Source organism: Lontra canadensis, unplaced genomic scaffold, assembly GCF_010015895.1.
Source record: "Lontra canadensis isolate GAN:19392208 unplaced genomic scaffold, GSC_riverotter_1.0 scaffold48, whole genome shotgun sequence".
NCBI lineage: Eukaryota > Metazoa > Chordata > Mammalia > Carnivora > Mustelidae > Lontra > Lontra canadensis.
In genome coordinates this window covers 10,682,249-11,180,081 of record NW_022631042.1, presented here as the reverse complement: position 1 = coordinate 11,180,081, position 497,833 = coordinate 10,682,249, and the positions used below count along the sequence as shown (strand labels likewise).

Here is a 497,833-nt window from a genome sequence, read left to right as displayed (position 1 = left end):
CTAACTCCAATGAAAAATCCTGTCTTTAGAGATGATGATCTGCTGGAGACCTCTGAGAGAATGAGCCAAATCATCTAGCCAAAATTCCTTGACCAACACAATATTTTAGTTTCACTTGAAATTTGACCTGATTTTCTAAATGTAATTTAGATGTTGAGAAAATGGATACTTTGTTGTGACATATTGATAAAGGGCCTGGAAAAATGAACATAGTAACCAAGATTTGAAACACAAGCTACTTTTTAAAAAAAGATTTTATTTATTTATTTGACTGAGAGAGAATCACAAGTAAGGAGAGAGGCAGGCAAAGAGAGAGGGGGAAGCAGACTCCCTACTGAGAAGAGATCTTGATCCCGGTCTTGATCCTAAGACCCTGAGATCATGACCTGAGCCGAAGGCAGATACCCAAAGACTGAGATAGCCGGATACCCGAAGATTTCACGATTTCTGAAAAATGTATTGCCGGTGTCAATGCTATTGAAGGATATTGAACATACCATACAACTCCCATATTACTCAGTGTTTATAGCTGTCACATTCACTGTGATTCTACATTGTTTCCAGTATCTGATTATTTCATTCAGCCTTCCTTATATGGTCATGTCTGGACATGTACTTAGTGAAATGCATATTTCCTTTATTTCTGCCCTATAATATAGTTGGATCATTATACTGATCCTTTATGAAACGTTACTTGAGGAGAAATGATAGGACCAATGAGTTTCCTTTATAGATAAAATGAAAAATTTTTTAAATAAAATAATTAAAATATTTGTAATAATAACTTTTGGTAATAATCCCTAAGTGAATCTACAGATTCAGTGTAATTCCTATCAAAATTCCAAGTGATTATTTTGCAAAATGAACAGTGTTCTTAAAGTTCATAAAGAAATGCAGGAGACCCCAAATGTCCAAATAGTCTTAAACAAGAAAAGTTGGAGGACTCCCATTTCAGATTTCAAAACCTACTACAAAGCTAATGTAAAATGGCACATGAACAGTGTGTTATCTGCATAAGGATGGATGTATAGATCAATGAAACAGAATTGAGAGTCCAGAAGTAAATCCATACCAAACACCTATGATCAACTGCTCATTTTGGCAAGGTTCCAAGCTCATTTAATAAGGAAAGAAGAATCTTCCAACAGATGGTGTTGAGACAACTGAATATTGGCAAAGACCCCCACCTTGACCTAACTCTGGTCAGGCTCCTATAATCCCTCTAGGCTTTGACTTTCTGTGTTTACTCTTGGGCCTGCATCACCCAGATTAGCAAGAATCTTTTCAATCAGTTTAAAAAGAACGCCACACTCAATATATATTCAAATTCCCCTTCCCCACCACCCCCCAGGTTGTGTCTGATCCTGCTGACCTGACTTCACCAAGAATCCTGTCAAGTCACTTTAGCCAGAGTCACCCCTTACCCTGATGTTTCCTTTAGTTATTTTTCTACCCACTGACATCCCCTCCAACCCTGCTCCTTGGCTATCAATCTCCACTTTTCCTTATTAATTTTGTAGTTGAACCGAATCTCTCTTCCTATTACAAAATCCCACTGCAATTGTCTGTTGGAAAGTTTTTATCATCTTTAACAAGTGTTAGAGTAATTTTTTTTAAAGATTTTATTTATTTATTTATTTGACAGAGATCACAAGTAGGCAGAGAGGCAGGCAGGGGGCAGGGAGAAGCAGGCTCTCTGCAGAGCAGAGAGCCCGATGCGGTGCTTGATCCCAGGACCCTGAGATCATGACCTGAGCCGAAGGCAGAGGCTTAACCCACTGAGCCACCGAGGCGCCCCTAGAGTAATTTTTTTTTGAAGTAGGCTCCGCGTCCAGCATGGAGCCCATATAGGGCTTGAACTCATGACCCTGAGATCAAGACCTGAACTGAGATCAAAACTCAGATACCTAACTGACTGAGCCACCCAAGCACCCCTAGAATATTTTTTTATATAATATACATATGCAGAAGCATGAATTTGGAACCCTGCATGACACCATGTACAGAAATTAATTCAAAATGTATTAAGGATATAAATGTAAGAGTTAAAGCTATAATATTCTTAGAAGAAAGCATAGGTGTAGAACTTCATTACCTTGGATTAAGGAACAGTTTCTTAGATATGATGCTAAAAGCACAAGAACAAAAGAAAAAGTTAATGAAATGGACTTCATCCAAATTTTAAAACTTTTTAAAAAGATTTATTTATCTATTTCAGAGGGAGCATATGCGTGGCGGCGGGGAGCTGCCAGAGGGGGAGAGAGAGAAGCCTCAAGCTCACTCCCTGCTGAGCGCAGAGCCTGACGTGGGGCTCCAGCCCAGGACTCTGAGATCATGACCTGAGTCAAAATCAAGAGTCAGATGCTCAACCAGCTGAGCCACCCAGGTGCCCCCAAATTTTAAAACTTTTGTGCATCATAGGACACTACCAAGTAAGTGAAAAGACAACTCATAGAATGGGAGAAAATATTTATAAATCCTATATCTGGTAAGGGCCTAGTACCTAGAACATATAAAGAACTCTTACAACTCAACAAGGAAAGGGAAATAACCCAATTTAAAAATGGGTAAAAGATTGGGGCCCCTGGCTGGCTCAGTTGGTGGAACATGTGACTCTTGATCTTGCAGTTGTGAGTTTGAGTTCCACGTTGGGTATAGAGATTACTTAGAAATGAAATCTTTTTTTTTTTTTAAGATTTTATTTTATTTATTTGAGAGAGAGAATGAAAGAGAGAGCACGAGCAGGGGGAGAGGAAGAGGGAGAAGCAGACTCCCCACTGAGCAGGGAACTTGACATGGGGCACGATCCCAGGACCCTGAGATCATGACTTGAGCCGAAGACAGACGGTTAACTGACCGAGCCACCCAGGTGCCCCTTAAAAATAAAATCTTTAAAAAATGGCAAAAGATTTAAACAGACATTGGTCCAAATAAGAAGTATAAATGGCCAATACGCACATGAAACAAGGTTCAACATCATCAGCCATCAGGAAATACAAAATAAAACCACAATGGGGTACTGCTTTCCACCCACTCAGATGTCTATAATTTTAAAAATGAATTAAAAAAATAATAATTATAAGCACTGGCACAGAGGTGAGAAAACTGGAACCCTCACACATTGCTGAGGGGTGGGATGTAAAAAGGTGCAGCTGCTGTGGGAAGTAATTTGGCAGTTCCTCAAACAGTTAAACAGTGAGTTACCATAGGACCCAGCAATTCCACTCCTAGCTATACACCCAAGAGAAATAAAAACATGTCTGCACAAAAACTTGTACGTGAGGGACGTCTGGGTGGCTCAGTTGGTTAAGCATCTGCCTTCGGCTCAGGTCATGATCCTGGGGATCGAGCTCCGCATCAGGCTCCCTGCTCAGTGGGGAGCCTGCTTCTCCCTCTCCCACTCCCCCTGCTTGTGTTCCCTCTCTTGCTGTGTGTCTTTCTCTGTCAGATAAATAAATAAAATCTTTAAAAAATAAAATACAATGTATTCAGTCAAAATGTTTAGGTCCCTAAACCCCTTCTCTTTGTTCCCTAATTCCATAATTGAATTTTTAGTGTAACAATGTGCTACTAATCGTGTATTTTTGTATTGCCTTTTGGGAGTACAGTGGGGTATGGACTGTATCAGCTGGCATGTTTCCCCTCAGGAGAAGACCTGAAAGCCCCTCATGCATATCAGCATTGCTAAAATAGAGGACTGAAGTTATATTATCTCTAGCACTTAGAATTGGTTCACTTAAGCTGCGGTATGGCATTCTTTTTTTGAAGGAAGAACTCTTCCAAGATTACTCCCATGTACATTACAGGTTATGCTCTTATCTGGGTGCGAGTGTCACTGTGAGAACAGGCAGGGGCTCCCTAACACAGACACAAACAGAATGCTGCATCCATCGCAGTCTGTCATTCCCCGTCCTCGTCCTCGTCCTAGCACCGGGTTCTCTTTATCTATTCCTCCACAGACAGCCCTTTGACTACTTCTCTCTGCCAGAATCCTATATTGCGGGATTTCTGATTCTGGGTAGTGACTTCTCTAGGGGAGGTATCGTCTGCAAAGCTGGACCAGTCTGTAGGCTTGGGTTCTCGTGGAGACTGCTGCTTGAGGTCTCTATCCTCTCCATCTAAGTCTGCACCATTCTCTGTAAGAGTCTTACTCCCCATCTCAAAACCACCATCTCCCTTTCTTCTCCTCCCCACCCCCATCTCCCCTCCTCCGGATTCCTGGGTTTGCCAGGTTGTTTTTCCCATGCTACCATTCTATTCGGAGGTATTGGCATTTTCCGCTTGTTTCCTTTCTGCGGTCCTTCCTCCTGTAGACCCCTCGCTCGGCTCTGACATGCTCCAGCCTTTCCTTATAGGTGGGGACGGGATCTGGGGGCTCTTGACTGAAGTCGTTGAAATGGAGCTGCTACAGTGAGCAGGTGACTTCTTTCTTTCAGCAGAGAAGACCGTCTTAGCTTCTTCAGATCCAGATCGAGGTCCTCGGGAGGGTCAGGCTTGCTGATTTCATCCTCAGGAGGCCAGTTGGGCTTGGAGACTTTGATCCCTTCTTCCAAGGTCCTTCCTGAACTACCAGGTTCTGGGGGCCGGGGGAGGGGGGCAGCGGTCAAGCGGTCCCCAGCTTCTTGGTTTCAGCGGGCTTGTCTTCTTTCTGCGACGAGGCCTTGGCTTCCACACTTGCTGTCAGCACACCCACCTTCGCAATGCGGGCATCTTCCAGCCCTGGACTCTGAGGGGTCTCCCCCGTATTTGGAAGCTGGGCTGGTCTCTCCAAAGTCCCTTCCTTTTCAGTTATGCTTGCCGACAGATCCTCCTGTGGTCTGTGCCCCAAGCCTTCATCATAGTTGCCTTTAGGCTTAAAGAGTTGGCCGAAGTGAGGCTTGCGGTAGATTCCCTCATGTAAAGACACGTATGTTTCTAGACTAAGTCCGCTGTTGCAGTAGGAGCAACAGAAGCCGCTGACATGATCTCCCCGCCAGTTGGCCCAGACGCGCTCCATGGGGTAGACTGTCTTCTGACCTGGTGCATGAGTCTCTCCTGCAGGTCCCTGAAACTTCTTCACTGCTTCAGGTGGAGAACTCCCAGAGAGGCTGGAGGCTCTGGCATCGGGACTTCATGGCTTGGGATGGACAGGTTGCTGGACCTCGCTCTTGACTGGGGAATTACAGAGTCATCCTCAACAGCGGTGGAACGGACTGCCAGACTCTTCTCAGTGACAGACACCTTGTCTCCAACCTGATGGGCGAGGCAGACCTCAGGATCTGGGGGCACGTTCTCCTTTTGCTCTAATTTATGAGTTTTGATTTCACTACCAGCAGCTGGCAAGTCATTTGTAGAGCTGGCGGAACTGCTCTGTTCGGACACAGCTGCCTGGTGCTTGGCAATTCGATCCTTGATGGAGATTTCTGACAAGGGTCATGAATCCAGATTTCACCGGCTCTCGGTTTCCTCCGCCTTGACCGGGGCCTGTCTCCACATCATCCAGACAGTGGCTGTTTTCAGAGATCCTCCTTCCACCTGCCCTGTGGCTCCGGCCTGAAGAATCTGCTTCACTGATGTTGGCTCGCCCTCCTCAACCATCATCTGAAGCCTGTTCAGCGGATCATGGTATCTCCCTGTTTTGCTTGTAGCTTCCCTGTTCTCACTGATTTCAGTTTTTTTTTACCTGGTGCTTGAATTCTCCTAGACAAGTTTCCATTTTTTTTTTTTTTTTTTTTTACTTTCTTTCGAGTGGTCTTTAAGACGCTCACTGCCTTCAAGGCGGGGATGTGGACACTGAACACAGGCTTCAGGGGTGGTCCGAGCCTGGGTCTGCAGTGAACTCATTCCTCATGGTCAGCTTGGGCCTCAGAGGCAGAGGACGCCTCTTCACCAGGAGGACAGCTGCCTTTGAGTCGGACCTCAGCACTGCTGTTCAGAGGGAGTCTGTGGGAGACTCTGTCCCCAGGGCTGGGTTCTCCCACTTCTTCTTTACCACAATCCTGATCCCCCTCCTGCAGGGCTGGGGGAGATGATCAGTGTTCTAGAGGAACAAGAAGTTATAACTTGCCTGTTGAAACCTTCAAACATGTTGTTCTGTTTTTATGTTTGTTTTTCTTTTTAAGATTTTATTTATTTGAGAGAGGGAGAGCCGGAGTGGGGGGAGGGTTAGAAGGAGAGGGAGAGGCAGAATCCCCACTGTGCAGGGAGCCTGACACGGGGCTCGATCCCAGGACCCCGAGATCATGACCTGAGCCAAAGGCAGACACTTAATGGACAGAGCTACCCAGGCACTCTAAACATGTTGTTCTTTTTAAAATCGAAGTTAGAACTCTAAGTTGCTCCTGGTCCACTGACCTTTCAGACAACTGTGAACAGTTTACAGCCCTGTCACATGGAAAAAGCATCTACCTGAGAGAGGAATTTTATCTTCATTTACAAAAAGAATAGTAAACCCATTTATATTATATTTCTGTAGAAAAAACTCTATTTTCAAAGACAAAAAAAAAGTGAGAAGGACGACACTGTTTTACATTTTGGCAAGTCTCTTTGATGTCTGGTCTAATAGGAGATAGATTTTTCGTATTTGCTTTTGCATTCAGTCTGTTGCAATGTGTTGTTTGGTTAAAGATAACAAAGATGATCTGTCCTTAAATGTAAATGTAGTTAGAAAACAGGGACATCGCCTATAAGAATGTTTAAAATTTGAATATTTAAACTTATAAGACTGACCATACCAAGTGTTACTGAGAATGCAGAGCATCAAAGTTCTCATACTCCTGCTGGAGAGACTGTAAAGGGCTACAGCCACTGTGGAAAACAATTCTGTAGTTACTTGAAAGTTAAACAGAACCTACCCCATGACTCATCGATTCTACTCTTAATGTATTTACCAAAGAGAAATGAAAGCAAAGCCTATGTAGATACAAAGTCTTTTGCACAAATGTTCAGAGCGGCTTTATTTGTAATAGCTGAGAAATGGAAACAACCCAAGTATCCATCTACAAGTGAATGGTGGTGCAGATTGGGATACATCCCTGCAATGCAATTCCGCTCGGCAACAAAAAAGGAATGAACTATTGATACATGCAACAGTATTATGAATCTCAAAATAATTATGCTGAGGGAGTAAAACCAGACCTAAAAAGATTACAGATGATTCCATTTTTTAAAAAGATTTATCTATTAATTTAAGAAAGAGCGAGAAAACAGAGTGGGGAAGCGGAGAAAGAGAGTCTCAGCAGATTCCGCTCTGAGTGCAGAGCATGATGTGGGGCTCAAGTTCAGGAGCCTGAGATCACAACCTGAGCTAAAATCAAGAGTCAGGTGCTTAACTGACCAAGCCACCCAGGAGCCCCTGTAGGTTTCCATTTTTAAGAAGTTTTAGAAAATGCAAACTAATCTATGGGAAGTAGGTCCATGGTTGCTTGGGGATGGGAGTGTGTGGGGACATTGGAAGGGGCAGGATTACCAAGGGGGCATGAGGAAACTCGGGGTGATGGCTTTGTTCATCATCTTGATTGTGGTGAAAATTTCTCAGGTGAATAACATGTCAAAAATTATCTAATAGTACACTTGAACATGTACTTGTATGTCCATATTACCTTAATAAAGCTGCTCAAAAAGAAATGGTATTTTTTAAAAATTTTTATTTATTTACTTGACAGAGAGATCACAAGCAGGCAGAGAGGCAGGCAGAGAGAGAGGAGGAAGCAGGCTCCCCACTGAGCAGAGAGCCCGATGCGGGGCTCGATCCCAGGACTCCAAGATCACGACCCGAGCTGAAGGCAGCGGCTTAACCCACTGAGCCACCCAGGCGCCCCAAAAAGAAATGGTATTTTTTAAAAAGAAAAAAATATACACAACAGATCTTATTTAGATCCGGTTTCAAATCATTTGTAAAAGGATGCTTGAATGGGGCACGTTGGTGGTTCAGTCAGTTAAGTGTCCAACTCTTGATTTTGGCTCAGGTCATGATCTCAGGGTCGTGGGATTGAGCCTGGCATAAGGCTCCTTGCTGGGTGTGGGGCCTGCTTGCGATTCTCTCTCTCCCTCTGCCCCTCCCCAGCCTTAAAAAGAGGCACTGGAGAACATTTGAATACTGACCGCATATTAGAATACGTTAAGGAAGTTTTACTATTTTTTCAGTGTGATAATGGGGTTGTTATGTTTAAAAAGTGTCTTATCTCTTATAGATACATACTGAAGTATTTACGGATGAAATTATATGATGTCTGGGATTTACTGAGTTGGAGGAAATGACGCGTATGTATGAAACAAGGTTAGCCAAATATTACTAATACTGACTTTATTCACTCTGCTTAGGATTCTCTCTCTCCCTCTCTCTGTCCCTCACCTCCCACCTGAGTGCACAATTTCTGTCAAAAAAAAAAAATATATATATATATTGTATTAAAATATATGTGTATATATATTACATTTATATATGCATATAAATATTGCATTTAAATGCACAATTTCTGTAAAAATATGTATATATAAATTGCATTTATATGTATATATATATTGCATTTAAATATATTGCATTTACATAGAGGTTTGTTACACCATTCTTTCTACTCATGTGTATTTTGAGATTTCCCATAATACATTTTTGTTGTTTCTCTTTTTTTTTTTTTAAGATTTTATTTATTTATTTGACAGAGAGAGATCACAAGTAGATGGAGAGGCAGGCAGAGAGAGAGAGAGAGAGAAAGGGAAGCAGGCTCCTTGCTGAGCAGAGAGCCCGATGCAGGACTCGATTCCAGGACCCTGAGATCATGACCTGAGCCGAAGGCAGAGGCGTAACCCACTGAGCCACCCAGGCGCCCGTTTCTCTTTTTTTTTAAGATTTATTTATTTATTTGACAGAAAGCATAAGTGGGGGAGCAGCGGCAGAGGCAAGAGGGAGAGCCCCACATCAGGCTCCCTGCTTAGTAGATGCGGGGCTCAATCCCAGGACCCTGGAATCATGACCTGAGCCAAAGGCAGATGCTTAACTGACTGAGCCCCCAGGCACCCCAATCTTGTTTGGTTTCTTAAGAAATGATTATTTTAGTCCTGCTCCAAAAGAGGGGAGTGGACTAAGTGGATTCTAATCTTCTCATCTGAGAAAACATAACTTTTCTATTAAGTGATGATCATAAACTATCTACTTCTCACTAGAAGCAAAATATTGAAGTCCGAAAGACACATGGGGTTTTTTGACCAATTACTCATAAATCTCTATGCTGATATACTGTTGGAATCCCTGCTTAAAAAATAAAAAGTGAGCCAGTGGCATAGAATAAAAATGCTATTTAAAAATTTCTTTCTTGGGGCGCCTTGGTGGCTCAGTGGGTTAAAGCCTCTGCCTTCAGCTCAGGTCATGATCCCAGGGTCCTGGGGTCAAGCCCTGCATTGGGCTCTCTGCTCAACGGGAAGCCTGCTTCTCCCCCTCTCTCTGCCTGCCTCTCTGCCTACTTCTGATCTCTCTCTGTTAAAAAAATAAATATAAATAAATAAATAAATAAAATAAAAATGTCTTTCTTCTCGGGACCCCTGGGTGGCTCAGTTGGTTAAGCAACTGCCTTTGGCTCAGGTCGTGAACTGGAGTTGGAGGATCGAGTCCCTCATGGGACTCCCCGCTCAGCAGGGAGTCTGTTTCTCCCTTTGATCCTCTCCACCTCACACTCTCTCTCCTTCACTCTCTCTCTCAAATAAATAAATAAAATCTTTAAAAAAAAATTTCTTTCTTCTCAACTCACCCCAAAATCTCATGGAAATAACCTGTCACTGGAGAGAGAACATATTTCTTATCATTACTTTGAAACTCAAATAAAGCAAATTACATTTTTATTCTGGCTAAAGGAGAGAAAAGGTGATCTGATCTTTTCTAACTAGATGCAAGTTTTCTAAGTAAAAAAGCATTGAGCCAACTGGAAATTCTCTCTAGGGAGCAAGCACTGGAAAAGTAATTATATCCAAGTATTATTTCAAAAAGTTAAAAATGTGACTTTTGCACATAAACACAGAGAACAAACTGGTGGTTGCCAGAGGGGCGACTCAGTGAGGGGTTGGGCAAAATGGGCAAAGGGGAGTGAGAGGTACAGGTCTCCAGTTATGGAAAGAAAAAGTTACATGGATGAAAGGTATAGCCTGAGGAATATAGTGAATGGGACTCTAATAGGGTTGTGTGTTGACAGATGTAGCTACAGCATAGTGTAAGGTATAGACTTGTCCGATCACTATGCGGTACATCTGAAACTAACCTAACGTTGTGTGTCAACTATACTTAAACAGTGTATATATTTACTTATGACATATTTATGACTCCTACAAATAGAGAAGGAACGCAGGGAAAATGGGTGCTGGGGTGGCTTCTGGTGTTAAACGTCTGCCTTTGGCTCAGGTCGTGATCTCGGGGTCCTGGGATCGAGCCCGTGTCGCACTCCCTGCTCAGTGGGAAGGCTGCTTCTCCATCTTCCACTCCCCCTGCTTGTGTTTCCTCTCTCTCTCTCTCTCTCACTCTCTGCCTCTCAAATAAATAAATAAAACCTTTTTTAAAAAATTAATGTGTCCTGGGGCACCTGGGTGGCTCAGTGGGTTAAAGCCTCTGCCTTCGGCTCAGGTCATGATCCCAGGCTCCTGGGATTGAGCCCCGCATCGGGCTCTCTGCTCGGCAGGGAGCCTGCTTACCCCTCTCTCTCTGCCTGACTCTCTGCCTACTTTTAATCTCTGTCTGTAAAATAAATAAATAAATAAATAAATAAATCTTAAAAAAAAAATTAATGTGTCCGAACACAGGGAAAAGGTTTTCGTCCCCTCATCAGTGAGGGAACAATCAGAACAGTAAGGCTAGTTCGAAGGGTATTTGAGGAATTGTGTATTGAATAGGCATTTCAATAAGGAAATTTAAATTAAGTAAGATTGTTCACCAAAAAGAAAAAAAAAAAAAAAGAAGTAAGATTGTTCACCTCTCACCTGAATGAATTGCCAGAGGATTATGCTGTGTGAAAAAAGAAAAATCCCAAAAGGTTATATAGTTATATATATGGGGTTACAGATATGATTCTTCTATATAATCTTGAAATGGCAAAACAGAAATGGAGAACAGAATAGTCCTTGCTGGGGATTAAGAAGGAGGTGGGGGTCTTGAGAGAAGTGGGTGTGGCTACAAAATGGCTGCCTGAGGGATTTTTGAGGGGATGGAAATGCTGTGTCTTGACTCTATCAGGCAATATCCTGGCTGTGATACTGTACTGTAGTCCTACAAGGTGTTACCATTGCAGAAACTGGGTAGAGATCACACACCATCTCTCTGCAGTACTTCTTAGAACTGAATGTAAATCTACATACAATAATCTCAAATTTTGAAATTTAATTTTTAAAAAAGATTTATTTGAGAGAGAGAGCATGCAAGAGGGAGAAAAAAAATCTCTAGCAGACTCCCTGCTGAATGGGAACCCCAACGACATGGGGCTCGATCCCACGTCCCTGAGATCATGACCTGAGTCAAAATCAGGAGTCAGATCCTCAACCGACTGAGCCACCCAGGTGCCCGTAAAGTTCAATTTTTTAAAAAGGGATTGCTCTATTAGATACAAAACTGGTTAGTAACCTGTGACAATAAAACCATAAACTTTTTTTCCCCATAACCTTTCAAGTTATATTTCTACCAGACATTAAATTTTACCTTTACTGGAGAAAAATCTACAAGTTAACATGTAAATTTATAAAATCTTAGGCTTTTAATCACTAGTGAATAGTGAAACGAACAAAAATAGTGAATAGTGAAACAAAGGGACTTCTAGAATCAGCAAACTGTCAGCAGGCCAGATTTGGGTATAGCCCCTGAGTACAGAGTGGCTTTTACATTTTTCAAGGATTGTGAAAAAACAAAACCCTGAATATTGACTTACCTGACTCATTTTTCAGAAAAAGTTTGCTGACCCCTGGGTACTAGAGAATTAAGTCATACTTTGGTGGTCACGTTAAACAATGTTTTAATGTGATCCTCAAAAGATATGCTACCATCTCTTTGCCTTATTCGTGTTTGGATAGTATTTTTAAGCAATCAGAGCTAGGGGTGTGTGGGCGGCTCAGTTGGTTAAGCCTCTGCCTTTGGCTCAGGTCATGATCCCAGGGTTCTGGGATTGAGCCCCACATCGGGCTCCCTGCTCAGCGGGTGACCTGCTTCTCCTTCTCCTCCCTGCTCCTGCTGTCTCTCAAATAAATAAATAAAATCTTTAAATAAACAATTGGAACTAAAAGTATAATGGACTAGTTTGCGTGCCTTCCTCCCTAACCACTGTATTATCAGAACACTCTCATTCCATGTTCTTTAAAGTAATTCCTCATGTATCCCCTCATCTGAATATTGGTCTTCAGGCAGCTTCTCAAGTCAGAACTCAGTGTAGAATAAGGTCCTGTTACATCAAAGCTTGCCAAAAATTACAGGGTGACCCATATTTCTCTCTCTCTCTTCCTTTTCCTTTTTAATTCAAGTATTGTTAACATTCAATATTATATTAGTTTCAGGTGTACAACATAGTGATTTGACATTTATATACGTTATGAAATGCTCACTATGGTAAGTGTAGTCACCATCGGTCACCAAACAATATTACAGTATTATGGACTATGTACCCTATGTTTTACTTCTTATCCCATGACTCACCTATTTTGTAACTGGGAGTTTGTACTTCCTAATCCCTTTTCTCGATTTTACCCATCCCTCTACCCACCTCTCCTCTGGTAACCATCAGTTTGTTTTTCATATTTATGAATTTCTCTTTTATTTGTTTGTTTGTTCATTTGTTTTGTCTTATACATTCCACACATAAGTGAAATTATAGGGTATTTGTCTTTCTCTAACTTATTTTATGTAACCTAATACCCTCTACATCCATCCATGTTGTTGAGAATGGTGAGATTTCATTCTTTTTTATGACTGAGTAGTAATATATTTATTATCATATATATTGTATGTGTGCCCATATTATAAATATATTAGATATATGTATTTATATATATATATATACACATATACCCTACATATTTTTTAATTGAGTCTATATTTTTAAAAAAATTTAAAGGATTTTTTAAGGATTTATTTATTGGAGCACCTGGATGGCTCAGTGGGTTAAGCCTCTGCCTTCAGCTCAGGTCATGATCTCAGAGTCCTGGGATGGAGCCCCACATCAGGCTCTCTGCTCAGCAGGGAGCCTGTTTCCCCCTCTCTCTCTGCCTGCCTCTCTGCCTACTTGTGATCTCTCTCTCTCTGTCAAATAAATAAATGTTAAAAAAAATAAAGATTTTATGTATTTACTTGAGAGAGAGAGTGTGCATGTGCCAGTGCAATTGGGGGAGGGGCAGATGGAGAGAGAGAGAAAGAATCCTCAAGCAGACTCCCACTGAGCAGGGAGCCTGAAGCGAGGCTAGATCCCAGGACCTAAGATCATGGCCTGGGCCAAAATCAATAGTCAGACGGTCAACCAACTGAGCCACCCAGCCGCCCCTAATTCTATATTTTTAAATTAAACTTTTTATTTTGAGCTAATTGTGAATTTACATGTTGCTGTGAAATACTACAGGGAGATGCATATTCCCTTTACCTGTTGTGCCTATAGTACAATATCAGGACCTTGAAATGGATAGAGTCAAGATGCAGAACGTTTCCATCACCACAGGGTTCCCTGGTTTTCTTTCTTATTATAGTAAGCGTCCTCTTTAATTCCCATCACCTGTTTCACCCATTCCCTCCATTCATCTCCTCTTTGGTAACCATTAGTTTGTTCTCTGTAGTTAAGAGTCTGAACCTTGGTTCATTCCACTGTTTTTTTTTTCTTTGCTTGTTTTGTTTCATAAATTCCACATATGAGTGAAATCGTATGAATACCACATTTTCCTTATCTGTTCATCTGTCAGTGGACAGGCAGGTTGCTTCCATACTTTGACTATTGTAAATAATGCTGCCATTAAGATGGCATCAACATAACTAATCATCAGGGAAATGAAAATCGAAACTATTGTGGGGTGACCCACCTTGATGACGTACTATTTTTGTAGCCACAATTTTTTATAGTCATTATGATTTTTAAATATTCACAACATTTATCCCAAACTGTTAGTTAAATGCTTCTTTAGTTAAAGAAGAGCAAGTGATTTTCAGATATCTGATGTAATATTACCATCATTAAAGTAATTAAACCCAGAGCCCATTAGACTGAGGTGGCTCTAACATCTTGATAGCCTGTATAAGCAAATGGAAACCTAAGCCAGAGTTAAGTCCTGTAAATGCCTCAAGATTAAGAAATTGAAAACTAAGAACAACTAATCACAAATCCAAGTAGTTTTTCCCAAATAAAGTTACTCTAAGCTATAGCCGATCAAATAATTTCCTTGCTTTGCTTTTGCATGCTCTATAAAAGCATTTCCCCTTTCATGGGGTACCTCCCTTGGGTGGCTCAGTCAGTTGGGTGTCTGCCTTTGGCTCAGGTCATGATCCTGGAGTCAAGGGATCAAGCCCTACATTGGGCTCTCTGCTCAGTGGGAGTCTGCTTCTCCCTCTCCCTCTGCCCCTCCTCCTACTTGTGTTCTCTCTTTCACTCACTTGCTCACTATCACATAAATAAATTCTTTTTTTAAAAAAGATTTTATTTGTTTATTTGACATAGAGAGAGAGCACAAGCAGGGGGAGAGGCAGTGGGAGAGTGAAAAGCAGGCTCCCTACAGAGCAGGGGAAGCCCAACATGGGACTCGATCCCAGGACTCTGGGACCATGACTCAAGCTGAAGGCAGTGGCCCAACCCACTGAGCCACCCAGGCACCACTCAAATAAATAAATCCTTTTTTTTTTAATATTTTATTTATTTATTTATTTGACAGACAGAGATCTCAAGTAGGCAGAGAGGTAGGCAGAGAGAAGGGTCGGGGGGAAGCAGGCTCCCCACTGAGCAGAGAGCCCCATGCAGGCCTGGATCCCAGAACCCTGAGATCATGACCTAAAGGGAGGCAGAGGCTTAAGCCACTGAGCCACCCAGGTGCCCCTCAAATAAATAAATCCTTAAAAAAAAATAGAAAAGCTTTTCCCCTACTATAGTGCTCTTCCCCATTCTTCGTTTGGCACTGCCCAAATTGATGTTGGCTCGTATAAACTCTTCAAAATCTTCACGTACCTCAGTTCATCTTTTAACATCATTTATTGAAATATTCTCAATTTATAGGTTTTTTTATGAATGTGAATAATAAGCTAAACCTCATTCCTGATTAAAATGTTTTATGCCTCTAAGAATTATATATGTATATATATATATTATTTATTATATAAGCCTATATATGTATGCATTATATATTATAAAATATATATGCCTATAAGAATTATTTGGGGCACTTGAGTGGCTCAGCCAGTAAGTGTCTGCCTTGGGCTCAGGTCATGATCTCAGGGTCCTGGGATCGAGCCCCACATTGGACTCCCTGTACAGTGGGGAGCCTGCTTTCCCTCTCCCAGTCCTCAGCTTGTGTACCTTCTCTTGCTGTCTTGCTCTCTGTCAAATAAATAAGTAAAATCTTAAAGAAACAAACAACAAACATTGAAATCATCTAAGCACTTTGGCAGTGCTTAGATGGCTAACACTAACACTAACCAAAGAAAAGAAAAGTAATAGGTAAAATTTCTTATCAGTTCCAGAGTGCTTCTACTAAAACTTGTAAATAAGAAACACTGAATTAGGGGCACCTGGGTGGCTCAGTGGGTTAAAGCCTCTGCCTTCAGCTCAGGTCATGGTCTCGGGGTCCTGGGATGGAGCCCCGCATCCGGCTCTCTGCTCGGCGGGGAGGCTGCTTCCCTTCCTCTCTGCCTGTGTCTCTGCCTACTTGTGATTTCTGTCTGCCAAATAAATAAATAAGATCTTAAAAAAAAATTTAAAATAAAGAAACACTGAATTAAGTCAGCACACAGACAAAAAAATTAAATCAACACATATTCAGCATATGGACCCTCCCCGTATGATGCAGAAATTTAAATCTTTTATGACATATATCCTTTAGAAGACCTTCCCCATCTCCTACACTAGTTAGGAAACAAGTATTTACTGAAGCCTCACAGTTGCAGAGTCAAACCAAAATATTGAAATACATAATAGAGAATAGATTTAAGAAAGAATAGATTTTTGCTTTGATTGTCAAAGAGCAGACAAATAGAAGTAGAATAAAGACAGAAAATATCTAGGGGCGCCTGGGAGGCTCAGTCGGTTAAGTATCTGCCTTTGACTCAGGTCATGATCCCGGGGTCCTGCTCAGTGGGGAGCCTGCTGCTCCCTCTCCCTTTGCCCCTCTCCCTCTACACCTCTCCCTCTCTCATGTGCGATCACTCTCTCAAATAAATAAAATCTTTAAAAAATATTGAATTAGTAAATAGATAATAATAGGATAAAGAAAATAGATCATTAATAATAACTGCTCAGAATGTAACCCAGAATTAGGAGTTGTGCTGGTAGATTGTTGAAAGACAAAACTGAACAACAGCACCTGGAATTTGTCTTTCCCAACCCTGTCCTCTGACCTTTTTCTCCAAGACGCAAAAGGCCTCTCCAGATATGGGGCCCTTTATTACTTCCCTACTGTGGCTATAACAAACTGGCTTACACCAACAGAAACTGTGGGGCATCTGGCTGGCTCAGTCGGAAGAGCATGCCACTCTTGACCTCAGGGTTGTGAGTTTGAGTCCCATATTGGGCATAGCTTACTTTAAAACAAAGAAATGAACAGAAATGTATTCCCTTGCAAGTCGGGAGGCTAGAAGTCAGAAATCCAGGCATTGGTAGGGCTATTCTCCCTGTGCAGGTGCTAGGAAAGAATCCTTCCTTGTTTCCTCCTAGCTTCTGGTGGCTGCCCACACCCTTGGCAGTCCTTGCCTTGTAGACACACTACTTCACCACCTGCCTCCAAGGTCATGTGGCCTTCTCCCCACTGTTTCTCTGCCTTCTGTATCTTTCTATCCAGAGGTTTCTCTTTTTATAAGGACACCGGTCATTGGATTAGGAGCCACCCTAACTCAGTATGGTGCCATCTTAACTGGATGACATCTCCAAAGACTATTTCCAAATAAGGCCACATTCACAGGTATGGAGTGAAGGGAGGGTATGTTAAGACTTCAGAATATCTTTTCAGGGGACGCAATCCAACCTACCCTAGGGCCCCCTCCTGGGCTGTTCTCTTAGGCAATACGCTACACACTAACTACATCTAGGGTTCTAAAGTGGAGTGTAGGCTGCGTGGGATATTGGAGTAAGTAGTATATCATGTATTTATGTTTATTTTTGTGTAGTGTTAAATTAAGCTCAATTAGTATTTTGTATGTGGATTTTTGACTCTGGCATCCTGTCACTCATACATCAGTCATTCAGTGTCAGATATGTTATTCTCAGGAAAGACTTGGGGTCTTTCCTCACCTGGTATGGAGGCATCATCACACTTCAGAATAAGGAGAAAATTACAGCTCCTTATTGCAGATTACACCAGCCTAATTACTAGATTTGTAGGTTGTATAATCTAGTTTAGTGAAACCAGCCCTCACAAAATTAATCTATGGCTTTCAAAAGATTCTCCCAAGAGAGGTGCCTGGCTGATTCGGTTGGTGGAACATGCAACACTTGATCTCCGGGTCATGAGTTCAAGCCCTGCAATGGGCATGGAGCCTACTTTAAAAAAAAAAAAAAATTCTCCCATAGCAGCGATTCTCAAAGTGTGGTCTGGGAACCCACAAGAGATCTGGGAATCCCAAATACATAGCCCTAAGACATTATGTGCCTGTTTCCACTCTCAAATTCTCCTGAATATGCAGCGAGGTTTTCTATGGGCTCTATGACATGATGACATCATCATTCTGCTACAAATGGAATGTGTGCTTGGGGATTTATGTTTTTAAATTTTTCTCTATTTTAATTTCCAATATGATAAATATCAATAGATTTATAACCACACCAAAAAACATCTCTTTGAGGTCTATAATTTAAATGTAGAAAGAGGTCCCGAGACCAAAAAAAAAAAAAATTGAGAAATCACAGATTGAAGATAACACTAACATTATGGGCACAAACTAACAACAAGGAAATGACATACAGTGACAAACTCTTAGAAAGTTATTTTACAAGATAAAAAAATGATGATCTAATCAGATCTGACAAGAATTGGGCCAGATGTAGAAAATTATGAGGGCTATTTGAAATAAGGATTTTTTAAAAAAGATTTTATTCATTTATTTGATAGAGACACAGCTAGAGAGGGAACACAAGCAGGAGGAGAGGGAGAGGGAGATGCAGATCCCCACTGAGCAGGGAGCCTGATGAGGGGCTTGATCCCAGGACCCTGGATCATGACCTGAGCCGCAGGCAGATGCTTAATGACTGAGGCACCCAGGCGCCCCAAGATATGTTATTTAAATTTACATACTGGGCATATTATTATTTTAATATAGATCAATCAGTAAGTAATTTTCTGGTTTTAATTTCTAATATGGTAACACAAAAGTTCTTTGAGGTTCTCAACCATTTTTAAGAGTATCAAGAGAGATGCCTGAGTGGCTCAATCAGTTAAGCGTCTGTCTTTGGCTCAGGTCCTGATCTCAGGGTCCTGGGATGGAGCCCCAAGTCAGGCTTCCTGCTCAGCGGGGAGTCTACTTCTCCCCTTCCCTCTGCCCCTCCCTCCCCAGCTCGTGTGCATTCTTTCTCTGTCTCTCTCTCAAATAAATAAAATCTAAAAAAAAAAAATGTCAAGAGATTCTGAGACCAAAAAACTTGAGAACCACTAGCTTAGATCAACCCAAATATAGTCCAATAATGGAGGGATGGTGAACACAGAAACAAAAAAAATAGAGCGCTGCCCACATGGAGGAAAAGGGAAATGGTTCGTGGGTAGGCATCCAATGATGGCTGCTACCAGAGGAAGATAGTTTGAATCTGGAACATGACTAAAGAAGAGGGAAAGTGTAAGGATGGGTCAAGGGAAACAAGAACAAGTAAGCTTTTTCCTTCCATTATGGCTATGGGAGGCAAGTTTATAGAAGACTGATCAACAGTGACCAGTCTGAAGCAGCGGGTGGGGGAGGTCTGGCTCTAGAGTTAGTAGCATTAGCAGACTGGTTCACTAGTGAAAGTTATTGTGGTAATCTTGTGCCTTATATATGAAAATACTTTTACCTTTTTTCTCTGGATTACACATTTACATTTTTTTTTAAATCATGATTTTATGTAGTTGAGCAAAACGATATAGGAGAAAAACTATTTATTTTTTTAAAGATTTTATTTATTTATTTGACAGACAGAGATCACAAGTAGGCAGAGAGGCAGGCAGAGAGGAGGAAGCAGGCTCCCTGCTGAGCAGAGAGCCCGATGTGGGGCTCAATCCCAGGACCCTGAGATCATGACCTGAGCTGAAGGCAGAGGCTTTAACCCACTGAGCCACCCAGGCACCCCGAGAAAAACTATTTATAAGACTGTTTTACTCCAAAATGAAAAAGCGAAGTAGCATGTTCATCGCCCATGTAGGGCCTGAGAATCCTAAACAAGAACCCCTTAAGGCTGCGGAGGCTAACAGAGACCCGCTAATCCTCTGTCCAAGGTGCTGCAGGTGACAAGGCCTCCCAAAGTGCTTTCAGAACTGAACACTCAGATGATAGTCTGTCTCACTGTAGCTTGTCATTGCAGAACTGCCTGTTGGTACTTTTGAGAAGATACCTTTTTGAGAAAAATCGAGAAGGTCGATTTTTTAGACCTTGTCCCACTGAAAATGTTATAGGAAGCTTTTTGTTTGTTTTATAGATCTCAGCATCACTCACTTTCTGGACACGTCCAGCACCACTATCTGCTCTAAATTGATTTTAACGCTTGCCAGGAACTATTAGCAGAAATGTTTGCTGTCATGATACTCAGTTTATTTGTTTCCAGACAGTTTAGTTATCTTGTTTCCAGTGGTGCTGTGTGTTCATGTATATAAGTAGATGACAGTCAACTCAATTTTCTCCTTGGAACTTTGGATTGGGTTATTTTTTTAAGATTGTATTTATTTATTTGACAGCGAGAGAGAGACAGTGAGAGCAGGAATACAAGCAGGGGGAGTGGGAGAAGGAAAGCAGGCTTCCCACCGAGCAGGGAGCCAGATGCGGGGCTCGATCCCAGGATGCTGGCTGGGATCAGGACCTGAGCTGAAGGCAGTCGCTTAACCAACTGGCCACCCTGGTGGCCTAATGTTTTATTTTCAAAGAGGAGGAACCACAGTGGACAAAAAGAAAAGTATATGCTGTATCAAAAAATTGTGTGTGTCTTAGCTCTCCTACCTACTGCAAAACTGGGACTTCTGGAGTGTTTCCCAATGCCGACAACCAACCTCTGATTCTCAGGACACCCAGTGGGTGTTCAAGAATTCACCTCAGTTCTGACAGTAACTACCTCGGGTTAGCGCAGACCCTGCAAAACTGCTCCCCTTCCAGTTTTAGAACTAGTTGTAAGTCTTAGAGACATCATCCACACTTCTGAAGGACTGGCCATAAAGGAGGGGTCACCACAACCCCTTCTCAGGTTTGATAATTTGCTAGAATGTCTCAGAGAACTCAGGAGGGCATTTTACTGGTTTATGATGAAGGATACAAATCAGGAGCAGCCAAACAGAAGTGAGGCACAGGGCAAAGTTCGAGTGGTGGGGTGCACAGAGCTTCCCTTCTCCCTCTGGTCACACCCCCCTCCCAGCACCTGGATGCTTCACCAGCTTGGAAGTTCAAATTTTGTTCAAGACTTTCTCTCTTCACAAGCTCAACCTTCAGCCATCCTTCCCTTCAAGGAGGTCAGGGGTGGGACTGAAATTTTCAACCCTCTCATCAGTGGGTTTTTCTGGTGACCAGCCTTATCTTGAGGCTTTCTAGAAACTTTACCCTAAGTTGGTCAGGTATGATGTAAATGGGTTCATCATGAAAAAACAAAAGACCCTTCTAATACTCAGGAAATCCCAAAGGTTGTAGAAGCTCTGAGCCAGGAACTGGGATCAAATACCAAATGAATGTCCTATCATAGCACAGGGACATGCACCTTTACCTAGTCCATGGAATGGATTTGAAAGAATTTAATGTAATGGATCTGAAAGCATTCTTTTAGCCAAAAATTACAAGATAAATGTAATGTGTATTCCAAGCCTTTGTTCCTTGTGGTTGCTGCACAAAGTAAAACTGTTGACAGATTGGCCTTGCAGAGGTTTGAGTGCATTGGCAAGCATGCCTCAAATGAAGTCCATGGGATTTTATACACACACACACACACACATACACACATATACACTTGTGTGTGCATGCACGTACACACACATACACCTATGGTAGACTACTATAAAGTGCCCTGGTGAATAACGCCTCCCTAAATTCACACCCTTGGTATCACTGCCTCTTGCAATCAATCTGGTCTTAGGATTTGCTTAAAGGAATAGAATAGTATGGAAATGACATTGTGTGACTTTTCTGAAGCCTGCACAGCTTGTGCCTTCACTCTCTTGAGCCTTGCCGTTCTAAGCAGTTGAGCTAGACCAGTTAATGATGAACCACTTCATGGAGAGAGAGCGGTCCCCCCAACCCCATTCCGGTCTTTTCAAGGTCTCAGATATAGGAACGGGGTCATCTCGGGCTCTCCAGCTTAGTTCACCCACTGGATGGATGCAGCAGCGTGAGTGAGCCCAGATGAGACCAGAAGAACCACCTAGTGAACCCACAACATTTCGAGAAATAATAAATCGTTGTCATAAGCTACTAATTTTAGGGTTTTTTTCTTCTTTTATGCAGCAATAGAGAACTGAGGCCGTTCTCAACTTGTGATGCCCAGATTCTTTAGGTGTTGGTTGTGTGTGAATCTGGCATTAGATAGGAAGGGGGAAGGAGAAGGAGAGAGTGAGAACTGAAGACATGCCTGAGGACTCGGAAATAGGAGGCCCGTACATCAGCCTCCATGATGACAACACAACATGTTGCCTTCCTCTCTGGTGACAAATGGTGCACGAGAGGAGACATCCACTTGCTGTATGTCACTGGCCGTGGTGAATCACGAAAACATGCCATACGTACCCAGAGATTCAAAAATGCCATTGTCTTTATTTAATTTATTTATTTGTTTGCTTGTTTATTTATTTAGAGGGTGTGGTGGTGGGGAGCGGCCATGGGAGCAGGGGAGAGAGAGAATATTAAGCAGGTTCCATGCCCAGCACTGAGCCCAATCCAGGGCTCAGTCTCATGACCCTGAGATCATGACCTGAGCCAAAATCAAGAGTTGGACACTTGGGCACCTGGGTGGTTCACTGGGTTAAGCCTCTGCCTTCGGCCCAGGTCATGCTCAGGGTCCTGGGGTCGAGCCCCGCATCAGGCTCTCTGCCCAGCAGGAAGCCTGCTTCCCCCTCTCTGCTGGCCTCTCTGCCTGCTTATGCTCTCTCTCTCTCTCTCTCTCTGTCAAATAAATAAATAAAATCTTAAAAAAAAAAAAAGAAAGAGCTGGACACTTAACTGACTGAGCCACCCAGGTGCCTCCCAAAATACCACTGTCTTTTTTTTTTTTTAAGATTTAGGTTTGTTTTTTTTTTTTAAGATATTTTTATTCATTTGAGAGAGAAAGAGAGAGTGAGAGCACAAGGAGAAGGAGAGGGAGAAGCAGACTCCCCGATGAGCAGGGAGCTTGATGCAGGCAGAACTCGATCCTAGGACCCTGAGATCATGACCTGAGCCGAAAGCAGACACTAAAGAGGCCACCCAGACACCCCAATACCATTATCTTTAATTCATAGTTTGGTATAGTCAATTGTTTTGACTATTCTATTAATAGAACCTCAATAAGTTTATATTACTTATAAAGTCAGAAGAATATCACTCTAACAATCCTATGTTATATAAAAATAGATTTATGCAATTGTAAATTGTGTTGTTGTAGAGCACGTGAAGATGATTTGATAGGGATGCCTGGCTGGCTCAGTCAGTGGAATATCCGACTTTTGGTCTTGGGTTGTGAGTTCCAGCCCCACATTGGGTGTAGAGATTACTTCTAAAAAGTTATTTTATAAACAAATGGGTATGTTGCCTTCACTCCTCCTCCCCTTTTCCCTTTCTCTAATGTTTGTTGAGCAGGTTGAAGGGCTAGATGGTGGGCGCCTGGGTGGCTCAGTGGGTTAAAGCCTTTGCCTTCGGCTCAGGTCATGGTCCCAGGGTCCTGGGATCAAGCCCCACATCGGGCTCTCTGCTCAGCAGGGAGCCTGCTTCCCTGCACCCCCCCGCCTGCCTCTCTGCCTGCTTGTCATCTCTGTCAAATAAATAAATAAAATCTTAAAAAAAAAAAGAAGAAGGGCTAGATGGTGGCCAACTTCCTGAACCAACATCTTTCTAGCAAGTTGCTGCTTTTTCTCCATGATCAGCTGAAGTCAAGAGCCCTGAGCTCCCAACAGGTGCTAGAAACCCATTGGTTCTTCGGATTTTGGCTTGTAAAGGTTTCTGGTGGGGTCTGCTGATGTGGGTTGTTTGCCTTGGAGCTTGTGTAGGTGATTTTTTTTTAAAAGATTTTATTTATTTATTTGACACAGAGAGAGATCACAAGTAGGCAGAGAGGCAGGTGGGGGTGGGGGGAAAGCAGGCTCCCCGTCGAACAGAGAGCCCGATGCGGGCTTGATCCCAGAACCCTGAGATCATGACCTGAGCTGAAGGCAGAGGCTCAACCCACTGAGTCACCCAGGTGCCCCATGTGTAGGTGATTCTTAAGACATTGAGGAAGTTTGAGGGGGAACCCCCTGAAGTCTGAGTGCCTCTAAGAATAAATCTCCATGGGATTCAATTCAGTTTCAGATCTCCATTGAAGATTTTTGAGAAAGGGGGCGCCTGGCTGGTTCAGTCGGTGGATCGTGTGACTCTTGATCTCAGGGTTGTGAGGTCAAGCACCATGTTGGATGTAGAGCTTACTTAAATTAAAAAAAAAGGTTTTTTGTTTTGTTTTGTTTTTAAGATGTTACTTACTTGTTTGACAGAGAGAGAGCACAAGCAGGGGGAGCCGTAAACAGAGGTAGAGGGAGAAGCAGACTTCCCACTGAGCAGGGAGACCAGTGTGGGACTCGATCCTAGGACCCTGAGATCATGACCTGAGTTGAAGGCAGATGCTTAACCAACTGAGCCGCCCAGTCGCCCTGGGGAGAGAGTTTAAGCAGGGAGACTGCCCAGCCCATGAGCAGCGCCCCCTGCCACTGTCGCGTTGGGTCTGTTCCTCTGTCAAGTCATTTCAGCAGACTGTGAGGCCCGAAATGGGTCTTGCAGGACAAGAGAAACAGCCGGTGGACACCAAGGCCTGTTTATCTCCAGCTGCCCAGAGGGATGTGTTCTTGGGTTACTGAGTGTGCCCTTGGACAGGACTGCCCTCAGTTTATATTACTGTTTCACATGAGTTCAGCTGTACAAGGGGACAGATTTAAACTTCCTTTTGTTCTTGTCAATTTATTCAGCACCACCTACTATGTGCCAGGCACTCCCAAAGGAACTAAGGACATACAGTCCCTCTTTAAGTAACAGAGTCTAGTTTTCTTTAGCATTGCAGCATAAAAATCCTGACGTGGAAAGTAAATTACAAGCGTGTGGGACTTCATGATGTCTAGAAGTTCTGAGAATCAGGTGTGAGATCCAGGAGAATGCCTTGAAATCAATGCAGTTACTGCGGCAACCATTTGGGAAAATCCTTTGGCCGTTGTCTGCTAAAGGTGAGCACACACGCACATCCCCTTTGACTTAGCAATTCCATTTTCTAGGTTATAGATACATACTCACCCAAAGACAGGGACGAGAACATTCATAGCAGCGCTACTCGTAATGGCCCAAACTGGAGACAGCGGAACCACCCATCACTGGTAGAATCATGTGACCATCAGAGTCCGGAGACAAAACAGAAATTACTTTCTTGTGGCAGTTAGATCAGCAGCTTTAACAAAACAAATAAACAAACAGAATATAAGGCATCGTTTGGTTGAACAGGTACTGCAGAACGAAAAGAGGATAAAGGGGACACTGTGATAAGACCATATTGCAGGAATTCCCTTCTCTACAGCCGGGGAACAAGGTGCAGAGCTGGGGTACGCCCAGCTTAGAGGAAGGGGCTGGGACCCGGAGGTCTGAGGAGGGGATATTGCCTGGCGTTGGGTGTCGTTCTGAGGGGATAGCATGAGGCTGGTTTGAAGTACACTATAAAACTTGAGACTGGACCCCTCTGCTGTTGTGAAGAGATGATGGTGACAGGACCCGCCAACCACAGGAAGGGGGTAAACTCCGTCTCCGTTTCCAGGCTCCAGGCTATCTCTGGCGCCCCCAGCCGGCAGAACTAATTATAGTCTGTTGGCTGAGTCAGCTGCCTCCTTACAAAGCTGAGACTAGAAGGGCAAGTTTGGGGTTAAGACACAGTACTTGTTTTTTTGTTTGCTTGTTTGTTTGTTTTTGTTTTTGTTTTTAAGATTTAATTTATTGGATAGAGTGAGAGGTCAGTTGAGGCGGGGGGTTGCAGAGGGAGAGGGAGAAGCCGACTCCCCGCTGAGCAGGGAGCCCAACTTGGAGCTCCATCCTAGGACTCTAGGATCATGACCTGAGCTGAGGGTAGGTGTTTAACCAGCTGAGCCACCCGGGCGCCCCTTGTTTTTTTTTTTTTTTTTTTTTTTGAGAGACAGTGTAGTAGGGAGGGACAGAGGGAGGGGGAGAGAAAGAATCTTAAGCAGGCTCCACGCCCAATGTGGAGCTTGAGGCGGGGCTCTATCTCACCACTCTGAGATCATGACCTGAGCTGATATCAAGAGTAGCACACTTAACAGACTGAGCCACCCAGGTGCACCAAGACACCAAGCAGTTTAATAAATGGTGTCAGTGGGGGCCCCTGGCAGACTCAGTTGGTAGACCATGCGGCTCTTTTTCTCAGAGTTGTGAGTGCAAGCCCCACACTGGGTGCAGAGATTACTTTCAAACCAATCTTTAAAAAAATAAATAAGTGAATGGCACCAGTGGATTTAAAAAACAAGTGGTATATTCACAAAATGGAACACTCTAAGGAAAGTATTACTGCACGTAACACACAGCTCAGTCTTGCAAACCTGAGGTCCAGCAAAAGAAACCAACTGCAAAGCCCTAGTGTATGATTTCATTTACATAAACCTAAAAACTGGGCACCTTTAATCAGCAGGCTAGTTAGAATAGAGGTTATCTGGGTGGGAGTAGTGACTGAGGAGGGACGAGGGGGCTTTCGGGAGGTACTGGGAGGGTTCAACATTGTTTTTTTAACGATTTTATTTATATGAGAGAGACAGAGAGCACAGAGGGAGAGTGAGAGGGAAAAGCAGGCTCCCCACTAACAGAGAGCCTGATGTAAGACTCCATCCCAGGACCCCGTGATCATGACCTGAGCCAGAAAGCAGACGCTTAGCCAACTGAGCCACCCAGGTGCCCCTCAAATAAGTATAATTAAACACTATAATCTTGAGGACTCACCAAGCTGTTTTGTGTTTGTGGTTTTTTTTTTAAGATTTTATTTATTTATCTGATAGACACAGATCACAAGTAGGCAGAGAGGCAGGCAGAGAGAGAGGAGGAAACAGGCTCCATGCTGAGCAGAGAGCCTGATGTGGGGCTCAATCCCAGGACCCTGCGATCATGACCTGAGCTGGAGGCAGAGGCTTTAACCCACTGAGCCGTCCAAGCGCCCTGTGTTTGTGTTTTTTTTAAGATTTTATTTTTATGGGGCACCTGGGGGGCTCAGTCAGTTAAGCATCCAACTCTTGATTTCAGGGGTCATGATCTTGGAGTTGTGAGATTGAGTCTCTAGTTGGGCTCTGTGCTGGGCATAGAATCCGCTTGAGATTCTCTCTCCCTCTCCCTCTGTCCCTTCCCTGCCTTAGAAAATGAAAAAAAGGTTTACTTTTTAGGTAGTCTCTACACCCAATGTGGGGCTTATACTTACAATCTTGAGATCAAGAGTCACATGCTCCGCTGACTGAACCAGCCAGGTGCCCTGATTATAAAGCCTTTTTTTTTTTAAAGCTTTATTTATTTATTTTAGAGAGAGCGAGAGAGAGCGAGAGAGAGAACAAGTGGGTGAGGCAGAGGGAAAGGGAGAGGGAATCTTAAGCTGACTCCATGCTGAGCACAGAGCTCTGATGCAGGGCTTGATCTCACAACACTGAGATCATGATCTAAACTGAAACCAAGAGTCAGACACTTACCTGACTGAGGCACCCAGGTGCCCCTCAAAAGCTGTTTCTTTCTTTTTTTTTTTTTTCTTTTAAAGATTTAATTAATTTATTTGACAGACAGAGATCACAAGCAGGCAGAGAGGCAGACAGAGAGAGAGGGGAAAGCAGGCTCCCTGCTGACCAGAGAGCCTGACGCGGGGCTCGATTCCAGGACCCTGAGATCATGACCTGAGCCGAAGGCAAAGGCTTAACCCATTGAGCCACCCAGGCGCCCCTCAGCTTATTTTTACATCAGATTTTATATTGGATTTTTGAATCAGTTACCATAAAATGGAAAACAAAATTCTTATACTCAGAGAGTTCATGTATTTGAGAAACAAGTATTTTCTCATGGCTCTGTCCATGTTCAAACGCTGGAAAGAACTGGGGCCCAGAGTGCGAGAGTTTGGCATAGTTTATTATGGTCCGACCCTCTGATTTGTTTAGATACGCGCTGGCATATTAGTCAAGATTCTATATCCCTACTAATACAGTCCTTGGACAGATCGTTCAAAGCCATTTTTAACTGGCTCCTTTTATTTATAACACATCTATTACTATTGTTGATTTTCCCTAGATAATCTAGACTACATTCCCTTTTCTTTACTTAATGTGAACATTGGACTGAAAATTCCCTTTCATTTCTACTGTTTAGACAATAACCCAATGAGGGGGGTCTGTAAGGATTCTCGCTCACAAATCAGAGGCCTTGAAAAAAAGAAGTAATGACCCCTTGTGGTGGTTTAAAAAATATGTCCGCTTATTCTCTGTCACTCTTCCCTTCAAGAAGTGGTTTTGTGCTCCTCCGTTGAGCATGGGCTGTACTTGCCTTTCATGAATGGAATGTGGTGAAAATGACAGATTGTGACTTCTGAGGGTAGGTCACAGAAGGCAGTGAAGTTTCTTCCTTGCTCTCTGGGGGAAGCCACACACTCAACCACCCTATGGAAAGATCCAGGTGGAGGAAGTGAGGCCTCCTCCAAAGAGCCAGGGAGGGTCTGAGGCCTCCTGCTAACAGCCATGTGAGTGAGCCATCTTGGAAACAGATCTTTCAGCCTTCCTCAAGCCTCCAGATGACTGCAGCCCCAAGTGACAACTTCACTCTCCAGCCAAACAGCTCCCCAAGTCCCAGACCACAAAAATCGTGAGATAATATATGTTTGTTTTAAGTTGCTAAATTTGGGAGAAATTTGTTTTGTAGCAATAGATTAGTAAGACATGTCTTGATATGCATATAGATAAGAATGGCTAGTATTTTTTTTAAACTTCTTTTTTTTTAAGATTTTATTTATTTATTTGACAGACAGAGATCACAAGTAGGCAGGAGGCAGGCAGAGAGAGAGGTGGGGAAGCAGGCTCCCAGCTGAGCAGAGAGCCCCATGCAGGGCTCGATCCCAGGACCCTGGGATCATGACCTGAGCCAAAGGCAGAGGCTTTAACCCACTGAGCTGCCCAGGCGCCCAAGAACAGCTAATGTTTATTGAACAATTAGATCGTTCTCTAAGTATTTTATATGAAACAACTCATTGAATCCTCACAAGCATATAAGGTAGTTAATATTACTATCCTTGTTTTGCAGCTCAGGAAACTGAGGCACAGAGAAACTGAGTAACTTGCCCAAGTTACCCAGCCCGAGATTTACGTAGTAAATGGTAAAACTGGGATTTGAACTCAGACAGTCTGGCTCTACTACTCTGTGCACTAACTTCTGGGTTAAATTCCTGCTTTAATGGCACTAATACCATTGAGAAATATGCTGTAATCATAAAAGACGGGCTTAAGCTTCATAACAGAAGGTATAAATTAGATCTAAAGGAACTTTCCTAGAAATGTCAAAGCATTGGAGAGCCTTTAGAAAGAGGCTAGGTTCACATCCACTAAAGGCCCAAAGGTGGGTTGTATGACCTCTCCAGTCTGTTTCTAATTCTATGACATACTGAATATACCCTCTACCATATGGCATGATTTAATAGCTCTACTTAGAAATGTTAGTGTACAATTGGGTTTATGGCATTCTGTAATTTTCTCTTATGGTTAGTAAAGATTAACAGGAAAGGTTCACCTTGAATTCCGTTGTGCTAGATTAGGGGGAAAATGCACATATACTGCCCTTTTCATTTCTTTTGGACTGCTAACAGAGAACAAAATATATCCAGTTCTAATACTACCGCTTCTTAATTATAATCTCAGAATTAGATTTATTAGCAATAAATAATGGTAGAATAAAATAATTTTATTTTATTTTTAAAAATTTTATTTAAAAAAAAACTTAAAAAAATACTTATACTCTCTTTGTTTCTTTTTCTAATTTCATTGAAAATGTCATTTTAAATTATGCATCCCAAAGAAATTTTCCGTTTTTAAATTTCCATTTTTAAAATTAAAAAAATTTTTTTTCAGTAGGCTCCACACCCGGTATGGGGCTTGAACTCACAACTGACCCTGAGATTGAATCGCGTGCTCTACCCACTGAAACAGCCATGTTCCCCCAAATTTTTAATTTTTAAATTTGTAGAGACTAGATTTATACTTTATCATTCTTTCTGTAAGCACCTAATATAGTATGTGCAAATTTATTGATTGATAATTAAGTGGGTGTATTTTAACTCAATAAATTCAAAGCAATTCACAGATATTGTAGGTGGCAAATGTGGTTCTCTCCTAATTTATAGATGTAAAAAGATTGACAAGATCACCTTAGGTCTTTAATTGTTATCTTCTCAGTGAGAACTTTTTTTTAAAAAAGATTTATTTATTTGAGAGAGCACAAGCAGGAGCAGGGGGAAGAGTAGTGGGGGAGGAGGAGGGAGAAGCAGACTCCCCGCTTAGCAGGGAGCCCAACTCTGGGCTTGATCCCAGGACCTTGAGATCATGGCCCGAGCCGAAGGCAGACACTTGACTGACTGAGCCACCCAGGTGCTCCTCAGGGGCACCTGGGTGGCTCAGTCAGTGATGCCTCTGCCTTCGGCTCAAGTCATGATCCCGTGTCCTGGGACCGAGTCCCACATCGGGCTCCTTGCTCAGCAGGGACCCTGCTTCTCCTCCTCCTTCTCCTGCTCCCCATGGTTGTGCTCTCTCTCACATTCTCTGTCAAATAAATAAATAAATAATACAATCTTTAAGGAAAAAAAAAAAAACAAACCTCTCGAAAAAAAGAAAAGACCTCCCTGAAAGGTTGGTATTTTTTTATTTTTCATTTAGTTGTTGTTTTTTTCTTTTTATAGATGCTACTGCCATCTAGTAATCATAGTAATACTTCACATATTTATTTTGTTTATTTTCTCTTCTGGCAGCAGAATGTAAGCTCCACGAGGGAGGGAGATTTCTGTGTTCTTCTTTCAGTGCTATAGACTCAATATGTAGAATAATGCTACATTAATAGGTATTGGATAATTATTTGTTGAACAAATGAATGCAAAGATCTAGCAGGCAGATTGGGTCTCGTGTCTCCCATCTAGTGTTAATTATAATTAATTATGTACTGAATTGTTACTTATTTTATTTGATTATCATATTGATCAAGGAGGATTGGTACTGATATTATTACCATTTTCCAGATGGTGTAATTAAATAACTTGTTCAAGGTTATGGAGAAATTAGTAGCAGAAATTGGCTTCAACATTAAGTGAAAGTAGCCAGTTACAAAAGGCCGCATAGTGTATGATTTCATTTACATGATCTGTCCAGAGCGGGCAAGTCTATAGAGACAGAAAAGAGATTAGTGGCTGCCCAGGGCTTTGCAGGGAAGGATGGGGGAAATGGGGAGTGACTACTAATGACTATGGAGTTTCTTTTAGGGGTGACAAAAAATTTTTAAATTAGATCGTGGTGGTGGTTGCACAACCATGTGAACGTACTAAAAAACCATTGAATTTTGCACTTTAAGGGGGTGAATGGTACGGTATGTGAATTAAATCTCAATAAAGCTGTTAAAAATAATAAAAGAAATTGGTTTCAAATTCACATTTCTTTGGTTTCCAAGCTTCTAATCACCTTCCAGGAGGAACTAAGACTGGACACATGCTGGTTTTGAGACCATGTCAAGGAAAGCACAAGGTTTTCTATAACTTCTTGTGCCAGAACGTGAAGAGGTGCTCAAAAATCTACTGGGACATGTCCAAAGGTCACTACCAATTGGAAGGGTCTTTTGTGGTCAAATATGGAACAATTCAAGATCAAATATCTAAGTGACAGAAATTACTGTCAATATTGATACCAAAAACAAAGACAAAAAACAAGCCAAAAACAGAGAACCAAGGAGTGGTGAGAAATGAAAGGTCTTCTTTATATAAGAATGCCACCTAATTAATACAGGTGGAACAGTTGGAATGACAGAATTATAGTGTCATTCTTGTACAACCATGATAGTAGTAATCGAGCCAGGCAAGCATCATCAATAGATGATGAGCCACCCAGGTGCCCCTTCTTATTCATTCTTTTTATGGGCTGAAAAATATTCCATTATAGGGGTGCCTGGGTCATTGTAGGGGTGCTCAGGTCATGATCTCAGGGTCCTGGGATTGAGCCCCAAGTCGGGCTCTCTGCTCAGCAGGGAGCCTGCTTCCCTTGCTCTCTCTGACTACTTGTGATCTCTCTCTCTGTCAAATAAATAAAATCTTTAAAAAGGGGGGGTAAGCAACACCCATTTAAAAAAATATGTTCCATTGTATGTGTAAACCATAGTTTGTTTATCCATTCATGTGCTGATGGATATTTGGGTTGTTTCTGACCTTTTGGCTACTGTGATTAGTACTGCTGTGTACATTTGTGTACAAGGATTTGAGTACTTGTTTGCAGTTATTTTGGATATATACCTAGGGGTGGAATTGCTGATAATTCTATGTTTAGCTTTTTGAGGAACTGTGGGACTGTTTTCCACAGTGATTGTACCGTTTTACATTTCCACCAGCAATGTACAAGGATTCCAGTATCTCTATATCCCTGCCAACACTTAGTTTCCATTTATTTATTTATTTTTAAAGATTTATTTATTTGAGAGAGAGAGAGAGAGAGAGTCGGGGGAGGGGCAGAGAATCTCAAGTGGCTCCCCACTCAGTGCGGAGCCCGTGGGGCTCCACGTGGGGCTTGATGTGGGCTTGACATGGGGGTTGATCTCAGGACCCATGAATTCATGACCTGAGCCGAAACAGGAGTCTGAAGCTTAACCCACTGAGCTTATTTTCCATTTTAAAAAAGGAATATAGCCAACCTAGTATGTGTGAAAGGGTATCTTAGTGTGTGTGTGTGTGTGTGTGTGTGTGTGTGTAAGATTTTATTTATTTATTTGAGAGATAGAGCAAGAGAGCACAGAGGTAGAGTAAGAGGGAGAAGCAGACTCCCTGCTGAGCAGAGAGCCTGATGCTGGGCTCGACCCTGGACCCTGAAATCATAAAATGAGCCTGAGACAGATGCTTAACCGACTGAGCCACCCAGGGGCCCCTCCTTGTGGTTTTGCTTTGCATTTCTCTAATGATGTTGAGCATCTTTTCATGTGCTTTTCGGCCATTTGAGTATCTTTGGAGAAAGGTATATTCAAGTCCTTTACCCATTCTTTACATAGACTACTTTTTTAAATAGAAAAGAAACAAAGCTAGCTTTACCATAGAAAAATGATTAAATGTAACATCACAAATAATGGAACAAAATGCCATCATTTCCCTTCTGTTGCAACATACTAAGATGGACACAATATCATCCATACAGTGTACCTGACAAAATTATTTAACTTGAATCTAACAGGGAACAGTCGAGTACAAAGTGAGGGGTATCCTGCACAACAGTAGAACTGGGTTCTTCAAATGAAGTCATTGTTATGAAAGAAAACAACAACAGCTAGGGATTTTTCTAGACTAAAGGAGTGTGAAAAGACAAGGCATTTAAATGTAATGCATGATTCTTGATTGTATCCTGGATTGGAAAAAAGTCAGCAAAAAGGGACATTTTGAAAATTTGAATATGGCCTCTGTACAGATATTACAAATAATATTATATTATATTAAATTTTCTTGGAATGATAATGGAATTCTGATTATGCAGAATATCTTTGTTCTTAGATACTCATCGAAATGTTGAGGGTAAAGGCTAACAATGCAAAAACTTCAGTGATTCAGCAAAAACAACAAAGAAAGTTCCATACGCACACATACACACAAGGAAAGCCAATGTGATGAAATGTTAAAAATCGGTGAATATGGGTTAATATGGGTGTTGCTTATATTTTTCTCATAACGTTTCTGTAAGTTTAATATTTTTGAAAATACAAAGTTGAGAAAGTACTCAAGTAGAGAGAACAAACTAATGGTTACCAGAGGGGAAGTGGGTAGGGGTGGCCGAAGTGGGTGATGGGGAGTAAGGAGTGCACTCCAAGGAGGTGATTAAAATAAGAACTTAAAATGTTGCGAAAGTGAAAGGGTCATCAAATCTAAGCAGCGCTTTCGGTTCTTTGGGTTGAGCATCTTCAGAATAAGACAAGTTACTTTGATGAGTTAAGAAAATAGTTGTACAACCAAAGAGAGTAAATGGTCCGGGTGGCTCTCTTTCCAAAACATTATAATTATTTAAACAAACAAAGGAACACTGCAGTTGTCATTTTGTCCCACTACCAGCGTGATTCCGTCTTTATTAGGTAGCATGGTAGGTGGAAAGGATTCGGAGATAGCTAGGCCTAAGTTTGAATTATCGCTGGGTAAACTGTTCAACTTCTTTAGGACTCAGTTTCCTCATTGTAGGATGTAGACAATAACTACTTGGTGGGATTGTTGTGTTAACGGTCATGCACTTGTTTACTGAGCTGGGCTTTAATTCAGGTGCCAAAACTTCATCGTACTTTCCATACCATTTGCGTCTTTTCCCTTAATTGAACGAACAGTCCTGTGGGGTGGGCAAAGGGGAGAGATGAGAGGACTTCTCCAAGGTCACACAGCTAGTGAAGGACCCAGGTTTCCCCGCTCTTGGTCCTGTGCCCTTTCCACACCCGCCGGAGAGAAGGAAGTGGCGCTCATGGGGATGCAAGGATGTAGAGGAGCAAAGGGGGAGAAGAGGCCGCGCGAAGAGAGGTGGTGTGAGACCCGCGGAGGCGCCGGCCAAGGAAGGGCGCATGGAGAGGCGGGTGGCGCGGTCGGCCGGGGTACGTAGGGGAGAGGCTGTGGCGAGGGAGGGTCGCGCGGGCCGGGTGCCCAGGAGGGGCGGGAGGCCTGGGCCGTCCCCGGGGGCGCAAGAGGCGGAGGCCCCGGCCGCAGGCAGGGGCGGGGGACGCCGTGGGCGGGAGTGGCGGTGGTGGCGGGTGTGACTTCTGCACAGGTGGGGCGGGTGGGTGGGTGCGGGGCGCGCGGGAGGGCTCGGCGCAAGGGGTCCAGACCCCAGCGGGCGGGTGGGGGTGGGGCGGGGCGGGGGCGGGGCCGGCCGGGGGCGGGTCTCGCTGGGCCCCCCGCGGGAGCGGCGGCTGCTGCGGCGGCGGCGCAGGCGCGGTTCCCGCCTCCTCCCGGCTGGCGGAGAGAGTGGAGGCTGCAGCCCGGCTCGGCTCGGCTCGGCTCCCGCGTCGCCGCTGCCGCCGCCGCGAAGCCCCCCGCCCCGCTTCCGCCGCGTCGGGATGAGCTCCCGGAAAGGTGAGTGGCCCGCGGCGTCCCCTCTTCCCCGCCACGCGGCCCGGCAGGCCGGCCGGCCCGACCGTTAATGTGTGTCTTCTCTTTCCCTAGTGCTGGCCATTCAGGCCCGAAAGCGGAGGCCGAAAAGAGAGAAACATCCGAAAAAGTGAGTCCACGCCGCGCTAGCTCCGGGGCCTGTGCCCCCGCCTGGTCGAGGGCGGCCCGCGACCACGCAGGGGAAAGTTGCCCGGATCCCCAGTGCCGCCGGCTAGTCCCCCGGGACGCCGGCGCTCGCCTCCTGCGCGCCCCGGCGGGCGGCCCGGGGGGAGGGGCGGGCGGGGGAGGGGCGCGCGCGAGCCCGCGGCCGCCCGCAGAGCATCCCCGGACTCCCGGGCCCCGGCGGCCGCTGCGGCCGCGGCCGTGGGGCGGGGGACGGGCGGCGGGGCGCGGGGGCGCCGGGCGTGCGCACCCTCCCCCCTGCGCGCCGCGCTGGCCCAGGGGTCGCGGGCCCTTCCCGGGAGGGGCGCTGGCGTCTGCCTCCCCGGCCCCGCCGCGTGCGGGCGTGAGGCTGCTGCGTGGCTCGCACCTGGGCACGGGGGCCCAAGAGGAAGAAGAGCCGAGTGTGCCAGAAAGTGAGCGAGTGTGTGTGTGTGTGTGTGGCCTCCTCTTCCTCCCCGGCCCCCGCCTCTCGGCTTTTGCGGCTGAAAACCCGAGCTGGTTGTCAAGTGCTTTGCCTCGGGCGTGTTCCTGGCGCGAGTTCAGCGCCGAGACCTGTGCGTTTCGGGGCTCGGGGTTTTATTCGAAACTTTCTGCTCGGGCCGAGCGTCACTTCGCTGCGCGGCGGGTGCGCCCGGGTCGCGGGCTGCGCGGGACCGGTGGGCGTGTGCGCGGGCGGTCCCCGGCGCCGCTCCCCGGCCCTCGTTGTGCCGGGCAGTTGATGAATAGGGTGGTGATATTTAAAACATGCCAGCCGCCGGCCACCTCCAGCCTGGCCTCGGCCCGGGGAGGGAGCGGCCGGCGCCCGAGAAGCCTTTCCTGGAGAGCTGCTCCGACCGCAGAGCGCCGCCGCGTCGCTCCTTCTCCTCTCAATTTTAAAAAGCCAGCCGGCGTTGAGCGTCTTTACTCATAGATTTGTGGCTTCACTCTTCCTTTTGAGCAAGAGATACTCGGTGGTATTTGTGGTCTTCCAGGGGATGGTAGTCCATGATTTTCTTTAGAATCACGAACATCTCTGGTTCTGTTTCCTTTGGGGGACTACCCTGCAGCGTTCCTAGGCTTTCTCCTTCCTGTCCACCTTGGTCTCTGCCTGGTGAATTTCAGGCTCTCTATGAAAACTGACCGAAGGGTTACTTCTGACAGGATTTTTGTTCACTCAAGATGGACTATAACTTGAAAGTATTATCAGGGTCTCAAAATGTGGATCTCCATATAATAATGCCTTAAAAATTATTACAGTGATAGAAAAAAATGCTTATTAAGGACTTATTAACTGGTGGGTAAAAATCTGATATTGGGTTCTTAAGACGTTAAAACAGAATGGATGTGGTACTTTGAGATGCTTTACAAAGTTAATGCTGGCTTTCAAGTCAGGGCCTTAAATTTGGGATTTGCTTTGAATGTTGGAAGATTAAGCCCATGAGTAAGGAGAACTGTAACGTTTAAGATCCTCAGTATTGGGTTTTAAAAAACAACTTTAAATTCGAAGCATTTATTTTCACATAGTGCATTATGTTTAGAAATGTAAAAAGGAATTGAAAAAAGCATGTCCCCAATTTTGGGAATGGCTCTGTGTGTGTGTGTGTGTGTGTACGCACATATGTATGTATAATATGTTTGTGTGTATGTTATAGGTAGACATACGTGTTGAAAAACCCTTTTAGTTAACTAAGTCAACATGTGTTTCATATTTTCGTATTTCAGGGTATGATTTTCCTAATGGCCAAGAGCCTTTTTTGATGTGCTGCAGTTTGGATTTATGTGGCATGTTTATAAAGAATTAGTGTATATCCACAATATCCAGTTTTCACTCTAAGAGATTAACGTTCCAGATTCTTCCATTGTCTTCTGTATTTATGTGATAAGGTTTGAGGGAAAAGCCCCCAGGCAATGGCTGAGTAAATTAGTTGGACTGCAGGGTAATTAACAAGAGGAGACCAGCCCAATTACATAACTGATAAATGCAATGCCATTTTTTGCTTAATTCTTTGAATTAAGACATTCTAAAGGAACGCTCGATATGATTTATCCATGTGTTCAACAAGTATTTGCACACCTTTCCTTGGAGATGGTGATAGAGTTTTGAACAAGACAAAGCTCCTCATGAACGTTACATTCTGTGGGTATTGGGGGTATTACGTGCCCTGTGTACCCTTTATCCAGATTTCCCCTTCTTGTCAAAGATGATGACAGATCAGGATGGCATATTCAGATGGTGCTATGCTATGAGATAGGGACAACATTAAGATGGGATACTTTAAGTAACAGTGGTAGGTGACATTTGAACCCAGTGCCAGGCACCATGCTGATAGCTTTACTGCCTCTTACCCTGTGACAACACTACGGTAGACACTGTTTTTGATCACCATTTTACAGATGGGCAAGCAACATGCTTGGCTGCAGAGTTGAATATAGGTAGCCTGGGACTTGAGTCCACACTCAGCTCTCTGAAGAGGTGACATTTGACCAGAAACTAGAATGAGGAGCAGGAGATGGGAGTGTGGCAGAGGCCTTGGGGAGGAATGGGTAGCAATGTTGGAGGACCCCAAAGGTCAGGGTCACTGGAGTGTTTTGGGAGAAGACTGTGACAGGGGAGGTCGAGAGTGGGTAGGGCCCTGCCCTGTAGGGTGTCCGGGGGCTTACCGATGGGACTGACAGGATCAGTTCCTGTTTTAAAAGAGCACGGGTTGTCTGTGGAGAGTGGCTTGTCAGGGGTAGAGAAGAAGTAGAGGCTGGGAGCTGGCCTTCTGTCTGAGGGAAACCATGGTGACTTGGTTCAGGTTGCAAGCAGTGGTGTCAGAAGTGGTGGAAGGGGCTTCAGGGACGGCTGGTCTGAGGAGAAGTCCTGATTTTTATAGTCAGCCCTGAGGAAGGTGATAGTCACACAGTTAGCTGTGTTTGGACCAGAATTCAGGTCTCCTGATGCCCAGTGTTTTTGTTTTTTGATTAATTCTCCAGAGGAGGAAAAAGAGTAATAGGTCTAATTTGAAACCATATAAATATAATGACTGGCAAACCTAAATTATGTGACAACATGGGCCTGGGTTGATGTAATATGATATGCTTTTGTCATTATCTACTTGTATACGCAAGCTGGCTCTTCATTCATTTCATTCAGTGAGCTTTTATGAATTGAGCCAGTTCCTGGAGGCTACTTTTTTAGTATGCTGGAATTTGTAATTGTCAGGAATAGCATTAAGATTTCTCTATTTAGCTGAGTCAAAATTTTAATCTTGTCAGATCATTCCAGTGAGTTTAGTTTGCTAATTATTAATTGAGCTGCTTTGTGAGTAACAGGCAGCAGGGAAGGACTGCAGTGTCAATTCAATCATGAATCTTAAGAATTAGCTAAATCATATGGCTTGGGAGAGTGTTGCTTTGGGGCATGAGTGAATGAATGTATGTATAAAAATTTTTTTAAAATATTTTATTTATTTGACACAGAGAGAGACACAGCCAGAGAGGGAACACAAGCAGGGTGAGTGGGAGAGCGAGAAGTGGGCTTCCTGCTGAGCAGAGAGCCGCCAGATGTGTGGCTCGATCCCAGGACCTTGGGATCATGACCCGAGCTGAAGGCAGACGCTTAACAACTGATCCACCCAGGCACCCCATGTACAAAATTTTTAAGCATCTTTATTTTTTTTTTAACGCATGTAACTTTTTCATTAAGATGTAATTCATGTACTGTAAGATTTATCTTTTCAAGTGTATAATTTGCTGGTTTTTAGTATATTCACAACGTTGTGGAACCATCACAATGATTAATTCCACAACATTTGCATCCTCCCCTCCCCCAAGAATAAACCCCATACTTTTTAGCAGCCATGCATCATTTTTCCCTGCTCCCAACTTATTTTCTGTCTCTATGAATGTACCTATTCTGCGTATTTCATATAAATTCTGTCATCTTGTGTGTGGTTTCTTTCACTTAGCATAACACTTTCAAGGTTCATCCATGTTGAGACATGTATTAGTACTTCATCCTTTTTTTTTCTTAAAGATTTTATTTATTGATGACAGAGAAAGATAGCAAGAGAGGGAACACAAGCATGGGGGACCTGGAGAGGGAGAAGTAGGCTTTTTGCTGACCAGGGAGCCCGATATGGGGGCTTGATCCCAGGATGCTGGGCTTATGACCTGAGCCACCCAGGCGCCCAGTACTTCATACTTCTGTAGTGCCAAATAATGTTACATTGTATTGATATGCCGTGTTTTATTTATCCATTCATCCATTGATGGACATTCAAGTTCTTTCCACTTTTTGACTATAAATTATTATAGTCCAATTATTTTAAAAAATATTTATTTTAGAGAGAGAGTGGTTGTGAGCAGGGAGAGAGGGAGAGAATCTCAGGCAGAACCCGTGCTGAGCATGAAGCCCCTTGTGGGACTTGATTTGACTCTGAGATCACAACCTGATCCAAAACCAGGAGTCGGACCCCCAACCCACTGTGTGCTCCAGGTGCCCCCAACTCCTTTTTTTTTTATATTTAAATATTTCATTTTGAAATCGGGGACTCTTAAGAGGTTGCAAAAATGATACTGAGTTCCCTGTGTACCCTTTATCCAGCTTTCCCCTAGTGGTGATATCTCACATAACCATAGAACATTCCCAAAACCAGGGAATTGACATTGCCACCATGATGCTATTAACTGAAATAAAGTTTCACTGGTTTTTATTCGTACTTTCTGTGTGTTGTTCTCTTAGATGGATCACTTGTTTAGATGAATGTGGTCATCACCAGGGTTAGGATGCCAAACTGCTTCACCACCACAGAGAAAGTTCCTCTTATTACCCTTTTAGAGTCTGACCCTGCCCTCAGCCCTCACCCTGGACAGCCGAGCACTGATCTCGCCACTTTGAGACTGTTACATAAGCGGAGTTACACACTATGTAACTGTTGGAGACTTTCTTTTCTCACTCTGCTCAGTGCCTTTGAGACTCCTCAGTGTTGTTTATCAGTAGCTCATTCCTTTTTACTGCTTAATAGTATTTCATGGTGTGGATGTACCACAGTTTATGTATCCATTGATCTGCTGAGGGACATTTAGATGGCTTCCAGTTCTTGATTCTTTTTTTTCTTTTTTTTTTTTTTTAGATTTTATTTATTTATTTGACAGAGATCACAGGTAGGCAGAGAGAGAGGGGGAAGCAGGCTCCCTGCTGAGCAGGCGCCCCCCCACCCCCCAGTTCTTGATTCTTAAGGATAAAGCTGCTGAACATTTGTGTACAGGTTTTTATGTGAACATGTTTCCATTTCTGTAAGATAAATATCCAAGAGAATGTTTTCTGGAGGACTTATGTTTGTACTTTGGCTTTCTAGGGAGTTAGCAACTTGGTCTCTTGATGTGTATCTTTCTCTCTCTCTCTCTCTTTTTTCCTCTGTAGGATATCTGTGATCTGTGTGTATGCTATTGGTGATGGGATTCTTTGCTGGATCCTTTGGGCTTTTAACTTTCTGTTGGTGGGTGGATCCTATAGGTTATTGCTTGGCTCTGTTCTGTAGTGTAGGTTCTGACTGCTACAGGAATGATTGGCATGGGATTGGTGGCATTGGGTCAGTAAATCACAGGTGAGACAATTTAGGAATGCTGTCATGCAAGTTGATATTTTTATTGGGTAAACCTCAACCTGACTCTCCTGGAGTATAAATTCAAGCTCACAAACCCATGACCTTGGAATACCTCCCATAGAAGGTAATCACTTATTTTTGACTTCTTGGGTTGTTACATATTGTTTACTCTGCAAATATTTTTGCTTACTACAACACAATTCAATATAACAAACACATATGAAGCAAATTCTTAGGGCTAGGCAGTGTGTTGTATGCTAGGAAGATTAAGATAAATAAAGCCCAGTTCTAACCGGAGAGTAGGAGAGACATGTGTGTCTCATGGTCAGTAGACCGTGGTGGGACACTGTGATAAGCACTGTGATTTAGGTGCAGTGGTGCTTTGATTGGTAAGTGAAGGCTTTAGGAAGAGATCTTGTTTAATTTTAGCACTACTGTTATTCTAATGAAATAGCTTTTTTAAAAATTTTTAAAAAAATTTTTTAATGATTAGAAGTAAGTAATATGGTCTTGGTGGAAAATTCAGACAGTACAGAACAATTTAAAGAAATAAATATCAGTTGTAGGTCCACCAGTTACTTTGGTGTATTATCCTTTTGCTTGTGCATATTTTTTCTCCATCTTTATTGAGATATAGTTGCTGTATAACATGTAAATTTGAGGTGTGCAACATGATAATTTCATGCATGTGAAATGTGAAATGACTGCCACAGTAAGGTTCGTTAACACCTCCATTCTCTTATATAATTACCATTTTGTGTGTGTGTGGTGGTAACAGTTAAGGTCTACTCTCTTAATAACTTCCAGGTATATGATACAGTACTGGTAATCATAGTCTACTTGTGCATTTTTTTGTTAGTTTTTTTAAGAAATTGAGGTATAGGGTATATATGTATGTGTATAGTAAAATGTACTATTTCTGAGTGAAGTGCCCTGAGTTTGATGATTTTTCATGTATTCGTACACTTGTAACCACCACCCAGATCAAGATACACAGCCTTCCGGTACCTGCCTCACAAGGTTGGTTCCTCAGGCCTCTCCCCAGTCTGTACCCTGCCACCTAGAGATGACCACTGTGCTCACATCTGCATTATTGATTACTGGCCTGTTGTTGAACTTCATATCAAGAACACTCTTGTGTTTGGCCTCTGTGAGGTTTGTCCATGTTGTTGCAGGTACCAGTAGTTCACTGTTGACTGCTCTGTACTATTCCATCGGATGACTATATCACAGTTTGTCTATTCTGTTGATGAGTAGTTTTTTCTTCAGTTTTTGGTCATTATGCATAAAGCATTCTGAATAATTCTGCATAAGGAATAAAGCATTATGAATAAGGTTTCTTTTTAAAGACGTGCTCACTACCATACCATTTGTAACTGATGGTAATTTTTTTTTTTTTAAGATTTTATTTATTTATTTGACAGACAGAGATCACAAGTAGGCAGAGAGACAGAGAGAGAAGGGGAAGCAGGCTCCACACTGAGCAGAGAGCCCGATGAGGGACTTGATCCCAGGATGCTGGGATCATGACCTTGAGCCAAAGGCAGAGGCTTTAACCCACTGAGCCACCCAGGTGCCCCGATGGTAATATTTTTTTTTAAGATTGATTTATTTGGGAGAGAGAGAGTGAGCTGGGGGAGAGGCAAAGGGAGAGGGAAAAAGGGAAAACCTTCAAGCAGACTGCTGAGAGTGGAGCCTCATGAGGGAAGTGGTGGTAGTGGCTCGATCACACGACCCTGAGATCATGACCTGAGCTGAAACCAAGAATTGGACGGTCAACTGCCTGAGCCAGGCAGCTATAAACATTCTTGTACATGCCTTTTTGTGGATGTTTGCATTCATTTGTCTTGGAGATAAGCCCTTGCAGTAGAATTGCTAGATTACAGAATAGGTATTATTCTGTGTTAGTAGTAAGGGCAAAGTTAGTAGTGTTAGTAGTAAGGGCAAAGATATTTTTCTCCCATCTTTATTATGAGATAGTTTTGATTGGACTTCTTACTCTCACACCAGCAATGTATGACAGTTTCAGTTGCTTTTTATCTTTGCCACATTTGATAGAGTCATTCTTTTTACTTATTTATTGATTTATTTATTTTTTAAGATTTTATTTATTCATTTGACAGACAGAGATCACAAGCAGGCAGAGAGGCAGGCAGAGAGAGAGGAGGAAGCAGGCTCCCTGCTGAGCAGAGAGCCCAATGCGGGGCTCGATCCCAGGACCCTGAGACCATGACCCGAGCCGAAGGCAGTGGCCTAACCCACTGAGCCACCCAGGTGCCCCTATTTATTTATTGTATTATTAGCCCCAGGGGTACAGGTCTGTGAATCGCCAGGTTTACACACTTCGCAGCACTCACCATAGCACATACCCTCCCCAATGTCCATAATCCCACCACCCTCTCCCTACGCCCCTCTCCCCAGCAAACCTCAATTTGTTTTATGAGATTAAGAGTCTCTTATGGTTTGTCTCCCTCCCGATCCCATCTTGTTTCATTTATTCTTTTCCTACTCCCCAAACCCCCCATGTTGCATCTCCACTTTCTCATATCAGGGAGATCATATGATAGTTGCCTTTCTCCGATTGACTTATTCACTAAGCATGATACCCTCTAGTTCCATCATGTCATCGCAAATGGCAAGATTTCATTTCTTTTGATGGCTGCATAGTATTCCATTGTATACATATACCACATCTTCTTTATCCATTCATCTGTTGATGGACATCTAGGTTCTTTCCATAGTTTGGCTCTTGTGGACATTGCTGCTATAAACATTCAGGTGCACGTGCCCCTTCGGATCACTACATTTGTATCTTTAGGGTAAATACCCAGTAGTGCAATTGCTGGGTCATAGGGTAGCTCTATTTTCAACTTTTTGAGGAACCTCCATGCTGTTTTCCAGAGTGGTTGCACCAGTTTGCATTCCCACCAACAGTGTAGGAGGGTTCCCCTTTCTCCGCATCCTTGCCAGCTTCTGTCATTTCCTGACTTGTTAATTTTAGCCGTTCTGACTGGTGTGAGGTGGTATCTCATTTGTGGTTTTGATTTGTATTTCCCTCATGCCGAGTGGTGTGGAGCACTTTTTCATGTGTCTGTTGGCCATCTGGATGTCTTCTTTGCAGAAATGTCTGTTCATGTCCTCTGCCCATTGATTGATTGGATTATTTGTTTTTTTGGGTGTTGAGTTTGATAAGTTCTTTATAGATTTTGGATACTAGCCCTTTATCTGATATGTCATTTGCAAATATCTTCTCCCATTCTGTTAGTTGTCTTTTGGTTTTGTTAACTGTTTCCTTTGCTGTGCAAAAGCTTTTGATCTTGATGAAGTCCCAATAGTTCATTTTTGCCCTTGCTTCCCTTGCCTTTGTCGATGTTCCTCGGAAGAAGTTGCAGTGGCTGAGGTCGAAGAGGTTGCTGCCTTTGTTCTCCTCAAGGATTTTGATGGATTCCTTTCTCACATTGAAGTCCTTCATCCATTTTGAGTCTATTTTCGTGTGTGGTGTAAGGAAATGGTCCAGTTTCATTTTTCTGCATGTGGCTGTCCAATTTTCCCAACACCATTTGTTGAAGAGGCTGTCTTTATTCCATTCTTTCCTGCTTTGTTGAAGATTAGTTGACCATAGAGTTGAGGGTCTATTTCTGGGCTCTCTATTCTGTTCCATTGATCTGTGAGTCTGTTTTTGTGCCAGTACCATGCTGTCTTGATGATGACAGCTTTGTAATAGAGCTTGAAGTCTGGAATTGTGATGCCACCAACTTTGGCTTTCTTTTTCAATATTCCTCTGGCTATTCGAGGTCTTTTCTGGTTCCATACAAATTTTAGGATTATTTGTTCCCTTTCTTTGAAAAAAAAAGGTATGGGATTTTGATAGGGATTGCATTAAATGTGTAGATTTCTTTAGGTAACATAGACACTTTCACAGTATTTGTTCTTCCAATCCATGAGCATGGAATATTTTTCCATTTCTTTGTGTCTTCCTCAATTTCTTTCATGAGTACTTTATAGTTTTCTGAGTAGAGATTCTTTGCCTCTTTGGTTAGGTTTATTCCTAGGTATCTTATGGTTTTGGGTGCAATTGTAAATGGGATTGACTCCTTAATTTCGATAGAATCATTCTTTTTAATTTTGGCTCTTCTAGGTATATATTGATACCTCTTTTTGGTTCTGTTTTGTATTTTTCTGAGTGATGGTGTTGAACATCTCTTGATATGTTTATTGGTCATTTGAATTTCCTATTTTGTGAAGGGCTTGTTTTGTCTTTTTCCCTTTAAAAAAAGATACTGGGTTTCAAGTCTTTTTTTCTTGTAGAAGATTATGACACTTTTATTGAGATACAATTTACATACCATCAAATTCATTTGCTTAAAGTGTACAATTCAGGAGTTTTTAGTAGATTTATAGTTATGTTAAACGGATTCTTGGAGAGCCAGTACTAGTTTGCCAAGTAAGAAGAGGAGGCAGGGTGAGCGTCTTCCAGGCAGAAGGAGTGTTGCAGCTGGTGTAAACGGCATGCTTGTATTTCCAGACTGTTAAGCAGGTAGGAAAGGCTAGGGTGCAAAGTGTGGTGACCGATGAGTGGAGCTCATCTGTCTGAGGAAGTTGACAAGGGACTGGGGAGCTGTTCAGACGCACAGGTTGAGATTTTTAGAAAGATTACTCTAGCCACTGTGTGGAGAAGGCCTTAGAAGCCAGGAGATCTATTAGGAGGCTATTAGAGGAGGCTTCTGGAGACTGATGGGTATTAAGGAAGCAGTAGAATTAATTGAATTTAGTGTCCAGTTTAATGTGGGAGTTGGGTGGGAGGATGAATCCCAAGTTTCTGAATTAGCAAAATTTATGGATGGTGTTGTCATTCCTCAAGACAGAAAATCCAGAGCCAGTTTGGGAAAAGCTAATGATGGCTGGCTCTGGTTAGGCTGTTAGAGGTGTCTGCGTGAGTCCAGTTAGAGATGCTAGTCAGTGTTTGCAGCTGGAGCACTGGGAAGAGCTGTGGTTGGGAGATGTGTATTGGGAGTTGTTAGGAATAGCTGTTGGAGGCTGCTGGTTGAAGGTGTGAGTGTGAACAGAAGAAAGCCACAGGTGGGATTGGTAAAGGAGGAGCCAGAGAGGCGAACCAGGAGAAAGGTGATTCACGGAGACCAGAGTCACAGTATGCAAAAAAGTCCAGGAGATGAGCCCTAATCTTGGCCTTTGATTTTGGCAGATAGGGGGGTCATTAGACACCAGTGCTTTTAGATCAGTGAATGAGATGACAGGACACTGGAGTCCTTTTTTTTTTTTTTTTTTTTTTTTTTTCTTGTTCACCTTTTAGAAGAGTACTCCTTGGAACATCTGGTGGTATAGTCACTTAAGTGGGGGATTCTTGGTTTTGGCTCAGGTCATGATCTCAGGGTCGTGAGATTGAGCCCTGCCTCAGGCTGCATGTTTATTAGCAAGGGCGTCGGCTTAAGACTTTCTCTCCCTCTCCTTCTGCCTCCTCCCTTCAAATAAATAGATACTTCTAAAAAAAAAAAAAAAAAAAGAGATTACTCCTCGAATAAACTTTGTGTGAAGGAGAAAAGGTTGAGGAAGTGGTTCTTGAGAAGTGGGTCATCTCCTCCACGCCCCCCTCCCCACCCCACCCTGCTTACCATGCAAGCAGATGGTGAGGAGTCTGTAGAAAGGGAGAGGTTGAAAATACTGGCATGTGGGATTTTGGAGCAGAAACCCCGAGTTGACAGGAAGGGGGAGAATCAGAGACAGATTTGCTTAAGACATGAGTATGGGGACTTTCCCTGAGATGAGGAAGGCTATAGGTTGCATGTTTTAAAAAACATGTTCCTAGACCTTGCTGGAATGTTACATAATACATTATATAGGTACTGTATTATCTTTGGAAAATTAAAAAAAACTGGAATGGAGTAATGTCTGGCCCCCCCAAAACTAGAGTGAAGTAACGTCCGGCCCTCAGGGTTGTGGACCTGTGGTAAGTGCGGGAAAGTTTGGCTGTTAATAGGTTTCTGGCGTTAAAGCTGTCCTGTTTTTCCTCAGTGACATATCCAGCTGTCCCAGCTGTGTTGGATTTCAGTGTAGAGTGTATTCACTTCTCTGTCTGCTCTAGTTCCATGTTGTTTTAATTGCTGTAGTTTCAGATACACTTTACAGGTGTTTGGTAGGCCAGAAGCTCTCTTCCATCTCCCATACACACCTTGTTACTCTTGTTTTCAGAATTTTGGGGGCAATTCTTGCATATTTATTTATTAAGATCGCATTTCTAAGTCCCTCCCCCAGTTTGCTTTTGCTCTTTGGTTTGAGGTAATTGAATTTGTAGATTAATTTAGGGAAACCTGACAAGTCTTGAATTAGAAATACATTTTTAAAAGCGACTTTATTTATTTTTGATTTTCTTTTTTAAGTAAGTTTTGTGCTCAGTGTGGCACTTGAACTCAAAACCCAAGATCAGGAGTCACATGCTCTGCTGACACCCCTAAAAAGGTGACTTTAAAAATATTATGTACCAGGGGCGCCTGGGTGGCTCAATTGTCAAGTGTCTGCCTTTGGAGCAGGTCATGATCCCTGGGTCCTGGGATTGAGCACCACATCCTGCTCCCTGCTCAGTGGGGAGTCTGCTTCTCCCTCCCCCACTCCCCTTGCTTGTGCTCTCTCTTGCTATGTCAAATAAATAGATGAAATCTTAAAAAATGCAGTTTAAAAAAAAAGTTTTAATAGGGCCCCCAGATTTTTGACACCAAATCTTGGGTTCTGTTTAAAAAAAAACAAAAACAACACACACACACAAAAACACACAAAAACCCAGAAAACAAAAACAAATACAAAAGTCTTTACCTGACTTGTTGCCAGATTTTTGAGCTTGTGGCCTGCCTTGATTTCAGGAGTATTATCAGCCAAGGTTAAAGGTAGCACGGTCTACCTTTAAGACTTCGGAGGTGTTAGAGTAACTTGTGTGGACAGGTATTAACAAGAGAATTTTTTATTTCTTTGTTTTGATGGGGGTATTGTCTGGTATGTCTCCATGGGAACATTTCAGGTTGAATTTGTTTTGTAAGATACCTTATGTCTATGAATATAAGACACCCTTGATTATAAGTCTCCTAATTCCCCAGTGAGAAGATTAAGATTGTCTACAACTTGAATATATAAATCTGAGATATAGATGGAATAGTCAAATGTTTACTTATGATATTTAATTCCTAAAGTTAATTACACATACATTTAAATTCATAAGTGAATTTATACATCACTTTAGGAATATCTCTTTTCTGTGTCTCTATCAAATAAATAAAAAAAACTTTAAAAAAAGGAATGTCTCTTTTCCTCTTAGTTTTGTGAATTTTTTTTTTTTTTTTTAAGATTTTACTTATTTATTTGACAGAGACACAGCAAGAGAGGGGACACAAGCAGGGGGAGTGGAAGAGGGAGAAGCAGGCTTCCTGCCGAGCAGGGAGCTCCATGCAGGGCTTGATCCCAGAACCCTGGGATCATGACCTGAGCTGAAGGCAGACACCCAACAACTGAGCCACCTCGTGAAGCAGTTTTATTGAGACATTTCATATTTGTGACATCCATGACTGTATTAGAAATGCTTTTTGATATACTATACATACAATAATGGTAACTGTGTAAGGTGATGGATGTGTTAATTAACCCGATTGTGATAATTATTTCACAGAAATACTTATGTCATATCATCATGATATATGACTTAAATACATACAACTTCATACCACAATAAAGCTGTTAAAGTTATAAGAATCTTGAAATTGCTATGTCTGAGTAATTGGTTTTGGAGATTGATTATTGTCTTCCTTATTTTATCGATTTACAAAAAAAAAAGTTTTTTAAACGTGTTAAATAAAGAATGCTTTTTGAACCAGTTAATGGTTTTCCAGAGCACATGGTATATGTTTTTTAAAACTTAATTTTTTCCCTAGTTTTATTGAGAAGTAATTGTGTAAGTTTAAGGCATACAGCATGATGGTCCAGTTTGTGTTTGTTGTGAAATGATTGCCACCACAGTTCAGCTAATAATCCATCTTCTCATAAAGATACAAGAAAAAGAAAAGAAAGACAAATTTCTTGTGATGAGAACTCCTTGGATCTACTTTTTTTTCTTTTTAAATATTTTATTTATTTATTTGACAGAGAGGGAGAGAGGGAACACAAGCAGGGAAAGTCGGGGAGGGAGAAGCAGACTCCCTGCTGGGCAGGGAGCTTGATGTGGGGCTCCATCCCAGGACCCAGGGATCATGACCCGAGCTGAAGGCAGACACTTAATGACTGAGCCACCTAGATGCCCCTGGGATCTACTTTCTTAACAACTTTCATGTGTACTGAACGGCGTTGTTGATTATAGTCATCGTGCTATGTCATACGACATCACACTACATTCCCCGTCCTTATTTGTCTTATGACTGGAAGTTAGTACATTTGGCTACCTTCCTCTACTTCTCCTGTCCCCAGCCTCTGGGGATGTGTGGTTATAAGTCCTATCTCTTTAAAAGCTTCATTTTTTAGAACAAGTTTAAATTTACAGGAAAACTGTGAAGATAGTATGAAGAGAGCCTATGATATTTATTTCAGTCTAACCTGAGATGCATCATTCTTGAATCCATACAGGACACTGACACTAGATATTTGATCCAGGCGGCAGCTAACTGCAAAACAATGAGACATTTGTTTTGTTTCGTTTTTCCTCATTTGTTTTGTGGAATTACATTTGTTATTACAACTTAATGATTTACTTGCTTTTTAAAACAATTAAAAAAAATTTTATTAAATAATTTTATTCATTTGACAGACCAAGATCACAGGTAGGCAGAGAGTCAGGAAGAGAGAGGTGGGGGGGAGGAGGAAGTAGGCTCCCTGAAGAGCAGAGAGCCCGATGCGATGCGGGGCTAGATCCCAGGACCCTAGGATCATGACCTGAGCTGAAAGCAGAGGCTTTAACCCACTGAGCCACCCAGGTGCCCCTAAAACAATTTTTAAAAACAGGCTTGTGTATAGCATTAATGAAATAATATCTTAAGGAATAATTCCAAAAACGTGTTGAATTTACTTGCCTCCTTTTAAATTGATTTTATGGGGTTGATGTCTCCAAGCCTTCCAAATTAGTATTGATTACAGTGATTTCAGCCAGTTCCCCCAGAAGGTTCTCAGTCAGTGAAGAGTGGCTTATCCCTCCTCCCCCATTCTGTCTGACCAGCTCCTCTGAGCCAAGCTCCTCTGGGAATAATCTTCTGTCCTCTGCCATCAAGCCTAGCATTACCATAATCCTGATTGTTCATTTCCTCTTGGCTTGAAGATATTTTTTACTTATTACGTTAAAGATAGGATAGTTGAAGGAGCAATCTGTCATAATAAATGCTTTGTAAGGACTGGAGTATAAGGAAACTATCTCTTTTTTGAGAGATAATTTTTGGGAAAAGACCATGTTTTATATATTTGGGCATATGTGATACTTTATGCTTAGTTCTGAGCCTTACTAGATAAATCCTGCAAAATGTATTACGTAACGTTTTGCTCCCGATATTTGAATTCCATTCTACATTGAATATTTTTGTAGCCACACTGCTTTGCTAATAATAATCAAATTAATGATTGATTTATCAATTTCAGGGTACATTTATTTCAGCTATCTCTTGGACAAATAATGTAAATATTTTTAAACATGATAATTCTCAAGTCAGGGTCTTAAAACGTGGGGTCTAAAAAGATAGGCACAAGAGGGGACACCCGGGTGAGGTTGTTGAATGTTTTAAGCTTTGATACTTTGTAGCCCATGACTGTTGCTCAGTGTAATCAGGCGTAGAGTGTGGATGCCACATCCCTGTGGCACTGAAAATTTGTAGCTGTGCCTCTGGATGTGCAGGTTAACTAGGTAGGGTGTGGGAAGGAGTGAAGAAAGACTTCAGCCCAGGCTACCTCCTGACCTGAAGCAGAAGTCTGAGATGCAGAGGCGAGAAGATGGACAGCGCCCTTGGAAGGCCTCCCCAGCTCCCTGGCTCTCTGGCTCTCCAGCTCCCCCGGCTCCTGGGGCTCCGTGCCTGTGTGCTGGCGGAGCACAGGTGCTGCTGGCTCGCATGGGGAGTCTTGTCTTCCTGCTTGTTTTTATTTCTAGAATCTCTTGCTGAGAGATTTTTTTTGAGGGGGAGGTATGATGTGTTTTATCCCCAAATAAGTTGTAATCGAATGTTACTTGCAGCATTAATATGGAGTTGACTCTTTTGCAGATGAAGCACACCACGTGAGGGCTGTGGGTCCGAGAATGCAGCGTCGGTGCTGGGACGAGTGTTATTCACCCTTACTTTGCAGTGGCAGAAGGCTTTTTAAATAAAAATTGATGGAGGGCGCCTGGGTGGCTCAGTCGGTTAAGTGTCTGCCTTCAGCTCAAGTCATGATCCTGGAGTCCTGCGACTGAGTCCCATATAGGGCTCCCTGCTCAGCAGGGAGCCTGTTTCTCCCTCTACCTATGCTGTTCCCCCTGCTTGTTCTCTCTTGCTCTGTCAAATAGATAATAAATAAATAAATCTTTAAAAAAAAGTAAATAAAATTTGATGGAGAACTCTTCCATGTAAAATGGGGAAAGTTCTGGGGGAGTTGGCAGGTGAGGGGTCGTGGCTGCCTGGCCTTCCCCTCAGCCCCTATGGCGCTCCCCATGGCGGCTTCGTGGACACAGCTTCACATTTCTCAGGACTTCGTTTCTTCTTCCTTTCTCCTTCATCGAGGGATCTGACCTGATTCAAGTCAGGCAACCCGTCAACCCGTTCGGTGCCTGAGCCGGTGAGAGTGTGGGCCTGCTGCCCCGGACTCTGATTCAATGGTCTTTGAAACCACCAGTTGTTCTGCAGAAAGACAAGCAATTCTGGGTCTCATACAGAAGGTGAAGTTTCTAACCCCCCGAAGAGAGATTATTGCAAGAAACTTTTTTTTTTTTTAAAGATTTATTTATTTATTTATTTCTTATTTGTTTATTTATAAAAACATTTTATTTATTTATTTGACACTTTAGGGACAGAGGCAGACAGAGAGAGAGAGGGGGGAAGCAGGCTCCCTGCTGAGCAGAGAGCCTGATGTGGGGTTTGATCCTGGGATCATGACCGGAGCTGAAGGCAGAGGCTTTAACCCACTGAGCCACGCTGGCGCCCCAAGATTTTATTTATTTTTTAAAGTTACCTCTACACCCAGTGTGGGGCTTGAGCCCACAACCCCAAGATGAGGAGTTGCATAGTATACCGACCAACCCAGCAAGGCACCACAAGAACCTTATTTTTTAATTCTTCCCTTTTCTCTCTGAGGAAAAAAAAAAAAAAGTTTATTCTCTTTCCCTGGGTGGAGATGACTGTTGGTGTGCCACATGGGTCTGGACTGTTTTGTCATGTGCAGATGTGGTGGGAGTGGGATGGAAGTTACTTCAGGTAGAAAATTTTCGTGTATAGTAAGATAGTTTTAAAAAAAAAATAACTTTGTTTTCTGTCTTAGCTTTAAAAACTTGTGTGTTGTTTTGTTTTTTAGTAGCTACAGGGCTGAGGCTTTCAATATCCTTTGTGTTGCAGCTAGTAAGAGTGGGCCTGGGATCTCACTTACATGCGAAATCTGAAAAAAGATAAACTCCTAGCAGCAGCAAGTAGAGTGGTGTTTGCCAGGGGCTTGGGGAGTGAGGGGGAAAGGGCAGACTGGTTGACGGATATAAACTTACAGTTAAAGGACAAGTAAGCTCTGGGGGAGGTTCCAGCTGAGTGGAACCTTAGCTCCACTCCTGCCTGCTACTAGCAGCATCTTTGTCATCGAGTTAAGGGACACTCGACGATAAGTTTACTTCTTAGAGGCTCCTGGGCTTTGTCTGTTACTTTGTATAGGAAAAGCTGTCTCACTTCCCCAACTTCCCAGAGAAGATGTGATGGCTTCTCTTCCCCGGAGTCTGAGTTACCTTTGGGTATTCTTTGCTGATGCTGGAATTGCTATCCGAGCTCGCCCACCAGGGTTTGCGCTTAAAGGGATCACTTTTCTCAGTGGTGTTAGATAATTTATTTAACTTTTCTAAAGCTCAATTTCTTCATCCTAAAGTAGAGCCAAGAGTACTTACTTCTAAATGTAAATGTGAGGATTAAGTGAGATACACACACACACACACACACACACACACACACTCTGCACATAGTAAACGCTCAGTAAGTGGCAGCTATTTACTGATATCAGTTGTATTTTAGGGATTTTTAAAATAGGACAAAAGGTGAGCTGTGGAATTGTGAAAATTTCTTATCTAAACATGCACGTTCCTTTATTTTGACCAGCTTAAACTTTTTAAGATTGAACTATAGTGGGCGCCTGGGTGGCTCAGTCAACAGGCTGCCTTCGGCTCAGGTCATGATCCCAAGGTCCTGGTGTAGAGCCCCACATCGGCTCCCTTGCTCGGCAGGGAGTCTGCTTCTCCCTCTCCCTCTGTCTGCTGCTCTGCCTACTTGTGCTCTCTATCTCTCTATCAAATAAATAAATAAAATCTTTTTTAAAAAAATGACTGTTGGGATCAGCCATTCCTTTTATCACATGCATTTGTCTCCTCCTCCCTTGCCCTTCTTCTAGTTTCAAATTATACACCTAGACAGAGATCATCTACTGTGAACAATTAGCATCTCCTTCATGATTTCTAGAAGTAATTTCTAGAAGTAATTTCATTGCTCTAATTCACTATAAGGACTTGTGCTTAGACAATGTACCTCCTATAAAAACTTACAGGTGTTGGTATAGAAAGGTAAAGATTTAAGCTGGCCAACAGACTCATGGAAAGATGCTTAACATCGCTCACCATCAGGGAAATACAAAACAAAACCACTATTGGGTATCACCTCACACCAGTCAAAATGGCTAAAATCAAAAAGACAAAGGGGCACCTGGCTGACTCAGTAGGAAAAGTACTCAGCTCTTTCTCAGGATCCCAGGGTCCCAAGAGCCCCACATTGGAGGTGGAGTTTACATTAAAAAAAAAAAAAATGTAAGCAAAACAAGTGTTGAGGCACCCCGTTGGGTCAACTGGAAGAGCATGTGACTCCCAGGGGGTGTGGGTGGCTCAGTGGGTTAAAGCCTCTGCCTTGGGCTCAGGTCATGATCCCAGGGTCCTGGGATCGAGCCCCACATCAAGCTCCATGCTCAGTGGGGAGTCTGCCTCTCCCTCTCATGTCCCCACTCGTGTGTACTCATCTCCCTCTCTCAAGTAAATAAGATCTTGAAGAAAAAAAAAAAGAGCATGATCTCAGGGTCATGAGTTCAAGCCCCACGTTGGATGTAGATTACTTTAAATAAATAAATAAAAACTTTAAAAGAAAAAAAGAATTAAGTGTTGGTGGGGATGTGGAGAAAAAGGAACCCTCTTGCACTGTTGGTGGGAATGTAAACTGGTGCAGACACTATAGAAAGAGTATGGAGGTTCCTCAAAAAATTAAAAATAGAAATACCATTATGATCCAGTAATTTCACTAGTGGGTAAAAAAAACCAAGAAAACAAAAACATTAATTTGAAGAGATAATATATGTACCCTACATTCATTGCAGCATTACTTATGATAGCCAAGATATGGAAGCAACCCAAGTGTCTATCAATGGATAAAGAGATAAAAGAGATATGGTGTAAGTGCGCAGGTGCAAACATGATGGAATATTACTCAACCATAAAAAAGAATGCAATCTTGCCATTTGCAATAACATGGATGGACCTAGGGGGTTTGATGCAAAGTGAAATAAGACAGAGAAAAACAGATACCACATGACTTCACTTACACATGGAATCTTAAAAAAAAAAAAGTACAAACTAAGAAACAAAAAACAGAAACAGACCTATAAATATAGAGAACAAACCGATGGTTGCCAGGGGTGAGGAAGAATGGGGGAACAGGAAAAATGGGTGCAGTGAGAAAGGACGTACAGGATTCTGTCATGGAGTAAGTCAGTCTGGGGATGAAAGGTACAGCAAGGGAATACAAGCAATGGTACTGTGACAGAGTTGTTGAATCACTGAACTGTACATCTGAAATTAACATAACATGATGTGTCAACTATAGTTCAGTCTTTTTTAAAATTAACTGTGTGTCTGCATCTTGATTACACAGTTCTTTTTTTTTTAAGATTTTATTTATTTATTTGACAGAGAGACGGTGAGAGAGAGCATGAGAGAGGAGAAGGTCAGAGGGAGAAGCAGACTCCCCGTGGAGCAGGGAGCCCGAGGCGGGACTCGATCCCAGGACTCTGGGATCATGACCTGAGCCGAAGGCAGCCTATTGACTGAGCCATCCAGGCTCAGCAATTTTTGAAGTTCATTTATCTATTTATTTATTAATTAATTTATTTTTATTTATTTTTAAAGATTTTACATATTATTTATTTGACAGAGATCACAACTAGGCAGAGAGGCAGGCAGAGAGAGAGGAAGGGAAGCAGGCTCCCTGTTGAGCAGAGAGCCCGACATTGGGCCCCATCCCAGGACCCTGGGATCACGACCTGAGCCAAAGGCAGAGGCCTTAACCCACTGAGCCACCCAGGCACCCCTATTTATTTGTTTTTTAAAAGATTTTATTTATTTATTTATTTGACAGCACACACAAGCAGGGGGAGCAGCAGGCAGAGGGAGAGACAGACTCCCCGCTGAGCAGGAAGCCTGCTGTGGGACTTGCTCCCATGACCCTGGGATCATGACCTGAGCTGAAGGCAGTTGCTTAACCGACTGAGCTACCCAGGCGTTCCCTTTTAGTCCTTTTTAGGCAGAGTCTAAGAAGGAAATAAACATTTGATATCCCTTGTTTTATGAAGTAAATGTACTTTGGGTAAGACTGAAAAACCACTTTTTGTAAAGGGGAATTCTAATTTCCTGTTAGCTAATATTAAGAAATCAAAGTGATATTTAAAACAAAATAAAACACCTCCTCGCGCCCCCCACAAATGTGGTATTTTCCCATGAAAAGATTTCTTAAGAAAGTTGAGAACTTTGGCTAATAAAGGATGAAGGTGGGTATTAGGCCTGAGCCCTGGTGTTGCTCTTAGGGTGGGAAATGCTTTGCAGCCCTACCCATCTCAGGGACTTTGCTTTCCCAGGCTTTGCCTGTCATATTTTCTATAAGACCAGAGAAATCCCTCTTAAAGTGGAGAGATGGTCTACTCTGTAACCTCAAGTTTTTAAAGATTTTGAAAATAAGCCTCGTTCTTTTCAATAAAGATGTAGTCTTGTATGTCACTATGAAAAAGCAAATATGGTTGAACCTGCCTCAATTTTGAGCTGAGTATATATGACATTGAGCTATATGAGATTGGCTTTTTTTCCTAAAGTGTCCAATTCTATCACATTTCTTGTGGTTTATCTCATATCCATAACTGGCTAATAGAGCAACTAATGTTTATTAAGCATTTGTGTCTTGGGCATTCTACTAAATGCTTAACAGGTACTTCTTTTAATTCTAACAGCCTGAAATTGGGCTTTTTAAATTTTCAGCTGCCAGAATCCATTTCTTCTACTGGAAGGAAGCCGCAGTTTTTGTATGGGGAGTATCCCTTGTCTATTTTTGGTTCAGTAATTCAGGTCTCTTCCTGTTTCTCCTCACGCTCTAGGGGTCGAGCATCAGCTGTTTCAGCCACAGTTCGAGCCCACCTAGAGCTCATCACAGGGCTTTTGCTTGAGGATCTGGAAGAAGCTTTTACTTTCTTTGGCTTGACTGTGAGAGGTTGTTAAATGGAGTTATTTGAAGTCATTTTGTCACCAGGCTGATCTGCAAACGAACAGAGAACAGGGCCTAACCAAAAGGTGGAGAGAGTCTCGGTCGTGAAAATGATGCTGAAACTCCGTCTGAAGCAAGGGCTACCTGCTGGACTTGGCAGTTACATAAGCCAGGTTGAGCTGGGGTTTTTGTTACTTAAAACTGAAAGACCAGCATTCCTCATCAAGGTGGGTGGAAATAACCCAAATGTCCATTAACTGATGAACGAATAAACAAAATGTAGTAAATCCACATGGTGGAATATCATTTGGCTACAAAAACAGTGAGTGAATGTTACATGTTACATCGTAGATGTACTCTGAAAACAGCATACCAAGTGAAAGAAGCCAGTCATGAGTGACCAGATACTGTGTTGACATGAAATTTCTAGAGGCAAATCCATAGAGATGGAAAATAGAGAACTGGTTGCCCAGGTCTGGGTGGGAGGGGAAATAGGGAGCTGTTGTTGATAGCTCTGAGGTTTTTTTTTTTTTTTAAAGATTTTATTTATTTATTTGACAGATAGGGATCACAGGCAGAGAGGCAGACGGGGGCGGGGGGGGAATGCAGGCTCCCCACTGAGCAGAGACCACCCCCCCAAATGGGGGGCTCGATCCCAGGACCCTGAGATCATGACCTGAGCTGAAGGCAGAGGCCCAACCCACTGAGCCACCCAGGCACCCTGATAGCTATGAGTTTCTTTTTGGGGTGATGAAAATATGCTAAAATTGATTGTGGTGATGCTTGCAGAACTCTGAATATACTAAAAGTCATGGGATTGTACACTTTAAATGGGTGAATTGTATGATCAGTGAATTGGATCTGTCTAAAGCTATTATTAAAAAAAAACAACTGGAATGATGTTACAAAACCCCCCCAAAAATGCTGACAGATACTATTATTATTATTATTATTGTTATTTTATTATTATTATGTTCAGTTAGCCAACTTATTACATTAGTTTTTGATGTAGTGTTCAACGATTCATTAGTTGCGTGTAACACCCAGTGCCTGTCACAACATGTGCCCTCCTTAATACCCATCACCCAGTTACCCCATCCTCCCACCCCCCTCCTTTATGTAACCCTCATTTTGTTTCCCAGAGTCCAGAGTTTCTCATGGTTTATCTCCCTCTCTGATATCTTCCCATTCAGTTTTCCCTCCCTTTCCCTGTGGTCCTCTGTGCTATTCCTTATGTTCCACATATGAGTGAAACCATATGATAATTGTCTTTCTCTGATAGACTTATTTCACTCAGCATAATCCTTTCCAGTTCCATCCAAGCTGATGCAAATGGTAGGTATTTATCCTTTCTGATGGCTGAGTAATAGTCCACTGTATGTATGAACCACATCTTTTTTTTTTTTTAAGATTTTATTTATTTGACAGACACAGATCAGAAGTAGGCAGAGAGGTAGGCAGAGAGAGAGGAGGAAGCAGGCTCCCTGCTGAGCAGAGAGCCCCATGTGGGGCTCGATCCCAGGACCCTGGGATCATAACCTGAGCCGAAGGCAGAGGCTTCAGCCCACTGAGCCACCCAGGCGCCCCGAACCACATCTTCTTTATCCCTTCATCTGATGAAGGACATCTCGGCTCCTTCCACAGTTTGGCTATTGTGGATGTTGGTGCTATGAACATTGGGGTTCATGTGCCCCTTCAGATCACTACATCTGTATCTTTGGGGTAAATACCTAGTAGTACAATTGCAGGGTTATAGGATAGCTCTATTTTTAACGTCTTGAGGAACCTCCACACTGTTTTCCAAAGTGGCTGTACCACCTTGCATTCCCACCACCAGTGTAAGAGGGTTCCCTTTCCTCAGTGTCCTCGCCAACATTTGTTGTTCTTGTCTTGTTAATTTTTGGCCATTATAACTGGTGTAAGGTGGTATATTATTGTGATTTTGATTCATATTTCCCTGATGGCTAAGGATGTTGGACATTTTTTCATGTGTCTGTTTGCCATTTGTATGTCTTCTTTGGAAGAGTGTCTGTTCATTTTTTTTTTTTAAGATTTTATTTATTTATTTGACAGAGAGAGATACGGCGAGAGAGGGAACACAAGCACAAGGAGTGGAAGAGGGAGAAGCAGGCTCCCTGTTGAGCAGGGAGCCCGATGTGGGGCTCTATCCCAGGACCCTGGGATCATGACCTGAGCCGAAGGCAGACACTCAACAACTGAGCCACTCAGGTGTCCCACAGTGTCTGTTCATTTTTGCCCATTTCTTGACTGGATTATTTGTTCTTTGGGTATTGAGTTTGAGAAGTTCTTTACAGATCTTGGATACCAGCCCTTTATCTGTTATGTCATTTGCAAGTATCTTCTCCCATTCCATGGGTTCCCTCTTAGTTTTGTTGCAGATTATATTACTATTATTCTCATTTTACAGATGAGGAGCTGAGGTATAAAGGCTAAGCATTAGGCCTATTGTTGAGTGTTGGAGGATGGAGTGCTGGGATTCAGACCAGCTGTCTGACTACCAGGTCTAAGCTTACTGCTGCTCTGCTCTTCTCTTCCCTATTTTCCTTCTTTCTTTCTTAAAGATTTTACTTTATTTTTGTATTTATTTATTGTATTTATTTATTTGTCAGAGAGAGAGAGTGCACATAAGCAGGGGGAGTGGCAGGCAGAGGGAGAAGCAGACTCCCCGTTGAGCAGGGAGCCCGATGTGGGACTGAGTTCTAGGACTGTGGGATCATGACTGGAGCTGATGGCAGACGCTTAACCGACTGAGCCATCCAGGTGTCCCTTATTTATTGATTTTAGAGGGAGAGCATACATGCATTTGGATGGGGGAGACGGAGAGGATCTCAAGCAAACTTCATGATGAGCATGGAACCTGATGCTGGGCTCAGTCTCACGACCTTTGAGATCATGACCTGAGCTGAAACCAAGAGTCAGATGGATGCGGACCTGATCCATCCCCCCAGGCACCCCTGTGCTTCCTTTTCCAAAGATAAATAAGACTCATCCTTATGCAAGATAAAGTTAGGAGTTGGGAGTTCCTTAGCAGTTACGTAATCTAACCCCTTCATTTTAGTGATGAGAAAATTGAACCTCAGATAATGCCAGGACTTACTCGATATTGCCAAGGTAATTAGGGGCAGGCCAGGATTTGTGACAGGCCCGTAAACAAGTAGCAGTGATAATCCTTGGGAAGGGTGGATAGCAAATAGCAGTGCGGGCGTTGTGCAGTGTAAGATTCAGGGAAGGCTCAGTTCTGATGACTACCCCAGGGGGTTTTCATTGAGGCTGTGACATGCCGAGGGAATAGCTGGGAAACAGGCCTGAGTGTGAGGGAGAGCGAGAGGTCCTGAATGTCTCAGTGCATACCTGGAGTGCAGGGCAGGATGCGGAAGGTGATTCAAGTGGGAAAGGCATGAAGGTGGCGTTAGGGAACTCGGACTCTCTCTGAGAGCAGTGCAGACCATTGCGGATTTTCGAGGAGGCGTGGCATGATCATCTGCTGAAGGTCATGGGCAGCCACGTGAAGGTTGGATTGAGGTCTGTGGCAGACAGTGAAGATTTGGAGAGATAATTGTGCATGTTCTCGCAGTCATCCCCGTGCACAAGGCTGTGTGACTGTGGGAGGAATGGAAAGGAAGGAGGGAATGTGCGTCTGCACAGGTGGAATCATTAGGACTTGGCCACAGGTTGGAAGCAGCTAGACTCTGAGCTCCAGGGGGCAACCTTGTCCTGCTTGCCATGTGTCCCTGGCACCCAGCACAGGGCCTCACACGTTCGTGGAGAGTAGAAGGGGGGGGGGAGCATTTTCATATGACTTTGAATATGTCATCATCTGACTTTGAAGATTTTGATCTGTGGGCACAAGAGGAGAAGCAGGGCTGGGCATGGAGATGAGGGGAAAATGTAAGGAGTAGAAGAGGGAGGCAAAAAAATTGGGATTTTGTTGAGTTTGAGGTTCTTGTGAGACATTCAAATGTGGCTGCTGAGCTGCAGAAATTGGGATCTCATCTGTCCACTCAGATGAGAGATAATACATTTAGGAGTCAGAGGGTCATCCGCACAAAGGTCCTAATTGAGGCTCTGTGAGAATTAAGGGAATGTTGAGGATAACCTACATTTTGAAGAGGCAGGAAGAGAAGTAGCAGCAATAGCAGAGACCTGAAGAGAACTGTGTTATTAGTCGTTTATTCTCTGGAAGCCAAGGGTTGGGGACTGTTTGAATGTATGTCCTGTGTAGCAGAGGAGCAAGTGAAGTAAATGAAGACCAGTAAAGAAGGCCAGTGGAGAATTTAGGTGGCTAATGGAGATGTTCCCTGTGGAGAACTGGGAATTTTTGAAGCATGTTTATTAAGACTGGGGTGGCTGCCACCTAAGGGCAGATTAAAGAAATTAGTAACCATGAACATTTACTAAACCTTCAGTGCGTGCACCGTGCTGAGGGCTGGACATGTTCTTCCCTTTAGTCCTCATAGTGACTAAGAGGTACAGTAAATGGAAAGATTATTGTAAAATGGGGAGGGTATTTAAAGTGAGCTTATTATTTGTCATACTGAGGACCTGCTCCTTAGTCCCGGTCGTGTAGCTTCTATGGAGAGGTGACCCAAAGAGCCTGCACTCTTGAATTGTAGGGTCTTGGTCACCTGTGAGATGATCTGTGTTTTCCTTCCTAGCTCTATTCGTTATTTATTACTTTGCAATGAATTACCTTAAAACACAGTGACTTAATCACCAGGATGCACATTTTAAATATCTTAAAATTTTGTCAATTATGTGTCAGTAAAGCTGGGAAAAAACCTACATGGCTTAATACCACAGACATTTATCACTGCCTAGTTTCTGAGGTTAGGAATTCAGAAGCAGTGGAGCTGGGTGGTTCTGGCTCAGAGTGCAGACGTTCGAAGGCTTGGCTAGGGCTGGAGGAGCTCCTTCCAAGCTGGCTGACTGACAGGGCTGTTGGCAGGACACCTCAGTTCCTTGCCGTGTGGACCTCTCCTTGAGTGTCCTCACAACATGTCAGCTGGCTTCATCCAGAGTGATGATCTGAGGGAGCAAGGAGGAGGCTGCCATGCTTTTCATGACCTCCTCTGGGAAGTCTCACACCTGCCCCTTCCACCACACTTCAGTGCTTAGAGGTGAGCTACTACTGGGGGGAGAGTAGAGGCTGTGGTCTTTGAAGAGAGGCACATTAAATAATTTGTGAACACATTTTTAAAACCAGCACACAGGTCAGGCACAGTGAGGAGGAAAGGCGCTGGGGGGAGGAGTCAGAAGACTGGGGCTGCAGACCCAGCTCTGCTCCCTGCTCCCTGAGACTCTTGAGGATGTGGCTTATCCTCCCTGAACGTCCATTTCCTCTTTGAAAATAGGGTCATGAGACTGCAGGCTGCTTCACAGGAAGTTACCAAGGTGCCGGCAAAGCGATAGCACCTGCGATGGGCTCTGCACCCCTTCCGGTGCTGTGGGCTCTGCTGACTGGTGTAACTGCTCAGTCCAGTCCCAGACTGTGTAATCTCGAGCATGGTGTCTGACCCCTCTCGTGCCTCAGTTTCCTCATTTGTAAAACAGGATTAATTCAGTTGTCCATCTCATGGGGTTACTGTGAAGATTAAATAAGAAATCATGGGATATATTTAGTATAATGCTTGTACTTACCAGGCCAGGTATTACTTAATAGTCACTTGAAGGGTCTTTTCTTTCGGCTTGTGTCCTTTCTGTTATCTCTTCTTGGTCTTCAACCAGTATTCGGCCCTAGGACTTTCACATGGATATTTATGAAGGATCCTTGATCCATGGTCAGATACGTTTCTTTCAGTAAAACATTTCCTTTTTAAAAATGTATCACCTGATTATACAGAACTAGTTTGGTTAGAAAATATTTCTAACTTTGCTCTACCAGATAGTGACTTACTAAGTTTGCTGAGCAGTTACAGTCTCTTGAATATTAGTATGTGTCATTTGTGGATCAGTTTGAAAATGTTTTGCTTTTTTCTAAGTTTTTGTTTTTAAGGAAAATTTCCAATTGTGATGTAATCTTTTTTTTTTTTATGAATAACTGAAACCCTTGAGATATCTGTGTTAGTGGTAGTTTATTGTGCAAATGACTTAGTAATCTAGGTTCATGGGGCACCTAAGTAGTGCAGTTGGTTAAGCATCTGACTCCTAGTTTTCGGCTCAGATTGTGATCTCAGGGTCAGGAGATTGAGCCCTGCGTTGGGCAAAGTCTGCTTAAGACTCTCCCTCCTCTGCCTGCCACCCTCCCACCCCCTCAGGCGCCCACTCACACTCTCAATTAAATAAATAAATGTTACAAAAATGGTTGATAAAATATTGCAGATGACTCACATAGAAGCTTCTCATTCTTGTTGAAACCAGAGTCTGTTTTTAATCGTGGTGGAATGTACACAACATAACATTTACCATTTTGATAATTAATTAGTAAGTATACATACTGTGGAGGGGCATCAAGTATGTTCACATTGTCTTGCATTGGCCACCACTGTCCACCTCCAGAACTTTTCCGTCATCCCATATTCAAACCCTGTTCAGAGTTTCAGAGACACCTGGCTGGCTCAGTTGGTGAGCACATGACTCTTGAAGAAATCAGAGTTTAATTAAATGTTTTGTCACTGGCTACTATTATGAAAAAACCATTTGATTTTTTTGCTTTTTAATTTCTTAAAGACTGAGACAAGATTTTTCGCACTACTGTTTGCTACAGTAGAGAAAAAGAAATTGACACTTACTACATATAGTATCGTTAAAATATATTTATAGTAAAATATCTTTGTGAAGCTTCCCAGAGAGCTTATTTCTTAAAATATTGAAGAGAAAATTTCAATAGCAGCCAGTTACCATGAATACCCCTTTGGAGATCATTGTCAATATTTTAATACATAACAGTTTAAGTGTTCTTTAGAAAAGTTTTTCAGGTTTGCTTTAGAGCCAGTTTTCTGTCACTTATAAGAAATAATTTACATATATTCATTTCCTTTATTACAAAAAAAGCCACAATATAAAATTTATCATCTGAACCATTTTCAGTGTACAGTACAGCAGCGTGTACATACATTGCCATGTAACTCAACCCTAGAACTTCATCTTGTAGAACTGCAACTCCTCTGTACCCATTAAACAGCATCTCCTCTCTTCCCCCTTATCTGATCCCTGGCAACCACCATTTCTTTTCTGTTTCCAAGAGTTTGACAGCTTTAGATCCTTTTTTTTTTTAAGTTTTTTTTTTTTTTTTAAGTAATCTCTACACCCAATGTGGGGCTCAGACTCACAACCTCAAGATCAAGAGTCGCATGCTCTGTCAACTAAGCCAGCCAGGTGCCCCTGATCTCTTATATAAATGGAGTCATGGGGTGCCTGGGTGGCTCAGTGGGTAAAAGCCTCTGCCTTCAGCTCAGGTCATGATCTCAGGGTCCTGGGATCGAGCCCCGCATTGGGCTATCTGCTCAGCAGGGAGCCTGCTTCTCCCTCTCTCTGCCTGCCTCTTGGTCTACTTGTGATCTCTGTCTCTCTGTCAAATAAATAAAAACTTAAAATAAAATGGAGTCATGTAGCATTGACTTTTTGTGACTGACTTGTTTCACTGAGCATAATAGCCTCAAAGTTCATGGATGTTACTGTGTGTGTGTCAAGATTACCTCTTTTTGAAGTCCAAGTAATGTCCCATTGTATTTATATGTATTCATTTATTTATTTTAATTATTTTAAAAATATTTATTTATTTGCCAGAGGGGGAGCAGCAGGCAGAGGGAGCAGCAGACTCCCCGCTGAGCAGGGAGGCCGATGAGGGACTCTATTCCAAGACCCTGGGCTCGTGACTAAAGGCAGATGCTTCAGCGTCTGAGCCCCCCATGCGCCCATTAAGCTTGCTCTTGATAACTTGAAGTTGGCTGTTGTGACTGAGGGACTGAAGTTCTAATTTTATTTAACAGAAGTTAATTTAAATAATCACATGTGGCTAGTGGCTAAGATATTGGGAGACTAGTTAATAGAACATGTGCCCATGCGGTCATTGGCCGAATCTATTTTGGAAACTTGTTTCTTGGCCAGCTTTATATTCCAAACACATTGATATTTTTGTGCATAACATAAATATTTATGAATTAATAGAAGAATTGAGAAGTTTTATCCTTCAGAAGATGGGGTCTTTCAATTGTATTTTATCTTATTCTCTGTTGTAACTTCTTAATTTTATATAATGTGTTTTCCTTATTTTTAATACAGTATTTTTTCATTTCTTGCAGTGTATTTGGTGATATTATTCATTTCTTTGGTCTTGTGCATTTCTTTAAAATGTTGCTAATGAGCTTAGATAATCTCATTATCAACCTGAAAAGCTACTGTTTTTAAGTTTTTGAATCTGCAAGAGAGAAACTGGACTGTGAATTGAGATTTGTCCTAATGGACTCTGAACACTTGACGCCAGTATAAGAGTTCTTTTTTGTTCCCTTTACACAACTACTTAAAATCCCTTTCTCTGGGATGCCTGGGTGGCTCTGTCAGTTGGGCCACTGCCTTTGGCTCAGGTCATGATCCCAGGGTCCTGGGATCAAGTCCTGCATCAGGCTCCTTGCTCAGCAGGGAGCCTGCTTCTCTCTCTGCCTCTGCCTGTCACTCTGCCTGTTTGTGCTCTCTCTTTCTGACAAATAAATAAAATTAAAAAAAAAAATCCCTTTCTCCTTCCTTTAGTATTTTAAATCAGAAACTAGATAAGCAATTTAAAAAAAAATATGAATGTGGGTGAACTTGAATGAGTTTAGGTCAAAGGAATGCCTTTCTGTTGGTTACTCGACAGTAGGGTTTTAGCAGAGACTTGAAGGTGAAAGTAATAGTGGTGCTGAGGAAATTGGAGTGATGGAAAGGCTGTGCAGTTGAACTTTTAGGTTAGGACGTATAATAGGAGTCCTCAAACGGTGGCTTGATGGCCAAAAAACAGTAAACAGATACCTGTGTTTGTGTATTCTGTGAGATAAGATGACTTAAGGTTTTCAATGAATGACTGAATTCAAAAGAAGAGTATTTTGTGACACGTAAAATCATACGAGATTCAGATTTCAGTGTCTACAGTTTTGTTGAAGCACATTGGTTTCTTCACGCATTGTGTCTATGTGCTTTTGTGCTATGACAGAGATCGTACTCCTTACAAGGCTTGAAATACTTGCCACCTGGGTCTTTGCAGAAAAAGTTTGCCAACCTCTGGTGAGAATGTTATTGAAAAATGGAAGGATATGATATTGTAAACCATGAAGTATAGTTTTGTGAAAAAATGAGAGAGGAAGAGCCAGTGCTTGATAATCTCATTAACAGGATATTGAAATACCAGTGCTAAATGGAAGTGTACTCAAAGTGAGCCAACTATGAATGTGTGCAGAATGAAAGATGAACAAGGGTTCTTTCCTCAAAGGCCTGAATTCTGGGAGAGAACTTGAGAGTCACACAACTTCCTACAGGTTTTCTGGCCTTCATCTCTCCCATTTGAGTCAGGCATTGCTAAAATATTGCTCCTCTTGACAGGAGTTTTGCACACGTCTGCCATTTTGCAGTAGGTCCTTGAGACACATCTGGCAGCGCCTCCAGGTTTCTACTCACCTCGTCCATCTTTCCTCCTGCTTCCCTTCATTCTTGTATATTAGCCCACGAACACACCCTGCTGTCCAGGCCCCTTAGCAAAGGTTGACCGGGGACACATTTTCTATGTCATTTATGTTTGGGACCTGGTTCAGCAGTTTATTCTCTCACCTCTTTTTGGCTCTATCTTTTCTCCCCCACTTTTACATACTCCATTTCATTCTCCCTCCTTATTTGAAGCATATCTGGGCCACATCTGTAGTTGGGATGCTTGGGGGCTGGGGGAGGAGAATGACCAGACTGGGGAGAATCGGATGTTGCTGCGAGAGAAGAGCAGCATGTGTGAGGACGCATGGAGTCAAGAGAGAGCGAGGTGGGTTCCGCACATGATTGGTGTGTCTAGAATTCAGTCTTTTTGGAAAAGTGTTAGGAGATGAGACCAGGGAGCTCAGCAAAGTTTCTACTATGAAAGACCCTTGCTTATACCAGTAGGTTTTTCAGTCCTTACTTCGTGTGCATAAGATTCATCCTGCCTGGGTAGAACTTGTTTGGCCCCACACCCAGAGATTTGGAGTCCAAAGTGCTGGGAATCCAGTGTAGGCGATGAGAGTTAGGGTATGAGGGTGGCTGGGGAAAGAGCAGGTTATGGAGATTCTTGGTGTGTTGTTTGGACGTCAGCTCCTTAAGATAGCTGTTTTAAGATTCTTTATCAGTACAGCAACCTTGGGAAGGCTATCTCTGGAAGAATTGTTCAGCTTGCTTTGGAGATGAGGCTTGCTTTTGGAATGAGGAGAAATGGGAGGCAGGGAGGAAAGGCTGGGAGGCTGCCACGGAAGGTCATCAGTGTTCAGCCTCATTACAGAAATGGCTTGGATTGGTGAGAAAGAATTTCAAAATGGAAAAGACAACTCCTGACATACAGTACAAAGAAGATGAAAAATGAAGGAATATAAAATAAGTTGTGTTAAATTTTGGAAAATTAATAAAATTAGCTTTAGTTCAGGAAAGGAGTAAATTTTGCAGGTGGCTGGCTGTCTTTTCCTTTTTTGCAATTATCAGTTGAAATCTTTCTTTCAAATTCTAATTGATAACAGTTTTACTGTCTTGTTTAATGGTTTTATTAACAAGTCTACTTTTATTATACACGACCACAAACCCTTTCGGAATTATATGAGATATGAAAGAAGTGATCTCTATTTCTTTTAATTGACACATTTAAAAAATGATGTTGAACGTGAACTCAACATTCCTAGTACTATTTTCATTTTTGTATATATTCTTGTAGACCATTTGCATACGTTTTTTGTTTTGGATTTTTACCAATTTTATTGAGGTGCAGTTGACATATAGTAATTTGTATGTGTTTGATTTTTTTAAAAGTATTTATTTATTTATTTGAGAGAGAGTGCACAAGCTGGGGGGTGGGGGGAAGAGGGAGAAGGAGATTCCCTTGCTGAGCAGGGAGCCTGATGTGGGCCTTGATCCCAGGACCCTAGGATCATGACCTGAGCCAAAAGTAGACACTTAACCAACTGAGCCACCCAGGCGTCCCATTGGTAGGTTTTTGGTGTATGAATATACCTGTGAAACCATCCCTGCAGTCTTGATTATGAACATATCCATTATCCCCTGAAGTTTTTTCCTGTCACTTTGTAATCTTTCCCTACTGGCCTTCCCTGTTTCCCCCACCTTGTTTATTAGACGACCACCGATCTTCTATCATGTAGATGAGTTCTCATTTTCTAAAATTTATATAAAAGAGCCGTACATCATGGATCCGGTTGTGTCTGGCTTCTTTCAGCACAATTATTATTATGATATTTGTTCTTCTTTTTGAGTGTATCAGTATTTTCTTTTTTTTTTTAAGATTTTATTTATTTATTTGACAGACAGAGATCACAAGTAGGCAGAGAGGCAGGCAGAGAGAGAGGAAGGGAAGCAGGCTCCCCGCTGAACAGAGAGCCTGATGTGGGGCTCCATCCCAGGACCCTGGGATCATGACCTGAGCCGAAGGCAGAGGCTTTAACCCACTGAGCCACCCAGGCGGCCCTGAGTGTATCAGTATTTTCATTTTTATTGATGAGTAGGATCCTATTATCTGGATATACCACAATTTGTTGATATTTGTTACTTATTGATGGGCATTTATTTCTGGTTTCTGGCTTTTATGAAGAAGCTGTGGTGAACACTTGTAGGTCTTTATATGGGCATATGCTTTCATTTTTCTTGGATAGGTAGATGTGGGACGATTGGGTTATGTAATAAGGGTATCTTTTTTAAAAAGTGCCAGATGTTTCCCAAAGTGGCTCTACCATTTTTTCTTCCCACGGGTGGTAGTTTCTCCACATCCCTGTCAACACTTGGCATGCCCAATCTTTTTTAATATTTTGGCATTCAAATAGGTGTGTGGTAGTATTCGTGGCTTTCTATTTTATTTTATTTTTTAAGATTTTATTTATTTATTTGACAGAGATCCCAAGTAGGCAGAGAGGCAGGCAGGCAGAGAGAGAAGAGGAAGCAGGCTCCCCACTGAGCAGAGAGCCCAATGCAGCGCTGGATCCCAGGACTCTGAGATCATGACCTGAGCCAAAGGCAGAGGCTTTAACCCACTGAGCCAGCCAGACACCCAGTCTCATGGTTTTCAGTTTGCATTTTCTAATGACTAATGATGGTAAGCGTCTATCTTTTCACATGTTTTTTTTTTTTTTTTTTTTTTTGGCCGTCACTAGGTTTCTTTGATTAAGCGTCTATTTAAATTGTTCAACAATTTAAAAAAATTGGTTGGTTTGCTTTGAGAGTTCTTTTTATATTTTGGGTACAAGTCTTTTATCAGATGTGTGATTTGCAAATATTTTTTCACAAGCTATGGTTTGTCTTTTCATTTTCTTGGCAATTTTTTAAAGAACAGAAGTTCTTATAGTTGATGAAGTCCAGTTAACGAATCTTCTTTTATTGTTGGTTCTAAGAAGTCTTTGCCCAAACTAGTCTCACAAAGATGGTCTTCTTATGTTTTCTTCTAGATATTTTGATTGTTTGAGCCTTTACTTTTTCCATTTTGAGCTGATTTTTGTATATTAAACATGTAAATTAACTACACTGATCAAAGTTTATTTTACAGATGGGTTTATTTTTCCTGTACTTTTCATCTTTAAAAAATTTTTTTAATTTAAAGATTTTTTTTTTTTTTTAAGTAATCTCTGCACCTAGTGTGCAGCTCAGACCCACCACCTTGAGATCAAGAGTCACATGCTCTACTCACTGAGCCAGTCAGACAGCACTTTCTGTAGAAAAGAATATTCTCGAGGCACCTAGGTGGCTAAGTCAGTTGAGCATCTGACTCTTGATTTTAGCTCAGGTCTTGATCTCAGTGTTGTGAGTTCAAATTACACTTTGAGCTCCCAGCTGGGTGTAGAGCCCACTTAAAAAAATAAAAGACAAAACTATTCTTTCTCCACTGAATTCCTTTTTTTTTTTTTGGTGAAAAATTAATGGACCATATTTGTGTATTCTGTTCTGGACTCACAGTGACTATTTTACAGATTATAGACCTCTTCATCCTTTATAGACCTTTTATTGTCTTAGTTATTGCAGCTTTAATAACTCTTGAAGTCATGTGCTTTAAGCCCTCCATTTTTGTTATTTTTCAAAGTTTTCTTTTTGTTGTTATTCTAAATCCTTTGTATAGCTCTGTGAATTTTAGGATCAGCTTGTCAGTTTCTACCAAAAAGTGCTAATTTAGATTGGGCTTGAATCTATAGATAAATTTTGCGGGGGGAGAAGTGACATTTTAACAGTGTTGAGTCTTTGGTCCGTGAACATATGTTTCTGCCTTCATTTAGGTTGTCTTTAGTTTCTTTTCAGCAACAATTTTGTGGTTTTCAGTGTACAATTCTGACACATCTTTGCTTATATTTATTCCTAAGTATTTAGTACTTTTTGATGCTATTAGTATATATTTTTTAATTTTAGTTTTTTACTTTATTATAATTTTAGCTTACATAAATCATGGCTGTGATTGTGGATTCTAGAATTAGACCGAGGTTTAAATTGCAGCTTTGCTACTTCTTGGGTGACATGGATCGTGCAAAAATTACTCTATTCTTCTGAACTTGTTTTCATCAGTAAAATGGAGAATGATTATAGACAGCATTTTTTGATCTTGGAGCTGTAGATGCCAGTTGCAGCTAATCAGCCTGAAAACGAAAAATGTCTCCAGACATTGCCAGATGTCTCTGGGCATTGGGGGAGGGGGTGGATATCAAAATCACCCCTGATGGGAATCATTGTTGTTCTGACTTGGTGAGATTGCCATGAGCGTTAATTTGATATGTACGGAAAGATCTCAGAGAACTTGTCTATGGAAGACAATAATTGGTTGATGCTATATCATATATTCTTCAAATTGTTTTGGCACTTTTAAGTTATTTTGTTTAAGTATAAGCTCAGAAAGGGTAGTCTTTGGGAGGAAATCATTGAATAACATCAATGTCCAGGAAAAGTGTGATAAATAGTTCAGTGTGGATGCTTTATACCAGTTTGAGGAGGTATATCTAATTACCTGTCTATGTGGCAACCAGAAAAAAATGAAGAAATAGAGGATTATTAAGAAACTGGACTGTTGTCTACTTCCTCCTGTGTCACATCTTCTTGGTGTGTGTGTGTGCATGCGTGCACTTTAAAGACATTTATTTATTTTAGAGAGCATGAGCAGGGGAGGGCAGAGGGAGAGGGAGAAAGAGAATCCCCAGCAGACTATCCACTCAGCAGAGCGGGGTGCGGGGCTCCATCCCATGACCCTGAGATCCTGCCTCAGGGGATACGTGATCTATTATTCACCCCTACGTACTTCCACATCCTGTATCGAGCTCTAAGCTCGGGCTGCCATAACAAAATACCGTGGACTGTGGGGCTTAAATAACAGCCGTGAATTTTCTCACAGTTCCGGAGGCTGGAAGTGTGAGTCTGGGGGACCAGGCGGGTCCAGCTCTGGTGAGGGCCATCTTCCTGCTTGCAGATATTCCCTTGCTGAGTCCTCACTTGGAGAGGAAGACTCTGCTTGCTCTTCTTACAAGGGTGCTAGCTGGACTTACGACCTTCTCTCATTGAACATCACCACTTGTCAGCCCTGTCTCCAAACACCTTCACTTTGGGGGTTAGGGCTTCAGTATCCGAATTTAGGGGGATATAATTCAGTCCATAGCAGTCACTAAAAGATTTGGACATTTTCTTACATAGTCACAGCTCATTATCATATCTAACAAAGTCCTAAAATTCTCTCTGGATCCTCTAAAACCCAATCTTGTTTCACATTTCCGCAATTACTTTTTACAGTTGAGTTTTTTAGAATTGGGATCCAAGAATAAGTCCATGTGTTACATTTGTTTGTTTTGCTTTTTAAATATGGGCAACTAAAATAGTGGTTCTAAAATGCAGTGCAGTGGGACTACGGACACTTTAGTGATTGAATTAAAAAAAAGGAGGGGGGAGGGACGGCTGTAAAGTAAAAGATACTTAAAATGCAAAATAAACAAATGTAATATGTGGGCCTTCTCTGGGGGATGTCCACGTTCTGACAAATCAATTGTGAAAAAGATGACAATGTCTGAAGTTGTATAACTTCAGTATTCTGGAAAACTGACACTTGTAAACATTTGAGTTGTAAATAAAAAAAGATTAACATTCTGGAAGTGTTTTAATTAAATAAAGATTCTTATGTTCTTCACAAATTACAATGGTATTTTAGTTTTAAAACATTCCAAACACACAGATGAAAATTTTGTTAAGAGTATTGTTGAAAGTCAAGGTATCATTAACTCATGATGATGTAGCTTTAAAAACTCCTCCTCGCCAAAACACAGACAAAGAAAAAACCCAAAATTCTCCAAAGCTGAATTTATCAGAGTAGTCTAGTAAAATTTTGTAAAGATCATTACTAAGAGATTTTTGACTCTGTATTTTGTATTAACTATAGTGAATATTTAATGTGCAGTGATATTATTCAAGTATGAATTTAACCAGTAAGTGGCAACGGATCAATATCTGAATCTATTTAAATGAAAATTTCAGGAAAAATAGTATTAAGTAAATACATAACCTTATATATAGATAAGGTATATTTGATATTTTCTTACAAATAAATGTTTTGTGTTTATGTCCTAAGTACATGCCTTTCTTTTTTTTTTTAATTTTTTAATAGAGAGCGAGAGAGCACTTGAGCAGGGGTTGGGGGTGGTGAAGGGCAGAGGGAGAGTGAGAGAATCCTAGGCAGGCTCTGCTCTTGGGGCTCGATCCCACAACACTGAGATCATGACCTAAGCCAAAACCAAGAGTTTTGGCTGACTAAGTCACCCAGGTGCCCCAGTACCTGCCTTTTGATTTGTAAAATCAGTATAGATTCTATTTTTGTGTGATATATATAGTTATTTTTTAAGGCTGTGATTTTTGATAGTTGGATGATTAATTTATAGTTGCGTGTAAAATCTGGGAATGCAGTTATTGGATTTATTACCCAGTGGAAACAAATAAGCATGATTTGGGGAGTTACTTTGTGCCTTGCTTTGTTAGAAGCTTAATAATAACATGATACTCTAGTAAGTAGTGTTTTTTAACTTACTAAAAGTAAGGTTATATTAAAATCCAAAAAAAAAACCCAACCCAGAAACTTTATAACACTGTATGATAGACTAAACTGGGAAGAATCAGTGTTTATTAATGGGGAGTATATTCATATGTTGTAATGTTATAAGTGCATCAGATCTATTGTTAACGTGTATCAACTAGATAGCATTGCATCGAAAAGTTTGACAAAGGAGAGAAAAGTACAGTACCATTTGTAAAAGTTTTCTAGTACCATCTGTTGTTGATGGATATGTGTCTGTGTTCTCTTCTCTGCCAACCCTCTCAGGGAATCCTCTGTCTCTTACAAAACTATCCAGAGTGGATGGTCAGGGTCACAGCAGAACCTCACGGCTGCTAGGAAGTAGGAGAGGGGCTTGGTACTCAGGGTTATTAAGGGTTAGCTTAACTTTTTTTTTTTTAGCCATTTTTTAAAATATTAGCAGTTAATTCTGAAAAATGGGAAGAAGAGTGTTAAAATACTTTCAGTTCTTTGTTCATCTTTTCAATTAAAAAAGACACAACTGAAGATAAATAATCTTGAGCAGAACAACCAGTGTTCACAGAATGTTTTTTGTCACTGCAAATTTTAACACTTTTTAAAGGTGTACAGACATCTTATATTTTGCCCATATATACAAACTAAATGTCATTTTTTACTACTTTTTGTTCCACGGGGGGTGGAGAAGCAGAGGGAAAGGGAGAGAGAGAATCTTAAGCAGGTAACCCACGCCAGCACGGAGCCCATCTCAGGGCTCAGTCTGACGACCCTGAGATTATGACCTAAGCTGAAATCTAGAGTCAGATGCATAACCATCAGAGCTACCCAGGAGCGCCCCCATTATTTACTACCTGATATGTTTTGCGTACTTTCTAACCTATACTCATATACATTTCTCATGTAAACTAACACATTGCAGTTTACATAGTTCCACATTTTTAGGCTTTTTGGTGGTTTCCTTTTTATTTCGTAAGTACCACTTCTATTGGATATATTTTACCCACTAGGATTTTTGGGGGGAGGAAGAGTAATTTTTTTGGGAAATAGAAGTTCAAAGGTGTGAGAAATGTTAGAGTTTCTGTCATTTATTTTTAGAGTGTCTGTAGAAAGAACACACTAGCTTGCTATTCTGTCTCCTTCCTTATCCTGTCCAGTTTTGGGCTTTGTATGTCATTCTGTTTCGTGGATACATGCAGGTGGCTGTCAGGAATGTACACTCCCCTTGCAGTGATGTACTGTGTAGGAACTTGTGTTTTTCTTGGTGCTTCAGAATATCATCTTTATCATTTGCCCCTGCCCAGCGGTATTGTTCATGGTTCTCTGGGCTCTGTCCTGCCTCTGGTCTTTCTGAGCTGCTGTTTTCCCTCTTCTTCATTTTGCTGGTTTCTTGTGTTTCATTCTGGCACCAACTTTGGCGTTGTCCCTCAGAGACTTACTTCATGCCCGTCCTCTAAGAGCACTGCTTACTCAGTGGGTCTTTTCTTGGAGCAGTTGTCCTTTCCTCTTTGGTGTGTACCAGAACATTACATTGCTTTTTGTACTGTTTGCTCAGTTCCCTATGGACTTGAACTCTGTGACTCTGGGCATCATGGGCACTTTATACAGACTCTGAAAATGCAGGGCCTACACCTGTGCTTGGAAGGTTGCATGAATTAAATAAGTCCAATGAATTAATTAACTTTAAAGATTGAAGGTTTACCTGTCAGATCTCATTGAACTGTTTTCTGTTCATCTCTCTTGTCTGTTCCTTCTGTGGTAATGAATTTTCCTCTTCTCCAAAGCTAGGATATGTTTTTAGGATTGATATTTGTTTTTATGGGTTATTCTTTATATTTAACTCTTTGACACATCTGAAATTTATTGTAGAATTTAAGTAGTATGAAGTACAATGCAAAGTTATTCCTTTTGTTTTAAACTACATTTAGTATGTATTGAGACATTCCTTATTATTTGTGGTTAAAAATTTAAATATGCCTAAAAATACTGTTTTAGTCCATTGACTAGTGTCTTCTCTACTTTATTTATTTAAAGATTTTATTTATTTGAGAGAGAGAGAGACAGTGATAGTGAGAGAGCACGAGCTGGAGGAGAGGGAGAAGCAGGCTCCCTGCTGATCAGGGAGACGGATATGGGACTCGATCCCAGGACCCTGAGATCATGACCGAGCGGAGGCAGACGCTTAACTGACTGAGCCACCCAGGCATCTCAATGTCTTCTCTTTTTAAACCAGAAAAATCTAAACTGTTCTACTTTGGAAATCTGGTACCTGTGAATATATAGTAATTGTCATTTAGATTAATTGTCAAACCCATGTGAATTTTACTATCAAAGGGTGAAGTTAAAGGAAATAGTCTCTGAGGTTTCTACTTGGTATTTCACTTAATCTCAAATTTATGTTAATCGTATTTACACTGGGATAGTTTTCATGTTTTTAAATTAGTTTATTTCATCCAACCATCCAACCTACTCCACCCCACCCCACCCATCTTACAACTTTATCCCTCGGTAAGCCATTTAGGAGTAGCCATTAAGATTTGCTGACTTTGGGGCACGTGGGTGGCTCAGTGGATTAAAGCCTCTGCCTTCGGCTCAGGTCATGATCCCCCGGTCCCGGGATCGAGCCCCACATCGGGCTCTCTGCTCGGCGGGGAGCCTGCTTCCTCCTCTCTCTCTGCCTGCCTCTCTGCCTACTTGTGATCTCTGTCAAATAAATAAATAAAATCTTAAAAAAAAAAAAGTTGCTGACTTTTAAAAAAAAAGATATATTATTTATTTGAGAGAGAGCACCTGTCCGTGTGTGAGTGCAGGGAGGGGCAGAGAGAATCTGCAGCAGGCTCCCGGCTGATGACGGATCCTGCCGTGGGGCTTGGTCTCAGGACCCTGAGCTCAGAGAGTCAGACGCTTAACCCGCTGAGCCACCCAGGCGCTCCAAGAGTTGCTGACATACTGATTTCACCCCTGAATAATTAAGCATGTCTCCTTAGAAAAGGGATATTTTTCTGTAACACATCTACAGTGTTACCGCTCTCAGGAAGTTTAACATTACTATGATATCATTCAGTGTATAGCCCATACGTATGTATCTGTATGTAGTATTTATATATACCTGTGTTTTGTGTGTGTGTGTGTGTGTGTGTGTGTAGGTATGTAAAATTTAAACCTAGGATCACATGTTGCGTTTAGTTGTCATGTCTCTTAGTTCTTCTTAATCTGGAATAGTACTTCTGAGACTCTACAGGGCAAAGGAGCATTTTTTTCTTTCATTTCCACTCTGGTATGGACCAGTAATTTTCTAAAATACAATAATAATGAATTACTATGAAAATAAAATGGAAAATAAAAATGAGGCTCATTTAAAAAATTAGATTCTGCTATCAAGTTGCTATAAATATTTCTGAACTCTAAATTTGTGTACTTACCATTGATCAGTAACAAACATTTTGAGGGCTTTTACTGCTCTGTGAGTTAGGTAGCACTGATCTGGAACAGTTCACTCAGGTTAATTTTTTTTTTTTAATTTTTATTTATTTGACACAGAGACAGAACAAAGCAATGGGAGGGAGAGAGCAGAGGGAGAGGGAGACGCAGGCTCCCCGCTGTGCAGAGCCTGACATGGGGCTCTATCTCAGGATGCTGGGATCAGGACCTGAGCTGCAGGCAGACACTTAACCACCTGAACCACCTAGGCGCCCCAAGATTTTAGTTATTTTAGAGAGCTGGTTGAGTGTGAGCTGGGAGTACAGAGGGGGAGGGGAAAGAATCTTCAGGCATACTCCCCAGTGAGTGTGGAGCCCCAGACAGGGCTTGAACTCAAAACCCTGAGGTCAAGACCTGAGCCAAGGTCAAGAGTCAGACACTTGACCAGCTGAGGCACCGAGGCACCCCCTCCCTTTTGAAATTAATAAGATACTGTGAGACTGTGTGACTGTCTGTTCTTATAATTATGCAATGGTTTTAACATCACTTGGTGTTTCTTGCCTGAATCAGTGGGTAACCGTGGGTTGCAAATGATAATTGTCTCATTCTCTTAGTATCTTTTTACATTGATTAGTTGTCTTTCTTTTGAAGAGAAGACATTTTTGTGTTCCAGCAGTTTTTAAACCACATTGTAGAGATGAGCCCTCGACCTAAGGAAAATTGAACCAAGTGTCTTTTTATTAGACACCTCCCATTTCCCTTTCTGTACCTTTTCCATCAGTTTTGCCTTTTGGGTCTGTTTCTTGTCCCAGTTTTCCCTAGGTTCCCTGGTTGAGAATCTTACATTACTTTTCTGTCTCACAATCAAAAGTGCCTTGTCTGGTCCAGTAATGCATGAAGCTTTGACATTTTCTTAAGCTTTTTGCATCTATTTGTGTTTAAAAAGGTTTTTTGTAAGGTGAGTGAATAAATTAGGTGACTAATAGGCAGTGTGACGTGGGAGAAAGAGATATTTGGAGGGGGTGGTTGAAACTGAGGAGCAGCCTGTCCTGTAGCTGAGTTTTGTGAAGATTCACATCTGAGCCCGGGAACCTGAGGCATTCCGGTTTTTTGTTTTGCTTTTTGTTGTTGTTGTTGACCATTTTTGTTGTTGTTAAAACCTTTTACTGCTGGGTTGCAGGCTGGTTTAACCCTCTTCCCCAACCCTTCCCCCCCCACCAATTTCCTGCCCTACTCTGATCCATTTTGTGTGATGTTGGGGTTTATGACTGGAATGAACCAAGGGATAGAGCCATTTGTAGGACTCCTTTGGAAGCCTGATAATCTGTTTCTGGCAGAAACTCTTGTAAGTTTGAAGGTTGTTTAGATCAGCTCCTCTGAATTTAGTACCTTCTGTCTTTTCATTCAGTAGGTCCTGGGCACCAAGTGTGAATGGAATTGCTAGGCACTGGGATACTGTCCTGAAGGAGGAGCTGTGGGCTTCATGCTGCATCTTGTAAGGAGACAGTTACACAGCTCACGTGGATGCAGAGATGGGGGAAGAATCAGGGGCTACAGGGAAACCTAACCCGAACTTGGCAGGGAGGAGGTCAGTATGCTGGGGAGAGGTGCAAGACTGAGAGAGTATGGGAGTGGTTGACAGACTCTTCCTGTAAAGGATCAGATAGTAAATGTTTCTGTCTTTTCAGGTCACATGATATCTGTCGCAACTACCTCATCCTGCCATTCCAGTGCCGAAGTGGCCTGGGAAGTAAACAGATGAGTGTCAGACTTTCTTTATGGATGATGAGACTCGGAATTACGTAAAATTTTCAGATGTCATGAAATATTATTCTTTTGATTCTTTCCCCCCAACCATTTGAAAATGTAAAAACCATTTTTAGCTTTCGTGTTGCTACAGAAACAGGTGATAGGCTAGAGTTTGCTGACTCCTGGAATATGGGACTAAAATGCCTGTTATCAAGGGTCTTGCCAGAACCCCTGGTAAAAGCAGAGCTATGGTGTAATAGACCTGCAGTTGGCGCGAGCATTTGGCTTTCATCAAGATCTAAATTACAGTGTTTCTGTACCTCTAGCTGTTCTTTTGAAACAGTCCAGTAATTCTGGAAATTCAAAAGAAAGGATGTTGGGAATTATGAGACTGAGTGACTAGTGGTGCTGCACGTACAGGGGGGCTGGCGTGGTGTAATTAATAGTACTTAGAAGGCCCAAGTCCCAGTCCTGATCTTGTCAATTACTGGCCGGGTAGACATTGCCCTTTTCTGAGCTTTGTGAAGAAGAAAAAGTAAACTCAAGCCAGATACTGCTTGGAATTGTTGCAACTAACAGTGTACTTTGGAGCACCATGTAACCTGTCAACATTAATATCTTAAAATTAGCCATTTCTCTCATCTTTACATATATCCCGTACATATAGGATGGCATTACAGATTGCTTCGTTTGCGTTACAAGATGAGTTCGTGAGGAATTCCGCCATCCTGCAGATGTTCGTCATCTCCATGTGTTAAGGACTGTTCTAGTTAAGGGAATACAGCAAGGGGCAGATGGGCATGTGGGGATTGTGGATGGGGAATGTACTGGGGAAAGCCTCTTAGGAAATAAGCTTTGAAGTTACCGAGGTTTGGGGAGGTGGGGAAGCTTTCAAGGAGCTGGAGAGCCACTGTCAAGGCCCTGAGGTAAGAAGGAGTTCTTTAGTATGTTGACTGAAGGCCAGCAAGCGTAGGTTGGATCAGGTGATGGAGACAGATGTATAGGATCTTTTGTACCATGGAAAAGAGTTTGGATTTTATTCTGAGAAAGATAAAAAAGCTATAGGAGGATTTTAAGCCAAAGAGTGAAATCTGTGTACATGTGTAGTGATTACTCTTCCAAACCCCTTCTTCCAGAACAGTTCTGTTCTAAAGCTGTTAGGTGGGGCAGAGCTAGATAGGCACACACAATTTGAGGGAGGGGTGTGGGGAGCTCTGTGTCCCAGAGCAGCATGTCTGGGCCCAAGTGGGATGAGGAGGGCAGTTTGTGACAGAATGTCACTGTTGAGAAGAGCCTGCACGGGAGATGTCACAGGAGTCAGAGCCCAAGCAGGGTGAAGCCAGATCTTTCTGACTGGGTTCCTGGTGTGGGACAGGAGAGCTTGATCAGAGTGAGGAGTGTCCCGAGAGGAAGGCAGAGTGCACAGGCAGTCAGAGCCCATGCTGTCCCCACCACATAGAAGGGGTGGCCAAGTGTGGGCTGTGAGGATTAAGTCATGGTCATCTATCAGTCTTCATTTTCTGGTCTTGATGATTATGTTGCAGTTATCTAGGCCATCCTTGCTTTCAGTATTGGAGGATGATGGAGCCTGAGGGGGGCAGCTAACTCTTAGGTGGTTTGAGGAAGAAAGTTCTTCGTACTGTCCTTTTCTGTCTTTTTATTGTTTCAAAACTGAAAAAGAAGGGCTCCTACATGGCTCAGTTGGTTAAGTGTTTGCCTTTGGCTCAAGTTATGATCCTGGGGTTCTGGGATGGAGTCCCACATCAGGCTCCCTGCTCAGCAGGGAGTCTGCTTCTTCCTCTCCCTCTGCCCCTCCCCCCTGCTTGTGCTCTCTTATTTGCTCTTGCTCTGTCTCTCAAATAAATAAATAACTCTCTTAAAAAATACTGAAAAAGAAAAAAAAAACATCAGTCACTCTGGCCATTGTATGGTAAATGATTGTAGAATGGCAGAATTCTAGGGAGGAAGTTGGTGCAATAGTTGATCTGGGAGGGTAGTGCTGGTGGCTTGGGCAGGTAGTCTTTTTTCTTTTTTTTTTAAATTATGTATTTATTTGAGAGAACGAGCAGTGGGGAGGGGCAGCAGAGGGGGAGAGAGAGAGAGAGAGAAAAGCAGACATACTCCCTGCTGAGCAGGAAGCCCATTGCAGGGCTCAATCCCAAGACCCGGGGATCATGACATGAGCAGAAGGCAGATGCTTAACCAGCCAAGCTACCCAGGTGCCCCGTGGGCAGGTGGTCTTAATGGAGGAGGTGAGAAAGGTCAGATTGGGGACTTACACTGAAGAAAGAGCTGATTGGATTTACTGATGGGTGTGAGAAAAAACAAAAGTCAAAGTTAGCTTCTTGGTTTTTTTAAGGTTTGAGGAATTTGAGAAAGATGGTGGTGTTACATAATGCCATGAATTTTTTTTTTTTTTCCTTTGGGTCAGAGGACCTGGTTTCTAGTCTTAGCTCACCCATGGAGATGGTGTGGGAACTGAACTTGTCTTGACATTTCCAGCTCTTGAGTTCTTCATGTGGACAGCATTGTGTACAATGCCACTATAACCATCTGAGGATTTGATTTCAGCAAGGCATGTCATAGTCTCTGCTGATACTTTGTTGAAGTGTTGGAGAAACGTGGTTTATATAACTGCATACCTAGATAGTTTAACACCTGCTCTCCGGAAGTGTCAATGATTTAATCACCAACTTCTTTTTTATTTATTTAATTTAAAAAAAATTTTTTTTAAAATTTATTTGACAGAGAGAGATCACAAGTAGGCAGAGAGGCAGGCAGAGAGAGAGAGAGAGAAAGAGAGAGAGAGGAGGAAGCAGGCTCCCCACTGAGCAGAGAGCCCGATGCGGGGCTCGATTCCAGGACCCTGGGATCACGACCCAAGCCGAAGGCAGAGGCTCTAACCCACTGAGCCACCCAGGCGCCCTAATCACCAACTTCTGAACTTTAAAATGGTTCATTAAATAGTGAGATGAAGTACTTTGTCTTTGATTGTATTCTGCTAAATATTTTTATCATTGACTTAGATGATTTGGATCACTTATCAAATTAGTATGCGTAGGGATGTTGAGAGCACCTTTTGGGTGGAGGAAGGAGGTTACAGTTGAGAATCATAAAAGTCTTGCTTGCATAAAACTGCCTCTACATGATTCTTTCTGATGAATAGGTTCAGTTAACTTCCTAATGTACCTACTTCAGTGTACGTACATGGCGGGTTTTAAATAGGAGTAACAGGGTTGTTGGGCATTAAATGGTAATAGGTGGAAAAGCCCCATGCATGCCTGATGGATGTACCCTATACATGTCAGTAATGTTCCTCCCCAAAGGGTCTACTAACCTTATTTATCCATGCTTCACAGTTATTAGCTTTTCAGTTGAGTCATTTGGTCAAAGTAATTTTAAGGAGACACAGTTTGATTCTTTCAAATTTTTAATTTGTTTCTATCATGCATACTCGAAGGTGGCATTTCTTACCTTGAAAAAAGCTTCCTGAAGGGAAATTTTCAGCAGGTTGCTTAGTCTACTAAGGGAAGAGTGTGAGTGATGTGTCCCGAGATCATCACTATAGTGTTAAAGGCATAGACATATTTATATAATACATAATATAGGTTCATTTCAACTTCTTGGAAACTGATGTATTATTCCCACTTTATCCTTAAAATATTCACTCTAAAGGCATCAAACACGGTTCCCCTGTGTTCTTTGTCAGTATGTAGCATCCTGTACACTTGAGTGCTGAGTAAGTTACACAGTAAGTAACTGAGAAGAAAGACTTTATTTTTCTTAACATTTCTGAACAGGGCCAGTATTTAATTTTATTTGCTTTAAGAATCAGTTCTTGAGAAAGTAATAGACTGCCTGCAATGTCTCAAATGTGAAATAAGGGTAAGTGTTTCAGAGAAATGTCTGTGCAGTTCTGCCTGTGGTTTGAAGTTTGAAACCTAAGAGGGAGTCCTTTGCTGCCTGATATTTTCAAGCATTGGTGGTGGTAATGTAGACAATGTTTGTCACTGCCTGTAGTCACAGAGCTCCTCACCTTCCATTTGTTTTTGAATTTTGTTAAGTTTTAGTGTATATGTTTCTCTAGTGTTTTTTTCCCCCCAGCATAAAATTTCGGTCTTTATGTAAATACACATTCTTAGAGTTTGTTTTCATAGGTCCTTTTTTTTTTTTTTAAGATTTTATTTATTTGACAGAGACACAGCAGTAGAGGGAACACAAGCAGGGGGGAGTGGGAGAGGGAGAAGCCGACTTACTACTGAGCAGGGAACCCGATGCAGGGCTCGATCCCAGGACCCCAGGATTGTGACCTGAGCTGAAGGCAGACGCTTAACCAACTGAGCCACCCAGGTGCCCCTTCGTAGGTCATTTTTGATCCAGTGTTTTTTCTCCAGCTGCATCTAGGCTATGAGCCAGGGAGACCTAAAGTGTTGAGGGGGGCACACTGAGTTGGGGAGAGCATTCCTGGCTGAGGTGGATATGTACAGATTAGCAAATTAGACATCCTTGCAAACTTAAAAAAAATTTGAGGTGAAATTCACACAGCATAAAATCAACCAGTCTAAAGTAAACCATGGCATTTCGTATAATTACAGTGTTGTGAAGCCACCAGTTCCAAAATGTTTCACCACCCCTCCCCCCGAAACCAGTAGAAACCAGTATGTATTAAATTGCTGCAGCTTCTTGCTCCCTGCTCCAGCTCCTAGCTACCACCCGTCTGTTCTGTATGTTGTCCTTTAGGATTTTCTACTCCGAATATCTCAGCAGGAGCTGCAGAAGGTGAGGGAGAAGCAGGCTCCCCACCCAGCAGGGAACCCCCAGGACCCTGGGATCATGCATGACCTGGGGCGGAGACAGACGCTTAACCGACTGAGCCACCCAGGCATCCTGCCTTTCTTTGAGTCCTCTTTAGTTTGCCAGTGGTAGTTCAGTACTGTGAAGTGGCTTACTGGTTGCCTTTTCTGAAAACTTGTAGTTTATTCTGTACATTATTCTTAAGGTAATTAATTAATAATGTATCTTTTTAAATATTATTTATTTATTTACTTATTTGACAGAGATCACAAGTAGGCAGAGAGGCAGGCAGAGGGAGAGGAAGGGAAGCAGGCTCCCTGTTGAGCAGAGAGCCCGATGCGGGGCTTGATCCCAGCACCTTGAGATCATGACCTGAGCTGAAGGCAGAGGCTTAACCCACTGAGCCACCCAGGCACCTCAATAATGTATTTTTAAATGAGAATCTTTGAACAAATAATGATAATGATAAATTTGCTTTCAGTTTAACATGAACAGTTTGCATATATGTAGCTCCTCTTTTTCCCTCTTCCTCACGATTAAATTGGCAATGTTTTGTGTTAGAGGAAGTAAGGGACTGAAGATAAGAGGTGCTGAGTGGAAGAGGAACGTTAGCTTACAGTTCATTCCTCTGTTGATTGAGTGGGTGTGGCTGTGTGTGTGGGGGGAGAATATATGTTGATGTGTGTTTATGTGTGTTTTAAAGCACAGATATTGCTTTGCTCTTCTGAATATTAATTTGCCTTAAATACACAGCCTATGGACAACACTGCAACTAAAAAGAAAATGTAACTATTTAAATTTGTTACACTGGTTTACCAGAAAAAGACCACTTGATTATTTGGAAAAACATTTAAAAAGCAGATCATATAATTTTTTTCTATTCCTGTATTAAATGTAAGAGTGGATATTGACAATAAAAACTAAAGGTTGTTAAGGTTAATCATTAATGTGTTTCTTGAATAAATTTTCAAGAAGGTGGAAGACACAAAGAGTAGGATAATTTTAAACCTTGATACTATAAATGGTCTTTAAAAAAATTCATGAAACCGTCAACACCTGGAGACTATTGTGCTTAAGCCCCTGTATTCTGAGAGACTAATGTTTAATAGTTCTCTTTGGATAGAACTCTGCTGTGTTGAAAAGGACATTTGCAGTGTGAAAATTTTTGAGTCCTCCATTAGCAAGTATAGAATTTTAAAATAGGGAAGCCTGGACGGTTCATTCGGTTGGTCAGCAGCCTTCTGGTGATCCCAGCATCCTGCTCCCTGCTCTGGGGGTAGCCTGCCTCCCCCCTGCTTGTGTTCTTTCTGTCTCTCTGACAAATGAATAAATCTTTAAAAAAAAAAAAAAGAATTTAAAAATAGTATTTAGGAACATTTTCACAGAAATTAGAGATTCTAAATGGTAAATGATGATAATTGTGAACATAGCTTTTTCTTAACTGTGACTTCCACTTTTGAAATATTGAGTAAATTAACCAGTTTTTAAAAAATATGTTAGATTTCATTTTTACTCCTTTGGATTTGTGTTTATTTTGGTTAAGATAGGTCTCCTTGGTTTACTTGAAAATATTACCTAGGTTTTGTTTTAAAACACTAATTTCACTCCTGCATGTAAATTACTGTTTTGTGAGTTTGCTGGTGATCATTTGATTTATGACTGTCTTTGGAGTGCAGCAGCTAAAAACTGGGCATGTGAAGTCCAGGTTCCTCCCTGCTCTCCAGTGCCAGAGTTTTCATGGCTGGGACTAAAGGACACTGTTCTTGAACCCAGAAATTGCAAGCCTTCTTTAGTGCTTGGGTTCTGTGTTCTAGAGAGAGCTTTACTCATATTCTCAAAGGTGGTGGAGGAAGCATCTATCAAAAAAAAGTTAAAAGGTCCATTAAGGTAGCATACTGACAACTGAACGGTAAACTGAAAGTAAGGTTAGTATACTTCTTTGTTGTTAAGGATGTGACAGGACATAAAATCTTCAGGTGCTGAGTGACATTTCTGATTTTTCAAATAGCTTGAATTAAGGAATGTGACAATTGTATAGACAGTGATTTTTTTTTTAAGGTTTTATTTATTTATTTGACAGAGACACAGTGAGAGAGGGAACACAAGCAGGAGGAGTGAGAGAGGGAGAAGCAGGCTTCCTGCTGAGCAGGGAGCCCGATGTGGGGCTCCATCCCAGGACCCTGGGATCATGCCCCGAGCTGAAGGCAGACGCCCAACAACTGAGCCACCCAGGCGCCCCCAGTCAGTGATTCTTAAATGTTTGCTCTCAGGACTCTTACAGACTCTTAAAAATTATTGAGGAGACTAAAGAGCTTTTTAAAATGTGGTTTATGTTTATTGGTACTTTGTTAGAAATTAAAATTGAGGGCACCTGGGTGGCTCAGTTGGCTAAGTGTCTGCCTTTGGCTGGGGTCTCCCCTGGTCCTGGGATCAAGCCCCGCATTGGGCTCCCTGTTTCTCCCTCTCTCTCTGAATGTTGCTCCCCCTGCTTGTGTGCTCTCACTCTTTATGTCAAATAAATAAAATCTTCAAAGATTATTTATTTATTTATTTGACAGACAGAGATCACAAGTAGGCAGAGAGGCAGGCAGAGAGAGAGAGAGAGAGGAGGAAGCAGGCTCCCTGCCTAGCAGAGAACCCGATGCAGGGCTCGATCCCAGGACCCCGAGATCATGACCTGAGTCAAAGGCAGAGGCTTTTTTTTTTTTTTTAAGATTTTTTTTTTTTAATTTATTTGACAGAGATCACAAATAGGCAGAGAGGCAGGCAGAGAGAGAGAGAGAGAGAGAGAGAAAGGGAAGCAGGCTCCCTGCTGAGCAGAGAGCCCGATGTGGGGCTCGATCCCAGGACCCTGGGATCATGACCTGAGCCGAAGGCAGAGGCTTTAACCCACTGAGCCACCCAGGTGCCCAAAGGCAGAGGCTTTAACCCACTGAACCACCCAGGTGCCCCCAAATAAATAAAATCTTAAAAAAACCCCACAAATGTTAAAAAAAAATTAAGAAATTAAAATTGAGAAACTTAAAAAATGTTAATTTAAGGAATAATAGTAAACCATTGCATATTAATAAAATAGCATATTTTTAATGAAAAAAATTAAATGAAAAAATAAATACTTTTTGAAACTAAAAATTAGAATGAGATTGTTTCACGTTTTTGTCAGTCTCATTAATGTCTGGCTTAATAGAACCTAGATTCTTCTATATGCTTCTGCCTTTAGTCTGTCACAGAATGTTATTTTGGCTGAATGAAACAAAATCTTTCATCTCATCCTGTGTCCTTGCATCCAGTGTTTGTATTAATGCAGGAGCTTCATTTCACTAATATTTGAGACTGTCTGCCAGATACCCGAGTTTGAATAACCGTGGCTCCTCTTTTAGTCATGTAAGAGGGGTGTCCCTGGAAAAAGAAACTAGTTCTTTTTGCAGCCTGGCCCCTTGTTGGCGCAGGGGGTTTTCCCTTGAGATGAACGTGTGCAGCAGAAGTGCTTCCTGTTTCATCCGACTGAATATGTGCTCATGGTTGAGATACGATAAAATTAATATGTTTTACTCCTGGGTCAAATACACTCTGAAGTGAAACTGGCATTATTTTAGGTGCAAGTCAGGTGAAGAGTACAGTGACTGCTGCTGGGTGCCATTTGGGGCCAGTGGGGATGAGGTGCTCGTCCCCCCCCCCACCGATTTACATTGTCGGTGCAAATGTCAGCACAGCGCAAAGGGTAGAGGCTGTCTTGTTATTACGAAGATAGAGCTCCTGGATTTCTTGGGATGTGTGATCCTACTTTGAGAGTTGTTGGGGGGAATGGGCACCCTGGTATGAACTGCTGTGGCAGCTCTTCCTCCCAGTAGGAAAAAAGAAAGAGAGTCAAACCAGGGTCTGATTTTCAGACTCAACAAATATTTATGACTTTCCTAATAGTCATCATTCTCATGTGTGCCGCCGGCCTGCCCTGGAGACTAGACATTTTTATTCCTTACTTGCAAATGAGGTACATAGATCCCTGAGGGGTTGCATACCTTACCCATGGTCATGGAAGTAGGAAATAGAGGCCAGTTGGCTGGAACTAAAATTGGGTGAAATCAAAGAGGACATGTTTTCCCTAAACAACACTCACCTCTAGGTGGATGTAAATGGGTCCTGGATTGCGGAGAGTCTAATTCAGAGGTCATTTGACCATTGCTCTGTCTTGTACCACTTTGTGCTTGCAGCCATTTCCCCCCCTTTTCTTGTCATTAACCTTTTTCATTAAGAATAACAGGAATCTTGGTTTAGAAAGATGCTCATGGAAAGTAGTGATATTTACTTGATCTTTGATCTCATTTGTAAAATTGAAATAAGGTCAAGGAATAAAATATTGTCAAGCTAGGAGTCAGGAATGTAGTTTATCTAGTGGGTTTTTTCTCTGGCTTTTAGAATCACTTGTACTAATTTGTGCTCTTTGCTCTGAAGCACTTACTTAACGGAGGGACTTTGCTCTGAAGCACTTACTTACTTAATGGAGGGGATGCAGTACAAGTGAATACTGTGTGTTACCTGGTCCTTGAGAGTGTCTTCACCGAGTAGTGGATAATAGACTACCGAAGTTAATGCTCCTTTCCAGTCCTTTCCAAACAGTAATTTGAGAGGTGGTTTCCACTGTTTAAAGGGCTCTTTTTCAAGTTAAGAGGCACACTTTTAAGATTACCTGAAAGATACCTTTTTCATTTAGTACAGTGTTTTGCATTGTGTAAAAATGCTGGGAGTTTCAGGATACCAACTGAGAAGTAATTTCAGAAAATTTTTAATAACTAATATCTGTGACATGAATATGCATTAGGAGGAAAACCATCGTAGAATCTCAGAGTTAACAAAAAGTTATTATGCAGTATATTAGAATCATGTGAAATATATATATATATATACATATATATATATTTTAAAGATTTTATTTATTTATTTGACAGAGATCACAAGTAGGCAGAGAGGCAGGGAGAGAGGGGGAAGCAGGCTCCCTGCCGAGCAGAGAGCCCGATGCGGGGCTCGATCCCAGGACCTTGAGATCATGACCTGAGCAGAAGGCAGAGGCTTTAAACCACTGAGCCACCCAGGCACCCCATGTGAAATATATTTAACCTAGATTTTTATTATTTGTGTGTTCACCAAGGGTGTTTCCAGACTTGCAAAAGGGATGAGAAAGGTGTCATATTTAGAATGACATATAATACTCTGAGGGACTTTGGGGTTATCTACTTAAGTGGTTTTAGAACTTTAGAATGGGTCGAACCTTTTCTTTAATTGAAATCATATCCCGGAGTCCAGCATTTAAAGCGTCAAGGACAAGTAGCTGAAATGAGAGTCGTGGGTCTGGGATCCCCATGTTGCTTGGCAGGTTCTGTTCGCCGCTGCTGTGAGCCACTGGTTAATAGGAATAAACAACATTCACGTGTATGAGTGTGATACGAAGTATTTCACATGCATTGATCTCACAGTTCGAAAACCACTCATCTAGTTCGGCCTGTGAACTTTATCTCTGAAGAAATAGGCACAGAGAGCTTCCGTGAGTTACCCAAGGTTTTCTGTAGAGTTAGTGTTACCGAAACCCTTTGGCCAGTGGAGCTGATGGTGTATGTGGTATGTCGTTTTTCCAGATAGGAAAATAATGTGTGTCATTGCCAACATTTTTGAGTTCAGGCAAGAGTGTAAAAGGGAAAGAATACTTAACTTCACTAATTAGGGATTGGTAATACTTTAGTGTTGATCTTTCTAGCCTCCTTTATAAATGTGTATGAGAAAATTGATAAATCTAACATACCATTTTATTATGTTTTCTTAAGGTTAACAGTATATTCTAAAGTGTGTTTTTTTCCCCTTAAATTCTTCATTCAGTCATTCTTCATGAGAATGATTATTTAATGAAACTTTATTAAATCACGCAGTTTTATTTAGTGTTTAATGTTTCCTGTTTTTGGACATTTATGATGTTTGCAGGGTTTTTCTTTTTTCTTTTTTTTCTGTTATATTTAATGCTGTAATGAACACTTAGTGAATATAAAATTTCTGGAACATGAACTTCTAGATTTCAAATTACTAGATCAACAGATGCCTTAAAAATATATTTGGGAGGCGGCGCCTGGGTGGCTCAGTGGGTTGAGGCCTCTGCCTTTGGCTCGGGTAGTGATTCTGGGATCCTGGGATCGAGTCCCTCATCGGGCTCTCTGCTCGGCGGGGAGCCTGCTTCCCCTCTCTCTCTGCCTACTTGTGATCTCTGTCTGTCAAATAAATAGATAAAATCTTTGAAAAAATATTTATTTGGGGGCGCCTGGGTAGTTCAGTGGGTTAAAGCCTCTGCCTTCGGCTCAGGTCATGGTCCCAGGGTCCTGGGATCGAGCCCCACGTTGGGCTCTCTACTCAGCAGGGAGCTGGCTTCCCTTCCTCTCTCTGCCTGCCTCTCTGCCTGATTGTGATCTCTGTCTGTCAAATAAATAGGTAAAATCATAAAATAAATATATATATATATATATTTGAAGCATATTTCCTAATTGATCTCTTTGGAAGGTTTTGCCATTTTATACTTTCTCAAGTCATGTAATTAAACTCTTGTAATGAGTTCTCGACAGGGCAGTTAAATAGGTCATTATTTTAATTTGTAGTTGATTATAAATGAGGTTAAACTTTCCCCCTTTATATTTATTAGCTGTTTCTGGTTTTTCATTTGTAAATTTTTAGTTTCTTTACTTTGGCAGCTTTTCTATTTGAGTATTTCTCTCTTTTTAAAAAAACAAGGGTTCAGGAAACACCTGCATGTCTTTCTACTCTGTGCCCCCTCTATCCCCACAATCCCTGTCATATCTTTTGCCGTTTTTTACCCAGGCTTAAAAAAATCACTACTTTTTGGCAGAAGGAAGTTTAACTTTTTATCTTTTGATTTTCCTTTCTTTGTGTTATCATCAGCCATTTGTGGTGGCCCCTGTCTGCATCCATTAACTCATTCGGTATTCTAAAAGGTTGATATTATCATTCTGTCTTTTTTTTTCTTTTAAGATTTTATTTTTTAGTAAGCTCTACACCCAGTGTAGGGCTTGAACTCACAACCTCGAGATGGAAGGTTGCACACTCTACGCACTGAGCCAGCCAGGTGCCCCATTCCATCTTTTCTTTATTCATTTCCTACAATATTGTAGAGAAGCTTCCCCATATCAACTGTTTGGATACTTCAGGTGCATTTTGTATAATCTTCCCTTTTATTTAGCACATTCAAAATAGTTGATTTACTGGCTTCTCCCAGAATGACTGAAAAAATTACTTATGGATTTACCTGTATTTGTGTATTGTTACACTTACTGCTGCATGAATTGTTCCATCTACGACCAGCAAGAGCGCCTTCAGCTGCCAGGAAGTGCAGAGCTGAGTCCACCTGTTCTGACCTCAGCTCTCGCCTTCAATTCCGTGCTCTGTGTGGAATTGAGCCCTGTGTTCTGAGGTGACTAGAGGGAAGGGGAGGTGACTGATCATTTCTGAGGTGTATTGTTAATGAATTTGTTGCTGGTCAGCACAGCAGATACTTAATGAACCATTTCTTCATTATGCTAGGGATGTGGTTGTGACCATGACTAATTTCAGATCAGTGCTCTGGAGAAAGTTAAACAGGGTGATAAGCTAGTGGATGAGTAGACTAGTTTAGGCATCAGTGAACAGAATAGTGTTTAAGTGTTATGCACCAAGATAAAAGTCTTGCCTTTTATGGATCAGAGACAAACCAGGTGTTGAGTGGTGCCGAGTTACTTGCATTTGTGAGCAGAGAAGGAACCATCCCCTGAAAAGGGAGTTGAAAACAGAGCTCAGAAATGTCTGTTTAATGCTTTATGATGGAATTAGGTTTCTTAAGGTTTGGTTTGGGAGACTCCACTTCTCATTCTTCTAATTACTTGTGATGAAAATAATTCTGAAACTGCAACCCATGCTACAGTGCAGCCTGTAGGGAAGAAGACTGGCTGTGAAGTTGGAGGTTCCAGATTTTCAGTCTCAGCGGTCTGTGGTCTTTGAAGAAGCAGCCCCTGGCTTTCTTGCTGGAGGTGATGCCTGTTGGAGTCGCCCAGTGGCAGTAACAGGAGCTCGGGAGCACCCTCTCTGGGAAAGAAAAGTACATCTTCTGCACATTTGGGCATGTTGTCATTCTGGTGTAGGCAGTACCCAGTGAGCTATTAAAGTTCCACCCCGAAATTCGTGGTATGGATCCCAGGTCTCTGCTACTTCCAGTAAGGATTCAACTCTCCAACATTAGATGCCAGTAGGCTATCGTCAGTATGCGGACAGGACCTGTAGGCATGGATGAGGGCTCAGTAAGTGATCTTAAGGAAATTACTTTAACCTTGCCGCAGTGGGTGTTGAAGTTCACAGCTTTTCCCTTTCTACTGGCATTTTTTTCCTGTTTGTTTGCCCCATTTAAAAAGAACAGGGGCACCTGGCTGGCTTAGTTCATGGAGCATCCAGCTCTTGATCCTCGAGGTTGTGAGTTCAAGCCCCACATGGGTCTAGAGATTAGTTTAAAAATTAAAAAAAAAAAAAAAAAAAGAACACAAAACCCAAGAATCTTCCTTTCCTTCCGACCTTAACCTGCTTCCCTTCCTTGTTCTTCCGTTGCGTGGCAGCTCACCGTGTTTGCTGTGCGAGTGTGCCATTTAGCTTGCACAGCTGTGCTCTGCATATGGCAGATGTTACACATTTTCCACAGAATAACCTTTGTTCCTGTTCTCCGTGTTCATTCTTTATTTGCTTCTCCTGCTGTCGACTCCAGTTTTTCTCTATTTGTTCATCATCTATGGGCCTACTGTGTATATTTCTCCTGACGTCAGTCAGCGGAGTCACACAGTATTGTGGGGAGATTAGTCAAGTCAGAGGACCTTCCATTTACAAACGGAGGGTGGGTATTTTCTGGGTATTGCCTGGGATAATTGTGAGGCTGAAGTTAGATGTTCTTTGGAAACCGTAAGGGGCTATTCCAGTGATAACATAAAGGCCATTATAGCCAGGCTTTGACTTATCCACAGTGACACAAGTAGTCCTACTCGGAACATTGGAACAAGGCATCTTCAGTGAGTTGAAGCTTCCTAAAATACATGCTGTGCTTCTCTGCCGCTTGAGGATTTTCTCCACGGCCCCCCCTGCTGGTCCTGGGTGGTATTGTGCCTCTGGAGCCCGTCACTAACTAGATGTGGGGATGTGGGTGCAGGAAGGAATTTGTTCTGATCCGAGGACTTGCTTCCTTGGGGTTTGCCTTTTCCTGGGTCTTTTTTCATCTCCCCCCCTTTTGTGTTTCTTGTTGCTCCTGACTGAGCTGCTTGACTCTCACAGCTGGTAACCTGGTCTTTTATTGTCTTCCTTAGTCATTTGGAGCACTGTTCCTTTGGCTTGGCTGGCAGAACAGTGTCCCCCAATCGTTGGGCTTTTGATCGTGTTCTTGTGGTGCTTTGAAACAGCTTCTTCATCCTCTCCCTCCCTCCCTTGCTTTCAGAGTACTTTCCCCCTTGTTTTTTTAGCCCCTTCCTCTAATACCAGAGCTTGGAAAACTTGCCAGAAACCCACTCCGTAGCACAAGCAACATTGGAAACCAAAAAGGCAGAGGTTGTACTTGGGACATACTTTAGTCAGTGCCGAGTTCAGGTGTGACCCGGCTACAGCGTAGTGGTTACCAGCCGAGTGTGAGAAGAGAATTGACAGCAGAGCAGAAGGACAGGAAGGAGACGGGTGGCAGCGGTGAGGTGAGTCTGTAGCTGCTGAAGAGACACAGCAGAGCATTGAAGCGCCCCGGCGGGCGGGGTCCCAGGGTCCCGGAGCCCCGAGTGAGCGGGCGCGTGCGCACTCCTCAGTAGGCCAGGGAGCGCCGGCGCGCACCTGCAGCCCAGCTGCTCGACGCCAGCCTGCCTGTTGCTGTTTTTCCCCTGGTAAAGGGCGGAGAGAAGCTAGCTGGTACCTGCCGAGAACAGACAAGGGTGGAAATAGGGGAAGATAGCACTTGACCTAGTAAATTTTTGGTTTTGTTTTATATGATTCTGTAGCTCCAAAAGAGCAGCTTTTCACATAACACAGAATAAACTTTTATTGAGGTATAAATCATGTACTATAGACTTCACTCATTCCCCTCTCTCTGCAGACCCTGGCAGCCACCACTCTGCTTTCTGTCTTTATGAACTTGAGTGCTCCAGATACCTGTACAGGTAGAATCATAGAGGATTCATCTTTTTGTGACTGGGGTGTTTCCCTCAGCACAAGGTCCTCCGGGTCCCATGTTAAAATGTGTGTCCCTGGGGCGCCTGGGTGGCTCAGTGGGTTAAAGCCTCTGCCTTCGGCTCGGGTCATGATCCCAGAGTCCTGGATCGAGCCCCACGTTGGGCTCTCTGCTCGGCGGGGAGCCTGCTTACCCCTCTCTCTGGCTGCCTCTCTGCCTACTTGCGATCTCTGTCTGTCAAATAAATAAATAAAATCTTTAAAAAAAATGTGTGTGTCAGATTTCATTCCTTCCTCTGGCTGAATGAGAATCCGTGGCACACACATACCACAGTTTATTCATCCGCTGATGCACGTTTGGCTTGTTTCTCCTTTTTGACTGTTGGGAATAGTGCTGCTGTGAACGTTCATGTACTAGGATTTGAGGAAGAGCTTGTGGTTTTTATTTGCATTCCCCAGTGACTAATTGATGTTTAACATATTTTCATGTGCTTGGTGGTCCTTTTTAGATCTTCTTTGAAAAAATGTCTATTCAAGTCCTTTGCTCGTCTTTTAATTGGTTGTCTTTGTTGAGTTGTTAGACCCTTATCAGATAAATGTTTTACAAATATTTTTTCCCATTCCATAGATTGTCTTTTCACTTGATAATGTGGATGTACAAAATAGCCCTTCACTTTATGATGGCTTTTTTTTTTTAAAGATTTTATTTATTTATTAGAGATAGATAGTAGTGACAGAGAGACCAAGAGCTCTCAGAGCTCCCCCCCCGGAGAGGGAGAAGCAGACTCCCTGCTGAGCAGGGAGCCCAAGGAAAGGCTTGATCCCAGGACCCTGGTATTATGACCTGAACCTAAGGCAGACACTTAACCCACTGAGCCACCCAAGCCCCAGCTCTTCACTTTAATTGCAGCTTTTAGTTAACTAAAGCAGTTAAGCAGGGTCATACATGTATGGTGCCAAGCCCCTCCCAGCTCGACTATGGGTGCTCTGGTGAAAAAGAGTAAAGACTGTCTCTCTCTGACTTGTGTTATGTGAAAAGGCTGAGTGGTTGGCATAAATAATGTGTATTATGGAAAGGTGGTTTGGCTTTTTAAATTGATACTTAAATTATCGTGTTATGCTCCATTTCGTATCACAGAAGGTTTGAGGAGGCTTATGGTAGATGTGCTCAAATGGAGAAGTCTAAGTAAAAGATAAAAATTGGGATGAAGGAAAAACAGATTGGGGAGAAGAATATCGTTGGGCATTTCTAGATGGGGAGAACTATGCAGTCGCTAATGTAGGATTATGGGTGATATAACATTTTCTTCTTTGTATATGATTGTTTTCATTTTTTTTTTTACATTTAACATATATTACTTTAGTAAAGAGAAGATTTTACTATAGTACTATTAAAATTCTGAATGCATTTGTCAGAAGTGCTGCTTTCTCCACACTGATATATGATCCATTCTCTTGGTTTTATCTGCTGTGGGCGTTTGTGTTCAGTTTGTCCTTCTTCCCTGAATTTCATTTGGTGCACCTGCCCGTGTTCACTGCCCCCAACCCTGCCCTGGTCTGGGACCCCTCCGGGCGCCTCCGGCCCCGGCTCCCTCATCCTGCACGTTGTGTTATTGTTCTCTCAGCTGCAGCCTGGCCACTCTGCTTTTTCCTTTCTTTTTGCCTCAGTTCTGCTAGGACTCATCCCAGGTACCCCACCCCTGGGGTGTGCGCAGATGCAGGGAAGACTCTTCTGATGTCTCGCACTCTTTCGGTGCTGACCTGGGTTCCTTTTCTCACTCTGCCGTGGTTTCTGCCTGGCTCTGTCGTGCTGACCACAGTGTTTATGCATTGTGTCTGTGTGCTTTTATCCTCCACTGGATGAGGACATCGACTTCTTTGTCTGTCCCCAAGCCTAGCAGTGTATGTGGTGCAGGGTTGGCCCAAATACCTGGCTATTCAATTAATAAATAAGGTCTGAACTGTCATGAGGCGCCAGCTGGTGGGTATGGGCTGGATCGTACTTGTGGATATGTTTGTGTACCTTACAGTGCGTGGAAACTTGGGATATTTCCTAAAATAATCCCTATTTTCTGGGCACCTGGGTGGCTCAGTTGGTTAACCATCTGCCTTCGGTACGGGTCACGATCTCAGGGTCCTGGCATCGAGCCCCCATAGGGTTCCCTAAGCAGGGAGCCTGTTTCTCCCTCTCCCTCTGCTCTTCCCCTCCTGCTCCGGCTCTCTCTCTGTCTCAAGTAAAAAACACATGTATCACTTTCCAAGGTTCATGACTTTACTACTCTTAAAACAAAATCCCTATTTCCATCTTCTGAAAATACGAGACTGTCTGGCCACCGTGCATCAGCATCCCTCTACTGCACTGTTCACTAGGCCTGGTTGTGGTTCTTGCCCCTTTTAGAGGATTTGCCATACTCCCATCCCTTTCATCTCACAGGAGACTGGCTTTACTCGTGTTTCTTATTGTTTGCTTGAGACGCTTGGGGTTAGGTCCCTGATGCAGAGGAAGGATGGAGGGCATACCCTGCAGCCAGATCTCTGTCTGCCTCCAGTTGGTCTTTAGGTAGAAGGTGGGTGGCAGACTGAGGTTCTGCTTTCTGGTGTGTTTCTACAGTTCTGTCTTTCTGTGAGGCTGATGAAGGATAGAGCTTGAAACTTTCCTATATACATACACAACTGAGACATTCACAAAGTGCTGGTGAGTTGAACCTCCAAGGACATTAGCAGAATGTCTTAATTACACAAGTTCAAATAAAATGACATGTTTAGTTATGGGAAAGTTTATCACTCTGAAGTTCCTAAATTCCCTTGTAAAGTTTTTGACATGTAATCTGTATGTTGATGAATGGGTTTTGGTTAAAATGTGAACATCTCTTACCTTCCTAAAATCTCTTATCTACCTAAAATATAAACTTAAATATGAACCTAAAATCTCTTAGCTACCTAAAATATGAACATCTCTTACCTAGCAAATATTTATGGATTTACTTAGAGAAATCTTTAATTCCTTTATGAGATTAAAGATGGAGTTTTGTTACTTATGTTTGGAATTTTAAGGCATTAAGTAAATTGTGTTCTTGGTGTGACTGTATGCAAAATTCGTGGGTTTTTTTTTTTTTTTTTTTGGCCATGGTGCATAAATTCACAGGGGGCTGATCCTAAGTCCAAGCAAAGAACTGTAGACTCAGGAAATGGGGCAGTCCTAAAGGGCTTTCTTTAAGTGGGGCAGTAAGGGGATCGGGTTTTCTGTCTTTGAAGCTTGACTCTGTAGCATTGTGCGCCAAGGATTAGATAGGGGTGAGATACCAGGGGCAGATAGGGGAGGCTCCAGTGAAAATGAATGATTAAGGAGGGAGAAATTCTGATTATTTTTGGTGAAGTTATGTCATCTAAGTACTTAGGTTAATTATGAAACTGCTTTTCAGATAAGAATGAATGAATCCTGGGAATACTATTGCTGACAGTATCCTCTTATTGAGTCTATTAATGCTAATTGAGGAAAGAGAGGGTAGGAGTCTCATGTCTCTCTGTGGGAAAAGAATTTTTTAGTTGAGTAAGCAGAAACTCTGGATTCCTCCTTTCCGTACTCCCACACGTTGGGCATAGAGCTGTCAGGTGCTTTAGGCACTAGGGAAGTGGTCCCGCCAACAGAGCAGTTCTCCCAGCTGCCAGACATACCGGCCTGGTGGCTAGAAGCAGGAGATGGTGTCTGGGTCTCAGTCTCGAGATTCACCACTTCCTCCTACTGTGCCTCAGTTTCCTCAGCTGTACGCTCTATTTACTCAGCATTGTTGGAAAGAGTAAATAGATTAATATATGTAAGGTGTTTACAATAGTGTCAGGTATATTAATAAGTACTTAGCACACTTGCTTCTACCACTGTGTTTACTATTTTTATCAATGGAGAGATACACAAACAATAATTCTTTTGACTGAAATTTGTTACATTATGTGTAACATTGTAGTCGGAAGTTTCAGAAACAATACTCTTTGGCTACAAATCAACAATAAGAATTGAGCATTATAGCTTTTTAAGTGGTGATCAGAATGAAGATGAAAGTCTATACAAGTAAGAGAGTCAGTGCATGTCCGCCATTCCTTAAGGTCCTGCTCTGGTGTTTCCTGGAGTTCTGGTGTACAGTACTTTTCACTTAAGCTGTATGAACATTTTTACACTTTGTAAACAGCATGCAGCAGCATGGGTTTTCTAAAGCCCTCCGAGAACATAATCCTGTGATGCTTGGGTGCTGAAATGGGAGAAGGGGAGCAAAAGAAATGCTTGGGTGCCATCTCAGTCTGTTCAAGGTTGGCTGTTGACAAAAGGAGGACAGGGTTTTTTCCCAGTTTTTTTTTTTGTTTGTTTTTAATTTGGTGCAGATTTTTTTTTAAAGATTTTAAAATTTATTTGACAGAGAGAGACAGTGAGAGAGGAAACTCAAGCAGGGGGAGTGGGAGAGGGAGGAGAAGGTTTCCTGCTGAGCAGCGGGCCCAATGCAGGGCTCGATCCCGGGACCCTGGGGTCATGAGCCAAAGGCAGAGGCATAATGACTGAGCCACCTGTGCCCCCCCCCCCCGAATTAATTTTCTGTGAAAATGGAATCATAAACAAGTATGACCTCCAGGTAGAGCAACAAAGCTCTCACCCCAAACTTCTAACTTTGGGATATATTCAGGTGATGAGCCTACAACTCTAGTAGTGAAGCTCTAATATCTAATAAAGGCCACCCACTTTGCCAACCCCCCCCCTTTTAAAAAATTTATTTGAGAGAGACGGATGGTGAGAGAGCACAGCAGGGAGGAGAGGGAGAAGCAGGTTTCCCGATGAGCAGGGAACCCATGAGCAGAGAGCCCGACACAGGGCTTGATCCCCAAACCCCAGGAACATGACCTGAACTGAAGGCAGATGCCTAACCGATGGAGCCACCCAGGGGCCCCTGCCAACCACTTTTGTATATATAATCTGTGTCATCCTCATTACTGTCTCATGAGACAGATATTCTTAATACATTGTTTTTCTGTGTGTGTGTGTGTTTTTTTTTTTAAGTTTTATTTGTTTTTAGAAAGGGTGCTTGTGTGTGTGTTTTGGGGGGCAGAAGGAGAGGGAGAGAGAGAATCTCAAGCAGACCACCCACTGAGCACTGAGGTCAATCTCATGACCCTGAGATCATGACCTGAGCTGAAATCAGAAGTCAACTGCTTAACTGACTGGGGCACCCAGGCACCCTTAAATTCTCTTTTTCTAGATGATGATTGGGATAGTAAGTAGTTTGAATTTTAGGAGTTGTCATGCATGTCTGGGCAGTCAGCCAGAGCCCATACCCTTAATTGCCATGGTATATCCCACCTAATTGTTAAGTTACTACTTGATTATAAAAAATATATATCCTGATTATAAAATGTATATTTATAGTCCAGTGTAGGAAATTCAGAAATCATTTGGACTCTAAATTCCTCTGGATTCTGGATTCTGTCATGCTTACATTTATTGAAGATTTCCTCAAGGCACTGTGCATTTGTAGAGGTATACCTTTGGTACTTTTTCTCATGGGAGTTTTTTTCCATGTAAAAGTAAGGTTGAGATAATGGGCACCTGTGTCCTTCAATGGGTCATGCTCTGCCTTCAGCTCAGGTCATGGTCTCAAGGTCCTGGGATGGAGCCCCACATGGCATAGCATCAGGCTCTCTGCTCAGTGGGCAGCCTGCTTCCCCTTCTCCCTCTACCTGTCTCTCTGCCTACTTGTGATCTCTCTCTCTCTGTCAAAATAAATAAATAAAATATATATAAAAAAAAAAGTAAGATTGGGATAAGACTTGGAAGTATCAGGAGAGAGTGAAAATTCAGTATATGTCAGTGGCCAAATGGATGGTGTGGCCAGGGGGTGGTTGGGGGGGCAGGCGCTTCTCTTGCCTCCCTGTCTCAGTTGATATTCAGTAGAATTCTAGGTCACCAGCTTTAACAGACTAAGTTCTGGAGTGAACCACTTAGTACCAGTTGGAAATTATTTGATTCTATACGCCTCGTTTTGGTTTATCATTCGTTTATCCTTTTTAAAAGATCACGGAATTCTTGTTTTAACAACAGGCCTTTCTTATGTGAAGAAAAGCCTCTTTGTATCCACCTCTTTGTATCCATGGCAGATGGAAAGGCCCTTGTACTTCTAAATTTTTTAGTAGTAAGACTCTCCTGAAATAGCACTAAAAATTAATTACTTTAATTGACACTGTCCTCCCCCATCCCTACTGGGGAAATCATGGTTTGACATAAAATACGACCCTTCTACTAAAACCTCCTTTTGGCATGAATGTTTGACGCCTGACCCTAAATGTGAGTTTTTATTTCCATAAGCAGATTGTAAGTTCATGTTCTAACATTGCTTTTCTCGGTATTAGAGTCCTTTCCTTCCCTTTCATGGGATTATCTTCTGTTACATAAATGCTCCTGTGGTAGTGTTTTCTAATTCTGAAAAATTTATGACATTTATTTTTCATTTTCTTCTTGAAAGTTACTCTCTCCTTGAGTTGGAGACGTATACAACATTAAAATGGATTGCCAGTAAAGGCATTTGTAAATGAATGTTTTGGTTAAATGCTTTTCCAGCTGAAGGTGGCCTCTTGCCAGCGAGAGGGCGGCAGTTAGCCAACACGTCTTTCTACATGACTTTTTTTCTTTGTTCAGGCAGAGTAACATCCTGCTACTTCAATGGTAGAAAACTCCTCTCCTCTTTCTGTGATCTTAAAAGAATGTTTTTTGCCTGCTTATTAAAAGAGTCGAGCAGAAGTTGACTGTGGTGTGGTCTCTTAAGTTTAAATATTTCTATTTAAATGGTTTGGTTCTAATGATATGTCCTTTGCAGTAATAACTCATAATTCTTAAGACTTTCATTAATGTTCTGAAACTATTTATGGTATTTTTGGTACATATATTGAAAGGCATGAGGTGGAGTACAGAGATCAATGGCCCTCCAGGGCCTGGTTAAGTCCTATAAAAGCCTGAAGCACTGGGTGTCTTTTTCTTCCTCCAAAATGTAAAGTGACAGTACTCTCAATATCAAGCTAAAAAAGAATTTCCATTGCCACCCATAGTTGAAAAAGTACTTAAAATATTAATCTTTTTTTTTTTTTTAAAGATTTTATTTATTTATTTGACAGACAGAGATCACAAGTAGGCAGAGAGGCAGGCAGAAAGAAAGAGGGGGAACCAAGCTCCCTCCGGAGCAGAGAGCCCGATGTGGGACTCGATCCCAGGACCCTGGGATCATGACCTGAGCTGAAGGCAGAGGCTTTAAACCACTGAGCCACCCAGGCGCCCTTAAAATATTAATCTTAAAGAAAAAAACATTCTTATAATTTTTTTGGTGGTATTCCCTGAGCATGCTGAAGGGAGAACAAAGTTTGCCACCTCAAAACACCTTACTCTGGCAAGAAGATTGTTGTGAACTGAAGGCCATTAGCTCTCTGCCCTCTTATTTTCTGTGTAAAAGCAGGACATAAATTTCCATTTGTAGAAGTGTTTCCCTTTCTCATACGGGGAGTGAGGAGAATCTTCTCAGTGTAACAAACCTTATAAACAGCGCTTTTTTTCTTTTTAAGATTTTATTTATTTGACAGAGATTACAAGTAGGCAGAGGGAGACAGAGATGGGAAAGCAGGCTCCCTGCTGCGCAGGGAGCCTGATGTAGGGCTTGATCCCAGGACCCTGAGATCATGACCTGAGCTGAAGGCAGAAGCTTAACCCACTGAGTGACCCAGGCGCCCCTAAATAGCACTTTTTTACTGTCCTTATCCTAGTCCCCTTCTCGCAACTACCCTGACCTCTTTTCCTTTCTTAGCCTTTTTTTCCCCTTGCAGCATGAAGCCCTGTGTTCCATCCAGCCCTTTGAGTTCCTCATCACCTGAGTTTTCCTATTTGTATGCACTTGATGGGTGTAAACAAACAAGCTTCTTTACTCCTGTTAATTTGCGGTTCATCAGTTTGACTTGTGGGCCTGGTGGCTGAACCCAAGAGGGTGACAGAGTTTTCTTCTCCTCTGCATTGTTCTTCATCTTCTTCCTTTTGGATAATTTCGCTCTGATTGTCCCCCAAATCATACAGAAGACGATTAGAATAACACAGGAATGAGGAAGAGAGCTAGTTTATCTGGAGGAAGCTTTTTGTTTTTTAAAGTTAATTTAGAATAAACTATTAGCTCCTTTTCATGGTTTTTTGTATACTGCTGTGATAAGGCAGGATTTTTGTTAAGTAAACATCCTGTATTCTCCGTCTGGGGCTTTGCGATACAGAGGGCATAGGGACCCATTAAAATAGGTACTTGAGCGGCGCCTGGGTGGCTCAGTGGGTTAAGGCCTCTGCCTTTGGCTCAGGTCATGATCTCAGGGTCTTGGGATCAAGCCTCACATCGGGCTCTCTGCGCAGTAGGGAGCCTGCTTTCCCATCTCTGTCTCCCTCTGCCTACTTGTAATCCCTCTCAAGCCCCGAATCAGGCTCTCTGCTCGGTGGGGAGCCTGCTTCCCTTCCTCTCTCTCTACCTGCCTCTCTGCCTACTTGTGATCTCTGTCTGTCAAATAAATAAATAAAATCTTTATAAAAAAAATAGGTACTTGATAGAAAGCATTTTGAGCAATGGTTATTTCTTGCCATGGTCTGGATGCTTCTAGAGTGATAGTGTACTTTTCAGTTAGATCAGAATCTTCTGTAGCTGTGTGGTGGTTTGATTTTATAAAGCCATATACTTTTTGGTTTATCTTTAGTCTAGGGAGGCTTTTAGTTTTTCTTCTGCAAGGAGAAGGGTCTGTCTGAAGGGTCTGGTCTGTAGGTGTTGTGTAGCAGTTGGTAATAACCTGGGGCCGGGGCAGTCCTGAGGTGTTGTGGATTGCTCGCTAGAATCATTAGTCTCTAGAGTCCTATAGTCTCAATACTTAATACTAAATGAAAAGATCAAATATTTTGGTTTTTCTTTCAGGTCCCCCCCCCATCTAATTAAAGTGTAGGATATTACCTGATAGGAAACGAAGGGTTAAGGCAAGACTCGGTGTCCAGTCTTTGGGCAGGACATTTCTAGTGACTGTAGTATGCATGTGCGCATCGTCTGCCTTGTTCCAAGAGATTTAAGGTGATACTTCTCTGCAGCTTTTATGACCTGAGTAAGACTTACAAATACATTTACCAGTCTCAAGTTGAAATGAATCTGGCTTCCAAATGCTGTGTACTTACTCCAACAACGCTGCCATTGTACCTCAAGGTCTCGTTACACTTTCAGGGTTTGACTATGTTCACTGGTCATAAGTCTTTTTTCCTTTGATGTTAGAATCAATATTTGGCATCGGCCAAAAATCACCGAGTGCCAAGTCTGGTGAGTAACCTGGATAGGCAGTACTGAGTTGTTAGAGTTTTTGGCTTATTGTTTTTGACTCAGACTATGAGCCAGAACATTTTCAGGATGATGAAACCAGTTTCTGAGCTACAGTTAACTCCTTGTTACTTCACCAGACTTGAACAATGGGTCCATTTGACTTTTGGTCTTTGTGGGATGTTCCTAAGTAGCAGAGCCATTGAGATCAAATAAACAAGTTAGCATTGTCTTCGCTTGTGATTTTGATATGGAGATTTTGGGGGGGTTTTGGACTGCAACAAAGTTTTCCATTGCAAATTTTGTGTCTTTAGGTGACTACGAAACCTTTTATCATTAGTATTCTTATAATTTTCTCAAAATGTTTTCTTTAGCTGTCCATGAAAGATCCAAAACAAAGAACAGATTCTGTTTTTTGTCACTTAGTGAAAATAATTGGAACATTATTCACCCCTACTTCTGGTATATTTATTAGCCACCCTGCCTCAGCCCTCTCCCTCAACTAACAGATTTTCTTGTGTTCTGATTTTTCTGCATAGTTATTCAATTGGATGAATTAAATTATTACACTGATAGCATTTTATAGATGAGGAAAAAGACTTATGGAAGATGATACTTAATGTAATTTAACTAAAGAGGAAAAATTTAAATCCCAATTTTCTGACTCTAATTTTGAGGATGTTTTCAGTACTTAATGATGTCATCATGGAATCAAGTCCTATTTATCTATTTCAGGTTTTTTTTTTTTTATTAGTAATATAAAAATTAAGAGCTTCCCCCCTTTATTTCCATATAGTTCACTTGTGGATATAATGACTCCCAAAATTGAATATTTTTTTTCTCAGTAGGGTCATTTTTCATTATAGATCAGCGTGGAGCCTATACATGCATTTACATTAACCCATTATGCTTTGGCCTTGAAAACAGTTGTTGCATATGAAAAAATTGCAATGCATTCCTCCTGTGCCTGTCTTTGTTTCCATAAATCATGCCAGAAAATCACGTGTATTTTAGTGTTGCATTGAAACATTAGTTTGTCTTTTTCATAATTTTTACAAAAGTCACACTTAAAAGTTTTCTACATAAGGGGTGCCTGGGTGGCTCAGTCACTTGAGCGTTAGAGTCTTGATTTTGGCTCAGGTCATGATCTCAGGATCCTGACATTGAGCCCTGAGTCAGGTTCTGCACTCAGCTGGAGTCTCCTTGAGGATTCTCTCCCTCTCCCTCTGACCCTCCTACCCCCCCTGCTGCTCACTTTCCAACTCTCTCTTTTCTCTAAAAATCAATAGTCCTTTTTTCTTTTTTAATTTTTATTTATTTGACAGACAAAGATCACAAGTAGGCAGAGAGGCAGGCAGAGAGAGAGGGGGAAGCAGGCTCCCTGCTGAGCAGAGAGCCCAATGCCGGGCTCGATCCCAGGACCCTGAGATCATGACCTGAGCTGAAGGCAGAGGCTTAACCCACTGAGCCACCCAGGCACCCCTCAATCAATCAATCTTAAAATAGATTTGTACACTTAAATTAGGTTGAAGCATCAAGTTTCTTTGTTAAATATTATATTTCATTTATGGTGGTGTCCTCATATGCTTATAACTTGAAGAAGAGATAATTTTTACTTTGGAAATATTTTAGACCTGTGGAAATGTGTTGTACTCTATGCTTATTCTGATTGGAGTAGTTTGGGTCACCTGGCACCGCATTCATTTCCTGGGAAATGTGATAAGGGTATTCCCTTAGATACTGTATTGATGGCAGCTGAGTTGGATGTGTGAGTGTTGGGGAGGAGTGGGTTCTTACATAGAAGTCAGAATACTATTATCACAGGTGAGGAGATTAGATGAGACTCTGCACCAGAACTGGTCATTCACTGCAGGCCCATTACCTGCTCATTTTGACTCAGGACATGGTATACTTTGCTTCCTTGTTCTTCCTGTAGTGACCATCGGGGCCATGTAGATACTGAGCTCAAATGTCATCACCTCCAGCTCTTCACACATCTAGGGCATTTTCCCAACTGACTTTCATATTCTCCACATCTCCCTTTGTTGTGTGTAGGTATTCCTCTTACAACTCTAGGGCAAACATAAAACTGTACTCTGAGGAGAGCTACAGGAATTGTTAGGTCTTGTGGGAAAGGTGGCTGTCTTCACCAAGAGCTTCCTGTGGTCCATTATTGCCTGTCGATGGGCAAGGGTTGAGGAACTGTCCTTACCAGCAAATTCTGCCACACACAAACTCTCAGAAGCTCAGTAGGAAGAAATATATTTATGAAGGATTACATGTGGTCCACCCATCCTGTCATTCTAAATTTTATGATTATATTAAGCTGAGCCATTGGGGTGACCTGCTTTCCTGTAAGGCATTGTGTTAGAATGGGTTATGCTTATGGTGGATAGAGGTACCATTATAGCTCTCCTCTGCCTATGGTAGAAGAGAAGGCTAATATTTCTTTTTTTTTTTTTTTTCAAGGATTTTATTTATTTGACACATAGAGAGGCACAGTGAGAGGGGGAACACAAGCAGGGGGAATGGGAGAGGGAGACGCAGAATCCCTGCTGGGCAGGGAACCTGACATGGGGCTCGATCCCAGCACCCTGGGATCATGACCTGAGCCGAAGGCAGACGCTTGATGACTGACACACCTAGGCGCCTCTATTTCTCATTTTTTAAAGTTCCTCTTTAAAAATTTAATAAGTTCCTTTTTGGGAGGCCTGGTTGGTTCATTTGGTGGAGCATGCGGATCTTGATCTCGGGGTTGAGAGTTTGAGCCCAACTTTGGGTGTAAAGATTCCTTAAAAATAAAATATTATTTTTTAAAAATTTTTATTATTTTTTTAAAAGATTTTATTTATTTATTTGACAGAGAGAGAAGAATGGCAGTCAGAGAGAGACAGAGAAGCAGGCTCCTTGCTGAGCAGAGAGCCGGATGCAGGGCTTGATCCCAGGACCCTGAGATCATGACCTGAGCCGAAGGCAGAGGCTTAACCCACTGAGCCACCCAGGCGTCCCTTAAGAGTAAAATCTTAAGGGGTGCCTGGGTGGCTCAGTGCCTTTGGCTCAGTCGTGATCTCAGGGTCCTGGGATCAAGCCCTGCCTTGGGCTCTCTGCTCGGCGGGGAGCCTGCTTCCCCGTCTCTCTGCCTGCCTCTGCCTTCTTGTGATCTTTCTCTCTGTCAAATAAATAAATAAAATCTTAAAAAAAAAAAGAAGCTCAATTTTAAAGTAATAAAAATGTATTGATTTCCCTTAACCTAGAGATAGATATGTTAGGCTGTGTAGTGCTCTTTTAGGTTCTCATTTTTTATTATTTTATTTTATTTTTAAAATATTTATTTGAGAAAGACAATTTTCATATGATCTCTCTGATATGAGGAATTTGAGAGGCAGGGTAAGGAGGGAAAAAATGAAACAAGATGGGATCAGGAGGGAGACAAACTGTAAGACTCTTAATCTCACAAAACAAACTGAGAGTTGCTGGGGGTGGGGAAGGGAAAGGGAAAGGGTGGCTGGGTGATGGACATTGGGGAGGGTATGTGCTATGGTGAGTGCTGTGAAATCTGTAAGCCTGATGATTCATAAACCTGTACCCCTGGGGCAGATAATACATTACATGTTAATAAAAATAATTTAATAAAAAAATATTTATTTATTTGAGAGTGTGAAAGTGCATGTGAGCCAGGGGAGGTGCAGAAGGAGAGGGAGAGAGCTCCCCACTGAGCATGAAGCCCAACTCAAGGCTTGATCATGACGAGAGCCAACCCAAGACCCTGAGATCATGACCTGAGCCAAAACCAAAAGTCTGAGGCTCAACCAACTGAGCCACCCAGGCACCCCTAGTTTTTGATTTTAAAAACTTTATTGAAAATGAGAAGATAATATAAAAACAAGCACTAATAATGATTTAGTTAAAACATATTATAGAATATTATAGCACCAAATCTCAAATTTTAAAGATCGGAAAGTTGAGGCCTGATTAGTTTTGGCATCTCTCCCAAAGTTTACAGAATGAATACAGGCTAGGACTGAACCCAGGTCTTAGGGCTCTGAAGTCCAGTGCTGGTTGTGGGAGGGTGTGCTTGCCTTGAGATGCTACAGATGTTGGGAGTAATGATGACTGAGGATTACCTGTTGATTTGGTAATCTGTATTAGCAAGCTTTGTTAAATGCTTGCTCTCTCAAGGATGTCGTGTTTGACTTATGAGTTGAGAAAGGGAGACTCTTGCCATCAAGGCCATAGTGAGGGATAAGGGAACATGATGAGCCTTTGCAGACATGAGAATGATAGACTTGATGAGGTGACCCATGAGGTCTATTTGAACTCCTCCAGCTGACCCTCTAGCAAACCGGTTGTAGCACCTCCCCCCACCCCTTGGGTAGAAGCTGTGCAAGTGGGTTTTGGAGTGTGGGCCATGTGGGGTGGTGAATTTCCTTAACGTTAGGGATAGGATGGAAGAAAGTGTTGATGTTTCAGTTGAAGAAAGTATTATTTGTCCTGCAGATAACAAATATAAGTCTTTACTCTTCTGAGCATCAGTACAGTTTTATCCAGATAGCAATTGACTTTATCTTTACAAGGTTCATGTTTTCTTTATTAATTTCTGACAAGTTGGTTCACCAACATCCTTTACAGAAAGGTTATTAAAATGTGGAATTCTCCAAACAGAAGTTCTGTTCTTCAGTCTAACTATATGGAAAATAATTCATTTAAAAAATTATGTGGATGGAAAAGAGGCTGTTCACAATGTTGAGATGGGACAAAGCCCTTAGTTGAGAGCATTGTGGGAACTTGAAGTATCAGGCTCTCCCACCTGAACCCACTCAGCAATAAGGATGGGGACGTGAGAACATTGGCCCCACCTCCATGCAGGCCCTGCAGAATATGGACACTGGAGGAACCAGGGCCTCTGGTCCCCGGGGCCTGCGGGAGAAGTCACGTCATCAAGGCTGCTGGTCAGGTTTGGATAGGCAGTCCTCTCAGAGCCCGGGCAGAGGTTGTGGGGATTGGCTGATGGTTGTTAAGTTCCAGTGGGCAGTGGGGGGAGGGCACTGGGAAATTAGGGCATATTAGTGGTGCTGGTGCCATCGGTAACTTGGGCTGACAGAACTGAGCAGTGTCTGGACCGGTGGGTGAGCAGTGCTAGCTGAATGGGGGCTGTTGCTGGTTCTCTTGGTGGCCATGGGAGCCGTGTGCTAGGAGGACACGTGAAGGCCTCCTGGGGGACAAGCTGTTCTGGGTGCCTGTCTGCACCTCCTCTCTCCCCTGCTGGGCCTGGGCGTAGTCACTTGGACCTGCTCTAGGGTGGGGTGGACACCTTATTCTGAGCCACACTATCCTGAAAGCGTCTTTATTTGATAATTTTGTTTGCTTTTATAGACTCAGAAATACTATTATCCTGTAGTAGTGATTGAATTTCATGGCTTACTTGTGTAGTGGGGTTTTTAGCTTTTTAGTCCCCTCAGATGGCTTGCCAGAAATGCCTGCCATGCATAGGGAGTGGTCTAGAAGAATCCCCGCCCCCAGCAATTTCCTAAACCAGCCTTGTTCTTTGAATCTTTGTATATTGCTCATGGTGTTTCCTCTTCCTAGGATGTTGTTCTCTGCCTGAACTGTTGCTCGGCATGAAACTAGCCCTCTGCCAGCTGCTGGGTGCCTTCTCCTGCTTTGTACTTGGACGTAGTCTGTTCTTACACTGCTCACCTTGTATTTTAGTGAGTTGATTATGTTGTTTTCTGTATTAGTTTGTTCCTTCTTATATACTCTTATATCCCTAGGCCAAATATAGATGCCCGGAAAACATTTTCAAATAAATCCTCTCATAAGGGCCAGTACTATTTTTTTTTTTCATTTTAATTCCTGTATAGTTAACACGGTGTTATATTGGTTCCAGGTGCACAATATAGTGATTCAGCAATTCCCTATGTTAGCCTGTGCTCATCACAAGTGACCTTCTTAACCCCCCTCACCCATTTAGCACATCTCCCACCCTTTATCAATCCTCAGTTTGCTCTCTGTTGTTAAAAGTCTCTTCTAAAAATTATGTATTTAGGGGCACCTGGGTGGCTCAGTGGGTTAAAGCCTCTGCTTTCAGCTCAGGTCATGATCCTAGGGTCCTGGGATTGAGCCCCGCATCGGGCTCTCTGCTCAGCAGGGAGCCTGCTTCCCCCTCTCTCTCTGCCTGCTTCTCTGCCTACTTGTGATCTCTGTCTGTCAAATGAATAAATAAAATCTTTAAAAACAAAAACAAAACAAAACAAAAACTTTAAAAATTATGTATTTATTTGAGAAGAGAGCAAGTGAGCGAGTGCATGCGTGCACATGAGGTGGGGAATGGGGGAGCGTGGGCAGAGGGAGAGGGAAAGAGAGAATCTTAAGCAAGCTCCATGCCCAGCACAGATCCCAACTAGGGCTTGATCTCAAGACTCTGAGATCATGACTGAGCTGAAATCAAGATTTGGACGCTTAACCAATTGAGCCACCCAGGCGCTCTCATCATTGAGTTTCTTACAGTTTGTTTTGCACTCTCTTTTTTCCCCTGCCCATATGTTCATCTGTTTTGTTTCTTAAATTCTAAATTTTATGGTGTCTGTCCCTTGACTTAGCATAATATACTCTAGCTCCATCTACATTGTTGCAAATGTCAAGATTTCATTCTTTTTGATGATTGAGTAGTGTTTTGTTATATATATATAAATACACCCCCCCCCCCCATCGTCTTTATCCATTCATCAGTTGATGGACATTTGGGCTTTTCCATAATTAGGCTATTGTTGATAGTGCTGCTGTAAACATTGGCATACATGTACCCCTTCGAATTTGTGTTCTTATATTCTTTGGGTAAATACACAGTACTGCCATCTCTGGGTCATAGGGTAATTCTATTTTTAACTTTCTTAGGAACCCACCATATAGTTTTCCAGAGTGGCTGCACCAGTTTGCATTTCCACCAACGGTGTAGGAGGGTTCCCCTTTCTCTGTGTCCTCAAAAGGCCAGAACTTTGGATCAAGCAGTAAAAATAAAAAAAATAATTGATACCTTGCTCAACATACAAAAATTAACTCAAAATGGATTATAGGGTTAAATGCAAAACTACAAATTACTAGAAGAAAACATTTGGAGAAAACCTTTGTGACTTGAGTTAGGCAAAGACTTCTTAAGTAAACCCAAAGCATAATCCATTAAAAAAAAAAAGATAAATTGGACTTAAAGTCATTTCCTCTTTGAAAGACATTCTTGGGGCGCCTGGGTGGCTCAGTCTGTTAAGCGTCCGACTGTTGGTTTCTGCTTGGGTCATGATCTTGGGGTCCTGGAATCAGGCGTAAGTCGGCTCTGTGCTTAGTGGGGAGTCTGGATTCTCTTTTTCCCTCTGCCCCTCCCCCTGTTCATGCTCTCTCTGTCTCTCTCTCAATAGTCTTTTTTTTTTTTTAAAGATTTTAGGGACGCCTGGGTGGCTCAGTTGGTTAGGCAGCTGCCTTCGGCTCGGGTCATGATGCCGGCGTCCTGGGATGGAGCCCCATATTGGGCTCCTTGCTTGGTGGGGAGCCTGCTTCTCCCTCTGCTTCTGCCTGCCTCTCTGCCTACTTGTGATCTCTCTCTGTCAAATAAATAAATAAAATCTTTAAAAATAAATAAATAAAAAAGATATTATTTATTTACTTGACAGAGACCCAGTGAGAGAGGGAACACAAGCAGGGAGAGTAGGAGAGGGAGAAGCAGGGTTCCCGCCAAGCAGGGGGCTCGATCCCAGGACCGTGGGGCTTGCTTTTGGGACCCTGGGATCATGAACTGATTTGGAGGTAGATGCTCGACGACAGAGCCACCCAGACGCCCCTCAATAAATAAATCTTTAATAAAAGAAAAAAAGAAAAGGATAGAAAGACATTGTTAAGATAACAAAAAGAGAAGCCACAAACTAGTAGAAGATATTTACAAATCATCTATCTGGTATAGGACTTTTTTCTAGGATATATATAGAGAACTTTGCAAATTCAGGAAAAGATGCCAATTAAAAAATGGGCAAAAGATCTGACATTTCAGTAAAGCAGATGTATAGATGGCAAATAAGCACATGAAAAGATGGCCATTTTATCAGTCATTAGGGAAATGTAAATAGAATCATGAGATACCTCCATACACCTTTCAGAATAGTTAGAAAGAAACTGACTGTACCTTGTGCTGGTGAGGACGTGGACCCAATGGACCCCTCACACATCATACCATATGACCTATTCCTGGAATAAAAACTTATATTCATATAAAAACCTGTGCACTAATTTTATAGCAGCTTTTTTTTTTTTTTTAATTTAAACAATTGCCAAAAAACGGTAACCATTCAGATCTCTCTCAACTGGTGAACAGATAAACGAATGGTGATACATCAGTACAGTGGAATGCTGCTCAGCAGGAGAAAGAAATGGACTGCCGATAACCACTGCAACCAATGGGTGAATCTATAAGGTGTTAACGCCTTGGGGCGCGTGGGTGGCTCAGTTGGTCAAGTGGCCGATTTTTTGTTTTGGCTCAGATCATTATCTCCGGTCTTGGGATTGAGCCCACATCGGGCTGCCTGCTCTGCGGGAGTTCTCCTTGAGGATTTTTCTCTCTCTACCTCTGCCCCTGCTCGCACTCTCTGCCTCTCTCTTTCAAGTAAATAAGTAAATCTTTGAAAAAAAGAAAGATGTTATGCTTGTGAAAGAAGCCAGACTTAAAAGCCTGAGGACTGTACAATTGCATGTGTATAGGGAAAGGCAAGACAGTAGGACAGAAAGCAGATCAGTGGTTGCTAGGGGTCATGGGTGGGGAGAGGGTGGCTGTAGGGGCGCATGGAGGAACTGTTTTAGGCCTGCAACTCTTCTATATCTTGTTGGTGGGGTTGGCACACAACTGTGTTTGTTTTGCACAGAACACAGAGAACTGAAAGCTAGAGGGTGATATTTTACCATGTGTGAATTATACCTTAATTCAAAAAGAAAACCAAAGTAATTGATACAGGTGATTATCAAAAGTTTTGTTAACTCTCTTAAAGCTTGATAAAACTTCACAGGTTTGGGGAAATAGTTTGCCAGAATGCGATCACCTCTGAAAGCCTTTCTGGTGACTGTCGTGAGGGCCTCTGTCTGCCTCATCTCTTGCCAAAGTGTGCAACCAAGGAGGTAGGCTGGAGGACGTTGCCATGTGTTAAAGATGAGTGTGGTTTGAGAAATTTGCGAATGTTGAGCAAGACAACGTTAAATCCAGTTGATGGTGAAGAAAAATGTGGCGAAGGCACAACAGATGCACTGTGTCCTGCCTCGCGTTCCAGCAGTCGTGACTCCTGTGTGGCGTATAGAGCCGGCCCGTGTCATTTCATTCCGTCAGTGTATCATCGAACTCACCGTAAGAGTAAAGGTCTGTGATTGGCAGTTGATTTGCTATTTCCAACAGTCTGTTGGTTTTCATGTTTTATTTCTAAAATAGGTGACAGTTCTGTCACACCTGTGAGTTATTGTTACTGAAGATTCCCTCGAGTCCTGTCCAGTGACTGTGAGGAGCTCAGTATTCTTAGTCTCTACATTTTTTTGGTTAGTTTATGGCCCTTGAACCCCACTGTAAACGGTATCGAGAACCTGCTGTAAAGATCGTGAAAGGCGCTTTGTAGTAGCGGCTTCTGGAGCCAGGTTACCAGGCTCTGTCTGCCAGCTCTACCGTTTATCAGCTGTGTGGCCTTGGGCACAATTACTAAATTCTCTATGCCGTTGTTTCCTCGTCAGTAAGTGAGGGGAGGGTGATAATTATAGTACCAGCTCCAGGGGGTTTGTGTGGATTAGCTGAGCTAATACGTGGGAAGCCCCCCCCCCAGCAGGTAAGGGACAGCGGTTAGCTGCCGTTGTTAGCAGTTGTCGTCTGTGGGCGCGCAGGGCGTCGCGCGCCTTCCGTGTGCTCGCATCCAAGAGCGGCTGCGATGCTCTTTCACCCTTTGGCTTCCCGAGACTGGATTTCTTTACTTTTTGCAAAGCCAGTGGACTTAGCTCTTATTTTCTTTCCTATTTCCCTGAAGTTTCTTTCTGCCTTCATTGCATATTTGATTTTTAGTCAGTATGTTTGTTACATTTGGAATCTGTCTTCTAAAGACTCATTGCCGGGGCACTTGGGTGGCTCAGTGGGTTAAGCCTCTGCCTTCGGCTCGGGTCATGATCTCGGGGTCCTGGGATCGAGCCCCACATCAGGCTGTCTGCCCAGTGGGGAGCCTGCTTCCCCTCTCTCTCTGCCTGCTTGTGATCTCTCTCTCTCTGTGAGATAAATAAATAAATTCTTAAAAAAAAAAAAAAAGACTCATTGCCTCGAGAAATATGAGATGGAACTAAATGTATCTTATAAATTGGGAGCAAGGGAATGTGGCTATAAATTGAGATTTGGAAACTTGGTACATTTAGAGGACTGAATATCAGAAATCAAAAGAACAGATTGCTTCTTTGTGTACTATGTTACTTTTGAAAAATTGTGTCTTTTATGCAGATAAGTGCTCTCAGCACAAAGCTAATTGTGTTGGTCGGAGTATTTTGAAGATACTTGTTAAAAAAAAGCACTTGTGGAATGGTTTATGGAGTGGCTCTGAGGTTTCACAGAGTATTCTTGTTCTCAGACCTATTCTTTTGTAGGACAAAATAAGATTTGTCTTTTAAGCTTGATGATAGCAAACCAGTTTACTACACTTTTCTTCCTATGGGGTTAAATTGGGTAGTATTCATTAGAGGTTCTCAAACTACCAATTGATTTGCTGGCAGTGATGATATCCTCTATACCGAGAATCCGAGGGAACTTTTGCCGCCTCTCTTACTACCTGAGTGAGGCTTCTTCACTGTGGAATCTGAACCATGATTCCCATTTCCCCTCCGCGTCCCTGGCAACCTCTGTTTTATTTTTGTCCTAACTTACTTACTCTAGGTGCTTCATGTAAGTGGAATTATATTTGTCCTTTTCTGTTCGGCTTACTTCATTTAGCATGTTTTAAAGCTTCATCCATGTTGTAACATGTGTCAGAATTTCCATCTTTTTTTTTTTAACGGCTGAGTGTTATTCCACAAATCCAATAATATAATTAAATAATACATTTAACCCAGTATCTCAAAATCCTGTATCAAGATGTATTCTGTATAAAAATATTAATGGACTATTTTTCATTTTCTTTTTATGCTAAGTGCATCTCTGTTGGGAGTAGCCACCGTTCAAGTGCCCAGTGGCCAAATGGGGCTGGTGATTTCTGTATTGGACAGTGAAGGTCTAGAATAAAGAATGATTACTTAAAATTATTAGGCAGCACAAACTTTTTTTTTAAAGAAGAAGAATATTTGCTGAAAAACAATTTTAGAGGAGATTATAGTCCTCCACTACAGAAAAAGAGGATTTAAAAAATAACAAAGATTCAGGTCTGTCTCTTCCTTTGTTTCAGACTTCACAAGGGTTAAAAGCCTTTAGAGGAAGCAATACTTAACTCTGAATTTCTTTTTGCCAGAACCTTGATGAGTAGATGTAAAGAACTCTTGACAGGATTTTTGATTCACGCTGTCCTAAATACAGTGCTGGTAAACCATAGGTAATTAACATTTTGCGTAGAAAAATTGAACATGGAATAGAGCCTGGTCCTGAAGGACCAGGAATTGCAGTGGGTACCGTGCGGCTTGATAAAAAACTCCTGTCCAAACTCTGGGATTTTTCTTTTCCATCCCCATTCCCTGAACTTCGGGGATTGTGCTTGATGTATGCCAAGCACTCAGGGCCGCTGTCGGGCACGAGGGGCACACAGGATTGTAGACTGGAGGTGCCCCGTAGCAGCCTGCCCGTGTGTCGGTCTGCCGCATGCTGTCTCCTCCGGAGGGGCTGGGTCAGGCGTGCACCCTGGTTCCAGCACAGGCAGGCCCCAGGGAGCCCAGCATCTTGTGGATACTGCACCCTGGCGAGAGAAGCGCAAAAGGAATAATGCATTCCGCGCCTCAGGAATCTGGGTTTCTGACACGGAGAGATTGGGCCAGTTCGGTAGGGCCACCGTATGACGAGGCTAGCATTGGCTTCAGAGTTTGACTCACCTGGGGCCACGTTCTGTGTCTGCCGTGAAATGGCTGCATGACTTTAGACCTGTTGTTACCTTACCTCTGCCTCTCCCTTACTCATCTGCAAAATAGGCGGGACAGTTGTATCTGTCTCACAGTGTTTTATGAAGATAAAGATGTGTTATCCTTGCACCTTCGGGAGTTACCGTTGACGTCGTAATGCAGAACGGGTTCCTTTCGTCACCATAATGTGGAATACTTCTATATTCCATGTGCACGCTGCAGGTCTAGAGCTAGTCACTTGGGAAGGGATGAAATGGATGCTCAAAGAGCAGCAGATGTACTGTGGCAGTAGGACCCTCAAAAGAGTGGGCCTAGAACTGTTTTTATATGAGCCTTGAACGTCTAGGACCCAGAAACATTCAAGTGTTAGAGTTTAAAGAAAACTTGGCGTACAGTGTGGGAAACTGTCTATAGTGCACTCACCAGGTTGGAATGAGCTGGTGGGAAGGGCCCACATGTAGCCCCTGTAAGGGACAATAAAGCAAAGCCGTAAGAAGCTTAAAGCACTGTCCTAACCTGGAGCCTTGGTGCTGAAGCAGACCTTCCGCTACCGTTCAGAGACCCGTGAGGGTGTTCGAGTAGTGCTTAGAACAGAAGTCTCTGAGGGAGTGAAGTGAATGTTTCAATCCAGAATGGCTTAAGTAAGGTAAGGCACATAGTCTTTCAGCTGTCACGAGCACATGGCTATCCAGAGTCACTCATTCCTTGAAGGCCAGGGGCCGAGCTTTGCCAGTGTTCAGAGGAGGGAAAGCAGGGGAAACTGGTTAAGAACTGGTGAAAAGTTAAAAACATTGAAAAATTATGCAATCATTCATGTATATAATACATGAAATACAAATGTAAGTGCTTTGTTTTTGTTTTTTGTTTTTCTTTGTTTTCAAGAAAGGGCAGAGGTGCAGAGGGAGAGGGCATGAGAGAATCTTAAGCAGACTCCATACTGAGCAGGAGCCCGGCATGGGACTCGATCTCACAATCCTGACCTAAAAATCAAGAATTGAACACCTAACCAACTGAGTTAGCTAACCAACCCCGCAAGTTTGAAGAATAGTAAAATAGGCACCTGAATACTTCACTTTCCCAAAAGAAGTAGAATGCTCTCAGTCCACATATTTCCCCCATCCCCCCTTCTTTGTTATTGGTCCAGTTTTCAGAGAATTAGGCTTTAGAAAAAGGAAAAAGCAAGTTACTTCAGATGAGTTAAAAACACATTGGCTAGCATATTTCAGTATAAATCGAGAAACCATTTTATTAAAGTAGATAATGATATGACTGGAAGGAATTTATATATATATATATTTAAAGATTTTATTTATTTATTTATTTATTTGTCAGAGAAAAGGAAAGAGAGAGCACACAAGCAGGTAGAGAGACAGGCAGAGGTGGAGAGAGAAGCAGGCTCCCTGCTGAGCAAGGAGCCTGATGCGGGATTCGATCCTAGGACCCTGGGATCATAACCTGAGCTGAAGGCAGCGGGTTAACCCCCTGAGCCACCCAGGTGTCCTGGAAGTTATATTTTTAATAAAAGCAAGACGAGGGCACCTGGGGGGCCCAGTCATTAAGGGTCTGCTTTCTGCTCGCTCGGCTCATGATCCCGGGGTCCTGGGATCAAGCCCCGCCATCAGGCTCCCTGCTTGGTGGGAAGCCTGCCTCTCCCTCTCCCACTCCCTTTGCTTATGTTCCCTCTCTTGCCTTGTCTCTCTTTCAAAAAATAAATAAAATCTAAAAAAAAAAAAAAAGCAAGACTAGAATTTCTTAACCCTCTGTTCTTGAGCTGTTTTATACTTAGCTCTTCATTGCAGTGGCTCTTTTGTGGGACGTGTTTTTTTTGCTATGTAATTGCACTGGCACTTCAGTTTCTCAAGCTCATGCCTTTCCCCTCTGCACTGTCTAAAAAAGAATGCAGACATTCCATGACTCTGCTTACACAATTTAGTTGTCTTACCCTTGTCCATCGGCTTCTACATTTCTTCTCTAGCGCAGCCTGTAGGCTCACTGCATCCATTGGCTGGAACCTGATCATTTTTGGACTGCTAAGTTACATTTTTAGATACTTTTTTTTTTTTTAATTCACCAATTTGTCTCAGGAATTTTATTTTGTTTTAAGAGCCTGCTCATGATAGACTTAGAAGGGACAGACTGAATTTAGTTTTTAAAGCTAGTTTTAAATGCAATTTGTACAACCTTCACAAGATTCCCTTTCTTATGTTAGTACAGTGTCAGAAGAATTTCGCTGTCCCCCCTCCGCTTTCAGTATAACACTCTCAGGATTCCAACAGACATCGCTTTGATCTTGATTAAACTGTAAATTTTATTTGAAAGTGAAAATTGGCATTTTGGAGGCTATTTATAAGGGTGTGATGACAGTCTTCCTGCAGAGTGTCCATTTGAAAGCTGGATAATCACAAAAGGGGTTTATTTTAAATGGAATATCATTTGGCAACACTTAATGTCATTTAAGAGAATTATTTTTAATTACACAAATAATACCTGCAAAAGTTGAATGCACATAAATGTAAAATTCTCTGGCTGCCATTTCCTCGTTCCTCATTTCATCTGCAGAAGTAAGGAAGACCTTTTTCTAATCATTTTGGAACATATTCTTCCCATTTATATGTATATACGTATACACACATAGGTACACCTGTGAAAATACGCGTGTATAACAAAAGTAGTATTATACTGTGTGTATTCTGCAAGCTGCAGTTTTAGTTTTATAGATCATTCAGTAAACAGTTCTACCTCATTCTTTTCAAATGCTGTGTGGGATGAATGTACCATAGTTCGTTTATCAGTTGGGTTGTTAACCATTATGTGCTGTGGCATACAGTGTTCTGACAAGCGTCTTTGTGTGATTCTCCTAGGCCACATGGGACTGTTTCTCTGCTTAGGTTTGGAAGAAGTGGAATTGCTGGATTGTTAACTATCTAGCATTCCCTATATTGAAGTCAATAAATAGAATATTGTTTGGCATGATTGGCCCATTTGTGCTTGTGAAATGATTTTTTTTTTTTTTTTTTTTTTTTTTTTTGGGTAATACTGTCCTTTTAGTTAAATAAGGACTACAGGGGCCAAGTGTAAAACCAGTGATTCTCAGCACTGGCTGTGCATCAGAATGACCTCTAGGACTTTGTCGGCATCATCACCCCAAGAGAGTGATTTGGTAGGTCTGCAAATAAGTGCACATAGCCCTTAGGATGAAGAGGAAAATTAAATACAAGAAGTACATCCCAAGACTTTCTTAGAGTGCCCAAGTTACCCAGTACTGGCTCAGAACCCAGCTTGCCCCATAAAATGCAATCAAATTATAGCCAAAAAATTGGATTTTCTTTCAACTCTTAATATAAGTTAATGGCCTTACCCCGCAAATGCTTAACACATAAATGATTATTTTAAGATGGACAGAGAGGAAGAAATTTTTCTTCTATGGAAAAATTTGAGAATATTTTAAATGGGCCACACAGAGAGCATAATGGTTGAGGGCCCAGAGAATGCGCAGAGGCCACTGCGGTTCAGATTCCCTGTCTACTGGCTCTGTGAACAGTGGCAAGTTACTGAGCCTTTCTGTACCTCAGTTTCCCTATCTGCAAAATGATAATATTGATCTTACAGGGGTATGAGATTATTAAGAGTTATTACAGAAAGCAAATGAGCTCCTGACGCATTGTGGTTGGTATGAAATATTAGTTGTTACTGTTGTTACTCTTGTTGCTATTTATCACAGAGACAATTATGAATCCTAATGTCTTAATCTTTAGGTATTGTTTCATGCTCAAAATACTTGTTTTCTAATGACTAGAAACCAGCAACTCGATACATGCTCAGAGATGATAGGGATGAAGAACTTGTACTCTGGAATATCGATTCAAGGTCACTATGATGTAACAAAACTAAGGTTTTCTGTTTCCTTGATATGTTTAAGTCCCAGTTTGTTGATTTTTGCATATTAAAATGGAGAACTAGTTGAGGTTTTTTTTCTATGTAATTGGTAGGAAATCCCACAGACAAAAATAAAGTAGCCTGTATTTGATTTGCTAAAGTATTTGTGGTACTTTGTAACATTTTGTAAAGCAACAAAGCCTTGGAAGTAGGCTTTACTATTGCTTGCCCTCTGTTAAAGATTTTTATAGACATAAGGGAGGACTGATGCTTGAGGTGAGAATTTTAGGACTTACAAATGAGAGAGGTGATAATTGGCTAAGTTCCTGAGGGGCACTGTGTGGGCAGAAAGATACACATTGAATTGTGGAGAATTGACAAGTCTCATAAATAGCGCCATGAAGTTGAATATTGTTTCTCGAGCATGACATAAGGTTTTAAAAATTTGCTTTTCATTCTGATTCACCTGTTGAATCTCTTATTTTAGCTTTGGCTGTATAGTTGGTTATATTCTACCATATGGAAAAGAGGACTTCTTTGTCTGGCATGAAAAGCCCCACCAGGGTCTCCGGCGTTATTTCCTACCAGTACCTCCTTGGCTCTAGCCGGTCACCAAAGCAGTTCAGATTACTCACACGACGGGGGTCTCTCTGGCTTTGTTTCTGCCATTTTCCTGTTGGGAGTGGACTTTTCTGCACCTGGCAGAGTCCTCTAACCCTGGTAATGAAGGTCAAATGCCTTCTTTGGCCATTCCCTCTGCCCAGTCTGGTCATCTCCCCCTTGCAGGCTGAAGCTCGGCTTCAGAGCTCCACGGTCCAGGTTCTCATACTGGCTCAGCAACATCTGAAACCTTAATTTTTTTTTTTTTAACTTTTTTTTTTTGGTCAGAGAGAGCGAGCACAGGCAGACAGAGCAGCAGGCAGAGGCAGAGGGAGAAGCAGGCTCCCTGCTGAGCAAGGAGCCCGATGTGGGACTCGATCCCAGGACGCTGGGATCATGACCTGAGCCGAAGGCAGACACTTAACCAACTGAGCCACTCAGGCGTCCCTTTTTGGTTTTTTGATATAAAATTCGTAGGTCACCTTTTCCATGATTTTAAAGTTTACGTATCAGTGGCTTTTAGAATGCCTATAATCTCGTAAAGACATTGCCATTACCTAATTCCAGATCATGTTTGTCATTCTAAAAAGGAACTCTTCGTTTGTTAGAGGAGACACTCCTCATTTTCCTTCCCCTCTCATGCCCTTAGGGCTACTTACTGTCTCTCCTGATATCCCTGTTGTGGACATTTCATGTAAATGGAATCATGCAATTTTTGTTTTGTGTCTGGCTTATTTTACTCTCCATAATGTGTCAGTATTTATCCGTGTGGTAGCATGAATCTTTAACTACATTTCTCTTATGTATGGATATACCACATTTCGTTTATCCGTTCATCAGCTGATGGATATATGGGTTGCTGACAGTTTCTGAATGTTATGAATAACACTTGTCTGTACGTTTTTTTGTGAAAAGTATGAGCATATGTTTTCATTTCTCCTGGGTGTATACTGAGGAGGGGAATTGTTGGGTCATGTGGTAACACTTGGTTGAACTTTCTGAAGAACTGACAGATTGTTTTCCAAAGTCTCTGTGCTGGTTAACGTTCCCACCAACAGTAAATGAAGTTTCCAAATTCTCCACATCCTTGCCAACACTTGCTGCTGTCTTTTTGATTATAGCCATCTTAGTGAGTATAAAGTGATATTTCATTGTTCTTTCTTGCATTTCCCTGATGACAAATGACATTGAGTAGCTTCTCATGTACTTACTAGCCATTTTTTTTCTTTAGACATGTCTATTAGATCTTTTTTGCCCTTTAAAAAAATTTTTTTTAAATTGTTGAATGTAAGAATTCTTTATATATTCAGGATTCTGGTTTTTTTTTTTTTAAGATTTTATTTATTTATTTGACAGACAGAGATCGCAAGTAGGCAGAGAGGCAGGCAGAGAGAGAGAGGAGGAAGCAGGCTCCCCGCTGAGCAGAGAGCCCAACGCGGGGCTCGATCCCAGGACCCTGAGATCATGACCTGAGCCGAAGGCAGAGGCTTTAACCTACTGAGCCACCCAGGCGCCCCTTGTTTGTTTTTTTTGAAGGTTTTTATTTGACACAGAGAGAGAGAGAGAGCACAAGTAGGCAGAGCAGTAGGCAGATGGAGAGGGAGAAATAGGCTCTCTGCTGATCAGGAGCCTGATGTAGGTCTTGATCCCAGGACCCCGAGATCATGACCTGAGCCTAAGGCAGTATCTTAACCAACTGAGCCACCCAGGCTCCCCAGGATTCTGGTTCTTTATCAAATATAGTGATGTGCAAATATTTACTCCCATTCTGTGGATTACCTTTTTTCCCTTGATACTGTTTTTTCTTTTTTTTTTTTTTTAAGATTTTAATTATTTATTTGACACAGAGAGAGATCACAAGCAGGCAGAGAGGCAGGCAGAGAGAGGGAGGAAGCAGGCTCCCTGCTGAGCAGAGAGTGCGATGCAGGGTTCGATCCCAAGACCCTGAGATCATGACCTGAGCTGAAGGCAGAGGCTTAACCCACTGAGCCACCCAGGTGCCCTGATAACTAGTTTTTGATGCACAAAATCTTTGTAATTCTTAGGATGTTCAGTTTATTTATTCTTTTGTTTTTTTGTACTTTTTGTGTCATGTTTAAAAAGCCCACCTAATCCAAAATCATGAAGATTTACATCTATATTTCCTTTTAAGAGTTTTATAGTTTTAGCCTTTATATTTAGGCCTTTTATCCATCTGGGGCTAACTTCTGTATGTGCTGTGGATAGAAATCCAACATTACTCTTTTGCATGCATATATCTAGTAGTCTAGAACCATCTTTTCTTTTTTTCTGAATTTATTTATTTTAGAGAGAGTAAGAGCATGAGCAGGACCGGCAGAGGGAGAGCAAGAATCCCAAGCTGACTCTGCACTGAGTGCAGAGCCCTACACAGAGCTCTGTCTCATGACTCTGAGATCACAGCCTGAGCCAAAACCAAGAGTCAGATGCTTAACTGACTGCACCACCCAGGCGCTCCCTAGCACCATCTTTTGAAGAGAATGCTTTCCCCATCGAATGGCCTTGGCACTCTTGTTGAAAATCACTTGGCTGTAATGGGAAGGTTCATTTCTGGACTCTTACTCTATTCCATTGATCTATATGTCATCTCTTTATACCGGTTGCACACTGTTTTGATTACTGTAGCTCTGTATTAAGTTTTGAAGTCGAGATATGTGAGTCCTCCGATTTTGTTCTTTTTCAGGGATTGAATTGAAGGGTCAGCTTGCCCATTTCTGGAAGGAAAAAAAGGCAGTTAGAAATCTGATAGGAATTGTGCGAATTTGTAGATCAATTTTGGGGAGGCTGACCATTTTAATAATGGTAGGTCTTCCAACCCATGAATACAGGGTGTCTTTTCATTTAAGTCTTTAATTTCTTTCAGCAGTGTTTTGCATTTTCAGTGTGCATGTCTGTAATTTCTTTGGATAAAACTCTTAAAAGGAAATAAATAAACTGAGGAATTCTTTTTTGATTTTATTTTAAATGGAGCTGTTTAGCTCTGGAAGTTTTAGAGATTCTTTTCAAAGCTTTAGTTTCTGTGCATGCAAAATGGAATTTATGTTAAGTACCTTTTCTTCAGTTGTTGAGTTAGTTCACATAAAGGGCTCCAGTAGGCCTTATAGTTCAAGCTAAATGTTAAATATTGGGCTGTGAACTCTCTGAGGAGTGGAATTTTGCCCTATGTATTTTTGAGACACATTCTACCTCCCCCTGTTCAGGTAGCATTTAGTACCGTGCCTATTGGTACTGAGGGAGTGTAGAAAGGTGGACAAATTGTCCTGCATCATCAATTTCAGTTCTTAAGTTTGAAAGTTAACATAGATTGGGAGTTAGGGACTCTAATCCCTCCTTATATTTCATATTTTGATAGGGCTTCTTTTCTTATATAAGTAAATAATTTTACCACCTCTTAAGATAGTGAACTTACTTCTCAAGATGTATGAATGGACCTTAATTTACTAAAGGAGTTGGAAAGCAAGAATTCATTGCATTGGTGAACTCACAGTCCTTTATATGCCAAAATTGTAAATAGAATTAAAATGTCTTAATTTATGACATTGTAAGCCACAATATTAAAGAATCGAGTAGTTTCAGTTGTATGTTAATAATTAGTATGAAATGCAGTCTTTTAATTAGGATTATAAAATACTTCCTTTTTCTGAGTACTGTAATTTCTAAAATTCTTATATCAGAAAAATTTATAAACGGTATTTATTTTATAAGTGTAAAACAGAGAAAGCTTTAAACTTGATCTCATGGTAAACAGAGCATTGGATCTCTCACCCTGAGTGTAACAGCTCAGTTTTCTAAGAACTTGCATTACTTCTTCTGTCTCCCCAACAGAGTCCGGGTAAGAGTGCCTTTGTTCTGTTTAGCAGCTGGGATTAACTATTAATGATCCTCTGCTGTGGTGAGAAATGTGTAGGCAGTTTTCAGGGATTAGTTCCATTACATTTCATTACTGATAGAGGGAGGACACTGATGATGATGCTAATAAAATGAAACATTTATTTAAGCATGCGTATTTTCACATTTTAATGCATTTTTGTATTTAGTTGTCCTGAAATTCCTCAGCATGAAAAGAACAAAAACAATGCTAACAAATATTGTCTGATGTACTGTGAAGTCTGAAGGCGCCCCTGCAGAGTCAGGATGGGTGACCTGGGTCTGGGGCTGGTGCAGACACACCAGAGCCCCTGGCTCCTCTTCTCCTTGCCTCTTGCTTGCAGGCTTCTGGGGGTGAGTGAGGATGGGAATCCCAGTTTGAGGGATTGACCCACTTTTCTCACTACAACTTGAAAATCAGTAGCAAACCTTTCCTTTTAAACTAATCTTTCTTTTAGGTTATAAATTGCACTCAGTAATAATTTAAGAAGTGACAGAGGAAACATATTTCCTCTAGTAAATGAAGTTTCTCCTAAGTAGCAGCACCAGCTACCGTGAAAGTTCAGACTGAAGCCTCACCGGCTGGAGACCGCCTCCTCCTCCTCCTCCTCCTCCAGTCCCTCCGCCTCCCACCTCTGCCCCATTGTAGGGTTTGGCATGAACACAGTGTACTCCACTGGCACCGTACCATGTTCAGGAACACAAGTAACCCTGTTGGGGGATTATAGCATGAGGAAATTTGATACTAGAAAAAGACTACTTTTAAGGAAGGGGGTGAAATTGGGACTTCTTTCTTGAAGAATAAAATCAGGTTTGGAAAGTAAGTTTATTTATCAAAATTTGAATTGTAATTGAAAAATAAGTCCTGAGTAGTAGAGTGTACAAAGAATGTATCAAGTGTCAGTTGTTTTTGACATGTGCTTTCATACTAAATTTTATATAATAAAGTGATTGGGTATCTTTTAATTGGTAATGCAGTTGTAATGAAGGACATTTTTGTAAACTATTTAAGAGTTTTATTATTTTCCCCATTAGTCACTGATAAATAATTATCATTCTTGATACACTTGGCATATTATTGTCCTTGTTGATTTTTCTTACCAATTACTAACCTTCCTAACTCCTCCTATGACCTCATTTCTCAGTGTCTGTCCTCACTTGGGATGCCAACATTTCATCATTATCTTTGGTCAAATGTTGCACCTTGTGTTGCCTTTTTTCAGTTTTCACTTTGTTCTGGGTTTGCATTCTATTTGAATTGTTGGTAGTATATGAGAATCAGTGAGAGAGACAGAGAAAGAAGGGGGTTGATGGGTGGATATAGAGGCTAGGGATAACCGGGGACAGTTTGAATGGTCAGTTCATTAACAATTGTTTTTGTTTGCACAATTTTTGCTTTTCTGTGTGTTCTTATAAAAGATGACTTGAATAATGAATGCTGGGATAGCAAGGACTCCTTTTTAAGATTGAACTGTCTTCATGGTGTTGGCCAGTTAGTCACCGACCTTCTTAGTGGTTTTGCAGAGCTTGCTTTACTCCTACCCTTTTATGAAGGGTATCGTCTGTGTCCGTCTTTGATTTTGAGTTGGGAACACAGTACTTGGTCCCAGATGGTAATATCAGGACTTGACATTTGAGCCAGAAAGCTTCTGCAGGCCCAACGTTTTTTATTTAAATGGGAGCACCTTAAAGATACTTGCAGGGTGAAGTTGGAGACACCGAGAGAGAGAGACAGAGAGAGAGAGAGAGAGAGAGAGAGAGAGCGAGCTGCTAGCCAGCATCCCGGGGCAGCAGAGTCTGTGAACATGTGAAAGAGAGCGGAGAAGCAGTTAATTGGTAGTGACAGGAGAAGTGGAATTAGGGTCACAGAGGTGTTGAATCACCAGAATGGGGAAGCATTAAGGTGGAGAGCAATCCCTCAGAGCACTTGGTAACAGAACCGAGTATCAAGAGCGGCCCTGCCTTTTGAGCAAGATTCTCACTGGGAGGCCTATGGAGGCATTTTTCTATTCTTAACTTCTAGGTGTTTTCTTGCAGTATTATCCTATCACCTGAAGCAAACTGAGCACATACCTGTTTCTTGTAGCCTGAAACGGTTCCAAATATATATAAAGCATTAATTTAAAAAAATCCTCCTTATTTATGTGTATTCAAAATAAAATCAGCTTTGTGAATGATTATGTAAAGAATTTGGCAAGAGAAAAGAAGTTTAGTAAATCTGTTGGAATAACACCCATGAGAAAAGGATGTAGGTGTAAGAATTGAGGTCTTATTTAATTTCCATGTCCTAAAAGGAAGGGGTGTCCCATGTGAGCTCATGGTGGGTGTGTAGTGCTGTACAGGACGTGGTAGTCTCATGCTGCCGCTGCTCTCTGGATCCAGGTGGACTTGGTGCTGCCCACTTTCCCTCCCGGGCTGTCTGATCTGTGAAGCACATCCTTTATTGGACTTTATTTTAATAGCACTTACTGGTAACTGCTATTCTGGGTTCTTAGGGACGGGCTTAGCTTTGGACCCAGCCATGTGTCTCCAGACTCATGTTATTAAGTGAAAAATGAAATATTAGAGATAGTAGGCCATTAACCGAAGAGTTAAAAATAATCATCTTTACAAGGAATTTGAGTATCTTTTAAAGTGTAGGTATGAGAATAAAAGGTTTTTGTGAAGAAGGTCTATGGGTTGGTTAGAAGACCATGAGTTGGGAGATCATGGTGAATTGGTTTTTCCCTTCTGGTGTGTAAAGTGATGAATAATAAGAGTATGATGTCATAGACGGAGCAGTTGTAATGGAGAAAGCTGACCAATAGTGATGATTTTAATTAATTGGAGATATGAGAAAATAGAATTTAGAAGCTGATTTTACTTATTTTTTTTTTAGAGATGTTGTTTATTTATTTGAGATAGAGAGAAAGCACAAGTGGGAAGTGGAGGGAGAAGCAGGCTCCCCGCTGAGCAGGGAGCCTGATTTGGGGCTCAATCCCAGGACCCCGGGATCATGACTTGAACCAAAGGCAGACAGAATGGATTGAGACATACAGGCGTCCTGAAGCTGATTTTAAAGAAGCTGAATGTTCTGCTTGGGTTGCTCGTCTTTGGAAACTTAACTGTAGCTCTCAGAGACGGTGGTCTTATGGGGAAGGTGAAGAGTATTCTTGCTACCAGTTGTTTATCTTTTTTTTTTTTTTTAAAGATTTTATTTATTTATTTGACAGACAGAGATCACAAGTAGGCAGAGAGGCAGGCAGAGAGAGAGAGAGAGAGGAGGAAGCAGGCTCCCTGCAGAGCAGAGAGGCCAATGTGGGGCTCGATCCCAGGACCCTGGGATCATGACCTGAGCCGAAGGCAGAGGCTTTAACCCACTGAGCCACCCAGGCACCCCAAGTTGTTTATCTTTTTGACTCTCCAATTTCTTCTTCATAAATTCAGGTGGTCCAGCTAGGTGATGATCTCTGAGGTTTCTCCTAAGTCTGCAGTTGTTCGTCGCTCTGGCTAATTGTATCTGGAAATGTATATTTAAGGAAACCAAGTTAGCTAGATTGTAACTTTGGCTAGAATTGGCTAAGAAAACCATCAAAGACCCAGTAAGTAAGCATGAATTGCAGTGAAATGTCAGGTCCCCATCCCTAAGGAAGCTGTGGTCTCAGGGGTGTTGGCCAAATAGTGCATATATTTTAGGAATTCTCTAGTGCAAGTGTATGTGATCTGCAGAGGGGCAGAGGAGGTGAAGTATGTGCTGTCTGGGCACTGTCGGAGGGGAGGTGGCACTTGGGCTGAGATTAGAAAAGAGAGGTGGGGGTGCAGGGGAAGCAGACTGGGCACTGGGATCCCAGGGAAGGAAACTGTGTCAGAAAAGAGTTGGTATGAGAAAGCATGGTGTGTTTGGGGGATCACAGAGTAGTGCTGAGTAATGCTGGAACATAAAATAGATTGAAAAGGGTGAGTGGTGGTAATGGTAGCCCAGATGAGACAGGGGTGCTAGTCTGGGATCCTTCAGAAATTTCTGGCTCAGGAGGGCAATGCTGCTGCTGTTCAGGGAGATGAAGACTTTAACAGGAGATCCTAGACTGAGGCTTTGATGAGGTTAGCTTTAAGATGCTGTGTTCAGGGGCACCGCCTGGGTGGCTCAGTGGGTTAAGCATCTGCCTTTGGCTCAGGTCATGATCTCAGGGTCCTGGGATCAAGCCCCACATCGGGTTCTTTGCTCAGCAGGGAGCCTGATTCCCCTTCTCTCTGCCTGCCTCCCTGCTTACTTGTGATCTCTCTATCAAATAAATAAATAAAACTTTAAAAAAAAGATGCTGTGTTCAGGGCATGTCAGGACCATGTATGTAGGGGAAGATGTCCAGTAGGATTGGAAGGACCTACAGTTCTGGGTTGCAGGAGAGAATATGGGGCTCGAAATTCAGGTTTAGTCATCCTCAGTGTCCTTTGGTTGTGGATGTCAAGGGAATAGATGGAAGAGTCAGTGAGTAAAAAGAGGTCATGCAAGAGAAGTATCGCTAACATGTAAGGTCTGTGTGAAAAAAGATGATACGGCAAAGCACCTAGAGTTAGGAGGAGAATCATAAGAACACAAAAGGATTAGAAAAACAGGAAACTTGTGTTGTCCCATAATGTTGCTTAGAAATTAGAACAAAATTGTGACAAAAAAAAATCAACCATAATTTTGAATATGCTTATTCAGACTACATAGGAACCACTTATTCATTTTCTTTGTGAAATAAAGATGTGTGGCCTTAGTACTCATTGGCCTGAATGAATAAATAGAGACCGTGGTTGGTTGAATAAATACGTATTTACGGGGTTGTAAGACTGCCGCTTTGGAAGAACTGAGGCGTGGTGGTGAAGAGAGTAATTTAGAATTGTGGGGGTAGGGGACATAAGGTTTTAAATTAACTATAAAAGCAGACTGGATCTCTACATGAATTCATAGACTGAAATACCTTCTAAGAGGGTCCAAGGTTTACAGGCTAAATAAAATTATAAAGTATTGGAAGGAAACAGGGTGATTTAAAAAATTTGGTGTGGGGAAAATCTAAATGTAACAGAAAGACCATCATTCATTAAGGAAAATATTGGTGGACTTAAAAAAAAAAAAAAAAAAAAAAGTACAGGATCCTAGATACTGTGAATGAAATAAAGGAACAGCCAGCTAATTTGTAGTGTGTGTAAGAGTGAGGAGTTCAGGAGGCTGAGGTCCTTAGCCAAGGGTTTTTGGAAGACCTGTCAATATGAACATCGCATGGAAGGCGTTGTGGTGGGATGGCTTCTAGAGTTGTTAATGAATGTGGGGAGGAATCAGACTATGGCCGGTATTGGTAAGGAGGAGTGGGTAGTAGAGTAGACAGGATACACCGGCTTCAGAGTATACAGTATTCACGTAGTATTTGTGAATATTCCTAAACGTTTTAGTCCTTTGGGAGCTAGAAACAAATCTGAAGGTGTATAGAAAATGTGAAAATGGTGGTAGAAACCTGTCCGTGCATTATTGGAAACCATTTTGGTTTGGAGCTCTCAAAGCTTTAACTTTTGTTTCTAATGTTTATACACTTCCGTAAGAGCTGTGCGGTTTAAACTTGGGGGTCTTGGGGCGCCTGGGTGGCTCAGTGGGTTAAAGCCTCTGCCTTCGGCTCAGGTCATGATCCCAGGGTCCTGGGATCGAGCCCCGCGTCGGGCTCTCTGCTCCACAGGGAACCTGCTTCCTCCCCCCTCTCTCTCTGCCTGTCTCTCTGCCTACTTGTGATTTCTCTCTCTCTCTCTCAAATAAATACAAAAATAAAAATACAAACAAAAAACTTGGGAGTCTCCCCCCCCCCACGATTTTATTTATTTATTTGAGAGAGAGAGAGAGAACGTGACTGGGAGGAAGAGGGACAAGTGGACTCTGCGCTGAGCACAGAGCCTGGCACTGGGCTTGATCCCACAACCCTGAGACCATGACTCAACCCGAGTTGAAACCAAGAGTCAGACACTTAACTGACTGAGCCACCCAGGTGCCCCTAAACTTGGGGTCTTTCAGCTTATGTGCACAGATCTTCTGCACACCGAAGTGCAAATTTTTTGTCTTTTTGAAATGAGCAATCACCACAATGAAGGATTCAAATGTAACCACATTTCTGACTTGGCTAGTTGAGAAACAGAGTAACTCTCTACATGGGGAGGCTGAGATACAGATTAGTTACACTTCCATATGTAATCAAACTATAGTGACAAAAAAGTATATATTGAGCTTGATAGCAAGAGGGAGAAGGTGGATCAAAACTGTGGAAAAGCTGCTGAAGGCAGGACAGACCTAGAGTATGTACCTCATTAACTCATTCAAAAAGTATTTGTTGAGGATTGCTATTCTCTGCCAGACACTCCCTAGCAGTAGACAGGGAGGGCTGACCCCTGTCCGGCACGACCCTCCATCTGCATGACTGTCACGGAACACTGTATTTCATTAAATCCCCACAGCAGCCCTTTCCGAGTCCCGTTATTATCCCATTTTATAGGAGAGGAGATAGAGGCTTTTAGAAAGTCCAAGTAATTTCCCCAAGGTCATGTGGCTATTAAAAACGTTGGAGGAGCCTGCCTTCAAATCCACGGCTGCTGGTGGTCAAGCCTGAGCTCTTAAACTCTGTGATTTTCTGAAGCTGGGGTGGGGGTGGGGGTGGGGGCTTACTGAATGTTTGCTGTGGCACCCTGTGCGGTACTCTGTTAACCACGCAGGAATCCTCAAGGTAAGTTTCATTGTTGTCGTCTCCATTTAACCACCGTGTGGTGTGCTCTCCCCGGTGGTTAGGGAGTTTGGCCACAGCCTGTGGCAGATTCTGTTTGTGCCAGTTTTATGAAGTGCCCACTGGATAAAGCCGGAGCTTAAACAATTTGGAAAATCCCTTATTTTAACAACGATGAAAGGCTATATTCTAAACAGGTCCATTGTATTTTAGGCAACAACAACAACAACAACAAACTAATTTTTATTCCCTTTTCCTTTTCTATCTTTCCATATTCCTTTGATTTTTGTAATCAATATTCTTAAAAATTAAGATTTGTTTTCCCCGTAAAACCCTCCAAACTCTTGAGGTCCACTTTGGACTCCTGTGACTGCCTCTCGTTGTATTTTAGGGGCCAGGTGTTTTATGTTTGGTGTGTGAACTTTTTATTATGCATAGAAATCACATTTACGAATAGGAAAACAGCTTTGCATGTGAAATAGTCTAATGGGACCTTGTCAGTTTTACTCACATAAAATTACGTACTTTTAGGTTAGTCATTAGTATTTTTAAAGGAAATGTGTTAGGGTTTTTTTTTTTTTTTCTTTTCCCCTCTCCCTTTTATTTTTACTTCTCTTTCCCTTTTAGTCTTTTTTTTTTTTTTTTCCAAATCAGTATCGGCAATTTTCTTTTAATTAAATTGAATTGGCGCTTCCATTTCTGTTGCAGATGGCATTGTGAGTCCTTTCCTAAAAGGACAAGTATATTATCTGCTCAGTGACTGGGTGTTGCTGTTCACTTGTGCTGTATTGCGAAGGAGGAGGGGAGAATTAAGGTATAAAATAGAAGTCTTTTTCTAAAGGAGTTAGGGACTAGGTATTAGGCAGATTCTTCAATTAAAGACAAGCAAGAAATTATAACAGGGGTTAAAAAAAAATTCCAATGTATAAATTGGGGCTCTGGTTTAACATTTCATTCTTAAGTGACAAAAATGATTCACTGAGCCATATTTTTTAGGGCCAGTGAAATGCAAGGAGCCAAGGGTTGCACATCTGTTCCTTACAGCTCATACCTTTCTTACCCAGGCTTCTCAGATGATCTAGGGTATCGAATGCAGTGGTGAGTGTTTCTTGTTTGAGTTTTAATTTGCTCCATTTGTAATCTTCTGGCAGAGCCGTGCTAGTTCTACCTTAAAAAAGAAAACACCCCTCTGCTTAAAAGAAATGGTACTTCCTGCTTTCATAAACAGTCATGTGCATAGTTTAGCAAGGCCTGGTGCCTCTGGAGCTTTTCCCTTTATAGCACCATCGAATCCCAGTCCTAACAGAAGTACTGCGAATCTTGTGGCCTCTTTTTGAACAAAAGGGATCAGAGACGAAAAATCTGTTGATATAAAGCTTGAAAGCAAGGGCAGGCAATCTTGGTTGTGAATATTTTCTGATTTTTCCAGAAATCAAGCAGAAGATTGAGCTGCTGATGTCAGTTAACTCTGAGAAGTCGTCCTCTTCAGAAAGGTACAGCTACATCTCTTGCATGAACAATTAATGGTGTAGCATTGCTAAGAAACAAACCAGGACGTGTTTTTTTCCTTGTTAAGTTTGCTGTATAACGTATTGTACTGCATGCTGGTCATTGTGGTGTATTGAAGATGTGTATTTGGGCAGGCTGTTCTGCTTTTACAAAGGGTAATTGATTTTTAAAAAAAAATAGTGAAGCCGAATCAGCTGCAGCATGTACACCATAGCCCAGCAGAGCGCTCGTTCATGTGTGACAGCTGTTGGAGGCTTTAGAAAATAATTTACTTCGCTGCAAAACAAAAATCTTGCTTTCTTTAAGGAAATATTAGTATTAGATTTTCTTCCTGTATTTTGAGGTTGTTGCTACAAAATTACCAACATGATTTGTACCATGTAGGTTAAAAATACTTGGCTTTTGGTTGTCATAAATATTTTCTTATGTGGAAAGGGAGTGCCATTTGTAAATAGCTTAGGAATTGCAAATCCACAGATTAGTCACATTCTGAAAGAGATATGATGCTCCTTCAAGTCTGTGCTAGGAAATGGAACAGTCACTGCATGCAGTAATGGTTCGTGCCTGCAGGTAAGGACAAAATGACTCAGAAGTGTTTTTAAAGCAATTATTTTATCTGTCAGTCAAATGCTTATACCTGTAAAAGGAGGTATTTCCTTAAAATGGCTATTTTACTTAATAAATGGAATTAAGATATTTTTATCTCCAGCCAGAAATGAGGCTATATAGTTGCCCATTTTGATATGTAAATATTGTGTTCACCTCTGTTTGCCAAAATTGTGCATACTACATAATGTTTTAAATTGAGGTTCCTGGGCATATAGCTGATGCTTACCTTTCTCTTGGTTACCTAATAGTTTATACTTCATGTTGATATTTTGTATTGAAGGTGTGTTGATTTGTCTCTCCAGTGGTTAGTTTTCAGGTTATCTTTTTTGTTCACAGATTTAATATTTCGGAAAATATTATGGAGGCATGATTTAGTAGTTGAGGATGATCGAGGAAAAGCACTGGGGAAAAAAATGAGGCGAAGAAGCTATCATGGTAAAATGGGTTTAATTCAAGTACACTAGTGTATGGAAGACGTGAGCTGATGGCAAAATGATGACATTAAATCGATTTATTAGTGTAATTAGGAAAAAGGTTCCTGGCTGTAATTTAGAACATTACAAATAAGACATTAACTGCTTTCTTCAGAAACTGAAAATAGAAAAATTTATTCACATTTCTGTTTATTTTTATGTAGTTTCTAACTCCTGGTTTGTGGCTAGCCATCCGATTTTGAACACTCTTGTTTGCTGAGATGAAAAACAATCTTGAGCCTTGTGAGTGTTCTGCCAGTAAAATGGTGGTGATGGGAAGGGGAGAGGGTAGCGGTGTAAATAGTGAGCGATCCGGATGCCAACTGTAATGTTGGGAGTTTGTTACCAGGAAGAGCATTCTCAGTGGGATGGTGGCAATAATTATGTCAGCTCTTCTGAGTAGCATGAATTCTGCGTTGATCAATTGAAGGTTGGACAGAATGGATGAATCTTAGCGAGAAACATGTTAGGAACGTGTGAGGTTTATATGGTTAAAATACATTCTTCTAAGGAAAGGCCCTAAAATATTTTGGTAATTACATTTATTTATTTTATTATTATTGTTATTTACTATTTTAAAAGTCTTTTTACCTATGCTCTTGTAGTTAAATTTGATGGAAAGGGAGGTTGCATGTGGTCATGGTTTCAAAGTTTAGAAATCAGCCACTAGGCTTGTGACAGCTTTATACACAGTTTTACCAGAGCTTGTTTGTTATGCTTTTGGGGGTGCTTAGACATATATGACCCTTGTGATATGCTGACTTTATGGGTGATAAATGTAGTTTATGGGTCAGCCAACACTTTGCAAGGAAGTTGCTTCATTAATGTATATATATATTAAAAAATAGAACATATGCCTTTTTTCTCTTCTTTTCAAAAGGCATACAATAATGAGTAGCCAAATCTTTTGTCTTTTTAATGTGTCTGAAAAAATTTGAGAAACAAGAATATGAAGTTAAAAAAAAAAAATCATGGCCTGGTAATGCTATATTGTGCCCATGAATGTAAATAGCTTGTAACATCAGGTAACATTACATCACATCCTCCAGTTCCTCATCCTCCAGTTACTTCAGTTTTTGAAAGTCTTAGTTGTTTGTTTGTTTGTTTGTTTAAATTTAGCTGTTTGAGTGTTTGAGTCATGACCTTAAGTCTTAAAGCTATTTCGAATTTACATCTGGTCAGTATTCCTTTTTTTTTTTTTTTGGGTAAAAATGATGAAGAAAGCCTGTCTTCTTTAAAAGAAGGGAGAAGCTACTTGTTTGCAAGAAATCAAAACTTACCATTTTCCACAATTGATTTTGTTCACTGCAGCATACAATGAACTTTTGATATTTCAGGCCATCCAGTTGAGAAGCAACATTTCTAAGTATAAAATATAATAAATACAAACAGTGATGTCCTAATAATTCTTCCATCTCATATTTTTAACCTGCTTCATGGGAATTGCTAGTCCTGTGTGACATCTAGTGTTGGTTGGATCAATTCTTGTTCAGACAGTTTTATAAAATGGGAGAAACAAAACAAAAAAATAAACCTAATTTACTTTTGTGGACTTAGGATCCTTCATTAAGGAATAAATCTGATTTGAAGCAATATATGGAATTTTGAAGGTTGTTTTGGAGCCTAAATAAGAAAATATATTTTCTTAACACAGATCTCAATAAAACCTTGACATTTAAGATTATATTTTTACTTTTAACAAAGTAGTGTGGGGGGGGTCCATTGAATGTTATTTTGTAGGGGATGCTAGGATTCCTGTTCAGAATGGCTGACTCATAGGATGAAATCCATTGGGGTGACAAAGTTATAATTGTTTTTTGGTTTTAAGCTTTGGAGAAAGGGGAAAATGTTAACTTGGTTTTTAAAATTAAGGACAGAGAACATTATTGAATGAATTAAACAACAACAAATCACGTGATACCTGATGGATGTCGTTGCCAGTTAAGAGGAACATCTGTCGGTTGCAAGGGGGCCCCTTCTGCAGATTTTAGAAGCAAATCATAACTACCGGTATCTGCTTTTTAATTGCTGCCTGTTGAATGAGTGAATGTATTCATCTTAAATATGGTAGTGAGAGGACCATTCGAAGGTTACTTCCTCACCTATCCCCATTTAATGAAAAAAAGAAAGCTGCGAACGTTTGTTTGATATAAAAACTAGGTTTTCAAGGTTTTGTTTCTTCTTGACTTTTCTTAGCCATAACACTAATGGGATTTGGAAATTTATGGGACGGAGTGGGTGGGGAAGAGGAGGAAAAGGAGTAGTAATCATGATAATAGCTAGCAAAAAGGTGGTAATCATTTATTAAACAGTTCCAAATACAAGTTCTAAGTGAGGAGGGAGGAGGGGGATGGAGAGGGAAGGCGGGAGAGAGGGTGTACGCATGCGCACGCTGTGCGGAGGCCTCTGATGAATCATCCCCTGTAGGACCTCAGTGAGCAGAAGGAACTTTGCTCCATTAAAGTTTTTGTCCAGCTGTATTGCTAGTTCTTCAGTGAACTGATGAACAAAATCGGACAGTTCTTAATCAGTAAAGAAGGATTGAGCCCAAGGTGCTCAGAGTGAGGATTCCCAGTCTTTACATGCGGACTCCTGGGAGGGTGGGGAGTTTGAGGAGTTTGTGCCTGGCAGGTCCCACGGAGCCAGGAACCTGCATTCACACAAAGCTTTGCTCCCATCTGCTCTTGTGAAATGTAAATGTTGTTGTAATTAATAAAGTTCACAGTCTGTCAGAAGTTTGCATTTTCCCAGATACCAAAAGGATCATTTCGTGTGTGTGTTTGTGTGTGTGTGTTAGGTGTTTGACATTTTGGGGGGTTAAAAGGGCTCTTTATACTGTAGCAGATAAGGGCTAGCTGAGGTTATAGTATCCCACAGAGCTAGGACTTAATTGAATTTATAAATTGGTAACTACCTTCTTCAGGAGAAGAGAGAAAGGAAGAGGGAGAAAGTATAAAAACATTGGCGCTGTGGCCTATGTTCTGCCGATGCTGTATAAACAGGATTGTGAGAAGTGATAGAGATTGTTGTCCTTACCCCAGCATAAGAAGGGCATTTGAAACACACGGAGAACCTGTGCTATTTTTGTGTGTGTATTTTAATTCCTTTTCTTATTTTGGAGCCTCATAAGTGAAAGAAAAAGGGCATATGATAATGATGCGTGGTTGCAGAAAGCAAAAAGGGAAGCCTGGAAGAATAAGGGGAAGGGAGGGGGGGAATATTTAAAAATCAGGATGGGAGAGATAAGTGAAGGGTATTTGGGGGAAAGGGTCCAGGACCAAGGTGTCTTTTATTTGCTCTTGTGTCAAATGTATTTTCCTCCATGTCTCTGTGGTGAACTAAGAGCAGTCATGGAAGGATAGCCAGATTTGACCAAAAAATTCCCTCTTCTGGGGTGCCCAGCTGGCTCAGTCGCTAGAGCGTCCGACTCTTGATCTCAGGTTGTAAGTTTGGGCCCCACGTTGGGTGTGGAGATTACTTAAAAAAAAAACAAAAAACAAAAAACGAAAAAAGAGATCTTAAAACAAAATTCCCTCTTCATTGTAATTTCTGTCTACCCATTCCAGCTCCCAAGGTGGGGTGGGTAGTTAGTGGTGACTGCTCTCCCTTTCTCATCGTCACCTCAGCCATACTCTGAGTTTGCGGGGCAAGTGCACTTGGGACAGACTTTCCCTGAGTGGTGAGAACAGGACAGTGGCTGACTGTGTGGTCTCCCTCCGTTCAGTCATTGCGCTTGCTTGTTTTCATTTAATTTTTAGTAATATGTTTATTGACAGTATATATGGGAAAGTGCACAGATCATAGATCATTATGAAATCCAATTATTGGGTTTTCTTTCTTTTGTAGTTTATGTTTTATGAATTGTATCTAAGAAATCTTTGCCAAGCCCAAGGTCATTAAGATTTTCTGCTAGGTTTACTTAATAAAAGTTTTTGGCTCTTAATATATTAAGACTGGGATTCATTTGGGTCTTAGTAGTAAGGTAAAGATGAAGGTATTTCTACATAGGATTGTTCATTTGGGTCTGTTTTTGAGCATCATCTATAACTAGAAACCCTTTGTACACGCTTTTGGGCTGTCTTCTTTCCCCACACCCATTACCTGTGAGATGCACTTGTGTTTTGTGCTTATGGGAGTTGGCTGGGAGTTGGCTGGGTCTCGTTGCTGGGCAGAATTCACCGTTTGAATGTGCCCCGCTTTATTTATCTATTCTGCTATTGATGAGCATGTGGGATGTTTGCAGCTTGTTAGGAACACTGCTGCTCTGAGCATTTGTATACATACCCTTTGGGGAGTGGACCAGTGCATTTCTGTTTTGTGTGCACCCAGGAGCGTAATTGCTAAGTGTTAGCGACATTGCCACTTTTCCAGAGTGAGTGTGCCAGTCTGCACTCACACTAGCTGTTCTAGCTGTTCTCCAGGCCCTGGTGAGGCTGATACTTATCCATCCTTTTTCTCTGTCTTCCCAGTTCTTTTCCCTTCCCCTTCTCTTTCTCTGTCAGAATTCTGATAGGTGTGCGGGTGTGACCAACAGTTTGAACCTTTGGGAGGAGAATTAGATAGAGATAAGGGACTCTCTGAGTACCAGCTTTCATGAAGGAAATTAGAAGTTTAGACCAAATGGGAATCATAAGGTGTAGTTATCTGAGGTACTGCTCTCCCACTGACTGATTCTGATCTTTATACTGGGCCCTGGAGGCCACAGGTGTTACCATTAGTTTTCAGACTTGGTCTCAGTAGCAAAATTACTTCTTCATTTAAACCTTATTAGAGGCCTATCACAGAAAACATAAAAGCCCTGGGTGAGAACTGGGGAAGTAATCAGGGCCTCAGTTCTTGGTACTCAGCCACCACCCCACCCTTGAGAACCCCCTCAGTAGACCTCCGGTAGGCCACCTTGGGTCTGACCAAGAAATGAGAACATTTTTGATATGTTTTGATTTTATATTACATTTTTATAATGTTAAATTTGTAGAGTTGTTACATTTTATATCATAGTCTCTTAAATTTCTGTATCATACACCTAAATAAAAGTGTACTATTGTCTTTTAATGTCTGTTTAAAAAAAATCCAGGACAATTATCTGCGCTTCCTTCCTGTTGGTCATTATTTATGTGGTCTAGATGCAGTAATTTCTGGATTATTGTGTTTATTATCAATTTAAACTTTCTGCTTCCTGGTGCTTCTCTGCAGGGCTACCATGTTAGAGCCAGCACAGCCTTCCCGAGCTTGGATCTGCTCAGGCAGGGCCCTCCGCTTTAGATACCCCTCAGCTCTCTCCCCAATGTCCTTGGCAGAGAGGAGAACTCCATACCTGAGCCTGTGAGCACCCACATTCTCCAGCCCGACCTCAGGCTCCTCTGACTGTACTCCTCTCCCTCTTGCTTTAGTCTTACGCTGCTCCTATCCCTCCCATCTTAAGGAAGCTCTGCTGAGGTCCGATTACACCTGTTGTAAGCCCTTGTAGAACCGTGTACCTCTCCTTTCTAGCATTTGTCACAGCTGCTGTTTGACAGAGGGAAGTATCAGTGACATTGGGTCCCCTTATTAGTTTACTTAGTATTAGCCCCAGCTGAAGAACTTAAATATAGAAGTATTTTCATTGTGGAATGTTTTTATTTTATATCATCATTTGCGGCTTACAATTTGGGAACTTTTGGGGAAGACTTTTTTGGTATAGGGCATCATTTTATGATGTTGGTTTAGAATAATAGAGTATAGCCATATATAGTCATAAATGGTTATATGTATTCTCATATATAGTCAGTTCTAGTAATAAACTAATTTAATTCAGAGTAGCAAGGTTATGCATCTTAGGTTTTTCTGTCACCATAAAAATGCAGTTTGTTATTACAGATATTTTTTATATTTGTTATAATGTAAAATGGAAATTAAAGTAAATCTGAACACTTTCCATCTCGTTGCCAAACTGGTAGCATCAAACGATACCCATTTCTTCCCCAGATGTCAGTGCTTTGTATATCGCCTTGGTGCTGTTTGTCTTAGTTGTACTTCATCCTTTGCCGTTATTTACTTAATAACATGTCTTCTGCTTGTTTTTAGTTGTGATAAAACATATGTAACATATATATTTTTTTAAAGATTTTATTTATTTATTTGACAGAGAGATGACAAGCAGGCAGAGCAGCAGGCAGAGAGAGAGAGGAGGAAGCGGGCTCCCCGCTGAGCAGAGAGCCCGATGTGGGGCTCCATCCCAGGACCCTGGAATCACAACCAGAGCCGAGGGCAGAGGCTTAACCCACTGAGCTGCCCAGGCGCCCCTGTAACATAGATTTTTATAATGCTTTCTTAAAGTTAATTTTCTTTAAAAAGAAATCTTTGTATTCCTACGAGAAACTTAAAAAACAATTTCTATTAAATCCTGTCTCGATTCTCTTGTCTGGTAAAGGTTTTAGGCCTGGCCATATGCTCCCTCTGTTTACAAGGGAAATTAAACTGGCAAGTGTCAGAAAGGAGCTTAAATATGTGTTAGCACCAAAGTGAGACATGCTCTCTGATAGACTCAGCCTGAAAAGTCAGGAAAAGAGTAACTCTCTCAGTATGTGATTCACTGTAATTCAGTACCAAGTCCCAAGTGTTACCCGTCACCATTTTGTGTACCCACAGTAGCACTTTCTCTGTGCTTTGGGAACTGCCCTCCTCCCCACCCCCAAATGGCAGAGCAGGGAAATTTTGCACACATGTGAACAGCTAGTGTCAGAGCAACAACGACAATAATAAGAGATAACTCTAGCTCAAGTAAGCATATTGCAGATTCCCTTGGGAGCAGAATTCTCCCAGCTATTGGCTGGAAGAAATTAAAGACTAATTTTAGTGTACATTACATGTGTCCTCCATCCATCATCTGTCCATCCGTCCAGCATTTCTCAGCAGCTGCTGTGGACTAGCCAGTCAGTGATTTGGAAATCTGGGAGTAGCAAAGGCAGCATGGAAGCATAGGCTCTTGACAGAAGAGGCCTTGGTGTGTGTCTTACCCCTGACCTAAGTCGGTCAGTGTTTTGGGCATGTGGTGTGCTGAGCACTGTTTCAGGGACCACTCCAGGGGGAGGCTCTTGGCACTTTTTTGAAAAGACCACAAATAACCAGTAATTGCACTTTGGGTGAACGTACATAAAGGCTAGGGGTGAGGTGAAGGGGTTACAGACATTTGCCTACCCACGGCAACTGTGAGTGAGAGAGGAGGGCCAGGTGCGGCCTCCACAACAGTGGAGACCACAGTCCCATCTAGAGATGTGGCTGCTGTTACACTTCAGTTAAAAAAGAAAAAAGAAGAAAGGGAGGGAGAATTGGGGAGAAGTAGCACAGAGAACTCAACACCTTTTTCTGTGCTTCTTCAAAGGCAAAAATAAAACCAAAATGGTCTTTGTGAATTACTCTGCACCTTTATGATACCAAAGCTATTGGAAATAAACAGAATGATTTGCAGTGTGAGAGTACTAAATTCGTTGTAGTTTACACAGTGTAAGGAATATGATGCAGAGATTAAACTGTGTTATAGAAGACTTAATAATGCAAAAATATTATTAAAAGACATTGTAAAAAAGAGAGTAGGAAAGGTGGAAAACAGGTGGCAAAAAAGGTTTTAAAGATGTTCTAGCTTCTGTAAACCCAGAGTTTATAATATAAGGGTGTGCGTGTGTGTGCGTGTCTGTGCGCGTGTATGTATGAATGAGCCTATACACACAAATATATGGTATGCAAAGACACACTAATTCTGCAGTGGCTGGTGGTGTTACACGTCTGTCCTTTTGATCCGTCGGTATATAATGCAGTTGTTGTTGTTTTTTTTTTTAAGATTTTATTTATTTTTGACAGAGAGCGATCACAAGCAGGCGGAGAGGCAGGCAGAGAGAGAGAGAGGAGGAAGCAGGATCCCCGCTGAGCAGAGAGCCCGATGCGGGCTCGATCCCAGGACCCCAGGATCATGACCCGAGCCAAAGGCAGAGCCTTTTTTTTTTTTTTTTAAGATTTTATTTATTTATTTGACAGACAGAGATCACAAGTAGGCAGAGAGGCAGGCAGAGAGAGAGAGAAGAGAAAGCAGGCTCCCTGTGGAGCAGACAGCCCTATTGGGGCTCCATCCCAGGACCCATGGGTCATGACCTGAGCCAAAGGCAGAGGCTTTAACCCACTGAGCCACCCAGGCGTCCTGTAATGCAATTTTTATAATGACATGTGTTTTTGACATCAAGTGTTTATAAAGAACCCGTGTCCTTCCAAAACAAATAAGTAAATAAAGAAGTGGCTGCGGATCCCCTCTTGCTGGCTGCTGACATGTTGAAATACAAGCTAAGCTGTGCTGCCTTTTGTGATTTTTAGAAGTTGAGAATTCGTTTTTTTTAAATGTCAGATCTCTCATTTTTTATTTATTTTTTAAAGACGTTATTTTTAAGTAATCTCTACACCCATTGTGGGGCTCAAACCTACAAACCTGAGATCAAGAGTTGCTCACTCCACTTGCTGAGCCACCCATGTGCCCCCAGAGCTCTCACTGAAATGATGATCCAAGTTAAAAAACAAAACTTGTACGAGCCTTAAAAGAAAAGAGTATCTGCCGTCTGAATTCAGCTCATGGTAAACTGTGCTGGAGCACATTGATTTCCAGTCTGGGGGCCGCAAACCTGTGTGGATTTACAGTAAAGCATTTTCAAGTCCTGTGAGTACTATAAGCATTTCTGTCTACGGGAGGCACACAAGTCCAACTATTGTTTTACTAAGAAGTGTGTCTCTAGGTTTTTCTGATGGTGATCACTGCTCTAATAACTGTGTACTAAGGTACCAAAATTCAGGAAGATCTCAACTGTTTGAAGTAGGAAGGGCCTCTGAAAGGGTGCCCACCATGGTAGAACTTACACTTCAGTAAGTTAACCTGAAAATTACAGAGGAACAGCAATATCCTGTTTGTGCAACTGCCACCTCCTTTTCTCCTTCCTCCTTTTCTCCTTCTCCCTTTCCCTTATTTTTCCATCTTTCTTTTCCCCCTTCACCCACACTCGTCCCACAAAAAAATACTTTTGAGGCTAGTTAGAAAAATATCTACAAGGCAATAGAGAAAGGGCCTGAGAAAGTGCAGATCAGGGTAGAAGGTTGTGATGGTGGATAGTCAGAAGCAGCCCCCTCCCCCCTCCCGCCCCAGATGCGTGGCATTTGCTATGCACCTGCTAATGGTGACTGGCACATTTGGCGTTAAAGTCTCCTGACAGCCAGACTAAAGAAGAAAAGTAATGTTGCTCTTACTTATAAGGAGAAAATATACTAGTTCCTACAGGAGAACTAAACCTTTTCTTTAACTTAATTATGATTAGTATTATTTAATATAAATTTTTTTTTTTTTTTTTAGATTTTATTTATTTGAGAGAGAGAGTGTGTGTGTGCGTGTACAGGAGCAGGGAAGAGGGGCAGGGGCGAGGGAGAAGCAGCCTCCCATCTGAGCAGGGAGCCTGACATGGGGCCCAATCCCAGGACCCTGGGATCATGACTTGAGCCGAAGGCAGATGCTTAACGAACTGCGCCAGCCAGGTGCCCCTTACTGTCTTTTTCACATATCTCCAGTTTATTTATTTTAGAAAATTGAGATAAAAAGGACACAAAAAGCACCATGCTTTTATCACTAAAGGTCAGTCACCATTATTAATTTTTTGAAGTTAATATTTTGTTTTACTGTAAGTACATCTATAAAAAATCAAGCAGACATACTTTAACAGGATCACCACCATCAGAAAGAAAACCCAGTATCATACTGACAAATTACTTTGGAATTGGCTTTTTATCTCAAGCAGTCTTTCTTGTGTTATTAAGTAAATCTTCTGTAACATCATTTTTTTTATGGTCTCATTTTTAAAGGCTGCATAGGACTGAATCTGTGATAGGGATGGGCATACTGTGATTGTATTTATGGAGTCTGGGTGGTCTTAGCGTTGGAATGGCTTGCAAAGCCAGCTTGTACAGGGTCTTGGGCAGGACTGTTACATTGCTCCCCAAAGATAGGGCTTTACACTCTCACTGGCAGCCATACACTCGTATCTGGGAGTCTCATGGCCATGTGTCGATGGCGGACTGTGTGCTAGCCACTGCTGACCTGTACCAGTCCTGCTCCCGAGCTCTTCTCTCCGGGGAAGGCAGCTGCTTCTGTGACGCCTTCAGTGTTCCTCTGGGTGTGCATACGCGGGAGCAGAGTCCATGAAACCAACTTTACAGACTATAAGACACAGTAGATTCTTGTCTTCATCCACATTTATGAAATGCTGAAGTGATACTAAGTGCCTTTGTTAATGAATCTTAATCTTGTAAGAAATTTTAGGAAGTTATAAGATAGAAGCTTCTCACCCGATACAGATGACAGAACGTTTAACAGCAATGATAGGCTTTCCTTTAAAAAAAATTTTTTTTTAAAGATTTTATTTATTTATTCGACAGAGATCACAAGTAGGCAGAGAAGCAGGCAGAGAGAGGGGGAAGCAGGCTCCCCACCAAGCAGAGAGCCTGATGCGGGGCTCGATCCCAGGACCCTGGGACCATGACCTGAGCCGAAGGCAGAGGCTTTATTAACCCACTGAGCCACCCAGGCGGCCCTTAAAAATTTTTTTTTAAGGTGTGTAGAAATTAAGTTCCTCCAACTCTCCTTGTGGGGGTTGTGAACTAGGGCCTTGTTGTGTTTAGTAAGTATTCACTGACTTTATTGTAAAAAATTAATCACCTTTTTAGTCAAGATCTATTTTTGGCGAACTGCATTTTTCCTGCTATAATTTTGAGTTTTGGAGGGGAGGGCCCAGCAGTGTGTGTGTGTTTCTGTAGAGTTGGGGGGCTGAAATGTGAAGTTGCAGTCCTCAAGTTGGCCTTGTAGTCTGGGGAGAGAGCATGTGAGAAGTCAGAGTGAATTGAAACATTGTGGTACCATTTGGGAACTCCAGATAATTCTGTAAGGCTGGGAAAGAGGTGTAGGAAAGGTAGGGACAACAGGTCAGAGAGATACTGTGCCCTGGCAGCAAGGATTCTTCTGTGCAGTGGTCAGGATTTTGGATTTTATTTTATTTTTTAAAAGATTTTATTTATTTAGAGCACATGAACAGGGGAAGAGGGAGAGAGAGAAAGAGAGTCTCAAGCAGTCTTCATGTCCAGTTTGGAGCCTGACGAGGGGCTCCATCTCACGGCCCTGAGATCAAAACTGAGCCAGACCCGATTCGGATGCTCAACCAGCTGAGCGCCCCCAGGCACCGAGGCTTTTGGATTTTAATGCCATTGACAGGGTTTAGCAAGGGAAATGTTCCACCCATGTGTAGAATTTACACATGCGCCTGTGAGCATTAAAGTCCGGTCTCAGGTTTTTTAAGAAAGTCTTAAGAAATGCATTTTCCGGGGCGCCTGGGTGGCTCAGTGGGTTAAGGCTTCTGCCTTCGGCTCAGGTCATGATCTCAGGGTCCTGGGATCGAGCCCCGCATTGGGCTCTCTGCTCAGCGGGGAGCCTCCTTCCTCCTCTCTCTCTCTCTGCCTGCCTCTCTGCCTACTTGTGATCTGTCTGTCAAATAAATAAATAAAATCTTAAAAAAAAAAAAAAGAAATGCATTTTCCCCTCTAGGATAGAATCAAAGGTTGCAAGATGTGTTGTAGAGTTGGTGAAATGTTACCACGCATTTGCTCTGGAAAAGGGGTGGTAGCGTTATGGCAGTATTTACCATTTGAATGACAGAGGGTAGGTGAATTCTTTGATGCTGTGATTAGTAAACATTGAAGTGGATTACCACAAGAGCTTGTGGAGTGTGTTTCTCTTCAAGATTTTTTTTAAAAAATATTTTATTTATTTATTTCACAGAGAGAGAGAGATCACAGGCAGGCAGAGAGAGAGAGGGGAAAGCAGGCTCCCCGCCGAGCAGAGAGCCCGATGCGGGGCTCGATCCCAGAACCCTGAGATCATGACCCGAGCCAAGGCAGAGGCTTAACCCACTGAGCCACGCAGGTGCCCCTCTCTTCAAGATTTTAAAAAGAGACTGGTTCTGGGGCGCCTGGGTGGCTCAGTGGGTAAAGCCTCTGCCTTCGGCTCAGGTCAGGGTCTCAGGGTCCTGGGATCAAGCCCCACATCGGGCTCTCTGCTTGGCGGGGAGCCTGCTTCCTCCTCTCTCTCTCTGCCTGCCTCTCTGCCTACTTGTGATCTCTGTCAAATAAATAAATAAAATCTTAAAAAAAAAAGAAGAGAGACTGGTTCCTTATTTGTTTAGATGGATAGGGATGTCCTGAGGACAGGTGGTTGGCCTGTCAAACCTTAAGTATTTTTTTCTTTGTTATATATGGTTAGTCATGATTACAGAATTTTTGTGGTTAATAATTTGTTGCTTTTTTTCCTGAGCTTTTGTAGTTGAAAGGAGAGGATATCGATTATGGATTTATTGCTGTGGTGGTGTCTTTGATCCTTCTAAGGTTTTCGCGTAGATGCAAGTATTTATTTCCAAGCAGACAAATGGGCAAGTTGTGTTTGGGCATGTGGAGCTGTGCAGTGTCCAGCCGGTGCTCGCTGGGTCCCTCCGCTGCCTTTGCTCCCGTGCGGCTTCTGCTGCTCTCGCTGCCTATGGGGCCGTCACGTTCCTGGCGTTAGCCTAGGCCCGGTGTGGCAGTCTGACGGCTCCTGGAGAAGAACACAGTTGTTACCCTGCTTTTCTCGGAGGTGCTATCAAATATTTAACAGGTAGTGACAGAAATGGAGCTGCTTATCTGTGGCCACCCTTCTGGTGGTTGAAACCAGTCAGTTCATGGAGAGCATTAAAGGCCTTCTGATTCTTAGGACTAGGTGTTACAAGGGAGTTGTTTGTAGTGATACTTTATATAAATGCAAATTGAGCATTTTCCAGGCAATTTCTTTACATTTAATGCTTTGAAGTAGATGTACGGAAGTTAACTTTTTCTAAAAATAAGGCTCTGTCTACTTACCTCCTATGATTTGATCAGAACCACATGGTTCTGAACTTAAGAATTTCCACCAAGAGTTCAGTGGCATCACACCTTACATGTGCGTGAGGTAAATCCTGTCTGTCTCTGCATGTGGAATTACCGGGTGGTGACTGACATCGTGTCCCCTGTGAGTCGGGCGCAGCCAGCCTTTCACCCACAGGTCAACACATTAGTGTTCCTTTGTATCATTTGTTACATGTGAGGGCATGTGGTACAAAATGGTGTGTTTTGGGACATTAGAGTAACGTAGCTCAGCGACATGGTCATGCTTTGAGAGGCACGTGGACAACAGGAGCTCATGTGGAGAAATCAAAGATTCACACATCTTATCGCCTGTCGTTCTACCTCCTACACTTACTGAAAGGAAATGTTAGGAGGAATCACCACATTTCCAAAGTTGTCATTTTCTTTTTTTTTAAAGTAGGTTCCACACCCAGCGTGGGGCTTGAACTTAATGACCCTGGGATCAAGAGTCCCATGTTCTCCCGACTGAGCCAGCCAGGTGCCCCTAAAATTGTCATTTCCCCTCTAACTTAAACACAGTTGAGGTGGTGGAATGTAAAAGTTCATTTATGAATGATGCAACTGAGTTATAATGATGCATTTTTATTAACTAATCAACAGCATTTCACTAGTCCTTTTGCCCTGGCATACATAGATGAACAGAATGAGAAAAAAAATCACAGCAAGGAAGAGCGTGGAGATCCAGTGATTTCCTCCACGCTTGTCTTCTGAATGAGGAAGACTGATGCCCCACATGGTGAAGTGATTCCTCTAAGCTTCCACACTGGATTCTTTTTTTTTTTTAAGATTTATTTTTAATTTTAAAAGTATTTTTAGAGAGAGAGAGCAAGTGAGTGGAGAGGGGGAGAAGGAGAAAGAATCTGAACAGACTCCACGCTGAGTACAGAGCCTGCCACGGGGCTTAGTCTTACAACCTCGAGATCATGACTGAGCTAAAACCAAAAGTCGGACGTGCCCCTAGATTCTTGTAACCCATAACTTTTAGTACTTTAAGTTTAGAGTCTTGGAACATTGCACAAAGAAATTGGTCTGATGGTTTCCTTTTTTCTTTAAGAAAAGCAGGAGTGGTGATTTTAAATTATACGAGGACTGTTCTTCTAGCTCTGGTCTAGCCAGAGAATGGAAGAAATAACTAGTGCTTTGTTTTTTTGTGTGTGGTTTTTTTTAAGATTTTATTTATTTATTTGGCAGACGGAGATCACGAGTAGGCAGAGAGGCAGGCAGAGAGAGAGGGGGAAGCAGCCTTGCCGCTGAGCAGAGAGCCTGATGTGGCGCTCGATCCCAGGACCCTGAGATCCTGACCTGAGCCAAAGGCAGAGGCTTCAACCCACTGAGCCACCCAGGTTCCCCACTAGTGCTTGGTTTTATAGGGCTTTCCCCTGTTCACTGTTCGTTTCATTCTTTAAACAGTTCTCTAGAAGTGTAGTGTGGTTAGGTGAGAAAACCAGTGTGTTTATATATGATGACGTCATGCTCCGGGGTGGTGGTCCTGGTTGGGCACAGCCCCACCCTCTGCAGGGAACACAGAACGACCAGGATTTCTAGGGTTTCCACGTACAGGGTGTCCTGAGTTAGGTTGCATGCATTTAATAAACACGTGCACTCCTCACATGTTCCTCCAGCAGCATCAGTGTACAAGCACCAATAAGGCAGTGTGACTTGCGTTGCCAGCCGTGGCCGTGGAACAAAGCAAAGGTAATGGGCACATGTGGACAGAAGTCACACTTCTGCTGTCGTCTTCCCTTTATCACCCATCGTGGCCTGACAGGGCTTCTTAGCCCCAAATCTATTCTGTCTGAAGAGAATTATGCAGTTTCTTAGGCAGGAGGACCAGTGACTCTGACCTTCTGGAGTCACAGAAGTACTGGCAGCCTCTTCAGGAGAAGGTTAAGAAAGGTCATCAGTATAGTCAGTTCTGATACAGAGAATCAAACTTCATTTTAGCTACCGTTTAATACATTTTGTTAGGTGCCATTATTCTGTCATATTTTGTTCAGTTAATGGTTAAAAATTTCGAACAATAAAATGAGAACCCTGTAGGGGTGCCTGGGTGGTTCATTCATTAAACGTCTGCCTTCAGCTCAAGTCATGGTCCCGGGGTCCTGGGATCGAGCTCTGTATTGTGTTCCTTGCTCAATGGGAAGCCTGCTTCTCCCTCTTCCACTCCCCCTGCTTGTGTTCCCTCTCTCGCTGTGTTTCTTTCTGTCAGAATAAGAAATCTTTAAAAAAAAAAAAAAAGACCCCTGTAAAAGGTGTTGCTCCCTTTTTTTTTTTTTTTTTTTTTAATTTGTGTATATGGAGCTTTGATGATTCTTAGCAGCCATGTAGGTATTATGCTTTAGCGGTCAGTGGTATGTTGAGAAAGCTCCTCAATCTTTTTTCTGTCACCAAATTTGTAACCTTTTCTAGGCACATTTTTAGTTAGTCCTCAGAGCAGTATGATCTCTGATTTATGGGTGGATTGGAGTTAACAGCCAAAACCACAGAGCTGATGAGTTTTAAAAGTGTCTCCTTTTTTTTTTTTTTTTAAAGATTTTATTTATTTATTTGACAGAGAGAGAGTAGAAGCAGGGGGAGTAGCAGAGGGAGAGGGAGGTGCAGGCTCCCCACAAAGCAGGGACCCTGATGCGGGACTCGATCCTAGGACCCCAGGATCAAGATCTAAGCCGAAGGCAAACACTTAACCATCTGAGCCACCCAGCCGTCCCAAAAGTGTCTTCTTTTTACAACACTGAATGAATTTGTACTTCATCTATAGAGGGGAATGGTTAATGGTGGGAAGAAAGACTTTGTTAATGTGCAGCCTTGTGCTGTAGTTGTGAGCCCCTGGAGATGTGGTTTTGATTCCCAGTTCACATGGCTCTGTGTACCAGGACCCTCCTTTCTTCTCTGCAGTACACTGCATTTGAATGTCCATAGGGTCAGCTGTGGCCCTTGCCTGTAGGACCAGGACCCAACGTTGACCATTGTATATGTTAGTGCTTCACACTCACTTATCTGATGCTTTCTTTCTTTTTTGTTTTTAAAGATTTTATTTAGTTGTTTATGTATTTGGTTTAAAGATTTTATTTTTAACTAATCTCTGCACCCAGCATGGGGTTCAAACTTAGAACGCCGAGATCAAGAGCGGATGCACTACTGGCAGAGCCAGCCAGGCACCCCTCACCTACCTGATTCTTGAAGTTATTTGAGCTGTGAGCTATATGTGTAAAGGGAAAAGCTTCCTTTATCTGGAAATGTCACTCATCAGCAGATTTAACTCCTGACAGTTCGAGGCAAATGAAAGATTACTGTCACTGGCCACTTACTGAAATTGGTGAAATTTGTAGCTGTCTTCAGCATTCAAAATACCTGGCGCTGAAATATGTAGATATACTTAATATAAGAAGTTTCTGTTTTGGGTTAGAAAAAAGTTGGGACAGAAGATGAACCAAGTCATCCTTCTCAATTTCTTTGGGTTTTCCTTATCCAAATGTTGGCTCTTCCTTGGGGTCTCTGTCCTAGGTCTTTTGCTCTGTTCGTCTGCATTCTCTCTGAAGATGATCTTAACTGTTTCCATGGTATTGAGTACCATCTGTGTGCTGGTGACTCCCGGATTTCTATCTTAGCTCTCCATTCTGAGCTACAGACATACGTATCAACCTGCTTACTTTACATCATTACCTAAATGTCTTTTGAAACCATACCATAAACAAAGTCTTTATCTTGTTTAATCCTTCTTCACTGTGCTGATAGGTTATATGGCCAATCTGTGTCTCACTGTTCTGTCTTGTAAAATGTAGTTGTAAGGGGAAGAGAGGGTATAAATCATGCTTTTGATGTATGGCTGCCCTTAGGGCTCTGGAGTCAAGGACAAAAATTACCCTGTGTGTTTAAATATTAATGCTAAATTTTCCCCTGCCTCTGTGGGTTTAAATGAACATTATAAATATCTTTGAAAGAAAGCAGAAGGCAACAGGAAATTTTGTAAGGTGTATACAAGGATAGAAAGAAGTTCCCTAATCTCAGCCCAGCAAATAGTGAGGATTTTTGCTGATGTGGACAGTTGAAGGAGTTTGAACTGTGTGGGTCCGCTGATAGAGAACTTTTTTTTAAACAATACAATAAGTTATTTTTTTCTTCCTTATGATTTTCTTGACATTTTCTTTTCTCTACCATACCTTATTGTAAGAGTACAGTATATAATATACAAAATGTGTGTTAATTGTTTCGGTTATCGGTGAGGGTTCCTGGCTATTAGTAGTTATGTTTTGGGGGCCCCAGAGTTACTGTTTAGGATTTGGTGCCCTCACCCCCGCACTGTTTGAATGCAGCTGTGTACGGAGTTCTTAAGCTTTTCTTTGTAGCAGCTGCTGGAGCCGCTGTCCTCTCTGGCCAGATTTCTTGCTTATGTTACTTGTTAACTCTCAAGCTCAAATTAGGGGCCTGCTGTGACCAGGAATGGTCCTCTGTCTCTCAGATTTTGTCACACTGCTCATTTTAATTTAAAAAAGTGAGTATTTATAACTTTCTATAGATTCAAAATCCTTGGCATTGCCTTATCCTCGCAATTTGCCTCCCAGTCCACATCTGGTTGGTCCCTGGGGGCTGTTAATTCTCTCGCAGAAGTTCTTTCCAAACCGTGTGCTCCCCTGTGACCTTTGTGCCCTGCTTTTACTCCAGTGCTGCTTAGTCTCCTTCCTGACTGCCACTAGCCTAACCCCTCTGCCCATTGCGCCATCTCCGGGATGGCGTTCCTAAAAGACTTACTCACCTAGCTTGAGAAGGTCTTTCACTGTCTGTGCTCCCCAGCCGCACTTCTTGCTGCCCCGACGTCTTGGCCTCACCATCCTTGCTGTGTTCACGGATACTCTTCCCGCTGTGTGGACCTCACGGCTCTGATAGTAACCCCAGTTTGCGCTGCCCCTCCAGCACCCCTGTAGAGTGTCCTTCTCTTTGTGTCTCCCCAAAAGCCATTGATACATGTGTCTGAGAAGCTGCCTGTCACCCCATGAGACTGTGAGAGACAGAGAGTTTTATCCATCTTTGTGCTCCTGGCACCTGGCACGTCTTCTGGCCTGTATAGGAGACACAAACGTTTATCTGAATGAAGGTTTTTCAGTTGCTTTCCCGATTAGTAAGGAAGTTTTCTCTGAGGAAAGATTATTTTTGTCTTTTTTATTAGACAGTATTGGGCAAGTATTCCCTTTTTATTCTCTTCTGAAAAGCTTTGTTAAATGTCTGTTTCTGTAGCTGTTTTACCCAACCTTGCTGTGCTTGGAAACCCTCACATTGTCTTCGGTGGGATCTCCCGCGGCTTTTGTCTGGTAGCACTCTTTTCTTCCGGAAGTACCTACATGACGTTTGAATTACCTGTGAGCCACGGGCCTTGGGAGGCATACCAGTTCATTAATGGCAGAACTGGGACTTGAGCCTTCCACTACCTGTTTGTCTCGTGCTCTTTCCCTTGCGTGTGACTGATGGCAGCAGCGAGAACACTAGGCACAGCTCCCTGGATTGGAGTGAGAAAATTTTGTTGATACCATTTAAATTTTAAGTGATTGACTGAACTGCAACTATTTGATCAGTATGCTCTAATTTATAGAAAATTATAATCTTGATAACTGAAATTTAAAATTTTGTATATTTTCTCAAATTCCAAGTTTATTAAAATTACCAGCTTTGTTCATAGCCCTAAAATCACCATTTACTATTTAAGGTTGTTTTACAAGTGACTTTAGGATTTTAATTTTAATCTTGGTCACCTTTGCTCCTTCTCCGGTTCCTCAACTATAAAATGACTAACACAGACTTGGAAATTGCGATTAGAATGTAAAGATGTCCAGCCTTTTTGAACTTTGGCCACACCTTCTACCAGAATAAATAAAATGGCGAAGTAGACTTAAATATTTGAAATGCTACTTCCTTGGCAAGCTGTAAGCCTTCAGAGCTTTCTGTTCTTATATTCAGGTTATAGCTGTAGTCAAGCCGAAGGCTACTCTTAAGGCTGAGAGATGCAGCTTGCCTTAAGATTCATTGGTGAGCCTAGTTGGCTGCTCATGTGGCTGCTACAGACCAGTCTAGGCCCTGTCCTGAGTGGATGTGAGCTAAAAATAGATGACTCATTTTGGGTTGGCAAAGCACAAGCTCTGGGTTGTTTTTGTTGCTTGTTTCAGGTTGGACTTTGTGTGTGTGCCTGCGAGTGGGTCGTTGTATATTCGGTAGAACCAAGTAATAGTGACTTTGCTTTACTTACTGTGGGGTTTTATCTGCAGCCCTCACCCACTGCTCTCTAGCCCCCATAAATTTTCAGTCTCCTCCTCACAAACAGGCGAAGGAGGAGGGGAGTTTTTGAGATAACTTAAGAGTTCTAAGTCGGAAGGATCGTTTGAGATGATGTTGCTCATTTTATAGAGGCGGTGGCAGACCTAGAAGTGTTGCCTGTCGTAAATCAGGTGAGAATGGCACCAGATAGAAATGACAGCCGGAAATACTTAATTTTTTATTTTAAAAATACATCAGTGTATGATTTGGTCCTTGGACTTGGGAAGAAGGTTATTCAGAGGAAGTCAGACTGTTGACTGCGGCCTTGCCCTGATAACTTCTTCTAGGGGGAAGAAGTCCTTTCCTGTCTTTAAGCTTTTCCAATTATCTGTTTGAGAAGCTTGGTTAGAGGGAGTGACTGATGATAATGTAAATCCTTGAGAATTGTCTGATCTTTTCCTGGGAGCGGCAGTGGGGACCTGGAAGGGAGGAGGAACGGCTTTGGCAACAAAAGACCAAATCTGACTTGATCTCCATCCTGCGGGAATCAAGTTTCCCATAAGGTGTGTCAGGGGGGATCATCTTGTGGTGATAGATTTATAGAACGTTAGTATTAAAAGCAGGAGGATATATTGAAAAGAATGTATGGACTTCAGAGCCATGGACCAGAAACTAAATTTTGGCAAGCTACCTAACTTAAATGTTAGGTTTTTGTCTTATTTGTTTATTTATTTATAAGACAGTGAGAGAGGGAGAGAGACAAGCAGAATCTGCTCTGAGCAGGGAGCCATGATGTGGGCATCTGTCCCATGACCCTGGGATCACATAACTTGAGCCGAAACCAAGAGCCTTAACCGACTGAGCCAGCCAGGCACCCCAGTGTTCTTGTTCTCTAAAATAGAGAGGTTAATGCCCAAGGAGGTAATGTGTATCAAGTGAATGCTCAAGAGGCAGTGGGTGGTCTTGTTTTACAATCCCATGCTTTGGAACCAGGCCAGTCACTGAAATTGCTTTGTTTACCTTAGGCAAGCAGGTAACCTTCTCTGGGCCCCAGTCCCTGTTATGTGTACAAAGCAAATATAAGAATGCACACCAGTCGGAAAATCATGAATTTAACCATTCAATAAATGGTCTAGGAGCTAGGAGAGGCCGCAGAGAAGGAATGTCTTAAATTGAGCTGAACAGCCCTGTTCTTTACCTCAGTTTGTTATCATCTACTTAGAGTTCTTTATTAGCAACATTACAAAATGGAGTTTACATCCCTTCCTTACTATATAATCTCCTTTTAAAAAGTCATTTTGTATTCTGACACAATTTCAATGCTTGTATAAACTGGTTCTCGATCATTCTTTAAAAGGCAGACAAACAAAATGATAACAAAAATAAAGCATTGAGCTGGAATTGTGCTGCCAAAGGTTACTTTAATTATACGCCTCAAACAGGCCAATATTCAAGAGATATACATATGTCTGGTTTAAAAATACTGATAAATAAGCATTTGGGTAAATACCAGGTAAATATTTTCCTTGGTGGTAAGTAAAGGCCTCCAGTGAATCAAGAGCATGTTTAAAATAAAACATATGAGAAAAAACATATTTTTTAAAAATGTTGTTTCAAAGCAGTGTTCTTTCTCATTCCTCTGTAATCTTTCCATTTTTAGAGGCAAGTGAGGTTCAAAGGTCCACTGTTAGTTCATCCTGCGCTTTTCTGAAACTACAATCTATGTTTAGGCTTTAAATGTTAAAAAAGCTTTTTCCTTCTTCCCTCCCTCCCTCCCTCCCTCTCCCTTCATCCCTGCCTGTTTGTAATTTCTCTCTAGGATTTCTACATAGAGAACTGTACGAACCAGGTATAATATGTAGTGCCTCACATGATTTTTATACCCATTCTGTATTCTTGGGATTCGGTTTAAAGAAATGTTTTAAAATGTGTTCATTCTGGGGCACCTGGGGGGCTCAGTGGGTTAAAGCCTCTGCCTTCGGCTCAGGTCATGATCCCAGAGTCCTGGGATCGAGCCCCGCATCGGGCTCTCTGCTCAGCAGGGAGCCTGCTTCCTCCTCTCTCTCTCTCTCTCTCTGCCTGCCTCTCTGCCTACTTGTGATCTGTCTGTCAAATAAATAAATAAAATCTTTAAAAAAAATAAAAATAAAATGTGTTCTTTCTATATTGCTTCCAGATAAAATTACTCTTTCTCTGTCTTGTCTTTTTTTTTTTTTAAAGATTTTATTTATTTTTTTGTCAGAGAGAGAGAGAGAGAGCGTGAGAGTGAGCACAAGCAGATAGAGTGGCAGGCAGAGGCAGAGCGAGAAGCAGGCTCCCTGCTGAGCAAGGAGCCCGATGTGGGACTCGATCCCAGGACTCTGGGATCATGACCTGAGCCGAAGGCAGCCGCTTAACCAACTGAGCCACCCAGGCGTCCCTCTCTGTCTTTTCTAAAAGGATAAAAGTTCGTAAAAAATTGACTTTTGACCTTTCAGGCTGAGCCCAGAGTATTTGATTCAGAGACAGAACTTACTGTCCTGTAGGTAAAATATGATGAGTGGAGGTGGGGAAAGTGAGCAGGTCGCATCTTGAGAAAAGAACCAGGGAAACAAGAGGAGATACTAGGCGGTGGGTGAGCCACAGTTGCTGACTGAGGCAGAGAGCCAGAAGCGAAAGTTGCTGCAAAGCAAGATCTCGTTCAGAAGGGGGAGAAAAAAAATGAGCTCGAGGGACTCTGGCTTTCATATTCTCGTCAACCGTGTATCACTGTTTTTGGATTTGTTCTCCGGTATTCCCATACTTGCACAGTTTTTCTGTTGCTTTGTCTTGGAGAGCACTGTTCTGTTTGCTTCCCTTGAATTAGTGTCTGTTAATGATGTTTTATCTTTTCCCCCTCATCCCATCACTTCTTGTCAGCTCCGAGGAGTCTATTAGAAACAATGTATTTTGATGTTCGGCTATTCTCCCCTCCAGCCTTCTTAAGGGCTCTGACCTACTTAAAGGGGGAAGAAAACCCTAAAAGATAGACTATTCTGGGTGTGAAGAACTGGACGTACTGCTTCAGCGGTGCCTTGATAATTCAGGAAAGGAGTCCTTTGTTCTCTGTGTGTTTTTTATTGAATGGCTTCCTGTGCAAGGACAAGTTGCATCAGCATTTTTTTCTGACTTAAGAAGGAAGGAGTGATGGCTATATTTTGCATTTTCTGATGGCTAGTTATATTATAGTTTTCTAAGATGTTCTTTAAAATTTTGGATTTGTGAGGACATAGAAAGGTTTATCTTCTTGTTCCCCTTTTGCCAGTTGATAAAAATAAATCATGCTAAGAAGAATAATTTATGATTCATACCCTTTTCTGATGAATGGTACAGTTTCTGAAGTAGAGGTTTCTAATCAGTAGGCTGAACTATTCAGATATGTAGGGCAACTGTACAAACTTGGGTTTGCCAAGGGTAGCCCCAATTTAAGTATGTTTTCTTGGCTGACTTATTAATAGGGAAAGGAAAGAAAGAAGCCTTCTCACTATTAAAAATGTATCGGAATAATGAATTATGTGGTCACCCTGGCTTAATGTCTTCATAGATCTGCAGTGTGGTTACTGTGTCCACACTTTCTTCTCCGGGGTCAAATGTCCATTTGGGCAGAAAGCTTGGAAAGGTGTTCCAAAGTGATTGTGGTTGTCTCTCTAGGCGGTGGGATCATGAACGATGTTACATTCTTCAGCGTATGTGCGCTACTTTCCAATTTTCTACTAAAAATGAGTTTGGTATTAAAACCAAAACTAAAGACATTTCAAAAATTGTTTATGTTTAACAAAAATTAAATGGGGACTGTATAATGCTGAAGTCTATCAATCAGGCTTTTGTGTTCCAAGCAATATAAACCAACTTTGTCTATTTTTAAAAAAATATTTTGTTTATTTGAGAGAGTGAGAAAGCTGCAGAAGGATAGGGAGAGCAGGCTCCCTGCTGAGCAGGAAGCCCACGCCACGCGGGGCTCAATCCCTGGATGCTGGGATCATGACCTGAGCCAAAGGCTGACACTTACCCACCTGAGTCACCCAGGCAACCCCCAACTCTATTTTAAGTAAGAAATAGTTTATTGGAATGATTGAAGTACAGTTGACTCTTGAACAGTGCAGAAGTTAAGCGTGCTGACCCCCCAATAGTAAAAAGTCTGCATGTAATTTTTGACTACCGAAAACATAACCACTAATCACCTGCACTTGACCGGAACCCTTCCCGATGCTGACATAGCACACATTTTGTGTGTTACACCCAATGGGAGGATAGTCAGAAGAAAGGCAAGTGGGGCAAGGGACCCCTGTCCTAAGAGGAAACTACCCTTAAAAGAAAAGAGATCCCATCCTGTTATTCTGTACCCCCTGGAAGGAGCCTTCCGGCCTTTCCCAGGTGAACAAGTACCTGATGGGTAGATGAGCCTGTGGTCAAAAACCTGATTGGGCGACTGGGGCAGGGAGGGTTAATCAGATTAAAACAGCCCACCAACAATCTCATAAACACCTCTAGATTTAGGAACTCCAGGACCAACCCTCTCAGGTCCCCTCCCTCTTCGGGAGCTTTGTACAGTCCCTCAGTAAACTTTGCTCCGCTGCCCACCACTTCGTCTCGTCGACCTCTACATTCTTCAGAGTGGCGTGACCAAGAATCAGGGGCATTAAAGGAAAGGAAGTCCTGAAACAACATGTATTATAATACTGTATTCTTACAATAAAGTAAGCTAGAAAAAGGAGAATGTTATAAAAATCATAAGGCAGAGAAAAATACATTTATAGTACTGTACAGTGTTTGTCAATCACGTAAGTTTCTGTTGTCTGCTGATAACGTGAATTGTTTGTCAGTACCTGCATTGATAGTGTCTTAGATGGTATAGAACACTGTAGCTGTTGCACACATACAGGTATAACGATTCATGCCTTCATAATGAAGAAGCAGCAGTACAGTTGTTTTATGGAAGCTTCTGTAATCAGTACAATTGCTTCATGGCAGCCTGGCTTATACACTGGCGAATGAGTCGTTACAACATTTTTGTGCCATACAGTATGATAGTCATTCATAATACAGTATTAGAAACATTTTTACAATTAAAAAATCCCTTACCTGTGATGATAGGATAATGAGCAGTTCCTCTAGGTATGAGAGAGAGGGGCGTACTATACAGTAATGTAATTTTTTTTTTTAAGATTTTATTTATTTATTTGACAGACAGAGATCACAAGTAGGCAGAGTGGCAGGCAGAGAGAGAGGAGGAAGCAGGCTCCTTGCGGAGCAGAGAGCCCAACGTGGAGCTTGATACCAGGACCCTGGGATCATGACCTGAGCGGAAGGTAGAGACTTTAACACACTGAGCCACCCAGGCACCCCCAGTAACGTAATTCTTTAAAAACAGAGTTATAAAATAGAAAATCACGATATTTTGTATTAACTATCAGTCACCTTGTCCCTATGTAAGGATAGGCTGTCCACGTCCATGCAGGTCTTGGACATGCGATGTTGTTTATGGGAAATGTGAAGGCGGTGATGGTGATGACAGGGAAATGTCTTGTGCGGTGCTTGTCCTGCACTTCTTAGATCTTCACACAAAGACACGCACACACACCATGGATGAGTCTATTACCTGCACAGCATGGTGATTGTTTACTGTTCACTACGTGGAGGTGGGTCATCATGGAATCTTCCTCCTTGTCGTCTTGGGGTTGCGTGGCCTGAGGAGGAAGTAGAAGAGGGGCAGGCCGGTCTTTCTGCCTCAGAAGGGGCAGAGGTGGAGGTGATGGAAGGCAAGGCCGCAGAGGCTGGCACAGTGGGTGTCATCCTCTGGGAATATGTCGTAATGTTAGACTTCTGCTATTTCACGTCTCTGAAAATGTTTCTGTCTGGTACCTGTCCATCTTGCACTGTTTACTTTAGATTCGGTGCCTATATCACAGACAGGTCCAGGTTGTAAAAGAAATCAAAAGCAGTCTAGATTGTCCAATGTCTGTTTTCTGGTGCTGCTTCTCCTGTGATGACTTCTTCCTCATCATCTGGTGGTATCTGAGAGCACTCATCTCCAGCCAGTCCTCTCTTAATTCCTCTGGTGTGGTTAGCTCTTGAGTTTCATGAGATCCATATCTTGAAACCCTTTACCCACCCACCATTTTTGCCATATCAATGGTTTCTTTCATGATTTCCTTGATTGGCTCTGTCATAAGTCCTGTGAAGTCATGCACAACATCTAGACACAGTTTTCTCCAGCAGGAATGCCTTGTTTCAGACTTGATGGCTTTCATGGCTTTTTCGGTAACAACCCTGGCCTCTTTAGTGGTGTAATCTTTCTAGACTTTAATGATGTTCTGTCAGGGTTCTTTTCCACAGTGTTCACAATCCATTCCATTATACATCACATGTGTAATGAACCTTAGTGACCCCTGATCTAGAGGCTGAGTTAGAGTCATTGTGTCTGAGGGCAAGTAGTCCATTTTAATACCTTTGGTGCTAATCTCTTGGGGCTCTGGGTGGCCGGGGGGCATTGTCCAATCAAAAGAACTTTAAAAGGCAGCCCTTACTGGCAAGGCACTTCCTGACTTCAGAGACAAAGCCTGAGGGAACATCCAGAAAAAGGGGTTCTCATTGTCCAGGCCTCTTGCTATACAACCAGAAGACTGGCAGCTGCTGTTTATCTTGGCCCTTCTGGGCTCTGGGGTTAGCGGCTTTGCAGATAAGGGCAGTCCTGGTCACAAGCCTAGCTGCGCTTGCACCGAACAGTAGAAGCAGACTGTTCCTTCCTTCCTTCCTTCAGTCCTGGTGCTCCCTTCTCTGTCCGACTTACAAATGTCCTTTGTGGCACTTTTATCCAGAATAGGACACTTTGGTCTGCGTTAAAATCTATGCAGGCAGCTATCCTTTCTCCTTAGTAATTTTCTTAATGGCATCTGAGAGAGAAGTCATTTGCTGTCTCCTGGTTGGCAGTGCTACTTCTCCTGTCATCTTAACTTTCTTTTTATTATTAATTAACTAACTAATAAATTAATTGATTATTGTGTTCTCTTAGTCACCATACAGTACATGAGTTTTTGATATAGTGTTCCATGATTCATTGTTTGCATATAACACCCACTGCTCCGTGCAAGCCGTGTCCTCCCTAATACCCACCACCAGGCTCACCCATCCCTCCACCCCCCTTAACTTTTCTCTTATTGCAGTTATCACACCATCCTTTGCTGGCATTAAAATTTCCAGCTTTAGAGCATTCACTTGCCTTTTACTTGAAGTTGTCATGTAATGACTTGGCTTTTTCTTGAATCCTCTTAATCTTAGAGGTATACCTTTCATTTCGCCATCCTGTACCCACATAAAAGCTGCATTTTCAATACGGGATAAAAATGTGTTTTGCAGAAAGTCCAAGGTTTTCGTGGCTCCTGGCATAGCAGCAGCGACAGCGTCATCGACTTCCTTTTCTTTCTTCTACAGCGGTCCCTACGCTGGATTCGTTTATCTTGAAATGGTGGACACCGTAGCTGCAGACCTCAGTCCGCATACACAGCAGGCAGTTGAACTTTTTCTTGTAAGGTCATGCTTGCTGGGAGCACTTCCCACATCATCTGTGGCGCTTCTTATGGGTCCCTTGGTGTTATTCAGGGTTTATGGTCTGGCACTAAACAGAGCGAAAAACACATGAGACCTGAGAGAGATCACTTTTACCGAGATACACAGCTTCCTGGAGAGAGAGCCCGCTTGTGCCGTGATGAGGGTCACTCAGTGCTGTAGGTGGGCGCTCGCACCCTTGAGTCCCCCCCACTGGCGGCAGAGGTGGCTCTGAAGTTACCACAATAGTGCAGGCTGAATTAGTTCATTTTGTGCAGTTACGATTTAATACTGCATCTTTGTTTCTATTTCTCTTGACTGCAAACGGTGCCATGTATAGTCCATAAGGGTGTGTGTAAGTTTTGATAAGTTTTTTTTTTTTAAGATTTTATTTATTTGACAGGCAGATCACAAGTAGGCAGAGAGGCAGGCAGAGAGATCGGAGGAAGCAGGCTCCCCGCTGAGCAGAGAGCCAGAAGCGGGGCTTGATCCCAGGGGCTTGATCCCAGGACCCCGGGATTATGACCCAAGCTGAAGGCAGAGGCTTTAACCCACTGAGCCACCCAGGTGCCCAAATTTTGATAAGTTTTAACCTTTTTTTTTCCCCCCAGATTTTATTTAATTGAGAGAGAGTGAGAGAGGGAGCCTGCCAGTGTACAAGGAGGAAGGGGCGGAGGAAGAGGGAGAAGTGCCCTCCCCCATCCCTGGGGAGCAGGGAGCCTGCCCTGGGGCTCCATCCTAGGACCCTGGGATCATGACCTGAGCCGAAGGCAACTGACTTAGCCACACAGGCATCCCTAAATTTTAACCTTTTATAATTTGTGTATATTTTATGGTAATAAATGATAAAGGAGATTAGTATTTATATATATTTTATGTATTTTTATGTATATTTTATGTATTTCTGACATACTTAATTTTTTCCTTTTTTTTTTTTTTTTTTTTTTTGCTATTTCTAGGCCATGAAGTTTGTCTGCCTGTTTATTCGAATTGTCAAAGATCTCCAAAAAATTTTACAATATTTTATTGAAAAAAATCTCCAGTCCACTTATAGGGGAGATTTTTTACAGTTCAAACCCCTGTTGTTGTAGGGTCACAGATAGAGGTGGTGGAACAGCAGAGAGGCTGGGGGACCAGTAGAGAGGCAGCAGCCACCGCCATTGTCCGGAGTCAGCCTTGGGACATCATGGCTCCTGCACAAGTCCCACGGCTGTGGCCAGACCCCTCCTGCAGTGATTTTCCTCCTGGGCCACGGGGCTGTCCTTTGCCCTTGCAGGAGCAGGAACAGATCCCCTCTTCTACTGTAGGAGTGAGAGGCAGAGTTTCAGGGTGACTCCCGTATGAACTTCTTTTATCATCTAGGCACACCCAGGAGATGAGAATTGTCATCATCATCGTAGTCTAGTTATCTTGATACCCTGTCTCTTAGGCATTTGAATGAGGCATGCACCCTCTCTCAAAGGCATTTGCTCTGATTTGAAAATGACCATTAATTGCCACTAGTTGAGAGTCCCAGTTCACGTTGCTTGGCTGTCGCTTACCCTGTGTGATTCCACCCTTACTTGGGGCCCGTTGTCCATTGTTCCGGGCACGGAGCGGTTTTTCTAACAGCGGGGTTGATGTAGATACATGCTTTGCCTCTAACTCTGGACTCTTCTGCTCATGAGTTGTTTCAAACTTAATAATACTGTAGCGTTTTGAGTGCTGTAATTGTCAGAATGTGCTGCTGCTGTTATTGGTTGTTTATAAACAGTTAAACGCTTTCCTTGAAATCAGTTCAAGACTTATGTGTATATAGCGAACCTAAAACCAAGCAAGAAAAATAGAAGTCTCTTGTGTTAGTGGCTCTGGATATGCTTTCTTAGGTTCTTAAAGTTTGGCTTATGGTTTTAATAGAGCACCCCAGTGTCTCAGGTCTGGTGGCAGAAGCCATCTGTGTGTGAACACTTCACTTACCAGAGTCAGAGGCATTCAAGTTTTTTGGTTTTTTGTTTTTTTTTTTTTTGGCATTCAAGTTTTTAAACATACATGGTAATTACAGGAAAAATTTCGTGGCCTCAAAGTTAAGTCTGATTTACACGTTTCTAGTCAGAAGTGGAATGTGGGATTGAAGTAGTGTTTAGAGTTCCTTGCAGTGATGAAAAATATTTGGGCCCCAGAAGAATTACCAGCTTAAATGGTTTTCCCCTCTGAACTTTCAGTTGTCTTAGTAAGGAAGATCTGTTTGATGAACATGATATTTGCACATTCTTCTCCTAGGAGTTACAACATTTAATTGATCCAAGTAAAGGTATAAGTGTGTTTTGAGAATGTGCTGAGTAGGTTGCATAATTTAGTAGACTTGTACTAAGGAGTGGAGATCCGCAGGATATTATGACAAATCATATGTTGGATTTTCTATTCTAATTCTTTTTCTTTAAGTTTTAGGTTTAATCATTTTGGCAGCCGACAGAGTGGTCTTTCAGAAAGTCACCTTTTCTTTTTTTTTAAGTAGGCTCCATGGCTAGGGTGGGGCTTGAGCTCATGACTCTGAGATCAAGACCTAGGCTGAGATCCAGAGTCAGATGCCTAACTGACCAAGCCACCCAGGCACCCCCAGAAAGTGACGTTTCAAACCAAATCTGATCAGAAGCATAAAGCCTGTGGGTTGTTACTTTGGTTGTTTGTTTTGTTTTTGAGAGTAGTTTCTGTGCACTGCTGTGAAATCTCTTGAGTTTCTGGTAGTCTCAGCAAGCTGATGATGTGTGGTGTTCCGGCAGCTCTCCAGACACAGGGCTAGTTGTGGCAGAAACCTGACTTCACGGTATCACCTGCTATAATTTAAAGTGAATCCTCAAACTATTGTCTGTCTGTTTCAGAGACATTATGTCATCTCTGCGTCCTGCAACACTGTGTGGGACAGTGATCCCAAGCTGCTGTTCTGGTTCCAGCTCTGCGTTTGTGGAGGGGTTCACTTGACTCTTTTCATTTATTTATAGCTCCTTAATAAAAACCTCGAAGCAATTCATCTTAACTGCTTAAATTTGGTATTTCTCACCTGGTGTCCGTAACTTCCCTTGGCTCCCCTTGTTAGTACGTTCTGCTGCACTGGTTTGCCCTCCTCTCCTTTCGCTCTGTCTGGCAGGCAGACTGCAGATCATGTTGTCAGCAGTATCATATTGGAGGAAAGATGTTTGGTTTATGTGTCAAAGATTTTGGGTTTTCTAATCTTGGACCCATCATTTACTAACTGCGTGATCTGAAATGGGTCTCTTATATTGCCCTAAAATCTGTTTCCTCATCTGTAAAATGGGAATAAAACTTACTTTTCCCTCCTACAGCTGAATGAGAAGAGAGATTATTTTTCGGTGAACCAGCCACCTGTAAATCATAACACACATTATTGTTTGACATGCCACTAAGAAAGTTCACTGTGGATTAAACTGTTTACACCATTGATTACAAAATGCATCCTGCGATCAAAAATTTAAAATGTGAAAAATACATGTTAAACTAAGTGAAATGTGTTGTATGTGACACCTCCATTCTCCATATTGCTGTCACAGTGATATTTTAAAAATTACAATTCTTGTAATGTCCTTTCCCTGCTTGAAATTCATCAGTATTCCCCATAACCTAAGGACACAGTTGAAACCGTTAATGTCATAAACAGGGGCCAGTGTAATCCGGACCTGCGTTTGGTGCCCAAAGCACTGGCATCACTTGAGGACTTTTTAGAAATGGGACTTCTCAGACCCTATCCCATTTCTGTGGAACAGAAACTTGGGGATAAACCCAGGAGCTTTAACAAGCTCGTCAGGAGATTCTGATTTACACCAGTTTGAGAACTTTGGTCTAGGTCAAACCTATTTTAAGTTTCTCCCCCTGCCCTTACTGTTATGTGTATTTAAGTTAACGTAGGAGTAGTGGGACGGCTTGGATATAAGGTGAGTACTCCCCTTCCCAGAAAATATCCCCCAGAGAAGAGCAGTGCGGGCATCTCTCATGTTGGGGGTGGGGGCTGTCTCAAGGACATTATTTTGGATAGCAAAGAATTCTTTGTGATGACATACTATAAATCAAAATGATTTGAATCAGTACTTAATTTCACATATTTTTAGAACTTGCTAGTGGAAGTAGTTTTTAAAAAGGCAAAGGCATTTTAACACTGATTTTCTTCTTTTTTTTTTTCCTAAGATTTTATTTGTTTATTTGACAGACAGAGATCACAAGTAGGCAGAGAGGCAGGCAGAGAGAGAGAGGAGAAAGCAGGCTCCCTGCTGAGCAGAGAGCCCGATGTGGGGCTTGATCCCAGGACCCTGGGATCATGACCTGAGCCGAAGGCAGAGGCCTTAACCCACTGAGCCACCCAGGCGCCCCCATTTTAACACTGATTTTCTAATAGTCCTCACAGTTGCAGGTGTTGACCATCTAACGCCTTTTAAAGATCACACAAAAGCAAAAACATTGGTGATTGTGATGTGGAGATTTTGTGTCTGTGTAAATCAAATGGCTAATCAAATGAATGGTTATTTCTGAGTTGGGATAACAGGTCCACAGGCAGTATTATATTTATTTAAATAAAAACAAGAACAAAACTCCTTTGCCAAAGGGCTAGAAATAAAGATGCTTTAATTTGGAAAACCCATTTTAGACTAAAGAATTGGCTTTACTGATGGATACAGTGATGGCCAAGATGCATATGATGCATTTGAATAAACTTGCTTCATGAATGTAAGAAAAACAAGCTGAACAATATTTTATAATATGCATTTCACTATATATGCTTATGGTATGATTAAATATTATAAGTAAAACATTTGATTGTTTCACCTCTATACCTAGAATTTTACCAAAAATTTTGGGGGAGCAATTGTCAAATCATATTTACGGTTTCAAGAAAACTCTTCTGTCCTCTCTGCCTGGAATGGTCTAGCACCCCTTTCTCTTTGCGGGCTTCTTTGTACTCTTTGAAACTCCTTTCCCATCCTCTCCTTATGTTTACTGTACCCCCTTCTCCCCAGACCCTTGACGTTAAGAGTACCGTTTCCTGCCTGTAGCAGATGGTACATGCTGCATGTCAGTGCACCTGTCTTCACTGCTTTCCTGCTTTCTGTTTGCTGCTTTATTTCTTCTATTAATGTGTAAGTTATTTTAAGGCTTTCTCTTTGGGTAATTCATAACCAGGTGTAATGAGCATGGGCTTTATAGACAGTCTTGGTTTGAAGGATGGCTTAGCTACTGTGTAGGTGTATCACCTAGCAAAAGTTACTTCGTCTTTCTCAGTCTCCAGGAATTGAAAATAATAGTTTGTTATGTTATACTGAGATCGAATGAAGTGTGACAGTTAAACATCAGTAAATACTTACTATTCAGTTCTGTCTTTCATGTCTCATAGGTACTCAAGATCTCTGTCTTAAGTGAGATAGAAGAGTTTTATCTAATTTGCACTCCGTTATCTCTGAATAGATCAAAAAGCAATTGTAACCCATAGGTGAAATATTAGTGTATGTTTCAAAGTCTTATTTACTAACATATCTGCATTGTTTCAAACAGTATTTGTTTAATTCTATCTCTTAAAATACTTACCCACAATCTGACGTTCCAGTGGCAACTACTGACACACATCTGTACTCTTTTTCTTATCTCTTTTTTCTTTTTATGTGACTGAGTTTATTTTTATTTTTATTTTATTTTAAAGATTATATTTATTTATTTGACAGAGATCACAGGTAGGCAGAGAGGCAGGCAGAGCGGGAGATGGGGCGGGGAGCAGGCTCCCTGCTGAGCAGAGAGCCCGATGTGGGGCTCGATCCCAGGACCCTGAGATCATGACCCGAGCCAAAGGCAGAGGCTTAACCCACTGAGCCACGCAGGCACCTCTACTACTATAAACATTTTAACAGAAAAATGTTTGGAATGTTTTCCATGGACAAATTCCTAAGGAAAAATCACAAGAGAGAACATTTTAAAGGTTTCTGATCCATATTGCCTGGTGATTCTAGCAATTTATGTTCGTCAGTGGCATACGAGTGCCTTTGTCAGTATACCTTTATCTGTGTATATGGTTGTTTTTGAAAACTTGGAACATGGGCGCCTGGGTGGCTTAGTCGGTTAAGCATCTGCCTTTGGCTCAGGTCATGATCCCAGGGTCCGGGAATGGAGCCCCTCATTGGGCTTCCTGCTCAGCGGGGAGCCTGCTTCTCCCTCTTCTCCCCCTCTCCCACTCATCCTCTCTCTCTCTCTCTCTCTCTTTCAAATAAATAAAATCTTAAAAAAAAAACAAAACCCAAAACTTGGAACCAATGTGAAAGGTGTATCAAGGGCATCTCATTGGTACATGTGCCTTTTATAGGAAAATAAATCCGTTCTTTGGGTAGATCATTTCAGCTTCCTGTGTTCCTCCAGTCACGTTGCTTACATTGTCCCATTACTCCTTCTAAGGCACACATGGTCTTGTCCTTTTCCTGTCCTCCATTTACTGCTTGCTCGCCCTTCTGCCGATTGTAGAGCCTGGCAGAGCCGGGGCGCAACTGGGGTCGCCCTGTCTTCCGAGCTGAGTTTGCTCCTCCCCTGGAGTGCCCTGTTCGTCTCCACCTCTGTCCAGGACACGTCCTTCAAGTCCCATCCCAAGTGTCTTTATCATTTGTTAAAGGAGCGCTTTGTCCTTCCCTTAAAGGAGTCTGTGGTTTTGGAGCACCTGGTTGGCTCAGTGGGTTAAAGCCTCTGCCTTCGGCTCAGGTAATGATCCCAGGGTCTTCGGATCGAGCCCCACATCGGGCTCTCTGCTCATCAGGGAGCCTGCTTCCCTTCCTCTCTGGCTGCCTCTCTGCCTACCTGTGATCTCTGTCTGTCAAATAAGTAAATAAAATCTTTAAAAAAAAAAAAAGTCTGTGGTTTTGGTCACTTGGATCCTCGGGTGCTCTGGTTGTCCGACTGGCTTCATTGGTGCTCTCGGGTTTTCAGGCTGGAAGAAGGGGGTCAGTCTCCCATCAGGAAATGTCCCCCCACCTGGATTCTCCCTTTGTGTCAGGACTGAGCTCAGGTCCATCCTCCGTGAGACCTTTCTGGGTTGCTAAGCCCTTATGATGTTCGTCACAACCATTTCGTTCTTAAAAGCTGTTTTGAGGTGGTCGCCTTGGCTTCTGGGCGGGATTCCTGGGACAGTGACTCTGCTTGGCTGCTTCTGGGTCCGCTCGTCTGCGCCGGTGCACACACATGCTCCCTGTGTGGTCGCTGCACCTCTCGCCCCTCGTGGCCTCCGTGCCGGATGTTAACGTAACCAGGACCTGTCTCTGGGCTCCCGTCAGGGGTCCTCGCTCCAGCATTTTATCCCTGCACTCCCTCTCCATCTGTAGGGCAGGTGTGGGAGGAGAGGGAAGGAGAGAATTCTCTGTCACAGCAAAGCTTGAGGCCGTTCTGTCTGATGTAATCGAGGCCCTGTCTGTCCGTGTCTGGGTTTGCCCTACGTTAGCGGGAAGGCCCTTTTAAAGCAGGCCTGTCCTTTCGCATCTTAGGGTGGTTTCTCCGCGTGCCCTGCTGAGCTGAGTGAGCTCCCTGCTCCTTTCTTGCCCTCTCGGTACCAGCTTTCTCAGCAACTGTCGGTGGGCCCGTGGCGTTCCAGCACCAACGCCACAGTGAAAAGGCTGCTGCTTCTGGAGCCATAGTTGTACGTAATCAGCAGAAACTCTGATGTTTCTGTATAAAAGAGATAAATGACTGTAGATATTAATTTACTCCAATGTAAACAAAAAGGTGTTTTGGTGTCCTCTTCCAATATCGTTTCTGTGGCCCGATACCGCACATGTAAAAGACTTGGGTTACATCTTTCCTATTCCCTTTAGTATCCAGATACTGGAGTGTCAGAAATTTCTGTTTTAAACATTTTTTGAAGAGAGATATTTTCAGAAGGTTGATGTGCCTTGCAGCTGCAAATGTAAATTTTCTAAGTGTTTCCAAAAGCTTTAAATCTAGGCACTGTACTGTTCTCCTAGCAAGTTAATTTTCTGCATGCAGTGGGCTCTATCCATTCCTGGTGTCAGACACTTCTCCCGTCCCAGCGTGGGGTGTTGGTTTTGCCATCATTTATATTTTTGTTATTAAAGCCTTCCCTTTTTAAAATAGTAGATTAAAAATACTAAAAATAGCTGGTGAGCATGGAAATTTGTCTGTATCAGTTATTTCCCCTCTTCCTCATTTCTGAGAGGGTCAAAGTAGGTTGTGAGATGTTTGCTGTGCTTTTTAAAACAATGTCTTTTTAAATGAAAGAGAAAAGAAAATACACTTCTTGGGCCTCTCAGAACTGCTTTGTATTATTAGTATAGGATATTGGATTTTCTGGATAATTAAGTATAATGAAGTATGCTGTAGCTACCTCAGTTTTTACCCTCCCCCCACAATCTGGAAGAGGGCATTCCATTACTGTATTTTTAGTGCTTTTAATGTTTACATGATTGACAGAAGAACTGTGACAAGGTGAATACATTAAAATCTAAAATGTTTTTCCTTAATAATATATTCTGTACTTAAAAAGTACTATTGAGAATTACTGGTTCAATTAATGGCAATAAAGATTCTAGCAGCACATTCTCCTTTAAAGGGACTTCCTGTGGTCTGTGGCATATGGTGTTTGTTTGGCAGCAGATGAGGTAAGGGGATAATAATTCAAAGGAAAGGTGGCTCTAGGAGGGTGGGATGGGGAGAATTAATTATAGTTTTAAGACTCGTTAAGCCCTCTTGTTGGACTTTTCCTTCATTATTTTCCTTGATATGATTCTGGGTCCCCACTTACCAAGCTTAGATCAAATTGGTCTGTTTTCTGTTCTGCAGAATGGAGGATAATAACGCCCTCCATGATAGTGTTGTACAGGGGAGTGAATGAATACGCATTATGTCAAGAGTTTAGGATGATACCTAGCACTCGTTTAATCTCAGTAGTTATTACATATAATACTTCTGTTATATTCTTTATACTGGTGGCATGGACACAGGAATACAGAAGTAGGTGAACATGTTTTGTTCATGTTCTTGCCGATGTCTATGAATTGACTAGAAGATAACCATGTAAATGTCTTGAGCCCGGTGAGGGTGCGGTGAAGTGAAGCTGGATGGGAGGTGACAAGTGTCTGTGATGTGTAATGGGTTCTGAGCTGTGAAGAAATTCTGGATTAGAGGCATAATGTGGCTTTTGAGGTTGCAAGAATAGGAATGGTTGCATCGTTGAAAGAGACAGAATTTTTAAAATACTGGAAAATATTTAAAATATTCGAATTTTAAAAATATTATTTAGAATAAATATTTTAAAGAATTTTAAAATATTGGAATATTAGGATCTTGTAAGGTGTTGCAGAATTTGAGGGTAAGTGTGAATTCTTCCAAATTCATAATGAAGTGTTTCTGAAAACATTTTTTATCTTCAAAGCCAGGCTATGAATTTGGAACCCAAGGGAGAAAACCTAGAAAAGACAAAAGGACTGTGCCTACCTAATGTCCCTTCAACCAGAGACACTCTTCAGATTTACATTCTGATTGTTGATTGTGTGTCAGTGCTTAAACTATTTTCTGTAGACTTGATGTCTTTGTACCTTGAAATTTCCCTGGGTGAGGTTATAAAATAACAGAGATGCTTTACTTTGGGGGCTCTTTGGGGAGAATTTCTGGGAGATTGTCTTCAAACTCAGGGACATGGATTTTGGGAGGCATAAGCTTCTTATCTCCTGGTAAAGCCTTGGGATAATGTCCAGTCAAATCCTGGGCTCAGATCCTTCCTGATTTTTGTTAAGCTCTCTGGCTCACTGTATGGCTTACTTCACTTGGCTGGTAGCCCCATATCTTCCCTTATAAAGCCTCAAGTGAACAATGCCAGCTTAATAGGAAAATGATAAGCTCTGCATTTAATTTTACTTAAAAACATATATACATAACATGGAGCTATAGTTCACATAGCATATAGTTAACTCGTCTAAAAAGCACAAGTCTGTGGTTTTGATATATTCACCCAATTGTGTAACTATCACTACAGTAAATTTTAGAACATTTTTATCACCCCAAATGAAATCCTGCCCCCTGTAGCAATCATTCCCCATTTCCCATTGGCCCCCAGCCCTAGGCAACCACTAATCTGTTTTCTCTACAGACTTGAATAGTTTGGACATTTGGTACAAGTAGAGCCATGTGTTTGGTTACTGACTTCTTCCACTTACCATAATGTTTCGAAGTGCATCCATACTGTAGCATATATTTGTTCCTGATTCCTTCTTACTGCTGAATGATACTCTGTTGCACACATACACTACATTTTGTTCATCCGTTCATCAGTTGATGGGCATTTGGGTTTCTGGTTTTTTGGCCCTTTTGATTGATGCTGCTGTGAACATTCTTGTGCAGATTTTTGAGTCAACTTTTTGTTTGTTTGTTTGTTTGCTTTTCTATTGGGTATACTTAGAAGTGGAACTGTTAGGTCATATGGTAATGCTTACGTTTCTGCTTCTGTAGAGACTGCCAGACGGTTTACCGGAGCTGCTGCCCTTCCTTGCATTCCGCCTGCAGTGTAAGGGATTCCCAGTTTTTCCACATCCTTGCCGGCACTTGTTACTAGCGTTTATTTAATTGTTATAGCCATCCTATTGGGTGTGAAGTGGTAGCTCACTGTGGTTTTTATTTTTATGTCCCTGATGGCTAATGATGTTGAGCATCATTACTTATCATCATGCGCTTACTGGCTATTTGTTTATCGTCTTAGGAGAAATGTCTGTTACGATCTTTTGCTCAATTTTAAATTGAGTCATTTATCTTTTTTATTACTGAGTTGTAAGAGTTCTTTATTTGCTTTCAGTTATTGAGTTTGGGAGTTACGGTGCCTTTGATTCTGGGGGAAAAGGGGCCAAGCGACAGTTAATAGTCACAGTTGTCACCACTCGCCACTAAGGTGTCCCCAGTAATTTAACACAGAAGGGTAGAGTAAGTGAAAGATGAGAAGTGATTAGCTCCTGGTGCAGATGAAAGCAGTTACTGCTCTTATCCTTATATCCCAGTCAGGATATTCTTTTGATTTAACCCAAACTTGGGGCGGGGAGTTTTCTTTCTGAGGGAAGGTCTTTGCTGCTGGTGACAAGGAAATCTTTTTATTTTTTTATTTTTTGGAAATCTTTTTAGAGCATGAATTTTGTTTCTTCCTTGAACACATGCACAGTTTTGTTTTTTTAAGTAAAAATTTTTTCTCTTATTTTTATGTATCGGGAAGTACATAAATGTAATCCCTAAATGCTTCACAGGCAGGTAAGATTTTGTATTTATTTTACTTAAAATAGATTTAGGGGCGCCATGCTGGCTCAGTCAGAAAAGCATGTGACTCTTGTCTGTGCGTGGTAAGTTCGAGCCCCATGTCGGGTATAGATGTTACTTTAAAAAAATAAACTTTAAAAAAGCATTAAAAAAATAAAATAGATTTACTATTTTGGCATACTTATTACCATATTTTGGAGGCCTTTAGATTGAGATGCAACAGAAGTTTGTATTTGGTAATAAAACTATATTTTAAAGTTAACTTTGGGGTGCCACAGTGGCTCATTCGATTGGGTGTCCGACTCTTGATTTCGGCTCAGGTGGTAATCCCAGGGTTATGGGTTCCAGCCCCACATCAGGCTCTTCACTCATGTGGAGTCTGCTTGTCTTTCTCCCTCTCTTCTTCCCCCACAAATCGCTCACTCTCTCTGTCCGTCTAAAGTGAATAAATAAAATCTCTAAAAATATAGTTCATTTTATTAGCACTCTTCACAGCTTTGAAATTCTGCAGCAGCATTGTTCAGTAGAGTACACTGTGATGGAAGTACTCTGTCCAGTACGGCAAACAAGCCTGCTGCGTGTAGCTGTTGAACGCTTGAGACGTGGCTGATAAGACCGCTGAATCTTTAGGTTAATTTCTTTAATAGTTAAAACTAAAATTTAAATAGCCACATGTGGTTAGTGGCTATGTTGCCCAAGTTCTAGATGCTACAGGTGTGGAGCCTCACTAATCTATTATGTTTTTTAGAAGTATGAATTCAGCTATAATGAAATTGTTATAGGAAATAAGGGCAGTGTGTTTTTGGCAAATATTTTTACTGAATGTATTTTCTATTTTCTCTAGTCTGAAGAGTGCCTGTTTTCTACGTGGAGCCTATTAAACTTTATAAATAAAGTTAAATTTCTGTGTCTATCTGTAATTACAATGTAGAAAATGGCTGCGTAGATTTTCACCAAATTTAGAAGGTTTCACATGTTGTGAGTGAAAATATAGGCTGTGTGTCCTGCTTAAGACTGGATTTGGGGAATATGGTGGCTGTTACCTGTAAGAGGCTGATGGCTCCCTGCCACACCGAATCCGGGACCCGGAACATACAGGACCAACTCGTGGGTTGAAGTATGAATCTTAAGTAGAAAGTAACTAGGGCAGTGATTCTAACTGCTGGTTGGCCTCAGTCTGTAGCTTGCTCCAGGGATAGCAGCCGCAGTGATTCTCCAGTGCAAAAGGAGAGGGCTGGTCGCTAGGCTTAAACAAGTTACTCACTGTCTTTAAGATGGAAGTCAAATTTTATTGACAGTTTTTGGATGGTCGCAGTGTTCTAGGTAAATTTAGCTTTGTTAACATGATTATGAAAGCTTCAGAAAGGAAAGGGAATCACTTGATTTGATGTTTTAACACCCTTTTTATATTTAAGCTCATGTGTGTCTTGAGATTAGTTTTTTTGTTCATGAAAAGTTTAACTTTGATTTAATAAGTAAACATTTTAATTTTTGGGGGGGCAAGAGAGGATGTTTAGTTCACTTTAAATGGTAGATAAACATACCAAATTCATAAAAGGATACAACAGGGATAGTGGCAAGATGTATTTTAACTGGCAGTTTGCAGTTCAATTTAGAATTCTGCATGTTCCAAAATGGAAGAAGGTGGCAAGCTGAAATTTGAGCCAGCTGTAACTGTATGACAAGTGAGGGGTGTGTTCGTGGGGGAGAGTGGGTTAAAGTCTTTTCTGAGGAAAGGATAGAGACTCTGGATTCCTAGAATAAGAAACTCTGACAAATAACTTTGTCTTTTTGGGGAGAAAATGATGGAATATTACAGAGGACATAAAAGCACTCGAATATAGGCACACCTGGACGGCTCTATCAGTTAAATGTTCAACTCTTGATTCTGGCTCAGGTCATGATCTTGGGATCCTACGATGAAGCCCCAGATCAGGCTCTGCACTCAGCCCCTCTTCCTCTTCCCCTCGTCCCAATCACTTGCACACTCTTCCTCTCTTTAAAAAAAAAAAAAAAAAAAAGCACTGAAATATAAAATGAGAGAGGGCAGGGTGATTTAATATTGTGTGGGAGTTATTAGTCTGGAGATGCTGCTGGGACAGTTGGTTATCCATATGGGATAAATGAAAGCTAGAGCTCTACCTCACACTATAAAGAACATTTCCAGGTGGATAATTACCTATATTACCAGTGGATCAAAGTTGAAGATGTGCATAGCCTGTTGATTAGAGCTTTTACTTCTGGGTATATACCTTCAAGTATTGGTTTTCATGTTTTATTCCTTTGTGACCCACTGCATACACAGAACTTTGCATGTAGAACTGAAAGTTTTTTAAAGAAACAATCCTCATAGTAAATCAAACACATTTTCTACATTATTCCATTTTTAATAAAATACTGCTGTGACCCAGGGCACTGGTTTCATGAGCTACTGGGTGTAGCTTGACAGAGACTGCCTTTGAGAAACACTTGTGCATGTGTATAAGGAGACGTGCGTGACAATTTCAGCATGTTTATAATAATGTAAAGTGATACATGTTAAAGTATAAAAACGTGCATAGGTATGATGAACCTTAATTTTGGGATAGCTCTTACCAGTAGAAGGGTGGGGGGAGGATCTGAGGGTCTTCAAGTCTGTCTGTTTTAAGTTAGTCTCTAATCTAAAACGGTCTGAAGCACATGGGACAGGGTTACAGTTTGTAAACATGACAGCTGCGCATACTTTGTTGTATGCTTGAAGTCATGGAATATGATATAATCAAGACGGGGGAGAAAAGAAGGAGTCGTGGTGTTGAGGTGAGGCTGGGTTTGCAAGCAGGATCATCAGAGATGTATTCATTACATTAAGAACATTTTTGCTTTGGGTTGCCTGGGTGGCTTGGTTAAGCATCTGCCTTCAGTGTGGGTCATGATCCCAGGGTGCTGGGATGGAGGCCCGTGTCTGTCAGGCTCCCACGAAGGGGAGTCTGCTTCTGCCTCTGCTGCCCACCCCCAACTTGTGCATGCTCTCGCTCTCTCTCTCGTGCTCTTTCTCAAATAAATAAAATCCCTTTTTTAAAAAAAGAATATTTTCCTCCATCTCAATGGCAGAAGGGCTTGTTTTATGTATTTTTTAAAAAGATTTTTAGGTTTATTTATTTGACAGATTGAGAGAGAGAGAGTGAGCGAGTGCAGGAGGGCACAAGCAGGGGGAGCGGCAGGCAGGGGGCTGGGGAGGGAGAAGCAGGCTTCCCACCAAGCCAGGAGCCCAATTCGGTACTTGATCCCTGGACTCCCGATCCTGACCTGAGCCGAAGGCGGTTGCTCAACTGACTGAGCCACCCAGGCGCCCCAAGGGCAGAAGGGCTTAAAAAAGGAATGATGATACCAGATTGGTGTTTTTGAAGGCCCTCTTTGAGTACAGTGTGGGACAAAATTGAGGGAGCAGAGGCTGAGGGGGGTGTAATGATTCCGTGGGGTGTTTGTGAATGGAACAGAGCAGGACAGTGAGAGGGTAGGAGGAGGAGGGTGGCTAGACATGGAGGAGGCAGTTTGTTGGTGTCTGACCAGGTGCACGGGTAGGGACTGACACTGAGGTAACTCCTAGCTTCCTTGTTCACCACTGACGTGTGTAAAGATGGTGGCCTTCCCCAGAAGGGGAAGCAGAAGGGCTGGATTAGAACTCAAGTCAGGTTTTCTATAGGAACATGATTATGCTCATCATTTTTGCTTGATTCCATTTCAGAAGAACTAAAACTAATATTTTATAATCATTGTTTTATGTTTATAGAATAGTACTTCTTTTTAGTTTTGAATAAAAAGGTGATTTTTGCACTAAAAATGAAACAAAGAAAGGTACTAAGATTGTATAACAAAGTACCTGTTTGAATAGTAGTAGAGATACTTGAGATGATTATAATAGGGAATTGGTTTTGCCTCATGATACAGTTTATATGTATTTACAGAACTTTTAGATGTATTGCTAGGTATTGGGTTAATCTGTTGGGATTTTTTTTTGTTTTACGAATTACTTTCTCATACATTAAAAGAATTTTTTTTTTAAAGTAGGCTATATGTCCAGTATGGAGCCCAGTGCAGCGATGGAACTCACGACCCTGAGATCAGCAGTTGGATCCTTCTCCGACTGAGCCACGCATGTTCCCCTGAACATAAGGATTATTAATTGTTCATTGTCGTGGGTCTATAATTTTAACTTCTGTTTTCGTTGCAGTTAGTTTCCGGAAGCCAGTTTTGCATTTATTCTTTTATTACTTTATTGTTCTCCTCTGCACATGAAAGAAGTTTGATAAAATCCGAAGTTGACTGTTGCAGCCGACACCATATGTATAAACCGTTTTTCTGTAGGAACATGCTGGAGACGCACCTGGTAGTGGAATGGAAACCAACGTTGCTTCTCTATGTCTTTCTGTGTTGGAGCTGTTACTTAAGAACCTTCAAGGATGACATGTTAATAGTCACTACTGACCCCAACAGGCATGGCTCTGTGCTGGTCATCGGACGGTCTCTCCCTCTGTAAATTGTTACAGTGCCTGCCACAGTGCACGGCACATGGTTAGTCTTTCATAAGTATTTGTTGAATGAAAAAGTATACCATGGCCAACATAGTGAGGATTTGAATCTTTCACAGTTTCTAGTGTCTTTTGAAGGTCAGTTATTACTTTATGAAGTTAAAATATCACTCCTGAAAGTGTATTTGTACTTAGAGTGAGAGAACAGATGATGGTTCTCAGTGAGCAGGATTAAATTAAGTGGCTTGGAATGCTCCCTTAAAATAATGTAAGATAGCAGGAGCCCTTTGGTGTTGAAGCCTTCACTGGTCAGGTGGTTTAATAAAGCATTGGTGTGATTTCCGGATAAAACCTTTTTGTCTGTTTAAATTCCCATATATATTATCCGTAATTACACGGTAATAATTTTATTGTTATTTGGATATTTGATTTATTTTTAAAAATTAAGGGTAGAGGGGTGCCTGGGTGGTTCAGTGGGTTAAGCCTCTGTCTTCGGCTCAGGTCATGATCTCAGGGTCCTGGCCCCACATTGGGCTCTCTGCTCAATGGGGAGCCTGCTTCCCCCTCTCTCTCTGCCTGCCTACTTGTGATCTCTCTCTCTCTGTCAAATAAATTAAAAAAAAAACACATAATAATTTAAAAATAATTAAGGGTAGAGAAGGACTTAGTAGGTAGTTTTTAAAAATAAGGAAATAATTTCATGTTTTTTAAAATTTGACACAGAGATAGCATGAGTAGGCAGAGCAGCAGGCAGAGGGAAAGGGAGAAGCAGCTCTCCACTGAGCAGGGAGCCTAATGGGGGCTCGATCCCAGGACCCTGGGATCATGACCTGAACTGAAGGCAGATGCTTAATGACTGAGCCACCCAGGTGCCCCTAATTTCATGTTTTTAAATTAATGGATATGTTAAATGTTTGCACATTTGCAATTTTCACAATACCTGTGGAGCAAGAATTCTGTTATCTGGGGTTCTTTTGTTCTTCACCTCAACTGTCTCAGACACAGGGGAGAGAAGAACGAGGAGTTTCGAGATTGTGCAGTGTGCAAGGCAGGGAACAAGGAGCTGGGTGGTTGGAGGTGGTGCTAACACTGCAAGTCGGGTAGCCCAGTGTGTCCCTGCAGTTCACGAACATGCCAGCGGGATGTGGGAAGCACTGTCCTCACATCTGCGGAGGACACAGACATTTCACAGGGAGTTGATGGCAGAAAGAAGAGTATAATTTGTCAGAAGAATGGCTTTTATGAAGCAGAAGGTTGCACAGAGGTGGCAGATAGTTAAACTTTTGGCATTCTGGTGCAGAGGTATGGCAGGACGAATTGCAAAGGAGGGGCCTTCAGTCCCATATTGTGCCTGGATTGTTGAAATGTGGAGAGCTTGTGATGGGTTAGCACATCAGTAACTTCTTTTGAAGATGCTTTTTAATTTTCAGGGATGTTCCGGAAAGGATCTGGAAGGCAACAGCAAATAATCCGTTGCAGGTTTTTTTGTTTGTTTTTAGGCTGAAGAGAAATCTTTTTGAAATTGCTGTCCTGGGCACCTGGGTGGCTCAGTGGGTTAAAGCCTCTTCTTTCAGCTCGGGTCATGATCCTAGGGTCCTGGCATCGAGGCCTGCATCAAGCTCTCTGCTCAGCAGGGAGCCTGCTTCCCCGTCTCTCTCTGCCTGCCTCTCTGCCTACTTGTGGTATCTGTCTGTCAAATAAATAAAATCTTTAAAAAAAAAAAATTGCTGTCCTTGAGCCTGTTCTGGGCAAGTGGAGTTAAGGTTGTGAGGTGTCATAGTCTCATGTCTTCTTTGGACTGTTGGGCCCTGGGCTGAGGCAGCAGGTCCTCTGTGGTGTCTGTGTGCAGCTCAGTGCCGCACTCAGCCGCTGCGTCTTACAGTTTGGTCATTTTGCACAAAGAGTAATTGCATCAGTGGTGAAAGTTTCTTCTGTGCTCTTTGTGCTTTTTAAGAAATTAGTCTTTAAAAAGATGTATTAGAGGGGCGCCTGGGTGGCTCAGTCTATAAGTGTCTGCCTTTGGCTCAGATCATGATCCCAGGGTCCTGGGATCAAGCCCTGCATCGGGCTCCCTGCTGGGCAGGAAGCCTGCTTCTCCCTCTCCCATTCCCCCTGATTGTGCTCTTGCTTTCTCTCTCTCTGTCAAATAAATAAAATCTTGAAAAAAAAAAAAAGACATATTTGAATAAATGTAAAAGCATTTAGATAATGCCTGGCTTATAGCAGTAACTAGAATTTCGCTGGTTAAGTAATTTTGGTAGATGTGTGTCATGAAGTAGTCTCTGCCTATTAAAATGGCATTTAGAGAGTTTTTAATGACAGAAGAGAATGCTCATGACTCCTGGAAAGAATATCCTCAAATTACGTAAGGTATATATGGGTAAAAGTTGGGAGGACATATATGGAGATATTATGGCTTATCTCTGTACACTAGGTCTGTAAATAATTATTTATAGTTCCCTGATATATATACTTTTAATAATGAACAAAAATTTTTTTGTTATCTGAAGAAAAATAAATACTACTTTTCAAGCAGAAATACCCCAGGTCGTATCTCTGATTCAGCAAGGTGGCTCCGGTGAAGGGAGAGATGGGCTGAATGGGGAGGGACTGCACGTCAGAGATGGATGCAGGAGGACGGTGTTTAAGGCAGGGGTTGATGGAGGGATAGCCTGTAGGACGAGCGGCTTTGGGATTCAAGACCGTCATCAAAGAATGATTTGAGGCATAGATCTTTGCAAACAGGTGCAGTTGGGGTGAAAGTAGACTTTGGTGTGATGTTGGTTTGAGATCCTAGAAGAAACATGCAGATTTCTGCTCACCAGTTCGGCGGGCTGGTAGAGATGCTTGTCTAGATCCAAAGTAGGGCATGAGCGCCGCTGCCACTGGCAGGTGAATGAGGTATGAGGAAAGTACGAAGCAGAGAAGGTCCCAGGGGCCCGTTCAAGGCCACAGGGCTCATCCTAATTTAAATGAGGTCTGTGAACTTTCCGAGCTGTGTATTTAACTACTGCTTTGTATTTTTCAAATTTTACTGAAAGGAGTGAAATATTATTTAGTTTATAAAAACAAGTATATAAAGGAACAGTATACTATGATTTAGAGATTTCCTTACGTCATCAAAAACAAGGTGAGCAGGATTAGTAAACCTTTCGGACTAATGCATTCATGTGCAATTCATTTTTGACTCTGCCAACTAAATACTGCAAATATTTTAAATTGGTGATTTATAATTTTATCAGTTTCTACTCTTTATTTCTCCCCATTGTTAAAAGATGATTATATTGGCCCTTGTGGCTGTTGTTCCTCCTCCAGTGCTCTTTTAAAACGTTTTAGACATTTAAGATACCAACTGAAACAAATTAGCCCCAGTCTGGGTTGACAGAATTAATGCTGGGAATCTGGGTGCCTTGATATATCCAGGTGGTTAAGGCGAACTGTAGTGAAAACAATGTGTTAGAATTCTCCTAGAATGCTGTGCTAGTTGTGATGTGTTTCATATACCGACAGGCTGTGGAGAGAATGACCGTGTCAGCTGGGTGTCGCAAGTCAGACTGTCTAAACGACAAATGGGCCGGAGAGGTCGGGGATCACTTAAATGATTCAGCGTAGAAAACATGGATTTTACTAAACTCCATCTTTTGAGCAGTGGCTGTATTTTGTTTTTTGTCAGCTGATTTGAAAACAAATCATTTAAATAAAATCTTACTTCATTTTTCAGGATTTCAATCACGTATTATTTGAGTTCCTAATAAGTGGTAATGAAGAGACTATTTAGCTTGTATGCCTCTGGGTCAAGAGTACACTAGTCAGAAAGTTTTCCCTGTTTTTGCTCCCAGTTTGTGACGGAGTCATTACTGGGATTCTTTACTCATGAATTCCTGACATATAGAAATAGTATCTATTCAACAGAATTTTTTATATTTGCAAACCAAACCTCATTATTTACTGCATATTTGGGGGAAAGAAAGGACTAGGAAATATACTCTTCAATTCAGAGAATTTCTGTGATTGCACTGAAGTTCCGAAGCCGTGTGAGGCGAGGAAATCAGAGTATTATAGGTGTGATGATTTAGAAAGTAGCACACATTCACCTTTTCAAGTGTGGTTTTTCGCTCAGCATGCATTATTTAAGGTCTGTCTGAGTAGGCACCTGCGTGAGGTAGGAGGCAACAAGGCCTAGCTCTTGTCCTTGGTCGTCTGCCGTAGCATCAGACCCGGTAAAGAATGCTGGACCACCCAGCGCTGGAAAGCTGGAGGGAACCTGGGTAGAGGAGCTAACTGACCTTCATCAAGGGAGAATCCAGTGGGTGATTTGTAAACGCTCTTCTGTATCACAGAAAAAGAGGAGGGTGGGAAAAAATTCTGTTGTAATTGTACATGGCTCTGGCCTGGGTGAGGCTGTCCAGTTTCTCCAGGAAAGACTTCTCCAGACTCCTGCCCAGGAGGAGAAGGTGCAGCTGGGCTTGTGTTGTGGAAGCAGCGTGGAGTAAGGAGGCCGAGAGTCTCACTGTTCATCGTCAAAATGTCGCTTATCTCAGTACCTTACCGCGTGCTCCTCCAGTCTCCAACAAAACATCTAGTCTTGGCCTCAGGGACAGTTGTAATCTGGCTACTCTGAGGGGAGAGGGTGTGTGGGGAGGGAGCCTGGGCTTCATCTAGTGCTACCGCCCCCCCCCCGCCCCCACTCCTGCCATACCCTGCCCTGGTGCTGAGGCTGCACCGGGGTCTGGTCAGTGTCTGTTTCTGCAGTGACTTTCACTTGTAGCTGCTTGTGTTCTTCCTGCTGCTATCCCCTCCATTCACTTTGTTTTCAAAAAACATCAAATGTCTTGTTTTTCAGTTTTTACTTTTTATTGTCTTTGTTCTTATGGGTTTTCTTGGTTTTTTATTATTGGAAAGACAGAAGAAAAATGTATGCTAATCAGTCATGTTTAAATTAGACATTCTTGAGCTGTGGTTTTCTGAGGTGGAACTCCTACATAAGGATATAATTATTTATATTTTAATGGAATTAACCCAAAGTTGCTTTTACTTGAAGTGGGTGATTAGGATAGTAAATTTTAAGAAATATGCATTCATTAAAGGGGAGATCCATTTCCTAAAGTCTTTTAGAGGATTAGAAATTTTTATTTCTGTCAGCCTTTCTTTGCTTTTGTCTCTTCCTATCTGTTTGCCTATGCAGTCGACCCTTGAATGACAGGGGTTTGGACTGAAATGGTTCACTTGCACAGATATTTTTTTTATATACAGTACAGTACTATAAATATACTTTCCCTACGGTTTTATTAATATTTTTGTCTCAGTTTCTGAATTGTAAGAATATAATATGTAACATATATAACATAGAAAATGTGTGTTAACTGACTGTTTATAAGAAAGGCACTTGGTGAACAGTAGATAAGTGTTAGGGAATCAGAAATTGTATGCAGATTTTTGACTGGATGGAGGTTGGTGGTGTTCCTGTCACTCACATTGTTCAGGGGTCAACTGTGTTTGACTCATAAGCACACTTGAGTGCATTACTGGTAGACATCTGGTAGAGGTGGCAGTGCCTTCTAACCGTGGGTGTGTACCAGTCTCCTAGTGACTGTGTCCAGGACACATTCCAGACCCACTGAGTCACAGTCTCCTGGGCCTAGGCTTTGGTTTTTTGGAAAAGCTTCCCTGTGATTTTGGTGTATAGTCTGCTTTAGGAACTATTGTGTTACGGCTTCTGAGATAAAAGTAGATTAAATATTGCATGGCATTTATATCTTACTAGAAATAAAGTCCACATTCTTTATTCAAGGGTGTCAAAATCTGGTCCGAACCTTTCTTTATAGAATTTCTGCCAATATTTTCCTGTGGGTCTGTTATGTGTCAGCAAAACTGAACAAGCCCTTTCCTGCCGCCACACCTGTGTTCACTCATGCAGTTCCCTGCCCCGAAAGTCTTTTCCCTTGCTACTTGTCCCGCCTCACAGGTGAGCCTCAACTGTGACTCCTTTCTCTAAGCATTCCTCGGGACTCACCTGGCCCAAGAGAGTATCATTGCCTTTCTGTGTATTTTGTTCTTGTCATTGTTTCCCCTGGACCTTATAACAGTGTGGGAAACTATAACTTGAATATGTTGAGAGTTAACAGAAATAATATTTTAAAACCAGTGTGTGGCTTGTTTTAGTTTGTTATTTAACCTGTCTGATATACCTATATATTATACCTGTCCGTTATAACCTGTTAGAGTCCTACTTCTGTGAATAAAGATACATATTTTACTCATTTTAGCAAGAAAAAGAGTTCAGTAAATATTTCTTGAATACATAAATGAGGTATCTTCTCAGTACTTGGGAAATCAAGCAGAATTTGGAACTGTGAGGTAGAATCACAAAATTTATGACACAGGGAAGGGGAGAGAATGTCCCAGTCTGGGCGTTCTGTCTGCCATGAGTTGGTGAGCTGCTCAGAGGGGTCGAGGGCTCTAGTCCCCGCCCCGACAGCGCTGTGAGTTCGATGTTCGTCAGGACAGTCTTCAGTTATTTGATAAACTCACACTGAAATGGGACTCTGTTGTCTGTGAACGCGAGAGTTGTTTGTAGTATCTGCTGTCATGGGTACTGGTCTTAGTACCACTGTATGTGTTGAATTTCTGTTCCACCTTAGGTAAGACTCTTCCTGTGTTTAACGCCGGAGCTTTGGTTTTCTCTCCGGTTAGGTACTGCCCTTGTGAGGCAGCACGTCCTCTCACACGGAGCAAAGGTCGGGACTGAGTGCCAGGTGTGTTATGTCAGTAACTGAGGGGTCCGCACTATTCTGTACTCGGTAGTGACGAGCACTGTGCTAACGGTTGATTGTCTTCTTATTGCTGAGTAGTTATTCCCTTGTTTAGCCACAGTTTATCTTTCCTGCCGTCATCTTTTGGACAGCATGAAACCGGCACATTATTTGTCTGAAGATTTACTTGACACTTATATCCAAAGTGCATGTGATCCTGATTTTTCTTGTTTAAAAGGTCGTTAGGAAGTAATACAGAAAACGAGAGCAAAAGACTTGGTGTGTAATGTTGATGGTGGTGACATGGCATGCAGTGGAGGGCGTCAGAGTCTGGGGCAGGGGCGGGGGGCTGTGGTTCTGCCCGAACACGCAGGTTCCTGGGCCTCATCTCCGTCCTGGTGAGTCACACTCTGAATGCCGTAAGTGGCTGTCAGTAGCAGAGAGGACTCCTCCCGGTGCGTGAGCTCACGTGTATTTTGTCTTTAGCCAGTTACACAACCGAGAATTCAGTTACTGGCTCCTGACACTTCAGTGATCTCACACAACTGTTTGACAAATTGCATTCTTCCTTTTGAGAGGTCTCGTGACAGTGTGGTTGTCATTCTCTATAGGAAAGCTGGCTGTTCCCCCCCCCCCTACTTTTTTTCTCTCTTTGCTTTTGGGGTTCTTCAATTTTTCTCTATTGTGGTTCCTTTTTATCTGGCATACTTTGTGCTTTCTGAATCTGAGAAGTTATTATTATTATTATTATTATATTATTTGATCAATTCTGGAGAATCCTCTGCTATTATTTCTTCTAATAGTGACTCTTCTCTGTTTTCTCCCTTTTTTTGGATCCAGGTATTATTAGTTTAGATCTTCTCACTCTACTGCATGTCTTAACCTTTCTTTCATATTTTCAGTCTCTTTATCTGTGATCTGTGCTGGGTGATTTCTTCAGGTCCGTCTTCAGTCTACTTGTGGTCTAATCTGCTCAACGAATTTTAAGTCTTATTTTTTTCGTCTCATGCTTTATTTCCTGTATTTCTATCGACATTGTGGACATCCTTATTTTATATTCTGTATTCTACAATACTAGTATCTGAAGTCTGTTTTTGTTGATTATTTCTTTTGGCTTGCTCACAGGGTGTTGTTTCCTTGTTTCAGTGATGATTTGAAAAAACAAAAAACAAAAAAAACTGTTACATTACATTTCCACAGTCTTAGTCACTGAGAAACCCGGGAGCCCAGACTGAGCGTACACTTCTCCCAAGAGGATTTGTTTTTACTTCTTCTGGGAGCCCTGGAATGGCAGTGACCCAGAAGCACTCTAAATTTCTTGGCTTGGGAGGTTTCCAGGACAGGGCAGTTATGATGATAAACTCTGATGCTAACTCCGCATGCGGGGAAGCGCGAGACCATGCATTCCCAAGGAGGACTTCCCCATCCACACCAACCTGAAGAAGTTCGACATGGTATCCCAAGTCCACTTCACTGGCCAATCCTGGGTGCTTGCTTCACTTCTTCTGGTCTTACCTCTTCCGAGAGCCTGTCCTTACATATCCGTTCATGTAGTTGGAATCCTAACCTACTCCCACTTTATTCTGGAGCCTCTCCCGCTGGGATTGGATTTGGTGCTTGCAGAATCTCTCATTTCCTTGGAAAATGTTTTTCTGATGGCTTCTTCAGGTAACCACCAGTCTCTGAGAACAGCCACTCCTACAAGAATAATATGCATGTGTTTTAACATCTTCAAAGAACAATATACACAATTCCTACAGAGGTTGGTAGTAGGGCTAATTGAAACAACTGCCTTCAGAAATAAAGCTGTTTATTTAAAATTTAACAATATGGATGAATGAAACTAAAGTTCCAGAGAGACGGAATGTATTGGAGAAGACCAATAACTCTTCAGGTGATCAAAATTCTGTGCCAGCAATTGTGAATTGTTTCCCCTCTGGGGGATATCGTTTTTAATATGGGAACAGTTTTGATGTGTAAAGCTCCTTGTGTGGAACCCTAGCTCACAAGCTCTTACCTTTGTACTTGTCAAAAAAGACCCAGTTAGAATGAGTCATGTTTTTTTGTTTTTGTTTTTCAGGTTTTATTTATTTACTTGAGAGAGAGTGCACTAGTGGTGGAGGGGGAGAAGCGGGCTGCCATTGAGCAGGAAGCCGGATGCAGGGTTTGATCCCAGGATGCTGGGATCATGACCTGAGCTGAAGGCGGACGCTTAACTGACTGAGCCACCCAAGCACCCAAGTCATGTGTTAATGGAGAAGATTTATTAAGCAATTTGTTTACACATTACGTTTTAAAAATTCATGTTAGACATCATTCTCTTCAAAGATGATTATAACAACAATACAGCCCCCTTTGTTGTCTTATAGAAATATGTGATCATTAACAACAGAGATCCTGGTGAAACATTCCTAAATCTCTTAACTGTGAGATAACATGGGTGTAGAGCACAGGGGTTAAGAGGTGGGACTGATGCTGGTCTTTGCATTACGACAGTCACAGGTGAACAGAGGGCCAGAGGCCCACTAGCAGTGTTAGGGGAGATGTGTCAGGGTATCCCTCTTAGCCACAGCTGGAGCCCTGCAGAGACAGGTTCACAGTCACCACACATCGGTGGGGAGGGAGGGCAGGATTCACTTTGATACCCTGCCTGCCACTACATGCACAGTCACCATCCCGGCCCACTTATGTATCATCTCTCTCAGTTTTCACCACACTCTGACTTTCTCTCCAGGCCCCGAGAACTTGTCGCTAACTTGAGTTCTTGTGGATTTGTAAGTCATAGAACTAGTAGTGAAGCCTGACCACAGCCTTTCTATCAGAAAGCTGCATGGCAGTTGGACTTTGACCTTTAGCTGAACCTCTGGTTCTGTGTTACAGCTCTGTAGTAAGTTCTCCTTAGCGGGACTGCAGGGAATGGGTGTCATAGGTGTGAACTACTTTCCCAGCATCTTGTTTCTCTTTCCTTATTTTCCTTTCCTGTCTTTATAAGTTAAGTAGGCGTGTATGTGGTACCAAATTGGAAAAGTATGGAAGGCGCATGAGGAATTTTGGAAACGTTCATTCCTTTCCCTGGCCACCAGTCACTGAGTTCCTCTCCCTGCATAGAGCCGTCACTGCCGTCACTGCAGGTTTCTTGTTGCTCCATCCAGAGATAGCAACACAAGGCACACGCTTCTTGTCTCTGCAGAGCCGGAGGTCCACGCGGCATAAGACACCTGCTTGGCGTCTTGTGTTTAGCAGGGCACGTCCTCCCTGTCTGTACATAGAGCACTGCCTCATTATTTCTGTGTAACGCCTTTCTTGATGTACCCATTTCAGGCGTACAATTTCAAGGTTTTCCAGTATACTTAAAGTTTTGCAACCATCACCAACCACTTAATTTTAGAACATTTCCATCACCCTGGAAAGGAACTCTTACACGTGAGTCGTCCTCCCATTTCCTCCCATCCCCTTAAGCAGCTGTTGATCTTTTGTCCGTTCTGGGAACTGTGTAGGAATGGAGTCATTCACCATGATCTCTAGTGACCGGCTTCTCTGATCGACCATAATGCTTTCAGAGATCATCGTTGTAGCCTCTGAAAGCACTTTATTCCTTTTGATTGTTTCGTTGCTGGTAACGGGCATTTGGGTGGTTGTTCCTTTTGGCTGTTATGAGTAGTGATGCACTGACGATTTATATACAAGTTGTTGTTTTGATGTATGTTTAGTTTCTCTTCATTGTTATATACCTGGTAGTGGAATTGCTGGGTCATACGGTAACTCTCTTCCAACGTTTTGAGAAAGTGCCTCCAGTTTTTCAAATGTCTTCAAAATGGCTGCACCATTTTCCTTTCTCCTTAGCAGTGTACGAGGGTTCTGATGTCAGCACATCCTTGCCATCACTTGCTATTATCTATCTGTTATGTGTCAGCAAAGCTGAACAAGCCCTTTCCTGCCCCCATACCTGTGTTCTCTCATGCAGTTCCCTGCCCGAAAGTCTTTTCCCTTGCTACTTGTCGCTCCTTATAGGAGAGCCTCAACTGTGACTCCTTTCTCTAAGCATTCCCCAGGACTCACCTGGCCCAAGAGAACATTGTTGCCTTTCCGTGTATTTTGTTCTTGTCATTGTTGCCCCTGGACCCTACAACAGTATAACAACACACACGGCACTTGATTGTTACTGATTTGAGATTATTATCCTGGTGATTGTGAAGTGGTATCTCATTGTGGTTTTGATTTTCATTTTTCTGATGGTGGATGATGAGCATGTTTTCTAGGAGATTTGTATAGTGTTAGATCTCAACATCAAGGTCTTTGACCTGTTATGAGTTATTTTTTAGTGTGTATGACGTGAGTTAGGAGTCTGTACTTTCCATGTGGATATTCAGTTGTCCCATCACTTTGTTGGCACTGCCCTTGTTGAAGAGACCACTCTTGCTGAAAAATCCGTTGACTGTACGCTAAGGGTTTATTTCTGTACTCTCCGTTCCCGTCAACTTGCGCTGTGCGTCCAGCCTTTGTCCATACCACACTGTCTTGATTACTGTGCCTTTGTAGTGAGTTTTGAAATCAAGAAGTATGAGTCTTCCAATTTTTGCTCTTTTTCAAGTTGTTTTGGCTCTTCTGGGCCCTTGCATTTCCATATGAATTTTAGGAATGACTTGTCAATTTCTGCAAATAGGCCAGCTATTATTTTGCTATGGATTGAATTGAATGTGTAGATCATTTGGGGGGCATATTGTCATCTTAACAGTATTAAATCTCCAGTCCATGAAGCTAGCATGCGTTTCTGTTTATTTAGGTCTTCTTTAAATTCTTTCAATAATGTTTTTTAGTTTTTACTGTATGAGTTTTGATTTTTTTTTTAAAAGATTTTATTTATCTATTTGACAGACAGAGATCACAAGTAGGCAGAGAGGCAGGCAGAGAGAGAGGGGGAAGCAGGCTTCCTGCTGAGCAGAAGCCTGATGTGGGGCTCGATCCCAGGACCCGGAGATCATGAGATCATGACCTGAGCCAAAGGCAGAGGCTTTAACCCACTGAGCCACCCAGGTGCCCCAAGTTTTGGCATTATTTTGTTAAATTTATTCCTAAGTACTTTATTCTGTTAGATGCCATTGTGGGTGGACTTTTCTTAATCTCATTCATCTCATTCTTTCTGGCAGAGTTGTGTTGTATATGTCTCTCATAATCTACCAGGTGTTATTAATAATAAGTCCTCTCTTGCTACACATTTGGGTTCTGATATATTGCTGTTTTCAGACCTTGTCACTGTGAGTGTATCAGTAAGATGAATTCCAGGAAGGAGGTGTGCTGAGCCAAAGGGTGTTCAGATATTGGAATCATCTGTCCAATTTAAATTGAATATACATGCCCTGTTTATAATTTTATAGCTTATTTTTCAAACTTCTAGTAGTGGGCTGCATAGAAAAATGTTTCAGACTCTTTTGGTTGATCTTATTTATTTATTAAAAACAATGACATGCTGGAAGAAGTTCATGCTTTTAGAATATTGCCTATAGCAGTGTTGTCCAGTAGAGCTTCCTGTGGTGACGGGAATGTTGTGGGTCTCCACTGCCTAGTACCGTAACCACCGGCCGTGTGTGGCTGCTGAGTGCTTCTGAGGCTAGAGTGATTAAGAACTGAATTTTAAATTTTACTCTCTTAATTAATTTGGCTAGTGCCTATTGAATTGTATAATTACAGTTGCTTTCGGATTTAAAAGTAGTGGACGTTTGCAGAAGTCTTGTCCAAAGTGGTACGTGTTGCATTATTTCCAGAGTAACACGAGGCAGCCGTGAGTGGTCGTAGTAAGTTTCGTCAACACACAGGTCTCAGCAAACAGTCCTTCCTTTGTAGCCATGGAGCCTACGCCCCTTTGACTTGATCGCCTACAAACAGTATTTCGGTGGAAACACATATGGGTTTGCTGGCTCTTTTTCTCTTTTTCCTTTTTTTAGTGCATATCTCATCCTAATGTAAAAAGTAGGCTTACATGAGGTTTTTATACCTCATGTAAGAGGTATAAAGAATATATGCATATTCTTTAAAATCTGTACATAAAATATATGACTCTGTATTGGTGATTATAGTCTTGGTCATTGTTATGGATTTCAAGCTGGTGCCTTCATAACCTTGTACTCTGGCTCTGAACTAGGCTCTGCCCTGGGCCATTTCACTCATCATTTCTCCTTGGCATTCTCACGTACTTTGGAAAAGGCTGTAGCTACCATAAGCTGCTTGCTTATGAGCTCTACTTCTATTTATAGCCCAAATTTTTATTTTTTAGCTATAGATTCTATATACCAAGCAAGCCACTATATTCCTATACTGCTGGGTGTCCCAAATGCCTCTCAAACTGAGATGAACTAAAAGAGAAGGAAATTTTCTCTGGAAGCCCTTCCTCTCTTCCTCCTGGCTCTGTTTGCTATCCAAATTAATGGTAGTGCTATCTTACTACCAGAAATCTAGGAGGCAAAGACCAACCTCCACCAACTGAATTACCAAGTTCTGAGTTCATGGCTTTATCTTCTCTTCTCTGGGCTCCTCACCAGTTTCCTTGCTTCTGGCTTTTATCCTTTCTACCCATTCCATATACCAGTTCTGTATGTTCTTGGCAGAAAAAAAATCTCTTACATTTCAGTGGCTCCTGCTTGCTGTAAGGATAGAGCCCAGCCTGCTTAGAACGGTGCTGTGGGTCATTCCTCCATGAGCTGATGACAGCAGAACCTCTTGCCTGTCTCCAGCCATGGCACTCCAAAGGCTCTTTTACGCCTTTGTGCTTCTGGTCACCTTGTGTCCGGGACTTGGGCCTCCACCTGTCTGCTGCCCCGACCCTCCACGCCTTGTCCTGGTCAGTCCCAGCATGTAGGTGTTTCTGCCATCTCCCCCTCCCTGACGATACCTGGGAAGCACTGCTTGTGTTCATGTATCCCTGTTGACCTGCATTTCTCTCCTTGCTAGAGTGCGTCCCTCAGTGCTGGGCTCCTGGAAAGCTTTTGATGGGTTGTGGTAGACATTCTTCTGACCGTGTGTGGGATCGATGGATGTCTTCTTACACGCCTCTTAACTCTGGCTTATATTTTTTCTGTTAGTCTTTTTCAACTTCAGTAGTAATATTTCTCCCAGGTCCCACTAATGTTTTATAAAACATTCACAGTACCGGTGGCTTAAGAAGTGTGTAGCTCTGTCATGTATCTGTTGCTAGGTGATCAAACAGTTAACTCCTTTCTTTCTTTTTTTTTCTTTTTTTAAGGTTTTATTTATTTATTTGACAGAGAGAGATCACAAGTAGGCAGAGAGGCAGGCAGAGAGAGAGAGAGGGAAGCAGGCTCCCCGCTGAGCAGAGAGCCCGATGCGGGACTTGATCCCAGGACCCTGAGATCATGACCTGAGCTGAAGGCAATGGCTTAACCCACTGAGCCACCCAGGTGCCCAGTTAACTCCTTTCTTATCTAAAATGTTAATAAGTTGGGAGGCAGGTCTGTTTGCTTTGTCACCAAATTTTAGTTGGCTGTGTTCCATATTCTAGAAAAAAATGTAGTCTTGGAAAATAAGGTCTAAATGTTCTAGCTTGGAATTATGATTATTTCTGTTAGAATGTGGGGCATACGTTTTTGTTCTTTTTTTTTTTTTTTTTTTTGCTTTTTTTTTTTTTTTAACCTGCCTATGCCCAAAAAAGAATTGGCTTCCCTTCTTGAATACCCAGCTTCTTAATTCCTCTGGCCATTTTAACTACCTAAAAAAAAAACCTGGACCTCAGTTGAGGCCAAAATCTGAGAAATTAACATGAACTGCTCTATTACTTACTGAGAACTTACTTGGCAGCTGTATTCATTTTCTGTTGCTGTGTAACAAATTACCACACACTTAGCAGCCCAAAACAATACCCATTTATTAGCTCATAGTTCTGTAGGTCAGAAATTAGGGCTTCACAGCATGACTGGATTCTCATGACTGGAAATCAAGCTGTTGGCCAAGACTGCGGTTCTCTGTTGGGGCTCAGAGCACTCTTCTAAGATGACTGGTCACTGGCAGAACTCATTTCCTTGCATTGAAGTCCTTGTTAGTCCTTCTAGCTGTTGGCTTGGGCACTGTGCTCACTCCCAGAGGTCGCTGGAAATTCCTTGCTCTGTGACCCTGATGGGCAGTTCACAGCAGGGTTGTTTGCATTCTCCTCTGCCAGCTGCAGCACGACTCTGACTTCTGTGACCAGCCAGAGAAAACCCTCTCCTTTAAAAAGGCTCATGTAATTAGGTCAAGCCCACCCCAGCATAGCTGCCCAGTTGCTGTGTAGCATAATATCGTGGTAAGAGTGGTATCTTGTTCACAGGATCTACCCACATTCAGAGGAACAGGGAATTCTGTAAGGGTGAGGGTCACTGGGGCTCAGTTTTAGAAGTTGGCCTACCACAGCAGACACTTACCATTCATGTTTGATTTACCCAAAGTTTGGAAGTTTTTTCATTAGGGAAGAACACATGAAATCATTACGGGTTTTTTTTTCCTCCTTAGCTGTGAGGCTTTACCCCAGTGCTACAGCAAGGCTTTTCGGATAAGCTATTTTGAGAGAAAGTATATATTGATTAGTTCTGTCCTTACGCAGAAATGGCAGATTGCTTATTCCTCTGGCTGACAATTTACCATCAAGAATGGGGAGTTGGAAGGAGGGAGGGAGTTTTAGATTAGGTGGTGGACATAGGGGGAAAGAAAACAAAATTTGGCTTTATGTGAATGTTCTAGAAGTTCATTTTGAACTTCTTTTTTTAAGTATATTTGGGCTAAAGATGAAGTGAATGAATTAATTTCTTAAACTAGAGTTAGTTGCCATTTACATTGATAATAAAGGAAAGGCCTTTTCTCTGCCAAATGTAAAGTTTATTTGTCCTTTTCTCTGCTCAAAAGAAGTAGCAGCTGGAAGGAAGTCGGGACTCCGGTTGCCATGACAGTGTGGGGCCGATGATGCGTGCATTTTGCTAGGGTTCGAGTTTTCTCCCTTGTGTGGTAGAGCCAATATACATGAAAAATACAATAGGCAGTAGATAAGCACGGTAAAATCATCTCAGTATTATAATATTTAAGGAAAACCGCTTTTTTTTTCCTAAGTTTCTTTTTTTTTAAGCTTTTATCTATTTATTTGTCAGAGAGAGAGGAGCGAGAGTGAGCACGGGCAGACAGAGTGGCAGACAGAGGCAGAGGGAGAAGCAGGCTCCCTGCCAAGCAAAGAGCCCGATGTGGGACTCGATCCCAGGATACCGGGATCATGACCCAAGCCGAAGGCAGCTGCTCAACCAACTGAGCCATCCAGGCGTCCCAAACCACTTGTTTTTAAGGGCATTTTTTTTGCTCATCCTATTTGGAGTAGTGAGAATATTTAGGTGTCCTTTGTAGGGATAAATGAATACGTAATCCTTTGTGAAAAATAAAATGACAAGTTGGAATTTCATTTCTAAATATTTTTATTCTAGTCATTGAGGGTGGTACCTTGTTTATGTTATATGAGAACATGTTCTTTAAATTAATTTACAGAACTACATACTGCTTTCTGCTATAATGTGGCTGGGGCAATTGTGAAGGAGACCATGTGTACAGATTTTCTAAATCTAAAGTAGGTATCTCTAATTTTTCTTGTAGGCCTATCCTTTCTAAAGTGGACATTATAAGATACCTGCGTGTGTGTGTGTGTGTGTGTGTTTGCGTGTGCACGTACTTTTTTGCTTTAAAAAAACCCAGCTTTTTGAAGTTGCTCGGTACATGTGAACAGTTAATCCCATTCCCTTTCCTTTTCTCTTTTCCCTACCACCAGCCCTCAGCAACCACTGATTTACTCTGTTCTCTGTACATTTGCCTGATCTGGACATGTTCATGTCAAATGGAATCCTACACCGTAGTCTTTGGTGCCTGGTATTTTTCATTTAGCATAATGTTTTCAGGGGTCACCCATGTGGTAGCATATGTCAGTACTGCATTTCCTTTTTTTTTTTTAAGATTTTTATTTATTTATTTGACAGAGAGAGATCACAAGTAGGCAGAGAGGCAGACAGAGCGGGGGATGGGGCTGGAAGCAGGCTCCCTGCTGAGCAGAGAGCCCAATTGGGGGCTCGATCCCAGGACTTGGGATCATGACCTGAGCCAAACGCAGAGGCTTTAACCCACTGAGCCACCCAGGCGCCCCTGCATTTCTTTTTATTGCTTAATAATATCATATTTTATTTATTCACATTTTATTCATTTATCAGTCAATGCACATTTTTTGTCTATTATGAATAATGCTGCTATGAATATTTTCACACAAGACTACGTAGGGACATACGTTTTCATTTCTTTTGGGTATATACCTGGAAGTAGAATTGTTGGGTTTTATGATAAGTCTGAATTCAACCTTCTTAGGAACTGCCCAACTGCAGAGCAGCTGGGCCGTGTAACAGTCGTGCTGCAAATTCAGGGTTCTAATTTCTTTAGACTTCCCAATACTTGTTATTGTGTGTTTTGTTTTGTTTTTAGATTATACCCATCCTATTGGGTGTGAAGTGGTATCTCATTGTGATTTTGATTTTTCATTTCCCAGACCGCTAGTGATGTTGAGCACCTTTCATGTGATTATTGGTCATTTACCGGTCATCTTTGGAAAATATCTCTTCTGGTCTTTTTCCTTTTTTAAGTTGGGTTTGCCTTTTTATTGTCAAGTTGTAAGAGTTCTTTTTATTTTTATTTTTGACATTTATTTACTTATTTTTTAAAAGATTTTATTTATTTATTTGACAGAGAGAGAAAGATCACAAGCAGGCAGAGAGGCAGGCAGAGAGAGGGGGGAAGCAGGCTCCCCACGGAGCAGAGATCCCGATGTGGGGCTCGATCCTGGGATCATGACATGAGCCGAAGGCAGAGACTTTAAGCACTGAGCCACCCAGGCACCCCCTATTTTTAACAATTTTTAAAGATGTATTTATTTGAGAGAGAGCACATGTGTGTACACACACATATGAGCTCAGGAGGAGGGGGAGAGGGAAGCACCGAGTGTGGAGCTCAGAATGGGGCCCGATCCCGTGACACTGAGATTATGACCTAAGCTAAAACCAAGAGTTGTTGGCTCAAGCAAGTGTGCCACCCACCTGCCCCGAGTTCTTGTTCTTTTATTTTGTTTATTTTTACTTTTTAAAGATTTTATTCATTTACTTGACAGAGCACAAGCAGGGGGAGTGGTAGGCAGAGGGAGAGAAACAGTCTCCTCGCTGAACAAGGAGCCCGATACGGGGCTCAATCCCAGGACCCTGGGATCATGACCCGAGCCGAAGGCAGATGCTCCACCAATTGAGCCACTCAGGTGCCCTTGAGTTCTTTTTATATTCTAGATATATAATACCCTTATCTTGTATGATTTGCAGGTATGTTCATCCTTTCTGTAGACTGGTTTTACTTTTATGATTGCCCTTTGAAACACAAAAGTTCTTAATTTTGATCAAGTCCACTTTATCTTTTTTCTTTTATTGCATATGATTTTAGTGTCATATTTAAGAAATGTTGCCTAGCTCTAGGGTAATGAAGGCCTCTGCCTTTGGTTCCTGTCATGATCTCAGGGTCCTGGGATCGAGCCTCACAGGGGCTCACATGATCTCAGAGATCTCAGGGTCCTGGGATCGAGCCTCACAGAGGCTCATATCGAGCTCCTTGCTCAGCGGGAAGTCTGCTTCTCCCTCTCCCTCTCCCTCTGCCCCTTCTCCTGCTTGTGTTCCCTCTCTCCCTGTCTCTCTGTCAAATAAATAAATAAAATCTTTAAAAAAAAGTCTTTGATCCATTTCAAATTAATATTTATGTTTGTGTGAGGTAGAGTTACAGATTCTTTTTTTTTTTTTTTCCATTTCATACAGATGACCAATTTTCCCAATACCATTTTTTGGAAGGAGCATTCTTTCACCATTTAATTGTGTTGGCATCCTTGGTGAAAATATTTATGAGTTCCCTGCATGGCTTCTTAAGTGCTTCTAGTAATTCTTATATGAAATACCTTCTTGATGGTTTTCAACAGGATTGATGAAAAGATATTTTTTTAAATCTGTTGATAAATTTCATGAATATGTATTTGGTGATAGAAACCGCTGCTGTAGAAGCCATGAGAAACCACTGTGAAGAAGCCAGCCTTAAAGATGTGTGGCCTGGTCCACACAGCTGCCCTACAGCAGATTTACCAGGGCTTCTCCTGTATGGAAGCAGTAACAAGAATGGATGGGATGAAAAAGATAATGATTGGGACTATAACATTGTTCTGAGCCTTACTATGCTGAGTTGAGTGATTTAATAGTTAGTGATAATTGATGTGAGGCAGGTTACTAGGAGAAGCCTTTTTTTTTTTTTTTTTAAGATTTTATTTATTTATTTGTCAGAGTGAGCACAGGCAGAGGCAGAGGGAGAAGCAGGCTCCCTGCTGAGCAAGGAGCCCGATTTGGGACCAATCCCAGGACGATGGGACCATGACCTGAGCCGAAGGCAGCTGCTTAACCAACTGAGCCACCCAGGCATCCCCAATTGAGCCACCCAGGCGTTCCTGGGAGAAGCCTTAAAAAAAAAATCACAGGGCATCTGGGTGGCTCAGTCAGTTAAGCATCTGCCTTTGCTTGGGTCATAATCCTAGTGTCCTGGGATCTGGCTCCCTGCTCCTTGGGGAATCTGTTTCTCCCTCTGCTCCCCCTACTCATTCTCTCTCTTCCAAATAAATAAATAAAGCCTTAAAAAAGAAAAGAAGGGAAAAGAAAAATCCAGTTATTGGGTGACCAGGAATCTGTCCTGTGGGGTTGGTGATCTGAAGGGCCTAGAGTAGTGCTGGCCTCATTTGTAGTTCAACGTGTTGTAGTAGTCACGTTAAAAAAAAGTAAAAAGATTCAGGTGAGTTTAATTTTAATAATATATTTTATTATATCCCAAACATTATTGTTTTAACATGTAATAAATATAAAATAATTAATAAGATATTTTCCATTTTGTATATGAAATCTTGGAAATCCAGTGTGTAGTTTTACACTTACCTTGATTTGGATTAGTCACATTTCAAATACCTGCATGTGGCCATCGGCTGCTGATTTAGGCAGCATAGCCCTAGATCCTCCGCTATGATGGCTGGTTGGAATGTTACGTCAGCATTACTCAGCTTGCTTTATACTTCAGGGCACCCTTTCTCATCCCTTTAACCGAGAGAACTGACTGGCTCTGGGGGAGATTTCTGCCTGCCTGTTGAGTGTGGTCCTCCCTGGAGGGGTGGGAGGTGCCTATTCATTGAGACAAGAGGGTCTGAGAATTTTGTTAAGCAAAGAGAAACTCATTGTGAGGAAGGTATTTGAGCCTCTCAAATGACAGAAAATGAGCCCATGAAAATTAGGATTTCTTTTCTCTTAACACAGATACAATCTACTCCATAGAGATGAAGCTAAAAACAGAAAATATTGTGAGAGCAGTGGATCCCTAATGGCCATGACTTTGTCCCCAGGGGAGTTGTCCGAGGCTGGACCCAGTTTTGATGGTTGCACCTGGGGGTGGGGGATGGGATGTTACTGACGTCAGCGGCTTGAGGCCAGGGATGCTGATAACATCCCAACGAGGACAAAACAACCCCTGCTACCTGGCCCAAATGTAAGAAATAGTAAAACAAAATCCTCCGGTTCTGTTCTTTTCATTCCTTGTTCCCTAGTTTCTATAGGGAATAGAACACGTTTTCTTTTGAATTTGGAGAATCTCCTCGTTTATTCATATAAAATTTCTAAGGAAGAAATAGCTAACTTTCAAAGCATTTCTGATTGAGCAGACTTGTCAGCTGGGTAGATTCTGCTCACGGCCCTGAAGAATGAATGGGTCGCATGAGACCATTCATCTTGCTAACCTTCTCTTCTCTTCTCTCCGGAGAAGCGGTGGGATGGGTGCAGTCCTCCCCTGCCTCCCCCTCTGCGGACCTCTTTTCTGTCCAGTACATTCCACTTGCAGTAAGAGCACATATGTTAACAAGAGAAGGAGCATCTGCAAGGCTGCCAGAAAGATGATCACACTTGCATAAGGTCTGTTGGATGTATTTTTGGACGCATTCTGGCAGTGATGTGGGTGTTTGGTTGTGACTCTTCCCTGCCAGGGCTTCATCATGAGCAGTGGCTAACTCAGAATATGATCACCACCATGCTCCTATGTTTGTCACCCAGAGGGCTGTAACTTTGAGTCTTCATAAATTCTAGCAAGTAGGAATCAATACAAGTCATTTTCAGCTCATAAGCGTTCGTTAGTTCTGCCAAAGGTGGTCCTGATTGCCAGCGTTTGCCTTTAAGGACCCCTACCTCTTCCTGGTGACTGCTAGTGTTTCCACTACCTTCAACCCTTGCCCCCCTTTGTTGCTTGCGACAATGTGAGTGTTGGGGACGAACCACATAAATGAACTGTAGTTAACTTAGGCTTAAGGCAATATAGTAAATGCTATTTGGAGGATCTTAGATGTGGCAAGACTTTAGAGGTCCAGCTTAGAAGGGGTCAGTGGTCAGGGCAGCTCTGCTGGCCCTGCCTCGTACCAGCAGCTGCAGATGAACTTGCGCCCTGTGACTGCTGATCCGAAGGCACCAGGGCTCTCAGGTGACCTCTAGCTGTCGGTGCCCTCACCTGTACCACCAGGAAGAGAGCAGATCTGGAAGCTGCCTTCCACTGTGCAGAGAGTAGTGATGTCTTGAAGGGTGTTTTTAGAAGGGGAGCCATGAATACTGGGTAGGCCAAAGCCAAGAGCACTTGTCTACCACATTAGGGCTTGTGGGATTCCCCTGGCTCCCAGACTAGAGACCCCCTGCTCACCTACTGAAACTCTCTCTGGGGAACACAGATACCTTCTGCAGGGTATCCGCACATCCCCATTTCCTACCCATGCAGCTCTGGTCAGCTCAGGGAGGGCAGTGGTGGTTCCATTGCTAGGGCAGCTTGTCTTAGTTGAAGGGAAAGATGTGCTTCTATGCCTGTGTTGTGACCTTAGGTTCAAGTTTCCCCAGAAGGACATGGTTAGAAATAGCAGTTACATTTTATAGTAAGTGAAAGCTTGATTTTTTAGGATTGCATTATGAATGCCTTATTTATTTAAGCAAATATATTCAGTATGCTCTTGAGTTTCTAGGTTCCTGAAAGAAGGTTTATATATGTAATCTCTCAAGCTTAAAAATGTTTTTCATTACAGGTTTTCTTAACTTTTGTAAAAGAGCATAATTAATCATCACTGAGCCTTTATGTGACAATTAGAAATGACCATTTTGCAAACCTTGCAAACCTGGCATTAATATTTGGACAGTATCTGTGTTTGACAATGGGTATTTTCTTTGTTTAATTTCCAGTTTGGGGACAGTGTTCTTGATAAGCAAGGTTGATCGATAACTGTGAATTCTGTGATGAAAATGACTGTACATCAGCTACAGTGTGTATTAATCAGCTTTTAGAAGCATCCAAGAAACCTAACCACATTCTTACTATTTCTATAGGATTTCATTTTTAAATAATGGAAACTAAGTCCTTTTTTACGTTCAGGGCTGCTTTCATCTGTCTTTTTATAATCTCTGTGGGATGTGTTCTAACTAATAAGGCTGTGTATCGTGGGGGGTAAGGGTGAATACTTTATTTCACTTATATTTTATGATCTTGTCAGGACTTAAGAAATACTGAATCTTTGAGTGAAAATATGTCTGTAAAGTATAATCTTTCCTCTTGACCTGTATGTTGAAACATTACTTAAATTCAGCTAGAATGACAAAGTGACGTTAATCAACTCTTCTTAGTGTGTTTTATTTTTTGTCTTGTATTAAGAAACGCTCATGTGTGTCCATAATGCAAGACTGACTTCTAAGTAAACAGGAATTTTCCTTCCACTGTTTCAGGCCGGAGCCTCAGCAGAAAGCTCCCTTAGTTCCTCCACCGCCCCCCCCGCCGCCCCCGCCGCCCCTGCCGGACCCCACGCCCCCAGAGCCGGAGGAGGAGATCCTAGGATCCGACGATGAGGAGCAGGAGGACCCTGCCGACTACTGCAAAGGTGATATGCTCGTGGGGTTTGTCAGGCGGAGCGAATGAGGCCCATTGCTTGGTCTTTATTAAATTAATCTCTTGGTATCAGTATCATTTTTAATTTCTGGGTCATTGAATATAGAATGATACCCCAAAATGTAAGAAACATCAGAAGGAAAACTGTAACCTATAGAAAATATATACTTACGTACATTCACACTGAGTACTTACCAGAGGATTTAAATCTACTAAGAGAATTAAAGATAGTACTAAGCAACAATTAAAGATAAAAATGGAATAAGCCATCTAGGAAGAACATAGAGACTTGAAATTATCAGGCTCCTGAGGGGGCCGGTTTAACTCTTGTGCAAGACTTGACTTCACGTTTTCAGACTGCTAAGACTAACAAGAAACCAGCCCTTTCTCTGTATAGCTTTGAATTACATAGTATTCATTGTCTGTGGAAAGAAAGCCTGTTCATTTGTTTACAGAAACAGGCATTTTCCTGGCATTGTGCTCAATGAAAAAGACATTCTGTGGGTTCTACCATTGTGTGACATAGTGGATTATGTTTTTAGCTGTGATTTTGCAGAAGACAGAAATTACTCAAGTGAGGGACGCCTGGGTGGCTCAGTCAGTTAAGCGTCTGCCTTTGGCTCAGGTCATGATCCCTGGGTCCTGGAATCAGGTCCCGCATCAGGCTCCCTGGTCAGCAGAGAGTCTGCTTCTCCCTCTGCCTACTGCTCCCTCGGCTTGTGTGCATGGGCACGTACTCTGTCTCTGACAAATAAATAAAATCTTAGAAAGAAATTACTCAAGCGAAGTGTTGCTGTATTGATGCTTCCTAAAGATCAAGAACATAGAGTTAAACTCCTTAAACACCAAGCATGTTGTATGATGAATATTGAGAACAGTGGGATCCAGACTCTATACTTGGTGTAGACGGGACTCTGAGAATGCAGGAGAAGGGAAGTTGCTGTGTCCATTTGACTCCTCTTAACTTACTCATCTGGAGTTTGACTCTGTCTAATAGAAAATTATCACAGTCTGATAGTCTGAGCTTCTGAACATGTGATGAAACACTGATTTGCTACAGATTAAGATAGATGTAAAGCAGATTCTGCTGTTTAGGCCATAGAGCATTAATGACTCTCTGGCTTTGTAGTGTCACTTACCTCATGATTACAGGCCATTCGTGTATTGGTTATGAGAACATTGTGCTTTTTAGTTACCTATTAGGAGGAAGAGAAAATTATGTTCTGCTGTAAAAGTTTAAGAACCAATCTTCCACTCTGACCTCATTGTTCCATAGAATGGGTTTCTACATGTGGAATCTGTGTTTTCTTTAGGAAAAGGAATGTAGATCTTCAGCATTTTTATGAGGAGTGATTGTGAGTGACCCCAGAGGTCTTTGCCATCTATTATGGAATTATAACAGGAGTCTGTGGAAAGGTGAAAAGAAGAGGTTTTGTATCCTCCCTCTTACTCTGCATTTCTTGGTTCATAAATGAAGTTATTTGAAAAGGAGATGCGGACAGTTGTCTTTCAATTTTACTGCTTAGGCCAGAGCATTAGGTTGGTTCTGTAGGAACATTTCTTCTTAGCACACGGGCCCCACCGTGCTAGAATGAGAGCCCTTTGCCTCACATCTGGCTCTGAAGCGTGTGGGTAAGAAGATGTAACCAGTGCTCTTGTTATCCCTTTCCAGTTTGTAGATCCGCACAGCAGACACCTCAGACCAAAATACAGGCCTGTGAATGAAGGATTTCACAGTCAGGGCTGATTTTAGGTAACAATTACTGAACTCTAAACATCTTAGAGTATTAAAGTCAGCCTCACTAAAGCATGTGAGAGAGAGAAGTTTCTCTCTCTCGCTTTCCCTCTGTCTTTCCTGATTTTGCTAAGTTACTTGTGCTTCTAGTCAGCATTACACATACCAGATGCTTTACTCTGTGAATTTTGTATGTAGATCAGAACCCTTTGTCCAAGGTAACTGAGGTAAATGCATTCAAGGAGTCTGTGAAACTGATTGGGAAGGTCTGGGACTAGAACTGCACCCCACCCCCACCCTCCAGCCCTGAATAGTTTAAATTTCCAACATGCTGCTTATTCACCCCGGAGTTATTTAGCGTTTTTCGTCCACAATCAGGTACATTCTTCTTCGTAAGTACAATGCAACCATCAAGATCAAGAAGTTAACATTGTAATAGTTCTGCAGTTCATTCCTCAGACTCTGTTCAGGTTTTGCCAGCTGCCAATATCGTCCTTTATGTGAAACCAGTCCTTCTCAGAATCATGTTACGTTTGTTTTCTTGTGTTAAAAAATAAAATTCAACTGAATAGATTTGGAGATCTAGTTGGCTTTATTAAGCTTTTCACGAATTGGACAGCATCTGTAATCCAGCAAGTGGAGATGCTCCTCGGAGTTGTGAAACGAGAGCTTTCTCTGGGAAGGAGGGTGAGGCTTGGAGTTGCTACCGAGAGGAAGGATTATTTCCTGCCAGGACCTCTTGCTTCCAGTGCGGAGAGCGGAGAGTGAGGTGGCAACATTTTTATCATGCAGATTACCTCACTGTACTTACCAGGAAACTCCTGGTTGACTCCTAAAAGGTCACATTCCTGGGGTAGTTTGAAACTATAATTCAGTCTTGGTTTGCCCTGTTGAGGGGCAAATGACTTGTTGGGCTTGTTTTTTTCTTTGTGAACACTTGTTTCCTTAACTGGAATAGTTCCTTAATCTTTTCTTGGCTTTCATGACTGACATTTTTGAAGATTGTAGGTCCTTATTTTGTATGTTTCTTAGTTTGGTAAACTTCTTTATTTTGTAGATTTTGTTTGTTTGTTTTTAAAGTAATCTCTATACCCAAGGTGGAGCTCCATCTCACAACCCTGAGACTAAGAGAGGCGTGTTCTGCTGACTCGGCCAGCCAGGGGGGGGGGGGCTGTTTCTTAGTTTGGAGTATCAGGAAAGTGTTGTGGGGCACCTGAGTGGCTCATTCTGTTAGGCATCTGCCTTTGGCTTGGGTCATCGTCCTGGGGTCCTAGGATCAAGGGGCCCAGCTCTCGAGATCGGAGGGCTCTGTGCTCCTCGGGGAGCCTGCTCCTCCCTCTCCCTCTGCTGCTCCCCCCTTCTTGTATTCTCTTGCTCTCTGTGAAGTAAATGAATAAAATTATTTAAAAAAAAAATCCAGAAAAGTATTGCTCTTTGGGAAGTGTTCTCTTAGCATGCCTACTGGGCATGCTATTTTACCAAGAAGCGCAGTGTTTTGGTTTATACCATTGGAGTTGATGTGGTCACTTTGTTTAGGACAGTGTCTGCCATATGATCTGTTCTGTGAAGTTACTTTTTTCTGCTGGTCATAAATACAGATTTTGTTGAGAGTTACTTCTTTGAGACTGTTTAAGTATCCTCTTGTCAACAAATATATTTCCTTCTTTCTCTCCTTTTTTTCTCTTCCTGTCTCCTACCCATTCCTTCCATCCATCTCCCTGTGTTGTCTGTCTGGCTGTGTCACATGGACTCATTCATGGAATTCCCTATTCAGTGAGTTCTAATCAGTTCCTCTCCTTATTTGTTTGGGTACATGGCTTATCCCACATTTGGCCATTAGGAGTTCTTTCAGGTTGATTCTGTGTCCTTTCTAGATGTCCTTGTCATTCTTTGAGCACTTGCTTACTTTCAAGTAGAGTAAACTGTTCCAGGCTTCTATTTTCCCTACCCCAGCCCTGGAGTCTACTCTTTCTACAAGGATCCCTGGTCTCTTTTAGGGGAGGACAGGATTTAGAAAACAAGATCTGGGCATTGGATTTGATTATCATCACTGGGGTAGCAGTGTGTGTAGATCTCTTAGCATAGGTCTAGGGAGACACACACCTTTTATGTTTATATATATTTCTACATTTACGATATTTCTATTTTTACTTATGTATTTATTAAGATATGTGAATTTAATCAGGTAGCTCTAATTCCATTCTAATACCAGGGGATTCAGCCCAGTTTTCTCCCTTTCTGTATTTCTGTGTTTCTTTCTTTCTTTGACAATAAGAGGCTAGGCTCTCGTTATCCTCATTACATTTAATTATTTGATTAATTTCCTTGTACATGATGAGTCACCAGTCGCTGTCTCTGGTTCAGAGGGCATCTCCCCCCTTTGCCCTTGCCTAGCTTGTGCTCAGATACCCGTGTAGCTCCACTCTGTCTCGTGACTGCGGACTGAATTGTTCGGGGCGGGAAAGGGGAGGGATGCTTTTGCAGTTTTTAGGGGTGGGTTTTACTTTAACACCTCTGAGGAGGTGTCTTGTCTGTTTCCTGTCCCTTCTGTTTTCTTTGACTTCATTCCTAGAGAACCTCTGCCCTACCAACCACTTCTTAGTATTCACAAAGTAAAATAAAATGTCAACAACAAAACGCAGTACCTGTTTTATCTCTTCACAAAAGAAGTGTTTGTTCACCTCAGGAAACAGGTCATGGGTTGGAGTGTGCAGTCGCCTGGAATCCCAGTGCCTCACAGGAGCTGTGCTAAGCGTCTGGGTCTCTGCCCTCCTGGATCATTCATGACCAACCAACCTTCCTTTTCATCTCTTAACATGTCTTTCCCCATTCGAAACATAGGAAACCTCAGCCACCTGAGCCCAAAGGCCACTGTTTACAGTTCTATTATCACTAAAGCATTCTTCCTTGCTCCTTTCTACTTGGCTGTGCATTCTCTTGTCTTCACGGCTGGCTTGTTCCCACTCCTTTTATTTTTCATTCTCCCACCAGACCCAGGAGGACTATGGACTTTGGTGTCTGAGTCCAGAATCCGGCTTCTCAGCTCAGAGAAGCCTCAGTCAGGCTCTTTGCCCTCCAGGCGTCAGCTTCTTCATCTGTGATGGAATATCGTCTCCCCGTGTAATATGACACACAACCACATCATACCACCTAAGGTTTTATGAGGATGAAAATGGGACCAATACACCAAGTATGTGCCATACTGCCTGGTACATAGAAGGTGCTTAAGAAATGTGAATTTTATTTTCCTCCGTCCTGCCCTTGTTCCTTCGTTCTCCTCCCGCGTTTGTTCCCGCCTGTGCTTTCATGCTGGTCCCCTTTGTGCCGCCCCCATGGGGTCTTCGTTCTCTCACTGTGCCGGGCTTGTTGCCCCGGCCTCCAGAGAGAGAGAGCCATGCCACGTGACCTCTCTTTCTGTGTCTCATTTTGGTTTCTCCTCTGGTCAGTTGTCTCAGGCGAGAACTGTAGCAGCAGGCCGGGCAGTTTGTTCAGATTCCTGCTTCCAAGCCTGGAAGATAACAAGGGTCAGGCACAGGGCGAGCCACTGAACAGACACTTCCGGGAGGCCCTTGTGCCGCATGCGTACGCTCCGTGAGTTTGAGCATAAAGCCTCCTCGCTAGAGTGGAAGCTGGTCGTGTGGCGAGACTGTGGCGCTGGTGGCTCTGCAGAGTGTGACCCGGTAGCTCCTGCCTCAGAATGGCTGGGGGTGCCCGCTGGACCTTTCTGGGCTGGACTGTAACCCCCGGACTGGGATTTCAGCAAGGACGACCCGCACCCCTACGTATTTCAGAGCCTCGTCAGGCCCAGCTAAGGTACGTGGGTGCCTCTGCGCCTCAAAACCAGCACAGAGAAGTGCCTTCCGGTCGCTTCACCGTAGGTGACTGAGGCGTGTGAGGGGAATTACCGGCTTTGGACGGCCTTGTGTCTGAACGTTTCTCCCACCCTCAGCACAGACTTGCTACAGGGACTGGTCAGTGGTGATGGTCGGAAAGTCGTTTTGTTAGATCATCCTGCCTGCCCTGCCTCCTTGGAGATCCTCCCCTAAATCGTTCTTCAGTAAGTTGGCACCTTGCACAGTTTCATTGGGTATTATTTCTGGAGACCTTGATTTCAACACTTTTGTGGTCTGACTTGGTAAGCGTGTGTCATTTCCGCAGAAAGACCTTCTTTAAACCCTGAGTCACATCTTCCTTAGGCCCCTGCCTCTGCCCCTCACAAGAGCATGTCCCACAGCCTCCCGGCCCCCAGCCGGCACCAGGGTATGTAATTCTACAGTTATTTTTCGGTTCGTTTGTGATCTCCTTCTCCTCAGTTTGGAAGATTCCCTGTGGTCAGGGGCTGTGTATTGTGTCAGCCCTCCTGCGTGTGTAATCTCCACAGTGCAATAAGTATTTTTGGTTGGATGAAGGAACTGTCTCTAGTGTTAAGTTACAGTGGATGGACAAATGACACTGATGTTTCCCGTGTGTCTCAGAAGGCATGTCAAGAGTGAGGAGGTTGACATGCCGTGAAGGGGACACAAGTCAGAATACAGATTTCGTTTCTTCCCTAAATCTTTTTAAAATTATCCGTAATGCTCCAGAGGTCTTATTTATTATCCATGTTTGAGTGGCATCCAGTTGGTTCCTTTTGATCCATTGGTATACTGAAACTTAGGAATATCTTCTTCAAAAGATAGGATAAACAGTATAAATATTCACACAGTATAAAAATGTCTGATGACTTTCTTACACACAAATTGCCTTTCCATCTATGAAAAGTTTGGATTGGCTGAATTTTAATAACTCTCAACATTTCACATTGATGGTTATATGTTCTCACTGGCCTTGTCTCTCTACAGTGTATGCCTTGGGACTATTTATAGCTTTAGCTTGTCTTAAAATAAGAACACAGTACACCTTACATAGGGTTGCCTTAGAAACCAGTGTCATACAGCTTGTATTTTATAGAAGTGTCGTCCTTAGTTTGCTTTTTTCCTTTTTTTTGGTGGGGGGGGTATAAAAAAAATCACCTTTATTCATTCAGTTATTTTCCTTATAAACCACTAAGGCTGTGCACACCTTAATCCTACCATGGTTGTGTATGTTTTAAAAATTATTTGGCTTAATTTGGCTTACCTGAAGCCTCAAAAAGAAACTCTGCTTATCTGTGTGAGAAAAGTCATAGATGCTCCTGAGTTAATCACAGAAGGCCTCATTACGTTTCTTTCTTGGGGACTGAGGAGATCCTGACACCCGATAGGCCCGCTGGTGCTGCCAGTTGCCACTGACAGGGGGATCGATCACTAAGCGTTAGTTAGCGTGACGGTTCAATTCTTTGAGGCTTACTCTGTGTCAGGTGTTATGTTACCTCAGGGACTAGGAAGGTGAATTGGAAAGCAGCCCCGACTCTCCGGGAGTTCATGGGCTTGGGACTTTGCCGCTAGAGTAGGTGGAAGCCAGTCAGTCCTTCACTGGTCTTGCCTTTGCAGTCCGTCCCTGGCACCTAGTAGAATAATGTGTGGCTTGTTGAGTAGTGACTGAAGAGGCCACATTGAGAAATGACTTAAATAGCTTTTTTTACCTTTACTGTGTGGTTAATAATTATAAGAGGGAAAAGGAAGATTGGTGAGAGCTTTTAGAGGATTGATGTATTTGGTTAGAGGTAAAAGATTTCCTAGAAGATGTTAAAGGGGGCCTTGCCACTGGAGAATTATTGGACTTTACTGATGGCACAGGACACTTCTCTGATTCAGCCCTGGAGGCTGGGACCAGTGTTTCTGTGAAGCGCTGGGGGCTCTTGTTTTCCTAGCCCATGGTGAGCTAAAGGCTGATGCATAGATTAGGGTGAAGAGGAATTTGGGAGCATCATGTAGAGGACGAAGATGAGGAAAAGAAATTTGTACATGAAGTAAATTAAAACATCGGGTAGTAAGATATGAAGGAACCCAGACTAGTTCGTGGTTGTATGTAGATTTCTTGGGATTTTCTGCACATGGGTCATTTATCATATCACAAAGTGTCATGCAGATACTTGTTTTCCTCAACATTCTTTAAGCATTCTATTTCTCTTTCTTGCTTCCTTGCTCCCTGCCTAAAGTTGAATAGAAGTGTGGTAAGAGTGGACATCGTCGATTGTTTCTGACCTTACGGTAGATGTGTAGGTATTTTTTAGCTCTCTTTTGACAGGTTATGATGGATCATAGATTTAAATGTAAAGCTAAAGTTATAAAGCTTATTAAAAAAAAGTAGGATATCTTCACAAACTTGCAGTAGGGAAGATTTCTTAGAGAATATGCAAGACGTATTAACTACAAAATAAAAATTAATAAATTTGATTTCATCAAAATAAAAAAGTATTTGCAGATTTAAAGGCACTTTTAAAAATGAAAGGACTAGCCTCAGACTAGGAGAAAATACTGGTTACATAGCTGACAAAGAATGTGACTGGGAGAACAAGCATAGGAAGTCTGGAGAAATATTCTTCATGTTGATTAGGGTGTATACATTTGTCAAATATCAGGGAATTATGTAATAAGGTGTTTGACTTCATTGTATGTAAATTTTAACTCAATTTTAAAATTTTTATTATTTTTTTACTTATTTGTCAGAAAAAGAGCGAGTACACAAGCAGGGGGATCAACAGTCAGAGAGAGAAGCAGACCCCTCACTGAGTAAAGATCCCAATGTGGGACTTGATCCTAGGACCCCAGGATCATGACCCGAGGTGAACGCAGACACTTAACTGACAGGGTCACCCAGGCATCTCAGTTTTACCTCAACTTAAAAAATGGTTGCCATACCTAGTTAAATGTGGATTATAGGATTTCTGTGTGTGTGTGTGTGTGTGTGTGTGTGTGTGTGTGTGTTTTACCGCTTTGTTTTAATTTTTCTTGATTTTCTGTACTAAGCATGCGTTTTTTTGTAAATAGAAAAAAAATGTTTAAAAAAGAAAAACAGAGTGAGAATTTTGCATGGGCAATGGCTGTATTTAAGAAAGATTCATTTGTCAATCTTGAATGATTAGAGAGAGAAGATACACATAATGGAGGGGTCAAAAAGCAAGCAGCATCATAGAGGAAGCATCTCTATCTTTGACAAAAGACTGACCATAGAGGACAGTGTCTTGAACTGTGTGTGGTGCGACTTGAAGAAGAGAGTGCATTCTGGACGTCTTTTTTTTTTTTTTAAAGGGCTCTGTGAATTCTGAATCTGATTGCCATTTCTTCTTTGTTTAGGATGTTATTTGTCTATTAAAGAACTCAGCCAAATGTGCAACCCTCCTATTAACAAGTGAGCAAGAATTTCCAGCATTATATTCTGTGTCCTAACTTCACTGCAACATTATTCTATTTTATTTTTTTCAGGGCTATTTTTTCTTTGCCCCAATTTCCTTCTAATTTTGTATCTTTTACTGTGGTTTTATGAACTGCCTCAATTCCTTATTGGAAAGAGTGGATTTGGAGCTATTAACAGGAACAGTGAAATCACAGTTGGTCTGGGGAAATTTTGAGTTCGACTTTATTCATTTAGTTTAAAGACACTGGCATAGATATCAAGAAGACAGCTGGAAATAGGAATCCGGGGCTCAGAAGAGCTGCTAGCAAGTGGTGTAGTAAAGGAAGCAGCACTACCGGGGGCACCTGGGTAGCTCAGGTGGTTAAGCCTTAGAGTCATGATTTAATGCTGGCGGAAGAGGACACCTGGATGCTCTGCATTTGGGAGCCTCCTAGAGCCTGCCTTACCTCTCTTGCCTGGGTTGACTGTCATCTGTGGCCCTTATGTTGTAATAAAATGTAATCATGAGTATGTCAGCCTTCGGGGAGTTCTGTGAGTTCTTACGGATTAACTGTTGCAGCCAAGCCTGTCTTTGGAACCTGCAGACTTGCAGTTGGTGTCAGTGGCAGGGTCTCTAGGATTCCTCAGCTCCACGGTTCTGTGGTTCTTGTGACTCTTCCCAAATCTTGCACAAGAACTACAGATCTGATAGGAAAGCAAATCGTGGAAGAGGTGTTAAGTGAATACAAAAGATGCAGTAAGGCTGTTCACTGACAGGCCTTTGGGAGATGCCATGGAATGTAGGAGGAGAAGGAACAAGGTGAGAGAAAGAGAGCAGGCAAGGAGGTAGGAGAGCAGCCAGAACTGGGGTTCTGCTTGACATGGAGCGGATCGAGGAACTGGCAGACAGCAGCTGTTGGTCTCTGTGCGTAGTCAGTTGTGTAACTGGAGTTTTCCATTTTTTGGTGCAGAGGGGTCTTTTTTTTCTTTAAAGATTTTTTTTTTCTTTTTATTAGACAGAGAGAGAGATCACAAGTAGGCAGAGAGAGAGGGGAAGCAGGCTCCCCGCTGAGCAGAGTCTGATGCAGGGCTCGATCCCAGGACCGTGATATCATGACCTGAGCCAAAGGCGGAGGCTTAACCCACTGAGCCACCCGGGCGCCCCGTGGGGTCTTAATTGCCTTCTCAATGTCTGCGGTTTTTGCCCTACCTGTAGGTCCCCTGCATCGTTGGCCATTTTGGGTCTGCATGTCCCCAGAGGTGGGTGGCATGGGATTGGGGCCAGTACCACCACATGCTGTCTGCCATGGACTTTCCCTGCCTCTCACTGACCCAGTGCTGCTGGTACCTGCTGTGAGATTGCTCCTGGTCATGCTGCGGGGCTGTCCCTGCTGTGCTGGGTACCAGAGCAGGACCAGGTGGTACAGCCCAAATGCCTCCTCTGTTTCCACTTAGTCCAGCAGGGGTCTGCACAGCATTGCCCTTGCTCCATATCTCCCCGTCCCCCCTGTGCAAATGCTTCCTGCGGTCGCCCCACAGCCCCCTCTCTGCTGGTCTGCACCACGGGGCCCAGGAGGCTGGATCTCGGAAGAGTCTGCAGGCCATGTGAGGGCTCGCTCTTCTGTCCCATCCTCTCCCAGTCCATTTACCAGCTCACTGGACCGTAACTTCCTTTACTTTCCTTCTTTGGCCCTAAACTGATACATTCTGGCTCTTTGGGGCTGTCTACCAGTTCTCTCAGTGGGCCCCAAGCATGTTTGATTCTTTTGGGACCTAAATTAGGATTTTGAAAACATTTACAAACAGAACCAAGTAATGAGACAAGTTTTAGAATAATTTATTTTCTCTTTTTTCGAATTTATTTTTACTAAATTGACATACAACACTCTGTAAGATGTACATTGTGTAAGTAAGGTGTTCACTTGATACATTGGTATACTGAACTGTGATTACTGCCTTAGTGTTAGGTAACACTTTTATCATGTCACATAATTATCATTTCCTTTTCATAGTGGGAACGATGACAGTCTAGTCTCTTAGCAACTTTGAAGTTTACAATAGAATTGCCTATGTTTTTTATTTCTCTCTTGAGACTTGTATAAAAAAGAGCTGTATTCTTAAGAGTTCCTTATCCAGATCCCTCTCCCTCTCCCTCTTAGCATTGATATTCTGAATTGGTAGGATGGATTGGGCAGGGTGATTTTCCTGTTTATCTGTACCAGATCCTGTTTCAACCTAGAATTGAAAAGACTGAAATGAAGTAAAGGAGTTTTAGATTTTGTTGAAGGTTTTTTTTTTTCTTTTTCCTTCTATTTGGTATTGACTAGCAGTACTTGAAAACTTGCTTTTTTTTTTCCCTCATACAGTTTTGTGTATTGATTACAATAGCCCCCCCCCAACCCCAAACCACTAGGGTTATGTTCCAGGACCCCCCTGAATGCCTGAAGCTGCAGGGAGTGGCAAACCCTATATATACATGTTTTTCCTATACATACATGCTTGTGATGAAGTTTAAGTTCTAAATAAATGAGGCACAGTAAAAAGATTAACAACAATAATAGAACAATTATAATAATATACTATAATCAAAGTTATGTGGTCGCTCTCTCTCTCTCTTTCTGTGAAAATATCTTATTGTTCTTTACTCTCCCTTCTTGTTTTTGTGGTGATGTAAGATGATAAAATAGCCTCCTTCGGGGCACCCTGGTGGCTCAGTCTGTTAAGTTTGCCTTCGGCTCAGGTCGTGATCTCAGGGTCCTGGGATCGAGCCCCGTGTTGGCTGCCTGCTTCTCCCTCTCCCTTTGCTTCTCCCCACATGCTTGTGCTCACTCTCTGTCAAATAAATAAATAAAATCATTAAAAAAAAAAAAGCCTGCTAGATGAGATGAAGTGAGGCGAATGATGTAGGCATCGTGACCTCATGTTAGGCTACTGTTGCTCTTCTGGTGCCCTGCAGAGGGAGGTTCACCTGCTTCCCGGCTGCGGTCGGCCATGCTGGTGGAAACAATGGAAGGGCGGTACTTTACGTAGAATTTACCACTTTAGAAGCTACAATTCATTGTTTTTCAGTATATTTACAGATTGGGCAACTATTAGCACTAATTCCATAACATTTTCATCAAAATGAAACCAAAAAAGAAACATGTTCATTAGCAGTCAGTCCTCATCCCCATTCTTCCCAGTCCTGGGCAACCACTAATCTACTTTCTTTCTTTATGGATTTGCTTATTCTGGACATTTCATGTAAACAGAGTCCTGTAGTACCTAGTCTTCTGTAGCTGGCGTACTTTGCATCTTTTTAACTTTGGTCCATGTTATAGCGTATGTTACTACTTTATACCTTCTTACACTACAATATGCTGTGCTTGAGATGTATTACATTTTGTTTGTCCATTTATCAGTTGATTTACATTTGGTCTCTTTTTTTTTTTGGCTACTAATAATATGCTACTGTGTGTGTATGTATGTCTGTGTGTGTGTATGTGTGGGTATTTGTATATGAGTTTTTTTTTTTTTAAACGATTTAATTTATTTGACAGAGGGAGAGAGATCACAAGTAGGCAGAGAGGCAGGCAGAGAGAGGGGAGGAAGCAGACTCCCCGCTGAGCAGAGAGCCCAATGCGGGACTCGATCCCAGGACCCTGAGATCATGACCTGAGCCGAAGGCAGAGGCTTAACCCACTGAGCCACCCAGGTGCCCCTGTATATGAGTTTTTAAATGGGTGTGTTTTCATTTTCTTGGGTATGCGTAGGAGTGGAATTGTTTTTGGGTCATATTGTAACTCCATGTTTAAATATCTTGAGGAATTACCAGACTGTTTTTCTGAAGAAGCTACATATCACCATATATTCTCACCAGCAGTATATGAAGGTTACAGTTTTTCCACATCCTTGCCAATACTTAATTCTTTTTTAGCCGTGCTAGTGGTACTGAAGTGGAATCTCATTGTGATTTTGACACAGATTTTTTTTTTTTTAAAGATTTTACTTTTAGTTAATCTCTAATTCTGACATTAACTTTTAGTTAATCTCTAATTCTGACATGGGTCGAACTCACAACATATTCTTCTAACTGAGCCAGCCAGGGGCCTCTGATTTCCTTTTCCTCTTCCTCTTCCCTTTCCCTTTCCTTTTCTCTTTTTTCTCCCCTCCCTTCCTTCCTCCCTCCCTCCCTCCCTCCCTCCCTCCCTTCCTTCCTTCCTTCCTTCCTTTTAAAGATTTTTATTTATTTGAGAGAGAGAGAATGAGAGAGAGAGTGAGCATGAGATGGGGAATGAAGGTCAGAAGAAGCAGCAGACTCCCTGCTGAGCAGAGAGCTTTAACCCGCTGAGCCACCCAGGCACCCCTTATTTTCTAAGTGACTGTTGGTACTGATCACCCTTTCATATGCTTAGTGGCCGTTTCCATATCTTCTTTGGAGTTGCTATTTGTGTACATGTGTGAGTGTACTCAGATGAAAATTCCGTTATTCCTGAGCCCATGGTTCATAATAACACATGTTCTCATTATGAGGGTCTGTGAGAACTTTCCTCCACTCTCAGTACACGGGAAAGCCATACTGCTACCCTCTCCTAATTTATTATTAATGATTTTAGTAATGTTAAAAGGTCAAACCAAGTGGAAAGTAAGCAAAAAAAGTTCTCACTTTACTTCCAACACAGTATTCCGCAGTCCATTTTTCCAAGGTGAATTTAAAGGGTGGCTCAGTCATTTGGGCTGTGGACTCTTGGTTTCAGCATGGGTCATGGCCTCAGGGTTGTGGGATCAAGCCCTGCATCAGGCTTTGTGCTGGGTGTGGACTCTATTTGGGATTCTCTCTCTGCCCCCCTGCCCCCTTCCCCAACCTTTTCTCTTTAAAAAAAAAAAAAAAAGTTTCCTAGGTGTCCTCCCAGAAACTAATGTATGTATGTATGTGTGTGTGTATATATATGTGCATATATGTATAAATAAAATGTATATGTATATATATGATATATATATAATGTATATGTATATCCGTATGTGTATAATTTCCGTAAATGAAATTGATCTGTGCATGATCCTTATCATGCTATTTTTCTTTCAGTAATATTTATGGATACAGTTCCATGAATCTAAATACAGTTCTGCATCATTATTTTCTGCATAATATTATATTCTGTTTATTTACTTTAACTTTGATACGTAAATGTCTCCCCCTTTCACTGTTGTAAATAATACTACTGGGAACTGCTTGTGTATTTATCTTATGGGTTTGTTTTGAGCATGAATGTTTACATGGGATTAGCTAGTTTGATGCATAGTACATTTTGACTTTAAAACATGTCACCATTGGGGGGTGGCAGGCTCAGTCAGTGGAGCTTGCAACTCTTGCACTTAGGGTTGTGAGTTCAAGCCCCACATTGGGTGTAGAGATGACTTAAAAATAAAATCTTAGGGGCGCCTGGGTGGCTCAGTGGGTTAAGCCGCTGCCTTCGGCTCAGGTCATGATCTCGGAGTCCTGGGATCGAGCCCCGCATCGGGCTCTCTGCTCAGCAGGGAGCCTGCTTCCTCCTCTCTCTCTGCCTGCCTCTCTGCCTGCTTGTGATCTCTCTGTCAAATAAATAAATAAAATCTTTAAAAAAAAAAAAAAATCTTAGAGGGAAAAAAACAGTCACCAGTTGCCCTTCAGAAATATTATACTAATTTATACATTTACCACAAGTACATGAGTGTGGTTCCACATAGCACCACTACACGGTGTCACCAGTAATCTCTGTTGTTATTTTACTTATTTGATTTTTCATAAGACTGGCCGATTGTATTTAACATTTCTAAAGTTAATTGTGTCCTTCATATTTTTTTTGACCATTGGGTTTTTAAAACTTGATTTTATTCTTTTTGTGTCATGTGACCTTGTGTTTCTTTTTCTAAAGGTTTAGTTCTTTTATAATAATTTCATCATATCTTGATTAGGCTTTACTCTTTTGTCCTTTTATATGCTAATTAAAATCGTTCTACGTAGTTTTGTGACTTTCATCGATTCTTTCAGGCTACTCAGCTCTTTTCACTATATCACTCATATTCACTGTGAACCTTTAAACTTAAATCTCGCATCAGACTTCCAGACCAAAGTTCTTGCTGGGAGAATAGTAATTTTTCCTCTATTAATAATACACTGAGATGGTAAAGTTCTCTCCAAGGCTGTTAGGTCTGAGGCACAGAAGAAGCAGTTTTCAGGAAGGAAGGATCTAATAATAGCAGTATTCACTTAAGCCACAGTTTGAGGAGGATGAAGGTTAAGACAGGGTCAGTGACCTACCTGCAGGGAGTGCCCTAGAGACCCCTCGATTGGGGTCATGGATATGACCAGGTGTTCTAGAGCGATCATAGCAGATCCTTGGGTAAAATGAAAACATTTTAGCTTGTTTGGGGGCGAGGCAAATTGGTTACCCAATTAACAAGGAAAAGTTGACTCTAGGACAGGATCCCTTGAGCATATTTCTAGGCAGAAGAGAAGAAATCTCAGGGCACCTGGGTGGCTCAGTGGGTTAAAGCCTTTGCCTTCGGCTCGGGTCATGATCTCAGGGTCCTGGGATCAAGCTGCACAACTGGCTTTCTGCTCAGCAGAGAGCCTGCTTCTCCCTCTCTCCTGCCTGCCTCTCTGCCTACTTGTAATCTCTCTCTGCCAAATAAATAAATAAAATCTTAAAAAAAAAAAAAGAAATCTGAAGAGAAGTTGAAGGGCTGGCAAAGAAAGAATTAAATGAGTGAATTTTGGAGATAGTATTGGAGAGGTTGAGATTACCTCTTTCTCACAAAATAGGGAGGTTTTACATAGCTCTTGTGGTAAGCAGAATAGTGACTGTCTGGCTATTATTGTTGAATAATGAATTATCACAGAACTCAGCAGCCTTATGCCAGCTTTTAATTTTGCTTATGATTTTATGGATCAGGAATTTGGAAAGAGCAAAAACAGGATGGTTTGCCTCTGCCACATGGTGTCTGTGGCTTTAGCTGAGACATCTCAAAGGCTTGAAGTGACTTGATGGGCTGGGGACTGGAATCATCTGGAAGCTTACTTACTCTCACATATCTGGTCCCTGGGACAGAGGATTGGAAGACTGGAACTGCCAGCTGGAACCCTGCCATGTGGCTTGGCTTCCTCACAGCATGGCAGCCTCAGAGTAGTCACGCTTCTTACCTGGTGACTCAGAGTTCCAAAAGCAGACATCCACCTTTTAAAGTCAGGGCGGTGTTGCCTTTTACAACCTAGCCTCAGAAATCACGCAGCCATTCGTGCTACATTCTTCTGCTCGAAGCATTTTGGAAGCCGATCAGATCCCACAATGAAGAGAAGTAGAGTCCATTTCTTAGTGATAGAACTTCAGGGTTCTAGAAGAGCAAGTGGTTTGGAAGATATTGTGTCCTTTTTTGGGGAATATGATTTGTTGGAAGAATGTCACAAGAACTTAATGAAAGGACATTGCAGCCTCCCGTGAATGTTTAGCTAGGTTTATTTTTTGGTTTAATCATTTAACTACTTTGCCTAGAGCATAAATTCATTTAATACTCTTTTTGTCTGGCATAAATTCAAAGTCCTAAGCCTGAAGCCCACTAACTGTATCAAATTGCTGTATTGGGTGCCTCATAACGGAGTATGCACAGGTTGGTACATGAGTTGGGCTTTCTCATGATGAGTAACTAGAAAGCATTCTTTGCTTTTGGATCATATATCTAGATGGGGCTTTAGATTGAGGCTCAAAGTAAGTTCTGTTTTCTATATATATGTTAAATATCTTTTACTTACTGTGTTTGTAGTCCTTTGACTCTAAGACCTATGTTCTTTTTCCCATTTTAAACGTTTCTTAAGAATAATTGAGAATTTGGATTATACACAATGTTTCTTCTTCATTTTTTCTAAAAGATGTAACATCTGCTTTGGAAGACGCCGGCAGTTGTGTGGTTGAGTCTGACCTTGCTGTGCACTTCTGTATATCCTTGCTGTCTTATGGTCAGTAGGAGCCAAAAATAACAAGGGCCTTGACTTCGTAAAGGAGTGTAGTCTTTCAGTTATATATTGGTATCTGAGTGCGTGTAATTATGGGCTTTGGATTCAAATGGCCAGGGAACTGCTTTCAGGGTACTTTTACTTGAAAAGTTTCTTAGTTACTAAAGGAAATCTCAGTGGTTTTTTTTGTTTGTTTGTTTTCTGATTTCTGAATTCTGCTTTTACCCAATTAAGACGTTCTCAATTGTTTTCCCAGATCAATTGTTTTCCCAGTTCATATATTAATATATTATATTTGAACTTATCTAGAACATAATTAAGAACCAAGAATGAGCCCAGAATCTTTGAGTACATATGAATAATGTCCAAGTTCTTGTACTATGTTTACTAAAAGGGGAGAGTAACACCCTTTTAGAATTTCAAATAATATATATATATACTCTTCCTTTGCCCAGAAAGCAAGTAAGGAGAAGGCTAAGAACAAGAAATAAGATATAAAAGCTGGAAAAATCATGAAATCCCAATAAACACTGCAGCCTTAATCTGCTTGATATAGTGATAAAATTTTTAGGCAGAATGACCACATCTTATCGGAGAAAAATCAGATTGTTATCAGACTTTTGCACATCAGTGTTGGAGGACAGAAGACAATAGCGTAATGCATTTGACATACTGGAAGGAAAGAGATTCTGAGCCAAGCATTTTGTATCCAGTCACACTGACCTTCAGTTCTAAAGGTCCCATGTAAACTGTTAGGTACATGCAAGTCTTGAGGGAGTATTTTTCTCTGAGAAATCTGTTCTTCAAAAAAATAACTGCAGACAACCAAAATTAATGTAGAGGGATAGATAGACTGATTTCATTAAATGACAAAATGATACCTGAAAAATTACAGCTCTATCAGCCTTTGGAGTATTTATCTTACAACATACTATTAAGTAGGTATATTAATTAGATGCTCAAAAGGACTTTGAAGAATCAGTATTTACTTTCTGTTGACTGTATTTTTCAATTTAAGGGTAAATTTTATAACAACATATTTAATAGAGCAATGGTTTAGATTCTCCTATCAAAGACACATGAAGAAATAAATGGCTGTGCCTGGCACTGTGTGAGAAACAATAGAAAGTATTAGTAATGGATACAAAATGTATCTGTGAACTCTTTAGCTGTGAATTCTGAGATTTGTAGATTATTGTATGTAAAATATATTTTTAGTGAAATTGCAAACTTGTTGTATGTATATGTATGAGAAACTCATAAACATGAGAAACATCCATTAACCATTTATAATCTGATGTTAACTCCTCTGCATTTTAAGGTCTACCTACCTTCAAGGTGCGTTTATAGAATACTATGTTCTAAACCATTCTTCCTGGATTAGGAAGTGATTCAGAAGTGTTCTAGACTACAGACTGTAGAGATGAGGCTTTTAGAGTTTGCCTTGCTCCACCATGGGATTTGCATGTCCACTGTGGGCTCTGGCATTCCTTTCTAATTAAAGATTCTATTTTTAAATAATCTTTATACCCCGTGTGGGGCTCGAACTCACAACCCAGGACCAGTTGTTGCATGCTGTACTGACTGAGCCAGCCAGATGCCCCTTGAGGGTCTTTTCTAGCAAAGTGAAAATGTCCACATCATTATATTTTAGAAAAACTTTGCTGTATCTATAAAACTATGGCACTAAAGAAATGACAAGAAACCTAATTATTGATCATAAAAGCAGATCAAATCCTTACTCTATTTGATTTTTGTCTAGAATTACATTCCAACTTTGTAAATATTTGGAGCTGTTAGTGGACTTTAACCCTTAAATATTTGTAGATCCTATGATGGCCATGTTTAGGGTCTTAGAAATAGTATCAGGGCTCAATTTCCTTCTTATCAGTTTGTCTTAAGTATTGTATGTTTCAATTTTGCAGTATAAAAAAGTATTATTTTTCCACTACACAATTCTCTCAGCGGTGTTTTTATTTGATAATTCTTGGGATACATTTAAATTATTAGTTTACTCTTCCCCTGTCTGTTCATAAGAGAAATAAAGGGAAATCTTCTAAGGATATGCTGTATTAGTAAATTCTGTTCACAGTTAGTAATGAAACAACTCTCGAACAACTCTCGAGGCTTTTCACAATCTGATCCCGAAGTGCTTTTCTTGTTTTCTTCTTAGCAGCAAACAGAAGTATTGATTTTACTGTGAGCATGCCTTCCTGCTATTGTAATTTTCCTCTTGCTATCTCTTTTTCCTTCTGGGCCTTCCTCTGTTTTTTGGGTTTTTTTTTTTTGTTTTTCTGTTTAAGTGTAATATTAACTCAGAATTTAATGCTAGCCCACATCTTAAACTGGTAAAGCCTTTTCAGTTCTTCCTCACACCATACCAAGGAACAGACAACCAGCCTCGCTCCCATCTGTGTCTCTTGTGTTCTCTGCTTTCTCTCTCGTGTATTTTATTGACTTGCCTGCTGTGATCAGGTACTATGTGCTAGGGACACTGTCTCTCTCCTTGTAGTGTTTAAAATCTCCTGGGAAAGGAGCGCCTGGCTGGCTCCTTCCATGGAGTGTGTGACTCTTGATCTCTGGGTTTTGAGTTGAGCCCTACATTGGGTGTACAGATTACTTTAAAAAAATCTTTGGCGTGCCTGGGTGGCTCAGTCATTAAGTGCCTGCCTTCGGCTCAGGTCTTGATCCCAGGGTCCTGGGATCGAGTCCCACGTCAGGCTCCCTGTTCAGCAGGAAGCCTGCTTCTCCCTCACCCACTCCCCCTGCTTGTGTTCTCTCTCTCAGTGTGTCTCTCTCTGTCATATAAATAAATAAAATCTTTAAAAATAATAACAAAACCTTTAAAGTAAAATCTGAGGAAAGACAAATGAGGAAATGAATAATTAAAACTTTGTGCTTTGTAACAGCATAATGAGACATTATAGAGGTTCATAAGAGTGGTACAGGACAGGAGCTTCTCCTCATCCAGGAGAAATCAGGAAATGCTGATGCTGGAGAGGGCCTTGTTTGAGCTTATCCTGAATGATAAGTAGCTGTTAATTGTATCCTAACACTTTACATACTTGAGACATTTTACACATAAAATACATAGACTATAATAGACAAATAATGAGGAAATTAAAGAAAAAATTAGTCACATTAAGGTTAATACATAAAGATATATAAATAAATATCTGTACAATTTAAGAGTGTTGCAGATTTTCCTCTGGGTTTCTTAGTCATCAAAGCAAGGAAGGAAATGCAGGGTTGTGAGACTGACAGTTTTCATAAGATGAAAACAAACTAGTCACTCTAAACAAGAGTGCTTTCTCATGGTGCTAAAAATAAATCTATCATGAACCAAGACATTTGTGAGATTTTATTCTTCCTGCAAGCTGATAACTTAGCCAGCCAGTTTCACAGATGCTTGCAGAAGACGTGATACTCCTGCGTCAGAAACAAAGGGTTTTATTACAGCACAAGAAGCAGCGTGTGCTCATGTCCATACTGGTTCCCCCACCGCCCCAGTCCCACAGAGGCCATGTGGAGGCAGGCCCAGGTCGGTGCTCTTCACACTGTGCCTTTGTATCAAAGCTGAGGAACTTCAAGCTTGAGAAACTCTAATCTTTTCCTGGTATGCAACCAAACCTGCCCAACCTTTGTTCCTGGCGGGGAGATACTTATCATACAGGATAGCAAACCAGTGTGCCCTCTTCTCCAGTGGGAGATAGTATGTCTGTTTTCCAAGGTTATTCACCTTGGAATCCTTTGAAAGATAGTCTGGAACAAAGGCTATCAATGTCTATATTCAAAAGGTGTGCAGAAATCTGGTTGGTTTGGGACCAAGTTCTCTCATGAGGTTACCATCAAGCTGGGGCTGCAGTCATCTCTAGGTTTGACTGGCCCAAAGGATCTGCTTCCCTGATCATTTAGGTAGTTGTTGGCAGGTCTCAGTTCCTCACTGGTGTTCATTAGAGGCTTCAGTTACCTGCCACATGTGCCTCCTTCCACAGGGCTTCTTAAAACAAGGCAGCTAGCTTAGCAGAGAAGGGGGAGGAGGGAGCACCCAAAATAGAAGCCACAGTTTTTATAAGACAACGATAAGCCACAGTCTCATCTCTTAGGAAATGACATTAAACTTGAATTTTGAAAACCTGGATTCTTTTAAAAGTATATTTTAATATTTGAATACACCATTGATAAAATAGGAGTTTCTTTAATAAATTTTAAAAAAGACTTATTTATTTGACAGAGCAAGCATATGAGCCATTGGCTAGGGTGGAGGTTGCAGAGGGTGAGGGAAAGAATCTCAGGCAGACTCCACGCTGAGTGTGGAGCCCTTCATGGGGCTCAACCTCATGACCCCAAGATCACAACCTGAACCAAAGCCAAGAGTCAGATGCTCAACCGACTGAGCCACCCAGCCACTCTCACCATTTCCATTCATACTGGAAGTCCTAGCCACAGCAGTCAGACAACAAAAAGAAATAAAGGCATCCAGATCAGTAAGGAAGAAGTAAAACTTTCACTATTTGCAGGTGACATGATAAGACAGAAACCCAAAAGATTCCACCAAAAAACCGCTAGAATTGATAAAACAAATCCAGTAAAGGTGCAGGATACGAAATCGGTGTACAGAAATCTGTTGCATTTCTATACACCCATAATGAAGCAGTGAGAGAGAAATTAAGAAATCAATCCCATTTACAATTGCACCCCAGATTATAAAATACCTGAGAGTAAACTTAACCAAACAGGTAAAAGGCCTAGATACTGAGAACTACAAAACATTGATGAAAGAAATGAGCATGACACAAAGAATTGATGGGAAGAAAAATATTGTTAAAATGTCTATACTATCCAAAGCGATCTACAGATGTAATGAAATCCTTAGCAAAATACCAGCAGCATTTTTCACAGAACTAGAACAATCCTAAAATGTGTGTGGAACCACAAAAGACCCTGAACATCCAAAGCAATCTTGAAAGAGAGAAGCAAAACTGGAGGCATCACAATTCCAGGTTTCAAGCTACATTACAAAGCTGTAGTAATCAAAACAGTGTAGTACTAGAACAAAAACAGATACATAGATTAGTGGAACAGGATAGAAAACACAGGAATAAACCCATAATGGTATAGTCAATTTTGAACAAAGCATGAAAGAATATGCAATGGGAAAAAGTCTCCAACAAATGGTGTTGAAAAAACTGGACGGCTACACTGGACCACTTTCTTATACCATAGATAAAATAAATTCAAAATGGGTTAGAGACCTAAATGTGAAAACTGAAACCATAAAAATCCTGCAAGAGAGCACAAGCAATAATTTCTCTGATATTGGCCATAACAAAATTTTTCTAGATATGCCTCTTGAGGCAAGGGAAATAAAAGCAAAAGTAAACTACTGGGACTCCATCAAAGTAAAAAGTTTCTGCACAGTGAAGGAAACAATCAAAACTAAAAGACAACCTACTGAATGGGAGAAAAAATTTGCAAATGACATATCTGATGAAGGGTTAGTATCCAAAATGTATAAAGAACTGATGATACAACTCAACATCCAAAAAACAAATAATCCATTAAAAAATGGGCAGAAAACATGAACAAACATTTCTTCGAAAAAGACATCCAGATCATCAATAGACACATGAAAAGATGCCCAACATCACTCATCATCAGGGCAATACAAATCAAAACTACAGTCAGATATCACCTCACACGAGTATCACATTAGTGAGAAGGGCTAAAGTCAACAAACAAAAACGTGTTGAAGATGTAGAAGAAGAACCCTCTAGCACTGTTGGTGAGAATGCAAGCTGGTGCAGTGACTGTGAAAACAGTATATGGGGGTGCTTGGGTGGCTCTGTCATTAAGCTGCTGCCTTCGGCTCAGGTCACAATTCGAGGGTCCTGAGATCAAGCCCCACATCGGGCTCACTGCTCAGTAGTGAGCCTCTTTCTCCCTCTGCCTACTCCCCCTGCTTGTTCTCTCTCTCTCACTGTCAAATAAATAAAATCTTTGAAAAATGAAAGCAGTATATAGTTTCCTCAGAAAGTTACAAATAGTACTGCCCTACGATCCAGTAATTGGACTAGTGGGTATTTACCCAAAGAATACTAAAGCAGCAATTCAAATGGATACGTGCACCCCTGTGTTTATTGCAACATTATTTATAATAGGCCATAAACTATGGAAGCAGGCAAAATGTCCATCAATAGATGAATTTGTAAAGAAAATGTGTGTATACACACATATACACAGTGGTATATTCACGATAAAGAAGAATGAAATCTTGGGGGGCCTTGGTGGCTCAGTGGGTTAAAGCCTCTGCCTTTGGCTCAGGTCATGATCCCAGGGTCCTGGGATTGAGCCCCACATCGGGCTCTCTGCTCAGCGGGAGCCTGCTTCCCCCACTCTCTCTCTCTGCCTGCCTCTCTGCCTCCTTGTGATCTCTGTCTGGCAAATAAATAAATAAATAAAATCTTAAAAAAAAAAAAAAAAGCCTCTGCCTTTGGCTCAGGTCATGATCCCAGAGTCCTGGGATCGAACCCCACAGGGGGCTCTCTTCTCAGTGGGGAGCCTGCTTCCACTTCTCTCTCTCTCTCCGCCTGCCTCTCTACCTACTTGTAATCTCTGCCTGTCAAATAAATAAATTTAAAAAAAATCTTAAAAAAAGAAATCTTGCCATTTGCAGCGATGTGGACAGTGCTAGAGAGTATAATACAAAGCAAAATAAGTCAGCCAGAGGAAGACAAATATTATATGATTTTACTTATATGTGAAGTTAAAACACAAATGGGCAAAATAAAAAAAGACAAACCAAAAACCAGACCTTTTTTTTTTTTTTTTTAAAGCTTTTATTTATTTAGGGTGCCTGGGTGGCTCAGTTGGTTAAGCAACTGCCTTCGGCTCAGGTCATGATCCCAGAGCACCGGAATCGAGTCCTGCATCAGGCTCCCAGCTCCACGGGGAGTCTGCTTCTGCCTCTGACCTTCTCCCCTCTCATGCTCTCTCTCTCTTTCTCTCTTTCTCCCAAATAAATAAATAAAATCTTAAAATCTTACTTATTTATTAGAGAGTGCGAGTGGGGAGAGGGGCAGAGGAAGAGGGAGAGAGACTCTCAGGCAGACTTTCTGCTGAGCACAGTCCAACATGGGGCTGGAACCCACCACCCTGAGATCACGACTCAAGCTGAAGCCAAGCATTGGATGCCTGACGGACTGAGCCACCCAGATACCCCCAGACTCTTAACTATAGGGTTTGTTCTTTGCAAATGAATGGAGGTGGGGGGACTTAAAAAGGTGATGGGGATTAAAGAGTATACTTACCATGATGAGCACTGAGTAATGTATAAAATTGTGTAATCACTATGCTGTATACCTGAAACTAATATAATGCTGTACGTTAATATACTGGAATTAAAACAAAAACCTTAAGAAAAAAAATGAGTTTCTTTCTTTTTGACATTTGGCAGCTTTTAATCATCATATCTGGCGTATCACAAACCTTTTACAAATTGGGCTACATTAGTGAATTAAAGAGCTATAGACAATACCCTGAACCCTGGTCTGCTGACTTGTTAGTCTGTCATTAGTCACAGTGGATTTGGATAATGGCAGAACAATATGGAACACTTATGCGGCACTGAGTGTGTGCCCCGGTACGGTCCTGATCAGGTGACTTGTAGGGGAAACAGAGTAATTTGCTCTGTGTCACATAGCTAGTAAATGCCAGTGTGATTCAAATCAGCACCCTTTTTAAAGCACAAATCTGAATAAGTAATTGGCAGTTAGTCAAGAGCTTAAAATTATTCATGGGACTTTATATGAACATTTTGGATATTCAGGGTCTCTCAATCTATGGATTTTACTTAAATCTCTATGGCTCTACTACTGAAATTGTTTCTCCATTTTATCATATTTTACTCTCAAGTCATTTTTGTTGTTACTTCTCTAGGTCATAGATCAGTAGGAATCTTCTTTTGGAGCATTTTCCTTTGCTCTGGGTTTCCCTGTAGAGCTCTCTCCTATTCATTAGTGTTACAGAGAGTATTTGGTATAACAGCAGATTAACTTATATTCAAGAGGGTTTTTTATAAGATTTTATTTATTTGAGAAAGATAATGACAGGGTAGTGAAAGAGGGAATGAGCAGGGAGGAGAGGGGAGGAGATGGAGAAGCAGGCTTCCCACTGAGCAAGGAACCCGGTGCGGCACTCAATCCCAGGACCCTGAGATGTTGACCTGAGCTGAAGGTAGATGTTTAACTGACTGAACCACTCAGGCACCCCTCCAGAGGGTTTTTCAAAAAAGATTTTATTTATTTGAGAGAGCACATGTACACATGTGTGCAAGCAAGTGGTGGAGTGTGGGGAGGAGCAGTGGGGTGAGGGAGATGGAAGGAATCCCAAGCAGACTCTGTGGGGAGCAGTAGCCTGACTTGCGGCTCTATCTCATGACCCTGAGAGGATGACCTGAACCAAAACCAAGAGTGGGACGCTTAAGTGACTGAGCCACCCAAGCACCCCTATATTCAAGAGTCTTTAAATAATAGTGATTCCTTTGCTTAACTGCTTTTGAATCTCCCTTAATCTGAAGGGAGTTTAACAGTTGTGTCAGAGTCTTTCTTATTGCCTTGTTTTGTTTTGATGGCTACTAGGGATATTTTTTAATACTCTTATTTCTGCTGCCTTTTAATGTGTAGTGTTATTAATGTTTCTACTGGGATACATGTGATTTATTTTTTATTTTCTTTAAATTTCCATTAACATACAACTATTTGTTTCAGGGGTACATGTCTGTGATTCATCATTCTTATATAATATCCAGTGTTCATTACAACACATACCCTCTCTAATGTCTATCACCCAGTTCCCATCCCTCCCACCACCTCCTCTCCAGCAACCCTCAATTTGTTTCCTAAGATTAAGAGTCTCTTACGGTTTGTCTCCCTCTCTGGTTTTGTCTAGTTTCATTTTTTCCTCTCTTCTCTTATGATCTTTTGCCTTGTTTCTTAAATTCCACATATCAGTGAGATCATATGATCATTGTCTTTCTCTGATTGACCTGTTTCACTTAGCATAATACCCTCTAGTTCCATCCACATTGTTGCACATGGCAAGATTTCATTTTTTGATGGCTGTGTAATATTCTCTCTCTCTCGTGTGTGTGTGTGTGTGTGTGTGTGTGTTCTTCTTCTTCTTTATCCATTCATTTGTCAGTGGACATCTTGGCTCTTTCCATAGCTTGGCTATTGTAGACATTCCTACTATAAACATTGGGATGCAGGTGCCCCTTCAGATCACTACATTTGTATTTTTGGGGTAAATACCCACTAGTATTTTTTACCCAGCAGGGTTATAGGGTAGCTCTGTTTTCCACTTTTTGAGGAAACTCTATACTGTTTTCCAGAATGGTTGCACCAGTTTACATTCCCACCAACTGTGTAGGAGGGTTCCCCGCATCCTCGCCAACACCTATTGTTTCCTGACTTGTTGATTTTAGCAATTCTTACTGGAGTGAGGTGATATCTCATTGTGGTTTTGATTTGTATTTCCCTGATGCTTGATGAAATGAAATGAAATACAAAATGATTTGTATTTCCCTGATGAAAAAGTGGAGCACTTTTTCACGTGTCTGTTGGCCATTTGGATGTCTTCTTTGCAGAAATGTCTGTTCATGTCTTCTGCCCATTTCTTGATTGGATTATTTATTCTTTGGGTGTTGAGTTTGATAAGTTCTTCATAGATTTTGGATACTAGCACTTTATCTGGTATGTTATTTGCAAATATCTTCTCCCATTGGTCAGTTGTCTTTTGGTTTTGTTGACTGTTTCCTTTGCTGTGCAAAAGCTTTTTATCTTGAGGAAGTCCCAATAGTTCATTTTTGTCTTCGTTTCTCTTGCCTTTGGAGATGTATCTATCAAGAACTTGCTGCGGCCTAAGTCAGAGAAGTCACTGCCTGTGCTCTCTTCAAGGATTTTGATGGATTCTTGTCTTACATTTAGGTTTTTCATCCATTTTGAGTCTGTTTTTGTGTATGGTGTTAGGAAATAATCCAGTTTCATTCTTCTGCATGTGGCTGTCCAATTTTCGAAACACTATTTGTTGAAGAGACTGTCTTTTTTCCCATTGGACATTCTTTCCTGCTTTGTTGAAGATTAGTTGACCATAGAGTTGAGGGTCCATTTCTGGGTTCTCTATTCTGTTCCATTGATCTATGTGTCTGTTTTTGTGCCAGTACCATACTGTCCTGATGATTGTAGCATTGCAATAGCGCTTGAAGTCTGGAATTGTGATGCCGCCAACTTTGGTTTTCTTTTTCAACATTCCTCTGGCTATTCGGAGTGTTTTCTGGTTCCATACAAATTTTAGGATTATTTGTTCCAGTTCTGTGAAAAAAAGTTGATGGTGTTTTTGATAGGGATTGCTTTGAATGTGTAGATTGCTCTGGGCAGCATAGACATTTTCACAGTATTTGTTTTTCTAATCCATGAGAATGGAATGTTTTTCCATTTCTTTGTGCCTTCCTCAATTTCTTTCATCAGTATTCTGTAGTTTTCTGAGTATAGATCCTTCCCCCCTCCCTTTGGTTAGATTTATTCCTAAGTATGTTATGGTTTTGGGTGGGGTGCATGTGATTTAAATTATGCTGTAACTTACTAATGAAGAAAAGAGTATTTTCTTAGATTTCAACATTTTTTATTTGATGTTGCCTGTAAACATCATTTTCACAACTGAGAGATGCAACTGTGAAATGTTACAAAGCTTATGTGGGATAAACTTTTAGAGCAATACTTTATTTTCATATTTAGTTCATAACCAAAATTATGGTTGCTAAATATTTGTAAAACTTGTTCATAAAGACCAATTACAATAGATTCTTTCAAGTCATTGACAGGCAAACCATTTCCAACCCAGGCATGTTGTCAATACCTCATACTGAGAAAATAGATACCAGTGAAAATGGCAGTTTTTATTTTGGAGTTTTTTCTGTTTATTCACAATGCCAGTATTCACTTAATTCGTATTACAATTGTAGACAGAAAGAAAAGGGCTACATATTTTAGCTCATGGGTGACTAGTAAAGCATGGTGTGGCAGAAAGAGCCCAGTGTTGAGAGTCTGGCACATCTGGATGCTAATCGTGACTCTCCCGCGTGCTTCCCACGTGGCAGGGGACTGATGATATTGGAGCCTTGCTAGCCACCCCCTGCCATACACGTGCACACGCGCGTGTGCGCGCGCGTGCGCGCACACACACACACACACACACACTTGTTTAGTAGGAATGATCATAAGTATCATAAACACAAGGAATCAAGAGTGGACCTTCAGTAGGCTTTTTTATTTTGCTTTCCTTCTAACTTATTTCTTAGAGGTCATTTTATAATTTTTTTTAAGATTTTTATTTATTTATTTGACAGAGATCATAAGTAGGCAGAGAGGCAGGCAGAGAGAAAGGAGGAAACAGGCTCTCTGCCTGATGTGGGGCTCCATCCCAGGACCCTGGCATCAAGACCTGAGCTGAAAGTAGAGGCTTTAACTCACTGAGCCACTCAGGCGCCCCTTCTTAGAGGTCATTTTAGTAAAAGTAGGGTCCCACCTGTGTGTGTTCTTTGGTCACGCTGCAGAGCATCCTCTGTCCCTCAGTGGTTGAAACTGGTTTTTAGCTGCTCAGGGCTTGCCTCTAGACAGCCCCTCTCCCCTGCCCACATTTGGAATGAGTAAGAGACTGGTTAAAAATGACGTGCTTTTTATTATGGAAATTGTCGAACATACAGAAGTGTTGAAGGGAATAGTGTAGGGAGTTCCTGCATTTCCTCTGTGGAGGAGGATGTTACCATTTTAGCATCAATGAGGAGTTGCTGACATTCTCCCTTATTTGCTTTATTGTATACATATATTTTTCTTTTCTTTTGCTGAATTACTGAAAAGGAAGTTACAAAAATCATGACATTGTACTCCAAAAAATTTTCAGCAGACTTATCTAAGAATAAGCATTCTCATTATATAGCCATGATGTCATTGTTCAAACTAAGAAAATGAATAATTCCGTAATATCTAAAATCCATATCTTATTTAAGTTTACCTAATTGTCTGAAGAAAAGTCTTTTACACCTATATTTTTCTTCTTTTTAAATCTGGGTCCTAATTGGATTTACCCATTATATTAACTTTTTTTTTTTTTTTTTTTTTTTTTTTTTTTTTAAGTTCTTTTAATCTAGGAATGAACCCCCTCTTCTTTTCATTCCTTGGCAACTTTAGGTCTGATGCTGTCCGTAGCGGTTTTTCACAGATGCTCTTCTGTTCCTGCTTTGTCCAGAATTTTGACCAGGAGTGTGTGTTGGCTATTAGGAGATTTTTTTTTTCCCTATTTATTGAGCTAATCATATGGCTTCTAAGTTTTCATTCCTGGAATAAAACCTGCTTGGTCATGGAGTGTTATCCTTTTTATATGTTGTTTAATTAGATTGGATGAAATTTTATTCAGAATTTTTATATCTACATCATGGGGAAAATTGGCCTATAACTTTCTTATAATATCTTTGCCAGGCTTTGGAATCAAAGTAATGCTGGCTTCAATAGAATGAGATTAGGAGTATTTCCTCCTTTTCAGTTTTCAGGAAGTGTGTAGAATTTTAAGTATTTTTCCTGTAAATGTTTGAGATTATTCACCAGTTCATTTTTTATGGGAAGGTTTTTAACTACAAATTGATTTTTTTTAAAAACGGAAACAGAGTTTTTTAGGTATGTGATTCTTGATTGGAGCTTGGGTATATTGTGTTTTTCATGGTATTTGTCCATTTTTTCCATGTTTTCAAATTTATAGGTATAAATTTGTAGTATTCTCTATAGCTGTCCTTTTACTAGCTAGCTATAAAATATGTAGTGATGTCACCTCACTCGTGTTGGTAATTTGTGTTTTCTTTCTTTTGTCTGTGGTCAACTTAGTCGATTTATTATTTTCATTTTCTCAAAGAACCAGCTTTTGGTTTCACTGATTTCTTTCTTCTTATGTTTCTTATTTCACTGAATACAGCTCATATGTTTATTCTCTTTCTTTTGCTTACTTGAAGTTATATTTGTTTTTCTTCTGTTTTTCTAAGCTGGAAACAGAGCTTATTGATTTGAGAACTTTGTTCTGATAGTAGGCATTTAGTGCTCTAAATTTCCCTCTTAAGTTTTAATGTTTTAACAACATTTCACAGATTCTGATGTTAGGTTTTCATTTTCAGTTAGTGTAAAATTCTTTATAATTTCCTTTTGATTTCTTCTTTATCCCATGGTTTATTCTGAAGTGTGTTAGTTTTCCAATTTTGTGGTATTTTCTGTTACTCATTTTTAATTCTGTTGTGGTCTGGGAACACACTTTATAGTACTTGAATTTTTTAATATCTGTTGAAGCTTGTTTTTGCCCAGTATATGGTCTATGTTGGTACATGTTCTGTGTACTTGAAAAAAAAAAATGTTTGCTGTTGATTAGAGTGTTCTATAAATGTCAATTATATCAAGTTGGTTGGTGGTGTATTCAAATCATCCGTAGCTTTACTGCTTTTGTATCTGTTTGCTCTATTAACTTTTGAGGAAAGAAGCACAGATATCTTATGTGATCCCAGGTGTGTCTTTATTAATGTTCTGTGAATGAATTACATATTACCACACCTTCCTTTTTTTTTTTTAAGATTGATTGATTGATTGATTGATTGATTTGACAGACAGAGATTACAAGCAGGCAGAGAGAGAGGAGGAAGCAGGCTCCCTGCTCGGCAGCGAGCCTGATGCGGGGCTCTATCCCAGGACCCTGGGATCATGACCTGAGCCGAAGGCAAAAGCTTAACCCACTGAGCCACCCCGGCGTCCCCACACCTTCCTGTTTTAAGACTGCCTGTGTTGGAGGTGATTCTCAAGTTTTTCTTTAGACCTTTTGATAGCCTTCGGTGATTGTAGAGACAGCCTCCCCACCAGAGGCCTGAGAAACTAGTGTTGGTCCAAAAGAATTGAGTACTTAATATAGTATCTTTATTAGAAAATAAAGACTTTGCTGAAAATCCTTCCAAACTATTTTGTATAACAGTGTTCTGAATTTTTGATTCACTCAAATTGACCCTATTTTTGGCTCAGCAAGGGAAAGAAGAGTCATCTTTATCTTTGGCCAGCAATTTCTAGCACAGCTAAGAAGGATAGTTTTAGAATTGCCTTCTTTGGAGCCTTGATAGTTGGAGTAGAGCTTTAGCTACAGTTTTCTTCAATGTACTGGAGGGATAGGAGTTGAAGAAGAAATCAGCATGTGAACTTAATTACTTAACAATCTATTTTTATTTTCTAGTATTTGTAATCCGATCTAGTATTTATTTTTTAATAATCAGAGATAAACTTCTAAGTGATAAGTGCATGGTTTTTATATTGAATAATACAAATATTGAAGTACAAGTGTGTCAGCTAAAGCCCAAGACATGGTAATTCTCAGGTGCTTGATCCTTTCTGGTACTCTGCCTGATGCCATGAGTGGGATCTATGGGTAGCACTGTTGATAAATTCCTGTAGTGCCTGTTGGTTAAACAGCAGCAGGAGATGTTCTTACCTATTCTGTGACTGTTCTTAAGATTCCTTGTGTGCTAGACAGTGTTGTCAACCATGGAGTGACCATTGCTAGTAGTCATTGTGGTGCACACTGTTAGCTGATCTCAAGGAATTGGAGAATTAATTGGGAGAGTTACTGGAGTGTCCTTTTCTACTTCTGTGGGTGTTGGGCAGGTTGGTGTGGTTTGTTAGGGGGAGTCATAGTCTACCTTCTGGCAGCATGAATATTATTTACCCTTCTATGGGAAGAGGTTGAAAAATGATCGGAAGAGGGGCACCTGCATGGCTCAGTGGGTTAAGCCTCTGCTTTCGGCTCGGGTCATGATCTCAGGATGCTAAAATCTTAAAAAAAAAAAAGGTCAGAAGAGACTTTTTTCCTATGGATTTGGTAGTTAGGGTAGGAGAATATATGGAATACTGGTTTGAAATTCTGTCATATTTTCAAAATAAAAAGATAAGTGTTTAGTACTTTTTATTGTTTTTATTTTTTTATTTTTATTTTATTTTATTTTTTTTTAAGATTTTACTTATTTATTTGACAGACGGAAATCACAAGTAGGCAGAGAGGCAGGCAGAGAGAGAGGAGGAAGCAGGCTCCCTGCTGAGCAGAGAGCCCGATGCGGGGCTCGATCCCAGGACCCTGGGACCACGACCCAAGCTGAAGGCAGAGGCTTTAACCCACTGCGCCACCCATGCGCCCCATTGTTTTTATATTTGTATTAAAAAATTGCTTCTTTACCCTGTCTTGTTTTAGTTGGCCTGCTTTTAGGTATATTATTATTATTATTATTATTGTTATTTTTAATCCTCTGCTAGGCACATCGTTCTTAGCTCATCTGTGGGCTCCTGAGATACTGGGACTAAACTAGTAATTTCTTTTGTTCAACTTTCAGAGTCTTATTGAGAAAAGGAGTGGCTGTGCTTACACTGTGATTATATAGGAACTAGTGCTCTTCTCGTTGTTGGAGAATCCAAGTCTGAAACATACCATAATGATACAAATTTCTTCTCTTTATGAATAATTCAATTATTTTTAAATTTAGAGACTTTAATATTGGGAATAATATGCAATTAAGTAGTAAATAACTTTTAATTAAGCTCTCAAGTGTTCCCCAAATACTAAGACCAGGAAATAGTCCTGCAGTTGTTAAAAATGAAATACATCTACATCTCTGGTAGACAGAGCATGGACTTCGGAATCTGACCCAGTTTGTAGCCCTGACCCTCTTACTTACTGTCTCTGAGACTTGTGCCCACTTCAGCAGTATAGCAATCACACAATCGGCTTTGGGGGTGATTGTAAGAAATGACATAGACCTCAGTATTTCCTAAATACTTTGTGTTGTGAAATGTGACTTGGTGTTTTTTTTTGTTGTTGTTGTTTCTTTCTTTCTTTCTTTGTTTTTGAAGAAATTATTTCATGAGCAAATATGTCTGGGATTTGCAGCTTGCTCTTTCCTCTTTGAGGTCCCACTGTGTGTTAAGACATTGGGCTCTTTGAACCCCTTGGTCAGGAAATCTGCTTTGTTTTGTTGAACTTCAAATTTCCCAAAAGGACTTCTCCTCCCTTCTTCTCCCCCAGCCCCCACCATGGAATGCCTGCACCATATTGTAGTTTCCTTCCCTTTCTTGGAACCTGGTTTTGAAAATAAAGTGCCTAGCACAGTGCCCCTAATTTGTACTTGGAAATTTATAGGTTTTTTCCTCCTCCTTTCCAGTGTTAATTTTAATGGTTCAAAACTTATATTGTAAACTCAGAGCCCAGTTCAATTTTAGTTTAACTATTTTTTCTTCTAATTTTATTGAAATGTATTTAATAATTCAGCCCTGTATAAGCTTAATATGACTTGACATATGTATTTATTGTGAAATGATTACTACAGTGAGTTTAGTCACCACCTTTTCATCCATTTAATAATTTGCCGTTTTCTTAATTTATTATTTTTTAGCTCATATCTTTTACTCAGAATATTGTTAAAGACTTCGATATTAAGATCTGAGAAATGTTGATGTAGTGGGAAGAGAGTAAGAAACTCAGTATCTGGTCAGATTCCTGCTTCACTAATTCCACTGAATAACAGTTTAAAAATTCATAAACATTTGTAGTGTTATTTGAAGTTTATTCCTAGCCCTCTGAAAGATACTGAGATATGTTAAAAGATGTGGCTTGAATACTTCTGCACCTGCTTTGAGCCTCTGAACACTAACTATCCAGGTCTTTCTTGAGTGATTTGTAAGAATTCTGTAGATTTAAAAAATGAGAGATAACAACATTGCAGTAAAAAAGCAGATGTTAAAAGAATAAGAAGTAGGAAAGCATTGTTTTAATAAAAAAATTAAGATAGATAAAAAAGAATAAAAGTAATTTTATACCCACAGGTGTTTGTTGCTAACATCTTTTTTTTTTTAATCTTATTTTTAAAGATTTTATTTATTTATTTGACAGAAATCGCAAGTAGGCAGAGAGGCAGGCAGAGAGAGAGGGGGAGACAGGCTTCCTGCTGAGCAAAGAGCCCCAGGCAGGGCTCCATCCCAGGACACTGGAATCATGACCTTAGCCGAAGGCAGAGGCTTTAATCCACTGAGCCACCCAGGCGCCCCTGTTGCTAACATCTTATCCTCCTAGATTTTTCCTTGTGTGTTTCACAAAAATGGTACCATATTCTACACGCTACTTTTTAGCCTGCTTATTTTACTTCCAAATGCAAAGTAAAGGTCTTTTAATGCCGGACATCTGTGAAAGCACCCTTATCTTTCCCAAGTATCTGCCTCAACAGGGTGTCCTCTCTCTCTCTCCAGCCTGTTTCTCAGCAGGGCTTTTGAGGTTGGAGGAAGTATGGGGAGAGGAGCAAGCTCTGTTGGAGAGTAAACTGCTGTACATTATATGATTCCTTATTGATTATGCATAAACTATTGGTGTATGTAAAACGAGGTAGAGTACACACCCTTTATTTTGTTATGTTCTACTGACCCAAAAAGATTTGTGTTGAATTTATTGCTTAAAAGAGAAGATGATGACTTGTGGAAAGGTAGCAAGCTGGTGTGTGCATATTATATATACCTAGACTTAAATACAAACCTGAAATTATTGTTATGGGGTACTGAATGGCATGTTGTCTTTCTGAGTTAAATCAGAATGAATAGAAAGCGTAATAGGAAGGCAAAGGACATTTTTGTCTTGATGAAAGATATTTTTGAGAAAAATGTTTTAATTATTAAACATACTTTGATCTGATTTTATTGTTTAGAGCTTTCTTAAATGGTATCAAGAACTGAAGGGGGTACCTGGTTGGCTCTGTCAATAGAGCATGTAAGTCTTGATCTCGGGGTCTTGAGTTCAAGCCCTAGGTTGGATATAAAGATTACTTAAAAATAAATAAAATCTTGAAGAAAAACTGACATAAAGGAAGAGATTTTATTACTATTTCTCTGAAATTAAAAAAAATTTTTTTTAATAAAAGGTGGCTACCATCCAGTGAAAATTGGAGACCTCTTCAATGGCCGATACCATGTCATTAGGAAGCTAGGATGGGGACACTTCTCAACCGTCTGGCTGTGCTGGGATATGCAGTAAGTGTACTTTGTCATTTGTGCATTTGATTTCTGGTCTAGTTCAACCTTTATCATCAGCTATGGCTGAGGAGCACACCTACTTCTGTTGTGGTATGTATAGTACTTCGCACAGGCCTGCCTCACCCAGCTAGACACCACCCTGCACGCCCCCGCCCCCCGTAAGAAGTTCACTTGTGTGTTATCTTAATATATTAACTTTTTCTGCTTTTATATCTGAAGCTTATTCATTGAAATAGCATTATGTCAGACATGTTGTTCTTGTGGTAATTCATCCACATCAGAAAAATATTCACATGTAAAATAATAACATATAGGCCTTTAAAACCTGTGGTTTCTGACTTTTTCGTAAAAAAGTCATGACCCCATAGTTTGAAACCGAGCTCCTACCCAGGACACACACACAGATGGTGTGTATGTGTGTGTAATAAAACACAGGTGTTATAAAATAAGAATTACCCTTAATCTGTATGATGAACTCTGACATTTTTCTAGTCCACCTTACTCTTATTAGGTAAAAACAAAGCAAAAAAGAAATTGTTTTGATCCATTAGCTTATTGCTTAATTGTGGCCACACAGTTTGAAAAGTACTATTTTAAAGGGAAGGTTATTAGAAGTTTCTATTTATTGAATCGATTTTATTATAATGATAACTTCTGCTGATAATGTTAATTTTTTATTTTAAGGGGGAAAAGATTTGTTGCAATGAAAGTTGTAAAAAGTGCCCAGCATTATACAGAGACAGCCTTGGATGAAATAAAATTGCTCAAATGTGTAAGTACGGCAAAAATGTGAATAATGCAAGAAAATTAATGACAAAATTTTACAGAGGGATTTTTATGTTCAAGTACTGAATCTTTTAATTTTTAAAAACATCACCTTTGCTAAAATGTTTTTGGTTGGTTATAATGGAAACAACTTTCGGTCCTAAATGGTTCTGTTCTTGAATTCATTTTTCTTTCCATAGGTTCGAGAAAGTGATCCCACTGACCCAAATAAAGACATGGTAGTACAGTTAATTGATGACTTCAAGATTTCAGGCATGAATGGAATACGTATCCTTATTGACAGTTCCTTTTCTTCCTAATGACTTTTTACTTTCAAAATATGGAAATATTTTAAGCTTATTTAAACCTCTGTTTGCTGTATCAATGTCCACATAAAGCCTCTAATATCATTGCAGATTGTTATAAAATGGTATGCCAAAAAAATTCCCCAACTGCCACCAGTCCCATTTCGTGTCTGGTGTCATCTCTCTGAGGTTGTATAACATCTTAAGCATCCTTACTGCACAGGTACTGGGCTCTTTACAGACAGCCTCTCTACCTTCACTACCAAGCTAGGGAGGGCCTTACATATGTGTAAGGGGAGAGTAGAGAAAGATGGGTTATAGTCATCTTTACAGACTACAGGGAGCAAAAGATCAGTGGTCAATAGCCAGGATCATCATCTTACCATGTTTGGATCAGATCCATCATTTTGGTATTGACCTGGTCAAACTCCAGAAGCCCAAGGACAAAGCCTTCTCCCACTTCAGATCCTAGAATGGCACCCTGTTTCTGCATCTCCGAAGCTTTAATCCTTGGGGAGCCACTTCCTTCATACCCTGTATGTCTGAGGGAGGTTCTGTATTTCCTCTAGAGATTGGACTAGAGGCTACTCCTAGTAAGTACCAATGCCTGCTAATGTCACCTTGACCTTTGCCTCAAGATTATTTTTGCTAGTTGCTGAGTGCATTTTTCCCCACTTGGAAAAAAAAAAAAAAAAAAAAGAAAAGATTTATTTATGTTTTGAGCAAGTTTAAGAGTGAAGGGAGTCAGAGAGAGAATCTCATGCAGGACTCCCCACTGAGCACGGAGCCCGACGCAGGGCTCCGTCTCAAGACCCAGAGATCACGACCTCATCCAAAGTCAAGAGTCACACAGTCAGCCAACTGAGTCACTCAGGTGCCAGTCCCCCTCACCCCACCTCCACAGACAGAAAGAGCTGGTCCTCTGACTAGTCTCCTGCTGAATCTGTTTATTTATGGGCAGGCAGGGCAGCCCCTCTTCTTTGGATCAGTTCTGTAAGGCAGCTTATTGGGATAGCTGACAGGATTTCTTTGGAGAAACTACCTGATATATAGGTAAATGGAGTGTTTGGGGTATATATATTCCAGTGGCTGTTTTTACCATTAAATAGGATCCTAGGAAACCATTATAATCCAGGTTGTCAGCGCTTTGAAGAAGATTTAGGTCATAATTTAGAAATTTTGGCCTTTGATTCTCTGTCTTTTACTAATGCTAATCCTTAGTTTGCCTTTTTTTTTTTTTAAGATTTTATTTATTTATTTGACAGACAGAGATCACAGGTAGGCAGAGAGGCAGACAGAGAGAGAGGAGGGGAAGCAGGCTCCCCGCTGAGCAGAGAGCCCGATGCAGGGCTCGATCCCAGGACCCTGGGACCATGACCCGAGACGAAGGCAGAGGCTTCAACCCACTGAGCCACCCAGGTGCCCCTAGTTTGCCTTTTTTAATGATGATTTGGGAAATAGTAAGAAACTTCTGGCTTTAGATTACCTATGCATATGTCTATAATGTTCTCCACTGTAGAAATGTTTTCTTTTTTAAATTTTCATTAAAAGTATTTAAAGCAGCAGTTATTGTGATGATGTGATTTGGTAGATCCAGATATTGTAGAGAATATTAAATCAACTAACCTGCTTTAATAATCTATCTGTAGGCTTCCAGGGACGAACGATGTACTCTCAAGAAGTTTCAGAGCCATTTTAAATCTTCCTGTATGAATAACATGAATGTGTTTGTGTGATGGACTTGGGTGTGTCACAGTCCCGGAAAGTCTGCAGCAGACTAGATTTCTATTAAAAAAAAAGAAACAAGAGGAGCACCTGGGTGGCTCAGTCATTGGGCTCCTGCCTTTGCCTCCGGGTCATGATCTCAGGGTTCTGGGATCGAGTCCCATATTGGGCTCCCTGCTTGGCGGGAAGCCTGCTTCTCCCTCTCCTACTCCCCCTGCTTGTGTTCCCTCTCTCGGTGTGTCTTTCTCTGTCAAATAAATAAAATCTTTAAAACAACAAGAAACACAACACCTCAGATTCCATAGATTTAATTCTTTTGGATCTTTTTAAAAATTTATTTTATTTATTTATTTGAGAGAATGAGAGAGGGAGAGAGAGAGAGAGCATGAAAGCAGGGAGGGTCAGAGGGAGAAGCAGACTCCCTCCTGAGCAGGGAGCTGGATGCTGGACTTGATCCTGGGACTCCAGGATCATAACCTGAGCCAAAGTCAGTCACTTAACCAGCTGAGCCACACAGGTGCCCCTGTAAGTGGGTCTTAAGTGCCATGTCTTATATTGTGATCCTATGTTATTGAAAACTGCCTAGAGTATTAAAGTTGATCTGGTTCTGCAATGAAAGATACTATTGAAGGAAAAGATTAAGTATCTTCACTGTGTTTTTTAAATTTCTATTTTTATAAAATATATAAAATATAAAAGTGTTTCATGGATTGGAATTAAGTGTCCTCCTTGATTGCCTAAAGACAGAGTTTTTTGGGTCCCTCCCAGTTAGTTTTTATGAGGTTTCAGCCTTGCTCACTTTCATTACAACTGATGATCAGGGAGCAGGTGTTGAAATGAGCAAGAGTGCAGGGAGGTGTGGGTTTACATCATGGCCAGACCACCTTGGGACTGTGTGATGCCAGAAAGCTCTTCCAGCTCCTGGGTTCACTGTGGCCACTTCTGTGTGGGGCTAGGCACATTGTTTGACGAGCATACATTGAGAAACATAGAAGATATAAGTACTTAGGAATTGTTAGATCTATTTATTTTGGTGAGAAACAGCATATGACCACTATTACTGACAGTAGTAACATTGCATTTTAAAGTGGTTTTTGTTTTTGTTTTTGTTTTTTAAGAGATAGAGTGCAGGTATGCACAAGCAGGGGGAGGGGCAGAATGGGATGGAGAGGGAGAGGAAGAATCCCAAGCAGTTTCCGTGCTGAGCATGGAGCCCTCTGTGGGGCTCCATCTCACAACTCCGAGATCATGACCTGAACCGAAACCAAGGGTCAGACACTTAACCGACTATGTCACCCAGGTGCCCATGATGTTGTATTTTATAAAGAAAAAATTGCCAAGTGCCACAAAGTTGCTGCTTTGAGTAATTGCATCACTCCAGGAAGTGTATCTGGATGATCCTTTACCATGTCCCAGATGTCTGCATGGTCTTCGAAGTACTCGGCCACCATCTCCTCAAGTGGATCATCAAGTCCAACTACCAAGGCCTCCCAGTTCGTTGTGTGAAGAGTATCATTCGGCAGGTGAGGTTCTGAGGGCAGTCCCTATCCTCTAGTTCCTAACTGGCTTGACTTTCAACGAAAGCTCCTGTTCTTAAATACACACACACACATTCGTATAAATATAATCCCTGTTTCATAAATACATACGTGTATAGTACAGTGCGTAACATGTTGAACTTGTTAAGTCAACTTTATAGGTATTTAGTCATGTGCCATCCTGTCTTGTACAGAGGGCAGTATGTAAATGTCAGGCATGCATTTCTTTTGGTGTACTGACCTTTTTTTAAGGTAAGTGATATGGCATACTGAGAAATTGTTTTATCTAATATCATTACTGTGAAATGTCCCACTTAGTTCCTTAGAAAATAATTCAGAAGAAATAGATGATTTGTGTTCTTTTATTATTTCTATGTCTCTTTGGATGGAGGCTAAATGATAGATAATATAAGGAATGTTGAGGTTATATATGGAGTATTATGTTAGATTTTTACTCTGTTCATTTGCCTGGACAGAAGGAAACCTTTAGCTGGGGTCTGGTTCAGGAACGATGTTCCAGCAAAGATTGGTAGAATGAAAGTCTACACATGTGGAAGATCTCCTAATTAGAAAATTTACCAGATTCAGTTTTCTGCATGGAATACATCAGTCTGTATTCCTCATTGCCCTTACAGCCTACATTAGGAAAGTTGTGGATATGACTTATTCTGAATTACCTGTTCTGGTATCATGGACAGTTGCCACGGACAATTCTGCAGAGTAAGTGATATATCAGGGGGTTTACTTGGTTTGCTCAAGAAAGGGCTGGGCGATTTGGCGCCCATCCCTTGCCCGTTTAGGTCCAGAGCTTAAGCTAGTGCTTGGGGTTGGTGGGGGAGGTTTCTAGACCCAAAACACAGGCCTCTGTCTACAATTCTTACATAGGAAAAGAATCAGGGAATGATTCACAATTAAAGAATTGTGAATTCAAGTAGGCTGGGCACCTACAAAATAACCTTCCACAGATGGTATTTGCATACATGCACAGGACTAGGTTTTTAAACCCGTTTTATGAAGATTCTGGAGCTTAAATTGGTTTGTGAAAGCATCTTGGATTTTGCTTTTGAAATTGTATATAGGTAGCATTGCTTAGTCAGCCTTAGTGTTGTCATTTATCTTTGTTTCTTTGCATTGCAAATTGGCAGCTTGTCTCTTAGCATTATACATGTCCTGTGAAAGGAGAGGCCAGAGAGAGGAAGGCCCTTTGCCTTGGCTTATCCAGGGAAATCCTATTCTGTGCACAATATTATGTTGTGTACATGCACATGCCCTTTGTGGACTTGTGGCCAGCTCTGGATTAATAATACTGTCTGTTCCCTTTTAGATTTTAGATAGTAGCATTTTAACTTATTATTTTAACATGGCTAATATCTCAAACCAAAAAACAATTTCCCTTTAACGATGGCATTTAACCTTTATTGGAATTTTTTGATCCCTAAATGACACTTTGGTATTTATAACTATTAGTGGCAACTCTGAACTCTAAAAAGTCATCTTGTTAAAACTCCGAAAAAATGTCTTAATTATCTCTTGATAAATCCTGAAAATATTAAGATTTACAGATTCTAACAAAAAGCAGATAATTTGAGAAACCCCAGCTTGCATCTATTTCACTTAGGTCTGTCATCCCCTGGAACCTGGTACTTTGAAAGCTGTCTGTGGCTGCCTGAGGTCACTGACCACAGCACAGCTCACGCTGGGCACTGAAAGGACATGACTTCGCAGATGAGCCGTTTATACTTATTTTGTGTTCCTGAACGGGGAAACAAAATGTGGCATTTCTCAGCAAGTGAAAGAGTCTATAAATCTAAAGATGAAATTGTTGGAGTTTAATGAAATTTTCATGGGTCCTTGCCAAATGAACAAATGATTTTAATGAGTGTATAATTCACATACACTGAGCTTTGCGGATTGAGAGCTCTTACAGCATTTTATTGGTCTAGAAAAAATTCAAAGTGAAATTTTCATTTTCTGTACTTAGTTATTATAGGAAATATTTAGAAGTTTTGCTTTTAGTGTGACCCCACCTTTAATTTTATGTAAGAAAGATGTCGATTCTGGAGTTCTTTCCCTAATCTTGTAACTTTCAAAGTAGTAAATTGTTATCTATCAAGTTAATAATCTATATCACCTGGAATTCCCTTTATTTCTTTAGATACAGCCTATGGATTCAATACTTTTGACTCCTAGGTAATAGCGGGACAATCCTTTGTCCCTCACAGTTTCAGTGCTTCCTGGAACAGACAAGGTAGACCAGCTTTCTAATACTCTGTCACTATGTGGCCTCCCTTGTCTTCGAAGTTAGGTGTGGCTGACCCCGTTCCAGTCCCCCATCGTCTGTCACTTGGTCAGAGCCCCCCATGCTTCACGTCGCTTGGCCCTCCTTTCCTCCTGTGCTGTGCCTTTTACTCCTGGTCTTTCCCTTTCCAGCACCACTGTCCTTAGTTGAGACCCTTAGCCCTCCAGCCAGTACCTTTTAATGGGCTTCTCTCGACTCTCCCAGATGCCTGCGCATCCCTACTCCATTTCCCTGTGCCGATTTTTATCTCCTTTCCATTGGCAATTACCTTCCAAAACAAAACTTTGCTTCGAAACCTTTAGTGGCTTTCCAGTGCGTGTTGTCTGAAGCTTAACGTTTGCTTTCAGGAAGCTACATGTGGTGGGAGAACGAACTTGGGTTTTGGTGTCAAGATGTACCCTTTTCTAGCTTGGAACTTGAGCTAAGTTCCTTAACCTCCTTAAGCCACAAGTTCATCATGAATAAAATGGGAATAATAAAGATACCTTCCTTGCACGATTATTGTTACATGTAAAGGGATGCTACTATTAATTATCACAGATTTTTATTCAGTGCTACTTAGTATGTGCCAGGCAGCATTGTAAGTACTTTGCAAATTTTAATCCGTTGACTCTTCACAGTAACTCTATGAAATAGGTATTTTTACCCTTCTGATTTTACAGAAGAGGAACGGAGGTGTGGAGAGTTTAAGTAACTTTCCCCCAGTCAGGAAGTGACTTAAACAAGTAGTAAGCTGTGGAATGGGCATTCGTACCCAGAGCGTTTAGCTATGGAGGTTTTACCTTTAGCATTTGCCAAGCGGCGTAGGGTACCTTTAGAATTGTACTTGGCCTAATGTCCAGTAAAAGTTAAATCACTATTCTTCCTATGAAACTATTTAAGGTTTTCTGCCATCTGGTATCAGCCCATATTTCCCCTTGCAAATCCCAGTTCAGCTTTTATCTCCTGGCAGGTAAATGTTTTCCCATTAAAAATCTTTTAAATAGGTAATGCATGTAACTGTTCTAAATGGTTACGTCCTTCTGGCACCCAGTTTCTCACCCAGAATCAACCAAGTTACCAGTCTCTTATGAATGTTCAAAGACGCCCAAGCATTTATAAATACATGCAGATTTACCTGAGTTTTTATTCATGAATTTTTACTGGTTTCATTTTGTACGTATTTTAGAGGAAGTACTCACCTGGCCATTTTTTAGCTGCACATCTTTGATCATTTCTTTTGTCTTAGGCTGCCGAAAATACCACCCTTTCTTTTCTACCCATGCTTTGAAAGACTCAGCCTGTTTCCATGATGAAGGCTTCCCACACTGCCCCAGTTAGGAATGCTCTTTGTTGCCGCCTCAGTCTACCTGCACTTCCATTTGGGCCTTTCCTGATGTTCACAGCATCTTCCTGCATGGGCCGCAGCCCCGTAGCCCCGGCACTACTCACATTTTGGACTGGACAGTTCTTTGTTGTGGGGATCTGTCTTGTAGGATCTTCACCAGCATCCCCTACCCTCAACCAACTAGATTCCTGTATCAGCCACCACCACCCCAGCTGTGATGGTTTTAAAGGTCTCTCAATTTTGTTGGGTGTTCCTGAGGAGGTGGAATTCCCTCTTGGGAGAAAACCACAAGGATAAGGGAAGGTGCCCTGCTAGGTGCCTTGCCAGTAGGCCTTTGGCATGTACTGTTTTGTGACCCTTTTCTGGTGATATAGCCTCTGTGAGCCTGCTTTCTCCTTTGTAAAGCTGGGATGGTAATAGGTAATTGTGGAGTTAACACGGAGGGACTGTGGATTAAGCGTCTGGCGTGGTGACCAGCTTGAAGTGCCCAGTGTGTCCCCACCTGCGTGTGGGTTTCTGGAGTTATGAGTTCTCTGTGACTCCTGTGTCTCTTTGGAGCTTCCCTCGTGCCAGAGGTGGTCAAAGAATGTTTTAATAAGCTCTTTCCTTAAATGAAAGCAGTATACATTCCTCTTTTTATTCTACAAAATGGCTCACTTTCTGTGATTTATGGGCTTGTAGACCAGCATTACCCCTAGTTTGTATTTTAAAAATAATGACATAATTGAATCATCTGTCTTTTCAGGGTTTCCCATGTACTGTTGTCAGTCCGTTGGTCAGTTCTGAGCTGTCCTCGTGTAGTCCTGGTGGCTTGTGCTGGGGGGGAGAGGCCCGTGCTGGTGGTGTCTGGCTAGCTCTGTGCGGCCTCTCCCAGGCTGCTCTGGCTCAGGCGTGGAGGCTTGTGTTAGTCTGTTTACCCCCAGCTTTCCGTGCTGCTTTTTAAATCGGCTGTAGTGAGGTCTGGTTCATGTCTTGCTCTTCCTTCTGCATCCAGGAGAAGAGACGGGTGCTCGTGTTGGCCGTGTTTATTGTGGAGCATGGAAGGTGCGGCTTCTTTACATGCTGCTCTCCTCTCGGCCTGGCTTTGACTTGCTTGTACGTTGAAGGGGTAGCTGATATTTTACTTTTTAAAACCTTACGGTTTAGTTCATTACCCTTTATAGGAATGTGAAAGGAAGAAAGGAAGTGGCCTCTTGGTAAGGGCAAGGCCCTGATTTTGGTGACTTTGCTATGGTACTGGAAAAGCTAGCAGTTGCAGCTTGTAGCTCTGGATTTTTAAAATTTTATTACTCTTTTGGGATGCCTGGGTGGCTCAGTCCATGAAGCGGCTGCCTTTAGCTCGGGTCACGATCCCAGGGTCTTGGGATTGAGCCCTGCATTGATCTTGCTACACAGGGAGTCTGCTTCTCCCTCTGCCTGCTGCTCCCCCTGCTTGTGCTTGCTCTCTGTGTCTCCCTCCCTTTCTGACAAATAAATAAAATATATTAAAAAATACTCTTACTACTCTTTTCTATAACTGTAATCATCACTAGCATTGACAGTACTCTTTGACACCCCTCTTTTTGAAGGGCTGATTTGAATTCAGGTGGTGTAATTCCAGAACCCATGCTCTCAATTGCAAGGTCCTGTGAAACGTCTACATGGAAAGACCTGGGAGCATTTAGGTGATAGCCCGTGTTTGTGAAAAGAGTGCCTTTGGGGGTCTGTTTGTGGTAATTCTTTGCCTTAATAGTAGAACTAGCAATTAGAGTATTTAAAAGATAGCCAACAGGTGTTACTTACTAAGTGATTTGTAATTGGTAATATGTGCTGTGCTGTTTAGCCAAGGCGGCTTGTGCAATGCAGTGCTTTTCCATACCCCGCTTCTGTAGGGCGGGGATTCTGGGGGTGGATGAAGAACCGGGCCCTGCTTGGGCAGGATGAGTCGACTGTTAGCACTGAATGCCTTTGTCTACACTGAGTATCTGTTGACCATTTCATTTATGTCCCTGCTCCTAGTTACCCGTGAATTCATGATCCCTGAGCCAGGAATCAATGATAGAACAGAAGATTAATTTTAAGTTGGTAAACATTTTTATATTAATTGTGGTGGTACATATGGTTCTGTCCTAACTCGGAATCCTCCTCGGAAGGTGGGTCCTCATCTATGAAATGGGGTGAGCCTCTTTCCCAGCGCAGCGCTCTGTGGCGCCCTCTACAGGCCGGGCACGGAGGCTTTCTCTTTTCCTTTCGACCGCGTTCAGAACGGCTGCAGGGTTTTCTCACGGATTCTGAGTAGTCCTGAGTTAAAACACGGGGCAGGGGTGCCTGGGTGGCTCAGTGGGTTAAAGCCTCTGTCTCACGATCCCAGAACCCTGGGATCGAACCCCGCATCGGGCTCTCTGCTCGGCGGGGAGCCTGCTTCCCTTCCTCTCTCTCTCTCTCTGCGTGCCTCTCTGCCTACTTGTCTATCAATAAATTAAAAAAAAAAAAAGAACATGGGGTAGAAGGTTGTTTTGTGTCAAAGGAGACAAGCACAGTGTCCACTGAAACTTGTGTGTGCGTGCACACACACCCTTTCCACCGAGTGGGGATCCCCACACTTCCCCATTCAGTTTAATTGTCAGAATTGGGGGCGCCTGGGTGGCTCAGTGGGTTAATTGTCAGAATTGTCAGAATCAGCTTATAGGGTTTACCTCATGTCTGTTCAGTGAAGAAAAGAAATCCAGTGGGAGCCTTAGCTTTCCTAGTAGAAAGTGTCCAGGCCTGAGGAGAATCATCAGGTGTGCTTTCCTTCACACCACCCAGTGTTAGTATCTTGTCGAAGGGCTCCTGCGTGGGCCAGCCCCTCCCACTGCCTGTTGGCCTGGCCGCTGCATAGTAAGGCCTTCCAGAGTAAGAGCCCAGCCAAATCTCCTCGCCCCGTGTCCTTTGTTCAGGAAGAAAGTCCCCATGTGGTGACCAGAGTCAGAAAATAATTTAGAAAGCTGCTCTCATTCTGTTTCTCTTTACAGTTTAGGATTTTGAAGGAAGCTTCATTTTCTGGGGAGTGAGAAGGGCCCAGAAGACATCTTTGAGGGAATTTCCCACATTCCTCTCAGCTCACTTTTGCTGTTGTATCTGCAGCATCATGGGACTGTTGTAGCGTGCTGCAAGAGGAGCAGCTTTATGTCACTCACACCAGCAGCAGACCATCTCCACCATCTTCACAGGCGTACAGAGAGAAACCTAAGGGACTGTCTGACCAAGCCCCTTACTTTACAGATGAATTTGAGGTCAGGAAAGGGGACTTGCTTGAGCCATAGCTAGTTAGTATCTGGAGCAGAACTGGGGGCTCCTGGCTCCCAGGCCTGGGCTCTGCCTTCACTGATAGGCTGCTAGCCTGCCCGTCCAACTTCACAGAACTGGCCCGTGCTTCCGAGGGTGTGATCCAGCTCCTCTAAATGAGGCGCAGCCCCGCCCCAGGCCCGGCTGTGCTCAGACTGGTCTCAGTGCTCCTGGCGGCTTAGATTCCAGCAGCCGGTTGGCAGGGTTCTCTGCAGCCTCTGCTGCCTCCTGCTGATAAGGCGAAGTATGTTTTTTTAGGCAAGAAAGAAATACACTCGGCCTGGCAAGTGCAGGAAACACAGAAAATGAGTAAAGGCTCCTTTTAACTGTTTTTCAGATTTTGCAAGAGGAGCTCTATCCTTGTGCATGAAGCTTGATTCACTGCTTTTCTCTTATTTTGCATCATCTTAGTTATTCTGCATAAATGGTTATGAGATTGCCCATCATTACTGTTTATTCTGGATTCTGGGGTGCTTTATTGCTTTAAACTTCACTGGCTGAGAAGAGAAATGCTATTTTTCAAAATAACCATTCTTTTTAGTCTACATCTGGAGACTTTATAAAAAAATTATAGTTCGGAATTAAGGCATCAGAATTTCATTGCTGGGACGTACCACAGAATTTATCAGGGATAGCCCACTCTTAGGTGGGAGAAAAGAGACTCAGAGAAGTTTAATAAGTGACTTAGCAAAGTTGGAGTTACTTTGTTGATGTCAATACAAGTGTTTTGACTTAGTTCAGTTCTCCCATTATTGAGCATCCTGTGAGCTAGACCTTCTTTTTTTGTAGATTTTCCATAGAGTAACTCTTACCATATTTCTACTTAGTAGCTACATTCCTCCCATTTTTTAATGTGAAAATGGAGGCTCAGACAGTGTGCAGACCTTGCCCAGTGAGTGCATGATGTGGCTGCAGTCTGGGAGTGGGTGAGTCCCAGGGTTGTGTTTTAACACCACACTGTGCTATGTCTGTCAGTTATTTCCTTTAAGATTTGCATTATCTTAATTAACATACTTAATCTGTCTCAGCAGTCCATTCTTCATCTGTGTTCATCATTAGACATTATAAGCTGTGCTTCTTAAGGAAAGGTAACCCAGTGGCATGCAACTGCAAATATTTAAAAAATCTGGAACCTTAACTTCTTGCTGAGAACACTGTGTTCATCTCAAGTGCCTGCTTTTCATTGGGAACTCATGAACACATCTGGATGCTGGATCACATTAACTCTTACTTGTGTAGCCTCCCACACAGTAAGACAACCAGACCATCACAAAAGAGCTCAGGTTGGAAAGACAGGAGTGACTCAGGCATGAAATGGTAGTGAGAAGATGCTGACATTTTTACTTTGAGTTAATATTTGATCACTGAAATGCAATTTCAGTTGGAATAATTTTAAGCTGTTTAAAGTTTCTCAAAAATCTTGTTCCTTTGCCTCCATAGGTTAGAAATCATTACTGTTCCTGTCCATTAATTTCTTGCAGTTCTTGGAATCTCTCTTGTTATTCAGATATAAAAATTCCCCATATTATTTCATTTTGAACAAAGAAGATGTATGAATGTCAGTGAATAAAACATAGGCATCTGGATTATAACCTAAGTCTTTATAGAAACATATAATGAATCTTTCTTCCTCGTCCTTTGATGTTTTAAACATAATTTAATAGTTCTAATCGCAGTACCACTCCAAACATTAAATAGTAATTTTCAGGCAAAAAAACAAAAACAAAAAACCAAGTGTCTTTCCTTCTGTTATTATGGTTTTATCTGTTTCACTCTTTTGGTGTGTTTACTAGGAACTTATTTGTTATGCCCATGCTCATCTTGGTTTCTTTCTTTTTTTTTTTTTTTTAAAGTTTTATTTTATTTATTTGACAGAGATCACAAGTAGGCAGAGAGGCAGGTGGCAGAGAGAGAGAGGGAGAGAGGAGGAAGCAGGCTCCCTGCGGAGCAGAGAGCCCGATGCAGGGCTCGATCCCAGGACCCTGACATCGTGACCCGAGCCGAAGGCAGAGGCTTTAACCCACTGAGCCCCCCAGGCGCTCTCTCATCTTGATTTCTTTTCGTCCAGTCCCTTTCTTCCTCCTGGCATAAGACAGTAAGCTCTCTGAGGACAGAGGGGCTCTAAGCCCCGGGAGACAAGGGGCTTCGTTTGTTGCTGTGTGTCAGACACCTGGAATTAGGTGCCCGAGCTATTATAGGAGCTTGACTGGTGCTTGGTCAATCTTCCCTTCCCAGGGAAGGTTACTTTAGATGAGCGTAGAGATTGTCATCCTGGTTATGAGATGGGTTTTTCCTTTTCTCATTTTCCTTGTGGAACCTCTGCCCCCTCATTTCCCAATGCTATTATCTATTAAGGTTGCTCAGCCATTTACAGCAGACAGAAGCATGGGGCTGTTGGGGAGAACTTTCAAGAGTTGGAAACACATGTGTCTGCTGATTGTGTTTTTCCCACTTCCTTATCTGTTGTGAACAAGACCTCTAAACGATTTAAAGTGTATGATGATATTTATTTATTTACTTATTTTTTTAAAATATTTTATTCATTTATTTGACAGAGAGAGATCACAAGTAGGTAGAGAGGCAGGCAGAGTGAGAGGGGGGGGAAGCAGGCTCGTCGCTGAGCAGAAAGCCTAATGTGGGGCTTGATCCCAGGACCCTGGGATCATGACCTGAGCTGAAGGCAGAGGCTTAACCCACTGGGCCACCCAGGCACCCCTAAAAAATATATTTTTGTTGATGGGAAAAATTGAAGGAATTCCTCTCTAACGGAAAGAATTCCAGGAATACTGTGACCTTGTATCTAGGTCACTGCACTCTAAGTTTTGTGGGTTTAGTTTTCGTGGATATTCTGGTCCAGCAGTTTCTTTGGGTTTGGTGCTCTTGTGTGGTCTGGATTCCACAGCTGTTTAATCCTCCTTTCTTGCGCTATTAAAAATTCATACACATCATTAAACATCACAGAGATGCAGATCACACATCACACCCACCAGGGTGACAAAAATAAAAAGATAACGAAGTGTAGGCCTTGACGCAGAGGGTGGAACCTTCCTATGTTGCTCGTGGGAATGTGATGAGGTGCGGCCGCTGTAGAAAACCAGAGTTACCCTGTGACCCGATGGCTGTACTCCAGGTATGCGCCCCCCCAAAATAAAAATGTGTGTGTGTACAAAAACTCCTACGTGAATGTGTAGAGCAGTACTCTCTATAGGAACCAAAAAGGGGAAACGACCCCAATACCTATGAGTTGAACGGCTCGACGAGATGCGGCATGGCCAGTGGATTATTACTGGGCAGTTACAGGAGCGGAAGGAGGTACACGCTATGCAGGGGCAGATCGTTACAACGTTACGCCAGTTACAAAAGACCACTTTATAGATTCTGTTTATATGAAGTGTTCACAGCCAGCAGATGAGTGCAGATAGAAGGTAGACTCGTGGTTGCCTAGGGCCGGGAGCTGAGAGGAGAGGGAGAGTGTCTGCCCGTGGGTAAAATGTTTTAATTTACATAGTGGTGATGTTGCACATCTGAAAACCATTGAATTGTACACCAGAAAGCGTGAATCATATGTAATTTACATTTCAAGAAAGTTGTTACAAACAAACCATGTGTGCAGGTGTGCTTGCTCCCACGAATGTAAAGAACCGCCAGAACGATGCACCTCGGTAGTTCATGGGCTGCTCTGGGGACCGGGGCCGGGGCAGATTTTTATGAAGCAGCCTTCATGTCTCTTGTATTTGGTGCCACGTGATTATGTTACTGATTTTACAAATGTTGAACGAAGGTATTAAGAACTCCTGTCCTCTCTTGATTTACTCCGACCAGGTCCTTCAGGGGTTAGATTATCTGCACAGTAAGTGCAAGATCATTCATACGGACATAAAGCCGGAGAACATCTTGATGTGTGTGGATGACGCGTATGTGAGAAGAATGGCAGCCGAGGCCACCGAGTGGCAGAAAGCAGGTGCTCCTCCTCCTTCAGGGTCTGCAGGTGAGCACACCGAGCTGGCTGGTTCCAGTTTGTTTGGGGGCATCGAGAGCTGGCGGAGCTGCACACTGAAGGCAATTGAGTCAAATGTATACCTCGTAGGAACTTTTGGAAGAGTCTGATTGCTAGACATCACGAGACCTTTTTTTGGAAAGGAAGATGCCCCAATTAAATTCTGCTTTAATATTTGAGTTGCTTAACTTTATCCTCCCTTGAAAGAGCGTTTGAAATCTTACAAGCTGCTTCATCTACATTGGAACATTGTCTTATGCTGCACACTCGTCTGTGGTGGGGTGCACGTAACAGCTTGCTTGTAACAACCTGTAGTCCTCAGAACTGTTCTCTGGTTTGTTAGAATGCTTTCTAGCTTCTGGTTAGTCATCAATCCGAGTCTAACTGACGGGTTTGGAATCAGTTACAAAAGACTCAAGGGTGGGAGAAGGCCAGCTGACTGGAGTATTGGCATCTAGAGTTTTCCGTCTGGTTTTGACGGAGTGTAATGGCTGTGGGGACGCAGGGATCACTCTCGCCATCTCTTCACATGATCTTCCCCCTGGTGTGTTCTCGGGCAAGTGTGTCGCTGAGGGACTATGGTTGAGTGACTCACCTGGCTCTCAGGAGAGGCACTGCCTCCTCGGCTTGTTTCCACTAGGGGGTTGTTTCTTAAAGATGCCCGCAAAGACCAGTCATGGCATTTCTAGAATATTTGATTTATTTCCACTGCATAGACTTGCCAACTAGTTTTCAAACACAGATGTACATCTCCTAAACTGTTCATTTTATTGTCAATAAAACAAATTTAGTTAGATGACTGTGTGACATTTGTGAACTCTTATCTGTTTTCTTAAGTTACCAGAGTTTAGGATTGACCTGTTTTGAAATGAGTGGGTATTTAATTTTTGATAAATAAGAGATGTGCCTTCATAGGAACAGCGGCTGCTGTGCCTTTTCAGAGCCTGTCATTTGAGTTGGGTCAGCTTTCTTTAGATCTTGATGACTAAGAAGCTCTGATGTTTAGCTCCTTTGATGTTGGATAGCCATTAAAAGGCAATAATTGCTTTCATTTTACAATTCAGGTTACCTGCGTAAAGATACAGATCTGTTTTCCTCTAAACATTCATTTTGTCTCATTTTGTTTTAGTGAGTACGGCTCCGCAGCAAAAGCCCGTAAGTACTTACCTATACGCTTGTATTCACCATTGCATCAGAAGCAGCTGTTCCTTACCGAGCTTTTCAAGTTACAACAGTAGTCTCTGCTTTTTTGCAACAGTTTTTCATTTAAGGTGGTTTGGGGGGGAATGGTTATACATTGTTTTGTTATGTTCTCAATTGTAGATGTTTACTACATAGTAATGCAAAAGACAGGCGTGTTTGTGTGTATCCTTGAATATATGAGACTTACTGTTTCAGTCAGTTGACGTGATTGTGATTTTTAGAGTTGGTGTCGTCCGAGCTTTTCCACGTTTGATCTTCATTTTCCCTGTGCACTTTCTGGGATGCCGTTGGCTGAGCCTGGTGAAATGTGACATGATCTAGATAGAGCTTGAAGTGTGATTATTATAAAACCCTTAACATTAGTTCTGATTTGCCTCTAAGATACCTACTTTTCTGAAGCTTATACTCCCAGTTTGTTTTCCAGCCAGTAGTTAAATATGGAAGAGTATTGTCTGTGTGTGGTATGAAACAAGCTACTTGGAATGAAATCTTACCCAGTGTCCCTCCACCTGCTCAGCTCCAGTAGAGGATAGAATACGTAGATCTTGAGTTGGCGAAATTTTGAAAGAGCTTTATGAATCAGAAGCATTTGAAAGGAAATGTCAAGAAATTGAGCTTTGGAATGAAAGTCCCAGGACCAGAGGAAGTCGTGATACTTACGCCACCCGGCTTGCTGAGGTGCCAAGTTGTTGCCTCCAGGCTTGCGGTGGTTTGAGCCCCTCGTTTTGAGGATTGGTTCTGTGGGAAGACTGGAGGCTGTCGTTGCTAGCACTTGCCCAGTCATGTGGCCTGATCGGAGGCAGGCCAAGCCTGTGGCTTTGTCTTTTTCTCCTTGACTTGGTGTGCTGATGGCTGACCGTTTCTGCGGTCCTGGCTGTTGGTAGCAGCTCAGCGTGTGAGACCCAAACACCAGCAGTGCTGTAGACAGAGCAGGGCACCCGTGTCAGCAGGCAGAGAGGGACGACAGGAAGGAGAGGACATACTGTTAGTTTGTGTGGAGGTAGCGGGAGATAGAACTTGCCGGAGGTGGTGCTTGTTCAAAGGCCAGAGTGTCTCAGCATTTTCTGTTCTTAAAGTTGAACTGAAACAGACTTCTGGGAAGGGAGCCTTATGTCCCTCTGAGGGCAGGGCCTGCTAGTAGCCCCGTTACTTGATGTTAGGCTTGTTTTTTCTGGTTTCACTGTAACCCCAAGCACGACATGGCTGTCATGTCTGGGCATAAGCCCCGAGGAAACAGGATTTTTCCACGTTTGCTGTGCCGCTGGTGCTGGACCTCTCGTGTAGTGCTTCCCCAAGAGGCAGACTGACCTGTGGCATTTTCTTGACATATAGATAGGAAAAATATCTAAGAACAAAAAGAAAAAACTGAAGAAGAAGCAAAAAAGGCAGGCTGAGTTACTGGAAAAGCGCCTGCAGGAAATAGAAGAATTGGAGCGAGAAGCCGAAAGGAAAATAATAGAAGAAAACATCACGTTGGCGGCACCTTCCAATGAACGGGACGACGGGTACGGCCCAGAGGGCAAACTCAAAGCTGCTGGCTTAGAGGACGCGGCCGAGGGCGAGCCCACCAACGACAACGGTCAGTCTGCATGGGGCCTGCAGCTCCCTCCCTGGGCTCCCGCCGGGTTGCCGCACAGGCTCGCTTGTGCTCCTCCTTCACACGTGAGGGTGATTCTTACCAGCTCGAGGTTGGGGAATATGGGAAACCAAACCACCTGCCACTTCATTTGTAAAATGAATGCCAGAAATATGTTAGTATTTCAAAATAGTTTTTTAAAAATGGAGAAAGTCTGACACCATGTCTTGATTGTGCTAATGATTGTTCTTTATTTTGTAATTAACCTTTAACCTAACAGTAATGTACCCACAGACATTTTCAGAAGGTTGTAGAGGAGAGGGTAGAAGTGGAAAGGCACCTCTATTTATAAATAGTCATTTTTCCCCAAATCTGACTTTTTCCTAATAAGAGTTAGCCAGTCATTTACTAAATGAAAAATAAGATTTAGAAAACCTAAGATCTTACCCTGAGAGCCAAGAGGCCTTTTGCTCTGTAGTACGTACATCAAGCAAATCCAGGGGTGCCTGGCTGACTCGGTAGCTGGAGCATGTAACTTGATCCTCAGGGTCATGAGTTCGAACCCCATGCTGGGTGTAAAGCTTACTTTGGATGGGTGGAGGGATTAAGTACATTAAATTAAGTACATTCAAAATTGTCTCTTGTTGGAGGAAGTATGTGCTTAGTGCCACTGTGTTAAGGAGAGTGACACATTCTGATTCTGAACCCATCAACTTTTTAAGGTGAGGCTGAGGACCAGGAAGAGAAAGAAGACACCGAGAAAGAAAACACTGAGAAAGATGAAGACGATGTTGAACAGGAATTGACCAACACAGACCCTGTGTGGATAGAATCCCCCAAAACCAACGGCCATATTGAGAATGGCCCGTTCTTACTGGAACAGCAGCTGGATGATGAAGATGATGAAGAAGAAGATTGCCCAAATCCTGAGGAATATAACCTCGATGAGCCAAATGCAGAAAGCGATTACACATATAGCAGCTCCTATGAACAATTCAACGGTGAATTGCCAAATGGACGGCATAAAATTCCCGAGTCACAGTTTCCAGAGTTTTCCACATCGTTGTTCTCTGGGCCCTTAGAACCTGTGGCTTGTGGCTCTGCACTTTCCGAGGGATCCCCACTTACCGAGCCTGAGGAGAGCAGTCCATCCCACGATAGAAGCCGGACGGTTTCAGCCTCCAGCACTGGAGATTTGCCAAAAAGTAAGTGTCCTTCCCCACCAGTGTCTGCTTACAGTGGCCTGGGTGTCATGTTCTTGACACACGCTGTGAAGGGGATCGGCTGGAGATGGTCACATCATGTACGTGTGCCTTAACCGTTCTCGTTTTGTTTCTGTTGTGCTCCCGAATCTGTGGTGTAATTTCAGACGTGCTCAGCGCCACGTAGGCTCTCTCTCGCTCTCTGAGTATCAGTCGCGTTTCGTTTCAGAGCTTCTGTTACTCCTTCTGTAACTAGTGACATCTATGGTTGCGAAAACCTTCCCAGTCCAGCGGCTTACACGTACTGTAGCTTTTATAGAGTGTGTTGTTCCTAATTTGTACTTCCATCTGATAGGTTATATTTAGTTTTTGGGTTTTGTTTCATTTTGTTTGTATTCAGGGAAAAAAATACACCTGCTCTTTGTCTGTATTGAGGAAAAATTCTCTTATTTTATTTTGATGGTTGTTCCTGATTGTAGAACTCTGCTATTGAAATGTTAAAGCCGTTTTAGAGGAAGTGGCATGGATTTTAATGTGATGATGACCTCTGTCAAACCCGTATTTTGAGAGTGAATGCCACATGACCTGGCTCTGCCCGTGTCATGCTAGGGGCCCCAGTAAACAAATGCGGGGCATCACGGATGGTTTCCGTTCCAGCCCGCAGAGGACTGGCTCAGAAACCTCCTCTGCTCCCTCTGCTGACAAGAGAGTTTACCACATGATGCGTCAGTGACCCAGCCCTGCAAGAGCCCACAGAATCCCGCAGCCCCTCAGGCCAGCAGGTGGGAGACCTGCACAGCCGTCTGTGTTCCTCATTGGCTCTAGCTAATTGTCCTAAGGATGTGGGTTATTTTTTTTTTCTTACTTGGATGGAATACCCTGTTCCTTTTTACTTTTACCCTGATCAAGAACTCTTTGAAGGTGCTTATAAAATGCTCTCACATGGAAGGTGGGTTCATCGAGGGAAAGCCTCACTTCTGTGTGTCTCCTTCGCTCTCACACACTACTTCTGACACCTTTGGTCACCTAAAGGGTATGTAGGCCATTTTCCCTACACTAGAAACTTTTCTGACACCAGCTGGGTGTCCTACGATTTAGCTTAATTCTGACACCATCTATGGATAGCATCAGATCCCACAGGTGCAGGGCTCAGTCCCAGGGGCGCCTGGGTGGCTCATTTGGTTAAGTGTCTGCCCTTGGCTCAGGGCATGATCCCGGGGTCCTGAGATGCAGCCCTGCACTGGGGGCTTCTCCCTCTCTCTCTGCCTGCTGCTCCCCCTGCCTTTGTGGGTGCGTGCACTCTCTCTCTGTTTCTCTCTGACAAATAAATAAAATCTTAAAAAAAAAAAAAAAAAAGGACCTTAGTCCCACAAGACACCCCCACCCCCTTCACACACCAGTGACAAGCCCATGTTGTCACCTGTGCTTCTGACCCATGGGCCATGACTCGGAGATGCCCATGTCCCCCGGTTCAGGTTCAGTTAACGTGTTACAGCAGCTCACAGAACTCAGGAAAACGGCTTGCTTGCTGGGTCACTGGTCTGTTACGAAACGCTGTAACTCAGGAGCAGCCTGATGGAGGAGATGGAGAAGGTGAGGCTGTTCACGCTCTCTCCAGGCGAGCCTCCCGCCTTGCCGCCTCTCACACATCCCTTCCTGTCATGCATGTGCTTGTGGATTCTTCGTTCTCCTGATAAACACTTTGGATTATGTCTGTAATCATTTACAGCTTCTAGTTGTTTGATGCTTGAACTGTCCCAAATTTGGGCCACACGAGCCTCTTCCAATTGTCTCTTCTGTCCTGTTGACACGACCCTGTCATTCTTCGCAGGCTTCCTTGCTTTCCGGAACCACGTTCCCAGTTCAGACTCTCCCTGCCCCAGGCTGGAGTCAGTGTGTCTCCAAGTGGTTCTTGTGACTTAATTTTTTTAAAGCTTTTATCATGTACAGAATATATAGGAACAGTAGCATGTAAAATTCATAAACATGTCTCTGTGGACGTGGATACGCAAAAATTCTTTATTAAAGGAGTAAACGGTGAGAGAGTTCCACAATCACAAGTATAATAGCTTCTCTCCGGCTTATTTGCAGGATCTAATGAAGAGTGTCTGTGTGCAAATGGCATGTTTGCTCACGCTTCTGTGCCTTTGCTGACGCTTTCTCTACTGCTCGGAACGTTTCCTCCTTGGGATCCATGGTTCGTCTTTTTGGCCAACTTCACTCTTTTGCCAGCCTGCAGCTCCACACAGGCCCTGACTGGTCTCTCCAGCCGGCCTATTGCCTTTCCCGTCTTCACCTACTGCTCATGCTTCTCTTAGCTGAACCCTCGTTTTTTCCATTCTCTTTCTCCTCGCTAGGATGTGACCTCTTTGAGAGCCGTGTGCGTTATCTTTGTCTCTTCGGCATCTCAGTCAGCGCTTTACGGAGTAACAAGCAGACCCCTGATGGCTGTTTCTCCTCTTCTCTGCTCGGTCCTGCCTTTCCCATTCAGCACCAGAATTTTCTGTCTGGCACACGCTCTGTCCCCAGCAGCCTTTCTGCTGCGTCAGTGTCCTGTCAGGGAGAAATACGAGGCCGGTTTTTCATGTTGATCCGAATCTCTTACCGCTATTGTAAAATTCAAGGTACACATCAGGGACAGGATTTCATTATCCAGTTCTTGGTCCGGAGGCCCTCAGTGTTGGTTCGACAACCATGGGTAGCCGCCTGCGTGAGAGGGGCAGGGTCCAGGGCGGCCAGGTGGCCCCCTACCACTGGGTGAGCATGAGGCCACAGAGAAGGCTGTGTTCAGAGTTGGTGGGTCCTTGTCGTTAGAGCAGAGCTTATACACGTCAGGGTGTAGTAGAAGAGGAAGGCCAGAAGGAAAGGGTGGAGGGAGAACTTACATGCCAGGAAGGGTGTGGACTTTTCCCTGGAGTGCCTGGGTGGCCACTGAAGGTTGAAGCAGCAGGACCTGGGTCGCTGCCCTCGCTGTGACTCTTGCTGCCCGGCCTGTCCTCTGTGGGGCAGTCCAGAGAGAGAGATTTTCAAAGCACATCCTGTCATCTTCCCTCCCGTTCTCTCCCCAGGACTTCCAGTGTTGTTCCACTCAGAGTCACACTCCGAGGCATCACTCTGTAAAGCTCAGGAGCTCTCTGCAGCCCATTCTCCGGCAGCTCGCTCTCTGGCACTGCCCCCCACCGCCCCGCCCTCCCACAATGGCTCCTTCCTCATGGCTCTCGAGCATGCAAGCTTGTTTCTGCTTCTTGGCACTCCGCACTTGTGGCCCTCTGCCCAGAGCCTCTCGCCCTTTGCGTCTCCCTTTGTTCAGGCCTCTCCTCACACATCACCGTCTCTGGAAAGACGTCCCCTGCACACCCTCATCGTCCCATCTCCTTTCTTTGTTTTTCTTCTTTCTTTTCTGACATGGCATGTGACTCCACCATTTTATTTACTTCATTGCCTACTGACATGTGAGTTTCCTCATTCGGGATGCAGTGGGAGCCTTACACATTTTGTTCATGCTGTTCTGAGTGCGAGGATAGTACACAGAAGGGACTTGGTACATATTGGGTGAATGAATGGACCAGGCTCGGGCATTCAGTTCTCCCAGTGCTGCTCCTTCCTGGGCCTGGCACTGGAGCCGCTTATCGACAGGGTATCTACGCCTCTACTGTGAGGACGTTTTAAAGTACAATAAAGAGCATGAGCCCAGTCCAGCACCTTGCAGATGAGCGGGGATGGCTGCGTGGTCACTCAGGAATCATGCTGCCATCTCACTCCTTTCTAAGATGGCTTCACGTGGAATGAACAGCGTCCCTCAGATACCAGGTCATTGGAGAGGATTTGAGAGCTCCAGTCCTTCCTGAAATGACCTCTCCCACCTCTCTCTTCCCACTTTACATCACCTCCTGGCAGAGGCGGAGAACACGGAAGGGCTGTGGGAGGCCACTGCAGTGATGATGTAGTCAGAGGAGCCGGCTGGGAGCAGCTGGTTCCCGGGCCAAGCGAAGTTGGTATGAGGATGCAGCAGGCACAAGCGTCCCTGTGTTTAAATGGGCTTTGTTGAGGGTTGCAGTCAAGTACCCTGGCCTGGGGAATCATCACAATGAGAGAAGGAAGTCAGAAATGCAAGTTGATTCTCCTTTAAAAGCCTGCTTTGTGTTCTTCACCAGTTAAAGTTCTGAAATGAATTCTCTCTTACTTGGAAGGCATCGTGAGCAGGGTCCCTGCTGACCAACTGATCCGGGAGGATAACCACCTGTCACCAAAGAGACTTTGTCTAGTGATCATAAATGAGAGGGGTTAAATGCCAAGAAACTATATTGAACATGTGCGATGCTGTGTTTTTTACAGTGCATTTCCTCTAACTTACTTGAATAATGTAGCTCCCGGGAGACATCTTTATAAATACCTGGGAATGGGTGGTGATCACAGACCCCTCCTTCCCCACCAGTACCCTAGGGCACCAGCTTACTCTGGGCTAGTCAGAGCTGGAGCTTCAGCCCCTTCTTCTTTAGACTGTCGGTCGGAAATGTTTCGCTTCTCCTCTGCTCTCTGCTAGTGGGGCTTTGGTTCTGGCTGGTGGAAGCCTCTGTCTGGGATTTGAGGGAAGGGTGGTCTGGCTTCCTATGTTGATTGGTTGGTTTGGGTGAGGGTAGCATGGCCCCTTCCTCTTCTTTCTGGAGCACTGAGCCTCACAGAATTTGAGTCACATGCCAGAGTCTTACAACTTGTTGATGTTGGAACTTCGATTTGAATCCTGTTCTGCAGACTTCACGAGATCAGTGCTCTAACCCCTGAAGCCCAGTTCTGCAGACTTCAGCTTCCAGCTCTTGCCTGCTGGCTCTCCTTGACTGAGTGACATGCGGGATTCGTCTGACCATTTCTAGTGCGGCCCCCTCTCCATTGGGTCAGCGTGTTGATGTTTCTCCTGGAACTCTGTTCTCTGCCTGCCCCCCAGTCGCCATAAACATTTTGCTCCTCATGTGGGTCTCTGCTTTCCTTCTCTTCCTTTGTGAGTTCCTGTTTGTTCTGCCAGCTCAGACCGCCTTCGGTGAAGCCCACAGCACACGGACCTCCTTAGAAGAAAGTGGTCATAGGGCAGATGGCCAAAAGGGAACACATGAGCTTGGCCTGTCCACGTTGACCCACAGGCCTGAGGAGTGGGTCTTAAGGGTTAAGATGTTGGGAAGCTCTGTGGGTGCCCCAGCTCCTGGCTGCCTGGCTTACTTGCTGTGCTGCTAACAGGTGAGCGTGGTGGCCTTGTGTGGGAATGCCCAGGAGTCAGAGTGCCCTTGAGCCCGGGGCTCTGTGGCACAGGTGTCCCCGAAGGAGGCTGTGTCTGCTTTAGCAGTGCCCAGCTTTGAGCGAACGAAGGGGTATTTAATGTTCTGCGTTGAGTGGACTTTTCGGTTTAGTCTGTAAATACCATTTCAGAATGACTTCTACAGGAAATAAGAGCCATGGTCATAACTCATCCCCTCTAGAAATCCAAGCTTTTGGTCAGCGGGAGGTTTGAAGACGCTTACTCGCTTCAGGATTTTCTGTCGGGGCCCCTCCCAGTGGCTTTCCTTTGTCAGTTGCCGCTGGTTAACTGTGCTTGAGACGGGCGTGGTCTGGACTTGGCTGAGAAGCTTTTCTGGCCCAGGAGGGCTAGGAAGCCTGGTGACCCTGTGTCTGCCATTGAGCTTCTCTCGGGTTCACCCTGGGTTTAAATCTGGGCCAAACCCAAGCTGATTAGTCATGGCCTTTCATCTGTGTTTGTGAATCAGCTATCACCTAAACTTTGAGGTCTGTGTGCTCAGCCCAAGTGGAAGGAGAGGCAGGTGAGGTGGTTACCAGGTGGACATGTGTCACTTATAGGGGGATCAGACCTCAGGACATGTCTTCACTACCTGCAGGTTTCACGTGGTGATGTGCCGGTGAATTCGATATGGTCCGCTGTGGGCTCTGCTGCAGTGAGGGGAGGCTAGAAAAACGCGAAAGGGAGCCGAGTAGGGTCAACCTAGAGGTGAAGGAAGCCAGGATATAAGGAGAAAGGACAAGGCCAGAGCACGGAGGTGTCTGGGCAGTGCAGTGTGCTCTCTTTTATGAACTATCTTCCAGGAATGGAGACCAAGAATTTAAAATTCTGTTGAGGTCAACTTACAGAGTTCCAGGCCTAAGTGATCATCCCATCAGTTGTCTAGAAAAGGAGACTGTGGCCAGCAAGCACTGTGTGCATACATGCAGACCCCATGTCCCAACACTAACTGTCCTGCTGTTTGCTCATGCCAGCAAAAACCCGGGCGGCCGACTTGTTGGTGAATCCCTTGGATCCGCGGAACGCAGAGAAAATTAGAGTTAAAATTGCCGACCTGGGAAATGCTTGTTGGGTGGTAAGTAAGAGTTTTCTTTCTAGAACATTTTGCTCATGATCATATATTAGAAGACACTTTCTGCTCTTAACACCTGTTTTCCTCCCTGGTAATGCAGTGTGTTCCCTTGCAGCATAAACACTTCACAGAAGACATCCAGACGCGTCAGTACAGATCCATAGAGGTTTTAATAGGGGCAGGTTACAGTACGCCTGCTGACATCTGGAGCACAGCGTGTATGGTAAGGATGGCCTCGGCCACTCTCTTCTGTGCAAGGCTCCTCCCCTTAATGCTCATGATGGGACAGTCCCCCCGCGGCTCATGGCGTGCATTTTCCCGACCGTGGGATGGGAGAGGGCGTGGGTGCTGCCTTGAGTGGTTGAGAACTAGAAGAGTTGAGTTCTTCTCAGGCGTGTTTGGGGGTTGGGCATCTCTGATTTAGTCTTAAGATAGACAGTCTCTGGTCAAGGCCCTCTTCAGGCCACTGCCCCGAGAACCACACCCTCTGCCCTGGAGACAAAATCACTTCAAGTAATTCCTCCTGGTTTCTGAAACCTTGTAGGCCGTCTGCAGGTTTGCCCTACGCTCATGTTGTGGAGGATGAGGAGGCAGTGGTGTCTGAGGGGAATATTGAGGTCGAAAGGCAGGAGCCCGTCTTGGTGACCTCTGGCAGACCTTGTCCTTACCGCAAAGGAAAAGATTTCCCTTTGTGCCAGTGTGGAATGTCTCTCTTTTGTAAGGCAAAATCTAGAGAATATTCTGGCTTATTGCTGTAGGCTGTCCACTGACTTCCAGACACAGCAGCTGCACGATCCCCTTTGAGTCTGTTCCCAGGGAGAACATGACGGCATATCGTCAGGGCCTCAGGACTCCTCTTCTTTCCCCCGTGTGTCTTCATTTCTTGGCTGCATCACGAGATTGCTTGTGTCCACACTGCGCCCCAGGCCCTCACCGGGGCCTTTTTCTCACTTACTGCTGACCTGTGACTTGATGAGCATGAGTGGGCCCTCATCCATAAGCCAATTTCACTTCCTCTTTCTTGACCCTGTTTCCCAGCCAGGGCGTGTGGGGGGAGGTGGGGTGGCTTGGGGTGCTATTTCATGTTTTTCTTGAACTTTATTTTTTTCCTCCAAATTCTCTGATATATTTAAAACAAGAGGTTTTTTGTATGAAACTTGGCACTTGTCTTCTTAATAAAAAGAGCAATGAGGAATGAATGTCATTGTTATTCAGAGATTAACAGTTCTTCAGAGTTGGCTGTACTGGAAGCCCTCCGATGCTACAGTAAAAAGCGTGGTGCTAGATGATATGAAAAAAAGTAAATGTTTGTGTAAAGTTACGAAGATCCCAGGCAATAGATTGGAAACTGTGCCTTTCTAGAAGGCAGCTAATGCTAACCACTATACCACCAGCGCAACTGTGCCTTTCTGTTCCCACTTTGCTCTGACAAATTATACTAGATAATAATTTTTAAAACTAAGTTTTTCAGCAAGTATCAGAACTTAGGTCTTTGCTGTGCTAGGTATGGAAAAGAATGGTGAAAAGAATTGGTGGGCCTGTGATGGCTGCTTTGAATTTGGAGACTGCTGTGCAGGGAGGGACAGGGAGGAACGGGACTCTGGAGTGCGCAGTGGGGGCGGAGGGAGGGCGGGGGGGCGGGTGGCGCTGGAAGCGGCAGGAGCGGAGGTCAGTAGGAAGGAGAGAAATGTTCCATTTCAGGATGTGGTGAGGTCAAGCCTTACATGTCCCCAGCAACACAGAAGGGACCATACCAGGCTGCCCTGAATTAGATCCTGAGGGCTCTTTCAACTCTGAGATCCTGTGCTTCTAATTTGGGGTGTTAAATTTTGGTGATATAACCAGAAAAATAGGACAGGATCGCAGAGGTAGGAGAATAATGGTGGAGCTGTCAGAATACTTCTATACCCGTTGTCTGTCATGTCTTTCATGAGTCCGGACTTGTCCCCTCACACGGTATCCGCATCCTGGCCACTTCCACTCCTGTAAACAGTGGCACAGAAGTAGCAGCCTATCTCCTTTCTCCTGTCTCCCCTCCCCCAGAGTAGGTGTAAACTCCCTCAGGGCTTCGAGGGCTATTTGGAGGGTTTTTTAAAGTTTTAAATTCAGTTGGTTGTCACCAGGGTGATTTTTTTTTTCTTTTTTCTTTTTTCTTTCTGGAAGGGGGCAAGCCTTGTTCCCCACCCCCACCTTCCATCCCAGAGGGTGAGGCTGAGAGGTCCCTTTTGTTCTTCCTAGAGGACCTGGTAAACACAAGGCAGTTTTTCCCAGTCCTTGCTTGTGTTGAAGTTTGGAAGTACGACAGTTTATTAAAGTCATGATCTGACGCCGTACTGGGGCTCCAGCCTGGTGGGGGGTGCGGCGTGCCGTCCTTTCATGGCATCATGGCGCTCAGTCTTGCACACGCCCTGGTGGACGTGAGGGCGCCCGCGCGCAGCTGGTGCTCAAGCTCAGTGATGAGTGCCTGCGCTGTTGTCAGGACGGACAACAGAACAAGGCAGAGTAACTAAAATATGCCACTTGTTGACCCTCTTGTCTTTTTCTGGACTTTTGGGACCCCTCCAGATGGAAGCGGATGTGATGTAAAAGTTCCGTGCGGGCCAAGGCGTGGAGTGCTCTGGACTTGTGTCAGAGCCCCAGGAGAGGGCACTTCCTCAGGTTCGTCAGGGGGCCCCAGTGAGTGCCCTAGAAGTAGGAAAAGCCAGTCTGACAGACGTCACCCGACTTCCTCAGCACTGGTCACATCTCAGAAAGAAGAGGCAACCTTACTGATTTAGAGTGGTGTGGAAGGGCATCCAAGAAAGAAGTGTGCGCTCTTCCCAGAACCTGAGAACAGAGTTTGGTGTGGGGGCCATCCTGACAGGGAATCTGGTCAGGTTAAGGAGGAAAGCGTTCACAGTTCCCGAGTACTGAATTAGTAACAGTAAAAGTTGTATTGGAGGGACTTGGTGAGTGGAAGGCAATCATTTTCCACAGTTTCGTGGCTACCGCCATGGAAGCCAACCAGAAAGCACAGTGGCCGATGTTTCCCAATACCTGCCTCTGCGCTGTTGAACAGGTCCTTTTTGTTAAGAAAATCTCATCCCTCTTCAGAGAGCTAGGACCAGATAGCACGACAGGACAGCCTCCAGCTTACCTTTCCTCTTCCTTTTTTTCTTTTAAATCCTTTCTTTGGGGCTTCTTTGATTTGAGAGTTTCACTGGAAATAACATGGGTGCTAATCAGAACGGTCATCTTTCAAGGAATACTCAGTTAATATCTTTGTGTTGGGTTGTAAGAAGTAGACTCTGCCCGATTGAAATGTTTTTGAAAACGAACTAGAAGAGTAAGCAAGGGCTTGAGGGCGGGGTCAGGAGCAGCCCCAGCACCATCCTCGGGGCTTCTGCAGCGGCTCCTCGCTTCCTCATGGTCTCCCCTCTTCCTCATGGCTTGTCCGAGGCTAGGAAGACTCTTCTGGCCATTTACATAAGATCCGACTGTTCCCTTTGCATTCGCAAAGGTTTTGTGCCCTGATCTGCAATAGGTATTTCTTGTTCATTGGGTGGAAGGGAGAGGCCCCAGGTGAGGAACCTCTGCGGCTCTGCCGCACTTGCGTGACCTGACACTGGGTGTGTCCAGGTCCTGTGGGATTCTGAGTTCATGAACTGGTACTCTCACAGGGTAGCTGACGACCATCTTGTCACCCCATTTACCCCCTTTCCTTAAAAAAAAGGGTGGGGGGAGGCAGTCTGGTCATGGCCTGCCTGTGCCCACCCTTGGTTTGTGGCAGGCCGTGGTGGAGGCCCTGCCCTGCACCCTGGTCGGGGCCTGGGGAGGGGATGGGGGATGCGGGAGGGCAGGGCCTCTGAGTGCCTTTCAGAACAGCAAGATCTAATACAGAATAGAAGTGTACAAAAACCAAAAATAGGATTGAGCCTTTTCTTTTTTAAAAAAAGATTTTAAGAACATGGTATTGGATCTGCACAGCAGCAGCAGTTGCCATCTTTATATACCGTTAGCAGATGAAACTTGTGGTCCTGAGGGGTTTTTTGAGGACAGGGGGAGAAGACTGCCTGGCAGAAACAGAAACACGTGGCCTCCCCCGCCAGCTAGCAGGTGTGGGGGCAGGTAGTGGCAACCCAGGAGGCAGGCCAGCTCTCCCTGCCCTCTACCCCCAGGGTCCTCCCGGCCCAGGGCCCAGAGCAGGAGCCACAGAGCCTTCTTTGTGGCTCTGGGTTTCCCTTGGTTGAGTCAGAAGTGAAAGAAATGATGAGACGCTGGTAATAGCTCTTGGTTACCAAGACACGAGGGTCTTTGCTTCACCTGCTCGCCAGGGGCTGGGCGAGCCTGTGGGCAGAGGGCAGGCATGAGTCAGCCCTGGTGCTGAATCGAGTCCAGTCCTGCCATTCAGAGGGGGGGTACGGTCCCCGGCAGACCTGGCCGACGTGCTTCTTGCAGGATGAGGGGAGGACGTAGACTTGACATCCTCCAAGAGAGGAAATGGAAGAGTATTTCTGAAACTTCCTTGTACTTTTTGGAGGGAAGAAAAAAGTTGGTGTTGAGCTCTTTTAGAAGGCCCTTTGGTTTGATCAGATCCTCATAAAATGTAGGTCTCTTGTACAAGGGAAAAAGTTGCTGCCTTGGGGGCCGCTTCACGGAGTGCTTAGCATGTCATCTGTTGTATTCTAGGCATTTGAGCTGGCAACGGGAGATTATTTGTTTGAACCACATTCCGGGGAAGACTACTCCAGAGATGAAGGTGAGTAGCTCTGTCTACCGCGCATCCCAGGTGGGGTCCCCTGAGAGACCCGAGCTTCCGGAGAGTAATGTGTTTCTATACTGAAAGAGAGCTGTGTTCCGGTTTTCAAACGCCCAATTCAGTCACTTTTCCTTGAGCTTGAAGCCCCCTTGGGCACAGTGGATGTGCAGCTCAGTGGAGAGCCCTTGGCCTGAGCTCACCTGGCCTCCTGCTTGCCCTGGGCCTGGTGCCCAGTGGCCAGGAGAGGACAGGCTGTGGGAACCGCAGAGCCCCTCTGTGGTCCTTGTGTCCACCAGTCTGCTGCCCATTTCTCTGTCCTCTTGGGGAGCTGAGTTGAAAACCGGGGAATTCTGGCTTGAATTCCATCTGTAAACCTGACCATCTCCATGCTTATTTGCTTGCAATGCTGGGGTGGCCTGGGGGTGAGCTGGGGCCAGTCACCGTTAATGCTCCAGACGGTGCCTGAGGCCCGCCGGCCCCAGGAGCCTCTGCATGGATGTGCGCAGACATTGTTGATTTGAATCTATTTTGGATTTTTTACTAATTTCAATTTTTTTCCCTCTTCTTTTATCCCATCCTTCCCTCTGCCCCTCCCATTCCCGTATCCTTTTTTTTCTCTCCTCCATAGACCACATAGCCCACATCATAGAGCTGCTAGGCAGTATCCCAAGGCACTTTGCTCTGTCTGGAAAATATTCTCGGGAATTCTTCAATCGCAGAGGTAGTACCTCATCTTTTTGAAAAGCGCCATGATGCAGACAGAAACGGGACAGCAGCTGCTGATTGTAGCATTAATGGTGACAGACCTGTCTCCTAAATTCAAAAAGTAACCTAGCCAAACTCCTCTGCTGATTTAAAAGTTGAGAGGGCAGACCGCTCTTGCCCCGGACTGTGGTCGCCCCGTGCATCCGTGCTCGCATTACCAGGTGGCGCTCTGTTTCTGTCTGCGCGGGCGGTAGCAGTGTCCGCATGCAGTGTACTGATTAAACTGTCGTGTGTTTCTGTTTTGCTGGCAATGTTTCCCAATGCAGATCACATAGCATTGATCATTGAACTGCTGGGGAAAGTCCCTCGAAAATACGCTATGTTGGGGAAATATTCCAAGGAGTTTTTCACCAGAAAAGGTAACGGTATTTATGCAACGCTAATTTCCAGCATAATCCTCTCCCAAAAGGAGAAATTTTGCATTTCCGTTTGGGCAGTGGAGAAAGACCTGGACGTTTACAGCTGGGGAATTCTGCTGAAGAAAGCTCTCAAGACATAAGCTTGAACCATCTTGTATCTGTGGAGTACGGATTTTGTAAGAGCACAATTTTCCTGAAACCCTTGGTCTCCTCCCCACCTCCCTGTCCCAGTCTGAGCCCATGTGTATATTCGTGGATTTGGAAAAAGGAGTTTAAGTGATCTTCAGGAGCCAGCTAGACTTAACTTTCCTTTTCTCTGTTCTTGGAGCCCCAGTGTTTCTGCCATGGAGTGGAGGCAGCCGAGGGGCTGGACTTAACAAATGTCTGTCCGTGTCGTCTTGGGTCTGTTTGAGCTACTGGGGAGTGGGTGTGGGCCTGTGAAACCCTACGCCCCAAACTCAGAGAAATCAAGTTTTGTTCTCTTGTTGCATTACTTATACTGTGTTGTAGGTGATTTACTTTGATAAGTTCTGTTGATCTTCCCTTGACCTGACCCTGAATAGATGTTTCTTTGCCTTGTGTAGTCTTTAATTAGTGATTAGGTTTTTAAAATACCCTAAAGCCCCAGGAATTTATTTTTGAAGGACCCTCCCCATTGCCATTTTCCTTTGTGTGAGTATGTTGGTCCTTTTCGTATTTTTCCAGCTTGGATTTTTTTGCGGGGGGTGGGGTGGACAGCGAGGGCTGCAGCACCCTTTAATAAATAACTTTTAAAGTTGGTTTGAGCAGGACATGGAGTTTCTAGAAATTTCTGAAAGTCCTTGGTACTCTGATCCTCTCTGCTTTAACCAGATTTAGAGGACTGGTTTTGACTTTGTATTTTCCTATGAGATAGATAAGTTACTCTTTTTTTTTTTAATTTTTTAAAGATTTTATTTATTTATTTGAGAGAGAATGAGTGAGAGAGAGCATGAGAGAGGAGAAGGTCAGAGGGAGAAGCAGACTCCCCAAGGAGCTGGGAGCCCGAGGCGGGACTCGATCCTGGAAGTCTGGGATCATGACCTGAGCCGAAGGCAGTCGCTCAACCAACTGAGCCACCCAGGTGCCCGATAAGTTACTCTTTTAGAGGAATAATCCTTTTTTATACCCTTTGGTGATGTTGACCTAATCAGCCCTCATTTCATCCTCTACATATTCTTGTGAAATGCACGGAGACTTGAGACCTGACCATGCCGAAGCTGGCGATTTCCTGAGCCTCTTACTCTGAGCACAGTGACCCCGACTCCCAGCTGTTCTGGGATCATCCGGGGGGCAGCCTCTGAAGTATGTAACTGACTCAGTTACTCTCTTATTACCCGTTAAAGGCTTATCACAGGAGAAAAGATTGTCAGGGAGAACTGTTCTTCAGACAGCCTGTATTTTGGTTCCCAGAATCTATGTGGTCTTTGCATTTGGGTCCTATGAGCAAGCTCTGTGGTTCCCCTCACACGGGGGGCCCCGGGAGGCTTGAGGGCAGCAGAATGGCTTTGCCACTGAACCGTGTTGGGCGACAACTGGGGTGTGAGCGTGCTGTGAGGATGGGCGTGTCTCATCTTCAGGTCCCCTCCGTGTGGTTGTTACAAAGAAATGTAAGAGGTGTCTGTGCAGTGCGTGGCATTCTAGTAGCTTGTGCCATGTCCACTAAGGCAAAGTTGGAAACAAGAGAACACTCTAAACAGGGTGAAATTCTAGACAGTGGTTTTCCTGGGAGAGTGGACCAAGTTTGCACAGGAAACTTCCAGAAAATGTTACTTGAAAATGGTTGAAGCGAGGGAAAGCTCCGGATGATTATGGCTTGGGATTCCATGTGGCATGAGGAACTCTGTTTTAATCAGGCAGACCCCTTCTTCCGCACTGGAGAATGTGTTCAGAGCCTGGAGAGATGGTAGGAGGACTTGCTGGCAGACGACTTGCAGCGAGCCCCCAGCCACGGCTGTCACTGTTGTCAGGTGGGGGGTTGGAGGGGAGGATGGCAGAGAGCTTACTAGCCTAGTTTGTCCTGAAAGAGGGGACATTACTGATCTGCTGATGTTCTGGGAGAGGGGACAGGCACTGAAGGGCACTGGACCACAGCACCTGCCCCTTCAGCCAAGCAGGGTCTGCCACGGGTGCGTGAGCAGGTTCTGGCGTCAGGCTGTGGCGGGTGACAGCCGAGAATGGTGCTGCTGCTGCCTTTGCTCCGCAGCGAGGAGCCGCTTGCAACACCTGGGTTCTGCAACTCCCTCAGTGCATTGTCCCTGGGGAGGAAGAGGAACAGGAACGCAGGCAGAGGACCTGAATGGTGAGAGAGTGAAGTTGTGGGAGTTATTTGAGGTCATATGCTCAGACTTGTTCCTGGAGGCAGCTGCTCTGAGCCTCTCGTGCCCTCATGCTTTGCCTGGGCCGCAGACCACCAGGGACAGCTCCTGCTGAGGACAAGCCCAGACCTGGCACAGGGCCCAGAAGCCTCGCCTCGGCCCAGCTGGCAGGTGCTGTCTTTACAGGAGAGGCTGATGAGTGATGCATAGTGAACCCATGCCAGGTCGCCGGCGGGTCCCCGCTCAGAGCTGCCCGTCCCGTAGCCCTTGGTGCTGGCAGGCGATGTTCACACTGGCCTTCCTGTCAGCAACGCGGCCGGTCCTGGGACTCGGCGTGGTCTGTGTGCAGTCACGGCCCGCGGCCCCGTGGGAGCCCGAGTGCTAGCACAGGACCGTGCTGCTGGAGCAGCAGGTTGCGGTCGCACGCGTACTTTGGGACTCACGTGCGTGGGGCAGGTTTGAGGGGCTTGTCGAGCTGCAGAGCAGAAGTGTGTTTGGCATCCTTGGTAAATGTAGACCAAAAACACTGTGACCTGGTGTTACTTTTCTTCTTCATTTGGATATAAGGGAGCGTTTGTGACTAGGCAAGACAACCTCTAAAATGACTGGGACTTGGGGCTTTGGTTCTGATCACTGTTGAGTTATAATAACTGGAGACAAGGGACTTAGGGTTGTTAAAAGTCACAGAACTAGTACGATGATGAATGACGGCCTGTCGTGAAAATAGATTTCACCGTGTGCCCTAGGACGATGCTACATTAAAGGTGGGCTTTGGTAATGTGTGTGAATATACGTTTTGGAAGTAATGAGATCTTCAATGTATCCATTAAAGAATTTTTTAAAAAACACCTTTGTACCAGAACTGATAAAAGCAAAACCGAATACTTACTAATTTGCTGAAGTCACCTTGGAAAATAGCCAGTGGTTGAGAGGGAGTGAACAGCACCACATTTTTGTGCTCTCCATGCTCCTGGGTGGAAGCAGATCTCCTCCCCACTGGGAGGCCGGGGAGAAAGGAGGCTAGAGATCAAGTGCTGCTAAGTGACATCTCAGTTATTCTGGGTAAAATGGTTGTTACTAGTTTGAGTTGTTTCTTGGCCAGGGATTTTTAAAAGAAGCTGGATTTTTTGGCAAAGGATGTAGTTCCAGTTCTCACCCTGTTAGGCTTTAATAACCAGCAAGCTATTCCTTCCGATGCGGACATTAGCCACCAAAGATTGCTCATAAAAATCATCTTGATCAGTGTGTGAAGATGTGCCCCAAGAGAAGCAGGCATCTCTGTGAATTCTGTCCCTGTCCTGTCCTGTTACAGTCTGAAGGTGCCTCCCCCCGCAAATTCATATGTGGGAATCCTAACCCCCCAAATATGGTGGTATTAAGAGGTGGGGCCTTGGGAAAATACAGAAGGTCATGAGGGCGTCATGAGGGCGGAGCCTTCATGGGTGGGACTAGTGCCCTTGTGGAAGAGACCCCAGCTGGCTCCCTCACTGCGTGTGCCCCATGAGGACATGAGGCCTGTGACCCAGAGGACAGCCTGCAGCAGAAGCCAGTGTGGCTGGCGGCCGCTCCCAGACTACCAGCCTCCAGGACCATGGGCAAGAAAATAATGTTGATTTATAAGCCACTTGGTTGTACTTTGCGATGGCGGCTAGAGCAGGCTGACACAGCCCCAGAAGTGAGCCGTCCTCCAGAAGAGCGCCGGCGCTCAAGTGGTGGTGGCACAGACAGTGCCGGCGGGAGCCCACATCCCTGTGTGTTGAGGCAGCTGCCACCGTTTGATTGAAGGTCACTGGGTTGAGAATGGAAGTATTAGAGGAGTTGACTTCTTTTTTTAATTGCTTTGATTCTAAGTAAGGCCATCGAGTGTGCTGGAATGTGTAGGATGGTCTGTGTGTGGGACCAGAGACCTTGAATTGCTACTGGAGACTTCAGGGCATGCATGAAACCTGCGTGTCCGGAGTATTGGCAGTGTCCTGCCCTCCCATGTCCCGGGCTGTGGCTGCAGGGATGCAGCGCGGCCCTGGACAGACCAGGCACTGCAGGGAGCTCTGTAAACGAGACACTCTGTTCCGTGTTCTTCGTTCTCAGTTTGAGATGGAAGCTGTTGGAAGGGTTGTGACGCTGCCCAGAATCACCCCAGATCACCAGATGGCCTGATTTCTGGGAAGTGTGGGGCCGCTGTGGCTGGGCAGGGTGTGCTGGCCGCGAGTGACGGCTGCGTGACAGCGCGGGGGGCTGCACGCACGAGAATCATCTCCGCAGGCACCTAGAAAAGGCTCCTCACGCTAGTGAGTCTGACACTTAATCGTGGACGACTTGCGTGGCAGTCGGACTTCAAACAGGAGCTCTGAGTGGTGAAGTTCTCGGCGCGATCTGAGGCTCGCTGTGTCTTTTTACAGCCTGGTGCAGAGGGGGCACCCTGAGGGCTTCATACACTCAGAAACCTGAGCCCTGTTCCATCTTGGTGTTTGGAGGTCTTCATGAGCCAGAAGCTGGTGGCACTGTGTTCTCTCGGCCTGGACGCCCCTGCAGCGACCCCGTACCCTCTCACAGGGCCCTGTTGGAAGGCTGCACCGTCCAGGCACCCCCCGCCCAGGGTTGGGGCGCGAGACGGGAGGACGCTGTAGCAATGATGCCACTGCGTAGAGGCTGACTCAGGACACCGAACACAGCAGACGCTTTGGAAAAGAACAGACCCCAGGCCACAGCTGACCATAGGTCCGAATCCGTGTTTTAATTGTTTCAATTTGAACTTAAGCATATGATGCCAAAAAAGAGATGAAATTATTGCTGTAGCAGGTTCAGTCAGAGCTCTCCCCTTGTACTGCATCACTCATTGTGAGCTGCTAACCAGTGGGGGGGTGTTTGGACGCACATTAACTGTGTTGGAATGCTTTCAGTTGTCACTCTGTTGTAAGATTTGTACCCTTTTTTTAAAGAGCAGCTTTATCGAGAGGTGATCTCTTGCGTCCCTTGCGTTTCCAGGTGGACAGCTGAGTAGTTTCTGACACGTTCCAGAGTCAGGCAGCCGTCTTCACTCTCCCTGAGAAAGCCGCCGCCTATTAGCCCTCGCTCTGCCTTCTCCCTCAGCCCGGCTGCCTCTGGTCTGCGCTCTGCCCCCCGCCGGTCACTTCACGTGGGTGGGGTCCTGCGGTCTGTGCACTCGGGGTCCCTCCACTGCTTTTGGGACTGCGGGCTTCGTGTGTGTGCAGGGACGTGCCGGCTTGCCCACTCGTCTGTTGACAGCTGGGTGGGTCGTGTTTCCACTCTTCGGCTCTTAGACATAATGGCGCCGTGAGCATTGTACAGCTGTTGGGTGGACGTGTTTTCATCTTTTTTGAATGTGCATGTGTGATGTTGAAGTATAAAACTTCAATTTTGATCAAGTCTAACTTTATGCTTTCTTCTGTTACTTGTTTTTGTTGCTTTTACTTTTTTATTTTTTAAAATTATAATATATGATCTGTTTTAGGGGTCCTGGTCTGTGATCCCCCAGTCTCATATAACACCAGAGCTCATTATGGTACATGTCCTCCCCAGTGTCCATCACCCCGGTGTTACTTGTACTTTTCATATCCATTCAGGAAACCATTGCCTACTTCAAGGTCCTGGAGATTATCCTTTTGTTTTCCACAGAGATTTTTTTTTTTTTTAAAGTAGGCTCCATGCCTAGTGCGGAGCTCAATGCAGATTTTGAACTCACCACCCTGAGATCCAGACTTGAGCTGAGATCAAGGGTCAGAGGCTTAACTGACTGAGCTACAAGTTCAGTCATGATCTCAGGGTTGTGAGGTCGAGCCCCACTTTGGGCTCTGTGCTAGGTGTGGAGTCTCCTTCGGATTCTGTCTCTCCCTCTGCTCCTCCCCACCCCGTCATGCACGTGTGTGTGCACCTTCCCTCTCTCTAAATAAAAAATAAGATAAAAATAATAAAAGTTAAAAAGCATTCTGATAATCTAGGATTGGCAAATATATTTGCAGCCCCAAAGCCTTGACTTGGTGGTGGGGGGCAGGGGTGGGCTGCCAAGGTCAGGGCCATCCATCTGGCCTTGCCGGGCTCCAGAGGAAAGAGTCAGTGATTCTCAGCATTCTTTAAGAAGGAGAGGAAGCTCAGTTTAAAGAATAAAGACTGGCACTATTCAGTGTCTAATTATTTGCAAACTTTGAGTGAAACATACCTTGGTACATTTTCCTAGGCAAGAAAAAATCGTCAAGGTAAAAATTTGTTGACTTGTCAGGAGCTACTTGTATAATAAGAAATAGTGGTCTCAATTTCCTCCCCCTCATTTTGGTCTCTTATTTCCCTCCCTTACACATGTTATTATTTTATTTTGTATTCTAAGTGGTAGGAGTGGCTTGGCTGCGTTTCCCGCATGTGATTCGCGGGGCTGGAGCTGCGGGGTGGACCCGAGGTCCTTCCTTACCAGGGGAGGCTGTCCTGACGGCAGCAGCTTTACAGGCTTGGGGGTTAGAGTTTATTATGGAACATTTATCAACTATTGTTTTCTTTCCTTTTTTTCCCCTTCGTATTGAACGTCTAGTTAACATTTAGTTAACGTACAGTGCAATATTGGTTTCAGGAGTAGAATTCAGTGATGATCACTTATCTACAACACCCAGTGCTCATCACCAGGGCCCTCCTCAGCCCCCACGCCCCGTCCCTCCACCCGCCTCCCCTTCAGATGCCCTCCGTCCGTTCTCTGTCAGTAAGACTCTTAGGGCCGGCCGTAGGGGGGCTCGGTCGGTCAGCATCTGCCTACAGCTCAGGTCAGGATCCCAGGGTCCTGGGATCAAGCCCCGCCTCAGACTCCCTGCTCAGCGGGGCGCCTGCTTCTCCCCCCACCCCGCCTGCTGCTCCCCCTGCTTGTGCGCGCGCTCTCTCTCTCTCTCTCTCTGTGTCAAATAAATAAAATATTAAAAAAAAAATAGTCTGTTATGGCTTGTTTCCCTCTCTCTTTCTTTTTTTCCTTTCTGCTGTGTTCATCTGTTTTGTTTCTTAAATTCCATGTATGAGTGAAATCATACTTTATCAACTGTTTAGAAGACTGTGTTTCATATTGAATTGAACATACTAACTTGTGCATGTAATCATAGGGCCTAGGTGAATTTATGTCCTGTGTTTTTCTTGGCACGTTTTTCCAGCTGTCTGCGTGGCCACATGTTTGCTCCTTGGGAGGCCATTCCGTATTCTGTGATTACACTGTTGTGCTGTGGTCAGTACCTATCGGTGCCTAAGACTGTTCTGCACGTCTCCTGTTTTCCTGACAGCCTCTTTGTGGAATTACCTGGTGGAAGGAAGGTAGATATTCTAGTCTGTTCTTTAGAAATCTCTGTTGGTTCACAGCCAGTTAGGTATGAATACAGATTGCCCTGGTCTTCTGCAGTGTATTGTCTTCATCGGTGTTCTTATGCAGATTTTAAGGTGGCTGTCTCCAGTAAAGCTTCTTTCTTTACATGGAAGATTGTACCTAATTTGATGCATTTTAGTTTGAAACCGGCTCCCTCAGAAAGCCATTCCTTCCTTGTTCTGGGCAAACTGCGCGTCTCTGCAGGTACATCCGTTGGCGAGCCCGGGGCGTGTTCCGGGTCAGAAGACATGAAGGTCAGTGAAGTTGTCTCCCCTTTCCAAAGAACTTGCCTTTAGCTTGTTGTGTGTGAACTTTCTTAGATTCCTTAGGCTGGCTCTGCTGAAAGCCACAGTCACTGTAAAACCCCATGATGAAGCTGGAGTTCGGGGGTACCTGCTTTGCCTTTCTAGGGACTGTGGAAATTACTCTTGTGATCATGTTCTTCTAGTTTTCTGTTCTTCTAGTACCAAACATTCTGCCATGTAATTAAGTATTAAGTAGTATTCATCGAGTGGATGGAATGTGGTTTGTAGTTTTTTAAGCCCTATTCTCCTGTTAGTGAGCACTTGTAACTGTGCACATCCCACTCACTTTGCAGTGTGTGTGATTTGGGGCGTGGGCTGGTGGGTGCTGGAGCTCCAGAGCTGGGATTGCAGATGCAAGGGGGTGAACTTGGACTGGCAGCTTGGACTCTGTGCTCAGGGACATGGTCTTCCTTCCACAGGAGGGAGCCCTCTCCTCTCAGGTGGCGGGTCCACCTCCCTCGGAAAACAGACCTACCGACAGTTCCTTGCCCGAGCTGCAGTCTGTCCTGTCCTTGTCCTCAGAGTGTTTTCCGCGCCATCCCTCTGACAGAGGACGTTGTTCCGAATCCTGTGCATGCCCGATTACAGCTCTGTAGACCTACCGTTTCCCGGGAGTGTCCCTGAGAAAGCATGTGGGGCGAAAGGAAAGATCCTTGAGGGTGGAATTATAGTCGTTTCTGCTTGTGTTTTTTCATTTTCTGTAACGTGCTTTTATCATCTTTGTGATGAAAGAAAGCGGGGGGTGGGCTAAGTTGAGATGCATAAATTGGTAAGCCAGGCCATGGGTGTGGGGTGGGAAGACCTTTGTAATGCACACCATGAGGAGCGTCCAGTCCCTGGTGGCTCAAGTGCTAGCTGGGTGCGGAGGAGGAGGCGGAGGGGACAGGAAGGAGCCCAGCCCTGAGCCGTGAGGGGAGTGGGCACCGGGAGCGCTTCCCTCACCTGCGGGACCTGCTCCCGAGGCCTCTCCAGGGGCAGGGGTGGGGTGTCCTGTGCAGATGTCTAACTGGAAGAAAAAGGGAGTTACTCGTCACGAAAGGGATCCTCACCTTTCGGTAGTTTGACTTGTGACCACTTTTGTTCCTATCCTGGAAAAGGCTGTTGTCCGACCATCAACTGGATCGTCAGTCCCTGTAGCTTGTCAGTGGGGGCTGCTTGCAACCTCCGCCTTGTACGTGCAGCCAGCACATTGGCACAGTCTAACTTCAAGATCCGATGTCCTGCTCTCTCAGATGTTGGAGCACATGTGTAGAAATGAATGGTATTTGATTCAGGTCGGCCTCTAAGGTGGGGTTGCTTGCTGCAGTAGCCGCTAGCGGCCGGCGAAATTTAAACAAAGGGGAACTTCAGCTCCTCAGTCGCACTGATAACCACGTCTGGGGGCTCAGTGGTCACCTCCAGCTCGCAGCTGCCCTGTCAGGGAGATAAAGTGCATCTCTGCCACCAGAGAAAGTTCTGACGGCGCTGTTCTGGAGGGAGAGACTTCCTTCTCTCTGCATGGTCACATGCAGAAGTCCTGCTCCAAGGGGTTTATATAGTGTGTATCTTCAAGCTTTTTCTAAGCCTGTTTACAGACTGCAAGAGATCCCACATTGGTGGGAGAGTAGCACCTTTGTCGTTCTTTGCTAAGGAAAACATTCTGGGTGGGAGCGCCCCTCGCTGGCTCCAGAGGAGCCACGCGACTCTCAAGGATCTCGGGGTCGTGAGTTTGAGCCCCACATTGGGTGTAGAGTTGACTAAAAATATATACATACATAAACTCAAAAAAAAATAAAAGAGAGAAAAGAAAAAAAGAAAACATTCCGGGTGAACTCGACACCTCTGCTCATTTAAAAAAACCCGGAACTGATTGAAGTGGACTGTTCCCTGTTTGATGAGCCCCTTATTTGCATTTGCCAAGCTTACTTGAAATATGACACAGCCTTGTAGACCTTGAAGGACGACCGTTTGCGGGGGGAAGCTGGCTTGTTCGTTGTGGCTTAGTGGCTCAGTGTCGGGCAGGTAGGTGTCTGCTTCCTCACACGCCCGGCCGGACCACCCGTGGGAAGTGCACATCTGGAGCTTTCTTGACCCTGCCTGTTTCTTCCCTGTAGGAGAGCTGCGGCACATCACCAAGCTGAAGCCCTGGAGCCTCTTTGACGTCCTTGTGGAAAAGTACGGTTGGCCCCACGAAGATGCTGCACAGTTTACAGATTTCCTGATTCCCATGTTAGAAATGGTTCCAGAAAAACGAGCCTCAGCTGGCGAATGCCTTCGGCATCCTTGGTTGAATTCTTAGCGGATTCTACAAATAGAGCATTCTGAGCTAGCAAATGTTTTCCAGTGCATTGGACCTAAACGGTGACTCTCATTCTTTAACAGGATTACAAGTGAGCTGGCTTCATCCTCAGACCTTTATTTTGCTTTGAGGTACTGTTGTTTGACATTTTGCTTTTTGTGCACTGTGATCCTGGGGAAGGGTAGTCTTTTGTCTTCAGCTTAGTAGTTTACTGACCCACTCTCTTCTGGAAACAATAACATGTCTCGAAGCATTGTTTGTGTCGTGTGACATTCAAATGTCAGTTTTTTTGAACGAAAAATACTTTCCCCCTTGTGTTTTGGCAGGTTTTGTAACTATTTATGAAGAAATATTTTAGCTGAGTACTATATAATTTACAATCTTAAGAAATTATCAAGTTGGAACCAAGAAATAGCAAGGAAATGTACAATTTTATCTTCCGGCAAAGGGACATCATTCCTGTACTATAGTGTATGTAAATGCACCTGTAAATGTTAATCTCCATTAAATATGGGATGGGGACTCAAATTTCAGAAAAGCTACCAAGTCTTGAGTGCTTTGTAGCCTGAGTTGCATGTAGCGGACTTGAACTGCTCCCAGGAGTGGGGCAGACTTTTCATTCCATAACAGTCCTTTTACATTGGATTTTAAAGAAAGTGGCTCTGAGTTATGTCATTCCCTATATGGCACTTTAAAGCAAGACATGCTTTCATTCTAAAATACGTATTATAGTTTTAGCACTCCCATTCATATTTTTGCATATTTTTAAAAGTACTTTAAAGGACAAAGAGCAATTTCCCTTTAAAAATGTGATAGCCCGGTACCATGTGGTGTTGCCTCCTCCAAACACTGTAAATTAAACTCTACGTAGATTAAATTGGACGACAAAACCATGTGCAGTGTGTGGAATGAGAAAAAACAAAATATATATGTATATATATATATTTTTTGGAGAAGTTTGCTTGTGTTTGTCCAAAACCCAGGTATGGTATGCACAGTTAGCAGTGCAGCGGGCACGAGCCTGGCGTCTGCGAGGTCGCGGGGATCGCGCTCATTCAGTAGGCGGTTAGCTGTGTGGCTACGACGACATCACTAGCTTTTTCATTGTCTTCCCATGCACTGAGGTTGAGAAAACGATTTTCCCTTTGCAGGTTGCACACGATTTTTGTTGATGCATTTCCTTAATGTTGTAGAATCCAGGACACAAACCATAGTAGGCAATACAATTTTAGAATGTAATATATGGAGGTGTATTTAGCCTCTTTTAGAAGTCAGTGGATTGAATGTCAGGTTTTTAAAAAATTTTACATTCATTAAGGTGCCTCGTTTTTCTTGACTTTGTCCATTAACATTTATCCATATGCCTTTGCAATAACTAGATTGTGAAAAGATAACAAGTGTTGTAATAATAATCCATTGTTTGAGGTGCTTGCGGTTGTCTTAAAAATTAAAGTGTTTTGGTTTTTTTTTTCCAGACATTGCCTTGGTCATTGGCCTATATTTGAAGCGATAGAACCAACAAACATTTGCTCTCCTTTTAGTGTAGCGTAACCCCAACTAAAGAAGTACCCACGTTCCCATTGCAGGGAAGGTAGCTGTAGAACATGCTTAAGCCTTATTACAGGAAATCATTGTTTTTTAAGAGTAGAATATGGACCTAAAAGAATTGCTGTAGGACAGATGCACTACCTAGGATTTCAGTGATTCTTTTTCATTCACGTTCCATCAGAAACTTACTAACTGCATTGTGTTTGAGCATTGCAAATTTTCTTTTTAACTGTATTCACCTTGAGGGAACAGACACATCCCTTCAGGCATTAGCATGGTATCACCTATCGGGGTGAGATAGAGCGTAACCACTTCCGTAGGCATCGCGCATGCTGTGTTCTGACAAGGCTGGAGGTTATCCCGCCGGTTCTGCGACGGATGGTTGCTGCAGTTTCCGTAGGAGCCGTTCTCACCAGAACCACAAAGCACGTCTTCCCTAACTCTGAAAAATCTGTGTCAGGGTTTGTAGCACACTTGAATGAACTTGATCTCATGCAGTTTTGGCTCATGTTAGAAAATAAACTCGATTGTTAGGAATTTGGAAAGATCTCTCCCTTCACAATGTAAAAAAGTTCTAGAAGGAATGTACATTTGTATTAGGTATAGTCTGGTTTGTAGCAGAAGCTCGGGGGCTTGGAGAGAGAATACTGCGCCAAAGGAGTGGCGCTGGTGCGTGGCTCACTGAGGCCAGCTCGGTGGTTTCCGTGAATGCCCTGGCTTTTCCTCTCGTTAGTCCGTGCCAGGTCTTCCTGGAAAAGGACAAGCAGTGGATCGTGAATGTGGCAGATAAGAAGCTGGCTGTCTGGAAATTAGAACCGCTCAAGGGCCAAAAAAAGCGAGTTCAGAGGCTTCAGGAAAGCAAACTTTTCAGGTGAAAATTGATTTACTCACTTGCCTCTTCTTGTACCTGAATCATTCCTAGTTAGTTAAACACGATAAACTGCTTTTCTCCTTGGGTAGAGAACTTCAGTTTCAATTAACAGTTGAGATTATTCCTTAAATTCCACGTTTTCTTCCATTATTGTTTTTATAACTTGAATGAAATTCTGGTAGAGATGATATTTGCGAGTGTATGTGCCCTTCATCAAGGAGTCAAAGAATAAAAGAGATTCTGCAGTTCATAGAAAAGCTTCTCTATCGTTATTTCTGTCGTAGGCAGATTTATCACAGGAGTTTTAAATCCTTAGAACAGTCCTTTGAAAGAGGTGAAGGCTACCGCGCACTGTGCTGATAGTTAATTAACCACTTTGTTCTGTGAAACCTCGGGCCGGGTGACGTGAAGCCGTGATTTCTTGGACAAGTGTTTCTTTAGCGAATACCGTTAGTAGTGTGTTGTTTGCCAAGTCAAGAAGGGTGAAGTTGACCCAAGTTCTTTTAAAACTTGAAGCTGATTAGAACTGAGCCCTAAACGCAGCTTTCTTCCTGTACCATGATTAGCTGGTTTTTAAAAGGAAATGGACATTAAAAGTTACTGTAAAACATGACTTTTATTACTGCCAAATCTTACCCAGTGATGTTTATGTCTGTTGAGGTTTTTCTCCAAACCACAGAATGCTGTGCCAAATTATGTCAGGTGAAAATTGGAAAAATGTGTCATTACTTATGGTTCTACCTAATCAATCCTCCGAAGAGGTAGAAAACAAAAGAATTTTTTCAAAACAAAAACTAGCATTGGGTATTTCAGCAAAGTGTCCGTCTGAGAGGTTGTTTTCATTTCACTTGAGAACTCTAAGAATGATGCCGTTTTCCTTTATTTTATACACCCGGAACAAATTTTTAAGACCTCCTATTACTACTTTGTTTTTAATACTATAGCTAGATGGTAAATGTTAATTTAAAAGGTTTTCGAATAATTTTGATTCATCAGTAGGACATTGCTGTCATGCATGTTCTGCAGTGTACAAACGAAGATGCTTGTCAGGCAAAACTACGCCATGTTTTTGAACAGCTGTCAGTTCCACTCTAGAACTCGATCACGTGTAATACTTAACGATATGGACTCATTTTGTATAACGTCAGCTAGAGGTAGCACCTCCACCCAGCTTAGAAGTTTCCTGCAGAAATGACAGGAAGGAGCGTTAAAGGAACAGCCCAACTGCTCACTGCCTCCTGATGTCTGCTACAGTCCAGCTGAGGTAGGTGTAGCTGAAGAAAATGGAAGGCTAACCCCTGACAAACTAGATCTGATGAAAGGGAACTTCTCGTTAAAAAACAAAAAAACAAAACAAAACAAAAAAAACACCACACTTGCTTAAACAGACTCCAATCTCAGAAGTTGTACAGGACAATTTGGTAAAACTGACATAATTGTGATTTATTAACATGAATTAAAATGCCCAACCAGTGCTTCAATGTGACAGTATATTTAAAATAAAAAAGAAATTAAAGGCCATATACTGTACTACTTTCACAAAGATCACACAGTTTTGCAAAGACTTGTCATATGTACAATGCTATATATCAAATGAGAAAAGCTGTAAGCAATTATATACGCAAAAGAAATGCAGTATTTACAGTTTGTCAGGAGACGTTAAAAATCATCTATACATTAAATTACATTCTGCTTGCAAATAACCGATAAAACAAAATGAGCCATGTCCACACCAAACTATAAAGATCTGTATTGCATTTTTTTTTATACCTAAGATGCACTCACAGAACTGCTGACAGGAAAAAAATGAAAATCCTCATAGTGCCATTACTTAGCTGTGTACTTAAATGCATATGTATAAAATAATATAGAAAACATTCACTAAATGAATTTTAACTGCAACAATAAAATTTAAAGATCATGTAGCATCAAATCTACTGCCAGAAAAACAGCTGGAATGTTCACTTACAAAATAAAGATACCGAATACTGGCTTTTAACAGCACATTTTTTAAGGAATTTTAAAAAGCAAAAATGGGAAAAATACAGTGAAAGAGCACTGGTGTTTTTTTTTATACAAAGTTTCATGTACAAGCTTTAAAAAGTACCTTAATAGGTACATATGAAATATACAGTTTATCTTACAGAACATTTTAAAAAATGTTTTTGTTTGGAGTCCATTTTAATGCCACCCCGAACCATGGTAATTGTTCTGAAATGTTGGTGGCACCTGTGCTCTGTGAATTGGAATCTGTCCAGGCACTGGAGATGCCTGCTGAGGTCCTTGAACCCCATGTGGCAGGGCCACAGAGCCAGGGTGAGGACAGAACCCTGAAGCAGTAGGTGTTGGAATACTGTTTGGTCCTTGGGGCTGGAGATGAGGACCTGCGACTGGTAATGGACAATGTGGCCCTGTTCCAGAAGGCTGGTGTTGGGGTCCCGGTCCCAGAGTGGTGTGATGTGTGGCTTGGGAGGGATACGGTGGTACGGCTGGATGAGCACTTGCAGGGAAGAGTGGAGGTCCTTGAGGAGGTGGATGGTGTAAGGCTTGAGCAGAGGTGGTGTGGTGCCCAGAAGCCAAGACACTGGAGGGTGGCGGCGGCGGGGGTGGGGGGGGTGCCGAACTGACCACATGCTGGTGTTGTGCTGGTAGACCTTGGAGTCCCGTGGAAGGATGGGGTGGCGGGTGGTGATGAGGGGCAGGACCGGGAGGTGGCGGGGGTGGTGGCAAATGGTGTCCAGCAGTCTGAGAATGAATGTGGGACCCGGGGGTGACCGCGTGAACAGGCCCTACGACATGAGCGACAGAGTGTTGCTGATGGGAGCTGGGCTGCTGCACGAGGTGTGGCCCTGGGGCCGGGGGTGGGGGGGGCGGCGGGGGCACCCCAGCAGCAGCAGTTTGATGGTGAAGAGGAGCGTTCGGAGAAGGCAAGAAATGCCCCGGAGTGACGTGGTGGCCTGGAGCCGGCTGCTGGCTGCCGCCGCCCGGAAGTGCTGGATTTGGTCCCGAAGCAAACACAGTCTGTTGGGAAAGACTACCTTTAAGCTGATTATAATTCTGAAAGTTGGCAGAGGGCTGCTGGTTCTGATAGTAGGACGAGGAGGAAGGGGGCGGTGGGGGCGGAGGGGGCGGCGCCGCGCTGCTCAGACTGGGGGCGGTGAACTGACTGTAGGTCGCGGAAGACTGTCCCGAGGGCGTCTGCGTGAACAGTGCTCCGGGCGGGGCCGGCGGAGTACTGGCCGCAAGGGTCTGTGCCGCCGGGTAGAAATTCCTCTGAGGCTCTCGCTGAGGTGTTCCCACTTGAGGCGACTGTGCGTGATGAGGCCTATAGGGCGAGCCTAGCTGCTGGGAAGGGGGCTTTGGTGAGAGATACCCGTGCTGCACAGGCGGGTGCGGTGTCGAGGACTTGGGAGGATTTTCTACGTGCGGGGACGGAGGACAGTGCAACTTGGCCGGCGCCGAGGGCAGCTTCTGTGCAAGTTGCTCGACGGAGCCTCGAGCGAGCGGCTGAGGAGGAGGGTTCTTTGGAAGAGCTTGGGTGCTGTTTAACAGCTGCTTCTGGGGGAGCTCTGCTTTCAGGTGCACCCCGTTCTCCGCCTCCGACGTGGCAGCTGCAGCCTCCCAGTGGGACTCGGACTTTGTGGCTGTTTTCCCATGCGGCTGAGCAGGAGGTACGGGTCCCGGGGACGCAGGCTGTGGAGAGAAAACGAATCCGTCCGTTACCAGGGGTACGAATGGCACTTCGGGGTTCACTTTAGAAAGGGGAAGTGGGTAAGGTGGACGGGGAGGTCCCTTGCAGAGGCGTGGGATCCTGCAAGGGCAGCTTTTTCACTAGTCCACCGAGTTCTAGCGCTGAGCTTCCACCAGATTCTCTGGATTAATTTTTATGGAAGACAAGTTTAAGCAGAGAATGGTCTTTACGTTCCATCTGCCTTCTTCCCCTCAGTGATCCAACCTGCTTTCGAGCCTTATTCTGAAAGAATTCACTGAGCAAGTTTCAGTTCCGTAACAGGACCTGCTGCACCCAACCCGTCACCCGGTCCGAGTAGATGAACGTGCTCACCCCAACCGTCTGACCCGAAACATCTCTTACGCTGTTCAGACGTGAACAATCCGCGTGTAAGACACGTCAGTGTATGTGATGTCACATAAACGAGAAGAGCCCCAGTCTCCCACCCCTCGGTCCCCAGCTCGCGCAGCACCTGCCGCCACACGAGACCGGCCCCTCCTCCTGAATCAGGATGGCCAGAGCACTGCTTCTCAACTCGTGTCATCTGACTTTTTGTTTTTAGAGAACAGACCACGTGGTCCAAAACTGTATGAAAAGACTGCGTCTCCTGGGGTGACAGAGGTGGACCTCCAGGAGAAAACGTAAAGGACTGAAGAGCAGTGAGCACATTAGACCGGGTGATGCCAAACTGTCCAAAAATAGCAAACTGACGCTTGGGATGGCAGGAGAGATCTCCACGTGCATGTGAGCGCCGCCTTTCCTGAACAGCCATGTTCAAAGGTCAATTTTATTACCTTGCTCGTTTTTGAAGGGCTTTTACAAGTGTTTTGAGAGGTGTCTGGGGATGGACATTCACTTGTGGTCACGGGCTCTGGATTTTCAGGGTCAGGATCTGTAAAGCAGAAGAAAGCTGGAGTGAATGGAACACTGCACGACCAGCGCTGCCTTGCACTAACATTACTCTATTCAGCCCAACTCTGTAGAAAGGTACTTTCCTTGCTGATTCAAAAAGGTTTTTAAAACAATAACCACGATAGGTCATCTGCTTACTGACCTTCCGTAAGTTCACTGAAAGGAGGGACTGGGCCCCTGGGTTGCAACTGGGGAATGTGATTTGAATGAGATGAAGGTGAAGACGGAACATGACTCGGTGAACATGGGACACATGGTGACTCTCCCCCTAGAGATGAAGCAGACCCAAAGAGAACATTAGAACCGCAAAGAACGAGGGTGCACAGGGATTAGCTGGCTCCGCTTCTGGGCAAAGGAACAAGCTCACTTACCACTATCTTTATCTTTTCGGTGATCACTGAGAAGTAGTGCTCGCTGGTAACTCCTTTCTCTCACTTGCTCCACTGAGGTTGAAGCAGTCCTTGAACATAAAATCATACATTCAATTCAAGGAAGCTACTGCCAGCTAGATTAGTCTTTGTCCTTGATGGTCAACATGTCCTCTCAGACCAAGGCTTTTGCTCTGCTGGGAAAATACTCAGGTGTAAAGCTTTGAAAGTAGCCAGACTCCAGTCCTTTGTTTTAAGCAATTTCCTGGCGGGAGAGGGGTGGGGGGGCTCAAGTGCATCCACACTCAATGTCATGGCGGGCACCAGATACACCCTTTACAGGTGAGCCTGTGTCTGCACTGTCAGGCTAGTGGGACGCGCTCAGGGGGAAGGGGACCCAAGAGGGAAGCGAATGAGCCCTTCTGCCCTTTGCCAAGACCCATCCCATATCCAGCTTTTGCTGTTCCTACTGAAGAAATACTAAAACCTGGTTCTTCTTTTCTGTAACTGGTTAGGGATCTAAGGAAATCGCAGGCAGGATACAGACTACGATAAAAGTTCTCTGGAGAGGGATATTATGAAAAAATCGAAAACTGTCAGAGAGGAAGCACAGTGGACCCTTAACATAGACAAATACAGAGCGGGTTTAAAGCCCTATCAGCAGGAGGATCTCTCAAAATTAGGACCACAAACATCTCTCTCCTTAGAACTGGGGTAATGATGACAAACAGGAAGAGAGTTCGCTACCCAAAGCTTGTGCTTTGCAGAACAGCATACTTCAGATCTCTCTATATCTAGCTGCGGTCACAATCAGCTACAGAAAAGATCCTGCCTGGATGATAAAGAACAGAGACTACTTTAATTATAAGGTATACTACTCGGAGTTCTAAAGTTAGCAGTGAGCTCTTTTAGACAGGCTTACCATTGAACTTCCGGGTCGTTCTTCTCACTGGCAGAAGCTTCCTTAACAGGACAGTTATTGCTGGTTTCTTCCGAAGTAGCACTATAAACGGTAGCTGGTGTTGGTAACGGCAGGCTAGCGGTGCTTTCTAGCTGTTCCCCGCTTTCGCTCCTGTTGCCACACCCATCACCACTGTTGCTCGAGTTGCCGCTTGCGTGAGGTGACACACTAACCAGTGGAAAGTGCTCGGCCTTCGAGCCACTCTTCCTGGCTTCCCGCTGTCTTTTACGGTACTCTAATAGAGAGACCTTGAGCAAGAAAGTGAAGGAAAAGCAAATCTTTTATTCTTGTTTTGTATGTCAGAGTCAATCTATTTTTTTTTTCTAAAGAGAATTACTATATTTACATTAGGAAAATTATGTAAAATAATTTGATTTTGAACAAATAATAATAATTAACAATTACCAATGCCTAGTATATGCCAGGCATTGTATTTAGATGATTTACATACATTATCTCATTTAATCCTCACAACAACCCTATGAAATAGGTATATTATCATCCCCATTTTACAGATGAGGAAATTGAGTAACTCACTCACTCAAGGTCACACAGCTGGTGAGTGTTGGAGCCGGGATTCGAACCTAGGTCTTACTTGAAAGCCCGTGCTCTCTCCACTATACTACATTGCTTCCCACAAAGTTGCCAACTGGACTCTGTTATAAAAATTAAAAGCACACATCACTAAAATTCTTTGACTTGCAAAGCAATAAGCCCATTAACAAATAAAATAAGTGTTGTAGTTCATTCCATTTCTCTGCAGTAAGGCATTCTAATTGTCTCCGTATGTCTGCTGCCAACCAAAGAAAGGCGGTCAGTCAGGAACTTACAATTATTTACAGAACACTTTTCAAAATACTCATATCCACGGCCTAAATACTATAGATATTATGGATGAAGAAAGAAGCATTTCTCCAATACAAGGCTGCCTATTCTACATAAAATAAGGATATTAAGAACACAAGTATTATTTAACTCTCTTTATTTGGCTAGGAAGTGGTTATCTTGAAGTTACTCTTTCAGTGAAATAAATCATCTTGAGGTTTCGATTTCTGAAACCGTGCTTGTAAGCATTTCCCACATCACTAGAATGTTCTACTCTGCATTTTCTAATTGAGCATTTACAAAAGGTTTGAAAGTGTACATAACACAAGTTTAACTTGAATACCTGGAGTACGAATGCCTTACGTAACACATAACTGCTAATAACCCTCAGAAGTAGTATGAAAAAGACACTATTAAAAGGACTAAAATCGTTAAATTTGTAACCTTTTTCTTTTGTGGTGGATTCTGGGGTGTGCAACTTCCGTCGATCAAATTGTCATTAACAGTCCGTCCGAAACCAGAAACAAGCCCATCTTCTGAAGTACAAAACACAGGTGTTTCCATAAATATGCCTCTAGTATCATCCTGCATCAGGCATTTTGACTCACTTATTCGGAAGCCTCCTCCAACCTCCAACTGATGTGAGGGCGTCAGGTCCCTCAAGTTAGAGTTTACTGAGAAGTTAACTCCTGTTCTGTCAGGACTCTTTACCCAGGAAGAATACATTGTGCCCCGTCCAGAGTGAGCAGATTCCAGTTGGCTGTTAGGATCAGTCCTGTCATGTGTAGGTGGTTCCATGGTTTTATGTAAGGCAGTTTGCTCGATTGCCTCGAGTCCCAGCTGAAGGTCTGACGCCGATTCCTTTTCCCCAGGGCACTGCCTGCTGACTTCAGTCCTACTGCGAGGGCTGGTATAACCAATAGTCTTTATTTCTTGCAGACCAAGGTCAGTTAAATTAGAATTTCTAAAAGGCCCCAATGTTAACATGGTTGAAGATCGGTCATATCCCTGTTTAAGGAGTTAAAACAAAAAAAAAAATTACACAAATAACCACATCTTGAGACTATGTACTATTTTAACATCTCCCAATAATTTAAGCAAAATAATGGTAAGAGGAAAAGGTCACCAATTTAAACAATCTTTCTGAGTAACTCCTTACCTCTTGATTATAAGTGCGTCTCTTAATTTCTGGAGAACTTTCTGGGGAAGAAATATTCTGTATAAAATAAATAAGTAGAACTGAAAATTAAAATCCATAAATCCATGATATTCATAGAAATCCAAACAAACTATTACAAAGACTTTGGTTTTAAACTTCTATTTCCATTCCCCCTGTAAAATCTCTGCCTTAAGGTCAGTTTGATACACACAGAGCCATTCAGTCTGACACCGAGTATCAGTAAGATCAAAGTTATGCTCATTTTAATAAAAATATAAAAGTTTAAATTCACATCAGTGCACATTCCAAATTTACTCTCTTGGTTTCTTAAAAATGTTTTCTTCCTACTCAAAGCACAGTAGTTCGGGGGCAGTGGGAGCTGTTAAGTACCATCCCCATAGGTTTTCTTTTCCCCATTTAAATTTCTCACCTCAAAGTGCATGGTATTTCCTGGTGTGCCAGGAGTTACTGGGGTAACTGGTGAATATATGGGCTTATAACCATTTCTGCAGGCTTCATCATCTGATTTTACCCGTGGAGGAGTGGCAAATGATGGGTCCGTGGGAGTAATATCTGTGTGAGTCGGTGTAGCATATGGTGAAGGAGTAGGTGTGGAGGTTTCAGAGTAAGCAGAATCTAGCAACTGATAAAGTCTTCGTTTTTTTAGTGGTGTCGTTAGATCTGTTGGTGAAATAGTAATTCAGACATTATACTGCTGGTATTTGCTACATTCTGTATTCTGGGCAAGGTCAAAACATCAACAATAGTAATTATGAATTTCACCCCCAAACTAAATTTCAGGGTTTTCAAAGATATTACTAACATGAAACAAGCTCTCCCCACCCCCACGAGTTAATTTTACTACTATAGCATGAATTATCTTGCCAAAGTGCTTACAGGAGAGTTCTTTTCGATCTGAGAAGCAGCCCAAAAATTCAACCATAAGCCCCAATATATAGGGTACTGCAAATTTAAGGTTTTCGTGTTTATCTTCAAACAAAAGGTTAGAGGACTGAAAAAAATAACAAAATGCTTCTTTCATAAAGCATGTAACAACTAGAATGTGTCTGTTACACAAGCTGTATACATCTTATCACATTCTTCAAACTAAAACAACACTGAAAAGAAATTCTACCTGGAAGGGAACAGCTATCATTTAGTAGTAGTGGACTTTTACTTTCACCATTGACTGTAGGACTTCTGGATCTTTCTTGACAGGGTGAATTAAATCTATGTAAAATTGCTGAGTTTTCCTCTTCTAAGGCTTGTTTCAACCATCGCTGAAATACATAACAAATGAATAGGAATCAGTTTGTAGCTCTTCATACAGCCTATAAATGTAGAGCTGATTATAAAAGCACTTCACCAACATGGATGGTAGGTAGTAAGGAAGGAGACTGGCACTTGGCTATTCCTAGATTTTTATATCCAAAGAATGGTTTACCTTCTTGCATGAGCCTGAAATGTTTTCAGTAGGTTCTTTTCTTCTCCTTTTTTCTGAAAGGAATGGTGAAGTAAATCGAATATAGTGCTTAGGAGTAGAGTACACATGAGGACTGTAGGCCAGGCCTGGTAAGGAATTGAGCTGGGTAGCTAACACCTCAGGATCTGTAGTTATGCGCAGAGGCCTTTCTGAAAGGCTGTCTGAAGGTTTTCCTGTCTTCTCATTCTTCTCACTTAACCATTCATTGACCAAGTGCTAGAGAGAAGAAAAATTTGGATCACTCTATATATAATTGCACAGATTGTCCTACTGAACATTTTTATACCAAATTTGAAATTGATATATTATCCAAAATAATACACTGGGCAATCATTACATTTCTTTGGTTAACTTACCTTACTTCTAAATTTTGTATACAATAGTACTCTTCCAGGAAGAAAACACATGGTACCTTTTGTAAAACAGCAAGGTCTAAGAGACTTCAGTTCTATCTTATAAACGCAAACATTAAATTTAGGTTTGTTATTGCTTCTGTTATCACTGTATAAGAAAAATCTGGTTTTATGCAGTGTTTTTGTACCCTGGCTGCCTATCAGAATTTCCAATGATGAGATCAATGCATATATATTAAAAAAAAAAAAAAAAGTGTCAGCATTAAAAACCCTGCTTTAAAATTTACATAGCCCTTTTTATATTAATTCTGTTGATTTATTTTTATCTACAGTGTATGTAATTTAGAGTTTACTTGTTATGAATATACTGGAACCTACTACTTTTTTTTTTGTAGGCTGGTTACAGTTATTTAATAAAGCAATTGTAATGGGCACGGAAATAAGGATTACATCTGTCAGCACAAGCACATTTTTGCTGTGTGGGCATTCATATCCTTCTATCTGGTAATCAAATGATATTCTTGTTATTTTTACTCTAATTTGTTCTAAAAAAAAATACTTAAAGTAATATATGCATTCTCACACATAATTACACACACAGTGAAAAAAATAATCTACCGACACTGTCTTCCAGTGATAATCATTAAAACATTCTAGCATCTTTTTTTCCCCTTTTTTTTTTTTTTTTTACCCCCCGTGTCTGTACAACTGCATATCCTGGACAAAGAGAAAGCTCGTGGAGTCTGCAGCCAGACTGCCTGGGTAGGAATCCTGGCTTTGCCACTCACACCGTGACTTCTCTACATCTTAATCTTTATCTGTAAAAGAAAGGCCGTAACAGAAACTAGCTCTACAAATAGGATTATTTTAACGATTGAAAGAGCTAAATAATATTTATAAAGCTCTTCAAGTAGCACAGTATCTGGCAGAGTAGATACTATGTCTTATTACTCTGAATGAAGCCTTCACATTAGGGGAAATCATGATACTTTCATGCTCGAACAGTATGTTTAAAAGAATGGAATACCATCAACAAAACCTGTGGCAAAGGAGGCTTTTTTAGAGAATCAGATGGGAGTAAAGTCTACATCTCTGACCAGGAATTGAAATAAACTGATAGCGCCACCATAACTAAGCCATCTAAAAACTAAAAGGCAGAATTATGTCATATCTGTAGTCGAGAAAGTAGCTTCTCTTTTAAAACGTGAGTTTTTCTTTTCACTAATCTAAGTTACAAAGAAAAGTTGCAATTGTTTTTTGTCCTTCCAAAGTGGGCAAAAATAACTGCTCATTGTTGACAGTATCAAATTAACATACATTTAAACCGCACCTCGTTAAGGCAAATGTTGGCTGGCTTGTTCAAGATCCATGGGGGAGTGAGGAAGAGTACAGCCTTCCAGTTAGAACTGTGTTTAGATCTTAAGTCTCTAACTAACCCTCTGACTCGCCATTAAAATATACTCCCAGGTTCATCCCAGATGTTTACTGAACATACTTTTGGTTTCACAGTACCTATAAACTGTGCTGAATCTGGTAAGAACAAGACAAAGTTTGAAAACATTTTGTGTACAAGTGTACAAGAGGAATCCAGTTATGGTCTAACCCCTCCCCCCTCAAAAGAGCCCAAGGATTACCACTTTGCTATCTGTGCTCCACTGTAGTGTATTCTACTGGGGGCTGGGGGTGCTTTGTAAGGATATTCTGTTATTTCTGAGCTGTGAAATTCAGGCTGGTTTAGCTCAGTGAACAGTTTCTCGTAATTGCTTTATTAAGTCTTAATAGTTTTTCAAAGATGAATAAACTTGAAAACTACCCTTTATGGCAATCAGGAATTTCTTCACATAATCTCCCTATATTGTGAAAACTGTAGGAAGTAAAAAAATAAAGGATAATATACGTAAAACCATTTGTTTCTGCGAAGTATAAATTTAGTACATAGGATAGGCAAAAAAAAAAAAAAAAGGAATTTTGATAAATGATTAAAATCATTACATTGTGATTTGTAATTTGCAAAAGGAAGTCTTGATATACTGACCATTTTAACTCTGTTCGTAACAACAGTGCGAACATTTTTATTAACTGATTTTATTGTTTTGTGATTTTCGTTCTAGTATGAAAACTGTTAAGTGTAAAAACTACGCCTCTTGTTCTATTCTATTCCTTATGTTACAGACTAAATCTTAAAAACACGAATATATTTAACGTCATAGATACTCTCGTGAGAAGAGTTTCCCTGCTCCTGAAGAGCCCTACCTTCTTAGTTTTAGGGTACTTCGCGGGACATTTAGTAAGTGCTGGGACTTCAGTCTCGGGAATTAGTTCTGCTAGTGCAGTTTCAGTTTCCGGTTCTATCGCAAGTACAGTATTTTCAATATCGTTCTGTTGTGAAGTGACTTCTATGTCCGGAGAAGATGGCTGGATATCTGAGCACATGCTGACAGTCCTGTGTCTCCGACGCTGCTGTCCAATGTGAGTCCGACTCCGAGAAAAACTTTTTCTCTGTTTAGTTCTATTCACTTTGGCAGGGGTTGGCTTGCTAGCAGTTTCTTCTTTTGCTTGTTCCTAATTCAAAATACAACAGAGTGGAACTTTGCACACGACATTTACATAAGTAAGAAGCTGAAATCTAAAAGCATTAATCGACTTCAGAAGCTAATTTCCTAAAGTTGATGAATTCTGATAAATTAATATAACCTTTTTTTAAGTCTAAAACAAAGCAAATAGAATCTTGTATCTCAGGTCAAATTCTCAGAATCTGAAAAATGCTACTAACACGTTAAAAATTCTTTACAGATGCAACTAAATCGGTGTGACAATTTTCTCCGAAAGTGCTTAAGTATGAAAACAAAACTAAACCTGAATAACGATACCTGGATAACTTCAGCATCACTGACAATCTGTGCATCTTTACATTCAGTTTTAACTTCAGTTTTGGCTGTGCTGATCCTTTCCAAAGCTTGTTCTCTTCTTTTCTCTCGTTTTTCAAGTCTGGCAAAAGCTTGCAGAATTGCTTCCATTTTCCTTTCTTCTCTTGTCTAAAAATTTTTAATTGGCATAATAAATGTCATTGCACTGAAGTAAAATTCCAAAGTCCAACTGTTCTTGTCAATGTAAAAAATAAATTCTATGATGTTGTTAGCAAAACATTTCTACTGATGATAGCTTGGGGGGGTGGGGGGAGGGAGACATATTCATTTGAGATCCTTCAGAGTCTGAAACATCTCAGGAAGCCCTTTCACTGCAAATACATTTCATAAAAGGGATACTGGTTGGATGATTGTCAAAGATAAGTGTTAAGCAAAACGAAAAAAAGTGGGGGGGCATAAAATCTACCTTGCTTTACTCCAAACTGAAAATCCTTCTGAATAAAAGGGAAGTTAGCCCTTTTAAAAATAAGATTCAAAGTTCCGCGTTAATGAATGTTGAAAAGATCACATTCACAGAAACTTAGGGAATGAATACATTATTGATACGTGGCAGGATATTACAGGGTGAAGTCCTGGGTTCAACTTATGACTGTACTAGTCACTATCTTTGTGACTCTAGTCAACTTAACCACCCTAGTTACTACCTTTTTGAGCCTCTTACAAAATGTGGATAATAATAATTACACTTCACTGAACTGTTGTGGAATTCAGTGGGGAAATATCTGTGCAGCTTGCCAATAGCACTTGGAAAATGGCATTCCTGAATTGTGCGTGATTATTTGTACTTTAGCTTTCTTGCCCTCAGTCAGAGTTCCTGCAACGCATCCTCCTACCCTCTGACCTTCCTGTCTTCTGCTGACCGTTTAAGGCAGGGACTGAAGAACAGCAACAGTTCCTTTGACCTTCAGTTCTCTTTAGAGAGAGAATATTAAAAGCAAGACCCAGAGCCTTGGCCTTGTGGGCCTGTCAAGTGCTTCAGCTTTCAACCAGAAACAGGAAGCACTTCCATGGACTGTCCAGTTCTCCACATGAAGAGAACCAGCTCCTGAGTCTCAGAGCCATTTGGCTTTCCTTCTTTTCTGTCAGTGATGGGGGAAGAAGGGTTGGGATCTCAAGCTCGGGCTGCATGGTCTTCTCCATACTGGAGCTTTAGTCCCAGTAATTATCAGCAGAGGTTTAAGCATTAAGACACCCACACACTGGGGAAACTACTGCTTACTGTATTTTTCATTCATTTTTTTAAAAAGATTTACAGATAGAGCATGTGCGTGAGAAGGGGAGGAAATGAGGGAGAAGAGAGAGAGAATTCACAAGTAGACTCCCCTGCTGAGCGTGGAGCCCAAAGTGGGGCTCAATCCCAGAACCCTGATACCATGACCTGAGCAGAAATCAAGTGCCAGCCACTTAACTGACTGAGCCACGTGGGTATCCCCTTTTCTTCATTTTTTTACACTCAATATGGGGACAGAAACAGTCTGTCAGTAGACTCCTCTGACAATACTGCTGAGCTTCTAGTTAGTCGCAACAAATTGCCATACTGCAAATTGGCCACTCTTACAAAACCCATCATCCTCACTTTGTATTACAGGTAAGGAAGCCAGTCCACAGAGGCAAGGCTGCTTGTTTGTGGACACATACATACGTATGTACCTTACTTCTCTTGCTTTAGGATGGGTTAACTGGTACTAAAATTAACAGCATAGGCAAAAGTGATCTTTTCACCGGAACTGGAAATTTACTCAAACCCCTTTCATCTTATAGCTCTTTATAAAAACCCTATCTCTGTATGAGGGCTTTCCTAAAATCCTAAATGTAGAAATCCAGAGTAATTAAAAATTATTTTCCTAAGTGCTTCAACTGTTGAACAGGGGAGGGGGGTGAAGAGGGAGAAAGGGTTAACTATTGCGGTTATTTTCTCTCTTGAAAAATTTTAAAATATATCTGACAAAAAGTACGTTTTTCCAGAAGAAATAAACTTAGCAAATCAGTTTATGAATAAAAAATTACTAGCATTTAAGTATGAACTTATGACAAAAATCTGACATAGTTAATATTCATTTGTTTTAAATGTTTAGAGTGAGGGTCAAAGATAAAATTATTTGACATAAAGACCAAATTCATTCAATTAAAAACTGAACTCCCACGGTGCCTTGGGTGGCACCATCGGTTAAGCATCGGACTCTTGATTTTGGCCCATGTCATGATCTGGGTGTCAGGAGATATAGCCCTGCTTTAGGTTCTGCGCTGAGCACGGAGCCTGCTTAAGGTTCTCTCTCCCTCCCTCTCTCCCCCTTCCCGCCGTCCCCACCCCGCAGCTTGCACACACGTGCATGCTATTTCTCTCATGAAATAATAAAAATACTGAACTCCGTGTAAACAATACAATTAACTGACAGTCAAAAGAAAACATTTTAGAGAGGACTCAATCTTTTAGAACTAGTCAGGATCTTTAAAAAAATCTAGTCCTGTGCTGCTGAAGAAACCAAAGCCCGTGTGCATTATATGACTCATTCAAAGGCAGAGCCATGATGATTATTCAAGTTTTCTGGCTCCTAATTTACTCTTTCCAGTTCACCACCACCAATACTACATAAAGCAAAATAAAGCGTAACTCTTCCCATGTTTACTACAACTGTCAGCTGAAAGCACTAAAGACATCCTATTACTTTTAATACAATCTCACCTTTAAAAAACACAAGTGTTGGAAATGTAAGCACGCCTTTGATTTTCTACATGAAAAAAAACATAAGCACACTGGTCTACTTTCATTTTAAATTCCAAGTTTCATATGTCGTTCAGCATTTGTTTTCACCATTGCATTGAGTACATAATCAGATACACAGTATCTACTTAATGATTGAAAACTTGTCTATTTTACAGACCTAATGGAAAAATAACCAGTTTTATATATATAGAGTGGGGTAGCTACAGTTCGTGTAGGGTATTAGCGATATCAGGAGTCCTAATTAACCCCAGCAGACCCCAGTATCTGTGCTTGATACTGTTCACATATGGCTTAGTGCTAAGACCTTCATGTTCTGTAACCATGACTGTTTATTCCAAGCCCATGACCCGACCTCAGAATCAGCTATCTGTGAGCTGAGCAATCACAGACCTGATACAGAGTTAGAATTAGGTTTGCCTTTCAAGAATACTACATTAGCATTTGACATACTGTTAATGCTGGAGTACTGGGTGCTAACCTATGAAGGATCCCTGATGATATCTATCAACATTGCTTTCATGACATGTACCTTAGTTTACGGTCTTACAGAGCAAATCTAGAGTACTGTAATTCCTGCAAGCAGAAAAAAGTCTGCTTAACATCCCTTTCTAGGATTTTATCACTTGAGTAGATATTTTGAGTATTTTTATTCCAATTTCGTGCTTCCATATACAAACACAATGGAGGACAAATCTGTCTTGAAACCATATAACTTGATATACTTGGAAGATATTATGAAGATCTTATCTAAGCCTCCTTTCAATAAACGGTGAGGTCCATATAGTTCAAGGGCACATAATAAAGAACACATATTAAAGTTTTATACAATATGGCAACTGAAAAAAGAAACTCCACTGAGGAAACTTATAATTCATCCTAATAATTAGAGATAACTGGCACTTTTTTACTGAGTAAAAACAAGCTGATGCATTGTGTGTGCCCCACAGCACGGGCACAGAGGGCAACGCACCTCATAGGAGAGAGAGAGAACTGAGAAGGAAACAAAATGAAGACCTCGAGGGACTCACAGTTTATTTTTTTACCTTGCTAATGGGCAGAAAGTGGTTCTCAAAAGAAAAAACTTGCCTTTTAGGAAAGGGAACCAGCAGGGTCAGCCTGCCAAATTACCCTACCCACAGCCTTGAAATAAAGTAAGAGATTCCTCACCCAAATAACTTGGCTTATCCTCTTGAACAAGAGTTAGAGAGTAATTTATTAATCTTCTAAAAAATGGTTAAGATTACTGATTACCAACAGAATAATTCCAAAATAATAACATCCCCATTTCTTCTCTACCACATGATGACTCAGTTTATCCTCACAGTACTGCTTCCTCTTTGAGATCTGTTTCTTATTTCCACGCATGCCATCCTCCAGGAAATTTTCTCCAGAACCTGGCTGCCTTTTTTACCCAGTACCTTCAGTGGTCCTTAGCAAACAGCAAAAACTCAGTTTTGTGAAATGAGTAAGGATTGTTTATATATTACATAGAGCATATGTCACTGTTACGTGAAAGCATGGAATGAAGTATTTTAGCAAGACTTTGGGAATCCTGAGTTTATTACCGAGGCAGGTGAAGCTGAAGATCCTCAGTTTGTTTAAACAGAATACCAATAAAAATACATGGGTTCCCTTTTGCTATTCAGTAGCCTAATGTCAGTAATGTCAGTAATCACTCAGAACACAATTCCTAAACTCTCTAATAAGAGAAAATGAGGACCTAAGAAAATTAAAACTAGTAACCGACATAAACTTAATCATGTCATAAGGAGAGAAAGTTGATCAGATGGGTGATCTATTACACATATCATCAGATGACTTTCTGGCCAAGATTAATCCTGATGATATCTTACTATCAAAGTTTCTTCCTCATCTTCTAAAGTGATCTAAGTCAAGTTACTTCCTAGAGACATTAGGAACAACAGGATTCTTTCTAGTCTTTTCCCCCAGGATGCCTGTACCATCGAATAAAAATCTGTAGGATATCAAAGGAATCACCACAAACAAGTTGCAAGGGTGTGTAAGTTTATGAAATGGTTTCACAAACAGAGTTTCTCAAGTTTTTAAACACACTGTGTGTATACTGGGAAACTCAAAGTTGGGAAACTGAAGCACTGTTTACTAAACTCAACTGACCGCGGAGCTCTTCTGCCCTCCCCCCCGAAAATGTACTTGAGTTCTGTGGAATAATTTCTGGTGTGAAGGATGAGGCATAAGAAAATAATGGAGATTTCTGCATACTGACAAGGCTTCCAGGACACTTCCCGGCCTATAAGGAAGCTTCGGTAAATTCACACTTACAGGCTTACCCATATCTCTACTTGAATGGCTGCCACAAATATTTAGTAGGCCCATTTACTGACCACGGGCTTTTTAATAAAGCCAGGCAGCTTTTTCTTCCCCCTAGGAGCTGAGGCTATACCATTTAACAAAATTACAAATTTTTTTTTAAAGATTTTATCCATTTATTTGACAGAGAGATCACAAGTAGGCAGAGAGGCAGGCAAAGGGGAGCGGGGGAAGCAGGCTCCCACCAAGCAGAGCGCCCAATGCGGGGCTCGATCCCAGGACCCTGAGATCATGACCTGAGCTGCAGGCAGAGGCTTAACCCACTGAGCGATCCAGGCGCCCCTAAAAATTCTTTTTTTTTTTTTTTTTAAAGATTTTGTTTTTCATTTATTTGAGAGCAGGCGAACAAGAGAGCAAGCACAAATGGGAGGGGAAGAGGGAGAAGCAGACTCCCTGCTGAGCAGGTAGCCTGATGCAGAACTCGATTCCAGGACCCTGAGATCATGACCAGAGCCAACAGCAGACACTTAACAGACTGAGCCACCCAGGCGCCCATTCCTTAAATCTCTATCCTCCAAACTGTGATGGCCTCCTGGCCACCTTCCCTGGATTCCAGTGTAAGCAATCTGACGAAAATATACCATCAAATATTACCAAGACTATATAGCCCCAAGGTACAGTCTTTCCACAATGCCACGAAAAATTATTTTGAAAACATCGATCGGAAGATACTTGAGGAAGTTCTTCTCATGCCATAATAAATCTGGAGTGGCAAGCCACCTTTTTTATTTAAATCTTTCAAAAGCTTTATGTTTAAACTGATCCCTTATTAGTTCAACAAAATGCAATGCGCTTCCCAGTATCTAACCCCCTGCCGCACACTCTCTACCTCTGACGAGATCACAGCCGCCTCACTTCCCCTCACCATACCAACTACTGTGTACCTGGGGGTGTCCACTCAGTAGTGCCCTGGTTTTGGAATCAGGTGATTCTCTACCATATTTCAACTTCTGTAGCTTAACTGTGCTGACTGTAAGATTCTCCAAAGTCAATTTCCAACCCACTGCCACAGAAGTATTTCTTACCGGCTAAAAGGAAAGGTCAATAACCATCTATTCAGTTCTTATACCATTTAGGCACAAATTTGCTTCTGTAGGTAGGTGACAACTTTTTAAGGGGGGAAAAATGGAGGGAAAAGGAAAATGTTAATAAAAGCTTTGTATCTAGTCATACAATAATTTGAATAGTCTTCCATGGAATTTTTATCATTCAACATTTCATGTGATCTGCTACCAATTCTTACCTCCCTGCTCCCCCCAAAAACACCCTCCATAATCCCAGCCAAGTATGATTTATCACTTTTATAACCCCTTCCAGGCTATTTTCTCCACTCAGTGCCATACAGTTTAGCTACAAGCTAATCTGTACTTGTTCCAACCCTACTGCTAAGGTCTATCATAAACACTACTTCATGAATGGCCTCTGAGCAGCCCCCAACCCAACCACAGCTCTAGGTTATCAGATTTATATTTCCATTACTACATCTGTTGTATTGTAATTGTTTCTGTAAATGCCCCTGAAGGCAGAGACACAGTCTTATCTCCCAACTTCACCAAAAAGAACAAGCAAGCAACAAAATAATACATCCACTGGTGCAATTCTTGGGAGACTGAACACAATGTTAAATATTAGGTTGTTCAAGACATTGCCATTTAGGGACGCCCAGGTGGCTCAGTCATTAAGGGTCTGCCTTCAGCTCAGGTCATGATCCCAGTGTCCTGGGATCCAGCCACATGTGAGGCTCTCTGATCTGTGGGGAGCCTGCTTCTCCCTCTCCCATTCCTCCTGCTTGTGTTTCCTCTCCCACTATCTCTCTCTGTCAAATAAGTAAAATCTTAAAGAACAAGTGCCATTTATGTAGGTAAAGACTGTCGAATCAACAGTTTCATACAGTTCAAGCTATACTACAAAAGGATGGGCTAAAGTATATTTGAATTTGGACATGACAAAGAGTATGACTAACTCCTTTTATATCCCAATCTCATAAATATACAAGACAACTAAAATCTCCTATTATATCCACAATGATTTAAAGTCTGTCCTCTCACAGAAGGAAATTTCAATCAGTTTAACCTAAGGTTCTCACGAGCTGTCCTTAATCTTTCCAACTACTAATGTTAACCTAACCAATACAAAAGACAGACACTAAAGGCTAATATTTAAAGAACCAAATTCTTTTGTTCCTCACAAATATTAATAAGTTGGCAGGGGTGGAGAGACCCTGCCAAACTGGCTTAAGAATCCTAGGATGCATGCTTTTGCATTCTGCTTATATGAGTATATCCAAAAATTCTGTAACTCAGATATCAAAGCAAATATACCATTAGAAATAGTAACACTACAATGATTTTGAGAACTACAGGTCAAGGAACAAAGATTTTTAAGTATTTGTTTCATAGCCCTTCAAAATACCAGACAAATTCTGAACTGATACTTTTCAAGTTTTCCACATTTTACTTGTATGAAAAATACCTAGCTGCACACAAGCAACCTTAGACTGGGCAGACATTAAAATGAGTATGCCCAAATGGAGACGGAATTCGAAGCATTTGCCTGTATTAACATAGCATACTAACAGGTAAAATCAGGACCAATAATGGACCAACTAAGCATTTTTATCTGTCCAAAATTCCATCAGCAAAAAGGTATTTCTATTTCCTTCTGGGTTCTAAAAATGAGGATGTTCTTAAGTTCATGGAATTTCTCAGCATTAAAAGAGAGACATATTTTTAAAGTAGCCCCACAGTCACAAAAACTTTTATAAAAAATGCAATCTGAGTAAAATTATTTTAAGGGCATTAAACCTTTTTTTAAATCTCGTGATTTTTTCCAAGTGGCTGTTATAGCCCTTAAAGTCACCTGTGAAAGAGGTTCCTTCTACCAGACACATTACTCATCCAAAAACCAGTGATACTCCAAATTGGTTTTGCAGGTTAGTGCAAATACACTGTTGTGGCTACTGTAGAATGAATGGGCCAATACTTAAAATCTGGTCAAGAGAGGGCCACAGGTGATTTGGGTAGGTATAGATAATTCAGATATAATCAAATCTTGAAAAGGGTTCATGTCAACTCCTTTAGGTACTCCTTCAGTACCTTCACCTACGGAGCTGTTTTTCGTCTCTCTGATCTCTAATATCACCCTATCACACCCTCAGAGCAGTGCCTCTGAAATCCAAAGGCTGCGAAACAGTTCTGCATTGCTCTCATAATTCTGAATGTCAACAAGGAAATGTTACAGGAATGACCATCCAGGCTTACATTAAGTAGGCCTACAATGACCAAATTCCAAAGATCCTATCCCTCCCTACCCTAAGTGTAAGACATCTGAGATTCCATGGAATTCAGCATGAAAATCACAGATAGGAAACAAGGAAGCATATAAAGTAAAAGGGAGTGGGGAAAACCCGTATTAGGATCATTAACTGGTGTGTAAAGTCATTTTCAAATCTTTGGGTAAACTATACCATACATAATACTTAACTGGCCTATATAATATATATCCACTGCTAAATTAACATGGATTTCTAATAAAATATCTTTTATTATTTATTTGCAAATATCTGTATAAAAAGTAGAACAAGGAACATAAATACCAAACGCATTTTAATGAAAACCTTATTTTATGATACCAGTATGAGAAATAGACATAGTAGCTACCAAACAGTGGGGTTTTTTTTTACATAACTCATTTATTTGGTGGTGTAAGGTTTAAAATTCCATTTTTGCTTTAAATTATGAAAACGAACATTTAGCTAATGAAAGATTTTGAACAGTAATTCTGTCATTAAAATTTATTAGTAGTTCTCAGCTTTAAAAATGTTAAATGTCATACATTCTAAAATTTCTAATGAACACACCATAAAAATAGAAGAGATTAGTGCAAGTTATTTGAATGGCAATAACAAAGTCAAACAGAAATGCTCAGTGGCACATCATGTTTGCTAACATGTTTCCTAATAAAGAACAGTGTCAAAGCCTTCCTAAAGGCAACAACAATCTCTATGGGAAGAGCAGTTGTCGTAAGCCCACGAGACAGCATGAAGCAGCTACTGGCTTCCCAACTTACCATCTTCCTTTTCCTTTCTGCAATCTGCTCCTCTGATTCCATTTCTACTTCATTGCTAATGGGAGTTTTTTCTTCTATATCATCAATGAAATCTGGTTCCTGAAAGATGGAAATGACTGCTTTATAGAAACTACTTATTCCATCTACAAACTAGGGACATGAACTATTAAAATACCTTTCAGTGACAACTGATGCATTCAACAAAGAAAAATTACAAGCCTACTTAAATCCATTTCAGAACCTTAAGACTGGCTGTAATTAAAAAATTTTTTCAAAATTAAATGATTTTGCTTTTTAGAGTTCTAGTCCATAATACTAATAGAGCCCACAAGGTCAAATATGGTAGCATAGCTTTCTGTTTACATTCTTCCCAAAACATAAACATATAAAATTACTTCATAAAACTTGCTGCCTGGAGATTCCAAGTGCTTAATAAGTGTTTGTTTGACTTAAAACTTTTGGGAAATTATTAAGTTAATTAAACTATTAAATTATGGAAAATGGGCTACTGGAGAGGAGTGAAATCTTACTTATTTTTCACTTTAAATGGTGCCTCCTAACTTCCATTTATGTAGAGGCCATATAAGAAACTGTTTCCTGGCAGGGCAGACATATGGGCCAAACTCCCCCAAAATGATCTTACATGTTAAGAGTATTTTCTCTGAAAAATCTTCTGTCTCATCCTTATAGAATTGATTTAGTTATGCCCCAAATGTTTAAAAAAAGGAAATTAAGACTTTAAATAAGAACACTTACCATTAAGATAAGGACAATACCATCTGGGAGAAGTTTTTAAATCACCCAGTTATAGAAAAATCTTGTATTCAATTCTGCAAGGATCTGCTGGCTCAGTTGTTTAACGAGCTTAACGAACACTGCACAAATTCTAGCAGAACTTCTGTACTTGTGTTTTATGTTTCTAAGTACTTCATTAAGTAACAATAGATTTAACTTAAAAAATTTAAACCGTTTTACATAAAGAGGTTAAAATATGACAAACTATGTTCTTTTGTTGACTTCTGCTGACAATCACAAGAGCGTAGTTCAGTACCTGATTATTTGATACTGATAGCCTCAGTGGAGAAAGCTTTCTCTGTTTAGTTTCTGGGCTCTTCATTTTGTTGGTTGTTCCTTCACAATCCAAAGTAATATTCTGATTTTGTGTATCTTTTTCTTTTGAAATATCCTTTTCTTTTTTTCCTTTTTTCCTTCTGGTCTCATAACCACTGTTGATGTTTTCCATGGATTCAGAACTACGTTTTAGAACAGGGCACTCTGGATTTTCTTTGAGGCATGCGCAGTCCACCTTGTACTTACTGGAAAGATAACCAGTTCAATATTTATTCAAGACACAAACTGTAAAATTGTCTAATTCATTTTAAGCTGCAACTCTGCAAAGTTACATGCTACTACTACCACTTAATGGCAATCCTTACTTTTCACTAATTTGCACTCCCCATAACTATCACAAAAGAAGTTTTTTTTCCTCATTTAAAAAACATTAATCATTAGAAGTTGATTTCTGATAGAGATTGGACCTTCAATCGTAAGGATAACCAGTGATGGTTTAGAGGAGGAAAACAAAAAAAACAAACCTCAATGAATTAAAACTGAATCCTTGTAAGTGAAACGATACATTTGTTTCACATTAAGGCAAAAATGGTATTTACTTCAGTAGTCCCAAACCTTAACTATGTCTTATACTTTAAGAAATGACTTTGATAACCAGTTGTCTTTAAAAAGCCACCCTGAGGGGCTCCTGGGTGGCTCAGTTGGTTAAGCCATTGCCTTCAGCTCAGGTCATGATCCTGGCTGGGATCGAGTCCCACATCAGGCTCCCAGCTCCATGGGGAGTCTGCTTCTCTCTCTGACCTTCTCCCCTTTCATGCTCTCTAATAAATAAATAAAATCTTTATTAAAAAAAAAAAAAGCCACCCTGAAAAAGGGTAAAGTTATGTTTTCCTTCACCTCTCTTAAGTACTCCCTCTTTCAAATGGACGCTTGAAAAATAACTGCACTATCTCTCATCTTCACTGCAGTGATAATTATTACCTCCACCATACAGAGAAGATTCAAATGCAGAGAGGTTCAGCATTTTGTCCAAAGTGGCACAGTTACTAAACAGTTGCGACAACATTCAGGTACAGGTCTGTGTGAGTCCAAAGCTCACACTTTCCATCTCTTCTTAACTCTGCCCTCCATATCCCTACCACCACCATTTAGTTTCTCTCCAGGATGCAGGCAAAATGCCCAAACCTGAGTAAAACACTAGAAGCCCCCACTTGACATATTTTTAAGTAGTTTAATACTTGTTCACCATAAAAATAATTCACTATTTTATTTAGTTCCTAATACTAATTCACTAATTATTACAGTGATTCACTAATTCACTAATTATTACAGTTCCTAATACTGTTCCTTACTAACTTTCAAGATTAGTACAAGTCAAACTGCCTAAATCTGTAAATCAGGGATAGAACTCAAAAATTTGTTATCTATGGGACCCATCTCCCCAAATTAGGTATTACTAGAAACTAGGTTGAAAGTCTTTCTAGATGTTTTCTTTGATTTTAGGATAACAACTGCAAATAATGATGGCCAACAGCTAATGTTTATTAAAAGCACTTATTTTGTGCCGGGAAACACTCTACATATCTTAAACTCATTGAATCTTCAAAACATTCCTGTTAGGTGAGTATTATTATTCTTCTATTATGATATAATGAGATGAAGAAATCGGCTGAATAAGCAACCAAGCTAGGATTTGAAACCACTCAGATTATAAAAAGCTTATATTCTTAACCACTTATGGGAGACAGTCTTTCAAAGCAATGAGCAAAGAGCCATTATGCTAAATTTTCTACCATCTGGGAGAAAAGGGGCTAAGAAGGTCATGCTTAAGTTATAATAAATTTGACTCCCAACAATCAAGTAGAGATACACAGTGCAGGAAGTGGAATTTCATTAACAGAAAACATCATGAACATGTAAAACTTACACATTTAAATAGGTTACCATACAAAACTTTAAAAGTAAAATACAGAATAGGAGGAAATGAGCTCAAATGCTTATAACCAAACAGACTACAGGATACAAAAGAACCATTCTCCTCCCCACCCAAAAAAATCAGAAAAAGGCCAGGAGGAAAATTGAAGGCGACTGAACAATTCATGAGAGAGGAAATCCAAATGACTAATATACAAAAAATATACAAAAAATCCAAATGACTGATATACAAAAAGATCCTTGGGCTTATAAAATAATCAAGGAAAATGGTAATTAAAAATATAAAAAGATGGGATGCCTGAGTGGCTCACTAGGTTAAGCGTCTGCCTTTGGCTCAGGTCATGATCCCAGTGTCCTGGGACTGAGTCCCCCATCAGGCTCCTTGCTCAGCAGGGAGCCTGCATCTCCCTCTGCTTTCCTCTCTCTCTCTCTCTGACAAATCTTTTAAAAAAAAAAATATATATATATATATACATATATATATATGTATATATATACACACACACATTACATATGTATACACACACACACATATGTATGTATAAAAAATACCATTTCACATGGATTAGCACCAATTTTTGAAAGTCATAAGGAAGTGCAGAGCAAGGAAGAAAGGTGTGAGAATAGAAACTGGTCATGACCCCATGTCAGGTAACACTGAGGCCATGCACATCCCACAGCTGAGCAAGCATACCCACTAGATTCTCTCCCATGGAGAGAACATGGGCCCACAAAGACATGTTCAAGGAGTCACAGGAACGGTTCTGGTAAATTTAAGATCCAACAGAGAAATGGATAAATGCTACTGGCAGTGAAAACAAGTGAACTAGAGCTACACAAAATCAAAGAACCAAATCTCAAAAGTAACAAATGAGAAAAGATGAAAACAAAACACTACAGAATGTAATTTACACAGAACTTTAAAAAAGTTTTTATACTCAGAATTAACTTTATTTCCCTAGTGTTTCAGAACAACAGTTCTCAGAATTTCCTTACAGGACTCCAACAAACCCTTTCAATTTATACTACAAAAAAATCTGCACAATTTCTTTTTTTTTTTTTTTTTTAAGATTTTATTTATTTATTTGAGAGACAGAGCAGGAGAGGGAAGGTCAGAAGGAGAAGCAAATTCCCCTGGGAACCTGAAGAGGGATACCTGAGCCGAAGGCAGTTGCTTAACCAACTGAGCCACCCCGGGGGCCCCTGCACAATTTTCTTTTATTTTGAAGGGCAAAAGTGAATTATCCATTCACACTGATCAATTAACTTACATTAAGACCAAAAATGTATCCCCTAAAATACAAGAAAGAAGAAATTCTCATGTAAACAAGGTCAGTGTTATATGGCTGAATTAGGACTACCTTTTTAAATTACTATGATCATTTACATTACAATAATAAAAGTCTGGTAAATAAAAAATCATGCTTAGTGGAAGCTGACACCAAAATGCTTGTTTTCAAGTACATTTCACTGCCTCGTAATACATACAAATAAAAAACTATGAAAGTGATGACAATACCTAGATTTTAGGAGGGCCTTAAGGAACTATTTCAAAACAGATAACATATTTAGAGACTTGAACTTACCAATTCCCATAGTCAAAATCAAAGGCAATAGTTATTTCAGTTCCCTTTGGAATACTCTGTATAGAATAAATGTAAAGATGTATGGTTCCATCTTCAATTTCATGCCTCACCTGTTAAAAGAATAATTTTACATTTTTATAAATTATTTTCTATCTTTAGAAGCACCTCATCCTGCAATTCTGAAAACTTTTCAAAGTAATTCATGAGTACAATGTGAAAAATATGCAACTGTAAGACTGTAACTCTAAACTGGTGGTTATCAGCTGGAAGCAAGTGCAGTGAGGCAAACTCTGCAATCCACCACGTAGCATTAAAAAGCAAACACTACACAATTCCACAATGCATATTTTTTCACCTCTCAGTATCCCTGGAATTGGGAGTTTTATAAGTGATAATACGTTTGATATGATGACATGCAGTAATGAGTAATGGTACAGTTAACACCATACTTTTCTATGACAGACACTGTTCTAGGTACTTCACAGGTATTAACTCCTTTAGTCCTCCCAATAAGTTTTTACAGGGAAAACAAGCACAGACAAGATTACAAAGCTAGTTCATCAAAGAGAAGACAAGAATCTAGTAAGTCTGGCTTCAAAACCTATACTCTTAAGTGGAACATATAAATTTTAAATGTTTATCTGGCATGAAAACCCAGAACTACTACTTCAGGCTCCAAATTAAAGCAGAATTTTTATAAAAAAAATTTATAGTAGCATATGTAAAATCTACTTTAGCTTTTAGTTTTGTCATCTATCTTGATCCACTCAGATCAAGATGTATGTGACCCACAGAGCTTCAGAAATAAAGTCCAGTATTTCCTCTTACAAAAAAAAATCACAATTTCTTCAAAATGTGCAAAGTCATTTCTAAGACCTGAGAGCCAAGTAATCACCTGATTTTTCATAATGGAAGCACACTGGGCACTATAAAATTCATCAATAGTCAAAAAGTCTACCAGATTTGTGTCTGATACTCATTTCCACATATCCCCCAAAGCCCTGCCTCCCAAAAAGATTTCTGTAAGCTTACCTCTGCATTGGGTGTACAAGAACGCCTGATGAACCGAGCCTCATTTCCAAAAGTCCTTGCATCAACACACATTTCTAGCCCGTGAAATTTAGAATAAAACAAAACAAAAGGATATGGTCTACAAAGAAAGAAATGCATTATAAACTATTAACATATTATCAAACTTCTAAAATACTCAAAGTCAATAGTGAAGCCAAGATCTGAATACAGGCAATCTGATACCAGAACCCATTTGTTAAGGGCAAGTTCATGGCTAATCAGATTTTTACCTGCTCCAATAATCTTATCTAAATCAAAGTTAATTAACTGAAGGTAGAAATTGAAATGTACAAGGAAAAATAAAAAGGGAGTGACTACTACCTTTACAGAAGGATTCATAACTGGATGCCTTTAAAATCCGTATCTCCTACTGCACTTAAGTGTTTGATTTACAGCACTGTTTTACATAAAATTTGTATGTAAAAGAGAAGTATTCTTGTATATCTTTCAAATCTTAAAAACTCAATTATAAACAACAAATAATCATATATACTGAGAACGTTCTCTCTCTAGAGATACCAACGTATTTCTACACCTCAGGGAAGCAATGGGTCACAACATCAAATCCCCATCAAAATCACCAACCATAGGAGAGGGCTCCAGAGCCATTCCAGTACCAAGAAAGTGAAGGTTTTAAAGTAGGGCACATCTAACATCCTCTAATAAAGAGAAAGGAATTCTTGCCTGTGATCACCAATGGTCTTTTCAGGTTCTACCAATTATGTCACAAGGAGTTAGGAAAGGTCCTGGATGCAAAAGGATTCCTCAGAATCTTAGGTAATCAGAGTTTTCCATTAACATCCATCTAAATTGCTTTAGTTTATCTTTGAAGTAGACTATTGTAGGAGTGTCAGCAAGACAGAGATGGGTAAGAGACTGAGGAATACATCTGCTTTTTGCTGTATTTTATTATAGTTCAAAAGTTTATCATTAGTCATTGTTCAGTCACACTACACTTTTAAATGTATTAAAATGCACTTAGGAAGGCAAAATATATATGAACACAGCATCTTGGTAAAACAGCAAAAAAAAAAAAAAAAAACAAACCCCAACTCATAACTATAGATAACTGGTAAAATAAAGGAATATACCTCTTAAAGAAATATCCATTTGCTTCAAACTGTTCTCTTAGCATAAACTTCCCTCTGTACTCAATGATAAGTGCATCAGGAGGCAAATCTTTTGCGGATTTCAGAATTTTCTTATTTTTTTGTATATGGCTCTAAAACCAGAGAAATGTCGAGATTAATTAAACCTGATTGCTTTCAAGCTAACTACTCAAGATATGCATTAGAAAACGGTTTTGTTTCATAAATTTTTTGGGCAAATGATATATTTACCTCCACAGGAGGCTTGAAGAGCAAATTGTTGGTATTCAAATCTGATTTATTTATTTCTTTTTTGTCATTTCCATTGCCTAATCTCAGAGCTATTCTTTGTGCCTCCCTCTGAACACCCTCACTATACTGGTTACTGTTTGCCTCTTCATAGCGATCCATCCACGCTTTGATTTTTGTCTCCCATCCAAAATTTGAACCATCAGATGAAGGATCGATCTCTGGAGCTGAACCCTAAAATCACAGCAAACTAAGCATTAATATCTGGACTTCCAAGTATTTACATATACACACTCAAATAAATGATCATCTATGTAAAAGAACGTAATATAAAGTAGAGACAATGATAGGCTTTCAGAGGTCCTAGGGAAAAACAGACCATAAATGAGCAGCCTACTCCATCTTCATACTGCATGCCAGACAGGTAAGGACTTAGAAAACTAAAGGAGACCAAGTTATGTTGGACTAGCAAAAATTCAGCCTTCACTGACACCACTGTAGCCAGATGGGGGCCATTAATAAAACCGCAAATACTCCAAACTTCGGAGTCACTGCTAGCTATTGGTTAAAAAAAGGACAGCATGGGGCTGACTAAGCCTGCGTGGCTCAGTGTCCAACTCTTAAGCGTCCGACTCTTGACTGTGGCTCAAGTCATGATCTCAGGGCTGAGAGACAGAGACTCACATCAGCCCTGGGCTGGGTGTGGATTCTGCTTAAGATGTTTTAAGATTGGAGCGCCTGGGTGGCTCAGTCATTAAGTGTCTGCCTTCGGCTCGGGTCATGATCCCAAGGTCCCGGGATAGAGCCCCACATCAAGCTCCCTGCTCGCAGGAAGCCCGCTCCTCCCTTTCCCACTGCCCCTGCTTGCGTTCCCTCTCTCATTGTCATTCTCTGTCAATAAATAAATAAAATCTTTAAAAAAAAAAAAAAAAAGATGCTTAAGATTCTCTCTCCCCCATCTCTCCCTCTGCCCCTCTCCCACTGCTCTCTTGGGAGCTCTTTTTAAAAAAAAAAAAAAGAACTTTTTTATTAGAGACTGTCAGTATCTACCTTGTATTCATAGTTTTGACAGACTACAATTTTAACACGTTTTATTTAAAAATACATGTTGATAATCTTAATTTAGTGTAATTTCAAGATCTATAATCAACTCTCCACATGATAAATTTGACATAAGGAACAAAGTATCTCACAGAATGTGAAATGACCAAAATGGTCTATAGCCTAAATTCAAGGGTCACAGTGACAGCAAGGACCTTTGCTCTTCATCTATACCTCCCAAAAACCCAAAAGATAAGAATGCTTAGTGCAAAGTACTAAAACCCAAAAGATAAGAATGCTTAGTGCAAAGTACAAGAAGTCACAGCCTCTCTTAATCTGTTACAGAGCAAAAAGTGGGGGGCACTTGGCTGGCTCAGTTGAAAGAGCATACAACTCTTGCTTTTGGAATGGTAAGTTTGAGCCTCATGCTGGGTGCAGAGATTAACTTAAAAATAAAAAAAAAATCTTACTGGACGCCTGGGTGACTCAGTTGGTTAAGTGGCTGCCTTAGGCTCAGTTCATTATCCCAGGATCCTAGGACTGAGTCCTGCATCAGGCTCCCTGCTTGGCAGAAAGCCTGCTTCTTCCTCTCCCTCTGCTTGCTGCTCTGCCTACTTGTACTCTCTCTGTCAAATAAATAAATAAAATCTTCAAAAAATAAAATAAAATAAAAATTGTAAAAATCTTAAAAAAAAAGAACAAAAGGGGACACTTTTCTTGCTGGACTGCAACTTACAGACAGGCATAATTACCACACATTTTAAAAATATATTAAAATGTGGATGCCCACAACAAGGTTTGGTTTTGTTTTGTTTTTTTAAGATTTCATTTATTTATTTGACAGAGACAGAGCAAACACAAGGGAGAGGGTGAAGCAGGCTCCCCACCGAGCAGGGAGCCCAACCTGGGGCTCGATCCCAGGACCCTGGGATCATGATTTGAGCCAAAGACAGACGCTTAACGACAGCCACCCAGGCACCCCTTCCAGAATGATTTTTTTTTTAAGATTTTAATTATTTGACAGAGAGAGATCACAAGTAGGCAGAGAGAGAGGGGGAAGCAGGCTCCCTGCCGAGCAGAGAGCCCGATGCAGGGCTTGATCCCAGGACCCTGAGATCATGACTAGAGCCGAGGGCAGAGGCTTAGCCCACTGCACCACCCAGGCATTTCCAGAATGATTCTTATTTGCAATCTTGGGATAAAAATCAATCAATGCAGATAACAAAAACTTTTGTTTCATTAGCATAATTCAGATTGTAAATGATTTTAACACATGACATTTCAATTTTTGTAAATGCTATTCATCAATTTCTTTCTACAACACTGAACACCTTGATGAGAAAAGATTATTTCCTATGGTGAGTGCTGTGAAGTGTGTAAACCTGGTGATTCACAGACCTGTACCCCTGGGGCTAATAATACATTACATGTTTATAAAAAAAAGAAAAGAAAAGAAAAACACAGAAAAAAAAAGAAGCTTTTTTGGTTTCTTCAATAAATTCTTTAGTACACAGAGGCCCTGAGACAAAATTGTTTAAGAACTGTCACTTTAGGAAGGCATTTATTTTCTCAGTTGGTGTGAGATGTACTACTAATAAAGACTGTTACTTCTAAAGTATGTACAGCCTACATAACTAAAATTTTAAAATCACACGTAGAATTCATAAAAGCTCTTATATATCCTGTTAGCCATGTACACATGTACAGTAAACACTAAAGTTTACCATTTGTCCACCTTCCATATAGGTAATTTTTATTACAAAAAGTTATCATTCTTTCCTACAATGAAACAAACTATAGTAAGTTGTTCAACTACTTGACAGGAATGTGTTTATTTTTACCAACTGATACTTTATGTAATTATATATTCAACATTATGATGACCACCTTGTAATAGATTTTTACACAAATATGAAATACTACATATTAAGGCTTTCATCAGCTTTATTAAAGAAATCTAGTAATATCTTAGCTTTTATTTTTTATTAATTTTATTTTTTACTTTTAAAAGATTTTATTTATTTATTTGACAGACAGAGATCACAAGTAGGCAGAGAGGCAGGCAGGGGCGGGGGAACCAGGCTCCCCGCTGAGCAGAGAGCCTGATGTGGGGCTCAATCCCAGGACCCTGGGATCATGACCTGAGCTGAAGGCAGAGGCTTTAACCCACTGAGCCACCCAGGTGCCCCAAGAAATCTAATAAATTTTAAAGATTTTTTTTTTTAATCCCCTGCCCCCCCACCAACCAAGCCTTCTACTGACCTGGTATATATTTGATGCAGTAAATTCTTCTGTATCTCTTCAACCTATAAATACTACAGAATTACTAACTGGAATTGCTGTATCTTAAAGAAAGTATCTTTGACTTAAGTAAAAAATATCTTTAGGGGCGCCTGGGTGGCTCAGTGGGTTAAGCCTCTGCCATCGGCTCAGGTCATGATCTCAGGGTCCTGGGATCCAGTCCTGCATCAGGCTCTCTGCTCAGCGGGGAGCCTGCTTCCTCCTCTCTCTGCCTGCCTCTCTACCTACTTGTGATCTCTCCCTCTCATTCTCTCTGTCAAATAAATAAAATCTTCTAAAATATATGTATGTATCTTTAAAGATTCACAAAGGATTATTAAAATTTCACTTTCTTAGTCACTTCTTTACATAATAAATGAAAATATTTCACTTAAGTAAAAGATACCCCATCTTCAATAAACCTATTGGGATGACTACAGGATGAATTAGAAAAGGAAACTACAGAGTATTGAGTTTCCACTGGGTAAATCCAAAAACCTTTTCAGACTGTATGTTATGTCAGAGAATATCCCATAAACCCAAGTTTAATATATATATAGTAAGTATAAAAGTACAAACGTATACTTTAACACAAGTTTAACACAGAAAGAACATTTTTGGGCTTACAGTCTGAGTGTCACCGTGTATTTACTTTCTTGAGAAAGAACTACAAAAGTATGCAGTAATCATCACTGCACAGGTGTTTAATGATTTGTTTTCCAGGGAATGTGGAATAATGAGTAACTATTATGCTTTACATGATGGGCCCAACAAATAGACTGTAACATGCTCCCCACATCCTATTTTACTATCTGACAACTTGAGAAACCCATTATCCTTTAACCATATAACCTAGAAAGCTATCGACATACTATATAGCTGACCTCTGTTATCCAACACCTATCGTTTCGGGGGGAGGTAGAGTTAAAGAGCCTTGCCTCTCTCAGCAATCTGGCCATCTACAAAATTGAGGATATATTCTAATTAATTCAAGGTACAGGTGACTACTTTGTACTTCATGGTGATTTTAGAGTATTTTATAACAACTTACTTGACTAAATCACTAGAATCCCAACTATGCAAAATACACAAATTTTCAAATTCTCAATGTGATTTTGCATTCATATGTCCAGTATATGAAGTGGTACTGGGAGGCATGGAATACAATAACTGAAATTCATATTACCCCAAATTTTGATATTAGCTATTACTTACATACCACTTCCTTTTGCTTAATATTTTAACAGTGTGAGTAAACTCCAAGAGTGGCATATTAATCAAAATAGGATTTTCTATGGTACCACTTCTGATAAAGATATAATAAGCAATAAATGATACACAATGAAGAGAACATAAAGATTATGGACAATCACTTAATAAGCTCCTGAAAAACTGACAGTTGGTACTAAGAACTTAAATTTAATGTATTTACCTTAACTCTTGATGACTTCCTAGATCCTTCACGAAAGGCCTGAAATAACATTAAATTCTGAGTGAGTTTTTCTTTAAACTGGATATAATATTTAAGAATCAATCAGTTCACTAAAGTCATCTACTAGAATGTTATTCTATTATTAACAATAGAATGCAGACAGGGTGCCTGGGTGGCTCAGTCAGTTAAGCGTCTGTCTTCAGCTAAGGTCACGATCCCAGGGTTCTGGGATCAAGTTCCCCATCAGGCTCCCCGTTCAGTGGGGAGTCTGCTTCTCCCTCTCCCTCTGCCCCTCCCTTCTACTTCTGCACTCATGAGTGTTCGCTCTCTCTCTCCCCACCCCACTCTCAAATAAAAAAAAAAATAAAAAGAGTGCAAACTTTGTATACCTGAAACTAAAATAACAATTTATGTCAACTATACTCAAATTAAAAAAAAAAAGAAGGCAGATTATGTAAGAACATAAGAATATGTATATGATACTGCCCAAAAAACCCTCACGTTTTCTGTGTGCTCAATTATTACAACCATGGAAAAATATCTGATTTAAATTGAAAGGGTATTAAAAATATTACAATAATTTTATTGAAGTCATGAGTTTGGGGAGTGATAAAATAATGTTACTACTTTAATTCTCTAAGTCAACTAGTAAGTGATTTGAACTTGTGCTATTTAAGAAATAAGCACTGTGGTAAAAGAGAGTTGTATTTATTCAATAAATATTTAGTGACAGCTCACTAATCTGCTGGGTCCTGAAGTGGTATTTAACATTTATCTTCATCATCACTCCACCCTAAAAGTCTCTAGGGGGACTAACAAACATAAGCTGAGAGTAAGCAATATAGACCCAAATATATTTAAGTGTCAAGTCTGTGTGTAGACTACATGTTAGAAGAAAGCAAGATTTACTAACAACAAAAACAAGGCAATGAACCTTCATGGGAAACATGGGAAAAGAGCTAGGTAGACTTTGGAGAATGGATGTACTCAGAGAGATGAACTGAAAGGAACCCAATTCTAATACTAAAGAAATATGAGGGGCACCTGGGTGGCTCAGGTCATAATCTCAGGGTCCTGGGATCAAGCCACCCCCTGCCCCTGGGGGGTCTGGTACTCCTTCTCCCTCTGTACACCCCTTGTGCTCTCCCTCTCTCTCAGATGAAATCTTCTAAAAAATTATAAAAAATATGAAAGAAGGCATTAAATAGGAAAAAATATGTCACAGTCAAGGAAAAATGAATATACGCACTTGTACCTACTGAAGAGTATGAAATAAAATTGGCTAAAAATTAAAAATTAGATCTTGGAAGCCTTATTTTAAAAAGTCCGATTTTATGATTCTGACTCGAATACAGTTAAGCTTTTCTTTACGGTAGAAGAATCAATAAAATACTTCTAAGCAGAAAAGAGATATAAGAGCAATATTCACAGGAGATGTTGCAAAGCAGAAAGATAAAGTTGGAGAAATTAAATATGGTAAGTTATTACTGCAATACAATGAGGTGATGAGGGCTTAGATGAGTTTGTAGAAGCAAAAGAAGAAAAATTAAAAAGTAAGAGACATTCCAAAGGAAAAAATTAATAGTGCTTTTGAAAATCAATCTGAATGTCCAAAAGTAAAGATGACTGAAAGATTTTTGAGGCTGGATAATAGCTATGCTGCTGAAATTAAAAAAAAAAAAAAAAAAAAAAAAGAATTTGAAAGATAGTCACAATACATGTCTTTTTCTATGCTACTCTGCATTATTACTAATATTAATACTTTATGGGGCACCAGGGCAACTCAATCAGTTAAGTGTCAGATTCTTTACTTCTACTCAGGTCATGATCTAAGGGTCAGGAGATGGAGCCCTGCACCTCAGGCTCCATTCTGAGCACAGAGCTGCTTAAGAGCCTCTCTCTCGGGGTGCCTGGGTGGCTCAGTTGTTGGGTGTCTGCCTTCAGCTCAGGTCATGATCCCAGGATCCTGGGATCGCCCTGCATCAGGCTCCCTGCTGGGTGGGAAGCCTGCTTCTCCCTCTCCCACTCCTCCTGCTTGTGTTCCCTCTCTGGCTGTGTCTCTGTCAAATAAATAAATAAAACCTTAAAAAAAAAAAAAAGAGGTTCTCTCTCCCTCTGTCCCTTCCATGCTTAAAAAACAAAACAAAAACAACAGTACTAATACTTCATGTCAAAGTCCTGAACTGCTGAGACACCAATACCTTGCTACGGTTTAACAACTGTTATCTATCCAGAACATCTACTGTAAACTCCATTCAAATTTTTAACAATTAACTGTAACAGCAACAGGCTGAGTAAAAAGCAAAACTGTATATATCCTTTTGTTATATATTTTTTATTACATATTAACCTCAAATAATAGTAAAACCTTAAGAGTGGATACAGCTAACTAGATTTTTCTATGCACAGTTCCTGGATTTTTTTTTCTAATCTTTGTCAACATTTACTAACAACACGAGAGAAAAAAATCTCTCAAATACAAAGCAATATTCTGAAATAACTTTGATTCATTTTAAATAGCCAAAAGTCATTCCAGCCAGAAAAAAATCAGAAATCTATGCTTTACTCAAAAAATAGATCTGTTAAACCAAAGGACCTGAAACAAATATACAAGGATAAAATTTCCAAGTAACATATTTTTTAAAAGATTTATGTATTTGAGAGAGAGAAAAAATAAATAAAAAGGAGAGAGAGATGAGGGTAAGCAGACTCCCCTCTGAGGATGGAGCCCAACTAGGGGCTGAGTCTTATCCCGAGATCACGATCTGAGCCAAAATCACTAGTTGAACACTTAACTGAAGGAGCCACCCAGGTGCCCCTCAGGTAACTTTTTTTTTTTTCTCTTAAGATTTTTTTTTATTTATTTGACAGAGAGAGAGCACAAGCAGGGGGAGTGGCAGAGGGAGAAGGAGAAGCAGGCTCTATCCTAGGACCCTAGGATCATGACCTGAGCCAAGGGCAGACGCCTGTCTGAGCCATCCAGGCTCCTGAGAAGAGAGCATTCTAAATGGTTAAAGGAACAGCATAAGGAAAAGTAACACCCAGTAGGACACCTGGCTGGCTCGGTCAGTACAGCCTGTGACTCCCGATCACAGGGTCATGAGCTCAAGCCCCACACTGGGTGTGAAGCTTACTTAAAAAAAGAAAAGAAAAAGCTAACACCCAGAAAGTACAAGTAGAATTTAGTAACAAACTATCCACAATGGGTAAAATACAGGTAGAAGAATGGCAGAACTGGAGACAGGGACATAATGCGTGAAGACTGCTATAGTCAAGGTACATTTTAAGCAGAGAGGTGAAATTAGAAAATGCAAAGTACACACTGCCTAGTAAACAACCAGATGATATCGTAAAGAATTACTTGAGGAAAAAAATGCTTTCTTTGAAAAACCCTGATTACATATCTTGGGATAATTTCACTCTACAATAGCAATGTAGTCATTGTGAAAAGTATTTTTTACCTTAGCAGACAAAAATCTTCAAAAGCATTTATAACAAACTTAATGAAAAAGTGGCCTAGAAATGATTCTGTGCCTCTACATCCTTGGGATAATTTATCACATAGAATTTAAGTGAAAAAAATCTACATGATAAGGAATTCAATAAATATGGGGGCTTATTAAAATGATTAAATATAATTCAGAGAATAAATATAAACAGTCATTCACAATCATTCTGTGCTCCTTTACCTGTTCATAAGGTATTAAAAATTTAGGACTCCCACTTCTGTTTTCTAAAACAGCAATTTTTTCTATATCATTTTAGCTTTTGCATTTCTATGACTAGTTTCACTAGCGATGATTGCAAATCATTGTGCATTCTTCTCTATTACGCTCCAATCTTTTAAACATATTAAAATTTTAAAATGAGTTTTAAAAAACTTAAGATTCTAACACCTTTTCTGGCTACCATCCAATACTCATCTGCCTTTCCTGTAAAACTCAGCTCCCACCACTTTCCATATATACATCTTAAGAAAGGAAAAACTTACCTTTTTACACTTTGAAATATTTTGTTCTTTCTCCCCACTTTTTTTCCTTCTTTTATCATTAACCTTGGAAACTCTCGAAGCAGTTAGAGTAATCGATGTTGGGGTGTGCTGAAATGCAGTATATAATTCCACAGGAACCTCATCCCCACTCTCAGTTGCACTGGTATCACCATCTTTCAAGGCAAAACAGAAACTATTGTACTTGTAATACGATTTCAAACAAAACAAAAAACAAACTACATGGCATGCTACATGGCAAACTGTTTATCTCCATCTGTCTGAAGAACATTTTTTTTTACTTTCTCACCTCAAAGACACATTCAAATGCAAACTACAAGTACCATTTCTTAAACACTAAACTAGATACAAAAGTCTGACATTACACAGAGATGGTGTGACTGTGGGAAAGCTGCAAGGAAATTCACAATTCCCTATGAAGGGGAATTTAGCCATATCTAGCAAAATTCTACATTTATTACTCTTTCACCCAGTAATCCCATTTCTAGTATGTATTCAAAGATAAAGTGAATGAACCCCCCCCCCACCCCGCCGCCAAAAAAAAACAACTTATCCAGGAGGGTTTCATTGAAGGTACTGGAAAATACTGGAAACTTCCTAAATGTCCATCAAACAGGACAAGTTTAATAAACTATGATTATTCAAAACCATTTGTACCTAGTACTGTTTTAAGCCAAAATGAAAGTTATATTGCAGTTACACTTCTAAAATCTATTCTTAAAAATGAAAAACTACTATTCCATATGATAAACTAACGGATCACCATCTCTCTGAAACGCAAACATATTTTAATACTTCTTTAAACCAATTTACCTTTGTAGAAAAACACGGATGATTTATAATTTTTATTTTCCTCTACTTCCTATGTTTTCTAAAATAAGTACATTCTTATTCTATAATCTGTAAAAAAAAAAGACTATTTAAAATCTCTACCTGACTTTAAGTCATATACACAATCAACATTCACTGCTAAGGTGTTTACATCTGACTAAAATACGCAGGCCACTCATTCTCTCCATCACACTTATCTTCATTTGGTATAGATTCTTTTCACCTACCTGACATATTCTCCCTTTTCCGGCGTTGTAGTAGCACTGCCCTCTCTTTATCCAAACTCCTGTATTAAAATATTAATGATTATTTATCAAACTTTCATGAATTTAGGTATAAGCAGATTGGTTTTAAACGTGATAAACTACAATTTCTCTAATATGTTCTTACTGAAAAATGAAAAGTATAAAATATATGTATTGTCCCTTGCCTTAGTTAGATCTTATCCAGCATAATTAGCAGTAGAGGCCAGTTAAGTGACTCTACTGCACTTTTAAGAAAAAAACCTTTTACTTAGGAAACAGCAAAAAGTCTGTTAAAAAAAGAACGCTATTTCATGAAAAAGATGGAGTGATGGAAAGAAATCAACCTCTACATACCAGTATAAAGTGACCTTCTGCAAATATTTTTAAGAGAAAAAACGAAATGTGGCAAAAACTATAATATACTATCACTTACCTAAGTAAGGTAAGAAATACAAATATGTATGTATATATCTGTTTCTAATAAGGAAACAATGGAAAGAATAATCCATTTTTTATCCTACTTCAGGGGTGGAAGGACATAATCACATTAGCATATAGTCATAAAAATAAAGTACAAAACAATCCTAAAAATAAAAAGTAACTAGATTATTCATATATTTCTAATAGGAATGTAAAATGGTACAACTGATCCACAAAATAGTTGGACAATTTTGTGTAAAACTAAACATGCCACTACCATGTGACTAAACAACTGCACTTCTAGGCATTTATCCCAGAGAAGACAAACTTAACACTCACACCAAAACCTGTACACAAATGTTCACAGCCACTTTATTTGTAATAGCCCCAAAGTGGAAAAGACCCAAATATCCTTCAGTGGGTAGGTGGTTACTGTACATATATATCACAGAACACTACTCCGCAGTAAGAACGAACAAAATACTGGTAACATGCAACGAATTAGCTGGCTCTCCCGAGAATTATGCTGAGTAAAAAAAGCCAATCCCAAAGGTCACATACTGTAGGATTCCATTTATATAACATTTTTTGAAATGACAAAATTATAGCCATGGATTATAGATTACAGCAATGGAGTTGCCAAAGGTCAGGTATGAGAGTGGGGGGAGAAGTGGAAGGTGGTATGGCCGTAAAATGCAACATTAGGGATCCTCTCCATGGAAATGTTTTGTTTCTTGACTGTGTCAATGTCAATATCCTAACAGTAATACTGTATTAATAGTATTTCAACATGTCACTACAGGGGGGAACTGGGTAAAGTATATACAGAATTTCTGTATTATTTCATAACTGTATATGAATCTGTAATTAACTCAAAATAAAAGGTTTTATTTTAAAAAATCAAAAATAAAATAACATCAACATAGTGTGTATTCAGCTGGTGTTATAATCACACAGTGAAATCCTTTTAAGGGACTTTAAACACAGTAACTATACATTCCTTGTGGAACATAACTTAAGAAAAAAAGTTCTAACTCTTTTACATAGGGGCTCCTGGCTGGCTCAGCAGTGGAGCATGCGACTCTTGATTTCAAGGTCATGAATTTGAGCCACAATTTGGGTGTAGAGTTTACATTAAAAACAAACAAATAAATAAATAAAATGAACTGTTTTACATAATCATATGGTTGGTGCTAGTGTTGGTATTGTTGCTCTGAGACCACTGTATTTTTCTATGAAATGAAGCAACTAAGTAATTGGTGAGATTCTAATTACATTACTGTCTATACTGCTGGGAACTAGGAGGTAAAAATGGAATACAGAAACGGCTAAATGAAAACTTTATATTCCTAAATTTAAATTGCAATTATCTGTATAAACTCATGTACTTTATCTTAAAAATAACACACAAAACGTAATTTCCTAGCTTTGTCTAAAAAGACAAAGACCTAGGAACATGACCAATCCGGTAGAAAGGAGCATGAATAGCTCTCAGATTCTACAACTGAAAACCAATTCTCAGAGGCACAAGAGTATAAAATAAGCTCGAGACTTCTTATACCAGAAAGCACAAAACCTATCAAGTACCAGTAGGATACGGTCATAAGGGCTCAAGAGCAAACTTGATGAGGTTCCCAATGACCAAAACTGGACAAAATTTGAGTATCAATAAGAATGATAACTGCAACAGACTGATATCCAAGATGTTTAAATCCCTGAATTCATAATGATACTTAAATTTCTTTTCAGTATTCTGAACACTAGTAAATAAAGGGTCAGAATCAACAAGCATTTATCCTGCCTTTCCTTACCGAAATACATTTAACTCTTGAACAACATGAAGAGTTAGGGGCACCAACCCCCCCGTGCAATCAGATATCTGCATATAATTTTTGATTTTCCAAAAACTTAAACTACTAAAAGCCTACTACTGAGTGTCAGCCTACTGATAACATAAACTGTTGATTAACACATATTTGGTATATGCATTATACATTCTTACAGTAGAAGTGCACCAGAGAAAAGAAAATGTAATTAAGGGGGGGCACCTGGGTGGCTCAGTCAGTTGAGCATCTTGTCTTCAGCTCAGGTCATCATCCTAGGGTCCTGGGATTCAGCCCCACATTCGAATCTGCTGGCTCCCTGCTCAGCAGGGAGTCTGCTTCTCCCTCTTCATCTGCCTCTCCCCCCAACACCTCATGCCCTCTCTTTCTCTCTCAAATAAAATTTAATTTAAAAAAGAAAATGTGATTAAGGAAGTCATAAAAATCATTTATATACTGTATTGAAAAAAATTCACATTAAAAAAAGAAAAAAATCCACATTTAAGTGAATCTGCACAGATCACAACTACGCTGTTCAAGGGTCAACTGTATTTCTTAAGAGCACTGAACAGTTAATTTGGGAGAGTTTGTTTCTATAGAAATATTCCAGCTAATAAGTTATAAGCAATAAGATTAACATGGCACTAACCTGCAACCCCTAACAAATTAATGGATCTAAATAAGGACTATCAATGTGTCCTATCACAGAGACAACCAGATATTATGTGCTACCTGACAGAACAGTCTATGAAAAATCCTCCTCTCAGCACTCCCCAAAAAATCCCATCACACACTTGTTTACAGAAATACAAAGGATATAGAAACTGGTTATTATCATGATAATGCAATCAGCAAACAAGTCAGAACAAACAATTCAGTTCCTTAAAAGTGAGACCAGAGTTGGTGGGGTGATGGAAGGAGGTTTGTTTTACCAGAGTCTTAAGAGACAGATGTATATCAACCAATCAGTATTTTAACTGTGGCTGAATGATAATAAATTTTATTGCATGTATAATAATGGTTTGGGGTTGATTTTTTAAAAATTCTTTTACAGATATATATTGAAAAACATATAAATATATATATATATTGAAATACATAGGGATACATGTGTATGAAATACTGTATCTGGGACTCCCATTAAAATATGTGAAAGGGAGAAGATATATATGACAGTTTAAATAAAAAAAATTGTTGAAAATTATTGAAGCAGGGTGGTGGAACAATTTTTTTTATGGAATACACGGATCTAGTAACTCCTTAACATAGTGCACTACCATGAAAAAAGATGCCATCACTTAGAAGATGTGCTACTATTTTATGCACTATTAATAAAACAAAACAAAACAAAAAAAACTCCACAAAGTAAACTATGGCATATTATCAATGGAAAGACTCTTTTAGAGATGTCAGAATACAAAAAAAAAAAAAAAAGAACATAAAAATGAAAAGTTTATCTTAGAACTGATGAAACACAGTAATCCATTAATTGTTTAATCCAGAATTCACACATAAAGCTCTCTTAACAGAAGATTACTTCAGTAAATTAAATGGCAATCTTATAAGTATGCACAACTTACCTAGGCTGACAACGTTCACATAAGTATGTATCAGGAATATGCTGCCTGTCAATCCCCATGCAGTCAATATGTTGCCAAACACTTAAAGAAAAAGCAGAACATATAAAATGTTAATAGAATATTCTTAATTTAAGATTTGATTGTCTATTTAACTATCAACTTAGTAAGCACGCACTTTGAGTTTAGCACTGTAAAAGGTGCTGTGAGGAATTCATAGAAATATGTCCTTGGGGAGATAAAACTTTGAGATGCAAAGACAGGAGTACAAATACAGGATTTTATATATATATATATATATATATATATATATTTCTAAAGCAAATATAACTTTTAATGTGAAAGGTAGTATACATTATAAACATTATCAAAAGTCACAGCATGAAGATGTCCACACTATTTTAAGTTAATCGGAAAATAACCCTGGCGAATAATGGATTTGAATTAAAACCTCATTTGGGAGATTAGAAAGAAAAGGTGTCATTATAGGAACTTTTCTCAAGTAGACAGATATAAGGAGCAACAGCCAGCAGGCAATTATCAATATGAAGGGGGATTTTCATTCTGAGACATAAAGGGGGATAAACTGGATTAGTAAAGTGTAGTCAGATTATACAGGACTCAAAATTCAGGATGTGTACAGATCTCCTCTGACAGGCACGAGGTAAAACTAGAGGTGCTTTGGTGGTATACAGTTAATTCAAAGAAGTTAAGAAACCCAAAGTAGAAAAAACAACTAAGATGATTTTCCAACATTCCAAAACTTAAAGAAGGACAGAACTAAAAAGCAGCAGAGAAGATAAGTTAAAGAATCCAAGATACATTCCATAAGGATAGGGATTAAACCTATTCTGTCCTCAAATTATTTTTATGGAATACATGGATCACTTTGAGGCAATCTCTCAATTTGCTACTATTACTTATTTTGTTGCCTGGACTTTAATTGGCCCAAAGCTGACAGACAGATAGATAGATAGATAGACAGAGAGATAGATCTTAATTACTCTTTATATAATAATTAGCCATTTCAAATATATCCCTACTGAGTTAACTATAGTATGCTCTTCACTTCTAAACTGGGAAAGCTGGGAAAAGAATTGGTAGAAGGTGGAAGGTAACAAAATATAAGATGCCGGGGGGGGAGTGAGAAATAAAAGCAGAGCACCTGACAAGGGAGGTTAGAATAACAAACTAAATTAAATTTGGTAAGTAATAATGTCATGCAGATAAAAGTAGAAACAAAACCAGAATATGCAATAAATGATCTGAGCTCTAGGTGTCAAACTTGAAAGAGGAGTATAGGCAGGAGGTACATGGACATACACAGAAGCAATACAGAACAAAAAGAGAGGAAAAAAGGTAAAGCCTTGAAAATATACTACAGATTAAGCAGTAGAAAAATAGAACAACAACAACAACAACAACAAAAACCAGATTCATAACAGAGAGCAGTTGCTGAGAAGCAAATACCTTGAACAATCCAAAAACTGAACTGGTCCTTCAAGAATTTGCAGACAGGTATAAATCCTAAGGACTATTTCACTATTTTCTAATTGAGATAATTCTATATTATATCTAGATCATTGTAATGAAATCGAAAGAAAACACTGCATTAAAATGAAAACACTGCCAAATGGTAAGGAATTTATCACATTAGACAAGATCAGCTAAGAGAAAGCTATTATTACATGATCAGTTAAAATATGAACTAAAATTTCCTAATTATTTAAAAAATAATGAAGAAAAGTTATCATTGAAGTTTTTTTTTAGTTTTAAAATTTACCTCCTGAATAAATTTACTGAGGTGACTGTTCATACTAATGATATGTGTCACAGGTAAGGAGTATTTATTTTTAAATTTAAAAGGTATCACAATAATTTTATTAAAATTAATTCAAAATATCACATCTTTACACAAAAATGTCAAATTTCACTCTCCAGTTAAGACTAATTCCCTCCTTCTGGCAAAAGTAAATCAGCTTTTTTAAATATAACCCTATATGCATGTTTTTATCAGTAACATTCAACTCCTAATCATGTAACAGATGGGAAGAATATTACAAATAATGCAAAGTAATTTATATTTGGCTCTAAGATGTATTTTTACACTCATACTCAAATATGGGTATATGTTATACTATTTCAAATCAAATAATGAAGCATTGCCACAAACATCTGACCTAGGAAATTGTGTAAAGCCACCAAAATATTTACCCCCTACAGTACACTGCTTAAATCCTCTCTGCTTCCCACTCTGTACAGGGGATGGACTCAGTAACTTTCAGGCTAAAATCCTACAGTTCCCTCTCCATCCTCCCCAACTCCCTCCCCTGCAAAACAAATCAAAAAACAAAACAAAACAAAAAAACAGAAACAAAAACAAACAAAAAAAAGGAAAACAAAACCCCACTTTCTGTCCCAATCACACCTTCTCTAGGGGAGGAGGCCTTTCTTGGTGGTTGAACCAGGGTTGGGGGAGGGGAGACTGTGGTTCTGGTTCAAGGAGACTCCAGAGGGCTGCAAGGTTCAAGTCAAAAGGAGGTGAGAGAGTCAGGTCAAACAAACATCAATCAAAATGTATAATTCCCCCAAACTGGAAAATCACAGTTGACTATACAGCACAAATAATTCCAAAGGAAATTCAGAGGGCTCATTTTTCTATCTTGTCTACCACTATGTGTAGTTGTATTATTATTGGATGAGCAAAAAGAGAGATGGGATCCTATACGAATGAAGTTCAGAACTGACTGCCTATTACTCAGTTAACAATGAGGATTTCTAACAAACTCTAACAGAGCTTCTTTCCCATAAGGAATTTTTCTAGCAAAACACACTGCATTGATACTAGCAATGCATCAAAAAAAAAAAAAAAAATGCGTTCATCAATTCCTTTAAAAGTGACTTTATCTTCTCCAAGAATAACAATCAAAGGTTAGCAACATTCAAGAAGAGTAAATGAACAGCATAAGGTATTTTACCTGCATTTGTCACAACAGATCATATATCCATCATCATGTGTAAAACCACATATGCACCTGGTTACATCAGTACCATAACTTCCATCCTCAGATGTGCTGATTGTTGTAGCACTGGAAGTTTCATCAAAGTTAGGAGTGGCAAATATGCCTACTTCATTTTTGCTAATAAGAACTGATGGAGGAGGGGAAGCCGGAGGTGTTGGAGGAGGACGAGCACCATAATTATGGTCCTGGATAATTGAACACAAATACAGCACAATATAATTCCAACAACAGTATGAACTTAGATAAAAGTCAATCCTTAATTTGAATATTCAAGAAATATGTAATTGACCCATTTCTTCCCTAATACCTTTAAAATAATGACTTGGTGAAGCTAGATATTAAGCCATACTAGTAAGTGAAAATGTCTACCCAATCTCAGTCACCTGCACGGGGACTTCCCTCAAACTCCATGCCCTCACCTCCCTAATCAAAAGATATCCTCCAAGTCTTTTGGTTAAAGAGCTCTGCCTTCAAGATAGAAGCAGGTACAAGATGTGAAGATAAGGGTTAAAAACAAAACAAACAAACAAAAAAAACCCACAAAAAACCTTGGGAATGTGGAGACATTCTTAAAGAATAACAAAAACAACTAATAAAGACATCTCTATATAGATTTTTAAAAATTTGGTGTTTACTCTGGTCCCAGAGGTAAAAATCCCTCATAATTTACCTGGATAGTATCACAAATGTGTCCAGTTCCGTAACTGTTACAATCTAACTTGTACCTAGCTATGCAACAAGTGAATGAGTTTAGATAAGCCTTCATTTTTGCAGCTATGAAATGGGGACAAAAATTATGCCCATCTGATGAAGGTGGTTTGGAAGATTAAATGAGATAATACATGTAAAAATGTTTAAAGTTTGGCACATAAGTGCTCAATAAGTAGCATTTATATAATTATAAAATTACTATATAATTTAGAATCAACAGTAGATAGTAAATATAACCCTATTTTTTATAGAGAAGGTAAAGAATTATAACACTAAACTATTAATAGCATAAAATGCATAATGATAAGAGTAAGATTAATAATAAAACTTCTAGGGAATGCCTCTTTTAGAATTTAATCCCTCAATATAGTGAGAGTAATAAAAAGTTAAACTATAAATTACATACCTAATTATTTAGATAATATAAAACAAGTATTTTTTCTAAATATTGTTTTAGGCACAATACCACATCTACTTTCAACCTCTAGATATAAAAAGTACCCTTTGATAAATAAATAAAATCTTTAAAAAAAAAAAAAAGTACCCTTTGAGAGAAATAGTAGACACTTACCGCATAGGGCAAACCGATGTAACTGTGTGAATGATGCGAGCTGCTGGTATATAACTGGTGGGGATAACTGTTGGATTTCTCAACTACCACAGGGCTAGCTTCTACGGATTCTGGTCTGGAGGGGGAAGAGGTGCGTTAAAGAGAATTCCACTCATTTTTGTTCTGCTCATCCATTTAAAATTCTAAGCATTTATTTCATAGAAATTGTTTCTACACAAATGTCATTATTTCTATACAAATGTTTTTTCATAGTAGGCAGACACCCTTTGGACGAGATATATCCCATATATCCTATCTAGATTCTGTGTCCTAACAACAAAACTTTTAAGTAAAATAGTATCTTACCTCCATGTTCAAATATAGCTGCCCTCTTATTAGGAAAAATGATCAGAGATTAAACATTCTTTAATATACTCAGTGGCACTGGGGACACTGAACACAGGGAGGAGAAGAGGGGCAGAGAGAATTTAAACAGGAGGAAGAACACACTGAATCTACACAGAACCCAATGTCAATGTCAAGTACACATCTCAATGTTCAAAACTGTAGGTCTACGTTCGTGTGCCAAGATGTAACGAGACTCTGGAAAATATCATTAAAGTTAATGAATACTTAAGAATAAATAACAGTAATTAATAAATAAATGATAAATAAAGTTAAGAAATAGAAAACTTCACAACGAACCAAGGTTTGCTTACCAAAAAATATAAGCAGCAGGTAGAGTAAGATCAGCAGTTCTCGCCTACAATGGTTAGGTGATGACCTGACCATCAAATTATACAAATGGGACTAACAACTCACCCACTATCACTGACATATAAGCTCCCTGGCCTAACATTATACATGTATCACTTTCCCAATTTCCTTACTCATATCAATCTTCCTGAACCCTATCCTGGTAATTCCTATTGATCAATGTGGTAGTAAACCTACTTCTGAAGCCAATTCAGAATGAAATTACTTTCTGGCTTGCATACACAAAACATGACCTGTTTCTGTGCCTTTATTCTTATCGCAGCCACCAACTGAGAAGATTTTTTCGTAACACTCCTTATCTTACCTCGCATTAAAAACTTGCCCTTAGAACTTAGTACTTTTGCACTCGTCATGGTTTAATACTTCTTCATGTACTTACACCCTAGTTTCATATTTCTATAGTCAACTGCTTCTTGATATACTGCCCCCCCACTCCCCTGTACAAAGTCTCAATTTAGCTCTAAGTGGCTGCTGTTGTTAAGACCTAGTATTACATAACCAAGAGAGAACGGAGGCACAAACTGAAGTTGTCACATGGTTCTGGAGGAAATAGCAGAAGAGCCTCCAAAAAATGTTCTGAATACTTTGAAAATCAATGCCTATGCTGTTATTTTAAAAATTATTTGATTACTTTCTTTTAAAAAAGAAATTTTTAAATTTTAAAATCGACACATTCTCACTGCATAAAACTTAAATACATAAGAAAGTGAAAGATGTCTTCATCCAAATCTCAAACATACCCATGTTAAGAGGCCATGTAACTCCCTCTAAATCTTTTCTATCCATAAATAAATCCAAGAGCTGTTTATTTTTCTTCATTTTTTAAAACATACAATGTATTATTTGTTTCAGGGGTACAGGTTCGTGATTCATCAGTCTTAAAAAATTCACAGCACTCACCATAGCATAAACCCTCTTCAATGACCACCACCCAGCCACCAGAGCTGTTTATTTCAAAAACTGAGAATATACAGGGGCACTCGGGTGGCTCAGTCAGTTGGGTGGGTGCCTTTGGCTCAGGTCATGATACCAGGGACCTAGGACGGAGACCCGCATGGGCTCCTTGCTCGTCAGGAGCCTGGTTCTCCCCCTCCCTCTGCTTGCCACTCCCCCTGCCTGTTCCCTCTCTCTTGTCAAATAAATAATCTTTTTAAAATTATAAAAAGTGAGAATATGCTGTATTTGCTTTTTCATAATCAGCTTTTTCCATTTGTCAATGTCAATACTTATTACCTTATTTTTGCTAATAACTACTGACTTCAATATATAAGTGTACATAGTACTTAACAATTTCCCTATTCGGGAGAAGACACCTGGGTGGCTCTGTCAGTTAAAGTGTCAGACTCAATTTTGGCTCAGGGCATGATCTCAGGATTGTGCAATCTAGCCCCACATGGGCTCCATGCTCAGCACACAGTCCACTTGGGAGTCTCTCTCCCTCTCCATTTGTCCCTCCCCCCACTACACATGCTCTCTAAAAAGAAAGAAAACAGTGGCACCTGGGTGGCTCAGTGGGTTAAAGCCTCTGCCTTCAGCTCAGGTCATGATCCCAGAGTCCTGGGATCGAGCCCCCATCAAGCTCTCCGTGAAGCAGCTCTCTGCTTCCTCCAATCTCTTTCTCTGCCTGCCTCTCTGACTACTTGTGATGTCTGCCAAGTAAATAAATAAATCTTAAAAACTAAATAAATAAGTAAAAAGAAAGAAAACAATTTCCTTAACCCACTGAGCCACCCAGGCGCCCCAAGAAAACAATTTCCTTACTAGTGAGATTTGTTTTTCATTGTTAAAGGTATCACTGTATTTGCACACTGTTCAATGTATCTCCTTAAAATACATGGGAGTATTTCTACAGTATGATCCCTAAGATATAGAAATGCTCAACAGAAGGGTAAATGCATATAAAATGGATAGGTACTAGCAAACTGCCTTTGAGTGTTTTACAATATTGATTGCTTTAAAATTCTTCAACAATTACACAGAAGGAAGAAGTCGGGGCTTGTGGGTGGCTCGGTCAGCAAAGCATCTGACTCTTGATTTCACCTGACTTGTGATCTCCGGGTCCCAGGATTGAACCCCATGTTGGGTTCTATGCTCAGCTGGGAGGCTGCTCAAGGATTCTCCCCTCCTCTCTACCTCTGCCCCTCCAATCGCCTGTGCTTGAGCATGCTGCCTCTTTCTCAAATAGATAAATCTTTTTTTAAAAAAAATTAAGATGGGGCACCTGGGTGCCTCAGTGGGTTAAAGCCTCTGTCTTCAGCTCAGGTCATGATCCCAGGGTCCTGGAATCAAGCCCCGCATCGGGCTCTCTGCTCAGCGGGGAGCCTGCTTCCTCCCCCTCTCTCTCTTTCTCTCTGCCTGCCTCTCTGCCTACTTGTGATCTCTGTCAAAAAAATAAAATAAAATATTCAAAAATAAAAATAAAAAATAAAAAAAATTATGTTGAAGGAAGAAGTGAAATTTAGGGAATTCCAGATCTATAATACTACTACTAAGGCAACATGGAGGTATTCTGGTCAAAAGAGAAAGACTCAGACTTAAAGAATTAGATCAAACTCTGAAAATACTATTGAAGAGTATAGCAAAAACTTCGGTATTTTGGAGTAGTTAATGGTTCTGTATAAAAAAATTTTCAGCACAAAAGCAGTTAAGTTCAAGCATGTAAATAAGTCACAAATGCATAACCTCATGATTCAAATTAAAGCTATACCACTGACTATTTGGCAATAGAAGAAAGCAGAAATTCTTTATCAAGATCCTCATTTATAATGCTGCTGCTTATACCAAAAGTAATTTTAAGAAGGTGGTAATGGTCACTTTTTAAAAAAAATCTGGTTGATGGGGTGCCTGGGTGGCTCAGTCAGTTTAAGCGTCTGCCTTCTGCTGGGGTCATGATCACAGGGTCCTGGGATCCAGCCCCGCTTCAGGCTCCCTGCTCAGCAGGAGTCTGCTTCTCCCTCTGCCTGCCCCTCCCACCCACTTACACATACTCTCTAATAAATAAAATCTTTTTTAAAACATTTAAGAAAAAAATATTTTAAGGATTTTTCCTGAACCATAAGATAGAATTTAAAAAAAGTCATACAACATGTATCATTAGAAATATTCTTTATAAGTTTCATGGTGCTAAATATCCTCAAAACTCTACATTTCTGTAACATTGTAAACATGAAAACAACTTTGTGACAAATACCAAAAGTCAAACATCCTTTGATCCAGTAATGCCATTTTCAGGAATTTATCCTAAGAAAGTAATTCCCACTAGATGAAGACCTGCAGATTTGAGATGTTTATTGTAATACTATTCATAAAACAATATGTAAGAGGAGAACTCCTTTAAATATCCAGTCAAAAAATGACTAATTATATCCAAGCAAACCTACTATATTTATAGATGGGTAACACCTTGGCAGGAACTCTTAGTAACAAAAACCACTATACTGAGATTATAGAAGTTTCCCTCAAAATCTTCTGGACCATTTCATAAAGCTTTAATAAATTTCTTATGTAGAGCTAAAGGGATAATATGCAATAACAAATTTTTATGTGAACAGTTGCTATAGTGCTCTGTTTAGCCTATATACTTATATATATATCTATATACACACACACATATAAATACGAATATAGATATACCATTTATCATAAAGAAACATTAGCATATTTCTATATATAATTAGTATCAAAACATAAATCATGCTGTTTTCATCCTATAGACCGATAAGATTTCACCTTTATAATTTTGATGTCAGTTTTCAAGTAGTAAGATACTTACTTGTACTCACTCATATATGGTTTTGTATGTGTTTTTAAATCACTGAAACAATGATCACTATCAAAGAGATACTCTCTATCCATGGGAAACTTTCCAAAAGATAATCACTCTATAATCTGAGAATTCAGTGTTTAAAAAAATAACATGCAATTAAAGTATTCATAATATATGAGCACTAAGAGGAGCACGTGGGTGGCTCAGATGGTCTAGCGTCCAACTCTTGGTTTTGGCTCCGGTCATGATCTTACAGGGTCATGAGATGGAGCCCCATGTTTGGTTCTGAGCACAGCAGGAAATGTGCTTTTTTTCTTCTCCCTCTGCCCCTACCCCTGTTCGCACATGCTCTAATAAATGAATCTTCAAAAATAAATATAGATAGATACATGCAATAAGGTACGGCCAAATGGTCAAAACAGAATTTGTACATGCACTCTCTTTTTCAAAACTCTGAATTCTGTTTCCCACAAATGGAGGACATGAAATGCATACAGAGTTTCTAATATGCAACTTGGCTCTAAAACCAAATTTAAAAATATGCTCTCTTAAAAAAGAAATATGCTCTCTTGTTGACTAAGCCAACACTCAAATACTGACTGGTTCTTTTGGAAGTTCCCTAATAGCTAATAAATGCAGAAGGAATGATCAAAGTAGAAAAATCACGAATTTTCAACCCTCTAGAGATGACGGATTTAGGCAAAAGATAGCCAATGGATGCTAAAACCTTGAAAGGTTGAAAGCTGATGGACAGATAAGGCTGACAACACCTGAACCCGCTGATCTTTCTTGTCATCACTGAAAGTTAGACAACCAAGTTTTCTGTGCCTCTCTCATACTATGCAACAGAAGGTACAAGGTCCCACTTTTAAAGTATCATGCTGAAAAGAAAAAAGGAAAATAAGAGAGGGAAAAAACAAATCTGAAGCTAATCGCATCTCTAGGTCAAAGTACCAGTTTATAGAAACACAGGAGTAAGTAGATTAATACATGACGGCAAAAGGAAGCCAACAGGCCAAATCCAGAACATTAAAACTTCTACAGACCAAAAGACTCCCATTTTTTTACCAGTATATAGTATGAGGGAAAATAAATTTAAAAGGTTGCTGCAGATAAAAGAGATTCAAAGATATTTCAATCAAATACAATGTGTAGATTTTGTCTGGATGCCAATTTGAATATACCAATTACAAAAAGACAGTTTTGAGACAAGTAAGGGAAATCTGAAGATGAATTTGGTATTTTATATTAAGAAAGTATTAATTTTGCCATACAAAATAATAGTATTGTGGTTTTTAAAAAATCCTTATCTGTAAATGGTGTATATTGGAGAAAACAAGTAAAATGACCTAAGAATTTGTTCTAAAATATTTCAATAAAACTGTAAAATAGATGAAACAAGATTCCAAAACTTGGAATACTACTGAAGATAAGTAATGGGCACCTGCAATTATTACACTGTATTCCCTACTGTTGTATATATTTTTGCACTTCCTTATTGAAAAGTTTTTTTTACATTCCCCAACCTTTTCATCTTATATTTAATATCCTTTATTCAATAGGTACATGTAAGAATGGTATACTATTTCCTTTCCTCCCAAACTCAGGAAGATATCCTGGGGATTTCTATTTCTAAGCCTCTATCTGTGGAATTTTAACCCTTACTTCTTGATGTCAACACATCTCTCAAAGCTTACTTCACATGCTCAAGGACTACTTTCCTAACGGCTTCTACTCATCACAATTTTTATAAATCCTATGGATTCCTATAGCACTTATTTACTGTACTATTAACTTATTACCTTTCATATAATATTTCTGTAGGCTATCAACCATCTTATCACATGAATTTATTCTTTCTTTCTTCCAAACGCCATCAAAATTAACAAGGCATCTTCTCTCTTAAAAAAGAACACAGGGGTGCCTGGCTGCCTTAGTCAGAAAAGCATTCAACTCTTGATCTCAGGATTTTAAGTTCGAGCCCCAGGTGGGGCGTAGAGATTATTTTAATTAATTAAAACTTTTTTTTTAAGCATGGAATTGGGACATTTGTGTCTAAGATTGGCCATTCAATGGGTACAGCTGAGTAGTCGCCTTTTTAAAGCTCAACTTTTTATCTATAATGTAGGGATAAATATCCCCCTTCACGTTCTTCCCAACAATATGGATGAAACTCAAAAGATAGAAAGGATATGAAGATGCATTTTCTCAACTATAACGCATCATGCAGATATGCAACGCTACTTTTTTCTTCAGAAATGTCTCTCAGATGTAACTAAATATTCAGTCTGAAATTACTTTTTAATTATTTTAAAACCTTGAATCCACAGTAATTCAAACTTCCAACAATGATTCTAAGTACAAGGTCTAGCTACACCTGTTATAAATAATCACTAAATTTGCAAGTTATCAAAAACACTATTGATATTTAAATCATTTGGTAAATACTTAGCACTAAATATGTGCTAAGTCCTCTTAAAGTTCATTCTTTTTTAAAAGTATACTCCCAAAGTTATACTGAAGTAAGTGCCTTGAAATAAAATGATTCCTTGGTAATCCCTCTGTAAAGCAGAATTTTAAAATATTTTTTCTTAAAGTTGAGTCCATAAATACATGATTCTTCACATAGTAAGAGACTAAGCTTTATTATCAAGAAAGGTAATCTGTAATCATGAATCTTTAATGTTCATATAATAAGGTTTTAAAATTCTAGGTCAGTGACTCAGAATATTATCCAGTGACATAAAATACATTTTACTGCTACAACGTATATATATGCATCACTAATCTAACAGGGACACACAGTGATATGCATGTCACTTTTCTGTACTTACCTTGTCTTTTTTAATAAAATGATCCAAGAGACAAGGACCTATTACTGTAATAAGTTATTTACTACCAACAAAATAAGAGACAGAAAATGGTGGAACAACAAAATGGGATTAATGTTCTAATTTTAGTTCCAGTCACTACTTAAATCATTTATAATTTTGACACAAAAGCTAAGTAAGCAAGTAAATCTCTATCATTGACAGCAGAGATTTTTTATACATTTAAAATTATTTTTTTCTGGTGCCTGAGTGGCTAGATGGTTAAGTGACTGCCTTCAACTCAAATCATGATCTCCAGGTCCTGGGACTGAGTCCCACATCAGGCTCCAGCTGAGTGGGGAGGCTGCTTCTCTCACTCCCCATGCTTCTCCCCCTGCTTGTGCTCTGTATCTCTCAAATGAATAAATTAAATTAATTAAAAGGTTTTTTCAATATTACTGTACATCTAGACTTTTTAAAAGATTTGATTTATGTATTTGAGAGAGAGAGAGAGAGAGATAGAGTACACACCAGCAGGGGAGGGCAGAGGGAGAAAGACTTCCCACTGAGCACAGGGGCTTAATTCCAGGACCCTGAGATCATGACCCCAGCCAAAGTCAGATGCTTAACTGACTGAGCCACCCGGCACCCCTGTACATCTAGATTTTACATAACTGTGTTTTCTTCCAAGATTTTATTTTTAAGTAATCTCTACAACCAACATGGCTTGAATAGATCAAAACCTGAGCTGAGATCAAAGTCAGATACTTACCCAACTGAGCCAGGCAAGCACCCCTAACCGTTTTTAAAGTAGTAACTTTAAGGTTTCTGGTTGGAAAGGTTTTTAAAAGGACTATACATAGGTATGTTCAGCCTTAAGCATGTCAATGAAAAATCAACATGATTTTGTGGAACACTTAATACACACACATGAGGTTAATTAGATTAACAAAATCAGACACAATGCATTTGAGTCACTGTTCACCCAATCTAATATCCAACATGCTAAACCAAGAACTGATATGTAAGCTCCTTGGAAAGAGCCATTTTATTCAAAAGCTTTGCAAAGAAATACTTTGCCATCTTTTACTCCTTTCTTTACAACTCTAAAGGGGCTCCCTAGTTTTTATGTATTAATGTTAAGTGACTAAGTACCTGTCCATATAGATGGGTCAATCCACTGAACTATCCTGTTTCTTGATTCATAGTTCTCAATCTTTTAAAGATTTTTTTTTTATTTTTTTATTTGACAGAGACAGAGAGATCACAAGTAGGCAGAGAGGCAGGCATAGAGAGGGGAAAGCAGGCTTCCCACTGAGCAGAGCGCCCAATGTGGGGCTCGATCCCAGGACCCTGAGATCATGACCTGAGCGGAAGGCAGAGGCTTAACCCACTGAGCCACCCAGGTGCCCCCATAGGTCTCAATCTTATTAACCATCTTTTTAAAAAAGTTTTTAAAGTAATCTCTACACTTAAAGTGGGGCTTAAACTCATGCCCCTGAGATCAAGAGTTGCATACTCTACCAACCAAGCCAACCAGGCTCTCCTTATTAACTGTCTTTATAACACAGCCCCTAAGCCCTGGTGATCATTTAGCTTTCTTCAGATCCATTTATTTCTTCAATAAGATGTGGCAAACAGAAAGGCAGGGTACTCCAGCCATGAGTATAACACACTCTGTAGAAAGTGATGATCTCATCATGATGGCTCCTCATTTTCTAGATTCTTTTGACATAATTATACCAAAGTCAAAAAACCACCATATCTTAGTATTTCTGTCATTTCCCATTGAGAAACCTTAGCCATTTTCTGAAGTATTCTCAAATTTGTATTTTATCACCACTAACAACATATGATTTCAGTACATAGAAGAATGAATCTGGACACATCATGATGCAGTCCCTATCTCAAAGAAGCCATATAGACATTAAAATAAGAGGACGCCTGGGTGGCTCAGTGGGTTAAAGCCTCTGCCTTCGGCTCAGGTCATGATCCCAGGGTCCTGGGATCGAGGCCCGCATCAGGCTCTCTGCTCAGTGGGGAGCCTGCATCCTCCCCTCTCTCTGCCTGCCTGTCTGCCTACTTGTGATCTCTCTCTCTGTCAAATAAATAAATAAACTCTTTAAAAAGAAAAAAAAAAAAGACATTAAAATAAGAGCAACTCCAGTCGTGCAGGAGGACACCACTGTTTATATCACTTCACCCAGAAAGTTTATTCCTAGACTCTGTTTCCATCTATGATAAATCCCAGTCAGAAAATTTTTTTCCAAGTTTTTTTGGTGGATTTACCTTACAGTCAAAGGAGCATACAAACTGTAATTCAATGAATAGTTAGTTCTATGATGGTGTTCACTATGTGATTAAGGTAACTTGTTAGATCCTAGACAGGATAAAGAGATATAAAACATACTCCAATCACTCAAAGAGTTTCTGATCTTGGGAGGAACAGCAGCATTAGGAAAAAGAGACAGGTAGCACTATACAAGGCAAAAATAAATACCATAAGAAAAGTATGGGCAAATGCTTAATAAGAACTCTTTCCTCCTCTGTGTGAGATTTTGCTCTTTTACCTGGCTGGGTAATTTGCTATATTGGTTGGCAAATTAAAATGACCCTTTGTTGGTAAATACGTTTTGTCTAGACTGAGAAAACTATAAATATTTGATGAGGATACCACAGATCTGAACTTCCCAAAGATGCAGTGACTCTTCTAACTGGCATGTCCCTTTCAGGGAACTTGGAAACCTTGCCTATGCTTGTTATAAGAAATAATGGCTTCTTAACGGCATAAGGGTTCTAAATCAGGACTACCATCGCTCCTAATGTGGACCCTGTCTCCTTGTACCTGACAATCACTTGAGAAGTCGGAGAACATAGTTTCTGGATGGCTGACTGTACTCCTACATGGTCTCATACAGATATGAACAACTGATGCTGACCTCTGATAAACTGGGGCTCCTGTCCAGGATACCACAGAGACTAGTGCCAAGTACAGCCTATAATAGTCTTATAAATCTGAATCTTTAGTTGAGCCTAAGACCACCTCCTTGGAGGGGTTGCAAAAGTTCAAGGCCGCCAAATCAAGGGAATTCAAGAGAAGGACATATATTTGAATAAGAGGAAGCATAAGGAATAAACATCATGAAGTTTTATTAAAAATGAGAATACTTCTGAAAGACAGACAGACTTTAAACATTTGAAATTTATACCAAGCATGTATCTTCTATTGAAAAAAAAAATTTAAACCAGTAAGATGGAGAAAGACAATATGCCACACATATGCAAAACGAGAAAAAAATTGCATGGGGAGTATTCAAGGAATATAAGGGGTCAGTTAGACTTTAGAACAGTGTTTGCTTACTTAGCTATTGGTCAAAATTAAGTAACACACAAAACCCTGCAATAGAAGGAGGGGGGTTTTTCTTTGAAGATTTGGATTTAGAGAAACATGTTAAACTAGGTCTTTAGGTGATCTGTATACCAACATCATCAAACACAAATAAGCACTTGCACTGAAAACTCATGGCAGTACTCAGCATAAAGTGGTGGTCATCCAAGATCACTCTAAACAGACTTTTCCTAGCTCAAAAGGGAAAAGGCAAAAAAAAAAAAAAAAAATTGATTAAAATTTCATAGGGCTCATAAAGTCCCTGGGCACTATATCCATAGACCTTAGTTTGACTAGCAAGCATTAAACAAATATTGAGGGCCTGCTGCTTGCCAGGCACTATGAAAGGTAAGACACTGTCCCTGTATTCAAGGAACTTATAATATAGTTTTATTTCACTCAATAAACATTTTAGCACACATCTGTAAGTAGAAGACACTGAGATGCTCGAAGTTAAGAAATAAAGAAGGGAAAGAAGTGGTCCTTCTCAAGAAACTGATCCATGGGGAAGACAAGTATATCAGTGATTATAGTAATGTCATCAGAGGTATGCAAGGGGCTCTTCACAATAGTAATCGTATTTACCAAACTGTAAGGAATGAAAAGTTAACAAGCCCAAGAAAGAGAAAGGTGAAGAGATGGAGAAGGTATTCCACACAGAAAGCACACATGCGGTCAGAGATATAAACACCAAGACATGTTTAAGCATGTTTCTCTAAGCATGACTGACAGAACACCAGTATCACAATCACATGTAATGCCATGTCATGAATTTTTTATAGCTCTACTTAACCAAGTAAATAAAATTTTCTTAAAGATCAGGCTCAGAAATCTACAACTTAAAAAGCATACTCTTTTTTTAAGATTTTATTTATTTGACAGACAGAGATCACAAGCAGGCAGAGCAGCAGCAGGCAGAGAGAGAGGGGGAGGCAGGCTCCCCACTGAGCAGAGAGCCTGATGCAGGGCTCGATCCCAGGAGCCTGAGATCATGACCTGAGCTGAAGGCAGAGACTTAACCCACTAAGCCACCCAGGCACCCCTAATAAGCACCTTCATCCTCATGTTCACTGAAGTTCAGGAAGCACAGATTAGAAAGAGTTGCTTACATACCTCAACACCAAAACACCCCAAATAATCCAATTTAGGCAGAGGACCTGAATAACATTTCCCCAAAGATATATAGATCACTAAAAGACACGTGGAAAGATGCTCAACATAACTAATCATGAGAGAAATACACATCAAAACCACAATGAGGTATCACCTTATGCTTGTCAGAGTGGCTTGAATTAAAAAAAAAAACAAGAAATGACAAGTGTTGGCAAGGATATGGAGAAAAAGGAACACTCATGTACTGTTGATAGGAACACAACCTGGGGCAGCCACTGTAGAAAATAGTATGGTGGATCCTCAAAAAATTAAAAATAGAACTACCATATGATCTAGCAATTCCACTACTGGATACCCAAAGAAAATGAAAACACTAATTCAAAAAGATATATGCACCCCTATGTTTACTTGCAGCATTACTGACAATAGCCAATGTACAGAGCCAACCCAAGTGTCCCATCAGCAGATGAATGGATGAAGAAGGCATGTACACACACACACACACACACACACACACACCCCACACACACCACACACACAGAGGAATGTTACTCAGTCATAAAAACGAATGGCATCTTGCCATTTATAACAACATGGATGGATATAGAGGGTATAATGCTAAGTAAAGCCAGAAAAAGACAAATACCGTATGATTTCACTCATATGGAATTTAAGAAACAAAACAAATTAACAAAGAAAAAAGAGGAAAACAAAAAACTCTTAAAACTGTACAAAGAACAAACTGGTGGTTGCCAGAGGGGTGGTGGATGGGTGAAAAAGAAAAAGGAGATTAAGAAAACACTATTGTGATGAGCATTGAGTAATGTATAAAATTGCTGAATCATTATATTGTACACCTGGAACTACTAAAACCCTGGATTTTTTAAAGTTTGTTTGTTTATATATGTTTGGGAGAAAAACGGGGGTGGGGGAAAGCACGCGCACATACGCAAGCACGGGCCAGGGGAGGGGCAGAGGGACAAGTAGACTCCCTGCTTAGCAAAGGTTGAAGGGGGGCTAGAATTGCTACAATTCAGAGCAGATGGAGTTAAAGTATGTAGAAGAGGCCAAGAGATGAGGGCAGATAAGTTAACCAAGCACAAGTTCAAAAACCACCCTTGGGTATCTAGCTAAGGAATATCTTTATTCCGAAAAACTGTACAGAGCCACTAATGATTTGTTTCTCCACCAAGGAAGGTAACAATGTTAGCAGCATTTCAGAGTAGCAGCATTTCAAAATAAAGCTAAGGGTTCCAAATGCAAGGTTGAGTAATAGGTATGCAATTCTCCCAGATTCAGTAGGTTCAAGAAAAAGCCCTGATCCTGATCAGAGCATGTAAAAAGTCTACCTCTCCAACCCCACTTACAAGTAAGTTACCTTGGCTGTTCTTTGCTTCACTGAAAATTAATACCCTATCTATAGTTTCAAAGTAATCTTCATGAGCAAATGGTGCCCACAGTCCAAATCAGTAAACTTTTTTATTTAAGAAAGGGATAATAAAATGTGCAACTTGCTATTACAAGCAATAATTTCTACAAATGAGTTTCTTCAATTAAGTATGGAACCAACTCACCTTGGTGATTTACCTACAATCAATTTTTTATTACATACACTGGGCACATTAACCACTATAAGATTCAGGTGATATTGAGTTACTTTCAATGACAATGTGGAAATAAAAGACTTTCAAATATTTTATTACTAAAAGACAACTCTTAGTAATCTCTTAATCTGTCAATTACATTATCAACAGAAAGTCCCATTAATTCTCTAGTAGCCTTATGTTTTTAAAACCTTACCAAACTTGGTATCATTTGCCAAATATGCCTTAAATTGTCTTTTCACCCACTTAATTTCTAATTATTACATGACATGCCGAACTTCTCTGCATCTACTTTTCCCCTTAACCGACTGTTCTGTATTCTGAGAGAAGGCTTCTATACGGTTGTTTTATTTATAACAGCATCTCTTATTTGGCTGGTTAGCCGCACAAAGATTAAATCAGATTCAAGTGCCCATTTTTGATCTATAGCACATTATACCAAGATTCCAAAAAGGGATCTTTACAAAGACTCTACAGTTAAGAAGATGAAATTATATTTTAAACTCCTACTTTTAACTGGTCGGGGAAATTTCATCACTTAATCCCTCAACAGTTAAAGAAAATATGATTTCAAGTATCCTAGTCAAAATGCTATCACTTTAAAAAAAAGTACCATCACTTGTTAAAATTCTAATACTAGAGAATCTTATATCATCCCTCTTGCTTTTACATTCTGTCTAATGTAGCCTATCACCATCAGAACACAGTCACTCAGGTAATGTATACAGTAAACTTCAATCTCTCTCTAGTTGCTATTTTAATGCCGCTAGTTTCCTAATGCCTTTTATTATTTCCCAGCTTCCTGAAATAGGTACTAACTAAAACAGCTACTTTAAAGAACTATAGCATTGAACTCAATCACTGAAATCACACCAATTGTGTAAGGTTTTTTATACACAGGAAACAGTTTGTTCAATTCTATAGCCCCTTACATCTTTTCCTACAACAGAGAGGCTATAAAATATTTCTAGCTTTAGTTCTGTCTCTCCTAAACAACTGAAATAAAATTAGCTAAGATATGAACATTCAACAATCAGTGCTATATAATAGGCTTCAGAGTTAACAAAGAGATCAATATGATTCATGATTCAATACTTACTATATGCCAGGGCCTGTGGTAATAATAAAACAGATGTTTATATACATGAAGCTTGTATTTCAGTAAAAAGATAAGGAAAAAATAATGAAAGAAAACAAGACTTTTTCAGAGAGATTTTTCAGGCACTATTTTAGATAGTGTGCAGAGGAAAAGGCCTCACTGAAAAGTTGTATTTGAGCTCAGTGAAGACTATGCTAAGAGGAAAAAAAAAATGTTCAACGCAGCTGGAACATCAAGTACAAAGGTCCAAAGGCAGGACCAAGTTTAGAATGTTCAAAAGAACAAGGAAAATAATATCAACATGGGAGTTAACAGTAGGTTAAGGGGAGAATATGGAGCAGAGATTAGAAAAGTAGGCCTACAGTACCAAAAGATAGGATTTTAAGTGAAACAAAAAAATCACTGGAAGGTTTTCAAGTGGGAGAAATTTATTTGTTTAATGCTTCAGAATTACATTATCTTCTACAGAAACAATGAACTGTGGAAAGCAAAAGAGAAACATGGAAATTACTGTAGTGTCCAAACAAGAGATGAAAAGGGCTTAGACTAGGACAATGGTAGAAATGGAGAGAAGTATACTGATTCAAAGTGTATTTTGGAGGAAGACACAGGATTAATCAACTAATCAATGAATCAGACATGGTGGGTAAGGGAAAAGGAATAACCCAGAAGAATGCCTTAGGGTTTTGGTTTAAGCAACTAGATAGAGGTGGAGTCATTTAAAGAAAAAGATGAGCCTGGAGCAGAGTTAGATCTGAGGGAAGAAAATCAAGCAAAAAATGGGAAAGAACGGCCAGCTAAGTGTGGCGTCCAAAAAGCCAACAGGGTTAAATCGTTCTAGTAGGAGGAAACAGTTATTTATATCAAATGCTGATAAAGCTATATAAATTATGGAAGACAACCAATTATTTTGACAACCTGGGTATTTATAATGGTGTTGTGTAGCCTGATGCTGAGTGTGAACTCTTTCAAGGAGTTTACTATAAAGAGGAACAGAAAAATGGAATAGGAAATAAAAAGGGGTAGCACTCTTCAGGTATTTATATGAGATGGGAATGATCTAATTAGAAAGAAACTGAAGATGCAGGAAATATGGGATGGCAGGTCAGAGTGAAGTGTAAACATGCTGAAAAAGATGAGGGGGAATGAGATCCAGACAGCAAGTACAAGAACAAAATGTGACATTTTATAAGAAAAGCAAAATTTGAGTATAGACAGACTTCAGATGTGGAGCTGTGTTCCTACATCTGAAACATGACTGATATAGTATAAGCTCTTAATAAATATTTATTGATAAACAGGAAGTTCCTGTATTAAAATAGAGTCATGCCAAAGAAATCAGAAAGAATGATACTCTTTACTTGAAAGAGTATCCAAGATTCACTTTCTCTAAACAAGGAGACAGCAAACTAGGATCCCTAAGCCAAAGCCAGCCCAATGCCTGGTTTTGTAAATAAAGTTTTACTAGAACCCAGTTATGCCCATTCCTTTATACATACTGCCTAGCTTTCCAGTGACAATACTGAGTAGTTTCAACAGAAATTATACTGTTCCAAATCTTACATATTTACTCTTTGGCCTTTTAAAGAAACAGTCTGCTGAGTCCAGCTCTAAATTTAATTTTAAATTCCAAAATAAGGTGGGAAATGAAAAAGGATTCACTACCACACACACTACGGAGACACGCATCTACTTTATAGTCATGAGACACCTAAGAGATCTAGTAATGCAGGGGGCTCTATGGGTGGAGCTCATGAGACAGAATTAGGCTAAGGATGATTTGAAGTCATGAGCATGTAGGAAATGGTGAAAGCTACAGAAGTGGATGAAACTTCCAGTACAGGGTACACGGTTAGGTTAAGTTAAAGACTCCTAGAAAGCGTAAATATTTAACAAACGGAGAAGAAACCTTAAAAAAAAAAAAAAAAAGATTAAGGCACAAAAAGAAAACTAGATGAAAGCAGTTGGTGGTTTCTCTTAATGTTAAACATAGAATTAACTATGACCTAGCAATTCCACTCCTAAGTATACATCCCCCCAACATAACTGAAATCAAAGACTCAAATAAATACTTTATGCCAATATTCCTAGCAGCATTATGCACAATAGCCAAAAGAGGAAAACATCCTAGTTTCCATCAACAGATGATGGGATAAACAAAATGCAGTACATCTATACAATGGACTATTATTCAACCATAAAAAAGAGGGTAATTCTGATAACTGCTACAACACGAACTCTGAAAACATTATGCTAAGTAGCCAGACACAAAAAAGATAAATATTTTATGATTCTATTTATATAAAGTATCTAGAAGAGACAGAGAGAGAGCAAGAGAGAGAGAGTAAAATAGAGGTGCCAAGCACTTGGGCCTGGAGGGGACAAAGAGGTCTGTGTATGTAATAAATGCAAAGTTTCTGTTGGGGATGATCAAAAAGTTTGGGAACAGATGTGAGACTGACTGCACAGCACTATGAATGTACTTAATGCCACTGAATTCTATACATAAAAATGACTAAAGTAATCAATTTTATATTAGCTGTATTTTTCTACAATAAAAAGACCCAAACTACAAAAAGGTAGTTTCACTAAAAACAAAAGTACTAAGAGTCACAGCATCAAATCCTGAGAGAGCAAGCAACAAGTCTGAAAACTATGCATTTGCCTCAATGTGACAGTAGCACAAAGTCAGAGCCAAATTGTACACAGCAAATGGAAGATCAGTGCAAGAATTCAAACATATGCCCAGGCCTACAACTGAGACAGTGCCCATAGAATTATTAAAGTAAGAGGCACAAATAGTACTGACAGAGGGTCAAGATTTAATCCGAATTAGCCACTCCCAGGACCTACTTGGGGTGATGTTCGGGGCCTGGAGAGAAGGTGAAATACTGCTGCTAAGACCTGGTAAGTAGAGGAGGTAGAACAAAGATGTGGTAGGCTTGGTTTGCATCTGGCCCCCAGAGAGTGCTGGGGCACAGTTTCTTTTCCCTCAGACTGCAAGGAGGTTTGTTCTAAGCTGGGTCTGCTGAGAGTTGATCTGTTCCGGCTTAGTCCAGATTGGTACAGTGAAATGGGCAGTTTTTGGACCCCAGGCAATATCAAAGCTAGGGATGGTGGATCAGTTGCTGAGTCCTACTTGGTATGGGACAGAGTGCAAAGGGACAGGAACTGTTCAGGGAAGAATCTCTGCTGCTCCAAAGTGATGTTCAGACACTGTCCCACAAAGTATTCTGTAGATCACATGGTCTACCCTCCAGCTTTACCCACCAGGAGATGACTGATGCTAGCTTCAAAAACTCTACGGATTCAGGGTGCCTGGGTGGCTCAGTAGGTTAAGCCTCTGCCTTCGGCTCAGGTCATGATCCCAGTGTCCTGGGATCGAGCCCCATATCAGGCTCCTAGCTTGGCGGGAAGCCTGCTTCTCCCTCTCCCACTCCCCCTGCTTGTATTCCCCCTCTCGCAGTGTCTCTCTCTCTCTGTCAAATAAATAAATAAAATCTTTAAAACAAAACAAAACACAATCAATTCAAGCACTAACTCTACCACTAAGTCACTATGTACCCTTGCGACATGTCACATAACCACTCTGGGTCTAGTTTCCACATCTGTAAAATGAACTCTTAATTCCAAGTCATGTGGCTTTGAAACAGCCAAGAAAATACCAAAGCCTGGATCTCTGAATGTGCTCTAGAACTTTTCCCATTAAACAGCATTGTCCCCAATATGCCTGTGAAATAGGCATACTGTTTGTGTGCTATTTATGCCTGTGGATTAGTGACTTAATGAGGTAAACAGCTTTACCTCATTTTTGTAATACAAAATGGTAGTTTGTGTCACTTTATAGAGTTACACAAAGCCTGAGTTCCGGTAATCCTGAATCCATGCCATTTTAAATTTTCATTACATCAAACTCCACAAATATGGAGAATATTTCTGGTCATTAAAATTAAAATTATTCCTTTATGTAGTATTTCCATTTGTAAAAATGAAAACAGGCTATTTCCAAACGTGCTAACTGAAGTTCTAAATTACTGTCAAAAACTTAGAAGGCAGAACTACTATTATTTTGTTTGCAGTAATCTACCTGATGATGCTGCCCCATTTCTCTGGAACCACTTTGTAAATTAAAAATCTTATTTAGACCAAAATATTCTAATTCTTCAAAAAGGCATCATAAATAACCATCCAAGGTACATTATGCATTCTTGGTGCAGGCATTTAACTAAATTAGGTAAAGTGAACTTAAGATCTAAAGAGAGAAAAGGACCAATCACTAAGTAAGGCAATAGAGAAAAAGAATAGGTTAGAATGACTGAATAGGGGTGCCTGGATGGCTCAGTCGGTTAAGCATCTGCTTCTGGCTCAGGTCATGATCTCGGGATCCTGGGTTCAAGCCCCACATTGGTTATCCCACTCAAGGGGAAGTCTGCTTCTCTTTCTCCCTCCATCGCCCCTCCCACTCCGCTCATGCATATACACTCTCTCTCTCAAATAAACAAATAAAATCTTTTTTAAAAAGTGACTGAGGGGCACCTGGGTGACTCAGTCAGTTAAACATCCACCTTCAGCTCGTCATGATCCCAAGACGCTGGGATCTAGTCCCATATCAGGCTCCCTGCTCATCCCTGCTCAGTGGGGAGTCTGCCTCTCTCTCTCTCTCTCTCTCTCTCTCTGCTCCTTCCCCCACCCCCCTGTTTTCTCTCTCTCTCAAATAAAAAAAGATCGTAAAACAAAAACAAAAAAAAAAAAACAGTGACTGAAAGGCACCTGGGTGGCTCAGTCAGTTAAGCATCTGCCTTCGGCTCAGGTCATGATCCCAGAGTTCTGGGATCCAGCCCTGCATCGGGCTCCTTGATCAGTGGGGATCCTGCTTCTCCCTTTCTCTGCCATTCCCCTCCTTCTTCTGACTCTGTCAAATAAATAAATAAAATCTCAAACAAAAAAAGGGGGTGTTTGAATAAATAAGCTGTGATTCCTCAAAAATTGGGAGTTTTATGATTTTCTTCTCAACAAAAATTTAATTTCTTCCTTGTATAAACCTTCAAAATATAGTTTTGATTTTAATAGTTTATATATCAGTGTTTTAGGTAAAATCTCTAATTTTCTTTTTAACGTTAAAACATTCAGTAACACATACCTGGGTGTCAGTAATGGCATATGGATAGAATGACTCCCTAACCACTACAGTAACAGGTATAAAAGATCTCCGTGAGTTCTCAATATGCTCCTTCAGATTTGTAATCAAAGCTTGTCCATTTCTTTTATCCTTGTGATAACCTATTATTTTTTTAAAGATATCACATGAAAATCATACACATTATAATAGCACACCAAGAAACATTTTAAAATGGAAAGGTCTGGTTTGACAACTGCCCTCAGTTTATTTCATGTGGCATCTTACTTCATTTAACTCATCTGTTAAGTAAAACCTAGCTCTCCTGACCAAGTGGTCAAGCAACCCTGGGTTCGAACCTAACTTTACTTTTTATTAATTATGTGGCCTTACTGAAGTCTGTTCATCTCCTTTAGCTGCCTTTTTTTTTTTTTTTTTTTTTCAAAATGGGAATAATACTTGGCTTTTTGCCCGGATACATGTGTTACAGACAGCTGTATGAATGTTCTGAGCTTTGTATTAATTATCACAAGTGAAAAAAATTAGAAGAAAAATTGTGTATGATTAAGTATGATTCAACATCATTCTAAGAACAGTTCTAAACAATGCAAGTATAGTGCTATAAAACAGGCCTTTAAATGTTAGAACAAAACCACATTTAAGTGAAAGCACTTCCAAATTAGGATAAGCAAATCAACACTTACTTTAAGAGCAACAGAAAGTATTAGTTTCCTGATAGTGGATTATGTGTAAAGAAATCAGAGGTGAAAATGCTGAGCATCAGTGAAAATGAACCAGTAAAATGCTACTAAAAACATTCCATTAGACACAAAACACTTTAGCATCTTCAATTACACAAATTCAGACTAAAAGCACCCAAACATTTCAACAAGTAATGAACTCTGTCAGCAGGTGGCTCTAGTGACACTGAAATAACTTAGTATCACATGCTATAACAAATACAGGTAAAAATGTATGGAACCTCATAAACTTCAAGTCAAAAGGAGTCACATTAATACCTCAATCCAAGCTCTCTTTTTCAAAGTAAGATAACCAGAGTCTACAATAATTCGGTGTCATGTAGTAGGACAGTGGCCGAACAAAACTGAAAATCTAGATTATTTCCTTTTCGTACTGTTAGTTAAGAACTGAGTATTTACTGTGTTGCCAGGTATAGGAAAAGGAGCCCTCCTCCAAAATAATTCATCTCTAACCTACATGTCACATTTAGTAATCTGTCTACCTCATCTGAAAGTACCCATAATTATATAAGAGCTCATTTTAATGATTTCTAATGGTACCAAAATAGTAATATTAAAAGGAATATAATGTTGGCAATCTATATTCCCAGCTGCTGAGGAGAAAAGTAGTTTGGCTTTTCTTTTTTAAAAAGGCTAGGAAAGAAGAAATTTAACATCCCCATTCACACATCTTCCCACTTTCCAGCCCCAGGACTTCCCATCTTTTTGTTTGATTATTTAACCAATTTAGGAATTCAGATAGTTGGAATACCAGAGGTAGAAGAGGTAAAAAGAAATAGAGGAGGTAAGCTCTCTCCATTAGGATAAAAAACACACAATTCTAATAAACAGGTGAATTCTGGCTCATCTTTCCTGTCTAATGATAATGGAGTCTAGGTTTTCTTTTACTTCCCTTATCCTTGAGCAACGACCGGAGAATACCTGTGTTATTATATGCAGTTATTTATTACCCTGAATTTACTACTGCTAGAAATGAAGCTACTATATACATGAACCACATGTCAAAACAATTATGACATAAATATTCTTTGTAATATTAGTAAAGGAGCTATATTACAGAAAAGGCCTAAAATGAATACAGTGAGTTCTGCCTCTGCCACTTTTCTGCTCTGTGACTTCAGTTTCCTCATCTATAAATTAAGAATGACAATATCTACCTCATAGCTCTATCTTTATCTTTCTCATTCAGAAAGAGAGATTCTTAGATCTCACTTTTACAACTTTCGTTAACTAGCCTACAGCCTGGGCTTCACTACGTCCTTCTTTCCTGATGTTCCACTTTGTTGTCTAGTCTAGAGTTTCTTTATCCAATACAGTAGCCACTAGACATATAGTGAAACTTAAAATGTGGCTAGTTTGAATTCAGAGGTGCTGAAGGTATAAAATACATACCAGATCTTAAATATTTTTAGTGTGGAGAAAAAGACATGAAATTTCTCATTCACATTTTTATACTGATTTTATGTTAAAATGATAATACTCTGGACAGACTCTGTTAAATAAAATACATAACTAATTTCAACTTTTTATAAACCTTTTTATAATATGGACACTAGGAAAAAAAAATTTTTTTAGAAAATCTGAAAGTATACATGACTCTGTTTACTTCTTATTGCACAGCTCTGATCTAGATTTCTGACTTCCAAATGCTTATACTTTCCTTAAGAGTAAGGGTAAAATTTAGGGGTGCCGGGGTGGCTCAGTGGGTTAAAGCCTCTGCCTTCAGCTCACCTCAGGGTCCTGGGATCAAGCCCCGCATTGCATCGGGCTCTCTGCTCAGCAGGGAGCCTGCTTTCCCCTCCCTCTCTCTGCCTGCCTCTCTGCCTACTTGTGATCTCTGTCAAATAAATAAACAAACAAAAAATTAAAAAAAAAAAAAAAGAGCAAGGGTAAAATTTATACTTTACCTTTGTAACCTGTAACAGCTGATGCTTTAAGTGATGATCCAAAATGTCCTTTCTTTTGGATTACTAGTCTTACCCTATGAAATTATGTTAGAAGAAATCCACTTCTAGTATTAAGCCTTAATCAAAAAAACTTTACAGACGGCACTTCCTGATAATAAAGGCAATCTCCTGTTTGTTCCAATTATGGTCATTTTGCTAATCAAGTTTTTAAAAACTGCATTTACACTTAGCTCAATTTTCCCTTTAAATATATTATTATCTTTCCACATTTTTTATTGTACCCGGGATCATGCGAGACACTAGTGAGGAAATCAGTGAGTCATTATATTAACCTGTATGTTGTGACGGGTACTTTTCAAATCTAAGAACACAGTGCAGGTAAAAACTTGCTGCTAAGATCTAAAGAGTTAACAAGCAATTTTTAAGGTATCTTAAGAGTCTCCCCTGTAGCATTTGGCTCCAAATCCAATTCTATTCATCAAGATCTAGGTATTGGTTTTTATCAATGCTATGTATAGTAAAAAGTAATTTTTAAATAAAACATCTTCAATTACATTTGACTGTGGAATGTTTATAATTCCTTTAAAAAAATACTTAGGCTAGGGGTGGCTGGAGGGCTCAGTCGTTAAACATCTGTCTTTGGCTCAGGTCATGATCCCAGGGTCCTGCGATCAAGCTCCGCATCAGACTCCCTGATCCGTGGGAAGCCTGCTTCTCCCTCTCCCACTCCCCTGCTTGTGTTCCTTCTCTCACTGCCTCTCTCGCTGTCAAATAAAATAAAATCTTTTTAAAAATAAATAAATAAAATTAAAAAATACTTAGGCCAATGAAACAAAAATTTTTAAATTTTATTCTTATTATTAAAGCGGATATACCTGAACAATAGTCTATCAATCTTCACTGGTCAGTTACTCATAAAATATTTTAAAGTTAATCTTTTTTACTGCAAATATTTAGGTGGAGAGCCAATCTTGGCAAGTAATAGGGAACAGAAAGAAGTAAAAGACAAGATCCCTAACTTTGAAAGAAAGGCAAAAAAAACCTAAGGTTTTTCAAAACTTAGTGATGAGAAGAGCAAAAAAAATGTAAAAAACAAGAAGCTGGACTTGGTAAGACTAATGAGTTTTATTTTAGAGACACAATAATTCAACAGCAAATGTTACCAAGTATGGAAATAATGGACTAGGGCTTAGCAAACCCATTCTTCAGAGATCCTAAACTAGACACTCAACTTCAAATTTCCTGTCTATGAAATGCTACAGATAAACTAGATAAATAAGTAATCCAATAAATTCTCTTTTATAGCCTTAGAAGCTAGTATAAATATGGTCTAGTATATAACACACTCAATAAACAATCACTGAGTATCTCCTAAATTTTAAAATAGTTTATTAGTGATAGACTGTATTTTAGCAGTACAATCTTTTTTCTTTATTTTTATTTATCTAATTTTTCAGTGTTCCAGAATTCATTGTTTATGCACCACACCCAGTGCTCCATGCAGTATGTGCCCTCCACATCACCCACCACCAGGCTCACCCAACCTTCCACCCCACTCCCCTCCAAAACCCTCAGTTAGTTCCTCAGAGTCCACAGTCTCTCATGGTTCATACAATCTTCTTTTTTTAAAATACTTATAATTATTATCTAGCCACATGAATACAATAAAATGTAATTCTCTTAAAAACATTTTAGTTTGAAATAATTATGCAGCTTCACAGGAAGGTAAAGAAATAGAGAGGGAAATTTATGCACCATTCCCCCCGCATCCTCCATCTTACACAACTTTTCTGTATTTGAAATAAAAAGAAAGCATTGCATTAATTACATCAAAATTTCTTATAACAACAACTCTAAAAGCTTCATTTCTGTGGGAAGCAAGGAAAATATTATTTAAGGCTCTTTTTAAGCTTCCAGGTTTTATATTTAAAAAGGGAATTTAAAAGCTTGAAAATTAAACCACAAAAATTCTGATGGTTGTCCCATAGTAAACACTGGCACTAGCTATACTTTCTGTGCCCACTAAGTAGGGGAAGCTATGCCCAAGCAATATACACCTGTATGTGGAATAGAAAAAAAAATAATTTCCTAAAATAGACAGTCATTCTGTAATTACTTACAAATTGATCATTTTCCCATAATAAAAATGGCCATATTTGTACCCAAAAATATTTGGCTCCATAATATAAATCATACTTAAGTATTCTAATAAATATATTCAATTAAAAAAACAGGAAGCTGTTCCCTACACTGTCCTCTTTCACTGTATTATTCATTCCCTTTTAACTGTATAATGCCTTCCACTCTGTGAATTATTTTCAAGAGCAAATACTAGACATGCCAACAAAACACAGATGCATCTCATACTGTATACTAGACAAATTCCTACCCTGTATATAAATTTCAGAAATTACACCTTATAGTAATTGCGTAAAAGTCTATTTTTTTAAAGAAAGGAACTTTAGAGGTGATTCTATTTAGGAAGCAAAGAATCTTTACCAATAAGTGCCTTTAAGTATTATCAGATATGGATTTGCATCTACCAGATACTTCATATTAAGAAAAACCAGTACTTTAGACTCAGAACCCTTTGTTTCCCAAGCACTGCCTCCAGGATCTTTCCTTCCAACAGTATCCCTATCTGGGCAGAATAATGGCAAAGCAACTGTCACAGAGTGCCCCGTTAGGAATCTATTATTTTATGACAAAAATAATTTATACATAGTGCAAAAAACATAATGGCTTTTAAAAACTGTATTACAACAATCATACAGTTACAGAGACTGTATAATATATTACTGAAACAATAGAGAGCATCTCTGGGGTTTTCCCAATGGCACAAACAGAAGTGGTGAAACACTTCAGACCACATGAAATGACAGCAAAAGGAGAATAAATAGCATTTTTATCCTCTTAGGTATCAGTTTTAGAGACCCTAAAATAAATAAATTTCCTTTTTTAAACTTAAATTCTATTAAGATCAGCTTTCTGGTCAGAGTCCCATTAGACACAATGTATCTATTCACTGAAACAGAGAACAAACATATGCATCTTTCTATGAGTCAAACACTGCTACTTGAATCCCTTGCAATTTCCAAAAACAATCAATTAATCCTCACAGCCAATATAACCTAGTATTAAAGTGGCTGGTCATTCAAAAACAAAATATAATGAAATCTATATGCACAACTGCCTAGACCAAATAGTCTGGAGTCAGGGTAAGAACCTTTCACTAAATCCATCAGAAACGGCTCTCATAAAAGCAAAGGTTATCAAAATAATCATACATCAGAAAATAATCCCTTTCTCTTATTTAAAAATGGTTTGAAGTTTTTTCAACTCAACTTAAAAAAAAAAGCAAATTCCACATTTAAACAGATCCTACAATATTTTCAAATATTCAAATTTTTTTTCAAATATTCAAATTTAAAACCAAATTACTTTTCCAATATAAACATGAGAAATCTTACAATATAAAAAAACAACAGTAATCTTGAAGCCACGACCCTGAGATCGAGACCTGAGCTGAGACTGAGTCGGATGCCAAAATGAAGTGAGCCACCCAGGCACCCATTAGATCTTGATTCTTGAGGTTGACAGTTAGCAGACAGAAAAGACAAAAGGAATTAGAAAAGATACAGCATTCGGCTGAAGAATTGTTTTAAAAAGTAACTTAGTTAAAGGAATTTTAACCTTCTGATATTTTGTTTTTAATAATAATCTAAAATGAGAAAAAATATAAATGCAAATCAACCACGGCTTGGTTGTGCTAAAATAACTGTATAAAGTATTTTGCCTTTCCTATCCAAAATACTTTTAATTTAAATACTTACTCTGAGCCTGCAGCCATTTCCAAGTATGATGTTTCTGCTGTATCAACCCCCAAAGGGATCACTATGCTCATGACGTTCGCCTCTGGTAAATTCGATTACTATGGAGTCCTATGCATTGGTATCCAAAACACTGGGGCATGCCAGCCGCAGTGCTCATTGCAAACATCTAAGTGCATCCACAAACCCTGTTTAAAAAAAGAAGGGGAACAAAAAGTTAAAAGTCACCTTCATACTCCTAACACAGTCATACTATTAAAACAGTAAGTAAAAAACATGAAGAAAGCATTCTTCATTAAAATATCCATATTTACTGGAATTTGCTCAGGGAGACTGAAGGAAGTTTCTAAATCAAAATCTCCCTTTGGGAATGAATTTAAAATACCAAAAGAAAGATTAACTAAGGTGTACTGCTTAGTGAAGAACCAACAAATATTACTCATTTTGAAAGATAAAATGGAATTTCTTACAGCACTAGTATCCAAAACAAGTCTTCCGGTTCAGAAAGTGATCTAAACTAACAAATACTGAGAACTTACTATGGAGTGAGCATCACATTAAGCTTTTAGATGGATCATCTATTTAATCCTTACAGCTGGAGATAGGGATCTTTTACCATTGAGGATCACAAAACCAAGAAAGATTAAAAAACTTAAACAAGGCTGCTCAGCTGAAGAAATAAACCGAGGATTTGAACCAATTCCACTCTATTGTTTATATATGTATAAAAGCAAAGCTATTTGATTTGTAATAAAACCCACTGCTTTAAAGTGGTTGTCATTTTCTATACTACGTAAATATAGGTCTGCTGAGGGAGTTCTCCATTTCTTCAGTTAGTATCAACTCCCTAGAACTAATGTTCCCTAATACAGGCTATTAGTTAAGAAAACTAATATACTTCATTGTTTTTAAACACATTTACCAAGTAACAAAATATATTCAGCTTTAACATCAATGCTTCTAATCTAATTCACTGCATAACATTTGTACATGGTACTCTCCGTGAAATATCTACTCAAAATCTTTCAAATAATAAAATAGTACAAGTCAGGAACAAAACAGAAAGACAAGCCTATAAACAGGAAAAGAGCAACAGTCAAAATCATTTTTTGCCATGTTATACCTGAAATACTGAAGAGCAAGCTTTCTTCAAACAGCAATTCTTGTATTTATTTTTAATTTTTTTAATTTTTACAAGTAACCTCGAGAATACCTAATTCAGGTTAATTCCTATTTCTCAAATAATGCAGACTGTGAGCTCATACCTTATCGGAGTAAATACCAAAACAGGGAATAAAGTGGTAACAGTAGTTTGAATTCTCCAAGAAAACTAGCCTCTGTTTTTAAACCATGTATAACTGGAGGAGACCTACTAGATTATAAGATATTATAATAAAAATACACAATAACAGGCTTTTGCACCTTAAGTTAAAAACAGAAGCACTGGACCTATCTCTAACGCTCACCAGATGTGTGAGCCAGGCAAGTTATTTAACCTAAGCCTCAGGTTCCTTGTTCATAAAATGGGAATTTATCCTCATAGGGTTTCTGAGAAGAAAATGAAATAATGAATGCAAAGCATTTTTGTACCCAGCACTGCACTTTTTTGGCAATCAACATGTGGCAGTCACGTAAGAAGAGTTGCTCTTCTTTCATGGCAAAGCTCTCTAGACTTCATTTAAAGTGAATCTTCTAATAGCTTTTGAAACTAAAGTAATTACAGTTTTCAACTTGCCATGTTTTTATAGTTTGCTCCATCAAATTAAAATCATCCTCTAAAAATAATTAAAGCAGAATGAGAAAAAGGAAAAATGAAAAGCTGCCCCACCTTCTTTTCTACACCTGACCATATCAGAGTTACTTCATGAAAGCCACATAAAGCTATAAAAATTTCTAATTAACAAAATGCAAGTAATACCAAACTGTAAGTTTGTTCATTCAAATGGTACCTCATTGTGTATTTCTTTTAAATGCTGAAGACATGGGCCTAACAACAGGTAACAACTACAACCTAAAAAAAAAAAAAAAAAATTCTTGGTAGATGTTTTCTTCAGCTCAGCTTATCTTTACATTAGACTCATAAGAAGTCTTACATTTCAGGTGTATGTTGTTAAATATTTAGTAGTGCCATTTTTGTTTGTTTTAATCAGAGGCAGAAACAAGAAAGCAGAAATCAAATTGTTATGTACTCCTTTAGGTAAATGAGTAATATGTCCAATCTAAAGAATCTACTTGAGTATGTTTTCAATAGTATGCTCCATTTTTATAAAATATACACTCAATAAACTACAGTTGAGCTATTTTTAAACAGCAATGAAGAGCTTGCCATGAGCCTATTTCAGCCAATAGCTTGTGTCTGTGTGATTACGGCCTATCTCTCAAACGCTGCACAATGCCTGCAGCATAACACTCTATTAAGGGACTGGTGAATGAATTAGAGCACCTAAGATGAAACTGCAGCCCCGGCCTCATTAGCCAAATGAGTTGCCAACCTCTAGAATTAAGTGCTATAACAGCAACTACATGATACCTTCTCCACAAATACATCACTCTAAAAACACAGACGCTAATCCCCAAGATAGACACATCATCCCAACTGAAACAGAACCACAGACTGAATTTGACTTAACAGGGAAAATCTCAGCAATTTATTCACAAAAGGTTAGAAGCCAAGAGGTCCCATCTACTGAGACCATAAAATGGCAAATATTTCACTGTATTCATTAATATCAAAAACTCTAGGCAGAAAACTCACTGTTTAAAAATATAGTTGATACTTAATAAAATCATAAATTCATTAGGGTCAAATCATTACTTCTTTAAAAATAAGAACGGAAAGCCAAGGTAATAAGCGGAAAAGGTATGAGCTTCTAACACACTCACAACTAGAGGAAATTCAACAATTCAACACAATCCAAACAATTACCACAAAGCTTTCACAGCTTATATGCGAATCAAGAAACTGATTTTCCAACTGTCAAGTAAAATATATACAAAGCACACTGAGAATAAATGGCAGCCATTAAAGAAATAATGTAAAAGGAAATACCATGAGATGTCTGGCAAATCTGAGGTCGAAGAAAGAATAAATGTCTTCACAAAACCTGCTATCCAGAATAGACCTAGAAACCAAGTGAACACAGGAGTATTGAGCTGTTTTTAAATGGCATAAAATTATTGGTACATCTAATATGGCACCTAAAACCAAAGGGACTCACACAAAGACAGAGCTAATTCTTAAAAAAAAAAAAAAAAAAAAAAAAAAATTTATTCTTCGCTTCTTTATACAAATGAGTGTAAACACAGTAAAGGCAACAATTAAAGCTAAATACCAAATCAAACTGGACAGAAACTGAGAAAATACAATATTAAATACAGATTTAGCAAAGCAAAGGCAATGATACCAAAACAGAAACAAAACTCTAAAGTAGGAAAAACAAGATGAAAAGCTAGGAAAAGCAATTACAAAACAGTCTATCAGAAAAACTGGAAGGCTGAGGCTGCTTTTAAGACCATGCTCAGAAAGCAAAAAATACCACTGAAAAGATGAATATCATACCCAAATACAGAAGGATGAAAATATGAGGAAATTTTTTTTCTAAAATTATGAATAAAAGTGTCCAATTAACAAAATCTCTTTGAAGAGTCATTTATTATCTTTCTGTCCCTTATAAGTACCTTATACACAGTTCAAAAAATATTAGAATTAAATCAGTGTTTGTGTTTTGGACATGTATCACTAATAAGCTGGTGAATTTTTGGCTAAATTACTAATGAAAATGAAATAAAGAAACTTGAAAGAAATTGTGAGGGACCACATACATAAGATTTCCTTATAAATTAGAAATTAAACTGCCCTCACTATGAATATAAGATTTCTTTCCTCTGTAGCAGTTAGCTAAGGTCTAATAAAAAAAAAAAAAACTGGTTGATCGAGATCTATTACCAAGTATTACCTATGAAACTCTGGACAAGTCATTTCACTACTCTGGGCTTGAACTATAAATGGAGGTTGGTTAGGCTGATGATCTTACAGTTTAAATCGTACAATCACAAGTATATTAGGAGATTACTCCTGATAATCTAACCACTGAATATCACATTCCAAAATGCAACAAAAAATAACTTTGACAACAGAATGAATTACTTCTCCAACTGGGTTAATATTATTATCAGACAGTGCTCTACAAGCACTTACCTAATACTCAAATCTCCCCAAATAGAGGTTCTGACAGCAAGAACAAATACTGAGTGCTTGCAATGCTTAATCATCACAAACCTATGGTGGGGGTGCATTTATTACCCCCATTTTACAGACAAGGTGGAGAGATTAAACTTCTGTAAAGTTCTATCACAAATAAATAGGAGAATCAAGACTGGAATGCTAGCAGTCTGATTCCAGAACCTACACATTAGTTTGCCTGAAATTAAAATTTGCTAGATGACTGTTGTTTACAATTAAGAGGAAAAAATTGACAACTGCCTTTCTCAAAAAGAGGAGAAATTAAATAAATACGTAAGTGTTGCACTCTAGGACATCTGGACCACATTTATTCCAGCACGCTGAAAGAACAGTAATGAAACCCACCTTGCTCCTCCCCCAAACTTGATCTACTTACTCAACTTACATGCATTCCACAACAATGCACTAAAATACTACAAAAGAGGAGACCTATAGCTCAAAGTCTAAAATTTGGATTTAAAATATTTCAGGGATAGTGCAAAGGGATAGTGCAAAATAATTTAGGAACAAATTTGTGCTTCAAATTGAGATTACTAATATACAAGTAATTTACAAGTAATATACAAGTAATATACAAATTTGAGATTACTAATATATAAGTATAACTCAATTCTTTTTACAAAACTATTTAAGTAAAGACCACCTATCTAACCAGTTAACTTTTAACTTGAATCCCCTTTAAACCACCACTTGGTTCCTAGAAGCAATCTCACCAACCTACATTATAATCCCTTTGTAGCAAATGAAATTTCTAAGAAAATCTGTATTCTTGTGCCAGGTGGACCTACTTGAAAAATGGAACCTATAATATAAAATTCAATGTTCAGAAAGTGTATCTTCTGGTTCTGTAAAAGTCTCAGTGTTTTACTGTATCATATTTAATATAATCCCATTACTACTAAACTCAATGTCAAAGTAGCAATGCTTCAGCTTTCACATTCTTTCACATTCACATTTTCACATTCATTCACATTCACACTTACTAATAATGGTTACTTATTCTCTCTAACTTATTCTCTCTAATTCTCTGAGCCTCATCTATGAACAGGAATAATCACAGAACATGTATTTCTGAATTGTTTTAAAGACTGTGTGTGGCACTCAGTATTAGCTATGATGATCAGATAAAATTTCTGGGAACTAAATATTTAGTAAAAGTCCTTAAGAATGAGTACTGGAGAACAATTCTCAACTATTATACTTGCAAAAGTCAAGTCAACTATTAAGAATTTCTGACCAGCATGCCTGGCTGGCTCAGTAAGAAGAGCATGCAATTCCTGATTTCAGGATCGTGGGTTTGAGCCCCACACTGGGTGCACAGATTACTAATCAAATAAATAAATAAACTTGAAAAAAGGGTATTAAAGTATTAAGAACAACCTTTAAAAAAAGAAAACATGAAGACAGCTGTAATGTGAACTATACACTCTGGTTGATAAGGATGTTTCACTGCTGGTTCATCGAATATAACAAATGTACCATAATAATGAGGAACACGGACAATGAGCAAGGTTGTACTTGGGTCAGGAGGAGGCACGTGGGAAATCTATACTTTCCTCTCAGTCTTGAAGTGAACCTACACTTACTCTAAAAGATGAAGTCCATTAATTCTTAAAATACATGTATGAATACAATATAGTGAACTATTTGTCTGGCATTATAAAATGGGGTACCATTCTTTCTACTAGGGTTTCTGGAAAACTTCTGAACACTGGTACATTCCTCCTTCCCCACCCCACAGCACCTATAAGCTAAAAAAATTAATTCATTACTATCAATTTTTTAATGCACGATGCTTTTTTGAGGAGTATTTGTTATCTCCCAAAGTGTTGGGGATCACTAAACTTCAGTATAAAATGTGGCCTTTTAAGGCAGCAATTCAGGGGAAACTAGGTGGCTTAGTCAGTTCAGCATCTGCTTTCGGCTCAGGTCATGATCCCAGGGTCGTGGGATCAAGCCCCACATCAGGTGCCCTACTCGTGCTCGCTCTCTCGCTCTCTCTCTCATAAATAAAATATTTTTTAAAATAAAATAAAAAGCAATTCAGTGACTGGTAAGATCTGACAGGTTAGACTGTCCCTAGGTATAAAAATACAATTTGTTTCCCATACACACAAAACTGCTTTTAGAGAGTTTCGTCTATAGTCATACCTGAGAATATAACAAAAGCTATTTCCTGCTAAAACAGTTATCTATTGCCACTTTCTACTTTCAATATGGCCCACAACTATCTTGGAATTTACTGCTCACAATACAAGTGCAGAAGAAAAAAAATCTTCAAAATTAAGAATCACCTTCCCAAATTCCTTAATAGCTTACTTTTACAAACAAAAGCAGTAATACCACATGCTTCAATGTAAAGCATCACATATGTGAGGCATCATACCTGTAAAGCATAATACCACATACTTCATGGGTACAGCGTCCTTCTGTAAGAAAAAAAAAAAAAAAAAAAAAGTTGCTATCCACATTAGTTAATTTTTTAACTGTGTTCCCAGCAGCGCTCATGGAGTTGGTGATTGAGATATTAAGAGAAAACAGAATCAGGGAAGTTAATAAAAGAAAAGGAGAGACATGTACTACAGATTTAAAGGAAAAGTCTGAGGCTGCATGTCCTATGGGGTAACCTATCAAATGAGAAAATGATATTAAATGGTACACTACTTAGTAATATAAAGGAACTACTGATACATGCAACTTGGATGAATATCAAGGAAATTATGCTGAGTGAAATAAAAAAGCCAATCCCAGTAAGATCACATACCATGTAATTCCATTTACAAAAGAGTCTTGAATGACAAATTACAGAAACAGAACCCATCAGTGTGGCTGTAAGAGGGTAACACCAGGGATTCTTGTAGAGATGGAAATGTTCTGTATCTTGAGTGTGGTAGTGGATACAGGAACCTACATGTGATAAAAATGCCAAGAACTAAACACACACACACACACACACATACACACACACTCCCATGCACACACACGTGAAATTGGGGAAATCCGAACAAAGTGAATAGACTGTATCAATATCAATATTCTGGCTGTGACACTGTACTACAGTTTTGCAAGATGCTACCATTGAGGGAAATTGCATAAAGGAAAAATAGTTTCTCTGTATTTTTTTCTAAGATTTTATTTATTTATGTGTGTGGGCTGCGGGGGAAGGAGGGAGAGCATGCATGAGCACAAGGCAGAGGAGGGCAGAGGGAGAAGCAGACTCCCCACTGAGCAGAGAGCCTACTGCAGGGCTTGATCCTAGGAGACTCAGGGATCATGACCTGAGCCAAAGGCAGACACTTAACCAAATGAGCCACCCAGGGATCCCTCTCTGTATTATTTCTTACAAATGCATGTAACTCTACATTACTTCAAAATTTAAAACTTAATTTTCTAAAATGACATTAAAATTGTGGCCTTCAAACTTTTGAGTACTGATAGAAACTTTTTTACGAATGACATTATACAGTGAAATCTAAGCATGTATTTTTAAGATTTCTTTGACAGAGAGAGAGAGAGAGATCACAAGCAGGCAGAGAGAGGGAAGGAAGCAGGCTCCCCGCTGAGCACAGAGCCCGATGTGGGGTTCGATCCCAGGACCCTGAGATCATGACCTGAGCTGAAGGCAGAGGCTTAACCCACTGAGCCACCCAGGTGCCCCATGTGAAATCTAAGCATGTATTTTGACTCCAGATTGAAAAATAGCTTGAATCTCCTATGCTTTCCCCAACGATTGCTAATGTCAACTTGAAGTACTCTGTTAAGGAGGCCACAGCCAGATACAATAGCAGGAGGCCTTAAGTGATCAGTAATGTCTGTAAACAGGTACAACAGGCATTTTACCACATTTGCTATGTCTGTGGTTAAAGAGGGTGGCAGGGGTATGCTCCTGCCTGTATGTCCTACCACCCACCAGTTAAGTTCCATGAAAAGCATACAGCTTCCTGGAGAATAGCTCAAAAATCACTGGTTAAAAGAAAATACTTACTGACTCAACATATGACATGAAAAACTTATTTCACTGGTATACTCTACCTGCCCAAAGCAGAAAAGAAAAAATAAGCTTCCAAAAGTAGTGCCGGAGTCTACTGTATTAAAAAACAAACAAACAAAAACAACAAAAAAACTGCATTTATCTTTCAGTCAACCTATACAGACTGTTAGGCTGGTTCATTCTTGCTTTTTCAGACTTTAAATAAGTATCCCACCATATAAGGGCATAATTCTTGAAACAATTAAAGCTGGTAATAATTTTATTCTCTCATTCTTCATTCTAGTCTCAAGTAAAACAATGTCCTCTCCAGGATTAACTAAGTACACCTTCAATCACTATTTTGAATCATTTCTTTCAGACTAGAGATCTTGAGTCCTCTCTTACTTCCCTAACTAAAAACAGTATGTATCAAATCTAATGAATAGGATTTAAACAAATCTTTCAGGTTCTAACGTCTACATTTTATTATCTCAGACCTGGGCTGCCAGAGCAATTTTTTAAGGGGTCTCTTTTCCTTTCTAACTTGACCTTTAAACCAGTGGTTCTCAAACATAAACCCACAAATTGCTACTTTTCATATACTGGGGTCTGGAGTTGGAAATGATGGATTCCTAGGCCTCATTCCCACAGATTCTGATTTAGTAGGTCTGGGATGTGGCCTGGATGTCTTATTTTCTAAAAAGCCCTTTGTAACAACTGCTTAGACACTCAACAGATATACTTCAAAACGCACTAGTATCCTAATTTTGCCCTCTTCACAAAAGCATAGCAGCTCACAGTAATTACAGTTAAGTTCCTAATCTTGACATTATCAGGTTACCCTGTTCCAATACATAAATTCTCTGACTGCCAGTCTTTTTACTACTGTTGGCATAACTTTGCTCATTCCCTTCAAATTTTCTACAGTAATAGTCCTTCATTTTTGTCCATCCCACCAACAAAAACCTTATTAAACCTTCAAGAGTTATGTAAATACTTACTACACTTCCTTGGAAGCATTCCCAATTTCCCAACTTAGACTTTTCTGCTACAAAACTAGCACCTGGGTGGCTCAGATTAAGCCTCTGCCTTCGACTCAGGTCATATTCTCAGGGTCCCGGGATCCCGTCCTGCATTGCGCTCTCTGCTCGGCAGGGAGCCTGCTTCCTCCTCTCTCTCTCTCTCTCTCTCTCTCTCTCTGCCTGCCTCTCTGCCTACTTATGATCTCTGTCAAATAAATAAAATCTTAAAAAAAAAACAAAACCACACTAGCTTTAAGGTCTCTAGATCAACCTCCTGAGGGCTGTTTCCTCCTCTATAAACAAAAATTTGGCCAGGCTACCTCAAAAAACTATCCCAGCTATAAAACCTGCTCCACCCTAATCTCCTAACTTCCCAAAGAATGTTACTATATTTTTTTAAGCCACTAGCTTACATTTGACCCATTACTTGAAATAGCTATTAGATGCTTAATTCTCAAAACTCTATCATCTACTTTACCCTTTACCAAGAACTAATATTTACATTTTAGCTATCAAAGCCCAGGTCGTGGCAGTGAAGATACCACCTAAAATTATTCTGGATTAAATCATATTTTTCCTCACCCTAACACATTCAACCCCTTCCTCCCTCTTTTAGATAAACAGGAACATATCTCAAAACAAAGCAAAATACCTGTCAGAGAAGAACATTATTGATTTCCTTCTGGAACATTTTTTTTAATTGTTTCTTTCTCTTATTACTTTTTAAAATGTGGAGTCTCTCAAGGCTCAATCCTCCCTATTATTAATCTCCACCCACACTGGATTTCACTATTCATTCCTCTTTGAATTCCTATTCCTAGTCATCTATAGGGTATGTATCTATTCAAACATCTGCCATCACTGCAAAAACCAAACATTCAAACTGAATCTCTTCCACACTTTGCATTCCATTTTTTGTTTGTACCCCATTCCCCTAGTTCTTTTTAATCCTTCTTTTTTCTAGTCTCCTGTTATACTTGCTCAACAAGCCTTTTGTGCCTCTTCAGTGTTCCAGATCAATTTTTCCTCAGTTTCCATGGCTCCCACCATCATCTTCACCATCTGAATAACTTCCGATAATCAACAACCCTTCCAGCTTGCCACCATTGACTTCTGAATACCTGGTCTCCAAACAATGGAAGAAATCTTGCTTATTCTTAAGCACTTCCCCAGAGTATAGGGTAACTATTCTATTAATTTAAAATGCAATAAAATAAACTAAAATTTATCCATTTAACACATATATGTTAACATGTTCTATATACTGGTTTATGTGCTTGGGAATGAGCACTGAACAAAATTAAGTTGCCCTTAAGGCCCTTTTGATGAGCTAGGGCAATATAATATAATCAAAGGTATCTCAGAGTAGTGTTAAGTAATTGCCTTTGATAATGATTTGTGTATTCTCATAACTTAGTCGAAAATTAGTCCTTTATAAGGATCAATAGAGAGCTGAGATTTTTTTCAAATGATCTGAATTCAAATTCTTGATCAGTGGCCTTTTTTTTTTTGAGAGAGAGGGATTGAGCAAGCAGGTGGGGGGGTAATGAGGAGGAATCTTAAGCCGGTTCTACACCAGTGCAGAGCCTGATGAGGGGCTCGATCTCATGACTCTGAGATCGTGACATGAGCTGGACTCAAAGAGTTCAATGCTTAACCACCCAGGGACCCCTTATCAGTCACTCTTTAACTATGCGACTCTGAGTGTCTCTAGGTCTCTCATGAAAAATGGGTAAAATGTCTACCTTGCAGAGTTGGTATGAATTTTAGCACCTTCCCTCTTAGAATTAAAAGCATGAAGTTCCCATTACTCAATTTAATGATAATTTAATCAATCCCAGTCACAAAACTGTGGACCACTGAAGACACTTAGTGAAAAATAGCAGCTCTATTATTGTAAATATCTGAAAAGATCTTAAAATTCCACGTTTAAAATATTTGCTGTAGAAATCTTAATTCTAAAAAAGAGTAATTTCTAAGTATCAACAAACTATAAAATCAGCAAGAGACTAGCAAAATGAATAAGAAAAAATACTTTCCATGTTTAAACCATTTATTTCTACAAAATTTTCCCCAGTCTTTTTTTTTAAGATTTTTTGATTTATTTATTTGACAGAGGGAGAGAGGTCACAAGTAGGCAGAGCAGCAGGCAGAGAGAGAGGGGGAAGCAGGCACCCTGCTGAGCAGAGAGCCTGATGCAGGGCTCTATCCTAGGACCCTGAGATCATGACCTAAGCCGAAGGCAGAGACTTAACCCAATGAGCCAGCCAGGTGCCCCCCCAAGTCTTTTTAATCCCAAGACTTACAGTATCCAATGATCAACTTCTTCCTCTGCATATATTAATATAAATAGAAAAACAAAATTTAAAAACCCGGAAATGAAAGGACCAGTGCCTAAGAACTTGAGAGTTGAAGCTTAGGGAAAAAATGTCTATGCATCTCACAAGAATGAATTATGGAATTAGTAGATCTAAGCCTCCATTAAGAAAATTACTCAGAAATGCAAACTTTATTAACTTATTATGTCTTATTCAAGCTTTTAGAGTAGCCAGTCTTTGTTCTTTTTTTTTAGATTTTATTTATATTTGACAGAGAGAGAGATCACAGGTAAGCAGAGAGGCCAGCAGAGAGAGGGGGGAAGCAGGCTCCCCACTGAGCAGAGAGCCTGATGCAGGGCTCAATCCCAGGACCCTGAAACCAGGGCCTGACCTGAAGGCAGAGGCCCAACCCCAATGGCACCCTAGAGTAGCTAGTTTGAACAGGCATATAATCACAGAGAAACTGCACAATAAAGGGTAAAATAAAATGTCAAGAATGAACCTGGTAGATAAAAGTGTTATTATTGACAAGCATATTTGCTATGAGACAGGCTACATCCACTTTTACTTTCCAACTTAATTTTAAAGACTTGTCTTTACAAATAGAAAACATTATGTATATACATAGATAAAAAATAATCAACATTTACTGAGCCAACTGGCCACCCTTATAAACGTCACTGGTACATGAAAAAACTGCTGTGCGAAGTTAGGGGCTGAACTAGAAATACTTTTCTCCAAATCCTTAATGAACAATTTACCTCAGGATATAAGAGGCATAAAATTTAAACTCCCTGTAAGTGAGAGTTTATACCAGCAGAGACTCCTTTTATAAAAGGCTATACCAGCAGAGACTCCTTTCAAATCTCCATTATCATTCTGGATTAAATTTAAATGATAAGTAAAATATTCTCAAAGTAACTACACAATAAAAGACACACTTTTGTCTTCTGGCACAATACCAAGTCCCTAAGATCTCCCAGTTTTTACTTGGAATTCAAAAATCAAAAAATTACTACATTAGTGTGTAATTAATAGGTTTTGCTAACATACAGCAACCATGTTACAATGTATCGAAAAATTACAGGCTAAAATTTGCAACCACACAAACTGATCCCAGAGTTATTAGCCAACACAATCATCAGTTACTTCCCTTAGGAAATATGTACAAGGTCAGCAAGCCAAAATTAGTAGCTACCGTAACACTTTCAATTAGAGGGTGTTCAACTATTTGCCACTACATGAATCTAGTTTACACTATTAACAGTTAGAAGAGTCCTAAAGAAATGAATGCAAATCTCACAAAAAGAAAAGTAAATCTCACAAAATAATAAAGGTTACGGGATCTTGACAGATCAGCGCATCTATTCAATTCCACAGACATTTGAAATGTGTCATTTCATTTAGACAGAATTCTATAAACCCCAGTAGGACAAAACACAGATTCTGAAACAGCAATTTAATTATTTTTATTTGTGTGTATATGTGTGTGCTGCATGTATGTTGTCTAGCAATGGGATTCACTGAGGTTAACTGGAATAGAGGGGTGGATTCGTTTCTTAAGGATGCTACAGCACATGATCATAAACAATTCTAAAGACCAAAGTCTGAAATCAAGATGTCAGCAGGAAAGAGCATTTTATTTCCAAGATACAACCCCCCCCCAAAAAATCTGGATGTAAGGACAACAGGAACTCAAAATTTGTTGAGTTCATCAGTTAATATGGAGATTCATTTAAAAATTATATATACCAGGGTGCCTGGGTGGCTCAGTGGGTTAAGCCTCTGCTTTCAACTCAGGTCATGATCTCAGGGTCCTGGGATCGAGCCCCACATTGGGCTTTCTGCTCAGCGGGGAGCCTGCTTCCCTCTCTCTCTCTGCCTGCCTCTCTGCCTGCTTGTGATCTCTGTCAAATAAACGAATAAAATCTTAAAAAAAAAAAAAAAAAAGGAAACGTCTTCCTTAAAAAAAAAAAAAAATTACATATACCCTAAACACTGTATTTTTAATTTAAAATGGACCCTGAGATCATGACCTGAGTTGAAACCAGTGTACACCTAACCGACTGTGCCATGCAGGAATCCCTGGCACTAATATTTTTTAAGTGAAGGTTAAGGAATCCTCTACAATATCTATATAAAAGGCTTTGGGAAAAACACAATTTACAAAAAAAATTAAATAAATTATATATATGTGTGTGCGTGTGTATATATAAAAGCTGTAAATAGTGATCAGTACAGCACATGAGACAATGGGGATAGAATCAGAAACTCACTTTTTTTCCAGGAACAGCTACAACACAAACAGCTGGAGAACTTACTAAGAATTGTACACCTATTAACTCAATGAATTCTCAAAATGACTCTATAAGATAGGTTCTATTATTATTTCAATTTTGCAGATAAAAAAACTAAGGCACTAAAAGATAAGTAACTTGCCCAAGATCATAAGGCAATACAACCTGGTTTCATTACGGTTCTAGTTTCTACTTTAAGTCCTATGCAATACTGCCTCTAAAGAAGTATCGTTTAGTCATATATAATATGAATATATACTGCTTTCATAATCTTAAAAATTGGAGGGGATAATCAAGTCCTAGTATGTCACTCCCCAAAGCAAATTTTTCAGCAGCTCTCCCATAAAGTCCATAATCTTCTGTCCTGGCATTCAAGGCTCACCACAACTTGATCACAATTTGTACTGCTAGAATTCTAATCCGAGACTCATCCAAATAACACATGGGTTCTGGAAACCAACAGATAATCTTGAATTGGGATATAAAGAAACACAAAACATAGTCTGTCACATGACACTGCACAAAGACTAATATTCCTTCATTTAGATAATCTAAAAATAGTGGACTGACTTCTCAAGAGGACAGTCAGCATGGTTTCCTGGAAAAGTTTAAATATCAAGAATTGTGACCTAAATTTTAATCCCTGATCAACCACTATCTGACTATATGAGCTAAGGAAAATCATTTAACCTCCCTGGTTTCTGTTCTACTTGCAAAATAAAAGGGAAGAGCTAGAACACTGTAAAAACTAGCTGAGACTAGAAACTAAAATGCAAATCCAAGACTCCACTAGATGTGATTACGTAGGTCTGGAATGGGGCCCAAGAATGTTTGCTTTAGTGAGCACCACGTAAATAATACATGTGGTCCATGGACCACAATGAAAAATATTTAAATAAAAAATCTCAGAAATCAATTCTAACTCTAGTTTCTTAGCTTCAGTCAATAGGATGCTACTTTACATAACCAGCATGGGGGCTATGGTCTAAAAGAAAATCCTCAGTTCATCATGAGATTTGTTTTGCACCTCTCACCCTGTACTTTTTTAAGACAATGGAGTATGATTTAGTAGTGCTACAAACTGAACTTTCATCCTCTTAAGACACAGATACAGTTGATTTAAATTAATTAAGCCCCTACAAAATGCTGATTCAAGTGTATCATCTCATTAATCCTATTTTGAAATATGTTCTTAAATTTATCAGAAGGGTATTTCAAGTTTTAGAGAATGTAATCTCCACTCTGTAAGTACCCACAAGTCTCAAGATTTTCTTCTCCCAATTTTCTCTGAAAATTTCCAAAGAAATTAGTAATTTTCATTCAGTATGTTACCCAGGGCTTAAATCAGTAAAATATTCAAATTACCACCCAATTTCACTACCAATATTTTATCACTAAGAAGAAATATGCCAAATTGATAAGAGTATCATTATAATGTAAAGTCTGAATAAGTATTTTCCCTGTTTATTCTGTTCTTGTCCTAATGAACTTTTCCACCGTGAGTACTACATTTGTTCCAAAAATCATACAGCACTTTGTTCTAAGAGTTATAGATGTTTGATGCTCTGCTGTATTAAATGTACCATCTCACCAACCCTTTTTAGAGGAGCAAACTTGGGCGCCTGGGTGGCTCAGTGGATTAAAGCCTCTGCCTTTGGCTCAGGTCATGATCCCAAGGTCCTGCGATAGAGTCCCTCATTGGGCTCTCTGCTCAGCGGGGAGCCTGCCTCCCTTCCTCTCTCTCTGCCTGCCTCTCTGCCTACTTGTGATCTCTGTCAAATAAATAAATAGAATCTTAAAAAAATAAAAAGAACAAACTTGCATATATGTAAAAAAAATTTATCTCAATAATTTCAGAAAAAAATTTTTCAAAAGAATTACTTCAAAGATTTTTTTTTTTTTTTAATGGAGAAAGGGGAATAACACCATAATTAAAATACATGTTTTCAGGGGCACCTGGGTAGCTCAGTTGTTAACCACCTACCGGTCCTGGGATCGAGCCCCACATCGAGCCCCACATCGGGCTCCCTGTTCAACAGGAAGCCTGCTTCTCCCTCCCCCCCCCCACCCCATTTGTGTTCCCTCTCTCGCTGTGTCTCTGTCAAATAAATAAAATTTAAAAATACATATATGTATATATATTTTCAGCATTGTCTCAGATATCAAAATGCGAGCGAGCGTTAGCAGCAAATCATAAACCTAAACAACTCTAACTCAAGACTCATTTAGCAATAATTCTAAAAACTAGAGTAATTAGAACACTATAATTAAAAAAATAATTTAACAACCTATGTACTTATTTTCTGTATTTTGAATTTCAAATTAGGACAGCATTCAGTAAGCTATTTTAAATCCCATTTGTGTAGAAAATGATACTATCTGACACTATCCAAATTATCTACACTTTCCTTCCTTAAATTGGATTTTAATCTGTGTGATTTCAAAAACGATTCATCTGTCTCACAGAAAGACCAGAAGAAAAAAGAAAACTCCCACAATTCCAATTACCCAGACACAAATCACTGCTAAAAACTTTGGTGTGTTTGCAGCCACATGGTAAAAACTTATTCTGGCAAGAATCACCAACAGACACTGAATCTAGGAAAGTCTGACAGGGAGCAGAATATTTACACAACCTCAAAATACCTTCCCACAAATTACTTAATAATGGCAAAAAGAGAAACAGTAACTATACAATGGAGAAACTACACCACGCCTTAACCAAGCAATTAAAATGAACTACTGATAAGGGGCAAACAAATATTAAGTGCATCCAGATGATTAAACAAAACAAAAACCCCACATATTGCTTATCTAGTACTCCAGAAAAAAAGTCCAAAATCTGAATCTAATCATGAAGAAACCTTAGGTAAACCCAACTGAGGGACACTGCTTTAATGACTAGCCTGCCAATATCATGAAAGACTAAGAGACCTGAGAGCTAAACGCGATCTGTGATACTGAATTGGCAACCGAAAAAAAGTGCTAATAAAGGACATAACTGGGAACCAATGAAAATGGAATATGGACAACAATCTAGATGAAAAGTATTACATCAATGCTAAATTTCCTAAATTTAACCACTCTGCTTACTTAAGACACTTGATCTTAGGAAATGCATACTTAAGTATAAGATGGCATCATATATGCAATCTACTCTCAAATAGTTAAGAATTTCTTTTCACATCAACAGAGAAAATAATAAAGTAAATATGACAAAATGTTAAAAATGAGGGGATTTGAGTAAAGGGCTTAAGGGAAGTTTTGTACTACTCATGTAACTTCTGTAAGCCTGAAATTACTTAAAAATAAAAAAAACAAAAACAGAAAAAATCTTGGTGTTTTGGTAGTATTCCTCAGCATATGTGTATATAATTATATATAATATTTGTATTTTTTTTTAATTAAAAAAATGGAATCATCCATTTGACACTATTTAGTTTCAGAGGCCCTCCCAAGTACACATGAACATCCCGGGAAAAAAAGCAATTGTTTTATGATGAATTAAGTGTCCTTCTCTTGCTCTCCAACCAAGCAAACTCCCCCACACCAAAAATACCCATTCTACCACCATCTCCTTAACCAGTCACAGCTAATTAAAGGGATCAAGATGGAGAACAGTGGCTCACTGACACCTTGCCAATTCCTGTGAGGTCTAACTGTACTTTCTTCAAAAAAGTTCTCTAAGATTTCCCTACAGCTGGAGCTGATTTCTGTACCTTGCATCCAAACAAACTGTAAAACAGCAGGCTTTTGAGAAGTAGAAATAAAATAATCTTTTGTCTGTGCTTGAAAAATATGGTTTTGCTGGGGGCTTAATGGTAAGATGTAACAGGGCTGTATCAATTCAGCCAATTATGCAGCTTCATTTAAAGAGAAGCAGCAGAAAAGCAAATAATTCAAAAGGAACAATCTTACTTTCTCAAGAAGAGCTACTATGTATCAGACCAACCCCAGAACCCCATCAATTTATGGCTAATGAAGCAGTCTCAACCCTTCAATCAGTCACATAAGAATCTTCCCATCTTTTGCCGTATCATTAAAGAGAAAATGGGTTTTCAAATTCCTGAAACCTGTCTTTCTTCAAACAACATACAAAAACAAGAGGAATTTTTTTTCAGTTAGTCTGTAAGTAAAAATTATGTTATAAATACCTTTTGAAAACAAAAGTCAAGATAGAGTTAAACATTGAAAATTTTTCTGGTCTTAGGGGCGCTTGGCTGGCTAAGTGGGTTAAGACTGCCTTTGGCTCAGGTCATGTTCTCAGGGTCCTGGGATCCAGCCCTGCATGGGGCTCTCTGCTCAGCAGGGAGCCTGCTTCCCCCTCTCTCTCTCTGCTTGCTGCTCTACTTGTGATCTCTCTGTCAAATAAATAAAATTTAAAAAAAAAATTTCTGGTTGTAGATAAAATGTTAGCTAACCTAATTCTGTGAACTTGAAATTTAAGATTATTTTATGAATACCACAAACCAAAACTATCTCAATCCCACTGTTCCATTAGTTAACTTTATTGCCATAGGCTCAGACCTTATATGCTGTAACAAAGTTAGCTATAACACAGGTGTGATTACTCAATGTTCTCTCAATTATAAACTTCAGGACGAAGATGTTTATTCCTTCAGATTAACTCTAAGTTAAGCAAACATCTAAGAGTTGCTAGAAAATTATCTCTTCTCCAACTGTACAACTCAAATAAAGAAAGTTGCACAAATAATTTTCTCAGGTCCTGTCTTAATTAAACTCAGATTTCACACTTAGGACAACTTTAAAATGCAAAAATAAATATTTTAACTAGAAATAATGGACAAGTAATCGATTATTTACTCAATGAATTACTATATTATAGATTACTTATGTGTGGAAAGCCATAGTATCTTGTTTTGATGGCATCAAAACTCAACACAAAAAAATTGACTGAGCTGTTGCACTGAAAAGTCCAAGATCCCAAACAACTTAAATAATTCTTATAAATAATCAAATCAGATTTTCCAGTAAAGCTGGAAAATTCACCTAACAATACAAAAACAGCTTTTGTAAACTACCTAAAAATAGAATTTTATTTATGAGCTGTCTGTAGGGAAGAAAGAACTGATTTCATATTAAGGGAAAATATTTATCAAGTGAAATGTAAGGCCCAACTATTTTCTTGACTCTGACTTAAGTAAAAAAGCATCCTAGTAACTAATGGTTAATAAAAACTTCTTATATTCTTAAAGATACAAGTAACATCTAATTAAATTAGCGTTAGTCACCATCTGATTTTTAATGTAGCACTTAGCATGAGTGCTCACAATTAACAAAAAAAAATCTTTTGGTTAATTCCTACCTCAATTAATTTAATTGCAATAGCAAGATTTTTAGTTAAATACTGTTACTTCAAATTTGGTGTGCTAAAAAACTTCAAATTTGGTGTGCTAAAAAACTATTTTCAACCATAAATATTCCTCTTCCATATTAAATAAAATTTTAAGTAATACATATTATCCATTTAATATTTTAAAAAGGCTCTTCCCAACACTTGTACGTTACAAAAGACAGTCAAAAAGAGACAGTAAGCTACTCCAATTTTAAACTCAGCCTAAAAACTAACATTTATACAGGAACATCTAAAATAGTATCCTTGTTTTTTTGCCAGTCAACACAAAAGAAAAATTTTACCATAAAGTAAAAATAATTCTATAGCTAACATTAAAAATTCTCCCTGAATACAAGTATTAAACATTTATTCTAACATATCACAAGGAACAGTCCCTGATCACCCAGAATATTTGAGATGTGTCTGCTTAAATGAAAGCTTTAAATGCAACAAATAACTGAGCACCTACTCTCTACTGTGAATCAATCCTTTGGAAATGAAAGCTAATTATACATTATTAAAATATTTAAAAAAATAAACACAGCATCTTTTACAAAAATTCCACACTGATATTTCTTTAGCACCTTTTGACAGTTCTTCCAAGTCTTTTTCGTTTTCTCCATTTTAAACACTCAATGATAGCACACATTTAAGTCCCAGTACTAACTTCCAGAAAAGCGGATCTGTTAGGATTTATGTAACACACTTTAAAAAAAAAACCCTACAGGTGTAAGGCTTTGATGCGTGAAAATGGGTTCATTATTCTTAGAAATAAGAAACAAATTAAAGAAGTTAGACTTTCACTAACACCACTAAGGTGTGTGTTAAAAGGAAGACTTTCTCCTAAATTATTAAGTGGCTTTTATCCTCACTTCCTCATTTTAGATCCAAGAAGTCCTAGAGCTTACTGTGGTATACATGGTAAAAATTCTCTGGCTGGAAGCTGTAAGACAAGCCAAAATTGTGAGAGAGCTATCAGAGATCTAAAGAGTTGAAGGGAAATGGAGGAGCCCTGTAAAGGTTCTAAACTTAAATTGAGATCAAAGGGATCCTATAACGTACACTGACAACAAAAGGGAAGTACGATCAAAATATAGTCTCTAAAAATAAATTTGCTCTCCAATTACGTTATAATTTTCCACAAATCCACTTAAACAGATAAACACCTAATCCCTCAAAACTCAGCTACCCTAAGAACAAAAGACCATTCGACTAGTCTCCCCTCGAGCCTACCAGACCTACTGTATCAAAACTCACCGAGAAGAAAAAACCATGCCTAACCTTTTAATAAATTTGCCTCTACAATTCTAATTTAAAACAGTCAATGGGGTATACATTAACAAAAGCCAAACATTTATAACCATGTTATTTATAAATTAACCATTTAAAATGAAGTATAATATACTTCAAACATATATCAAAACAAGCAAAAAAAACCTAAGGCAATGGAGCAGCCCAGTATGAGGAAAGCTTAATAGCGTGAAGGCAGCTTTTCTCGTGATTTCTAACTTGGTTTTGTTTATCTGGCCAAGGAAGTCCAAATGCTCTGTGTCTAGACCTGATCAAGGTCACTATCAAGAAAAAACAATGGGTGTAGACAGTGTTCCCTCCCCTGGCTACATAAACCAAATTTCCCTAAGAGTATACTGATTTCCTACATTAAATAGTAAGTTAAAGTACCAACCTTCTGAACCACAGATCTTAACCAGTCTATAAAACAAACGCACAATCTTTATTTACACTGAAGTTACGACCTATACTTACATGATCACCCAGAGCATAATAAAACTGAGTATTGACCAGAAATCCCTACACAAACTCCTACTACCCACTAATATTTCATTTTACAATACATTTCAAAGATTCTAAGTAAGGTTATGAGCTCAGTCTTCCATGATGAAACTCTCTAAGCCAGTTATTTCTAAGATTATTTTGTAGAACAAAAAGTAAACTAGCTCATGTGTGAACTTCATGATTCTCTTGTTCCACTGTAAATATCAGAGCAGAATTTACAGTGGAATAAAAGAATCATTAAAGGGTGTATACTCCCCAACCTTTTTAAGAACTACTGGATTGAAAGGCACTCATCTTTCAGTTATTCCATATCAGACTGGTCATTAAACGCCATTAATGGCCCCAATGAAAACTCACTGCTAAGTTGAGGCCAAAAACATCAACCTCCCACTACAGAGGTGAATTTTAATCATTCCTACTTTTTCAAATACTGGTAAATGACACCATTTAATTTTCTGTCTCAATCTAGTAGATTCTGAAATTAGTTCTTGAAGCCACCCCCCCACCAATGCCCATTTACCAAAATAGGGATGTGGAACTTAGTCTGTTTTAATGACTTGAAGTAAAAGCCATACCATAATACAGGGTCTTGAATCCATTTTATTCTAAAGCCTTACTTTTCTACTTACATAATTACAATAGTATGCTCTAAAACAATTTTAAAAGGTAGCAAAGTGTGCAGCTGCACTTCGTGAAATATACAGATAACCTGGAAAATTCTTAAGGAATGCTAAAATACGTGAGAAAAATAGATGCAAAATAGAATAATGAGAAGAACAAGCATCTCCACACCCAGTGAAGTAACAGGTTTAGGCTTGTTTGTACAGCTCCCTAAAAATTAATCTGAAAGAGTACAAAAACCAAAATTCACAAAATTGGTCAAGAAGTGGATGGGAAACATTTCACTTTAAATTAAAACATGTAGTCCCACAAAATGTTACACTTACACACTTATTAAACATTTTAACTTACTTTAGCACAGAGAATAAAAAACACTTGCACTAAACCGAGCAAGAAACTATTCCTTGTCCCAAGTAATTTTTTTTTATGTTTAAGAGTACCTACCCTCACTACTTCAATTTCTAAGGCTACCTGAGTGTTTTAATTTTTTTTCGAAAGTGGTGTCATTTTATTTGCCTCTCAAGAAAAACCAATAAAATTAATCAACTAAAACACAGCACTGTAATTTGCAGTAAAATCAACACATTTTTGTAAACTATTTGGGGAAGAAAAGCAGCACAGTCTTTTCATGTAAACATAATAAGCCCGTAATATGCTGCAGACAAACGCACTGCATGGGGTGTGGAGGACCCGAGCTGATTAGATTACCACAACATCAGCCTGGGGCCGCCATTTTTAGAATCTGTAAAGGACAAAAGAGGGAAATTTCACTTTTTACTTCCCATCTCGGAAAATAAAGGGAAAAACGGGGCTATCTTCCAATTAGGTATTGATGTCTCCAGCCTAGAGTTGAATGCACCTCACTTAATTCTCTCCAAGGTCTCCAGAACTCCAACACCTTACGTTATTCACATCTCTAAAAGGAGGGGAAATAGGCACCAAAAAACCCAAACCAAACCAAAACAAAACCCGGGGTTTACTCCAAAGCGAACTCTAGCGATTTCTCTTTGACTTTAAATTGTATCATTCTTAAGAGTCTAGCAAGAACGGATCTATCTCTACGGAACCGGGGCCAATGGAAGAGAGCACTCCGGATTGTTTTTTCTCTCCCCCCTCCCCCGTTTAGCACAGTGAACCGTTTGTTTCTCTTCTCTATCTGCTGCCACAGTGTTTGTGCCAATCCCTTTGGTCAAAATAAGCTTTTCTGAAATGTGCCATATTGTGGATTCTAAGCCTGCGGTACAGTAAAGGACCGCGATAATGCAAGAGGAGTGGGGGAGGAGACTGAGAAGGCTGGGTACTGGGGTGACCACCTCAGGGGCGGGTTTACCCTCTCCGGGAGAGGATGAGGAGCTGTCTCGTTCCCCCACAAAAGGAGATAGAGACCCAGAATGTCCTCTTAACCCCCTTCGTATTTACCAGGTAATTGCACCAGAGAATACGAGGCAATTAATGGAAGAAGAAGAAAATGAGGCCTATACGGTTTTTCAGCACCTGAACAAGATGCGGTCGAGGAAAGGGAGACTGGCAGCTCCTGGGACCACTTCGACACAAACCCTACTAACAGTCACAAGCCTCCCTCCTCACCCAAGCGGCCTTAACCCGCTGCCAATGAGGAGTGCGCCCCCTCCCTAACTCCCACTCTCAAGGGGGTTTAACTGCCAGTTTCCCCTTTCCCCAACCCTAAAACCCGCCATAATGCTCCCTTTCTAGGGACAGGGAGGAGAAAGGATAAATTCTATTCAAACAAGCAGCGTCTTCCTCCAGCCCAGACACCTGAGAGTCAACGTCGACTCCCCTCACCCCCCTCCCAAAAGAATAAAAATGAGAAAGCCCCCTCCCCCTTGAAACACGCGTCCCTCCACCCCACAAACCCCAAGAACTCCCAAGGAGACGACAGGCACTGACCTGTGATGTTCACACACCAGACACCCGAACCCCGTTATCTGCTCGACCCCCAGGGAGTCTCTCCACACCTCCGCGAACAGACGACCCCCCGACAGCAGCCACTGCGGACACAGGACCCGGCTCCACACACCCCCTCCCCAAACAGCAGCGCGCAGCCTCTTCACCACCAATCAAAGAGTAGGGGAGGGGGCACCCAGACAGTCAACAGGAACGCAGAGGCGACGGCAAGGCTGCTCGGAGTGTCTATGCCCCCTCTGTTGCCGCTCCCGAACTCAGGCACGGTCTCCGACTCGGCCCCCTGCGCCCGCTCAGTGTCACTGCCTCTCGCTCTGGGAAAATGGCGGCGACGGCGGCGGCGGCCGCGGCGGCGGCGGCGGCGGCGGCCGCGGCGGCGGCGGCAAGTGCACGGGGCCCGCCCGCCCCGCTCCGCAGGGGCAGAGGGGGAGGGGACGAAGCTGCCCGCCGCCATTTTGCTTGTGGGCTGCCGCCCGCGGTTGCCTCTTCCAGAGAGGCTTGAAGATAGCCAACTGGAGGCAGAGATGTGGGCAGAACCTCCGTCTTTTTCACAACAGATGCATTCAACAATTCACAGAAGGTTTGGGAAGTTTCGGTATTTGGTGGGATTGGTTCTTTACCCCTTTTCCTTGAGCAGCCCTCAAGTCTGGATATCGGCGACGTTGGGCACGCCACTGCTGGGTGGAAGGATGAGGACTGTAGGCCCTGGGAACAACCCCCCCCTTCCTAAAGCGATGCACTTTCTCCCACTCCCCAAACCATCTCAGTCTCAGTCTTCCCCTCCCCCTCCCCAGTCTGGCCTCCAGCGCTGGGTGAACTCGGTTGGGGTGTCACTCGACGCCCACTAGGGGCTGTGGAGGCTCCAGTGCGCAGACTCCGGGCACCGGATAAAAGCGGAGCTGGGGCGTCCAGCGCCGTCTCGATGGAGGAGCGAGAAACGGAAGAGGTCGGGGGGAGAAGCAGCAGGAAAAGTACAGCCACCGTCAGCGCCGCTTTCCTGCCACCGTGTTTCGGGGTAAAAAGCTGCCGTTGCCGTCGGTGCAGTTGCCGTCGCTGCCTCCTACTTCTTTTGGCCCAGGGGAAGGATTGTCCCCGCCGGCGGGACAGTGTGCGGGGTGGGGAGCGGGAGTTCCTTTATGTGGTGGTGATTAAACGAGGGAGGGACAGAGAGACGGTTATCTCGAACAAAAAAAGGGGAAGCCAAAGAATAAAACAAGGGTTTCCCCACTAAAATAACACGTTGATTCTTGTTCTTGTTTTCGGGGTCTTTCCCCCGAAATGGCGGTTTCCGTCTTCTCGCTCCACAGACACCGGGAGCGCTTGGTAAGCGAAGTGGGGAGAGGCAGAGGCGGTCCGTGCAGCCAATCAGTGCCTGATGGGTTCTGTCGGGCGCGTCGTGATTGGCTAGCGATGACCTCATGCTGCAGCAGCGGGTGGGGCCAGAGCCGTCGGGGGAGGCTGTTGCAAAGGCAGAGAGGGAGAAGTGACGATGGTGATCGTTGCTGCCGCGGCTGATATGGAACCCAAGCAGTGGCGAAGAGAATCTCAAGGCTCTTCCCTGAGCATTTTCTCCTGTCCCTGCGCGAGGTGAGGGCCCCGGCTCGGCCTCTGCGAAACTTTGGGGCGCTGGCGCGGACGAGGAGACGAAATTCCTCCCATGACTTTTGTAACTGCGTCAGGGCAAGATGGCGCTGGGTCTCCTTGGGGCGCGGGGGGAGAGGCACGTCCACCGCCGCCGCAGCGCATGTGACCGGGCTGCATTCCTGTGGGGTTTGGCTCCGACCCAGGCTGGGGCGGGGGAGGGGAAAGGGCTTGGGCGGAGGAGACTGTGGTGCGGTCGGCGTTGGCGGCCTGAAGAGGAAGAGATGACTGTTTGAGAGCGATTCCCCTCCCCCATATAGCTTACAGTTGCGCCTGCGGGGGGAAAGCCTCTGGAGGGACACTCCTTACGGGGTGACGGCTGTTGGTGGTGGAGGTTTGGTGCCCTATTTTCTTACCTACCTTTCTCCTTGCAAAGTTCTTACGTAAGGTGACAGGTTTCTAGTGTTGGAGTCGCAGTCATCTGCGAGTCCCTGAGGGCCGCTGGAGTGAGTAAAAAAGAGAGACTAGCTGGGCCACAACGTCAAGAAGTTATCAGTAATTTTTTGAGAAAGCGTTAGGTTTCTCAGATCCCAGAGGAAAAATATTTCCTGTATTTGGAATCAAGTGTAAAAGGTGTAAGTAACACCCAGGAACACTTAAAATTTCCTAAAAGTTACCATTTGAATTTTGAGGATCATTTTCGGGCTTTCTGTTCCTTCCTGTGTACTTCTCATATCCTCCTTATCTGTATGTTCTAAAAGAATGTGTCATTTTAGTGGATACGCTTTTCGAATTTAGGAGTGATTAGTAACAACAGAATAAAAGCTGCTACTGTTATAATCTACATGAAATAAGGATGTTTTCAAACTTTTGTCTTTCTGCCCTCTTATGTATGGTTTTTAAAAATAAAAGATGAAATCACTTTTGGTAAATGTTACTCATTAAGATTCCTGCACCATTATGAAGCCTACCTCTTTAAACCACTTCTGTAGGAAGTGTGGAACTTTAGTTACAGTTTTTGAAACCTTGTTAGTTGAAGGTCTTTAGTTCAAAAGTTATTAAGTAGCCTATATTGGTAGGTTCAGTAAGAAATACTAGTTTTGTTTTTGGTTATTCCCAGTTGGACAGACAAGCATAGTAGCCATTTAACTAAACTGGTGAAAATTGAAAAAGCTTCTCCCCTCTGGTGGTGTTGAGAGTAGGGAGTTACATACAACAAAGATACTTGCACCGAATCCTGGCTTGCTTTTTGACAGGACACATCTTGTGCTAGGAGGAAATGTTCGCTAGACCTGAAAAGATGGGTTTAACTCAGGTCAAGGTTATGTTATTTCTCATAGTGTTAGTTGTAGACTTGGTAGTGTGAAAACAAGATTTTGTTTATACTTAAACCCTTGCTAGTTTTTGTGGCTTTTTCAGTGAAGTAACAGTATGAATAAACTGAAAAGCCTGTAATTAAAGTGTAAATATTAAGTAGTACGAAGATTTTAGAGTTCAGAGGTTTTTGTGTTCATCCTTTGTGAATAGAAAATGGGCACTGCATTTAAGAACTCTTGAATAACTTTGAGGATTTGTCATGTATAAATTGTGTCTCCCTAAACTGTCATAGCAGCTTTTATTTTGGCTCAGGAAAAAGGGAACAAATACGAAGTTGAGTTTTTGGTTCGTTTTGTTTTGTTTTTTAAAAGATTTTATTTATTTCACTGACAGATTACAAGTAGGCAGAGAGGCAGGCAGGGAGAGGAGGAAGTAGGCTCCCTGCTGAGCAGACAGCCCGATGCGGGGCTCCATCTATCCCAGGACCCTGGGATCATGACCTGAGCCGAAGGCAGAGACTTTAACCCACTGAGCCACACAGGTAGCCCTGAAGTCAGGTTTTTAAGGTAATTTTCAGTCCTCCTAGCTTCACTCTCCCTTAATAAGGAAGAGAGGCCATTTTTCAAGCGAATAGAAACATCCTTGTTTTTTTCTTTTTATAAGATTTTACCTTTTTTTTTTTGACAGAGGGAGATCACAAGTGGGGGGGGGGGGGGGGGGGAGCAGCCTCCCTGCTGAGCAGAGAGCCAGATGTGGGGCTGGATCCCAGGACCCTGAGATCATGACCCGAGCAAAAGGCAGAGGCTCAACCCTCTGAGCCACCCAGGCGCCCCATGTTTTTGTCTTTTTCATCAGTATGTCTACATTATTCCCAATTGCCACATCTTGAGCTCTAGATTTTCTTTTGCCACGTTCCTATGGTGTTTTAAATACTATTTGGAATTATTTCTTTGACTACCTCCTTGTGTTATATGTTCTCTCTGGGCAGTTTCATTTGTGTTTATGACTCCATAAAGCCTAAATTTTTATCTCAAGCTGTAAATGCAGTGTTAAGGTATACAAGGGGGGTGCCCACAGTCTTCCTAAACTACCGAAAAAACACTGAGCTTGGTACTAGATTCCAAATAACTTTGTTCACCCATTCCCTCAAAATATTTTTCCTTCCCATTCTCTTTAATTATTTGAGTAAACCATAGCCCAGCCTTCTTACATTTTGATTCAAATTATCATCTGTTATATAATTGGAAGTTTTGTAACTGGCATTAGGTGGCGGACATCCCCTAGTTGATAAAATACACCTGGAGTGCTGTTTCATACGTTTGTGTCTTTGTCTATTCCACCCAAAGTACTTCCCACTCCTGGGTAACTTGAGACTTTGCCTCCTGAAACTTCATATTTTAGCTCCCAAGTCATATGACCCGTTCTTTAAATAGTGATGCGGCCCAATGCTTGACACTTGTTTGGCTTTCAGGTATACCCGTGTGTGGGGGGGGGGTATTTTTTTTTTTAAGATAACACTCTACTAATAAACTGTAGTGCAAAATGTAAAACCTAGCTTTCGCACTTGACCAAAAGCACACTTGAGTACCAGGGTTTGATGAGGAAAGGAAGGATTAGGAGACTCATAGGCAAGGTTTCCTTACCTTTGACTTAGGTAAAAGGGGGACGGCGCTGCTGGTGGGATATTTCTGACTGCAGAAAGATGGGAAGAAAAAAACTGGCCGTATTTTTCAACATCGTCTTTCTCAAATCTAGAGGACATTTTAACTTCAGTATATAAACACCAGTTGTTATTTGGGTTTTTAATTCCTTGATGTGTTTGGGCCTTATTGAAGTATTTAGTACTGCTTGCTCTGATAGCAGAGGACCCCCTTGAGTTTAGTTTTTATCATTTTTCTTGCTGTCATTTATAAGTGTCCATGTGACAGCCTCTGGTACCTACATGGGTTTTATGTATCATGAGATTGGCATTCCAATAATAGGGCTTATTAAAATTGCATGTTAAATGAAGTTCCTCAGTAAGAATTCTAAGAGTCAGATTTGAGCTTTATAAACATTGGTGACCCTTTTGTCTGCTGTTAAAGCTTTTAGGGTATTTTTGAATAGTGATTGTCTATCTTTTGAAGCTCAAGTTCAAAATAAGAAAATATTCTGATTAAATGGGTCTTCACTGGATTTTTTTAAACAACTTTTTTTAAGGTTTTTATTTATTTATTTGACAGATAGCAAGTAGGCAGAGAGGAGGAAGCAGGTGGCCGCGCTGGCCACCCCCCCCCCCCCCAAGCAGAGAGCCCGATGCCATGCAGGGCTTGATCCCAGGACCCTGGGATCATGACCTGAGCAGAAGGCAGAGGATTTAACCCACTGAGCCACCCAGGCGCCCCCCTGGATTTTGTTTTTTTATATGGAATTTTCCTCTGCCCCACTCCAACCCCTGACTTTAGTGTTGTCTAAGTGTAGAACAAAAAGATTTATGTCTGAGGATTTAACTTAAGCCCTTAAATATACCTTAAAATGTTACGGTTGAACATGCCACCTGATTAACTTCCTGAAAAATGGATTTAATGCTACCTCTTTCTTTCTGGGCAAGATGTTATTTATCTTAACACTAAACCTGAAATTCATATTTGCAAATAGTCCTCAAAAAAACTTTTCAGAGTTGTGGATACCTTGAGTCAACTTGATTGGTTTTCTTAAGAAAAAGATAGGTTTATTCCAGAGTATTAAAAAAACATTTTGAAGTTAACTGCCTTCTGGTATTCAAAAAGATCAGGCTTAGGGGTCCCTGGGTGGCTTAGTCTGATGAGTGTCATTGAGCATGGATTCTTGGGTTCAGCTCAGGTCATGAGATGGAGCTGCCCTGCCACAAATAAATAAATCTTAAAAAAAAAAAAAAATTAGAGCGCCTGGGTGGCTCTGTCTGCCTTTGGCTGGGGCCTCTTCAAATCAATAAAATCTTAAAAATGATCAGGCCAGTAGTCTCCCTGCTAACTGTTCAAGTTTGGAACATATATATATATTTTTAAAGATTTTATTTATTTGACAGACAAAGATCACAAGTAGGCAGAGAGGCAGGCAGAGAGAGATGAGGAAGCAGGCTCCCTGCAGAGCAGAGAGCCCGATGTGGGGCTCGCTAGATCCCACTTCCCTGGGATCATGACCTGAGCCACCCAGGCGCCTTGAAACATCTAAGTACGGAGTTTGCCCTGGAAAATACAGAAACTAATAGTATTCTGCTTCCACCTGAATGAAACAAACAGGAAGCTAGCAAAATCTTATAGAGCCCACTGTAGTGTTCTCTGGAATGATTTAACAGTAGATGAAAAAAATAGGCTCTTTAACATTCAGTGTGAACTATAAACTTTAGCATGAAATGTAAAAATGGAGCCAGTGAAGAGCTGAGAAATCTATTGGAGGTCCTTTCTTTACTCATAATGAGTGGTAATTTACAGAAAATTTCTGAATGGACCTAGTTTCCCAGCTCTGCTTGTCCTATTTAGAGCTTGTGATTGTGTTTTGTCTTTTTTAAAGTATTTTATGGCTTTTTCCAATCACTGCCTCTGTTTGCCATAAGCATTGAAGTATGCAGTTTTTCTTGTCTTTGTATTATAAAAGAAAATTGGATTTGGGTTTTTTTGTTTGTTCCTTTGTTGTAAGCACACCACAAAACAGCAATATGGTCAGCCTTTGTCTTTCGAGGTACAGAGTATACCTTCACTGAACAACTATCTCTTAAACAGTACTGGTCCTAATAGATTGGTTATCGACCTAGAGTAAATGATATTTCATACAACTAAAACTGAAATCGAGTTAAATTATATAGAAGCTTATTCTAAGTGATAGCACTTTAATATTACTTATCCTCAAAAGTATTTTTAAAAGTGCCCCTCCCAAAGTATATTGATACTTGTGTCTCAGATTTAAAACTGTGATCTGGTTTTTCCCCTTTGATTGCTTTGTTCCTGGGACAGATTGAAACTCCAACTCTAATTTGAATACAGTAATTAGCATTCCTACCATATTTAAGACACAGAAAACATAATTCCCAGCATTTTCATTTAGGTTGGCAAGATAAACTACTTGGTAATTAGAACGTTCAAAGTATTTGTGTCTAAATGTTTACTTGCTAGTTTCTCCCAGTTTTTATTCTGCTTTTTTTAATTTAGCTCAGTTTTAATGCCACTTCCGTCTCTTTTTGTATAGGTTGGCTTGTTGCTAACAGTTAACATTAAAGAAAGGAAAGATCCCTGGTTAATAAGTGAGGATATAACAGATGGAATTAATAACAGGAGTTTTTTAAATTAGCAAGGTAAGCTGTATTCTATCACTCATACTAGTATAGCAAGAGTGGAGAGAAGTTGTCCTACAGTAAGCACTCAAAATCTTAACTGCTAGTGAATCCCCGCACCCCCCAAAAGGAATGCTGAGTGCCTGGAAACCTATTTGATACTACTGTATACTTTATCTCTGTTCGTGCTGCTACTTACCTGAAGTTGGCATAGGTGATTTCAGCACCACTCTGACCTAGCTAAAGTTTATATTCTTTGTCTGAGTTACACCATCTGAATGAAAACTTAGTTTTAAGCGGAGAGACGGGACAGTGAAGTGTATTAGGACTTGTTTTAAATCTTTACATCTTACCTACCCTTCACCCTTGGGGGAAGGGACTGATACTTAAGAGCCCTTAATGTAGATGAAGAGTCTGAGTGAGAGTGGGAGTAATACGAGGAGGTGGTACATACGACATTAGAAGAACATCCATGCATGTTGCCTGGATTTGGATTGAAAAAAGAACTGACTTGGAAGAAAAAGAATTAAATTATTATTTAATTTAAATACCAAATTTAAGGTAGTTTTAGAAGATGAGTGTTAAAGCTGAGTGTTCAGTCTTAATAGATCTAACAAGAAGGTGGACATGTTCACATTTTAGATCTAAGGGAACAGATTTCATTCTTTTTTTTTGGATGGCTAAATTATATGGAATAAAAGTCACAGGAAAAGAATGCACAGCATAAGGATGTAGTCAGTGATACTGTGATAGTATCGTATGTTGACAGTAGGCAGTAGGCTATGCTTGAGAGTATAGCTTAATGTATAATAAACTTGTCAAATCCTTGTATAGAGAAAACTAATGTAATATACGTCAACTATACTCGTTTTTTTTTAAAAATAAAATGAATAAAAATAAATTCTATACCAGTACATATTTAGTTACCCGAGTCTTGTTAGTCATAGTAAAAATAGTATTTTGTTCATAACTATCCTAAGAATACCTTTTACTGTTAGATTATTCTGTAATGTGCAGAAATGATAGCATTTTAAAGTACCCTTAAAAAATTTTAAATGACTCTCGAATAAATGGAGATTTTTTTCAGCCAAGTTGTCTTAGGTTAGGATTTTAGTTCGTTTTTAAACATGAGGTTTGGGGTACCTGGGTGGCTCAGTCATTAAGCATTTGCCTTTGGCTCAGGTCATGATCCCAGAGTCCTGGGCTGGAGCCCTGCATCAGGCTCCCTGCTCAGCAGGAAGCCTGCTTCTCCCTCTCTCACTCCCCTACTTGTGTTTCCTCTCTCACTGTCTCTCTCACTGTCTCTCTGTCAAATAAATAAATAAAATCTTAAAAATAAAACAAGGTTTTCACTATTCATCACCTCCTTTAGGTTTCTTCCTTCTTTAGAAAGTAAAATAGCATAAACCAGTTCTGATTAACTCTGGAAAACACACATTGCTTGGTAAATCTTTCAAACCAGGTTGCTTCAGCCACCAGTGACTTGATTCATAAGGACTAAAGTAGCAACCCAAATGTTTGGTTTGTGTAAGATCATTAGCTATTGGGGCACCTGGGTGGCTCATTGGGTTAAAGCCTCTGCCTTTGGCTCAGATCATGATCCCAGGGTCCTGGGATCAAGCCCCACATCAGGCTCTGCTCAGTGGGGAGCCTGCTTCATCCTCTCTCTCTCTCTGCCTGCCTCTCTGCCTACTTGTGATCTCTGTCAAACAAATAATTAAAATCTTTAAAAAAAAAAAAAAACTGGTTTAGCTATTATATGTCCAACTCTGAACTAGGGAAAATTGCTACTGATTTTTTGGACACTTGAAATCTTATAGGTAGGTCAGAACTTAACTAATCTTGTAGGAATTTATAATCCTTTTTTTTTTTTTTTTTTAAGAGTGTATTTATTAGAAAGCAGGGGAGGAGGGGCAGAGGGAGAGGCAGAAACCCCCCTTACCCAGCAGGGAGCCTACTGTGGGGTTTGACCCCAGGACTCCTGGATCACAACCTGAGTCAAAGGCAGATGCGTAACCAACTGAGCCACCCAGGTGCCCCTATTAACCTCTCCTTTTACATGTAAAAATAAATTCACTCTGTGACCTATTTGCACCTCTCCATCACTTACACGTTATGACCAATGCCTGGTTACCATTTTCTTTCTGATAAGTTTTGACGTTTTTAGATAAAGAGGGAACCTATTTCTCCAGTTTAGTCTTCTCCCTAGTGTTCACATTTTTCACGGAGAAAGGCTATGGTAAGGTAAGCCACTCCTTCCTAAAGAAAACTTTTTTTTTTTTTTTTAAGTTTTATTTAAGTAATCACCCATTGCAGAGTTCAGACTTTGTAACCCCAAGACCAGGAGTTACACGCTTTCCAACTGAACCAGCAGGCTTTCCAAAAACTACTCTAGATATGCAAGAAATTGCTTTTTTTCCCCCACATTCTGTGGTTGAAACCTGAAAAGGCAGCAGAAATACTCATTACTCTCAAGTTCACATAGTAACAGTAGTATGGTAGTGTAGGCACTTCTGCTCTGTCCTACACACAACTTGTGTGACCACATCTGTGCAAGACATTCTCTGGCTATTCTCTTTATTCCCATGATACCTCAGATGGGTGATTGAAGAATCCTTTAAAAATTAAATGACAGGAGCTATACTAATAACATCAAAAGTCAGGATTCATAGTCTAGGGAATAAGGAAAAATTGTATGCAATTGTCTGCATATGTAACATTTTGTGGAAGTTCTGTATTATGTGCTCCAGGGTGCTCCAGATATGGGTTGTCTTAACCCTGTCATGTTTAATTGCTTAGATTATACCTTGTTGAGGGGTACGTGAGTAGCTCAGTCAGTCGAGTATCCAGCTCTTGATTTTAGCTCAGGTAAAGATCTCAGGATTCTGGGATGGAGCCCCACATCTGGTTCCACACTCAGTGCAGAGTCTGCTTGTCCCTCTTTATCTGCAACCCCCCACTGCCACTCTGGCTCACTCATGCTCTTTCAAATAAATCTTTAAAAAAAAAAAAGACGAATATACCTTTTTGAAACTTTTTGGTTTATATGCTACCCTTTGCTAGTTGCTACTTCTGTCTTTCCTGTTTTCATTAGTTGCTTTCTTCCGCTTCTTAACTGCTGGTATTTCCCAGTGCTATGTCCCCAGCCACTTTTTCACCAGTTGTGTTTATCAATTCCTACATCTTTACTTATTGAGGACTCCGGAATTTAAACAAATTCAAAACTGAACTTTTTCTCTCTCAACTTTCCTTCTTGAATTTCTTTTTTTGGTTAATGATGTTCTACGCTTCTGGCTTAATTGATATAATCAAACATCTTTCCAAAACACGTCTTATTTGCTTAAAACCCTCCAAATAATTGGCCAGAGATTGAGGATTGTGAACACCACTACAGTTAAAAGACCCAAGATTCAGGGGCGCCTGGGTGGCTCGGTAGGTTAAAGCCTCTGCCTTCGGCTCAGGTCATGATCCCAGGGTCCTGGGATGGAGCCCATGTTAGGCTCCCTGCTCCCAGGAAATCTGTTTCTCCCTCTGCCCCTCCCCCTGCTCCTGCTCTTTCCCCCTGCTCCCGCTCTCTCCCCCTTACACACTCTCTCAAATGAATGAATAAAAATCTCTTAAAAAAAAAAAGAAGAAGTAGTCCTGGGGCGCCTGGCTGGCTCAGTGGGTTAAGCCTCTGCCTTTGGCTCAGGTTGTGATCCCAGGGTCCTGGGATCGAACCCCGCATCCGGCTCTCTGCTCGGTGGGGAGCCTGCTTCCCTCTCTCTCTGCCTGCCTCTCTGCCTACTTGTGATATCTCCCTCTCTCTTTTTCTCTCTCTCTCTCTCTCTCTCTCTCTCTCTCTCAAATAAATAAATAAATAAAATAAAAATTATAAAAAAAAGAAAAGTCCTAAGTTTCAGTATTTGTCTTCCAGGGGCGCTTGTGTGGCTCGGTCAGTTAAGCCTCTGCTTTCGGCCCAGGTCATGATCCCCGGGTCCTGGGATCAAGTCCCACATCGGGCTCCTTGCTCAATGGGGAGCTTCTCTCTCCCTCTGCCTACTGCTCCCCCTGCTTGTGCTCTCTCTCTGGCAAATAAATAAATAAGATAAAATCCTTAAAAAAATAAGTAGCCTCCAGAGCCCAACACAGGGCTTGAAACCAGGACCCTGAGATCAAGAGTCAGGCACTTAACTGATTGAGCAACCCAGGCACCCCAGGTGTTCCTCTTTTCTATTCAGTAGTGAGATATGGATAGGCAGTGTCTCATTTATCTTCATAGCTAAAGTGCAAAGTTCCTGGCATATAATAGATACCCAGTTTTGTTGTACAAATAATAAACAGCTTTGAGGCCAGGTGCTTGAAAATGTTGCCATACCTTATGTTTATGGTAATAGTAGCAAGTCAGTGAGATATGTAATTGAATGCAACATCCTCTGATTCTATACCATCATGTTAAATTGAGGGTCCCCCCCCCCACTTTTTTGGACACATATTTTGCCATTGTTGTTAGCTCTCACTTCTAGTTTCTGTCTGTCATGTTCATCTTTCTGAAATATTTGTACCTGTCATTGTGCAAGCCAGGATTAGGCCCCTACACTATTAGTTTATAATCTAGTTTAGGATTAAGCCATGTGGGCATGTACCATAAGCGTTCAGGCAGAACGCCTGCTCACAGGTAATGTGTTTCACAGAGGAAATCAAATTTTTGGCCTAGGAGGCAAAATATTTGTGGATTTCATTAGTGACAGGTTACAGGCAGTGAAGCACAACATATTTGTAGTTGGCATAGCTTTATGTACAAAAGCATGGAACAGGAATAAAGGACATGTTTAAAATACAAGAAACTAGTTTATGCTTACATGCAGTACATGGAGAGATAAGACTGGAAAAGAGGGTGGATTGTGACCAGATCATTTTTTTATTTTTTAAAGGTTTTATTTATTTGACAGAGATCACAAGTAGGCAGAGAGAGCGAGAGGAGGAAGCAGGCTCTTTGCCGAGCAGAGAGCCTGATATGGGGCTCCATCCCAGGACCCTGTTATTTATTTTTAGTCCTTTGGTAGTGAAGCTCAAGACTTTCATTTTTTCCTTCTCTGTTTTGAGGACATCGTCTCAAAGAGGGAAATGACTGGCGTAAAGTCTCAGATTAGGCCTTGGACTCAGCTATTGCCAACTAATTCCAAATTGAAAACTAGACCATTAGTAAAAAGTCTGTCATATAACTAGGTTGTCAGTTTAATTCCTAATCTTACCTCACTCTTACGTGGGATTAGGGTTAGAAAAAGTATTTGGTTTCTTTAAAAAAAAGCAGGGAAGGGGCACCTGGGTGGCTCAGTGGGTTAAGCCTCTGCCTTCAGCCCAGGTCATGATCTCAGGGTCCTGGTATCCAGCCTGGCATCAGGCTCTCTGCTCAGCAGGGAGCCTGCTTCCCCCCACCCTCTCTCTGCCTGCCTCTCTGCCTACTTGTGATCTTTCTCTGTCAAATAAATAAATCTTTTAAGAGAAAGGGGGGGATGAGAGAGCAGGTATGAGCAAGTCTGATAACTTCCTTTCCTGTTTATGCCCACCGTTAAAATCTGTGTTTTTTGTTGTTTAGATTTTATTTTTTTAAACATTTTTAAGTGGTCTCCATACCCAGCTGAGCCATCCAGGCACCTCTACAACCTACGTGTTCTTACTGACTTGCTGCTTTGTTTCCTCATCTATAAACTGTTTAATCTGCGAATGTATAGCTTAGTGCCTGACAGCATGAGATAATAATTGATGGTCACAAATAATAAATATGGATTTAAGAGACTTCTGGCATCTTAAATTTTACGCTAAGAATCCATGTAGCACAATCTGTGTTTACCTGTATAACAAAAGCCAGAACTGATAATTTTGCTCCTGCATCAGGAAATACATCTTGATACCTGCTTTCCTTACTAAAATTCCAGACCCAAAAGAATTTTATTAGGATGCTTCAAATTTCAAGTATTTCTGTTCATGTTTATACATCTTAAATTTATTATGCCCATGCCAAGTGCATTTTTTTTATGGATTTAGGACAACATACAAACATTTGGCCGTCAGCAAAAATCCTAACAATCATTGTTGTAATAGATAAATGCTACCCTTATATGACCAAGAGGTTAGTATTAAATAGTACATTATCTGGCCATATAAAACTACTGCTGTAAGAAAGTTGTGATTGGACTTGAAAATAGTCCTAAATAAACAGTTCTCATAATTCATTTATGAGATTTTCATGTCCTCACCATTTTACAGTGTATATTTCAGAAGAACTTACCCATTTATAGATCTGGAGGTACACCCATTGGAAAACAGAAATAATTTATTGTATAATAGTATTCACTTGAGTTAGGACATTGAGAAGGAAAAACTGTCATCATTGGCATTTTTCTTTAAATAAATATATAACCTATATTCTGTATATAACACATGTCTTATAGAATTAATACTTTCTGCCTGGGCAGATTTCTGTGTTACGCTTTCTTTTTTTTTTTTTTTTTTTTTTTTTAAGAACATGTGGGTTGGAGCAGTAATGGAGGGCAGGGAGAGAGACAAGCAGACTCCCCACTGAGTGTGGACCCTGACACTGGGCTCAAAATCTCATGACCCCAGCTGAAACCAAGACTTGGGCACTCAATAGACTGAACCACCCAGGTGCCACCTCCATATTACACATGTTGACTCAATTATGAGCTGTATTAATTGTTTTAGTGCTTTTAATAAAGTTTAAGAGTGTCCATCTTCCACGTGTGGTTTTATCAGCCTTACTGGTACTTGACAGGATAGTTTTTCTACTTCACAAAAGAAGTCTGTCCCAAATATAACACCTGTGTGAAACTAAACAAGTTTCAGTGTGATTTTTTTTGTTTGTTTGTTTAAAAAAAAAATGCCTAAGCCCTTGTTTCATCATGTGAGCGGTCACCAAATATGGTTCCTGGGTGAGCTAAATATTATTGTAGCCAATACCTTTTTTTCTGAAGGTTCTTGGCTATAACAGTTAAACTTTTGAAAAACAAAGTTTGACTTACAGTGCTTTTATATCAAGTGTCTGGTGGTTTGTGTGTGTGTTTATATTGTGTGCTCAAAATGGGGGGGTGGGGCGCAGCTGTATTAGATATCTGTTCCTGTTTTTTAAATGTTGACATACAAAGGTCAGAACCAGCTAAGAATGAATACCATTTATACTTAACGCATGTCAGCTAAACTTGCATTATCTTTGCTTTTATAATGTATCCTGCAACAGTTAGTTGTTTGCGGGGGGGGGGGGGGGGGGGGCCCGGGGGTTGGCAGGCAAGTTGCCAGGGAGAGGAGTGCTAGAGGGAGAGACAGAATCTTAAGGAGGCCCCATGCCTAGTTCAGAGCCTGACTCAGGCCTCTCTATCTCAGGAACCTGAGATCATGATTTGAGCCGAAGTTAAGAGTCTTGACACTTAACTGAGTGAGCCATCCGGGTGCCCCAGCAGTTAGTTTTTAGTGATTTTTTATTTAGCCCTCTTTGCAAATGAGGAAATCCCATCAAGATAACTTAGATATTATTTTATTTACCTAAGGTGTTTTCACATTTGATTCATTCTTTTTCATTTCTATATGAAGTTTATTTAATGTTTATTTAATTTAATAAATGTATTTAATTTCTTTAATGTTTATGTTAAGTCCATTTTTTAAAAGATTTTATTTGAGAGGAAGAGTGTATGAATGGGGGGAGGGGGCAGGGACAAACAGACTCCCTGCCAAGCAGGGAGCCTGACACCGTGCCCTATCTCAGGACCCTGAGATCATGACTGGAGCTTAACCGGCTGAGCCACCCAGGTTCCTCAACTCATTTTTATTTTCGATACTTTTTATATCTGGTGTCTTCATCTCTATTGGGTGATCATTAACATAAAATAAGTAGCTAATTTTTGGTTCCCATTTTTACTGTCCTCTCCCATTTTTTTTTCCTATTCCTGTACTCTACAGACTTCCCTCTCGATCAACAGCTATACCATTTCTGTAGTTAATGTAACAGTGTGTACTCTTCTGTAAATATCTGTGTATCAGAGTCCTCTAAATTTGTAATCTCTGGCTCTGTCAGTGGAGTGGAATGTGTGCCCCTTGATCTTGAGGTTGTAAGCTTGAGCCCCATTTTTAAGTTTACTTAAAAATTACATTTTCAAAAAATAAATTTGTTATCCTTGCCTCTGGAGGCAAGAATGAATTTTATTTATCGCTGACCTACCAAAGTTTGGTATTACAGAAGTGCTCAGCCTCTGTAAAGATGACCAGAAGTTAGCTAGCATAGTAAAATTGAGAGGGAAGCCAAGATTCAAACTTAATATTAAGCTACAAAATAAACTGACCTCTTAAGTTGCATTTAGGTAGACGATTACTTTGTAGTTCATAGCTTTAGGTCCAGATAGCTTTCTCAGAAACTAAAAACACTGAAAGTAGTAGAGTGAGGTTTATGTTGTAAAAATAAATAAATGCTCCTAAGATCTTAATAGCTATGACATAGAATTGTTTCTGTGTATCTCTTTTTTCTGTCAGCTAAATGGGAAAATTATGTTCAGGGATAAACTCTGACAGTAGTTTAATGGGAGGCTTAGATCAAAGTATGTAGTTTTTAAACGTTGAACTCTTCACACTCACGGTTAAGTTGTCCATACAGGTGCTTGGTAAAATCAGTTATTTGCGTAAGAGAAGTAGATGCTTGGTTTTCTATGCATAAACTGCCCCCTCCAACCCTTGCCATCATGCATCACCAAAAAAATTCAGTAGGTTTTGTTTTCTGTTTCTAAAACAGTCCACCAAATCATGTTTCCTGGAATTACTTTTACATTGGTAAACTGAAATGGTTTTTCCATGCGATACATTTTTATGAAATAACTAATTTGTGTGAAAATTAAAATATCATTCTGAATATGAATTAGCAAAGTAAAATGAAGGAACCAGATTATAAAAATCAAGTCCGGGTCAGTGCTGGAGAAGACAGTTACGCATTATGTGTGAAATATTAATACCCTGGAAAGAGAATTTTCAGTGAAAAGTGTATCTTTTTAACTATCGAAAATTTGGTATTTTTTTTTTAAAGTGGCATTTTATTTTTTTTTTAATTTATTTATTTGACAGAGATTGTAAGTAGGCAGAGAGGCAGGTGGGGGGAGGGGGAGCAGGCTCCCCGCTGAACAGAGAGCCCGATGCTGGGCTTGATCCCAGGACCCTGAGATCACGACCGGAGCTGAAGGCAGAGGCTTTAACCCACTGAGCCACCCAGGTGCCCTGAAAATTTGTTATTTTAGAACTCAATAATTACAGCCAGACCAGTGAGGGTTTTTTTTTTTTTTTAACTTTTAACTTTTTTTTTAAACTTTGGGCTCTATTCTAATGTTCATATGAAGGTAATTCATTTGACGGTACTGCTCATATGAAGGTTCATATGAAGGGTATTGAGGAAGGAATAGGAAGAGGTTGACATCACAGGCCATGTGGACTTAAAGCTATGGATTTTTGTACACTTAAAATTAACTGTTAATTATATTTGAACTTAAAAATTTTGAAAAATGGGGCGCCTGGGTGGCTCAGTGGGTTGGGCCTCTGCCTTCGGCTGGGTTAATGGTCTCAGGGTCCTGGGATCATGTCTCACATCGGGCTCTCTGCTGGGCGGGGAGCCTGCTTCCCCCCTCTCTCTACCTGCCTCTACCTACTTGTGATCTCTGTCTGTCAAATAAATAAATGGAATCTTTTTAAAAAAAAATTTTTTTTAAAAAGCTGTGAATTTGAAAGTATTTTCTGTATTTAGAGTTTGATTATTCATGCACTTTATAGTCATTCTGTCTCACTAGCAGACCTTATTTTCTTGCTCATTCTGCTGCTACTATGCATCAAGGAAGCATTGTATACCAGAAGGCTATGAGCTACTTGGGGAAAAAGGTGCTTACAAGAATGGTATAATTATTGCAATGCCTGGATGGCTCAGGTGGTTAAGTGTCTGCCTTCGGCTCAGCTCATGATCCCAGGGTCCTGGGATTGAGTCCCCTATTGGGCTCCCTGCTCAGTAGGGAGTCTACTTCTCCCTCTGCCTGCTATGCCTGCTATGCCTGCTGCTCCCCTTGCTTAGGTGCGCTTGCTCTCTCTCTCTCTCTCTCTCTCTGACAGATAAATAAAATTTAAAGAAAAACAGGGTAATTCTTAATCATAATAAACAGTCTTTGCTAAGGTGTGTGGGTAACTCCCTTGTGTATTAGTAGCTGTGGATGGCGAGATAGCTTCCCAACAAGCAGGTTAGGTTTGTTCCTTCTAAATCACAGACCTCACTGTCTAAGGTTTTGTGTCTCACAGGAGCCTTGATAGCATAGAATGGTTTAAGATGGGAAAGACTCAAAATCTGTATTCCATTCAAACAATACAGAGCTGTTGTTTGAGAACAGGATAACTTCCAAGAATTCAAGTAATGAGTGTTCATCTAGATCTCTAGGATATGAATCAACAAAGCAGTTAGGAAACTTGTGTGGTTTTTTTTGACAGAAAGTCTCAGATTTGGAATATATGAGAGAAACTAAAGAGTTGGCAGGTTTTAGAGCTGTTCAAATCCATTGGTTTCCAGACTTTGGGATTTGTTGAATGAATCAAATGATAATACAGATAATAAACATAGTTGCCAGTTTCAGTTCTTAAAATAGTGACAGTGTAGGCAGCATTTGGTTTTAAATAGTTATTAATAGCAAATAAGAACATAGGATTTTCTTTTTTTTTTTAAGATTTGTTTTGAGAGTGCTAGTGCAAGCAAGCGTTAGTGAGGCGGGGGTGGGGGGCAGGGCACGTAGGGAACAGCAAACTCCCTGCTGTGTCAGGTCCTAGGATCAGGCCCTAAGATCACTATCCCAGCTGAAGTCAGATGCTTAACCAACTGAGCCAACCAGGTGCCGCAGGACATATGATTTTAAAGATAATAAATTGTCTTTTTGAAAAGCTTGCCACATTGTTGTTCTCATTTTGCTGTGGAATAATGAAAAATATTCAGGATTCATTTTGGGCTATTTGGGACTCATGTATCTCAGCTCCTGTTATATGACAAGTCAGTCTTAGAAGTAAACAAATGTGTGTATTATATATGTATAATAGATTATTGTATTTCCAGCAGTCTAATTAGGGTGAATCCATGAATAACAGTCATTAAAACTATTTGCAAAGAATCATTTCAAAGTATTACATACTACAAAGAAATGGTAACAAAAATAGGGTTACAATTTTGTGGGACTTTTACATAAGTGTTATCATAGAAATGAGTAGAGAGGAACACCTGGGTGGCTCAGTCGATTAAGCCTCGGACTCTTTGATTTTGGCTCAGTGATCATCTCAGGGTTGTGAGATCAAGCCCTAAGTTGGGCCTGCTTAAGAATCTGCCTCTGCCCCTCCCTCCTCCTCTAAAAATAAATAAGCTTTAAAAAAAAAATGGGTAAAGAAAAAATTGAATGGTTTCACTGGGTCTTTCTGGATTGTAGGCTTTATAGATGGATTTTCTGCAGCAGGCATGTATTACCAGAATTTTTTTTCCCCAAAGTTCTTATTGTTTGTAATGATACTGGAAAATGCTTGTACATTAACTAAAAAAACTAAGATACAAACTAAAACCAGTATGGTCTCAGCTTGTCTGAAACCTACGCCCCATTCTCAGTCCTTTAACACCAGGTGTCCATTATGTCCCTAGTAATGTCCATTTAACCCTTTTATTTCTTGGTCTGCCTGCCCTTGTCTTCATCATGACTACTACTACTTCATCCTTGGCATAGAGTGGGCAGTTGCCCAGAGTATTTGCCAAATAAACAAATTATTATATATTTGATGATGTAGTGGCCTCTGTGCTTATCCTGGCTATAATCTTACTCCTTGAAATTTATGTGTCATCCTTCCAAGTGATTTTACTAAAATGTGAATCTGATCTTACTAGAAATGCTTTAATGGAGGAGTCCTTGCTCCTCAGGATGGCAAACAAGGCCCTGTGTTTTAGCTCTGCCTTTTTTCCAAAGATTCAGTTGCACCTTCTTTTGCTTCCACACCCGTATTACTGCTGTTCTCTGCCCCACCCCAAAAAGCTACTTTGTTCTTTCAGACCTTCTTTTATATGTGATCATCTCTTCATGAAGTACTTTCTCCCTCTCTCCCCCCTCCATTGTGTAGGCATCCTTCAGTTCAAGTGTTTTTCCTCTATGAAGCTTTCTCTGGTGTTTTTTCCAAGCAGTCCATTGTTCTTTATAATTCCATGTACCTTTTATCCAGCACTACTACTGTACTTACTGTAGTTTGTTAGAAGTATAAGCTTGTTAGAATCCCCTCACCCCGTTAGAATGCGAACTCCAGAAAGGCAGTGTTTCACTTTGTCTCCCTGAGATAAATAGTGCTTGCATTAATACCCAGGATAGAGTAAATGCTCACGTAGATGTTTGGCTTATTACAACTCTTTCTTCCTTTGGTATAAATACAAATTGGCAAAATAGCTCCAAAACTTAGATTGTGAAGAGAAGGAAAGATTAGAGATGAATTTTTGTAGTTAAAAGTTAGGAGACCTAAAATTGCTAATGATTTGTGCCAAAGGGCAAAGCCTTCTTACTCTTAAAAATAATAATAATAATAATTGGACATCTCTTGGTCTTAGGTAAAATAATCGGGTATAATTATCATGAAAGATTAACAATCCTAGGTCAGACATTCCTGGTACTACTCTCCACTGCAGGCAGGTAAAAGCCTCTCAAAACAGTGTTGTGTTGGGCAAATTGAAAATTCTTCTCCATGTGTTAGGTTATTTGTCATGTTTAACCTATCTTTCCTATAGCGAACTTTTCTTAACAGTTCAACAACCCTCTATTAATAGGATGAAAGTTCAGGGCTAGATTCTGGCATCTTCTCTCCCCACCCCCACCCCCCAAGATTTTAATTTTTTGTCAGCATGCATGTGCAAGCAGGGGCAACAGCAGGCAGAGGAAGACACAGGTTTTCCCGCTAGGCAAGGAGCCTGATGCAGGACTTGATCCTAGGACCCTGGGATCATGACCTGATATGAAGGCAGATGCTAACTGAGCAACACAGGTGTCCCCCTGAAAAACCACTTTTTAAAATTTGTTTCCCTTCTATGGAAATGTTAAAATGTTGCAAGTTGGTGGTTCCCAAGCCAGTTTGATTACTGTAATTATCTGGGAAGCTTATTAAACTATACATTCCTGAGCTCCACACCCAAACTTCCCCAGAACAAGATGTTAGGTGTCATCATTCATAATTTTCTTAGGGTGTAGCATTTCCCGAAGAACCATATGCTGAACTATTTAATGTGACCCAGGAATGCATTTTTGACAGACCTCAGGTACTTGTCATGCAGAGGTCTTTTTTTTTTTTAAAGATTTTATTTATTTGAGAGCGTGAGCAAGAGAGAGCACAAGCCAGGGGGGAGCGGCAGAGGGAGAAGCTGACTCTGCTGAGCAGGGAGCCTGATGGGGGGCTCAATCTCAGGACCCTGGGATCATGACCTGAGCTGAAGGCAGACACTTAACTGACTGAGCCACCCAGGTGCCCCAGGAGGTCTATTTAATAAACACTTAAGATATGTCAAATAAAGTGTTTCACTAAAAGGTCTATACAGTGGCACCTGGTTTGTTGTGAAAAGGAAACCTATTTCTAAACTCCCCACATTTAATATATGAGCACCTTAAAAGGGGAGGAGCTTTTGGGGCACCTGGCTGTTTCTGTTGCTAGAGCATGCAGCTCTGCATCTTGGGGTTGGTAGGTTCAAGCTCCACATTGAGTGTAGAGGTCATTTAAATGTAAAATCTTCTGTGGGTGCCTGGGAGGTTCAGGCAGGTAGACTGCTACCTTCAGCTCAGGTCATGATCCCGGGGTCCTGGGATCAAGCCTTGAGTTGGGCTCCCTTCTCAGTGGGGAGCCTGCTTCTCCCTTTCCTCCCCACTCAAGCTGTCACTATCTCTCCCTCCCGCTCAAATAAAATGTTTAAAAAAAAAATCTTCTAAAAAAAAATTTTTTAAGGGGAGTGGGGGAGAGTGGCACTTACATGGCTCAGTTGGTGGAGGGTGTGACCCTTGGTCTCCAGGTTGTGAGTCGGAACTGCATTTTGGGTGTAGAGAGTACTTTAAAAAATCTGAATGGGGGCAGGGAGGAGCTATCAGCTATTATGTAAAGATAGTGACATTCCCTCCTACAGCTATTACAAGGAATCAATTCTGAGATGTTTTAGACAGTGTGATTTTTTTTTAAGGTTTTTTTGTTTATTTGACAGAGCACAAGCAGGGGGAGCAGCAAGGAGAGGAAGAAGGGGCTCGCTCCCCGGGCCCCAGGATCATGACCCATGCTGAAGGCGGACAACCAACTGGTTGAGCCACCTAGGCACCCCCTATACAGTGTGATCTTTTTTAATTAAAGTTAATGTTTTCCCTTAAAGCTCAAACCAGTAACTTTAAATTCTGTGCAACTCAGTGGAAAGAAGCAGCACTTCATCTAATATTAGTAACTTATGGAGTAGTAGATCTTAAGAAATGAAGTAATGAGCTAGGTCTTTAAGGATCCACTTCAACATAGAAAATTTGGTCATAATGCCAGTAAATCATGTAATTCCATGTGTTGGTATCCTTTTCACCAACCAGCTCTGAGTATAATTACACTTTGAGTATAATTACACTTTTTGTGTTGTAATGGAGGTAAAGTACTGGCCGAAGAGATTTAAGTTTCCTTTCTTAACAAACTGATAAAACACCTTTTTTTGTTTTTTAAAAACATAACCTGTCTCCTGGTTGCTGTGCCTTCAGCCTGAGAGACATCAGTTTGCTTATCTTAATAAGATCAGGTATGTTTGAGCTCCCACACCTTAGGTAAATAAGCATTGTTTTGAATTTTACATCACTTATAAAAGCTAAATACAAGGAACTGCAGTTATTTCAGCAAGTCAGTAATACAGCCAAACCTAGGGAGATACATATGAAAAAAATACAGTAAATACAAAAAAGAAACCTTCCATCAAGTTGGCAATAAACATTGTGTGAGATATTGTTTCTGAGAATATGGACATCTCTTAGTCTGGAGTAACTTCTACCATGGTCACTGTATTATCCAGAAGATTAACCAGGGGGAAAAAATACAATTAATTTCCCTTAGATCAAAGTTAAGGTCAACCAGGTCTCTCCTGCTGATTCTGCCAAGCTAGTTGCTCCACTATGCTTCACTGGGTGCTAGGTAGGAACAGTGGGAATCTTGTTATCCATTCATATCCATCCATGTTATCCATTCATAGGCGTCACTGTTGAGATAATGAGGTATTTGGCTACCCTGAGAGTTGTGGTTACTCTAGGATACCCTCATTTCATTGGATTTCTTTATTTTGACATTTGAAGCACTGGGCAGAAGTCACTAGTTTGGGGGACTTGGGTTTTTTTTTTTAAGTTAAAGGATTGGGATTCTCCAAATTGGATAACAAAGTAGTCCACCTCATTAGCTATGGGGTTTTTTTTTTTAATGTGATAGGCAAAAGACAACACAATTGCATTTAAGGGTAACTGAGTAAGATAAGGAATTGTGTAAGAAAGAAATTTTTTTTAAGGACTAGACTTTAACTCCTCCTGCCTAATAAAGTCATGGCTGAAAGGATAAATGAGGTGTGGAATTTAGTCCTTCCAACATTCCACCGTGTTAATCATTCTTCCTGTTCAGAGAGGCAGCAAGGAGTAATTTGAGTGCTGCGGTTATAAATAATGTGCTATATAAGCTCCCAAGGGCTGAGATAAGGGGGTTATGATTGTCAAAGAGAAGAACTTGGCCTTCATTCTTTTTTGTTTATCATTGAATGGTTTCTGTTGCCCCTAGAGAGTCATCTTAATTAAGGTCACTATTTCTAAAACCAGAGTTCACCAAGTGCCAAATACATGAACAAGAAAATACCCTATTAAACTTCTCTCAAACCACTGTATTTTTTTAAGACTTTATTTTTAAGTAATCTCTGCACCCAATATGGGGCTTGAACTCATAACCCCAAGATCAGAAGTTGCACATTCCACCAACTGAGCCATGCAGGCACCCCTCAAACACTACGTATCTTAAGAGAGCAGGGTTATCTGCGGGCTTGCTCCATTCAGCATAAGCTTAACAAGTATTAGTGGAGACTGGTTGAATTTAGGATCAACCTAAAATCCTCTAAGGTATCCAGTGTTAACTAATTACTCTCCCTCTTTATGCAAGCTTTAGTTTGCCTAAAAAGTGATTGACTTATCTTCAAATAGCCACAGTGATTTGGGGGCAGTTCATCGTATCTTTGGACAGCTCTTTTAGGCTGTAGAACTGAATACAAGATCCTAAATTAATTCTGTGCCACAGAAACCTGAGTAAAATAAGGAATTGGCTGGGTAAGTGGCAAACAACATGGGTTATTAGGACATGTAGCTCACTCCATAAGTAAACTGAGAAACTTAACCAGGTTATTAGGATTGTTGTTTGTTTTTGAACTATTGTGATTTTCAGATCTGTGGGAATATTTTCATAAAATAACTCTAGTTTTCATTATGTTAGCTTAGAATTGCAGTAGCAAGTTTTAGGACCTATTTGAGATGCGAGATAAAAACATGTAACAGATTATACATATATGATTGTAGCATTGTTTCAATAAACTTAAATCTTATTTTAAGTGATTTTTTTATTATTATTTTATTTACTTGTCGGAGCAAGCACAAGCAGAGGAAGAAGCAGGCTCCCCACTGAGCAAGGAGCCTGATGAGGGACTCCATCTCAGGGCTCTTGGGACCTAGACCTGAGCCAAAGGAAGATGCTTAACCACTTGTATTGATTTCTTATTTTAATCATTTTCTCTTTCTCCATAGTGTAGCAGGCATATATTTTAATACATGCTGTATGTATTGGCCAAACAGAAGCATACAGTGATGATGTGAGATGCCAAGAAGTATTATGGTGAAGACCAAATTGAATTAAATATCTAGCCAGAACTTTTTAAGTTACTGTAATCATATGTGCACACAACTGAAATTTACCCGTTTTCCCCCCGCAATGACTAGAAAAGAAATGGACAAAATACAGGAAGCACAGCCTGGGAATTAAAGTTCCTTAAAAAGGTTGTGTGTTGGGGGGGGGGTCCCCATGTGGCTGATACTGTGGCCTGAAAAGCCTAGAATACTTCCAGGGTGGCCTTATACCTGCGCCCCCCCCCCCAAAAAAAGTAGATCCCTGGACTAGAGAGAGCAATTAAAGGAAATACTTTGAACATAAGACTTGTAAAAACAATGCTGAAATGGCAACTGGTTTACCAGAGAGCCTGCTTTTCATCAAGGAATCAGTGAGTATGTAGAAAAGGGAAGCCAGCTTAGCCAGGAAGTCAGAATACAAATATTATAAGAACTGGCTAGTGAATAGGCAAATAATTATATGTATCATGTCACAGCCAGTAGATGGAGTAATATGCCACCATTAAAATGAATTTACAACAGCATGTAAAAATTGTTTGGGTATATTTAAACTTTTAGGATAGAGCTTTAATACCCTGTTAGAGACACAGGAAGAAAAAGTAATTTAAAAATCTATCACACCACAGCAAGCAAATACAGATGTATTTTAACTTTGACTTAGTGCACAGTTCTCCAGTAGTTTTACTTAATCTCACTTTCCTGTTGTTAAGTGGTTGGTTATTTAGCAGCATTCCCTGAAATACCATGTTGGGAATACCCTTATTTTAAAGAGAAATGGAAACTACTAGGTTAAGTAATTAGTGTACCAAGGCCTGTACCATGTTCAGGATTCAAAAAGAATAAACTGATGGGATAAGTGACATTAATAAATGGAAGGAGATTTGCCTCCTTGCTGGGGAAAACAACCTTCAAAAGATGGCACTACCATGAAAGTTTTACTGCAGTGGAATCACAAATTACTGTAAACGCTTTTTTATTACTCAACATACTACTCGTAAAGTTAATCAAACATAAACATGGTCAAGATTTTGTTTTAAGATGATGGACTCTTCAGTGAGGTGTAAGCTTTTTATAAAGCAGTTATCAAAGCTGTATTGGCCTTAAGGTTGGTTGTCAATGCATGTACATCCTAAATGCAGCTGCCCTGCTTGGGCAGCCTTTGACTCCTGCCAAAATTTAAAAACAGGGCTGTGTAAACTTAATCACATTCCCCAAAAAGAATTTAGTTTGTGAGACATAGTGTTTATTTTATTCATGATTTCACAACATAGACTGAGTAGGGAGTTTAAATTACAAAATACCCATTTTGCTCACAAAATCCCATGCAGTTCTCAGTTTTTGCTTTTTTTTTTTTTTTTTTTAATTACAATGAAACACATGAGCACAACCCTCTTAAATTTTAAAGTGCACTGTATAGTACTGTTTCTCCTGCTCTTGTTTCTCACTCTCAGCTGCCTGGTCTTTCTAAAAGTTTCCTCCTTTAAGTCTTCTTACGCAGAACAGTTTAGCAGTTGTGGACACTATCCAGCCTTAGCAAGTATATTCTTGCTCAGGATGTAGCAAATACCATCAGATGTTATATGCTGCCGTGTAGCACTTACCCTTAATGTAAAGCCTTACTCAAAAACCCTGAAGTTGGCTGTCACAGAGGGACACCCCTACAAAGGAGACACAGTGTCTGTCTCACATCTTTGGGGAATGTCTCACTGAGTTAAATCAATAGTTTTTGCCAGTATTTGGCAAGGTGTGACTGTAAGACAAGTAGGCTTTTTGTTGTTGTTTCAACATTTTGATTCAAGTCCTGGGCCTGCAAAGGCTCCGTTTGCTAACAGGGCTTTCCCAACAGCAGCACTTCCCTCAACTTGGGCCCTTAGTATTAACAAAGGTAAAAAAGAATTGTAAATTTTAGGGGCGCCTGGGTGGCTCAGTCATTGGGTGTCTGCCTTTGGCTCAGGTCATGATCCCAGGGTCCTGGGTTGGAGCCCCTCCTCGGCGGGAAGCCTGCTTCTCCCTCTTGTACTTCCCCTGCTTGTGTTCCCTCTCTGTCAAATAAATTAAAAAAAAAAAAAAAAGGAATTTTAAATTTTAATCATAAACAGGTGGAGAACTTAGACTGGTTTAATAAACTTGGAATACATTATATCTAAGCCTGAACATCTTAAATAACAAAGTCTTTGTGAAACAGGTTTTTCTACAGAAAGGCCACAGTTTCCATCTAGCACATTTCATTTGGCTGCGTTACTTTATATATAGTAAAACTTTTGCAGGACGCCTGGGTGGCTTTTTCTGTTGGGCATCTGCCTTTGGCTCAGGTCATGATCCCAGACTCCTGAGATCATCCGGCTTCAGGCTCCTTGCTTAGAGGGGAGCTTCCTTCTTCCTCTGCCTGTTAGTGCTCATGCTCTTGCTCTCTGACAAATCAATGGATAAAAATCTTTTTAAAAAAGATTCTCATTTTCGTACAGTTTATTCAGTTTTCTGCGTACCTCTGTAGGTATTTTCCATTTGATTCGACAAAATCTACAGGGTGCCAGGATAACCTTGGGATCGACCACAGAAATAATTCCAAGCAAACATGATGTATTTGCCGCTAAGCATGTTTTTTTTTTTGTTTAAGATTTATTTATTTGACAGAGCACAAGCGGGGTTTGGGGGTGGTGGGCAGGGGGAGAAGCAGGCTCCCTGCTGAGCAAGGAGCCTAATGCAGGGCTCCATCCCAGGACCCTGGAATCAGGACCCTTAACCAACTGAGCCATTTAGGCATCCCTGGGATCCACATTTTATTCTTTTTTTTAAGATTTTATTTATTTATTTGACAGAGATCACAAGTAGACAGAGATGCAGGCAGAGAGAGAGGAGGAAGCAGGCTCCCCGCGGAGCAGAGAGCCCTATGCGGGGCTCCATCCCAGGACTCTGGGATCATGACCTGAGCTGAAGACAGAGGCTACAACCCACTGAACCACACAGGCACCCTGGGATCCACATTTTAAAAACCACTGGCTTATGGGGCGTGCGCTGACAAATAAAATCTTTAAAAAAAAAAAAAATGTGCATTTTGAGTCAGCCTGCATCAGAATTACCTGGTGTTTGTATAGAGTTCAGATTCTTGACAAACCAAGTCAAAACTAGATCATTTCTGTATTTTGAAAAGGCAACTATAATAAAAAGAAATGCCCCCTTTTTGAGATCCTGGAATTGCAGTGAAGGTATTGTTCTCCTTGAAAATTATCTATAAATGAAGAATACCATAATATTAATGGGATGTTACAAAACCCAAATGAGCATTTTAACAAGCTTTTTAGGAATGCAGAAAAATATGGCACTGCATAAACAGTTGCAAAGAGGAGTGTATTTGAGCAGTCATGGATTTGGTGGGTGGGGGGGGCTTTTTATTTTTAGATTTTTTTTTTTTTAAGATTTTATTTATTTATTTGACAGAGATCACAAGTAGGCAGAGAGGCAGGTAGAGATAGAGGGGAAAGCAGGCTCCCCACTGAGAGCCCAATGTGGGGCTCGATCACAGGATCCTGAGATCATGACCTGAGCCGAAGGCAGAGGCTTAAACCACTGAGCCACCCAGGTGCCCAAGGGAGGGGGGGCGCTTTTAATTTACAATGCAATCCTACAGGGAAAGGAGGGGGAGAAAATGCTGTTGAGCTCACAGAGAATTGCATCATATCCAAGATTTGATGGATAGTCTCCTCTGTATTCCTGTTGAACAGGAAACCTAGTCATTAAAAGTAACTTAACCTAAAGATAATTGTAGGAGGTGAGAGAACAAAATACCTCTCATATTGTCAGGGAAGGGGATTGGCTGGGCCAGATGAGTTAAGGGGATTAACGATCATCAAGACAATGTTTATGTAAAAGGAAGTTACCTCTTGCATAGTAGGTTCATCGTAAACGGATACTGCAGTCAAAATGACCATTTGTTGATAGGCTTAAAAATATTTTCAGCAAGTTACGTTACTCTGTGAATCCATCCATAATTGAGAAATAGTCAAGGGTAATCCAGGAACAAAAACCAGGTTTCTTTGTCCATTAAAGAGCAGCTTTAAACAGTGGCAGATTAGAATCCTTTTTATGGTGGTTTTGTGGAACCAAATTATTTGCTCTGAGAAACCACCATGTATTTCCCAGTAGAGAAAGGAAAATAAGGGGAAAAGAACAGGACCACGCTGGTTTCCGTAGTAGTCGTCCATTGAAGAAAGTACTTTTCCCCAAAACATTCCTAACTGGCCAAGGCTGTAAGCTTCATTTTTTTTTTTTTTTCAAGATCCCAAAAGATAAAGGACCTTTACAGAAGTTACTTCCAGAGATCGTTGCCTTGCCCCAACTACATAGGTTTTCAGTTTTGTGCCAGGGGCCTTTTGACAGCACCTTTAAGACTCTCTTCTCAGGATGTTTTACATGTGTATTACATACTGCACATACAACTCCCATCTACAGACATCTAGTTAAGCGTCACGTGCCGGTTATTAAAATTGGGAGAGACAACTAAGTTAATGAGGACTGTAACTAGTGGTATTTGAGGGCCCTGTTCAGTTTGGGGGTATTGTGTGTTACTCTAGCTTCTGGCTGGAGTGACCCCTTCTCTAAACCGAGAAATGAGCACACTTAAAAGTGGCGGAGGTGAGAAGCCAGTGAGAAATTTTTCTTTGATAAGAAACAGACGCGCTTCCAACATGCTGACCTGCCAATATGAAAGAGGGGTTCCATAACCCAGTTTTGACCTTTTGGGGAGATAGCCCCTGACACTGCGTACAATACATAACTGGCTTACCGTGCCTGTGGACACAACTAAGATCCCCTTTAAGGGCCCACCACCCACTTTACAGGGCGAAAACCCTTCCTTGAGACCTCTAGCTCTCGGTGGGGGGGGTATTTGTTCTCGTGACCTCCACCAAGCCGTCCAGACATTCGCCCCGCGTCTGGAGAGCGAGCCGTGGGTGGCTGCCAGCAGTTGCAAACTCGTGGCTTGGCCGCCGGCCCGAGCGAGTCCGGACCTGGCATTTGTATCGCGGCAGAAAGCTTGGCCCTCGCGGTTAAGGGTGTAGCCCCGGCTGCTTCCTGCGTCACAGGGGCGCCGCCCTCCCGACGGGGGAGGGGCAGGTGGGCCAAGTCCGCCCGCGCCTAACCCTAACTCTCGTCCCGCGGGAAAGCGGCTCTGTCTTCCCCCAGGGCGGGGTGGGGGGAGCTCGGGCGGCCCGGCGTGCCTATGGCGGTACAGCAGGAACTGAGGAGGGAAAAGACGGGCCGGGGCACATCCGCCGCTGCCTTCCTGAACTCGCCATCTCAGAGGAGCGCCAGAAACGCACTTCCGGCGCGGCCGAGAGCACTGGTGGTGCTGGTCTGGCTTTGCCAGCTTGGCTTTCGCCCAGCGCTGTCTGCGGCCCTTAGGGTCCCCCTGGACCTAGCTTTTTCGGTATTGAGGGTATTAAGTGACTCCCTTTCTTTTATTCGGTCTATCCATCGCTTTCTCAAAAAAAAAAAAAGCCTCTTCGGCTTCCCCGCGCCGTGACCTACTCCGCTCAGACCGTGAGCCCGGTGCAGCCGCCATCTTCCGGAAATGCTGGTAACGGCCGGTGCGGCTATTGTCCTCTGTACCGAGAGGAAAGGACGGTTCCGTCCGTGTTCCTGATACGCTGCTGGGAAGGGCGGGAGCAAGAGTGGCCCTGCGGTGAGACTCACGTGTATTTGAATTCCGACTCCCCCACCCCCCACCCTTCCTCCATCGGCTTTGCCCCAAGTTGAAAAATGACGGTCTTTGAGCCTCATTTGTTGATGGGTCAAATGAGGTAATGCATGCAAAGCGCTAAGAACAGTGTCTGGCATAAAAGTAAAAATAAGGGAAAGCTGTGAAGGTTGATTGAGCACCTGTTTCCTCATGCCATGTTCCTTGTCCTAGGCATGTAAAGTGCTTTTGATTGTTCATTGCCATGGAATGATCTTCCAGTACCTGAAAGAGCTGATGTCTGACAAAGCTCCTTAGTTTGCTTGCCGTCTCCCACGCAGCCCTTGATGCTCCCAGCTCCTAAGACAGTTTCTTTAGTTGTCTTCCCCGTTTGCAGCGCTTTGTATTGGATGAATATTCTGTAGCGACAGTGGACAAGCCTAGGTTTGGTGTGATTTTAGCATAGCATGAATTAAGAGGTAGACTAGCTTCTTCCCAGGTACATTTTAGGCAGCTGCCTTATAGCAGGCCATATTGCTTCCCTACACTTGATCCCTTACCATTTGGAGATAAGTATAGATGGGGGGGGTGGTCTTAAAAGAACGAGAGAGAGATGCTAGATAATTTTGGTGATAACTTATAAAAGAATACAAATTAAACATATAAAAGATTATTATCCCTACCAAAAAATGTACGAACTCCATGAACTTGTAGCAGACTCATTGGTGATTCACTGAGTCTTCAGATGTTGAGGAATAACTAAAACTCTTCCCTTCCAGGCTGAGTTGCTAACTTAAGTTTCTGGTGGATTTCTGTTGTCCCTACAGGACTCTTAAGTCTTAGCCTCTAAGTCTTTGCCCCTTCGAACATTAAGCATCCATAACTCAGACCGCATAATACCTTCAAACAGCACAGTTCCCACTGTGGAGTGAAATGACCCTATTCCTATATGGGTTGATGAGTTGGAAGTTCCTTACACTTTAGAGTAATTAACTTGTATGTAAGTTACACTACAATAACAAAAAACCAAAGTGGAATATTTAATGATATGGAAATACAAGCAGTGTGTAGTTTAATGAAATTACATGTACAGTGTAATTTTTGCAGAAATATGTGTATGTATATGATCAGAATATCTTCTTTAAAAGCTCTTTTTTTTTTTTAAGATTTTATTTATTTGACAGAGATATCACAAATAGGCAGAGAGGTAGGCAAAGAGAGAGGAGGAAGCAGGCTCCCTGCCGAGCAGAAAGCCGGATGTGGGGCTCCATCTCAGGACCACGACCCGAGCTGAAGGCAGAGGCTTTAACCCACTGAGCCACCCAGGCGCCCTTTAAAAGCTCTTTTTAAGAGTTCTCTGGTGATGTACTCTTCTTGTAATAGTGTAAAGTAAAAGTTCTTTTGTAAACTTAGGAAGATGGATTATAAGAGATGGATGTCTTTATAAAGGATGGATGTTCATTCTGTTAGCTCAGTTTTCAAAGAAAATGTCAGTTTGATAAATCAAGAAATATAAATATTTAGAAATCTGGAATTACTGCTAAAAGATGATGCCTTTCCAGTTTGAGGTTGAAGATGGGGACTTAACTCCTTTTCATTGTAAGCTCTTAGATATGGGTGGAGTTTTATTCTTTATAAAATATATGCATGTTTTACTTTGCTAAATTTAAAAGGTTAAAAATTACACTGAGGTATATTTTAAGATTTTCATGTAGGTTAACCTGTTCTTTCCAAGTTTATTCTTTGCCTTCTTTGCAAGGCAGTCAGAGAAGACAAATTAAACTAGCTGAAAGGTACTTTGAATAACAGTATCGAGTAGAAACACATTATGAATTGCTTAATATAAAGCATGATGTCTTTTTTTTTTTAATAATTGAGGGAATGAAAACACAGCTTCTTAATTAGCATGAACTGCGTCATACTCTTTGGGATGGTCTTTTGGCTTGAATCCATTAACTGATTATGTATCTTGTAGCCCTGTGGGAACCGCATTATTTAAAAGTTTCAAAGTCACAGCTTTTGTATTTGGCGCCCTCTAGTGTATTATTCAAAATAACAAAAGCCAGGTTACCCTTGCTAAGCTGTTAGCCGGAAGGTAAAATGTGAATTTCAGTTTCCCCTGGGCATCTGGCCAGCTCAGTCAGTAGAGCATTCGATTCTTAGTCTCAGGATGATGACTTGGAGCCCCGTGTTGGATGTAAAGATTACTTTAAAAATAAAATAAAATACATTTGATCCTACCTTCCCAGTGTGATTGATTTTGGCTTTTTGTGACATCCAAAGAGCTACACCCTTCTCTGTACCTACACATTATTTCCCAGCCATGACGCTCTTAACTAGCCTGTGACCCTGCACCAGTAGCTTAATCTCCCGACTTCAGTTTCCTCATCTATAAAATACGAATGACAATCACAAGAGCTGTGTAGGGTTCCTCAGCACTAAGTGAGCCATTACATGTAATGTGGATACCTTGTACATAGTAGAAGCTCAGTAATTGCTAGCTTTAAAAATACACATAAATAGACCCAGCCAATACTAAACATGTTGGAGAGGGTATTCAATCTTGACTCATACGTTTAATCTGCTAGTTTGGGAATGCAGAGAATGTTGAACAGCTTAAAAAGAAAGAAGAAAAGCCTAGGCAGGACTCTAATCCCTGGTCCCATTTTAGTGAGTCAGTTCATGCCAAGTTCTCCAGTCTTGGAAACCTGTTTCTTTGCATCCTTCACAATGCCTGTAATTACACACCCTTAAAAGTACTTGTGTTAATGTTTAAGGTAAATGGTTCTATGGTAGATCTTAGAAAATCTAAGATGCAGAATGATGGGGAAAAGGAAAAATTTGGAAGATTTGGATTCACACTTCAGTTAAGCTGGAAGATCCAAATTCCTTTTTTTGGATTTTATTTTCTGGATTGGATTTCCTGAACAAGCTGTGGAGGGTATTTGTATTCTAGAGTCTTTGGCTGGTCCTGTGTTTAATAAATGTCGCCGTGCTATTTTTCCTGTGTGTCATATTACAGGTCACAATTGTTTCTCCTTCCCTTCCACTGCTTGAGTGCTAACCCAGATTAGTTTCTTCACGAACAGCTACCGGCTAACCATTATTGAGCCTCTATTATAAGTTTGGACACTATGCTGAGTAGTTGACATACATTAGTTCTAATTCCCACAACCTCAGTCCAGTAAAGTAGGTGGTATTAGGCCTATTTTCCAGAGGAGAACATCACACTAGGTCACCCAGGTGGTACATGTTAGTGCCAGACTTCAAACTTGAATCAGCTTCTAGAGCCCAGGGCCTCAACTTCACATCAGAAATACTTTCCAGTGGGGCACCTGGGTGGCTCAGTGGATTAAAGCCTCTGCCTTTGGCTCAAGTCATGATCCCAGGGTTCTGGGATCGAGCCCCGCATCGGGCTCTCTGCTTAACCCGGGGCCTGCTTCCTCCTCTCTCTGTCTGCCTCTCTGCCTACTCTGTCAGATAAATAAAATCTTTGGGGTGGGGGGAATACTTTCCAAAGGGGAGAACTGTGGGTTATGCAGTCTTCAGAAGTGCAAGGAGAATCGCGAAACTCCCTTCAAGTACCAAGACAAGAGTTCTGAGACTTCCTCGCTTTCAGGAATGCCCACCCATCTAGCCCTGCCATAATGGGAATGATTAGAACCTGCGATGGCTCACATAGGGTTGACACCTTGCAGTTTTTCCAAGGCTGACCCATGAGGTGTCTCATTTTCTCTCCCAGAAAACCTTTGGCATTCGTCATGCACTAAACCCCCAAGCTAAGCTGGGGCAGCAAGTTCTTTTCAGGCAAAAGATGGCAGTTGCTGTTATTTACCCCCAGGGGATATACTGCAGATCCCAAGCCTTACAGCCAGAACGTGCAGATCTGGCTCTGCAAGAATATAAAACAAATCCTGACAAAGGAGTGGTGTGCGGACACTGGCCATCCCGGTCCCAGGACACTGGGACAGGAGCTCTCCACCCCGAGAGCTGTGATGCAGAGGCAAAGGCTCTGACTTGAATGCCAAAACCACCTTCAGCAGGCCTGCAGTCGGAGGGCCTCCCACCTCGGGCCCATTCGCTTAGGCCAAGCCTGTGGTCTCCTAATTGCTTTTCCTCTTTTTAACCCTCTCCCTCCTCCGCAGCAGCAGCCCGCAGTCCCCACCTCACCCTTGTCCTTAAATGATTTCTCCAGGTTTACACTTTAATCTCTTTGTAGGATCCCAGTGAATGCCAAGGCTTGTGTGGGTGGAGGATTATAAATCAAAGCCTCAGACACAGCCATGAGAGGGGTGTGGGGGGGGGGGTGCTGCCCAGAGGAGAAAAGGGCCACAACTTGAAGACAAATGAGCCTCTTTCATCCCAGTGGGATTTTTGTTGTTTTCTAAAGCCGGCTGTTCCTGCAGGGCACTTCACCAGAAGCTGTGGTTTCTGGAACTTTCCGGAAAGCAAAAAGCAGAAGCACTAACAGAGTTGGCCCTATGTGTGTCCCCCTCGTTTAAACAAAACGGGGGCCTAAAGAAGTTCTATTTCTTTAAACAAGCCTCAGGTTTCAGGGTCGAAAAGCAACCGAAGCATATCCTCAACCATCATTTTCTCCAGAACCAAGAAGCGTCACAAAATAACAGAGGGATCAGATTTGGCAAATCTGGCTAACCAACTTAAGAAAAATGAAATCTTGTCCTTACTCAGCGATCTGTATGATGGGAGGGGATCCCCAGATGGGACTCCAATGGGACTTTAATTCCCTGTTCATTTACATCTGATTTTACGAGACATTGTGGTAATTAACATTTTTATATGGGTGTGTCTGAGGTTCTTGGAATTTACTACTGTTTACAGCGAAGAGCAAAGCGATGTGAAGATGCTGACGGGGCTGGAATGCCGTCAAAGGACTTTTCCAGCCTTTGGACCAACTCTGCTTTGCGAGGGCTGGAAACAAAATGAGCTTTCACCTCAGAGGAAGATTTCAATTCTGATGCTGCCGTGTGACTTTTGTATTTTATTTTATTTTATTTTGTTTTTCAAGACCTATTTGACACAGAGACGGCGAGACTGGGAACACAAGCAGGGGAGAAGGAGAGGGAGAAGCAGAACCCCCCCCCCTTTGAGCAGGGAGCCTGATGCGGGGCTCCATCCCAGGACCCTGGGATCCTGACCTGAGCCGAAGGCAGATGCTAAACTGATTGAGCCACCCAGACACCCCTGTGTGACTTTTTAGATTCCTTTTCTGAAAAACAGGAAAAATTAAATACCAAGTAACCTTGAAAGTTGTGAGGGAATTCTCAGACACATCTAGCATTCAATCGGCTATTACTTTAATCTGAAAGGAGCCTGAAAGGTTACATACTTGCACGAATAGACCAGAGACGCCAAAATACAGCGGCAGTGTATTAACTTGGATTAGGAGAGCTTCACCAACCTCCCTTTAAATGATGACATTCTGGTTATAGATTATGAAGAGATTTAATAGGACCTGTAAAGGTCATAGACTTGAGTCTGTGGCTGCAATTCAGCCACTGAGCAACTCAGAAGGTAAGCATATTTTGTGTTCCTAAGAGGCCTCCCAAAAGCAGGATTTCTGTTAAGAAGTTGCTGCTCCTGGGGCGCCTGGGTGGCTCAGTAGGTTCAAGCCTCTGCCTTCGCCCCGTCATGATCCCAGGGTTCTGGGATAGAGCCCCGAATCGGACTCTCTGCCCAGCAGGGAGCCTGCTTCTCTCTCTCTGCTTGTGATCTCCATCTGTCAAAAAAAAAAGCTGCTGCTCCTCCTGGGGGTACCTGGGTGGCTCAGTCTGTTAAGCATCTGCCTTTGGCTCCAGTCATGATCCCAGGGTCCTGGGATCGAGTTCCGCATCGGGCTTCCTACTCAGTGGGGAGCCTGCTTCTCCCTCTTACCCTGCTCACGCTCTCGCTCATGTTCTCTCTCACACTCTCTCTCAAATAAATAAAAATCTTTATTTTAAAAAGTTGCTGCTCCAGATCTTTAGTCATCTTAAGTTACCCTGAGTGTTAATACATGAATAATTTTAATTCTTACTAACTCATCTGAATTCATACTAACCAGCAGATGTAGCCTGGAATTTACCATATTGCTGGCGAGGCTGCATACCAAGATGGCTTGTTCGGGCAGCCCTCCTACACAAAACCTTGGCACCACATGCACACATTCTGAGTTGTGTAGGGGGAGAGCCTAAGTATACATGGTCTGCTGAAAATGCCAGATGAATTTCGACAGCTGCTTCACTGTCCTTATTATGTAACCCATCCTGCCTGGATGAAGAAGTCTTTTTTGATCACAGAGGTAAAACCGAACCCTTGTGCCCGTAAACACAGAAAGCTTGATTAACTCAATTGTATCCTCTTCACAAACTACACATTTGTTTTCCCGGTCAGAAAGTTGGACCACGGTTCTAGATAAATGTTTAGATCTGGTATTGCTTAGGCTATGGGTTCAACAACTCACAAAGAGACGCCAAAATACAGCGGCAGTTCAGCTGAGTTCGCGGTCCAGTTTCTTTTTCTCATTGTGCTGCCGCTCCTGAAACATGCCTTTTGCTTCATAGCCCAAGGTAGCTGCACTAGTTCCAACACTCATATCGACATCTCAGCAGGGAAGGAGAAAATAAAGAAATTGTCTAAGGGCAACACTCGGGATGTTGTATACACCAACTTCTACTCCCAAGTTAAGCCATATCCAGCTGCAAGGGAGTCGGGGAAGCTGGGTGACCATGTATCTGGCTAAAAATTCTGTTATATAAGAAAAGAAGTACAGACCAGAGAACAACCAGAAGTTTCTGCCACATTTCACGTCCTGTGGTTTTCTGCTCCAGACCTACTTGATTAATAGTGGGCTAGAAGCCCACTAATTTCCCTATGTGCAGACATTGAAAACGAGAGGCCTTTTTACTCTCTTACTTTTGGATAGCATAGTTAATACATGTTTATTCTTTGATGGGGGGGTACAGAAAATACAGATGAGTAAGATTTTAAGAATTAGCATCCTCATGAATCACTCTGTTATTATACCATATGTTAACTAATTGGAATTTAAATAAAAACTGGCAAAAAAAAAAAAAAAAGCACCTTTAGACTCCATCCCCCTGTGAGAAGGATGTCAGGATTCTGAGGTCTTTCCTGACAGACTTGCATGATACAAATGTAGCTGTTGAGTCTTAGGGTGGGAATTTACATTGCATGATGGTGGTGATGACAAATGAGCTATATTATTGTGTGGGGTGAGGTGGGGAAAGGACTTTCACCTCTTTGTACAGCTGAAAGAAAACAAATGGAGAAACTTGGATTTTACCTCTAGCTCTTAATTGACCACTTCATGACCCTGAGCAAGTAACAAACTCACCATGTTTCCATTTCTCCAGCTATAAAATGTACATTTATGTGTTTTTCCAATCCCCATTACAAGATAGTTGTAAGAATCAAGCCTTCCTTCCTGGATTCCTTCAAATATTCTTGGGTGCCCTCCATGTGAAAGGTACTGAGAATAAGACTTGCTCACTGTCCCCCTGGAGTAGAATCTACTAGGTGACGCCTGTCAAAATCTTTTGGGGAATGTCAGCGGGGAAACCTAGGTCAAGGATTACTATTAAGGAGTATCTACCAATCATAGTGTGCCTCAGCCCTTCACACCTCTCTGTCAAGGCCAAAGTGGAGGAAGATGTAGGAGATAAAGCAGTCAGATGGGAGGATGTGGTCTAGCCTGGGCAGGCTGCCATTTTATCAAACCCAATCAGCCCTAACACTCTACTAATCGGCATTTTCTAGTTCCATCTAGTGGTCTCTGTGTTCCACCTTCTAACAGGGAAGTAGGAAAATAGAGATTTGCAGAAGTTGGTAAAGACTCGTGTCAGGAGGCAGAGTTCCATTTCTAGATCCAAGAAAAACTTCCTGTTTTGTTAAGACCCGTTTTGTGAGCGGAAACCAGCTCACTCAAATGAAAACCGCAATGAATAATTTCAATGATTTGTACCGTATGTTAAGCAAGCCCCAAATCCCAAGAGAAGGTTGGGAATAAGAAGAGAAACTATCAGAAGGGAACTGTCCCATGTCAACGCCCCCCCCCCCATCAACTAGGGCTCCTCCTCACTTCCTCCTTCCCCACTCCCTCTAGAACAGGGACCAACAATGGTGTGGATTAACTCTGGGGAGAACATGACGCCAAGGCAATCTGGCAAAGCCTTGGGGTCTTGTTCAAGCACTGCCTAACCGATTGCTCACCCTCTCTCCAGATGGAGCTTCCTTTAACACAGAAAGATCCAGAAGAGCCACTTCATGAGCCTCGCCTCTACTGCAATAACAAAATTAGTCCAGAATCTTTGTTTAGCACAAGAACATCTATGGTCGCTTTTGTGACGTGATGGATGCAGGTCGGGGGTGGGGTGGGAAGTGGGGACAAGGGAATCCTGCTCAAGAACCCTTGTTGAGGGGTGCCTGGGTGGCTCAGTGGGTTAAAGCCTCTGCCTTCAGCTCAGGTCAGGATACCAGGGTCCTGGGATGGAGGCCCCCATTGGGCTCTCTGCTCGGCAGGGAGCCTGCTTCCCCTCTCTCTCTGCCTACTTGTGATCTCTGTCAGATAAATAAAATATTTAAAAACAAACAAAAAACCCTTGTTGATAGAGGCTCCGAGCTGAAGGTATATGACTGAAGTCAGGGCTCCACCATCCTGCCGGAGAAGAAACGGGGCATGGAGAATTCCCATGTGCTCTTCTGTGCTTCAGCCTGGAAGGGCCATGGGTCCCTTCCCGTGGTTGGACAGAACCAAATACAGAGGGGCCGGGATGGACGGGGACACACGTAGATAGAGCCGAGCCAGAAATGCGTCTGCCCTAGCCACTCTGAGTGCGTGCTAGGACACGTAATAGTAGCTCAGAAGCCCAGACCACGAAAGGATCATTTGAATCCAAGTCCGCTGAGAGGTCTCATCCAAAGGTCTTTCTTGATCATTTCCTGAGTGTCTAGCAGGCAGCTCTTGGGTCAAACAGAGCTGCCCCACCACCATTTAAGGCGGATTCTTCATCAGGGTTTCACCTCAACCCGCAACTCCTCCCATTTATTATTTACCTCATCCGCTGGCCTCACAGTGTTGTTGGGAGATGGCGTAGCGTGGCATTCCCTGGGAGCATGGGTTGGTCATTGGAACCAAAGCCGAGGTTTCTTAAAATCCTGGAATTTTCAGCTGTTCACGTTCAGTTCCACGAAAATACCAACATAAAGTTGGAGGATTGTTCTCAAGAAGACTGTTGACCAAATTGTTCAAAATATATTATGATTCAAGCCTCCTCTTGCCGTTGACTCATGTCTGACTCTTGTCCAGGGTTCTTATGCCAAGAGAGGACGCTCTGTTCACCATCAATTAAATATACATACAGCTCACGCACACACGTGGGGCTCTCATGACCGAACTTGTATGCCGTCGCCAGGGGGCAAGAAGTGAAGTCACAGCTTATCCAGGACTTGAGTTCCTTTGCCTTCTCCCCCTGGCTCCTTGCTTTGGGGACGTTTGCAATCCCCCAGAACGTCAGGAGAGAAGCAAGGGAAATACAGCTCATCTCAAAGGCAGACTGACTTCACAGGGCGGTTCTCTGCCCTTTTGTTTTACTTGGCCCTGCTTGCGGAGCTGTTTTGGGACTCCAAGAGTTCTCCAACCCAGAGGCCCTTTCCAGACCTGATTTCCCCTTGGAATGACACATTAACAAATGTAACAATTCTAAATTCCTGCCTGGGGAGCAGCGATTGCTTTGAATTACACACTGAATCAACTAGTATGGGATTAACAAGGCCTTACTGTCCTACGGAAACTCTACTATAGCAATTTCTAGTGACATCGTATTTCCCTGCCTAGCATTTGACTATGCAAAGCAACACTTTCCACACTTTAATGGGTCCTTTTAGTTGTGTGTAACAAGAACCTCTCGTTACCATTTTACCAACACCACCGAACAGGAGGAAATATTACCAGGTTTTCTCTGTTCCCTTTTTTCTCTTCCTTTCCCTCTCTTTGGCATCCCTACTAGAATTCCACATTTTAAGTTCCTCAGATTCGTGAAGTTAAACGTTGCTTCATGACTGCTAGGCACACGTGCAAATTCACACACTGTACATGAACAATATAGGATTCTCTCATTTATATTATGTATATATGCTATTTTTAAAATAGACCTCAGTTTGTGACCAACTCTCATCATTGCCCTGGAAATGCTATTGTAAATGTTTTTATGATAACCCAAGGAAACAATTTACATTTGTTCTAGTCCATTAAATACATGCACACGTGTGTGTGTGCACACGTGCGCACACACACATTTCTTGCTCTTTCACTTTTTACTCAATAACCAAGAATAAACCAATATTTATTTTCTAACCAAAATTATTTCTAACAGAACCGAAAGGGAATCTCTTTATAATGAAAGGTTTTACCCAAAAGTGTTGAGCCCACAACATGATTTTCCTACAAAATAGGCTTTTATAAAGGCTTCTGATTCAGTGACTATAAAGCCAATGAATTAGAGCTTCAACAGAGTGTATTCTAGCTGGTTAGGCCAGTTAAACTTAATAAAGATCATGAAGATAGAAAGCCAGCTTGAAATAAGAACATTTTGTATTCTATTAATAATAAAATTAAATCTATGCAACTGCTGAATGAAAATTTTCATTATTTACATAAAACTTTAGGGCTATATAACTATCACTACAAAGACAGCTTAATAACACTATTTTTTTAAGATTTTATTTTTAAGTAATCTCTACATCCAACATGGGGTTCAGACCTACAATCCTGAGATCAAGAGTCACATGCTCCAACTGAGCCAACCGGCTCCCCCAATAGCATAGTTTTTTTTAGATTTTTATTTATTTTATTTGAGGGGATGCAGGGGGAGAGAGAGAATCTCAAGCAGACTCTGCACTGAGCACGAAGCCAGACGTGGGGTTCGATCCAACAACCCTGAGATCACGACCTGAGCCGAAACCAAGAGTCTGACCTTCATGGACTGAGCCACCCAGGCAACCCAGCACAGTATTTTTAAAATAAGCTTTGACGAAATTTACAAAGTAATAACCTTTACCCATTTGTCTCCAAACCATCTGCTCAGATCTTGTACCTACACTGAAATGTTTTTCATGGTTATTTATTTGAGAGAGCACGTGTGAGGGGAGGGGGAGGGGAAAAAGGAGAGGGAGAAGCTGGCTCCCGGCTGAGCAGGGAGCCTGATGCGGGACTTGATCCCAGGACCCTGAGATCATGACCTGAGTCGAAGGCAGACACTTAACCAACTGAGCCACCCGGGTGTCTTCATATTGAAATTTTTGTGCCAGAAGGGAGTTGGAGGATATTTCAGATATAGTTATACTATAAGTATGATAAATTATATTTTTAAAGACTTATTTATGAGAGAGAGAGAGTGCATACATGCATGTGTGGGGACAGAGGGCAGGAGGAGTAGAGGGTCAGAGAATCCCAAGCAGACTGTGCACCGAGAACAGAGCCCAGTTTGTGGCTGAGTCCCATGACCCTGAGATCATGACCTAAGCAGAAATCAAGAATCAGACACTTAACCAAATGAGCCACCCAGGCGCCTCGATAAATTATTATTTTTTAAATCATTAGAACACCAGGAATTCAACTTTTAAAAGCTGTAATCTGCACTGAAAGGATTAATCTGCAAATATTTTTTTAAAGATTTTTATTTATTTGACAGGCAGATCACAAGTAGGCAGAGAGTCAGGCAGAGAGAGAGGAGGAGGAAGAGGCAGGCTCCCTGCTGAGCAGAGAGCCCAACATGGGGCTCGATCCCAGGATCCTGGGATCATGACCTGAGCCGAAGGCAGAGGCTTTAACCACTGAGCCACCCAGGCGCCCCCAATCTGCAAATATTTTAATCCTGTAATCTATAAACATATGAGCCAGTTTCTCCCAGTTTTGAAACCTCAGACTTCTCTGGAGCATTTCCTCTAAGGAAAAAACAAAAATAAATAGAAATGGGTTGTTGCTGCTCTTCACGATTTCATCAACAAGGGACAAAGCTAATTCCTTTAGGGACCTTGTTTCCAAGTTGAAGCATAGATGAAATCCTGGGACACACGACTGAATTTAAGAAGCCTTATATGGACACTTGGCTCCAAGGTAGCATAAACAAGAAAGCTCAGGAAGCTCAAAGCAGAGGCCAGAAATCATGCAGTGATTTGTACAGGAGCAGCAGACACTAAACTGCATCGAAAAGAAATGCTAAGCAGAAATCTTATAAGTTAAAAAAAAAAAAAAAAAGTCAGAAATTTAGAAAAACTGCCCCCATCCCAGATATGGATTCCCTCTTCCTTGTGAGCAATGCATACATACAAACAAATGAATAGAGAAAAAAGTGACAGGAAATTTGCAGTATAAACTTACAGACTTCTGGTAACCCAGTTTATAACAGGGCTCAACAGTCAGGGTTGCTTCGACGTTAAGAGAAAGAAACGCGTCCCAATTTGAAGCCTATGTACGACATTACTAAGGCATGAGCCTCGGTAAAGGATTTGGGGAAATTCCATGAAATCTACAGGCCAAGTAACTTTACTTATTCTTACAGTCGAACTTTTCCATTTCGTTTTGTTTCAGCAGTTGTGAAAAAAACAGACTGCTGGGGTAGAGCCAGGAGCTCTCTTTTCCAAGAATGAACCAGGTTTGATAAGAAATACCACATGTTTTTCCGAAGATAGTTAGGAAAAGTCTTTTTATGCCTAGCTCAAGCCCTTGTCACTACTAAGGAATGTTCTGCTCCTATCTCCCTCAGATGGCCATGCCCGATCACCCCCCTGGACATCCAACGAGCACGTTCCTGGAAGGTGTGCTACTAGGGCCGGGGTTCTGGGTGGCCAGGACCAGAGCTATTGCAGAGTTCCAAGAGCTCGAGGTTTCCTGCATCACTTTCCTCCACTTTCTCCACTTCCTTTATTCAACATCTGCCTTGTGCCTCAGTTTCCCTCATTAGGACCGAAGACCTGCCTCCCAGTGGAGCTTTAACTACCCTGCCTTCCTCTTCGCCAGCTCCGTGCTTGTCTTCCCACCGTTCCACACGGGCTGGGACTCTGGGGGAGTAAGGCGCGTGCTGGAGAGTCAAGACTCCTCCGTGACCTTCGTCCACCATCCAGGCATTTACTCCCTGCTTACTCTGCCCCCTGAGGATACTGATAATTGCCTGCACCTGATCCTAGCTTGCCTCCTCCCCTGAACCCACCCGACGATCTTTTCCAGAACCAGCCCTGCCAAGTCAATTCCACTGCTTTCCACCACCCACCAGCTGACCCTGCTAAAACGCTGATGATCACAGGAATGAATGATTAGGAGCTTAGTCTCTCTTAAACTGTCTTAGGTGCTTTCCATACTTATATTTATTTACGAACGACTACACCCCTTGGAAAACCGGGCACTGGGAAAGGTTTAGTGACTCAGGCGAGGTCACCCATACGGTGAACAGCACAGCTAGAATGGGAACCTCGAGCCTCCCGACACCGGTATTTCTGTTCCCGGTCCTAACGGGCAGGCTTTTTCCACACACCGAGCAACTGTCGGACATCAACTGGATGTCCCACAATCCAACTCAGTTCTGACACAGTCTTCCTGGAAACCGTGTCCTATCCCACGGTTAAGGGCTCAGTGGAACTACGGCGCTCTCCCTGCCCCGCCCTTTCCTGCCACCTTCAGGGGACAATCGCAAGCAAGTACAGGTTGTCCCTTGTGCTTCCGACCGACGAACCATTTACAGATCGGAGGTTCCAACACCCCCTCCTTGCGTTCCATTAATTTGCTAGAGCGGCTCGCACAAGTCAAATATTTTACTTAGCAGAATGGTGGCTTCTGACGTGAGTCAGGAACAACTTGATGGAAGAGATGCGGAGAGCGAGACGTAAAGAAAGGACGCAGATTTGCCATGTCCTCTCCGAGCGCGTCACTCTCCCTGAGCAACTCCATCCGCTTAGCCACAAGCTCTCTGAGATGCTGTCTTTTTGGGTTTTTATGGAGGCTTCATTTCTTGAGCGTGATTGATTACATCACCGGCCACTGATTGACCTCGGCCTCCAGCCCCTCTCCCCACCCCTTAGGTCAAGGGGGTGGGACTGAAAGAAAATTCCGAGGGGTTTGGGGGGCACTGTGCCAGAAATAGGGTCAAAGACCAAACATCTATTTCTTACTGTGAATCATAGTATCACACCAGGTAAATACTCTTAAACATAGGCCAAGAGTTCCCAATATTCACTTTGGCTCCACATCATTCCCAGACACTGTGTTTGGCGGTGGGGGGGGGGGGGCTCTCTCAGGGGGGCCATGCAGGATCTCAGCTACGCTGCCTCCCAGCACAGAATGGAAAGAACCGACGGGTGTTCTGCCTCTCCCATTTATGCTTTCCCCACCCCAGCTGACTTCACTGCCAGTAGATGGGGCTTATTGGCCATGATCAAACTTCACACCTGAGTGTGTCCTCCGTCAGCTCTGAGGCCTGGGCAGGTTTCCCCAGGATGTAGGAAGTTCCCCTGTCTTAGGGTTCTGGCCCCAGCCTTTAATTTTCCTCTTTATAGCTGAAGCTCAGAGAAGTGAAGTAACTTGTCCCACATCACACAGCTAGTCAATGGTAGGGCCAAGAGGGAGGTTTCACAGCTCTCAGGCTCTCCAGAGGAGGCTGGAAACAAGCAAAGTCACGTCGCACCCAGGCCTTCTGATGGGAGACTGCTTGAACATGTGGTTTTTGCCCCTGTGTCTTCATCTCTGACAGGGAGCAGCAAAGGAGGCCTAATGGAAAGGATGACAAACGCTGCTTAGAAGGAGCGAACTGTTCTGGAGGAATTGCTGCTCTAACACATCTTGGCGAGGTCCAGGACTTCGTGAGTCCGTTACCACTCTGGAAGCCTAGAAAGGTATTCATAGATGGGTTCACCTTGTGTGATCTAATTTATGCCACAAGACCAAAGCCATCTTATAATGAGAATAACCTTTAGCTGAGCATTTACTACACACCAGAGATGGTTCTAGGTAAGCGTTTTAGATGTATTAACTTATTCAATCCAGCCTATCAACTCTGTCAACTCTAACCTTATTATCTGGATTTTACAGATAAGGAAGCTGAGCCATCCGGAGGTCAAGTAACTTGCCAAGGTCACACAGCTAGGAAGAGGCAGAACTAATCTGGAAGAAACGGTCTCCTAGTTGTCCATACTCCTAACCCCTGTACCAGACTGGCTGGGGTGGCTTTGGTTTTTTTAAGATTTTCTTTATTATTTGAGAGAAAGAGTGAGTGAGAGAGAGAGCACGAGCAAGGGGAGAGGGAGAGAGAGAAGCAGGCTCCCCGCTGAGCAGAGAGCCCTACTCGGGGCTCCATCCCAGGACACTGGGATCATGATCTGAGCCAAAGGCAGATGCTTAACTGAACAACACAGGTGCCCTGGAATGGAAGGTTTTGAAGACACCAGAAAGACATAGGGATTTGAATTTTTTTGTTTGGGGAGAAGAGCAATAACCAGTTATCACGAACATCCATATTCCTAGCTTCAGGGTAGGCTTACCTACCCACTGATAGGAGATCATGTATGACCTTGATGCCTATAGTTAGCTTTTCACTTTGCTTTTCATTTTTCACAGTTAGGAAACTGTTATCTAGCCCCATGTGGTTTCTGGGTCACTCTCAGAATGCTATAAAGTCACTTCAGTTCCTAGGTTCAAGTTCAGAGCAGATAAGGTGCACGGAAACACAGAGAAGGAGCGAAATAAAACTACCAAAAAAATAGAAGTTTGGCAATTTTCAAATCTTGTTGCATAACTCCTTGCTTGGGAAGAAATGCTCAAAAGTCAACAAAAGGAGGAAAAACAGGATGTTAAAAAGCACTTTTATTATGTTTTTAGAGGTTTACTGCCAGACTATTTCTGCCAAAAAATAACATGCCTCCTCCCTGCAATCTACACAGTTTGGGGTTTGCTGGGAATTTTGTGGATTTTTTGGAATAAAATTTAAGTTCCCACCAAGTTCATTGTCAAAAAGAATGTCCCAGAAATGAACATGCATATGGGGAATGAGCCTCCTGGATGGAAACAGCAGCCCCAAAGCCCTCAATATGAGTGACACGTCCCATAAAGCTTGGGTCCCAAGACTAACATCTACAGCGGAGCTTCTTCGTTGCACACATGGTAATGGCAGGTGTCCTGCTAAAGGTCTCTGTCCCCATGGGCTGGGGATGCAAAATGACACCAGATCACGAAGGTGGGGGAAGGGTCCGGGACTGGGTCCAAACGCAGACCCCCCACTCCTCGAGGCACGACCTCTCTGAGCCTCCATTTTTTCTTCTGTGAAAAGAGCACTAAAATACCATCTGCAGGATCGTCGTGAGTCTTAGATGAGGTGTTGTGGGCTCATAGCTCAGCACGGGGTCCGGAAGTATCAGCATAAGCCTTTCCCCTTAGGAGAAGACGGGGAGGAGCCAATGGCCGTCTTGAGCAGAGAGGGAAGTAGCAAGACTGAGAGCCCAGCAGAAGGGTTGGGAGGGCCTGGAGGGCCCGGCAGGGGGAGAAAGGCTAAATCTGGGGCCCCATCCGGACCTACCAACTGGCCCATTCTGAGGACGAGGCCGCCAATCTGTGTCCTAAGAAGCCCTCGGGGTGATTAGGATGCCAGCAACATTTGAAAACCTCTGGTCTTGGGGCACCTGGGTGGCTCAGTGGGTTAAGCCTCTGCATTCGGCTCAGATCATGATCCCAGGTCCTGGCATCGAGGCCCACATCAGGCTTCCTGCTCAATGGAGAGTCTGCTTCTCCTTCTCCCTCTGCCTCCCAGCTCTGCCTGCTTGTAGTATCTCTCTGTCAAATAAATAAACTATTTTTTAAAAAATTTTAAAAAGGCAAATTCCCACTTTAATCATAATTCTGAATTACTGGAAAAAAAAAAAAGAAAAGAAAAGAAAACCCCTGGCCTTGGCCTTTAGTGGACTGAAGTGGACTGAGAAAACCTTAGGATCAAAAGCAAAACTCCTCACCCAGATTAGCAAAGTGTTCTAGACTGAGGGATGAAGGGAGACAGAGGGAGGTAGGTAATGAGAGAGAGAGAGGTGGGGTGGGCCACCAGGAGAAAACTGAACCCGAGTAAGCCCTATACTTTGCCTGTGCCAAGGGGCAATGCTACTTGCCTTCCAGCAGGTGTTAACACTTGACAGCAACCGATTCTGTCCTCGCTGTACCATATATGCATAATCCCTCTTTGCAATATCCATGAGTGTTCATCAGCCTTTGAGAAGGGGATGGGGCCCTGGACCATGCTAGTGGCAGGAGAGGGAGTGGAGGGAAAGTAAGCCTCACATTTGATCTTGAATGCCACTGATTGGACCCACTACAAGATTACTCCTGAGCCAGAGCAAGGATAACATCCCAGTTACAATCACTATTTGGCTTGGACACCCATTGGCACTGAGTATCCATTCCCACCTCTCCCTGGGGTGCCTTCCTGTGTTTCCGAGGCTGGAAAGCTTAAAACTATATCTCCCAGGCTCCTTTGCAGTTGTGGATGCGCAACTTACTGACTGCGCAAGTTTCAGAAGAGAGAAGTAAGCTGAGGCCCTCCGCCATCTTTGCTTGGCCTGTTGGCCAAGTTTCACACCCAGGGCTGTGACTTAGAGGCAAGGGTCTCCCAATCCCCTTTTCTAGTTGGAGGCTCACCTGTTTCTCATGTGGCTCTCTCATTGGCTATGCGCTCACTAAGCCACCACACCGAGGCCTCAACTCCTGCTCCTGTCCCTGGTTGTCTGTCTCTTAGTCTCCTTTCGGTCAGGTTAGAGCGATATTTCTCTTCTGCTCTGAGTGTCCCTCCTGAAAACAGAGACATATAGGCCCGTATTAGTTGGAGTTCTTGAGGAAAACAGAACTAATAGGAGGTATATATACGAAGAGATTTATTTTCAGGAATGCACTCATGCTTATGGCAAGTCCAAATGCTGAAGGGGTAGTCCTGCAGGCTGGAGACTCAGTAAACACTTGCAGTTCAGTGTAGAGGCTCTGCTAGCAAGCCAGGAAGAGCCAGTGTTGCCAAAGAAGTCTGAAGGCAGTCTGCTGGCAGAATTTCCTCTTGCTCAGGACAGGGTCAGCCTTTTGTGCTATTCAGGCCTTCAACTGCTTGGACAAGGCCCACCCACATGATGGAAGGCAATCTGCTTTATTTAAAGTCCACTGATTTAATGGAAATCTTGTCCAAAAACGTGCTCACGGAAACCAGAAAAACTTTAACCAACTCTCTAGGCATAGTAGCCTATCCAATCTGACACATAAAGTTAATCATCACAGGGCCTAAGCAACAGGAGAATTGTCTCATGTTCTTGTGCTTTAACTTCACCCTACCTCCAGGGCAGTCAGCCCCAGGCCCCCTGTCCTCCTGACCTCATATGGTTTCCCCTGGGGGGTGAAGTGGAAGAGGGGTGCTGGGCTGGAAGTTAATTAGAGAAATGTTGGGCTCAAAATGAGGTCTTCTCACAAATTCCCACTCTGTATGTCCAAGCCAAGCCAGAGAACTCTCCCTCGGGATTCCTTCCATAGCCACATTCCACTTCCAAGTCAGGGGAAGACATTTTTCCATCCTTCACCAACATCTTGCCCTGGAGATGAGGTCTAGCCAACCACTGTCTCTCTGAAGCACTGATCTCCAGCTTGTCATCCCCACTACTCCCCAGCACACACCCAGAACTTCCCGAATCCATCTGTGTGGTTGAGCTGAGCCATGGTGACATCAGTCATGTTACTGTTGATCAAAAACAAGGGTAAACTGTAACCAAGGCCTTTGTGGTTTTTGACTGAACTGTTGCTCACTCCCTATGATACAACTATGAAAAGGCCACAAATAGAAACTGTGTATACAGTAAGCCTAGAGAGTGTAAGAAACCAGACTCTTCTCCTTTAGTGACGGAAGGTGGTTTGTCTCCTTCACTAGAACAAGTTCAAGTACACACCCAACTCAGTGTTCCCTGTGAATTTTCTGTCTTCTTTTAAAAATATCAGCTTTTAGGCACCTGGGTGGCTCAGTCAGTTAGGTGTCTGCCTTCAGCTCAGGTCATGATCCTGGGGTCCTGGGATCGAACCCTGTATTGGGCTCCTTGCTCAGTGGGAAGTGTGCTTCTCTCTCTCCCTCTGCCTGCTGCTCCCCTTGCTTGTGCTCGCTTTCTCTCTCTCTCTGACAAATAAATAAATAAAAATCTTTAAAAAAAATAGTAGCTTTATTGGGATGCCTGAATGGCTTAGTCACTTAAGTGTCTGACTCTTGATTTTGGCTTAGATCATGCTCTCAAGGTCATGAGATCCAGACCTGCATTGGGCTCCACACTCTGCAGAGTCTGCTTGTCCCTCTCCCTCTGGTCCTCAACTCCCTCTTCCTCTCTCACTCTCTATCCAATAAGTAAGTAATAAATAAAATCCTTTAAAAAATTAGTGGCTTTAGTGAGCTATAATCCACATTCTATACAATTCACCCATTTAAAATGTATGACTCCATGGGTTTTTTGTTTAATTTTAATTTTTAAAAAATTTTTTATTTATTTGACAGAGAGAGAGATCACAAGTAGGCAGAGAAACAGGCAGAGATAGAGGGGGAAGCAGGCTCCCTGCCGAGCAGAGAGCCCGATGCAGGGCTCGATCCCAGGACCCTCGGACCATGACCTGAGCCGAAGGCAGAGGCTTAACCCACTGAGCCACCTAGGCGCCCCGACTCCATGGTTTTTAATACATTCGTAGAGTTGTGCAACCTTCATCACAAACAATTTCAGAGCATTTTACCACTCCCAAGAGAAACACCATACCATAAAAAGCCATTCTGATCCCCCCAACCCCAAATTCCCCAGACCCTAGAAAATCATTAATTTATTTTCTGTCTCTACTGTCTTCTGTCCAGATGTACCTATTTGGCACATTTCATATAAATGAGTCATAAAATATGTGCTTCTGACTCATTTTTTAAAGGTAAAATAAGCTTAGATGTTGTCATGACAACAAGATACCCAGACCAAGCTTTCACTTCCCAGGGCTACTGGCCACACTGCTCAGCTTAGCAGAGGAGGCAAAAAGCATCTATGTGGTAGGAAAGACAGAAATCCTAGATTTCTAGCAACACTCGGCATATAGAAATCCTGGATTCTGTATAAAGTTGACATCATTCAGAGAGGTCCCGAGAGGCATTTAATGGACAAAGCAGAAGAGCCCATTGAACCGTTCTATCTGGAAGGTCAGTAGCAAATTTCCTGGAGTCTGGCTGCTCCTTGAAGATGGATCTCTTGGGAAATTCACTCCCTTACCTTGTGCAGTTCTCTTCCCGGGGGGAGTTCAGTAAGCATCAAATAGGCATTTTATTTTATTCCTATATATATTTTTTTAATATTTTATTTATTTATTTGATAAAGATCACACGTAGGCAGAGAGGCAGGCAGAGAGAGAGGGTGAAGCAGGCTCCCTGCTGAGCAGAGACCCCCCCCCCCCGATGTGGGGCTCGATCCCAGCACCCTTAGATCATGACCTGAGCCGAAGGCAGAGGCTTAACCCACTGAGCCACCCAGGCGCCCCATTGTTTTATTCCTATATCTTGTTTGAGTAAGACTTAGGTGCAGAGGGTGTAAACAGCACCAGGATCACAGCATCAGAGCCTAACCCAGGAGCAAGGATCCAGATTTTGCTGTCTTGCAATGTTGTGCGTTTGGCACGTTGTAAGATGGAAGATGCCAAGAATGAAAGTCAGAGCTTTAAGGAACTCCTGGGTGGCTCAGTTGGTGAAGCGTCTGCCTTCGGCTCAGGTCATGATCCTGGGGTCCTGGGATCGAGTCCCCCATTGGACTCCTTGCTCAGCGGGGAGCCTGCTTCTCCCTCTGCCTGCTGCTCCCCTGCTTATGCTCTCTCTTTCCCTTTAAAATAAATTTTAAAAATCTTGAAAAAAAAAAAAAGAAACTCAGTGCTTTGAAATGGTGTGACAGGCTAGTGACAGAAAATGAATTAGCCAGCTCTCAGGCTCTCTCTGGGCCTTGGGGTATAGCTCTGCTATCTCAGGACTTGAGAATTATTAAATGTTGCTTAAAAAGAAATGTACATGAACGCTTAAGGGTGCTTTGGCCAGTACAGGAGGCAGATCAAGGACCTGCGTTAGTGACAAAGCTCACTGAACACACAGTGTGGAGATTGCAGAAGGCTGGCCGCCTGGGAAAAGGAGGTCCCTGATGAGTGGACAGGAGCTGGAAGGGAAAGGGTGACAGAGCTTCCATAACAGCCATGACTGAGGTGAGAGAAAAGGGGAGGAGGGTGGAGAGTGGCCTTGGCAGTGGCTTTTTCCAAACACTGCTGGGAAGTCAGATTCTCTCTCACTAATGTATTCCAGTGACACCCCAACTTTGTACAGAAGTTTTGGCGACACAAGACCATGGCTCTCCGTTCTCTTTCCTGCAGATTTATACCAAGTGCAGGTTGTTTCACAGATCCCGGAGAAAGTGCCAGATGGCTTTCTCTGATAGCTCACACTTGGTCAAAGAGGGCCTCAGAGAACCAGCCACTCAGTGTAGCCAGGCAGCTAAACTGGCAGACTAATGCAGATTCCAATAAAGGAATAACCGGGACGTGGTCATTCCTATTTGGCTGTTTTTAAATTGTCTTATAATCTCTTGTGATTGCCTTATTTCCCCATTTGCATTTTTTAAAAAGATTTTATTTATTTATTTGACAGACAGAGATCACAAGTAGGCAGAGAGGCAGGTAGAGAGAGAGGGGAAGCAGGCTCCCTGCTCGACACCCGGACCCTGAGATCATGACCTGAGCCGAAGGCAGAGGCTTTAACCCACTGAGCCACCCAGGCACCCCTAAATAAAGAAAATCTTTTTAAAAAAAGATTTATTTTAGAAAGAAAGGAATTTTTTTAAGAAAAAGATTTATCTATTTAGATTAATTATTTTATTATAATATTTATTTATCTTTAGAAAGATTTATTTATTTATTTATTTAGAAACATTGGGGGGGGGGGCTGAGGGAACCAAAAAGAATCCTCAAGCAGTCTCCATGAGGAGCCCAACGCCAGGCTCTATCCCACGACCCTGAGATCATGAGCTGTGCTGAACTCAAGACCTAGCTGCTGAACCGACCAGGCCACCGACGTGCCCCAAAAGTCCTAGTTCTAGAGAGGAATTTATGTTCTAATAAACCATGTGTGTAATTCCTTGAAACAGTCTAGAAAATTTTCTTTTTCTGGAGTGGGTGCAAAGGTGTTAAATGAAGATGAAGGACTGGGAATGAAAATACTAAGGACCTTCTGTCAAAGAAGAGTTTTCTCATTCTGGAAAGAAAAGAAAAATCCCCAGGCTTCATGCTGCTTTCCAAAGTCTTCAGCCAAAGAAAATAATGCAAGTATAAGTTGGATTAACTCAGATGAGTACAAAACAGTGACTATGTTCAGGTGTGAGCGATTATGATAAGTGGAAGAATTAGTATTTGCCCAGGAGAGAAGGCTGGGAGCTTGGACCCAGAGTCAGGACGTATGTTGCTCCAAAAGCAAAAGAAATGCAAGATACATCTAAAACCAAAACCAGAAAGTAGAAATTGGGACATGGAGGTGGGGGGGGGGAGTGGGTGAAATAGGGGAAGGGAATAAAGGGGACACCTACCATTGATGAGCAATGAAACATGTATCGAATTGCTAAATCACTGAAACAGAACACTGCGTGTTCACTACACTAGAATTAAAATTAAAAACATAATGAAAAAATTTTTAATTAAAAAAAGAAAGAAATTGGGGTGTGGAAATAGTGACCTTATGAAATTTAATGTTTAAGCTGCTCCTTTCCTAGGCGTGAGTGCCCCTACTGGTCTGAAGGAAGCTCAAGAAAATGACCAGGAAGTTATTAAAATAGTCAGATGCAGGGGCGCCTGGGGGCTCAGTCGGGGGCTCTTGATTTTGGCTCAGGTCATGATCTCAGTGTGGTGAGTCAGCAGGCTCCGTGCTCAGTGGGGAGTCTGCTTGAGATTCTCTCTCTCCCTCTGCCCTTCCCCGCCCCCCACCAGCTGTCTCTCTCTCTCTCAAACAAATAAATCTTTAAAAAATAAATAAAAAATAAAATAGTCAGATGCCAGGGCCCAGCTTGGCCCTATTGAATCTGAGGCAAAGTTTCTGAAGTTAAGTATTTTTATTATTTATTTATTTTTAAAACTTATTTATTTTAGAGAGAGAGAGAGTGAGTGAGTGAGGGAAGGAACAGAAGGAGAGGGACAAGCAGACTCCACGCTGAGCACAGAGACCAACTAAGTACTTGATCTCAGGACCCCAAGATCATAACCTGAGCAGAAATCAAGAGTTTGATGGTCAACTCACTGAACCACCACCCAGGTGCCCCTGATACTGAATATTATTTATTTATTTATTTATTTATTTTTTCCAAAGAATTTATTTATTTATTTGACAGAGATCACAAGTAGGCAGAGAGGCAGGCAGAGAGAGAAGCGGGGGGAAGCAGGCTCCCCGCTGAGCAGAGAGCCTGACATGGGGCTCGATCACAGGACCCTAGGATCATGACCTGAGCCGAAGGCGGAGGCTTTAACCCACTGAGCCACCCAGGTGCCCCCTGAATATTTTTAAGGAGTAGGTGATTCTGATGCTGTTGGATCTGTGGGCCGCATTTTTTTTTGAAGATTTTATTTATTTTTATTTATTTTATTTTTATTTTTATTTTTTGAAGATTTTATTTATTTCAGAGCAAGAGCAAGAGAGAGAGAGAAGAGCATGAGTAGGGGAAGTGGGACTAGGAGTGGGAGAGGGAGAAGCAGATTCCCCTCTGGGCAGGGAGCCTGTTGCAGGACTTAATCCCAGGATCCTGGGATCAAGACTTGAGCCAAAGGCAGAGGCTTAATGACTGAGCCACCCAGGGGCACCCTCTCCAAATTCTTATGTTCAGGCCCTACACGGCATGGTGATAATATTTGGAAATAGTGCCGTTAGGAGATAATGAGGCTTAGCTGAAACCCTGAGGAAAGGACCCTCATGATGGAATTAGAGAAGGGACAGGTCCTCTCTCTCCCCAAGTAAAGACACTGTAAGCAAGTAAGAGGGCTGCCATCAGGAACTGAAACAGCTGACACCTTGATCTTGGACTTCCTGGCCTCCAGAGCTATGAAATGAATGTCTGTTTTTTAAACCAGTCTGTGGTATTTTGTTATGGCGGCATGAGCTAAGACAACCGTGAAGCAGATACACAAAGTTGACCACCCTCTGTACTGCTGGGAAGGCTGCAGCCAACAGAGCACAGACTCTTTCAAATAATTTCATAGTTTCCACACAGCTTCAAACCTATATTGTGCTGGGTTCTGGGAGACTTGGGTGTAGATGCTGAGCCAAATTCTCAGTCATTGTTGGGTAAAGTTGATTCTACAAAGATATACTGTTCCCTGAAACTGCCCTAGACAGGCCGCCTAGAACTTTCTGTGGCACACAGCATTTTCTTCTCCTTATACTTCATTTGTGTACATACTTTCCTTGCCACGAGACTATAAGCTTCAAGGAGGTACTATCATGACTCACCCATTTCTGTAGCCTCAGAGTTTAGCTTAGGGTCTGGCACACAGTAAGAGCTCAATAATTGTTGAATAAAGTGCTTATTAAGTGAATTATACCTTCAAATATTTGGAAGGATAAAGTCTGCTGCTCAAGAACAAAACAAAACACCCTTGGGGTGCTCCGCTGACGCAGTCAAGAGCATGTGACTCTTGACCTTGGGGTCAAGAGCATGTGACTCTTGACTTTGGGGTCAAGTCACAAGGGCATGGGACTCTTGGCCTTGGGGGTGTGAGTTTGAGGCCCACTTTGGGTGTAGAGATTACTTAAAAATAAAATCTTTTTTTAAAAAACACCCTTTTTATGATGGACATTTTCAAGCATACAAAATTAGAGAAAATAGTAAACTAAGGTCCCATGCACTCATCTCCCAGCCCAGGACTGATCATGTTTCGTCTGGACCCCTCCAATCCCTATCTCCCTTCCCCCGACTCCCACAACAGTCATGATTATTTTGGCAAAAACCCCATATGTTACATCATTTCCATTTCCTTCAGCATCTATCTCTTGGAGATAAAGGCCTTTAAAACAAAACATAACCACAGTAACATCAAATTTAAAAAGATTGACCATAATTTTCTTTTTTTTTTTTTTAAGATTTTTTATTTATTGATTTGACAGAGAGAGATCACAAGTAGACAGAGAGGCAGGCAGAGAGAGAGAGAGGGAAGCAGGCTCTCCGCCGAGCAGAGAGCCCGATGCGGGACTCGATCCCAGGACCCTGAGATCATGACCCGAGCCGAAGGCAGCGGCTTAATCCACTGAGCCACCCAGGCGCCCCTGACCATAATTTTCATAGCATCAAATGTTCAGCTAGTATCCAAGTTTTCCCAATTGTATCATGAATAATATTTTTGTTTCCGTCTGTCTGCTTCGCGATCCAAACAAAGCCCGCATGTCAGATTCTATAACTGATCTGTTTCTCAGGTCTTTTAACCTACAAATTCCCCTTCTCTTTCTCACAACTTTTTTTGTTGAAAAAGCCAGATCATTTGTGCCACAGAGATTTCCACATTCTGGACTTTCCTGATTGTATTTCTGTTGCATCATGTTCCTCTACATGTTCCTTTTTTTTTTTTTAGATTTATTTGGAAGAGAGAGAGCATGAGACTGCAAGAAGGGGGAGGGGCAGAGGGAAAGGGATAGAGAGAATCTTCAAGCAGACTCCCCGCTGTCATGGAGCCTGACATGGGGCTCTAACTCAGGACCCTGGGATCATGACTTGAGCTGAAATCAAGAGTTGGATTCTTAGCCAACTGAGCCACCCCAGTGCCCCCCACACATTCCTTAATCCTGAAAACTGGCCAGGGGTGCCTGTGTGACTCAGTCAGTTAAATGTTTGCCTTTAGGGTCCTGGGATTAAGCCCCACATCGGGGTCACCCTCACTCAGCAGGAAGTCTGCTTTTCCCTCTCCCTCTGCCCCTCACCTGTTTTTGTGCTCTTGCTCTCACACTTTCACTCAAATAAGTAAATAAAATCTTAAAAAAAAAAATCCTGCAACTGGTCAGTGGAATTTTACCTAGAGTCTCAGTAAAATCCAGCCCCCCATTTTATTGGGGTTGGGGGGTACAAAATGCTTCTGTTCTGATTAGTATGGTTGCATAGCAAATTATCCCAGACTCACCAGCTTAAACACGTTTTAAATTTTGCTCATGATTGGACAGGTCAGGAATGTGGAAAGGGAAACAGGTATGGCTTATCTCTGCTGTATGGTATCTGAGGCCTTAGCTAGGGGTAAAACTCAAATTACCAACCCCCCACAAAACACCATCCTAATATCAATATTACTACTACAACACAGAATATAGTTTTAAGTTTCTTTACAGTTTATTATGGGCGGAACTGTGTCCCCCCAAATTAATATGTTGAAGTACTTCAGAACATGACTACATTGCAGGGTAATTAAGGTTAAGTGAGGTCATCAAGGGGGACCCTCATCCTGTATACTGGTGTGGTTAAGAAGAGGAGGAGATTAAGACATGGACATGCACAGAGGAAGACCACGTGAAGACATGGGGAGATGATGGCTACTTACTTGTAAGCTATGGAGAGAGGCCTCAGAAGAAACCAAGCCCACCGGCTCCTCGATCCTACACTTCTAGCTTCCACAACTGTGAGACAATACATTTCAGTTGGGTCAGCCACCCGGTCTGTGGTACCTACCCTGTCGTAGCAGCCCTAGCAAAAGAATACACAGTTCCTTTTACCTTCAGGATATATCATAGCAGGGATAGAGTCAGCTGACCATGATTTAAAATTATTAGAAATAATTCCTCTCGAGGCACCTGGCTGGGTTCAGTCAGGGGAGAGCATGCAGCCTTTCATCTCGGGGTTGTGAGTTCAGGTCCCACATTGGGCAGAGCGATTACTTCAAAATAAAATCTTTGAAAGAAAAAAAAATAATTCCTCTCTGCATAGTTAAGTCACTAATTCAATATACAATTTGATTCACTTGTTACCTTTGCTTTCAATTTTTAGGAATTTTTAAAAAAATTTAAGCAATCTCTACACTCAACATGGGGCCCGAATTCAAGAACCTCATTCTTTACTGACTGAATTAGCCAGGAGTCCCAAGCATTTCTCTTTTTAACCTTTATCTCTTAAATTTTGTTTTATAATTATTTAAAATATGTACATGGTTCCAGAGTCAAATCTACAAAACAAAGAACGAGAGCAATCAGTCTAGCTTCTATCTCTCTCCTCTTCACTCTACCCCCCACCTCCTATGGATAACCATTTTTCACTAGTGTTTGGTTTATCTTTCCATTAAAAAAAGAGGCAAATACATACAAGTAGTTGTATTTCCCCTTCTTGGATAATACTAGCATACTCCACACGCTGTTCTGTACCCTGCTTTTTTCACGTGATGACACACTACTGGGATCAGATTAATACACAGAGTTCCTTCTCTTACTTCTCACAACTGCATGATGGACCATTACATAGGGGTCCCTGCAGGGGGACATTTGTGCTGTATCCAATCTTTTGCTATTATATAAAGTCTGTGTTAGCTTCTTTGGGCATCTGAGACTTTATTATTATTTTATTTTTTATTTATTGATTTTAAAGATTTTATTTATATATTTGACAGAGAGAGAGACAGAGAGAGACGGAAGACAATCAGGGGGAGTGGGAGCGGGAGAAGCAGGCTTCCCGCTGAGCAGGGAGCCCGTTGTGGGGCTCCATCCCAGGACCCGGGGATCGTGACCTGACCTAAGGCAGACGCTTAACGATAGAGCCACCCACACGCCCCAGGGTGTCTGAGACTTTAGAATGAAATTTGATTAAATCTTCCAGGGTCCTACATCCATCCCTGTCTCAAAGTGGGCTATTTCTACAGCTGACCCTCCTTGCTAAGATATTTACATTTCCACTTTCTCTCATCTCACTTTGCATAGGAAATCTTTAGCACGTGTAACTCAAGTTCCCACATTCAAAATAATATCCACTGGGCTTTCAAAGGAAAAGAATAAATCAGGAATCTATAGTTCTGTGGATTACCTCCTTCTCTCTCCCTCCTCCTTTAAGCAAGACCAAAATCAGGGATTATACAAATCCTTCTGGTTCAGCAGGACTTAGATGTTGAAAAAAAGACCACAGCCTCTTAAGCACGATCTCCTCGTGGCTGGTGTGCAGAGTAACCTGAACCATTCACTTACTTATTCAGCAAATATTGAATAAATGTGTGTTATGTGCTACCCACCACAGTGAGGGACTAACAACAGTGCAGGGAGTACAACAGCCTCAGTTCTACCCTTCAGGAGCTCAGACAAGGACTCTTTGATTCTGTGACTCGCTCAAGCCATCTTGGTCCCCACATAAAATATCACTTCGTTTTCCTTCCCCAAGGAGCTCACAGCCTCCACACTGTCATCACCTTCCACGGGTGAACACAGGAATGCGCTTTTCCTCATTTTAGGGAAAGTGATGGGGAAAAGCCCAAAGGGTTTGGCAGTACTCCCAGGGCTTCCCCATCAGGTGTCTGGATTGTGGATCCCACAGGAGCAATTGCTCTAATTCTGATGGGTAGTAGCCATCCTTTCCTTCACAAGCGCCTTTGAAATCAATCACGTCGCTGTCTTAATTTTGCAATGACTTTGCTTTGGACTCCCTACTCCTTTTTATAACAGCAACTGTCACCATTCATTGAATACTTCCTATGTTCCAGGTGTTGTGCTTAAGTGCTTTACACCAAAGTCGTATAGTTTTCCAAGTATTATTACACAGGAGGACACAGGCTTAGGGAGAGTAACGTGGCTGACGTCACACATCTAAAAAGGGGAGACACAGAGGAGTCACGCTGGTGAAGGTAAACCAGTCTTGGGTATGACTAGTTGGGAAGCCAGAATGATAAAAGCCAACTTTTATTGAGCACTTACTATTGTACCAAGTACTAGTACTTATTTATTAGGGTCGAAAAAACTTCTTCCTCGGCCCTGATGTTCCCTTCCACACAGAGGAAGTTCTTCTAGCCTAAGCTTTCCGACCTCCCTTTACTCCTTGATGCACTCACTCCTCCCTCGGAGTGGAGGGGATCAGCCACTTCTCAGCCGTGAGTCCGAGGGAAGGAATCCCGGATGCATAGCTCAGCCCCTCTCTTCTCCTCCTCGGCAGCTGGCCTCCTGAACACGCTATGGCCTCTGTTCTCCATGGTTTATAGGGACAGTCCCCTGTCCAGAGGCCCTGCCCGTGTGGGTACCTGCCTAGCTCTGTGCACTTCCCTTCAAATAAAACTGGTCAGCGATAAAGTTACTAATTTTGATCTTGTATGTTGCGTTTCTTCTTGCCCATCTCAGAGCTTTGTAAGGAATGAGAGGTGCCCTTTATTATACCCTCTTGGATTTCGGCACTACTACCTCATTGAATCCTAATAAGAATTCATCCGAAGACTACGCTTCTCTCAGGTGAGGAAACTAAGCAGTCCCCGTTTGGCCCCCCCGCTGAAGAACGAGGACTTCGCGGTCTCCGTGGAGGTATGGGTGGGATGAGAGCCCGCGAGCGCGTCTGCCGCCTGCTTGAGCTCCACAAACAGAAGGCGGGCGGGCGGTGCACCTGGCTTTGCCACGCCCCGGCAGAGGGGCCCGGAACCAGGGCTTTCCGACCTCCGGTTCCTTTACCGGGAACATGAGGGGTCGCCCGGCCGCTCGGAGGTCTGTGGCCGTGAGTCAGTGATGACCAGCCACCCACTGCCTCCCCTGGCTTCCTCTGCGTCATGGACGTCTTCGGATGCTGGCCTCTCCCGGGACTGAGGGAGGTCCAGACCCCGGGGACACGAGGTGCTTCAAAATGCCCCTCGTTTAAAGGGCGGAGCCTTGAGAGATCCGGGGCCCCGCGGCCTGTGTTGCCACAGCAACAAAACAGGCGCCCACACTTCCGTTTCCGGGAGAGTGATGCAAGCCGCGGGGCGGGGCTCTGCTTGCTCGCGGGGCTCTCCCACCTCCCCCCGGCCGTCCCTTCCGCCTGCCGCGGGAGGAAGTGAAGGAGGCGTGGGCTTCCCCAGAAGAGAGGCACGGCTTCATTAGGGCGGCCTTAGGAAGAAACATTCTCAAGAAATTCGGGCTCTGTCCTAAGAGTCTGACTCAGAACAGTCAGTTATGCCTCACTGCAAACGCCTGCCCTTTGGCTTAGTTATCAGGGTACGGGGTCGATGGAGAACTTGCGGCAGGCCTTGACTTCTGATAAGTTTCATCTGATTCCGAAACTCAGCGGTTTAACGCCGGAACAAGACAAACGAGCAAAGAACAGGAAGTGGAAAAAACATTTTGCCTAGTGGAAACCACCTTTTGTCCACCTGCATTCCTCCAAAACAGCAGTCAAATTAGCCCAGATAACTACCTTTCTGGGGGGTATCCGCAGATGGTGGATTCCCCCAAAGGGACTTTATGGACGAATTTGACGCCCCGGTTCTTCACAAGAGAGTCCAAGAGGCGTCAGTTAGGGGAACTTGAGGTTGTGTCTGCCTGCTTGTGTAACAAGGTGGCTCACTCTTTGGTGCATTTTCCTTTTTAAAAAGATTTTATTTACTTATTTGTGAGAAAGAGAGCATGATTGGGGTGGGGCGGGTGGGGAGGGACAAAGGGAGAAGGAACAGCAAATATTCCCCCGCCCCCGCAGCAGGAAGCCTGAGGCTGGGCTCGATCCCGGCGTGCTGGGATCACGCCTTGAGCTGAAGGCTGACGCCGAGCTGAGTGAACCGTCCAGGAGCCCCTCTTTTTTTTTTTTTTTTTTTTTTTTTGCGTTTTCTGTTAAAAAGAAATTGCTTTGGCCAAAGAGGACAAAGGGAATAAGACAGGCACAGGTTCTGGAAGTGCGAAAGGGGTGGAGATGTCAGTAAGTGCCAGAGGGAAAGGGCTGGCAGCCAGGATAAGAAAGACTCCGCTGTCCTTCCGACCCTTGCCCTCACAGGACCTGTCCCCACTGGCAACCAGCAGACACTTCCTCAGTTGGGTGGGGGAGGGTGGCTGTGGCCCTCCGTGGCTCCGTGGCATTGTTCCCAGAATGGAAAATGTGGGTGTTGGCAACCATATCAAAGGCCTTGGATTGTTTATAAACCTTTGCACCTCTGATCAGCAGACCGCAAACCCAGAGGGCTGTTCAAGGTCTGTGGAGGCTTTGGAACAATAGATTTGGCCCCCTGCCCATCTGTTTGCCTGACTTTCTGAAAGAGGTAAATGGGCCCCCAGACCAATTACCATCTTACTAACCTCCCTGAAGCTGCTCTCGCCAATTAAAGGCAGTGCAAGGCCAACACCAGTTAGAGACCTCAACTCGACTCTTGGGAGACAGGCTTAGAAGGAGGTTAGTGAGGTACTCCTCCAGACCAGAATTTAAGGGGGTGCCAAAAAAAACCTCAATCATCAAAATTAATAATATTTTAATGTAATCTTTAAAAATTTTTGACACTTTGTCCATTGTGGATTATTTTGCATTACTTTCAAATTTTGAAATGATTACATCCAAATGTCGTTTATCTTGATAACTGAGTTTCAGCACCCCCCTCACTTAAATTTTGCGAAGAGTTGAGGAACCCACTCTCCTCATTTTAGTCTCGGCCCTGTTGAAAATGGTGTTGTTCAAAATACTCTGAAATAAGAGACAGGGAAAAGGCCTGAGATGATTACTCAGGAGGTTAGGATCCTTCAGAAGCTATGGAGAGTGTGGTCCGGAGTACCCAGGCCTCGGCAGCAAACTTGGGCGTAGACGTGAGAAAAGTCAACCTTCTCGCAGGCTCCAGACACGTAACAGCTCTGCCAAGGAATGTAGCTGGAAAGCGGCCTCCAAGAGCCCCAGTCCAGCTCACCTGCAATTTTCCATAGGGAGCATGGGGTGGTGGGCGGTTGCCTGCCGAGCATGGGCTGAGAAAAATCGGAAAGGCTCCCTTTCCCTAAGGGTCACAGCAGGTGTGCTATAGGTAGAGTGGTCAATCCTTTTACTCTGAAGTTGCCTTGTTTGTTTTGTTTGTTTTTCCTCTTAAGATTTTATTTGTTTATTGTATATATATTTATAGAGAGAGAGAGAGCAGGGGGAAGGGCAGAGGGAGAAGGAGAGACAAGCGCAGAGCCCAACACAGGGCTCCATCTCACGACCCCAAGATCACAACCTGAGCCACCCAGACACCCCAGTGTTGTTTTGGTTTTAAAGAACCTTCCATTAAAATGCAACCATCTCTGGAGGAGGGTAGGGAGAAGGTGGTGGGGTTATGGACATTGGGGAGGGTATGTGCTATGGTGAGTGCGGTGAAGTGTGTAAACCTGGCGATTCAGAGACTTGTACCCCTGGGGCTAATAATACATTATATGTTAATAAAAAATATAAAAATTAATTTAAAAATGCAACCATCTCTGTAGGAAGCCACTGTCAGCAGAGATCTTAGCAGAGACGAATTCATTCATTCAACAAACATTTACTGGGTACCACACATCAAACAGAAGTAGGATCTACCCTGCCTAGTCTCATGACAGAATTGTCAATTTAGTGTACTAAGGTCAGGCTAGAGACCCAGGCAGGATTGTGGAAGGGCCCCTTATTCAGGCAGATTTCCTTCTAGCTGGGACTGCAGCTGAGGAAGAGTAGGACTCCGGGTAGGCTCCTGCCGAGGATCACAGGACAGGAGGGCAGAAGGGGACAGAGAGAACCCTCCTGTCGCCCCAATTTGCCTGGGCTATGTAGGGCCAGAGGAAGCATCTAGCAATTGGCTTTGGTTCACGGAGCTCTTGCCACACAACTCCAGAGGGCGTCATTCTCAGAATATGATGTATCACTAGCAGCATAGGGCAGGTTTGGGGGGTTCTGCCCTCACCTGGTGAAGACTTTGACAGGGGGGTGAGTTTTTCCCTGAAAGTATATGGCTGTGCATCTGGGGGCCTTGCACAAGGAACCCTGTCCCATGGGGTGAGCAGAGAGGAGCCCAGATGGACCCCACCTCCTGGATCTCTGCCCAGCACTGGCCTGACATTGTGGGAATTTGCTTGGCTTTGTGGCTCTGGCCCAGGTGCGCCAGTGAGAACGGACTGTGACCCAGTGAGGCAGCCTCCCTGGGAGAGATAAGCCATCCCACTTGCACATCGCTTTGATGTCCCTCCCAGGAAGAAGCCCCATGAGCTAATCCTTGATGTGGCAGCCCTGGGAAATGACAAGAGAGGGGAGGCTAGCAATGTTTCTGGATCCTAAAACTTCATCCTATTTCTTTATCCTGACAACTCTGTTAGGAGAGGTTCTGTTTTTCCCATTTGCTAGCCGAGGAAATGTCCTAAGAGGTGACATAACTTCCGGATATCTCAGTCAGTAAATGGAAAAGTGAGGGCCTGAACATTACATCTGGGCCTTCTTCCTGTGTCACTCAGCCCTGTGGCCCCAAATGCTCCCGGGCCCCAGATGCCTGGGGGCGTCCTTTCTCCCTCCTCCTTACCGCTCCTCACATACAACTCACGCCGACTACTTCTCCCTGAGAATCTATCTCAAATCTGCCCATTCTCCCCGTCTCCCTGTCGCCAGCTTAGTGCCGACCAACCCTCAGGGTTCCCCTCCTCACAATCTCTCAGCGGCCCCTCAGGCGCTCCCTTGCAGTTTTTCCCTCTTCTTACTGGCTGTGTGTCCTTGGGCAAGTTTCTTAACCTCTCAGCGCCTGAGGGTGATCTCCGCAAAAACGGGAACTTTGCTCTCACCTTTTCCTGCCTGCTGCCTTCACTACCGGAGGGCTCGGGACTGATTCGAGAAGGGCTGAAGCTCTGGCTTCCGTTTCCTGCCAGCAGGGAGCCTTACCGCAGGGCCCGCCAGGCCTTGGTGTTCCGGTCTGCCAATGCGGAGCCCTTACACTGAGCTAAACCTAATTATATGGAATCAGCCTCGGTATCATTAGCGTGTCTGTCGGGGCTCCCCAGGGGTGGGAGGACGTATTTTGGGTGAGGAGGGCTCAGGAAATGCCCCTGAAGAGTCTGGAGGAAAGGCATTTCCACATCTCCCGGCCCCCTGCTGAGGCGGAGGGGCGCCCTGGGAGCCACCGTGGAAGGGGGTAATTAGGGAGGAGTTTCCAGGGAAGAGCAAAGTGGCTCCGCAGAGTTTAAGACGTCCGTGTGTGTGTGTGTGTGTGTGTGTGTGTGTGTGTGTGTGTGTGTTTTCATTTTAAAACAGTTTGGCTGGAAGCATTTAGAGCCTGGAAGGAGGGTCTGCCTTTCAGCCGGGCTTCCGGCCCCCATCCCCAGGCCTGCCCTCCCCTGCCCACATGCAGAAGCAAAAACACGCTCTTCAAAGAGCTGTGTCAGGCGGGCCAACTTCTGGCCTTGCCACTTCTGCCCAGCTGCTGGCATGGGCTCCTCACTGCTCAGCGGATCTCAGAGACCTGGCTTTGCCCACCTCATGTTTCTCGGGAGTTTACTGGGGCTTCGCTAACAGCATCACACACCAGCCGGCTCAGAACAACAGAAACTGATGGTCTCATGGTCTGGGAGCTAGAAGTTGGATAGCAGGGTGTCGGTGTGGTTGCTGCCTTCTAAGAGCGGCAAGGGAAGGATCTATTCCAGGCCTCCCTCCCAGCTTCTGGTAGCCTCCGGAGATCCTTGGCTTGTAGATGATATTCTTCCTGGATCCTCACATTCATTTTTGCTCTCCGCAAGTCAGTCTGTGGGTCCACAAGTCTCCTTCCCGTAAGGACCCCTAATGACCTCATTTAACTTGATCCTCTTGGCAAAGACTCTATCTCCAAATAAGGCCACACTGAGGATTAGGACTTCAACATATGGATTGGGGGAAGGGCCCAGTTCAGTCCCTAACACTAGCCTAAGCTTGCTTTTTTTTTTTTTTTTTTTTTTTTTGCAAGTGTAGGCATCTGCTCTCAGGCCTGGGGGAATCCAGGAGGTGGGTGAGTCTTTGAGACTTCCAGGGCCAGGGACCACGTCTTCAAGGGTGTAGTGTATCCGAGAGATCTGCCAGGTTAATCACCGGTAATTACCGAGCCAGCTTCCAGAAACTCAGATTTTCCCGGGGCTGTAGGAGCTACGGTGACCGGCAAAACTCAGCCTCCGCCCTTCAGGAAATGTAATCCAACAGGAGAGATAAGACATGAAGCAGATAATAAAATACAGGGCAATGAAAGGTACAAAGAATAAAGCCACGGAAGAGGGAGCGCTTTCTCGTGGTTGAGAGATAAGTGAGATTCGTGGAGATTTCCTTTGAATGGTCATTCTGACTCCAAAGATAAAGATGACAAAGGTGAGGCATTTAAAGGCTCAGGGGTGTCTCAAAGGCATTCTTAACGCCACAATGAGGAAGTGAGACAGGAAGTGAAGCATTCCAGGGGTGGGATTCCAGGGAAAGATGAGCATCTCAGGGAAGACTGGATGGCTCAGCACATCTGGGAGATGGATGGAAGCAGCCAGACAAGAAAAGGGTCAGAGGGCAGGACAAAGCCTAGCTGTGGTGAGCTCTTTCTGCCAGGCCATGGGGACCCACTGAGAATTTTCTAGCAAGAGGCCAACATAATGCACATCATCTGTTATGGTTCTTAGTCTGGTGGTAGCATGGGCTGGGAGGAGTTAACAAGGTGGAGTGGGAGCGGCAAGGACCAACCGGAGGAGGATGGGTCATCAGTCCAAGGGGAGGGGACAGGCCCCACTTAGGGTGATCACTGTGGAAATGCAAAGCAAGAAATGTGAGCAGGGAAGTGGGAAGAAAGACCCCACAGAGCTTGACAAGAGTGCTGCTTAAGTGTAGGAGAGACCAGGGAAGAAAAGACAAAGGGCACTTCGGGTTTCCAAGTCCGGAGAGAGGGTGGCTACCACGAAGGGAAGGGAACTGGGAAGTCAAGGGTGTGGTTCTCCGCTGCCTTCGGGCACTCCCTGCCAGATGGGCCTGGGGAGAGGCTTCCAGCCCTGGGCCCCGTTAAGGGGAGGAGTGGCCAAAGCAGGAGTGGCCTTCCCGAACTCCCACCCCAGCTCTCTCGACCTCAGAGGCGGTGTCTTAGTCATTTAAAGGCTCAGGGGTGTCTCAAAGGTGTTCTTAATGCCACCATGGGGAAGTGACACAGGGAGCGATCTTACGGCATCTCACGGAGACAAGAAAAAACGGAGAGGTTGCCGCCGTGTGAAATGTGTACCGACGACGTAGTCTCAGCCCTAAGCTGGCTCGGCAGTCACAGGATGCCTCCCACACGGGCGTCCCTTCTGTGGGGGCAAAGCAGGCTCTCACCGGCAGTCCCGGGGTCTGCCTTTTCTCCCTCTGAAATGCATAACATACAACTTTTGTCTCCTTAAGGAAGCTTCTCATTTTGTATTGCAAAGGGCCTGGAGCATCTCTGTGTGTGCCTGTATGTGTTTGTGTGTGCATGCTTGTGTGTGCCTATATGTGTACGTGCGTGTGTGTACCTGTACGTGTGTGTATGTGTGCCTGTGTGTGTATGTGTGCCTGTGTGTGCATCTCTGTGTGTGCCTGTATGTGTGTGTGCATGCTGGGGTGTGTGCCTATGTGTGTGCGCCTGTGTGTGTGCTTGTGTCTTGTGTGCCCTTGTGTGTGCATGCCTCTATGTGTACGTGTGCGTATGCGTGTGTGCGCAAGCGTTCACGCATTCCCTACTTGGTGTCTTTCTCTGTGTGATGTCTCCAACCCCTCTCCCTGCAGGAGCATTTAAAGCCCTTGCCAGCCAGTTCCAGGGGCCTTCCTCTGATCAGCCAGAAATTCTAATGTGGGCGGAGAGATGCCAACAGTGTGATCTGGAAGTCAGTGTCCACTAATAAAAAAAATACAGAATTCTGGTAAAAAGATCTAGCTAAAACCGCCCTTTTTTGTGATCTGTTATCTCCAAGGGCTGAGAGGGGAAAGCCAAAGTAAGAGATGATGCTACTACGGCCCCTGCAAACATGGTCCTGGCGTGGCTAACCTGGACGGGATCTGAGGGGGATTGTGAGGGAGCACCCTATACAAAATGCAGAGTAGTTAGGGAGTGGCGCAGTGGCCCTTTTGGGAACTTGAAGAGGCCAGAATGTCACCTCTGCTAGTCTGTGTCTGCTGCTTCATAAAAGAATTTACATTCCATCCATCAAGGATCCCAAAGCACCACAGCAGGGAATTGGCTTAAACCCGTCTCTTTTATCCATTAAAGAAGCACGCGGTGAGGGGCTCCTGGCTGGCTCAGTCGGGGACTCTCGATCTCAGGGTTGTGAGTTCAAGCCCTATGTTGGGTGCAGAGATTACTTAGAAATAAAATCTTGAAAGAAAGAAAGAGAGAGAAAGAAAGAAAGAAACACATGGTAGCCACTAGATGGGAGGCGGCCGAAACTGCTATCCTGACCTGGAAAAGCGTTCACCATCTGCTCTTAAGGGCACATAAAACAGCATCTAGTTACTCTGTGTGTGAAAAGCAGAGGTATATTAAATGTTGGCAGTAATTACGTCCTGGTTGTATTCTGGACAACTTTTCTCTCTCTTCTTAAAAAATGTTTTACATTATTTTTCTTCTTAAATTTTTTTCATCAATAAAAAACATATTACTTGTGAAATTCTAAAATGAATAACACTATTTAACAATAACACACGCCCGCAGGAAGATTTCTTCTGTGTTTCATTGCAGGGAAGAATTAGATGGGGAGCATCTCGACTGCCCAAGTCAGCCCGCTCCCTGCCCCCACCGCTCTCCATCTCAAAGCTCCTGCGAGGGGATTTCGCCTCTGAGCCCTGCTGGGAACCCCGGGGGAGCCGTGATGGGCATCACTGCTTTCATTAGGAGAGGGGTTTCTTAGGCAGGTCTAGTGACTCTTGCTCTGAAATCCCCAGTTAATCGCATCCCGTAGGAGGTAGGAACAGGCCTTCCTTTCTCTCTCCTTCTGTTTTCCAGCTGCCAGCTGCTCCTCTCATGAATATGTTTTCTTTTGGTTTCAGTCCCATGACTTTGCTCCCTGAGCGCTATTGTATCCACGCCAGCTGGTTAGCAGGCCTGGTTTTTAGGGTGAGAGTCTGTAGGTCATGCAGGGGTTAAGTGCCATGAGAAAGGCAAGAGTAAAGTTAGAAGGTCACCAGGAAATCACGGGCAAGGTCGAAGGTGAAAGGAGGAGGGCGGGCCTCCCGGTGTTGCCTGGTCTGAGCGAGGGTTAGGGACTGGAGCGCAGGGTTCTGGGGCTGTAACCCCCTGAGGGGCCTGGGGGTCGGGAGCGGGAGCGGGGGTCCTCAGACAGCTATGCAGACTTTTGCTGCTGCTTTGTAAGGTTAAATGGGTCATCCCCACCTGCTCCCTCCTGCCTTGCCCTCCAAAGAATACCGTCCCTGCAGGTGAGGGGCCCTCTGGAGTTCCAGAAGCTTCTGTCAGCTTTAGAAAGCTGTTTGGTCAAAGACTGCTTGTTCTTTGTGAATCTTTACTATGAGCTAGCACCTGTGCTTTCACAGGGGGCGATGGTACCTGGAGAAAAGGGGAACCCTGAGGACACCCAGACTCTCCAGGACCCTGGAGCCACAGCCTCTGAACTCTTTTCGGCTGCTTGGTCTTTTTTGTTTTTGTTTTTTTCTCTCTCTCTTCTAAAGATAAAATAATTCTGACCTACCAATCCCAGCGGGAGATAGTCAGAAAATAGGGAGCAGTGGTTTCCAGCTCTACCTGTGGGTTGAGCTAATTACTTAGTTTCTCTGGGCTTCAGATTCTTCTGTAAAAGGAAATATGAGCAGTATATGCTTTGGAGTTGCTGTGAAATATGCATCCTAAAGAATTTAGAGGACAGTGCTGAAGAGCATAGGAAGCAGGGATGAACTTGAAAAGCATGTCACAACTAGCAAGGGCAGAGACAGTATCCGTCTTACTGGAATAGAGGGCAAGACTATGGGAGCAGGTTCTGCAGAGCCTTTGGGTGTGAGGCCTTGATCATTAGCTGTTAGCTGCTGGATCATGGGGAATTTCCAGAGAGGGGCTGGAGTGATGGGGATGGTGATGCTATTTTAAAAAAAAAATATTTTATTTATTTGTTTGAGAGAGAATGAGAAAAAGAAAGCATGAGAGGGGGGAGGGTCAGAGGGAGAAGCAGGCTCCCCACCAAGCAGGAATCCTGATGCGAGACTTGATCCCGGGACTCCAGGATGAGGACCTGAGCCCAAGGCACTTGCTTTTAAGATAGCAGCACCATGGTGCTCTGGGAACCTGGGTGGCTCAGTTGGTTAAGCATCTGCCTTCAGCTCAGGTCATGATCTTGGGGTCCCCGGATCGAGCCCCGGGTCAGGCTTCCTGCTCAGTGAGGAGTCGGCTTTTCCCCCATCTCTTCCCCTCCACCCATTCCTTCTCTCTCTTTCTTGTTTCCTCTCTCTCTCTCTCTCAAATAAATAAAATCTTAAAAAAATTATTTTCTCATAGTTCTGGAGGCTAGAAGTTTTTTTGTTTTTGTTTTGTTTTGTTTTTGGAGGCTCAAAGTTTGAGATCAAGATGTCAGCAGAGTAGGTTCCTTCTGAGGACCCTGAAGGATGGTTCTGTCCCGCGCCTCTCTCCTCGGTTTGTTGATGGCTGTCTTCTCCCTGTGTCTTCACATCACTCCCTGTACGGGTCTGTGTCCCAATGTCCTCTTTGTGTAAGGAAACCAGACACATTAGATGAAGGTCCTGCCTAATGATCTCACTTTTGACCCTAGCTCCAAATATGGTTACACTCTGAGGTACGGGGGCTCCAGCCTTCCATACGGAGCCGTAACTCTGTCCGTTTCATTCCTCCCAGTCTCGCGTGCCCCAGGGACGCCTGCAGGCTTTTCTCTCTGGCACGTGTAGGGTACACACACCCCTGAGACATTCCCCCGCGCCTTCCTTTTCTCACTTCTTATTGCGAAACGTTGGTTAACATTTTGTAAGATATCATTCCCTTGATACGTATCTGTTTTTGGAACCATTTCCAAGTCACCGCTAAATAATTCCAGATACATTTCCAAAAGTAAATGAAGGGGAAAAAGGGATCCTTTACATCACCAAAATGCCGTTATCATACCTAGCAATAATTCCCTATATCACCTCAGAGCCCCTATTCAAATTTCTTCACCAACCAAGACACACATTGAAAATGTTTCTGTCTCTTCAGTATCTTGTATCTTTTCATCCTGAACGTGTTCTTGCACCTTTGATTTTCGTGATAGTGACTTTTTAAAAAAAGATTTTATTTATTTATTTGAGAGAGAGCACTAGAGAGAGAGAGAGAGAGAGAGAAAGCATGAGTAGGGAGCAGAGGTTGAGGAGGAAGCAGGGTCCCCGCTGAGCAGGGAGCCCAATGTAGGGCTCGATCCCAGGACCCTGGGATCATGACTTGAGCTGAAGGCAGATGCTTAACCAATCAAGCCACCCAGGTGCCCCGATAATGACTTTATGAAGACCTGAAGCCACAAAGCGGTTGCTGAGGACAGGACCTGCTGGGACTGCAGTTTTTTATGTATGTTCCATATGAGAAAATTTCACCAGAATTGAGTGCCAGGAAAGAGTTGTGTCTCCCCCTGCAAACTGGTATTTTCTTTCCTTTTTTTTTTTTTTTAATTTTTAAGTTATTAAAGTAACGTCTACCCTCATCATGGGGCTCAAAATCACGACCCTGATAGCAAGAGCCACATGCTCTTCTGATCAAGCCAGCCAGGCATCCCGGCATTTAATTTTTTTTCTGATGAGAGCCAGGAAACTTACTGTCTCCCTTTTTATTCAAGAAGCATAGAGTCAGGGGCGCCTGGGTGGCTCAGTGGGTTAAAGCCTCTGCCTTCAGCTCAGGTCATGATCTCAGGGTCCTGGGATTGAGCCCCGCATCGGGCTCTCTGCTCAGCAGGGAGCCTGCTTCCTCCTCCCTCTCTCTCTGCCTGCCTCTCTGCCTACTTGTGATCTCTGTCAAATAAATAAATAAAATCTTAAAAAAAAAAAGAAGCATAGAGTCAAATTTGTAACTGTGATACTTTTTAGGGGCATTACATCTGCTTCTCCTTTTTTCTTTAATCCTGGGTTCTATTTTCTCAAGTCTATTGTCTCTTTTGCTGTAAACACTCTTCAATTTTTTTTATTATTTTTATTATTTTTAGTAATCTCTATCCCCAGTGTGGGGCTGGAACTTATGACCCTGAGATCAAAAGTTTCATGCTCTAAGGAGTAACACGGAGTACATTGGGAGGAGAGGAGAAGTGAGTTGGGGGAAATTGGAGGGGGGGACAAACCATGAGAGACTGTGGACTCTGAGAAACAACTGAGGGTTTTGGAGGGGAAGGGGGTAGGGGGTTGGGTGAGCCTGGTGATGGGTATTATGAGGGCATGTATTGCATGGAGCACTGGGTGTGGTGCATAAACAATGAATTCTGGAACACTGAAATTAAATTAAATTAAATTAAAAAAAAGAAAAAAAAGTCTCATGTTCTTCTGACTGAACCAGCCAGGTGCCCCTCAAATTCTTGTTTGTTTGCTTTAAGGATACAGGATGTAAATAAATCCAGCTGATTTCTCCAAGGCCTTTGCTTTACCTCCAAGTTAAGAGATGAAGAGCTCCTCCAAGGTGCTTTCCAGCCAGCTCCTTTCAGGGAACCAAAGGATTGAAGACAACCTCAGAGGACCAGACCTCTCCTGCCCAGAGCACTCTTCAGCGTAGTAATGATTTGACATTGATCCTGTCTTCTGACAGTGAACAGGAAGTCTGCTCTCTTGTTAATTTCCGAGGTGATCCTTGCTCTCTGAGAGTGACCTCTGGCCCGCATGTACTTGGCGGCATTTAATCGTCACCCAGCTTTGTGCCGGGAATGGTGAGAAATCAAAGGAAGCAGTTATGGCTTCTGACCGATAGGGTTTAGGATTGATGGATCATTTCTATTTCCTGGAGATTACAATAGCTCTTGATTCTCAAGGACTTAAACACACCCATCAAAGGGGACTACTAATCTCAGTGGAAATTTGATAGCCAGAAACACCATGAGGTCCGATTGCAGCTGCTTATTGAGTGCTTATTATGTGCCTGGAATTTATCGTATTATTATTTGTCCTTTGAATAATTCTGGACTATAAATTTGAGTGTCTACCTTTTCTAGGCTAGAAAACAGAGGTTCAGAGGTATTAAGGAAGTAGCCTTAAGTGGTAAAGCTAGGATGTGAACCTACATCTGTCCCCTAAGCTCATTCTTTAATGTTATACCACATTGTCTGTGTTTTGTTCATTGCACAAAAGAAAATTAGTGAGGAGAAAGACACTACTGCTTAACACAGAGCTGTGGGAGAGAAACGATGTATCATGCTTTTGACTTGGCCCCAGCCGCCAGGCCAAGGACGCACCTGGAGATGGGTTGATTCTGGCTTTTTCTTGGTCCCTTGGCTGGAAGTGGCTTCTCCCCACTCCAGCTGCCAGTGGTACCTGGCGGATATGCGGGGCAGGAGCAACACCATCTGGCCACACAGGCTTCCTCTAGAAGGCTCCACCCTTGGCAGCCCCACACCGGGAGGCTTGCCAAGAACTCAGATCCTTATTCAATGAAATGTATGTGGTTGAAGAGAAAGTCTGTGGTTTGAATATGTATGTAGGCAGAGCTGCTTCCTGCCCCAGCACCCTTGATTACCTCTACTAATGAGGTCATCGGGACATGTATGTGAAATCCCCCTCTATCCCGGCCATGTGCACTCCAGGGGCCTTTATCTCCTATGCAAATTGTGAGGTCAAGAGGTGTTAACTTAGGGGGGCACCTGGGTGGCTCAGTCGTTGGGTGTCTGCCTTCCGCTCAGGTCATGATCCCAGGGTCCTGGGATTGAGCCCCGCATCGGGCTCCCTGCCAGAAGCCTACTTCTCCCTCTCCTACTCCCCTGCTTGTGTTCCCTCGCCTGCTGTCTCTCTCTGTCAAATAATGGATAAAATCTTAAAAAAAAAAAAAAAAAAAAAGGTGTTAACTTAGGGTTCGTCCCTGGGCTTTGGGAAATCCCTGAAATTCTATGCACAGCTTATATATGTGTATATATGTACACATTTCTAGGAAGAGGGAACTTAATTGCTGTTAAGATTTTCAAAGGGGTCCCTGACCCCTGAAGATGAAGAGTCATTACTTTGGGACATATTCAGATAATGTTTTGTTGGCTTAATATTAACTTGAGCTACTTTAAAATTACCTTCCCTAAGAGATTTCTGTTCTGTTGTCTTGGGATTTGGCTAGGCTGTGGGAAAATGTTAAGGAGAGTGAACAATGGGTCACTGATGAACCAGTGAAAAACTTAACACAGCAGTTAAGAGCCCAGGGTCTGGAGTGAGACTGAGGTTTGGGGGAGAGGGGTGGGGTTCAGGCCCAGCTCTCCTGCTCAGTAACCACAAGACCTTGGGCACATTATTTAAACCCTGAGCCTCAGTTTTTTTTCCTCTGGAGAATGGGTTGGTACCATTACTACCTCATAGCATTGTTGTGAGGACTAAGTGGGCTGATCAATGACACGGGGTCAGCCATTATTCGGATCTGTTCTATGATTCCTTATTACAGGGAGTGGAATCGTTATTGGTGGCAGGCCGATGTCAGAGCTATTTGCAGTTCCTGCAAATGCTCAGAACATGCTGGGTTCTCCTACCTCACCCTTCCCTTCTCCTCCCAGATCATTAATTTTATTTTTAAAAGTTTATTTATTTATTTTTGTAATCTCTGCACCCAGTGTGGGGTTTGAACTCACTGTCCCAAGATCAAGGGCTGCACGCTCCTCCAGCTGGGCCAGCCAGGCCCATTTCCTTCCGGATAGTTTAAAGCTGGCTTGGTCTTAAGGCCAGATCAAAAACCACTTTCTTTGTATCTCCCAGCACATTTCATATTCCAGCCTGGTTTCTTTCTTTCTTCTTCTTCTTCTTCTTCTTTTTTTTTTTAAGATTTTACTTATTTATTTGACAGTGAGAGAGAACACAAGTAGGGGGAGCAGCAGGCAGAGGGAGGGGGAGAAGCAGGCTCCCCGCTGAGCAAGGCACCCAATGTGGACTTGACCCTAGACCCTAAGATCATGACCTGAGCCAAAGGCAGACGCTCAACTGACTGAGCCACCCAGGCACCCCTATTTCTTTCTTCTTAATAGCCTGTAACCTATATTTAGAAATGGAGCGTCCCTTCTATATCAGACCCTGTATATATATATATGTGTGTGTGTGTGTACGTATATATATGTAACATTATATAAGTATATACATATATATTTTGGTCCTTACAACAACCCTGTGAGATATCTCAGTAAAAATACCTTATTAGCCCAATTTTACAGACAAGGAAATTGAGGCAGACAGGTAAGTAATTTCACCTAAATCCTAAATCCACAAAGCTAGAAAATAGCAAATCTGAGATTAAGGTCCAGATACCTTCAAAGCCAATCTGGATTGCTGTGTTATTTAGTTATTTCCTTCCTTGCAACTTCACTTACAGCATTATCTTATAGTGTTTAGGTTTTCATGTTATTTCGCTTAAGAAGTCTGTAAATTCCTTGAAGACAAAGACAATTCATTAGACTATTTTTCATACCTTGCAGTACCTAGGGCAATATCTTGGGTATAATGGGTACCCCATAAATACTTGTCTGTGGGTTACTGAATAGGTGCACTTGGCTGGCTTACTTGATAGAGTGTGTGACTCTAGGTCTCAGGGTCCTGAGTTCAAGCCCTGGGTTGAGTGTGGAGCCTACTTAAAAAAAAATAGACTCACACACAAACAAATAAATATGGGTTATTAAATGATTATGTGTGTGTGTGTGTGTGTGTGTGTATGAACCAACTGAAATACTGAAATACTTTGTGTGATTTATTTAATAAATTAACTATTTTCTTACACGATAAACATATAGGTTTTTTTTTTTAAAGATTTTATTTATTTATTTAACAGAGGGAGAGACAGTGAGAGAGGGAACACAAGCAGGGGGAAGAGGGAGAGGAAGAAGCAGGTTCCCCACTGAGCAGGGAGCCCGATGTGGGGCTCGATCCTAGGGCCCTCGGATCATGACCTGAGCCAAAGGCAGACACTTAACCGACTGAACCACTCAGGCATCCAGTGTATAGAGTTTTTTAAAGTATAATTTCTAGGGGCACCTGGGTGGCTCAGTCGGTTAAGCATCTGCTTTTGATTCAGGTCATGATCCCGGAGTCCCCACAGCTCTTGGGCTTCTGCTCAGAGCAGAGCCTCCTTCCCCCTCTCCCTTTGCCCCTCCCCCTGCTTGTTCTGGCTCTCAAATAAATAAAATCTTCAAAAAATATTATTTCTATAAAACAATTTTTTATTTTAAAGCTTTATTTATTTATTTACTTATTTCAAAGAGAGAGCAGGAGAGAGAGAGCACGCTAGAGTGTGTAAGTCATGGGGGGGGCAGGGCAGAGGGAGAGAATCCTTAAGCCGACTTCCCACTGAGCAGAGAGTCCGATGTGGGGCTCTATCCCACAACCCAGGAGATCATGACCCAAGCAGAAACCAAGAGTTGGACATTCAACTGACTGAGCCATCCAGGTGGCCCTATTTATTTTTTTAAGTAAACTCTACATTTTTAAGTAAACTCTATATTCAGGAGTCAAACTCCTGACTCCAAGATCACAAGTTGCATGCTCTACTGACTGAGCCAGCCAGGTGCCCTTATAAAACAGAACTTAAGCATAAATAATGTGCTACTCTTAACGCCACATTCTTTCTAACATATCTATAGAAAGAATAAAAATACAGCTGAATAGTACAAGAGGTTTGTACCTGAAATTTTAGTGCTCAGCATGAAGCCTGGTGTGAAATAAGATATTATTAATATTGTTGTTATTATTACTATTATTGTTATTGTTATAATGCTGGATGTGCAATTATCACCTATTACTACTGTCAACTCCTTGTTCTGATGGAATTCTTTTTTTTTTCCCTTACAGAGAGAGAGAGTGGGAGAGAGTGTGTGTGCCTGTGTGCCAGTGGCAGGGGGAAGGGCAGAGGGAGGGGGAAGAGAGACTCTTAAGCATTCCCCATGCCCAGTGCAGAGCCTGACGCCAAGCTCAATCTCACCACCCTGAGATCACGATCTGAGCCAAAACCAAGAGTCTGATGCTTAACTGACTGAGCCACACAAGCGTCCCAGTCTGAGGGAATTCTTAACTCTAGCTTTAAAATATTGCACAGAGGGACATTCTCTGTTCTGTTATCCTTCGATCCTTACGTAACTTTAGAGTAAGTAAGTGTTATCTCCGTTTTAGCTCGTGAAAAGCCTGAGGCTCGGGGAGGTGGTGCTATTTGCCCAGAGAGGGGTGGAACCAGAATTTAAAACACAGGGCTGGTCTCCAAAACTCCAGCGGGCTCTCAGTCAACAGTCAGCACCAACCAGCAGACAGGTGAGCAAGCAAGCCTTCGGGTGAGCTCGGCCTCCCGCCTGCAAGCTTGTGGCTGAGGTCCCACACATCGGGGAGCTGAGATGACCCATCCCCGCTGTGCCCTGTTTGAATTCCTGACCCACAGAGAATGTGACAGTGACATATAATGATTGTTGTTTGAAGTCACCAAGTTTTGGGGTAACTTGTAACACGGCAATTGATAATAGATATGATCCTCCCAATACGCTGAAAATAGACAACCAGTACGTTGTGGATGATACACGGAAAAAATGGGTACCTCATCATAAGATATTTTCAAAATGCTGGGCCAGAACTGTTTCTCCAAGCACACTGTTTCTTGATAGGGTTTGGGGCAAGAGCCTTTTTGGTTTTGTTTGTCCCCGGCTCCTTTCGCACACGCAGTTACTTACTCTGGTATGAAGCGTAGAAGAGCAGGTTTTTAGCTCTCTGTCTGCCAAGCTGTCTCCTGCATGTCCAGTCCTCGCTGGGGGGGAAGCACTGCAGCTGTTTCTGGATCCGGCTTATCTTTTGCTTCACTGGTTCACTTAAGCTGTTTCTCAGCATTAATCAATAGGTATCGAGATTGCCCACATTTACTCTTTGCCTGCAAATGAAAATTAGAATCATGCACACTTTTTGGGGGGATATTTTCGTACTTCTATTTTTTTTTTTAATTTTATAGGCTCTAAACCTAGCATCGAGCCCAATGACCCTGAGATTGAGACCTGAGCTGAGATCGAGTCAGTTGTTTAACTGACTAAGCCAACCAGGTGCCCCTACTTTGTACTTTTTAAAAGAAGATTTTATTCAGTTATTTCAGAGAGAGAGAGAGAGCGCGAGTGCACACGCAAGCGGGGGAAGGGGTGGCATGGCAGGAGAGGGAGAAGCAGACTTCCCGCTGAGTAGGGAGCCCGATGGGGAGCCTGATGGGGGATTCAATCCCAGGATTCTGGGATCAGGACCTGAGCCAAAGGCAGACACTTAACCAATTGAGCCACCCAGGCACTCCTGCTTTTGTATTTTTAAAACTATAAGGGCTCGGGTCATGATCTCATGGGTGCTGCTGTAGAGCCCCCGTTAGGGCCTCACAGTGGGTGGGGAGTCTTCTTGAGATTCTCTCCCTCGGCCCGTGCCCCTGCTCACAGTCTATCTCTCTCTCTCTCTCAAACAAATAAATAAATCTTTTTTTAAAAAATATTTTATTTATTTATTTGACAGACAGAGATCACAAGTAGGCAGAGAGGCAGGCGGAGGGAGGAGGAAGCAGCCTCCCCGCTGAGCAGAGAGCCCAACGCGGGGCTCGATCCCAGGACCCTGAGATCATGACCTGAGCCAAAGGCAGAGGCCTTAACCCAGTGAGCCACCCAGGCGCCCCACAAATAAATAAATTAAAAAAAAAAAAAAAAAAAAGCATAACTCCGGTTTCCTAGGCCAAGATAGCCTCAGGCGAAGAGAAGGACCCAGGTTAAAGTCTGTCACTCAAGCCCCCGGGACTTTCCAGGATTCTGGAGCACTGCCTGTTTGTCCTCATTCCAAGGGTCAGAAGGTAACGTGGAAAGATACCTGTGTGTGTGTGCCTCTGTGTGTGTGTGTGTGTGTGTCTGTGCATGCGTGAGTGCGTGTGTGTGCGTGCATGCCCCTGTGTGCGCGTGTGTACAGAGGGGCGGAGTCGGAAGGCTGTGGGACCTCCTTTGAGGTGCTGGAGCCTGCCGCCTAGGATCCCTGTGCTGTGTATGTAATGAGGTATGACTGAGGAGGAGGACTGTGTGGCCGGGTCTCTGGCCCTGCCTATTTTGTTCATAGTGGTAAAATACATATAACATACAAGCTACCATTTTCACGATTGTTAAGCGTACAGTTTCAGGGGCATTCAACACATTCACATTGTTGGGCAACTGTCACCACTACTTCCGAACCAGAACTTTCTCATCATTCCAGATTAAAACTCTATTCCTTAAACAGTAACTCCCCATTCCTCAATCCTCCAGCCCTTGGTAATCATTATGCTACTTTGTGTCTCTGTGAATTTGCATATTTCAGGTACTTCATATATGGTGGAATCAGACCTTTACTCCTTTGTGTCTGACTTACTTCACTTAGCACAATGTTTCCAAGGTTCATCGACATATGTGGTTAACACATATTAGAATTTAATTCTTTTTTTTTTTTTAAATATTTTTATTTATTTATTTGACAAACAGAAGACCACAAGTAGGCAGAGACAGGCATAGAGAGAGGAGGAAGCCGGCTTCCCGCTGAGCAGAAAGCCCGACGACGTGGGGCTAGATCCCAGGACCCTGAGATCATGACCTGAGGTGAAGGCAGAGGCTTTAACCCACTGAACCACCCAGGCGTCTTGAATTTAATTCTTTTTAAAGGCTGAATAATATTTCATTGTATGTATAAATCTCACTTTATTTATCCATTCATCTGCTGATGGACATCTGGGTTGTTCTCACCTTTTAGCTATTGTGAATAAGACTGTGGTGAGTTTCAGAATATAAATACTCGTTTGAGTCTCTGTTTTCAACTCTTGTAGCTATTTATCTAGAATTGCTGGATCATATGGTGATTCTAGTATCCAGAGACCTGACCATGGGTCCTGTTGTTTTTAAAGATGTTTGCAAATGGAATACAACAGGGGCTCTTCTGTTATCCCGGCATCCTGAGGGGCTATGCAAATTAGGCTCCCAGTGATCTACGGATGTATGGAAACTTGTGTTTGCACTGAGCCCTTACTTCGTGCTAGTTTCTGGGCTGAGTATAGTGTCTTTTATACTACTCTCTGAGGTAGATTTGATGATTATCGCTGTTTTATAGATTATGAAACTGAGGCATGCAGCCATCTCATAACTAGTCCAAGGGCACCCAGATTGCAAGTTCTGAGCTAGGATTTGAGCCTACACAGCATTGTGTTCTTTCTTGTGTGTTCAATCTTTATACAGTTCTGCCTTTCCAAGGGGAGTGACCATTAAATTAATCAGCCAGAATTATATTTATTTATCTAGGAGAAAGAAACAGCTTATGTGGGATAATTATGGTAAAAATTACAGATAAAAGTAAAAAAAAAAAGTTAATGCTAGGAGCCTCTGGTTTAAGAGGATCTCTGTTGGGAGATCCTTTCCATATTTATATTAAAAATTTTTTGTTAGTTTATAAGGTATATGATAGGACTTTTATGCTCACAGAGGACGAGTTCTCTCTATATCTGCAAGCATAAACCCTTGATTCTACAATGTTTTTAAGGGTAACCCACTGGACTGACAGAAATGCACTATAAGGTGTTGAAATTTGCCATGAAACATACCACTAGATGGCAGTACAAATCAATTTTAAAAAATCAACAGTAAACTACGCTCTAGGAAGCAACTTTATCATTTTTGACATGATCAGGGCAACTGTATTTAATTCCAAATGGGTTTTAATCACCTACCAAAGAATCACAAGCTTTTTAAAGTCAAAAGACCTGAAAAGTGCAAAAGCATTGATAGGGAAGCTGCTTCTAAAATTTTAGAAATTCCTGCCTTGGAGGCAGTTAAAATTTCAAGTAAGTGTTTGACTTGGGCAACTGTCAGGAAAATAGGACCGCATCCACGTGCTTCCAGGATCCTTTCAGTTCACCATCTCGGCTTGGCCAGGAATCAGCCTTTAGTCCATAACTGCAAATAGAGTCGCCAATTCAGTCTCGAGGGAAAGTTCCTTTCAGTTCATGGCAGAGGAAAGGCCAGTATTTAAGCAATTTTGGAAACTCCGATTGAGCCACAGGTTGGTTCTTCTGCTATCTGAACCCTGGGGCCCATTGACTTGTGGTTGAGATCATGAAATAAATTTCACCCCATAAAAGGGAACTCCCAGCTTTTTATTTAAAAGAGTGAGTGGCAGGAAGTAAGGTAAATGCATTTCCTCATCTCAGTTCACCAAGGTTTGGTTCTCGTAGGATGGATTTCAAAGATTTGATTTGTATAGAATTTATTTATGGGGTTGCCTGGGTGGCTCAGCAGGTTAAGGCCTCTGCCTTCTGCTCAGGTCATGATCTCAGGGTCCTGGGATCAAGCCCCGCATCAGGCTCTCTGCCCGGTGGGGAGGCTGCTCCCCCCTCTCTCTCTCTGCTTGCCTCTTTGCCTACTTGTGATCTCTGTCTAAATAAATAAAATAAATAAATAAATAAATAAATAAAGATTTTATTTATGTATTTGAGAGAGAGAGAGAGCAAGTGAGCAGGAGGGGAGCAGAGGGAGAGGGAGATAATCTCCAGCAGACACAGCACTGAGCACAGAGCCCGACTCAGGGCTAATTTCAGGACCTTAACATCATGACCTGAGCTGAAACCAAGAGTCGACGCTTAACAGGGTGAACCACTCAGGCTCCCCGAATAGGATGGATTTTAATGATCTAACTGGTATCCTATCTTGGAGAGAGAATTAATGTTTTATTTCAGGGAAGGCAGTACATTTGTACCTGGATGCTAAATGTCCTCAAAATGAAAAACTGACTTAGAAATGCCTTCTTTTTTTCTTTGTAGCTACCATATGCAAATTATTAGTCTCTTCTAGAAGGATCACAGGGAACCATCATAGAAGAAATGAAATCCAGCTAATCCCGCCAAGAAACTGAAGGTTCAGGATGTGACTTTTGAAAGGCAAACACAGGCTTTCTCCTGCCCACAGACCCATAAGAGCCAAAGTATATCTGAAAGCTTTTGTCAAAATGAGGAATGAGGACAGCTGTTGTCAAGATCATGCTCTGTGATTTTTAAATCAATCAATCAATCAATTAATTATTATTGTTATTCTGAGAACTGCTTTTTTTTTAAGATTTTATTTATTTATTTGACAGAGATCACAAGTAGGCAGAGAGACAGGCAGAGAGGGGGGGGGGGGGAAGCAGGCTCCCTGCAGAGCAGAGAGCCCGATGTGGGGCTCGATCCCAGGACCCTGGGATCATGACCTGAGCTGAAGGCAGAGGCTTTAACCCACTGAGCCACCCAGGCACCCCGAGAACTGCTTTTTTAAAAAAGATTTTATGTATTTATTTGACACAGAGACAGCGTAGAGGGGGAGGGGCAGAGGAAGAGGGAGAAGCAGACAGTCTGCTGAGCAGGGAGCTTGATGGGGGGCTTCATTCTAGGACCTTGGGATCATGACCTGAGCTGAAGGCAGATGCTTAAGGACTGAGCCACCTGGGCGCCCCTGTGATTTTTTTTTTTTTAAAGATTTTATTTATTTATTTAACAGAGAGATCCCAAGTAGGCAGAGAGGCAGGCAGAGAGAGAGGAGGAAGCAGTCTCCCCGACAAGCAGAGAGCCCGATGTGGAGCTCGATCTCAGGACCCCGAGATCATGACCTGAGCCGAAGGCAGAGGCCTTAACCCACTGAGCCACCCAGGTGCCCCATCCTTGTGACCTTTTTTTTTTAAAATTATTTATTTATTTTAAGTAATCTCTGCACCCAATGTGGGACTTGAACTCAGGACCCTGAGATCAAGTCTCACGCTCCTTGGACTGAGCCAGCCGGGCGCCTAATCCTCTGTGATCTTATGGGCACATCATTTAGCCTGAGCCCCAGACTGCTCATTTGTTAAATGGCATGATAATACCTCACAGGGGTGTTGTGAGGGCAAATGCCATGAATGGACGTGGAAGCTCCGGTAAGCTGAACGGTGCTGTCCAAATGCTGCTGTCACTGCTGTCACCATGTCAGACCACCCACCTTATTGTCGCCTCTACCCCCTCAACACCCTTCTCGTAATCATTTTGGATTTCCATCTCTCTAACCTCTTCCTCCTCTTCTTCCTAGCTCAGGAACCAACATCCCTTTCCAGAGGAAAAAATCAGTAGTGCGCTCTCTCTCTTCGTCTTCCAAATTCTTTCCTCCAACGAGTCTCATAATCTAATGACACTTGTCTGATCTAGATGCTGTGAGGCGCCCCCCTGGCCTCCTTCAGAACAAGGCCACATTCCCACAACGGCTGGGTGGGCCGATACCTCACAGCCCTCTGCCCTCTCTGGAAACTGCCCTCAGCTGAAGAGAGCCACCACACCCAAGGTCACACCCTTTCCCCGGGGGCCAACCCCCTACGTAAAGTGACTGAGGCTTGAGACCCAACCCCTTCATGTAGTGCAGGACAACCCTGGAAAGCCATCCCAGCATCTGTGCTCCCCAAGGGTCAGCCGAGGCCTGAGGCCTCCGTGAGCCCGCCTCCCTCTTCCCAGCCCACCTGCTCCTGCCCATCCTGCTGCCTCCCTTTCACAGGTGCTGACCGGGAGAGCCGGGATGATCAGCTGCTTTTACCCTTTTCTCTCCCAGTTGGCTTCCCAGGAAATCTAGTCTGCAACACCAGCTCTGGTTTCTGCCAGCTCCAACCCTCACCTCCACAAGGGGAAATCTTCCTTCTCTCTCTCTGCTTCTGCTCTCCATCCTCTCCTCCCCCCGGCAAGTAAACTCTACATCCAATGTGAGGCTTGAACTCACAACCCTGAGATTAAGAGTCGCACGTTCAACCGACTGAGCCAATCAGTCACCCCAGTAACCACAATCTTGAGATTTGTTTTATCATTCCTGTGCTTCTATCTTTATAATTTTACCATACAGACATTTATCTCTGAACAAGACATAGTTTAGTTTTGCTTGTTTTTGCCATTTATAGAAATGGAGCCATAGTGTATCAGCTGTAACTTGTTTTTTTCCTACTCAGCATTATAGATCTAATCTAATCAAATCATTTATGTAGAGGTTTATGAATTTGGTTTATTCATTTCCATGCTTATAGTAATATTAATTAACTGAAATATAAAATTTAAACAGTCCACAGTTTATTCTCTATTGTTGAATTTTTTGGGGGTGTTTCTGTGCAATAATTTCTCCAGCATATATGTCTAAGAATAGAATTAATGAATTTAGTGTATACAGATATTCAGTTTGGGAGCACCTGGCTGGCTCAGTTGGTAGAGCACACGACTCTTGATTGGATTGTTAGTTCAAGCCCCACATTGGGCATAGAGATTACTCTAAAGAAAGAAGGAAAAAAAAGAAAGGTATTACCTATTTGAAAAACAAAATAAGGAAAAAAATGTAAAAAAAAAAAAAAAAGCCAAACCAAAATCAAGTGTTCCATTTTGGAAGACAATGCCAAGTTGTTTTTCAAAGTGATTATACCACATTTTACTCTCATCAATAGTATTAGAAAACCCAATTTGTACAGCCATCCTAATGCTTAATACTGTCAAACTTATAATTTATGACAGTAAAATGAGTATTATCATTTGCAATTAATTTGCATTTAAAAAATATCTTATTTATTTATTTACTTGACAGAGAAAGACACAATGAGAGAGGAAACACAAGCAGGGGGAGTGAGAGGGAAAGAAGCAGACTCTCCACTGAGCAGGGAGCCAGATGCGACACTCGATCCCAGGACCCTAGGATCATGATCTGAGCCCAAGGCACACTTAATGACTGAGCCAACCAGGTGCCCCTAATTTGCATTTGTTGATTACTAGTTGAATATCTTGTAATTTGTTTGCCATTTGTGTGTGTGTGTGTTTAAAGATTTTATTTTTAAGTCATCTCTACATCCAGTGCGGGGCTCAAACTCCCAACCTAGGATCAAGATTCGTCTGCTTTTCTGATTGAGCCAGGCAGGCGCTCCCCATGTTTTCTTTTTTTGTTAAATTCCTGTACATATCTTTTGCTTGTTTTTCCTTTTTTTTTTCTTTTTACTTTTAGGAAATTGATTTTTTAAAAAAACTTACTTATTTTAGCGACAGAGAGAGCAAGTGGGGGAAGGGGTAGAGGGAGAGAGAGAATCCTGAAACAGACTTCCTGCTAAGCGCCAAGCCCACCCAGATGTGGAGGCTGATCCCAGGACCCTGAGATCTTAACCTGAGCTGAAATCAAGAGTCAGCCACTGAACAGAACCACTGAGGAAATTGATTTTTTTTTTAAAGATTTTATTTATTTATTTGACAGAGATCACAAGTAGGCAAAGAGGCAGGCACAGAGAGAGGGGGAGGCAGGCTTCCTGCTGAGCAGAGAGCCCGATAAGGGGCTCAATCCCAGGACCCTGGGATCATGACCTGAGCTGAAGGCCGAGGCTTTAACCCACTGAGCCACCCAGGTGCCCCTCCTTTTTTTTTTTCAAGTGAAGCATGGTGATCTTCATCCTACTGGCAGACTAAGAAGCTGGCCTGCCACAGTGTCTGGATGCCAGCAGAACACACAAGACTCGCGGTCAGAGACAAAGGACTTCATCATCATCCATGGCTAGGCAAGCTGCTTGCCAGTGGTGGTTCCCTTTGCTGCATTCCTGGAGGGCCATGAGAAGAGGGCTGGGTGAACCTTGCAATGGGGTGTATTACAGAAGAGGAACCCTGAGACCTAGGGAATCTGAATCTTTTATACTGGGCAATGAGCCAGCCTGACTTTGCCTTAGACAGAGACGTTACCTTTATGACGAACAATAAACAAACTTACACTTTGCTCTAGAGGGAGGCCCTGTCTCTATCTTCCCAGGCTGTTTGCTATACAAAGAGTCTTGACAGGACAACCGGGAATAAAGGCAGTTAAGTGTCTCTGCTCACGAGATGTGCAGAAACACTATTCTCCTGTAGAAATACCTCCCAACAACAACCAAACATTCCAGCACCATTTACTGACTAGAACATACTTTTTCAACTGAGGTATCATGCCATTTCTTCTTATTTCAGTTTTCAAAAAAAAAAAATGCATTTATATACTTCCAGGCTTTCTATTTTGCTTCATTGGTTGGTCTATCTTAATTAGTATAGTTTTTTAAAAAAGATTACTTATTTATTTGAGAGAGAGAAGAGAGAGAGCACAAGCAGTGGGGAGGAGCAGAAGGAGAGGGAGAAGCAGACTTCCTGCTGAGCAGGGAACCCAGTGCAGGGCTCGATCCCATGACCCCAGGATCATGACCTGAGCTGAAGGCAGAGGCTTAACTGACTGAGCCACCCAGACACCCCTCGATTATTTTAGTTTTATAATAAATCAATATCTGATTGAGCAAGTTTTTCCACCTCGTTCTTTTTTAGGAGCATCATGGCTATTTGTCACATCTTGACATCATATATATATATATATATATTCCATGCCCAATGTGGGGCTTGAACTCACCAGGCTGAGATCAAGAGTCTCATTCATGCTCTACTGACTGATCCAGTGAGGGGCCTTGTGTATTCACAAAAATTTAGAATCAGCTAGTCAAGCTCCTCAGAAAGCTCTGATGAAATTTTGGTGGGCATAGAATCTGATTTTAATCCTATTGAATTTTCCTATTAGTACATATAGTATATTTCTACATTTTTAAAGATCTTTCAAGTATTTCAATGAAGTTTTCTAATTTTCTTCATAAAGTTTCCATACATATTTTGCCAGCTGTATTCCTGGGTATCATGATTTTTGTTGCTATCATTGAAGACATGTTTTGAACTTACGTTTAAAAAAATAGTTTTTTAATAGCTTGCTGCTGTGCTAAAGAAATGCAACTTTAATACATTGATCTTAAATCTAACCATCTTGTTAATTTCTTATCGATTCTAATGATTTTTTTTAAAGACTTTATTTATTTGACAGAAGGAGACACAGCAAGAGAAGGAACACAAGCAGGGGGAGTAGGAGAGGGATGACAGACTTCCCATGGAGCACGGAGCCTGATGCGGGGCTCAATCCCAGGACACTGAGATCATGACCTGAGCCAAAGGCAGACGCTTACCCACTGAGCCACCCAAATGCCCTGATTCTAATGATTTTTACCTGTCGTTTTGGTTTGTTTTTTATGAGGGCAATTATACATTGCTTTTTGGCCTTTAGCTAAGAATCAAATGTAGTATCTGTTCTTATTGGTTTAATATGAGAGCAATTATGATCATAAAATGGTGACAATTTTTCCTCTTCAAATTCTTATACCTTTTTATATCTTTTTCTTGTTTTTCTGTGTTGGCTTTATTAATATGATTTTGATAGATATCCTGGTGGTGGGATTATTTGTCTTGTCCTTTATTTTGAAGGGACTACTTTTAACATGTCACAATTATATGTACAAGTATATTGTTTGGTAGAAATTGTTTCTTAGGAAAATTGTCTTTATTCCTAGTTTTGTAAAAATTCCTGCTATTGTGGGTGATTTTAAGTTGTATCAAATGATTTTTTTTTTTGCATTTTTCAGGCAATCATATGGTTTTTATCTTTTAGCCTCTTAATGTAGTGACTTGCCTAAACATATTCCATTATGATGTTTGTATTAGGGCACAGATTGGCCTAGAGTTTTCCTTTATCATACTGCCCTCAAGGTGATTTGTGGGAGCATTGTTTCTTTCTGCTCTCTGGATAATTATGTACTAGCTTTAAATAATCAGTTCAGGGGTGCCTGGGTGGCTCAGTGGGTTAAAGCCTCTGCCTTCAACTCAGGTTATGATCCCAGGGTCCTGGGATGGAGCCCCGAATAGGGCTTTCTGCTCAGCGGGGAACCTGCTTCCTCCTCTCTCTCTGCCTGCCTCTCTGCCTACTTGTGATCTCTGTCTGTCAAATAAATAAATAAGAAATCTTAATAAATAAGTAAATAATCAGTTCACTGAAAATCTGATAGTTGTTTTCTTTGTAGGTGACTAACATTTTAAAAAATTGAGGTATAACATGTAAGGTACACAGAGTTTAATAGAAGTGACATTAAAACAAGATATGCTATGTTGCAGTTTTATTATTTTCCAGGTATACTAATAATTTGCAAAAAATGTGTTAAAATCTTTCTTTATGATAACGGATTTGTCTATTTCTCCTTGTAATTCTTTCATTTCTGCTATACACATTTTGAAGCTATCTTATTAAATGCACACACGTTTAGAATTCTACTATTTTGTGGGTGAGTTGAGACTCTCACTATTGTGTAGTGATTGTTTTGATTGTTGAGAATATTTTTCATTCTTTATTTTTTGGTTTGCTATTAATATAGCTTTCTTTTGGTTAGTATTTGTCTACTATATATTTTTCTATCCTTTTATTTTCATTTTTTCTGTGTCATGTTTTATATCTCTTTTTATTTTATTTATTTTTTTAAGATTTTTTATCTTATTTTATTTTATTTGACAGGCAGAGATCACAAGTAGGCAGAGAGACAGGCAGAGAGAGAGGAAGGGAAGCAGACTTCTCACTGAGCAGAGAGCCTGATGTGGGGCTCGATCCCAGGACCTGGGATCATGACCAGAGCCGAAGGCAGAGGCTTTAACCCACTGAGCCACCCAGGCTCCCCTATATCTCTCTTTTTAAAAAAGACTTATTTATTCATTTGAGAGAGAGAGGGAGAGCATGCACTCATGGGGGGAGGGGCAGAGGGTGAGGGAGAGAGAGCAAACCCCCAAGCTGACCCCTGCTGAGTGCACGGACTGACTTGGGGCTCCATCCTAGGGCCCTGAGATCCTGACCTGAGCTGAAATCAAGAGTCGGACTGCTTAACCAACTGAGCCAGCCAGGGGCCCCTGTATGAATAAGCTGCATACTGATGGATTTTTAAAAATCCAATGTCAACAATTTCTTTTAACTGACAAGCTTAACCTACATTTATTTATTTTGTTGTCTGATTTGGTTTTATTTCTTCTATCTTACATCGTGTCCTTTTTCTTTTTAAGATTTATTTATTTATTTATTTATTTGACAGACAGAGATCACAAGTAGGCAGAGAGGCAGGCAGAGACAGAGAGAGAGAGGGGAATGCAGGCTCCCTGCTGAGCAGAGAGCCCAATGTCGGACTTGATCCCAGGACCCTGAGATCATGACCTGGGTCGAAGGCAGAGGCTTTAATCACTGAGCCACCCAGGCACCGTCTCTGGAATTTATGATCAGTTTAGAAATGATTTCTTTGTAGGTGGTATGACATTTCTCTTTGGTTACTTTCATGGTCCTTCCTCTTTCTTCGGTCTATACTTTACTGTCATGTTTGAATTTACTTTTTATTTATCTTGAGTGATGACTATTGTGCTTCCTATGTGTTGATTTATACCTTTCATCATTTATGGAAACATTTCAGCCAATTTCTATTCAAATATTGTCTTTCCCTTATTCTGGTTCTCATACTAGAATTAGACATATATATTTTCTGATTAGACATATATATCTTCTCTGTTGCTGAACCACTTTTCATATTCTAGTCTTGGCTTTCTGTATTACATTCTGGGTGATTTCTTTTTTTTTTTTTTTTTAAAGATTTTATTTATTCATTAGTTAGAGAGAGCATGAGCACAGGCAGACAGAGTGGTAGGCAGAGGCAGAGGGAGAAGCAGGCTCCCCACTGAGCAAGGAGCCCGATGTGGGACTCGATCCCAGGACGCTGGGATCATGACCTGAGCCGAAGGCAGCCGCTTAACCAACTGAGCCACCCAGGCGTCCCCTGGGTGATTTCTTTAGATCTGTCTTCTAGTTGACAAGTTCTCTCTTTTGTTATACCTAGTTTATATTTAAATGATACACCATATTTTAAATTTCAATGATGATTTTTTTCAATTCTAAGAAATTTTTTGTTTCTCTTCAAGTCTAACTGGTTATATCTACTGGCTTCTTTATATTTTTCAAGTAGATACCATCTTTATTTCTTTTACATATAAGACATGGTTATTTTATATACCAGGTCTGGTAATTGCAATATATAAAATCTATGAGGCAGTAAGTCTGTCATTCATGATTTCCGCTGATTCTCTCTTGTGGCTTATTTGTATGTGTAGTAACTTACAAATTGTAAACACATACTTTGTTGAGGTGAATTGGTGAGATTTATGTTACAAAGATCCTTTCCTTCCAAAATGGTGTATATTTGAATTTGCCAGCTACCAGGGCTCTGAGAAATTCTTTAATTTCTTGGTTTTTAAGAGTGTAAGAGTAAGAGTGTAAGAGTGTAAGATTGAATTCCAGACTGGGGGTGGTTCATATCCATGGGTTAAACATTTCCGAGGTTAACTATTCTTTTTCTTTCTACTCCGCTTCCCACAGCAAATCCATCTAGAGCTAATGAGAAGACTTAATTTTTGACAAGGCTTCTTTTGTTTGCTAGCATGAACATCGTTCCCACGCTGCACTGGTCCGGAGGTGGCAGCCTTTTTCAAGTGCTCTGCTTTCAGGCAGGACTCTCAAGTTCAGCTCATCCACTTCCAGTGGCCCAAGGCTAAGCCTCCCACCTCCGACTCTGATGTATGCATTTGCCTTCAGGCAGTCCCAGTTTCTGCACTGGCTTACACTTCATGCTCAGTTTTTAGTTTACTCTTTTTTTTTTAAATGCCTTTGGGATTTCTCTTACTTTCTTGCAACCTAAGCTGTGTATTAAAAATAAGCTCATTGTCATTTATCCAAGTCCTGGGAGTATTACGTAAAGGTTTTTTAGAGCATCTAGTATACTGCTAGATGCAGAAGCCAAGAGTAATCTTTAAAATCATAAAGTAGCTTGCATCGCTTTCCACAACTTTGCCTCACCCTTAACAACAGCACCAGCTATCCTGGCCTACCTCATTCATGGTTCAGCTACAGTCACCGGCCACTGTCGCCTGACTGTGTCTCAAGCCTAGTGACCTTATTCCTACTTTAGAGCCTCTGACTTGTGGCTCCCCCTGTGTGGCATGGGACCTCCCCCCTTTCTTCTGATCTCACCTTATTTTTATTTTTTGGAAGATTGTGTTTATTTATTTATTTAGGGAGCTGGGGGAGGGGCAGAAGAAGAGGGAGAAAATCCCAAGAGGACTCCACACCCAGCACAGAGCCTGACATGGGGCTCAACCCCGTGACCCTGAGATTGTGACCTGAGCTGAAATCAAGAGTCAGCCACCCAACCGACAGTGCCACCCAGATGCCACCCCCCATCTCACTTTAAATGCCACGTTTTCACAGCTGCCTTCCTCGATCAGCCTCTCCATGTCTCCCTCACATCATCATGTTCTCATTCTCTCGAGGGCACCTATTCTTAGATGACATTTCCCTGCCAATGGTCTCTTTTCCTACTAGAACCTAAGACCTCTAAGCGCAGGGACCTTCCTCGTCTGGTTTACCACCATCTTCTCAGGATTTAGAACAGTTCCTGGCACACAGGAGGGACTCAGTACACGTTTATTGAATGATGAGAACTATTAGCTATTTATTCTTTTTAGACGGGACCTGGGCCTCCTAGTGCTCCACAGTGCCCGTTACTCCCTGCCCCATCTCGTTCTGCTGTGTTAGGTCACATATCTACCTGACCGCTCTAGGCATCTGATTTTTCAATCCCTGCTGATGTCACTCTAATTATCCTCAGTATTTTTTTTTTTTAAAGATTTTATTTATTTGACAGTGAGAGACACAGCGAGAGAGGGAACACAAGCAGAGGGAGTGGGAGAGGGAGAAGCAGGCTTCCCGCTGAGCAGACAGCCTGATGCAGGGCTCGATTCCAGGACCCTGGTACCATGACCCAAGCCGAAGGCAAACGCCTAACGACTGACGTTAACGTTAACGTTAGTTAACCCAGGCGCCCCTATCCTCAGTATTTTGAAAGCAGAAACCATGTTTTGTGTTTCTTTTCTTCTAGGTCTTGAATGTTGTGAATGTAGAAGAGGGTAAGGAATTCACATTCATTGAATATCTCTGACCAGTGAGGCATAACAATGCTCTAACTTAATGTATATCCTCACAACACTGTGGGGCCAGGTATTATTACTTGTGTCCATTTTATAGATAAGGACACTGAGGCTGAGAGGTGTTCAGAATCCTATAGTAAGTGACAGAGGGGGCACCGGAGTCCGCCTAGACAGCACACATTCAACATGAATAGCTGGGAAAGGCTTGCTCATGGCCGAGGAGCAGGTGGCTGTTTTCAGTTTGCCGAGTGGACACTGAGCAATTAATTATTTCAGGTCAAGTTTTACTTAAGCAGTCTGGCTCTTTACTTGCTGATTTCATTCTGCTGAGTATACGAACATTCAGTTTTAGGTATGTCTATACCGGCTAGAAGAGGTTTGGGGATTTTTAAAAAGATTTTATTTATTTTTTTGACAGAGAGAGAGAGACATTGAGAGAGAGAACACAAGCAGGGGGAGTGGGAGGGGGAGAAGCTGGCTTCCTGCCAAGCAGGGAGCCTGATGCGGGTCTTGATCTCAGGACACTGGGATCATGACTGGAGCAGAAGGCAGATGCTTAACGACTGAGCCACCCGGGCGCCCCAGGTCTGGGGATGTTAATCATGCCTTCTAAATGAGGGTCCTGCCTACCTAATAAATGTCTGCTCTTGGTGAACATTATGGAATCTGACAGAAAGGAGATTTTTTTTCTTTCTTTTTAATTTGTTTTCTTACTATTAGAGAGAGAGAGAGAGCGAGCACGTGCACGTATGTGTGCACACGCAAGTGTGGAGGGGAGGGTCAGAGGGAGAGGATCTCAAGCAACTTCCACACTCAGTGTGGAGCCCGACGCAGGGCTGGATCTCTCCACTCCAAGATCACAAGCTGAGCTGAAATCAAGAGTTGGACGCTTCACCGACAGAACCACCCAGGGGCACCGCACAAAGGAGTTTTCCTGAATTATAGCTGTTTTGGTCAAATCATGGTGTTGTCACTGGCTCACCAGGCGACGACACTGAATGCGGTGAATGTGTGTGCCATATCACCAAGCCCTCTTTTAAATAACAAAATCTTATTTTTATTTTTATTTTTTACAGAAATTCAGATATTCCAACAAATTTCTTTACATTTCCTGGACCTTAAAAAAATTACACACAACTTTTTGGACACAATACAACAGAACAGAATGAGAAAGGGAGTCACATTTTTTTTTTTTTTAAGATAAAAACTTACTTCTTAACATTAGTGATTTACAGGTGTATTACCTATGTACAAATGGTACATCATCGATGACCCTCCTCAGAGCACTGTGGTATGCTAAATTACACTTAGGTCTTACAGAAAAAAATTTTACAAAACATCTGCATGTGGATAGGAAGCACTTTTTCGTTTTCGTAAACATCACTCTCAGTGATGGAGGGCTCCCAGTGGAATCTGTAATTTACATGGATTAGAGAAAACCGACACTTTCTAATTTTCTTGTAGATAGAGAGGTACCTCCCTTTAAATAAAAGATGAATTCTTGAAAAGTTGTGTGTAATTAAGTTTCATAAGGAGGGTGTTTGGAATGCAGGGGGAGAGTTAATATTTATTGTAACAGGTAACTCCCAGAATGGCTAATCCTTTAGAGATAATAAGTATTTCCTTAATCTGGTTCTTTAGAAAACCCACATCTTTGTGATTTGGGGTTCACTCATTTGAGGATATCTGTAATATATTCTTAGCCATTTAAAACATAATCTCATTTAGGGTGAAAAGATAGCTAGTACCAGAAACATTTGGCAAAAATGGGAGTGTTGTCTGTAGAGAGACAGGGAACAAGAAATCAGCTCCTATCTGTATCACTTCTTGTCTTATCCTCCCTCTGGTGTTCCAGGGATGTATGCTAGTTGGATCGTAATTTTGAGTTTAAAAGTGAAGGCATTCTATGTGTCCATGTTTTACTCGGGTATAGAGCATGGTTTGGCTCACACTGATTACCCCTCTGGCATGTACATTTTAGCTTGTGCCCATTCTCAAGAAGTTGGCTACTACAGTATTACATATTTTTCTGCATATCGGCGAGATATGTGATGAGGGTTATGGTGGGGGAAGCCTGGGAGCAAAAGATTGTTGAAGACAACTGACCAGTTGGAACTACTTCCAAATATCAACCAACTCAAAGAAATCTGAGTATTCTTGAAACCAACATTAGTAAACAAACAGCCAACTTACTCCTACCAAGTTTCTTGACCTGTATAAGTATATATTCATTTATTTCTAAGGCTATTAAATTATTATTTATTTTGTCAGTACCACTTACTATCATTTAGAAATAGGCTTAATGGAACGATTTATTTTTTAAACAAAAATGAGACCTGTTAGTAAGGGAAAAAAAGGCTATGGATTTCTGATGACAAGTACAGCAAAGAAATAGAGAAAAAAAAAAGGAGAGCTTTTAGATGCCTATTTATAAAGTATATTAAATTCTTATGCATTTACTAGGGAGAATTAGAAAAAAAGTGTTTATTTGATAGCAGCCTATATATTACATGTGAGCATCCAAGGTGAAAATGAGCTTTCTATATTTTTCAGAGTTCCCTGATGCTGTTTCCTGAAAGATAGGGATAGCTAGGTTGCTCAGGGATCTATGATGTAAAGATGTACTTCCTGTAATATACAGCTTGATGGAGTTCTAGTATATGTCAGAAACACTTTCTCAGTAATAACTTGTACAGACAGATTAAACTGAACACAGACTCTGTAAAAAGTTTGAAGTGTTACATCTCTGAACTGAGTGGTTTTACTAATTACACAGTGAAATAAACGCACGGCAGAGATGGGGAACCAAAGATCACGGCTCCTGTGAAAATACACTGAGGCATTTTCCTAAGCTGCCTTCCTCTGTAAATGACGCTTGATCAGCCTCTTGGCTATTGAGATAGGAATAATTTAGGATTGACTGCCTTTTTTTAAAAGAAGGTTGAAAGATTAAAGCTTTTTGTTTTCAGTTTGATTAAAAAAGGACAGTTTACAAACTTCAGTACATATATATTTTACAAGTTAATTCTAGCACATTTATATTCCTTTCTCTTAAAATATTTCCTGAATGTGACTTCTCATGAATGTGATCTGATCTTATTCGACGATATCTTCCCATGAGCTGGTGTTTAATCCATTATCACATCTCCTTCCAGAAAATCACTGCCATCTCTGCCGGTCCAGATTTAGAAGGTGCCTTGACAAGTAGATGGTTCACTCTTGTCCAGATCTGTCTCTGTACTCTGATTTCTCGCAAGTCTTCCTTCTTGATGTTGATGTACAAAAGCTCTTATTCGATTTGTTTAGCTGTTATTTGATTTGTTTTGTGCTCATTCTAGAGAATATTGGCTTAGCAGAACTGCAGAAAGGGGGGGGGCGGGGGGAGGAGAAAGAGAAAGAAAAAAAATGCATCATTTTCTGTCAGCAAGATTTTTGTGCATAGCTGTCATAGAAAAACCACACCAGCACATGGTTCAAATGCACTTTCGATTTGTTTTAAAGAAGCCTGAAAAGTTTGAGGCACCTGTTCCATAACCAAACGGCACACAGTCTTCTGGCAAGGGGACCCCCCCATCACCCAGAAATGTGTGTTCCCCAAATCTGGGCGAAGATTACAGGCTGCTTTGAAGGAGCAAGGAAGAATGTGAAATGATCCCGAGCATCAACAATTTTTCTGCCTGGCACAGAAAATGTCTCACTTGAGCATTTTCCTTTTCTTTCCAGATGATATTTATTATGCAATCAACATGGTAACAGCTGCAAAGGAGACACTGCTTTTTTCCCATGTATCTTTCCATTCCATATCCAAATGTGCCCTTTATTTTATACAGTTGGAATCACAATTTTCTGCATTTCCACTCTGCATCATCAGCGTCAATTTCCTTCTCTTTTTATTAATGATTTCTTATTTTGAAGTAATTTCTACACCCAACTTGGGGCTCAAACTCACAACCTCGAGATCAAGAGTTGCATGCTCTATCAACTGAGCCAGTGAGATGCCCCACCAACATCAGTTTCTAAGAGCTGCAGAATATTCCATTCCAATCTCATTCCTTTCACTCCAAGCTCAGTATCCCATTCTCAACTGTTTGACCACTGGCAGATGGTAGGTAGGTCCCCTCCCACCCTTTTTTTTTTGTTGTTGTTATCAAGAAAAGTATCTTGGCATAGAAAGCTGTTTGTTCTTTCAACTTCTTTCTTTAGAACAAATTCTCAGGGGATAACCTGCTTTTCCTTTTGTCCAGCCCACTATTAGAGACTATTCCTATATTGATAAGATGACTACAAATAGTACAATTGATTCCTTTCTCTGGACGATCTCCATATACTTCGGCATTGCTAACCAGGGCTTAAGGGTCCCTTGTATGTTGTGAAGATGGGTAAATGAATCTAGCTGGCCAAACTTGGGCTGAAAGAAATAGACTGCTGGGCTGTTTTCATCACAGAGTACTTAGAAACAAATATGATAATAAAACAATCGGTCCATTATTCAGTTACAGTCCTCGTTCCACATCACAAGATAAGATTATGGTTTCTGAATGAGGGCTAGAGAAACCTTTGGAAGATTCTGTCCTTTCGAGCACTTATCCCCTTGTTGTTTTCTGGTACACTTTAAAACACTTTAAGATATCTTATGCACATTATGGTTCCAATGAAATTCTCTAAGCGAGAGAACTCAGTTGCTTTGATGTACCCGGACGACACAGGGGATAATTGAAATAGGATCTTGTCCTAATGATGATTAATCTGTAATGATTCTCTGAGATTGTATCACGCTGGTAGAAGCCCTATGGAAGGGAATGCTTTCTTCGGATATTATTAAAAGCGACAAAGGCAGCCCACGGGTTTTACATGCAGCTATAGGTGCTTCTGAACCTTGAGTGCTCTCTGCTCTGCTGCCCAGGAGCTGGTCTTGCTAGATGGAATCCAAAGTCAAGTTTGTGTGTCTACAATTTCAGTGCTCTAATTTTTTTCTATTTTTTTTCTATTTTTCTCCGAATATTTTTCTATTTCAAATGCCCAGAGCAAAATGTCCAGGTTTTCTAGTAAGATCCACGAAAGGTGTTAGCTGGGATGGGGGAGAGGGAGGAATGGGTGCCGGTTATAAACACATGAAGCAGAAGAGGGGAATGAGTTTTGAAAAGGTAGGTACGCACACGGGAAGAGAAGGTAGTACGTGGAAGTGCCAGGCCCTATGTGGGTGATGCAGGGGAAGAGGGAGGCAAGAAGCCCTCATTTTCTGGACATCCACAAATAAAAACACCCCCGTTTCATGACAGAAAAGCTTGCTTTGGTGTGAACCATTGGTTGGCATCCAGGAACCTGAAACTCCCACTCTCTTTTTCCCTGGCTCTAAGCTGCCTAATTTGGCTTTACGGCATCACAGTGGGCTGGGAAGAGAGCACACAGGGGTGGAAGGGCTTTCGATCAGCCCCCTCAGCCCCCCAGCACTGACACCCAAACCTGAGGAGGAGAAGGAAGCTTTCTGCAGGGTGGAGGTCATCTCCCTGTAAAGATCCTGAGCCTTCTTGTAGGAAGAGAACATCTGGGGCTAATCTCAAAAGGTTCCTGTTCACACTCCATCATTGTGGGGGGGGGGGTCTAACCCAGTTAGCGGCTGCCCAAGGTGGGTCAGTCACCACCAATCCTTCTTGGATCTGCTGCCATCTTGGATCACCCATTCCGTCCACATGACCAGATCCCTCACTGGATCCCCGACTGACCTGACAGTTGATTTTCAACCCTTCCCTCTTCAAGGTCTCTTCTTTGTTGACTTGGTTAGCCTTGGAACTGCACTCCCCACCTGCAGTGTCAAGGCCGGGTGGGGAGCCACGGAGTGAATGGGAATGAGAGGAGCGAGAGAGCGAGGCTGGACTTGGGTGGCGCCAGGGAGGCTCCTAGGGTCCAAGACTGAAGGAGGCACTCATTCTCCAGCAAGGGCCTCCTGGGAATATCTCTGCTTGGAGTCTCAGTTCCTCAGACATTACAAACACCATATTTTTTTCTTCCTAGTGCACGATACCACCATTCAACAGGAGTCCCAGGGTATTTGAGAATCTTGCAGACTGCAAGGCTGAAAACAACCAGCCTGCTCCTGCTGGTGGTGATTGGAACACAAACACTCCCCACACAATATCAGGAAAACACTTTGCCGGGAGCAGCAAAAGGAGAAGGCCCCTAGGATGGCTTAAATAGCAAACATGGTGAGAAATCTCCCACCTGAGGCTTGGGAAGGGCGGGCCTGCACACAGATTTGGGAAGCCAGTGGGTGGAGGAGTTGAAAAGGCCGGTTTTCCTTTCTGGATGTGGCCGTCATTTCTCCAGGCCAGGGACCCGGCTACCCGGGTGGTCTGCAGAATGGTGGGGAAGCCCTCCTCTGGTTACACTGTGATGTCCGCTTCCTAAAACATGGTTTCTTTTCCGAACTTTTGCTCGCATTTCCCATGCTCCGTGACTATTGCATAGCTCAGGGGAGGCAATGTAAAAGATGTCATATCCTCCCAGGTCTGCACAGAGCAGGACTGAACAAATAAGTCATTCAACACTGCTTTGGATCTTTGTTCAGTCGGGTTTGTCCTTGTAACATGTCACGGGGCTCTGAGTCGCCCGTGTTCTGTTTCTAAAGGGCTCTTTGCAAATCCTTCGCGAAGCTGTCCTTTGAGTCGCTGCTCAGGAGAGCGGCGTTTATAATGTCCACATTGTCCAGACTATCTAAATGCTGCGTGGCTGAATTTTCCCTGTGTTTGCGGACTTTGCAAGGTCTCCTGTGGTCCGCTTCTGCTCCTTGTTCCTATCAACCTATTCAATGAGGGCCCGCAGCCCCCCACCGTCGGGATAGGCGGGGGAGGGGGCAGGCATCTTAGGGAGGAAAACGCTTGGGGTGGGGGCGGTCAGGCTTTCAGCAGAATGGCTCACTGAATCTTTGCTGGGAAAATGAGGAAGGGAGGGGGTCCAGTCCATTTTCTCTCATTGGCTGTACAAGCTTGGCCATTTCTTCCCACTCCATTGTTTTAAACCACGCCCACCTCTCCTGGGGCCTCCCGACATCCTTCCTCTCCGGGAGGCTGAAACAGGCACCTGGAAATAAAGCCTCGCTCTCTGTGTCCCCAGGTGCTCTAGACAGGATGTGCCCCGCGGTGGGCATAGCACAGTAAAGGTGGCTGCAGATTCTTTAGCATTCTTCTTATTGGGGGTTGGGGGGGCATGGAGGGATGGGGGGTGGGGCTCTGTTCCTCTCCCTTTGAATCTGGGCTTTAAGAGAACTGGCAGGGGCGTCTGGATGGCTCAGTCTTTTGAGCCTCCTACGGGTGATTTCAGTTCATGTCATGATCCCATTGGTTGTGTGATGGAACCCTGAGAGCGTCCAACTCTCCGCTCAGCAGCACATCTGAGATTCTCTCCCTCTGCACCCCCCCACCCCCAGCTCTCTTTCTGTCTCTAAAATAAACAAAGCGATTAAAAAAGGAAAAAAAAAAAGTATTGGCAGTTTATTTTTGTTGTTGTTGTGGCAGAAAAACACATAAAATAAAAATGAAATTCACCATCTAACCATCACTTTGAGGTATTACACAGTTCAGGAGTGTTTACTATATTCACATTGTTGTGAGACAAATCTCCAGAACTTCGCCATCTTGCAAATCTAAAACTCCATATCCCTGAAACAACACTCCTCTCTTCTCCCTTCCCCCATTCTGCAGTAATTGCCATTCCTTCTGTGTCTACCAGTTGGACGACTTGAAATGGCTCCTGGGAGTGGGGTCATAGGGTATCTGTCTTCCTCTGACTACGCGGGCTCAAGAGAAACCTCCCTTAACCACCGAGAAAAATCTAAATTGGGGGTCTTTCCCAGAGTAAGAGTTATTAACGCACATCAGTTTTATCTGAGTGACCCATCTGTATGGAAGGGCAAACATCTGGTTACCGAACTCTTCTCACCCTGTATGCGTTCCTCTGATGTTCTGGACCTCTACCCCCAGAAAGACATCTCCACCCCATTTTGCCTGTCTTTGGAATTTCCATGTCTATGTGCATTCCCCCGGCGTACATCTATTAAATTTGATTTTCTCCTGTTAATCTGTTGCATGGCAATTTGATTTTTAGTCCAGCTAGAAGGACCTTTGAGGGGACAGAATTCTTGCTCCCTGATGTTTTCTTTTTTTAAAAAGATTTTATTTATTTATTTATCAGATAATGAGAATGAGAGAGAGAGTACAAGCAGGCAGAGGCGGAGAGAGAAGCAGGCTCCCTGCCGAGCAAGGAGCCCCATGCAGGACTCGATCCCAGGATCCTGGGATCATTACCTGAGCCGAAGGCAGCAGCTTAACCGACTGAGCCACCCAGGCGTCCCTCCCTGATGTTTTCTTGACATAAGAAAAGTCACTGTAGGAACCCAGGTGTTTTGTGATCGGTGCCTGAGCAGCACTACTCGCCCAAGCTCATATCTTGTAGAACTTCCTGGGGTATGTGAAAACTGCAGAAAAAGAGACTTCACTAACTGATGATTTTCATGGAAGAGAAGAATGTAAAAACAAACAGCCACAACCAGGCCTGGATGGAGATAACCTAAACATATCGGAGACGAGAATTCAGTGGTAGAACTCTCAGTGCTGTTTCGAAAGGAAAAATTGACCTCACACACATTCTTGAGTTGTTTTTGCAGGATATAAGCTAATTGGAACCAGAGACTGAATGATGCTGACCTTTGCCGGCCTCGTGACTTCTATTAGCTAGGACCTGGACATTGTTAACTTATGAAGACTTTTGCCCCAAGTCCGTACAGAACACTCCTTGGCCAGCCCTCCCATGAGTATGTGTGAGCCTTAGCTTAAAACTGCTCCAGTGTTGTTCAGGGAGATGCTGTTGGGAACTATCCCTGCTGTTCTTTCTTGTTTCAAGTGAAATCCTTCCTTTTCTACTCTTTGAAGTGGTTGTGTCTTTTGGCTTATCACCCACCAAGAGGCAAACCCAGTTTCTGGTTATAGTGTGATAAACACGGGTATGTAAATACCTCCTCAAGATTCTGCTGTCAATTCTTTTGGATCTATACCCAGAAGTGGGATTGCTGGATCGTATGGTAATTCTACTTTTAATCCTTTGAGGAACCCCCATACTGTTGCACCTTCTTACAACCATACCAATGCTGCACAAAGGTTTCAATTTCTTCCTGTCTCTCTGACACTTATTTTCTGTTTCTTTGGGGGGGATAGTAGTGTTAAAAATAAAACTACAGGCCCAAAATGGTGTCAGTTAGGTTAAGGCCAAAAGTCAGTAATCCAAGACTTTTAAAAAAAAATATTTTATGTATTTATTTGAGAAAGAGAGAGAGAACACAAGTGGGGAGAGAGGGAGAAGCAGACTCCTCGCTGAGCCGGGAGCCTGACATGGGGCTCGATCCCAGAACCCCGAGATCATAACCTGAGCTGAAGGCAGACACTTCACCCACCGAGCTATCCAGGTCCCCTCGGTAAACCAAGACTTCATCCTTAACCTAAGTACAATTTTTTTTTATTATAGATTTTATTTATTTTTTTAAATTTTATTTATTTATTTATTTGACAGACAGAAATCACAAGTAGGCAGAGAGACAGGCAGAGAGAGAGAGGGAAGCAGGCTCCCTGCCGAGCAAAGAGCCCGATGTGGGGCTCGATCCCAGAACTCTGGGATCATGACCTGAGCTGAAGGCAGAGGCTTTAACACCCTGAGCCACCCAGGTGCCCCATAGATTTTATTTTTAAGTGACCTCTACACCCAAGGTGGGGCTTGAACCCACTTCCCAAGGTCAAGAGTCTCACATTCCACTGATTGAGCCAGCCAGGAGCCCCAACCCAACTACAGTTTTAACCTTTAATCAGTCAACATGCAAATTACCAGGTCCACAGAAGGAAACTTACCGATAAACCCTTTCCATTCCCCTCAGGAGGGTGACCGTGCCTAAAACAATGGATTCTTAACCAGTAATTTCCTTTTTTCTGCTCCTTACCTTTAAAAACACTTTTCTTTTCTGTACCACTTTGGAACTCCCCTCTACTGGCTAGATGAGATATGGCCCAACTCATGAATTGATTAATAAAGCCAATCAAGTCTTTAAGATGTACTCAGTTGAATTTTTATAATGTAACAGTAGCCATCCTAATGTGTACGAGGTGACATCTCACTGTGGTTTGGATTTGCCCTGTGATTTGGATCATTAGTGATCTTGAACATTTTTTGAGGACAGTTTCTGATTCCTCTGCTGGAGTGACCACATGGGTGAAGCCTTGGTAGCACATGAAGGGGGGGGGCCCAGCTGAACCCAGCTCTCCAGCCTTTGCTTCATAGGAGTGAAGTCATCTTGAGGCCTCCATGCCATTCAGCCACCTGCTGAATGCCATCGAGTTACCTTAGTTGATGTTACATGGAAGAGAAGAATTGCTCCATGTGAACTCCTGATCCACACAATTGTGGGATATAATAAAAGTGGTTGTCAGGGGACGCCTGTGTGGCTCAGTCGGTTCAGTATCTGCCTTCTGCTCAGGTCATGATCCCAGGATCCTGGAATGAAGCCTCACATCCGGCTCCCTGATCAGTGGAGAGCCTGCTTCTCCCTCTCCCTCTACAGTTCCCACTGCTTGTGCTCTCTTGTTTTCTCTATCAAATAAAAAATAAAATCCTTAAAAAAAAAGTGGTTGTCAGTAGCAGTCTTAAAGGGTGTGAGTTTTTCCAACAAAGCTTTGATACAGTTTTAAGCCACAGAGTTTTGGGATAGTTTGCTACCATAGCATAGATCACTGGAAGAGTGGGCAAATGCCCTCTCTCTGGCTGTGGTTTAGATTTCCTGTGTTTTGTACACTGTATATGACAAGTGTGGCTGGACACTGGCACAGCGCTCCCAGGACAGAGAACGCACTGCTATCTCTGTTTTTTTCCTTCCTGACACAAATTCTAGAGAAGCAACACCTGAAACCCCAACTTCCATTTTCCTATTACATCCATAGTCTCTCTATGAGTAATCATTAGTTTGTCCCTCTGACTGTAGGAAGTTTGGATCTGGGTTGAAAATAAATGTATGCTTGGGGCACTTGGGTGGCTCAGTCGATTAAGCGTCTGCCTTCAGCTCAGGTCATGATCTCAGGGTCCTGGGATCGAGCCCCACATCGAGCTTCCTGTTCAGCGGGGAGTCTGCTTCTCCCTCTGCCTCTGCCCCTCTGCCCCCCCCTGCCTGTGCTCATTCTCTCTCTCTGTCAAATAAATAAATAAAATCTAAAAAAAAAAAAAAAGAAAGAAAAGAAAAGAAATACATGCTCACAACATACTTTGGTGTTGGATTAAGAAAAAAAAGTCCAATATTGATTTTGGCTGCAGTTTGATTACCACTAGCTTTGTAGGTGATTAGAGGGTCTGAATTTGTTGGAGTTTTTTGTTGTGTAATTGACCAGTGGGTTGATGAAAGCCAGGGTATACTTCATCTTTACTGGCTAAATCTTTACTTTCATGCCACCGTCCCACTCCGAGCCCCCACCACCACACTCCCCACCCCTGACCACAGGGCTACAGGAAGACAGCCAGATATGAAGCTACCTCCCAGTCACCAGTTTGTCTAGACTCTCTAATGTCTTCTTACCCTAAGCAGAAAGGCCATACCAGTACTTCTCTCTGGGTGCTATAACGTACTTTGCATCCAAATTTTTATTTGGGACTGAGTGAGTGCATGTGACTGTCTGCTTGGTGGCATCTGCATTGCTAGTAATTGCTCCTGAGGCAGAAGGATAGGGAGTTGGGAGAAAGGAAAGGAGGAAAAAATACAGTAGTTCCCCCATATCCATAGTTTCGCTTTCTGTAGTTTCATATGATCAGGAGGTCAATTGTAGCCTCACTCTGTGTCACAAGGGCTGCGTCATTCAAGTCTCTTCATCTCGTCATATAGGCATTGCATCAGCTCACATCGTCACAAGAAGAATGAATACAGGACACCAAGATTGGAGAGAGACAACATTCACAGAACTTTTATAACAGTGTATTGTTATAATTGTTCTGTTTTAGTATTAGTTACTGTTGTTAATCTCTTACTGTGCCTAATTTATAAATTAGACTTTACAGAAGCTACACATGATTAGGAAAAACCTTATATATATATATATACATTTTGAGGGTTCAGTACAGTCTATGGTTTCAGGCATCTTCAGGGGTCTTAGAGCATAACTTCTGCAGATAAGGGTGGGGGTGATCTACTGTATTATAATCTTTGACTTTTTTCAGGTAGGACCAGTGACTATTTACATTTTTTTACATTTTTAGAAGAGAAAGCAAGGGGTGCCTGGGTGGCTCAGTCGTTAAACATCAGCTTTTGGCTCAGGTCATGATCCCAGGGTTCTGGGATCGAGCTCCGTGTTGGGCTCCCTGCTCAGCAGGAAGCCTGCTTCTCCCTTTCCAACTCCCTCTGCTTGTCTTCCTCTCTTGCTGTCTCTCTCTATCAAATAAATAAATGAAATCTTTAAAAAAAGGTAAGAAGAGAAAGCAAGATAGAAAATGGAAATAACTTACTCCTGAAAACTTCTAGCACTCTGCAATAGTTCATTCTGGTTTCTTTCTACCGTATTTTCAGTTTATTTGTTTCATAGAACTACTCACAATCTTTAACTATGCCATATATTTTCTTGTTTTCTATTATTTCCCTGCATCAGAATGTGAGCTCCAGGATCTCAGGACCTCCTCTGTCTTGCTCACAGTGTACCCCCAGCACTTAGGGCCTGATTTATAACAGTAAATACTTGCTGAACCAATTATAAGTGGAAATTTCAAGATGCAGCAAACAAGTCTGACTAAGAGAGTCTCTTTTTAAAATGGGGTCAGGAGACCATAAGGGAGGAGGAATTTATGCACGTCTGCATCCCAGGAACCTTGAACTTTTTGCCAGCTGCAAGACCTTAGCTGGGACTTAACTCCCGCCTGATCCTGACACCTGAATCATTAACATTTTTCCAAAAGGAGCCAATGATTCCACAAGTTTCCCTCCCTCATTTACATATTAACCCAACCAATCTTAGCTAATCTACCATTTTTTCTTTTTAAAAGATTTTATTTATTTGAGAGAGAGAAAGCTTGTGAGAACACAAGCCAGAAGGAGAGGCAGAGGGAGCGGAGGGAGAAGCAGATTCCCCACTGAACAGGGAGCCTGATGTGGGGCTCGACTACTGGACTCTGGGATCATGACCAGAGCCAAAGGCAGACACTTAACTCACTGATCTACCCAGGTCCCCCCTAGTTAACCTACTTTCAATCTCTGTTTTATACAGAGGACTTAAATAAGAACCGTACTCCTGACCTTTAGCCTTTACAATTCTGCTCCTTCTGTTGTCTTCCTTGGAACAAGAGTTCAGGTTTCTACCTGAGTCTGTGTCTCCCGAATTGCAACTCTAACTACCCAAATAAATACATTTCAGCTTAAATTTCAGGGAATCCTTTCTCAGTTGACACAACGGAGGAATTAAGAAATAGAGGATCCCCCTGTCCCTGCCAATGACCCACCAGGTCAGTGCTCCTCAAACTTCAATATTGTCTCAGAATCACCTGGTGATCCTGTTACAAATGCGGACTGGGGTTCCGTAGGTCCAAGGTAAAGCCTGAGAATCTGCATGTCTATCTCCCAGGTGCCGCCAAGGCACTGGGCTGCACTCCCTGAGTCGGATACTGTGGCCTCTTCACCGTTGTCTTCCCAGCTTAATGAGGTACCTGGTGGATCACAGGTGCTCAAAGGTTGTTTGTTGAATAAAACCAAACCAGGCACAGGCATCCATGGAAAACCTGACCAAACAAATCTTGAGCTACCAGTAGAGGTACTCAGTGACCTGCAAACTCAGTGTGGATTTCTGGTGACTCCCCGTTGCTTCCACACCGCCATAAAGGAGTGGAGGGTGAGGGACTCCTACCCTCAGCCCACAGACAGAACTTTTACCACTTGGCTTTAACTAAATATACAGTAGTATAAATACGTGAAGAGGTATCTGGGAAATGAAAAATGTACCATCTGAGACAGTCTTACCACATTTTCTTCCTTTCTTCCCCTAGTTTTTCTTTGCCTTTAATGAAAGAAAACAGAACACCAAGGCGCCTGGCTGGCACTGTTGGAGGAGCTTGTGGCTCTTGAACTTGGGGTTGTGAGTTGGAGCCCCACACTGGGTTTGTACAAACTTTTTGTATAAAAGTACAAAGAATAAAAGTGTAAACTTTTGAAAAAAAGCTTATATTCTATGCTTTTCTCCCTATCTTCTTCTGTGTCCTACCTCCCTTTTGATCTGACATATTGATGTTAACACAGAGAGTTGGAGGAGATTTGCTAAACTATTCTGGCTACTTCTGTAGACCTTCTTAACTGAGAAGGGCCAGAAAGTGGCCTAAGAATCAGGTGCTGATAATTGTGTGCTAGTCCTGCAGGCAGCAGACGACTGGACTTTGACATCAGGCTCAACGCTTTCTCACATGACCTTTTCTAGGAAGTAATTCATGAGAAGGCATTTAGATGATTAATTCATGAACATTTCTTTTTCTTTCTCTTCTTCTCCCCATTGAGAAATACTGCAGAATCTATTGCAAGCAAGAAAACAGGTGCTGGTTTCTCCATCCTAATAATAGTCACTGACCATTTTTAATGTGAAGCCATTCCATATTGCATACAGGTTGAAAGGCTTTTATTAAGGAAGCCCAAGAAACATGCATGGCAGGGTAGGACGTCCACATCCTCAATTCTTAGTGCAGTGCACAAGAACTAATAAATCCCGTGTCAATTTAATGGGCCAGCCCTAGCTTAGTGACTTCTCTGTGCTCTTCGGAAATTTTTCATGATTGTTTTGCCTTTCCATTTTATGAACTAGCTCGTGACTAACACCTCACTATGTGGTCATGACAATCCTTTACAAATATAGATACAAGTAAAACCAAATTGAGTATTATCACACACGGAATTGCAAATCATGCCACCCAACTATGTGCCGTCTTCTCAAAATAATAAATTTGTCTCTGCTGATATTGAATATTCAGCCTCACACATCTCCTTCTGAGCTTCCTCGCCTTCCTGTTCAGGGAAAGACTGATGATTTCTATCATTTCCCTGTGCAGCCTGCTCTCTCTCTCCCTCCCTCTCTCTCTCTCTCAACAAGCTCCATTCACAAGCTTTCTCTTCTTCAAACACTATCTTGAGAGTCAACTGGCCTTCCTGGATAATATAAATTTTCTGATTTTCTTGGAGGCCTACAGTTTATTGCTATATGTATTGTTCTGAAGCTGTTTTCTCTGGCTTAGAATTCCTTTTTTTTTTTCTTTTAAGATTTTATTTATTTATTTGACAGACAGAGATCACAAGTAGGCAGAGAAGCAGGTGGAGGTGGGGGGGACGGTGTGGGGGACGAGAGGGGGAAGCAGGCTCCCTGCTGAGCAGAGAGCCCGACATGGGGCTCGATCCCAGGACCCCAGAACCATGACCTGAGCCGAAAGCAGAGACTTTAACCCACGGAGCCACACAGGCGCCCCTAAATGTATGTGTTCTGAAGCCGTTTTCTCTGGCTTTGAACTCTAATTCCACCATTTACTGGTTGGGTAACACTAGAGAACTTCCCTCACACTCTGTACTTCCTTTGAAAAATGGGGGTGCCCCTTCCCAAGGCTGTCCTGAAGATTGTGACCAAGATGATGCTTGTAAGGCATTTATGACTTAACAGGCGAACCTGGCAAATAGGAAGAGCTCAGTAAATGTTGGCAGGTTGCTTTTTGTTGTTTGTTTGTTTGTTTCTTTTTTTAAATGCACAATAGTATAAGTAACACTATGGCATTCCAGAAATACCTCGTATATATACTAAGCGACAGTAAATCACAGAAACATTTACTTTTCCCAGAGACAGGTTGGCCCACCGCTTCAGACTGGGGACACAGGACACAGACTGTCTGGGTGTGAGCTTCAATTTTACTGCTTACTGGCTCTGTGACCTTGGGTACGTGACCTGGCCTAGTTTCCTCACATGTAAGACGGGGGTGGACTAGTCTTGCCTATCCAGCTGTGGTGGGCGTCACCTAAGTTCCCACACGGTGAGTCCTCTGTGAACTTTTCCCCTGGTTGGTATGATGGTGATTGCCGCGAGGTCGAGTTTCAACAGGTCAGCACCTAGCCCCCCACTCCCCTTTTCTTAGAGCATGTGGAAATCTTGCAGTTGTACCTTTTCTCTGTGTCTGAAATGTGTGTAAATCCTTTTAGAAACTATCTAACACTCCTGGCAGCTTTAGGATGCAAGAATGTCTTTCTCAAGGACGGGAGCCATCTCTTTGAAACAGAATTGTCCAGGGGACCCCCTACCCCCACCCCGTCTCCCAGTTTCCGTGGGAGCCTGGGAGCCTCCCCTCAGCAGTACCTGTTCTATGCTGCAAAACCACCTCTGTCGTGAAGATAAGGCAAGCTTATTTCTCCCGTGCATGAACCCAATTAACACAGATGGCCGCCCTCAATTAACCAGCTAAATCTAGGGTGGACGGTCTATAATAAATCGTCTTGAGGACTTGTTACCGTTTATCCTGAAAACACGTATGTAATGGGTTGTATCTGTTTGGCTTTATAAAAAGGTGAAATTGCATTCTGTCTTTGCCCTCTCCAAGCAGGTTGCCTGTGCTGTGTATCACATTCTGGTTTAATGCTTTTTCAGTATTAAGCACTGAATTTTTCTTTTTCTACTAGTGTTATGGCGAGGCTTTCCGGGGGGAAAGATATTGTTTTTAATTATATTATCTGTGTGATGTATATTGGTAAACCCTATTTGTGTGTCAGATTGCTTTATTTAATGCCTGTCCTCTTCTAGCACAGAATTTACAAGAGGGAAGGGACTATTTAAAAAGAAATTCTGCGGTGCCTGGTGGCTCAGTCGCTAAGCATCTGCCTTCAGCGCAGGTCATATCCCGGGGTCCTGGGATTGAGCTCCACACCGCATCGGGCTCCCTGCTCAGCGGGAAGCCTGCTTCTCCCTCTCCCACTCCCCTCGCTTGTTTTCCGCCTCTCGCTGTCTCTCTGTTAAGTAAATAAAACCTCCCATCCAAGTACTAACCAGGCCCGACCCTGCTTAGCTTCTGAGATCAGACAAGATCGGGCGTGTTCAGGATGGTATGGCTGTAGACTAAATAAAGAAAACTTAAAAAAATTCTTAGAGGATGCTAAAATCTGTGCTATTAAAAAGGGATTTGTTAATAATTACCTAATAAAACCAGATGATGCTCCCCTGTTCTTCTTTCAAACTATTCTACAGGCTTCTGTGAAATTATGGTAAGGTGCAGCTCTTCAAAACCCACACTCATTCTCTCTTCTGGAAACAGGGAAGCTTTTGTTCCTCAGGATATAGACCTATGGACTTGAGTGAGTTGTTAGCAGGGAGTTCAGGACCCTGAGGCTTTCCATTGCCATTATTACCACAAATTTAATAGCCCTCATCCTAATTATCCATTTGGGTGTTTGGATGTTAATGAACTAAGACATTCAAGTATGATGTATGCTTCCTCTCTAGACCAAAGGGAAGTGGACTGCGGAATCCAGAAAGCAATTTATAATCAAGGTCTGATCAAGCATGCGCACGCGTACACACACACACACACACACACACACTACTGCCCCTGCTAGAGAAGTAGCCAAGAATTAATGCATTTAGTAAACGTGTGATCCATCACTGACTGGCTGACATCGGTTAGCCACAAATGACATAGTGGCAAGGGAGAGCAGAGATCACTTGAATCGGAGGATTTTAGGGCTTTCTATGATGCAGAACTGAATAGACTGTGCTTTGCTGAAAACGCTTTAGGGGAGAGTCTTTGCTATGCAATCAATCCCCGTAGCTCAGCACCACCCACCAGGTCTTCCATGGCCTTTCCTCACCCCTCCAGCCTCCTCTCAGGGGCTCCTTTCCTCACACTACGCTCCCTGCCCATTTAATGTGACCTGCAGGTCTTGGAATGGACCCTCCAAGGCTTCCTTCCTGCTCCTGGAAATGTCCTCGCTCCATTTTCTAGCTGCTGAACACCCTTCTCTTGTTTCAAATGTCATCTCAAGTCACTTCTCCAGCAGGACTGTGTTCTGCCCCCATCATCCCTTATCAGAACTGCCTAATCCTACACAGCACGCCCTGTGAGCGCAAAGGCCACAGCTTGTAAGCCTCTGTGTGCCAAACGCCCAGAGCACGGGTCATCAGAGAGCTGGTGCTCAGTAACTCCCCCTGGACTGTTTGAAAGGAGCCTTCGGCTTAGCTATGGACTGAATTGTGTCCCCCATAATTCATACATTGAAGCCTTCCCCACCAAATGGCATTATATTTGGAGATAGGGCCTTTTAGCAGGTAATTAGGGTTAAATTGGGGCCATGGGGGAGGCCTCATCCAACAGGAATGGTGTTGTTCTAAGAAAAGAAAGTGACGGGAGGGGCAAGCACGCATAGAACAAAGGCCACGTGAAGACACTGTAAGAAGATGGCCATCTGCGGGACAAAGGGAGAGGCTTCCAGAGAAATCGGACCTGCCTGCACCTTTGATCATGGACTTCCAGCCTCCAGAGCTGGTGAGAAAATCTCTTTCTGTTGTGTAGGCCACTTAGCCCACGGCAAGTTGTCATGACAGCCCTAGCAGTAAGACAGGTAGCAACAAACCCAGCCTTTTGGTTTTCTTTGTTGCAGTAAGTCCTCTGAGGGCCGGGAGACAAAGTTTGCCCCAAGTCATCAAGCTAGTTAGCTGAAGACCTGTATTAGAATTCTGGGCGAGACTAGTGTTCTTTCTCCACTAGGTTCCCCCACCCCGCCCCCCAGATAAAAACTTCTTTCAAGGGAATCTCTTGAAACAGAATTGAGGGTGGCTCCCTCGGTCTTGGGGTCCGAAGCCACCCTGCCCAGGCTCTCCCCACTTCCCCACCTCTCCTCTGCATTGTACCTCGGTGGTTCTCTAAGTTTTCATGGAATTGACTTTGAATGACTGTCGTACCCCACGCTGCCTCTGTTACACACACAATAGCACAGATCTTCCCAATTTGCCGTGTTCTGTCACACTGACATAAAGGATTAGAAACCTGTTGTGAAGGAACAAAGCCAACTGGGTCAGTACGGCAAGGCATGATGATGGCACAGAGGGTGTGGGGTTAGGATTCCAGAGAAGAAAAGGCCACTGCAGTTGATTTGACTCTGTCCTGAAGAGATGATACAGATGACTTCAACAGAGAATCATCTAGAAACCGGGGGTGTCCCAGCCACGGTTGTGGGATCCATTTTGTAAGTCTGCAAATATATACATCATCAAATAAAATACATCCATCACAAGGGGTACAGAAGTTTCGGTGAAGCTGCTTTGGTGATGACCAGGAGAATAAAAATCCGATGGCCTTACAGAGAGCAGCCTCAGAACCGGGCTTTCTAAAGGCCGTATGGCCAAGGGCAGAGCTTCTGCAGATGTGGCCTCTGGATCTTCTTGAATTGGTTTGCAATCATTGGGGTATTTGGGAATACGTAAATTCCAGGATCTTGGCTTGACTTAATCCCCAGGTGATTCTCATTCGCTTTCAAGTTTAAGGTTGTTAGCACTTGGGCTTTGGAAACAAAAGTCTGAATCTTGGGTCAGCCACTTCCTACCTGTGGACAAGTAATTTTACTTGCCAAAGCTTTGGCATTCCTATCTGTGAAATAGGATATAGTACCTATTTTATGGGGTTGTTTGTGGAATCAAGGTCAGCATTTAACACTCATTCTCCCTGGGGAAAGACAGGAGATGAAATAGAGTAGAAATGAGAAAGGCCTCAGTTCTAAGACCTCCCTGTGAAGTTTTTACTATTTTGACACACACACATACACATACACACACAAAACCAAAAACAAAACCAAACACAAAAAAAAACAACAAAAAATCAACATAGGGGCGCCTGTGTTGCTCAGTTGGTTGGGCGACTGTCTTCGGCTCAGGTCATGATCCTGGAGTCCCGGGATCGAGTCCCACATCGGGCTCCCTGCTCAGCAGGGGGTCTGCTTCTTCCTCTGACCTTCTCCCCTTTCATGCTCTCTTTCTCACTCCCCACCCCCACAAAAAAAAGAAAAAACCCATATAGTCTCTAAGGGCTTTTTTGGAATCGAGCACTTAAAAATAACTCTTGCGGGTTTTATGGGCACCAAGGATGACATCCAAGAGCTAGAAATACAACTGCCTTTCGGGGAAAGCCTTTGGCCTGGGGGAGAAGGAAAGGGCCACAGACTTAACCGCAGGAGAGGACTGTCTACTGTTTTATGGATGTGGTCATACCCTGAGTCAAATAATGTCCCCACTAAGAACATCTCCCCAAAAAGCTTAGAAATCAACTGTGATCCTTGTTCCCTGTGAGACTACTGGCTGAGATTTTCAGGTTTCTCTATGATGATAACAGTTACCTCTACTGAGCATGGACTGTAGGCCAGGTGATCTGCACAGTACCCCTGAGTGGCCTGTAATATCATTAATTCCGTTTTACCACATGAAAACTAATTCAGTAGATAACAGAGAGCAAAGGAAAACGGGATCCTGCTCTGCTGTTTTCTTGAACATTCTACTTTGATATTGCTTGCTGGGATAACTCTGAGTCTTGAGATAGTCTTGCCTGTCACTCTACTCCTTTCTTTGCTTTATACAGATGAGACAGGAGTGTCAGATAATACCAGGCTGTGAGCTTGAAATCCAGTGGATGGCATTTAATAAGCATGTGTAAAAAAATGTTCTGAATATACTATGATAACAATAAAGTTGTACACATAAGATTGCTTATCATACAAAAAATTAAAAGTAAACTTGATTTCACAAGTATGACCTTGGATAAATATATTGTGGTACTTTCATATAGCCATTTATTTTAAATTTTTTTTAAAAGATTTTATTTATTTATTTGACAGACAGAGATCACAAGTAGGCAGAGAAGCAGGCAGAGAGAGAGGGAGGGAAGCAGGCTCCCCGACGAGCAGAGAGCTCGATGCGGGGCTCGATCCCAGGACCCTGGGATCATGACCTGAGCCGAAGGCAGAGGCTTTAACCCACTGAGCCATTCAGGCGCCCCTATTTTTAATTTTTAAAAAATATTTTATTTATTATTTTGAGAGAGAGAGAGAGGACCCTGAGATCATGACCTGAGCCGAAGGCAGCTGCTTAACCAACTGAATCACCCAGGCTCATATAGTCATTTAAAAGGAATGTAGTTCTAGGAGCGCCTGGGAGGCTCAGTCAGTTGAGAGACCGTCTGTTGGTTCTGGCTCAGGTCTTGATCTCATGGGCTGTGGGATCGAGCCCCACCTCAGGCTCTGCACTCTGTGCTCAGCAGGGAGTCTGCTTGAAGATTCTCTCCTTCTGTCCGCCCACCCCTATGCATGTGCGCACTTGAGCGTGCTCTCTAAAATAAATAAGTGAATGTAGATTCCCCCCAAAATAAATGAGTGTAGATCCAAATTAAAGGAGTGACATCTATAATATATTAAATGAAAATAGGCTATTAAATAGAATATGTGATACTTTTTTGAAAAGTAAATATGTTTATATATACATAGAAAAAAACATGGAAGGATCTACCCCATACTACACTAATTAAGTTCTGAATGATAGATTTAGGGTGCTTTTTACTTTCTGCCATTGTCTGATTTTTTTTTTTTTTGCAATGAGCTGAGCATGCATTATTTTCATATTTATTTATTTATTTTTAAAAAGATTTTATTTATTTATTTGACAGAGAGATCACAAGTGAGAGGCAGGCAGAGAGAAAGGGAGAAGCGGGCTCCCTACTGAGCGGAGAGCTGGATGTGGGGTTCGGGGCTCGATCCCAGGACTCTGAGATCATGACCTGAGCCAAAGGTTTAACCCACTGAACCACCCAGGCGCCCCGAGCATGCATTATTTTTATAATTAGAAAAATGCTCTATTATCATTTTGAAAATTAAATGCCTGGGAAAGAAAGGGAAATTAAAGATGGTGCCATCTTCAATGTCTTCATGGATTTGTGCTTGTTTTTCTAAGAGGGTGTTAAGAGATGGTGTGAAAAGCGAGCACACCAGGGCGCCTGGGTGGCTCAGTTGGTTAAGCAACTGCCTTGAGCTCCGCTTATGGTCCCAGAGTCCAGGAATCGAGTACCACATCCGGCTCCCAGCTCCACGGGGAGTCTGCTTCTCCCTCTGACCTTCTCCGCTCATGCTCTCTCTCACTCAAATAAATAAATAAAATCTTAAAAAAAAAAAAACACACAGTTAAGGAAAAAAAAAGTGAGCACACCAAAAGGAGAGCCATGTGTGGATCTGTAAGCTCTCTTAGGACCTCCCCATACACTCCATGCATTCCTCGGTATAGCACTCAATATGTTCTTGTTGAATGAATGAGCTCTGTGAAGAAAATCTCTGACTGATTCGCAAAATATCGCACCAGAAGAACACTCTTGTAAGGATGGGAGGAAGCCATAACAATGGGAAAGAATAACTCTCGCTTTCTTTTTCTCAGATTCCGGGTTAGCAGGATTAGCTTGTGTTGAATGTGACTCAACAAGTCCAGCAGATCCCAGAATCAAGGCAGAGCAGGGCAGGAGCTGTTTAAGTCACCGCAAGAGCTGGCTGGGACAGGTTTCCCATCAACCTGTCTACACTCCATCTCTTTTCTTCATTATTGTTGCCTTTGGTGGCTGTCACAGATAGGAGGGCTGAAAAATGCTCTCCACAGCACACCCCATTTCTCCTTTGTCCGTTGCTTGTTCACTGTAATAGGACATTATTCTTCCAGAGATAGGGAGCAGATTTCTGGCTCTTAGAAAGGCTTGCCAACCTCCAACCAGACTTCGATAACTTTATTAGTGATTCTGGGGAATGGTGCTTGGCCAGTACAACAGAACGCCAATCCAGGGACCATTCGAAACAGACTCTTAAAAACAAACAACAGAACAAACAAACGAACAAACAAACAAAACCCCAAGACTGTTGTTACTTTGGCAATTGGAGGTCTCTAACGGGAGAGGAAAGTTGGGGTACACACAGGCACGGCATCAGATCAGCAGAAAGCCTCAACAGATGTGTCCAGCAACCGTGGCAGAAACAGAAATCATCTACCGTGGGGGCATTAACAAAAATTAAAGGAACGTTCAAAGGCCGCCTACTCTGGTCTGTGGCAGAGTGTGAGGCACACAGGGCGTGGCTGGTGAGCTTCCGGGCACCCCTTCCTGTCGGTTCTCGTCTGCCGGGGGCAGGGAAGCACACGCAGCGCCCCCTACAGGCGGTCCCGCGAGCCACGTTCCATCTCACATCGCCCGAGTCTCTGGTACACAGACGGTGGAACCAAGCGCAAAGGCGGTCCTCAATGCTCGCCTGAACCTGGTTGGCTGCTGAGGTGCTCTGGCCGGAGGAGGCTTCCCTGCTGCTTGATCTGCGGACTCTGGCTTGAAATCTGTTCCTTCCCGCTAGCAATTTATCTCCGCTCTGGGCGGAGCGTTCAGAACCCACCGAGGGGGAGGGACTGACTCTGTTCTAAAGGGACCAACACAGCCCATTTCTGGGCGTGGTTTCGGCCCCCACGTGTAAGCATCAAGTTGGAGCTGTGGGCGGGGCTACAGCTGGAGGCCACCCTTGGACCCCCTGAGCTCCACATTGAACGCACTGAACCCTCTGAACTCCACAGGGGGTTGTAGTGCAGGGAAGGAAGAGATGGGGCACAGATGAAGATATGAAAGTGTGTAATAATGGTCTGTGACTACTTAGAGCCTTCCTTAGGGTCTCCCTTTGGCTCTGCAGGGCTAGGGCAGCGGGATGCCTTCCGCACTATTCTGCTAGGCTGTGAAATACTCCTTGTAGATGTTTCCAGAGCCCAAGGACTGAATGAGGAGAGAAGAGAGAAGGAAAGAAGACCTCTAAAGAATACAATTAGGGTTGCTCCTTCATAAGAAAAACTGATTGAACTTACATAGCTTTGAGATGGGTACAACACACTAGGCGGAGTGTAGCACCACTGAATGTTTAAATTGATTTTTTTTCAAGGCACTCTGTGCATGTTGTTTAAAAAAAAAAAAAAATCAAACCCTGGGGATGGTCTTGTGGTAAGAAGAGCCGCCTCACCTCACCGCTTCTCATACTGAATCTTACTCTGGGGAGAAGCTCTCTTTTCATAGCTTCCAGTTTTATTACAGTAGCTCCTTCAAAAGTTGAGATGGTATGCAAATAATCCCCTATTTATTAATTTATCATGTTCATCTAATATCTGTTGAGTCTCTTCTAGAAAAGAGAATTTACCTCCATTCCTCCTCACATTCTTTCTCTCCCAGTTTTTAGTTGGTTGCCTTTATGAATTTAAATACTATGTATACTTGTGCCTGTTTGTCTTGTTCTCTTTCTGGCTTTGGTCAGACTCAAGTCTTCTCTATTTGAGGTGAAGCTATCATGTATTAAAAAAATAGGCCCCAAATGGAGTCACTTGTGCTAAGCCCATGTCACCAAAGGCTTGATACCTAACTTAATTTCTGTTTGAATCTTTTCTAGGAGTGGAATCTTAAACCTGCTGGAATGAACTGGTCAGCACTAGTGAGGTAATCTGCCTGACAGACCCCTTCCGGCTCCTAAAGGAAGGTGACCTTGTCAACAAACAGTCCCCTTGTTGCTAGGAACCTCCTTATTCTGCCCCCTTCTCCATATATAGGCCTTTCATATTGTACAGATCTTCAGAGCTCCTTTCTGTCTGCAGGATGAGATGTTGCCTGATTCAGGAAATCACTGAATGAAGCCAACAAGATCTTTAAAATTTACTTATTTAAATCTCTCTCTCTCTTTAACACATAGGATTGTTCTTTTTCCTTCTACCTATTCAGCTCTGACTTTCTGACATGAGCTTGACTTTTCAAAAGTCAGTTTGGGGATTTTCAACAGATTAGTCAATGAAAACAATTCAGAGAGGAGCCTCCTTTCTTCCTTCTCCTGGAAAACTTAGACTCATCCCAAATACCCAAATGCTTTTTGAGAATGCTTTCCAGCCATTGTCAAAGGTAGTTTAAGGCCTCTGGTAGCTACATGCCCACACATGACTGCTCATGCCTTGCTCCCACGTATGCCAATGACAGCAGTGGAATCTTGTGTATCTGTTACAAGGTGTACCCCCCCTCCTGGCACTGGGCAAGACTCAGTGACAAGAGCTGGGTGCTTCATATTCTCATGACCTAATGGAACGCCTGGTGCATGTTAGGCCTTTAATGTTTTGTGGAATGCATGCGCTTTTCTATATATATTTTAATATAATTAGACCGTTTACTGTTCAAAGGGATGAGGTATCTTAAAAACATGTCTAAATAGGAAAAAATTAATCAGGGCTGTGTTTCTACTCTCATGGTGCCCTGAGTAAGCAACTATGTATGTGTACTTGTGTCTGAGGTTCTGGGTCTTGGAAAGAGTGGTCGGCGTGGCTCTGTGAAGGAGGGTCAACCACAGCAGGTGGCTTTCCTTCTGATGGCTACCCCAGGGGAAGTGAGAGCTTCTAGTAGGAAAGCCAGGGCTGCTCTCTCCAGCTGGGTCCATCAGATCCACTCTTCTTTGTAACTTGTTCTGACTCTCAGGCTGTTGAGGGTTGTCACAAACAAAGCTCAAGCCCAACTCAGAAAGCCCCACCAACAGATCCAGTCCTGAGCCAAGGTGACCCACTTCCAAACATATCCCCAGGATTTCACTTCTCACTGAAGACTTTCCACAGTTCTCCTCTTAAGCTTTGTTCACATCCAAGCTGACTTTAAGAGGGGGAACATCCATTTTAAGGCACAAGTGCTTTTTGGAAGAGCCAAACCTCAGAGCAGAGGCTATTGGTTCTCGGTTATTTTCCCCTTGGGCTTGACCATGTCAGTGCCCACAGGACCAATGTCCAGCTGCCATCTTTTTCCCAGAGGACTTTCTCTGGACACCAGAGCTTTCCCTGCCTATCCATGTGGCAGACTGGAAATGTCAGGGAATCACTGTCCCTTACACTCAGCAGTCCTTTGTCCATGACTGAAGAGAAGTGACGTGTAAATATCACCTCCCTACCCTGGGCTTCTAGAGCTCTCTGGCAGGATAGAGCTCCAGTGACTCTAATAGTGGCTTGCATGATAGTACGTTGGCTGCCCTCGCTGGCCTGTCTCGCTTCCTCACCTCCTACCAATGTTTTCTGGGATCTCTTCCTCAACACGACTCACCCTTGATTTCTTGTTTCACGGTCAGCCTTTGGGGGAGCTCAAGCTAAGATAATATCCTTAGAGCATAAATAAGATGATCACCTTCCTTCACTCCAGGTATTTCCTACAAAGGAATCACTTTTGCTTTCTGCTTTGCTCTATGGAGCAGCTACTGGTGTGGCAAGGTTAGGCTCATCTTTATAGGGACCATTTTATGGGAAATGGCTGTCAGCATAACAAGCTTTGGCATGAAAAGAGAAAATACTCTAAATTTCTTTAAGGCACAAGAAGAAAGTCACTAAGAAGATTCTCCCACCCATGGTCAAACGGTGAGTGTAGTAAGCTGCTTTGCGAAGTTATATCGGGCTTCCCTTCCCTGACCCCTGAGACCCAGGGAGGACTGAAAGAGTTTTAATGTGATTTCTGGAATGTGCTTAACTTTCAGAGCAGGAGCAGCTTAGCCCCTGGGAGAATCCCATTAATATAATTTTGCAGCAGAAAAGCTTCCTATTGCCTAATCTCATTAACTCTGTTTTATGTACAGTAAGTGGGTAAACACTGAGTTTGTGACTTGGTAATGGTGCTTAGGAATAAAGAAGAGATTTTCTGGTTTGCAAAGAGGAGATCCAGCACTCCAGAAATGACCACTTACTGAGATAGGGAATGAGATTGGGGCATGTCTTATCTTTGAGTAGCTGCCATAAAAACAACATAGGATCGGGGGTCGGGGGGAGAGAGGGGCTAGTTATCCCATTCTTTCCTCCAACTCTCCTAATCAATAGGACCCTCAGTGTCACCTGGAAAGCACCTGTCAGTAGCCATCTGTACTCACATTTGTAGTTTTGTTTCATTCATTCAACAAATATTATTTGAGCACATAAGATGTATCAGGCACTGTTCCAGGCACTAGGGTGGTGGGAAAAGAGCATTAAGTCCCAGTCTCACTGAGCTTACATTCAAATGCAGAGACAAACATTAAGCAAACACATATATACTGTAATATATCAGGTGGTTTTAAGTGCTATGAAGAAAAAGAAATCGGGGTAAGAAGAGAGTTGCTATCTTGGGGGTAGGAGGTCAGGGAAGGGTTCTCTGCATGAAGTGAGGGAACAAGACATTTGAGGCATCTCCACCTTCCAGGGGGAGGCATCATTGCCCAAAGGCAAGGGCAGGAGGAAGAGAGAGAAGCCAGGGTAGCTGGAGATGGGAGATGGGCCAACAATGTGGATGAGACAGGTCCTGTTGGAGCCGAGGACCAGGGTAAGGCATTTTGATTTTCATGTGATCAGAAGTCATTGGAGGCTAGGGAAAAGGGGAGGGAGGAGATACAAGGTTCAAGCGTGGCTGTGTGAGGCATCTAGACTATAAGGATACCAGTGGAAGCAGAGAGGACAGGAAGCAATGAAGTGTCCTGGGTGAGAGGCAATGTTGGCTCGGACAGGCTGGCAGGGGTGGAGGTGGTGAGATGCGACTCAGATTCAAGACGCATTCTTCAGGTAGAGCAGCAGAATTCGGTGAAAGTTTGGATGAGGTGGAGGGGGCAGAGGGATATTGATTGACTGATGGATGACTCCAAAGTTTTTGATCCATTTGGATGAGTGAGGTGTTATTTACTGGGATGGGGGACACTAGGGGAGAAATAGGTTATTTTTTAAAAAAATACTTTACTATTTATTTGAGATAGAGAGAGCACGTACAAGCAGGGGGAGCAGCAGGCAGAGGGAGAAGCAGGCTCCCTGCTGAGCAGAGAGCCTGATGTGGGACTCCATCCCAGGACCCTAAGATCATGACCTGAGCTGAAGGCAGACGCTTAACCCACTGAGCCACCCAGGCGTCCCGAAACAGGTTATTCTGGAGAAAAATCAGCAGTGTAGTTTTGTACCTGTTGAAGGTGTGAGCTGCCATTAGACATCTAGGTGGCGATGAGAGTCTGCAGTTAGAAGGTTCTGGAGTGCAAGGCAGAGGTGGGGACTGGAGATTCACAGGTGGGAGTCATCAGTTGTACCGATGGTATTTAAACCCATGAGACTAGAATTCACTCTTAGGGCCTGTAGAAGGGAAGTAGGGATGTGCAAGGACTGGGGCCTATGCCAGGCTTGCCTTTAGAGGGAGGAGAAGTGGCCTGGGAGCAGGAAAGAGGAACTAGCAAAGTACCGCCCCTTGCAGCTTCATATTAAAACATTAAACCGAATAGCCAATAAAGTAGAGGGGTCAGTCGTGACTGTCGAGAGTGGAAGGGACAGCAGGTGGGTCCTTTCTCCATCAGTCCATTCTGTCCTCCCATGAGTCTGGGGGGACCGAAAGCTGTGGAGGAGGGGCTGTTTGAGAGGGTTCTTCCTGTTCTCTTTCCCCTCCCCCACCCTACTTTTCTCTCAAACCTTCCCCAATTTCCCATTTTTCCTCCTTTGCCTTCCACTTCCCTTCCTCCTCTTTTCCCTCCTCTCCATCAGCCAGCAAGCCTGGCACGGAGTTTCAGGGGGCTGAGGACAGGAGGGATGCGCTCCTAAGTCCCACACCTTTCCTTTCAACGTGCATAGAGAGCCTCCCCCACCCGCAGGAAGTGGGTCCTAAGTAAGGCCGCTTTTTAAACATCCATCCCATGTGGTTCACTAATTAGAAATTCGTAAAGGTTTGCGAAATGTCAGAAGGCAAATTCTCCTGAAAGGCGAGTTTATTTGTTCTTCACAGTTCAGTGTGAATTACTTTAATCAGATTATCAGCTAATTTTCCTCCTAGCTGCTGGTTGAGATCAGTCTGCTCTATATCTCTATTAAAAAAAAAAAAAAAAACAAACTCACTAAGAATATGGTGCCTAAGAGTCAGTTAGGAAACATGAAAATGTAGAGTCCTAGGTTGCATCCCCAGAAATTCCGCCTTTGTTGGTTCTGATGATTCTGAGGCAAGTGGGTCGTGAACTGCACTGGGAAATACTGGGGTACAGAAGAGTGAATGAACATTGAGGGACAGAGGGCATTTTTGGCAAGCTGCCAGAATGAGGACCTTTGAACTGACAGAAGGGAGTAGGTCTCAGTGTCCCCATGGAAGGACAGAAGACGGGGGAAGTGATGCCAGTACGGAAGGGAATGGAACGAAGCTAATGTCTTCTCTCTGATGTTGTTAGCACCTGACAGCACCCTATGACTTCCAGGGTGTACCCAGTAACCGAACATTCATCACACACCAGACACAGGATTGGGTTTTAAGAACTTTCCAGGTACCGGGGTGCCTGGCTGGCTCAGGTGGAAGAGCATGTGACTCTTGATCTTGCGGTCATGAGTTTAAGCCCCACACGGGGAGGGTGGGGTAGAGATTATGTAAATAAATAAAACAATCCCAAACTTCCCAGCCACTATTTCATTTAATTCCTATTACCTTACTCCGAGGGAGGTATTTTATAATTCTTGTGCATGCATTAAGAAGCAACAAAGGTTTTAAGTGGGAGATCCAGCTCTGTTTGGAATCCCTGCCTGGGTGACTCCAAATCCGCGTGTTCAACCACTGTGTGGCACAGCTGAAAAGCGCAGTCTGGGCATCAAAGCTCAAGGGGAAGGCTGTCGTGATCACCTAGGCGCTCAGGAACGAGCCACAAAGCCTCAGTGACTTGCACACTTTCCTCGGGATGGATGCTTTGGTGCCCCCTAGTGGCCGCTAAGGGATGTGCTGAAAATTCCAGGAAGACCCATCAAAGGAACAGAACAGTCAAGGAACCAAGTCGCAACAGAGGCAGCACGAGGTCTACAGGACAGAAACCTAAGTGATTCTTAAAATATCACCAGCCTCTCACCTGATCAAACACACAAACCCTCTACTCCCACTATCTGCGCGTTTCCAGGGAGCTTGAGTTAGAGCGATGTTCCCATCTTCGGCCTCAGAGACACGTGACACCCTAATTTGCAAATTACAAGCCACAGCCTTTTAACCTGATCACAGCGGCATACACCTTCCCTCCAACCGTTAGACTGGCTTCATTTTCATTAATCAGTAAGGAAGAGCTCCCCAGCTCCTCTACTAGGCCTGCTTCTATTTTTAACAGTCTGCCAAAGCACTCGTGAGCTAAAAATAGACACTTATAATACAATTCATCATGTACTCAGCAGCTGGGAGGAAGCTTAATTTAAGCCTCATCGAAGACTAAAGACCTTTAAGAAACACACTATTTCATGTAATTATTTATTAATATCATTTTTAAGGAAGTCCTCAATATGAACACTTTGCTATCTAGTTCGGTTTGAAGAGGTTTCCACAAACCTATTTCGCTATAGCACTGGCCAAGGTTATAAAATGTTTTGGGACCTCTTTTTTCTTAACTTTAAGCTCTTTTGGCCTCTCCTTGATTTTAATCCATTTTAATTCTAAATCTCTGCTTCAACTTGATTTAGGGGAATTGGATCCTCTTATAAAACTAGGGTGGCTAGATTTAGCAAATAAAAATAAAGAATTCCTAAATTTCAGATAAACACTGAATGGTTTTTTGGTGTAAGTAAATATTTGGGACCTACCCCAATATTGCATGGCTTGCCTTAGACTTTCCCATTTTTTAAAAAAGATTTTGTTTATTTATTGGAGAGAGAGAAAGAGCGAGCAGGAGCAGAGAGAGAGGGAGTAGCCGACTCCCCACTGAGTGGGGAGCCCGACTCGGGGCTGGATCCCAGGACCCTGAGATCATGACCTGAGCTGAAGGCAGATGCTTAACCAACTGAGCCACCCAAGACTTTCCTGGTTTTAGCACTGAAAGTTGTATGTTCGGGAACACCCTTGATCCCAGGCAAATGAGAACCTCAAATCTTGAGAATTTGTTACTACTGAAAAGTCCCATGGGAGAGAAACTTTTTTTTTAATTTAAAGATTTTATTTATTTATTTGACAGAGAGAGCGAGAGACACAAGCAGGCAGAGCAGCAGAGGGAGAGCGAGAAGCAGACTCCCCACTGAGCAGGGAGCCTGATGCGGGGCTGGATCCTGGGACCCTGGGATCATGACCTGAGCCAAAGGCAGTCGCTTAACAAACAGACACCCAGGTGCCCCAAAACTTTTCTTTTCTTTTTTTTTTTTTTTAAGATTTTATTTATTTGACAGAGGAGAGAAAGATCACAAGTAGGCAGAGATGCACGTAGAGAGAGAAGGGGAAGCAGGCTCCCAGCTGAGCAGAGAGCCCGATGCGGGGCTCGATCCCAGGACCCTGAGATCATGACCTGAGCCGAAGGCAGAGGCTTAACCCACTGAGCCACCCAGGCACCCCCCCAAGACTTTTATTATAAATCTTTTGGGGTGCAATTCACCTACCCTAAGGTACGTCTTCTAGTGTACAATTCATTAATTTTTAGTATTTTCATAGAGTTGTGTAACCAGTACTACTAACTAATTGTAGAACATTTTTATCACTGCAAACACCCTATTCTTTCCATTCTCCCCTCCCTGCAGGACCTGGAAACCAGACTAATCTACTTTCTGTCTCTATGGATTTACCTGTTGTGGACCTTTCATACAAATGAAATCATGCAATAGACGGTCCTTTAGGACTGGTTTCCTTTAGTCACCAAGATGGTCTCAAGGGTCGTCTATGCTGTAACATGAATCAGTGTTTCATTCTTTTTTCTTTATTGCCAAATAATATTCCACTGTACAAATACAGCCATTTTTTTTTTTTTTATAAATCTTTAGCAGAGAGTTATTTGGGTTGTTTCCACCCCATGGCCATTATGGATAATGCTCTACTAACCGCTCTAAACATTCTTGGGGAGTTTTTGTGTGTGCCCGTGCTTTCATTTCTCTGTTGTATACCCAGGAGTAGAATTGCTGGGTTGAGCTGCAACTGTTTAACTTCTTGAGGAATTTCCAAACTATTTTCCCAAGTGTTTGCATCATTTTACATTCGCATCAACAATATAGGAGGGTTTCAATTTCTCCACTGGTTATGGTCTTTTTGAATCCAGCCATCACGGTGGTTGGGAAGAGGTCTTTCTTTGCAGTTTCGATCTATATTACTCTAATGACTGATGATGTCGAGTGTGTTTTCATGTGCTTATTTGCCATCTGTATATCTTGTGTGTATCATTTGGAGAAATGGCTACTGAAATTCTTTGCCTAGTTTTTAATTGCGTTACTCACCCTTTTGCTGTTGAGTTTCAAGAGATTTTTTTTCCTTAAATTTAAGATTTTATTTATTTATTTGAGAGAGAGAGTGAGCAAGATAGAGCATGAGCAAGGGGAGAGGCAGATGGAGAGGGAGAAGCAGACTTGCCACTGAGCAAGGAGCCTGATGCGGGACTCGATCCCAGGACCCTGGAATCATGACCTGAGCTGCAGGCAGATGCTTAACTGACTGAACAATCCAGGCACCCAGAGTTTTAAGAATTCTTTATATATTTTGGATAAAAGTGCCCTATCAGGTATGTAATTGCAAGTAAATTTCCCAGTCTGTGGGTTGCCTGAGAAACATGTTTTTAAGCCAGTGTTTCTCAAATGTTATTGGACCCTGGAGTTCTTCATTTTGATCCTCTATTCAGTATTGAATTTAAATTGTTTGCCTGGTATTGGGGCTCCCAAGATGACGGAGAGCTCCCAGGAGGAGCTCACAGTCTGGTGCGGGAGAGAGAAGCACGCAAACAAATGATTTTAGGGAGACTCGGGAGGGAAAAGTTTCATAAACATCGGGTGCGTCTTCTTTTATCTCTAGCCTTTGGTGCAATGTGGGACACCAGTGGTGATCAATAAATATTTGCAATAAAGATTGAATCAGTAGCATCCTGAACTGGAAATCCTCCTGCCTCTCTTTATTGTCTGTGGAGTTGCAATGTTTCTGATTGTCATCTCATTTAAAGCATTCGAAAGGGTTGTTGAGGTCTGAAAAATGTCTTCTCTCTGCTACTAGCAAATAACAGTTCCATCACTTTTAAATATGCCTAAAGCTTTGAAGATCTTGGTTAAAATAGAGCTATATTATCTGGGAGCTATTATCAGGCAGGTAACATTTTCCTCTGAATTAATTCACCCAAATGGGCTCTAATCACTTGCCAGAACGCAGGACTAGTAAATTTCCCCCAGAGTGTGGAGCTGGCCTGCGTCTCATGGGCTGGGGGGAGGGTGGCAGGAGGGGTGAGGACCTGGGGGTGGGTGCAGGGAGGTACTAGTAAGGGGGTCAAAGAAAGAGACACAAAGAGCAGCAAAACCAAATTCTGACTGCACAATTATGCCAGGGCCTGCCTTGCTTATGGGGGAACGAGCATTCCAACTCATGAACAGAGAGGACAAATGCATGTAAAGTTATTCTCTGCAAGAACCATCAAACAGCATAGTTTTAATGTCATGGGATTAGGGGGTGATGGATGAGCCCGGATCACCATGTTCCTGTCGTGACTGCTCAGAGCCTCCCCAAACCCAACTCGCTGGGACATAAGAAAGAATGACCTTCACGTTCAAAAGGCTCCCTTGTAGGCACCGAAACACTCAGCAGACAGACACTCTTGAAAAATCTCTCCCATCTCTTTTTAGATAAATCAAATATTAATTAAAGCAAATAAATTAGATGGCAATTATGTGCAATTGTGAATTGTAGTATTGAGAGGAGACGCTCTTCAGTACAGTTAATTGGCATCAATTATGATTTGTCCAAATTAATTGAATATCCAGAGTGAGGTTAATATTTTGAACAGTTTAGCAATGAAGAGAATTAGAGGAATAAGATCAGAGCACTGCCAGCTATGTACAGATGACATTTCTTGGCAGTCCTATCACATTTCCGGGCTCACCTTGTGGTCACGCCAATATCAGTGCTTATGTCAGTGAGGGAGGGCTCCGTGGGATGAGGGGTTTCCAAAAACTTGCTCACCTATCCCCCCACCTCCCACCATTTCCCCGGAGAAACACTATCAGGCCCTTCCCACAACCTTCTGAGGGCTGCGGAGACCCTGAGACCAGCTTTGTAACTGGGGCAACCGCAGACCTTGCTCCCACCCTGTGATCTCCCACCCATTGAAGCCAGTGGGCAAAGGCAGTGTGCTCTTCATACCTGAAATCCCTATGGAAATGTAGGAAGACTTCTGCAAAGAAGACATCCAACAGACTCATGAAAAAGCTCCACATCACTCCGCATCAGGGAAATACAAATCCAAACCACAGTGAGATACTA

General features: G+C 41.9%; 4 protein-coding genes and 1 pseudogene across 17 annotated transcripts in view; 2 read left to right on the top strand and 3 right to left on the bottom strand.

Moving 5' to 3' along the window:
- Positions 1 to 3,900: 3,900 nt before the first annotated feature.
- On the bottom strand, positions 3,901 to 5,710 carry LOC116876859 (annotated as a pseudogene).
- A 22,565-nt stretch (positions 5,711 to 28,275) lies between these two features.
- Positions 28,276 to 276,576, top strand: SRPK2 (SRSF protein kinase 2). 7 transcript variants are annotated; one of them, XM_032873332.1, is made up of 17 exons: positions 34,198 to 34,339; positions 34,908 to 34,962; positions 196,919 to 197,070; positions 232,062 to 232,170; positions 232,858 to 232,945; positions 233,139 to 233,226; positions 236,385 to 236,491; positions 247,261 to 247,426; positions 248,565 to 248,590; positions 249,971 to 250,217; positions 250,937 to 251,419; positions 257,675 to 257,775; positions 257,888 to 257,995; positions 262,441 to 262,510; positions 263,139 to 263,231; positions 263,542 to 263,634; positions 273,716 to 276,576. In XM_032873332.1, exons 1-17 carry the CDS (start codon positions 34,213 to 34,215, stop codon positions 273,898 to 273,900), a joined length of 2,298 nt encoding a protein of 765 aa, XP_032729223.1. In that variant the 5' UTR covers positions 34,198 to 34,212; the 3' UTR covers positions 273,901 to 276,576. The 7 variants fall into 7 exon arrangements, with proteins under 7 accessions (XP_032729227.1, XP_032729223.1, XP_032729225.1 ...); XM_032873335.1 differs by lacking the exon at positions 34,198 to 34,339 and adding an exon at positions 34,694 to 34,817; XM_032873336.1 differs by lacking the exons at positions 34,198 to 34,339; positions 34,908 to 34,962 and adding an exon at positions 28,276 to 28,357.
- A 1,165-nt stretch (positions 276,577 to 277,741) lies between these two features.
- Positions 277,742 to 373,182, bottom strand: KMT2E (lysine methyltransferase 2E (inactive)). 6 transcript variants are annotated; one of them, XM_032873326.1, is made up of 28 exons: positions 372,822 to 373,182; positions 355,922 to 355,964; positions 352,342 to 352,414; positions 349,296 to 349,480; positions 323,143 to 323,257; positions 321,816 to 322,045; positions 318,841 to 318,921; positions 315,000 to 315,058; positions 313,924 to 314,096; positions 309,933 to 309,971; positions 305,183 to 305,413; positions 304,934 to 305,064; positions 303,804 to 303,921; positions 302,772 to 302,881; positions 299,231 to 299,495; positions 298,180 to 298,278; positions 288,981 to 289,145; positions 288,364 to 288,672; positions 285,719 to 285,973; positions 285,410 to 285,554; positions 284,705 to 284,955; positions 284,275 to 284,331; positions 283,560 to 284,123; positions 282,252 to 282,538; positions 281,333 to 281,421; positions 281,104 to 281,229; positions 280,844 to 280,941; positions 277,742 to 280,012 (listed from the first exon to the last, which is right to left on the bottom strand). In XM_032873326.1, the coding sequence occupies exons 4-28, from the start codon at positions 349,364 to 349,366 to the stop codon at positions 278,501 to 278,503; spliced, it is 5,580 nt and encodes a 1,859-aa protein (XP_032729217.1). In that variant the 5' UTR covers positions 349,367 to 349,480; positions 352,342 to 352,414; positions 355,922 to 355,964; positions 372,822 to 373,182; the 3' UTR covers positions 277,742 to 278,500. The 6 variants fall into 6 exon arrangements, with proteins under 6 accessions (XP_032729217.1, XP_032729216.1, XP_032729221.1 ...); XM_032873325.1 differs by lacking the exon at positions 355,922 to 355,964; XM_032873330.1 differs by lacking the exons at positions 281,104 to 281,229; positions 355,922 to 355,964.
- Positions 372,174 to 374,929, top strand: LOC116876841 (acyl transferase 8-like). The gene is made up of 3 exons (XM_032873223.1): positions 372,174 to 372,421; positions 372,875 to 373,416; positions 373,631 to 374,929. The coding sequence occupies exons 1-3, from the start codon at positions 372,174 to 372,176 to the stop codon at positions 374,065 to 374,067; spliced, it is 1,227 nt and encodes a 408-aa protein (XP_032729114.1). The 3' UTR covers positions 374,068 to 374,929.
- Positions 374,930 to 464,654: 89,725 nt separating this feature from the next.
- The window catches only part of LHFPL3 (LHFPL tetraspan subfamily member 3), a 571,679-nt gene continuing 538,500 nt past the window's right edge, over positions 464,655 to 497,833 (bottom strand). For all 3 annotated transcript variants that reach the window (XM_032873323.1, XM_032873324.1, XM_032873322.1), the window contains one exon: positions 464,655 to 466,925. Coding sequence is in view for 1 of the 3 variants with exons in the window: in XM_032873322.1 (XP_032729213.1) it covers positions 466,897 to 466,925 (29 nt within the window). In the remaining 2 variants the exon portion in view is untranslated. The remainder of the gene's footprint in view (positions 466,926 to 497,833) is intronic.

Bases quoted from the DNA above. Each gene is read 5' to 3' on its own strand.
- LOC116876841 (XM_032873223.1), top strand. From the start codon at position 372,174: ATGCAAGAGGAGTGGGGGAGGAGACTGAGAAGGCTGGGTACTGGGGTG. The intron at 372,422-372,874 runs GTCGAGGAAAGG...CTCGACCCCCAG, and splicing joins CAGCACCTGAACAAGATGCG to GGAGTCTCTCCACACCTCCG. The intron at 373,417-373,630 runs GTTTGGGAAGTT...CCCCCTCCCCAG, and splicing joins CATTCAACAATTCACAGAAG to TCTGGCCTCCAGCGCTGGGT.
- KMT2E (XM_032873326.1), bottom strand. From the start codon at position 349,366: ATGAGCATAGTGATCCCTTTGGGGGTTGATACAGCAGAAACATCATAC. The intron at 299,496-302,771 runs GTAAGTTCAAGT...TTATCTTTCCAG, and splicing joins GATTTTGACTATGGGAATTG to TAAGTACAAGGTGGACTGCG. The intron at 289,146-298,179 runs GTAAGTTGGGAA...AAAAATTTTTAG, and splicing joins CAGAAAGGAAAAGGAAGATG to ACAAGAGAAGAAAGGAAAAT.
- SRPK2 (XM_032873332.1), top strand. From the start codon at position 34,213: ATGGGGATGCAAGGATGTAGAGGAGCAAAGGGGGAGAAGAGGCCGCGC. The intron at 250,218-250,936 runs GTCAGTCTGCAT...CAACTTTTTAAG, and splicing joins CGAGCCCACCAACGACAACG to GTGAGGCTGAGGACCAGGAA. The intron at 251,420-257,674 runs GTAAGTGTCCTT...TGCTCATGCCAG, and splicing joins CACTGGAGATTTGCCAAAAA to CAAAAACCCGGGCGGCCGAC.